The sequence below is a fragment of the Eretmochelys imbricata genome, chromosome 1, assembly GCF_965152235.1.
Source record: "Eretmochelys imbricata isolate rEreImb1 chromosome 1, rEreImb1.hap1, whole genome shotgun sequence".
Taxonomy (NCBI): domain Eukaryota; kingdom Metazoa; phylum Chordata; order Testudines; family Cheloniidae; genus Eretmochelys; species Eretmochelys imbricata.
In genome coordinates this window covers 76,911,381-77,488,096 of record NC_135572.1, presented here as the reverse complement: position 1 = coordinate 77,488,096, position 576,716 = coordinate 76,911,381, and the positions used below count along the sequence as shown (strand labels likewise).

General features: G+C 40.4%; 1 protein-coding gene across 2 annotated transcripts; it reads left to right on the top strand.

Moving 5' to 3' along the window:
• Window positions 1-108,286: 108,286 nt before the first annotated feature.
• KLHL1 (kelch like family member 1) lies at window positions 108,287-564,621 on the top strand. 2 transcript variants are annotated; one of them, XM_077806880.1, is made up of 11 exons: window positions 108,287-108,726; window positions 241,182-241,364; window positions 276,004-276,140; window positions 306,508-306,704; window positions 379,770-379,982; window positions 431,460-431,646; window positions 471,433-471,657; window positions 520,364-520,526; window positions 552,116-552,328; window positions 559,665-559,836; window positions 564,562-564,621. In XM_077806880.1, exons 1-11 carry the CDS (start codon window positions 108,287-108,289, stop codon window positions 564,619-564,621), a joined length of 2,190 nt encoding a protein of 729 aa, XP_077663006.1. The 2 variants fall into 2 exon arrangements, with proteins under 2 accessions (XP_077663006.1, XP_077663014.1); XM_077806888.1 differs by lacking the exon at window positions 241,182-241,364.
• The last annotated feature ends 12,095 nt before the right edge of the window (window positions 564,622-576,716 follow it).

Below are 576,716 nucleotides of genomic sequence, written 5' to 3'. Positions count from 1 at the left end.
TGTTATTCCATTAACTAGATTAACAACGTATGGTATGAACATACCTCATCTACCAGTTATATTACTTGGTACATCTTATGCATAGCAGTTGATAAATGGGGTAATAACATGTTAGCAGTGCTGTGGCTGTCTATACAGCATCACTTGAATTGCTTTTTGATCATTAATATTTAATAAATTAATTAATCAGACCAAATAATAAAATAAAAACTTACTCTATCTTATGATGCAGCAATGGGACATTATATTTTGGTCACTAACAATAAAATTATTAATAAATGGTTGAAGTAGGCAACTTCATAAAATAATATAAAAGGGCTTATGCAGCAATTTTGTTTGGAAATGCAAACACTTCAAAACTAAATAAAAAACTGAATCAGGCAAAAGTTAGGGTAAATTGATGTCTTTTTCATAAATGTCAGTTTCCTTCTACACTGTCAGACATGCCGCTTCTACGCTGAGCTGCAGGCAGCTACACTGTCAGAGCCATTCCTCTAACAAATGAAGATTTAACTCTTTATTATATCTTGATAAAATCTAGTAGTGTCTCTTGTAGAAAAGATGTGGCTGAAAGAATATAAAATGGCTATTCATATAGGCTTCTGGACATAGACAGAAGCTGTAGTTTTCCCTGGCCTTTGACTCCCACACAAATCGTGTGACGGGCTGGACCAGGCAGTCATGAAATGGATTACTAACTACTAACAGTAACTGGAGTTAGATACTTGTTTTATGTGGGTAAGCTTACACAGCCTAGTAAGCCTGGATCTATGTGACCCACACCTGCAGACTCAGTATTTCCAAGCCCATGCTTCGACATCCAGACTGTATTGGAAACCTGGGCCTCACAACTGTGGTGATGTGTCCCTATTGCGCTACACAGACCTGAGTCAGAACTTTAGCTCTTGTGGGAGTATGCTGTCGTACCCCAGGGTTCCTAGTGCCTTAACCAGCTGTAGCTGCTCTAGGGCTTTGTCCACACTGGTCTATGCAACGACTTGTCTGTATGTCCTGCACGAGTTGACAGGAAGTGGTTTGAGTGGTTTTAGCCCACCAGTACATCCAGGCAAGCCATTTTATCTCCACACACTCCCAACAGCCAAACACTTCAATGTGGATCCTGACACAGTGGAAGAACTTTTCCACCTCACACTAATACCTATTTTGGCATTTGTAATCAGGCAGTGCATCTGCAAGAGGATGGTGGACATTTCAGTGGCAGTTTTGGACCTGCTGAAGACACATCTTGGAGGGTGGGAGGTACTGACATGTCAGCTGTGCCCCAGATATTGTTGCTCATGCCTGTTGCCTGAGCCATAGATTTGCCACTATGCAGACTGGAGCTTCTGGAGCAGGGCCACAAGCACAGACTGGTAGGATCACATCATCATGGGATCTTGGGATGCCCAACACTGGGTTCAGAACATTACATGAAGAGGCAGATGTGTCTGGAGGTTTGTGATCAGCCTGCTCCTATCTTCCAGCATCAGGACATCCACATGAGGGAGGCCATGCCATTCAAGTAGCAGGTCACTATAGCCATCTGGAAGCTGGCCACTCCAGACTACTACAGGTCCACAACTAACCAGTTTGGAGCTGACAAATCAACTGGGGGTAGTTGTGACAGAGATTCATGAGGCACTTAGGTGTGCAAAGTACCCAAAGATGGTGGGCATTACAAATATTCCTGAAATGTTCTGGTCCTTAAAATTCAACATAAACCTTGTTAATGTCCTAAAGATTCTAAAGAATACTTAATATTTAAAGGTCGACCACAGGGACAGATTCTTGGACCGTAATGTGGGATGCACAGGTAGAATGCATGATGCAAGGGTGTTCCAGAGATCAGGATTTTACCTGGATGGTCAAGCTAGGACATTATTCCCCCTGAATGACATTGTTATAAGTGAAGTTACTGTCCCCACTGTTATTCTAGAGGACCCCGCTTACACCTTGATGCCATGGCTTATGAAACCATACTCTCATTTCAGAGGAACTGGCAAAGGAAGGTTCAACTAAACACTAAGTAGCTATAAGATTGTGGTGGAATATGCATTTGGCATAATGAAATCCTGGTGATGTTGCCTTCAAAACTCTTTGGATGCCAGTGTTGTCAACACAGTTTGCCTACTGTTGCCTATTGTGGCCTACTGTGTCCTGCACAAAGTCTGTGAGGAGAAAAGGAACCTCTTCCTAGGACTAGACTCCAGATAGTGCTGGATTTCTGAACTGGTACACTCAGTAAGACAGTGCACCTGTCATGATTGCTACTAGATGACCCACACAATTCAAATCAGGGATTTTTTGTTGGTTTGCACAGCCTCATGCATGAAATGGTATTTGAAGCTGAGATGTGAATGGGTGTGGAACATCTGTGGAATTTTTTATAATGTGTTGGTATTATGTGTTATATTTTTTGTAAACACTTTCCTTAAATGTATGGAGATAAGTTATGCATTTTATAAATACTGGTCATGTATTTCAACTCATGGTTTATGGAACACTGTGAGGACAGTTTGTACATTTTTATGAGGAAATGTATTGAAAATGAGCATTTGATGACATTTATTAAAGTCTGTGCCACTTCTAACATTACATATAAAACTTGCTATTGGAGCCTTGTGTGCAAATTCAACACTTTATTGTACACATATATTTAGAGACCAATGTAAGACCCAGAAATGTAGATCAGTTGCCATCAAAATATACAACACAAACTCAGTGCCAAAAAAGTGACAGGTGTATGTTGCCAAATAATGTGGCCAATTATTTCTGGCTGACCCTGTCCCTCTGTTCTCCCTGGCCTCTCTGGCACAAGCCATGACTCAAGGAGTAGATGAATGCACAGGGTACATTTATGCATTCCATGTGCTTGTTCATTACTTGTGATATGGTCCAGCCAGTCCCTGCACTGTCCAAAGCCTGCATAGTCTGCAGGACATGATAGCATGGAGGGGACTCAGAGCATCGGGCTGGAGCAGGAACAGGTGGTGCCTGCAGTCTCGTAACGATGAGCACAAGTAATTGCTAAGGCATCTCCTGCTGCGCTCTGTCATCATCCCTTAACCTGTGATCATGGCCCATGAATCTCTCTGCCAGTCTCTTCTTGCGCTGTGCAGCCAGACTCTCTTTCCACCCGTCTTGCATCCTTATCTTTACGATACTCAGCCTGGTCCTTCTGGATCGCTATCTGCTGATTTACTTTATCAAGAATTTTTCCCATCATCTCATCTCAGATTCTTTTTCTTCTTCCGTACATTAGTGGGCCCTCTCCCATAGGCTCTTGGTGCTATGTGTTTGCCCTGTGGAGGTGTAAGGGCCTTGAAAGAAAAATGAAATAACACTTTATTGTCTGACTGTGATTAAAAAAATTACATTTTCCACTTTATCAAAGGGGTTATTTAATTTAAGGTCCAAGGAGGGTTTTCTTTATCAAGGAGCTTATAGTCACATGAATGTCAGGTATCCTTTGGAGAAACACTGAAAGCCATCACATATCATGGTAAGATACACATACAACATTCACCTGAAATTATTTCTACACCCTGTCATTTTTTTCAGGGGGTAGGAGGGTGCCGAGAGAACTAATGAGGGGGTTAGTCACTAGCTATATTTTTCAGTCCTTTCAGGCAGGGCAAACTCTGAAGAAAATTGACATTCTGGAGGTCCCCGAGTGGAAGTGTAACCCACACACCTCCTGGATGGGGTGTTCTGTCCCATCTAGTGTCACTAAGACCACTTAGAGAGAGAATTAAATGAGTCTGCTTTACAGCCTTAGCTAACAGCCAGTTGGCTTTTAGCTCATGTGGTAGAGGATCATACACTAAGCTCCAGAGGTACTGGGTTTGATCCTGCCCACCGGCGATCAGGGTCTGTCAGCATTACAAGAGGGGGCTCGTCCGGGATTTCAGCTGAGAAGTCTCTGAAGCTCAGGACGCGCTCGGGGAAGTATGTAACCCACACACCTCCTGGGTGTGGTGTTCTGTTCCCTCTAGTGGCAGCAAGACCACTTAGAGAAAGATTAATGAGTTTGCTCTACAGCCTTACCTAACAGCCAGTTGGCTTTTGGCTCATGCACTAAGCTCCAGATGTCCCCGCTTCGATCCTGCCTGCCGATGACTGGAGTCTGTCAGCATTACAGAAGCATGAACTTCTGTCCCAGAACAGCAGAGGGCAGCCATCTGTCTAGGCTAAGGAGATATTTAGGTGTCCAGTAGTTGATCAAAACATCTCATAACTGAGGGGGCTTGTGTGTAATAGAGGCAGCCCTAACAAATATACTCTATCCCAGAACATAAGCAACTTTCTGGAGTTCTTACTCTGTGAGAACTTTGCTTTCATCACAAGTCATCAATGGGTAAAAAGTCTATGGTCAAATGAACAAGTTGCTGATTTAGCATGAAGATGCAGTAGAGCCTTCTTACAAGTGCCCCTGTGTCCATGCACAGACCCGACTGCCAGCCATGGGGACTACTAAGACAGTTAACCACCCTCTGCTGTAATTTGGACTCTCATTTAAGCCAGGTATAGACAAAATACACACTCCAGTACTGTTTGAACTCATAACAGCCAGGTTGTTTTGGGACTCGGTTGACAGACAGTTGGGACAGTGTTGGCATTTTAAATGTATGCTTTATTACATAGGAGGGTATGTGAAGCACACCAAAATCACAGCCTGTATGAATAACTTATTAGCACCATAAGCCAGAAATCCTTCCCATCCATATATTAATAAGAACAAACATAGTGGCAGAAACTTATCAGGCTCTGGCACTTGGTCTGATGGCAGTTCTGCAGCAGGCTGCTCCCCAGAGCTCCTCCAAGGACAGTCCCAGGATGTGCTGTAGATTCCAGCAGCACAGCCTCTTTGGTTACTAGTCTCAGAACCAGGGTTACTTCTTGCCGTTCATCTAGCAGCTTGCTCTCCTTAGCGGTGCTTGCACCCGGGGCGGTGAATATAAGGGTGCCATCTCTGCTCAGCAGATTGTCAGACATCCCTGTGGACTCAGTGCTCATGACAGTTCCCAGTACCTGGTTGAATTCCTCATAAAAGAGCCAGGAAGATGGGGTGTTCCCAGAGGTGTTATTAGAATATTTGACTTTGAAGTAGCAAGTCTTCAGCTGCTTGATTCACTTCCTATATTGTTCTGTCTGGTTGATCCCCAGTATCACCATCCACTTAGCTACAACTTTGTAGACATGATTATTTCTTGTGCTCTTACTAAAGTCAAATATCTTGCTCTCCTTACACCAGAAGTTAATCAGAATCTGGCTGTATTCCTCTGGTCAGCTAGCAGCGTGCTGGATGAAGGACTTCTTTGTGCTGGCCATGCTAATACACATGAGGGTTAACTGTATTTACACTGGAGCCATCAGCATGAAAATGAAAAGTTAAACGCCCAGCAGCTGCATTTGAACCAGGAGGTTGCTTCCAGTTCCTGGTATCAGGCTAGAGTCAGGACTGAACTGTAGGCAGCCCGCATGCATGGGTTGGTTACCAAGTTGTGGTCAGAAGATGAGTAGCAGAGTCAGGGTCAAGCTGGGTCATGATGTCAGCAAGGCAGGGTCAGGTGCTGAGTTGCATGCAGACAGGATGCAAGTAGCAGAGTCAGGGTCAAACTGGGATTAGGAGCTAGAATCTGATTTTTAAAAAGCCAACAGCTCAACTAGATATTTTATTGCTCTCTCAACCATTTATACATTGTGACACTCTAACTTCTCCTGGTTGTGTGTTTTTCCATGCCCTTTAAAGGTGAATTGGTGATGTGCCTTACATTGAATGTCAAAATGTATAGTGGAGGTGTGACTCATAACTTATTAACTACTTTATTGAAATTTAACTACTTCACTGCTGCATTCTGCTACATCTTTGGGATCCTAGTATAAAAATAATAACAACAACTTCTGTGCAGTAGAGGACTGCAGCAGCTTACTTATGAAATTCGGGCACTTTGACAAGAATGTAAAAGGCATATGGAACATCAGTGGAAATGCATTTTCCTTCATGGCATATACATTATATTGCATTACTGCCAATACATTGGAAGTAGCAAATGCTTAGTAAGTGATGTTTACAACAGTTTTATTGCATGGCTATTGTCAGTGAAAAAATATACTCAATATGTCATAGTAATTCTGTCAATATGTAATTGAATTACGCTTGTTACTAGTGACTAACTTTCCTGAAACAATGATAGTATCAGACTACAAGCTTTGAGACTCCTGGGGAATGGCAAGTGGATAAAAGCACTTTGTCTTCCCAGCTGGGATCAGGTTCGAAGTCCTGCTTGAATTTATAAGGAAGCTGCATGTAATAGTGAAATTGTCCAATCAGAAACATCACTCATGCAATGTAAGAGTTGTTACAAAATCAAACTGAAAGTTAGAATGGTAATAAATAGGGATTTTATTAATAGTCTAATGGAAAATCGAAGGGTTAGGAGGTCCATTATTCAAGGTGACAGTTCCATCTGAAGAATAGATACTTTAAACAGGTTTATTTTTATTAAATTCAGTTAATACTCTCAAAAATCTTGTCTTGACTACAGCAACCTTCCTTTCTCTGGACTTCCTGATATCCATGATGCCCTTCCTTAAATCCATTTAAAATGAAAAGGAGTACTTGTGGAACCTTAGAGACTAACCAATTTATTTGAGCATGAGCTTTCGTGAGCTACAGCTCACTTCATCGGATGAGTGAGCTGTAGCTCATGAAAGCTCATGCTCAAATAAATTGGTTAGTCTCTAAGGTGCCACAAGTACTCCTTTTCTTTTTGCGAATACAGACTAACACGGCTGTTACTCTGAAACCTACCATTTAAAATGATGATTCGTCAATTTATAGACTCCAAGGCCTAAAGGGGCCATTGTGATCCTCTTCTGACCTCTGGTATAGCATAGGACACAGAACTATCCCAAAATAATTCGTAGTGCATAACTTTTAGAAAAACATCCAATCTTGATTTAAAAACTGTCAGTGGTGTAGAATCCCCCATGACTCTTGGTAAACAGTAATTAGTCTCACTGTTAAAAAATGATTTCCAGTATGAATTTGTCTAGTTTCAACTTCCAATCATTGGATCATGTTATATCTTTCTCTGTTAGACTGAAGAGAAATAGCTATATTGATGGATTCTTCATTGATTAATTAATATTGATTATTAATATCTTAGACCACAGTGGTCAATAAAGGTTCTGTCTCCTGAGGGTTACAGCATCAAGAATATTATAACCAGTATCATTAAAATAAGAGATCCTAGAAGCACACAAGAAACAATTACAATTTATCAAAAGTCCTTTTAATTAACAAATCCACTAACCAGATAAAACAATCTACAAATACTGAAATACAATGGCAGATAAAGAGAGATAGTGCAAAGTGTTTAGCGCTATTATTGGCATCACTCACATCTCACATCTCCTGTTGGGAAACCCTGGAGCAGGGATTGGCAACCTTCGGCACGTGGCCTGTCAGGGTAAGTCCCTGGCGGGCCGGGCCAGTTTGGTTTACTGCTGCGTCCACAGGTTTGGCTGATTGCAGCTCCCGCTGGATGTGGTTCACCGTTCCAGGCCAACGGGGGCTGCGGGAAGCGGCGGCCAGCACATCCCTCAGCTCGCGCCGCTTTCTGCAGCCCCCATTGGCCTGGAGCAGCGAACTGTGGCCAGTGGGAGCTGCGATTGGCCGAACCTGCGGACACGGCAAGTAAACAAACTGGCCCAGCCTCCCAGGGGGCTTACCCTGGAGGGTTGCATGCCAAAGGTTGCCAATCCCTGCCCTGGAGCATCAGTCATTTTCTTCCTCATCATCATCTCCATCATCATTCTCATCACCCATGGTTGTCATCTGGCATCTTCCCATGCGTTTTCACCCCAGTGCACAGGCCAGGCAACATCTTTTTATCCTGAGTTATGCTCACACCTACTAAGTTTCATACATATGCATAAGGGTTTCAACCCCTTTTCCCTTATTTATACTACCACACCCCATTAATTTAGGGGTGCCCCATTTCTTACTGGCTATTCCCTTAGTTCCCTTTAGTTCCATTAACAGCTATTTCACTGAATTACCACAGCAACTTGAGAAATTACAGAATACCCCAAAATGTTACTATTGGACATCTTGCAGTATTAATTGGCACATTGCAGCATATATTCCAGTCTATTGTTGCATAGTTTCCAGAATATCAGCACTTTTACTGTAATGGTACACTTTACTGGTACAGAGTTATCTTTTGGTCAACTGATCATGCCAACCTATTTCAGGTCTAAGGCCTTGTGTGGCTAAACTGAATATCTCACATGCCTGTGCCTGGTGTTACAACATTAATTAATACTTATATTTGACCTCTAAATTCTAAATATTCCTAACATATGTTATTCTTGACTACAGAGCCAATTATTAAATATATGTTACCCATGTACATACTTATAGACTGTAGTCAAGCCACCCCTTAACCTTTTCTTTGTTAAAATAAATAGACTGAACTATTTGAGTCTCTCACTACAAGGCATGTTTTCTAATCTTTCTTATGGCTTGTCTTAGAACTCTCTCCAAATTATTAACATCCATCTTGAACTGTGGACACCAGAACTGGATACATATTCCAGCATCAATCTCTGGTCATCTTCTTATTCAACTGTTTGAACATCTCAACCCTCTTTAGAGTCTCTGCACTGCATGCCCAATATATCAAAGACAAGCTCCTTGGACCATGTTTTAAAAGGTGTTTAAGCACCTAAACTTGTAGACAGGTGCCTAGAGGGATTTTTAAAAGGATCTATGCAAGATACCTGACTAACTCACATAGCTTAAGAACATAAGAACGGCCATACTGGGTCAGACCAAAGGTCCATCAAGCCCAGCATTCTGTCCTCTGACAGTGGCCAATGGCAGGTGCCCCAAAGGGAATGAACAGACAGGTTATCATCAAGTGATCAATGCCCTGTCACCCAATCCCAGCTTCTGGCGAACAGAGGCTAGGGACACCATTCCTGCCCATCCTGGCTAATAGCCATTGATAGACCTATCTTCCATGAATCTATCTAGCTCTCTTTTGAACCCAGTTATAATATTGGCCTTCACAACACCCTCTGGCAAGGAGTTCCAGAGGTTGACAGTGCGTTGCATGAAAAAATACTTTCTTGTGTTTGATTTAAACCTGTTGCCTATTCATTTCATTTGGTGGCCCCTTGTTCTTGTATTATGAGAAGAAGTAAATAACACTTCCTTATTTATTTTCTCTATACCACTCATGATTTTATAGACCTCTATCATATCCTCCCTTAGTCGCCTTTTTTTCCAAGCTGAAAAGTCTCAATCTTATTAATCTCTCCTCACATGGAAGCCGTTCCATACCCCTAATCATTTTTGTTGCCCTTTGCTGAACATTTTCCAATTCCGATATATCTTTTTTGAGATGTGGTGACCACATCTGCATGCAGTACACAACGTGTGGGCGTATCATGGATTTATATAAAGCCAATATGATTTTTCTGTCTTATTATCTATCTCTTTCTTGATGATTCCCAACATTTTGTTCGCTTTTTTGACTGCCACTGCACATTGAGTGGATGTTTTCAGATGTTTGTTGCATCTTGTCTTAAATTAAATAGTAAGAGTCATCTCTGCTCCCAGGAGTTTACAATGTGTAAAATGCCTAGTGTCATGGTGCCCAGATCCTGACCACAACTTCTGGAGGCTATGATAATATTAATAAAGACCCCGCAAAAAAAAAAAAAAACCCACACCTCCTTTGCCCACATGCATGTTTTATTTTCCTACCATACCCAACTGTTCCTGCAGGCCCTCTATGAGTTTGGGGAGTCATGAACAAAGAGGAAGTAGACTAGAGATTAGAGTGGGGAAGAGGGTTGAGAGTGTGTGCCTTGTCCCACAAACTCACCCATAGAAATCCTGCTTACACAGAGCCCCTATGCAATGTGCAACCACACACATTTGAGGGAGAATGTGGCTCCAAAGTCAGCACCCAGCAGGGAGAGAACTGGCAGTACACCCCCGCAGAAACACTGGGGGTAGGAAATTGAGGGTGAAGACAGTACCATGATGCACCAACAATTTGCTGGCTTTAGGTCACTGAATGAGACCAACAGACAAAATACCCACTAGACTAAGTTACTTTTTGATGTTAAGTAACTGGCTTTCTGAAGGTTCGTGTGCTGCAGAAAACCAATAATTAGAATGGATCTTATACGAAGTAGGTCTAAAAAGATGTATTTATCTCTAATTTTACCCACAGGCCTAGGGGAATGCTCCTTTTGTAGCTACCATACTTTGCCATCTCTTCTCTCACTGTGGGCCTGATCCAAAAACTGTTGAAGTAATAGAAATCTTTCCATTGACTTCAATGGGCCCTGTTTAAGGAGACAATCTCTGTGAGCTGAAAGTATTTACTACTTTTCAAGAAGTCTTAGACATTTTTAATAGTTCTTTGCTATGATGCAGGCTTTCCTGGTATTGATTCACAGTTTTAGATATAGCAGTAAGTCACAGTAGGATATACATTAGTAGGCTATTGGCTGATGCCTTGGGCAGTAGACTGCCTTCAACCACACCAGCAATGTAGCAGTACCCTACTAATGAACAGCATGGCATGACTTATCGCTTCACCAGGTGCTGATCAAAGATTAGAGATTTTTTAAAAAGGAAAGAAAAATCTGTACTGGACCATCAAAAAGGAGGAGGCAGCCAAGCAAGAACACACAGTCATTTAAGGCTTACAGGGAGAAAAATAAGGACAGCAAGAAACAATAACTGAGATAATGCTAACCAAAGAGTTTAGGGAATATTGGGTTATTGCTATTTAATTAATACATTATTAAACTCCAACAATATGCTCAGTCCCCGCCCTCAGGAGTGAGAGTAGGCCCATTAAAAAATGAGGTGGGGAATGAGTACCTCGTGACAGTCCCTCACCAAAGGAAACTTATTAGTCATGGGATAACAGAGAAAGCCTTCTCATGGATCTGATTAAATGATAGGAAACAAAGGGTAGGCATAAATGGTCAGTTTTCACAATGGAAAGCGATAAACAGTGAAGTCTCCCAATGATCTATATTGACACCAATGCTGTTTAACATATTTACTGATGATCTAGAAAAGGGAGTGAGTAGTGAGTGAAGTCACCAAGTTTGCAGATGAAACAAAATTATTTAAGATATTCAAGTCCAAAGCTGACTGAGAAGAGTTACAAAGGGATCTCACAAAACTGGGTGACTGGGCAACAAAGTGGCAGATGAAATTCAGTGTTGAAAAATGCAAAGTAACATACATGGGAAAAAACAACCCCAACTACACATCCCTGGGCCCACGCCACTTCCTGCAACCCCCATTGGCCTGGAACGGCAAACCGTGGCCAGTGGGAGCTGAGATACACCAAACCTGTGGACGCTGCAGGTAAACAAACCATCCTGGCCTGCCAGCAGATTTCCCTGATGGGCCGCATGCCAAAGGTTGCTGATCCCTGTTATAACGTCTCATCAAATCCTATTTGCAACATTATTTTTTTTCTTGAATTCATCTGAACACTCTCTCACTGACTGAAAACTGCATTAAATTTCTGCTACCTTTAGTTAAGCCTTAAGCTATATCACCTCCTCTTGCATTACAGACACCGCTGTCATTTTTCTTCTTTGTATGTGTGTATCCCTGTGCCTTCTTCCACACTGCCCATTAAGCCTTGAATAGCCCCCTGGATTTTGTGTGTCAAGAATTCTCCTACTGGCTTGCCTTCCACCTCTCCTACAAGAAATAACTTCTACTGGCTTGCCTTCCACCACTAATCTCTATTCTTCTCCTCCATTGTTGAAAATATTTCAATAAGTAATTCCACAATGTTATGTAATAGCAGTGAAAATCCTTGAAAATATTTTTATTCTATGATTCTGTGATTGACTCATTCCATACAAGAGTTTTTCTGAACTTCCTCCCTGCTATTGGAAATCTTTTCCATTTTTTGGAATAATGCCCCAACATAACTATTTTTAAAATTCTAAAAATAGTCATTTCTAGGTGGTGTTTACCTGGAAATCAGTTAGTTCTCCAAGGATTAAGGAACTCAGTCCTGTGTGTATTACTATCTGCACCTCATAGCAACAGTTTTGGATTATTGTTACTATAAAGACAATATCTTTACTGACAAAATAGACCCACAATGCATGTCATCTACATAAGAATCATATTCTGGCACATTTTTAAAATTACTGCTTTATGCCATCATAATGGGATAGGTAGGTGGAGACAGTTATAGGCCAGCAACTGAACCTGGAGGCATGTTTTGTTTACATTTCTAAGGAACTGACATGATTTCTTGACAGGAACTATGCAGGAATTGTTTATAAAACAAGAATAATTAAAAAAAGACCCTATCACAGGAAGATTGACTCTAACAAATTAGCACTTTGAATAGTAAGATAATAGCAACCATGCTATTCTATTATTATATTCTGGGATGTGACATTCATACTGCTCTGAATACAATGGGTTAAATTTGTCCTCTGAGTAATTCCACTGCACAGAACAAAAGATTCCAGTATTTAGAGAGATGCCTTTTAGCATTCATGTCCTATAGCAGGTCTCTGCACAAGCTCAGATAGAAGGTACACACTAATATACTCAGTGAAATTCCACTCTATTACACAGCTTAACCAATTTAAACCTCATGCCTAAAGGCTAAGTACTACAAAGTGCTGAGCAACCTGAGCTCCCACTGACATCAACTTATAGTTACTATTGTTTGTAAATGTCAGAGTTAAATCATAGTATTACCGTTAATGTTTGTAACATGCTGCATGATTCCAGAAAGAAATTTGCTGTATAACTGCAAATATGAATATTGTTAATGTAAGGTCTGAATATGCAAGGTACAGGGGACCTTCTATAAGGCGCTGAACACATTCAATTCTCACTGAAATCAATAGCAGTTGAGGGCTCTGTGCACCTTGCAGAATCAGGCCTTCCATTAATATTAATATTGTTGTCTGGAAGCTCAGGAGAGGCAGAAATAAGTGTCTGTTCCTGTTTTTCACCTTCACTGAAGAACTGACCAGTGGAACTGCTAAGCACCAGAAAAGGAAGGGACCTTTGTGTGTTTCCCCCCACCCTTTTCATCTCCCTCCCTTTCCCTCATCCCTCACCCCAACATATTTTCCTCTCTAATGGGTGTAATAATCCACTGACTCCCAAGTAGTGGGTGGGGTGACTGATGTCAAACAAAATGGTTAGTCCTTAATAGAGCTAGTCTTTCTTTATTCAATAACTAAGAGAAAAATTCAAATGACTAAAAGAACAAAGGGACCTTGAACCCCCAACTAGAGATCTCCAAATCCCACATACTGGTAGAGAAAGGCAATTCTGATACTAAGAGCTTTTTTACAGGCTGACAGAGAGTACCAGAAGAGTCCAAAGAGGAGCTCCCTGTGGGCCAACATCCCACTCACAAAGTACAACAAGGAAAGATAGGGGATGTGTCTGTCACAAAGGTAGTCAATAACAAATCATTGTCTCAAATAAGCTCAATGAAATTTGAGATGCAAGCCAGCTCCAAGGAGAATAACTTGGAGTTAGAAGCAGAGTCACCAACATTCATGGTTTTATCATGAATATCATAGTATCCATGTATTATTGAAAGCCCCAGCTCCTAAAACAAGTGATGATGAGAGAATCTTAGCTTTCATTGAAAAGAATAAATGTCTAGCCTTCATGGTTGCAGATAAAAGCTTCTGACTGAGACCTGAGGGCACCCTAGAGGTTCATAAACCAGAACTCCAATAAACAGAACACACCCTCATTGGCTAAAAAAAAAAAAAGTTTTTTTTTTAATCTCATGATTTTGAGGGGATTGAATCATGATTTTGAACACTGAGACTGACTGAAGCAGTGAGCCACATTCAGGTATACTGATTGATTTAAATGAGAAAGTTCTGGTGAAGGCAGAGAACCTGATTTTGAGCTAACAGTGAACAACTTGGAAAACAAGGAGAAAAGAAATGTTAATATTACTGTCCTCAGTCTATTAACTTTTCCTGAAGACATTAAAGAATTGCATTATTCAACATTCATACATATTTTAAAATAAATGATTCCCGGTATGGGAATACGCCCCTTGGTGTGTGTGTCAGGGATGGGGCGGGGAGGCAAAAGATGGACACAAAAGACTAGCTGGTAGAGGCAAGGGAGATATATAAGGTCATATGTGTAGGCTTTTAACAGCAGACGGTGCGGCAGAAGGGGATCATAATTTATTTTTCCTGAAGGAATGCTCAGCCTTTCAAAGTTTGGGAAGTGCTGAAGTAAATGTAGTTCAGGGTTTGGCTTTTTTGTAAAAAAGGAAAAGTGTTGGAGCAATTGGGGAAGTCCCTAGAGAGGGTAACACAGTTTGAATTTCAAGAGAAATAGTGGATCTACAATGGTGTGGATGAGTAGTGCTCCCTCCACCACACAGAAAAGGGACTGGCCCTTTAAGAAACAGGTTCTAGGGTTGCTGACATCCCTCGGTTATGGAGGTGAGAGGAAAGGGGAGTGAGTAGGGAGATTTCAAACTTCACAGATCAAGCAGCTTAAAAAAATCACTGAAATTGATTTGGTATAAACATAGGAATTTTATAATTGGATTGGAAGCAAAGCCAGAAAAAAGTAGCAATGACAATAAGTTCAAGTTTGAAAAGATGGTTTTATGGCATACCGTACAAAGCAAGCAAGATTCCTTAAATGTCAGGGGATTAAATAACCCCCTATGAAGAACTGATCGGTCTTACTTTAAGAAAATGCATCCACATAATTACTATTTTTGCAAGAAACTCATAAATGTGAAAGAGAAAATATGTCTATGTCTGGTTCAAGCAGGAATTTTATGCATCCAGAAGTATTAAAACAAACAAACAAACAAACAAACAAACAAACAAACAAACAAACAAACAAACAAACCAAAACACACTTTTGTGCACAATATTACAAATCCCAAACAATATAATCAGAGCTGTGACTTTGAAGTTACTTTCACAAAAAGTAGGAATAATACAGACTGAACAATCTGTGATGCTACTGTTTATGCTGAGCAAAAGAATTCGGGAACCCCAGGAGGCCTGTGTGACTAACTATAGAGCAACAAAATGGGGTGCCAACCAGGATGCTCCTGCTCAAAATGTTTCTCTTATTCAGTTGTAATCACCAACCCATTTCCAGCTTCCCATCCCTTTCATCATTGTCCACTTGTCTATCCCTTATCTGTAGCCAAAATGAACCCAGTAAAGGGAGCTGGCTTGTGAGGAAGCTCTGAAGCTGGACTAAGCATACAGTTTACATTTGTTTGAATCTCACTGGAAGAAGGCAGCTACAAGAAAAAAACAGGGCAGAATCATCAGTCAGTACACACCTTTCAAGGCAGTAATGTGTGCCAGAGTGTCCACTGAGCTATTCTGAAGTTTAGAAGGCCCAAGTCATTCTCAGATTGGAATATTAAGGTGAATACGCCTTTCCAGAATATTATACATTTTTATTTTTTAAAACTACAAAAGCCAGGAAATTCAAAATTAAGGGCATAATACCGGGGTAGGAAAGGGCAAATGAGAGACTAACTGCTCCTTCTGCAGAGCTGCTCCTCTTCAGTCCTCTTCACTATAGCCATTGGATTAAATCCACTAAAAACATTTGGGAACATTTCTGCTATGTACAGTAGACAGGAATGGATGTTCGGATGTTAGAGTTAAAACACTATATTATATTAATATTACTGATGGAATTAAAGAGATTTAAAAAGCCTTTTTGTGGTCACAACACCTTACAGCAGGAAGTCAGGAGGGATCCATCTGAAGAAGAAATCATACCATCTAACAATCTGAAAAAAAAAACAAGAATAGAATTTGTTTATAGATCAGGCAATCCAAAATAATGAAACCCAAGAAACATTTCTCAGATAGCATATAGGGAAGCCTCAGAGCTGAATGCTTAGAGGGATGGAACTCTTGTTGCTTCTGTAAGAGAGAAGGAGAAAAGTCAGCTGTAGCCAGCCTCATTTACATGAATTGTAATTTGCATACTTATAGTTCCATTTACTGTGTTTTGTTGCATTATTTGAAATTGGTCCACATTATGATTGCTATTCTGTACTCATGAAGGGGCATAGGAATTGAGCAGGGTGTGTCCTGGAGTAAGAGGTACCCTGACTTTACTGGAGTGGACATTCGTTTGGGAATGGGATTCAAGCTCACAAAAGAGAAGGCAGAGGACTTTGTCCTCAAGACCAGGAGCTCTGTCCCAGAGAGCAGAGACTCTGTACAAAGACCTGTTTCGCCTTGGATTTCCCCACCTCAAGGTTCTAAAGAATTGGTGGAATGATTCTGTGGGACTGGTCTCGACTGTACCACACTGAACTGGAGGCAGTGGCACATAATTGGTTTTTTAGCAGGGTCTGACTGGAGACGTGGCAGAATCACAGAACTTAATTAAGAGCTAGATTCCACTGGACAGGTGATGGTGGCATACAGCTGAATTTGCACTGAGGTCTGATCTGAGCCCCAGCAGCGCAGAACTGACTCCACTGTGCCCCAGTAGGCAGCAGTGCAGAACTGACTGAAGAGTGCCTTGACAGACAAGGTGGTGCAGAGCTGACTTCACAGCAGGGATCAACTTGAGCAGCGGCAGCGAAGCTGAATTCACAGAACTAGACCGGGTAGCAGCACATCAGAACAGGAGCAGGTAGTGTAGACTTATTTGGACTGGAGCAGACAGGCAACCCCTGACAACCATTTCTTCATCTAATTGGAGTCAAAACTGGACCTGTAAGGGGATGAGGATTGTTGTGTGATGAGGAGTTCTGCACCTCAATGAGGCAGACAATTTATGTGGAACTGTGGACTTGGCCAAACTCCTGACATACTATTTGGGTTTTGCTTATTTTTGATGTGTTTGTGTGGGTGCTGTATATATATTTTTTTCTTTTATTTCCTCCGCTCTCCTTTTCTCCTAAATAAATATATTTGTGGTTCCGTATTCCCAAGGATTGCTTGCAAGGGTGGGGAAATGGCCTGCAAAGGTGACCATGGAAATGTTAACTTCCCAGAACCATGGAAATGTTAACTTCTCAGAAGAGGTACAGTTCTTGTGCATGGCTAAGACATAGTTTTATTTATTTTAGAAAACAATCGCTAGACAGATTGAACCTGGCCTTTGTTTCTCCAGTTGGTACCTGACAGAAGACCTCCATGTATAAATATACCTTGGACTTTCACAAAAATAGCATGAAGGTCAGTATGGATAGATAAAGAAAAATATTTATAAAAAGGTGGACACAATAAAAAACATAATTAAAAACAGCAGCAACTCATAGGTTCAGACAGAACTCAGTCCTAAACTAAAAAATGTGTTATGTTGTACAAGCTCTGAAACAGCCTCCAGAGTACAGAGGGCTAGATTGCAACTAAGTGAAGGCTATGACAATGGGGAGTAATTCCTTACCCACAGCCCTTTAATCTCCTGCTCAACCAAGCAGTGTTTTCTCAGATTTTGACTTTTACCTATAAGGGCACAAAGGTCATTTTGCTGTCTCGTCATTTTGACCACATCATCCCTTTGTTTACAACATGAACTGGCTCCCCCTTCTCCAGTGCATCAAATATAAGTTACTCATCTTCACTTTTAAGGCCCTTCTTAGCCTAGCCCACGCTGTCTCTCTTAGACATAATTGAGATGTTGACTCCTGAACTTCTTTCTGCCAATGTTGCCAGCATTCATTGATCATTTGCTACATTTTCAAACAAGAATCTTTGTGCTTTCTTCATGCATTACAGTTGCTCCTGGGAAATATCTGCAGGTCCACTTTCTTGTCCTTCTTCAGTCCTTCCTTAAAGGTCTCTTCTGCCATGATACCAACAAAAAATTCAACAAGCTAAACATCAGGCATGAAAGCTGATGATCATTGTATCTCTGTTACCTTGTGGTCCTCTGTTTGTGGACTCATCTGTTGCTGCTCGTCTTGCACTTAGATTATAAACTCTTTAAGGCACAGATTATCTCATTAGTCTGTGTTTGTACAGTGCCTAGCAGATTGAGATGCTTATCCTTGACGGGGGGCTCTGATGTTCAACTGCAATACAAATAATAATAAGGAGGAAATCCTGGGCAGCTGACCAAATACTCCCCCTGTGAACTACTAAATAGGAGAAATCTCGGCTCTGCGCCCCCACCACTGGCTGGCCAGAGTAGCTGGCCAGGCAAACAGGTAAGTAAACAGTGTTGCTACATGTCTTCCCCATACAAAGTTAGGGGGAGCAATAAAGGAACTGTGGCTCAGAGTCACAATTACTCCTCAGACTATAACTGGGGCAGTTCAGCTACACACAACCCCTTGTTCAAGGCTAGCTGTAAAAAGCATAATCTAGCTCAGTGTGCACAGCTTTCTCTTCCTTAAGAATTCCCTCATTTCACTTGGAGTAAATTTTGCACTTTGTTAAATGGCCACACATATATGCATATGCGGAATGAATTATTTAAAATGTCTTTTCCACTTTCCAACTCTAACCACAAGTTACAGTTTATTTCCAAAGACATAAAATTCAGACATTCTCTCAATGAAAACTTTTCAACTTCAACAGAAACATTGTTTTTTGGGTCCAATATTGTCCTATTGAAGTCAACAGCAAAACACCCATGGACCTCAAAAGGAGCAGGATATGGCCCTGTGACAGTTAAGTGCTGATATTTCTTACTGATTAGCTGATAAAATGCCCAAGCATTATCAGAAAAAATGTAACTGAGGAAATCCTATACATATATATTGCAAAAATCTAGAAAAGAGTGAAATTTGGCTAAGAGTCCCTCAAAACAAGTTAAATGTGTCATATCTATTGAACGTTGGGTTGATGGGAATACCAAGAAGGGATTAATCTTAAGTATGATATGAATATAAAGATCACTCCTGCTTCTATTTGAGATACTAAAGTATTGAATCTGCTGATGGTTTCAACATTCTGTAAGTCTGAAATCTTCATTAATATGAATTGTAAACAATCTCCAAGAAAGTATTTGTAGGAAATATGCATACTATATGCCTCTTTCTTAAAGGTTTTCTGTAGCATCCATCACTATAGTGATGCTATCTAATTAATATCCTAGAGCTACATGGCAAGATCCCTGCTGGGCTTTGTATAATGTGTTCTTTTTCCTTCCCTGGTCATAGGATGTAATGCCAGGGTTCAATATGTATTTAGTTTAGGGGTTTTTTTCATTAATTAATTAATTCCTCTATGTTCAGCTATAGTAGAAACATTTTTTCAGTGGGAAGGATCTTGAAGGGTGCCCTAAAGATGGGTAAACTCCAAGCTAATCTGAGTTCCTCTGGGAAGTCTCCCAATATTCAGATTCTGTAGAATTTGAGGGCTTTACCTCCATCTGCCAGGTGTTTTGTGAACTGCATTGTCTGATAAAAGCACAGTAGATCATACACAAAGGTGTGGGGCAGATGTGGCTGGTATCTAATTCATTGATGGCCTTGAAGATCAGGGCCAAGACCTTCATCTGATACTGGAAGCAGGCTGGGAGCTAGTGCAGGAAGTAGAAAGTGAGTGGAAATCCTCACAGTAACCCATTGAGGAGGTGGCAGCCATATTCTGCACAAACTGCAATGCTTCCACTTTCAGACCCAAATACAGTGGATAACTGTAATCTATTCTGGAGGTGACAAATGTGAATCACTGCAGCCAAATCCTCATCAAGGAGAAGGGGTGAAATTTCCTAACAAGTTAAGTTAGAAAAAGGATGGTTTTGCCTCTGATGCTTCCTGGTTTAGGGATAATGATGAAATATGTTAGAAACAATTCCCAAACAGTGCTTTTTAAACTAGCATTCCAGCTGGTCAGATTTCCATGTGTACTATAAACTACCAAATAAAGTTTTATAAACAAAATTATCAAGTGAAGTTATAAGCAATATTGGATATATGTTCACATGCAGTTTTAAATGTGTTGAAGTGATTTAAGAAAAAAATAATGACTCACAAATGTTTAATTCTCAATCTGAAAGTTAAAATGGAAAGATTGGAAGGATTTTACACAACATCCTGTTCTAGCCTGGATAGCATATAGTAAAATAGAAAAATGCAGACATCTAATTGCCATCTTCACCTATACAGTTAAAGGAGGTCTGCTATAAAAATTACATGTAATCAATATGAATGCAGCTATAAAAGGAACCAAACATGGCACCCTGCAATTTAATTCTGTCTTTATTATTACTTAGTTCTAGTTTTATATTTATAGTATGCATAATGACTGAATTCATTTTAGAACTGAGCCAAAAAAAAAAAAAGCTGCTTTTTTGACAGCTTCGGAATAAGCTACTTGTTTTTCTTCAATCTGAATTTAAATAAAATTGTTCTGCTTTGAGGCTGAATTGAGGAGGGTCTGACATTGTTCTGAGCCCAGTGAGAAAGCAGAGGCATCCCTAAAGCTATGGGAAGAGTAACGATTAATTATGTAAAGAAAAAATATCAGAGATATAATACAAAAGCAAAAGGGGTAAAATAACCAAGGGCAAGTTAGCAGCAGCAGCAGCTAACTGATTAGAATGCAAAAAGCATATTGTTTTGAGGTTCCTGTCTACTTGTGTCAATGAGTTCAAAAGGGGGCTTTTTGGATTACTTTGGCAATGCCTTTAAAAATGAGTATTCTCCATTTTAAATTAATATGCATAATTTAACAGGTGATACATTTTATGTGAGAGAACTCTTTTCTAATAAGTTGTTTTACTTCATTTAAATGTACATGTGCCTCTCCATTAGAAGCTTATACAGTTAGATCCATCCTATCTAATTTCACATGCACATTTAAGTCCCAGACAAAGCTGGTGGGGATTTATTTTGAGTCTTGTACCCAACGGTCTGTGTGACTGCATGCAGAGTATTTAGGTTCTCTGCACAATATTTAATGGGAAAAGAGTTGGTATGCACAACTGGCAAGATCTGTGTATTTGAATGTGGATTTCAGATATGGGTACAAGACAAGGGAGCATGTTACAATGTATTTATTGATAATAAAATGAACCTCATTGGTGCCAAATGTGTAGGGACTGGCTAGTTTGGTAGCAAGGGAAGAACTTCCTTATAATGTGTTTATATGCATATGATGCTACACTTTGATAACTAAAAACTTGTTGCTAAGAGCCCATATAATCCCTGCAGCCTACAGAAGGATAAGGAGGTTTACTCCCTTCAGGACAAGGAGGAGAGAGAGAGAGAGCATTCTCTACAGTCTTAGCTAACAGGCACTTGGCTTTTAGCAGAATATAATTAGAAATCTGGGAGAGGAAACGTTTGACCATGATATGATCAATAACACATAACATAATCACTGTCATCTGTTATCATGCTTTAAGGCTTCAGCCATTCACTTGCAAGCATTAGGAAGAAATTCCCTCACCGTCCTCCCTCCTCCCACCTCATGCACAGTTCTGTTTGTTTTTCTCACCTTCCTCTGAAGCATCAGAGATCTGCTATAGCTAGAGAAAGGATATCAGTTAGGGTGAACCCGCATTCTGAGATATAAAAGAAAATCCTGTATTAGATGCCTGGCTGGTGTGTTTTGTTCACATGCACAGGGCTAACTGATGGCCAGATCTGGCATTAAGGAAGTAATTTTCCCCTTGATCACATTGGCAGAGACCTTAGAGGTTTTTCACCTTCCTCTGAAGCACAGGGTGTGGATTGCCAGATAGGATAACCTGGGTATATCTCATTTAATCAGTTCCTTCCCATCTCAGCTGTCTCAAACATTGGCGATGCCTTGGTTTCTCCTGTTCTATCTGCAGCACACGCCAGTTTAGTTTCCTGAGACTAAAATGTTGTAGTATAATTGAAGTCATTGGGCTCAACATAGGGGTCTCTGGGTGGAATTTAATTGCCTGTGATATTCAGGTGGTCAGATTAAATGATCTAATGGTCCCTTCTGGCCTTAAACTCCATGAAACAATAAAGAACTACAGACATTATATCTACAATTCACATTCTACATAAATATAGAATGGAATCAAGAATGTGTCATAACATTTAATTGTCAAGGATTTATCTTTTCCTATCCTCTGTTAATTTACTTTTTGTCACTACACATGACTTACATATTGTTTAAACAAGTCAAACTCTTGGCCAGTACTAAAGGACATAAAGAATGTAAGTCATATACTTCTCTTGTGGAGTTATTTTCATTTTAAACAAAAGGTAGGGTCATTTTCTAAAATAGTAAGAGTGTGATGTGACCTTATTTTTTACCTCAAGGGAATTCTGTTTACAAGTCAATGGGCATGAACTATATTTTTTAGATTTTGAAGAATGTATGGGATTTCTAATTAAGTTTATCTTCAGTGTTTTTGTAAATTAAGGAAAACATTTGATTTGATCATTTTTGATCAGTAGGTAATCTACTCTGTTCTAGTCCTGCCCTCTCATTAATGAAGTAAAAGACATGGTAACAAAACATAAAAACATATAAAATATGTATAGATAATTTCAGGTGGAGAAGCGGATCACCAGAGACGTAGTGAAAAAATGAAAATATGTACATCTTTAGTACACAATTAATGGTGTGCCAAGAGATGCCTTCTAGCTTTTCAGACTAACTTAATCAGAACTCTGGGAGCTCTGTGAAGCTCCAAAGTTTGTCCCTTCCACCATCAGAAATTGGTCCAATAAAATTGGTCCATACGTATCTTGTGTCTCTTTCATCTAAACAGACTTTTTTTTTCAAAATTCTCTTTTTTAACTTTAGAATACGTTTAAAATTGTGGGAAATTAGATTATAACAATTCTGAGAGGCTGTAATTGCCACAAGTTATACTGTATCTCCATGTCTTGTTTCAAAGGTTTCTGAAATCAATAGAAAGACTCTATCTGACTTCAGTGGGCAGGTATAGGGTCTGGAAAGGGAGATTTGAAAAGTTTTGGCATGATTACAGAATATACGGGATAGGCATCCAAGTTTGGGGCCCAAATTCAGCTGTGAGGTAATGTAAGTGGAAAAAATTTCTACTGACTTGGAAGTGGTACCCACTTGTGCCAGGGCTGAATTAGGTCTATTGATTAATGGGAATTAATGGTGTGGGGATCCTGAACTTGGTAATAAATTATATCTTATCTGAGGCTCTTTATTTAAGACATCAGGCCAAATTCTTTTTGAGTTATATGCGTAAATCTCCCACTGAAGTCATGCTGAAAGTTTTATGCAGATAAATTGGTTTAAAAGTTTCTTATTAGTGAGTTTCAGAGCAATAGACTCAGGGCTATGACTTTTTGAAATAAATCAAATTGTATGTAAAACACCGCACATAGGGATAAATATAGCTTCACGAAATAACCTTGAGAAATATTGGCAGAAATTTTACATTGATAGTTTATCTGAAGAAATTATGTGTAAATATTGTTAATTATCTGTTCAATATTTCAATCATAAATACTTCATAGATACTTCCTTTCACATCTCCTTCTCTCACATTCTTTGGGATGTGTATTTTATTTAAATATCTGTTGAAAAACATAGAAAAGAGCAATTTTTTTTAGAAAATGAGTTGTTTGTAAGAGTTAAACAGAAAGGAATAAAAATTGTCACAACTATTAGTGGAAAGGTGCCATAACAAAGCATAGTAATTTGAATCCTAAGCAGTTTTAAAATGGAAACAATTATCTGTGTCTGATCTCAGCTAGATAGTATGTTATTTGTGATGCTACATTGTACATTTAGGTCCCAATCCAGCAAAGCACTTACAATCTTAACTTTAACGGCACTTAAGCACATTCTAAAAATTAAGCATGTAATTAATTGCTCTGCCTTGCTGAATCAGGGCCTACAATACAATGATAATTGAATGTATAGTGGAAATCCTGGACTCACTGAAGTCAATCGCAGAATGCCGATTGACTTCAATGGGACCAGGATTTCACCAATATTGTCAATGCAGGACCTCAGTTCCACAGGAAATAAAAAAAATCCATTTCCATTAACTACTGTTTATAGCCAATGGAGACATATTTAGAATTAATTTAACATGAGTGCAGCTTTTTAAAATTATTACCAATAGAAATTTATTTATAAGGACCAGCCAAACTACAGAAAATATCCTCTTGAATGACCATCTGTGCTTCCTTCTTTGCCACTTAGTTAAAGTTAAATATTCTCGAAACTGGCAAAACCTCGAGAATCACATTCCTACTTCTGCCCCTCTCTAGACTTTTACCCGCTCTCTCCCAGATGGAAACACACATACATTCTATGTTATATTTCATATGCTCTATTTTCTAACTCTTCCAGTTCAATCACTTTGGTGCCTCCTCACCTTGAGGGCCAATTTTTTTCTTTCAGTTACACTGACATAAGGCAAGAATGACTCCTCTGTTATTTGGTTTTGAATTTACACCAGTACAACTGTGATAATTTACCCCTGTATCTTTAAATGTTAATTTCTTTTACACAAAGGCTTCTCTTCAGAAAACTCAGGAGGCTTGTCTAGCACTGAACAAGTCTGCACATCTCAGCACTTAATCTTCTATACTTTTTTTCTTTCTTCTGGTCCAAATCTACAATCTACTATGCCGTCACTCTTGCTCATTTCCTAGATATGTCTCCTGCATCCATATTCTATAGTTACATAACTACCCACACCTGCTCTTTCACTCACAAAGTACAGATTTTTCTTTTATATTTTTAAATTTGAACTATAGCCTCTATTTCCATTTTACTAATCACAGATGATCACAAATCCTTCAAACAAGGCAGCGTAGTTCACTAGAAAACCTTTAGCTAAACTGCTGTTACTACTGACTGGCTCTTTAAAACAGAAGGCTACCAGTTTTTGTTCAATTCCGAATCTTCTCCAAACTAGCCTAATACTTACTGCACATCAATTTCCATAAAACTATTATACCTTCTTCTCTGGTTAATCACTTATCTCTGGATTCTGCCACCTTTACTCATGGTATTACCTCTCTTTGCAAGTAGCTCCATTGGTTTCAAAGGGACTACTCAGTGTACACAGATAGTATTCATTTCAGAATCCCTTTGAAGACTGCAGATACATAGAAAGAGGCAGAATTAAGGTTGCTCAAATAGCTTTAATTTGGTCATTTCCTGACTTTTGAGTCCCAAATTCTGTAACGCTGACATTCTCTGATTATGGATTACTATTTAATATAAACTCACAATACAGATATCCACCCCAGGTTCATGATATATGCAATAAAAACACATATTTACTATTTACTCATAGTAGGAAGTAGAGTTTAATTTAAAATAAATGTACTTAAATATAACATATTAATTTTATGTAGAATGTACATCCCCTGGAAGTTAAATATTTTTAGCTTACAGTGCAACAGCCTTCCTTTGTTGGTAGGGAGGGGTGGGGGTAGAGTGGGAAAGAGAGAAAATATTAGCAGGTAGAGAATACAACTTTCCCTGCAGCTTCCTGATTTCACTTCTGCAACTCTCACACAGATACTATGTAATACAATGAAGCAAAATTAAATTATCCTCTTTGTGCTCCCTATTTCTCTCATATATGGCCATTAGTAGACTGATAGAGACTTCTCCATAGCTCTGATAGCATCATATATCAAATAGGAAAAGTAACAAAGATAACAGCTTTCCCTTTCAGAAAAGCAGCTTTGATTAGATCAGTAGTTTCTATTTTAATTTAACATAGTGTCTGTGTACTTTACTATGTATTTCCTGTTATAGCCAATACTTTTTCCACTGACTACAGAAAGCCTTGCTTAAAAAAAAAATGTTTTGTACAATAGAAATAAGCTCCTCACAGTAAAAAATACCTATTTGTATTGATGTCAAAAGGAATAATTTTAGGCATATGAACTTTGAGGAAAGTCAGAAAAAAAATTCAGTCTGTAGCACTTTCAAAATTTGTGGCAGCTTTGAAATTAATGAAATGTGTTGATGTGCATTTGAACTTGACACTTTGAAATATGCAACTAAATGTGCTTGGATTTGCAACTTATCAGCAATGTTCTTTCCCCTCCCTTCATGCCCCGGAGACCCCAAGCTGCCAGTCTCAGATATCTGGACTTTTTTAAACTCTCACTTCTTTTCAGAACAGTCATTTATAATTCTGGCAAAGGTACCTGCTGTAAAGTGCTTTAGTACCCAATGCTGGAATTCAAAGAAGGGATTCAATATTCTCATGGTTTTGTTATTGTTATATGCATTAGACCAGAATTAGAACACTGACAACGCCCACTCTCCCCCAAAACAGCTGAAATGCTTAATTCCCATTGCACAGATTGTCAAAGCTCCTGAGGAACTATGACGAGACTCTGAATCCTCATGAGCATTGTTAATGTGAATTAGATGGCAGATGATTGCAAGGAAAGCAGAGGGATGAAAAGTGGGCATAGCACTCAATGTAGTGGTTTGGTCAATATGAATGTGCACAGAACAAATCCATAGACAACAAAACTGGAGGATAAGTAGAGCAGCAGCCTACAGGTTTTCATGCAACAAAAATAACAGTGAACATAAAAATCACAAGAGCATATTGAAAGAGTGGGTTCTGTCCCTAAGCTCTACTGTTTTTGATTGCATTGTATCAGGAGCACCTTTAAGAGGTAGTGGGGTCCAATGCACCTGTGACCGAACACCTGCTGCCCAAAAGGGCATAAGGGAAGCCACCTGGGCTTTATAAAGAAGGTCCAGGACAGGAAGCAAAGAGAAGAAAAGGAAGAGGGTGATCCTGGTAAGAGGCACCTGGAGTTCTGAGCTAAATAAGTTCTCCAGGGAGAGAACCCTGAGAAGGCACCACCTGGGGAAATGTGGAACTATACATAATATGCTTAGAGAAGAAGTTTATCTCCAGAGGGAGAGCCTAGAGAATTACTAACTGGAAAGAAGATGATGAAATGTTAAAGCATTGAGTAGCCTCATTAGAGAGGAGTCCAGGAATGGGTGAACTGGAAAAAGGAGGGACTGCTACTCTCTCTGGACACTGGGGTTTAGAATTAGATGAATTGTCTTGTTTGTGAGAGTGAAGGTGACATTGTACAATAATGAAGCCCAGGTTGGCATAAGCACAGATAAGACTGGTGTAATTCCTATGTGGAACCCCTAACTGGTGGAGAAAACAAGGCACGAAAGGTGCTGCAAACTGACCCATGTCCAGAAGTGGGTGGGACAGGACTTGCATGCTCCTTTACAAATTGTCACATGAACAAATCCTTTTTTATTGGAGCCTGTGCAGTCACTGGGCGTACTGATAGAGCTCAACCTTAAAGCATGGTTCTACGCTGGGAAGTTACTCTTCAATGGCATTGAGTTCCCTATTCATTGTCTCTTAATGATTTTCAAATCAAGTGTGTTCAGCTTATAAAGTAAAAAGAAGTTTTCCCTAACTCTCAGTCCTGTAAATGCAAACTGAGATCTGGACTTCCAGCTGGATTTGTTCTTTCTTGTGGATTGTCACCTTATTTAGTGTTATGGGTTATTTTAACCAATTACCCACCCCAAGGGGAGTGTTTACAGCTGCATTACTCTATGAGAGTTAGACTACAAGATAGACTACAGGAGAGAAGTTATCAATAGAAGGGGACACCATGGTACAGAACATAGCTCTGGTCTACACTAAGGAGTGAGGTCTAATTTAGGTGTGTTAGGTCGGTTTTAAAATGAATGCGTCTACACAATCAACCCCATTCCATCGATCTAAAGGGCTCTTAAAATTGACTTCTGTACTCCTCCCCAGTGAGGGGACTATCGCTAAAATCGACCTTGCTGGGTCAAATTTGGGGTAGTGCAGATGCAATTTGATGGTATTGGCCTCTGGAAGCTATCCCAGAGTGCTCCAATGTGACTACTCTGGACAACACTTTGAACTCCAATACACTAGCCAGTAACACAGGAAAAGCCCCGGGAAATTCTGAACTAACTTTTTACAGGAGTTCTGAAGAGCATTCCTGATCTGGTCCCAGCAAAAGCATCACAGACAGACAGACTCTTTGTTCCCCTACCCCGCTCCAGCTTTGAAAGTATCTTCTCTCCTCATTGGTCATTTTGGTCAGGCATCAGCGAGGTTATCTTAGCTTCTTAACCCTTGACAGGTGAAAGGGTTTTGCCTCTGGCCAGGAGGGATTTTACAGTTCTGTATACAGAAAGGTGGTTACCCTTTCCTTTATATTTATGACACCCCCGCTGCATCCATTGTATAACAGCCTACCCTCCTCCCCAAGTTCCATATCCTCCTCACCCAGACACCCAAGAGTGTGGTGGGGTGGGGGGAGGAGGCTCTGGGCACCCAGCCACTCCACTCCAGAGGATGGCCCAAGCAACAGAAGGCTGTCATTCAAACAGTTTTGATTTGTAGTGTGGCTACGATAAGCAATGTGGCCTTTTCCTTCCCTCCTCCCACACCCCACCCCACTCAGCCTACCTTGTCAGTTATCTCACATTTTTTTAATTAATAAAGAAAGAATGCATGATTTCAAAACAATAGTTACTTTATTTCCTTTGAGAGCTGTGATTGAAGGGGGGAGGGTGGTTGGCTTACAGGGAATTACAATGAGCAAAAGGGGCGGGTTTGCAGCAAGGAGAAATACACACAACTGTTACACCGTAGCCTGGCCAGTCATGAAACTGGTTTTCAAAGCTTCTGTGATGCGCAGCATGCCTAGCTGTGCTCTTCTAATCGCCCTGCTGTCTGGCAGCTCAAAATCAGCAGCCAGACAATTTGCCTCAACCTCCCACCCCGCCATAAACATCTCCCCCTTACTCTCACAGATATTATGGAGCATAAAACAAGCAGCAATAACAATGGGAAAGTTGGTTGCGCTGAGGTCTAACCTAGTCAGCAAACAGCACCAGCGAGCTTTTAAACATCCAAAGGCACATTCTACCACCATTCTGCACTTGCTCAGCCTGTAGTTGAACTGCTCCTTACTACTGTCCAGGCTGCCTGTGTATGGCTTCATAAGCCATGGGAGCAAGGGGTAGCCTGAGTCCCCAAGGATAACTATTGACATTTCAACATCCACAATGGTAATTTTGTGGTCTGGGAAGTAACCGCAACTGCTCGAACAGCCCTGAGTTCCTAAAGATGTGAGTGTCATGCACCTTTCCCGGCCATCCCACGTTGATGTTGGTGAAACGTCCCTTGTGATCAACCAGTGCTCGCAGCACCATTGAGAAGTACCTCTTGCAGTTTACATACTGGTTGTCAAGGTGGTCCAGTGACAAGATAGGGATACGCCCCACCATGGTTAGGGATCGCCATTGCAGCAAAGCCATCTAGTATGACCCGCACATTTCCCAGAGTCACTACCCTTGATCACAGAACGCCAGTGATTGCATTGGCTACTTGGATCACAGCAGTCCCCACAGTAGACTTGCCCACTCCAAATCAATTCCCAACTGATCAGTAGCAGTCAGGCGTTGCAAGCTTCCACAGGGCTATCGCCACTCACTTCTCAACTGTCAGGACAGCTCTCATCTTGGCATTCTTGCACTTCAGGGTGGGGGAAAGCAACTCACAAAGTTCAAGGAAAGTGGCCTTATGCATGCAAAAGTTTTGCAGCCACTGGGAATCATCCCATACCTGCAACACTATGCAGTCCCACCAGTCTGTGCTTGTTTGCCGGGCCCAGAATGGCATTCCACTGTATCAACCAGCCCCACTGCCTCCATGATATTCTAATTGCCACAGCCCATGCTTTCAGGAACGTCTGTGTCTATGTCTTCATCACAATCGTCCTCATGCTGGTGTCTCTTAGCCTGGTTCTGCACATACTCCAGGATAATGCACAAGGTGTTTACAATGCTCACAACAGCAGCGGTAAGCTGAGCAGGCATGCATGGTATGGCATCTGTTCGGGTAACCCAGGAAAAAAGGTGCAAAATGATGTTCTGCTGTTGCTTTCACGGAGAGAGGAGTGACTGACGACATGTACACAAAACCACCCGCAACAATGTTTTTGCCCCATCAGGCATTGGGAGCTTAACCCAGAATTCCAATGGGCAGCGGAGACTGCAGGAACTGTGGGATAGCTACTCACAAAGCACCGCTCCATAAGTCGATCCTAGCCCTGGTATTGAGGACGCACTCCGTCGACTTAATGTGCTTAGTGGGGACATATGCAATCGACTGTATAAAATCGATTTCTAAAAATTGACTTCTATAAAATTGACCTAATCTTGTAGTGTAGACATACCCATAGACTACATAGTCTCTATAGTAATTACTTTCTATAATAATTACTTTTATTAACCAACAAGCAATACACACATTGCAATCTGGTAAATGAGAGAAAGAGACCAAGATAGAATGCATAATATGTTCATTACTCATTCCATGCTTTGTAGAAAAACCCAAAATGTTAGTCCTCATCCTCAACCACACCGTCATCATCATCACCAGATGTCATCTTGGCATCTCCCACCACCACTGCATGCAGCCTCAGATACAGCTTTTATAGTGTGTTAGGCTGATGCCAACTGGGGTTCATACATGTTTATGAAAGTTTAACCCATTTTCCTTATTTGAATGTCCACATCCCACTCTTTTTGGGGTGCCTTTTTTCATAGGCTAACTGATTAATTCCCTGTATACTCATTAACATTTATGTTACCTTATCACCATAGTAACAGGCAGTTACCTTAACAAAGTCTCTAACATTTCACCCCACCTATCAACCATCATCTTGTATTCTCTACTGATTTATAGTAGACATTATTATCCAACTCAGCAGTTATGTTCAAAACATCAGCACATCACAAACATAAACACAAGCTCAGCAGGTTTATTATTAATTTACTTATGCCAATTTACCCGAGGTCCAAAGACGTAATTTTGCTAATCTAAATATCTTAGTTCTGAGACCTGTAGGCCTGTGTTTCAACATTAATTAATCTTTATATTCCACATCTATATCTAAATATACCTGACATCTTTTATTCTTCGCTACAGTATCATCACTGTAATAAAGATTCTACTGGACAAATTATTCCCACACATGCTTGTACAACCAACACTATTGCATATAATCACCTTAATGCTACTTATGTACCCCCCATTGCCTTTGTTAAAATGTATGATTGGCACTTAACAAAATTATGTAGATTATGCTCTAGAACAGTGGTTCCCAAACTTTTTCCTCTGCTTGTGCAGAGGAAGCCCCTGGCAGACCGGGCCAGTTTGTTTACCTGCTGCGTCAGCACGTTTGGCTGATCGCGGCTCCCAGTGGCCACGGTTTGCTGCTCCAGGCCAAAGGGAGCAGCTGGAAGTGGTGGCTGGTACATCCCTTGGCCTGCGCTGCTTCCAGCAGGTCCCATTGGCCTGGAGCAGTGAACCGCAGCCACTGGGAACTGCGATCGGCCGAACCTGCAGATGTGGCAGGTAAACAAACCGTCCCGGCCCACCAGGGACTTTCCTTGCACGAACGGCGGAACAAGTTTGGGAACCACTGCTCTGGAAAGTATAGAACCCAGTTCACTCTTAGCTGTGTTGGCTCTGCAAGGCTAAAAAAGTGAATATCAGTACAATCTTATCATTTGTCATTAAAGGCTGCAGAAAATATTCTGAATACACTCAGGGGTCTAATTTGTTGAATGAAATGGTGGGCAAGGTACCACAGGTAAACAAAGTAGGTGAGGTGATATCTTTTATTGCATCAAATTCTGCCCCTGAAAGAGCAAGCTTTCAAGCTAACACAGAGCTCTCACTCAGAAGACAAGGTGTCATTTTAAAATAGTCACCTTTATGGGTAGAAGTTCACTCTAAAGAAGGCTCCAAGGCAGTTGCTGCCAGGAGAAACACAGGGAATTGGCTACAATATTTTGCATATTCTCCAAGATCCACACTAATCTCAGCTGCTCTGCAGGTTCTTGGAGTTTAACTTTCCTTCATTCATAGGGATAAGAAGTGCAAGTCTTGCCCCAGAAGGATTCAGAGGAAACAAAAAAGTTCTACTTACATAGGCTCCCAGTCCTAGCTTCCAATTTTGCCTTCTATTACTGATGGTAGTATCCAGTTCATCGGTGCAGAAATAACATTGTTGTAATTTGTACACTTCACCCATATAATTTTTGTCTCCTATATAGGCCCAAGCACTTGCTATTTAAAGATGGGTGAAGCTGAGTGTATTTTTTATAGTTATTATGCAGCATCTACAGTAGCTATATTACTGTCATTTTACTTTGATATGTTTTCTTTACACTATTCTTCAGCAATTAGCAAGTAATACAAGTTGCTGTAGCAAGATTATTTTAAAAGCCAAAAACCAGAGCCATATTCTCCTCTGTCTCGCTAGTTCTCACTGGTTACTTGCCTGCCAGAAAGCTCTTGTTATTGGCATTATTGCCTTGCACAAATTGCTATATTTGACTGCATTATTATTTGGCTACAACTCAGGGCAACAAATTCCACTTCTAATAATCAATTTAACATCCCAGTGTTATGTCTGTCAACATGGGGTTGGAAGCTTGAACCTCTTATGCACCAATTATGCAGAATGTACAGTATTACCATTTTATATTTACTTTTAAAAACACGACTACTCAACTTGACTTCTAAAATAAAACATCTCTGGGATCTTCCTTCTTTTTCATAATATCTAACATAGCCTTTTTCAGAACATTTATTTGTAAAGCTTTTTCATAGTCAGTGTTATTATTTATTTTATATTATAACAGGAATGTACCTCTTTATAGCACCTTTCATGCAAAACAATCCCAAAGCACTGAACTTACTTTATGGTTAAATTGTGGAATTTAGGCAGGAGCCTTGATTATTTCATATATTTCAAGGCCAGAAGGAACCATTGTGATCATCTAGGCTGACCTTCTGTATACCACATGCCTTAGAACTTACCCAAAATAGTTCCTAGACCATTCTTTAGGGGGAAAAACACATCCAATATTCATTTAAAAATTGTCAGTAATGGAGAATCCATCACGTCCCTTTTATTTTACCACTTTATATTTACTTTTAAAAACTAGTTAAAAACATATCTTCTCAACTTGACTTCTAAAGTAAAACATCTTAGGGATCTTCCTTTTTTTACAACCTGCACCTGTATACACCAGCCTAGTTCGTTGAGTGCCAAGGGAATTCACATCCCAACTGCTCTCCTTCAAAGTTTCTGTGGGGTGGGAGGATAGAGGGAAGTTTTAATCTCTACTGTGGGCTGCAAAGCACCTCCACCAGAAATGCAATGAAGGCCTGATCCTTAACTATTGAAGTCATTTGGAGCGTTGCCATTTACGTCAATAGGTGCTGGATCAAGCTCTGAATCTGTAGATCCCTTGGCCTTTGTTGCCACACTTCTTCCTGACCGGGCTACTCATTGTTTGGGCTATATAGGCTGACTACAGGCATTCCAGTAGAGGGCAAGTTACAGCTGCCTTGTACTAACACATTTTCTTGTCACAGAAGAATTTCCATGGCAATGGACCTGTCACAGCTTGTATGGCAGCAGAAGTCAGAACAGACCCTGACTTAATCTAGTCCATAATTTTTGCTCCCAAACATCAAAAAGTGATATTCCCAAGAGAGAATCAAATAAACAATTCCCCTTCCATCTTACTGACTCCTTTACAGAATATCAGAGAGAGAAAAAAAAATGACCTGCCGCCATATTGTAACTCTGAATGGACACAGGTTATGTTAGATCAGTGGGATAAGTGAATTCCAAAGTTGATAACCTTTTGTTGAGAATGCCAGGTCACCAACCCCCAGAAATGTAAAATCTGTAGCCCGCTAGCTCAAGCACTCTGACCGATCTCTAGAGCTATGAGCTTTTTTAACCACAAGAAGCAAGCCCTACAGATCAAAGTCAACACAATGAACTGCTCTCAGAAGCAAAAAGGATAAGTGTAAAATGTCACATCTTGAAGATTCTGCTTATAATGTAGGCAGCCATATTCTGCACCAGCCAAAGCTTCTGAGTCATCTCTAAACATAGCTCCATGTAGACTGCATTGTAGCAATCCAGTCTAGAAGTCAGAAAGTTGATGATTCCCATAGTGAGATTTGGATTTGAAAGACAGGATTTCAACTCCTAACCAGACACAGATGTAAATAGAGATTCTTGGTCACTTAGTTTCCAGTAGCAGTCAGATGTCTGAGAGTACCCTCAAATTGCAAACCTCATGGACAATGGTGGGTAAACTCCCTCAGTAATAGAGGCAAAATCACCACTGCCAGATCCTCAACATTCTTCCCTTAATTACCTGACCTGGATTAAACTTCAGATACCTCAGTTTCAGCTAGGAAATTAATTAATTAATAAAATAAAATAAAAACATCTGTTTATTTACATGAAAAAGAGCAACCACAACCTAAATTCCCTCATTCTGTCTGCCAGTGACCATTCACACTAATGGTACAGGAAGGGGGTGACAAAAGAGAGCTTTGTGGAATCCCACATAACAGAATCCTCAGGGTGAATGAACCACCAGGCAAGCTGTCTCAAATAGGGAAGCACAGAACTAAAGCTGGACAAAAATGTTTTGACAGAACACATTTCTGGTCAAAATTAAAGTGTTTCACAGAAATGTGTCAATTTTGATGAAATTTTCTATGGGAAAATAAATAGTTTTAACTTACTTGCTTCATTTTTATAATGTCAAAATATTTCATTTCGATTGTTGAAAAGTCATTTCAACAAGCTAAATGTTCTGTTTTAACTTTCAGTTCATTTTATTTCAACTTTTCTATATATATAGATATTGTATTATATTTATAACATATATTTGGTATAATATACCATTTGAAATAATATTTAATATATGATATGTTATAATTTACTATGAATATCACAATGAAATAAATGAAAAAATAGTCAAAAGAAACATTTTTACCTTACCAAAATGAACTGATTCAATATTATCAAAATGAAACATTTCAATGGACCCAAATCAATTTTGGGGGGGATTTTATTTCATGGGAAATTTCAAAATTTTAGCATTTTGTTGTGATCTGGAAAGAAAAATTATGTGAAATATCAGAACAGAAATTCCAGTTTCTGACCAGCTGTACACAGAACTATTCAACAGTAATGCCATCTTTTCAAATGGATGGCCTGCGGGTGACTTAACAAGACCTCCTGGTGAGTAGAACAAAAACTGTTGATAGATTAAATCCATCAATATGAACACCTAACCATTGTATATCTTTACATGGAGCTCAATCCTCAGCCAGATGAGTATCATCTCAGTGCTATACTAAGGCTTAAAGCCAAATTGATAGGGATTGAGGAAACCTGAATGCTCGTCTTTGCTAAATGTTTAAAGTACTTTGGATCTTTATGTAACTAGAGGAATCTTGTGCTTTGTCCAGACTAGTTGTCCGTTAAAGTAAACCATGGCCCTTTCACCACCTCTGCATGAGGGATTTTTGTGCTGCAAAATGATGTACAGTGGCCTAAAAATTGGCTTAGCAAGCCCCAGGGGATCCTGAGCTCCTTTATGACCCACCTATGTCTGGCTTTCACAAAAGCCTTTTGGATCATAAAAAGCCAAGGGAAAATTGAAGTAGACTTCCTCAGTAGTACTGTGTGGTGACCAGCCTGGCACACAGAGATCCCAGGATCTTGGGAGTGCACAGGTAGTTAGGGACTTTGTAGCCTTTCAATTGAGATGTGCTGTCAAGGTTCCTTCCCCACTCTGAACTCTAGGGTACAGATGTGGGGACCTGCATGAAAGACCCCCTAATCTTATTCTTACCAGCTTAGGTTAAAAACTTCCCCAAGGTACAAACTTTGCCTTGTCCTTGAACAGTATGCTGCCACCACCAAGCGATTTAAACAAAGAACGGGGAAAGAGACCACTTGGAGACGTCTTCCCCCAAAATACCCCCCCAAGCCCTATACCCCCTTTCCTGGGGAAGGCTTGTTAATACTATCCTCACCAATTGGTACAAGTGAACACAGACCCAAACCCTTGGATCTTAAGAACAATGAAAAATCAATCAGGTTCTTAAAAGAAGAATTTTATTTAAAGAAAAGGTAAAATAATCACCTCTATAAAATCAGGTTGGTAAATACCTTACAGGCAATCAGATTCTAAACATAGAGAATCCCTCTAGGCAAAACCTTAAATTACAAAAAGACACAAAAACAGGAATACACATTCCCTCCAGGACAGCGAATTTTACAAGCCATTAAACAAAAGAAAATCTAACACATTTTCTAGCTAGATTACTTACTAACTTTACAGGAGTTGGAAGGCTTGCATCTTTGATCTGTTCCTGGCAAAGGTCTCACACAGACCAAATCCTTTGTCCCCCGCCTCCAGATTTGAAAGAATCTTGTCCCCTCATTGGCCATTTTGGATCAGGTGCCAGTGGGGTTACCTTAGCTTCTTAACCCTTTACAGGTGAAAGGATTTTGCCTCTGGCCAGGAGGGATTTTATAGCACTGTTTACAGAAAGGTGGTTACCCTTCCCTTTATATTTATGACATGTGTATGCCCTCTTAGGCCATCTAATCCAGAGTTACTCCTTGAAGAAAATTAAGATTAGATGTTGTCAGGGATTGAAGTTTCAAAGAAGAACAGAAGGAACAAAGTGAGTATCTAAACTGCATTAAGTTACCAGGACTGAATGATATTCATCCAACATTTTTTAAGGAAATGAAAAACTCCATAAAACAATGAATAAAGAAACTGGGTAGGTTTATAACTTTCCAAAAGTGATTGATAATGTTCTGTTCAAGGAGATACACAGAGAAATAAGTAGTCATGGAGTAAGAGGGGAAAACCCTATCAAGGATTATGAACAGGTTATAAGAAGATTTAGAGGGAAAAGAAAGAGGCTTGTAAAATTCACTGTCCTGGAGGGAATGTGGGATGTGCCAATGATCTCCCATTGTTTATGTATGATTTTAAAGAAGGGCAAAATTTGCAAATCACAAAACAATTTAGTCACAGATAAAAAGGAATTGTGAAAAACTTAGCTAAGAAATTGGACAACCAAAGAGTAGATGAGATTCTATGTAGACAAGTACAAGAAAATGAACTTTGTAAGGAACAATTGAACTACTCATACAAATTAATGGAGTGTAAATTTCCTCAGAGAAACGACAGAGGAAACATTGTGGATAGCTCAATGAAAGTGTCTGCTCAACAGCACAAAAACAAAACAAAAACAGGTTGTTGGGCAATATTAAGAATGGGAAGTGCTCAAAATATTCTAATACCATTTTACAAATCATTCCTACTCAGCATTGAATAATGATCATTTTTGTTTCCACTCTCATCGTGCCCATCACAAATAAGATATAGAAAAAAAGAGAAGCTAAAAAGAAAGATTATGAAAATAATTAGTATTGTGGAGAAGATTTTACATGAGAAGAGATTAAAAATTTTAGAATTAAAGACAAATAAGAAGGGACTTAGTAGAGTAAAGCTGTTCAAAAACAATTTTTTCTTATAGAAAATGTCAACTAAATAACAAATGCACCATCATGGTCTTCCTTCTTGAAGAGGAGAGGTGGTGCATCTTGGGAGTCCCTGTCCATAGAGCCTCATGGGGGATGCAGTTCAGCTAGAGAAATTGGCCCATAGAGGTGAATGGGAATGCTCAGCACCTTTCAGTACGAGGCCCATTATAGAAGCTGAGGGTGCTCAGCATCTCATAGGAGCCTTTCATTCTCATGGGCTCAGGGTCAAATTTACTATAAGACGGTCATGTATAATGTATGTTATTTATTAGAAACAGGATGCCATGGCAACATTTTCCTTTTTCTTTAAGATTGTGTTAGTTTAACAACATAATAAATTAGCACATGTAAAGTATTTACTAATATAATTAACCTTTAAAACATTTTTTTCCAAAATGTCAAGGTTTACTATGTCTATTATAATGATAGATAGTTATTTTAAACTCATAAACAGGAAAATCATGCATTCATCCAAAATGTTGTGCCCTCTAAAAAGATTTACAATAAAAATAATACTTGTCTCATGCAGGAAATTATGCGAATTAGAACAATACCATGTAGCATAGTCATCAGTTAGGTCTCTTGTTTATGTTCTTCATCCAGAAATTGTAGCATTGTGTTATTCTTCAGGTTTAATTAATAGTGCCCTTGTACTGATGCAGCATCTTTGGAAGATTTCTTCATTTTTTGTTTGTTCTGTTTCCTGATTGGCAGGTTCTCTGCTCTACCATCTGTCTGACTTTACAGCTACTGATAAGAGATATTTCAAAGATGATGCCCACCATGAAGAATTATGTAAAAAAACAAATGTGCATTTCATTTGCTAATCCAGCATTACTGTTTCCATGCATAATAGCAATAATGTGCAAATAACTATAACAGATTCAATAACTGTGATAATAATACACTGAGGACTATAAACATCATTGGAATCATTGCCAATCATGTTCATTGTACAGACAATACTACCTTTAATACTGAAGCTTCAAGATCAATTAATCATACCAGTTGAATTGAATTTAGCTATTTTATTATGCTGATACACAGAAAAAGAATGCTTTCCTCAACGGATATGGATTAAATGTGTTTAATATTATTCACATTTTCAAAGCCAATTTTTCTCATACTTTCATACACTTAAAATTGTGACAGGTTGGAACAATTTTTGAAACTTAATACAGGGCTAGATTCAATAAGTACTGCAGGGCCAGGGAAGCTTTCAAGAATGTTGGGGCAAAATTATGGAACTGACTGCCTTCAAAAAGCTACAATGGTGATAGGAATTCCTCTAGGGCTACGGCATTGGCAGCAGTAGGTGTTGTACCTGTAATTGGCAGAAGGCCTCCTGGATATTGATCCAGGGGAGAGCATGCTATGCAGCAACATTTGCCACATCACTCCCCAAAGTAATCCTTTGCTGGCACTGTCCAATGCACAGGGTGGAAGTGGAGCAATGGCCACACTCCCACCCAAACACACCTCCTTTTCTGCCAGTAAGCGCTGCCATCTGCATTAGTTGGCTCTGGCTCTTGTACATCCATGCATAGCCAAACAATTCATGGCTGACTGCTGCATAGATGCCGGGATTGAGGGAAAGAGATCCTTATGCCCCTCTCCCTACTCATATTGGCCAGGCATATTTCATAGTCCATGGTATTCAGACGCTTCTGCATTAGTTTGTTACATTATGTATTTCATCTTATTTATAATGACTGCAAATCTCTGTATATGACATATAGAGAGTGAGTCATGGAGATATTTCACACACAAGTTCTATTTCACAGAGTAACTCCTTGCACAGCACTGTGAAAACTTACTGCAAAATGTTTAGCTGAAACCAGTATTCAGGTTAAGTCAGGATTGTTGAAAATTATGTGAATAATTCATTTACTTACACATGCTGCAGCCCCATGCCATTTAATATTGAAACACTCTACCAAAGGGGTAGGGAGTGGAAAAAATGAGCAATCAAAAAATTTCCACTACAATTTTTTAGGGAAAAAATCTAAAGAATAACTTCAAATCGACACCTTTGGACACCTGGAGTTCCAATAAACTGTGAGGTTGTATTTGAAATGATTGAAAGTGAAGGATTAATAATTCTAGGTAGAAACAGGGGTAAGATGTAAAAGTCCTGGGCAAGTTTCCTCACCCATTTCTACCAACAACATCAGCCCTAGGCTCGCTAAAATATTCCTCCTAATTTAGCCCAGGGCCTCTCCTAAGAGCTTAGGGCTAGCTTCAGAAAGGGATGTTTAGGTGCCCTGGTGCCTGGTATAATCCTCAGCCAGGAGTTAGTCACCCAGGCTCCCTGTACAATACATGAGAGACAAGGTCGGTGAGGTGATACCTAAGAGATCTGAAGTAGAGCCCTGTGTAGCTTGAAAGCTTGTCTCTCTCACCAACAGAAGTTAGTCCAATAAAATATTTTACCTCGCCCACCAAATAAAATATTTTACCTCGCCCACCTTGTCTCTCTAATATCCTGGGACCAACACAGCTACAATATTGCATACATATGGGCCTTTAACATCATGCACACGACATCCACAAGGGGGGTCACTGCACTATTCACACTTCCTTAGTTTGAACTGTGGGGTAGAGTAGACCTGAACTTAGGTGCCTAAGAAAGGGATTTACAGAAGCCAGCTAAGGAGTGCATAGGAACTTCTGTAAACCCTACTAGTTATCTATCTACATCTTTTGTTGCCTAAATACCTTTGAAAATCTGGCCCTAACAAACAACAGTCTTCCTCCAATGGATCCCAGTCCAGCAAAGCATTGAAACATGCATCAGTTGAAATCAGTGACTGCTCATGTACATAAAATTAACCACATGTGCAGGTTCTTTGCTGTACCTGTATATAAGACTCCTGTATATAAATTAATGTAGTTCCAGTGCCTAAAGTGGACTGAAAAAAAGGGAGGTATCTATCATAACCTGGGAGCAGTAGCTTTGGTAAAACAGTGCTTAAAGTGCACCCCTCAGTGATCTGGCTTGATTTTTTGTTATTGTTTGTCTGGACCACAATCTCTTGTGACTCCCATGCTTTAAGCGCTGTGTAGTTCTTTTATCAGAAATGAACCTATGGCAATTTACACCAACTGAGGATCTGGTACTAAGTTGTGTGGCAGTTTAATAATATGAGGAAGCGTGTGCGCAAGCTGAGGTTGAGAGTATTAAAATCACGTTTACTTCTGGTTTAAATAACAGTGAATCTTGGTCTTCAATTGGAAAATTCTAATACATTTACTCTATATACCACCCAACACCCTAATGCCACAGAGTGAAAAAAGAATTGTAGACATTATGATAAATAAGTCTTAACACAAATTTGTATGAAGAAATGAGTGAGGAAGATTAATCATGCAAATATCTTTGGGCTGCTTGTGTTTATGAAGATTTATTTATTTGTTTATTTTTATTCCCATCTAATGCTGTGGGCATATGAACAATACAAATATTTATAAAGTTTACCAGATAAACCACATACTCTCCTCGACCAGCCAGCCATTCAACAATAACACAAATCATACCCTTCCTTGCAGATGTGCCGGATGGGATACTCAGGAGTTTCTTGGATCCTCTAATTAAAATTCAACCAGCAAGTTAAACGGGAGGTTGGATGACTGTCTTTCCACTGGTGGAGCTCAGTCCACCTCTGGATGCTAAATCATAATACTAAGCAGTTTTAAATTCAAAGCACCATACAGCAGCTAACTAATATATACTTAAAACACCCTTCTGCGGTGTGGAGGTAGGTATTATTATCCGCATTTTACAGATGGGGCAACTGAAGTGAAATCATAAGCAGCTTATCTGAGATCACAAAGTGAATGTCAATAAAGCCACAAATGGAATTCAAGCCCTCCTCACTCACAATTTTGTGCTCATGCCTGAGGCTACCAGTCGGTCAAAGATTCTATGATTTTATGTGACCTCTGCAACTTCAACCCCATGCAGTGGGGCTTCACCTTCAGCCACAGGTGACGGAGCTCAGGCTTCTGCCCTGGGTGGCAGGACTCGGGCTGTCAGCCCGGGGCAGTGGAGCTCCAGCTATAAGCCCTGCACGTCAGGGCTCCGGCTCCAGCCCTGCATGGCAGGGTTCAGACTTCCCTGATTTATTGTTTATTGCTCACGTCCTGTCTGTGACTTTTACTAAAAATACCAGTGCCAAAATCTCAGCCATGTCATGCCTCCTAACCATGCTTCACTGCAATTCCATCTCAAGAGTACTTATCCCTGGAGCTCAGAAAAAAATACTTCTGAAGGGCAAATTCTTTATAATTGAAGTGGATGAGATTGTATCAAATTAAAGGTATCTGCAAAAACAACAACAGTCAGACAACAAAAAAAGATACCTCCCGAACTCCTACAAAGTTTTACCACATGCCACAATTCAAATTACATGGGATGCGCCCTGGGCTATAGTATCAATATACTAAGTATAGTTTTTCAGGAACAAAATATAAATGTTTGCAGCAAAGGACAATTTCATAACAGTTTCTTTCCCAAGAATATTTCTATCTTTCTTGATTACGGTTATCAGAAAGCATTTTAGTTTAAATGAGAAAACAAATGTATAGATCCCACCATCTTCTCTGCAGGCATATGTACAGTCTGAGGAGTAAAATTTTTGTGAAAGCCTCTAGTTCAAATACCGGCAGCACATCCCTGAGTAAATAGTGTGTAATCAGGGAAATCCACGGGGATCCTCCTCCAAGGCAGCATGGATTGACAATAGAGTCTACTGAAGGCTCAATACTGTAGCTTCTTTTGATTACATACACTCCTTGAGAGGAGGAGGAGGGGATTGGCAGGTAAAGCCTCTAGTATTATTAGTAGTAGTATTAATGTAGTGCCCAGTGGCTCTAGTCATAGACCAAGACCTCATTATGGTAGGTGCCATACAAAAAACAAAAAGACCCGGCCACAAGGAGCTTGTAGTCTGAGACAAGAGGAAGAGGGACATAGACAGATGGGGAAGTACAAGTAAACAATGAGACAATAATGGTCAGCATGATAAGGCAGTGGCATCTGCACTTTAGCAGACTAACCATTGTCAGGCTCTTTGTAGGCATCACAGAAAGTAGAGTTTTGAGGAGAGACTGAAGGTGGATAATGAGGTAGCTGTGTGAGTGTTTACAGGGAGCACCTGCCTCCCAACCGTGTGGGATAGCAAGTGAGAAAGTATGAAGGAGTGTGATAGTTTAACAAATGGGTAGTGCAAGTTGGCATCATGGGCTAATCAGAGGTGATCATCAACAGCCTGATAGTGAATGAGAGATGTTAGTTAGGTTTGGGATTGATTATGAAGGGCCTTGAAAGAAAATACAGGCAGCTTATGCTTGAAAAAAGGGAATCAGTGGAGGGATTCAGAGAGATGAGCGACACAAAATGACAGGCTAAGAAAATGACCTTAGCAACAGCATTCTGAATGATGTGGGCATGGCAAGACTGCACTTGTCAAGGCCAGAAAGAAAGATGTAGCAGTAATCAAGACAAGAGATGATGAGAGCTTGAACAAGAGTTTTAGCTGTGTGGATGCACAGGAAAGGCCACATTTTAGAGTTGCTACGCAGAAACAAATTGGCAAGATTTAGATATAGCTTGGATGTGAGGACCTTGAGAGAGATCTGAGTGGAAGATGATACTCAGGTTGTGGGGCTGAGTGACATACAGGATTGTGGTGTTGTCAACAGTGATTGAAAAAAGGAAGTAGCTGGGAGAGATTGTGGGGGAAGCTTAGGAGCTCTGTGTTAGCCATGTTTAGCTTGAGCTGGTGACTAACATCCATGGGGAGATGTCAGAGGGACAGGCTGAGGTTGGGCAGACCATGCCCTTGCCCCTTCCCCTTTAAATGCCTTATCTCCAAGCCCCATGTACTGGGATAGAGGGATCACTACAAAATACAACTTCTTTACCTGAAGGAGCGTATCAATAGAATTCTGTGCAGTAGAACCATGCAAGCTCCACAGTCTATTAGACCTTCTGCATGCATGCGAGGTGTGTGGGTAGAGAAAGGTTTGACTTTCAGTGAATCATACTAAAAATCTGTCACTGTTGAGAATGAGACATGCAATAAAGGAGACAGGGTAGTTTATAATAGACTATAATATAGTTTGTAATAGACATTACATCTAATCTGCCTACCTAAGCACTTATATGGCCCTTATTGCCATAGTATCTGAGCATCTCCGAAGTACTTAAAAATAGAATAGGTTTCTTTCTTTCTTTCTTTCTTTCTTTCTTTCTTTCTTTCTTTCTTTCCACGCTACAGGTAAAATAGCTAGATTATAATTTCCAGGATTTTTTGTTTTCTTTTCTGTTTTGATTTATGTTTGTGTGTGTATGTGAGTTGAGTGGTATATATGTGTGTATGTGTACTTTTGTGTGGAGGAATTATTAAAGGAAAGCTAAATTGAAGAAATGAGTTTGGAACAGAGTTCTCAAAGTTGTTAGTTTTCTGTGGTCAACTTATCTTTTAACAGAATGAGTTTCATAGCCCAAGCCCAGCTTCATGAAAAGATCTGTCCCTTCAATTCATGAGCCTCCCCATATTGGTCAATAGTTTTATTGTTTCTTGGAATAACGCTGTTTTGTCTGGACAGAGTCATTGTGGGGAAAGTGACCTTTCTGGTAGCTGGGCATTGGGGGCCTCATGAAGGACGGAGTAGAAAAGAGGAGGGACGTGGGGAGCAGTGAGCGGTGGGAGGAAGGGGAGAGGAGAGGAGGAATGTGGCAAGTGGCAGCGGGGAGGATGAGCGGGGAGGGGACTGAGCAGGAGAGGGGGCGGGGTCGTAGGTGGGGGCAGGGACTGGGGTGAAGTGGGGGTGGAGTGTGGGCAGGGCTGCGGGCCGAAGAGGTGGAACAGCGAGCTAGCCTCCCCAGGGGAAGCTTCATCCATGAATTTGGGTGCTATATTTCTTGGTCCAAATCATGATCTTCTATTATTCAGAAGTAAAGTGCATGCCACTTTGGGAACTCTGTATTGGCCTGACTGATATTGAGGACACTCAGACTAGTACATTAAGGGACTCAAATGCCTTCAACATGATCATTCTGTGGTCTGGGCAAGAATAACCTTCCCATAGGGACATCAGAGAATGCAATTCTTCCCCCAGAAGCACTTCTCTCTGCCACCACTGTCATATGATGATCCTGGGGAAATGCTGGGTGGCCAGGAAGCACCTCTAAAGCTGTGGTGGGGTTTCCCACAATGACTTGTAATAGGTCTCCAGTGTGCAGGGTTAGGCTGGGCCACGGATTGTTACCGATAGGGAACAATCTGTCTACACTGTTATCCTGTGCTATGCTATTTGATTTGATCACAAGTTTGATTTCTATATTTAGAAGCATTTCAAGCAAAATTGGTATTGGTAGGGGGTGGGGAGGGGATAGGGATTGAGGCAGAGCAGCCTGTTATACTGGGGAGAAGTAGACTAGACAAGATGATATTCAGAATACATTTCCGTTAATGAAGTTTAAGAGGACAGATGGGAGATTTTCAGATAATATGCTATGATAGTCTTAAGAGAGCTAACCTTAACTCTGTTTGAAGAATGAACAACCCAATGCAGATTTATTAATGACACTCACATACTGCCACACCTGCTATCTGTATTGTTCATTCTGGACAGCTTTTTTCAAGTGCAATCAAACATAGAATAAAAAAATTCCCAGGAGCAGTTGAATGAGTTAGGTACCTTGTATAAATCCTGTGCTGTAGAATTAAATCAAGAACTCAGGTAGGTATGAGGGAAATTGTGAAATGAGGGAGATTATGATACTTGTAGCGTTCAGGATTAATGATTATGATATAAAGAGCTCTTTGAGAGATGAGAGATGGACATTTTTTCCCCTGTATTCCATGTTCTGTAGGCTGGGGAGGATGTCACAGGGGAAGAATTATTTGTAGAGGTTTGAGAAAGCATAGAGAAGTATAATCTATGGTGAGGAACTATGTATTCCATTAATTCAGATTCACTGGAAAGGAAGTGACAAGATAACTGTGAAGAAGAAATGCTGTTTTGCACAAAACTATTAGAAAGAGCCTGGCAGGAAAAAAATCCAGAGTCCCATCAATTGAAGTCAATTCAGAGTTGTTGGGAATAATTTATTTGATGAAGAAAAGCATTTGGAAATTCTTTTAAATTAACTCTCCCACTAAGCATTCCATGGTCGCTTGGCTTCACCATATAACTGACAGAGCTGTTTTATACCTCATCATGTTTTATACCTTCATCATGCTTTTATTGGGCTCCATAGAAGAAACACTGATGGATACAGTTTGTTGTACACAGGGGCAGATTTACCCTTAAATAGGATAAAGATTCTCCACAACTTCATGCTCCCAGATTCTAAGGGATTCTCCATCTCCCTTGGATAGATTCTTTCTCATTGCCCAGTTGACCAGCATCTCCAGTTTTCCTCAAAACGTCTGCTACCTAGAACAACTCTTCTGCTCAGCTCCAATCCCCCATGGGCTCCTTCAGTCATATCAACAACAGGATTTAGGTGTCTAATTGCCACTTTAGGTATCACTGAGATCCTTGAAACACCTATTCAGCTGCCACCTATTCAGCTAATCCTGTACTCCTTTTCTTTTTGCGAATACAGACTAACACGGCTGTTACTCTGAAACCTAATCCTGTTGGTGCTTAAAGTCCCTTTTCACCTAAATGTTCATGCTAAAAGTCCCCTATGTTTTGGCAGCTAGGCATGTGTGCAGTTGCCTCTCTCTTGACTGCACCACAGTTTGGTGCCTATCTCACATCTAAGCCCCAAGAGGAACTTCAAAGTAGTCATTGCCGCACCTGTCAGACCTGTGGCAACAAATTTGGTAGGCATGCTCTGAGTAAAACAGCCTTGGGTAGTAGCAAGATGGGGAGGCAGCAGCTTCCTTTTAGCCTAGTGGTTTGGGCACATGCCCAGAATGTAGAAGATCCCAGTTCAATGCCCCACCCTACCTGGAACAGGAATCTCCCACCTTTCTAGTGAGTGCCCTAAACACAGGCTTTCGGGAAATGCTGACTCTCCTTTTGAAGATGTTCCACTGTGTATGAAATACTTAACTAATTACATAGTGATTGGATCAGAGATAGAATAATAATGACTCTATAGACTTTAGATTATCATATTTATAATAATCCCTTCTATTCATCAGGCAGCAGTGGGAATTAAACCCAGGTATCCCTCCTCCTGGGTTGCTGCCCTAAAAACTGGGGTAAAGGATATAAGGGAGGCCTCCCAGGCTCAACTCAAGTGTAGTTAGGTGTAGGCTACCAACTTTCATGCAAGAAACAGCTTAGGCATTTGACTACAGGAGGGGGTTCCTGGCTGTTTATCCCAAGCAGAAATAGTCATCTCCCTCCTGCCTGGTCTTAGGTGCCAAACTCCCTGAGAGGGGCGGAGTTTAGGACCCTTCTTTTGACATCTGCTATTGGCTAGCTCAGGCAGCTCCACATTCAGTTTGCTGCCTTTTGTGGCTCTAGGTCCCTCTCTTCCCATACATTGTATAGGGAGCTTAGGCTCCCAGCTCAGGGCTTGTGGCTTCCACTGGGTGGCTAGATACTTTAAAGTTGCAGCATCTAAATCACTTTGCGGTTTGGACACCTTTTTCTTTCCCACATGGGCAGCTTACCCAGGACAGAGCCTACCAAGGGTCAGCCCCATACTTGTGATGTTAGCCCCAGCACGAGTTTCAGATCTTTCTTTGACTGGATGATGTGCAGCACAATGCTCCACTCTTATAAGGCATTTCTATTATTTTTCTAAGAAACGCTGAAGAGCTGAATTTAGTTGCAAAGGTCACCTAGTCACATTGATTGTAAAATTGCTATACCCAGTAACAGCAAGAAAAGTATGCTGCTGCCAAACCTGTAAATGTCAAGTGAGCTGCTGTTGGGATAAAAAAGTATTACTGTAATTGAAGATCTCTGCGCAGTTATACAAGAAACCAATTAGAAGATATTTATAATTTTTTTCACCTGGAAACAGCTTGAAATGAATGTATGGAATGTTATTCTCAGTGACTATTCAGGTTCCCAACCAGCTTCTCCAGCTTTTCAGAGACATTAATTTGTCATCCCAGACTCTAGACAATAATATTTATCATGTTGAGATGCTAGCCCAGGAATGGGATAAATGACATTTTTATACATAAGGCTAAACACTGCCTTCCTTAGAGAAGTTTTTCATCACTCCTTTGGTGGAACATTGCCCTAAAGCCAGTTTAATTGGTCACAGGAGGCTTATTCCAGTATCAGGTAATTTTTGTTTCATGAAGAGCTACCATAGTGTCTTCTGTGCACTTCATGTGGCTGGGATGAGAAGCATGGCCAAGTGAAGGAGACATTCCATAACAATCTCTTGGTGGCTCTTCAAGATTTTCTAACTTTGCCCTCCTCTTTTAGTATTTAATATTCTGACAATTTATTTTATCAGATTTAATATAATTCATAGACAATCATTTCTCATCTCAAGAGTTTAGGTATTCAGAAATGGCTTAAATAGAAAACTCAATAACCCATCTTTTTTGTACTAAAATTAGCACTATTGAATGTGTGCTACAGAAAAGTTCCAAACAGTGAAATGAGATTTAAGAAAATTTATTTAAGAAAATTCCTTTCTACCAAGAAAAAACTCCTCGGGCTTCTGAAGTCCCAATCTTCTCAAAATGTGTTATGCTTATGAAGTCCAATAAACTTTTCCTCAAATTCCCTTGCAGCAAGGGTTCCTGACTCACCCATTGATTCCTTTTTCTTATCTATTTTATTCTTTTATAGAATTCACTCATTAGCCTTTACGTCCACTTACAATCCATGATAAAAACAACAACCTCAAAGAACTATTAATTCCATGTTAATCATAGCAATGAAGTATGGTGCCCACCAAACCAAAAAAGCCCTAACGCATCAGAATATACCTTCAGAATGTGCCTTGAAGTGGGATTTTCAAAAGTGTTCAGCATTGGCTTATGTCTTCTTAGTATCAAAGTCAGTGGTTCAATGGGATCAATTAGGCCAAAATTAAAGACTTTTGAAAATACCACCCTTGGAAAAATAAATTAAACTTTCATCATGCTCTGAAGGTCAACAAACTCTGCCAAGTGAAGTTGAGGAGTACATTACAGAGTCATGGGCCCTCCAATGAGAATGCTCATCCTCCTGGCCCCACATGAGTACATCTACAGACTGTCATGAGGACAGCTTCCCCCATCCATGTCCATCTTGTCTAGGTTCAGGAAAAGCTGTTTCACTACAATGTTTAGGCCCAGTGAAACAGGGATTTAGCAAGGTGTGATGTGAGTTTCAATTTTGCTAGCTTTAAAGATCCCACGTAAGCCTTGTCTAAAGACAGGTAATGCTTGTAGAAAATAAGCAAGGCACCTTCATTTTCACTTTTTAATTGATATTTACCAAAAAAATTCCCAGGTTTTACCAAATTTGCTATTCATTTTTACCCATTTTCACACAACTATTAGACAACTCAAGTACATGAAAATATGATTAAGTTAAGCAAATCCAATACATTACATTAGATAGATGTCTTTATGTTAATAATAAGTTAGTCTAAGTGTAAATGTGAGGTTGTCTGTTCAAGTAAGGCAATGTAGTGGAAGATACATACGCCTATGAGTGTGGATATGTGTACATTAGTACAAAAAAGAAATATGATTAGAGGAGTTGAAGACATGTATAGGCAGAACTAGCAAGAACATGATGTAATTCGTCTGAAGAATGTAATTCATCTGAAGTGAGATTACCATTTTAGTAGATTCAGTTCCCTACAGGATCTCTAGCAGGAGAATCAGAAGTTTTAAACAAACCCATTAAACAGTATCCTGCCAGTCACTGACATTTAGTATCTATAGTTCATAGAGCTTTAAATAGTTCTGTTTGCCTTGTAGTTATGATTTACTTTTAAACTTTTATTTTAAATGATAAATGTAGGATTCAGATCATTTGCAATGTTGAGTCATTCCAGGAACTGACAGTTTTCACTGGCAATCTTGTACAGGGGGAAAGAATCTTTACACAAACATTGAAATAAACTACTTTTAGGATTTATTTTTTAATTTTCTTTAATCTAATCTTTTTTGTATCTCATTTTAGTTACTTGCTGCCCATTCTCACAACTCCATACCCTGCTAAGAATCTGATGATAGTAACCAATTTTTAGTATTTGTTAATTTAGTTTTGGACATCTCTGTCACTGTTTGTAACCACTTTGCACAAAGATTTGTAAAGTATTTTCACAGAAGGATATTTCTGAACTTCTTGTTAGGATAAAGATATTCAGGCCTGTCTGTAAAGGCCTATACTCTAAGAATTTAGGTGTATTCTCATCACTTGGCTAATTATAGAGGTATAAAAGAAAGAATCAAAATCACTATCTGCTGGTGTAAGGGCTTTCTCTTACTGTGACAGTCTGAGGCCCTGTTCTTAGTCTAAGGCCTTTGGCTAAGCAGCAGAGGCAGCCATAAGCTGGGAAGCGACCAGTCACATCCTCACATTCCAAACTAGTCACATTGAAATAAGGTGCTATTGGGCTGTTAGGCACTATCAGGACAGGATTGTATTCCTATCACCTCCAGAGAAAGGAAAGTGCCTAGAAAATGTAAAAGGAAACTTAGTTTGATAGCATCCTGTCTGGCAAGAACTCACTTATCAATAGCTGGGATGTGAAATCCTCACTTCTGTATTGTTTTGTCATTATAGTTCCCACTTTGCTATTGTTTGTCTGTATAAACTCTGTCTGGTTCTGTGATTGTTCCTGTCTGCTGTATAATTAATTTTGCTGGGTGTAAACTAATTAAGGTGGTGGGATATAATTGGGTACATAATCATGTTACAATATGTTAGGATTGGTTAGTTAAATTTCAGGAAAATGATTGGTTAAGGTATAGCTAAGCAGAACTCAAGTTTTACTATATAATCTGTAGTCAATGAGGAAGTGACGGGGTGTGGGTGTGGGGGGGATTGGGGGTGGGGGTGGGAGATGGGAACAGGGAATGGGGTAAGAAAATTGGAATCATGTTTTGCTAAAGGGGGAAATGGGAACAGGGAATGGGAGTAAGGAAGTTGGAATCATGTTTGGCTAAGGGTAGGAATGGGAACAGGGACACAGGTGTAAGGCTCTGTGGTGTCAGAGCTGGGAAGGAGGATACTAAGGAAGGAAACTGGAATCATGCTTGCTGGAAGTTCACCCCAATAAACATTGAATTGTTTGCACCTTTGGACTTCGGGTATTGTTGCTCTCTGTTCATGCGAGAAGGACCAGGGAAGTAAGTGGGTGAAGGAATAAGCCCCCTAACACTTCTTCATTTGTTACTGATCCAAAGTATTTTAATGACACCGAAGTTAAAGAGGTCTTGCTGTGATATATTGAAAGTCTATCTCTGCTCAATAACAGCACCAAACAAAACTTATTCCAGGTTTGTATTTTTAAACCAAAGTGTAAATCTACTTCATAGTACAAATGTATTCATTTTAATATTTTAATATACTATTTTATAACTGCAATATCACATTTCAGTGAACAATTACAAAATAACTGCTTATCATAGACAGTTAAAACCACTTGGCTTTGGTTCATGGCTCTTAACACATGCAAAAAAGGTATTTTTCAATAAATGCACATATGATGTAACTACTTACATATTTCAAGTGGTGTGGGGTTCTTTTTTAATTTAATTCTGCTTTAGAATTTAGCTTTTGTTCATTCAAGTGAGTCTTTATAAGAGCAATGACCTGTGTACTACCTAAATGAGGAAACATAAATAGCACCCCCTACGTGATGATCATACAGCTATTCTTAATAGAAAATTATGGGGTCAATTCTGACCCCTACCTGGGCCTCCATATGCCATTCTGGTATTGTATAGGACCCGTAAAGGAGCCACAATTCAACAAGTGACAACTTTCCCAGCACAGGAGCAGCACAGGGCTGACATAAGGTCATGGGACCAGGGGCAAAGGACATGTGTCCATTGCACTTAATGCTAAAGGGATTCTTAGCACACCGTATAGATAAAGGTGAGGACCCTGTCCTAAATTTAGGTATGCAACAAGAAGGTTCCTAAAGAAGTGACTCAGGTTACCTACCAAGATGCACAAGTCACAGCAAAGGTGGATTAAAATCACCTTGCCTTCACCTGAACTGTACCTCCTGCACTATACTGTCAGGAGTCATGGCAAAGGCTCTGTCCCTACACCCATGTATGCATGCAATAACAAAATGAAGACATTCATCACAATTGAATACATCTAGAATGAGAAGCAATAAAATGTAGTATTTCATGATCTAACAGAAACTATCCTATTCATAATATCAAAATGAATGTCCGATGCACTCTGGTACCATCTGTAACGTACAAGATGTATTAATTCATGAACATTTATGCCAAGGTCTGGGGCACATATTACACTTTGAGAGAAGAGAAGCAGCATTTTTTTTCATGTAGCTGTCCTGCCATCTCCTATTAAGGCTGATCTTTGGACCCATGCTGGTTTTATTATTGAGAGATGGAACTTTTAGAGATGGTGCTATTTGGAATGATAGCACTGTAAATCATGATTGGTATGCTGAAGAGGCATTATCACTTCCAAATACCTATTTTCTCAGCCTTAAAGATCGGTGAGTAGTTCTGTCATTATTAGAGATTATGAAGATTTTGTAAAGAAATTAGATTTTGTTCCCAACCTTAAATCACAACCTGGGAGTGCTGAATGGTTTGCAGAGTTTCACAAAACTGTGGCTGATCCTAATATCTATTCTGGGGGGGCTAGGATTTGGAGTGGAAAACATGCAAACCCCGTACCAGTTGCCACTGAAGTCAGTGGATACTGACTCCTGCCACACAACGGGGCTGCAACCTTTTTTAACCTTCATTTACATCATGTGACTGGATCAAAGAAATGCATTCAATCCTTTATTGGGACTCCTGAGTGACACACTTTTATTACAGTTTTGGTCAAGTTTCACTTTGAAATTTAGGGACTGCTTGATCCCAAAAGAAAATTTAAGTAAAATTGTGGTTTAAACCACTGTGAATGACGGTTTATGGGGAACAGTTCACTGAAACATCTGTGATGTGAAATCTCCCAAGTTTTTTCAGAGCTTCATTCATTATTATCTAATATTGCGATCCCTTTACTTTATTTTTATATTCTTGGGCCAAACTCTAATTTATACTACATCCCTTTACATCACTCAGGCAGTGTGAAGGATCCTTAAAGTGTAGGTAAATATAATCAACGCCCACTTTAATGACTCTTTTTAATTCCAGAGTGATGTAAAGATCTTAGTTTAAATAAGAATCTGGCTCTTTAAGTTTAACACAGCTTTTAATAATGTTTAGCAATCTAGCTATCTGAACTAATAAGCACTATAGAAACTTGCCTTTAGGTGCAGCAAAGAATATATATAACCCACTGCACTGTAGGAGAAAAAAGTAATCTTGCTTCTTTTATTTTGTAATTGCTTCATCTTTTCTTGTGATTTGTTGATGGCAGAATTAATAGAGGTTACTATCAGAACTTTCCTGCTGAGTGCTGCAGCAATAAGCAAGAACAAGAGAGTCGCTGAATTGATTAATTTGATTCTTCAGGGACTGGATTTGATGAGTGTGTGAGACTTTCCCTTAAGGCAAGATGATAGAAGTATATGTTGATGATTAGATTCTTTAGTTCATAGGTCTTAAGAAGTCCGTCTTGATCACGAACAATATTTTGATTTAGTATGATGGTAATATGGTCAGTGCTGATGGAAAGGGCTCAAGAAGATTGCCTCCAGTGAACAGCTGGAAAGACATTGCAGGGACACTGGTTTGTTGGTTTAGTTGTTGCTCTTGTTTTCACAGAATTGTAAACACTAAATATTTTCAGACAAATGAACCCTAAGACAGAGTTACATTTGTAAATAGATATTCATTACTGCAAAGTAATATTAGACTGTTAGTTTTATAAATAACATATGAAAGTGAGTTTGCAGTGTTGTAGCCATGTTGGTTCCAGGATAGTAGAGAGACATGATTGGTGAGGTGATATCTTTTGTTGAACGAACCTCTGTTGGTGAAAGAGATAAGCTCTCAAGCTTAAAGTTTGGTGTAAGCTTGAAAGCTTGTCTCTTTTCACCAACAGAAGTTGGGCCAATCCACTGTGTCTCTCTAATTTGAGAAGGAGGAAATTTGGAGTTAAGTTTATACAAAGTTTATACGTTAAAGGCCAGATTTTGAAGGCATTTAAGAGTCTAAAAATGCAGATAGGAGTCTAGGCACTTTTGAAAATCCCACTGGGTGCCTGTCTGCCTCTTTAGATAACTCAATACCTTTAAAAATCTGACCCGAATAGTCTACCCCATGAATTCTCATTTACTATCTCACTAAGCCCTGGTCTACACTAGGACTTTAGGTCGAATTTAGCAGCGTTAAATCGATGTAAACCTGCACCCGTCCACACAATGAAGCCCTTTATTTCCTTACTCCACCCTGACAAGTGGATTAGCGCTTAAATCGACCTTGCCGGCTCGAATTTGGGGTACTGTGGACACAATTCAATGGTATTGGCCTCTGGGAGCTATCCCAGAGCGCTCCATTGTGACCGCTCTGGACAGCACTCTCAACTCAGATGCACTGGCCAGGTAGACAGGAAAAGAACTGCGAACTTTTGAATCTCATTTCCTGTTTGGCCAGCGTGGCAAGCTGCAGGTGACCATGCAGAGCTCATCAGCACAGGTGACCATGATGAAGTCCCAGAATCGCAAAAGAGCTCCAGCATGGACCAAACGGGAGGTACGGGATCTGATCGCTGTTTGGGGAGAGGAATCCGTGCCATCAGAACTCCGTTCCAGTTTTCGAAATGCCAAAACCTTTGTCAAAATCTCCCAGGGCATGAAGGACAGAGGCCATAACAGGGACCCGAAGCAGTGCCGCGTGAAACTGAAGGAGCTGAGGCAAGCCTACCAGAAAACCAGAGAGGCGAATGGCCGCTCCAGGTCAGAGCCCCAAACATGCCGCTTCTATGATGAGCTGCATGCCATTTTAGGGGGTTCAGCCACCACTACCCAAGCCGTGTTGTTTGACTCCTTCAATGGAGATGGAGGCAATACGGAAGCAGGTTTTGGGGACGAAGAAGATGATGATGAGGAGGAGGTTGTAGATAGCTCACAGCAAGCAAGCGGAGAAACCGGTTTTCCCAACAGCCAGGAACTGTTTCTCACCCTGGACCTGGAGCCAGTACCCCCCGAACCCACCCAAGGCTGCCTCCTGGACCCAGCAGGCGGAGAAGGGACCTCTGGTGAGTGTACCTTTTAAAATACTATACATGGTTTAAAAGCAAGCATGTGAAAGGATTACTTTGCCCTGGCATTCGCGGTTCTCCTAGATGTACTCCTAAAGCCTTTGCAAAAGGTTTCTGGGGAGGGCAGCCTTATTGTGTCCTTCATGGTAGGACACTTTACCACTCCAGGCCAGTAACACGTACTAGGGAATCATTGTAGAACAAAGCATTGCAGTGTATGTTTGCTGGCATTCAAACAACATCCGTTCTTTATCTCTCTGTGTTATCCTCAGGAGAGTGAGATATAATTCATGGTCACCTGGTTGAAATAGAGTGCTTTCTTCAGGGGACACTCATAGGAGCCCATTTCTGCTGGGCTGTTTGCCTGTGGCTAAACAGAAATGTTCCCCGCTGTTAGCCACAGGGAGGGGGGAAGGTTGAGGGGGTAGCCACGTGGTGGGGGAAGGCAAAATGCGACATTGTAACGAAAGCACATGTGCTATGTATGTAATGTTAACAACAAGGATTACCCTGAAAGAGTGTAGCCACTGTTTTATAAAATGTATCTTTTTAAATACCGCTGTCCCTTTTTTTTTCTCCACCAGCTGCATGTGTTTCAATGATCACAGGATCTTCTCCTTCCCAGAGGCTAGTGAAGCTCAGAAAGAAAAAAAAAACGCACTCGCGATGAAATGTGGACAGCACTCTCAACTCAGATGCACTGGCCAGGTAGACAGGAAAAGAACTGCGAACTTTTGAATCTCATTTCCTGTTTGGCCAGCGTGGCAAGCTGCAGGTGACCATGCAGAGCTCATCAGCACAGGTGACCATGATGAAGTCCCAGAATCGCAAAAGAGCTCCAGCATGGACCAAACAGGAGGTGAATGTGTGGAGGCAAATAATGTCAGAGTGCAGGAAAGCACAAAATGACCGGGAGGAGAGGTGGCTGGCTGAAGAGAGTAAGTGGCGGGCTGAAGAGAGGGCTGAAGCTCAAATGTGGCAGCAGCGTGATGAGAGGAGGCAGGATTCAATGCTGAGGCTGCTGGAGGACCAAACCAGTATGCTCCAGTGTATGGTTGAGCTGCAGCAAAGGCAGCTGGAGCACAGACTGCCACTGCAGCCCCTCTGTAACCAACCGCCCTCCTCCCCAAGTTCCATAGCCTCCACACCCAGACGCCCAAGAACGCGGTGGGGGGGCCTCCGGCCAACCAGCCACTCCACCACAGAGGATTGCCCAAAAAAAAGAAGGCTGTCATTCAATAAATTTTAAAGTTGTAAACTTTTAAAGTGCTGTGCTTAAAGTGCTGTGTGGCATTTTTCTTCCCTCCTCCCCTATCCCTCCTGGGCTACCTTGGTAGTCATCCCCCTATTTGTGTGATGAATGAATAAAGAATGCATGAATGTGAAGCAACAATGACTTTATTGCCTCTGCAAGCGGTGATTGAAGGGAGGAGGGGTGGGTGGTTAGCTTACAGGGAAGTAGAGTGAACCAAGGGGCGGGGGGTTTCATCAAGGAGAAACAAAGAGAACTTTCACACCGTAGCCTGGCCAGTCATGAAACTGGTTTTCAAAGCTTCTCTGATGCGTACCGTGCCCTCCTGTGCTCTTCTAACCGACCTGGTGTCTGGCTGCGCATAACCAGCAGCCAGGCGATTTGCCTCAACCTCCCACCCCACCATAAACGTCTCCCCCTTACTCTCACAGATATTGTGGAGCACACAGCAAGCAGTAATAACAGTGGGAATATTGCTTTCGCTGAGGTCTAAGCGAGTCAGTAAACTGCGCCAGTGCGCCTTTAAACATCCAAATGCACATTCTACCACCATTCTGCACTTGCTCAGCCTGTAGTTGAACAGCTCCTGACTACTGTCCAGGCTGCCTGTGTATGGCTTTATGAGCCATGGCATTAAGGGGTAGGCTGGGTCCCCAAGGATACATATAGGCATTTCAACATCCCCAACAGTTATTTTCTGGTCTGGGAATAAAAGTCCCTTCCTGCAGCTTTTGAAACAGACCAGAGTTCCTGAAGATGCAAGCGTCATGAACCTTTCCTGGCCATCCCACGTTTATGTTGGTGAAACGTCCCTTGTGATCCACCAGAGCTTGCAGCACTATTGAAAAGTACCCCTTGCAGTTTATGTACTCGGCGGCTTGGTGCTCCGGTGCCAAGATAGGGATATGGGTTCCGTCTATGGCCCCACCACAGTTAGGGAATCCCATTGCAGCAAAGCCATCCACTATGACCTGCACATTTCCCAGGGTCACTACCCTTGATATCAGCAGATCTTTGATTGCGTGGGCTACTTGCATCACAGCAGCCCCCACAGTAGATTTGCCCACTCCAAATTGATTCCCAACTGACCGGTAGCTGTCTGGCAATGCAAGCTTCCACAGGGCTATCGCCACTCGCTTCTCAACTGTGAGGGCTGCTCTCATCTTGGTATTCATGCGCCTCAGGGCAGGGGAAAGCAAGTCACAAAGTTCCATGAAAGTGCCCTTACGCATGCGAAAGTTTCGCAGCCACTGGGAATCATCCCAGACCTGCAACACTATGCGGTCCCACCAGTCTGTGCTTGTTTCCCGAGCCCAGAATCGGCGTTCCACAGCATGAACCTGCCCCATTAGCACCATGATGCATGCATTAGCAGGGCCCATGCTTTCAGAGAAATCTGTGTCCATGTCCTGATCACTCACGTGACCGCGCTGACGTCGCCTCCTCGCCCAGTATCGCTTTGCCAGGTTCCGGTGCTGCATATACTGCTGGATAATGCGTGTGGTGTTTAATGTGCTCCTAATTGCCAAAGTGAGCTGAGCGGCATCCATGCTTGCCTTGGTATGGCGTCCGCACAGAAAAAAGGCGCGGAATGATTGTCTGCCCTTGCTCTGACGGAGGGAGGGGCGACTGACGACACGGCTTACAGGGTTGGCTTCAGGGAGCTAAAATCAACAAAGGGGGTGTCTTTACATCAAGGAGTATTTCAGGCAGGACTTCACGGAGGGTTCCAATAAGAAATGGTGCACCTAAGTTATTGTTCTTATTGGAACAAGGAGGTTAGCCTGGCCTCTGATTGATACATGGCTAGATTTACCTCGCTGCACCTTCTCTGTGAGTGACTGCAGTGTGACCTAGAGGAATGAGTCCCCTAGACAGGGGAGTGGGGGAAGCAAATGAGTACAAAACAAATCTGGTCTATTTCTTGTTTTGATCCACTCCATCTATCTTTTACATCTTTGGCTGGCAGCAGATGGTGCAGAAGGACTGCATGCCATCCACATCTCATGGCTGCTCGGCAGAAGATGGTATAGTACGACTGCTAGCCATCCTCATCTCTTGCCTGCCTGGCAGAAGATGGTACAATACGACTGCTAGCAATCCTCATCTCCTGTCTGCCTGGCAGAAGATGGTACAGTACGACTGCTAGCAATCCGTATCGCCTGCCTGCTCACCATAAGATGGTTCAATAGGACTGACTGCAGGACTAAAGAGAATGACCTGGTCAAGTCACTCCAAATTTAGTCCCTGCACCCATGTCTGCCCAGGCGCTCCCAGCCGACGTGGTCAGGAGCACCTCGGACACGACGAGGACGACTACCAGTCATACTGCACCATCTGCTGCCAGAAGTCAATGGGTTGCTGCTACTGTGTAGCAAAGCCGTACCACGTCTGCCAGCACCCAGGAGACATAGGGTGACGGTTACCTGAGCGGGCTCCATGCTTGCCGTGGTATGGCGTCTGCACAGGTAACTCCGGAAAAAAGGCGCGAAACGATTGTCTGCCCTTGCTTTCACGGAGGGAGGGAGGGAACGGGGGCCTGACGATATGTACCCAGAACCACCCGCGACAATGTTTTAGCCCCATCAGGCATTGGGATCTCAACCAGAATTCCAATGGGCAGCGGAGACTGCTGGAACTGTGGGATAGCTATCCACAGTGCAACGCTCCGGAAGTTGACTCTAGCCTCGGTACTGTGGAAGCACTCCGCCGAGTTAATGCACTTAATGCACTTAGAACATTTTCTGTGGGGACACACACACTCGAATATATAAAACCGATTTCTAAAAAACCGACTTCTATAAATTCGACCTTATTCCGTAGTGTAGACATACCCTAAATCTACTTCTGTATTTTAAACATTAACAATAACCACACTTAAATCTCCTCTCTATCTGTCTCTCTGTCTCTGTCTCTGTCTCTGTCTCTGTCTCTCTCTCTCTCTCTCTCTCTAACTAACTAATTACCTCCAGCTCACTACATACGGGCCACAAACCCAACCACATTTTCTCCTCCAGTTAAGTTTATATTTACAAGCCACCAATATCAATATTCTGCCTATGACACTACAAAACTTGTGCCTCATCTTCCCATTATGATCAAGACCACACACTGATTTTACAGCAACTTGTCCACACAGTATCCCAAACCAGCTTCCTATAAACCAGATAGCCCAATAGACACCCTCTATATATGCAAGGAATACAACGTTATCTCATCTGATATATCTCCAAGATACACATCCACAATTACGGCACTGGTATTTACTTATAATTCACTCTGTTAATTATTATTCTTTCATACTGTTATTATTCCTTCATACTGGTACCTCTCAAATGGCCCAGGCAGATTAAGGCCCCAGCTGTGCAAGGTGCTGTACAGGTGCTCAGGAAGTCAAATTCTCTGCCTTGAAGTGCTTACAATCTAAACAGAAAGATAACAGAAATAAGAATGGAGGGAAGAAGTGGAACATGGAAGTAAGGTGATCAGGGTGATGGCTGACAAACATAATTTAAATCAATTTATTGTTCTTAATTATTCAATAATTCATTGAATATAGTGATAGGGAGAGTGGGAATGATAAGAGGCAGGTGAGTAACTAAGAACTAGGATATGGGGGAGTTTTAAGCTCACCAAAATGCACATACCTCCAGTGGCTGAGGACCTAGCAGTCCTCTATCTTATCTGGGAAACTGTGGCTTGCAAATCTTTTCTCATTGTTGACAACTATATATAGACCCTATAACAAACAGCTGAGCTTCACTTCTGTGGCAAGAAATGGTGTGGAAGCATAGGATCTCAAGATCCCAGCATACAGATATTACATACTTGTATTATTTCATAATTTATTATATACACTGTGTAATTGCCCACAATATATTAGGTATTGTCCAAACAGGTAGTAACACACACACACTGACTTGAAGAGTGCACAGTATGAGAAACTAAGCAAGAATTTCAGGGTAGGGTAGAAGGAAAAAACATAAATCCACTTTTTTCTATAATTATGAACTATTACCTACTGGGCTTTGATTAAGCCCTTGACATCAGCCTACCTGGCTAAAATCTTTGTCAGTATCATAGTAGGAGTGGATCCTGGGAATCAGTGCTCTCAGGTAATCCATTGATTTAAATCTCACTGAGTTTAGGAATGATTTCTGAAGACTGGAATGTAGCCAACATGCTAGTGATGGACTCACTGAGAAATTACAGCCCAACTAGTTTAACATCACTAGAATCACCACAATCAGAAGAGTTTGGTGTCCTTATGAATCAGTTCAGGGAATTCTATGTTTAAGATATGGCATGGATGAAAGTGATAAGATGACTGGTGAGACAAATGGGCAAACAGGGGTTTGAGGATGGGAAGATTTGTGGAGCCGAGGGGTGATATGATATGATAAAAAGATAAGAGTGGATAAGCAGGGTGGGACAGAGATGTGAAGGGGCAAGTTGTAGTATATGCCATAGAATTATTTCACTAGCCCTTCCCCAAAATTCCTACCCCTGTGCATAGTGATGTGATTCACAGTGGAAATATTTTGTAGACTCACCCAAATATACTAAGGAGTGCTCTGGTGTGAAGACCTTAAAGAATTAACTACCAAAACAAATAAACATTCTGACTTTAATGATTAGCAACTGACAAAAGAACTACTGAGCCTTAGAGTCCTGACTAGATATTGTAAGCAAGAAAGGTTAAAGTGCAACTTCAATTAATGTATTATGGATGCTGTACAGTCATCACACCTCCTATAATCACATTTTCATTTGCTGCACTCTTAATGTAATTGGTTGGAGAGTGGAACACTGACATTTAAAACTAATCTATTGGGAGAGGTACTTCCAGGAGTAAAATTAAAATCCTGGCAATGTGCATATCTCTTAGAAGGAGGTGATAGCAAAATATTTTCTGGCGTCTGAATACTCCATTATATGAAGGCCGCTTAATTATAGTGAACCTGTTTAGCCCATACCTATAATAAATGTCCATTTTATTATTTATATGATTAACTGGTTTCATGTTGCTGAAAAATCCACTGATGAATTAAGACCTTTTTACTTTAACCATAATATGCATACTGCAATTATAGAACACACAGTTTCTTTTACAATGCATTTTGTAGAGCTGGCTGATAATTAAGTGATTTATTTTGAGATGGGTCACTCCATATTACACCACTATGCAGCTAAGGGCTATGGAATAATAGTTTTTTTCATTGTTTCCCACTTTTCAAATTTAACTATGGAACTTTACATCAGAACTCTAACAGGGTATAAAGTAATAGTTAAAGATATCTGCAGTTGTCTGAATCATAGAATATCAGGGTCGGAAGGGACCTCAGGAGGTCATCTAGTCCAACCTCCTGCTCAAAGCAGGACCAATTCCCAACTAAATCATCCCAGCCAGGGCTTTGTAAAGTCTGCGCTAGAAAACCTCTAAGGAAGGAGATTCTACCATCTCCCTAGGTAACCCATTCCAGGGCTTCACCACCCTCCTAGTGAAAAAGTTTTTTTTATAACTTACAACCTAAACCTCCCGCACTCCAACTTGAGACCATTACTCCTTGTTCTGTCATCTGGTATCACTGAGAACAGTGGAAATCCATCCTCTTCGGAACCCCCCTTCAGATAGTTGAAAGCAACTATCAAATACCCCCTCATTCTTCTCTTCTGCAGACTAAAGATTCCCAGTTCCCTCAGCCTCTCCTCATAAGTCATGTGTCCCAGCCCCCTAATTATTTTCATTCTCCTCCACTGGACTCTCTCCAATGTGTCCACATCCTTCTTCTAGTGTGGGGCCCAAAACTGGACACAGTCCTCCAAATGAGGCCTCACCAATGTCGAATAGAGGGGAATGATCACGTCCCTCGATCTGCTGGCAATGCCCCTACTTATACATCCCAAAATGCCATTGGCCTTCTTGGCAACAAGTGCACACTGTTGACTCATATCCAGCTTCTCATCCACTGTCACCCCTAGGTCCTTTTCTGCAGAATGGCTGCCTAGCCATTCGGTCCCTAGCCTGTAGAAGAGCGTGGGATTCTTCCATCCTAAGTGCAGGACTTTGCACTTGTTCTTGTTGAACCTCATCAGATTTCTTTTGGCCCAATCCTCTAATTTGTCTAGGGCCCTCTGTATCCTATCCCTACCCTCCAGCATATCTATCACTCCTTCCAGTTTAGTGTCATCTGCAAACTTGCTGAGGGTGCAGTCCATGCCATCCTCCAAATCATTAATGAAGATATTGAACAAAACCAGCCCCAGAACCAAACCTTGGGGCACTCTGCTTGATATCAGCTGCCAACTTGACATGGAGCCATTGATCACTACCCACTGAGCCTGACTATCTAGCCAGCTTTCTATCCCCTTATAGTCCATTCATCCAGCCCATATTTCTTTAACTTGCTGGCAAGAATACTGTGGGAGACCGTGTCAAAAGCTTTGCTAATGACAAGGAATAACACATCCACCGCTTTCCCCTCATCCACAGAGCCAGTTATCCCATCACAGAAGGCAATTAGGTTAGTCAGGCATGACTTGCCCTTGGTGAATCCATGCTATCTGTTCCTGATCACTTTCCTCTCCTCTAAGTGCTTCAGAATTGATTCCTTGAGGACCTGCTCCATGATTTTTCCAGGGACTGAGGTGAGGCTGACTGGCCTGTAATTCCCCGGATCCTCCTTCTTCCCCTGGTTCTGGAGTTGGGTGATCTATCCAGGGGAAAGTTCAGACTACCACAGACAGTCAAAAAATATTTTGCTAAAGGGGAAAGTCTTTAGGAAAGACAGTTTTTATAAATGATCTTCCCACCTCATGTGCACTACAAACCCTTATCTTATATCTATTTGTCCCAGAGCTGTGGCTTCACACTCTGCAAGGAACACCAGCTGAGTAGCTCCAAAAGGGGAAGAAGATTAGGTCTGTTTGTCCTATAATTCATTAAAACATTATTTGGCTCCTGGTGAGGTGGGATGTCTATCTCACTCTGGTCCACTGAACATGGCTGGAAGGCTTCCTTCCCTGAACATCTCCTGCTTCTCAGGGAGCTTTGACCCAATGAGCTCCTGTCTTCTTCAAGAGTGACTTCCATAACAGATCATTACGACAGATTAACTTTGGGCTCTTTATTACCTTTAACATTCCTTTCCAAGTTGACAGCCAGCCAGCGAGGGAAGAACTTGTACCTCTCTTTAGAAGGTCAAGAGTGTACTTAACTGTCCTTTTATGTAACTGCTGTGAGCAATTATACAGTTTGTGTCTAAGAGTTGCACAGTGTTAGGACTGTGTTTAATATTAAGCACAACCTTATATTTTATTTTCAAAGCTGAAAACAATTATGAGACAAATCAGTTGAAAGAAAGAATTTAAACAGAAAAATGTGAATGATAATTGAGAACTGTTAAAGAACATTTTATTATATGCCCAAAAAGTCACGATGAAGAAAAAAAGGCCACACAGGTTAAAAATCCAGCTTGACTTAGATAGGAGATAGAGGCAGATGTAACAAATGGAAGAAAGGGGAAGCTGATAGTACTGAAGATAAGTCAGAAGCTAGGAATTATAGAAAATTGATCAGGGAATCAAAAGGACATAGCTACAGGAGAAATCTACAGACAGCAGAGTTAAGGACAATGAAAAGGAGGTGGATTTTTAAAGGTATATTAGGAACAAAATTAATCTTAAAAATGGTATTAGTCCATTACTAAATGGAAGTGATAGTCTTGTCAGTAATTCTTATAAGGCAGAAATGTTCAATAAATATTTCTGTTCTGTACTGGGATGGGGGGAAGTATAGATGATGAACTAATATCATATGATGAGGAAACACTTTCCATTCCAATAATAACTCAGGAGGTTTTTAAACAGCAGCTAGTAAAGTCAGACATTTCTAAATCACTAGGTAAAACAATGGAATGGCTTATGCAGGATTTGATTAATAAAGAATTAAAAGAAAGTAATATAATTAATGCCAATCAATATGATGAAAAATAGATCCTATAAACTGATATTTTTTGTTGAAATTACAAGTTTGGTTGATAAAGGTAATAGTACTGATCTAATATAGTTAGACTTCTGTGAAGCATTTGACTTGGCACCCCACAACATTTTGATTAAAAAATCATGAAAGATTAAAAATAAAAAATAAAATGGCATATATTAAATGGACTAAAAACAGGCTAACTGACAGGTCTCAAAATGTAATTGTAAACATGGGATCATCATCCTGAGTCAGTTTTTCTACTGAGGTCCCATGGGGTTAATTCTTGGTCCTACCCTATTGTGATAGACCCAGGCCAGTTGGGTACAGCAGAGTAGTAGAAGGCAGACATACTGGCCACTGGATAAACAGTTTTCTGTTCCCTGAGTGAACAGAGCAGGGGCTGCATGAGTGCAATCAGGAACCTGCTTGAACCAATTAAGACAGGCAAGCTAATTAAGACATCTGGAGTCAATTAAGAGCATACTAGAATCAATTATGGAAGGCAGACTAATCAGGACACCTGGTTTGAAAAGGACCTCCCATCAGTTAGTGAAGGGCATGCAAGGAACAGGGAGTGAGAAGGTGTGCTGCTCGAGAACTGAGGAATACAAGCATAATCAGGCTTCAGGAGGATAAAGAAGGAGACAGGAAACACTGTAGACATCTGCAATCCACAGGGCCCTGGGCTGGAACCCGGAGTAGAGGGTGGGCCCAGGTTCCCCCCTCTATCCCCCTCAACTTCCTATTTGACATAAGAGGAGTTGACCTGGACTGTGGGTCCCACCAGAGAGGAAGGTCTCTGGTGTGTCCCCCAACCCACTAGGTGGGCCAGTGGGGATTGTTCTCCTCCTTTTCCCCATGTTGGCTAATGATGAGGTTAGCTGAGTGAATGACAGGTTTGGGATTAGGAATAGGGAGGTTATACTACCTCTGCACTTTGCACTGGTCAGACCACTACTGGAATAGTATATCCAGTTCTGATGTACACAGTTTAAGAAGGATGTTGATAAATTGGAGAGGGTTCAGAGAAGAGCAACAATGGTTAAAGAATTGGAAAACAAGTCTTATAGTGATAGACTCAAGGAGCACAAGCTATTTAGCTTCAAAAAGAGAAGGGTAAAGGGTTACTTGATTATAGTTTATAAGTACCTCTATGGAGAACAAAATATGAAAATGGGGTCTTCTAGCAGACAAAGGTATAACAGATCCAATGGCTGGTATCTGAAGTCAGAGAAAAAATCCAATTGGAAATAAGGTGTGATTTTTAAGAGTGAGGGTAATTAACCATTGGAACTATTTACCAAGGGAACTGATGGATTCTCCATCACTGACAATACTTAAATTAATATTAATTGTTTTTCTAAAAAATATGCTCTCGTTGAAATGGGAATTATTTTGGGGAAGTTCTATGGCCTCTGTTATGCAGGAGGTCAGATTCTATGATCACCAAGGTCAATTCTGGATTTATAATTTACGTTTACGTTTATTAAATAGGCATAATTTCAATGTCTATTTGAATGTACAGTATATTAACAGTCTCTCTAATTGCTTAACTGAATATTGTCTCATAGAAAGAGGGTTAAAGAAAATAGGTTACAGTTTTATCAAAGGGAACTGGTGTCGAGAAAATTAAATTGGAAAAATCTAAAGAGCCAGCAGAAATAAAGAATTCCCAATCCTCAGGAAATATCACTTAAGTTTAATAACTATTTAAACTCCACCAAACAGATTTTATTACAATTATGTGACAGGCACACAGAATAATCAGCAAATACAAAGATGGGTATGTTCATATGGTTAGTAAACAAAAGTTTAAACTGAAAAAGAAAGAACAGCAATCTGTCAAGGTAGTCAGAAAAGAGCAATGTGTACCAGAAACAGATTACCTGAAAGAATAGGCTATTTGCAAGCAAAAGACTCAACCTCCCTCTCCCATGTACACTGGAATTAATATCTTTGCAGATCTCGTTTTGGGCTCTGTCCAATATAATAATGTAAATTTACCTCCATGACTTCTGCAGATTCACAAAAAACTGCAAAAGTTGCACCCTCTTCAGAGGGTACTTCCACTTGTTTATTATGGCCCCAATTCAGCAACATACTTTCTCCAAGTTGGTTTTATGGACTCCTTTGTAATGGATTAGATGGGGCTAAGATCTAGCAGATAAAGTGTACCTTTTGGAGCAATTATGTAAAGACAGTTCCTTCAGATCTGAACAGCTAGTTTGGTGTTCAACATACAGAATACCCCTACTATTGCCTTGATTCTCCAAATATCTGTCCCCATTTCCTTTTTCTGTTCTCCAGGGTGAACAAGCCCTCTGCAACAGAGTGCAGCTGTTGGAGTAGCCACTGCTACAACTAGGTCTCTGTTTGCTAACCACTTTTTTGGTGTGAGCAGGCTGCTTCAGCGTACAGCAGATATGCAAAGAGCAGATCTGTACATCCTCATTCAGTATTGGGCCTCCCGTGGACAAAGCTTATATATAAGTTCAAGATATTAAAGTTTGAGAAATAGCAGACCAAGCACACACAATTGCTACATTTCATAGTGTTCCTACATAATCTTTAAATATTCATAAGTGTTATATGAAAGTTTGCAAAGCCATATTCTTAACAGTCACTAAAATTCCTATAAAATGTTATGGATCTGTATACCAAGACTTGCCTTGAACATAAAATAAGATGTTTCTGAATTAAGATTGTAAATCTTCAGTCATATTTCATCAAATGTTTATATGAGTTCACAATGAATGATCATGAAGAGACTAGGAATTTCTCTGAACTGTTAAAAAAGTAAGATCATCTTTGTAAAATATTTTTTTCCAAATCTTATTCTACTACAGTAGAACCTCAGAGTTACAAACACCAAATTTTCAAACTGACCAGTCAACCACACGCTTCATTTGGAACCAGAAGTATGCAATCAGGCAGCAGCAGGGACAAAAAAAAAGAAGAAGAAGAAGATGCAGATACAGTACAGTAATGTGTTAAATATAAACTATTAAAAAATAAAGGGAAAGCAGCATTTTTCTTCTGCACAGTAAAGTTTCAAAGCTGTATTAAGTCAATGTTCAGTTGTAAACTTTTGAAAGAACAACCATCACATTTTGTCCAGTTATCAACGTTTCAGAGTTACAAACAACCACTATTCCAGAGCTGTTCATAACTCTGAGCTTCTACTGTACTGAAAGAAAATACAGACTTCAGTTATTCATTACAACAGTAGTTCCCAAACTTTTTCCGCCGCTTGTGCAGAGAAAGCCCCTGGTGGGCCGGCCGGTTTGTTTACCTGCCGCATCTGCAGGTTTGGCCGATCACGGCTCCCACTGGCCACAGTTCGCTGCTCCAGGCCAATGGGAGCTGCTGGAAGTGGTGTGGGCTGAGGGATGCACTGGCCTCCGTTGGACTCTTTCCAATTTTTCTGCATCCTTCTTGTAGAGTGGGGTCCAAAACTGGACACAGTACTCCAGATGAGTCCTCACCAATGTCGAATAGAGGGGAACAATCACGTCCCTCGATCTGCTGGCAATGCCCCTGCATATACATCCCAAAATGCCATTGGCCTTCTTGGCAACAAGGGCACACTGTTGACTCATATCCAGCTTCTCATCTACTGTAACCCCTAGGTCCTTTTCTGCAGAAGCAGTCCCACTTCAAATTTGAAAACTCACACTATTGGGATAGTTAACTTATGCTCCATTATCAACAATCAGGGAACAGATTTGACCTAGCTATATTCTTTTTTATCAACTAACTCTGCTCATGCCTGCAAATTCTTTGGAATCAGATTGGCCCTGTCACAGGATTAAATCTGGATGAAGGAGTTAATAAACTGGTTGCTTTCTTTAATATAAAACAAATCACCAAAAGGAGCATAAGTTGTGTGTTGTGTCATGGGACATGAAGATAATGTAACATATTATGTCACCCAAAGGGACCATTGTCATAAATATAAAGGGAAGGGTAAACCCCTTTGAAATCCCTCCTGGCCAGGGGAAAGCTCCTCTGACCTGTAAAGGGTTAAGAAGCTAAAGGTAACCTCGCTGGCACCTGACCAAAATGACCAATGAGGAGACAAGATACTTTCAAAAGCTGGGAGGAGGGAGAGAAACAAAGGGTCTGTGTCTGTCTGTATGCTGGTCTTTGCCAGGGATAGACCAGGAATGGAGTCTTAGAACTTTTAGTAAGTAATCTAGCTAGGTATGTGTTAGATTATGATTTCTTTAAATGGCTGAGAAAAGAATTGTGCTGAATAGAATAACTATTTCTGTCTGTATATCTTTTTTGTAACTTAAGGTTTTGCCTAGAGGGGTTCTCTATGTTTTTTAATCTAATTACCCTGTAAGATATCTACCATCCTGATTTTACAGGGGGGATTTCTTTATTTCTATTTACTTCTATTTTTATTAAAAGTCTTCTTGTAAAAAACTGAATGCTTTTTCATTGTTCTCAGATCCAAGGGTTTGGGTCTGTGGTCACCTATGCAAATTGGTGAGGCTTTTTATCCAACATTTCCCAGGAAAGGGGGGGTGCAAGTGTTGGGAGGATTGTTCATTGTTCTTAAGATCCAAGGGTCTGGGTCTGTAGTCACCTAGGCAAATTGGTGAGGCTTTTTACCAAACCTTGTCCAGGAAGTGGGGTGCAAGGTTTTGGGAAGTATTTTGGGGGGAAGGACGCGTCCAAACAGCTCTTCCCCAGTAACCAGTATTAGTTTGGTGGTGGTAGTGGCCAGTCCAAGGACAACGGGGGGAATATTTTGTACCTTGGGGAAGTTTTTGACCTAAGCTGGTAAAGATAAGCTTAGGAGGTTTTTCATGCAGGTCCCCACATCTGTACTCTAGAGTTCAGAGTGGGGGAGGAACCTTGACAACCATAAAATAAGATATTTAAAATGTATAGCAACAAGAGTAAATTCAATGAAATGTGTATTTTTTTTTTCCTTTTCATGGGTCACATTGGGACGCCTGCAGTGGCAGACAAATGCCAGAGCAAATATAACTCAAATCCTCTCTAACACCTCACACTAAATGTTGTAGAAAAGCAGATACTGTGGTAATCATTTTGCCATTTTTTTCTTCTTGAAATAGTTTTGAATATGTATCAAAGGTGCATACAGTTTGCTTCTTTGGTTGTAATGGGATTTTAAATTATTTGCATAGGCATATCAAGTTTTGATTTACAAGAGCACCTGCAAAAAAGTGATGTCCTTTCAATTCAAAAGCTTACGGGCCAGATCCAGATGGTGTAAATAGGGTAGTTTCATTGGAGTCTGGATATAACACTTGCCAAACTAGCCCAGATATGTTTCCATCTTTTAAAAAAAAAAAAAAAAACCTGTATTTTATGTTATTTTTTGTCCAGTTTGAATGTAAGAAAGAGCAGCAAAGGCAGTACAGTTATGAAACCAAAATGGTTGTGAAGTGGACAGATGAATGTCATAAGGGAGCACTGGAATCAAATATGGAGGGAGAAATCATAGGCATGTCTGTCCAAGGATACATAGGTTGGGATAAGTTCTCTGGTAGATTTACTATCTGCTCTCTTTTTTGGAGCACACTCTCCTACAGCACTTCTACCATTGAGTGAGCGAAACCCAATGTTACACATTCTCAACTACCAGCCTTTTAAGTTAATTGTGCTATTATTACAGCTGCTGAGTAGTGTGGTACACCCGATCACTTAGGGTATGTCTTCACAGGATTTTGAAGTGAGCCTCCCAGTCTGGGTTGACAGACTCGGACCTCTGGGGCTCGTGCTGGCAAGCTCAAAAACACTGAATAGGGAACACTCCGAAGTTGCCGCTTGGACTGGAGCTCAGACTATGAAGTCCAGGGAGACAATGCTACCATGACTGTATACCACTCAAGGATTCCTAGTAGTGGGGAAAATCCTCTTGTGGCCAGTTAAACCAGCTTTAGGTCTGCTTTAGCGGCAAACAACACTGTAAAAGCTGCCCCAAACCACCACAAAATCTGGGCATGAAATGCAAGAACCTGAGCTCACATATGGGGTTCTAGTTCTCTGTGGCTTGTTTGGTTTTAAAACTAATTAATTTTCTGAATAACAAATATTCAAGTACACAGTACTGCAAGTGTTAAGGATTCTTCAAAATCATTCTTTCTTGAGTGATGTGATATACTAACCTGAAACTATCATGAGAAAGAATGTTTACATGTTTTATACACGTCATGGTGCCAGGTATAAAATTAACTCCAGTTGTGTTAAATTAGGTGTCCACCTAATTTGTACTGTATGCCTGAAGATTAGGGATACCAGAATCATTCCACTTAGTATTTCTGGTTGATCCTGGTTTTGTTTTGTATACTTTAAGATCATTTTGTGAGTATAGATAGATAGACAGAAACATATAATTTACTTTTAAACTTCTAAAAACTCAAATGAATCCTTTGTGTTAATATTTTTCCAACATATTTTTATATATTTTAGGATAAAATATTCATTCCAAATGTGCTGCCAATAACCCTATTAACATATCAAAACTTATTGCAATTTGAAAATATCATAATAATTGTAAACACTAGCAAGCATAAGCTAAATTAATTACTCTCAGAATGAGTTGGAGTAATATGATAGATTATGTTACGAGTCAGAAAATACTGACACTGACAATGAGTTCTACTAATTATTCTCAAATATTGGCAGCAGGAGGAAATAAGACTTGAAATAGGTATAAAATATATCTCCAAACATTATTGCAATGTTTCTTCATTTATCTCTTACACATAGCCTCGATTCAGCCCTCATTTACATGGATGCAACTACTGGGAGTTGTGACCATGCATATGGGGTAAAATTGGAACCAATTTGTTTATACGATAATTACTATTCATTCAAAATATTGTTCATTTTAATTGCAGCTGAAGGGCTGACCAAAAAGATTATATTTGGATTATTTACACATCTTTTGATTAAGTTACATATTTCTGAATATGAATCCAAATAGTAGTCTTTCTTAGCATACAGATGTCCAACCTGAAACAATAGGTTTAAAGAGGTGTAAACTGACCTGTATAGCTAAATGGGTGTTGACTCTGAAAACTAGTGATGACAACATAACAACTAAATGTTAATTTTAAAACAAAATGCAGATGCTAACCCTTATCCTTCACTGCTTTGTACTTTGTGGAGACATTTGCTCTTGAGCAAAGTGAGGATGGTAACATTTTACACCCATTTGGAGAGGGGAAAATGACTATATGCCACATGTCCAGTGCAGAAAAATGGAAGAGAAAAATTAATGGCAGGCTCTTATTTGAACACAAATCACCCTCATTGGGTAGGGTTTTATTGTAGGGACTTTGAATTAATCCTAATAAACACCATTTGGTGAAAGTTTCTAGCTGCATTCCCTCCCTAAATTCTAGAAGTTGCAAACTTAAAAAAGTACAAAACAGACTCATGCAACATAGCTCAAATACTTCTCCACAGCTTCTTTTACTGGCTTCTAGTCAAAAGAACTCTCTTGTCTCTTCCTGCTCTGACAGCAAACCCTTCTTCAAAACTCAGACCATGTAGTCTTATTTGTACCTCACTATAGCCAACCTAGAAGTGCCTCCTTAAACTGCCTCTGAATTCCAGCTAGGAATGGATCCCAGAAACCTCAGGCCATAGTCTAGCATAGCGGGACCCTCTGTGGACACCACTGGGATGTGTCTGATGTAATTATCCATTTTTGCTGAACTCAGTGGCACATACAGCTGTTGGAGATGGCTGGCTCTATTAGTTTAAAAAAATGCACTGCTATAAACTCGGGACTCCCCACACACTGTCCTTTTTCTCTCTCAGTTATTGAATCCCTGAAAATTCCCAGGAAAGGATGAAGATAGAGGGTGAATGGACTTTCCTACATTTTCTTGCAAAACTCCTATTTACATCAACTGGATGTGTGCTGTGGAATGACGGCACTAACTTTGTAGACCAACAGCTCATGGACCCTAATTAAAAGAGCTATTCAGCCGTCCCCACAGAATGAGTGTGACACCCTAGTTTTGAGTCTTTTATTCTAAATTAAAGAAGTTGGGAAGACATCTAATTTTAATTAGTCCTCCCCATTTGGGAGATCATCTGATTTTACTTGCAGAATTAGAAAGTAGAATCATTTAAGAGCTGCCATGGAAATGCCCCTATCCCGAGGGTTGTAGTATATTAAATGAGTATAGTGTTAACCTGAAAAATTATTAGTGATATTACTACTTTAAAATGAGAACAGCTGTGAAATTTGGGGGGAAAAGAGCATATTAAAATAATCATTTTGATTTCTCTCTTGATCATTACTAATGGGAATTAGCCATGGAACTTTCTTATTTATGTACAGCATAAGAAGCTCCCCCCTGCTCATTCACATACTCTTTCTTTCTAATTCATATTACAGATAGTTCTGTGATCCTTTCCAACAAATGAAAATGTATAGAGAATCTCTATGGCTCTCAAAAATGAGATTTCCCCCATGATTTTTATCATGACACCATTTTTTGTTGCACTACCAGTAAACTGCAATTATATTTTTGGATATATTTCAGTACAATTCATGGGGATGGTGTTGTGTGGCTAAATCTTCACATATCATGTTACCCTTCATGCCCTATGCATATTGCAAGTTAACCTTGCCGTAACCCATTTGTGACACTCTCACCCGACCCTGTTACAACAAACACTGATCATTTGGGTCCATATGGCAACTCTTCTGCCTTAGAACAGGAATTGGTCCACATTCGCACTTCCATGGTTACCATCCCTAATCATGTGAGAATCAATGCATGCTGATAAAATCTAGGCAGCTATCCCATACTTCAGTTGAGCTAAACAAATTAGCATTTTGAATTATTTTATGAAAAAGGGACATTATTTTTAAAAATATTGGAGAAAAAAGTCCCTTTTTTGACTAACTCTGCTCATACTGCTTCAGCACTTGACAGTCTGCCTGAAGTTTATACTCAAAAAATCACAAGCAGTATATGAGGCAATGCACCATGTTCTGTCACACAGACAGCAGGGAGAAAGGAGAATCAGCAAAACTACTCACACAAGCTCTGTTAGGAGGTCTTGTCCAGCTTGCAAAAATGAGCATGCTGAATGGTTACAGGAAGAAAAGTATGTGCTAGCCTAGGTCGCTGGTAGAGGCCATACACAGTTAGTTGCCATAGTTACTAACCATGTTGTGTGAAGACACGAACCATGTTTAGAGATTATATGGGGTGCACATTCACACTTGGAGTGCCCCCTTGTGTCTGGGTGTAATGTTACTGGAATCCTAGGCTACAGCACCTCCTGGCTTTAGGTTCCCTGTAGTATGCTGCCTCCGTTATATTTATCTCTTACCTGCACCCTGGGGTTCTCTCAGTCAGAGAGATCTGTCTCCTCTGTGGTCTGTCCCACAACTGACCTCCTTCAGGCTACTTCTTGTGGCTTAGCTCTGCCACCTCTGATTGGAAGCTGATTGGCTACTCATTCACCCAGGTGCAGAGCATGACTAGTTGGATGCACTGGCTTGGCTTGCGGGTGATGGGGGTTAAGCCCCATCACAGATGATCATGGTGATGTCTAGACAAGACAAACAGGTCATATTTTAAAATGTGTTAACTACCATGTTAAACAATATGGTCCACCTATTGTAGACAGAGGAAAGGCGCTCAGGGTTAACTAACTAATGTGTTTTCAAATAAAAGTTGCAATATCTGTACTAGGTATCAGAGCTTGTTCATAATCATGCCATGGATTCATAGATTCCAAATTCAGAAGGAACCACTGTGATCATCTAGTCTGACTCGCAGTATAACAGAGGCCACAGAACTTCCCCAAAATAATAATTGGAGCATATTTTTTAGGAAAAAAAGTCCAATCTTGATTTTAAAATTGCCAGTGATGAAGAAACCACTATAAACCTTGGTTAATTGTTTCAATGGTTAATTACTCTCACCGTTAAAAAAGCTTATTTCCCATCTTAAATTTGTCTAGCTTCAGCTTCTAGCCATCCAATCATGTTTACTTTTCTCTGCTAGATAGAAGAGCCAATTATCAAATATTTGTTCCCCATGTAGATACTTCTATACTGTAATAAGTCACTCCTTAACCTTCTTTTTTTTGTTAAGCTATATAGATTGACCTTCTTGAATCTTTACTACAAGACATATTTTCCGATCCATTAGTCATTCTCATTGTTCTTCTCTGAACCTTCTGCAATTTATCAACCTCCTTCTTGAATTATGGACTCCAGAACTGGACACAGTATTCCAGCAGCAGTTGCACCACGGCCAAATACAGAGGTAAAATCATCTCTGTACTCCTACTTGAGATTCCCCTGTTTATGCATCTAAGGACATTAGACCTTTTGGCTACACAGTCACACTGATAGCTCATGTTAAACATGTTTGTTAACACTTAAAAAATAATTAAAAAGACCTATTTTCCCAGTCCAGATATGGTCCATGTCACTGCTTAGCTACAAAACTACAAATAGTTGTAATGTGGAGAGGGTAATAGTGTTAGAAGAAGCTTCATGTGTTTTTTTAACTTTTAATATTATGAATTCAGGAACCTATTATAACTTATTTTCAGTGCTGCAAAGCAAATAATGCATTCAAGAGTGCGTTGGAAATACTGTTTTCAAAATTATTTTCACTTTCAACTTTTTTAACAATATTTTGCTAATTAACAATATTCCAAATTCCAATATTCCAAATGTCCCCAAATCTCTTCTTTCAAAAGAACCACACAAAAATGTATCCTAAAAGTAATTCTATATCCCACAATTTTCAAATATTTTCAATTCTAAAATGAGGCTCCTACATAAAATTTACCTAATTTCGAGAAGTGCTGAGAATTCACAAATCCCTTTGAAGTCAATAGGAATTGCAGATATCCAATACCTTTGAAAATCAGACCTTTAGTTATCTTTCCGCTCCCTCAGTCATGGAGCCACCCTGTCCCAAATGTAATTTACAGCATCCTCAAAGGGTGGTAAAGGCACAGAAGAGTCTCATGAAAAACCAGGGATATTCTAACTTTCAAACAGAATCATGCCAACAGAGAAGACTGAAACAAGAACAGTTAACATTGCATTAAAATAGAAAATTGTTCAGGAGTAACACACTCATGCTGCAGAAAATTCTGCATATACAGAGTGACAGAAAACTAGATGCTTTCATCAAGCACAGTCTCATCCATTCCTTGACAGAGTCAGGAATATTTTCCTTCCTTAGTCACTGACAGAACCTTAAAAAGAAATGTGTAGGAGCAAAAAACTGATGAAAACTAGTATGAGGTAGAAGAAACAGGAACATAATAAAAATATATTTTATACTTAATAACAGCAACATTAGCATTAACATATAACTCAGTTTTGCAAGGGATTGGCCTAGAAACTGGGTCAGATCTTCAGCTGACGTAAATAGGCATAACTCCATTGAAGTCAAGGCAACTACACCAATCTACACCAACTGAGGATCTGGCCGTGTACTACCAATATAGCAACTAGCAATCAAAAAGACTGATTGCTAACACAGCAGGATATGTTAACTTTATGTTCATCGCTTAAAATTGTTTTAGGTTTTTGAAAGGACTTCAGTGTTATTCACATACATGGGAACTACTCTCCTTCCTGCATATATGCACGCACACACTCACACACCTATCTCCTCACATATCTCCAGCATTATATCTCAATAAATAGGTAGGACACATTTTAAAAAAAACAACATTCTTTAGTCATCTTTGGTATAAGTCCCTAATTTAACTTGTTCATCGATGTAAAAAATAAATACAATTTGTATGAAAAGTTCAAGTCAGTCTTTCTGGAAGCACTGCTTCTAGAATTGCCAATTTCCTTCAACAAACAACCAAGAAAAGAGTGAGACCTTCACTAAGAATTCTGAAAGACTACTGTTAAAAAGGAAGCAAGGAACCTGAGAAGTGCTTAGAAATCAATCTAACAATAGGGTCCATATTTTCTATTTTCCCATATTTTAAGGGTCAGGAAGCTGTGGGCCCAATTCTCCATTGCCTTGCACTATGCGCAATCATTTACAGCTGTCCAAAGTGAATGTAAATCACTACCATTTTGAGATTTACATAAGTGTACAGAACTATACCAGGTTCAAGGCTTTGGAGAAATAGATTCTGTGAATTTTGACTCATGATTTCTTCTCTGTTGTTTCCTAGGTTGAGATGGTGTATAATTTTCTCCCTCCATGGACTGAGTAGGGGATGTGGGCCTTTAAATCAATGGATTACCTGAGATCAGTGCAGATCTTGGATCACCCATAGAAGCCCTATATTTCTCCACAAAGGCTGACTACTTTCCCCTGGCAGCACGGGTCCTTCCTCTGGTAGTGGCTGTCTCCTCTGTGTGTGGGTTGGCACAAGCAGACTAAATCTATAGAAAGGAACCATTTTAATACTGGAATTCTATGAGTCATAAATGTTTGCATTGTAGCAAATTTCTAGACAAGATACAGTTCGTTATGATGGCTCTACTTCATGTCATCTGCTTTGTTTCGAGAACTATACACAACACTGAATGCTCAGGTTTTGGCCTTACCCTTGAGGAAACTATCTGGTTTGGTCTTGTGCCCTTGATACATCAGCTTTCCACAAAATATCAGAAATACTAGTGACAAAACTAAGCATCATAAACAAGGTCAGTGTTAATACAACTGCTTTAGTGGTAAGCTTCTATGAATAATATCATAGGCAAAGATGGTAGGAACTTAAATCACTATACCCCCTCTTACAATATTCTGATATATATGGCTAAATTCTGCCCTGATTTATACCAGGGGCAATCAATGGGCTTGTATGAAGTTTTAAATCAGGGCAGAAATGGCCAATGGCCACTAATTTCTATTTAACTTTTCATCTCCTGGAGTCCAAACATTTCTCTTCTTTCATCCTGTTCAGTTAGATCTATCATGAAATTTTCCCATTTTCAGGCATAGTCTCCTCAAATGACTGCATGTGGAGGCCAAAATAGAAAAACAGAGTTGATTATTAATTATAGAATATTTAATAAAATAATTAATAAATGAGACAGCGAGATCTTTGTCTAAGCATGAGTTAACCGCATTACGAAAGACAGATTTAGTTCACTAACACTGTGGGTATATTTGCATGTACTAAAGGTCACTGTATGAGACAATGGTGTTTTTAAACCTAATACAGAGTCAAGGAGCCGCAATCCTCCAAACCAGATGACCATGGTAAAATCAAAGAAGGGTGTTGAACAGAAGCCATTATAAAGCAGATAGAGTCTGTAGTACATAAGGATATATGCCTGGTTACTTTCTGCTTCCTTTGCTTTGTTGGTTTATTGATTTCCATTCTCTTATGTCAAGATCAAGTAAAAAAAATGGTTACTTACTGTAAGTGTAGTTCTTCAAGATGTGATGCAGATGTGTATTCCACTTCGTTGTGTGCACGCCCAGCATATCAGAGTTGGAGAATTTTGCTTAGCAGTACCCGTAAAGGAGCGCCACTTAAGCCTCATGGCCATAGCTCCTCCCTGGCTCCTCCCCGGCAGCACCACCCCAACCCCCCTTAGTTCCTTCAAACCAAATGCTCAGAGACTAGACTCTGATGTAGAGGAGACAAAGGGTGGGTCAAGAAATACATGTTTGCATCACATCTTGAAGAATCACAGTTACAATAAGCAACTGTTTCTTCTTCTTTGAGTAAATGGAGCCAAGTATTTCACTTACGTGACTCACAGGCAATACCCACAGGAAGCAGGGCTAAGATGATATCTAAACAAGGATTGCAGGACCGCACTTCCAAAGTTTGCATCATCTCTGGAAGATGCAGTAATGCCATAATGTTTTGTAAATGTATGTATGGACAACCATGTGGTGGCCCTGCAAATGTCCAGTATTGAGATGTCACTGAGGAACACCATTGACATAGCTTGTGCTGTTGTAGCATGAGCTCACACCCATCAAGGACGAGTATTCAAAGCTATTTCATATGCAGACTTGACACAGGATTTTATCCATTTGGTGATAATTTGTGAAGAGACCTCTTTCCCTTTTGTATGTTCCACAAATGACACAAATAGATGAGGTGAAGCACAACACAGTTTAGTCCTGTAAGGCTAGACATCACCTGGCATTCAATGTATGGAGATGTTTCTCCTCCAGAGATGAATGCGGCTTATGAAAAAATACAGGTAAATAAATCTCCTAGTTCAAATGTAACTGGGAGACCACTTGAGACAAAAATTTGGGGTGCAGCTGTAAAGTTACTTTGTCCTTGGAGAGCTGTGTATAAGGAAGCTCTGCCATCAGAGCCTACAAATCAGACACTCTACTTGCAGATGTTATCACAATCAGGAAAACAGTTTTTTGGCACAAAAGTGGAAAGGGCCAAGATGCCAGAGGCTTGAGCAGAGGTCCCATTAATGCCATCAGGACTCTGTTAAGTTCCCATAGAAGAACTGGTTCTCAGACCAGAGGATGGAAATGAAGAAGCCCTTTTAAGAATCTTGCTACAGTAGTACTGGAAAAGACTGGTCTTCCATGAATGGACAGATGAACTGCTGAAATCACCAGCAGGTGCATCCTGAATGAGCTAAGCACAAGGCCTTGTGACTGTAGATGCAGCAAGTACTCGATGTCCTGGATATAGGCTGGGGGCAGCCAGGCTCTAGCTGCCTGGCTTACTTGTCTTTTCACGGCTCCAGCATGGAGCCCTGAAATTGATGAGACAGCCAACATCTGATGTAAGCAACACAGTGTCTAAAGCAGTGGTGGGTAACCTGCGGCCCACGGGCTGCATGTGGCCCGTCAGGGTAATCCACTGGCGGGCCGTGAGACAGTGTTTACACAGACTGACCCTGCAGCTCGAGCCACTTCCTGCAACTCCCATTGGCCAAGAACGGTGAACTGCAGCCACTGGGGAGCAGCAGGCGGCTGTGCCTGCAGACAATGTAAACACTGTCTTGTGACCCACCAACGGCTTATCCTGATGGACCGTGTGTGGCCCACAGGTTGCCCACTACTGGTTTACACAGACATTGTGTCTCTCTAATTACACCCACATAAGCCTCATGCCTCTCATGGAGGTGGAGTTATTATGTTGGTGTAGTAGGGTACTTACATTGGTGGGACAAGGCTTTAGTGTGTACACTGACAGAATTAGGTCTAGGTAAGCTGCCTTACATCGATCTAACTGTGTAGTGTAGACCAGGCCTAAGCATACTAATTAACTACATACAACTAGAAACAGACACTAGGAGACAGTGCAAGAATGTGCCATTAAGAACCACATCGAAATCTGACTTCAGCCAAAGGCAGTAAGAAGGAAGTGAGGGGTGGGTCAGAGCCACCACATATAGCCAGGGGAGAGGGTATAGGCACGAGGCATGAATGTGCTAGGAACTGTACGGGTACTGCTAGGAAAAATCCTCTAGCTCTGGTGCACTGGGCATGCACACACTGAAGTAGAGTATATAGCTGCATCTACTCGAAGAACTAAATATATCATATTAAACTGTGATTATTTAGCAGAAATGCAAGTTGTTATGTACACCCTGATTGGGTTCATTCAATGTCTGGACAAGTATATTGCCATCCATTATGAAGTAATTCTTGCTTTGCAGATTGGCACCACTATCTTCCTCCAAAATGCTTTGGTGATCAGTATGAATAAAGAGCTATATAGTAAATAAATACCCTCTTGAATATAAAAGATATAACTCGTATTAGGTCATGCAGAAAGAAGGAAATGAGTGTCTATATATAAACATGTAAATGGACTACAGTCCTCATGAGTTATCAGAACTATGGTCTGACACAGGGAATTAAACCTTCCATTTTTCTAAGATAACAATAGAAGTCTTAATAACAGTAACTATTTGTCATGAGCTATATGTAACTGCATTTAATAGGACATATAGCTATCCAGTAATCTTTAAAAAATGAAATTCATCACTCTTCCAAAATGTTACTTTGAGTATATAGAAGAAGAACAGAAATAAGCTGTTGTGCCAAATACTCATCGTAACTGTCGGTAGAGTAAGGACCTCTTCACATACAGATTTGGGGAGGGCACCATGCAGTCATCTGTCATTGTCTCACAATGTAGAATTTTAACAATGGTTCTGTCAGTCTTAGTTTCCCCTTTAAATCTTTCTTTCTTACACACATATTCCTCAAGGGCAGTGTATCATATTATTTTTTCTGGTCAGCTTTTCTCCAGAGTTTCAAGGTGACTGCAGTGCTGTTTACTTTCCTACACAGACAAGGACGGCAGATGTTCCATCTTATTCTTCTTTCTTAAGCTCCAGAAAGCTTGCATTTTCTGCACCTTCTATACATTCACATATCTACATTATACACTATATTAACCAGCTCTTTCAATTTGCCTCTGAAGAGTTATAGTTTTTCAAAATAAGTATAAATACCCTCTGGCACCCTCAATAAGGAAAGCTCAGATCCCATGGGTTATGATTTAAACCCCTTCTGATGACAAAAGATCTCTCTGTCTCTTCCTGTGTACTGACTGATCTAGGGGTCCTGTGGGGGAAAATAGTATGTGATCATGTAGTTAAAGGCTGTATCCTAATGCATATGCACATGTGGGCTGAATTAAGGTTGCACAGACAACCTTAAATTCTGGCTTTTCCTAACTTTTGGTGCTTGACTTTGCAACCTTAATAATACAATTTTAAAGGAGTTTTGCCTGTAATTTCATAGGTTTTTTAAAAAGCAAACTGGAAAAAAAAACAACCAGAAATTGTATCATCTGGCATCCTATTGACACCTATTGAAAGCTTATCAGAAAGGTTGGAAATTTTAGATCCGATGCACAGACCTCTACCGTTTGAGCTAACAGAGTAACTGATAGCAACAGTAGGTTGTCAACCTCTATGTGGACTCACACTAGATGGGATGAGACACTTTGCTAGTGGTTTTTACCAATGTCTGTGAACAGCTGAGGTATGGTGAGACTCATGAATATTGGGTTACATTCCAAGCTCTCAATAGGAGTGCATATCCAAACTGTGATTTTTCAAAGTCTGATTACTTGGTCAAATTTGGGTGGATGTTCACAGAGACAACAAAAGTCACATAACTGACATCCAGGCCTGCCAGATTTAAAATCCCTCTTCCAAAGCATGGAGGCAGGAGAGCTGTTCTAAGAAAAAGCCACCAGAATTGTTTTAATATGAGCAAAATAGCATATATCCCTAGCTTGATTCTCAGAAACAAGTGGTTTTGACTGAAATTTTCCAAAAAAAATTAGTCTGTGGCAGACATGCAGCATGAAAAAATTCAGTTTGAATGGTTACAGATTAAGAACGTTAGAAGCAATTGAAAATAAGGTTTCAGAGTAAGAGCTGTGTTAGTCTGTATTCGCAAAAAGAAACGGAGTACTTGTGGCACCTTAGAGACTAACCAATTTATTTGAGCATAAGCTTTCGTGAGCTACAGCTCACTTCATCGGATGCATACTGTGGAAACTGCGGAAGACATTATATACACAGAGACCATGAAACAATACCTCCTCCCACCCCACTCTCCTGCTGGTAATAGCCCATCCAAGTGGTCACTTTGGATGGGCTATTACCAGCAGGAGAGTGGGGTGGGAGGAGGTATTGTTTCATGGTCTCTGTGTATATAATGTCTTCCGCAGTTTCCACAGTATGCATCCGATGAAGTGAGCTGTAGCTCACGAAAGCTTATGCTCAGATAAATTGGTTAGTCTCTAAGGTGCCACAAGTACTCCGTTTCTTTTTGAAAATAAGGTGTTATAATGGGAAGTGCCAGATGCTCTAAAAATTCATAAAGATTCATGCTTCAACCACCATTCCAAGGGAATCCATGTGAATGACAGGTTCTGCTCAATAACAATCCAAAGCAGTGTGAACCAACACATGTTCTTTTTCATTATCTGAATCAGATGCCACCGGCAGAAGGTTGATTTTCTTTTTTGGTGGTTTGGGTTCTATATTTTCTGCATCAGAATGTTGCTCTTTTAAGACTTCTGAAAGCATGCTCCTCACATCATACCTCTCAGATTTTGGAAGGCACTTCAGATTCTTAAACCTTGGGTCAAATGTTTTAGCTATCTTTAGAAATCTCACATTGGTACCTTTTTTGCGTTTTGTGAAGTCTGCAGTAAAAGTGTTCTTAAAATGAAAAAACTGTGTTGGGTCATCATCCAAGACTGCTATAACATGAAATATTTGGCAGAATGCAGGTAAAACAGAGCAGGGGACATATGGTTCTCCCCCAAGGAGTTCAGTCAAAAATTTAATTAATGCATTATTTTTTAACAAGCGTCATGAGCATGGAAGCATGTCCTCTGGAATGGTGGCCGAAGCATGAAGGGGCATATGCATGTTTAGCATATCTGGCATGTAAATTCCTTGCAATGCCAGCTACAAAAGTGTCAAGCAAATGCCTATTCTTACTTTCTGGTGACATTGTAAATAAGAAGAGGGCAGCATTACCTCCAATAAATATATTATCTCCTGTAAATGTTAACAAACATTTTTGTCTTAGCGATTGGCTGAACAAGAAGTGGGACTGAATGGACTTGTGAACTCTGAAGTTTTACACTGTTTTGTTTTTGAGTGCAGTTATGTAACAAAAAAAGATCTACATTGTAAGTTGCACTTTCATGACAAAGAGATTGCACTACAGTACTTGTATGAATTGAATTGAAAAATACTATTTCTTTTGTTTATCATTGTACAGTGCAAATATTTGTAATATGCAAATATTTGTAACAAAAATAATATACAATTTAAAAATAAAATAATAAATAAAATAAAAATAATAAAAATATAAAAAATAAAAATAATATACAAATATTTGTAATATGCAAATATTTGTAATAAAAATAATATACAATTTGATTTCAGTTATGACACAGAATGCAATATAGATGAAAATGTAGAAAAACATCCAAATTATTTAATACATTTCCGTTGGTATTCTATTGTTTAACAACGCAATTAAAACTGAGACTAATTGCAATTAATTTTTATCATGATTTTTTTTAGTTAATTGTATGAGTTAACTGTGATTAATTGACAGCCCTACTTAAAATAGATTACCTTTTTTGAATATGCAAAAAAAGAACAATATGGGAAGTTGTGGTCAATATTACAGTATGCAAATAGATGAGAAAATAACAATAGCTCTATTTCTGCCATTGCTAAGCAAAGCCAGCAAATAGACAGAATTAGACTATTATATTATTGAAATCTGATTTGGACATGCATTTATCATGGATTAATTAGAAAACACAACATGTTGTTTATACTTACAAGTACATTATTAAGCACAACACAGCATAAAGTCCAGTGAACATATGGCAGTTTCAAAACTAGTACTGCCATAGAAAAATATAACAGCTGTCGCATTTTGTTAATCTTATAATGAACTATCACCACATCATAACCATATAAACAAGACAGTCAGCCAACAAAATCATTATCTGAGCTCCAGTTTTTCTTTGAATCCCTTGTAGTCTACAAGTGCTACTGTTTATGAATAATGCATTGTTTTACTGATTTTAAAATAATGTAGGTACAGTGGGCCAAATTCATCCCTAGTATAACTCTACTGAAATAATGGAAATTCACCAGGGATGAATTTGGTCCCGTATATTTTACTTTGTTTAAGTTTATACATAATTGTTGGCACTAGTAATTAACCTCTTACTCTTTAGGTGATGAGTTATTAACCTCAACAGGTGAACTTACAATGCCCTTAAAAGCAGAACATTCACATTTACCTCTCACACATATTAGAGGTTAATAATTGTGCAAGTTAATAACTGCTAGCTAAAACAGGGAAATGAATATTATTTTGTATTTCACAAATTAAAATGAACAGAAATTTATCTTGGCAAGAGAAAGAAGAACTGTAACCTTTAACTAACATAGCATTTTTGAATGACTGAGAAAAGGCCAGCATGTTAAAATGTAACTACTGTGGAACAAATGACAGTGACTAAAACAAGCTACCATGTTTTTAAAAGCTACTCCAAATCCTGTGTCACTTGGTAAGTAATTTTTGAAATACTGAGTGATCAAATAGCCTTCAAGAAACCTTAAAATAACTTTGTAGCAAGCAAACATTTTGTAACAAGAATATTTTAATATTGTTTAAATAATTTGCTTGTATTATTTGTTTTTAGTATCAAATTGCTACATAGTACTGATTTTCACAGGCAAGAATAAAAATGAATTAACCATTAGTTTGACAAGGTCAGGTAAACTCCTTGATTGCATCTAAGTTCAGTGGATCAGAGCTATTTTGCCTCTGGGTGCTTATTTAACTATGCTATTAGTTAGACCCAGCCAAAAAAATCAAATGTCATTACTCAATAAACTTGCCACTGATAAGTCAAATAAATGGTCTCAAGTATTTTTCTACTACTGGACATTTCAACTTATATCAAGTGTATTTATTAAATTAGTTTATATTGAAATATCTTAACTATTGCAAGTATAGAACCTGATCAAGAGCCCATCAACATCACTGGGAGACTTTTCATTGATTTCTGTGGGCATTGGATGAGGCCCATAGTTTACTAATAATTATTAGGACAGGGACAAAATATGCCACTTATGCACTAGTGAGCTGAGGAGAAATTCTGCCTCTCTGAGCTCCCAGTCTGCAGGGACAGTTAGCTCACCTCTAGGCTGCTTCATTAAGTATGGCTTATGACCCCTACTGTACTGGTCCTGACAGTTATATGGGACATGTTAGGCTTCTGCACCCTCATGTAAGGACAAAACATAATCTCTGGACCATAGTTAATAACCGTATATATGTAAGCAGGGTCTGAATGAACTCTCCCCGACAGCTAATTGGGGCAGGGGAGAGACTTCAGGAGCAACTGTATTTAAATTAGCGCACATACCCTGCATAGGTATCTAGCTGACAGAAGCAGTATAGCTGCAAGTGATCAGCTTTGGCTGGTGTGGGGTTACAAATCACATTAAAACTGAATGCAGGGGTAGTGAAATGTTGTTATCAATGTTGTTATCTTCATTGCATGACTAAATGAGGAGGAGGAGAACTATGCTGAGCTTGTCCTGATTGAGGGGTCACCCTTAGCTGAAAGGACTTGCTAAGCCAGGGGCTCGAATGCCAGACCCCTGTGAAAGTAAGAGGAGTGTGGACAGGTGTCCCAGCCAGAAGGTGTGGATTCTCCCTAAGGGGCCCCAGTCTGGCTTAACCTGTTCCTCCCCAGTGTTCACATATAGATCTAAATAGGCTTCATTAGAAGCCTTTTGTTATTTTAAGTACTTAATAAGAGATGAAATCACTTGTGGTAGGGCAGTGTTTCTGCCCAGCCTGCTGAGAGCTAAAAATCACTAAGAGACTGACCTACAGAGGCCACAGCAGAGAGGCAGGTGGCAGCAGAAGGTGACTGATGGGTGGCTGACAAAAGTGGCAAGCAGTTGGCTAGTGGTGCGGCCAGCAGAGAGGAACAGTGGCTGGCAAGGTGGCCAGCCAGAGCAAGTGCTCAAATGGTGTAGCAAGCCTTCTTCCCAGGTGGAAGGTGAACTCACACACATGCACTTCTGAATCCAGGGTCCTCACTGACCAAGGACAACCACTATGAGTGGGGTATAGTGAGGGAGCGGGGGGTGGGGGTGGAGGGCACAGTAAAGGAACTTTTGGTTTTAGAACTCAAGAACATGAGGCAGAAGACTCTGTCCCACACACTCTGGAGGTGGGTATCCTGATAACAGTGTTATGTTTATGAATCCTGCTTGTGGCATTTTCCCTAATTAATGTCATGTGACTTCTCTCCTTTCATTAAAAGTTTCTTTTCTACACTCAGACTCTGTACTTGTGAGTGGAGAAGTATTGCCTCTCAGAGGTGCCCAGGAGGGGTATGTAATGTTCTCAGTTTACTGGGTGGGGCTCGCTTCTGTGTTATATTGTTAAAAAGAAACCTCTAGAGATTGAACCCAGCTCTGGTTGCTGTTGGCCCACCTGGCAGAAGGGTTACATACATATACTTATTCATACTTTTCCTATGTTCCATATTCATGGATTGATAAACTGAGAGATAAAAGAATGCATTTTTAAAAAAAATATGGACACTGAAACTGTACTAGATATATCTCATTGCAAAGTGTGTTTATGTTGGGTATTAATAAACACTGGCAATGCTGAATTAGCTACTGGCAATTACACAGCACATTTGGAAGATATGTTTAGAGATTAACTGTTCATGTTTTAGGAAAATACATGCTAATTACTTCCAAATTCCCATTGACTTTAGCAGATCAGGTTTAAAAAGACCATTTCTTTAATATGTCAGCAGTAATAAGGATATACCAGTGAAGGCATCGTTTGAAAGATCTAACAGCAATTTAGAAAATATATTTCTTGATCATTAAACATTCTATCTATCTATCTATCTATCTATGTGTTAAGCAGTTTTAAAATAAGCAAAAATGTCAAAGAGTATGGTTTACTTATTGGACAGTAAACAATCATACTGGGAGCCTTTCTATATATGAAAGAACAACCAAAATGCCTTTAATATGTCAAAAAATGTGAATTTCAGGACTGTGCACACTCTAGATTGAATTACTGCACTTCTAAAATAGTTTTTGGTTAAAAAGAAACACTGGTTATATTTTATTAATTATTATTATTTATTTATTATTATTATTATTTTATTTTATTATATTTGTATTTCACTAGCAGCTATAATCAAAGATTAACATGCCCCTGTCCTAGGCATGTACAAACAGAAAGACAGTCTCTTCTGCAAATCCAAGACACAAAAGCTGGATTCAGGAGCAATAGAAAGAGGGCCAGGGGGAACAGTGTCCCTTCAGTGGAAATACTGCGAGGACTGATGTATATTTCTGTCTACCCCACCTCAAATATCTCACAGAGGTGAGAGCAGGACCTAGCAATGTTTCTGCTGAAGGGGTGCATGTGTGTGCAGAGCCAAGAGCCCCGAGTGGGGAAAGTTGTGAAGGAAAGAGCTGCAATGGATTTGAAGGTGGGGCTGAAGTGGCCACCATAGACCTGAGATCACACTGGCTGCCAGGGAGAAGGTAGGAACAGCTTTCGTCACTCCACCTTCCAGCCATAGATGGTCCTGACGGAGACACCCAGACCAGGAGAAGGACAAGATCACTTGTGTCAGCAGCTAGGGTGGGAGACAGAGCACCAACATCTGGGCAGGTAGGCATCAGCACACAGATTGTGCCAGTTCCTTGGGCATGCACAGGGCACCAGGCACCAGCTGCCAAGGAACTCCCAGGATGCCTCTTCCGAGCCTGGAGCTGGATACCCTCCCCACCCCACCACCAATAGCAATTGTGCCCCCTCCTTACCCCTCTGCCCTCACATTCATAGTCAGCCTCCACAATATCACCCACCCCCACACCCAGGAGGGGTGGAGGGGACAAGTGAACATGAAAACAAATATTCTGTATTGTGGGCAGTAGTCAGCTCAACACTCGTTCACGCTAATATATTTATTAAATATTTCACTCATAAATAAAATAAATGCATGAGGATACAGGGTGAATTCCTGGTCAGATTGAAATCAGATGGAGTTTTCCCATTGACTTCATAGATTCTAAACCCAGAAGGGAGTATTGGGATCATCTAGTCTGACCTGCTGTATAATACAGGCCATAGACCTTCCAGAAGTAATTCCTATAGCAGATCTTTTATAAAAAAAATCCAATCTTCATTTAAATATTGTCTGTGGTGATGGAGAATCCACCACAGCCCTTTGTAAATTGTTCCATTGATTAATTTCTCTCACCATTAAAAAGTATACCTTATTTTGAGTCTGAATGTGTCTAGCTTCAACTTCCAGCCATTGGAGCCTTTCTCTGCTAGAATGAAGAGCTTAGGGTTCTTAAATATTTGTTCCCCATAAAGGTACTTACAGACTGTTATCAAGTCACCCCATAACCTTCTCTTTAGTAAGATAAATAGATTGAGCTCCTTGATTCTACCACTATAAGGCAGGGGTCGGCAACCTTTGGCGCTCTGGCCGCTGCTTCCCGCAGCTCCCATTGGCCAGAAACGGAGAACTGCGGCCACTGGGAGCTGCAGGGGGCCGTGCCTGTGGACGGTCAATGTAAACAAAATATCTTGCGGCCTGCCAGCGAATTACCCTGATTGATCACGTGATGAAGGTTGCCGACCCCTGCTATAAGGCATGTTTTCTAATCCTTTCTTCATTCTCTTGGCTCTGCTCTGAATCCTCTCCAATTTATCAACATCCTTCTTGAATCATGGGCACCAGAACTGGACAGCATATTCCAGCAGCATTCACACCAGCGCCAAATACAGAGGTAAAATAACCTCTCTTCTCCTACTCAAGATTCACATTTATGCATCCCGGGATCATATTAGTTCTTTTAGTCACACTGGGAGTTCATGTTCAGCTGATTATTCATAGGGTGACCAGATGTCCTGTTTTTAAAGGTACAGTCCATTTTTTTGGGACTTTTTCTTATACAGGTGTCTATTACCAAAATCTAGTTCAGTGACATGGAGGACTTGTTTATATGACACATGCAAAGCACACTAGAGAGATGTGATTTGTAAAGCAAATTTGCGAATACAGACTAACGCGGCTGCTACTCTGAAACCTGCCTTTATGCAAGGCACTGAATTTAGCCATATGGAGTGGAAATCTATCAACTTCATAACATATTATGGTTTGGCTACCCCATGTAGACTCTACTGCTGCACTTTCCAAGATAACTAGTTCACATTACCATAGTCCTGTTTTAAATGGGAAAATAATAATGAGGAATTATATGACAACAAGCTATCTAGCTATCTAACCAGCTAGCTATGTCAAATTTTCATTTCGGCAGAGTAAATCTCCAGGCTGCTCAAGAAATAACAATTTTCTTCATTGTTAGACTTGGATACATTTTTATGCAACTTTTTCAGCATATTAAATGCCGGAGTAACATATTTCCAGCTGTTATTATCAGATTCTAATTAAAAAGGTCTCTACTTTATATTTCTGAAACCTTCTAGCTAAAAATCCTGTAAATTGAACTGCACTCTTTAAACTAAATTCATAGTTGTAGTAGAGAAGTAAGAATCATAAATCGTTGTAAGTGAAAGGCATGACCCTATGTTGAAATGGCATATGAGACCTAAATTATGTGGCAAGGTTCCTGGATATATGTAGTACTTCCTCCTCCCATGCCTTCTGATACTAAATATTTCCCATGTCCACTCCTCCTTCTCCTGCCCACCCACATTCCTTAAAGTGCGTAGGCCTTTTGAAAACCCATAACTGGTTTTCGCAAAAAGAAAAGGAGTACTTGTGGCACCTTAGAGACTAACCAATTTATTTGAGCATAAGCTTTTGTGAGCTACAGCTCACTTCATCAGATAACTGGTTTTGAGATTCACAAGCCAGCCTACATCAGGTTCTCTCATGCCACAAAACAATTTAACTGAGTGGCTCAGGTGAGCTGTTTTATGCACTTAGCAACTGTAGGAGTAGCATTTTATATTTGTATTAGAGGTTATAATGATTGATGGTTATAATAATGTAGTATGTATTGAATGTATTAATGTATGATTTGATTTTATCCTGCCAGCCACCCTTTTTGATTTCAAGACAGGAATAGACCAGAATAGTCCTTACGGTTGTTTATGGTCACCTTTTGTTTTAGGATAAGATTTCATTACAGTATTTGCTATAAGGTCTTGCTTCTTGTATGCATTGCAAACTAAGTTGTGTAAGGTTCTTTTGTAATCCCTTTAGTAACCATATAATCCTTTCCAAAATGTTATCCTGTCTGAAAGTCTCTGTAAAATTGTTTGGTGTGAGTAAAGGATGTGTGCATGATTAAGGATGAGTATGAAAGCCATCACAAATGTCCAGATGGTCAAGAAAAAGTGAGAGACTTGGAAAAACCAGGAGACAATCAGAAAACATCCATTGTATCTGATGCTAAACATGTTAGCAGCATTGACGACCTCAGAGGTGAGGCAGGCACCCCCAAAGGTGAAACAACAAATAAGAGATAACAGCGGAAAACCCCAAGATTAACACCACTTAAGGACTAATGATTACAGAATAGCACTGCAAAATCCATAAACTAAAGTGGAAATTTACAAGTATAAAGCTGGAGTGTTTTGCCATAGAACTCTGGGTTCAGTCCTGCAAAGCCTCAGAGCATTGGATTGCGACCGACAGAGCCCAGCTCCTCACTTGTGCTCAATCTAACTGGCCATTAGATTGACTCAAGCTACGACAGACAGGTAACTATAAAGACCATCTGCAGGACTTGTGTTTGTGTGTGTGTGTGTGTGTGTGTGTGTGTATGTGTGTTGTATAACTGAATGCATATGCTAACTGCTGTATTTTCAATAAATGTGGCATATTGCCTTTTTCCCTGAAAAAGATCCCATGTGCTTCTTATAAGCATAATACCACTGTGTCTCTATATGGCTCATAACTCTAATGAGCCTCAAATTTATCACGTTGTTAAGAAAAATACTTTTTTTAAAAAATCTGAAGAACTTTTGGAATCAATTGTACAAATAGGAAAGCAAGACCACAAAAGTTTTTCTTCAGAGATAAGCTATAACATTTAAGACGTAGTTACAATGGAATTCACAAGAAATACCAAATCCAGCAATATTCCTTATAGTTAAAATGGAGATTACAAACAGAACCAGCAATACCACTAAAACTGTAATGTACTTTTTAAATATACCCAGTATAGCTTATGTCAGGGTTCCCTCCCCACTCTGAACTCTGAGGTACAGATGTGGGGACCCACATGAAAGACCCCCTAAGCTTATTTCTACCAGCTTAGGTTAAAAACTTCCCCAAGGCACAAATTCTTCCTTCTCCTTCCTTCCTTGGATGGTAGTGCTGCCACCACCAAGTAAGTTAGACAAAGATTCAGGAAAAGGACCACTTGGATTTCCTGTTTTCCCAAAATATCCCCCCAAACTCCCTCACCCCCTTTCCTGGGGAGGCTTGAGAATAATATACCAAGTAAATAGGTAAGCAAGATGAGCACAGACCAGACCCTTGGGTTTTTAGGAGACTAAAAACCAATCAGGTTCTTAAAAGCAGAACTTTATTATAAAGAAAAAAGTAAAAGAAGCACCTCTGTAAAATCAGGATAGAAGATAATTTTACAGGGTAATAAGATTTAAAACACAGAGGATTCCCCTCTAGGCAAAACTTTAAAGTTACAAAACACAGGAATAAACCTCCCTCTTAGCATAGGGAAAATTCACAAGCTAAAACAAAAGATAATCTAATGCATTTCCTTGCTTTACTTACAATTTTTGCAATCTTAGATGCTTATCTCAGGTAGGGTTTTAGGAGAGGTTTTTTTCCCCTGCTTGGTCCCTCTCTCTGTCCTGAGAGAGCACAACAAAAAGAGCACAAACAAAACCTCCCCCCACAGATTTGAAAGGATCTTCTTCCCTTTTTGGTCTTTTTGGTCAGGTGCCAACCAGGTTATTTGAGCTTTTTAACCCCTTACAGGTAAACAAAGGATTTTATGCTACCCTTAGCTGTATGTTCATGACAGCCTAAATTTAGGAAGATTTTTAAGATAACTAATTTTTTTTGTTCCATTTACAGCTCTCATGCTGACGGAACATCCCCTCTTCTAGTTTCTTATATACCGTGGTGTCAGATTAAAAGTGCTGTTTTCTCCTCTAATTACATGATTTCTCACAACAGAAAACTGTCAGAATGTAGATTTATATGATATTTTGAAAAATTCTTTAACACTGGACACACTTTTTTAACTGCCACTGCATTTCAAATGACTTTTACGATTAAACCATATAATAAATCGTAAGAGGTCGGATTTGAGTGTGTGGTTTACAGCTATTTATACACAAATCTGACAATTGAGGTTAGACATAAACCTTTCCTACTGAACTTTTCTCCATATAGAAAGATTTTAATGGATGACTGTATTTATTTTTACCATGTAGCTAGAATTTGATAGGAGGGATGTCTAAATATGTCACAGCATAAGGAAACAAGTAGGCATGAAAAACAAGACAGGGCATAGTAGTAGGGCATCAAATATGATATGAATAAAAATGCATAAATGTAAAGTAGTCTTTCTTTATTACTTTGCTTTTCTATTTAATATAATAGAACATAGAACATTTAATTAAGGATTGGTTGGTGCTATTTAAACATGGTGGTTTAAATAAGCATGCCAGTCCAAATTCACCCTTGATATAATGCCATTGATATCAGTCAAGTTAGCCAAGGGAAAAATCTGCCTGATACTATTTGTATTTTATTCCATTATCTTTCTTTGCACTTTATCATAGTTGCATGCCAGATTTCTAACTGTATTTTAAAAGCCTCTTCCACCAAAAATTAAGAACAAGGGAGCCCAGGGTGCTGAACAAGTTTGAAACACTATCCACTTAATTTTGTGTGTGTGTGTGTGTGTGCTTATAGTGAGATTTTCACCTCCACTCCAGATGCTTTTCTCCAAGTAAAAAGGCTGGAATGGAATAAAGGTACCCTAGAAGCCCTGGATCCACCCAGCGGAGAATTCACCCAGTGCAGTAACTGAGGAAGAAAGTGGCAGGCATCTGTCCTCTGAGGATTCCTTCACAAGCCCAGGCATAAGGTGCTGAGGACGGGTCTGCATTATGTTGCACTTCAGAGTTTCTGAGCAGTGCTGCCATCCACAGGAAGCTGAGGACAGACTGCCATAAATTAGCCAGGAATTGGGAGGGCCCAAATGTGGCTTCCCTTGGGCTGTGAGTTCAATGCTGTGCCTCTTCGTGGTGCAGCACAGAATTTTACCCTCAAATGGACTTGAGATCTTTAGAATATCCAGTCCCAACTGTGGGCACTGAGCACTTTTGAAAAATGTGGCCCTTTGTTTTTGTCTCACTTAGGGATTGATCTTACAGTCTTTCAGTGGAGTACAGTGAATTGAGGGCTTGCATTCTCTGGACTTTAAAGGGATGCATATAAGGATTCTTTGCTTAGCAGGAGCTGAACTTCAGTTTGTAAAATTAACTTGATTTTGTTATCAGATATTAGTAGAAACAATGTAAGCTTGTAAATTATTTTGTATAATACAGCTACACCTTATCTCCTGAAATTACTATATTCTTAGTGCATTCTCAGAAGCTAAAATGCTCTCTTCTCATCAAAATGAGGAACAGAAAATGTCTTTGTGGTACTAAGTTTTAATAATAAATTCAGAATTGTCTTACTTTGACCTCTCTCTAGATCAATAAAAACACGGTTATCACTTCTGCAATGAGGACCTATATCCTATTTAGGATTATATCAGCAGCCACAAATTTGAAATCTGATGCACATGAATTGTTTAGCAATGTTTCTGTCAACAATGTGCTACTCTACATTTTACAGCTTTACAATTCTATAAAGCCAATTTTCCTTGTCTGTGGACATTTTCTTAAAATACATAAGTCTTATTTCACATTTTAACATAAGTAACCAACAGAAATATAATTAAAATAAAGAAGACAGAGATTATAACAAAAATACTGATACAGTGTGCCACATTTGGTTCCCTGTTCCTGCCACTCCGCATGGTCAAACATCTTTCCATATATTTGTATGCTTTCCCTGTATGTACTGATAGTATCTGAGTGGCCAGGAACTCTAGATAAGTATGATATTTTCTGCCTGACTTCTTTTCTTTGTACTTGGAATCCTCATTAGGACATCCCAATGCTATCTTAGATAAAAGTGGTCTCAGTAAAAACTAGATTAAGAATAGAGAAAGAAAATCAGACTGTAACAAAAGATATGCATAACATGTCTAGTTTTATATTCAGCAAAAGCCATTTTAAATGGTGCAACTTGGATTAATTGCAATTGAAGAAACAACATTCTCATAGTTGTATCTTGACATTGTAGATAATGTTTTCTATTGCAACTCTACTTTTAAATGTAACAACGATCAGTCCCAAGCAAGTGAGAATGTTTGCATTTGTTTTTTATACAAAAATCTCATTTTTTCCAGTAAATTTCAGAAATATGGGATAAATGAGGATGCAAAGTATCAGACTTACTTCCATCAGTGGATGTCATGTTTTAGTTAACCAGTTATCAGATAATCCAGTATGCATTGTATATAAGTATACAAAGATAAAAATCTGTTAGTTTGATGGAATGTGTTGAAAATCTCAGGAAGAACCATAAGCTATTATTTATGTGTATATCCTGCAATTATGTTGTTTCCTGGTTTGGGCCACATAGGTCAAAAGAAGAATTTTTTATCAAAATAAATTAGCGGGTTGAGAAGCATTTTTGTAATGGGATTATTTGCTTTGTGATGCATTGTCTAAGGATGAAAACCAATTCCTAAATGTTTTCAATGTTTGCTGACATGCTGTCTGGCAGTGCCCTCATGGGCAAGTGATTACACAAATGGGTAGAAACAAGGTTAGTTACAATAACAAACATTTCTATGGTTGGTCCAATATATGCTTTTATAAGCACTAGGAATTAGTGACTGCTGTCCCCTAGAATTGGTGAGGTATACTCCTCCTAAATTGCAACCCAGAATTATATTTTTTTAATACAAATGTTGCAGGCAGGCTTGCCATTCCTAGGCAAAAAATACATTTATATATTTAAAAGTCAGCTGGTACTTGTAACCTCAGAAAAAGAAAAGAGGTTGACAATGGCACACCTGGATTAGGAGACAGCCCCATTTTCTATGTCCTTCTCTTCAAGGCAAAGCTTAAGGCTGGCAGGCAGGAGAATTGATACAAGTGAACAGCTTGGAAGCTGGGAAGATAGTGCTTAATGGGTTGGCTTCACTATATGCACCTCCACAGGGGTATCCAGGAATACTCCCTATCCCTCTCTCAGTTTTTTTTCCCCTCTTTTTGGGAGGCCATAAATGTGGCAACCCAGTACCTCACAAACTATTACTGTTTCTAGGAGCAGATCTGTAATGTGTGGAAGCTAAGAGGATTTTTTATCAATTCAGTTGCCTCATATATATATATATATATATATATATATATATATATATATAAAACGTTCTTAGGTTGTTGCTGAAGTTCAAAATGACATAGTAACAGCAGCTTGCCTTCTGTCTCAATGCACCATGTGCTGCTCTGTGCTGCTGCTGCCTTCTGCTGATGAGGAGTCTTCTTCCTCGAAAAAGAGGAGGAAATTAGATGGGAGCCCCAAAACTATTCAAATGGGAATAGAAAATAATCACTTTTAAGAAATGAAAGAATAAGATTGTGGATGTCCTTCTGAATATTTTTCTCTAAAAAAATACCTATTGATATTAATTATATCTTGTGCGTGCATACACACACACACACACACACACACACACGGCTTTTTTATTTATCTGGTTTAATGTTTCCATAACTGAAAACACCAGTTTATCTGAAGAACACAAGCTCTTCTTTCTTAAACTATTACAAATCTTTGTATTGAGTTCTAGTTTGGTCACATGGTATATCTTCTTTCATATGGCATTTGTAAATCAACACGCTGGGATTATACTTAAATCTTAAGATTCGAAAGGCATTCTAGTTCTTCTGGGGTAGCTAGATGGATCCCCCTTGTTCCACCACTGTAAGCATGAATGGGGGCAACTGTCCCTGATGTGTGACATAGTTTGTATCTTATCACAGTCAAAATGTGGTGATTCTTTGATTTTCCATTTATGGAGGAGATATCCACATCTTTCTTACATTGTATGAATGCAGCTGAGTACAGTGTACAGCCTATGGTGAAGGCAGAATCACAGGATTTCTTGTGTTGGCTCTTCAATCAGATCTTTATCTCGGATGACACAAGCAGCCCACAATTCAAGCCAGCAAGTACTGGCAACTTTTCGAGTGGCCTGTAGCACTGATGCATATACTCAGAAAGACTTCCTGGATTTGAGTAGGGAGAGTGGCAATAAATTGAGGCTGGTGTTTTGGCAGGTCCAGGGTGGCCAGGATCTTGTTATACTCTTGGACCACAGCAGCATCTCGCCTGACTTTGGCTAATCCAATGCCTGCCAAAACTGATTTCAGAGCCACTTACAATCCTGGGAGCAGCATTAATGTCAGTGTGAATGAGATTAGTGTGGGAGCTGCTGCACCAAACTGGTATGCAATATTCTGTTTTGACAAGAACAGGGTTTGTACTGACATTCAAAGTATGCATGCATCACATCACCAGGAAGCTTCTGCATGATGTGATCATCTCACAAGGATGACTGTCTCCAGTTTGGGACAATCATCCTTGTGAGATGGCCCAGAAACTGAAAATATTCCAACTTTAAATTACTGAATTTTAGTTGAGTGTCATACTGGCAAAAAGAAAAGGAGTACTTGTGGCACCTTAGAGACTAACCAATTTATTTGAGCATGAGCTTTCGTGAGCTACAGCTCACTTCATCAGATGCATACCGTGGAAACTGCAGCAGACTTTATATATACACAGAGCTATTACCAGCAGGACAGTGGGGTGGGAGGAGGTATTGTTTCATATTCTCTGTGTATATATAAAGTCTGCTGCAGTTTCCACGGTATGCATCTGATGAAGTGAGCTGTAGCTCACGAAAGCTCATGCTCAAATAAATTGGTTAGTCTCTAAGGTGCCACAAGTACTCCTTTTCTTTTTGCGAATACAGACTAACACGGCTGTTACTCTGAATACTGGCAAAGGTTCTCATCTGGAGCCATTTCTTTTATAATAACTAATGTTGGTTTTGAAGTAAGATCATACAACCTGTTCATTTTTATGATAAACAATTAACCGGAAAATTAAAGAATACCACTGTAACTCATTTTACTTGAACTGAGTCTTTAACATTTAATAAGTTGCATTTTATAAATGTGGGTTAAAATGTAAGTAGACTGTTTATTTGCTGCTTACATTCTTTAGGTGAGACTAAGTAAAATTAATTTTTATGCCACTCAATAAATATTTTCAAAGGAATATCACTGTTACATGTTGTGTGTTCCATACTTAATTCAGGTTCACAAGTGTCATTTTGTATTCTTTTAAATGTACTGAGTTTTTAATGATCAAAGATAAACCAAACTCTGAAACATATGTGGTGATTATATTGTATGCTATACTATATAGTCAAACACATGTTGTTATTAAGACAGTGATGTGTAAATATAGTCTGCCCCCTTTTAATCTTTCTTTCAGGGACCAATTAAGTAACCAATGCTCATGTTGGTGAGCACGTACCCATGTTATAGACTTCACCTGGATGATTCATAAAAAATAAATACACACCAGGGTGTGCAAAGGATGCAAATTCAGATCCTTTTTGTCTCTCAGTTTGTCATTTCAAAATCACAAAATCCAGTTGGGGTCTCAAAGAAGTGAGATTCCTTCAAGATGCATGAAATGGATTTTGTCAGTCCACTTCGTATCTCTCTGCCTTATTTTCACCACTTACTAACTTACCCAACTTACAGGGATGTTGTGGGTGGTAAAAATACTCCCATGATTACAAAGAAGATGAGGAGATGACTGAATCCCTAAACTTTAAGAGCAAGCAGGTGAGATATCACAATGAAACAGAATATTCTTAAATTAAGAATTTACAAAGTTTCTGTTTTGATCGATCTCCACTCTAAGAACCTTAAGCCATCAAGAATATCTCTAAATATATGTATATGTTGAACATTGACATTATTTTTGTTCTAAACCACATCTTGACATTGATCTAACAGCCAAATTTAAACAAAACTGGTAAATATGCAGAGGAAAAGCTATTTGGTTGCTTTGCAAAACTCCTAGATAATAGACTGGAGGCTGATGATGCAGCAAATTCACTTCCCAGAAAATAAGTCTTGACATGATCTTAACAGGCCTATCAAACCAACCACCATGGTTTACTTGAAAACTACTGACTTAGAACACCTAAATGTAAGTAACTTTATTCATGAGTAGTTCTATTGATGTCAAATGGACTATTCATTGAATAAAGGTATTTGTGTCCCCATTTGTACAACTGGGAACATTGCAGCAAGCAAAACAGATACTCCATACAAGTTATTTTTATGTAAATTAAATTATGCAAAATAACTACAGCGTACTTAATGTATAGGATTTTGTGATAAGTATATGTATGAAAATGATAATTAAAATTCAGTTACAAATTCTGTTCTCACTGTACTAAAATCTATCAGACTGCATTAGTGTAGGAGATCTTGGCCCAGTGAATAAAACTATAATGTAGTTAACATAACTAAATAACATTTGTGAACCCATAACAAATATGAAACCTTTTTGAATATAAAAAACAGTTACAGGCTTGTAAAATCTCAAATGCCATCAGCTTCACCAATTTCTCTCTAAAATATCACAATGAAAAAATATCAGAAAAATATATTATTGGACATTTCATGTTTGTCATTACGTGAAATAGTCAAACAACAGAAACTGGAACAATTTGTGATCTTAAACTTTAATATTAACCTTTATTATTGTAACTGGCATGGCATTTAGGTAGAAAGTCATCCCCCCAAAATGGCTCAATCAATTATGATAATCCCATTTAAGTGACAAAAAAATCTTTCCGTTTATTAGAGAAAAGTATCTCCCAGATATTTGTAACATTAAAGTGTCTTTCCCAATTACCTATGCTCCATTTAAGTAGCGTGAAATGTTCTCTGAACGTATACATCTGAATATATTTGCATGCTTGGACATTCAACTGAAACAGTTTCAGGTGTGAATAAGTGAAATAACAAACATTAATATATACATCTGCTTTTATTTGATTTAATAACTAGGCATTTATTGCAAACATATGAAGGATTAGATATCTGAAGTATCACTCATTCAATTTGTTTGAGTGATTATATCAAAACTCCATGTTTTCTGTCTGATTGGGAAATGGACACTCTGAGAGAACTTTATTGCATTGTGCTGTGTATGCACTGAGAGCTTCGCTAAAAGTAATGGTTCTCCAGGAATGAGGTAAAGTCTTGTCCAAGCTGTAAATAAATTGCTTGTCTGTGGCATCCTGAGGTATAAGACACAAGACAACCATATATGTGGTTAAATTAAGAATACAACTTTATTAATAGCCAATCAACATTACAAATTAAATCTTCTTACCGCTACCCATCAGAAATAGCCAGTGTGGGTTTCTGCTATTAGACTCTCACACAACATGAGAGCCCTCTGTTCACTGACCAGAGCAGAGAAGGTTTCCTAGCCCCCTGCTCCCTTCATCAATATACTAAATAATAATAACAATAACAAGAAGACATTAGGCTCTGCAACATAAATAACTTTTTACCACTTCCTCATAAGAGGATTAAGTCTTTGATGCACATATGGTTGACTTGAACTCTTCCCCCGAAAAAAGAAACAAACAAACAACACAAAGACAGTTACAAGCAGTCTTCCTAAATTGGCTAGTGTGTTGCTAGTTGGACCTGCGTAGCGTAATCAGCTACAAAACTGTGAAAAAACAAACAACCAAACAATAAAAAGACAACCAAACAAATACAAACAACACCTTTTAGCTGCTGAAAGGAAGTGGAAAAACAAAACAAACCCATAAGCCTCTGGAGAATTTTCTCTTGAGGAAAAAGTATCTTCCTATAGTCAAAGAGCTATTACCTAACGCTGTCCATAGCCAAGAATTCAAGCACCAACTGAAAAAATAAATAACAAGTGAAGTGCAGTGGAGTAGATTTCTGTTGCTGAATAGCGCCTCATGCAAGGGGGTCAGAATACACCTTCAGTAGGAAGAGGAACGTGCAGCTAATGATAAGCACTTGCTGCATTCCCTCCAAAGGTAAAGGAGTGACAGGAATGCAAGACAGGAATGTATCCAGTCCTGTCTATGACATCTCTGCACTTGGATGCAGTGTGGCCAAAACCTGAGGTCCTAAGGACCCTGTGCCCAAAAGGAAATGTGAGGAGGAGGAAAAGAAGAAAGTGAAGAAAGCCTTATCTTCATCTGGCCAATTCAACACCCCATCCTGCTAAGCGGTCAGGCATTTAAGAGATGTGCAAAATGGATTTCCTTCTCCTAATCATTTTTTGTGTGTCTAATATTCTGGTCACATCCTGGATTCATCCCATTCATTTTAACATTACAGAATTGCATTATATCAATCTTGTTCATACTTTGCAACAGTAAGGGAACATAAAGGTCCATGTTTTTCTAGCAGTTGATTAGAAGTTATTTGATGCTACTTGCTCTATGTTTTAACATATTTTAATATAACAGTAAATTGCAGAAGAAAAAGAGCATTTAGAAGCACACAGGCTGCTAACAAAGGCTTGGTGTTTGCACTTTGCTCTTCATATTATTTTTCATAAAACTGCAAAATACATAGTACAAAGAAAAACATTGCATTTTAAGACTTCTTATTACAAGCTCTCTGAACTTTATTTCACCTAACCTAAAGGAGCTGATATCGCTCTTATCAGTGAAGATGCCAACGGACTACAAAAATGAAGAAACTAAGTAAAAGAAGTAATGGAGAAGATAGGTTTGAGACGCAAAGAAATGTAAAGTCATGTTAATGGGGACAAAACTGAAGACGAGAAACTGGAGAAGGTGGACAATTTTACGTATCTTGGAAGTACTATCAGCCAAGATGGTACTAGTTCTGAGAAAATAATAATAAGAATCAGAAAGGCACACGCTGCATTTGGAAGACTCAAAAACATCTGGCAACTCAAAAACATCTTCCTCAAGACAAAACTGAATGTGTACAAAGCAATTGTTATCGCCATCACAACATATAGCAGTAAGACAAGAAAGATACACAAAAGCTGGATGCATTTCATCACAAATGTCTGAGAAGAATATTGGGAATATCATATAGAACTAGGAAGACAAATGAAGAAGTCAGAAAAATTGCTGGATAAGGTACCCTCTCACAAACACAAAAGAAGACATCAGTGGCTGGGACATGTGCTGAGAATGGAAAAAGAATGCTTACCAAATACCGCCCTTGAATGGAAGCCAAAAAACGCAAGAAGAAAGAGAGGAAGACCATGAATAACATGGAAATGAACAGTTCTGAACAACATGATGCCCCTCAACAATAAATAGGAAGATTTGGAGAGAAGGGCAGTTGACAGGCAAGAATGGCAAATGTGGGTAGCCCAATGTGCAGCAAAGCACAGGATGGACTAAGGTCTAAGGTAAAGGAGCAACAAACTGATATGCATTTAACTGTCCCTCAAAATGAAGTAGCTCATAACACAATTTAATTTTATATAGTGTCCTTCATATGTTGTATCAGGAAACACTTTACAAAGCTTGTCATCCATACTTTTTTTAAAAAAATATCCAGACTAGATTCAAAGAAGTTAAATAATTCAGTCTCTCTCTCTCTATATATTTAAATAACTTGTCTGTACATCACTGTAGGTAGGGTATGTACAATTAGAATATTTATAAATCTTACAACAAAACAAAACACAACAATCCGAGAGCTCCATTTCATTCATTGAGGAATACAGAGGTAAAAAAATACCACTTTCTTAACACAATACATTAATATAAACCTGTGAGAACTGAATTCCCAGGAATGTAATGAATTGTAGATGTGCTCCAAGCAAAGAAATTGAACTGGTTTGTCTCTTATTTCCACCACACAACTTCTTTCCCCAATCTTCAATGACTTCCCTATGTCCTCGTTGCCACATTCCAAATTTCCCTCCAAAGTGTCTGCTTATAAATGGCAATTTTAAAATCATTCAGAGATTCTAGAGGAGTGTCGGTGGATGCTTCACATGGGCTGAATCAGTGCTTACGTTGGCTATATTCCCTATGTGGCCTAAGCCACCCACTTCTTGAGGAGTGCTGCTGGTCCCCTGCGGGCTAGCTGATATGGAACAAGTTGTGGCCATTCTTTGGCACTGCATCCATCCCAAGATGTATTTGGAAGATCATTAGCTGTATGCGTCTATATTGTACCCTAAGCTTAATTACATTTACACATCAAACATAAAATATTTATGAGTAATCTGATACCATGCATTTGATATTTTACTTTCCGGTATTATCAGTCACTTTATTTTCCACCAAGAAGAGTTACGCAGTTTTCAATAATCTGCCAAACTATGTACATCTACATCAGGGGTTCCCAAACTTGGTTTGCAGCTTGTGCAGGGTAAGCCCCTGTCAGGTCGTGAGATGCTTTGCTAATCTGAGCGTCCGCAGGCACGGCCGCTCGCAGCTCCCAGTGGCCGCAGTTCGCTGTTCCTGGCCAATGGGAGCTGCGGGAATCGGCGCGGGCCGGGCCACCACTTCCTGCAGCTCCCATTGGCCAGGAATAGCGAACCACAGCCACTGGGAGCTGCAAGCAGCCATACCTGTGGACGCTCAGGTAAACAAAGTGTCTTGCGACCCACCAAAGGCTTATCCTGAACAAGCCACGAACCAAGTTTGGGAACCCCTGATCTACATGTAGCACAAATTACTTTACTGTTTATAGATGCTTGAGCACAATTAGAAAGTTTGAAAGACAGATGTCTTTAATGTAATGCATATTCCTTTGCCACATACTACAATGGCATTTACTCAGCAATTGATGACCTTTCAAATAGTCCTATGGCCTGTCTAGTTCCACCAATTTCTCATTCTATTGTCTCCAGTAACATGCTTTTCTATATATGGTTCAGCTGGCTCATTGATAGCAACCTGTGGCAGGGTGGACTAGGTCTGGAGCCCCCTGGTGGAGGCCTTGAGGGTCTACAACATCCTGTCCCAGAATTGAGCAGCGAGAAGGCCTCCAGGCAGCCTACAGTGGCTGCAGAAGAGCAGCCAATCAGAGGGACTGCTGGAGTGACCAATAAGGGGCCAGAAAGGCCAGATAAAAGGCAAGCAGCAGAGCGGAGCCTGCAGTTGCTGTGTGGAACTTGACAAGGGTGGATCAGGTGCCTGGCTGGCTAAACGAGCAGCAGTCCATGGACAGCTCACAGCAGAGAGCTCATCAGGCAGAACTGAGCCCAGGGAAGACTGCCAATGACCAGATGCCTGGCTGGCTGGATAGAGCAGTAGCAGGGCCATGAAAAGGTCAGTGTGGACAGGCTGAGCCTAGGGGACTAAGCCCAGGACCTGACCAGACCAGGCGAGGGTACCGAGATGGGCTCTGCTGGTCTGGTAGTAGACTGAGCCCAGGGAGGGCTGCTGAAAAGGACACTAGCTGAGGGTACCCAGCTTGGCCCCAGCTGGGTGGTTGAAGAAGGCAGTGCCTTGGGGAAGAAGCCTTCAAGCTACAGCCCCATACCAGGTCCAAGGAAGAGCTTGAACTGTATACCCTGGAACGGGTGGACAGCATGTGCAGCTCAGCCACAGGGCTGAGCTGCCAAAGACCAGCCGAGAGAACCAGCGACTGGGGGGTGCTTGCGAGAGGCAGGCACCACCCTGATATAAGACCGAAAAAGAAAAGCAGGCTCACACCTAATTGAGAGAAAGGGGGCCATCCATGAGAGGTGGGTGCTCCCCCTGCCCCATGAAAAGACTGTTTGCACAAACTATTGGCCAGAGAAAAGGGGGCACGCACGAGAGGTAGATGCCGATCCCATTACACAGCCTCAAGTTTTTGCTGTTGAATGCAAAGTCAGCCATCAACAAAATCAACATTCTTCATTATTTCATTTTGGATGGGGTACCTGATATAACCTTCCTGGCAGAGATTTCTTTAAGTACCATTTAATCTAGCCTGCTCTATTGTAGCCAAGACAATGTCCCCTCTTTCCGCCCCACCTTCAAAGGCCTCCGGCTGCTGTTTATCAAACTAAGAGGAAGCCAAGGAATACTGCTAGATTCATATCTATACTACAATATCACATAATATCAGTGGCAAAAAATATCTTCCATCTGCAGCTTGCTAGGAAACATCACCCCTTCCTCCCCGATAAGGATCTAACCATAGTGGTCCACATGTTCAATGCCTCCCGAACAAATGGCTGCAACTCACTATATCTGAGCTTGAATGTGACTGCAATTCAGATATTCATACACAATATAACTCCACATATGCTCAGCGAGATGTTCCATTGTGATGATCCCTCCACTGGTTCACAGTCTGCTTCAGTTGCCGTTTACGGCCTTGGTTTATGACCCACCAAAACAGATGCTCTTATCTAGGACAATACAACTGGTAAAGCCCAAGATGAAGCACATGAAACCTAGAAATAAATAATTCACAGACATAGTCAAGGGGGTTTGTAGTGGAATGAACTCCCAGAAGAGATGAAGTTAATTCAGTATAACCCTCTCTGATAATACTTTCCCATCATAAGTGGAATGAGTTATGAAAAGAATACATATACCTAGTTAGAATTTCCTATAAACAGGGAAGGAACACAGGCACAAGACTCCATTAGGAACCCTGTCATGCTGCTTTAATTTGCCAGCACAACACTTAGATAGAAAGACAGAAAACAGAAGATAGTATGAATCTGAATGCAAAGGAGAGCTCTAAGTCTTGACCCTTCATCATATATTTTCATGCAATATGCATGAAAAAAAATAGCTATGTGCCACTTCCATGTAAACTAAATTAAAATGGTGTGAATTAACAAGGTGTATTTGAGGCCAGGGATACTCATCCAACATGTGTGGTTATGTGTAAGCCAGAAAGGGTAGAGAAGATGAACTAATTTAATGCCACTGAGATAATCAAGTACAGATGTAGTTTAATGAATGAAAAACATAACATACGCATGTTAAACTTTCACAGCCAACATTTACAATACCTGGCAGATAACTGAAGCTTGCAGTGACCTTGGGAGCTTTTCAAGGTGCATGTTTTTGCAAGGATGAACTCTTCTTGAACAATTTCTCCGATGTATTAGGCACAAAGATGCTTTTCTGCAACAACAGGCATCCCTTTCTTTTCTTGCTTCTTTTCTTCATTAGCAAAAGTATTTATGGTCAATGTAAAGCATGTCTGACTCCTTTAATATGTGAAGTCTCCTATTATACATCCCTGGTGTAATATCTCTAGGTCTCTGGAACAGAACAGAACTGTATTCCTCCTCACCTTTTACTTTTTGGTAGGTATCCTCCTTACAACACTAAGTCTACAGAATAACTGGTTGTTATAAGTTATTTTCTGCTCAGTAGTTTCATCTACACAAATATATTTTAAATGTATTTTGTAATCATCTTGGCATATGAGGATGCAGAATGTGTCCTCCCCATACCCCTCATGAGAGTTTCTAAAGGTACAATTTTGTATACAGCAGAAGCACCAACAGCAAAAACTCAAAAACATAAGTAAAGCAAACTGTTTTGAGGAAATTTTTCTACTTTGTGCTAAGAAATCAACTTGTTCCTGTATTATGACATGGGCTACTTCTTTGTTGTGGTTCTTGCTTACTACATAGTGATTGAGATATTTTTTACATTGATGAATATGGAGCAAAGTAGCAAGCCTATGGGGGATTTCCACATCTACATGGTAAAAATGTGTTTCTCTGGGTTCATATTTGAAATACACACTGATCTGTATGGTGAACTATATGCTGTTAAATACCAAGACAAAAGGCAACACATCCTGATTTGCAGCCAACACCTGTGTCTAGATGAGCAGCTGATTCAACTAATATTAAAGCTACCATCCAATCCTGTAAGCAAAATATTGATAGTTTAGTTACAAGAAAGAAAGAATTCCAAGAACTTCATATTTCACTACTCAGTTCAAAGTCAGTAAGAGCATACTCTTTGCTTAAAAATTTCTTTAGAATTTTTCACATCATTTTATTCAAAAGCTGCTAGAATTTGTTGGCTAAATCAATTATTTTATCAAGAAATGCTTTAGTTAGTTAGTTAGTTAGTTAGCATTAGTTAGAATAACGTGAAAATTTGGCTAGTTTTGTTTAAATATGCTATCAATTATATTTATTGAGGTATCCAAAAGTAATAACCATATAGAAAAAAATATTAGAGTGCAGTTGAGATGCTAATGTTTTAAAACCCATCAGCTGTTTACATCACAACAATCAAATAGATAATAATTACCAGATGCCAAATGCCTTGTCACTGAACTTTGTAATGTATTTGGTGACATACAATCCTACTCAGCTCAAGAGTAATTTTTTTCAAACTTTAGAGAATATTTTTAGAAAGGGTTAAATACAGAAAAATATCTGAAACTAACTGCACATTTATAGTTCAATCTTCTATGGCATGTTACCACATGTTGAGGATATATGGGGAACATACATTTAACACTGGTGTCTTCACAAATAGTTTTTACACAAAAGATGTGACATTTAAGTTTCTAAAGTGACTAAGTTTTGTCTGCCCTGTTTTTGGTGTACACTTTCCTTCACTAATGTCCCAAATGGGACACAGTTACTCAGTTAAGTTTTTGATAAAAAATAATCTGTCTTTCCTGTTCTCTTTAAAGGGTTTTTTAAATCTTTTTTTTTTATCATTGAATACTGAGAGCAAAATCAATGCACGGGGGACTTTACAGTTCAGCTGTCATGGCATAAATCAATATTTAAAATGTACGGTAGTGATTTTTCTTCCGTTGAAAGTAGGGCTTTGTGTCCTGAATTCCTTGTTCTATTAAAATACATAACTGTCTAGGCTAGACTACAAACTCCAATATTGGCTTATAACTAGATTTTACTAGCTCAATAATGATATAAAAGAACAGTAATAGAACTGCTAATGTTTGACTTCTGTACTCTTCTGGACGATTATTCAAGCTGTCTCTTATTGCGTTAGGAAAATCATGTCTCACCCTCTTCCACTTGCATTCACGAAGGGCTTGGTGTAACAGTCTTTTGATGGCTCATTAAAGCAGGGTAAAAGTAGTGAAGTATCCTGAGGAAAACATGAGCTTCTTATCAATTTTTTAATGAGAAAAGCCCTCCTTCCTCCTCCAAGCAACTTATTTCAGACAAGGAACTAATTTGCAAGTGCAGTGTGTATCATTTTATTACCTACAGCCTTCCATCATGCATATGATGATTTATGAGCTAGAAGGTGAGGACATCCAATACAGTTTTGCCACTGTATTCCTCTCCTTGCCTTGTCTCCAGAAAACCTTTCATTCTGTGATTATGTCCCAGTTGCACAATGGCCTTTACAACACCCCTCCCAAGTGCTTACCTACCCCTAAGCAAATTTCTCTGCTGTGACTGAACATCCCTTGGGCTTACTGTCTGAATGCATTAATGACAGAGACAAAGGGTGAGAATTAGATGTGTGGTGGCCCTCTATCTAGTATTTTCTACTACTACAAGAACACAAAGGCAGGAGGCTAATGAAGCAGCTAGTCCTTACCCTGCAACTTGAACACAGGCTGAAGTTTGCACACTTGTGATTCACGGCTCTTTTATTTACTGCTGCTGCTGCATTTGTTGACGTCCTTTTTACTTTCAGGGCCATGCAGCGGTCTCAGAACCAAAATCAAAAGGCGACCAGACCTGCCCGGTAAGGAGGGGGGACGAGGACCGTTAGACCTGCAGACTTACTTGCCTGAGGAAGATTGAAGCATGCATCTGTCTCTCCTCTCTGAAGGCTCCAGTGCACATCTGCGTCACTTACAGGGGAGGGGGCGGCTCGGAGGGAGGCGCTGAGGAGGCAGATGGAAAATTGTACAGTGAAGACCTTGACAGCTTCACAGGCGGGGAGCGGGTGTCCCCCCGCCTCGTGATGTATATAAAAGAAGCCCCGCTTGCTCCTTTCGCCAGCTCCCAGGCTCTGCCTGCCCAGATAACTGCAAGCAGGGGACTCCCCTGAGAGACCGAGGCTGGGTGGGTGACTTTATTCCCTCCTTCTACTCTGTCACTGAGCAATGCGAAGCGGAGGAAGAGCCCCCCCAGCGTTATACCCTGGCGGCGACGGCTGAGCCCGCTCTCGCCTTGTGTCTGTGAATCAGATTAGTGCTTCTTGAGCAGCCTCCCTCATCCCCTCTCCTTTGCAAGTCTCTCCGTCTCTCTCTTTCCTAAGAGCTGCCTCTGCTTCTCTCCCCCGCTTCTCCTTGATCGCGTCTCCAGCTCGGTGCGCCCCTCCGTTCTCCGTCCTCCCTGCGTGTGTGTCTCCCGCCCCCGGCCACTGCTCTCGGCCCGGCCCCTCAGCATGCCTAGCTCTGCCCGGAAAGGCTGGGGCTGCTGAGCCGGGACTTTCTGCAGCTGCCGAGGGGCCATCGCCGCGCGCGCGCGGGGCTGGGCGCGGCAGCTCAGCGGGCGCCCTCCTGCCTGGGCCATTTTGCAGTGTCAGGCTGCGCGTCGCGCCGCTCGTGCCTCCCCAGCTGCAGCCCCCTTCCCGCGCGGTGCTCTGAGCCCCTCTATCTCCCCCTTCCTCCTCCCCCCCCCCCACCGCCACTTGCCCAAAGCAGAAGCAGCTGCAGCATGTCAGGCTCGGGCAGGAAGGACTTTGACGTGAAGCACATCTTGCGCCTTCGCTGGAAACTATTCAGCCACCCATCGGCGCCGGCCGGGCCGGTGGCCGGCGGCTGCTTGCAGCCGGACGGCAGCTTCGAGCACTGGGGGCCGAGCCAGAGCCGCCTGCTGAAGAACCAGGAGAGGGGCGGCAGCGCCTTCTGGAAGAAATCCTCTTCCTCTAGCCCGCTGAACGGGACCCTGCTGCCCGCCACCAGGCATGGGCTGGGCCAGCGGCCATCGCCCAGGACCGTCTTCTACGTGGAGACCCTGGAGGAGGAGGAGGTGCGCGGCGGGATGGAGCTCACCCGAGAGCAGGAGAAGTCGCTGATGCTGCAGGAGATGAAGGAGGAGCCGGCGGACTGTTCGGACTGCAGCAGCCAAGCAACAGGTGAAGGATGTGGACACAGGTACAGTGACCCGCGCGGCGCATCCCATCTGTGCGGGGTGAGGTTAAGGGGAAGGGGGGGGGGTGTCTAAGGTTTGACGCTCCACAGACTTTGTCCGTTTTCATGGGCCAAGCCATCCTCAACTTTGGAGGCTTCTTGTTGGTTGGTTTGTTGTGACCAACTTTAGTTGGGCTAGCAAGTGGGCCGTGCCGGCAGGAGGGAGCTCAGCTCCACAAGGCTCATCAGCCTGGGGACTTAGATCATTGCTTTTGTGCCACCAGCATTGCACTGGGGGTTTGGCTTCTACGTGTACTCTCGACCTTCCTCTAGCTCTTTACAGCAATGGGCAGGACATATCTGCTATCCATCCCTCCCGTAAATTGCTGGTGTCATGACAAGTGCTAATCAAAACCAACTGACTAGCTACTACACATTGCGGGGAGGCGGGAAGGAAGGTAACTTGAAAAAAAAAAGTTTACTGAAAATGTGACTATGGACATTTGAAATGGAAAAGACTTACTTAATAAAAGCATCAAAAACCTAAAGGTTTGATAGAAAAAGATGACCTGAAGATGTGGCACATTGTTTTCTTTCAGATTTGTTACCTAAATACTAAAAGATGGTGGCTCAGCGTTTTCTCTCTCTCCAAATCAATTTCCTTTACCTGTATAGGCAAGTTCAGAAACAATATAGTATTTAGGACAATGAGAACCTACCTTTAAAATAGTGAAGTGTCCAGCTCAAAGAGGAAAGGAGATACCTGAGAAACTACAAGTTAAGATGGTGAGAAAGGTGATTTCAGGAATGTGTTTTTCAGATCCCCCCCTACCCCCCGTTATTCAGTTATTTTTTCTAACTTCTTAGGGTAAAAAGAAGTGAAAAGTAAAATTAACAGTGTATTCATTAAAAGAGTAGCATGTAATTAAGCGGTGTCAAGTGGAGTGCCCCAGGGGTGGGTCCTGGGGCCGGTTTTGTTCAATATCTTCATAAATGATCTGGAGGATGGTGTGGATTGCACTCTCAGCAAATTTGCGGATGATACTAAACTGGGAGGAGTGGTAGATACGCTGGGGGCAGGGATAGGATACAGAGGGACCTAGACAAACTGGAGGATTGGGCCAAAAGAAATCTGATGAGGTTCAATAAGGATAAGTGCAGGGTCCTGCACTTAGGACGGAAGAACCCAATGCACAGCTACAGACTAGGGACCGAATGGCTAGGCAGCAGTTGTGCAGAAAAGGACCTAGGGGTGACAGTGGACGAGAAGCTGGATATGAGTCAGCAGTGTGCCCTTGTTGCCAAGAAGGCCAATGGCATTTTGGGATGTATAAGTAGGGGCATAGCGAGCAGATCGAGGGACGTGATCGTCCCCCTCTATTTGACATTGGTGAGGCCTCATCTGGAGTATTGTGTCCAGTTTTGGGCCCCACACTACAAGAAGGATGTGGATAAATTGGAAAGAGTCCAGCGAAGGGCAACAAAAATGATTAGGGGTCTGGAACACATGACTTATGAGGAGAGGCTAAGGGAACTGGGATTGTTTAGTCTGGAGAAGAGAAGAATGAGGGGGGATTTGATAGCTGCTTTCAACTACCTGAGAGGTGGTTCCAGAGAGGATGGTTCTAGACTATTCTCAGTTGTGGAAGAGGACAGGACAAGGAGTAATGGTCTCAAGTTGCAGTGGGGGAGGTTTAGGTTGGATATTAGGAAAAACTTTTTCACTAGGAGGGTGGTGAAACACTGGAATGCGTTGCCTAGGGAGGTGGTGGAATCTCCTTCCTTAGAAGTTTTTAAGGTCAGGCTTGGCAAAGCCCTGGCTGGGATGATTTAATTGGGGATTGGTCCTGCTTTTGAGCAGGGGGTTGGACTAGATGACTTCCTGAGGTCCCTTCCAACCCTGATATTCTATGATTCTATGATTCTATGATTACCATTCAGTGTAGAGGAGACAAGACGTTTTGATGCAAGTGAAACTGAAGAGTAGATCCCTGAGGTCCATCAACAGTGCATTAATGTCTGTTTCCCCTGCTTTCCTCATTACTTTAGTAACTTTCATTGCATTTCTTTTGCTCTATATTTACTTTTTCCTTAGTAAGTACAATTTCAGTTTTATTTATAAACAGAAAGGCAAGTCCTGGTACTCTGTCTACTGTACTGCAAATAACACATATGTTAAATATTTTATTATGTGCAGAGACAACATTGTGTAAGTTCTCTGGGATTCACATGATTGAAGATCAAACTCCATTTGACAGAAGCCACTCTAGAGTATGTAAAAGCTTTCACATGGGGACTGAAAACATATTTAATCTACTTGAAAAAGGCTTTTAACATTTTTTTCAATTAGTGTAGTTCATTTCACAGAAGCTACCTTATTTAAACAAATGTGGACCATCCAAGGCATGAATTAGAGTACTTTGTTAAAGGGGAAGTCAGTGGTGCTTAAATTTAAGGTACTTTGGAGATTATCATTCAGAATGAGTTGGGTGTTTAACATAGAATTAAAGATACAAATGTTTGCAATGTATATATAAGGAAAATCATCAGCACTTCATAATAAAAACATTTATAGTTCATATAAATTTTCTGTGCTCACATTTATTGTTGGGTGCATCGTTGATTTAAGGATCCTAAGAGATTCTGCATATTGACGAAAGAAAAAATACTTTCCAGCCTATTGAATTTGAATAGAATTGCTTTATCCATGAGGATAGATATGATAATTATATATGTATTTTCTGACATAGATGTGTTTAATGGATTATGTGTGTTCTTAGATTTTTAGACTGCATTGGTTTTATGCTTTGGATTCATTGCTACATCGGTAACATACACAGCCATCTATTATTGCTATTGTTTTGTGAAACTCATATATTAACTTTTTGGAGTAGTTAAAATGGTTAGATTAAAGGAGGGAAAACGGTTTTATTAGTAAAAAAGAAAACAACCTCTTTTTCAAAAATAAAAATGTATTGATCATACATAATATATATAATACAGAGGATTTTATTGTATTTTATAATACAGAGGATTTTTTCCAGGGTAATTCCAATTTAAAATATTTCAGTTTTCAATGTGAGGGTATAAAATATTTAAATAATTGCTTTTCTGTGATAGAGTATCATCCTCTTTATCCTTCTGACATGTACTGTTCAGCACAGTGAGTCAAGTATACGTCTACATTAAAAAAACCCTGACATTTCATCTTATTGTTTAACACCTGACTTGATAGCTACCGTGTGCTGCCAACAATCTTCTCTATGCCCTGACCACTTTTGTTTTGCTTTCTATAGGAACTATGCTTGCTGAAATGTAGCAATGTTTGTTTACATCATTGTGTCTGTAAGATATATGATCCATGGTTCATTGTTGAATGACAGCCTGATTCTATCTAGGTCTGTGGCACAAGTGCAAAGCTGCTAACCATATACCAGTATGTTTGACCCACAAAATATGAAATTGTTCAAGTCTTGCAGCTCCGGTTTCCCATATTTTGATATGTGGTTTAAGACTGCTGTAACACTCCAAATGCTTTTGATTCTGGGAACTGAAATAGCAAACTTGGTTACTACAAAGCTAAAGTCCTGTAAGATTTCAGATTCCATCCATACACTGAAATTGTTGGTATACCTTTCGATGTTACCATCAACTGAAAATAACACAAGTTATTCCTAAAATGATGTACTTTAGTATGATGGTATATCTGTCTTATAGGAAATATAAATCCACAGTAAAAATCCTTTCAAGAAAAGAAAGGAAATGATTTTGCATTTCTTTAATGAATGTTCGTTTTTTCATAATAGCAATTTTAAGACATATTTTCATGCTTAAAATTTTAAATAAATACCTCATAAGCATGAACAAATTGTAGAATTTATTTTTGATGATGGGTGATGTGTTCTTAACATAAACACAGTATGGAATAATGTGAGTTCCTTGTGCATGTAATGAAACACTGTAACAGGTATAGGAAGGCAGTATTTCATGGGAGGGCCTAAATGTATGATTTCACTTTCTATGAGTCTGAATCTTATTCATGTCTTTCTTGGGTTCTGATCTGCATGCTCGTGTCCAGGCCAGACAGTTTATTGGCAATTCCTGTCACTGTTCAGGGCAATTGTAACTGTATTTCTACTCAGTGGTCCAGTAAGGACACCCAGTCCCAGGCTTCCAGCTCCCCAGCTGCATTTCTTTGGTGGAGAGAGACCCACTTTTTGGTCCCTTCTGACTGGGTGTTTCCAAGCTACACAGTTCCCAGCCTTCATTATGTTATTCCCAGCAGAGTCAGGTTGTCCAAGAATCAGAGTCAGTCCAAGAATACCTGATTGCTTTCTCTTCAGAGATTGTTAATAGTGTGATGGCCCATGTTTATAGATGTAAGCATATTTTATTCTTAAGGTAAAAGCACTACTGAGAAAACTGATTTTCAACATAACAAAGAGTTATGTGGAGTTAATCCCACAAACACGAATGCACTTGCATAAAGTTATGTTAACGGTGCCATTGACATCAATGACTTGCACAAGTACAGATGCTCATACACATCATTTTTTTCAGGATTGGGCATCATATCAGGTAGAGTACCCTCATAATTTTCTGCCTCTTGTATTGCTACTATCAAATACTTTAATTTAATTAAATAGTTAAAACCTGTGCATATATTATTGTGCTAAAATACTAGTTGACAGTTGATTGTTTGATTTAGCTCAGATTTAAAGATTTGATAGGCAACCTAGAGATAACAATAGATAGAACAAAATATCAGCTATGTTTATTATTACTGACTTACACAAAAACCTCCTTAAAAGAACAATTTTAGGATTTCAAAGTCAAACACTCAGAATTTAGGATGTAATATTGCCTGTGCAATCTTAATTCAGACCTCAAGGGCATATGTTTTATGATACAGTCCTTAATTATATGTTCACGTACTAGTTTTTCCTGTCTCATACCGTGCACAAGATGCACAATTAATCAGCAGTTATTCAATATTTTGTTTTATCCTCATTGTTCAATGTTTGGCCCCAGACCTTAATTAAAGCAAAGTATTGAAACCCTGCTCTGAAGACAGAATTATCAGTTTCCTCACAGGATTATCTCTTGTTCCAGTCACTAGAGTATGTGACTGCTTCAAAAATATTAATTGATTTGTCTTCATAACACTTCTGTGAGGTGAGGGGTGTTATTACAAGTTTTACAAGTGGGGAGCTGAGGTACAGAGAGATAAAGGTCAAAGTATTCACTAGTTTTGGGAGTGCAATTTGAGACTCCTAGGACATGATTTTGCAGAGCATTTAACATCATATATCACTTTATAAGTTCAAAGCACAGTTCCCATTGACTTCTAATGCAGCTGCAAGTGCTCAGAACTTTTGCGAAGCAGAGACCAGGGTCTCAAGTTGAGCACTCAGAAAATGAGAAATACATATCTAGTGAGCACCTGTGAAAAGTTTGGTTTACATGAGATGTCTGTCATCACAATAGGACCTCGGGACTAGATCTACAAAGGGCACTTAGACTCAGTACTGCATTGCACAGGCAACCTTAATTGTGGTTTTTCCTAACTTTGGAACACTTGACTTTTCAGCCATAATAATGTTCATTCAATATAGTTCTTTATGTGTAATTTCCTTAAAAAAAAAAAAAAGAAGCAAACAGAGAAAACAAAAGTTCCACGATGTGGCTGTGACGGGTTGTCACCCCCTGGGTGCAGTCTGGGAGCTGCTGGAACCGCTATGCCCCCTAACCATTCAGCTGAGTTCGCCTTTGTCAAGGTGCCTTTCCCACTCTGAACTCTAGGGTACAGATGTGGGGACCTGCATGAAAACTCCCTAAGCTTATTTTTACCAGCTTAGGTTAAAACTTCCCCAAGGTACAAACTATTTTACCTTTTGCCCTTGGACTTTATTGCTGCCACCACCAAGCGTCTAACAAATATATAACAGGGAAAGAGCCCGCTTGGAAACGTCTTTCCATCCAAAATCCTACATCCAACCCTACATCCTCTTTCCTGGGGAAGGTTTGATAAAAATCCTCACCAATTTGCATAGGTGAACACAGACTAAAACCCTTGGATCTTAAGAACAATGAAAAAGCAATCAGGTTCTTAAAAGAAGAATTTTAATTGAAGAAAAAGTAAAAGAATCACCTCTGTAAAATCAGGATGGTAAATACCTTACAGGGTAATCCAATTCAAAACATAGAGAATCCCTCTAGGCAAAACCTTAAGTTACAAAAAGTCATAAAAACAGGAATATACATTCCATTCAACACAGCTTATTTTCTCAGCCATTTAAACAAAACAGAATCTAACTCATATCTAGCTAGATTACTTACTGAGTCCTAAGACTGCATTCCTTTTCTGTTCCTGGCAAAAACAACACACAGACAGAGAGAACCTTTGTTTTTTCCCCCCCTCCAGCTTTGAAAGTATCTGGTCTCCTCATTGGTCATTTTGGTCAGGTGCCAGAGAGGTTATCCAAGCTTCTTAAGGGTTTTTCCTCTGGCCAGGAGGGATTTTAAAGGTGTTTACCCTTCCCTTTATATTTATGACAGCCTTTCTTAAACTGCTGTGCTGGGGACTCCGCCAGCCTCTCCAGGCCCTGTTATCACTCAACATGATAGCAGGTGGTGCCACCCACCCAACTGAATTACCTGAGTGCTTTACTTAAGCCACTCATAGATTAACAATGGAGCACTAGCCAATTTTCCAGCTCCCCAGCCTTGTATCCCTGCTGGAGTATAAATCCAGAATTATACCATTTTGCACTGCACAGGGATCTGTACAATGCAAGCTCATTAATATAGTTCACTTCACTTTGATGTGGGAAAGATATGCAACAAGCTTGTGTTACCCAAACTGAGATTTTAGCGTACACTTCACTCAAAACACACTATTTAAGATAAAACATAAAATAAGATACAGGAAGACAGATTTTAGGTGATTATAAGTGATAGCAAATGGATCAAAGCAAATTACCTAGCAAATAAACAAAACCACAAACTACCCTAATGTACTAGATAGGATTTGAATTAGTAATATCTCACCCTGACAGATGATATATGCAGTCCACCAGTCCACAGGCTAGAAATCCCATTAGCCTGGGACCTGCACTTCCCTCATATCTGTCTTTGTTCCTTAGACATTTCCTTGTGCGGGAAGTGAGGCCAAGAGATGATGTCACTCCTTAGCTTTTATAGTCTCTCCATACGGTGGGAACCCTTTGTTTCAAGCTAAATTCCCAACCCCTTTTGTGGAAAACTACAGGAACCAAAATGGAGTAAAGTGTCATGTGGTCTGGTCACATGCCCTTGCATGCCTTGCTGAGTTATAGCAGCCATTATTCATAGGCTGGCTGAAATGGTCACAGAAAGGCTAAGCTCTTCGATTGTCCATTGTTTTTTTGATGAGCCATCAGCACTGTCTAGCTTCTTCATTGCTGTACCTGAAAGGCTAGATGTGGGTGTTTTCAACTTCACAACATCTTTCAGTAAAACATACTTAGCAAAACTTTATAACTTACAATGATAACACAATTCAACAGGCTATTAATGTTCAACAGATCAAGACTTTTAGAATGATACCACACGAGGCATACTTTGTACAAGATGCCACATAATTATATCATAATCATACCATAATCATATTACTATGGTGAATTTGGGATGCAAAGTGTCACTGTGGCATCATACCTAAAACTACATGGTTCATCACCTGATCTGGAAATTTGGATATACTGCACTGACCTCTGCCACTTGAGATAATAGAGTAACTTATAGCAATACTAGATTGTCTTCCTCTGTGTGAACCAGCACTAAAGGGGCTGAGACTCTTTGTGTGCTTCAGAGATATTTTTCTGACAGCAGACGAATGGTCAGACTCAGGAATCTTGGGTTCCTTTCCAGGCCCAATAGAATAATGTACTCTAGTGGGCAGACTTTTTTGCCTGCGTCCCCAAACCTGCCTTACCTCATCCAACCTGTCCCTGTGCTGCTTCTTCAGAACTAGTGGATCCTTGTCCTAGTCTCATTCTTCTGTCCTACCTGGTCTCCATTCCTCAGTCTTCTCATCCCTTTCCCAATCTCCTTGCCCAGAAAATCATAGCCTTCTCCACTTCCACTCCAACTTCTTGTCCACAGTCTGCTTGTCCAGCAAATCCTAGTTCTCTCCTCCTGACTGAGAGATGACAAGTCTCAAATGCAAGCTCAGGAGTCCCCAGCTAGTCCTTAGATGATGGCCATCACATGGCAGCTCACTGCCACCAGCAGGGAGTGTGGGCTGGTGGACCCTATCCCACCATAGGCACCATCCGCAAAGCTTCCAATTGGAGGAGGTGTTCAGCCTCTCTGATTGGTTCAGACTTACTCTTTAAGCCAGAAGGAGGAACAGGAAGTTGTCTGAGCCACTAGGTAAATCTTTGTGTAACGCACTCTGTATGATTTTATAAAAGTATGCTGATGAGTGTGAATATAATGTAACTAAAATATGCTTCATGCAAAAGGTCTCTTGTAAGGTATCATTACAAAGCTTATAATCTACTGAGTGTGGTCATCCTATTTGTATAAATGTATCACTCTTGTATCTGAAACTAGAAATATGAAATATAACTCTGAGGGCCTATTGTAGTTATGCAAAGTGTGGGCCATTAATGGTGGTTTGGAATCTTGATGGCTCCCATCAACCAGGACAACTGACTGTGGATGGCTCTGTTTGGAGGCAGGCCTTCCTGCGAGTCAGGCTGGGAGGAATGTAGGCTTGGCATCTCACAGGAAATGTGACCATGTCACCTGGTACTGAAATTTATCTTAAACCTGGTGCTTTTCCATTTAGGGGTGGGGACAGGGACCCAGAGAGACAAAAGATTCCCGCCTTGTGCCAAAGCCATATAAGGGGGTGGAACAGAACAAGGGAGGCAACAATCATGAGAAATCCCCTAGCTACCACCTGAGCTAGAACAAAGGCTGTACCAGGGGAAAGGATTGTGCCCAGACTAGAAAGGTGTCTGATCTTTGAAAGAAACTTATTGAAACATCTCTAAGGGTGAGATTTTACCTGTATTCAGTTTTTATTACAGTTTTAGTACTAGACTTAGACTTGCATGTTTTATTTTATTTTGCTTGGTAATTCACTTTGTTCTGTCTGTTATTACTTGGAACCACTTAAATTCTACTTTCCTAACATTAGTGAGACATGTTCCAAGTTTAGAAAAGCATGCACAAACGAGTTCCTCAAAAACAAAATACAAACTAATGCCTCAGCCAGGAGTCAGCAAAATCAAATGGCCTATCACCTGGTTAAGTGGACATTCTTCAGCATGAAAAAGGGTGTGAGCAAGAAATCTACATTTTGGCAAACAGCTGGAGGTTCCCATCCCCACAGATTTTCTGTCTCCTCAACCTCAGCTCGAGATGGTTTTCAAAGAAAAAGAGAACTATAAGAAAGGGTAACAGCTGTCTGAAAATACTTCTTCCTTTCTCTCTTCTCATGACATCAACAACACCTGAAGGATAAGGAAGTAACACTGAACTGGGGGAAGGATCCTGGCTGAAAGGAATCCAGCCAGTAACCATGTGGTGAAAGAAACCTTTGCTTTGACTTAACTTGTTAAGTTAGATATTAGTTGCATTTTATGTTTTACTTCTTTGTAACCAATTCTGACTTTTATGCATATTACTTGTAATCACTTAAAATATATCTTTCTGTAGTTAATAGACTTATTTTATTGTTTTATTTAAACCAGTGTGTGTTTGGATTGACATGTTTGGGAAACTCCATTTGAGATAATAGCATTTGTGCATATCATTTTCTGTTAATGAAATGACAGACTTTATGTGAGCTGGTATTGTCCAAGAGGGTGCTGGGCAGTACAAGACGCATGCTTCTGGGGGAAGTCTGGGACTAGCAGTTTGCTTCTGTTGCCATGCAATGTAATGCATGAGTGGAGAGCACTGGGTATAGCACTGATACAGTATAGCTAGGGGTGATTTAGATACTGGAAGGAGGAATCATTGCTCTCACAGCAAAGCAGTATAAGAGGCACCCCAGGCTGGAAGATTGAGGGGACACAGCTATCCATCTGTCCAGATTGCTCCCTGGGTAATGTCACAAAGGGCTGCTCAGATATGCACAAAATCGGACCTCAGAGAGGCATATAACTTAGTACAAATTAGAGCTGGAGATAAAGGTAAGACAGACCACCTTTTGAATCTGCTGGGGACATTTTGAATACATCATAATGCCTTTTGGTTTAACCAATGACTCTGCCACATTTAAATATTTTATTAAAGACATATTCCAGGATATTCTGGACCAATACATGGTGGTATACCTGGACAATATACACAAGTAACATACTTAGAAGTAACCTTTAAACAAATATTCAATGGAAAGTTGAATGTTACTAGTACAATTAAATACATACAAGTATTTTTAGTAATAATGAAGTGAAGGTGTGTCTATTTTAGCCCTGAAAAGTCCCTATTTATAGCTTTGAAATGTTCGCAGGTGACAGTCATTGGTTAGGAAGTGAAGGCAGTGCTGGAAATGAGAAATTCTGCTTGAAATAAATTTTTAGAAAATGAATAAAACCTAAGTCAGGAAAGTATTCTTTTTCTGGAAAGCACTTACATATGTGCTTAAATGTTTTCTAGAGTCACAGCCTAAGTTAGGGTTCAACATACCATGGCTTTAGTTAAATCCAAAATTCAGTTTTTGGCATGTTTGGGGATGAGTGTCATGTGGTATGCACACCACGTCCTCCTTTGGGGCGTGATGAGGTTGTGATATGACTGTGGTTACAGTCTATAAAATTGTCCTTAGGCTGAAAGTGGCATGGCCCAGAGGCCGGAGTCAATATGGCGGCCCTTGGGGTTAGGGCAGTATGCTCTAGTGGCCAGAGTCAATTACAGCGGCCGTTGCATTCTGGGCTGTGTGGCATAGCAACCAGAGTCAGTTACTGCGGCCTTGTGTTCAGGGCAGTGTGGTCTAGTGGCCAGAGTCAATATAACAGCCCTCAGACACAGGGCAGTGTGGCCTAGTGGCCAATATCTGAGGGGCTGCCACCAAGGGGGTGATGGCCCGGGTGTGAGGGGCCCTGACCCAAGGCTCTAATAGTGGCGGACTGGTCCACCACTAAGTCAGTGGGGAATCACATCAAAACATGCTGACCTCACATGGGTGGGAGATACCACCTGCTCACCCTTCCTGGGTCACTTCCTACTGCACTTCCTGAACCTGCAGTCCATGAGGTACTGGCGTTTTCAGACTCCTCAGAGCAGGTAATTCCTTGGGGCTTTGTTGGCCACGGATCTCCAGTCTGCATCTCAGGATCTCCATCTCCCACGGGCAAGGGCTGAGAGGGCTCTTCAGCTGGAGCCTCCACCAAAGGTCCTTCCTCTCCAGCGGTCAGCCTAGAATGAGCTGGGCTGCTCCCTTTTATACTGAGGCAGCAGTTGGAGCATGCCAAACATGGTCTGAGGGGAAGGACTTCCATCACCCATATTGTGGGGTTAACCCCTCTTGCCCAGTGTGTGGTATGTACACCCTATCACACAGACACCCCTTAAGAGGGACCCCAGTATGGGTGGTGCATCTCCCTCGCCTCCCCTCACAGCCTGTAGAAGAAGTCCGCATTGGCATGAACCTTACCAGGTCGATGACACGCCAAAGTCATATGGTTGGAGGGAGAGGTACCAACGCATAATCCTGGGATTGGTGTCCTTCATGATGTGTAACCATCAAAGGGGTGCATGATCGGTAATCAGTGTGAAGGTGCTATCAAGCAGATAACAGCATAGGGCGTTGATAGCCCACTTTACTACCAAGGCCTCTTTCTTGATCATCGGACAGTGTGTCTCCCTGGGGAACAGCTTACGGCTCAGATATAAAATGGGGTGTTCCGCATTGATTTCCTAGGTTAGGATGGCCCCTAATCCCACTTCTGAGGCATCTGTTTGCAGTATGAAGCCTTTGAGAAGTCTGGCTATATGAGGATTGGTTCCTGGGCTAGCTGTTTCTTCAGGGTCTGGAATGCCTCTTCACACTTACTGGACTCCGCACTTGCCAGGGTTGGGAACTTTTGGTTAGGTCAGAGAGGGGGGCCGCTATTGTTGCAAAGCCCGGCACAAAACACCGATAGTATCTGGCTAATCCCAGGAATTGGCATACTTGCTTCTTGGTTGTTGGCATCAGGGTATCGGATACAGCTTGTACCTTACCGATTGGTGGTCATAACCTGCCTCCTCCTGCTATATACCCCAGGTATGTCACCTTTTCCTGCTTGAGATGGCATTTTGCAGGGTTGTCTGTAAGGCTCACCTCCTGAAGGGCCTTGCAAACATTGGCCAGGTGTCGAAGTGGTCCTCCTAACTGCCACTGTAAATCATGATGTTATCTATATAAGCTGCTGCATATCGGTTGTGATGTTGTAGCACCCTGTTCATCAACCATTGGAATGTGGTGGCTGCTCCATGTAGTCTGAAGGGCATTGTTATGAACTGGACGAGGCCATACAGTGTGGGAAAGGCAGTTTTCGCCCTGGAGTTTGGTGTGATGGGTATCTGCCAATAATCTTTTGTTAAATCCAGTGTAAACAAATATTTGGCTCCCCCTAGTCGTTCCAGGAGTTCTTCAATGCATGGCATTGGATATGCATCGAACCAGGAGATGGCATCAACCTTTCAAAAGTCAATGCAAAATCGGATGGCCCTGCCTGGTTTCGGGACCAGTACAATTGGGCTTTGCCATTCACTTTGATGTTCTTCCTCCACTCCCATCTCAAGCATCATCTCCAAGTCCAGGCGGACAGTGTTCCACATCTTCCTGGGGAGAGGCCAATTGTCATCCCTCACTCTCTGTCCTGGAGTGTTGCAATGTGGTGGCTTATGATATCGGTTCGCCTTGGGGGTGTTGACAGGATGTCCAGGTAGTCCTGTACAAGACGTAATTGTTCCTGTTGAGCGGGACCACACTGGGACTTCTCCCATTACCACCAGCTTTGGCTCCAGAGGTTCTCCTACTAGGGGTCCCAGTTCCAGTTCTGGGGGTGAAGGTGTGATGAATAAGGCCTCTTTGTCCTTCCAGGCTTTCAACAAGTTCACGTGATGTGTGTACTTGCTTCCGTTGCCCCGGCAACCTGATCTCCTCATCTACTCGTCCTCCTGGCGAGACAGCTCAAAGGGGCCTCGCCACTTGGCTAATAGCCTCGACTCAGTGGAGGGCAATAATAGTAGAACCTGGTCCCCAGGCTCAAAGCTGTGTACCTAGTCCCTTTGTTGTATTGTCACTCCTGGGTTCGCTGGGCTTGTAACAGATTCTCTCGAGCGAAGGTGCACAAGGCCTGGAGACGCTCACAGAGTCATAACACATAGTGAGTAGTTCCCAGGACCTGTGTCTCTTGTGCCTCCCAGTTGTTTCTCAGGAGGTCGAGGATGCCCTGAGGTTGTCTCCCATAGAGGAGCTCAAAGGGGAAGAACCTGCTCTAGGCTTGGGGGACCTCCCACACAGTGAACAGTATAGTGGGGCAACAACAAGTCCCAATGTCGGGGATTATCTTCTATGAACTTGTGGAGCATTGACTTGAGGGTTCGATCAGAGCATTCGACTAACCCATCAATTTGTGGGTGGTACACTGAAGTCCTGAGGGTTCGAATGTTCATGAGGTGGCACAACTCAGCTATCAATTTGGAGGACACATTGGTGTCCTGATTGGTTAGGATTTCCTTGGGTAGCCTGACCTGAGCAAAAATCTTCACTAACTGTGTTGTGGTGTTAGGGGCCATAGGCATGCACATGGGGATGGCCTCAGGGTTGCATGTCACATAATCAATAAGTACAAGGATGAATAGGTTCCCTGTCCAGTCTCCTGGTACTCAGGGCAAGATGCACAATAATCCCTTATTTCCTGGTGTATGCCATGCCAAAAAGCCAATGTGCTATCCTCTGGAGGATCTTCTCTCTATCCCGGTGTCCCACCTAGGGTACTGCATGAGCCAGCTGTAGAGGGTTCCGGTGTAATCCAAGAGCTGTTGGATAATTTCCTGTGTTTGGGGTTCCTGCACCACTCGGTAAAGGTGGTCTCCCCAGATCTCAAACCATGGTCCTTGGGAAGGTTGTGATGTATTGTCCCCTTCCTGGTCTGGGGTTGCGGCCTGTTCCCAGGCTTGACTTAAGAACGGGGACTCCCTCTGCTCTTGGACAAAGTTCCTGTCATGCTCCAACTCTGCCTGGGCATCTTCTACAGGGCACTTCATGCCTGGATGGGACTTGGTGGACAGTTCAGGGGTTTTAGATAGTCTTTCTCTAGGGTTGGGTTACGAGGGGTGGCCAAATAGATCCCCCATTGTCAATCCTGCTTCTCACCCTCCTGGATGTTGTTTGCCATGGTCCTGCAGGATCTCCTGGAATTCTGGTCATTCTAGCCCCAACACCATGGGCAGGCCAGCTTGGGAGCTACGCCAACCTGGAGGGTTTCTTCCCAGCAGTGGACCTCAAGTCTTACCCAGGCAGTTGGGTAGGGCTGTGTATCCCCATGGATACACTGAAGGTGTATACTTGTCCTGGAGAGTTCAAGGTCGGGAACAAGTCCCTCACAAATGATCATCTGGCTACAGCCCAAGTCTACTAAGGCTGTTGTGGGGATTCCTTCCACTCAAACTGGGGCCATACGTTTTTCTGGACCTTTCTTCCGGGCTTGAGGGCCATCTTCACAGACTTGCCCATAACTACAATCCATGTGGGGGTAGTCCTGCCGAAAGTATCCTCTTGGGCACACTTGCAGCAGTGGTCTCGGACTCCCCCTGCCCTAGAGTGAACCTTCGGTGGGCTCTGTCCCTCCTGAGGATCTCCTTCCCTGTTGGTATGGGTCCAGCTGCCTGACTACCAGCATTTGAGGGTTGGGGGTTAGCTGGAGGTCAGGGGAGGTGTCATGCTTCCCCTGTGTCCATTTTGCGGGGGTTCCCCGCAGCCAGTCCATCCCTCTTCCTAGGGCTTCCGGACTTCCGAGGCCGTGTCTCTGGCCTGTCAGCCGCCAAGTAGTCCTCCATTAGTTATATGGCCTCTGCCAGCGTAAATGGCCAGTGCCGCTGCACCCATGCCTTCCCTTCACTCAGGAGGATCTGGGTGAACTGAGGACAATGATCTCCGCAACTTGGACCCCGACCGTTTCTCTGGCTCTAACCATCGTCAGGTGTTATCCCACTGGGGTTTAGGCCTTATTAATGTATAATCTGAAGTAGAACTCCTACCGGTGTCCATGGGAGTTCCCATATGAATTAAGGTTAACATACATCCTTTCTGGGGTTGGTTAGAGCTCTGTGCTGCTGCAGGAAGTTGAATGGAGATCAACTGTACAAGACAAACTTAAAGAACAAAAAAATTACATTGTTTTGGAAAATGAAACATATTGATTAGCAACAAATTTCTTTCATGCTTAGGTTGCCATAGAGAAAGATCAAATTTTGGAGCCCTCACAAATCAGTGACAAATGAGAGGTTGAGCAATTCATTTACACACAGTGCCCATCCTTTCTCTGTTCTCTGTATTCCCTGATCAATTAACTCTTAGAAAAAGATTTCTATGTCTTTGCTGAATTTAAGATAGTATCATAGAATTGTGGAAATGTAGGAAGGGACCTTGAGAAGTCATCAAGACCAGCCCATGATGCTGAGGCAGGACCAACCCTTTTAGGTGTTTGTCCAACCTATTCTTGAAAACTTCCAGTGGTGGGGATTCCACAGACTCCCTTGGAAGCCTATTTCAGAGCTTAACTACCTTATAGTTAGAAAGAGTTTCCTAATAGCTAACCTAAATCTTCTTTGTTAAAGATTAAGCCCTTTACTTCTTGTCCTATTTTCAGTGGGCCTGGAGAAAAATTGATCACCATCATCTTTATAACAGCCCCTAACACATATGAAGGCTGTTATCAGGTGTTCCCTTCAGTCTTCTTTTCTCAAGACTAAACATGGACCAGTTTTTTTTAACCTTTCCTCAGAGGTCAGGTTTTCTAACTCTTTTATCATTTTTGTTGCTCTCCTCTGAAGACTCTCCAATTTCCCCCCATATTTCATAAAGTGTGGTACCAAAAACTGGACACAGAACTCCAGCTGAGGCCTCACCAGTGCCAAGTAGAGCAGGACAATTACCTCCTCTGCTTTACATATGACACATTGGTTAATAAAACTAGAGTGATAAAACTAATAGAGTGATATTAGCCTTTTTCACAACTGCATCACATTGTTGATTCGTATTCAATTTGTGATCCATTGTAATGCACAGATCCTTTTCAGCAGTGCTACCACCTAGCCAGTTGTTCACTATTTTGTAGCTCTGTGTTTGATTTTTTCTGTTCTATGTGAAATATTTTGCACTTAACTTTATTGAATTTCATCTTGTTGAATTTGGTCCAGTTCTCCAATTTGTCCGGGTCCTTTTGAATTCTAATCCTGTCCACCAAAGTGTGTGCAATCCCTCCCAGTTTCATGTCATCTACAGATTTTATAAGCATAATGTCCACTCCATTATCCAAGTCATTAATAAAAATATTACCAGACCAACGACTGACCCCTACAGAACCCCACTAGATATGCCCTCTCAGTCTGACAGTGAACCATTGACAACTGCTCTTTAAGTATGGTCTTTCAACCGGTTGTGCATCCACTGTGATAGGTTCGGTCACAGAGACCCCCTTGGGATTGTCACCTGATGTACTGGAATTACCTCTGAGCCAGTTTTCCCTGCCAGCTTGGGACTCCAAAACCCTGCCTTGTTGAGCCAGACACGTTAGCCTGCTGCAACACAGACCCAGGTCTGGTCTACTCCCCAAAAGCTGAAGACTTTAACCAAAAACTGCTCTGCAGGTCACCTATCTCCAGCACCCAGACACCCAGTTCCCAATGGGATCCAAACCCCAAATAAATCTGTTATACTCTGTAGAAAGCTTAGACAGGGGAAACTCATAAATTTTCCACCTTCTATGTCACTGATAGAGAGATATGCACGGCTGTTTGCTCCCCAGGTATTAATCACTTTGGGTTAATTAATAAACAAAAGTGATTTTATTAAGTATAAAAAGTAGAATTTAAGTGGTTTCAAGTAATAACAGACAGAACAAAGTAAGTCACCAAGCAAAATAAAGCAAAAACACGTATGTCTAAGCCCAATACATTAAGAAACTGATTACAGGTAAAATCTCACCCTCAGAGATGTTCCAATAAGCTTCTTTCACAGACTAGACTCCTTCCTAGTCTGGGCTCAATCCTTTTCCCTGGTACAGTCCTTGTTAGTTCCAGCAGACATCTTAGGTGGAAAGCAGGAGTATTCTCATGATTGGCAGCCCCCTTTGTTCTGTTCCATTCCCTTTTATAGCTTTGGCACGAGGCAGGAATCTTTTGTCTCTCTGGGTCTCCACCCCTCCTTCTAAATGGAAAAGCACGAGGTTTAAGATGAATTCGAGTATCAGGTGACATGGTCATATGTCCTGTCAGACCCCAGTCTCCATTCTTCCAGGGCTGTCCCACACGTATCCAGGAAGGTTTGCAAGTAAACAGAGCCATTTACAACCAATTGTCAATGGGAGCCATCAAGATTCTAAACCACCATTAATGGCCCACACTTTGCATAGTTACAATAGGACCTTAGAGTTATGCTTCATATTTCTAGCTTCAGATACAAGAATACATACATACAAATAGGAGGAATATATTCAGTAAGTTATAACCTTTGTTATGATACCTTACACGAGACCTTTTGCATAAAGCATATTCCAGTTACATCATATTCACACTCATAAGCATATTTCCATAAAACATATGGAGTGCAACATCACACCCACCATGTAGTAATTTCATCTAGTCCACATTTCCCTAGTTTGCTTATGAGAATGTCATGTGGGTCTGTGTCAAAAGCCTTACTAAGATCAAAATATATCATGTCCACTGCTTCCCCCTATCCACTGGGCCAGTAACCCTGTTAATGAAGGAATTTAGGAAATGTCAGTCAGATATGGAGAAAGGATCAATGTGTTTATTCTGTCTTAAAATTGTAGAAAGTTTCCTTATGAATATCGTGGGGCTGAGAGAAAGGTTCTGTGAAAAAATCTGAACACAGATGTTTATTTACTTTTGGAAAATACATACCAGGTTTGGAGTAATTTGCCCAGCTATACAAGACAATACTTCAGATTTACCTCACAATATATTCAATAAAGTTATGATATCAGTTGAAACATTCTCTGTGTTTATGAGAGTAAGATTTAGTACAAGTTATAAATATCCAAGTAGGAAGGAAATTTGAATGTTGATTTCATTACAGTTAAAAAAGTCTGATTTATGTATTATTATAGACCTGGTATAACTGACCTGCATTTGGGCTATTATGTTTGTGATCTCTAAAATATTCCTCTTAGAGGATAATCTATTTATCATTGGATTTTGTACTGCCACCCATAGTATCTGGGGGCATTGTACTTTAAATGTTTAAGTAGTTTATTTGGTTAGAGATTTTTACTTTTAGTTTTTTATTCTGTTTATGTATTTAATAAAAAACATAGTACTAGAAGTAGGCAGCACAACCTCATACCACATTTTTTTTTTTAAAGTAAATGTAGAATAAACAGTTCTTGACCTTTCCGTGGAAATATTTTTTAAACATTTTCAATTTTCTTTCCTGTCTATGGAATACAGTACTTATATTTTAACTGCTGCATATATGGTAATTCTTAATTCCAGAACACTTTAAATACAAAAAAGAGCTCAGTGCTAAGTGTTTTGTTTACAATGAATGTGCTCAAGGATATATTTGGTTATGTTTAAGGATTTTGATTTGAGCTACACATAGATTCTTTTAATTATTTTCATTTAAAAGATTAAGGATTTGTGTTTAAAAATATGGAAGAACAGGAAAGTAGGTGCAAGGGACCACTTTTGCACAATGCTCATCCAATAGATTGTAATAGAAGGCTTGCTACAAGTTATGAGGACCAGGTTTGAAATAAAACACGTAAGCTTCACATGATGATTGACAGGATTTATTATTATTTCAGTTATTTTTCAAATATATTCTCTTTTTTATGGCCATTCATCTTTCTGTTTGACCTTTTGCAATTTTTCACTGGCTTCCCTTTGGATTTCCTATCCCTATAAAGGGAATGAAAATCTTATCAGATTCCTAATCATCCCTGGAATAACCTAAGAAGGCTATGACAGAATGGCTTGTGCAAGTTATGATTCAGGTGGGCTCCACAAACCACCTCCAAACCCTCCTCTACCAGGCAAGAAGTATAACTACCTTAGTGTGTGTCAAGGTTCCTCCCCCACTCTGAACTCTAGGGTACAGATGTGGGGACCTGCATGAAAAACCTCCTAAGCTTATCTTTACCAGCTTAGGTCAAAACTTCCCCAAGGTACAAAATATTCCACCCTTTGTCCTTGGACTGGCCTCTACCACCATCAAACAAATACTGGTTACTGGGGAAGAGCTGTTTGGAAACGTCTTTCCCCCCAAAATACTTCCCAAAACCTTGCACCCCACTTCCTGGACAAGGTTTGGTAAAAAGCCTCACCAATTTGCCTAGGTGACTACAGACCCAGACCCTTGGATCTTAAGAACAATGAACAATCCTCCCAACACTTGCACCCCCCCTTTCCTGGGAAATGTTGGATAAAAAGCCTCACCAATTTGCATAGGTGACCACAGACCCAAACCCTTGGATCTGAGAACAATGGAAAAAACATTTAGTTTTCTTACAAGAAGACTTTTAATAGAAATATAAGTAAATAGAAGTAAAGAAATCACCTCTGTAAAATCAGGATATTAGATACCTTACAGGGTAATTAGATTCAAAACATAGAGAACCCCTCTAGGCAAAACCTTAAGTTACAAAAAAGATACACAGACAGAAATAGTTATTCTATTCAGCACAATTCTTTTCTCAGCCATTTAAAGAAATCATAATTTAACACATACCTAGCTAGATTACTTACTAAAAGTTCTAAGACTCCATTCCTGGTCTATCCCCGGCAAAGACAGCATATAGACAGACACACAGACCCTTTGTTTCTCTCCCTCCTCCCAGCTTTTGAAAGTATCTTGTCTCCTCATTGGTCATTTTGGTCAGGTGCCAGCGAGATTACCTTTAGCTTCTTAACCCTTTACAGGTGAGAAGAGTTTTCCTCTGGCCAGGAGGGATTTTAAAGGGGTTTACCCTTCCCTTTATATTTATGACAGTGTGACACTGTCATTCTATGATGGCAAGCAAAGAATAGTGGCACAGAAAATACAGAACATAAATACTTCCCTTTCTAATAATTAACAGTGGTAGTTTCTTCTGTTCCAACAGTGCTACCATTCCCTGCCAACCCTAGGGAACCAAACACAAAGTTCAAACCTGGTCTTAGCAGAGGTAATACAATTCACAGCTGATAGACCAGAAGAAAAACCCTCATCTCAGTTTATTCTGCTTAGTTCTTTTCAATTTATTTCAGATAACTGCAGTGTAATTCATAAAAAAATCTCTTATTTAAACCAAAATGTCAGTCTTGACACTTGTCTTTTTCTGCATAATCCTTTTTTCCCCTATTGCTATCCATTGTTTATAGTAGAGTAGCTCCTAAAGGCCCCAACTGAAATCAGGACCCATGGTACTGGGCACTGTACACATACATACTCAGAGACAATCTCTGCCTTGAAGAACCTAGAGTCTAAATAGACAATATGAAGCAGAAGTATAAGCAAGTATTAGCTCATACTATAAAGGAGGAATTGAGGAACAAAGATATTAAAAGACAGCCAAAGATCACACAAGCAGACTGTTGCAGAATTAGACTTGAACCCAAATGTCCTGAGCTCCAGGTCAGTGCCTTAGTCACAAGACCGTGCTTTCTATCTCCTCCTAAAATAAATATCATACTAAAGTAATTTTTACCCATCATTCTCACAAAGGAGATGCAGGAGAGGCTTGTCTGTTTGATCCCCCTTTTAGTCCAAAGCCTCAACTGAAAAGCCCTCATTAAATCAGTTTCATGTTGCTTATTGTATTTGGATAAATGATGTTCCACTGTTGACTACTTACTTATTGTTTTAAATACTGTACTTTATCCTAAATTTAATGAAGAAATAAAACAGAACTAGGCCTCTCAAATACCATCTGCCTAATCACCATCTGAGCTTCTTGGTCAACTTCTGCTCAAGTGTCATTGTACAAATGGAAGCTTCCAACATTAGTGCAAACCCTTAAGAAATTATTAACAAAATTTTGTTTGTTAGAGTTACATAATGTGATTTTCTTTCCCCATTCATGTGTCCCTTATCTTCACCTTGTTATTATCAACTATTCAAAATTAAAGCAAAAAAATAAAACAAACCATCACCAACAAAAGCTGCTTATTCCATCAGGTGGCTTGCTCCTCAGGGAGAGCTGTGAAAGCTGTGCTGTCTCCTCAAGATCTCTGTTGTCTTCAGCATCCTAGTGGCCAAAGTCTGATAGTCGGAGATGTTTATCAAAGCAGTTCTCCTTTCATGTGGTATTATAGTTAGCTATCCTTAGAATGGCACAAGAACTCTAAAATGATTGTCGTATCACCAAATAAAGTTCAAGAACTAACTTAAAAATAAGATAAATCTCAGGTGTGAGTTTTGAGAAGAACCAGATCTGCAGAATGCTGTTCCAGTAACAATAAAGAAAATATCCAGCCAGATCATATTGCAAGGTGAAGTTGCATAACTTCAATCCAGAAGTGTTTCCTTTTCTCCCTTACCTCTTTGTGTATTCAAAAGAGAACATTTTATGATTTTTTTATTTTAAATCTTGCCCTACAGAAATGCTTAATGTGTTATTCTTCATTTTTAATGAGCATATTTAAATGATAATGAAACAGCAGATGGTTTGTGCATTCTGTTGGAAGCAGGGGAAAAGGTGCTTAGCTTATCAATATGCATATATCATTCAGTTTCCAAATAGTTTAGAAGATCAATACACCATGGAAAGATATTTTGATATAAAAGAAGCATTAAAAATCTCAATGTGTCATTTTTTTTGGTCAAAGAATGCAGAAATAAAATATACAAATGAAAGAATAATGGGCAAGAACAGAGTATTATTAACGGATTATTAATGTTTATATATATATAATTAATGTTTACATATATTATTATTTGTATATTATATATTGTTTACAAACATTATTATTAATGTTTATATATATTTATATTCTGGTAGTTCCTAGAGGTATGAACTAAGATCAGGTCCCTATTGTACAAGCAGAAAATGGAAGACAGGCACTTCCCTAAATAAAATAATCAATAAACAATGTTTATAATAAACTATATCAAAATAAAAAATCATGACAACAGTAAGCAGTTTTATAAAAGTGATGAAAAGTTGAAATAGGCAAATCTGAAATCAGGATCATGACTTTAGGAAAATTTGGCTATGAAGTTTTATATTGTATGTTCTTTCATTTTCAAATGTGTATATTTTAATAATTTTGTCCGCACTCATTTCAATCAGCATCTTAGTCTTCCTCACATATAATTCATGGGATGAGGCAGTTACTTCAAACTTAATTTAACTGTACACACAAGTGCAGCACAGGCTTTCTTTGATTTCTTCAGTCCAGTACAGGGGCTGAGAAAATTATCTGTGAAGCTACAGTTACTCATCTGAAAATTAGATGCCTATTTATGTCATCAAATTTTATTCTGTTTATTGTACTTAATCTGTATTATGTTGTATACTTGTGGTTTGCTGATTAGTTTTCATATTCATGACTTTAACAGACTGTGTCTGGCATACACAGAACAGTAACTCGTATTACATAATGATAAACAGGAATATATAACATTGTATAAAAATATATGATTATATTTTATTATTTGAAAAATAATGCATCATGTAATTACAGTCTGTACTGCTGAGTTAATGTCGTGTATTCAACCTAAACTATGGTATTTCCTGACTTTTGAGTTTTTAAAACTGTATACATTAGATTTTTCTAACATAGTTCTTTCACAGAATTTCTCAGATTCTTTTAATAAGAAACAAGATATTAAAAATGCACTTAAAAAAAGCAGTTGTATTCTCAAAGTCTTTGAAGCTAAGACTGGGAGAGCCACAGAATACACAAATTGGCCAGATTTTCAGTAAATAATTTTTTCCAATTTATTTAGAGATCAAAACTAACTTTAACTGGCTTACTCTCCCCTGCTACCAATACTTTCAAGCAAGTACTATATTTCTCAACTTTCTAGAAAAAATATACAGAAAACTAACTTTAATAGAAGTGATGATGTCAGCTGAATTAGGAAACAAAAAATATAACTAATTTATATCAATCTTTGCAAATAGCTTTTCTAACAAAGAAGTGTCCATATATGGCATGCTGGAAGAAGGATGTGTATAGACAAATCAGCCCAGAGGAATGGGGTTTGATGTGGATAAGAGGACCAGCAACCTCAGTCTGTAGCACAATAAAGGAAAATTTCTTTAAGATACTGTTTCAGTGATACCTCACAACAGTCAGCTGTGCCTGGTGAATACTGTTCCCTGGTAGTCAGCTCTTGGCCCAGCTATGACTGCTAGGCAAGACTACCTGCGCCCTTGTCCAATCCAATGATTTAGTTGGGGTTGGTCCTCCTTTGAGCAAGGAGTTGGACTAGATGACCTCCTGAGGTCTCTTCTAACCCTAATCTTCTGTGATCCCAGGAAGTCTGCACAGGAAGACCTAGGAGATATGCAGAACATGGTATGTGTTCTGTACTCCCTAGGAGCTATGCATCTTGGGAAGGAACACTTGGTAACATTTCAGAAGCGCCTACAGGATTTAGACGGGTAAATCACATATTCAAAAGTATTTAGGTGCTCAAGTGCCTTTGACTTTCTATAAGTCAGTGTACAGTCAATGAGTTAGTGAAGAGGAAGACAGCACACAGAAGTGCTGTAGTGAAGAGAGTTTCCTTATTCTCATAAAGTTCCTTATCCAGTGTTCGAAGAAAGAAAATCCTTCTGTGATTCTTTACCTTCCTTGCATTATATACAGCATCCCTCTCAGACCTCTTCATGTCTTAAAATATTTAAAAGGACCGAGTCCCTGCATAATTTACAAAGTATCAAACTTCCCCAATCCCTTTCTACCTCGAGTACATTTTTTCACTATGCAACTGTGTCAGCATGTAGTTGTACAGGGCAAACTACATTGTCTATGAGCTGAGAAAAAAAGCCTTTAGCAAAATATACTGCACATGCACAGTGTGCAATTTTCAGTGAGTCATAACTTAATATAATAAAAGCCAGATTACATAGGAACATGCAAAAGCACTTATTCCCAACGTTTGGTATTTTCATATGAAATATCAAATTTCAAAATATCAAACCCTAGTCTTTTTTAGCTGTAGGCTTTTTTTTAGAAAAGGTTGCAAGAATTATTTATAATTAGAAAAGTGTATATTTTTCATTCTCCTCATTCAGACTCAAAACTTGCAAAACTATTTCTACACCAACTTAAAAAAAAATCACCTTTGGGCAGAGTCTGAGCCTGGAAAATTTCATCTCAAAGGTGAAAGTTTCAAGTTCCATGGTAACAAATGAAAACGCATCACATATGTATCCAAAACACTATAGAAGAGTGTATCAGAGAACTCCTCTTTGGCACAAACACACAGGTAATCATATCTTCACAGCTGTCTACAATTTTGTGTAAATTCCTCATTAGTTTCTCTGAATAATTGAGTTGACATCTTAAAGTCCAAACGTAGTAATATTTTCTGTACATTTCTGGAATATTTGAATCACAGGATCCATAAGTGTATCTGTTAAGGAGGGTGAAACTTTTTATTCTCTCACTTGCTGTTTTAATTTTAACCTCAAAAATTTTAAAAAATGCAACTTATTTTTCACTGTAATTTTGGATTTTAAGAAACTGCAGTATAAACATCTTGAATTGAAATGTGATGTTGTAAACTGCTTATTATACACACTGGAAAAATAATATAAGCTTCTACATACCTTTTTCTTATAAAGTTCTTAATATTACTTCACTTCTTCTTGCTCCGGGGGAAAAGATCCACCACATAATAAGACTGCTGGAGTCTTAAACAAAACCTTTCTGCTCCATTTTTCTCCACTGTGCATACACATTCTTGAGGCAGTAGTAGTACTGTACTAAGTAGACAGAGAAGCTGTACTTGCCTAGTTAAACCTTAGGCTTTAACTTGACCAGTTTAGCAGTTTCAGTTGGCTAATTTAGGAATTAAATGGAGAGAAGAATTTGTTAAAAGGAAGAAAAGTGCAAATGTTGTCCATAGCTAGGAGGTGGTTACCTGGAAAAAGTCTTTCCTCTTTTCACATGATTAATTCACTGGGGAGATGTCATTCACAAACAGATGAGGATTCCTTTTTCAGCCTAGAACGTGATAAGTGTTTTGCAAAACACACACATAGAATCAGGGGAATGTGCTTTGTTGCTAATCTTAAATTTACATTTCTTGGCCTTTGTCCAATTGTGCCACTTTCTGAATGTTATTTAAATTGGTATGTATTTTTGTCATAAAAATGTTTATAGTATAGTTGACTTATTGTGTAACAGATTAATTAGTACTGTGTTTGCTTGCATTCTAATTACCTGTGACAGCAGCTAGGGATTTAAACAACAATAATTGACTTTAGATGGATAAAGTGTACACTAATCAGTGACCTCTTAATAAGTAGACTTAATTATTTTTGAATGAAAGTTTTATGGTCTGCTATCAACATATTTTGACCTTATGGTTTTTTTGTTATGTACTTCCTTAATAGGATTTAGTGCCATTGGAAATTGAGCCATAGTAGTCTTGCATCAAAAATACCATCACAGTTAAAAGCCTTTAATAGGGACAAAAAATCAGTATTCTCCTCTTCTCCTAAACCTTTAGATACATGCTATGTTCTACCACTGTTTGACCTCTTCAAATGGCATTTCCTTGCAGATCTCTACATTGCATGGGAATTCATTTAACTAAACATTGCAAAGCTAGTTTCTGGGCCTTGAAGTATTCTTTAAGATTAGGTTCAATTAGAAAGGTTTAATTCAGGTAAATGGTGTTAGAGTGGATGCAAAGATATGAGTTTGCAGTAACCTTATGAAGACTATAAAATTTTTTCTGCAATCTAATTATTACTGTATATAATCTTTTAGTGGTTCTCTTAAATTTCTAATTTATATTCCACTTACAAACATTGTGTTGTTTATTGTATAAAGCCACCATCTAGTATTTTGGAAATTAATACATACAGAATTATAGAATCATAGGAATGTAGGGCTGCAAGGGACCTTCAAAGATCATCAGGTCCAATCCCCTGCATGAGGCAGGACCAAGACCATCCCTAAATGCTTTGACTAAGAAAATACATTACAACTTAATTTCATAATTCATTTATGCAGACATCTCACAGTGGACCTGGATTGCAAGAATGGATAACGCTGTAAAATGCTGCCATATGACAAAAAATTAGACTGTGTGGTGACGATAGTATTACTGATATTTAGTGACTGAACCAAGGCCCCAAATCAGGATAATGTCCACATTGTGCTAGGCAAACATGCAGCACAAACATACAGGAAGGTTTGATTCCTAAGAATTAACAACTTAAATTTGAGCTGGAAATGTGGGAAGGGTTGGTAACGGACCTGTGAACCTACTGATGACAAGCAATACAATAGGTGAATCTTAAGTTATGATTTTAAAACAGAAATATCAGTGAGATGGGGGCAGAATTTTGTCTGTTACACATAGCTGATAGAAAACAGGCAAAAGGCTCAACCTCCAAGAGAAGGGAGGGAAGTTAAAAGGAGGTCAGAACTTGAAAAGGTGAAGGTTAGGTGAAGAAGCAGGGGACTCTACTTTGAAATCATGTGAGTTAATTTCAGGGATAAGGCTGTACAGGTCCTTGAAGATTTTAAAAAAAAGATTTTGTACTGGAATCAGTCTCTCGTGACCAGGCTGATAGAGTTGTGTTTGCATGTGTGGAGATTGGGGCAAGCTGCAGCTTTTGATCAGAATGAAGTCTGGTTATAAGTAACTTTGTGAGGCCATAAATAAGGGAATAGCAGTAATTAAGATGTGATTATGGATGAAATCAATGAATGAGTGATTCAGTAGAGTGAATGCCAAAGTAGTGGGGGCTGTGTTGCAGAAACGATTGCAGACAGAATGCTGTAGTGAAAAAAAGGAGCTTGACTTTAATGACTTCATGATTACAAAACTGAGCGGTTAGAGGTAGGCTAGGCATGAATGAACTAGAAATATGATAAACAGGAAGTTTATATAAAATATATAAAATTGACTGAGAATCAGGTACATATGTGCCTGAGACAGCTGAGAGGGAGCTTAAGGAGTAGTCTCAGAAGGATATAAAGAAAAGGGTGAGTTGAGTATAAGTAGCTTCTGTTTTGTGTGTATGATGGCAATCCCCTTGGTCAGCATATCAGAGTTGTACTGGGGAACTCCAGAGGTAAAAACATGGACTGTTGCAGTTTATGATAAAGATCCAACACTTAATAATTCTTATCTGCAGTTTGGCATGGGGGGGGTGGGGAAGAGGGAGGAGGGAGGACTCCTCCTTGCCAGTGGGATAGAAGTGCAGTAGGTGTAGTGCCAATATGTATTGAACAGTTGATGATAAAGATATAGAATCATAGAAATGCATGGCTGGAAGGGACCTTGAGAGATCACCTAGTTCAGTCCTCTGCAGTGAAGAAGGACTAAGTATACCTAGACCATTCCTGACAGGTGTATGTCTAACCTGTTCTTAATCCAATGCTGTGGATTCCACAACCTCCTTTGTAAGCCCATTCCAGTGCTTGACTATCCTTATAGTTAGAAAGTTTTCCCTAATATCTAATTTAAATCTCCCTTGCTGCAGATTAAATCCATTACTATTTGTCTACCTTCAGTGGACATGGAGAACAATTGATCACTGTTCTCTTTATAACAGCCCTTATCATTCTTGAAGACTGTTATCAGGTTCCCTCTCAGTCTTCTTTTCTCAAGACTAAACATGCCCACTTTTTAAACTTTTCACTGAGCTCGCCTGTTCCACCAGCCTAGGCTCCCTTACTCTGTCCTGCTGAGCCAGACCGTCCAGCACACACAAAGATAGGACGCACCCAGCTGCAGAAAGACACAGACACTGAAATCAGCTCTGCATGGGAAGACTAAGCTTGGGGATTGCTCAGCACTCAAGTGCACAGCCCCTCTGTGGTACAAACCCAAAATTGAATTGTGTTGTGCTGCTCAGAGAACTGTACAGTGTAAGCTAATTAAATTTGCCCCGTCCCTCAATGTGGAGGAAGATATGCACAGCTTTTTGCCCCCCAGTTATGAATTCCACAAACTGGGTTTAGAGAAAAAAAACACAATTTTAGTAACTACACAAGATCGATTTTAAGTGATTATAAGGGATAGCAAACAGATCACTGAACAAATAAAACAAACATGCAGACTAAGCTTAATACACTAAAAAAACTGGTTACAAGGAGTAATTTCTCACCCTATATGTTGTTTTAGGCATTTCTTTCATGGGCCAGACATCTGTTCCAGCCTTGGCTCAGCTCTTCTCCCCCCTTTTGTCCTTGTTTCTTAGGCCCTGTCTACGCTGCCACTTTAAAGCTCTGAAACTTTCTTGCTCAGGGGAGTGAAAAAACACCCCCCTGAACGATGCAAGTTTCAGCGCTGTAGAGTGGTAGTGTGGTCAGCACTGGTAGCTACGCCCCTCATGAGGGTGTTTTTTTACAGTGCTGGGAGAGCTCTCATCAGATTTTAGTTCAGTGATCAATTCATGTTTATCTGTGAGACTCAGGTTTAATATAGCATTATCCTCAATTGTTTGCTATACTTCTTTGTGATAGGAAGAAATCATCTGTAATTTTTTTTTAACTCCTTCCTTACTGTAAACTAAAATGAGTTAGTGTTTTATGAATCTGACTTGCAATCTTAGGAGCAAAATATGCCTTTAAACCCCAACTGTGGATCTCATAAAGGTGTTGTAAGTTAATTGATATTGGGACTGTTTAAATATATTGGTATTCTGTAATGCTCCAAAAGTATACATTTTAGATTTGCATCCAAAAGAGCCATGTTTTGCTCCGCAAAAGGTGTTTATTAATAAAATGTGAAACCCTCTGCTTTTAAAGTGTCAGGCTAATGATGCTTAGATGGAAAGGCTGCACAACACTTGTTGACAATGCTATCCTTTTTTGAAGAGCTCCTTGAAAATTCAGAAAATTTCAATATCTTTACATGATAGCTTGTTCTTTTGTCAAGTACTTCCTCAACTCTTGGAGCTTGCTTACCTTTACTGTTACTTCTTCAACCCTCTCTTCTGGCTCTTTCTCTGTCACTTACATGTCCCAGCTCTCCTACATACCCTGCCTCTCCTCTTCATAGTGGCTTGGCAACTTTTTACCACCTGGGAGCTCAGCCTTCCTTTCATATTCTCTGGTGTTTCTCCTGTCCCCTCAATACATCCAATCTAGTCCTTGTTTTCCTATCCTTCACTCACACTTCTTTCTCTATGTGAAATTTCCATGCTTCCAAAGAATTGTTTCCCTGGTCTCCATGTTGTCTCTGTACCCATCTGCCTTCAGCTGCACCTCATTCTATTCTTCTTGCAAAATACATAAGCCTCCCTATACTTCCAAACTTTCGCTTCCTTCTTATATTTCCAAACCTCTTTCATCTACGCTCTCACTACAGTACTGTCAATCTGCTGCTCTGCTCCCCTACTGTCTCCTGCTCCATTTACAACTCAGAGTCCCTCTTGTGCAATCTACTGATATGCTTCCTTTCCACTGATATGCTTTGTAGGAAGGCACCTTCTTGCCTCCATCAGCCTCTGGGTTTGTCTCTCTGGCAGTGGGGCCTGGAGTAAATCAGTCCTACTGAAAATGTTTGTAATTCTTTGCTTTATTTTTTAAATGTTTACAGGGTATCCCAAGTATTTCTTTTAAGCTAAACCACAAACTCACAACACAAAAGAAATATATTTCCTTGCCCCCTCCCCAGGGCATTTCCTTATTACACAGGCTTCTGGTTGCCAGTCCTTCCCCAAACAGCAGTAAACTTGATTGTTTCCATTATAGGAAGACAACAACCTTCCACCTAGGAGAAGCCTTTTTTCCTTGGTGCCCCTAACCTTAATGTAGTGTGTTTCTCATCCCTTTTCCCTGCCTCTCATCAGAAAAGGGGTTTATAAAAGTCACCAGCAGCCCTTAAATGGACTTATATGTTTCTAAATAACCTGAGATACCCTCTTTTCAGCTCATAGGGAGAAGGGTCTCTGCCCATTTAGGACTGATATATCCATCTTCCACCACTCTTATAACTGTCATGTCTGACTTTGTCACAGCTTTTACTTTTAAATCTTTAAAAAATGCATACAATTACTATCATCATGTATTGAAAGGCATATATCCACTGGTTTTTGCTTTGCCATTCAGCACAATTGACTTCACATGTCTGATATTTTGTAAAGTACCAAAATGAAAATCTTCTGTGTTTTCTAATATCTCTTTTCAGCTTACTGAGTAAAGGAGGTATACCAGTAATTCAAACGTTGAGACCGAGAGAATTTTTTTTCAATATTTTTATTTTCATGAATTTTAATTATAATTTACACTGGGGGGAGGCGGGGCGGCAATCACAGTACCAAGCTTGAAGTCTGTCCTTTCGATTATTTCCTTAGTAATAATTATTTGGTCCTTAATGTAACTTTGAATTGCAAAAGCTTTTTAAGGCATGAAGTATTTTGAGATCCTCTGATGACAGGCGCTGTGGTCCAGACATTATTTGGCCCTGTCATAAATATAAAGGGAAGGGTAAACCCCTTTGAAATCCCTCCTGGCCAGGGGAAAGCTCCTCTCACCTGTAAAGGGTTAAGAATCTAAAGGTAACCTCGCTGGCACCTGACCAAAATGACCAGTGAGGAGACAAGATACTTTCAAAAGCTGGGAGGAGGGAGAGAAACAAAGGGTCTGTGTCTGTCTATATGCTGGTCTTTTGTCGGGGATAGACCAGGAATGGAGTCTTAGAACTTTTAGTAAGTAATCTAGCTAGGTATGTGTTAGATTATGATTTGTTTAAATGGCTGAGAAAAGAATTGTGCTGAATAGAATAACTATTTCTGTCTGTGTATCTTTTTTGTAACTTAAGGTTTTGCCTAGAGGGGTTCTCTATGTTTTTGAATCTAATTACCCTGTAAGATATCTACCATCCTGATTTTACAGGGGGGGGATTTCTTCATTTCTATTTACTTCTATTTTTATTAAAAGTCTTCTTGTAAGAAACTGAATGCTTTTTCATTGTTCTCAGATCCAAGGGTTTGGGTCTGTGGTCACCTATGCAAATTGGTGAGGCTTTTTTACCAAACCTTGTCCAGGAAGTGGGGTGCAAGGTTTTGGGAAGTATTTTGGGGGGAAGGACGCGTCCAAACAGCTCTTCCCCAGTAACCAGTATTAGTTTGGTGGTGGTAGCAGCCAGTCCAGGGACAACGGGTGGAATATTTTGTACCTTGGAGAAGTTTTGACCTAAGCTGGTAAAGATAAGCTTAGGAGGTTTTTCATGCAGGTCCCCACATCTGTACCCTAGAGTTCAGAGTGGGGGAGGAACCTTGACAGGCCCTTATATGAGAGCCCGGAATGGGAAGGAGCCTACTTAAAGACCAGCCAGAATCGCAGTACCTCTAGTCTTATTTCCTCCCTATTCCACTAAAGGCATGCAGTGCTTGAAAGGTAAAAGGTGTACCAAAAGCCTTGCTTCCCTCTGTGTTCAGATAAAACAGTAGACACTGGGTACACATGCAAGGCACAAGCCCAACTGAAATCAAAACCTAAAGAGGAGTCAGCATATTTAGTGGCAAAGTCTCATGAAGAATTCACGCAGCTCCACACAACAAAAATTTACTGAAGCACACAAGCAACCAGGCTACAAAACTGACAGACAAAAGGAAAATTGCTGGGACCATCACACAATCCATATCAATGAAAAAAAAATAGGTTGCATGTGTTTAAAAAAATCATTGTATAAAACTGTGCAAATCCAAAAGAATCCATGAGGTATATGCATCCCCACAGCACAATACAAACAAATATGTTTTGTTGAAGGAGCTTTCCACAAAGGAGCAGGGATAGCAACAGGTTTAGTTGTAGCACCCTAGTTGGATCAAATGGTTACTCTTTATGAGAAATGTTTCCGCATTAAGCTTACGTCGGTACACTGAAAGTCAACGAGCATTGTGTTCCTGCATCCCAGGTGCTTTTGAAAATGTCCCTCATAATGTCCCCAAATATAAAAAAAACCCTCTTAAAGTACTTCACACTCACTGCTTAGAAATTGTTTGTTAATGTCCATGCAGTGCACTATGAAAACACAATGTAACATGTTTCCATAGCTTACTGTACACCCAGTCACCCTCAGATCTTGATAACAGAGCACTCCAGTATCTTAAATTTGATCAAATTGTGAATGGCAGTGAAACGATCCTGCTGCCAGTCACACTAGCACTTGCTCAAATAGATGACCTAATTTTAGGATCATTCTTTATTATTATTTGTTTCCAGTACCATCCACAGTGCTCTAGGCACTGTACAAACATAAAGGTAGGCAAAATGCTTGCCCAAAGGATTTGTCTAAGGGACAGATAAAATTGACAAAGAGTACTGGAAAGGGGAATGCCATGAAAGTAAAGTGCTCAAAGTGATAATGTCCTGATATTTTGATAACAGGATGTTTTTATCAATGTCATAGACTTTTCCCCAAATGGTCAATCACATTATTAGTCAGCTAATTTCTTGTAGGTCTCCTGGGAGAGGTCGGTCTTTAGGAGAGATTAGAATGCAGAGAGGATAGAGGACTTGTGGACCAGCTGAAGCTGGTCTTTACATGTATAAGGATACACAAAATATGTATAATATAAAGTTCAGGTTGAAATCTGTGTTTGCTGCTTTGTTCTCTGTAAAATGGGGATCATATCTTATCCCTTGAAGATAAATCCATTACATGTTATGAAGTATTCAGATACTATAGTGATGGGGGGCATATAAGTAACTTAAATAGTACACCCGTTACGCTGGTCATGTTGATATTTAAATTATCATAATTAGACTTTAGCATGAATTACTAAATCCCTCTACTATACCATTACCCCTGCTGGCCATATTGTAAAATCACCTGAAATTTAGTAATATTTTTCATAAAGTTAGTACCTACATTTTAAATTTAAAATGGCAATGTTCAGAAATGTTTGGTTAAAGCAAATTACTACTCTTTTGAGAGTAAAATAATTGTTATTTCCATAGAAAGAAGGAGGATGTAGCATTACTAGGAATCACTAGATGGCACTATGTCAGAAGCTCTTGTTAGCTCTATTTATCTGAATGCATTGGAATTAGCTTTTGAAAGAAGTGCTTATTAATTGTTGTGATGCACTTTTTTGAAAAAAAAAAAAGCTGAGCATATCTCTAGCAAAATCTTTTTCCCTTGAGTCTGTCTCCAAGCATATTTTTCTTAGATGTAGTTAGTTGCTACTTTCAGATTATATTTAAACAAATAGACATTTTTACACTATGTAAAACATGCATAGTACTAAAATATTACATAAATGATAACTTTTTAATTGTACTACCAGGAAGAAAAAAATAGAATCATACTTGCTCTGGAAGCTGGTGAAGACTGAATGAACTGAATGAGGTTGATATCTAGCTCACTGGTGGGAGGAAGAGATGATGATCTCTATTCCGGGTGCCTCAAAAAGCTGAGAAAGGCTGGTCAGAGAAGAAGGGGACATGCCCAGGAGCTGAGGGGAATTTACAGGTGGCGGAAGGGTGAGAAGGGAGGGACTGTTGAGGGGACATTTTTCTACAGTAAGGGAAGGACCCTCCACTTCCTGGTACCTGAGCCCTAAATGGATGAAGAGTGAAGCACATGTGTTTTCTTGCTTACTAAATTATAAGTGACAGATTAGGTTTTACACTTCAAATAGATTACATTTTAAAGAATGTTTTCTCGCTTTGTGAGTCATAAATACATTTGCTATCTATAATGAGCTTGCACACCTTTCAGTTAACCAAAATGTGGATACCTCAGGCCCGGTTTTCAGAAGCGCTTAACATCTGCAGCTCCATGTGAAGTTAATGTAATCTGTAAATATTCTACATAATGGTTATTTGGCACAGGTTTCAGTTGTTTCTGTCATATTTGGTAGGTTTGAAGGCTGAGAGGTGTGGAAAGGTGTTGATCTTTTTGGATCAAATTGTGGTTTGGTTAGCTTTGTAGAACAATGGAACTGTGGCAGGTACCTACATTACAGGCTGTAACATGGGAGGGGAAGCAAGCTAAGCAGAACCAGTACGTCTCACTTTCACACACAAGTGAGTGGGAAGGTTTGGAATGGGATGGAGATGGAAGGGCAGAGTCTGGGCCTTGCTCTAACACACTGGCCAACATATTGTAGAGAACGAAATCAGTTGATTGCCATTACAGTTCTTTGTGATGGGTTGATGGAAATAATTTACCTCTTTCTAACATTACCATCATTATAACAACAATGTAATTAATAACAATAGAAATATTTGCACCTTTATAGCACCCCCATTAATTATTTTCAGCGTGCCTTACAAGTATTACTGAAATAAGTGGACACTTTTAACTTAAGTTGGGAGATAATTTAGATTTTACTTAAACAGAGAAATGAGTTTATGATAAAAATAAAATCCTGCGGGAACAGTTGTTTTAAAAAACAATGCCATTTGCAGGAATTGTAGTCAACTTAAAAAAAACCCCAAAACAAAAAACAAGCTACCAGAAGCTGCTACTTGTACTACTATTTAGCCCTTAAAGCCTATGCCAAATTTTGGTTTCATAGTCACATGTTCCCTATGATGTCAAATACTTTTTCTCTTCTGCTGGTATGTAAAAGACCCACACATACAAGAGGGAAAATTAAATAGTTAACTGACTCTAAAGTGGAAATAACAAAGCTGAGTGTCAAGGTTCCTCCCCACTCTGAACTCTAGGGTACAGATGTTGGGACCTGCATGAAAAACCTCCTAAGCTTATCTTTACCATCTTAGGTCAAAACTTCCCCAAGGAACAAATTATTCCACCCGTTGTCCTTGGACTGGCCGCTACCACCACCAAACTAATACTGGTTACTGGGGAAGAGCTGTTTGGATGCGTCCTTCCCCCCAAAATACTTCCCAAAACCTTGCACCCCACTTCCTGGACAAGGTTTGGTAAAAAGCCTCACCAATTTGCCTAGGTGACTACAGACCCAGACCCTTGGATCTTAAGAACAATGAGTAATCCTCCCAACACTTGCACCCCCCCTTTCCTGGGAAATGTTGGATAAAAAGCCTCACCAATTTGCATAGGTGACCACAGACCCAAACCCTTGGATCTGAGAACAATGAAAAAGCATTCAGTTTCTTACAAGAAGACTTTTAATAAAAATAGAAGTAAATAGAAATGAAGAAATCCCCCCTGTAAAATCAGGATGGTAGATATCTTACAGGGTAATTAGATTCAAAAACATAGAGAACCCCTCTAGGCAAAACCTTAAGTTACAAAAAAAAGATACACAGACAGAAATAGTTATTCTATTCAGCACAATTCTTTTCTCAGCCATTTAAAGAAATCATAATCTAACACATACCTAGCTAGATTACTTACTAAAAGTTCTAAGACTCCATTCCTGGTCTATCCCCGGCCAAGATCCAGCATACAGACAGACACACAGACCCTTTGTTTCTCTCCCTCCTCCCAGCTTTTGAAAGTATCTTGTCTCCTCATTGGTCATTTTGGTCAGGTGCCAGCGAGGTTACCTTTAGCTTCTTAACCCTTTACAGGTGAGAGGAGCTTTCCCCTGGCCAGGAGGGATTTCAAAGGGGTTTACCCTTCCCTTTATATTTATGACACGCCCCCCAAATCTCAGCGAGGGTGAAACACTGGCTGGGATTTCTTCCTGGAGCTCTAGGAAAAACAGAGTTAATAAGACACATGCATCTCTAAATATACTACCAAGTACATAAAGACTAACAATATTTTCCACATCTCAAGGACGATTTTAACCAGTTGATTCTGGGAAACTTTCACAGGAGAGTGCATCAGCCACTTTGTTAGAAGCTCCTGAGATGTGTTGGATGTCGAAACCAAAATCTTGGAGAGCTAAACTCCACCGAAGAAGCTTTTTGTTAGTTTCCTTGACGGTGTGAAGCCACTTCAGTGCAGCATGGTCGGTTTGTAGGTGGAAACGCCGTCCCCAAACATATGGGCGTAGCTTTTCCAGAGCGTAGACAATGGCGTAACATTCTTTTTCAGTGACTGACCAGTTGCTTTCCCTCTCAGACAGTTTTTTGCTGAGAAACACTACAGGGTGGAATTCTTGATCAGGTCCTTTCTGCATTAAAACTGCTCCCACACCACGCTCGGACGCATCTGTGGTTACTAGGAACGGTTTGTCAAAGTCTGGGGCCCTTAGTACAGGGTCAGACATGAGTGTCGCTTTAAGCTTGTTAAAGGCCTTCTGACACTTTCCGGTCCACTGAACAGCATTTGGCTGTTTCTTTTTGGTAAGGTCTGTCAGTGGGGCAGCGATTTGGCTGTAGTGCGGTACAAATCGTCTGTAATAACCGGCCAAGCCTAAGAAGGATTGAACCTGTTTCTTTGACTTTGGGACAGGCCACTTTTGGATAGCATCCACTTTGGCCTGTAGGGGGCTGACAGTTCCTTGACCCACCTGGTGTCCAAGGTAAGTCACTCTGTTTAGGCCTATTTGACACTTCTTAGCCTTAACAGTTAGTCCTGCCTCCCTTATGCGCTCAAGGACTTTGTGTAGATGTTCCAGGTGGTCTGCCCAGGAATCCGAAAATATGGCCACATCGTCAAGGTAGGCGACTGCATATTCTCCTAATCCCGCGAGGAGACCATCTACAAGTCTTTGGAAAGTGGCGGGTGCATTTCGCAGCCCGAAAGGGAGTACATTAAATTCATACAGCCCGAGATGTGTGATGAAGGCTGACCTTTCCTTGGCAGATTCATCTAGCGGTACCTGCCAGTACCCCTTGGTTAAGTCCAAGGTAGAGATGAACTGGGCCCGTCCCAGTTTCTCTAAGAGTTCATCTGTGCGTGGCATTGGATAGTTGTCTGGGCGAGTTACAGCATTTAGCTTACGGTAGTCCACGCAAAAACGTATTTCCCCATCTGGTTTGGGAACTAGAACCACTGGAGATGCCCATGCACTTCCAGAGGGGCGGATTACACCCATCTGTAACATATCCTGGATCTCCCGTTCTATAGCAGTTTTAGCTTGAGGAGACACCCGGTAAGGGTGGACCCTAATTGGGTGAGCATTACCTGTGTCAATGGAGTGGTATGTCCGTTCAGTCAGTCCTGGGGTGGCTGAGAACGTTGGCACGTAGCTAGTGCACAGCTCCTGGATCTGCTGTCACTGCATACGCCCAAGGGTCATGGAGAGGTTCACCTCTTCCACACCACCACCACATTTCCCTTCGTAGTAGACACCTTCAGGCCACTCAGCTTCGTCTCCTCCCTGGGCTGTAAACTGACAAACCTTTAATTCTCTGGAATAAAAGGGCTTTAGAGAATTAATATGATACACCTTAGGCTTTTGGTTGGAGGTTGGGAATGCTATGAGATAATTAACAGCTCCCAGGCGCTCCTGGACCGTGAATGGCCCTTCCCACGATGCTTCCATTTTATGGGCCTGGAGCACCCTTAAGACCATGACCTGGTCTCCTACTTTGAAGGAACGCTCTCTGGCATGTTTATCATACCAGGCTTTTTGCTCTTTTTGAGCATCCTGTAAGTTTTCTCTAGCAAGGGCTAAAGAGGTTCGGAGGGTGTTTTGTAGGTTGGTTACAAAGTCCAGAATGTTAGTTCCTGGAGAAGGTGGAAATCCCTCCCATTGCTGCTTCACCAACTGCAATGGCCCCTTAACCTCACGGCCATATACAAGTTCAAATGGGGAAAACCCTAAACTGGGATGTGGTACAGCTCTGTAGGCAAAGAGCAACTGCTGCAACATTAGGTCCCAATCATTGGAGTGCTCATTTATGAATTTACGTATCATGGCCCCCAAAGTTCCATTAAACTTCTCCACCATGCCATTTGTTTGATGGTGGTAAGGAGTGGCAACCAAGTGATTTACCCCATGAGCTTCCCAAAGGTTTTTCATAGTTCCTGCCAGGAAATTAGTCCCTGCATCTGTGAGGATGTCGGAGGGCCAACCTACCCTGGCAAAAATGTCTGCTAGTGCCTGGCACACACTTTTAGCCCTGGTGTTGCTTAGAGCTACTGCTTCCGGCCATCGGGTGGCAAAATCCATGGAAGTCAGTATGTACTGCTTTCCTCTGGCTGTCTTTTTCGGAAAAGGACCCAGAATATCCAAAGCTACTCGCTGAAATGGAACTTCAATGATTGGGAGTGGCTGGAGAGGGGCTTTGACCTGGTCTTGGGGTTTTCCCACTCTTTGGCACACCTCACAAGACTGGACATAGGTAGAAACATCCTTGCCCATTCCCTCCCAGTGGAATGACCCCCCCAAACGGTCTTTGGTCCTGTTCACCCCAGCATGGCCACTAGGGTGATCATGGGCTAACCTCAAGAGCTTGGCCCGGTATTTAGTTGGAACTACCAACTGTCTCTGAGGATGCCAGTCTTCCTGGTGTCCCCCAGAAAGAGTTTCCTTGTATAAAAGTCCTCTTTCTACAACAAACCTGGATCGATTAGAAGAGCTGAGAGGCGGTGGGTTGCTCTGTGCTGCCGTCCAAGCTCTCTGGAGGCTTTCATCTGCTTCCTGTTCGGTCTGGAACTGTTCCCTTGATGCTGGAGACATCAGTTCCTCATTGGATTGTGGACCTAGGCTTGGTCCCTCTGCAAGCGATATAGGGGATGGAGCTGTTTCTGTTGACTGTGAACTGCTCTCCGCTGGTGCACTATGTTGGGATTCAGGCTCCGGCTGAGCCTCTTGTGTAGGGTTATCGGCTGCTGCCAGTTCAGGTTCGGTGGGGCCCTCTGGTGTTGAGGTTGCAAGTACTGGATTCAGTGCTGACACAGGGTCTGGTGTTGGTTGTTCGGCTGGTTCCGGTTCTGGGACTGGTTCCGTCTGGGTCTCTGGGACTGGATCCACTACTGCTGTTGCAGACATTGGCCTGGGGTCCGGGTCCATCACCTCTGACTGGGTCCTGATAGAAGTTTCCGGAACAGAGCTAGGCCTCACGGCTTGTTTAGCCTGGCTGCGGGTGACCGTTCCCACCCTCTTGGCCTGCTTCACATGATTGGCCAAGTCTTCCCCCAACAGCATGGGGATGGGATAATCATCATAGACTGCAAAAGTCCATGTTCCTGACCAGCCCTTGTACTGGACAGGCAACTTGGCTGTAGGCAAATTGAAAGAGTTGGACTTGAAGGGTTGAATCGCCACTTGGATCTCTGGGTTGATTAAATTGGGGTCCACTAAGGAAGCATGGATAGCTGACACTTGTGCTCCAGTGTCCCTCCACGCGGTGACCTTCTTCCCACCCACACTCACAGTTTCCCTCCGCTCCAAGGGTATCTGGGAGGTATCTGGGCCTGTGGACCTCTGGTGTGATTCCGGTGCAATGAACTGTAATCTGTTGGGGTTCTTGGGGCAGTTGGCCTTTACATGCCCCAGCTTGTTACATTTAAAACATCGTCCAGCTGACGGGTCACTGGGGCGAGGAGGGTTGCTGGAGAACGGGGTGGCAGGACGATAAGGGGTCTGGAGGGTTCTTTGGGAGGTAGGTGGGGCCTTGGGTGGCCCCCAGTAATAGGGTGTGGTCTGGGGTGGTCCCTTCTGGTCTCCGCTCCAACTGCGACCAGTTTTCTTCTTCTCTGCCACCTCCACCCATCTGGCTCCAATCTCTCCTGCCTCGATTACAGTTTTGGGTTTCCCATCTAGGATGTATCTTTCTATTTCCTCAGGAACACCCTCTAAGAATTGTTCCATTTGCATTAGGAAGGGCAAATTTTCTGGAGATTCAACACTTGCTCCTGATATCCAGGCATCCCAATGTTTCACAATGTGGTAGGCATGTCGGGTAAATGACAGGTCTGGTTTCCACCTTAGGGCTCTGAACCTCCGACGAGACTGCTTGGGTGTTATCCCCATTCTGACTCTCGCCTTGGATTTAAAGAGTTCATACTTGTTCATGTGTTCTTTAGGCATTTCAGCTGCCACCTCAGCTAAGGGTCCACTGAGCTGCGGCCTCAGCTCTACCATGTATTGGTCAGTAGAGATGTTGTACCCAAGGCAGGCCCTTTCGAAGTTTTCTAAGAAGGCCTCAGTATCATCACCTGCCTTGTAGGTGGGGAACTTTCTGGGATGGGAAGTGGTACCTGGAGAAGGATTGCTAGGGTTTGTTGGTATATTCTGCTGGGCCTTTATCCTCTCCACCTCCTCCACATGCTTCCTCTCTTTTTCCTTCTCCTCCTCCACATGCTTCCTTGCCTCCATTTCCCTCTTGTGGGCAGCCTCCTGTACCTCCTTCTCCAGCCGCATGAGTTCTATCTGTCTTTCATGTTCCCTTTGTTTTTCCTCAGCCTGAAATTTGGCTAATTCCAGCTGTAGTCGAGCTGAGGATTTGGTCATTCTAACCTCTCTGTTTTTAACTAACTTTACACCCGAGGTTTAGAAATAAACAAACAAAACTTGGCTGTAAAATTTTGCTGTGCTGGAATAGAATACCTATTCTCTGATAGTGATTGTCAGCCTACAGAAAAAGACAATTCCCTTGTCTCTGCTCTGGGCCCAAATTAAAGCAAAAAACCTCCAACTACTTGGAAACCTGCTTACCCAGCCCAAAGGAAAAGCAAATGGGTAGAACACACACCCCCTATTTACTTTTAGGAAGAAAAGAAAAAAAAAAAAGAACTCTGGGTTGGAAGACTGTGAATTTCCCTGCAGGAGTTAAGTACCCTGCCTCCAGGCAAAGAAAACCTGCAATTCACAAGATAATCCCCTTTTGTCTCTGCTTGGCCACAAAGCAGAGAAAAAAACAAGCTGCTTTCAGTTTCAGCTGCTTTCTGGACTTCCTTTCCACAGGAAAAAAAAAATTCTTTTTAAAATCTGTATTTCTAGTTCAAAAAATCTCAACTGGATCTCAAAATGATTTCAGGTTAATCCCACCACTATGCCACCATGTCAAGGTTCCTCCCCCACTCTGAACTCTAGGGTGCAGATGTGGGGACCTGCATGAAAAACCTCCTAAGCTTATCTTTACCATCTTAGGTCAAAACTTCCCCAAGGTACAAAATATTCCACCCGTTGTCCTTGGACTGGCCACTAGCACCACCAAACTAATACTGGTTACTGGGGAAGAGCTGTTTGGATGCGTCCTTCCCCCCAAAATACTTCCCAAAACCTTGCACCCCACTTCCTGGACAAGGTTTGGTAAAAAGCCTCACCAATTTGCCTAGGTGACTACAGACCCAGACCCTTGGATCTTAAGAACAATGAACAATCCTCCCAACACTTGCACCCCCCCTTTCCTGGGAAATGTTGGATAAAAAGCCTCACCAATTTGCATAGGTGACCACAGACCCAAACCCTTGGATCTGAGAACAATGAAAAAGCATTCAGTTTCTTCAAGAAGACTTTTAATAAAAATAGAAGTAAATAGAAATGAAGAAATCCCCCCTGTAAAATCAGGATGGTAGATATCTTACAGGGTAATTAGATTCAAAAACATAGAGAACCCCTCTAGGCAAAACCTTAAGTTAAAAAAAAGATACACAGACAGAAGTAGTTATTCTATTCAGCACAATTCTTTTCTCAGCCATTTAAAGAAATCATAATCTAACACATACCTAGCTAGATTACTTACTAAAAGTTCTAAGACTCCATTCCTGGTCTATCCCCGGCCAAGATCCAGCATACAGACAGACACACAGACCCTATGTTTCTCTCCCTCCTCCCAGCTTTTGAAAGTATCTTGTCTCCTCATTGGTCATTTTGGTCAGGTGCCAGCGAGGTTACCTTTAGCTTCTTAACCCTTTACAGGTGAGAGGAGCTTTCCCCTGGCCAGGAGGGATTTCAAAGGGGTTTACCCTTCCCTTTATATTTATGACACTGAGTATACATAAAATAATTTCAAATACACACACACATAGTAAACATCTTGCAAAAAAAGGGAAAATCATTGTTGTCTACTATTTAATTTATAGTAACATTAGGTGTTTGTAATAGTTTACACAAAAACAGCACCTTACATTTTTGTCAGAGATCCTGAGCACCTTCAAATTACAGTTGCTGCAGGTGATGAGTACTTCTGAAAATCAGTGCCATTATATCTGAAGTGGAGAACCATACCTTGAGGTACCCAAAATCAGTGGCTGAATGTGATTGGTCAAACAAGAAATCTCTAAATAGAACTTTGATAGCCTTAGATAACTTATGATTTGACCATTAATTAGATTACAGTTCCCAATTGAAAGATCCTTAAGAAAGCTTGCAACAGTATAAATTCATTGTAACTCCTAGATTATTCAATTTTTTTATTACTTCATGCATTTACCAAAACCAAAACAAAGTTGGCTTAGAGAAAAGAATAGAATGAGAGAGATTGTAAAGCAAAGTTGTGGTAAAGAGTGCATTTTTCATTTTGGTAGATATACATGCTCTTTTAAACCTCAGCCCTGGTGTTAATATTTATAACCTTAACCATATAAAAGTTTAACTCAGAGGATAAAAGTAATACATCAGCAGAAGCTAGCTGCTGAATAAGAATGGTTTGAAAAGGTTTCTTAAGTACAGAGAAGAAAGCATTGAAATCATTTGTAAATATTTCATGTAACAAGAACCAGTTTCAATGGCACAAAAACCATCAAAAGATTAGGTATAACCTTTGGGAAAGGTTCATCCACTAATACCAAACATAGAAATATGTGAAATCCTTCTCGCCTTTGTTTTTAATATATATGTCTCTGTGATAAATTAAAAATATGAGTAGTACTAAAGATGCCTTCATCCCATGGAGAGATTATAAAAGCAGATGGAGAGGAGAAAAAATTAAATTAAGTATTTTTTTAGTAAGAAAGATCTTTTTATGCCCTATTTCACATGCGGAAATTGAACTGCAATATCTGAACTGGTTTTCAATGATTTAAAAGTGGCTGGAGAGTTTGACTGGCTGGTGGGGACGCAGCAAAATTATTTGAGCACTGTGTTTAAAACTTGCTCCTCTAAAGTGGTTTAATTGGGCCTACTCTCCACTCCAGAGATGGCACCGTGGAGTATCGTGGAGTGAGGAGTCAGTTCTGTTCCCAGCCCTACCACTGACCTCAAACAGTCTGTGCCCCAGTTTTCCCATGTGTAAAATCAGGATAATGATGTTTACTTCCCATTGTAAAGCATTTTGACCTCTATGATTAAATATTTTTATTATCTAGAATGATATTTGCAAAAAAATAGGTCATGACCTTTACTTTTTTTTTTTCATTTTTGTTCTTATACTAGTGACCAAGCCTGCTACTATTCATGGAGGAGATTTCAGCCTTTACAGTATTTATTATAGTTGCATGGACATTTTATAATGGTACTTGAAACAAGGGTTAAACCTGTGGTTTTCACAGGGTTTTAGTTTGTTTTTGGCAGAACTCATTGAGTATAAGCTCACCTTCATCACCTTGATCGGTTGGTCCTTCAGCCCTCATATAGATTGCACCAATCACAACACGTTTTCTATTCTTCTCGTATCCTGGCCTTTCTTCTCCATATGTGGCCATGTCTTTTCTTGATAAAATCTTCCCATCTCTTTGGAGGTCGGCTGAGTGGTAGTTTCAATTCCCGTGGGTACCGCTCGGCGACAGCTGCACTCCATTGGTTGTCAGTGAGCCTCGTTATATTTCCAGTCCATCGCATTTTACTATGCCTACTCTCAACAAAAGTGTCCTGCACTCCACTCTGCTGTCTGATCACTTCACTGGGGACTCGGTCATGGATTGAAATTCCCAGAATTCTTCTTTCCATCGCCCTCTCCATGACAGACAGTTGCTGCTCTCTGTCTTCATCAGTGCTCATGGTTCGCTGCCGTACAACATTGCTGGCAGGACTGTTGAGTTGAAGAGGCTGGCGCATGTTGCTTTGTTGATTTTTCTTTGGAGGACATCCTTGATAGAATTGAATGTACACCAACGTGCTTTCTTTCTTTGCGAGAGTTCACCTTCCTGATCATAGCACATGTTAATTTCTTGGCCCAAATAGACATATTGCTCAACTTCTTCTATTTGTTCTCCCTTGATTATTATCTGGGGTTTTGGCAAGGTAACAGACCTCATAAATTTTGTGTTGGAGTGGTTAATTTTCAGTCTGACTTAGCTGCTTTTTGTGTTGAATTCTCACAGCATTTTCTATAGTTTGTTAGTATTTTTGGCAATCAACACACTATCGTCTGTGAATCTGAGATGGTTTAACAGCTCTCCATTGATGTTGATTCCACCCTTCCAATTAATCTGTCTCATTACCATTTCAAGGCAGGCTGTGAAGAGTTTCAGTGAAACTGTGTTTCCTTGTTTCACACCTTTCTTAACTGAGATGTGAATGGGGGTATCAAATAAAGTTATATCTGTAGTGCAGTCAGAATTTGCCCACACAAAATTAAAATAGAAAGAGAGGTCTCCTGAACCACTGCTCTGTGTCACACAGATCTTATTATAAATACAATTTATGAGGACATGCTTACATTCCTGGTATTGCACTCTGCAATGTTTTCTGAGCAAGAACATGGGTCTTCCCCTCCATGCACTTGGCCAATCAGAGACCCTTAGGAGGTGTTGCAGCAGTCACACAATCTGCCAGAGAGCTCCTGGAGTGATTATGTCTCATTAAGGTTGAATGGTGGGGTTACTCCAAATTGTTTCCATTTCTGGGCTGCCACTGAAAGGCACAACAGAGCCCTTATGAAGATGGGCAGAGGTTTTATTGAATGTGAGCTAAAAGGAATTTCCTTTGTAGAAAAGGATAACTTTCTTTAATTGATCTGTATTGGACACAAGCAGTTACTATGCACATTTCTGGGAAAGGGTCCTAGAAAGGACAAATTATTTGAAGTGAATTCTAACTCCTTTCTGCTCTACATGTCTATTTTGAAATATAGCTCAATATTTCCATCTTCTCACCGTGAATGTAACCTTGCTCTTTTAAAGCTAGTTTAGCACCATAAGATCTGACATGTCGAAAGGCTAAGACCATGTCTGATGTTGAACAATGGGTCAATTCTCTTTCAGAAATTGGAATAGCTTGTTTCTGCTATATTCAACAAATTGTAAATTTATGATGAGTTTACAACAAAGCACGATACAGGACATAGCAGGCAGCTGTCCACTAAGCCTCCAGTTTAGCATGTACAAGAAAGAAAATGATGTTTTTAAAATAATACCCTGATTTTTCCTTCTTTTCTACACCATATCATATTATGATTTCATTAAGATTATATTTAAGTTATTATATGCAGTAATGACAATGACCCCAACACCCAAATAAATGGTTTGAAGTAAACATGTGCAGAGGCTACACCAGTCCCTCCAAACATGTGAACTCAGTAGCCCTATTCTTTTTCTTCCTGTTTCCAAAGTCTTTTCTGTGAGTGTGCTCTGGAGATCACTGAAAAGTTGTACTCTATAGAGTGCAGACACCCTATGTGTAGAAGCTGTTCAGGCTGCTCCTCGTCACAAAGTGGAACCTCTCTAGCTTCACCATATTCAGACATAATAATGGAGCTCCATTTTAAGGCTGGACAGATTGGGATTCAGAGAAGTTACCAGTAACTGACTTATCAGAGAATACACAGTGAATCAAAGTGAGAGCTGGGGATAGAACACAGGTCAGGAGGAGAACACACCAGATCCCTTAAATCCCATCAAAATAATGACAGGTTTCAGAGTGATAGCTGTGTTAGTCTGTATCAGCAAAAAGAACAAGGAGTACTTGTGGCACCTTAGAGACTAACAAATTTATTTGAGCATAAGCTTTCATGGGCTAAAACCCACTTCATCGGATGCATGCAGTGGAAAATACAGTAGGACAATATATATTTACACAGAGAATGTGAAAAATGGGTGTTGCCATACTATAACGAGAGTGATCAGTTAAGGTGAGCTATTATCAGCAGGAGGGAAAAAAACACAATAACCTTTTGTAGTGATAATCAGGATGGCCCATTTCCAACAGTTGACAAGAAGGTGTGAGTAACAGTAGGGGGGAATAAACATGGAGAAATAGTTTTACTTAGTGTAATGACCCATCCACTCCCAGTCTTTATTCAGGCCGAATTTAATGATGTCCAGTGTGCAAATTAATTCCAATTCAGCAGTTTCTCATTGGAGTCTGTTTTTGAAGTTTTTTGGTTGCAGTATTGCTATTTTTAGGTCTGTAATCGAGTGACCAGGGAGATTGAAGTGTTCTCCGACTGGTTTCTGAACGTTGTAATTCTTGACGTCTGATTTGTGTCCATTTATTCTTTTACGTAGAGACTGTCCAGTTTGGCCAATGTACATGGCAGGGGTGCATTGCTGGCACATGTTGGCATATATCACATTGGTAGATGTGCAGGTGAACAAGCCTCTGATAGTGTGGCTGATGTGATTACATCCTATGATGGTGTCCCCTGAATAGATATGTGGACACAGTTGGCAACGGGCTTTGTTGCAAGGATAGGTTCCTGGGTTAGTATTTTTGTTGTGTGGTGTGTGGTTGCTGGTGAGTATTTGCTTCAGTTTGCAGGGCTGTCTGTAAGCAAGGACTGGCCTGTCTTCCAAGATCTGTGAGAGTGCTTCAGGATAGGTTGTAGATCCCTGATGATGTGTTGGAGAGGTTTTAGTTGGGGGCTGAAGGTGGCAGCTAGTGGTGTTCTGTTACTTTCTTTGTTGTCCTGTAGTAGGTGACTTCTGGGTACTCTTCTGGCTCTGTCAGTCTGTTTCTTCACTTCAGAAGGTGGGTATTGTAGTTTTAAGAATGCTTGATAGAGCTCTTTTATGTGTTTGTTTCTGTCTGAGGGGTTGGAGCAAATGCGGTTGTATCGTAGAGCTTGGCTGCAGACAATGGATTGTGTGGTGTGGTCTGGATGAAAGCTGGAGGCATGTAAGTAAGTATAGCGGTCAGTAGGTTTCCGATATAGGGTGGTATTTATGTGACCCTCGCTTATTAGCACTGTAGTGTCCAGGAAGTGGATCTGCTTTGTGGACCGGTCCAGGCTGAGGTTGATGGTGGGATGGACATTGTTGAAATCATGGTGGAATTCCTCAAGGGCTTCTTTTCCCTTCAGATGATGAAGATGTCATCAATGTAGCACAAGTAGAATGGGGTGTTAGGGGACAAGGGCTGAAGAAGCGTTGTTGTAAGTCAGCCATAAAAATGTTGGCATGCTGTGGGGCCATGCGAGTACACATAGCAGTGCCGCTGACTTGAAGGTATACATTGCCCCAAATGTGAAATAGTTATGAGTGAGGACAAAGTCACAAAGTTCAGCCACCAGGTTTGCCGTGACATTATCGGGGATACTGTTCCTGAAGGCTTGTAGTCCATCTTTGTGTGGAATGTTGGTGTAGAGGGCTTCTACATCCATAGTGGCTAGGATGGTGTTTTCTGGAAGATCACCAATGGATTGTAGTTTCCTCAGGAAGTCAGTGGTGTCTCGAAGATAGCTAGGAGTGCTGGTAGTGTAGGGCCTGAGGAGGGAGTCTACGTAGCCAGACAATCCTGCTGTCAGGGTGCCAATGCCTGAGATGATGGGGCGTCCAGGATTTCCAGGTTTGTGGATCTTGGGTAGCAGACAGAATACCCCTGGTCGGGGTTCTAGGGGTGTGTCTGTGCAGATTTGTTCTTGTGCTTTTTCAGGGAGTTTCTTGAGCAGATGGTGTAGTTTCTTTTGGTACCCCTCAGTGGGATCAGAGGGTAATGGCTTGTAAAATGTGGTGTTAGAGAGCTGCCTAGCAGCCTCTCGTTTATATTCCAGCCTATTGCTGATGACGACAGCACCTCCTTTGTCAGCCTTTTTGATTATGATGTCCGAGTTGTTTCTGAGGCTGTGGATGGCATTGTGTTCTGCACGGCTTAGGTTATGGGGCAAGTGATGCTGCTTTTGGTTCATGATGTGTTCTAAAATATCATAAAAGATAAGACACAACACTTTTCCACTCTAATAGAATTGAATTATTACCCATTGTGAATTTAACTTATTTTTATGAAAATTTGAGACATATTTGACTGTTGCATAAGAATGAAAATAAAGGTGACGGACAAGCTCAACTTCAGTGGAAAGTTGAGGAAATCAAATCAAAGCTGCTGTAATTCATAAACTAGAGCTAGCTCAGGACATTTCTGTCACAGTAATTTTTTTAGTAAAAAAATGCAGACACTTTCATGAACATTTCTTGCCTCCCCCTCCCCCCCGCACATCTTTTTTTGACCATCTCTTGTGTGTACACTCACTAGCCTTTCATTAAAAGGAAAACCAAAAGCTTGTTAACTGTCTCTGAAATCCTGTGAAAAACACACATGCCCTAAGCCTGGCAAAAGTAGAAATTTTACTTGGAAAAGGAGGTCAGGATTTGGGCTACATGACCACATTTTAATCTCAGTAACAACAAGGTCAACCCAGAATAACTCACTGTAATTGAGAACAGAATCTTACTTAATATGTTCAAAAAGTAAACCGTGATTGCTGTACCTTTAAAAGGAAAATAAAAGGAATGTATATGAAAAAATAATAGGATGCAACATAGAAGTTTTCAAAAGATTTTAGAAATCTGGACAAATAGACATTTTCATTTAATTATTGGTCATGCTTCATTGTTTTCGGTGTAGCACTAAGAATATTTTTGCTATCAATTTTTTAATCTTTGTTGGCAGAACCTACTTTACTTCAAATATAAATATGGGGGGAGGGATAGCTCAGGGTTGTGAGTTCAATCCTTAAGGGGGCCATTTGGGATCTGGTCAAAAATTGGGGATTGATCCTGCTTTGAGCAGGGGGTTAGTCTAGATGACCTCCTGAGGTCCCTTCCAACCCTGATATTCTATGATCTCCAGAAGTCATAAAAACATTTAATTTATAAGGAAGTGCATAAAATATATCATTGTAAGATGGTGTAGTGCCCAAAACTTACTCAAAATATAGAAGAGGTTTTGGAACTTAGCACAAAATATCTGCAATTAATTATCTAATACTTGTTAGATACTTCTGTTTTGCTTATGATAATGCAGAAAACAGTTAATGAAGAGCAAACTACTTATGTTTGGGTTTTTTTTACACAACACTGTGGTTTTGCCAAGATGAAGTGAGAGGACGGACAGCATACATATTGAGAACAGTTGTGCATTGTCTCATAAACTGATCTTTTTCATAACAGAGATAAACAAATATGAGGGCTGGATTCTCAGTTGGTTTAAATCAGCAGAGCTCCAAAAATCTGACCCTATATTTTTCGTTGAAACCAATGGCAATAATTATGAAACTAAATAGTTTTTGTGTAACATTCATCTGTATCTGTACTTACTGAAGATTAATTTCTATGCTAAGATGTACAGTAGTTTCCATTAAAAAGTCAACAGTTACTCAATTATTACACAGTAGTAGTTACAAAACCACAATTATTATCTGTGGTAAGAACAGTGAAATACTGTGACATCTCAGATACTGAGGGCTGCCTCCTGTCCCAGTGAAGTCAATGACAGTTTTGCTGTTGATTTAAACAGGAGGAGGATTAACCACTATGGTTATGTCTAGACTGCAATGTAAGACCAGGGTTAGTAGAACTCAAGTCACTAGTCCCTGGGTTTCTTAATTTAGGATTTGAGCATCTATGCTCATTTGTAACCCCAACTTAGGAATTGTTGAACCCTGGGTCCCAACTGGGATTCTAGCATCTGTACTGCATTATGCGGGCCTGAGTCCAACCACCTATATCCCAGATTTCCTAATACCTTCCCAAAATGTGGCTGCGTTAGCCACATTTTGTTCATGGTGCAATGTTGGAAAACTTGATTGTCCCCCAAACTACAGTGTGCAGAGGACAAAGAAAGTCAGCCCATGGTATTGTGTGATGCCTTTGGCAGACTCCCTGAGCACGAGTCCAGTGGGGCTGTGCCTACACTGCAAAGCAGTAGGGCTTGAAACCTGGGTCCTGGCTTGGCTCAAGCTTGAATCCTCTACCCCTGTCAAGTCCTCATACCCTAGTGCCATTTGGATGTAGATGATAAGGGGGTAGGCTTGAGCCTGAGTTTGAACCCTGGGTTTACATTGAAGTATAGACGTAACCTGTGCCGCCACTCCCCACACATATTCACCATCATCACACATGAGGGAAGGCTGTGTTATTCTCTGTGACAGGTCAGTACAGCAACTGTGCTCCTTCTTTGTTCCCAACAGTCCCAGAGGACATCATGCCTGCCCACCACCACCTATCTAGTGACTTGTCTGGCCCCAATTATTATGTGTCTGAAGATCCCACAAACATTAGTGTTTTTAGCCCGAAAACAGCCCTAAGAAGTGGGGAAGTAGTATTGTCCCCTTTTACAAATGAGAAAGTGAGATTTAGTGACTTGTCCAAGGTAATGCAAGAAGCTTGAGACAGAATCTATAATTGTTCTCAGTCCTTTTGAGTCCCTGTTCAAAGTTTTAACAACTGGACAAGTGGGTTTCAACCTTTTTTCATTTTGGACCCCCTCAGAAATTTCAAATGGAGGTGCAGATCCCTTTGAAAATCTTAGACATAGTCTGCAGATCCCTGGGGGTCTAAAGACCACAAGTTGAAAGCCACTGAACCAGGCTATCCTTCCTCCCATCTTGGTTTGTTTCCACATTGCCTTCAGTGTAGGGGCTGACCCTTAAGAGCATATTCAGTACACAATTTATCCAAATTATTTTGATGTGGTTGGCTCTTTAGTGTTCAGGAAGCTTCTGTGTTTTATGCCATAAATAATATTTTAATATTTTTCATAAATATACAATATTATACAAACCTAGTACAAAGTAGGTACAAAAATGTTCAGTAGAAAGAAGAAACAATGACAGAAAATTTTAAAGGGAGACGTTTGACAGTTCAGTTTGTTTCATAGTCTTTGAAACATACTTTGTAGAATTAATAAGGAGAAAGCAACTAAATAAAAAAAGTCTTCCTATTGAAGTCTAGGTTAACAATATAAGCTTAATACCATAGTGGTCTCTATGAAGTGAAAATTAAGGGAAAGAATAAGAAACATGAAGAAGGATATCACGAGAAACAGAGAGAGAAAGAGTATGTTTCAAATGAATCAAATTTCATATACATCAGACTATTTTTCAATATTAACTTTTACATTTTAGTATAGTTTTTTAAAAAATAATTCATAAATTAACTCTGGTTAGAAATGCTATGAATTTTAGGAATTGTTCTTTTGTGTAATTACTAGCTGAGGAAATAAACAGTTCTCTGACTAAGATTTCCCTGTTTTCATTTAGTAAAAGAGCTTTTCCACCCGAGATCAAAACCACACATATTGTCTTTTCAAATCTACTTTAAGACAGTCTGAAGAAATCCCTGAAGTGTGTGGGAATGTTTATTGATGTAATCTCCTTGTATTCTTCCCTGCTTATATTGATTGTTTTTTTTTTATTTTGACTAAAGGGAATAAAAGAGACTTCATAAACATAATAGACCAGATTTAAAGTACTAGCTAGAGGATTATGTAATCAGATCTAATTTCCTGCTCATAAAAACAAAAAACAAAAAGTTCATTAGTAAGAAAACTACCTAGTATGAAAAATCCAGAATGGTTTTATATTAAATAACTTGTATGGTACATGTATTAAGTCATAAGGAAAATCATATGAACTCTTCTTGAGCATAGATAATCTATTTTTTTTTCATTTAAAAATGTCTGTCATTAGATCATGCTTTCTCAAAGTTGCATGAAAAAGTGTCCTACTGGTGTTGATCTCCTACTCTCCATGTGGGAGTCAGCTCACAAGCTTCCACAGCACTGTACCCCAATTCAGTGGACTCTCAGGACAAGCGAGGGAGGCAGATAAACTATGGGACTAGTGGGCAGGCTGGTGGCTGCTGAGGACACACATCATCCCCTTCACCCTGTAGGAGACACTGTGTGCAGTTCTGATTTCCCATGTTTAAGAAAGATTAATTCAAACTGGAACAGGAGCCGAGAATTGTTACTAGAATGAGCAAAAGAATGGAAAGCCTACCTTTTCCAATGATGAGACAAGACTCAAAGAGCTTGGTTTGTTTAGCCTAACCAAAAGAAGGCTGAGGGGAAGATATGATTGCTCTCAATAAATACAGGAGAGGAATAAATACCAGAAAAGGAGCGGCGTTATTAAGTTAAGCACCAATGTGGCCACAGGAACAAATGGATATAAACTGCCTATCGAGTTAGGCTTGAAAGTAGACAAAGGTTTCTAACTGTCAGAAGAGTGAAGTTATGGAACAGCCTTCCAAGGGGAGCTGTGAGAGCAAAAATCCTAACTGGCTTCAAGACTGAGCTGGATAAGTTTATGGAAGGGCTAGTATGATGGGAATGCCTAAAATGCCATGTAGCCAATCTGCAACTGCTAGAAGCGAATATCTCCAGCAGCCGGTGATTGGACACTAGATTGGGAGGTGTGACACTCTCTACCTTGGTGGAACATCCTGCACCCCCATGTTCATCCATATAATATGAGTGTGTGGTATCCAATGCAAAGTTTGTCATGTCGGTGTCTTTGGAAGGCTCATGATGCATTGAGCTTTGTTGTTATAGTAATACTATAGGTTGTATTTTCATGTACATAGTTATGAGGCTGAAAATGTGTCCTCATGGCTTAAAACAAGCCCAGGCAAAACTCTCCAGGAGCAGAGGGGCAGTTCACACCTCATTAGGGCACGTATGGGACAAACCCAGCCCAGCCTCACAGGAACAAAGGACACTGGCCTAGTCAACAACAAAGGATCTGTTGGACTCTCGAGTGAGTCACCTCCCTTCCCTTGGTCACTTTGGGACTGTGATGTGGTAGTGCTCACCTGACTCTGAAGGGGGGGGGGAGCAAAACCAAGGGGGAAGAAAGAACATGATAAAAGGAAGAGACGTTTGCCATGCTCTCTCTCTTCCACCTTCATCTACAGACACCAGCACCAAGCGACTAAAACGCTGATCAAAGAGGAGAGCCTGGCTGAAGGGCAACCAGCCAGCCTGTGGTGAGAAGCATCTAAGTTTGTAATGGCATTGAAAGTGTTAAGATCAGCTTAGAATGCATTTTACTTTTATTTCATTTGATCAAATTTGACTTGTTGTGCTTTGACTTATAATCACTTAAAATCTAACTTTTGTAGTTAAAAATGTGTTTGTTTATTCTACCTGAAGCAATGCATTTGGTTTGAAGTGTGTCGGAGACTCCCCTTGGGATAACAAGTCTGGTACATATCAATTTCTTTGTTAAATTGACGAACTCATATAAGTTTGCAGCGTCCAGTGGGCATAACTGGATACTGAAAGACAGAGGTTCCTAGGGTTGTATCTGGGACCAGAGATATTGGCTAGTGTCATTCAGTTGCACAATCCAAGCAGCGGCTGGCCAAAAGTGCTCACTCACGTAGCAGGGAGCAGCTTACATGCTAGATGCTGTGCGTGAACAGCCCAGGAGTGGGGGTTGTCAAAGCAGAGCAGGGCCAGTCTGGCTCCCAGAGTTGAGGATTGGCGTGACCTAGCAGATCACCGGTCCAGATAACACCAAGGGAACATCACAGAGGGCTCTGAGTTATTATGGAGAATTCTTTCCCCGGTGTCTGGCTGGTGGGTCTTGCCCACATACTCAGGGTCTAACCGATGGCCATATTTGGAGTCAGGAAGGAATTTTCCCCTGGGTCAGATTGGCAGAGACCCTGGCTGGGGGTCTTCACCTTCCTCTGCAGCATGGGGCACAGGTCACTTGCAGGTTTAAACTAGTGTAAATGGTGGATTCCCTGTAACTTAATGTCTTTAAATCATGATTTGAGGACTTCAAACTCAGCCAGTGGTTATGGGTCTATTACAGGAGTGGGTCGGGTGAGGTTCTGTTGTCTGCAATGAGCAGGAGGTCAGACTAGATCAGAGATGGGCAATCTGGGACCCATGTAATCCATAATCCGCTAGCGGGCCGCAAAACAGTGTTTACATTGTCTGTCTTCAGGCATGGCCGCCCGCAGCTCCCAGTGGCCACAGTTTGCCCTTCACGGCCAATGGGAGCTGCAGGAAGTGACGCGGGCCAAAGGGAGATGCTGGCTGCCACTTCCCGCAGCTCCCATTGGCCAGAAATGGCAAACCGCAGCCACAGGGAGCTGCAGGTGGTTATTCCTGTGAATGGTCAATGTAAACTGTCTCCCGGGCAGCCAGCTGATTACCCTGATGGGCTGCGTGCAACCCGCAGGCCGCAAGTTGTCCACCAGTGGACTAGATCAGTGTTTCCCAAACTTGGGATGCCGCTTTTTCAGGGAAAGCCCCTGGCGGGCTGGGCCAGTTTGCATACCTTCCGTGTCCGCAGGTTCGGCCGATTGCAGCTCCCACTGTCCGCGGTTTGCTGTGCCCGGCCACTGGGGGCTGCGGGAATTGGCGCGGGCCGAGGGACATACCAGCCGCCACTTCCCTCAGCCCCCATTGTCCTGGAGCGGCGAACCACGGCCAGTGGGAGCCGCAATTGGCCGAACCTGCGGATGCGGCAGGTGAACAAACTGGCCTGGTCCGTCGGGGCTTTCCCTGAACAAGTGGTGTCCCAAGTTTGGAAAACACTGGACTAGATGATCATGATGGTCCCTTCTGACCTTAAAGTCTATGAGTCTGAGATACCTGAAAATATGAATACAGCCTTAGGCTGTACTGACTTTCCTGCATACCCCCAACAGGGTACCTACCAGGGTGTGAAGGAAAGACAGAGTGGGAACACACACATGCTATGCAGATGGTCCTGGCCTCCTGAGCTTTAGCTGGGTTTGGATGTGGTTTTTCCATGAGGAACTGGGACTGTCTCTGTGAGGAATTTTTTTACAAGAAGTGGAAGGGGACAATCTAGCCCATATATTTTATGAAAAAGTCTAAACTATAGCTAGAGCAATTTTTGCAAAGTATGAAACATACTCATACTTTTTGTCATACACATTGAGGTCTGATCCAAAGCCCATTGAAGTCAGTGGAGAAAGTCCCATGCATCAGGCTCATTTACATTAATGGGAGTTAAACATGCACAGCGAATGAAGAATACATCATTATATATCTTTATTTTTTTTGAAGTGCTGCATATAAAATGCAATTTTTAAAATCAAATTAAAAATCATTGGTTTCTTTTTTGAATTATTTGTCTTCAAAAATAGTGTAAAATCATGAACAAGTACAAGCCTGGAAATTTGTCATTTTTCAGTTCCTGCCTTACAGTATGCAATACTAGAAATATGTGTTGTGGAACATATATGTTTGTTTCTACATTTCTGTTTGCTAAAATAAAAATAAATAAATACGTTTCATAATGCATAATCTAAAATAGAATGATTCAGTTGTACATAGCAAAACACTTTCAAAATTTCAGGTCTAAGAATACCTGTATTTGCACCATTTTAGATTACAGAATAAGGTAAAATATCTAGACATAACTAGTCAGCTGTTCCTATCTTCATTAAAATATTATTCTATTTTACATCAGTGGACCAAAATACTACTATTGTTAAAATTAGCAGAGTGAGTTCATTGAGAGCAGGTTTATATCCCCTATTATTGTAGAATACCCTACTATTTTTATACTGATGTGTATCTAACTGTAATCAAATGGATATGCTTAAAAAGCAGTGGGGGCAGGGAAGTATGATGCACAGCTCAATGTATGTGATGCTTCCATATTTCTACTTTATTAAAAATTTGAAGTCCCCTTATTCTGAGATATTACTATTTTAAAATATTTTGTCTTTGCACATAGTACTATATTGCTATTTTAATACCAAAAGACTAAATCTTGTCTTGTGAATACTTATTATTTTAAAATGACACTCCTCTGTGCCAGGTGCACAATGCCAATTCAGACCAGCTGAGGACACAGCTTTTTGAGAAGTGCAATAAAACTTCAATAGCCATACATAGCAGGCAGACTCATGGGAATGATGTTGGAGGAAGAAATGAGCTTGCTCATTCCCCCCCACCCCCTTCATATTTTAATATATAATCTGATCTTTCCCTAGTCATACATGATTCAGCCATGGAATATTTTAAAGGCACTGGGTTCAATTCTGAAATCAGTGGAGTTCTGGATTTACAGCAGTCATGGGTGAAGTAGCTCCTCTCTGGGGAGTGAAGATTACACTCTAGCTGATAGACATGGGAAGGCCAAGCCTGAGGGGGGAATATCCACAAGGTCTCCACAGGCAATTGGTTGAATGGCCCTGTCACTCTATCCAAATTCATTCCTGCTGAATTATTGTCTTAACAATATAGCCAAATCCCGCCCTCAATTTTAATTATTAGTTTACATATAGGGGATAAGAACGTGTAGACTGACTGTTTCCTTCCCACTCCCTTTTTGGATTCTCTTGTTCTGTTTTTATCTGGAGTCTGACATGTACACAGGAATATCCCTGGAAGTTGCCTTTCTCTCATCCTTTTTTGCATGATTAAGATTGCTAATCTTGAAGGGATGTCTAAAGTGGACCACTTTGGATGGAGGGTGAAGAGATTTAGTTTTGCGTAGTTGGAAGCATCTTAATGATTATATTAATCTCATTCAATTATTTTTAAGATGCATTTTTCTTTTTAAAAGAAAATCTCAATGTGCATAGAACCCTAAATAGGTAGATCTTTTTTTAAAAAAAATGAATTAGAATAAATCATATTTATTACCTGTCTATAGGTGGCTATAGGCTACCTTTTAATGGTGAGAGACCTTGCACAAACCCCTGATCCAACTCAGGTAGTAATCTCTATTTCCCCTCTCTCCTCAAGTATAGATGCCTAGCTTCACTATGTATGTTCACTGTTTATGCTTCTCCCTAAGTCACTAAGCAAACAACATTGGTGTGTGTGTCCTATTAAAAGCTGAGGCCTCAGTTCAAGAAAATACATGCCAAAATGTAATCATGTGCTTGAATCCTATTGATTTAGAAAGGATTTATTTAAATGCTTTGGTGAATTCAGGGCTAAATAAATAACTTTTTCATTTCAACTTGTCTTCACGAACCTGAATAACAAAAGCTCTGATGTTACTTCCAAAGTATATCATCTGCACATTAATACAATCAATTCCATCTTTTCTACCAACAATAGCCAGTAAAATATTACTTGTAGTGGACATCCAGAGAACCAAGGAGAATCAAAAGTGCCAATTGTACTTCCGCGTGAAATCTCTGCAGAACAGCAGTGTAAAAAAGCAGCTAACAAATAATGGATTATTTAGATTGTTGGTAACATTCGTACAGCCACTTAAATGTGCATAGTGTTTTATGGACAAATAAAAGAGAAGTTCCTGTCACAATTAACTTACAGCCTAAGGCCTTGAAGGCAATATGTAAAGCTAAGAAAATGCATATGTTTTTGTGGATTTGGGACCTAAGTGCTAAATTGAGGTTGGTCATTCTGGTATTCAAAGATGTGGAGGATGCAAGTGTCACTCCCTTAATACATCCCAACAAAGATCAGAGGGAATAGCAGCTCCCTGTAGACTCTTTGGTGAGTGCTCAGAATTCCTGGTCCTCCACATGTACCAAAGGTCCAGGATGTTTTTCAGAAGGCAGCTTAATACAGGTCGGGAAGTTCTGTAGTTGCTGCTTAAACATAGCTCTTTGTGTTTGTCTCACACTGCACTCCTCACTCGCACAGCAGGCATGCAAACTACCTCAAAGGGATGGAAAAGAGGGAGGATGTAAGTCCATTGCATCACATCATCACCATAGTGGTCAACAGAAAGGTGAACACATTGCACTATCCTAAAACATGTAAAAAGTACACACACAAGTTCTGTGGAGCTATGGAGGAACTAAGCACAATCCCTCCTGGGCCACTGTGGCCAGGACAGGACAGCCCCTTCACCATATAATCTGGCCCTAAGACATGACACAGTATGGAATGCCAGACAAAGGGAGAAGGACAAAGGTTAAAACAAAAAATATAATTAGATAAACCATTGTAGGTGAATTTCCTACAGGTTCCTCTGAGTTATTTAGGAGCATAAGTTGCATTGCTTTTCAATGCGAATTGTGCTCCTAAGACTCCCAAACACTTAAAAAACCCACCCAAAATTATTTAATAAGCAAGAAAAACATCCCCATAAAACTGGAAAAGGATGTTATCTCATTAATTTTCATTGGAATCATCTTTCCAGGTTTTGGTCTGAATTAATTTTATGACATCCCCCTCCCCTCTTCAATTAAATGAGAATGTACTGCATATCTCTGAGTTGAGTCTGGTTGTGTTGCCTTCTATTGTGACATTTATTATTGTGATAGTATTAAAATATACTTTGTCCATGTGTCTTGATATCAAGAGAATTTATGTGAAGATGAAGAAGTAGGCATATGTGTGAGAAACAGAATGAATAAAGCATTCTAAAATGTAACTTTTTTAAAAAAGTAGAAGGTGCTATCATAGGCCTATGAGAAATGTTTTAATCATTACTATTGCCACTATGTGGTTAAATACAGTTCAGAAAACAATTAAGTATTTATAAGAGGTTTATTTATGGTTTTGAATTATTGATTTAGAAATAGGACAGTAAATCTAAAATGTTAGCTTCCACATGCTGAAAACTCTGGACTAATCTTGTCCCATTTCCCTTCTATAGAATCCCATAGTTTATTCATCAATGGTGTCAAGGTTCCTTCCCCACTCTGAACTCTAGGGTACAAAGACCGCCTAAGCTTATTCTTACCAGCTTAGTTTAAAAAGTTCCCCAAGGTACAAACTTTCCGTTGTCCTTGAACAGTATGCTGCCACCACTCAGCGTTTTAAACAAAGAACAGGGAAAGAGACCACTTGGAGATGTCTTCCCCCAAAATACCCCCCAAGCCCTACACCCCCTTTCCTGGGGAAGGCTTGATAATAATCCTCATGAATTGGTACAGGTGAACACAGACCCAAACCCAAAATGGATGAATTATGACGTGATTGGAATAACAGAGACTTGGTGGGATAACTCACATGACTAGAGTACTGTCATGGATGGTTATAAACTGTTCAGGAAGGACAGGCAGGGCAGAAAAGGTGGGGGAGTAGCACTGTATGTAAGGGAGCAGTATGACTGCTCAGAGCTCCGGTACGAAACTGCAGAAAAACCTGAGTGTCTCTGGATTAAGTTTAGAAGTGTGAGCAACAAGAGTGATGTAGTGGTGGGAGTCTGCTATAGACCACCGGACCAGGGGGATGAGGTGGATGAGGCTTTCTTCCGGCACCTCGCAGAAGCTACTAGATCGCACGCCCTGGTTCTCATGGGTGACTTTAATTTTCCTGATATCTGCTGGGAGAGCAATACAGCGGTGCATAGACAATCCAGGAAGTTTTTGGAAAGCGTAGGGGACAATTCCCTGTTGCAAGTGCTAGTGGAGCCAACTACGGGGGGAGCTTTTCTTGAGCTGCTGCTCACAAACCGGGAAGAATTAGTGGGGGAAGCAAAAGTGGATGGGAATCTGGGAGGCAGTGACCATGAGGTGGTTGAGTTCAGGATCCTGACACAGGGAAGAAAGGTAAGCAGCAGAATACGGACCTTGGACTTCAGGAAAGCAGACTTCGACTCCCTCAGGGAACAGATGGGTAGGAGAGCTGGCTGTATTTCAAGGAATCCCTGTTGAGGTTACAGGGACAAACCATCCTGATGTGTCGAAAGAAAGGTAAGCAGCAGGATACGGACCCTGGACTTCAGGAAAGCAGACTTCGACTCCCTCAGGGAACAGATGGGTAGGATCCCCTGGGGGACTAACATGAAGGGGAAAGGAGTCCAGGAGAGCTGGCTGTATTTCAAGGAATCCCTGTTGAGGTTACAGGGACAAACCATCCCGATGTGTCGAAAGAATAGTAAATATAGCAGGCGACCAGCTTGGCTTAACGGTGAAATCCTAGCGGATCTTAAACATAAAAAAGAAGCTTACAAGAAGTGGAAGGTTGGACATATGACCAGGGAAGAGTATAAAAATGTTGCTCGGGCATGTAGGAATGAAATCAGGAGGGCCAAATTGCACCTGGAGCTGCAGCTAGCGAGAGATATCAAGAGTAACAAGAAGGGTTTCTTCAGGTATGTTGGCAACAAGAAGAAAGCCAAGGAAAGTGTGGGCCCCTTACTGAATGAGGGAGGCAACCTAGTGACAGAGGATGTGGAAAAAGCTAATGTACTCAATGCTTTTTTTGCCTCTGTCTTCACAAACAAGGTCAGCTCCCAGACTGCTGCGCTGGGCATCACAACATGGGGAATAGATGGCCAGCCCTCTGTGGAGAAAGAGGTGGTTAGGGACTATTTAGAAAAGCTGGATGTGCACAAGTCCATGGGGCTGGACGAGTTGCATCCGAGAGTGCTAAAGGAATTGGCGGCTGTGATTGCAGAGCCATTGGCCATTATCTTTGAAAACTCGTGGCGAACGGGGGAAATCCCGGATGACTGGAAAAAGGCTAATGTAGTGCCAATCTTTAAAAAAGGGAAGAAGGAGGATCCTGGGAACTACAGGCCAGTCAGCATCACCTCAGTCCCCGGAAAAATCATGGAGCAGGTCCTCAAAGAATCAATCCTGAAGCACTTACATGAGAGGAAAGTGATCAGGAACAGTCAGCATGGATTCACCAAGGGAAGGTCATGCCTGACTAATCTAATTGCCTTCTATGATGAGATTACTGGTTCTGTGGATGAAGGGAAAGCAGTGGATGTATTGTTTCTTGACTTTAGCAAAGCTTTTGACACCGTCTCCCACAGTATTCTTGTCAGCAAGTTAAAGAAGTATGGGCTGGATGAATGCACTATAAGGTGGGTAGAAAGTTGGCTACATTGTGGGGCTCAACGGGTAGTGATCAATGGCTCCATGTCTAGTTGGCAGCCGGTGTCAAGTGGAGTGCCCCAGGGGTCGGTCCTGGGGCCGGTTTTGTTCAATATCTTCATAAATGATCTGGAGGATGGTGTGGATTGCACTCTCAGCAAATTTGCGGATGATACTAAACTGGGAGGAGTGGTAGATACGCTGTAGGGCAGGGATAGGATACAGAGGGACCTAGACAAATTGGAGGATTGAGCCAAAATAAATCTGATGAGGTTCAATAAGGATAAGTGCAGGGTCCTGCACTTAGGACGGAAGAACCCAATGCACAGCTACAGACTAGGGACCGAATGGCTCGGCAGCAGTTGTGCAGAAAAGGACCTAGAGGTGACAGTGGACGAGAAGCTGGATATGAGTCAGCAGTGTGCCCTTGTTGCCAAGAAGGCCAATGTCATTTTGGGATGTATACGTAGGGGCATAGCGAGCAGATCGAGGGACATGATCGTCCCCCTCTATTCAACATTGGTGAGGCCTCATCTGGAGTACTGTGTCCAGTTTTGGGCCCCACACTACAAGAAGGATGTGGATAAATTGGATAGAGTCCAGCGAAGGGCAACAAAAATGATTAGGGGTCTGGAATACATGACTTATGAGGAGAGGCTGAGGGAACTGGGATTGTTTAGTCTGCAGAAGAGAAGAATGAGTGGGGATTTATAGCTGCTTTCAACTACCTGAGAGGTGGTTCCAAAGAGGATGGTTCTAGACTACTCTCAGTGGTAGAAGAGGACAGGACAAGGAGTAATGGTCTCAAGTTGCAGTGGGGGAGGTTTCGGTTGGATATTAGAAAAACTTTTTCACTAGGAGGTTGGTGAAACACTGGAATGCGTTACCTAGGGAGGTGGTAGAATCTCTTTCCTTAGAAGTTTTTAAGGTCAGGCTTGACAAAGCCCTGGCTGGGATGATTTAATTGGGGATTGGTCCTGCTTTGAGCAGGGGGTTGGACTAGATGACCTCCTGAGGTCCCTTCCAACCCTGATATTCTATGATTCTATGATTCTATGATTCTATGATCTAAAGAACAATGAAAAATCAATCAGGTTCTTAAAAGAAGAATTTTATTTAAAGAAAAGGTAAAGGAATCACCTCTATAAAATCAGGATGGTAAATATCTTACAGGGTAATCTGTTTCAAAACATAGAGAATCCCACTTGGCAAAACCTTAAGTTACAAAAAGACACAAAAAAGGAATATACATTCCCTCCAGCACAGTTTATTTTACAAGCCATTAAACAAAAGAAAATCTAATGCATTTTCTAGCTAGATTACTTACTAACTTTACAGGAGTTGTAAGGCTTGCATTCCTGATCTGTTCCCGGCAAAAGCATCACACAGACAACCCAAATCCTTTGTTTCCCCTCCCTCCAGATTTGAAAGAATCTTGTCCCCTCGTTGGCCATTTTGGGTCAGGTGCCAGCGGGGTTACCTTAGCTTCTTAACCCTTTACAGGTGAAAGGGTTTTGCCTGTGGCCAGGAGGGATTTTATAGCACTATATAGAGAAAGGTGGTTACCCTTCCCTTTATATTTATGACAAATGGGTATATATTTGCTTTCTTCCCCTGCCCCCCCTCCTGTGGGCCTTAAGCAGCAATAGTTTCTGTGGGAAAATAGCAAGGAAAGCTTGTGAGCATAAGGTTTTTAACTGATGGACATATGAACCATATCCTTAAGCATGAGCTCAGAAAGGCATGCTATGGTGCTTAATCAACTATACAGTCTACAAGATCCGTCTGACAGCCAAACATTAATATATCTAGGTGTCTTCTTGTTGTTACAGCTCCACTAGGAAGCTTTGAGAAAGAATAACTTCACTAGTCTTCTATTTAATGGAATTAAAGACGCAAAGTATATTGCCACCCTAGTAGGACTTAGTGTTGTCACTTGTCAACCAAAGAGCATCAGTGCTGAACCTCTAATACAATGGTGTTTAAAAGGTCAACATTTATCCAAAAAGAAAAGGAGTACTTGTGGCACCTTAGAGACTAACCAATTTATTTGAGCATGAGCTTTCGTGAGCTACAGCTCACTTCATCAGATGCATACCGTGGAAACTGCAGAAGACTTTATATATACACAGAGAATATGAAACAATACCTCCTCCCACCCCACTGTCCTGCTGGTAATAGCTTATCTAAAGTAATCTTCAGGTTAGGCCATTTCCAGCACAAATCCAGGTTTTCTCACCCTCCACCCCCCAACACAAATTCACTCTCCTGCTGGTGATAGCCCATCCAAAGTGACAACTCTTTACACAATGTGCATGATAATGAAGTTAGGCCATTTCCTGCACAAAAATTTGGATGGGCTATCCTCTGAAGTTCAGTGCTCAGTCTGTTCATCTCACCAGTGAGTTCTTTCTTTAGAAGAGGCTCTGCTTATATCTTCTAGCAGCTTTACCTGAAACAAGTCACTCCAGTTATAATTTGAAACACTAAAGTTACCAGTGTGTCCATTTATGACTAACTGTTAAGAGTCATTTGAGTGTAGCAGACTGTAGATGAAATCACAGAGGAATATGGAAAAAAAGAACGGATACTGCTTTCATCTAACAAAAGAAAATGGGAGAGTAAAAATATACAGATTACTCAGAAAATAGTTTTCACTTATAATTAAATGCATATTTGGCTAAAACTGATATATATATATATTTTAGCTAATGCTGGAAAAACTTAAACAGAAGTGGAATTCATTACTTGAAATACTTAAGCACCTTGCAGTGGAAAGTTTGGATGATTTTGTACTAGAACAAATCCAGCCTCTTAAGGAAACAAGGTATTATTTTAGGGGACAAAATTATTCAGATTTCTTTTAATCTGATTTGTTTTCCACTTATAATCATTTTTTTTTCCTCTATGGAAGTAAAAGGACACTTTAGGCTGGACATTTTGGAGAACCTATGTGAATCATAGAATATAAGAGATTTGGAACATTTAACAGATTCAGTGTTCTGACTTTTGTGCAATCTGAATGGAGGACATGCTTTTCAGTTATTTGGGTGAGGGAAAGGTGTTGTGTGTCATTTTCTTTGAATGTCAGAAAATGCTGTAACCTGCAGTGAAATAAAAAAAGGAAAATCTGGCATTAAAGGACATGGTCCTCATTCTTTACTTACTTATCATAAGTAACTTCACTGAAGTCAATGGAGTTACAGCTTTGTGTAAAATGAGTATTTGTTACTATTATTTAGTAGTAGTAATAAATAAATATATTATCATAGTGCACAAAAGCCTGCATTATGCTGGGTAATATACAAACAAATAAAGGAGACATTCTGCTCCTTGAGGGGCTTCAGTCTAAATACACAAACAGGCAGGTTAGGAAATGTGGACACTATATTTAAAAAGAGAATCAAGCCCCTTATTCTTTGAGGTCCCAACTATTAAGGCCTTGCTATACAAAACATAGTCTTCAATCTCTCTAGCAGCAAATCATGGAATTAATGGATTTGGAAGATATTAAAATTATACTTCTGTATCAACTCTTACTCTACATATTGTCTTGCTGCTATTTTTGCAATTTGGAATGTAATAATATTTTTTCTTCGTTTTTGCTCCAAATCTGCAAATTGTGTAAACAAAAAAACTTTGTATGAAGTTTAGTTATTTATTCAATGCCTAGATACTATAGTGAAGGGGGCATTATAAATACCATATATAGATTAGTTAAAGAATCCCTTCTTTAATTGTGTATGAGCAATTTCCATTCCTTTTTCCCCTTCTCTCTCACGGATTTCTGATCGCAGGTTGTTGCAGCTGTGTTGGCTGCAGGATAGGAGAAAGACAAGGGGGGTGAGGCATTATTTTTTATTGGACCAACTTCTGCTGATGCAAAGGACAGACCTTTAAGAATCATAGAGCTCTTCCTCGGGTCTGGAGAAAGTAACCAGAGTGTCTGAGCTAAATACAAGTTTGGACAAACTGGTAAGCATAAGGATTGGACATGTGGTATAGGAGACCACTTAAAATGAAGCGGCAAGTGAAGGGTTAGCAGGCACTAAAAGGTGTTACAAATCATTGTAATGAGCCATAAAAGCAGTGTATTTGTTAACTTCGTGGTTTCTAATGTTCAGCAGAACCATGATTCTAAGTTCTGAGACTCTTACATAATAAGAATACTTACCGTACAGTATCTTCCCCAGAAGAAAAAATGCTGATCACAGTTATCCAATTATTTATTTCTCAATTCCAGATGCTACAGAGTGTCTCAAAACTAAATTATGCTGTTGGCTATTTTAATCCCTATCTGCTAAGTGCCACAGGGTTTTACCCTGTGTAGACAGAGAAGAACTTGTGTTTTGCAAAACTGATATAGTTTGTAGCCTACAGTTAAAGCATTTTTTTAAAGGAGTTTATATAATAGTTCATCCTTATCTAGGCTGGTCAGAGAAACAGTACTAGAACTGCAGCTGATAAAAAAAATCAGGAGAATTGATATTTTTTAAAATTTCTTCTTCCTGTTTTGAAATTCATACATTTTTGACTAGATATATAGCTGGTGAAAAAACAAGGAAAAATTCTCCAGGAGAATTTTGTCAATGTTGTTCTGCATATTTTTTCAAAGGTTGATTTCAAAAGTTTTTGAAATTTCAAATTTGGGAAAAAAAAATACTCACTGTAATTAGAACCTATCTTAGAACCTACCTAATTTCCATTAAATGCGTTTAAAGAATCTCTGAAAATATGGTGGTGGGGCAAGTGAAAACAGGCCCTAATCTGCTGTTGGGTGTAAATAATCACATCAGTTTGACATCTCAGCTCCCTGTTGGATATGTGTATTGCTGACGTGGCTTAAGGGCAGTTTACTCCAGGTAAGGTCTGTATTAATTCAGACTCACCAAAGTGACTTCAAATGTGTGTGTCTATCTCTATTGTCATATTTGTTATGCCTACAAATAGGAGTGGGAAAGGTTTATCTGGCAGGCAGAGCTTTCTTCATTTAGTGTTTCTCAGAGATCTCACTGAAACCATCAAATAAGCTTATTTTGTGTGGTTTCTACCTTGGGGAATCCACCCATTGGGGAGATAAGTAAATTATTCCATCTGTATAGAGAAGGGGGGCAAAAGGAGCCCTTGAACTCCAAAGACTGTTGCTTTCTTTGAATGCTCACTGTGAGACAGAACCCAGGGAGGGCAAAGCAGCAAGAGATGCCAGCAGAGAGAAAAGAGCAGTGGATGTGGGAAAGTTGCCAACATCTGCAGAATTATACCCACTGCAGGATCACTTCCTGTCTGGGGATGAAGGTAGGAAGTAGAGAGCAGCTGCTGGCTCATTTTAATATATTCACCTGACTTCTCTTCATACTCTCTTCAATGCCCAAAGTGTCTCTTTTATGCTCCCAGTACAACTCACAGGCAGCACAATTATGTGAAAGAATATGTTCCTCCCCTCCTCTCAGCATGAACCCTTCTGGTGAAAAGGGAAGCAGAGAATCTGCCAGAAAAAGAGGAAAAGAGAAAAGAATAAAAGCAGCAGAGATCTGAAATGGGGAGAGACAGAGGAAGGGAACAGAAAAAGAGACTGTGGAGGGAACTGAGAGACAGAAGTTAAAAGAAAGAAAAAGAGGTAGAGAGGAATCTGGGAGGAACAGAGGGATGTATAATGGGAGAGGAGGAAAGGAGAGAGAGAAAGAGAAAGTGAGTCAAGAACAGAGGGAAATGTGGGAGAGAAAAACAAAATAGAAACCAAAAGTAGTAAATAAATAATGGAAGGTAAAACCTGCAGAAATGAAAGGGGGGGGGAGAGAAAACAACTGATGAAAAATATGCACAACTTCTGTTTTCTGAAAGTAACAGTTTATTTGAAATAAAGAGCAGCAGTTATCAACAACATTGAGCGTGTGCTGACAATTCCTAATACTGTAGTACTGAAAGGCAAGTGCTTTTCCCACCAAAGTCAACATGAAGATTCTTTCCATGAGTTAATCTGTTGACAGAGGGAGTTTGTAGGGACCATGAAATAAGTTCAGAGACATTTACTGCCATACAAATGTCAAAATGGATAGTATTTATGTATTTATTTATTTATTTATTTATTTATGTGTGTCATACTATAAACCTTTATCCAATTACCTATACAGGATGCAGTTTGATACAAAATTTCATTTTATAAAACCCCTCCCCCCAAAACTGATGTTTTCCTTTAACAGAGCCAAATTTGTACATTTTACCTTGTGCCTTTTAGCGTTAATATACTTTTCCCTTCTCATCCCTGCTAAATTAATGGCAGTTTAGGAAGTTCAGGTCACCCCATTCTGAACACCATCTGCCTGTGTACATCCTGCTGTTTGTTCTTGTCTCTCTCTCTCTCTCTCTCTCACACACACACACACACACACACACACCTTTCATTTGAGTTATTCTGCTGCTGTCCATGACAACTGTCTTCTTATTCAGTGACATCAGTGTATTTGCTATTAGTATTCAGCCAATGGTCTTGTTCCCCTCTGATAATTTTCACATATTCTCTTTTGTTCCAAGAACTCTTACTTATTGTCTTCTGATAATTTAATTTTTGTTCTCATCTGTATACCCCTCCCCCTCCCACCCCGGTTACTTTTATTCAAGATAGTGCTCCCACTGATGTGAGCACAGCTTTAATTCTAATATATCCAGTAAAGCAAAGATCATGCAGACAGTGATGTATTTCTATTTGCACACATGTAAACTATCATGATCCTGATACCATTCTATCAACTGTATATTTACTAATCTCCAGTTTTGCTCCTTTGATATTGCAACATCTTAACTGTTACCCTAATAACAGAATAAATTAAAGTAAACATTTCAAATCAGTAATACTATAAATCAAAAAGGAAACTGCAAGGCAGCAGAAATTTATCTTTTTTATCTTCCCTCTGGAATAATTGCAGGGTGTGATTGGCAAAAAACTCTTTTTTGAATAAAGCTGCTGTTAAAAGCTGATTTATATATTACCTACATATCTTTAAAGTGAAGGCAACTACTTTCAGACTTACGTTTAAGGACATTCTTAGCTTGTACCATGCTGAATCTGGGCTGCACTAGTTCAGAGGCTCTTAATGAGCATGCATTGTGGTATGCATTGGGTAGGGTTTATAAAATGTTATAATTTTAAAAATTACTCTGTTTCTTTTCTTATTGTGGCAATGATAATAGTAACTTTTGTTTTTGGTTCTGCTATCAGGGAATTAATTTAATTTATTGTACACTGCCAGACAAGAAGTGCTTTAAAATGTTCATTAAATACCAATCGAAGGTAAAGAAAATTGGGGACTAAACAACTTTTAAGGCTAAAAAATATCATATACATCTTCATTTGTAATGAATTCTCATATTGCATCACTCTCTATTGGTGTACAGTCTGAAAGGAATGCTTTGCTTGGAAGTCTCTTAAATTACATCAGAAACCCTTGTTGAGAAAGAAGAAGGTTCATATAGTAGCTCTCAGGTCTGTTAGTATAGTCTGATTCTGTTTTGTCTTAAGACAAAACAAGACAAACACACAAAGTGGAAGAGAGAAAAGAATAACAAAGGATATGAAAATGTATTTTTCTGATGCTTGCATGAGGTGGTGTTGTAGCCACGTCAGTTCCAGGATATTAGAGAGACAAGCTGGGATATATAATATCTTTTATTGGACCAGCTTTTGTTGGTCAGAGACAAGCTTTCAAGCTGACCTGAAGAAGAGCTCTGTGTAGCTCGAAAGCTTACCCCTCTCGAGATTTTTAATAGATGTTTTTCTTGGATGTTCATTTTACATATATTGATGAGTTGTATGTGTTAAGAGATTCAGGCCTGTATTCACAATTACTCTCATAGAGCTCTTTAAACTGTTTAGTAACATCTCGTCAATAAGAATCATTGAATGAACCAATTAATCAAACTTCGCTTAGGAAAGACACATTTATTGTTAAATGTAATGCACGTATTTAAACATTCTTTAATCTCTTTTAACCATAGACGTATATTTCCATTACTTTTCTTCAGTGATTTCGGCCACATAACAGATGTAACTTTAGTGTTTAATTGCGCAGCTGCCACTTGAATTGTATTTTAAAAAAGTTCCCTAAATTAAAAAGTGATTGTTACTGGTAATTAGCCATTTCAAAAACTTAAGATGTAGAGAACACAGTGAAAAAAACCTCATAGTACTTATATATTACAATAATAGATGTTATGGGAAAGAATAAAATAGATTACTATTGTAGGTTATGAACACAGGATAGCATCACATTAACACCAACATGTGATCTGTGGCCAGAGTAAGTCTAAAAAAGTCAGTGGGAATACCATGGTTACAAAGCTAACTTCTCCTCTGTCCACTTCGTAGTCTCTTGAGTGCTACCCCCGCCACCCCACTCTTCGTGTCAAGCCTTTATCTATCTCAGGTTGGAATTCTGCAGCTATCCTACTCTCTGACCAGGCTCTTTGTAGTAATCATTCTTACCCAGTAGGTCTGACTGAGTTCAGAAATCTGTGACCACTTCTATACAGTGACCAGACAGCCTTCTTAAACCAAAGTATTGTTTCTTCTAACAGGAGGAACAAAACAATTAGAGAAAAGGGATTTTAAAACAACAGTCTATGCACATATCTATCTTAAGTCTTACCATCCCTTTCAGGTGTCCCAGGGACGCCTAGTCTCTTCAGACACCCTCAGCAGGGAGCTGTGTCTCAGTCTGGGGCCCCCAAACAATTCTGTAAAACCTCCATTGAGACACTGTGACTTTTTAAACCTCTCACAGTTCTTTTGGTCTCCATTTGTGGGTCTCTTCCTGTCTTGACATTGTCTCAAGTATTTGCGGAGAAGTGGATTATCTTGAGCCATTCTTTCCTTACCTGCTTATTTTTCCTTAAAGTCCTCTATTAAATTAAATCAATATATTCATACAGTAAATATCCCAAGAACCAGGTCAAAATACAGTACTCATACATTATTTCAGAGCAGGTCCAATTCCATCACAGAGAATTTAACAATTGATCTCAATCATAGCTGCATCAGACTCCCAGTCTTTTTCATGTCTAAACAATATTATATCCTATTGTTTGATCTATATATTGTATATTTTCAACACTCAAGGCAGACTGCAAGAAATAGGGCAGACAATCCCCCAAAACTAGTGGTTTAGTCTATAATTAGGATTAAGCAAGTAATAAAGGAGCTCATGTGGTACTACACCGATTAACCTGAAGCCAAACACAGTCTCCTTTAGGCATTCCAGTCCTTGGCTCCCATCCAGACAACCCAATCTAATATAATGAGGGGTAATTGAAAACCCATTTCACCATATGTGAGGTTCTTTCTAATCCTAAAGGATCAGACACATATTCCCAAGTCAATATGAATCTTAGATCTTACCAAATATCATGCTGTCAGCCAATCCTTACTAACTAACTAAAGATTTATTAATAAAGAAAAGAAGAGTTAAAATGGCTAATAGATCATATACATACAAATGGTTGCTAAATCCCTATATCACGTTTGTACCAGTGGGAGAATAGACTGCTGGCTTGCGAAAGTCTCTCTAGTAGCTTCCAAAGGATTGGAAGGTCCTCAGTCCATAGTGTAAGATGCCCCATTTAGTTATAAATCCACAGTTCAGAGAATTAGAGCAGGAAAGAGGCAAAATGGAGATGTTGAAACTGCAGATTATATCCTCTGCCATGTGCATGGAAAATTATTGGCCCAAGATGGATTCTAGGATCACATGTCAATATCATACATCCTTACATGCTTTCCTGACTCAGAGGCAGCCATTGCCCATATTCTTTCAGAGCTGTCCACAGGAAAGACTTGCTGGCCCATTGTGAGCTGAGTGTCCTTAAATGGCCATTAACACATAGAAAACTAGCCCTGACACAAATCTATCTGAGGTAGTGTCATCCAGGAACATAACATATATATATATATGACACTACCTCAGATAGATTTGGCTATATCTAGCCAATATTCACAACTTTAAATACAAAGAAGATACATGTATTTAATCAGGATAATCATCTAATAGATTGTAACTTTTCCATTGACATCTTACATGATACACATTGTACAAGAGTTATTGCAACTTGCTAACAGTGGTGACTGTATTAGTGTAACTAGCCATTTTTATGTAGCATTACATGAAGTTCTGTGTGTTGTGTTGCTGTCTGTGATTCAATCCTAAAGATGGTGAAATGTGCAGAATATCATTTTAACTTAGAAATGCATGGTGTAATATTGTTCAAAAACCACAAACAGAAGTCAAAGAAATGGTGGGAATTAGTTTATTTGGAGTAAAAGAATGCGTGATTACAGATTTTTAAAACTTCTGATGTGGTTATAAAATAGCTATAGCAATAGACCAAAATCTTCTTAAGGTTAGAAAGGGGGAATTTATAGAGACTACTAGATATTTATACAGATTGGACAATTTTAGCTGGACATTTTGGACATTTCCAGTGCTTAAATTAATGCACGGCTTCTCAGGGCTGAGCCCCGGCACCTCAAGGCATGGCAGTCCATAGCCCCGTATCTCTCCTCTTGCCATATCAGTTATGAAAGTAAAAGAAAATTACAAGAGCCCCAACATCTCTTTCATTACACATTAAGCACTGGGCATTTCTATTTTGGGGAGTACTCAGCAATTTAAATAGAGATCTTTAGAGCAGCATCACAATGGTTAGCCATTACCAACATCACAAACACAGTCACCAACACTGTATGAGGATGATATGTAGACCATCATATAACTGAAAATAACTTTTGCCAGTATTGTAATATATTTTGAAGATCCTACATGAGAGGGAATCAGAATGAGTAACTGTCAAGGTTCCTTCCCCACTCTGAACTCTAGGGTACAGATGTGGGGACCTGCATGAAAACCTCCTAAGCTTACTTTCACCAGCTTAGGTTAAAACTTCCCCAAGGTACAAATTAATTTTATCCTTTGACCCTGGATTTCCACTGCCACCACCAAACTTTAACTGGGTTTACTGGGAAACGTAGTTTAGATATGTCTTTCCCCCAAAAATCCTCCCAAGCCTTGCACCCCACTTCCTGGGGAAGGTTTGGTAAAAATCCTCACCAATTTGCATAGGTGACCACAGACCCAAACCCTTGGATCTTAGAACAATGAAAAAGCATTCAGTTTTCTTACAAGAAGACTTTTAATAGAAGTAAAGGAATCACCTCTGTAATATCAGGATGGTAGATACCTTACAGGGTAATTAGATTCAAAACGTAGAGAATCCCTCCAGGCAAAACCTTAAGATACAAAAAAGACACACAGACGGGGATAGTCATTCTATTCAGCACAGTTCTTTCCTCAGCCATTTAAAGAAATCATAATTTAACACATACCTAGCTAGATTACTTACTAAAAGTTCTAAGACTCCATTCCTGGTCTATCCCCGGCAAAAGCAGCGAACAGACAGACACAGACCCTTTGTTTCTCTCCCTCCTCCCAGCTTTTGAAAGTTATCTTGTCTCCTCATTGGTCATTTTGGTCAGGTGCCAGCGAGGTTACCTTTAGCTTCTTAACCCTTTACAGGTGAGAGGATTTTTCCTCTGGCCAGGAGGGATTTAAAAGGGGTTTACCCTTCCCTTTATATTTATGACAGTAACTATCTCCATTGCTGTATCCTGAGCAAATCTTGTAATGTAAACCTATGATTCCTGCTATTCAACCATGTTCCTCCCACCACCACCATCTTTTACCCATTTCCCATCTCTCTTTTTACCTTCTGTCTGATTATAGTACAGCTTTACCAGACAGGGCAATCTAAAATAGTTCCCAAACAACTAAAATTTCAATTAGTATTGGTAGTGGTATTGTATTTCTATGTCATGGTTGCATTATTGACTACTACACATTTTTAGAAAGGAAAATGAATATATTGTTCAAAAGTCACTAATGCATTTATGGTGTGTTAAAGTTCAAATAACAATTGCTAGATTAATTCATAAAATTATAGTAAGAAAAAAATTATACAGTCAAAGCAAATACTGTTCCTTGTTTTATTCTTGAACAAATTATTTTTCAAGAGATTACACAACTGCATTAAAAAGGGAAGAAGAAAAGCAACAAGGCATTCTGCAAAATATCTTCAATGCCTATATACATATACAAATGCAACACGTATGGAAACAAGCAGGATGAACTGGAAGTCATGATATATGAAGAAAATTATGACTTAACTGGCATTACACAGATTTGGTGGGAGAACTCACATGATTGGAGTAGCAGTATTGAGGGATGTAGCTTGTTCCGAAAGGATGGGTATTGGGAAAAAGGAGGTTTTTCACTGTTCATCAAGAATGCATATACTTGCTCCGAAGTCCAAGAGGAAGTGAGTGACGACCTACTGGGTGAGGATAGAAAGGGAAAAGAACAGTAGTGACGTTATGGTGGGGGTTTAACAACCAAATCAGGAAGAGGAAATGAATGAGTCATTCTACAAGCTGGTAACATGATTAGCTAACACACATGAGCTAGTATTAATGGTGGATTTTAACTTTACTGTATCTGCTGGAAGACTATTACAGCAAAACATAATATGTCCTTCAAGTTCTTAGCATGTGCAGAGGGCAACTTTTTGATTCAGAAAGTTGAAGAAACAACTAGGGGACATCCATTTTGGTTCTGGTTTTGACCAATAGGGTTGTGAACATGCGCGTGGTTGGGAACTTGAGAGGAAGTAATCATCATGTGATAGAATTCAAATCCTATGAAAAGAAGGGCATGAGAACAGCAAAACGAGGACACTGGACTTAAAGGCAGATTTCAACCAACTTAGAGAAATAGTAGGCAAGGTCCCATGGAAAGACCGATTAGGAAGAAAAGGAGTCAAAGGGGCCTAGCAGTTCCTAAAAGATGTAATCTTAGAGGCTCAACATCAAGGTATCCCAATGCAGAGAAAATATATGAAGAGCCATAGAATGCCAATGTGGCTTCACAAGGAGCTTTTTAGCTATCTAAAAACTGAAAGGATATATACAGGAAATGGAAGGAGGCTGTCATCAAGGAAGTATACATGGGAACAGCACAAGCGTCTAGGGACAAAATCAGGAAAGCCAAGGAAAGAATGAGTTTCAGCTGGCAAGGAATGTTAGAGATAACAAGATAGGATTCTTCAGATATTTCAGACAAAAAAAAAGATCAAGGACAGTGTGGGTCCACTGTTCAATGGAGAAGCTGAGTTTGTAACGGAAGATGATAGAAAGGCAGAGCTGCTCCATACCTACTTTGCTTTAGTCTTCTCACAAAAAATAATATGTGGCTGGATGACGAGCAAAGTTACCAATAAAGGGGAGGGGATACAGATAGAGATAACTAAAGAACATATCAGAGATCTTCTGATGAACTTGAGTGAGTTCAGATCAGCAGGGTCTGATGCTATTCACCCAAGGATATGGAAGGTAATAGCTGAAGAAAACTTGGAGCCACTGGCAATGATATTTTCTACCTCATGGATGACAGGAGAGGCCCTGAAAGCTTGGAGAAGGGCTAATGTAGTGCCCATATTTAAAGACGGGGAAAAGGAGAAGCCAGGAAACTATAGACCAGTCAATCTGACCTTGTTACCTAGGAAGCTACTAGAGCAATGTATAAAACAATGCATCCTTGCTTAACTTCAGTTCTGATGACAAAAGGTTCTGTTTCAAGGCCATTATGGAGAATTGTGGCAGTCATCTGATCATGGAGAAGCCTTAGAACTGTAACAAATTTTGGACAGCAGCCAAATCTGGCCAGCACCTTCCACAGGGCTTCAAGACTGACAGAGTCAAAGACCTTTGTCAAATCGATGAAAGCCATGTACAGGTCCTGATTTTGCTCTCGAGATTTTTCCTTTGAGAAATTGCTCCGATGCATTTTCACAGACCATGACCTGGGGCAGGACACCAAGATCCAGATCTATAAAACAATTGTTGTTTCTACACTCCTCTATGGAAGCGAAACCTGGGTGACCTATCAAGAGCACCTCAAGAGTTTGGAAAGGCATCACCAGTGATACCTCCAGAAGATCCTTTGCATCAAGTGGCAAGATTGCCCCACTAATGCCAGCATCCTCATTGAAACCAATGTCACCAGCATTGAATCAATGATCCTCATGCACCAACTTCGCTGGGCTGGACATTGTGTGCAGATGCCAGACTCTCGCCTCCCAAAACAAGTCCTCTACTTTTAGCTCACCCATGATCAGAGATCCTGTGGTAACGCTACAAAGAAACACTGAGAGTGTATCTTAAGAAAACTGATGTGGACATCAGAAGCTGGGTAGAGCAAGCCACAAAATGACTCCAGTGGTGCCATATCCTCCATCAGGCAGTGCCCCGCTTCAAGGAGGAGCGCCTTTCCCTCAAAGCTGACGAGAGAGAGGAGGAAGGAAAAAGAAATAATTTTCTCCCCAGCAGGCCGCTGGCCTGCCACAAAATGTCTGAACCTACTGCAGGTGGATTTGCAGTCCCAGGATTGGACTCCTGAGTCATCTCAGGACCCATATGTAAATCCATGGTAGAGATCATCCTCAAAACCAGGGATCACCAATCAAGACTAGATGATCCTTGCAGTCACTCCTAACCCTATGATTCTATGACATTGTATACAAATATATATTCTTTATTTAGATACACTGGCCCAAATCCACAAAGGGACTTAGGCATTGCAACACCTAACTTTTAGTTATATGGCCACCCAGTGGAATTCTCAATGCTTGGGAGCATTCAAATGGAATCCACAAAAGCTAGGATGCTAGGCTGGAATCCTCTTAACCTACCCAATAACTGAAGCTGAGAAGAAGGGTGTGTTCTAACTCCTGCCCCTCTCAGGAAATTAGGCACTTAAATGCACACAGGAGAGAAGCCAGCCTTTCAGCTTGGATTCACAGTCATGAACATTTGCCTGGAAATGGTGTCTAAGCCATTTCTTATCAGAATAACCGTGGTACATGTCTGACTCCACACAAACCAGCTAGGAGGAAAGGCATAAGAGCTAATAGCTTCCCTTAGCAGTATTAGAGCAGTGGTTAGGGAACTCACCCAAAATATGAAAGAGCATCCTTCCCTCCCCCAGTTCACTTACTCCTTCTGCTTGCTTAGAAGGGATTTAAACATAAAGTTTCTACCTCCCAAGTGAGGGCTGGAGCTATGAGATATTCCCAAGCTTTCTTGCTTAAGTATAAATAATTTAACTGTATTGGGCCAGAGAGAATATGGGGATGACTCTATAGCACGTATGTTAGGGCACCCAGCTTCATTCTTAATAGAAAGAAAATATTTTATATTTGTGCTATTTAAATAATAAAGCACTTACATATTTGCTATTTTTCATGTATATATTATTGCCAATGTTATCTTCGTGAAGCTCCATATTTCAGTATTCAGTGCAATGTTGACCAATATATTGAAAGTAATTAAATTAAGCTGCATTCCTACAAAAGGTGGGGTGTTTCTTTTTATTTAAATGAAACTTCAGTTTGACTGCAACTTCGAAATTACAAAAGTGTGTAACAGAAACTGAGGAGGGACTCAGCTCTGTTATTGACCACCTTTCTAAAAAATAGTCAATATGCAGAAAGTCATAGCCTCCAATTTGTAAAAAGCCTATAAACAATGTACATAAATTCTGTATCCTATTTTAATTTAACCCTTTTTGAGGAAAGTAACATTTACCCTTTGAATAGAAACAGTGTAACTTACATTAGCAGAAACTAGGGCTGTCGATTAATCGCAGTTAACTCACGCACTTAACTCAGAAAAATTAATCACGATTAAAAAATTAGTCATGATTAATCACACCATTAAGCAATAGAATACCAATTGAAATTTATTAAATATTTTGATGTTTTCTACATTATCAAATATATCAATTTCAATTAGAACATAGAATACAAAGTGTACAGGAGGGACAAACATCCCAAGCAAACCTCTCTCTCCCGGCCCATTGAATTGATGGCACCTGAAGCTACAAAGAAGGCATTCACTGGCTTCTGGGGAGAAGGGGTCCTGACCGAAGAAGGTTGGTAAGAATGACTGCTGAATACAGTGAGAAGACGTTGCTTCATAAGGTGCCCAAGGTTGCAGGGCAAGTGTGGCACACCTGCTCATTAGTCTAGATTGAAACCCTGGTATGTCACAAAAGTATTTGTTGTTATTTTAATTTAAATAGCTTTTGTGTATGTATGCTTGTTGGTTAGGTCCTAAAATATGGGATAAAATATATTAGAGGAATTTCATCTATTGAAAGTCAGGTTTTAGTATGCCCTTTAGCTTGGCAGGTCTCTCTGTTTAAATGGAACAATTAACTGTTGCAAATCTGCACATTATATAGCAGAAAGAAAAGGAGTACTTGTGGCACCTTAGAAACTAACCAATTTATTTGAGCATGAGCTTTCGTGAGCTACAGCTCACTTCATCGGATGCATACCGTGGAAACTGCAGCAGACTTTATATACACACAGAGAATATGAAACAATACCTCCTCCCACCCCACTGTCCTGCTGGTAATAGCTTATCTAAAGTGATCATCAAGTTGGGCCATTTCCAGCACAAATCCAGGTTTTCTCACCCTCCACCCCCCCACACACAAATTCACTCTCCTGCTGGTAATAGCCCATCCAAAGCGACAACTCTCTACACAATGTGCATGATAATCAAGTTGGGCCATTTCCTGCACAAATCCAGGTTCTCTCACCCCCTCACCCCCCTCCCAAAAACCACACACACAAACTCACTCTCCTGCTGGTAATAGCTCATCCAAAGTGACCACTCTCCCTACAATGTGCATGGTAATCAAGGTGGGCCATGTCCAGCACAAATCCAGGCTTTCTCCCCCCCCCCTTTTTTTTTTTTCCCAGGGACACACACACACACAAACTCACTCTCCTGCTGGCAATAGCTCATCCAAACTGACCACTCTCCAAGTTTAAATCCAAGTTAAACCAGAACGTCTGGGGGGGCGGGGGTAGGAAAAAACAAGGGGAAATAGGCTACCTTGCATAATGACTTAGCCACTCCCAGTCTCTATTTAAGCCTAAATTAATAGTATCCAATTTGCAAATGAATTCCAATTCAGCAGTTTCTTGCTGGAGTCTGACAAGAGATCTACTTCCTGGACACTACAGTGCTAATAAACAATGGTCACATAAACACCACCCTATACCGGAAACCTACTGACCGCTATTCCTACCTACATGCCCCCAGCTTTCACCCTGACCACACCACACGATCCATCATCTACAGCCAAGCTCTGCGATACAACCGCATTTGCTCCAACCCCTCAGACAGAGACAAACACCTACAAGATCTCTGTCAAGCTTTCTTACAACTACAATACCCACCTGCAGAAGTAAAGAAACAGATTGATAGAGCCAGAAGAGTTCCCAGAAGTTACCTACTACAGGACAGGCCTAACAAAGAAAATAACAGAACGCCACTAGCCGTCACCTTCAGCCCCCATCTAAAACCCCTCCAACGCATTATTAAGGATCTACAACCTATCCTAAAGGATGACCCAACACTCTCACAAATCTTGGGAGACAGGCCAGTCCTTGCCTACAGACAGCCCCGCAACCTGAAGCAAATACTCACCAACAACCACATACCACACAACAGAACCACTAACCCAGGAACTTATCCTTGCAACAAAGCCCGTTGCCAACTGTGCCCACATATCTATTCAGGGGACACCATCACAGGGCCTAATAACATCAGCCACACTATCAGAGGCTCGTTCACCTGCACATCCACCAATGTGATATATGCCATCATGTGCCAGCAATGCCCCTCTGCCATTTACATTGGTCAAACTGGACAGTCTCTACGTAAAAGAATAAATGGACACAAATCAGATGTCAAGAATTATAACATTCATAAACCAGTCGGAGAACACTTCAGTCTCTCTGGTCATGCAATCACAGACATGAAGGTCGCTATCTTAAAACAAAAAAACTTCAAATCCAGACTCCAGCGAGAAACTGCTGAATTGGGATTCATTTGCAAATTGGATACTATTAATTTAGGCTTAAATAGAGACTGGGAGTGGCTAAGTCATTATGCAAGGTAGCCTATTTCCCCTTGTTTTTTCCTACCCCCCTCCCCCAGACGTTCTGGTTTAACTTGGATTTAAACTTGGAGAGTGGTCAGTTTGGATGAGCTATTACCAGCAGGAGAGTGAGTTTGTGTGTGTATGGGGATGGGGGGGTGAGAAAACCTGAATTTGTGCTGGAAATGGCCCACCTTGATTATCATGCACATTGTAGGGAGAGTGGTCACTTTGGATGAGCTATTACCAACAGGAGAGTGAGTTTGTGTGTGTAGTTTTTGGGAGGCGGGTGAGGGGGTGAGAGAACCTGGATTTGTGCAGGAAATGGCCCAACTTGATTATCATGCACATTGTGTAGAGAGTTGTCGCTTTGGATGGGCTATTACCAGCAGGAGAGTGAATTTGTGTGTTGGGGGGTGGAGGGTGAGAAAACCTGGATTTGTGCTGGAAATGGCCCAACTTGATGATCACTTTAGATAAGCTATTACCAGCAGGACAGTGGGGTGGGAGGAGGTATTGTTTCATATTCTCTGTGTGTATATAAAGTCTGCTGCAGTTTCCACGGTATACATCCGATGAAGTGAGCTGTAGCTCACGAAAGCTCATGCTCAAATAAATTGGTTAGTCTCTAAGGTGCCACAAGTACTCCTTTTCTTTTTGCGAATACAGACTAACACGGCTGTTACTCTGAAACCTGTCATTATATAGCAGGACATCCATCTTCACCCTCTATAGTTTTATGGAGACTATTATTGGTTAATATGCAAATTTAAAAAAATGGAAAGTTAATGTTCATATTGAGTATATTCTTATAAATCAACTTTGTTACAGCATGAAACTAATCTCTAGGCAGTTCTGAACAGTACATACAACTTCCCTGGTAGCCTTCATTATTTTCTTACGCTCTTTTTCCAACTTACCAGAAAAACTTTTTCCATCTCTCCCTGTCTTCCTAAAAGTTTGCAGAATGTCACTTAAGAAATCTTTCTATTAAATTATCATGGTCTGGCAGCAGCAACACCATGGTTAAGTTGTGTCAGACTTTTCTGTTTTAGAGAGACTGTATGTCCTTTTTTCAGAACCCTTTTTTGTAAACATGCCATACAGAATTTGAACCAAATTTCAACAAAGAATTAATATAGTGTGTAATGATCTCCAATATGTCCTTTGTGTTTGTATGTCATCAGCGTTTTTAGGAAATTTAGGAGAATAGGAACCTTAGAAAGCCTGATTCTTTTCCCCACATACTGCATGTTTGCTCGCTCCTGTTGCTTCCTGAGCAGTATCATTGTGACATTAAGATAATCAAGCCACCCATCAATCACTCCCTTCAGTTCATTTGCATGGTTGTGGAGACCTTGGTTGTCATGACAATGGCTGCCTTTGATAACAGACATATCTCACATTATCATAACACTGTTACAAAGAAGGGTCCCAGGAGGAGCTGTAGTGAAGGCACCCCTGGGTTTGGGTAAGCTTCCGCTATGCTCCTTTGGGTTTGTACTAGGGCTGTCAAGCGAATAAAAAAAATTAATCATGATTAATAGTGCGATTAAAAAATTGTGATTAATTATGCAATTAATCACGCTGTTAAACAATAATAGAATACCATTTATTTGAATATTTTTGGATGTTTTCTACATTTTCAAATATATTGATTTCAATTACAACACAGAATACAAAGTGTACAGTGCTCACTCTATATTTATTTTTGATTATAAATATTTGCAGTGTAAAAAACAAATTCACCTAATACAAGTACAATCTCCTAATCATGTAATCACTTTATCATGAAAGTTGAATTAAAAAATGTGGAATTATGTAGAAATAAATAAATAAATGCATTCAAAAATAAAATAATGTAAAACTTTAGAGTCTACAAGTCCAAGCAGTCCTCCTTCTTGTTCAGCCAATTGCTCAGACAAACACGTTTGTTTACATTTGCAGACACTGGGTCAAAACTTTAACATAGAATCTTAGAATCATAGGCCTGGAAGGGACCTCGAGAGGTCATTTAGTCCAGTCCCCTGCACTCAAGGCAGGACTAAGTATTACCTAGACTATCCCTGACAGGTGTTTGTCTAACCTGCTCTTAAAAATCTCCAATGATGGAAATTCTTCAACCTCCCTGGGTAATTTATTCTAGTTAAGCACCGTGACAATTTATTCTGCTTAACCACCCTGACAATTAGGGAGTTTTACCGAATGTCCAACCTAAACCACCCTTGCTGCAATTTAAGCTTATTGCTTCTTGTCATATCCTCAGAAGATAAGGAGAACAATTTTTCTCCCTCCTCCTTGTAACAATCTTTTATGTATTTGAAAACTGTTATCATGTCCCCTCTCAGTCTTCTCTTCTCCAGACTAAACAAGCCCATTTTTTTCAATCTTCCTGCATATGTCATGTTTTCTAGAACTTTAATAATTTTTGTTGCTCTTCTCTGAAATGTGGCACCCAGAACTCGACACAATACTCCAGTTGAGGCCTAATCAGAGTGGAGTAGAGCAGAAGAATTACTTCTTGTATATTGCTTACTCTTGCTAATACATCCCAGAATTATGTTTGCTTTTTTTGCAACAGTGTTACACTGTTGACTCATATTTAGTTTGTGATCGACTTTCACCCCCCTTCCCCTTCCGATCTCTTTCCGCAGTACTCCTTCTGAGGCAGTCATTTCCCGTTTTCTGTGTGTGCAACTGATTGTTCTTTCCTAAATGGAATACTTTGCATTCATCCTTCTTCAATTTCATCCTATTTACTTCAGACCATTTCTCCAGTTTCTCCACATAATTTTGAATTTTAACCCTATTCTTCAAAACACTTGCAATGCCTCCCAGCTTGGCAGCATCCACAACATTTATCAGTGTACTCTCTATGCCATTATCTAAATAATTGATGAAGATATTGAATGGAACCAGATCCAGAACTGATACCTGCGGGACCCCAATAGATATGTCCTTCCAGCTTGATTGTGAACCATAGGTAACTACTTTCTGGGAATGGATTTCCAACCAGCTATGCACCCATCTTATAGAAGCTCCATCTAGGTTGTATTTCCTGTTTATGAGGAGGTCATGTGAGACAGTATCAAAAGCCATACTAAAGTCAAGATATAACACATCTACTGCTTCCCTTCTATACACAAGGCATGTGACCCTGTCAAAGAAAGTTATTAGGTTGGTATGATCTGATTTGTTCTTGACAAATCCATGCTGATGGTTTCTTATCACCTTATTGTCTTCTAGGTGTCTGCAAATTTACTGCTTAATTATTTGCTCCATTATTTTCTGGGTACTGAAGTTAAGATGACTGGTCTGTAATTCCGTGGGTTGTCCTTATTTCTCTTTTATAGATTGACACTATATTTGTCCTTTTCCAGTCCTCTAGATTCTCTCCCATCTTCCATAACTTTTCAAAGATAATTGCTAATGGCTCAGATATCTCCTTATTCAGCTCTTTGAGTATTCTAGGATGTATTTCCTCAGGCCCTGGTGACTTGAAGGGATCTAACTTATATAAGTAATTTTCAACTTGTTCTTTCCCTATTTTAACCTCTGATCTACCTCATTTTCATTGGCATTCTCTATGTTAGATGTCCAATCTCTACTAACCTGTTTGGTGAAAACTGGAAAAAAAAATAGGTCATTTAGCACTTCTGTGATTTCCACATTTTCTGTTATTGTTATTTGTGAGGAAGATTTGGTGTTATTGTTGGGTCTCATGATAAAGACTTTGGTGCTAATGGTAAACCTCATGACAAAGAATTCTGTACTGATGGTAAATCCTTTGAAAAGGACAATATACACAATTTTTGGGAAAAAAACTTTTGCACATGTTATGAATGGTAACTAGGAACACACCCTGTGTTAAGAAACCCTATGGTGATGCTGCTTCTCAGCTAATACCTATATCAGGATTGAAGCTTGGCACAACAGAGAAACCATAATAAACCTGATCTGCTGCGTGGAAGTGGAAAGTGAGGAACACCACCTCATGGCACTGATGACTAAATGACAAGATACCTAAACTCTAGAAAACATTAATATCTACATTGAGTTAACACCAGTGGAAAAGCAAAAGGGTTAACAATGCTGCACAGGTACAAAGAGAAGTTTTCTAGCAACCCAGAAAAGACATACTTGCTAACTTTTGAAATTATCTGACTGATCCACAAAGTATTAAGAGGTACACAAAACTTTGAAAGCACATGTGTGGGTAGCACTACAATGTTTAGCAACACTTGGGAGTTATCTGGTCAAAACCGAAAAAAGGATGCTGGGCCCACTCCCTCTGCATTAGTCTGTGACTAACATTCCTGCAGCAAAGAAAGTGGGGAGGTGTGACATACTGTACCTGTAACCCCCATATTCATAATTCATTTGGTTGTGATATTTCATACAATGCATGCCATGTAATGCCTGTAAGATATCATATGAAAGACCATGATCTGCTATTATTCTGTCAAAATATGTATATTGTTAGTATGTATGAAGTTATGAGATTTTGCTGTATGGTTGTTATTGAAATATGTTGTAGATTTGGGAGTTGCCCACTGCTCCTTCTCCAGTAACAACAAAGGTGTTGATCCACACCCAGACAGGTGTTAAACAACCATTAATCAGCAGGGGAGCTGTAAATAAGGGATCTACAATTCTGCACTAGAGTTGTGGAAGCACCACACAATGGGGGATTGCTCAACTCTGACTCAGCAAAGCCCACCAGGATATCTCTGGGTTAGTGTTTTCCAGGGACCTGGACTGAGAATATAAAACAGGAGACAGTGGTATCAAGCTTTTACCTTTCTCCTCCCCCACCTACACTGGAAGCAACAAGAATGCTCAGAAGTCAAAGATTTCAACTGAGGAGACTGGTCCCAAGCTTAAAGGGGAAGCCTGTGTATTAAGGACTGTGACCTACTTATAACATCCAGTGGGATGAGAAGAACGGCTTGATCCAAATACTGCCTAATCTAATAAGGTTTAAGATTTAGACTGCATGATTAGCTTTTATTTACTTTGGTAACCTTCTCTGACCTTTTGCGCTCACCACTTATAATCACTTAAAATCTATCTTTCTGTAGTTAATACATATCTTTTTATATTTTACCTAAAACAGTGTGTTTGGATTGAAGTGCTTGGGAAATATCAGTTCTGTTTATAAAGGATAACGAGTGGCCTCTCCACATTGAGGGAGGGGAGGACTGGCTAATGAATTTATGCTGGTCAGGCTTTTGACCGGGGCAAGACGGTATATTCCGGGGGTACAAGGCTCTGGGCTTGGGAGATTTGCTGGTGCCTTTCTCTGTGTGATTTGTGAGTGGCTTCGGGAGCATTCATGCAATTTAACTGGGTGTAAGGCTACATATGCTGTTGTACTGAGTGATAACAGTGCCTGGAGGGGTTTGGTGCTTGTCAGGTTGGAGAATTAAGGGGGAACAGCAGTACCCCAGTTCCAGGTTGCACCCTGGGGATCCCATCACAATGCCCCCAGACAGTTTGTGAAAAAGTGGTATTAACTTTTTAATCAGTTCATAATATTTGGTTCCTTTTTCCTTGGATGTTTCAGTTATTAATTAATACAGGCAGTACATCACTTAAGGTTTGGGGTCTGGTGTACAGGGACTCTTCCTGCAGAGTACCATGGTGAACATACTAGTGAAAATCCTTTTAAACCTTTCATTAAAGATACAGAAAAGAAGGAAAAAACAGTTAAAGCATATGAAATGTGAAGTATTAAGTAAAGCTTTCATTTTAACCTTATCCCATGTTTCCTTTCCCTTTAACTGAAGAAAGTTTTTAGAAGGGGTGGGTAAGGAGGAACCTTGTTTGACAGTCTTTTCGATAGTATCAAAGATGGTAATAACTATCCTTTTGAAGAAAAGAGATGATGTTGCTTGAGATGGGTTGGACCTATCGTTCTTGTTATTGTTAAAAGTCTGAACCTGTTTTAAGACAAAACAAGACAAATATACACAAAAGGGAAGAGAAAAAGAATAGCGAAGATAGAAAGTTCAGTCTCTGGTGTTGACTTTCACTTACACCTCACTGCTGGAGAAAAACAGGCCCAGGTCTTATCAGCCAGTCAATACCCGGCAAACTGGTATAGCAGGTGCTGTTTAGGACATTGCTTTTAGTTACCTTTTTCTGGTCACAGGCTAACAGCAGTGGTACAAAATATACAGTCCTGGCTGGCTAAGCCAGATACTTATTAGACAGAAGGAAAAAAGAGAGGGTAGAAAAAAGAAGAAATAATGTGGGGAAGGAAAAGGACACATTGGGGATGGGGAAGGCAATATCTCACATCCCAGCTGGTATTTTGGATTTAGGTAGAGCCAATGTAAATGGTGGAATCATCTGGGTCCCTCTCTCTGTGCTGCTCTGGTCTCACGATTAGGATGAAGAAGGTCCAGGGTCCCAGGAGGTGGTGGGAGTGGTAGTTATGGTGGTGGAGCTCACTTCAGTGACCAGTTTTTCTTCCCAAAGTCTCTTTCTTTAGGGACCCCAAAAGGGAGTGAAGGGAGTAATAGGTCTAATTTCCAGCAAACCGGTTTTGGTTCATTGATTTTTGGACTTGCACTCTTTGTTTACTGGGCATGTTCTTAACAAAGACCTTGAGTTATATCAGTAGGGCTTTTAGTATGGACTAATTCAGTCTGTCTCCCTTTTGCACATGTTCCCATCAACATTTATTGTTACTGGTTATTCTTATATCTTATAAACTTATACTCCCTTTTTACAGTTGAGCTCACAGTTAGGGTAAATTAATAGGCCCAATTATCACAACAGATGGGATCTGCATCAGTGCCGGGCACAGCATGGTCAGTGCACTGGTGCCAGTCCTCAGTTGCTCCCAGTGCTGAGAGCTATGCACACATGCTGCCACATAGAAGAGATGGTCTGCACACACCGAGCTTCACAGAATTGCACAGATGGCAAAACGGGTCTGTTGATGGGTAGAGTCCTGGCATGTCACACCCTCTGCAGACAGGGGATCCAGAAGACAGTGGATGTGTTCAGAAGATGTCCCGTCCCCACCACACACATACACACCAAATTGCCCTAAGCCTACTGGCTTCAGGCATAGGGGCCATCTGCACAGACAGGGGCACGAAACAGGAAGCTGCAAGGACCTGGTGGCTGCACCATAAGCTCCATGGTCTTGAGCACAGGCAGACCTGCTGGAAAAGACTCATGTCTGAATGATGGCCAGCATTGAGCAAGCCAGAGAGGTGACCCTTGAGAGAGATGACCTTTCTGCGCACTGTTACAGAGTCATGTGCTCCTCCTCAGTATGTGCACTGCCTCGTCACAGGAACCGATTCCTTGCTTCATGGGCAGCCTTTGGATCATATGCAATTCTACAGTGTGCTCACCATGTACTTCATTGGTACCCTGCGATCCATGCAGCAGCAGGATCAAGCCCTCTGTGAGTAGTCCCATTGATGTCAATAGGACTACTCTCAGTGTACAAAGATAATTATGTATGGCAAGGACACAGACCATCTTTTCATTATGTGTGTACAGTGGGCATAATGGGGCTCTTCTCCCTGATCAGGGCCTTTGGGCAATACCATAACACAACAGTAATTAATTAAATTAATTAATTGATTAATAGACTGCTGATTTTATCTTGGTGAATATTTAAACCAGAATGCAGAAATGGTTAACAGAAGCACAAAAACTAAAACATAAAACTGCTCTACTTTTCTCACAACCTTCTCTATCAACCAGGCTTGCAGTCTTGGTCACACCCTTGATTCTTTCCTTCTTATTTTACATTTATAAAAGTAACTAAGTTCTGTTGCAATGTGACAGTCAGAAATCAGATTGTTATTAACATTTAAACTTCCTGAATGTTGTGTATTTCAATTCTAATTTCTACATTAATATATTTCTTGCATTGATATAGGATTTATACTCATTAAACAGGATGAGTCTCTGTATCAGATTCTGAGTTGTCCTATGGCAGAATGTACATGCCCAACACTCATTTGGCCCATAAAGGGGTTATCTATCATTTTTAGGATTTTCTGTAGTTCCCATTGTCACAGTTCAGGATAGCTGCATCTGTGCTCTACTTCTATGGTCCAACAAATTCCCCCTGGCTAGGCCTCCAGAAGTCGCCTCTCTTGGATGGAGACCTGCATCTTTTTCCCTTCTGGGATATTTCAAGGCTGAACAATTCCTTGCCCTTACTATGTTTTTCCAAGCAAAGGACAGTCTGCCTAAGCAGGCCTGCTTTGCTTCTCTCCTCAGAGATGGTCACAGTGTAATTGCCCCAGTTATAAGTTACCACATAGTTCTTTCTAAGCAAGAATATTTTATTCTTAAGGTAAAGTGTAGAGAAAACATACTAAAAATAATAAAAGAACCTACACATGCTAATAGAAGCTTACCAGAGATCAACCAATCTGCAATATGGGCTGTGGCAGGACCAGTCCTTCAAACCTCACCCAGGGTTTTCATGTGCAAGAACACTCATGAGTAAGTGTCATTCTTTTATCCAGTTTGACTCTTTGAGTGAATAGGTAATCATCCAGATAATAGGTCTCTGCTCAAAGTGAAAGTTAAAAAGGTTGGATGTGAGGTGGGTCCTTTGTATTCTGCTCATCACCAATTGTTTCCAAGGAAACAATTCCAAGGGGAATTTGTTGGACCATAGAAGTAGAGCACAGATGCAGCTATCCTGAACTGTGACAATGGGAACTACAGAAAATCCTAAAAATGATAGATAACCCCTTTATGGGCCAAATGAGTGTTGGGCATGTACATTCTGCCATAGGACAACTCAGAATCTGATACAGAGACTCACATGTATTGTTCCCAAAGTCCATTGAAGTTCCTAATATCTTCCAGATATTGCAATAATCCTGTCTTCCTCTTGAAGTTCTATACAAGTAGTATACAAGCATTTGCATTTTCAATACAAGGGACTCCTCAAGCACTTAAACTTAATTCATTGAAGTTTAATTTAATTCCATAAGATTTTTTTCCCGGATATTGCAGGATATTCTCAGTCTGTCACAAACATCATCACAATATCTGCATTTGTAAATTACTATCCAGTCTATGAATTTATCATTTATCCCCAAATCCCTAATCCTATGTATTTTCTTGTGGAATAGTTTTTTAATTGATTTGAAGATATCCATCCTCTTTCCTTCTTCAGTTTTGTATGTTCTGTTCAAAGACATTTATTAGATCATTTGGACATGATTTTTTCCCTCATACCCATGTTAGCCATTGCTTAGAATACCACTCTTCATTAGGAAAATCTCCCACTCATGTCTTTTAAATAATTCTAAAAAAAGGTTTTGTAATTGAAATTTGACTTTCAGGCCTATAATTCCATGTTTCCCTTAGTTAAAAACTGGCACTATGACAGTGCATATGCTGTTTGGGGGAGTCTCGTGTACCCCAAAAATACGTCCACTGTAACAAATTAAAAGTGCAGACCCGCAAGGACTGGGAGCTCAGGCTTAAGATGCTGCTCCTGGAAAACTCCCTCAGACCTGCCTCTGACCCTGGCCAGCAAACCTCTGTGACACACTTCAGAGGTAAAACAAAAACAAAAAAATCGCCAGCTTCCTCTCCCCTCAGGAGTCATTCATCAGGAAAAAAGTTAAAACCGGCTCTCTGGTCTCTGCTGACTCCGGATCCGTGACTGAGCACTTTTCACGTGGCAGGTGCCTTGGGCACCGACCGTGAGTCAGCTGCCCCACTGCACAGTGCCGAGGCTCAGGGCTTCCAGTTGCCCACCACTTTCAGCTCTCCTATGTCCACCTTTACTACTATGGTACCGAGAGCTGCTACGGTGCCGACAGCACAAGTGGTGGCTGCGGCACCATCCTTTGATTCTGTGGCGTCTCTTTTACAGCTGCCACTCTCAGCACTGAGCCTCCTGGGGTCTCCTGCCTCACTTGCAGTGCCTACCTCAGGGAATCCTACTCCGAGGAGCCAGCTTGTGCCCCCGGGACATCGTTGGTGTGCCAGCAGATGCCCCAGCAGACTCTGCCTCTACCAGCTACACTGGCACCGACTCCTGGTTACTCAGCTCCACTGCAGCTTTACAGCCAGAGGACTTAAGGGTGTCCTATGCTCCTGACTCTCCTCTTCTCAGCACCAGCTTATCGCCAAGACTTTTAGCACCCTACCTGCAGTACTCCCCTACCACTTCAAGCCCCTCGAATGAATTGTGGGAGGAGGAGGAGGAGGAGGAGGAGACGAGGAAGAGGAATATGATAACCAGAAGTTTTCCTCTCAAAACTCTCCCCAGAGTCGGTTACCCACAACTGGGAGATGCATTTCAGCATGATCTCCATATCCTCAAGGCTATCCACACTGGTATGGCAATCCCTGGATGGGATCACTTTTGTCCCTCCATCCCCAGGCGGTGTTCACACTGGGGTCCATAGACCTACACTGCACCACAGTCAGGTCTTGCCCGGGCTTCCCAGAGGAAAGCTGTAAGACCCACCCCACTGCCTGCTTACACTGAAACCCAGATAAGACCTGAAGTGGCCACCATCCCTACAGAGGACACTGCCCCACACCCCTCTTCTATAGCAATAACACCACAAGATGCCGTGGTACCCCCACCACCTCCCCCTACTGATGAACTTGCTCACTTTCAAGAGTTGTTTCACAGAGTAGCAGAAGAGCTCACGAGTACCCTGGAGGAGGTACCTGAAACACACCACAAGTTTACAGACATCCTGCAAGCTACGACCTCCTCCAAAATAGCCCTACCAATTAATGGGGCCATTATGGAACCTGCTAAAACTATTTGGCAGACCCCAGTTACTATAACACCCACTATCAAGAGATTGGACTGAGAATATTTTGTTCCATCTAAGGCTTCTGAGTTTCTATTTACACACCCCTCACCTAATTCGCTAGTGGTCGATGCTGCCAATCAGAAAAACAAATACCAGCACTTCTGCTCCACTACATCAGACAAAGATAACAAGAGACTGGACTCCTTCGGCCGCAAAGTGTATTCTTCTTCCACTTTGCAATTTAGAGTAGCGGACTATGTGGTGCTCTTCGCAAAATATGACACAAAAATTATGCTAAGGTAATGAAATTTATTGATGATGTGTCAGAGGATAAACGACAACAATTTCAAGCAGTGGTGTCCAAGGGCCAATTGATCTTCTGCACAGCTCTTCAAGCCGCCCTCGATGCTGTGGATGCAGTGGCCAGATCCACAGCCATGGCCGTTGTCATATGGCGGTCCTCATGGCTTGCTTCTTCCTCCTTTCCGAAGGAGATACAGAATACAGTGAAAGATCTCCCTTTCGATGGAGACAGGCTCTTCTAAGCTACAACCAATGAGGTCCTTCACTCTATGAAGGACTCCCATGCCACTCTCCAATCCTTAGGCATCCAAACACCTACCCCAAAGAAGAGAAAATATAGATATTAGCCATACCAACGACTGCTGGTCGTTGGTATGGCTAATATCTATATTTTCTCGTCTTTGCACAGCATCCACCTCTTCTCATGCCTTTGCACAGCATCCACCTTTCAGACAATATGATACACAACAACAATGACATAGGCCCAGAAACCAACGATGCCCTCCGCATACAATGGTGACCCACCCTCCTAACCCAAATAAACAAATTTGAAGTCTTGGTTGAGGGTATAGAAAACCTCACACCCTCTCCAGCGCCAACTTCAACCAACCTTTTTTTTTGGACACTGTTTGCATCCTTTCCTGGCTAACTGGCAAGCCATCACTATGGACAGATGGGTCCTGGAAATGATCCCTTTCCTCTCCTTACCGCCCACCCACCCTCCCATCCCATCTCTCTTCAAGGACCCCTCTCACAAACAATTGCTCTGTCAGGAGGTACAACATCTCATACATCTCGGAGCAATAGAGGAGATACCCCCTCAACACAGAGGGAAAGGGTTTTACTCCCACTACTTCTTGACGAAAAAGAAAAGCGGCGATTGGTGCCCTATCCTCGATCTTCGACATTTGAACAAGTTCATCAAGAAACAGAAATTCCGGATGGTTACTCTCCCAATGATAATTCTGACACTGGAGCAAGAAGATTCGTTTTCAACCCTCAACTTCCAAGACACATATTTGCATGTCTCTGTCCACCCTTCCCATCGATGTTTCCTCAGGTTTGCTGTGGAAGTGCAACACTACCAGTACAGGGTCCTCCCTTTTGGCCTTTCCACTGTACCACGTGTCTTCTCCAAGGTGCTAGCAGTTGTAATAGCACATCTCAGAAAAAAAAAGGAATCCTCATATTTCCTTACCTGGACGATTGTCTCCTCAAGTCTTCCACGCAGTTAGAAGTGAACCATGCAACTCTTGTAGCCCTTCACTTCTTCCACACCTTGGGCCTGCAAATAAACAAAAACAAATCTACCTTACAACCTACACAACAAATCAACTTCGTCGGCGCCCACGTCGATTCCACCACCAGTCTTGAATCTTTCCCCCAGGACAGATCCCACACAATGGGCATCCTTATTACCCAGATATGTGCCAGCCCACAGACTTTAGTCTGAGACTCCCTGCAGCTCTTAGGACATACGGCTGCTTCCACATTTGTGGTTGCAAATGCTTGCCTGCACATGTGATGCCTTCAGAGCTGGCTAACCACAGTACACAAACCAAACAAGCACAAGCTAAACAGGTTACTATCTATGCCCCAGAAAGTCAAGGACTCATTCCTCTGGTGGACTTCTCCCATCAATCTCTGCACCAGGATTCCCTTTGACAATATCCCCCTTCAATTACCATCACCACAGATGCATCACTCACAGGATGGGGAGCACACATCTGCCTCACCTCTCAGGGTCTCTGGACCACTTCAGAAACCAGGCTTCACATAAATTTGCTAGAGCTCTGGGCCGTACGCAATACTTGCCTCCATTTCCTTCCCATCATCCAAAACCGCCGAATTCGAATCATGACCGACAATATTGCATGCATGTTTTATGTCAACAGACACACTACGGTCACACTCCCTTTGCACAAAGGTGGTAAAATGTTGGAACTGGTGTCTTCAACACAACATCCATATCTCCACCTCATAACTGTCAGGTTCTCAGAATACCACCACAGACGAGCTCAGCTAACGATTCCCCTTACAGCATGAGTGGGAACTCAATGACACCATTCTTTCCAACATTTTCCAGACCTGGGGTTATCCCTAACTGGATCTATTTGCCACAGCAACAAATGAAAAAAGTCTGACATTCTGCTTCAGAACAGGCCTAGGGAAACACTCATGGGGGGATGCCTTTTTGCTCCCTTGAACCGAGACTCTCATGTACGCATTCCCACCAATGCCTCTATTGTACATAGTAATTCATAAGATACGAACAGACAGAGCCAACATTATTCTCATGGCCCCAGTGTGGGCCAGACAACTGTGGTACCCCTTTCTCCTGCACATGTTGGTCAAGCCACCCATTCCCCTTCCACCACTCAGCAACCTCCTATCACAATGCAGGGAACAACTATTTCACCCTGACATACAATGTCTCCACCTGAGGGCCTTGCTGATTAATGGTTCTCTAATGTGGAGTTAGCATGTTCGGACCAAGTACTCACTGTCTTGCTACACAGCAGAACACACAACACGCGCACTACCTACCTGCATAAATGGAAACGGTTCACATCTTGGTGCGCTGCCAAACAGACCTCTCCAATTTCTGCTTCGCTCCCACTGATACTGGATTACCTATTACACCTTAAAACATCTGGCCTTTCTGCGAGCTCACTCAAGATCCACCTCGCGGCAATCACTGCCTTCCACCATAAGGTTGACAACATAACGGCTTTTGCCCATCCAATCACCAAAAGGTTCCTGAAGGGCATCCAGATGTTATACCCAGATGTGAAACTGCCTGCTGCACCCTGGGATTTACACCTAGTCCTCAAAGCCCTGATGGATACACCCTTTGAACCAATGGCTACCTGCTCCCTTCTCCACCTATCCGTGAAGACTGTCTTCCTCATAGCAATCATGTCTGCCAGATGAGTAGGAGAAATGGGGGTGTTAATGGTGGACCCTCCATATACAACGTTCTTCCACGATAAGGTCACACTACACATGCATTTAAGGTTCTTACCTAAGATACACTCTTCCTTTCACCTCAATTAACCTATACATCTTTCAACATTTTTCCCAAACCCTCATGCTAACACCTTTGAAATGACAGTGCACGCTCTTGATGTCCTCAGAGCATTATCCTTTTACCTGGATAGAACAAAACAGTTTAAGAACCCCCCCCCAGACTTTTTGTCTCTATTACTCAGCATTCACAAGGAAATGCTATCTCTACACAGAGACTTTCCAAGTGGATTGCTGACTGCATATGCCTTTTGTTACCAACTCAGGCAAATACAACCTCCTACAATTAGAACACACTCTACCAGAGCTGTCTCCACCTCTGTGGCCTTTCTCCGCAATGTCCCACTCTCTGACATATGCAAGGCAGCTACCTGGAAATCGAACCTTACCTTTGCGAATCACTATGCTCTCATCCACTCTGCAGTGTCTGACACCAGACTGGGCAGAGTTTTCTTGTCAACAGCCTTCTTGCCTCATCCGAAGTCCCAACCATCCTAAGGGATACTGCTTTTCAGTCACCTGAAATGGAGCACCCACAGGGACATTTCTCGAAGAAGAGGAGGAGGTTACTCACCCTGTGCAGTAACTGACGATGTTCAAGATGCATGTCCCTTTGGGTGCTCCACTACTCGCCCTCCTCCCCTCTACTTCGGAATTTGTAATGCACTCCGTTGTAGAGAAGGAACTGAGGAGCCCGGGCTGTGCACGCACTATTAGAACACTGACAGCTCAAGAGGCAGGCACAGCGCGTGCACAGCCCATGGGGACACTGCTGTAGAAATCTCTGATCAAAGGCGCTGGGACACACCTAGACCTGAAATGGAGCACCCACAGGGACATTCATCTTGAAGAATGTCAGTTACTGCACAGGGTGAGTAACCTCCTCTTCCTTATCTTTTTATGTAACCATTAGAAAACACTGTCTTATCTCATATCGATACCTTCCGTGTAAAACTACGGGAATAGTTTTTGTTTTAAATTGTTTCTTATGTCCACGGGTAGTGGATATAATAGACCAGGGAAGGCTCTGCTTTCCCTGGCTGCAGCTGCTGCCATGGGACACTGTGCTGGGGCTGCTCAAACCCCAGGCTGGTCGACTGCTGCTGTTCCAGCCCTGGGCCTGCTGGTGCATCTGGGGCTGCTCGGGCTGGGGCTCAGGTCAGTTGGCTGGCTGGGACCAGCCCTGGGCTCCTCTGGCGGCAGGGGAGGAGGGGCAGCTTAGTGTTCTGGCTGGCCAGGGGCTTCTCCAGCTGTGGAAGGAGAGCGGGGGGCCTCAGAGCTCCAGCCACAGCGGGTAGGGCCTCCTGTAGAAGGGGCGGGGCTAAACTTGCCGAAGTGGGTGGGGGTCCAACCACTGCCCATGCTTATGTCTAAGTATGTGTTTCCATTATTGTAGTAGGCTTTGATCAACATTTATTTGGACTCTAAAATCTTCATTTGAAAAATCAGAACAAAATGTGCATTGTCCTGGAAAAGTGTACTGGTTTATGATTATATTTATTTCTTTTAACTATTTCATGTACATGAATTAAAATACGTAGATTTTGAATTCCTTTTATTTAAATGTGTATATAAAATACACACAAATACATATGTAAAATACATACATATCAATTGCTAACTACTGACTGAAGAGTCTGGTAACAAGCATACCTTCCTTTATAACTTACTTCTCACTAAGACTTTGTATCATTATAAGAACATTTCTCCTAGCACGCCTTTCCTGGGACTGGCCCTTTAAATTTGACACAGCCAAGTAACTATGGCCCTTATGTGACCATTTTGCAGCTAACTGTTGTTTGTTGTATCTCCTCTTCCTTCAGCTGGTAAGTATTAACTGGTAAGTTATATTTTCTCCCCTGTTTCTCCCTCTCTTACGTCAGAGGGACTGCTACAAGCACTTTCTTATTTTGCTATTTAATTCACAGTTTTTACTTATGCAAGCTCCCAAAAATAATATCAGGGTTTAGGGTACATATACGTTTGATAAAACAGACCCAAATCTTGTTCTTTTAAAGCCTGCTATGGAGTCACTGTAGTTGTGTTGTAGGTAGGTCAGGATGCAGGGAGCTCATGCATGAGGTGAGATGATCCCTTTTGTGAGTGTCACACAGCATGGCCCAGCTGAGTCTAGAAATTCTTTGGGGATAGGTACAAGGCTTTGGTGATCCTCTGACATGCTGGCCTGCCTGTCCTCTGCTTCTGACTCCATAGGGTTGTTACGAAGGCTGCAGAGCCCACTTAGCCATTAGGCTGGAGTGATTGCCTTGGAATGGCTAAACTCCCTCTTTGTCATGTGGGTTGTAGGGAAGTTTAGGCCAAATTACAGTGTGGCTCTGGGAAGAAATATAAAGGAGTTTGAGGTGCAAGTGGTGTTCTTGTCCATCCTCCCCATGGAAGGAAGAGGCCTGGGTAGAGCCTATCAAATCGTGGAAGTCAACGAATGGCTACACAGGTGAGGTTGGAGAGAAGGCTTTGGATTCTTTGACCATGGGATGATGTTCCAAGAAGGCGGAGTGGTAGACAGAGACGGGCTCCACGTAACAAAGAGAGGGAAGAGCATCTTTGGAAGCAGGCTGGCTAACCGAGCGAGGAGGGCTTTAAACTAGGTTCACCGGGGGAAGGAGACCAAAGCCCTGAGGTAAGTGAGGATGTGGGATACTAGGAGGAAGCACGAGCAGGAGAATGAGAAAGGGGAGGGCTCCTCTCTCTTACTAAGAAAGAGGGACAAACAGCAAGTTATCTCAAGTGCCTATACACAAATGCAAGAAGCTTGGGAAACAAGCAGGGAGAACTAGAAGTCCTGGCACAGTCAAGGAATTATGATGTGATTGGAATAACAGAGACTTGGTGGGATAACTCACATGTCTGGAGTACTGTCATGGATGGATATAAACTGTTCAGGAAGGACAGGCAGGGCAGAAAAGGTAGGGGAGTTGCACTGTATGTAAGGGAGCAGTATGACTGCTCAGAGATCAAGTATGAAACTGCAGAAAAACCTGAGTGTCTCTGGATTAAGTTTAGAAGTGTGAGCAACAAGGCTGATGTTGTGGTGGGAGTCTGCTATAGACCACAGGATCAGGGGGATGAGGTGGATGAGGCTTTCTTCCGGCAACTAACGGAAATTACTAGATCGCACTTCCTGGTTCTCATGGGAGACTTAAATCACCCTGATATCTCCTGGGAGAGCAATACAGCAGTGCACAGACAATCCAGGAAGTTTTTGGAAAGTGTAGGGGCCAATTTCCTGGTGCAAGTGCTGGAGGAACCAGGTAGGGGCAGAGCTCTTCTTGACCTGCTGCTCACAAACTGGAAAGAATTAGTAGGGGAAGCAAAAGTGGATGGGAACCTGAGAGGCAGTGACCATGAGATGGTCGAGTTCAGGATCCTGACAAAGGGAAGAAAGGAGAGCAGCAGAATACAGACCCTGGACTTCAGAAAAGCAGACTTTGACTCCCTGAGGGAACTGATGGACAGGATCCCTTGGGAGAATAACATGAGGGGGAAAGGTGTCCAGGAGAGCTGGCTGTATTTTAAAGAATCCTTATTGAGGTTACAGGGACAAACCATCCCGATGTGTCGAAAGAATAGTAAATGTGGCAGGCGACCAGCTTGGCTTCACAGTGAAATCCTTGCTGATCTTAAACAGAAAAAAGAAGCTTACAAGAAGTGGAAGATTGGACAAATGACCAGGGAAGAGTATAAAAATATTGCTCAGGAATGCAGGAGTGAAATCAGGAAGGCCAAATCACACCTGGAGATGCAGCTAGCAAGAGATGTTAAGAGTAACAAGAAGGGTTTCTTCAGGTATGTTGGCAACAAGAAGAAAGTCAAGGAAAGTGTGGGCCCCTTACTGAATGAGGGAGGCAACCTAGTGACAGAGGATGTGGAAAAAGCTAATGTACTCAATGCTTTTTTTGCCTCTGTCTTCACGAATAAGGTCAGCTCCCAGACTGCTGCACTGGGCATGGGGAGGAGGTGACCAGCTCTCTGTGAAGAAAAAAGTGGTTCGGGACTATTTAGAAAAGCTGGAAGAGCACAAGTCCATGGGGCAGGATGCACAGCATCCGAGAGTGCTAAAAGAATTGGCGGATGTAATTGCAGAGCCATTGGCCATTATCTTTGAAAACTCGTGGCGAACCGGGGAAGTCCCGGATGACTGGAAAAAGGCTAATGTAGTGCCCATCTTTAAAAAAGGGAAGAAGGAGGATCCGGGGAACTACAGGCCAGTCAGCCTCACCTCAGTCCCTGGAAAAATCATGGAGCAGGTCCTCAAGGAATCAATTCTGAAGCATTTAGAGGAGAGGAAAGTGATCAGGAACAGTCAGCATGGATTCACCAAGGGCAAGTCATGCCTGACTAACCTAATTGCCTTCTATGATGAGATAACTGGCTCTGTGGACCAGGGGAAAGCAGTGGATGTGTTGTTCCTTGACTTTAGCAAAGCTTTTGGCATGGTCTCCCACAGTATTCTTGCCAGTAAGTTAAAGAAGTATGGGCTGGATGAATGGACTATAAGGTGGATAGAAAGCTGGCTAGATTTTCGGGCTCAACGGGTCATGATCAATGGCTCGATGTCTAGTTGGCAGGCGGTATCAAGTGGAGTGCCCCAGGGGTCGGTCCTGGGACCAGTTTTGTTCAATATCTTCATAAATGATCTGGAGGATGGTGTGGATTGAACCCTCAGCAAGTTTGCACATGACACTAAACTGGGAGGAGAGGTAGATATGCTGGAGGGTAGGGATAGGATACAGAGGGACCTAGACAAATTGGAGGATTGGGCCAAAAGAAATCTGATGAGGTTCAACAAGGAGAAGTGCAGAGTCCTGCATTTAGGATGGAAGAATCCCATGCACCGCTACAGACTAGGGACCGAATGGCTAGGCAGCAGTTGTGCAGAAAAGGACCTAGGGGTTACAGTGGACGAGAAGCTGGATATGAGTCAATAGTGTGCCATTGTTGCCAAGAATGCCAATGGCATTTTGGGATGTATAAGTAGGGGCATTGCCAGCAGATTGAGGGACGTGATCGTTCTCCTCTATTCGACATTGGTGAGGCCTCTTCTGGAGTACTGTGTCCAGTTTTGGGCCCCACACTACAAGAAGGATGTGGAAAAATTGGAAAATGTCCAGCTCATGGCAACAGAAATGATTAGGGGACTGGAACACATGACTTATGAGGAGAGGCTGAGGGAACTGAGAGAAAAGGTGGGGGAGTAGCACTTTATGTAAGGGAGCAGTATGACTGCTCAGAGCTCCGGTATGAAACTGCAGAAAAACCTGAGTGTCTCTGGATTAAGTTTAGAAGTGTGAGCAACAAGAGTGATGTAGTGGTGGGAGTCTGCTATAGACCACCGGACCAGGGGATGAGGTAGATGAGGCTTTCTTCCGGCAACTCGCAGAAGCTACTAGATCGCACTTCCTGGTTCTCATGGGCGACTTTAATCATCCTGATATCTGCTGGGAGAGCACTACAGCGGTGCACAGACATTCCAGGAAGTTTTTGGAAAATGTAGGGGACAATTTCCTGTTGCAAGTGCTGGAGGAGCCAACTAGGGGGAGAGCTTTTCTTGACCTGCTGCTCACAAACGGAAAGAATTAGTAGGGGAAGTAAAAGTGGATGGGAATCTGGGAGGCAGTGACCATGAGTTGGTTGAGTTCAGGATCCTGACACAGGGAAGAAAGGTAAGCAGCAGAATACGGACCCTGGACTTCAGGAAAGCAGACTTCAACTCCCTCAGGGAACTGATGGGTAGGATCCCATGGGGGAATAACAGTAGGGGGAAAGGAGTCCAGGAGAGCTGGCTGTATTTCAAAGAATCCCTATTGAGGTTACAGGGACAAACCATCCCGATGTGTCGAAAGAATAGTAAATATGGCAGGCGACCAGCTTGGCTTCACAGTGAAGTCCTTGTGGATCTTAAACAGAAAAAAGAAGCTTACAAGAAGTGGAAGATTGGACAAATGACCAGGGAAGAGTATAAAAATATTGCTCGGGCATGTAAGAATGAAATCAGGAGGGCCAAATTGCACCTGCACCTGCAGCTAGCAAGAGATGTTAAGAGTAACAAGAAGGGTTTCTTCAGGTATGTTGGCAACAAGAAGAAAGCCAAGGAAAGTGTGGGCCCCTTACTGAATGAGGGAGGCAACCTAGTGACAGAGGATGTGGAAAAAGCTAATGTTCTCAATGCTTTTTTTGCCTCTGTCTTCACAAACAAGGTCAGCTCCCAGACTGCTGCACTGGTCAACACACCATGGGGAGTAGGTGGCCAGCCCTCTGTGGAGAAAGAAGTGGTTCAGGACTATTTAGAAAAGCTGGACGTGCACAAGTCCATGGGGCCGGATGCGTTGCATCCGAGAGTGCTAAAGGAGTTGGCGGCTGTGATTGCAGAGCCATTGGCCATTATCTTTGAAAACTCATGGCGATAGGGGGAAGTCCCGGACGACTGGAAAAAGGCTAATGTAGTGCCCATCTTTAAAAAAGGGAAGAAGGCCAGTCAGCCTCACCTCAGTCCCCGGAAAAATCATGGAGCAGGTCCTCAAGGAATCAGTTCTGAATCATTTAGAGGAGAGGAAAGTGATCAAGAACAGTCAGCATGGATTCACCAAGGGAAGGTCATGCCTGACTAATCTAATCGCCTTCTATGATGAGGTTACTGGTTCTGTGGATGAAGGGAAAGCAGTGGATGTATTGTTTCTTGACTTGAGCAAAGCTTTTGACACGGTCTCCCACAGTATTCTTGTCAGCAAGTTAAAGAAGTATGGGCTGGATGAATGCACTATAAGGTGGGTAGAAAGTTCGCTAGATTGTCGGGCTCAATGGGTAGTGATCAATGGCTCGATGTCTAGTTGGCAGCCGGTATCAAGTGGAGTGCCCCAAGGGTCATTTCTGGGGCCGGTTTTGTTCAATATCTTCATAAATGATTTGGAGGATGGTGTGGATTGCACTCTCAGCAAATTTGCGGATGATACTAAACTAGGAGGAGTGGTAGATACGGTGGCAGGTAGGCTTAGGATACAGAGGGACCTAGACAAATTGGAGGATTGGGCCAAAAGAAATCTGATGAGGTTCAACAAGGATAAGTGAAGGGTCCTGCACTTAGGACGGAAGAATCCAATGCACCGCTACAGACTAGGGACCGAATGGCTAGGCAGCAGTTCTGTGGAAAAGGACCTAGGGGTTACAGTGGACGAGAAGCTGGATATGACTCAACAGTGTGCCATTGTTGCCAAGAATGCCAATGGCATTTTGGAATGTATACGTAGGGGCATAGCCAGCAGATCGAGCGACGTGATCATTCTTCTCTATTCGACATTGGTGAGGCCTCATCTGGAGTACTGTGTCCAGTTTTGGGCCCCACACTACAAGAAGGATGTAGAAAAATTGGAGAGAGTCCAGCTCATGGCAACAAAAATGATTAGGGGTCTGGAACACATGACTTATGAGGAGAGGCTGAGGGAACTGGGATTGTTTAGTTTGCAGAAAAGAAGAATGAAGGGGGATTTGATAGCTGCTTTCAACTACCTGAGAGGTGGTTCCAAAGAGGATGGTTCTAGACTGTTCTCAGTGGTAGAAGATGACAGGACAAGGAGTAATGGTCTCAAGTTGCAGTGGGGGAGGCTTAGGTTGGACATTAGGAATAACTTTTTCACTAGGAGGGTGGTGAAACACTGGAATGCTTACCTAGGGAGGTGGTGGAATTTCCTTCCTTATAAGTTTTTAAGGTCAGGCTTGACAAAGCCCTGGCTGGGATGATTTAGCCGGGGATTGGTCCTGCTTTGAGCAGGGTTTTGGACTAGATGACCTCCTGAGGTCCCTTCCAACCTGATATTCTATGATTCTATGAATTTTTTGAGACTTAACTGAGATGGATACATTTAAAATTAAGCATACAATTCTATTCCAAACAACCAAGAATCAAAGTTTACCAACCTCCTTTCAATAAAATACAGTTGGGATTTTAAAATAACTGTCTATTTATGTATAGTTTCCAATTATTATCTTGTAACTGAGCCTTTGAAAACAGCTGGTGCTTATTTGCATTGTTAAAAATGGGACATTTACCTCAGTATTTCCCATTCTGAGTAGAGAGAAAATTGCAAAACTGCAGTAAAGTTAAATACCAGAATATGGTAAATAACTATTTGGTAATGATGTTCGTTGAATTTGATAATCTGTGAATTTCACAAATGAGGTTTCAATGACTGTACATATGCTGAACAAGTACAGTATCACTCAGTAAGCTTAAATAATAGTAATAACTGAATCCTATATCTTGTAAGGGGGGAGAAAGAGGAGGACCACCAAACCAAACACTTTTAATGGTATCTCCAGCTAAATCTCTGAGATACAATATAATATTTTCTTAATTTATTTTTAATCAAAAGATATTGTCAGTAACCTCTGGGCATCTGATCTTTTCATAGTACTGTTCAATTGTGCTGTTAATGAGAGCAGATAAAACTGAATTCACTATTAATATTCTTTATTTCATAAATATGTAAAACACAGCAATATAGTGTTTCCTGTCAGCTGCTGACTAATCTTGATAACAGTGTGTATTACGAGCTTATCAATCAACCCTGTAGGTTACCGTTTTTACTAGCACTGATTACAAAGTAGTCAAAATATACGCTTCACAACATGGGGAGAAGATGTCTGATGGGCAAAATCAATAGATCTTTCAAAGGCCTTTGAACTAGCTTATCATTATCTCATTCTTAATAAATTGTCGCCTGTGGACAAGTAAACTTGTTACTGTTTTTTATCATAAGTATTCAGATGGCAGCAGTTTCTTGCCATGAAAATTAAATTCTTCATTCCTACCTATTTACAAATTAGATTTCTCACAACAGTGAATTGGGTGCTATTTGTTGGTTTACAATTTGTAATTTTAGCAAGTTTTTATAATGAAAAGGGTTAAATAATGTACTTTTCTGCTGTGCAATATCCCACATGAATTTCATGATGAAAACTAGGTTTTCCTTTCTCCCAAATCAAATTATTTCTCAATTATTTTTCAAGGACTCAGAGTATACTTTCAGAATCACTCTTCCTTTAAATCTAAAATAAAAATGTATTTTAAAGTTCGTACCAAAATATCTGTGAATACTGCAGCTATTCGATAAATTTAAGAAGGTTTGGAACTACGATTCCCAATTGTCAACCAATAATGTAAAGTCAGGAGTGTGAGAGTGAACTTGTGATGTGCATATATAACAATAACATGTTTCAGAGTAGCAGCTGTGTTAGTCTGTATCCGCAAAAAGAACAGGAGTACTTGTGGCACCTTAGAGACTAACAAATTTATTAGCGCATAGCCCATGAAAGCTTATGCTTTAACAATAACATGTAATGCTTACATTACTGACACTATTGTTTAATTCATGATTTTATCTTGCTGTCAAGCAGTGATACACCTACGGGCCTACTTACAGAATAGCTGCCCATAAACTCTGGGTTAAGTCTGAATGGAGAGAGCTTTTACTTAGAATTTCACACTTTTCTTAATACAGGGAGTAAATGTCCACTGCAGAATTTCTTCCTGTGCTCTCAAAATTTATGAAATAGTGCAATATGCTGTTTCCCCCCTCTTTTCTTCGCAGCTATTTTCTAAATGTTAGAGCACCAGTTGCAGCAAAACAAGAAAAACAAGGTGGGTGAGGTAATATCTTTTATTGGACCAGCTTCTGTTTGTGAGAGAGACATGCTTTTGAGCTTACCCAGAGCTCTTGTTCAGGTCAGAAGATCTCTGGGAAAGTTCAAAAGCTTGTTGGTCCAATAAAAGACATTACCTCACTCACCTTGTCTCTCTAATATCAATACAGCTACAACAACACTGCATACACAGGGCAACAGTACTTGAGGGTTTCCCATTTAAAATGTATAGGTTAGTGCAGCGGTGGGCACCTTGTGGCTCATCAGGGTAATTCACTGGCAGGCCATGAGACAGTGTTTACATCGACCATCTGCAGGCACGGCTGCCTGCAGCTTCCACTGGCCGCGGTTTGCCATTCCCATCCAATGGGAGCTGCAGGAAGCAGCGCAGGCTGCTGACACATGCTGGCCATGGCTTCCCACAAGAGCTGTGTATATCTTCCTCCACATTGAGGGAGGAGGCAAATTCCAATAAGCTTACACTGAACAGTTCTTTGTGCAACACAAGACGATACAATTTTATGTTTGCACTCCAGAGGCGGTGTGCACTTGAGTTCCGGGCAATTCCCTAGCTGAGTCTTCCCATTCAGAACTGATGTTAGTGTCTGTGTCTTTCTGCAGCTGGATGGGTCGGTACCTGTATGTGTGCTAGCAGAGGTTTGAGGGTCTGGCTCAGCAGCACAGTGTAAGAGAGCCCAGGCTGGTGGAATAGGTGGGCTCAGTGGTACCCCCGTACATCAGGAAATTGGAGCTCCGCAGGTTACAGGGAGCAAGAAACGAAAAAGAACACAAAAGACTTATGGAATTACTGGAAGCAGAGAGTGCCAGACAAGAAGCAGAAAATACCAAACGAGACACAATACACTAGAGGGCCATGGAAGCCCAGAAGCAAGCTCTGGAACTGAAGGACAAAGAAATTGAAGCCCATGCTAGCCATGAAATCCAAGCTAGCCATGGAGGAGAAGGAAAAAGAGAGACATCATGAATTGGCCTTGATTGAGATGCAGAAACAGAACCCCATGCTAGAGGGCCCCACCTCTCCAAAAATCCACAAATGGGAGTGGTTGTGTCCTGCATATAGTAAGACAGGGGACATTGCTGAATATTTCATCACCTTTGAGAGGCTGTGTGGGCAACATGAGATTCCTGAGGATCAAAAGATGATCACTTTGTTTGCAAAGTTGTCTGGGAGAGCTCTGGATATATTCAATAAGATGCCAATTGATGATGCTTCAAATTATGGTAAATTCAAGGAAATGGTTTTAGAACAGTTTCAGATTATACCTGAAACATCTGGAGTGAAATTTAGAAGCCTTAAGAGAGGGGCTGGAATGAGTAATGTGGCATATGTGAACCAACTGATAGATTTACTGCATAAGTGGGTAAGGGAATTACAGGATTTTGAAGAAACATGTGTTCTTGTTACTCAGGAGCATTTCCTGAATATGTGTAATAATGATGTGGAAAAGTGTCTATGGGACAAAAAAAAAATGAAAACTTGAAAAACTTGCTACTTTTGCTGATGAATTTGAACAGTCTCTGGCATCTATTAGAAATAAATCACAGGCAGAGGGGGTTAAGTTTGGTGGGAAGCAGGGTTCCCATTTCACCCCTTGGAAGAAGAAGGGTGGATGGGGGGCTGCATGCTCTTATCCCCCTGTTCATTTCTCCAGCCCTCATCCCAAATCTCCTGTAGAAACAGAAGAGCCCAGAAGGTGCTATCATTGTAATTCCACTGAGCATCTGAGGAATAAATGCCCTGTGCTGAGTGGGAACAGTTGGCAAGCAACTCATGGAAGTGCTGCTACCCAGAGCACAGAGACACCTCAGGCAATTGCCACTTATGCAGATTTCAGAGTAGCAGCCATCTTAGTCTGTATCTGCAAAAAGAACAGAGGTACTTGTGGCACCTTATAGACTAGCAAATTTATTAGAGCATAAGCTTTTATGGGCTACAGCCCACTTCATCGGATGCATAGAATGGAACATATAGTAAGAAGATATATATACATACAGAGAATGTGGAAGGTGCCATACAAACTATAAGAGGCTAATTAAGTAAGATGAGCTATTATCAGCAGGAGAAAAAAAAACTTTTGTAGTGATATTCAAGATGGCCCATTTAGACAGTTGACAAGAAGGTGTGAGGATACTTAACTTAGGGAAATAGATTCAATATGTGTAATGACCCAGCCACTCCCAGTCTCTATTCAAACTCAAGTTAATGGTTTCTAGTTTGCATATTAATTCAAGCTCAGCAGTTTCTCATTGGAGTCAGTTTTTGAAGCTTTTCTGTTGCAAAATTGCCACCCTTAAATCTTTTACTGAGTGGCCAGAGGGGTTGAAGTGTTTTCCTACTGGTTTTTGAATGTTATGATTCCTGATGCCAGATTTGTGTCCATTTATTCTTTTGCATAGAGACTGTCCGGTTTGGCCAATGTACATGGCAGAGGGGCATTGTTGGCACATGATGCCAACTCTGTCCACATATTTATTCAAGTGACACCATCATAGGACCTAATCACATTAGCCACACCATCAGGGGCTTGTTCACCTGCACATCTACCAATGTGATATATGCCATCATGTGCCAGCAATACCCCTCTGCCATGTCTCTTTAATTCCTCTGCAGCAGTGGAAAACAGTCTGCTATCAGGGGTGGGTGTGATTGCGATCAGCTCCTAGGGCAATTCCCTAGCGGAGTCTTTCCAGGCATAGCTGTGTCTTTCTGCAGCTGGGTGTGTCTCTACCTGTGTGTGTGCTGGAAGAGACTTGAGGGCTTGGCTCAGCAGGGCAGTGTAAGTGATCCATGCTGGTGGAATAGGTGTGCTCAGTGGTACCCCAGTACATCAAGTGACACCCCAGAGTGTGGCGTAACCCATCACAGGCATAATTAACATTGGAGTCACAAGCTTTTTTTAGGTTGTGTTGGCTGATGTGATTTCAGAGCCATTAGCCATTATCTTTGAAAACTCGTGGTGATCGGGGGAGGTCCCGGATGATTAGAAAAAAGCAAATATAGTGCCCATCTTTAAAAGAGGAAAGAAGGAGAATCTGGGGAACTACAGATCAGTCAGCCTCACCTCAGTCCCTGGAAAAATCATGGATCAGGTCCTCAAGATATCCATTTTGAAGCAGTTGGAGGAGAGGGAGGTGATCAAGAACAGTCAACATGGATTCACCAATGGCAAATCATGCCTGACCAACCTGATTGCCTTCATTGATGAGATAACTGGCTCTGAGGATATGGGGAAAGCAGTGGATGTGATATACCTTGACTTTAATAAAGTTTTTGATATGCTCTCCCACAGTATTTTTGCCAGCAAGTTAAAAATGTATGGATTGGATGAATGGGCTATAAGGTGGCTAGAAAGCTGGTTAGATTGTTGGGCTCAATGGGTAGTGATCAATGTCTTGATATCTAGTTGGCAGCCGGTATCAAGCAGAGTGCCCTAGGGGTTGGTCCTGGGGCCATTTTTGTTCAACATTTTTATTAATGATCTGAATGATGGGATGGATTGCCCCCTCAGAAAGATTGGTTTCAGAGTAGCAGCCGTGTTAGTCTGTATCTGCAAAAAGAAAAGGAGTACTTGTGGCACCTTAGAGACTAACAAGTTTATTTGAGAATAAGCTTTCGTGAGCTACAGTGAGTTGTAGCTCACGAAAGCTTATGCTCAAATAAATTTGTTAGTCTCTAAGGTGCCACAAGTACTCCTTTTCTTTTTTCTCAGAAAGATTGTGGATGACACTAAGCTGGAGAGAGAAGTAGATACCTTGGAGGGTAGGGATATGTTCCAGAGTGACCTAGACAAATTGGAGAATTGCCTCAAAAGAAATCTGATGAGGTTCAACAAGGACAAGTGCAGAGTCCTGCACTTAGGACGGAAGAATCCCATGCACTGCTACAGACTGGGGACTGACTGGCTAAGTGGCTGTTCTGCAGAAAAGGACCTGGTGATTACAGTGGACGAGAAGCTGGATATGAGTCAACAGTGTGCCTTGTTGCCAAGAAGGCTAACAGTATATTGGGCTGCATTAGTAGGAGCATTACCAGCAGATCAAGGGAAGTGATTATTCCCGTCTGTTTGGCATTGGTGAGACCACACCTGGAGTATTGCATCCAGTTTTGGGCCCCCCACTACAGAAGGGATGGGGACAAGTTGGAGAGAGTCCAGCAGAGGGCAATGAAAATGATTAGAGTGGTGCGGCACATGACTTACGAGGAGAGGCTGAGGGTAATGGGCTTATTTAGTCTGCAGAAGAGAAGAGTGAGGAGGGATTTGATAGCAGCCTTCAACTATCTGAAGAGGGTTCCAAAGAGGATGGAGCTAGGCTCTTTTCAGTGGTGGTAGATGACAGAACAAGGAGCAATGGTCTCAAGTAGCAACGGGGGAGGTCTAGGTTGGATATTAGGACAAAACTATTTTACTAGGAGAGTGGTGAAGCACTGAAATGGGTTACCTAGGGAGGTGGTGGAATCTCCATTCTTAGAGGGTTTTAAGACCCGGCTTGACAAAGCCCTGGCTGGGATGATTTAGTTGGGGTTGGTCCTGCTTTGAGCAGGGGGTTAGACTAGATGACCTCCTGAGGTCTCTTCCAACCCTAATCTTCTGTGATTCTGTGCTACCAACATTGTGACATGCTGCATGGGGAATCCTGTGACAAAGTTCTAATTTTACTGAGGCATGCCATATATAACAGAATACTCATCTTTTTGTAAAGATATACATGTATATGCAAAGAAAGGATTAGATTGATTTATTCTATCTATAGATAATAGAACAGACCCCATTTTTAAAGTCGAACATAGAGACTTGCACAAAATACAATCATGCATACATACCCGCATTATTTTGAATGCATATGTAACCCACTAAATTTTGACATACTGGTCGCACTATAATTCCATTTTACTGCAGGAATAGTGAGCAGGTTCAGTCTATTGTGAGAGCAGAACTCCCACCTGCAGAAAATAACACATAAGATTAATATGAAAATGTGGACAGTCATGGGATGCCTGTAATCTGAGTTGCTGCAGTTTGAAATAGACACCACAAAGTAGTAAAGCTACTCAGAGAAAAAAAAAACCACACACACACACAAACACACGCTTTCAGTTTATAAGATCTTTCAGTCTTTTTATAAAATCTTTCAGTTTATAAGAAAACAATTTGAGTGTTAATTAAATTCTTCATAAATCTAAACATGAGCTTATCATTACAGCAATACAGCAAATACTATGCCAACAAAAATAATAATATCAAATATACAGATTTCTTCAGTGCCAAAAGATACACAGGTCACAAATCTTATGCATGTAAAACGTGTCTGTTATTTGGAATTTTTGTTACCACACCATCTTGAGCTGAAAAGACAGCAAACTCCCAGTTCTTTGAATAGACTGATATCCTTCTCCTTGCGGTTATCTTCTTGATGCATTAAGTAAATGCAGGCCTTTGAGCATCAGCCCTCAGGGCAGAGATCTTCTTCTCCCTCTTTGGTATGGCTTTCTGCCTCTGGGTCTGGCTGAAATCATGGAAGTTTGACACTTCTTTGTTTTTAATGTTGGAGGGGGATTGTTCCACCCCCCCACCCCACCGCACGCCGGAGATGCCCTACTGAGCATGAAGTCCGAGGGTTCATAAACTTTTTTTTTTCTGATACTCCCAGACTTGCTGGAGTCAATGAACAGCTGCTCCACTCTTCTGGAAAACAAATAAAAACAAATAAACAAAACAACATAAAAACCCAACAAACAATTGAGTACTACTCTTTAAAGGAATAGCAACAGAAGCATGGGTTACTGAGGGACAAATTTGGTAACTATGCCAGCAAATGTATTCAGTTTGCATATGCAATTTTAGTAATTTACATGCCACCAACACAATCTTTTGAGTGCACAAGTAGACCTCTCCCTTTGAAAATGTGGTAGTGTTTTAGTATCTTGCATTGCATTATACCTGGGTAAGATACTGAATGAATTATACTGGCTGAAAGTTGAAGCTAGAAAAATTCAGACTGGAAATTTTTAACAGTAAGAGTAATTAGCCATTGGAATAATTTACTAAGGGTTGTAGTGGGTTTTTCTTCACTGAGTTTTTAAAACAAGATTTGTTGTTTTTGTAAAAGCTATGCTCTAGGAATTGTTTTTGAGATGTTCTATTTCCTGTGCTATACAGAAGGTCAGACTAGATATTCACAATAATTTCTTCTGAATTTGGAATCTAGGAATCTACTACTACTATATCTGGATGAAAAAATCAATAGGTACCATAAAGGAATAAAAGGAATCTGTACTTTGTTCGGTGAACTCACAATCTTTAGACTGTCACAGATCCACCAATGCCCCTAATTGCTGGGTTTTATATTTAGATGGATGAATTAGCCAAAAGATGAGTAACATCACAAGGTGACAGGGATTTTTCCCAGTGCTTTGTGTCTGAGAAGGCTCCTTTGTGTTGTTTGTTTCAGCAAACATAGTACCTAAAATATCTTAGCTTATGAAATGCAGCACTGTTGTTTTCCCTGGAAGTATGTGAGTAAGTGATGCATAGGTCTGTAATCACATCTTTCTTTTATCAACATGACTTTTAGAGCACAAGGGTATTTTGTTACAGCCAGTTTTGTGACATAACCACTGAAATGGTTCTACTTTGAGAGGTATATAAATCAACATCAGTTCAGAATTCTGCTTTAAATTTAACCTTTAACTTTATACACACACAATAACATTTCAAATTACAGCATTCCATATTTAATAATAACATTCATAAATTACACAGCAATAAAATATAATGGCATTTTTAGTCATTTTAATTAAAAGTGTAGTTATGGGGGCAGTTATCTATAGTTACAAAAACAATAATCAGTTCTTCTCCAGTTCAACTGAAGAAGCGTTTCAAATCAGGAGTGTCAGAATCAGGCCCCGAGGTCAAATGTTGAAACAGTGCATTTAGGTTTGCTTTTTAGTACAGCAAAGTAGCAAACCCAAATCACCTTTTTTCTGTGGCAGGATTTAAAGTAACACAGTAACAATTAGGACAAGAGTCACCTTGCAGATCCCACAATATACTTTAAATCAAAAAATCCTTTAGATGATGATCCAGCCTGTTATATTATCCTGACTAAATCTTTGGAAGAACCACAGACTGTCACCAGAAAATCCATTGGAGGTCTTATGCTGTGCTCAGTGTTGGATGGAGTGAATGCCTGCTACAATTGAGGGGAACTGCGCCTGTAGTCTCCTCTATGGTCCAGCAAGGGCACCAATGCTTGGGCTTCCTGCTCCCCAGCCATCACCTCTCTTGGGTAGAGATATGCATCCTTTTCCCTCCTGACCAGGGTATTTTCAGGCTGAATAGTTCCATGTCTACACTGTGAATTGCCCAGCAAAGTCAGACTGCAAAGTCAGGCCTGTTTTACTTTTCTCCTCAGAGACAGTAAACAGTGTAATCACCACTGTTAAGTTTCCACAGCCTTTTCTAAACAAGCACAGTTTTCTAAAGGTAAAAGCAATACAGAGAAAATATATTAAAACAATAACACCTATACACATACTAGTAGGCTTACCAGAGATCACCCCATCTTCACCAAAGCTCTAACTGGTGAACAGTCTGTCATACAACAACAAGGGATTTTTCTGCAATTACAAGTTCATGACCTCTTTTGATAAGAGCAAGAACCTCATGAATCTGGGCGTTGCTTCTTTATGCCTTTAAGGCTTTTTGATCCTTGGACTAGGTAATTTGTTGATAAAGGTGCCTTCTCCAGAGCAAAGCTTCAAAATATCAGGTCCATAAATGGGTATTTGCATTCCCCTACTCCTAGGTATTTCCTAGGGAACCTAATCAATTAATAGTTTATTCTGGTGTTAGCCCATTGTTTTAAGAGAGTTATTTGAAACTCATAATGCTTCCCAAGATTTACATGTCTTCAAGATAAGTTACATACAATCCCCGAATAACACACAAACATTTTCATTTTTAAAGCAATGAGCTCCTAAAATACTTCAACTTAATTTAATAAGGTTTGTCCAGGATGTTGCAGGAAATTGCCATTTCTATCACAATGTGTTTTTTGGGAGGTTTCCTCCTGGTGTGAAACTTATTCTGGGTGAAATTCACTCCAGCTGCATAGCACTTAAGTAAATATGGACTCATGTCTTAGCCCCTGGACCAGAACCAAATTATCGTTTTACAGAATGGCATGCAGACCAGTTGTGCGGCTTACAGGAGTGCACAGGTTTTGCTGCATGACTGCTTAGCAACTGACCTTCCCACCCTCTTTTCTGTGCAGTGTCAGTATGAAACTTTAGTGATTTGGACAATCTTATGTCCTCTGCACTAAAGGTCAGTTTCACCAAGTGGGAAGATAGGAGCAATATGACTTACAATTAAATACTGCACTATCAGGTCTCAGTGTCATGCTTTAAGGGATTCCTGGTAAACAGATGCACATCACTCTTGTTATCTGTTCAGCCATGATCTATAGCCTTCAACCACATGAATATGTGGCCTGGAAAGTTACTGGTGACTTTGGCTGCAAGCTCCATGGGACCAAACTTTCAAAGCAAGGATACACTGGGTGCACCCACAAAAACTTTCATTTACTAACACAGTGGCAAAATTTAACTTTTGTCTACACATGCAATTGCTCAAACTTTGGGTGTAAGTATAGGGATTTCTTTGTTCAGAAATGGTGTTTGTACAGTTTTTAGGAAATTCTGTGGAAATTTGTCACTAAATGATTCCTTCTTTAACTGTAGTTTTAAGACTTGTGAAAGTTGTTAGATTTACAAACCTGTTTTCTGAAGTCCGCTGTTTATCCACAAAAGAGGGAGAGCACAAGTGATGAGTGAAAGCTACCCCTTGTAGCTACATGACTTGATGTAATCAAAGTTTAATTTTTCCTGCCCATTCAATACTTATCCTTACTGCAGGCACCTCAAAAAGGATACATAGTAGCATCAATAGTAGTGGTGATTTTTGTTATATGGACAATCTATTTGTCTATAAATTGTTCTGAGACAATAGACTTACCGTAGGCTGCCAAACAGCCATTGGTAGTGATTTCCAGTCAGCACTTCTGTGATTTGGATTGGAAAAAATGACCTAGAGGTGAAAGGCTCTACAGTGCATTACCACTCCCTTGAGCTGTCTTGCCTCCCAGGCTCTTTATTTGTGTGTGTAAAGATGTATAAGAGAGAAAGGTCTCTTTCTGAGTTGTAGTGAATAATCTACTCTGAAAGGGCAACAGAAGAGGCAGTGTAAATGCTGCATGAAGGACCAAGCAAATGACAGAAAAGAAAACCAGAAATTGATCTGGAAAATAAAGTGATTTTCTGGCAGTAGGTTGATACTCTAATTTTTGGAGTGTTTTTGAGATACCATCTCAGTTAAGTATTATTGTAAATGTCAAACAATCATGTTCTTGGAATAGATGGCAAAATATTTGGAGTTTCATAGATCAAATTGCTATTCTTTAAAATATTAGGGAAAATTTTGCTTTTTCATTTTTGGAAGTTGTACATTATATTGGACTAGCTGAATAGAATATTTTGGGATCTACCATGGATTTTATTTAATTGCACTGCATAGACAGGCTATGGCAACAAGGTCAATTAATATGAAAGAAAAGGACAAGAAATTCTTTATTCAAAGTTCCATTAGGTCTGAATTTAGGCAGGTAGAAAAGTACATTTGTATATAGCACATTGGATGCACGCTGCCACTGCTTTTCACTGTAATGCAGAGCTCAATTATATCAAATTGTTGGTGTAAATAAGACAGAAAAGAAAAGAAAAACAGTATTTGAATATTTTATGCTATTGGCCCAATCTCATAGCTGCTGTATGTAAAGACACACATTAAAGTCCAAAGGGAATTTTATAGGGAGAATGGCTGCAACTGCAACATTATGTAGCTACTTTTGTGCATTAATTTAGCTTTCCCAGTCTTAACATGCATCCTTCAAAATGTTTTCCACAACTATTTTAGCAGGGAAGCTTGTGACTTTAATTTGTGTATATCCTCTTTATTCTCTCACCTGCTATGGACTGACATTTTTTGAGTCTGGAATTCTAAAGACATTTGAACAAGGACAATCATAAAAATAAAAATACTGGACAAAGCGTGCTTTTGGAGAGCTAATTTTTGCATATTTAACAGGCTCTCTGATTCATTAGCCAAATCCAAATTAGTTGTACTTACTAATGCTATTTCTTACGTTACTAGTGTCAGTAAAATGTTAACCCCATCCATCAAAAGAATAGTTCCTGAAGAACATACTGTTAGTACTAGCTACCAAACCCTGAAGTTCATGCTGTTGAAACTGTCAATCCTGAGACAGGATCCCTATCCATTCCTCTTCCGTTGAATGAGTTTATAAAGGATCAACATCTGCTGTAGTGTCACAAAAGCCAGCAGATGGTCTTACCTATGCTTCATGTTTCATTCTGTTTGGAAGCCAGTTGCACAGACGTGATAGTATTATCCAATTCTAAAGCTATTAAGGAATAATACCAGTGAACAGACTCCTTTTTCTCCCCTTTCATTTACATAACTTTGAGTGATCCTGACTATGTCTCCCGTATTTAAAACAAACAAACACAAAAAACTGGTTGTTTCACAATAGTAAATACAAGCATATGTTTGTGTGCATGTCTGGGGAATACACAATGGCATTTGGCCTCCCTGTAGTCCTGCATTATTACAAACATGAAATCTGCTACTCTGGCAAATTATTCTCATAGGGTGATTCTTACCCTTGTTCCCACTTATATCTTAAATGCATAGTGTGAAGAAGATAATTGCAACAATAACAAAAATCCTTCTAAAGTAGGATATTCCCCATCCTATGCAAAGAACGTTAGACTTCCATGACCACACTACTAGGCTTCTGAATTTTTTGTTTCCACAGAATCACACTTACGTTGATATACAAAAATAAAACACGCTGAATTGTGTCTACTATCTATAATCTTCTGTCACCTAATTAACTTTAAAAACAAACAAAATCAACCTTACCATCTCCCTTTCTCTCTTCCCTTTCTCTCTCTCTTCCCTCCAGAAACTCTCCACTGTCTCCCTAACCCCTCAGTGTAATTTCCCCAGAAAACTCTCTTGCCTTTGCAAAAGGCTGTACTCTGATCAGATGGCAGGGGTCAGTATGCTGACTCCAGTGACTATCCTTAGAGTAAGGAGTGGGTGGAGGGTGCACCCTTTTGCATCCCTACGTTGACAGACCCATATGGTCTGGGCATTAGATATGGACCTGAACATATCTGAACCCATTAGATACGAGCTGCTGACACTCTATCTGTAATGATGCATCTTTAATGTGTCCATTATTTAAATCAGGTTTGGTTGGGAGAAATTCCACAGCACTGTTTATAAATATCCTTTTCATTGTTCTCTCTTTATGTCCTCCTTTGTTTCAGTATATGTCCAGCCACTGAATGATAAGTGTGGGGTGGTAGTGGGGATATTGTACTGGACACTGTGGTGATTTTATTTCTACTAAGCAGGTCAGGTACCAACTGCATGACCTGAACCTTTTTCTAGTAGCTGGAAAGATAGGCTTGTCAGTGGCTCGCAAGCTTTTTCTTATAACAAAGGGTACTAAGGCAGATCATGCATAACAATATCCATTCATCCTTATCTTCAGGCTCAAACTTTCAGTCCATTGTTATAGCTGAGTTACAAACCTGTAAAAATAAGGGTTGATTATACAGGAAGTGCCAACATACTGGGTTAATAGGAAGCACCAAGGTTAAGAGAATTACTTCAGTTCAGTAGGAGAACTTTTAAGTCTGTTTTGTCAGTCCTCCTCAGAAAATGAAAAAGGCTTGGGGTCAGATCCTTATCTGGTGTAAATCAGCATAGCTCAGCTGATGGTGGACTCCTGGTATCATGAATTCCTTGTGTTGCTAGGGCCCACTGGGAGTCTGGTAGTGTATGCTAGAGAAGGAGTTCTCTCCTCTCCCTCTTGTTGCTGCAGTTGCCTCAGTCCCAGCCCGGTGTTTCTCTTACCCACAACCCAATGCCAGGGCAGCTTCTTAGTCTATGCACCCTTGGATCCAAATACTGTACATGTGGAGTCAGGCAGGGAGGAATACCTCCAGCTCACCACCCATCAGTACCTCCTCACAAATCTCCTGCTCGTCAATACCAATCCTCCCACCCAGCAACCTTCCACATAGTATCACTAGTCCCTTTGCCCCACAAACTTTCCACCAAGCAACACTGGCTCCACCCCTCCCATAGCAAGACCAGCAGTCCATTCCTCACTCTACTTTCAGAAACATTTTACAGCCTGTACATGCAATCCACTGGATACTGCCTCACAAACCATCTTGAGCAGCACTGCCTTAGAGAGTGTAGAATTTGACAGGTAAGAATTCCGAGTCTATAAAGGTAGATTGGACCATTATTGTTAAATAAAATAGAACAATACATTTTTGTACAGGGTATGTGAAGGCTGTAGAAAGACTGGATTTTATACTATAAAAATTGAGAAATGGTCCCTGGGTGATCATGCCATTAAGACTATTAAAATGTACAGTTGAGTGGAGTTGGAGGTATAAATTCAATCTGAGTTTTGGCATAACCTCAATTTTCAGTTCCTAACTCTGCCACCTGAATCTTGTTCTCTCAACATAACATTTTATATAGTATTAACATAGTACCAAATATAATGCAAAATTAACTTATATATCAAAAAAGTGTTTTATGATGGCAGTTTTGTGAATAAGCAAGGGTTTTTCCAGCAATATCAGTTGGTTAATTAAAATATTAATTACGGCTGTCAAGTGATTAAAAAAAATAATAGCACTGTTAAACAATAATAGAATAATATTTACATAAATATTTTTGGATTTTTTTCCACATTTTCAAATATATTGATTGACTTTCTCTTTTGGTGGTTTGGGTTCTGTAGTTTCCGCATCAGAGTGTTGTTCTTTTAAGACTTCTGAAAGCATGCTCCACACCCCGTCCCTATCAGATTTTGGAAGGCACTTGAGATTCTTAAGTGTTGGGTCAAGTGCTGTAGCAACCTTTAGAAATCTCACATTGGTACCTTCTTTGTGTTTTGTCAAATCTGCAGTGAAAGTGTTCTGAAAACGAAGAACATGCTGGGTCATCATCCAAGACTTCTATATCATGAAATATATGGCAGAATATGGTAAAACAGAGCAGAAGACATACAATTCTCCCCCAAGAAGTTCAGTCACAAATTTAATTAACTCATTATTGCTTTAAGGAGCATCATCAGCAAGGAAGCACATCCTCTGGAATGGTGGTGGAAGCATGAAGGGGCATATGAATGTTTAGCATATCTGGCATGTAAATACCTTACAATGCTGGTTACAAAAATGCCATGCAAATGTCTGTTCTCACTTTCAGGTGACATTGTAAATAAGAAGCGGGCAGCATTATCTCCTGTAAATGTAAATAAACTTGTTTCTCTTAGGGATTGGCTGAACAAGGAGGAGGACTGAGTGGACTTGTAGGCTCTAAAGTTTTACATTGTTTTGTTTTCAGTTATGTAACAAAAATAATCTACATTTGTAAGTTGCTCTTTCATGATAAGAAGATTGCATGATGGTACTTGTATGAAGCGAATTGAAAAATACTATTTATTTTGTTTATAATTTTTCAGCAAATATTTGTAATCAAAATAATATAAAGTGAGTACTGTACACTTTGTATTCTGTGTTGTAATTGAAATCAATATATTTGGAAATGTAGAAAAACATCCAAAATATTTAATACATTTCAATTGGTATTCTATTGTTTAATAGTGCAATTTAAACTGTGATTAATCACAATTTTTTTAATCACAATGTTTTTTTTAGTTAATTGCGTGAGTTAACTGTGATTAATCGACAACCCCAATTTTAATGTACTGTAAAAGAATTACAAACCTCTTCACTCCAGTTGTAATGATTTTACTGTTTTATATACTTGCTTGCACTTAGAGGTTAAGGAGATCATAATTCAATAATTTCAGTTTTCTGAAGTAAAAGAAAGCCAATTCCTGGCAGAGACACAAGGGAATTGTGTTCACGTAGTGGTACAACATTTATTTACTCACTTGGGACCAAATTCTTCATTGTCCAAAAAGAAAAAGTAACCAGAGGGGAACACTTTTGTGGGGTTCAAATAGCAGCCCTGCTCCCCATCCCATGCACAGCATGCTGTCTCAAGGGTGTGTGTAATTTTGACTGCTCCTGCCAATGTAAAAGGACATGGAGAGGGCAGGAAAAGAGGGCTCCCCTCGGTTTCTCTCTGTTGTAAGAAGCCCCTCCTGGTTTCCCTTAAAGGGTTGAAATTCCTCCTCAGTATCTACCGGTGGCACTTCTCTAAGTTGGAAGTTTGGCTGTGCTCCTATGTTGCTTTTCAGGTGCCAGCAGTTTTAAACAGTGAAGTCTCCTGTGACTTCTGATGCTGTTTTCTGGCTATGTGCCTCATTTTCAACACAAATGACTCATATTCCTCCAGCTCCTGTTTTTTCTTTTCATATAGCTGGTGTATTATGTGGGTTTAACTTTGGTCTGTAGCTGCATCATGTGCTTTATAATAAGCTTTATAGTAAGTTTTCTGCTGTGTATACCCTTCAGGAATTAAAATGCATTTGTTTGCAAAGTAATGTATTAGGTGAGAACCAACAAGACAAAAATCTGTATAAAAATGTGAATGAACTAGAGAAAGCTAATGAGGAAATTGATTTAAGTGTAAACATAGGTTACAGTAAGGTGTAAAGATAGGTGACAGTAATTTGTTTACATGTGTAATGTAACCAGAGTGCAATGGTGGATCCATTGGCAGAAAGATTAGCTATAAAACAGATGACAAGGATCCTGTCATATTAGGTTCATTTGGAATAATGGGAAAAATATGCCCCAAACAAGGTTGAAAGAGCAATGGGTCCTCTATCAGCAGTGCATGGGAGATGGAGCAACACAACAGGAAAACTCTGCAATGCTTTCCCATTGAGGAACACCACTCGATGGCAATGCAGACAAGATTGTTTAGGAGTAGGACAAGGAAAAAGCAGAAAGCCTACAAGGAGTGGAAGATGGGAGGGATTAGCAAGGAAAGTTACTTTATTGAGGTCAGAACAGGGATAAAGTGAGAAAGGCCAAAAGCCATGTAGAGTTGGACCTTGCAAAGGGAATTAAAACCAATAGTAAAAGGTTCTATAGCCACATAAATAAGAAGAAAACAAAGAAAGAACAAGTGGGACCACTAAACACTGAGGATGGAGTGGAGGTTAAAGATAACCTAGGCATGGCTCAATATCTAAACAAATACTTTGCCTCAGTCTTTAATGAGGCTAATGAGGAGTTTAGGGATAATGGTACGACGTCAAATGGGAAGGAAGATATGGAGGTAGATATTGCCACATCCGAGGTAGAAGCCAAACTTGAACAGCTGAATGGGACTAAATCGGGGGACGCAGATAATCTTCATTGAAGAATATTAAAGGAACTGGCAGATGAAATTGCAAGCGCATTAGGAAAAATTTTTAATGAATCTGTAAACTCAGGGTTTGTACCATATTACTGGAGAATTGCTAACATAGTTCCTATTTTTAAGAAAGGAAAAAAAAGTGATCCGGGTAACTACAGGCCTGTTAGTTTGATATGTGTAGTATCCAACATCTTGGGGAAAAAAAAAATTGAAGGAGAAAGTAGTTAAGGACATTGAGGTCAACGGTAATTGGGACAAAATACAACATGGTTTTACAAAAGGTAGATCGTGTCAAACCAACTGATCTCCTTCTTTGAGAAGGTAACAAATTTTTTAGACAAAGGAAACATAGTGGATCTAATTTACCTCACTTTCAGTAAGGCATTTGATACGGTTCCACATGGGGAATTATTAGCTACATTGGAAAAGATGGGGATCAATATGAAAATTGAAAGGTGAATAAGGAACTGGTTAAAGGGGAGACTACAGTGGGTCACACTGAAAGGTGAACTTTCAGGCTAGAAGGAGGTTACTAGTGGAGTCCTCAGGGATCGGTTTTGGGATCAGTCTTATTTAATCTTTTTATTACTGACCTTGGCACAAAAAGCAGGAATATGCTAATAAAGTTTGCGGACAACACGAAGCTGGAAGGTATTGCCAATACAGAGAAGGACTGGGATTTCATACAGGAAGATCTGGATGATCTTGTAAACTGGAGTAATAGGATTAAATTTAACAGTGAAAAGTGCAAGGTAATGCATTTAGGGATTAATAACAAGAATTTCTGTTATAAACTGGGGCAAACTTCTCTAATCATAATAAAACTATGCTTTTGACTGATGTGTATGTGGAGATGTAAGATTTGGGTATGTACTTGCTGCAAAACAGGTGTGCCAACTAATGTTCTTATTAAATATTAAATTGAGTGTGAATGGGAAGAATGAAATCCATAGAACATTTGGAAAATATCCTATAATGTTTATCCAGAGTATGTGCTACTATTGTTACTGGAGATCTTCTATTGGATGAATAGATCACATGACCACCTGTTGTAAAAGTGTACCAGCAGAGAGCAGTTGGATTTGTCACATTTAGGGAGGAAAAAAACCTCCAAAACCTCTTCCTGGCATGGAAACCCTTGGCCAAATACCTTTCTTACATACAGTTATGTACTAAATTGATATTATAGGCAATATTAACGTTTATCCTGTATAGCCCCATTGAAGTCAATGGAGATGCTCAGTGTAAAAAAGAGTAGAATTTGGCTCCACAGTTATAAATTACATTATGAAATAAAATAACAAATAACTCCTTGTAACTGATCTAGTAAATTATAATTAGACATACCACCTCTAACTGAGTCAGATAAAGGGAACAAAAATAATAAACCAAGTCTTAGTGATACCCTAATATTAAGAGTTATTCTGGTCAGAAGAAACTTTACTTCATCTGAGATCACTTATCAACTAAGTGATCTTGCACTGTTCAAGTTAAAGGGAATTTTACCCTTCCAAATTGAGGAGCACTGATCTATGTTGGCTTTCTTCATTGCAGACTAGATCATATTAGGTTGAGCTGGGACAGAAACATGGCTACTTTTAATTCAATGGCAATATTCACATTGCAATGCTGGCCACCAAGGAGAAGGTTATATTTGATTTAATATATTCATCACTTTACTATGAATGGTTAGATTTGCCCACATAGATCATATTATAAGTTTCCACTACATAGAACTACTATATCTCTTTGATATTTTTATTGTTTCTTTGTCTCTCTTTTCTTAGTTAAATGTAATTTCATTTTAAACAAATTGTGAACCTACAGCCTGACATTACATGAATATTAGTTGCATGTGTACATTACCAGAAGTGTTCCTATAACAAGGTCACATGAACACAAACATAAGAAAATTTTAACTAAACAAACAGTTACCATCTATCAACACGGGCAGGGGAGAAGAAAAATATTACTGCCAAATTATTAACTATTAACATCTAAAAGCATGTTAAATATACAAACTAGTCATCTCATTATAGCAATAGATAGTCAGATGTCTCAAGAAATATTCAAAATGATATCAAACATTATAATTCTACGAAGAAAATGAGCAGTGTGAATAACATATGTTTTGCCCACTCTTCAATATCAAGCATAGTCAAGTTTGCAAGCCTCATCCTTTAAAATTAAGTCTAGTTAATCTGTTTCTGCATTCTGACTTAAATTATTCAGGGGGTTTTCAGACAGTCTAAACATTTTCATTGACTAAAATAAAAATGGATATCATGTAATTTTGCCTAATTTAAACAAGAGAATTCATACCAAATTATTTGATGTGGGTTATATGAAACTGGTACTCAGTCAATGACAACACCATGGAATTTGAGGTATAAAAACATAAGAACCACTAGACTGGATCCTACGAAGGGTCCATCTAGCCCAGTATCCTGTCTTCTGACAGTGCCCAATGCCGTGTGTCCCAGAGGGAATGAACAGAACAGGTAGTGACCAAGTGAGCCATCCTCTGTTGCTCACGCCCAGCTTCTGACAAACAGAGTCTAGGGACACCGTTCCTGTCCATCCTAGCTAATAGCCACTGATGGACCTATCCTCCATGAACTTATCTAGTTCTTTTTTGAACCCTGTTATAGTCTTGGCCTTCACAAGGTCTTCTGGCAAGGAGTTCCACAGGTTGACTGCATTCTGTGAAAAAAAACACTTTTGTTTGTTTTAAATCTGCTGCCTATTAATTTTAAATCAAAATCTAATTTCTAATTAAATCTAATTTCATTTGGTGACCCCTAGTTCTTCCGTTATGAGAAGGAATAAATAACACTTCCTTATTTACTTTCTCCACACCTGTCATGATATTATAGACCTCTATCATATCCCCCCTTAGTCATCTCTTTTCCAAGCTGAGAAGTCCTAGTCTTATTAATTTCTCCCCATATGAAAGCAATTCCATAGCCCTAAGCATTTTTTGCCCTTTTCTGAACCTTTTCCAATTCCAATATATCTTTTTTTTGAGATGGGGGGACCACATCTACATGCAGTATTCAAGATGTGGGCATACCATGCATTTATAAAGAGGCAATATGATATTTTCTGTCATATTATCTATCCGTTTCTTAATGATTCCCAACATTCTGTTCGCTTTTTTGACAGCTGCTGCCCTTTTGAGTGGAAGTTTTCAGAGAACTATCTACAATGACTCCAAGATCTCTTTCTTTAGTGGTAACAGCTAATTTAGACCCCCATCATTTTATATGTATAATTGGGATTATGTTTTCCAACGTGCATTCCTTTGCATTTATCAACATTGAATTTCATCTGCCATTTTGGTGACCAGTCACACAGTTTTGAGAAATCCTTTTTCAGCTCTTCACAGTCTGCCCGGGACTTAACTATCTTGAGCAATTTTGTATCATCTGCAAATTTTGCCACCTCACTGTTTACTCCTTTTTCCAGATAATTTATGAATATGTTGAATAGGACTGGGCCTAGTACAGACCCCTGGGGAACATCACTGTTTACTTCTCTCCATTCTGAAAACTGACCATTTATTTCTTCCCTTTGTTTCCTATCTTTTAACCAGTTCACAATCCATGAGAGGACCTTCTTTCTTATCCCATGACAGCTTACTTTGTTTAGGAGCCTTTGGTAAGGGACCTTGTCAAAGGCTTTCTGCAAATCTAGATACACTATATCCACTGGATTCCCCTAGTCCACATGCTTGTTGACCCCCTCAGAGAATTCTAGGAGATTGGTGAGGCATGATTTCCCTTTAGAAAAACCATGTTGACTCTTCCCCAACAAATTACGTCCATCTATGTGTCTGGCAATTTTGTTCTTTAATATAGTTTCAACCAGTTTGCCTAGTACTGAAGTCAGGCTTACCAGCCTTTAATTTTCGGGGTCACCTCTGGAGCCCTTTTAAAAAATTGGCATCACATTAGCTATCCTCCAGTCATTTGGTACAGAAGCTCATTAAAATGATAGGTTATATACTACAGTTAGTAGTTCTGCAATTTCACATTTGCGTTCCTTCAGAACTCTTGGGTGAATACCTTATGGTCCTGCTGACTTATTACTGTTTAATTTATCAATTTGTTCCAAAACTTCCTCTAATGACACCTCAATCTGGGACAGTTCCTCAAATTTGTCACCTAAGAAGAATAATTTGGGTCTGGGCATCTCCTTCACACCCTCAACTCTGAAAACAGATGCAAAGAATTAATTTAGTTCTACCGCAATGGCCTTATCATCTTTGAATGCTCCTTTAGCGTCTCGATGGTCCAGTGACCCCACTGGTTGTTTAGCAGACTTCCTACTTCTGATGTACTTAAAATTTTGTTTGCTATTACTTTTTGAGTCTTTGGCTAGCTGTTCTTCAGATTCTTTTTTGGCCTTCCTAATTATATTTTTATACTTCATTTGCCAGAGTTTATACTCCTTTCTGTTTTCCTCACTAGGATTTAACTTCCAATTTTTAAAGGATGTCTTTTTGCCTCTCACTGCTTCTCTTACTTTGTTGTTTAACCACAGTGGCTCTTTTTTGGTTTTCTTACTATGTTTTTTTTTTTTAATTTTGGATATACATTTAAGTTGAGCCTCTATTATGGTGTCTTTAAAAAGCTTACAAGGATTTTACTTTTGGTGCTGTACCTTTTAATTTCTGTTTAACTAACCTCCTCATTTTTGTGTAGTTTTTCTTTCTGAAATTAAATGCTGCAGTGTTGGGCTGCTGTGGTGTTTTCCCCACCACAGGGATGGTAAATTGAAATATACTGTGGTTACTATTACCAAGTGGTCCAGCTATATTCACCTCTTTTACCTAATCCTGTGTTCAATTGAGGACTAAATGAAGAATTGTCACTCCTTTTGGGGTTCCAAGACTAGCTGTTCCAAGAAGCAGTCATTTAAGGTATCAAAAAACTTTATCTCTGTATCCTGTCCTCAGGTAATATGTAGCCATTCAATATGGGGATAGTTGAAATCCCTCATTATTATTGAGTTTTTTTTTATTTTAATAGCCTCTCTAATCTCCCTAAGCATTTAACAGTCACTATCACCATCCTGGCCAGGTGATCGGTAATATATCCCTACTGATAAATTCTTATTATTCAGGCATGGAATTACTATCCATAGAGATTCTATGGTACAAACAGAAATGTATAGTTTTTGATTAAACTTTCAAGGGGAAGGTTTCTCCACCCCAGCATTGGGGCGTGGGAGAGAACGAGACCCCACACCCAGAAATAGTCTATTGGCTAGGGTTCTCACCTGTTTTGCCTGCCAGGGTCTCTAGTGACTCAGGTGAGTGACATAACCACCAGACTATTGGGTATTCTTGGATGCTCTCTCTGTGTTTTTTCTCTTCATGAAAAAAAAATGGATAGGTCTTAGTTTTGTTCCACATCTGAATGAAAACAAATATTGAAACATAAAAATCTTTTACAAAATAAAATCCTTGTTTTCCAGTCAGCCCTACTAATGAGCTATATGGCTGAGGTTTGGCTGAAAGTTCCATTGTTGTAACTGTTAATCAGGACACTCTTGGACCGAACAACCTATTCAGTAACTTCTCAGTTGTTAGCCAGACAATAGCCGTACCTCACCCTGGATAAGGTGCTGCCCACTGACATCTTCTCCTGTGGGTCCACTTTCATTAACACTGTACATCTGTTTCAGATGAGTGTCCTTCTTTTTTGGGATGTTTTTATGTGTCTTCAATTGTTGAGCTGCAACACACCATGAAGCTTCTGAGCTTTGGCCATTAATTATAATAAAGTCTAAAATAAAATAATACTTACTTGTGCAGATGGCTCTTAACTTAAGTTTGTAGAATATTTTATATAGAAAACGTCTTTTAGAAATGTTTCTACTGAAAGTGTTAATTCCTTTCAAAGACAATTATACTGTCTAAGCTCCGTTTCAGGACTGGCTGCAAGATTGGGAACCTCATGTCTTATAGGACATGTATGAGCTTATCTTAGAAAAACAGATTTAGATAATCCAGAAACAAGAAGATGATTAAAAAGCAGAACTTCTGACTTTAAATCCTGCAGTCACTATTACAGGTAAAAAGAAAAGGATGCATCAGATGCATTCGATGAAGTGAGCTGTAGCACATGAAAGCTTATGCTCAAATAAATTTGTTAGTCTCTAAGGTGCCACAAGTACTCCTTTTCTTTTTGCGAATACAGACTAACACGGCTGCTACTCTGAAACCTGTCACTATTACAGGTGTTATACTTTGTCTGTGAACATCCCCTTTCACCAGAGTGAAGGTATTTGAGCTCTTCATGAATGCTAATTAATTGCTCCTTTACCGCTCATGTGAGAAAATAAAGCATACTTGTTACCATTTTACTGATAAGGAATTAAGGCATGGAGAGAGTAAGGGGCAGAAGTTTTGAAGCAAAAAAGCTCAACTCTTTTGAAAAATTTTCCATAAGTGTCACAATGGGAGCTACTGAGATCAGAGCACTTTTTGATGTCTACATCACTGGCACCAGAACCGGAGGGCACCAGGGGGCTATGGTCCCACACTTTTAAAAGTGGGAGGAACATGTCATCCACTTTTTAACAAAAGAAACATAAGAGCAGGAATGTCCCCTGCAGATTCTTCCCCTCCCCTCAGAATAATAGACTCTGCCGGGGAGGTGCTGCACTTCACCTTTCACCCACCAGTGGCTTTTGCGACACCAGTAGAGAGGGGAGCTAGCTCACTGCTGGAGCAGCCAGCTGCAGAGAGGAAGGGGGCACTTTGGCTTTGGCCCCCACACTTTTACAAAGTTTCCAGTGCCATTGAAAGCGGAGATGAGCTCTTCTAAAAATGTGTCTCCAGTTGTGGGTGCTGAGCACATGAAAATCTGGCTCTAAACTCTTTTCAAAATCCATACCATATGACTTGTTCAAGGTCACACTGGAAATCTGTATCCAAACTGGGAATTGACCCAGATTGCTACGGTCCCAGGCCAATGGTTTAGCCACAAGTCCATTGTTCCTGGTGTTATTTCTGCTTTTATCTAATTTTATTATTGTTTCCATATTGCCAACTCTATGTTAGATGCTTTACAGACAGATGTGAAGGCAAGTCAGATCTACACGCTGAAGAGTTCACAATCTCAATAGACAGTCACAGACATAAAAATGGGAATGGGAAACATTGGCAAGCAGTGTGATTAGATGATGTTTATGTAAGTATTCTGTTAATTTTATGATTTTTTCCTCATCAGGTTTAGTGCTTTATTTTGAGATGCCCGTTAGCAACTTTTTAAGGGAGAGTATTCCTAATGTTCATAAGTCTTGTGGCATTTTATTGTTCTTTATTTAGATTAATAACATTCTGATGCTATTTTGTATATGGTGCTCCCCCTGATCTCAGAGAAAATTTTGTACATGGAACATCAGATTGATCACACTCCACCTTTAAACGGGGGGGATGTTGTCCAGTTGGCTGAGGGAAAGGAAACAGTGCTCTACGGGTGTCGGGCGGGAGAGAGGTCAGACGCTGTTGCAAAATAGGGGAATGGGTCAGTGTGGCAACGCTTACTCATCCCCTGGGACAAGAAGGGCAGGAAGGTTGAAAAGAGGTAACCCTGGTGAGAGAAGCCCTTTTCCACCAAGCAGGCAAGGCAGCACCCACCTTCCCTCCCCTTTAGGGGACAAAATACTAGGTTTGATCAGGACCTGCTGTGGGCTTTGTGCTGACTGCCCCTTTTTAGGGGGACTGGTAAGGGATTTTTCCCACACCACCAGATTACCTTAGGTGGAGTGTTTTTGTGTTGTTGTTGGTTTTTTTTGCCTTCCTCACAGTGGGTTGGGGAGGACTTTGTTGACGTGAGGCGTGAAGGGAGTTAGGCTAATATGGCACAACTCATTAAGTAAGTGTGGGGCTGATGGCCAGTGTAGGTACTCCGTAGGGAAGGTATAGAGTGACCGGATAGATGGCTTGGTAAAGGACTTAAAAATGAGGTGTCAGTTAAAATAACAGAATGTGGAGGTGGGTGGTTTGGGGATCCTATGACCGTTACAGCACGGACCCAACTCCCTTTTCTTGTATCCCACCTAAATCCTCCTACAAGGGAATGTGGATGATAAGGTCTCAGCAATGGATTGGCTGTGGGACCTGGATGGAAAAAGAGTGGGGGCTGATGGAAGTCCCCCAGGTAGTTATTGAATGAACATGGGGTTACCTGCACTGTACACCTCTATCTGCTGTGCAGTCCCAGACATCTAATAATAAGTTACAGCCTGATTAAAACCATATCAAATGTCTCCTGTCCTTTCAGAATAGCTGGACAATCAGGTATATTTTGAATAGGTATTTGGATGCTATAATGCTTGAATGGTGCCTTGTGGTGACTAAGAAATGAGTTCGGTTACAAGTAGTTTGAGCCCCAAATTAGTCCCTGGACAAAAGTCTATTTTCAATGATATATTATACAGATTTAGCTCTAGGAAAGGAACAGATGATTTGTGCAACCAGTGAGCTTAATAAATAGATCTACACTTGACTTCATTTGCGTGTGTGTGTGGGTGTGAAAAAAATTGTGAAAAAATATTGTGAAATAGATAACAAAAAAAATTGTGAAATAGATAACAAAAATGTAACACAATCTTTGAACTGCAAATAAGTATTGATATAACTTTCCAGAGAGGAAAATTCAAAGTATTTCACTTTTATTGAGCACTCTGGATAAATTAGTTGTGATTAAAAAATTGAAGAAAAGTAATCTGTTTAAACTGCTGGTAACGCTTATAGTTACACCTTTGATTGCTAGTGGCAGACTGGAAACCAAACCTTTGATTAGAAACAAAACCACAATCGTTCTGTTACTGTAAGCAAGAGTTTAGAAGTGCTATAAAATTCTTTCTCTCTTGAATTTTAACAGTTGATCACTGATATAGGTGATGACTCTTGACAGACTATTTTAGATTAGAAACAGCAATCCCACAGATTAATGAACACAAATCACACAATAAACACTGGTTAGGGAAGAAATTATGTGAAGTTTTTTGTTGTCTGTGCTTGTAGAATATTTCTTGTGTTCATTTGCCAGTTTTAAAGAGTAGAATATATATATATATAATTAAGGAACTGTATTAATATATATATTATTAAGGAACTGTAGGTATTTTGTTTCTATAAAATATTTATCATAAATACTTAAAGTACAACATATTTTATACTAAATGAAACAGGTGGCAGATAATTGGATTTCTGGCTGGCTGATCCCTTTATAAATTGAAAAAAGTTAAATACAAGAGGGCAAATTATGTGTTCCAATAACAATGAAATCCTCTGATGTATCCCAGTTTAAGAGTTTCTCATTTAAGGCCTGGATTTCAGTGGTTAGAAGGAAAAGTGCATTCAAATTAGGTAGATAAAATAGACAATAATCATGGATATCTGAGTAAAGTGGTGGCATTTTACATTCTTCCTTTTCTATGGCTCTATCGCTATAAAATCTGAGTACCTATTTTACAGAGGTGTAAGTGTCTACACAAAGTGCCAGGCAGTGGAGTGTCCGACCCTACCAATACACATCACATTTTACTTCAAATTTCTTTCTCTTCTATTCATTTTGAGCCTTTGTGAGTCATACATTTCAAATGTTATTGTTTGCTATTTGTGTATTTGGGGCTCAGCAACTCAAGGGTTGCAGTGTCTCCATGTAATTGTTCAGTTTTCCCCGAGAGAGATAGAGAAAGAGAGAACCAGTGAGTGGTGACAACATAGCCCTCCGCTTCTCGCCATATCCTCTGGGCACCTCTCTCCAGTCGCTTTCCTATTGCCTTTGTTTTAGCTCCACCCTACTATCAGTCTTTTTACTACGTACATCTACGGCAGGGGTGGCCAACCTGTGCCTGAGAAGGAGCCAGAATTTGCCAGTGTACAGTGCCGAAGAGCCACAGTAATATGTCAGCAGCTCCTATCTGCTCCCATGCCCTGCCTGCCAGCCGCCCTGCCCATCAGCGCCTTCCCTCCCACCCTGTGCCTCACCCAGCATTCAGGAGGCTCTGGGGGGTAAGGAGAAGAGTGAGGGCGTGGCAGGCTTGGGGGAGGGGGCAGGAAGAAGCAGGGCCTTGGGGGAAGGGGTGAAGTGGGGGCAAGGCCTGTGGCAGAGGCAGGGGTTGAACAGTGAGCATTGGAACGTTGGCACCTGTAGCTCCAGCCCCGGAGTCGGTGTCTATGCAAGGAGCTGTTGATTAATCATAGTTAACTCACACAATTAACTCAAAAATTAATAGTGATTAAAAAATTAATCAAGATTAATCACAGTTTAAATCACATTGTTAAACAATAGAGTACCAACTGAAATTTATTCAATATTTTTGGATGTTTTTGTACATTTTCAAATATATTGATTTCAATTACAACACAGAATAAAAGTGTACACTTCTCACTTTATATTATTACTTTTTATTATAAATACGTGCGCTGTAAGAATGATAAACAAAAGAAATAGTATTTTTCAATTCACTTCATAAAGTACTGTAGTTCAATCTCTTTATTGGGAAAGAGCAACTTACAAATATAGCTTTGTTTTTCTCACATAACTGCACTAAAAACAAAACAGTGCAAAACTTTAGCGCCTATAAGTCCACTCAGTCCTACTTCTCGTTCAGCCAATCGCTAAAACAAAAAAGCTTGTTTACATTTGCGGGAGATAATGCTGCCAACTTCTTATTTACAATGTCACCAGAAAGTAAGAACAGGCATTCACATGGGACTTTTGTAGCAAGCATTGCAAGGTATTTACGGGCCAGATATGCTAAACATTCATATGCCCCTTCATGCTTCCACCACCATTCCAGAGGATGTGCTTCCTTGCTGATGATGCTCTTTAAAACAATAATGAGTTAATTAAACTTGTGACTGAACTTCTTGGGGGAGAATTGTAGGTCTTCTGCTCTGTTTTACTCACATTCTGCCATGTATTTCATATTATAGCAGTCTCGGATGATGACTCAGCACATGTTCATTTTAAGAACACTTTCGCTGCAGATTTGGCAAAACGCAAAAAAGGTACCAATGTGAGATTTCTAAAGATAGCTATAGCACTTGACCCAAGGTTTAAGACTCTGAAGTGCATTCCAAAATCTGAGAGGGATAAGATGTGGAACATGCTTTCAGAAGTCTTAAAAGAGCAACATTCAGATGTGGAAACTATCGAAACTGAACCACCAAAAAAGAAAATCAACCTTCTACTGGTGGCATCTGACTCAAATGATGAAAATGAACATGCATCGGTCCACACTACTTTGGATTGTTATCGAGCAGAACCCGCCATCAGCATGGACTCATGTCCTCTGGAATGGTGGTTGAAGCATGAGGGGACATATGAATCTTTAGCGCATCTGGCATGCAAGTATCTTGCAACGTCAGCTACCACAGTGCCACGAGAACACCTGTTCTCACTTTCAGGTGATATTGTGAAGAAGAAACGGGCAGCATTATCTCCTGAAAATGTAAACAAACTTGTTTGTCTGAGTGATTGGCTGAACAAGAAATAGTACTGAGTGGACTTGTAGGCTCTTATTTTTTGTACATAATTCTACATTTGTAAGTTCAACATTCATGATAAAAAAATTGCACTACAGTACTTGTAATGGGGGAACTGTAAAATACTATTTCTTTTGTTTTTTACATTGCAAATATTTGTCATAAAAAATATAAAGTGAGGAGTGTACGCTCTGTATTCTGTGTTATAATTAAAATCAATATATTTGCAAATGTAGAAAACATCTAAAATATTTATATAAATGGTATTCTGTTATTAACAGTGTGATTAATTGCACAATTATTTTTTTAATCACACGATTAATCACGATTTTTTAAAATCACACAATCACAAATAATTTTTAATCACTTGACACCCCTAATATAATATGGTACTTTAATAGGGACAATTGCACAAAGCTGAAAACAGTTATGAGCAAAATCAGTTGGGAGGAAGAATTTGATCAGAAAAGTGTGAATGATAATTGGGAATCATTTGAAAACACCTTACCTGATACCCAGAAATATACTGAGACTTTTAATGGTGTGTTTGCAATGGTACTAAGAAGGCTGACGTTTCTGTATACCAAACTCAGAACCTTTTTGAAAACTATTTAATGTTAGGCAGTGTGACAGGATCATATTAATGCCTTTGACTCTTCGAGCCTATATATTCCATCTAAGTTAATACAACAACAGGGCTGCAGCTCCACTCAACCATATCCTGTCTCATACTCCACATCATGTGGGTTCTCTCCATTCATTATTTTTTGTATGCTTTCTCTTTTTCGAGGTTGGGTACAACAAAATTAAATAGGTAGTACATTATAAATTGATTCATTGAGTAATACGTTCAATAAAGTTCTGTCAGTTCTTATTTTATATCAAGAAGTATAATTGGTTTACGTTCATATATATTGTTAAACTTGGCACGGTGTGGCTCAGCAGGGGAAGTGCAGAGGTGACTGTGTCTGTGCTCTGTAACCTAGAATCGTCTGCAGGCTGCCCTGAATTATACTTGCTGCCAACCACTTCAAGGGGACGCCATGACATCCAAGAATCAGTGTGGAATAGGGATGTTTTCTTAGTCTTGCCCTCTTTTACCTGGCAATAACAGCAGGATATAGTAGTGGAATAGCTTTGGATACAGACCAGATTTAGAATCTGAAAATATAAAATCTTTGGTAAGTGTATATGGAAAAAACAGAAATAGTTACTATAATAACTATTTTATACATTTAAAGAAAAATTGCAACCAGAGACAAGTAAACAGTCTTGATTTTTTTTTAAATTATTTATAGCATCTGTTTTTCCTGCTTTAACATATAATTGTGAAATTACTTTATTGACTTCAGTGGGAATTTTGCCTGTGTTGGGTATGTATAGTTAGGCCCTGTGTATGGTGCTGCGGAACTGTCAATAATGTCACTGGAATATTCTTGTTACTGGATTCTTTGAAAAGGCTGTATCATGGTTATCAATGATCAATAATCACCATATGTTATCTTTAGCATTTTCATTTTGGTAGAATATTTATACATTGTGATTGCTTTTTATTTATTGAGCATATCTTTGATATATTGGGATAAATTCTGCCCTCAGTTACTCTGATACCATCCTGTTGATTTAGATGATTTGCATAGGTTTGGTTGAGTGGAAGAATTTGATGAAATTCATGTGAAACACATCATTTTTAACACACCTAGATATGAAAAAAACCCACAGTTTTAATTTGAAGTAGTCGCACAAAATGTTTGTAAAAGGAGAGGATTGTTTTTGTACCAATACTTCTGTATTGCTCAAGGAATGACTGGGAGCACATACTCACGTGAAAGATCAAGAATTCTGATGGCAGATATTTTTACTTTTAGCAAAGGGCTTGTACTCAGATCTGAAACTCTTCAAGCTTTGGAATCCAAGGTTTTGCATCTTCACAGGCATTTTACATCTATCCCTAATCTCTGAGACCCGCTTTCTGAATTTTGGTATCACAAATAGCTTACCACAATGGGCTAAATTAAGATTAGCATCATTAACTATTTGTTAAAGTTCTGGCTCAGTGTTGGATATTTATTACCACACTAAGGGCCCAATCCTATTTCCAGTGAAGTCAGTTTTGTCTTCTGAAATGGATCATAACAATTTTAAGATTTAAAGATCTGAACTAGACTAGGCATACTTATAACAAGTATAGAGATGTTCTATTCCTTAATTTCTCCTGTGAAAGCTCACTTTTCCATGTATTCTGTTGCAAAAAATTCTGTATAAATAGCAACTTATAAAGTTTTGTAAATAATAAGAATCCAGAGTGCAAAAACAGTAACAAAATAATGACAGTTGATTTTTCAATAACCTAGGGACCGTATTCTACAATGAACATTAGCCTAAGTACGTTAAACTCTTTTTATTCTTTGACTTTTACAGATTTAATAATATTTTATTTTAGCTGAAAGAAATTACTGTATATACTTTTTCAGTGTCCCAGAAACAACAGTGGTTTTGCTAAACCATTGTTACATAATGAGTTGGTTCTTTAAACTGAAAAAAATATTTTGCTGTCTTGTGTTTCCAGTGATTATAGGAAAAGATGTATTGATTTCTCTCTATCACCCTCTAAAAGTCTTTGATTAAGACTAGAGAATTGGTGGCATTTCAACACTGCCTTTCTTTTGTGTTTCACAGGTTGTCAGCAGTCGGCCATCCCCTGACACCTCAATGTGATATGGACTCCAGTAGCTCTGAGGAGTTCTATCAGGCAGTACACCATGCTGAACAAACCTTCAGAAAGATGGAAAGCTACTTGAAGCAACAGCAACTCTGTGATGTTATCCTGATTGCTGGGAACCGTAGGATACCTGCACATAGGTAGGGCATAAAAACGTGGTGTTGAAACAATTAAAATAAACATCTGGATTATCTATCAACCTGCACCTTGAAAATTCACTTATGCATGTGAAAAGTGGATGCAAAACTACCATTCTGATCTGAGTGTTTTACATCCACATAAAACCAAGTTTGCTCAAGTGAGGATGTTCACAGAAGTCAATACCTGCAGATCAGTCCTACGGGTGTCTTTCCCCCAGTATGTAAAATTTATGCTTATGATTAGTTATGACAGATTTATAAATTTAAAAACAATTAGTTAAACCAAAATATGCACGTAAAGGAATATTTCTCAATACTGCCCTTCCCCTAAACTGTTAACTTGCATAGGCAGAAAATATGCATTAAAACTAAAAATGTTACTAACTCATTTTAATCATAATTATGCATGCAAATGTATATTGCCATTACAACTTGTAAAAAAATACCAAGCTAAATGCATTGCAAAGGGTCATCGTGGTATGAGGCAGCAGACCTACATGATGCTTTTCTTAGGTTATGGCTTTCATTTACACCTGAAACTACTCCCTCTTCATTGAGGGCCTGATTTCAGAAATGACCTCTGGTTTTGTGACAGTAAAATGGCTCTCAAAGTGTGTGTGGGGGGATACTGGGCATGAGACCCCTCTGAAAAGCAGACCCTGGTGCAGGGGTTCTCAAACTTCATTGCACTGCAACCCCCTTCTGACAACAAAAAAATACTATACAACCCCAGGAGGGGGAACCAAAGCCTGAGCCCATCCAAGCCTCCCCGCCTTGGGTAGGGGGCCAAAGCTGAAGCCTGAGCCCCGCTGCCTAGGACTGAAGCCCAAGGGCTTCAACTTCAGCCCTAGGTGGTGGGGCTCAATCTTTTGCTTTGGCCATTGGCCCCCGCAAGTCTGATGCCAGCCCTGGTGATCCCATTAAAATGGGGTCATGACCCACTTTGGGATCTCGACCCACAGTTTGAGAGCCACTGCCCTAGTGTATTTCTGTATTCAGCCATTTATTCAGACTGTAATCAACCTGTGGTATTTGTGGGCCATTGCAAGGAATGCCTCATCACTTTAAACTGACATAGGCAGTGCCTAGAGGTCCAGGTTGTGCGGAGTGGCCATGCACTGGTGTCATTGTCTCCTTTGCAGTGTAAAAAAGCTGTGAATTATACTACTCATACTGAGAAAAATGCAAGAGCCATGCAAGGGATATGCAAGACTGGGAAAGTCAGCACAATGATTGTCAATGTATTAAGGAGAAAATATTCTTTCCATTTAGGTTTTTATTTTACCACCGTAACCATATTATCTGAGTAAATGAGATGCTGAACAAATGCAAGGGGCTAAGATGCAAGGTACCTATCTATGATGATACAGAAATATACTCTCCATTTAGGTCCCCATCAGGAATTGTGGAAGTGGCCCAGAACTCTCCATCCCCTGCTCAGTGCTCTTTCACCTTTCTATGCCCCTGCTTCAGTCTCCTCTTAAAATCTGGTTCCTGTTCTTCTAACCTTCAATATCTGCACAAGCCCATTTGCCAGTTGCAAGCAAACTCCTCAAAAATTTTATCTAGTGAACTGACAATCCCACTGTCTCTCATTATCCTTCCTGTCAACTGGCTCAACTCCAGCATTCCCGCCACCACTTTATACGCCCACCAGACATCCTGAGCGGATGTGGGTATGGTAGTGTTTAGACATAGCTGGGTTGTCCAGACTCCTTTCACATGTAGGTGCAAGTTCCACATGGGGAGAGGAGGATCATAGATGAATCTTCACATCTCCTCTGTGTACTGGATTCAGTCCTTTGGGATGGGCTCATACATAGATCCTGACACAGAAGAATACTTAAGGACTGGTTATCATTTACACTAAAGCCCCACTAATTTACACCCACCTTAAGACCCCTTTTCACTATCATCAGTGTAAAAGGGTTTTAGAGCAAATGAGAATTAGGCCCTTAATCCTTTATGGCTATTACTTTTCTAAAAATTAGGTGGTTTCTGCCTAACTGTCCACCTTTCACACATGGATAACATGGGTGGGAAACAATCTCTTCTAGGACTTAACCCACATTATTAAATTGGATTAAACAACAAAAAAGTATATTAGGTACATTACCGTATTTTCTCATTTTTTTGCCATGATATAAGTTGAATAGTTTAAGGTATATCTGTGATCCAAGTCACCCTGTATTCACATCCCACACACTACTGCAATAATTTTGTACAGAATATGCCTTGTGAGGTATCATTTGAAAACTGATAACACCCTGGTCAATAATATCATTGTAAAATATATGTAGCAATGCTGCATGAAAAAAGTATGGCTGCTCACTAGTACTGTGTTTTAAAGTCTGTGTCCTAAAAGGTCTTTAAATCAGACATGTCAGAAGGAGTTGATAAACAGGTTTTCTCTAGACAAAGGAAGGAGGCGGATACCTCAGACCAGGTGTGGTCCCTTTTCAATATACCAGCATTTCTGAAACTGGGGGCCTGCAGCCCCTGCTGATCAACTCCTCCCCCATCCCTCCATCTTCCCCCTCCCTCCCAGGGCCTCCTTCAGGCCAGGGAACAGCTAAGGGAGTCCCTGGGAGGGAGGGGGCGGAGTGGGGAACCTGGGAACACACTCCTGGAAGCGGCCAGCCCGTCCCTGTGGCCTGGGGGTCTCCATGCGCTGCCCCTGGCCTGAACGTCGACTCCGCAGCTGCCATGGGCCGGGAATTATGGGCAATGGGAGCTGCAGGGGCAGTGCCTACAGGCAGTGCCAGCATTCAGAGATTCCCTGGCCCCCTGCCTAGGAATCACTGCCAGAGGTATGTTGCCAATCATTTTCGGGAGCCACCTGACATAAGAGCTGCCCATAGGGGAAGGGGAAATGGCTGAGCGGGGGGTGTTTGGGCATCCCCAAAAATTTAAATCAAAACAGGGTCCCTCAGGTTGCTAAAGTTTGAGAACTACTTCAAGAGAGTATTCCTTTGTATCGGAGGTTGCATCAGGAAGAGATCATTTGCATAGTAGTAACTACCAGCGGAGGGGAGAATCCAGCATGGAGCCTTATCTTTCAGACCTCCTGGGTCCTTAACTCATCATGAACTAATGAACTATATTTGGGGTACCCTTCAGAAGAATACATTTCAAAAGTTTACAGATCTATAAAGAGAAGGGGAGCAAACCCCTAAATTATCCTTCATTTTAAGGAGACAAAGGAAGCAATTTGATTTTAGCGATGGGTCCTAGCAAGGCCAGCCAGTAAAAGGCTGCAAAGGAGACTGTGGGTGAGAGAAAAAAAAACATCTTGAACAAAGACTGTCTTGCTAAATTAAGTTTTAGACTTTTAGATGAGTGTTTTCACTTTCACTTGCTGATAACCATGTCTGCCTTTATTTTATTTTACTTGGTATCACTTAATCCATATTTATTTTGTTAATAAACTTGTTTTGCTTTCATTATATATCATCTGTGCTGGATAAGTTCAGTAAAGTGTGTGCTTCTAGTATTGGAATATTGGAATATTATTGTACTGTCTCTGTAGAGGCAGGAAACCTAATACATTTCTGTTAGGGTCCTGTGAGAGTGACTGGACCCTGCAGGGAGGGCACATTCAGGGCTGGATGGGTATTAACGTCTGCCTTCAAGGAGTATCCAAGTTGGGCAAAACCAGGGTGAGGCTTGAGGGCTGCTGTAAGGCTGTTGGGTTTGGAGCTCTGAACCAACTGCACAGTCACAAAACACCTAGGGTTACAATGCAGGTGTTGACTGAACCCCTTACTGGCCTGGGTGAACCCCAAATGTCACAACATCCAGTGCATTTTCTTGCCAATTTTAAATGCCTCAATAGATGACAAAGAAGGCTTGACAGAGGAGTCTTGTCACTAGAAGGTCTTTAGTTAGTTCAGTGCCACCTTTCTACTTGTTTTTATTTTGAAGACAGATGTGCATATTTGTATTCATACTTGCCAGTGGTAAATTTGATTTCACATGTGTCATCCCAATTCTACAGCATATCTAAATCCCTTTGGAACTGGGAAAGAACTCTAATAAATATAAGATTGACCATGAAATAAAAACCAAAGCTTGTTTAGATTTACCAGGGAAGCTTCAGACAACCTTGTGTATCATTTCTGGCTTCTCAGTTGTCTGCAGTCAAAGGACTAAATCTGCTCCTCCTGAAATGAATGGCAAAAACCACTGTTAAATTAAATGGGAACAGGTTCAGGCCTTCAGAAATATTTGAAACCCCTTGTTTTGTTGTATAGGATAACAGTTCAGTGTTTTACAGATTCAGACAATTGCAAACCTCACTTTCTTGTAGGTTCACTATACACATTGCCTGACAATACAGTCAACATAGTTGTGCATGCACACACACTCAGGCACACACATTACCTTAGCATACAAACTAAAACCAGCCAAACCACTAGTGATTTGTATGTTAAAATTCTTTTAATACTGGTCCATATGTAAGGTTAGCAGGCTCATTTGTGTACATATGCCTCTAAGAAACAGGCTTGCAGATCATGTTATGTGCTCAGTAACTGCAGAGCTTATAAAGTCTCCAAGCCTGTAGAGTTTATAAATTCCTAAATTGTGGTGTATACTTCCCTATACCAAATAAAATGACAAACACACTCCTCCCTAAAAAGTCAGTCTGAAATTGTGTTTTAATTATTTTGGATAATTTTATAACAGGTTACAAGTGGTGCCACATGCTGGATATGCTAAGTTGCAAATATACTTTGCAACAAGTTAAAGACATATTCAGAATTATTCTCTAATAAATATTAGGTAAAGCATCAGCGTCACTAACTGAATTCAGATGAAAATAGGTTCTCATAGGAATGCATTACTACAAATGAAGTGAAGTAGATGTAAAGTAATTATCCTAGCATTGATTTGTTCTTGATCTTTCTGAATCCAACCAGTGGCCACTCAAGAGGATACTCTCTGAATGGTTTTGTGTTTTATTCCTGGTAACATATTTTTCCAGCTTGATTATATACTATAGACTCTTTTTGGACATAACTATTCCTTTGGAGGGAAAGCTGTTCTTACTGTCAAGATTCTCCAACAATAGGCCCTCATGCTGTAAGTGGCTGTCATGTAAGTCTGCCGTAGGCTGAGCGTGGCTTCAAGGGCTATTCTTTGCCTCTCCAAAGAGGAAAAATATGGAGTCAAAATACAAAATGTTCTCTGCTTGGAGACATAGTTGCCAGAACTCATTCTTGTTATAGCTGCTTTTCACTGCTCTGGTTTCTCAGGCAGCTTTAAATTTCTAACATGCACAAATGCTTTGCTGGATCTGGGCCTGAATATTTTATCTACACCTCAACTAAATGGTGAACATTTTAGCAGTGTTTTCTATCCCACCAAAAGTACCTGATGGATTTCCTGATGGATCTGCAGGAGGAGGATGAGGCAGAGGAAGAGGAGTACCCTGGCACTACAGACTCTCCCTGGCAGATGCTGCTCAATATAATTGGCATAGTCATTGATGCTCCCTACGTAGACCACCACTTCTGGTGCAGGGCCATAAGCACATTGCAAGCCAGGAGAAATCTCTGATAGTGTGCCTTTTGTGAGCCTCTCCCCTTTGGTCAGTGATTCAGTTGCTGGGTGGTGGTGTCTGTAGATGGAGGAGGAAGAGCATGGCAAACGTCTCTCCCTTTTATCATGTTTCTTCTTCCCTCTTGGCTTTGCCTCCCCCCCCTTCAGAGTCAGGTGAGCATTACCTCATCGCAGTCCCAAACTGATCAAAGGAAGGAGGGTGACTCACTCGAGAGTTTAACAGATCCTTTTGTTGCTGCCTAGGCCAGCGTCCTTTGTTCCTGTGAGGTTGGGATGGGTTTGTCCCATACATGCCCTGATGAGTTGTGAACTGCCTCTCTGCTCTAGGAGTTTTTGCCCGGGCTTATTTTAAGCCATGAAGACACATTTTCATAACTATATAAAAGTCTATATATAAAAAACTATATACAATTTTAACCTATAACATGACTATAACAACAATGCTCAGTGCATCATGAGCCTTCCAAAGACACCCAACATCACAAACTTTGCATTGGATACTACACAATCATTTTAAACGGATGAACATGGGGGTACTGGGTGTTCCCCCGAGGTACATAGCATCACAGGGGTGAGTTCCATTTTCAGTAGAGTGCAATGCAGATTGTTGGCTTTGAGGGCTAAAGAATTTGCCCCAAGGAATTGTGGGATACTTCTGGATGACTCATGGGACCCAAGTCAAGCAGAGCTGTGTCTACACTGCAAAGCAATAAGGCTTGGACCCTGGGCCCCAGTTTCACTCAAGCTCGGGACTCTCCAGCCCTGCAGGATTCTGGAACTCTTGGTCCAAGCCCTGGGTTAATGCAGTTGTAATGTAGATGCAAGGGGTTTTGCCTTGAGCCTGGTCATGTAGACATGCCCTAAGATACTGGTAGTGTGTCAGGTGTACCACGACTAGGAGGCAAGCGCTGAACGCACTTCAGCCCCTAGACCTTGTAAGTGCTAGCTTCGGTTGGTCTGAGTAACCACTAAGGCTTGTGGCTTAAGTGATGTCTTACTAGTGCTAGTAAGAAAGGGAAAGGTTTCAGGTACCCTAGGTACAGTGGCTTAAGCAGTTATAACTGAGTGAGACAATAGTAGTTCTTATTTGGGCCCCCTGGTGGTGGTCAGGGACAGTCCAGTCAAGGGTTAGGGCTCGTCAGTCCTAGACTCTGTGCTGCTCTCCCTAGTCCAAATTTCTATTTAAAGCAAATAGGAGCTTGAAGTTTTCCAGGCCAGGCTCAGTTAATGGTATATCTCACTGGGACCCATCTGCACTGGCTCTCTGCCCAGTCTTCATGCCCCAAACAGACTTGCACCCAGCTGTAATGTCTGGCAGTCGTACGCAGCTCCAGATTACAGTTCTGCAGCTTCTGAACTACCTGCTGTGTACCCAGTTCCTGGGTGTTTCTCTCTGCATCCAGCTTCTCTGTCGCTCTTGGCTTCCAAATATCCACTGGTTCCCCAGAAGTGTCTGGTCATTTCCTGGGTCAGCGTCCTTCTGCTTGGTCAGGAGAAAGGGAAGGGAAGATAATCATAGTTTCCTGCTTAACAGGTTCATCACAATATTATTCAAACCCATTGCAAGTTAAGCAAAGCACCAGTTAGCTCCAAGGATAATGAAAAAATCCTGAACCAAATCCTGCAATGGTCTGATGGATCAAGAATAAAATAAAATAAAAAACAATTTTCCCCTTAAATAATCGAGAATGATTGATAAAACTCCAAGCACTTTAGTGCATGTTTCTGAATACCAAATGTGGAAGACAGCCAGTAAATAAGTCTCCTATAATCAATTCTGTTTAAAAGCTGCAAATAAGTTTAAGCAAAATCAATACTAGTGATAAACCTTTTGAATTTGCAATGGAAAGGTCATTAAAAGCTTTAATCATAACTGCTTCGATGCAGTGGCCAGCTCTAAATGCAGATTGAAAAGGGTAAGGCTAGTCATGGTTGTGAAGAAATTACCGAATTGGACTAAGAACAATGCACTCAAACTATACAAAAACATACACAATTAAGGATATTGGATGAGAAGAATTTACAATGAAGATAGGATTCACTAATCCACATTTAAATTAAAATAGGAAGGTCCTTGAAACCAAAAAAAGGAGGGATTACAGTAAAAGAAACAAACTCCTGTAATGCTCAGGGAAGAGGATCAGACCCTCAAGAGTAACTTTGACTTTCATAGTATTTGTGGTAAATATAATCTTCTTGATTAATGGAAATTAATTAAATTGAGGGAAAGTCAAGAACTTTTTTTAAGAAAGGGGGTGGTTAGTCTTATGTCTCATACTGAATAAAGCTTCCTATTTACATAGCCTTTAATCTTCAAGTCTATCTGAAATTATTTTTCTTTAATCTAAACTTCTGTTTACTTTCTATAGTATATCTACAGAACAATATACTTGTGATCTTTCATATATTAAAGACTATGTAACTCTTGCAGTGGGGGAAGTTGTGGTGATTGAGTGGTGGAGAAAGGATGGAAGGAAGAACTTGCTGAGTTGAGCTTAAAATAGGAATCTTTGTAGTAGGGCTTGTCAAAAAAAGAAAACTTTATAGTAGGGCTGGTCAGAAATTTTTATTCAATTGTTTTTTAGTGGAAAATTGGGTTTTCAATTAAATAAATGTTTTTCATGGAAAATATCTGCTTTTCACAGAAAAAATTGACTCAAAAAAAAATCTGAAAACTGATATATTTTTTTTCTTTCCAGACCAAAAGTTTGGGGTTTGCTATGACAAGTTGAAATTTCTCTCTCTCTCTCTCTCTCTCTCTCACACACACACACACAGAGACACACCATTCTGACATGCCTAGTCATTTAATAAAACCACATGCTTATTATCTTTCTGATCACTTTATTTAAAACTCTTTAGGGCAGACTCTGCCTTTTCCTTTGTATCTGTACAGTGCCCAGCACACTGTGGGTGCTACTGTAAATAATAATGAACAAGACAGGGAGCCTCAAGAGAAAAAGATTGTAAAGAAGAGAAGAAAAGGATCTAGCATGGTGAGTGTTCATGAGAGAGAGAGAGAGAGGAATCCCAAATAAGTTGTTAGTACAAGAAACTAAGCAGTAAAGAGAGGAAGGAGGGTTGAAGTATAAGGAGGGAAAGGAAACATTTCAAGAGAGTATAGACAGGGGCAGAAAGGGGACAGAGAGCACAGGAGGGGCAGAACAAGTAAGAAAGCTTTACTAGCAAGGAGAAACCAACCAGCCAATCTAGGAAGCATATCTGACCAACGAGTTTAAATAATCACAATCTCTGATCTTTGATTTGGACTTGTCATGCCTTCTGTAGAAGGGCAAAAATACATGAATAATCTTTCCTGATAGCATTAATTTCCATATTTTCAAAGGGCACTCATCTCCAACCTCCAAATACGAACTTTCCATTTTGCGTTTGTGCCTCTTAGTGCATGAAAAATCTTGCATCTCTGTATACAAATGGCACTTCTATGTTAAAAATGGGTAGTCATACCAATGACTCCCTGTCTAATTTATTACTGCATGATTACACATGCAAAAAATACGTCCTAAATTTTAAGACCTGTTCTGAAAAAGTTGGTTCAAAAACTGTACTTTGATTTAGAATCCAAAGGATTTCAGTGGATGCTGCTTAATGCTCAACACATCATTTGAAAATCACATCAGTTACCTAGATGCCTAAATGGGAACTTAGAAGCCTAACTCTAGCTACCCATTTTTGAAAATTTCAGCTAGAATATTTATCGTACAACTTTTCTCAGGAAAATTGATATTCAGAAATTGTCTTAACAGGTGGCCAGAGTCTCTCAATATGCTTTGTATGTCTCTGGTCTAAGCTAACTTCAGATCACTTCTTAATTATGATGAATGTAGCCATGGAATCTGTATTAATAGAAAGTGTAGGTAGTAAATATTGCTTTCTTTGGCCACCAAGTATGGGATTTCTGGGATTCTTTTCCATATTTAAGATAAGGTGTGTGGAATAATAGTCTTAGACTATGCGGGTAGACACACTTATTCATGTGAAAGAGAGAGGAGCTTCAATTAGCTAGTCTGGTTACTGTCATTGGTAGAAACCAAAAGAGCTCAACGTTGTCAAGTAGGAACATTAATTTATTATTCTAAACTTTTAAACTCAATTGTCTTCTGTCATTTGAATTAAGAAAGATGATCCACATTTTCAAAAGTAATCAGTCTTTCATAGCTGTGTAAGCAGCACTGCAAAAAGCAGAACTTTATAAACAAGCATAGAAAACTGATATATTCTGCTGGTTTATTGTCTGCATTTGGACCCTGTGACAAGAGTGCTGGGCAACAGCAGCTGAGCTGGCATTCTTAGTCACTGCAGCTCCAATTAAACACTGCAGGACAGACCTTGTTAAGAAGAGCTTTGCCTAATTAGTGGGTGGAGGAGAGCTGGAAGGCTAATTAAGCCATTAGGCAGAAGATTAAAAAAGGCTGGGGCTGGGGGGCGGGTGGATGGAGGAGAGAGGGATTGTTCTTCCCTGCTTGCCTCAGGAGGAGAAGGCTCCTCAAAACCGTAGGAGTAAGACTTTATAGTGTACAAGGATGGTGACCCATGCTGTAAATAAACTGCACCAGGTGTTTTACTAGCATACAGGTCTCTGGGCCGTTTGTGGACTGGAGCAGAGGCAGGAGTGAGTGGACCCTGCCACAGAGCTCAGAATAGGAAATAGGAAAACACACACAAGCTTTTGGCAGGATAAAGGTGGCAGCCTTTTTTGGAGTAACGTTTTCTTGAAAATAAGTTATGTACAAGCTTTTCACTAAATAGTGATTTGTTATGAGGTCAATAGCAATAACATAAACCCTGAGGGAACTGAGGTTGTTATAAGATTAATTATGTGTGAACCTCAGCAAGCGTGGATGCTTATAATTTTTTTCTGAACATTTGGAGGTTTTTTTTTTCCACATCCCTTCTTTCTCCTTCTTTCTTTTTCTAGTCCACACCACACCCTTCTTCCTCCTTTCTTCTATCTATCTCAACAAGATTTTTTTCCAGTTGTCTGATGCTACCTTTCCATTTCACAGTCTCCTCTTCCAATCTGGACCCTTTATCCAACATGCTGTCCACTGCAACTCATGTCAAGCCTTCTTTCACTTGATAAGATTGCATGTGATGAAATAAAACAAGATAACTTTAAATATATATTATACTTGTATCCATTTAAAGCATTCTACATACATTAGCTAAGAGTCACAATTTTCCTGTGAGTTACAGTTGCATTAGGCTGTATAGTTATATCCTCAAATACCACTAAAATTCAGCCTCATGTGGGAGGAACACATCAGCTGGTAGCAAGAATACAGCAACACTACACAATGTTTTAGGACACACAAAGTACAGAACAACACTTTATTCCTTTGAAACTACAGGAGAAATCTCTCTAGGCGGAGTGTAGTTACTAAGTGGGACTATAACTGTAGTATTTAATACCAACTTTTAAAAAAGCCAACAACCTCAAATATAATTTATGCTGATGGCTGAAATATCTACCTCTCCACTTCCAGATACATCTCCTTCTGTCCAAATTGAAATCTCTGCTGTGTTTCTGATTTCTTCTCAGTATGGCCAGAGCAGAGTTCTTTATGTTCCCCCAAGCCCTCATCCCTCCTTCCTTTCTGAGTCACCATGAACAACAATCAGTATCCTCATTGCTCAGGCCCATTACCAGGGCATCATTTTCTACCAAGTGCTCTTATTGGGTCCTCACATCTACCGCATGCTTAGATCTTGCCTTTATTTCATGCACAACATCTCTGAGTCCCAGCCTTTCCTCTTTATCCATACAATAAGAATTCTTCTCTGGGCCTTCATCACCTCATCTGTTGACAATGGCAACCTTTTCTTTTGTGGCCTTGACAAATGCTATTTTGTCTCACTTATCCACTCGACTCAACGCATTCAGCCAGCAAATTGGACTGAAAATCAACCACAATAAGACTGATATAATAACCTGTAATGTTTCCTCACCATCACCAGTATGGATAGAGGATTATGTTCTCAGCAATGTAGAAACATTCACATACTTAGGCAGCAACATCAGCCAGGACAGTGGAACAAGCCAGGACATCCAGAATAAAATCAGTAAAGCCAGGAACCCCTTCAGGAGCTTAAATACAGTCTGGAAATCACCAAAATACAAAACCAAAACCAAACTCAAGATTTATCAGAGCTGCGTACTTTCAACACTACTTTATAATGCAGAATGCTGGGGAATGAGAAAGTACGACATGTCCAAACTGTCTTCATTCCATACAGCCTACCTCAGAAAAATCCTCTGTATCTTTTGGCCCAGAACAATCTCAAACCAAGATCTATTGACACAGTGAAACCAAGAGGATCTGAGCACCATCATTGCCAGGCGGCGTTGGAGAGAGATCAGTCATGTGCTTCGGATGGAAACTGATTCCATTACCAGAGTAGAAATAAGATGGACACCTGAAGGCAAGTGAAAACGAGGCTGCCCAAAAACAACATGGTGAAGAGCTGTGGAAGCTGAGCTGAAAAACCTGGGGCACAGCTGGGGAACCATTGAAAGACTTGCCAGAAACAGACAGGAGTGGACGAGCTTCGTCACTCCCCTAAATGCCAGAGGCATAATAGGAACATGATGAAGATGATCCACTCACTTGTTGTTTCAGCTGGATCATCCTCTCTTTGTATGCTTCCACTGGCTCTCATTTCTCTATCACATCAAACGCCAAAGACTACTTTTCACTTTTAAGGCCCTTCAAGGCCTGTCTCCACCTTAACACATCAATATCATAAGTAATAATAGGTAACTCCCACCTCCACTCTGCCAATGATGCTAACCTTGGCTCCCCATTTATTATATTTTCTGATAGTACTTGATCCCTTGCTGGCCTTTATATATAGGAAAATCTCCCCATAAACATCTGCAAAGCAACCTCATTGTCTTATTTCACATCCCTTCTTAAAACTCTCTCCTGGCATGATGCCTACAAAAAAACAAACAAACAAAAAAACTCAATTGTGACCACTGTGTACAATAGGTAAATGGTGTGCAGAGACCATAGCTTACCACACTTATCATAATTATTCATTTTATCTAGCTATCTGGTTTTCGACCAGAAAGTCTGGTCAAAAAGGGGAACTGACAGTAGTACTGACCAGACACCTAAAGTCCGGTTACTGTGGGAAAGGCACAAGGTTATCACCCCTACTCAGCCGGGGCTGCCTTCTACCTGCGTCGGGCCGCTGCAAGCAAGCAAGCAAGCAGGCAAGTCTCCCACAACCTGGTTGGTGTGGCGGGGAGAGGGGAAGAGCAGTGAGCAATGGGGAGAGGAGGAAAGAGGAACAAATGGGGAACAGGGCTGCAGGGAAGAGACAAGGCAGGGGAGGGGTCTCAGGGGAAGAAGTGGGTCAGAGGCAGGGTCTCAGGGAGGAAGAGATGAGGTTGCGGCACATTCTGGCACCACTGCTGGAGTGTCTGTTTTTTAAGTATTACAAATTGGCAACCCTATTGTTACCTTATGTTGCACTGTCTTTATTGTACTCACCTCTTGTCTTACACTTTAGATTTGAAACCATTTTGGGCAGGGACTGTATTCTTTGCATTTGTACAGTGTCCAGCACATTTGGGCCATGATCCTTGTTTGGGCATTTAAGCACTATTACAATACAAACAATATATGATAGGTTCTAAATGAGCCCCAGAGGTCAGTACTTCAGTTTTTATCTCATCTGAAAGGCATGTACAGAAGCAGTGTCCGCTAGCAGAATGCTAGGTTATTAATGGACTTGGAATAGCGTTATATATGGTACTAAATCACCTACCCTAGTTCCTACTTGTCAAGGTTCCACCCCCAATCTGAACTCTAGGGTACAGATGTGGGGACCAGCATGAAAAACCTCCTAAGCTTATCTTTACCAGCTTAGGTCAAAACTTCCCCAAGGTACAAAATATTCCACCCGTTGTCCTTGGATTGGCCGCTACCACCACCAAACTAATACTGGTTACTGGGGAAGAGCTGTTTGGACGTGTCTTTCCCCCCAAAATACTTCCCAAAACCTTGCACCCCACTTCCTGGACAAGGTTTGGTAAAAAGCCTCACCAATTTGCCTAGGTGACTACAGACCCAGACTCTTGGATCTTAAGAACAATGAACAATCCTCCCAACACTTGTACCCCCCCTTTCCTGGGAAATGTTGGATAAAAAGCCTCACCAATTTGCATAGGTGACCACAGACCCAAACCCTTGGATCTGAGAACAATGAAAAAGCATTCAGTTTTTTTACAAGAAGACTTTTAATAAAGAATAGAAGTAAATAGAAATAAAGAAATCCCCCCTGTAAAATCAGGATGGTAGATATCTTACAGGGTAGTTAGATTCAAAAACATAGAGAACCCCTCTAGGCAAAACCTTAAGTTACAAAAAAGATACACAGACAGAAATAGTTATTCTATTCAGCACAATTCTTTTCTCAGCCATTTAAAGAAATCCTAATCTAACACATACCTAGCTAGATTACTTACTAAAAGTTCTAAGACTCCATTCCTGTTCTATCCCCGGCAGAAAAAAGCATATAGACAGTCACACAGACCCTTTGTTTCTCTCCCTCCTCCCAGCTTTTGAAAGTATCTTGTCTCCTCATTTGTCATTTTGGTCAGGTGCCAGCGAGGTTACCTTTAGCTTCTTAACCCTTTACAGGTGAGAGGAGCTTTCCCCTGGCCAGGAGGGATTTCAAAGGGGTTTACCCTTCCCTTTATATTTATGACACTACTATACCTGAATGTTCATGGGAGTTCTCTCATCCAAGTACTGACATAGTACAAACTCTTTTTAGCTTGTGGAATATAATGAAATTAAAGTAGAAGGGTGTCTGCTGGAGAGCAGGGAGAAAACCTTTTTTTCAACATCCAATCTACTTTCTTCTGAGCTCTGAGGGTAAGTCTGCACAAAACTTTGAACTGAGCAGGACCAAGCCTCCTAGCTTGGGTCAACAGACCTGGGTTAGCGGGGCTCACGCTAGTGCTGTAAAAACAGCTGTAATAGACACACTTTGAAGTTGTGTCTTGGGCAGAAACTTGGGCTCTGAAGCCAAGAGAGGAGGATGGACTTCACAGAAAAAGAAAGAGGCACCCCAGGCAGCCTCCCAAGATATTTTACTACCCTTCCTCAAAAGATTATTAGACCACTCTGCCTTTGATAGTGGGAAATACATGGAATTTGTAAGATTAGCAGACAGCAACCACTCCAACAGTGACTCTCAGTGCTTTTAAATGAAGGCATGTCTATTGGGGACAGGAAGAACTTTTTAACCAGGGTGAAATTAGGAAAAAAAGTTAGTGGTATTTTCCAAGACTACTCACTTAATAAACACCAGCCACACGAGACACTGTACGGTGGATTGTGCAGGTGTTCAAAATACGACCATGCATGCTTTCTGGGCTTAACTCACTCTCAGTAAATGCACCTGTGTGCTCTCCTGGGTTCCTGGGGTTTGCCTTCCTTTCCCAAGACTCATATGACCCACTGGGCTTCTTGAGTTTGGCTCCTCTTTGAGAGGGATGCTGATGCTCTTCTAGACTCTTAGGCTTGGCTTCTTAATGGGTTGGGGGGAGTGGTGATGTCTCCCAAGCCCACTCACTTGAAGTGCTGAAATGAGCTGGCACCCTAAGTAGCTTGTGCAGATCTTTATATTATGATCCTCCTTCTCCTTACTTACTGCTCTGACATTTCTGGTTTCTTTTAATCAGATTTAGGCTGAGATGTCTTTTATTTTATCAATACAAGTTCATCCGTCCATGATAGAATCCACCATGATGCAAGACAAAACAGTAATTCACAATCACTTTTATATCCTGAGAGCATTACTGTATGCAGCTGTATAAAGAAAAGTTTCACATTTTATTTTTGTAATGAATATCCTTCTTAGAAAATTCTACACTAGGAGATATACATGCTACATTCACTATTTGGCTTGTTTGCTTTTACTAAATATAAGATTATAATAATTTTTTTGATTTATGTTGTATATCTGTGCATATATTTTTTGATGTACACTTGTAGCAGTAAAATGCAAAAGCTGTGTTAAACAATTTATCTTTCTTGCCTTCCTGTGAATTTGTTTACTAGAATGTAATTCAGGGTAACTACCTAACATTTTGATTCATGTGTTATATTTCAGGACATGTGGATGACAACTGCCTGATTTAAATTGCGTGAGCGTTAGCAGTAAAAATAGCAGATGTTGGAGCAATCAAGCTAATTATTTAAAACAATGTACAACAAGATGTAAATAAAACAGGAATATTAAGAGTACCGCATGTGAGTGGATATTCACCATTTTTAATGGCATCAACATTGTAACTTGAGGTGTACAAAAAACTTCATTAAATGTCAGATTTTTTTTTGTTTGTAAATTGTTCATGAACTGATAATTTTTAAACAAACAAGGGCAGTCACTGAATAATTCTTGATGGTTTACAGATGGCTTCAAAATCTTAAGAAGTTTTGGTTATTCAAATAAATCATGTAGCATAGCTTCCCCCCCCCCAACACACACCCCTCCGATCGGAAGTTTTATGTAACTAATACCATTGTGAATTTCAAATCTTAGAATGAAATATTAAATTCTGAATTTATTTTCAGTGAACATTTGAACATTCATGTGTACAACGTTTGTTAGAATATAAATAGAAACCAAACTCCAAAGGTGAACAAATACAATGAAAGCAAACTCATTTACAGTGTCAGTATTTGCTGAAAGTAAATGACTCACTCTTATTCATGTGTGTAGTCAAATTGAGTTCAGTCATTAAATGTAGCCCCTCATGGGCATAAATGTTTACAGGATCAAGACCTTTTATATTACTTTGCTCCCTTCCGAAGCCCCACACACAAATCTTCAAGATGTAGTTAAGGCTGTGATGTAGTAATTATTTCTGCCAAAAATTGTTTTAGAAATAATATTTTAAAATAAAATAAAACACAATACAATGAGTTTGCTTTTTTGGTTTCTTCATTTTAGAAATTAATTACATGTACTATTCAAATATTCTGCATTTACAAAATATATTTAACTTTCATCGAGTGTCAAGAAAAAAAGTTACATTAATAGTGTTGTGGGGGTAGTTTGGACTCCACATGCATTCTAGAAACCAAGAACAGTTCTTTAACGTTTTAGGAGAAAAAATATTTAAATTCCAGTGTCGCAAAAAAGTCTTTAACTATATTGTGGGCGATTTTTGTCCCCAAAATGCATTCAGAAACAAAGAACATTTTTTTAAAGTGTTAGGCAAAAACCAAACAAACATAACAAACCCCTGAAATTGAAAGAACTAGCAGGAGTCTCATTCAGTGTGAGCCTATATGCAGTTTTCACACATCAACATTGATGTGGAGGATACAAATTCACTGCATTCTTCACGTTGCTTGTGGATCTTCTGGGTAGCTGACCTTGGGCAAATGTGGCAGTGTCCACTGCTGAGTTTGCTACGTGCTCCTGTTGTGGCTGGTTTTCAATGGTAGTCAAGGGATGAGAATGCTGCTTTGATAAGCATGGTGCGATGATAAGTATCACATATTTTTCTCTTTATATGTGCATCTGCAAGTCATTCTCCTAGATTGATAAGGAACAAGCGCCTTCTTTGTCTTGGTAGAGTGTGCTGTCAAGCAGGATTGTTGTGAAACCAAGTGATGAAACTTGCAATGCCAGCAATATTAAACATGTTGAAGAAAAAGAACCATTGGCCCCCTATTGATCTTGCACCTACAGGAGCACATTATTTCAAGATGATCTATGTTATCAGCACCACTTTTAGTGTCATTGTAGTGGAGGATTATGTAGGGTTTTTTTTTTTGTCTCCTTTTAAAATCATGTCATGATGCCTCATCAATAGCATTATTATTGAGTTGCCCTTCTTTGGAACGCAGGAAACCAGGGTTGAGTGGTCCAGCAAACCCCAACACTGATGAAAATTTTCTGTGCTGTGATGCAGATGCATCTCACTGAGATGCATATCTGGCTTGCTTTGTCATATTGTTAGAACATAGGTGAAATTTTCATTGAGGAGATCCTCAGGAAGCTGAAACTGGTTAAGAAGTTATCCCCAACTGTTTGTTTCTGTCTTAGACCAGGGTTGAACACGAACTCCTTGTTGTCTGAAGACAAGCTTGATGAACAAATCAATGGAAACATGGTCTTCCTTCTCAGAGCAGCTCTCAACATGATCCAGCACAAAGTCACGATCAGCTAATACGTTGTCATCACACAACAACTGGCTTTCAGAGTTATGAATCATTTTTATAAGATCAGAAGCAGAACAACATGCCCTTTTGTTCACCATCTTGAATTATACAAAACAGAAAATCCCCTTAAGAGTCTTCTGTGTTTTCAGTATTTGGAGCACAATTCCTAGACAGAAAATCCCCTCAGGAATGTTAGGCAAAGGAAGACAGGCATCCTCAACACAGAGTCAACTGTTGCTAACAAGGCTGGATTTGAAGGGACTAACATCCCTGGAGTACCTTCATCTTAGGGTGAGACTGTATTCTGCTGCCACTGTCACTGCTGTTAGTAATTAACATATGCTATTAGAATACAAGGTAGAGCCATTAAAAATATAGGGTAACAGTTCAACATGTCTGAGGTACATTTGTCCTTTTTTGATATAGACAAATCTTTTTCATACCTTTTTTTCTGAACTGTGTACATGTGTGTAGGTGACAATGCCCTAAAATAGCATAGTGGAGGGCCACTAGTTCATGAGCTATCATGTCATATTTGCTTGTGGGGTACAGCATTACCCCACAAATGTGAATGAAGATTAGTTTATTTTTGAAACACCTTAATACTCAGAGCCAGCCTTTTAACATTCAGCATAGTGTCAGGGTTAGGGGGAAACACAAAATGACTTTTAGCCACCTTTTCAATTGCCTGATCTTGTGGCTGCCAGTCTGGTCCCAATGTGCAATGCAGAGCAGAATCAAAGCTGCTCAAAGTTGTGTCAGCTGCTTACAACCTCAAAGGATCCATTTCAGCAGCTAAGGATCACTAATCAGTAGTGATGTCACAGCTATGTCTCCTACTTCTGGATATGTCTTATATACCAGGATCAAGGAGCAGAGCTACATTAGAGCTGTGCTAACTCAAAGCTGCCTGTTGACTTCTTGAACAAAGAAAGCCTGAGTGGGTTTGGTTAAGCTTTCCTTTTCATGTCTAAATAATACAGAGTAGTTGTAGCAGCACTGATAAGCTATCCCATAGAGTTATAGTAAGTGTTTCATATGAAGCTTTGCGTAATGATAGTTTGAGACTGAAAGCTTAATTCCAAAAGTTCTCTGACTTTGTGATGGATGAGGCTGCTATATAATCCAAGAAGAGTGATATGTTACAATGGTATCAACAGTGTGAGGACCTGGTGAGTGAGGTGAGATTACTGTATAATTATAGTTGATTATTAGAATTTCCTGTATGAATGTATTGATCTAACTTTATATGGGGTTCCTGGAAGAACAAACAGGAAAGCAACACAATAAATCTAGATAATCACATTTGAAAGACTGTTGGGCAACATAGCAGCATGAACTTACAAGGTCTGGCATGTGCGACTCTGCCTCAGGCCTGTACAGGCATGGCTGGCGTCGGTCTATGTCTCCAACTGGCATAGTATGGACTGGGTGATCAGGATTCCAGACAGTGTACTGTCATCCCTTACCTGGTGGCAAGATCCCACATCGGTGCTGGAGGGAGACCCCCTTCGCGACCTCGGTCTAGTCAGTGACTCTCATCTCCGATGCTTCGGACCTCAGTTGGGGAGTCCACCTGGGTGATCTCAGTACTCAAGGTCAGTCACGATTGGTCCCTGCACATCAACATCAGGGAGATCAGGTTGGTTCGCCTAGCCTACCAAACCTTTCGGACTCACAAGGCAGGGCGGTTCAGGTCCTAATGGACAACACCGCCACGGTCTTCTACATCAACAGATGGGGGGAGCCAGGTTGCCTTCCCTCTGTCAGGAAGCTCTCCAGCTCTGGGATTTCTGTCTGCAGCGCAACATCCATCTTGTGGCCGCTCACCTCCCGAGGGCCAGGAATACCTGGGCAGACCGCCTCAGCAGGACATTCTCATCTCACCACGAGTGGTCCCTTCACCCGGAGGTGGTCAGTTCTATCTTCCATAGGTGAGGAACTCCCCAAGTGGACCTGTTTGTGTCCAGGTGGAACAGAAAATGCCACGTCTTTTGCTCGTTCCAGGGCAGGGACGAGGGATCCCTGTCAGATGCCTTCCTGCTCCCGTGGTTGGGGGCTCTGATGTACACCTTTCTTCCAGTGCCATTGCTTCCCAGGGTCCTCAAGAAGATCAAACTGGATAGGGTGAAGGTCATCAGCATAGCGCCGGCGTGGCTGCACCAGCATTCGTTCAGCACTCTGCTGGACCTCTCAGTGGCAACTCTGTTCTGGATGCCACTCAGGGTGGACCTTCTGTCCGTGAACTACAGCAGTCTCCTGCACCCAAACCTGGCAGTGCTTCACCTGACAGCTTGGCTGCTGCATGGCTAAACGCGCAAGAATGGCAGTGCTCGTCCGAGGTCCATTGAGTCATGTTGGGCAGTAGAAAGCCCTCCACCAGTGCCACCTACCTGGCCAAATGAAGCAATTCACCTGCTGGATGGTGAATAAGGGGGTCTGTCCCAAGCGAGCCCCATTGCAGCTCATTCTAGACTACCTCCTGCACCTCAAGCTTCAGGGCTTGTTACTCTCATCCATCAAAGTCCATCTAGCGGCCATTTTGGCCTTTCACCCACCTCTTGAAGGCAGGTGGTTTTCTCTCAGGATATCATGGCCAGATTCCTTAAGGGCCTGGATCACCTCTACCCACACATCAGGGATCCTGTTCCTCCGTGGAACTTGAATCTGGTGCTGTCGTGGCTCACGGGTCCTCCCTTTGAGGCTTTGGCTTCCTGCTCTCTCTCCTTCTCATCCCCTGGAAGGTGGTGTTCCTGGTTGCAGTGATGTTGGACTGCTGGGTATCTGAGATTCAGGTGTCACGTTGGCTTTATACGGTCTTCTACAAGGACAAGATCCAGCTAAGACCGCACCAGGCCTTCCTCCCTAAGGTAGTCTCTCAGTTTCATTCGAGCCATGACATTTACTTACTGGTTTTCTTTCCAAAGCCACATGTGGAAGTATAACATTTTATAAGGGGACATGCTGGATACATTGTATATGAGAGGGCATGCCAAAACATGTTACAAAGTATCTGAGGGAGCACACGTAGGGACTGTTAGCTTTGGAATGGAGAAGCTCCAGTATCAACAAGGAAAGGGAGAGAGAGATCATTTACAGTCAGGACACATTCTCCAGTAGGGGACAGAGGTAATAAGGGAGCTAAAACTTTGTGAGGTTCCCCAGCATCCCGTCATTGTTGGGGTGAAAAATAGGGTTGGGGATCAGCTGGAGGAACCAGCGGGGGGTTCACTTGATTTCCCATACAATTATTAGGTCGTCTTGGACACTCTTTTTTCCAGTGTCCAGGCTGTTTACAGTAGTTACAAACCCCAGTTAATCCAGCCCCCCACCCCCTTTCGCAACCCCATCCCTGTCCCCGGTGTGGTCTGCTTAGTCCTGAATAATGCTGTATCTGCAGAGCCATTAACTTTTGGGAGGACTGTTCCTCCTTTCCTTTTTAAAGTGCGGTGGCAATGCTCTGCTACTGCCAGCAATTTGTCCATGGTTTCAGTCTCCCATCCCACACTTATTTGTTTTAACATGCTGCCTGTGGCAGGGAGAAGACCATCAAAAAATGCATGTGCCAAGGCCCCCTACCCATTTACATCGGGCTCTTGTATTCCTGAATGTTGTAGGAAAATATCAGTTAGCCGGGACCTATAGTCGCCTGGGCTTTCTCCTTGCCCTTGCTTACAGCAACGTATTGCTGTCCAGTTTGTTTTAGGAGACCACACTTTGGGAATGGCTTGATGCAGGCACTTCCAAAGAGCCATACACGGGTCTCTGTATGCCAAATCTGGGCCAGTACTTTTTATGGTTGAGTGGCGTGCCTCAGCTGGCCAGTCTGCGGCAGCCAACCATTTTTCATAATAACTGGCAGGAGCTAACAATTTACACAGTTGGAGGAGATCTGTCTCAGAGGGTTTAGAGGTTTCACAGATTAACAGAAACTCCTCAGCAAATTTGACAGAGTTTTCCTGTGGTTTGGGAAAACTTTTAACTATAGATAAAAGTTCCGTACGAGTCCAGGGCTTATAATCCCATATGGACTCACTTTCTCCCATTTTAAGGACTCATAAGGGTGCCACAACAGTTTGATCAGAGTCTCTCATTAACCTCCCATCAGGTTCTCTTTTCCAAGAAGAGATGTCAAGAGAATCTTTGCAGTCTGCTTTGGATTTCTTCTTCATAATATTTTGCAGAGCTGCGAGGCCAATGAGGGTATCTTCTTCACTTTCATTATCTCTAGTCACTGAAGATTTTTCCTTTTCTGATTTCTTATTTGCGCAGGAGTATGGTGGGGGTCGGGTTTGATCCGGATCATTGCACAGGACTGGGCAAAGGGGAGCGCTCACACTAGTGGTGGGAGAGACTGCATCCAACTGAACTGTTAGTTTTTTGATAGAATTTTTATGAGAGGTGAGTTTTGACTCAGTCCATCTACGATTTGCCTCTTCCCACCACTGAATGAAGCAGTCTACTTCTCCTCTCTCCAATTTGGTTTTTGGGAGGATGAGTTTGCTTTTTAAAGCGTCCACTCGATCCTTGTCCCAAGAATCTAACAGTGGCCACTGTAATTTGGGGTTCTCTAGAGCTAATTTGGACCATTTTTCAAGAAACCTACAAGAGTCCGGACCCCTCCTAAAATACATAAAATAAGCTGGAGTTCCCTTAGGGAACTGTTCTACCTTAGACTTCTGATTACCCATCCAGGAGGACTTCACACAGCACTCACACAAGAAGGAAATTTGGGCTCAGCAGAGCGGTACCCGGTGCAACACACAGAAAGGAGCCCACAGGCTACTGCCTCAGCTGCCCTTGCTTTCACACCAGGGGTTATACCCAAGGCATGGTGCGGCTCCAGCTGTGCAGATTCCACTTATTCAGACCGTGGGGACTGGGACCCCTTAGTCAGCCAGTCTCCGGACAGAGATGGCTCCCAGATTCACACACACACCACAGGGAAGACGGATAGACACAAAGACAAGACAGTCCTCAAACCGGTTAAAGCACAAAAATAATAATTACCTGAGACGTCTAATTCCAGAAGCTGGATCCAAAGACCCCTACCCGAACAGAGTGGGAACCAACAAGTTCAATGGCATAGACTGCGCTGCTGCTGTGTACCTTTCTGTCTTGTGGAGGATCGCTTGGACTAAGCGTCCAGGCGCCAGCTGCCACGATCATCCTGCAAGGCAGTCAGGGATCACACAGCCTCAGTGAAACCGCTTGCCATCTCGGTGGGACCTCCAAATTGTCAAAGTTTGACTCAGACTCACAATTTATCAGACCACTCTGTTTTATTAGCAAAGCTGCTCTGCTAATACATTTAGAAGTGAGCCCCCCGAGTGGGGCTTGAGTCTTTTAATTTATACAGTTTTTTTGGAGAACAAGTTACAGAGAAGTTACAGACAAAAGAAGAAAAAGATTTTAGTCACCACCCTTCGAGATCCCTGAGACCAGTCACGTATCTTCAATTACCTGCCACCCTTAACAATCTCCTTTAACAGCTTCCAGTTAACTTAACTAATTGCCCTTCACACCTTCCATTCTGATGCCTGCTTCTTAGACGTGCTGGCTCTATCTTAATTGCTTCTCCATTCAAAAGCTAACTGTCCCTACCTGTGCTCCCTCAGATACTTTGTAACATGTTTTGGCATGCCCTCTCATATACAATGTATCCAGCATGTCCCCTTATACAATGTTATACTTCCACACACATAAGTCAGAGGAGGAATGCAGGCTATATGCCCTGGACATCAAGAGGGCTCTGGCCTTCTACATTGACAGGACCACCCATTCCATAAGTCGACACAATTATTTGTTGCTGTGGCCGACAGGATGAAAGGTCACCCTTTTTCTGCTCAGATAATTTCCTCCTGATCATTGTGTGCATTCGCTTTTGCTATGATTAAGCAAAGGTTCTCCCCCACCCCAACGCGATCATCACCACCCACTCTACCAGGGCGCAGGCCTCTTCAGCAGCCCTTTTGGCACAAGTGCCTATTCAGAACTTCCATAGAGCAGCCACCTGGTCATTCGTCCATACCTTCATGTCCCACTATGTGCTTACCCAGCAGGCCAGGGACAATGCTGTCTCTGGTAGAGCAGTACCGCAAGCTGCCAAGCAGTGAACTCCAAGCCCACCTCCCTAGATACTGCCTGTGAGTCACCTAGAATGGAATCAACACAAGCAAGCACTCAAAGAAGAAAAAAATGGTTACCTGCCTTTCATATTTGTTGTTCTTCAAGATGAGTTGCTCATGTCCATTACATTACCCACCCTCTTACCCCTTTGTCGGAGTTGCTGGCAAGAAGGAACCAAGAGGGTGTAGGGCCAGCTGCGCCTGATATACCGCCGCATGAGCACGGCACTCCAGAGGGCACCACAGCTGGCCCTATGGCTACCGCTAAGGAAAAAGTCTCTGACAATTGTGCACATGGGCATACACACACCTAGAATGGATTGGCCATGAGCAACACATCTTGAAGAACAACAGTTACGAAAGGAAGGTAACAGTTTGTTTATTTTTCATTTTTCTGTTGATTTCATCTGCAGTATTTGAATACACTTTGTATATTAACAGATTATTACTTTAAAAATATATCATTTTTGTGTTTTCTCTAAGATGTTTATAGATTTTTTCCTGAAAGCGTGCATTTAGGGCTAAAAGAAAAGGAGTACTTTTGGCACCTTAGAGACTAACAAATTTATTTGAGCATAAGCTTTTGTGAGCTATGTTAGAGAGCTTATTCCTTCACTCTCCCACTTCCCTGGTCCTTCTCGCATGAACAGAGAGCAACAATACCCGAAGTCCAAAGGTGCAAACAATTCGATGTTTATTGGGGTGAACTTCCAGCAAGCTTAAATACAAGTTCCTTTTTCCTTATTTTTGAATCCCAACTTACTTCCTGTTTGCCCCTAATTTATATAGTAATATTCTTAGCTATACCTTAACCAATCATTCTACTGAAATTTAACTAACCAATCCTAACATATTGTAACATGATTAGCTAACCAATGATATCACACCACCTTAATTAGTTTACACTCAGCAAAATTAATTATACAGCAGACAGAAACAATCACAGAACCAGACAGAGACCATGCCAATAAACAATAGCAAAGTGGGAACTATAATGACAAAACAATACAGAAGTGAGGATTTCACATCCCAGCTATTGATAAGTGAGTTCTTGTCAGACAGGATGCTATCAAACTAAGTTTCCTTTTACATTTTCTAGGCACTTCCCTTTCTGTGGAGGTGACAGGAATACAATCCTGTCCTGATAGTGCCTGACAGCCCAATAGCACCTTATTTCAATGTGACTAGTTTGGAATGTGAGGATGTGACTGTTCGCTTCCCAGCTTATGGCTGCCTCTGCTGCTTTGCCAAAGGCCTTAGCCTAAGAGCAGGGCCTCAGACTGTCACAGTAAGAGAAGGCCCTTACACCAGCAGACAGTGATTTTGATTCTTTCTTTTATTTCTCTCTAACTAGCCAAGTGATAAGAATACCCCTAAATTCTTAAAGTACAGGCCTTTGCAGACAGGCCTGAATATCTATATCCTAACAAGCTACAGCTCACTTCATTGGATGCATGCAGTGGAAAATACAGTGGGGAGATCTTATATACACAGAGAATATGAAACAATGGGTGTTAACATACACACTGTAACAAGAGTGATCAGGTAAGGTGAGCTATTACCAGCAGAAGAGGAAAAAACAAACAAACAAACAAAAAATCTTTTGTAGTGATAATCAAGGTGGGCCATTTCAAGCAGTTGACAAGACATGTGAGGAACTGACCATTATACTGACCGCTATACTTACCTACATGCCTCCAGTTTTCATCCAGATCACACCACACGATCCATTGTCTGCAGCCAAGCTCTATGATACAACCAGATTTGCTCCAACCCTCAGATAGAGACAAACACCTACAAGATCTTTATCAAGCATTCTTACAACTACAATACCCACCTGCTGAAGTGAAGAAACAGATTGACAGAGCCAGAAGTTACCTACTACAGGACAGGCCCAACAAAGAAAATAACAGAACGCCGCTAGCCATCACCTTCAGCCCCCAACTAAAACCTCTCCAGCGCATCATCAAGGATCTACAACCTATCCTGAAGGACGACCCCTCACTCTCACAGATCTTGGGAGACAGGCCAGTCCTTGCTTACAGACAGCTCCCCAACCTGAAGCAAATAGTCACCAGCAACCACACACCACACAACAAAAACACTAACCCAGGAACCTATCCTTGCAACAAAGCCCGTTGCCAACTGTGTCCACATAGCTATTCAAGGGACACCATCATAGGGCCTAATCACATCAGCCACACTATCAGAGGCTCGTTCACCTGCACATCTATCAGTGTGATATATGCCATCACGTGCCAGCAATGCCCCTCTGCCATGTATGTTGGCCAAACCGAACAGTCTCTATGTAAAAGAATAAATGGACACAAATCAGACGTCAAGAATTATAACATTCAAAAACCAGTCGGAGAACACTTCAATCTCTCTGGTCACTTGATTACAGACCTAAAAGTGGCAATTCTTCAACAAAAAAACTTCAAAAACAGACTGCAATAAGAGACTGCTGAATTGAAATTAATTTGCAAACTGGATACAATTAACTTAGGCTTGAGTAAAGACTGGTTGTGGATGTGTCATTACACAAAGTAAAACTATTTCCCCATGTTTATTTCCCCCCCTACTTTTCCTCACACGTTCTTGTCAACTGCTGGAAATGGCCCACCTTGATTATCACTATAAAAGGTTTTTCTTCTGTCCTGCTGGTAATAGCTCACCTTACCCGATCACTCTTGTTACAGTGTGTATGGTAACACCCATTGTTTCATGTTCTCTGTGTATATAAAATCTCCCCACTGTATTTTCCACTGCATGCATCTGATGAAGTGAGCTGTAGCTCACGAAAGCTTATGCTCATATAAATTTGTTAGTCTCTAAGGTGCCACAAGTACTCCTGTTCTTTTTGAGGATACAGACTAACACGGCTGCTACTCTGAAACATGTCATTTAGGGCTAGATTATGTATTTAGAAGTAGCCCTGAATACAGGCTGGCACATAGCTGCACTGCCACAAGAGTAGCCTAGGCTGAAACCCAGAGTTTAAGAATGGCCTTGTCCAGATTATTACTCTGTCATGATGGCCCAGCTATGCTACCCAATATATTGGAAGGAACAACTGTGGCTCTTTCCACTCCTCACCCATCTCTGTCCACTCCCTAATATGGAGGGGAGGGAGAAGTACTGGTGACATAGCTTCTGCTTCCCATCCTGAATGTGTATCAGAGAATCAGGGAAGTTAAGTGATGTGTTACTCTGCCTTACATCCCTATGTCAGCTGGATTATATTCTGGCTCTTACATTACTGAAGCTAAAATAAATTTCCATTACTAATTCCTGAGAATAGATAGACAGTCAAATATGGCTCTTGAGAAAGTTTTATGGTAATATGATGCAGGGTGAGCATACAGTCTGACATGAATAAAAGGCAGACATAATAAACCAAATTTACAAAGCCCTACATGTACCATTCTAAAATTATAGTGCACCTAAAACTCCTATCAGCACCCTATAAAGTGAAATTAGCAGGCCTGAATTTCTCTGCGGATATAAACCAGAAATGGACAAATGCAAGCACATAGTGCTGGATTACTCAGTGATCAAATAATAATGGAAAGAAATAGTCAAAGGTCTAAAATCAATATGAGGAAGTACTCAGATTAATGACTGTTATGACTGCAATAGCCCACAAAGGACTCCTGTTAGTGCTAATAGTCACCAAAATAAAACTGTCTACAGAGAGGGAGAAAGCACTAACTATCCTACAAGCAATGAAAGAATAAAAGGTATTCAAACAAAATGTTAATTTCCAGGAAGCAAATTTAGAACAAAAGAGTAATGGCCGGATGGGCCAACCAATGTCCAGCATTCATGGGCTCCCTCCTTTTTCTGGAGAGCGGAGGTGTCAGCTGCCTCTTCTGTCACGGACTTTGTGTAGTTCTCTTCAGGGCATCAAGAATCCAAAACTGGGGAGGAATTTGTCTGGGCCCCAGACAAGGGGACCACAGACCATCCTCCCTCACAAAATCAAAAGAAATTTAGGCCTGGGTCCAAAAAGGGACTTGAGCATTGCAATGCTGAGTGTCACAAATCCTATCTTTTCGGCAACCAGAAAATCACTGGAACAACAATGCGATCTACAAAACCTCAGTTACATGTGTAGGCTCCCTCTACAATGAATAAGGAGAGAGACATTAGAATGTTATCCCCGAAAGACAGCATTCTAGGTAGTGTGGTTAGAGCACTCATCTGAGAGGTGGCAGATCACTGTTCAAATCCCTTCTTATCAGGTGGAGGGGAGACGTGAAGTAGGAGTCTCCCACATCTGGGGTGAGTACCCTAACCTCCGGGTTGACAGTAATGAAGGATCTCCTTCCCCCCTCCCCCCACCTTCCACCCACCGGATTATTTAGATGCCTGACTCCAGCAGAGGGTTCAGAGCTGAGAATCCCAAACAGAGATAGGTGCTAAACCAGGGATTGGCAACCTTGGCATGCAGCCCGTCAGGGAAATCCGCTGGGGGGCCGGGGCAGTTTGTCTACCTGCAGCATCCGCAGGTTCGGCCAATCACAGCTCCCACTGGCCACAATTCACCGTTCCAGGCCAATGGGGGCTGCGGGAACCAGCATGGGCCGAGGGATGTGCTGGCCGCCGCTTCCCGCAGCCCCATTGGCCTGGAATGGAGAACCGCGGCCAGTGGAGGCTGCGATTGGCCGAACCTGCGGATGCTGCAGGTAAATAAACCATCCCGGCCCGTGAGCAGATTTCCCTGATGGGCCACGTGCCAAAAGTTGCCGATGCTTATGCTAGACTGAACTCCCTGAGAGGGTGATGCTTAACACACATGCCCCTCATTGGCATCTCCTGTTAGCTATCTTAGGTAGCTCCCTGCTCAGCATGCCGGCTTTTGTGAATCCCATTTTTAGGTGCCCGTTTCCCTACACTCATTTTGTAGGAAGCCTGAGTGCCTAACTCAAGCTTTGTGCATCCCACTGAGTTTTGAATAGGCATTGCAACACCTAATTCCCTTTGTGAACCTAGCCCTCTTATCCTAACTTTTCTTCCCCACAAACTTCTTCTTGTAGATATTTATATGAAAAGTGGTGCTACAGGAAAATACAAAAATAAATATGGAAACCCATTTTAGACTTAATTAGCAAAAAGTAAATTGCCCAGTTCTGCCACCCTGCTTGTCATGGTAACAGAACACAGCTCAAGAGATCAGATTCATAATCTTTTTAAGGTTGAAGGGATGACTAGATCATCTTGTCTGACCTCCTGCATAACACACAGGCAATAGAATTTCACCCAGTTACCCCTGTATTGAGCCCAGTAACCTGTGTTTTACTAAAAGCATCCAATCTTGAGTTGGAGACATCACAAGATGGAGAATCCACCACTTCTTTGGTAGCTTGTCTCAGTGGCTAGTCACCTCCACTGTCAAACATATGCTCCTTATATCTGATTGAATTTGTTGGCCTTCAACTTCCAGTAAATGTTTCTTGTTATACCTTTCTCCACTAGGTTAAAGAGCTCTTTAATACTTGGTATTTTCTCCCTGTGAAGCTACTTAGACACTACGATCTAGTCACCTTTCAGCCTTCTTTTTGATAAATTGAACAGATTGAGCTCCTGAAGGACTCCTACTCACCTGTTTGTGCATTCACGGGCTGCATTAACCTTTCTGGCCACCCTGGAAGCTCATTTTTTGTTCCTAGTCCACTTTGAGCACTAACTCCTTTTCACAATCATTGCTTTTCAGGATACAGTTCCCCTACTGTAGCCTTCATTTTTGTTTTTCCGCTTCCAATACCTGTTGAAACCATGATGTACCAAGGGTAGCAAATAAAGAATGAATGGTAGAGAGACGTAATCAGATTATTTTGATTTTGAGGGAATGCTTTCTCCAGTAATTTCTGGTGAAGGTTCATCTCTATTTTTATTCAAACCAGGTTGCCTATTTTAAAATCGAGCATTTTCTGCAGACCCATAACATGAAGTATTTTTATGTAATTCTACATTACTGCATCAAGTAAAATATCTTTTGTGTCTCACCCTCAGAAAAAGGGCAATATTTTTAATGTAAAATATTTCTGAATGCTGAAGCAGATGCCGTTAGTGTCTTTCTCTTCTCATTTACACTGCTGTAAGCAGTTCCACTGAAGTCAATGGAATAAACTAGTATGAGAAGAATTAGGCCCTAAATGTCCTTATGCAGTAAGGAACCCCAAGATGTTTCCTGCTGTGTTACTGGACGGTTGTATGTAGACTTGTGACATTACCCAGGATACCATCTGGACTGCTGAATAGCTGTGAACCCTCAGTTCTCCAACTTGGGATGCCTTTTACACTGCTTCAGTCATGAACAGCCACTCCTGGCTTGTCAAGGTTCCTCCCCCGCTCTGAACTCTAGGGTACAGATGTGGGGACCTGCATGAAAAACCTCCTAAGCTTATCTTTACCAGCTTAGGTCAAAACTTCCCCAAGGTACAAAATATTCCCCCCGTTGTCCTTGGACTGGCCGCTACCACCACCAAACTAATACTGGTTACTGGGGAAGAGCTGTTTGGACGTGTCCTTCCCCCCAAAATACTTCCCAAAACCTTGCACCCCACTTCCTGGACAAGGTTTGGTAAACAGCCTCACCAATTTGCCTAGGTGACTACAGACCCAGACCCTTGGATCTTAAGAACAATGAACAATCCTCCCAACGCTTGCACCCCCCCTTTCCTGGGAAATGTTGGATAAAAAGCCTCACCAATTTGCATAGGTGACCACAGACCCAAACCCTTGTATCTGAGAACAATGAAAAAGCATTCAGTTTTCTTACAAGAAGACTTTTAATAAAAATAGAAGTAAACAGAAATAAAGAAATCCCCCCTGTAAAATCAGGATGGTAGATATCTTACAGGGTAATTAGATTAAAAAACATAGAGAACCCCTCTAGGCAAAACCTTAAGTTACAAAAAAGATACACAGACAGAAATAGTTATTCTATTCAGCACAATTCTTTTCTCAGCCATTTAAAGAAATCCTAATCTAACACATACCTAGCTAGATTACTTACTAAAAGTTCTAAGACTCCATTCCTGTTCTATCCCCGGCAGAAAAAAGCATATAGACAGTCACACAGACCCTTTGTTTCTCTCCCTCCTCCCAGCTTTTGAAAGTATCTTGTCTCCTCATTGGTCATTTTGGTCAGGTGCCAGCGAGGTTACCTTTAGCTTCTTAACCCTTTACAGGTGAGAGGAGCTTTCCCCTGGCCAGGAGGGATTTCAAAGGGGTTTACCCTTCCCTTTATATTTATGACATGGCTCGTTAACACACAGCCTCCAGCTTGTAACTTGCTCTCAGTTACACAGCATTGAGTGCTACCAGCTAGCCAGTCATGAATCACACTGCAGAAGAACACCAGAAGATTCTCTAGTTCCAAACTTTCCCCCAGAAATGCGTGTCCTATATTTCCCAGCACACTACTGAACAGTGCAAGGTCATGTAAAGTCTGTCATTTCATCACAGGAAAATGATATGACCAGCATTGCTATCCCAAATGGAGTTTCCCTCACATTTAATCCAAACACACTGGTTAAGATAAAACAATAAGATAAGTTTATAACTACCAGAACGAAAAGAAAGATTTTAAGTGTCTCAAAGTAAAGAGGCATAAAAAGTGAGGATTGGTTACAAAATAAATAAAAGATGAAATGCAACTGACATCTAACTTAACAAGCTAGAAGGGATTCAAAGAAAATATCTCTCTCACCAGATATTTTGCAGTCCACCAGCTGAGTTTCTTTTCAGCCAGGATCTCGCCCTCCCCCCACAAAGTTCAGTTCTGTAGGAGTCATTGATGTCATAAGCAGAGGTGAAGTAGGAGAGTGAGATAAAGCATTTTTCTTCCCTCTTGATAATTCAATTTCTTGTACTAGAGACACTCTTGCTCAGTCATAGTGAAAAATAGTCTCTTGTGGGTGTGAGTTTTAGGTCATCCCTGTGATGGAATGTAAATTTCTTGTTCACACTTTCTGCCCTGCTGGATAATGTTCAGTTAACTAAGTTATAGTCTTGTTGTCTCTGCAAAACTGTTTTTTGGCCTGCTTTCTAACTGTGGAGCATGTTACAGCATTGTTATAGAGTAGAATCTTATAATTGTACATACAATGTTGATACACACATTTTACCAAGACAGTAATGTTCAGCAGACTGAGTTGTCAAATGATACTCACAAGACGTACTTTGTACAAAATATATCATAACTTTCTAACAGAGTGATCATAGGGGCCTAGACTGTCACAAGACTCCTGGGAAAATTATAAGGCATCATTGTACTATGAAAGAAGTAAGACAGAAATAAAATGGGAAAAGCTTGCCAGTACATAACATGTTGCAAGTGGAAACAGGAAAGTTTTGGGGGTTATTGGGAGCAGGTTGCAATTCCAGCTAATGGTTGGTGCAATTAAGAAGTCAATATTTCTTTCAGTATCTTGGATTAAATTCCTCTCCCCCCACAAATTATTTGTCTCTCCATGAATCATCTCTGAAGCTATGTGAAGAACTGGATGTAATGATCTTCAAAGGAAGAGAGATTCATTAGTATATTCCCATGGCCAAGGCAGTAGTTGGAAAAAAGTAAATGACATCCATGAGACAACTGACCTTTCTGTTGAATAGGTCAGCATACCTCTAGGCCAAGATTTACAACTAGTTGTAGCCTCGAGAGGTGCAGAAAGTAGTAGATAACTATAGATTAATTGAGCCCTTTGATATCTTCTTATTTAATGCCATTTGAATATTGGATGTTTGTGAAGCACTAGTATGATTTAATAAAGTGTTACCTTTCAAAAAAAAATTAATTAGGAAGTGTCTTTCAATTGAATTTCACTTGTTTAATAAATAATATTAAAGAGAAAAAAGTTTTAGAATGTTGTGGAATTATTGGTCTTTTCCGTTGCTAATATAGCTATTTTTTCACGGTTAGTATGTTACTCAGATGTTGCTGTAGGCTATTTTTAAAGAAATCCTAACTAGTCCCTAGACAAAATCTTGGCTCATTTGTGTGGGTGTGCTAGTGCAGATGGCTAGTCCAAGTAGCCTCTTCTCAATCCCCTTGCTTGCCCTTGGAGAGGCTTGGCAAGAGATACGAATAGCACTCCTGTCCTTCACTGCTATATTTCTTCCATCCACTGCACCTCTGAGTTAGGTCAGGAATTCTCCCTTTATTTGGATATGTTATAATATAACATCAATAATGTATGGCTATGTTATGAATGGTGAAAATTAGAGAAAAGATATTTAATTGTTTTAAAAGAATATTGTTCAACTTTATTTAATCAGTGCATTTTTACACAGTATTTTTATCCATCGGAAGCCTATGAATCTGTGAATAGCATTTTAATGAAGTAAAGTTCTCCTTTGAAGTTTAGCCAACCTTTGATGTTTTTTTAATCAGCCATTACTTCAAAGTCTAATTGTCTAATTTACAGCTAGGCTATTAAATCCAAGACAATAATTAATAAATAAAAACAATATGGGATTCGTCACATGGGAATAAGGTCATGCCTTAGATGTGAGATTTAAAACAAAATGACTTACTATCTACTACTTGAGACAGACTTTATCTGACAGAATGTTTCCAAGTATTAAATAATACTTTGATCATGAATCAGTTAGGAGTCTCTTGAGAGCCAAATAAAAGGTATTGTCTTTTTTTTTAAGTGCTTTATTGTGATGTATTTTTCTCTTATTGTCATTAAAGGCCCGATAGAATAAGTATGTGAATGTATCAGATCTGGATGTGACGATTGGTACTGAATACACATCCTCATGCAAGGGGAGTGAGCATCTCCCAGGGCTGTTCCTGCCCCCTCTTGCAGCTATGCAGTTGTGCATTGACTGTTCTGAGAATATAAGACTAGGACTATTGTTGTGGTTTATTACAGTGTGTAGGACTTATTCTGTGTTTAGGTCCCCCCCAAACATTTTCTGATCCTATTATTTTCTGTAAATGTCCACGCCTGACAAAGGGCCCAACGTCACATGGTTGTAAGTTGACATTTGAATGAATGTTTAAAGATCTGGTGTTTGGGTCTTAAAAATAGGATATTCCTCATATATATTTCTTTCAGTATCTTAGTTTTATACAAATTATGTCCCCAGACAAACCAGCCATAGATGGTAGCAATTAAGCAATTAATTTTCTATATGTATTGTCTCCTAAATAAACAATTTGTTTCCACTAGATTTTGATGTCTTTGGTGACGTTTAATAGTACCTTACACTATAAATAATCCCACTGAAATCTAACTTGTTATGTGTGGAGTTCAGATACTGCTTGCTGTGAGTAAAGGTACCACAATCTGACCTTTCTGGAAGGTGTTAAGAGCACCTCTGATGCATGGTACCAGTTTCTCTCATAATCTGGCTTTGACCCCACGTGGTGGTTATCTTAACAAAAGTGACATTATTTCTGATACTGACTGATAGAGCCTCAGCAACTAAGACTGTAAACCAATTTGCCTGTTCTGCTTTTGTACTTCTGTGCTTATGCACCACTTGAGTTACACTGTGATGCAAAAACAAATTATAATGAGAAGCATTAGCCCACTTGTAATTTTATATCTCTCCACCTACAGATATTAATAAAATACTGATACTACTTTGTACTTATATTAAAATAACATTTTTAACAAATAAAAATCCGTGAGTGTTCTTAATGTAAGCATTTTAGGGAACTAATGGAAATGCAGTAATTTTACTGACACCTATGTCACTTTTTTGTAGGCTTGTTCTCAGTTCTGTCTCTGACTACTTTGCTGCCATGTTCACAAGTGATGTTTGTGAGGCCAAGCAAGAGGAGATCAAAATGGAAGGCATAGACCCTAATGCGCTGTGGGATCTTGTTCAGTTTTCATACACAGGTACTATAATGTGTTCATTATGTTTCCTAGAAAGGAGGATATTGATATTTGTTTCCTACGAGTTAACTGGAGGTATATGGTATTAAAATATATGTATTTTTCTTAATTATTATTAATTTAAAATCCTTCATTTAACATGTGTTTGGAATATTAAATGTCATTCTATTTTTGTATCCATCATCATTCTGCACCTTGGACTGTGAACGCAAACCTCCAAAACCTATATAGGATCTGGCTTGGTGGAAACTTGGAGTGTTCAGGAAAGGGCATTTTTAGATAGTCAGTAAGTGGCATTCTCCTCAGTGTGCCAGCTGTCATCTAGCATGGTATTATCTATCGCAGTTGAGAAAAGCACCGTGTATTGGATAATCCTAAAACACAGGTTCTTTAATGGCCATATATGGTCAGGACCTATGACACTTTTTGGAAGTACAGGAGTGTCCTAATGTCCTGGTCAAATTCCATTTACATAATACTTTTAAAAAATTCCTGTTTTAGTTTGAATTGGATACAGTCTTCTTCACTTCCTGCTCTAGTCTTTCAATCTGTTGTGTAATGTTTCTCTATGTTACTGAACTGCTGTGTTTTTCTGAACAGCTGCTGTATTTTATTACTGAGTGAAGTCAAATTGTATATATGTATCTCACACACAAAAACAACATTACAAGAATGTTAAGGTTGCAAAGTCAAGCACTCAAAAGACGGGGAATACCAGAATTAAGGTAGTCTGTGCAACTTTAATTTGCCCCCTTATGTGTATGAATAATGATACAGCCATTAATTATGTGGTCACATACTGGTTTTTACCACAGTGTATCAGCCTCATTCAGTCCACAAAATGGTGGTGGTGACTGAATGAGCTGCTATTCAATGTTTTTGTTTTTTTCCTCACTGTTCAGTGTGTAGCCCCAGGCACTATTTACAGCACACTATTCCAAATATTTTCAGATTATACAATTATTAATTTCATCATGGGCTTTTATTTTCCCCATGGTGCTCATTACTGTAATATTTGAGTGCTTCACAAACATTAATTAATTATTTTCAAAGTACTCATGTAAATTCAAGGGATTATATTATCCCCAATTTACACATGAGGAAGTGAGACACAGAAAGATTGTGTTCAAAAGGGCCCACTACTTTGGGATGTGCAGTATGAGACACATACACCTGATTTATCAGCATATTTAGTGAAGGAACAAAATATGGACACTGTGTAGAATTAAACATGTGGGTTTATTATGCACAGCGCTGGTGGAGTGTTACCTTGCTTAGAGACACTGCCAAACAATTGATTACAATGGATTATATGGATTTTTCATGGGTGGATGGAAATGACAGGGTAGGCAGTTCCAAACCCCTGGATAGGTCTAGCAGCAAGACAAGATAAGCACAGTAGCCAATAGCTAAAGATTACATAATGTTCCGCCCATGGTTTTAAGTTAACACATGACACTCAATTAGTACACAGGTGTTTTTCCTTAAATAATATATAGATTGTGTTAGTATAAAATATATATGTTGAATTTTGATTTGGGATTCTTAGGAATGAAGTAGCTCCCCTGACTGTTCGGCAGGTACACACCTAGGAGTTAAAGCAAAAGGACAAATGAAAAGTATATAGCAATAAAGATTGACTTTTAGTTGTTCATTTGTGTTTCTAAGGCGGGCACTGGCAATGGCTTGGAGGAGAGATGCACATCTGTGAGAAGGAGGATATTATATCTCATACTGACATATTTGAATCTCTTCCACAAACTCAAGGCTGGTGTGTAGGAAGGCACCTCTTCCACAGAAGAAACAGGGCCCCTTTTATTTTTTAGGTTTGTTTGCATTATATAGCACTTTTATGCGATGGTTCTTATGGTACCCAGGACTGTGAGTCACCTTGTTACCCCGCTGCCACCGGCGAGAGAGAGACTTGTTGTGCTTAACTGGCTGTCAGCTACTTGACACCGCCACTTCAGCCTGGTACCCCCCCTCCCAAACAATCTCCTCTGGGCTATGTCAGGCTTTACTTTATTTTGAAGGTTAACAATAGATGTACCCCACTCTTTAAGCCTCTTTGAAGTAGTGTCCAGCTCCTTCTCTACTGAACAGAAGTACCACATTAGCTGTACACACCAGCTTGAATGACTCAACTCAGGATCAGCATCCTGCACAATGCTACCACACTGAGATATATTTATAGTGAAAACAATTGTAAGTTTATTACCAAAGATCAAGATTTAAGAGAATGTGAACAAGAATGTGAGACAAAAATGCACAACTTTGCTGAGTTTTAGCTGCTGAAAAATCTCAGTTTGCACACACTGGGTTGCAATTAACTTTGGGAATATAAGAGAAAAGCAAGGAAGACAGCTGTGATTACATTCATGAAAATAGGATCACAACTAGCCCTGCAGAAGACATTTAGGGTGAGAAACTTATTCAGACTGGAGGTTGGCCTGTTAAGTTTAGTCTCTAGGAATCATGTTGTGATTTTGTTTTATATGCAACCCTTCTGTTTTCAGGCAAAAAAGGCAACCCTGCACCACATTTCTAGTCCTCATACCAAAGGCTTGGGCTGCTAGACAGCTGGTCAATAAAACTTTTGTAATAACTTTTTTCTGAGATGGGTAAAACATTTTTTCTCTTATATTATTACCTGAAATGGCTAAAACATTTTAGCTGAAACTTTTTAGAAAAATTCAGCCTGAGGGAAACCCGTGAGATTTTTTAGGCCCAGCTTGACAAAGCCCTGGCTGGGATGATTTAGTTGGCGTTGGTCCTGCTTTGAGCAGGGTGGGTGGATTAGATGACCTCCTGAGGTCTCTTCCAACCCTAATCTTCTATGATTCTATGATATGGAAATTTGCAGCTGAACAGTGAAAGTTTATCAAAGAAGTGGGAAGTGTCAGGCAAACATAAGTGCAGCAGATACTACCATCTCTGACTATAAAACTAATGTATTAGAGATCAGGTAAGAGTGGAAAGGCAGATCCAAACCCTCTCAAACTTTAGCTAAGTTTAGCTTTGGATATGAACTTTAGGGCTGGAGCACACCTCTATATGCAGGGTCCAATGCTTGGTTCTGAACCCACTCAAACTTTGTGGAAATTTGTACATCTTAGGTCCGTTTCAGATAATTAGATATTATATGTTAAATGCTGGTAAATAGTTATTCACTGTCTGAGTCAGTTAACATCAAAGTTCGCAATAGCTTGATTCTTTAAATTGATATGCTAAGGGCTACTGAGTACAGGAGCAGGGGCAAAGTCTGAAGTGTGAGCTTTCCAGAAGAGACTGCAAAAAGTCCATCAGTATTTTATCAGATTTCCACCATGCTGGTGTCCTTCCATCTACAATTTATAAACATACAGGAATTTCTTCTGTGGGATGCCCATGTTAGGTTTCCAGTTTGTAGAGAGGCAGTAATTGACTTTACTGGCTCCATTTGTCAGAATTAAACAAGGAAATCTCCATAATTATATCTGGATATGTGATACCAAAAATTACATTAATTTCAGATTTAGTTGCTGTTGTCTGAGACAAAGTCTTTACCTGGGGGCAGTTGAGTGTTACAGTAAATCAAAGATGATTATGGGCTGATAGCAGTTTTTGAAGAAACCTATTAGAACAGAAAAAGTGAGCTCACCATACATGCTGCCAGTATAACATTGCCACCAGTTTTAAACAGGGTGTGATGCTGTCATAAATATAAAGGGAAGGGTAAACCCCTTTTAAATCCCTCCTGACCAGAGGAAAAATCCTCTCACCTGTAAAGGGTTAAGAAGTTAAAGGTAACCTTGCTGGTACCTGACCAAAATGACCAATGAGGAGACAAGATACTTTCAAAAGCTGGGAGGAGGGAGAGAAACAAAGGGTCTGGGTCTGTCTGTATGCTGCTTTTGCCGGGGATAGAACAGGAATGGTGTCTTAGAACTTTAGTAAGTAATCTAGCTAGGTATGTGTTAGATTATGATTTCTTTAAATGGCTGAGAAAAGAACTGTGCTGAATAGAATGACTATTCCTGTCTGTGTGTCTTTTTTGTAACTTAAGGTTTTGCCTAGAGGAATTCTCTATGTTTTGAATCTAATTACCTTGTAAGGTATCTACCATCCTAATTTACAGAGGTGATTCCTTTACTTCTATTAAAAGTCTTCTTGTAAGAAAACTGAATGCTTTTTCATTGTTCTCAGATCCAAGGGTTTGGGTCTGTGGTCACCTATGCAAATTGGTGAGGATTTTTACCAAACCTTCCCCAGGAAGTGGGGTGCAAGGGTTGGGAGGATTTTGCGGGGAAAGACGTGTCCAAACTACGTTTCCCAGTAAACCCAGTTAGAGTTTGGTGGTGGCAGTGGAGATCCAGTGTCAAAGGATAAAATTAATTTGTACCTTGGGGAAGTTTTAACCTAAGCTGGTGAAAGTAAGCTAAGGAGGTTTTCATGCAGGTCCCCACATCTGTACCCTAGAGTTCAGAGTGGGGGAGGAACCTTGACATGGTGGCAGAGTGGTGGGATTAACCTGAAATCATTTTGAGATCAATTTGAGATTTTTTTGAACCAGAAAAACAGATTTTAAAAAGGAAATATTTTTTTTTCCTTTGGGGCTGCTGGAAAGGAGGTCCAGCTGAAAGCAACTAGTTTTTTCTCTGCTTTGGGGCCAGAGCAGAGACAAAAGGGGATTATCTTTCTGAATTGCAGATTTTCTTTGCCTGGAGGCAGGGTACTTAACTTCTGCAGGGATATTCACAGTCTTCCAAACCAGAGGTCTTTTTTTCCCTAAAAGTAAACAGGCGGGGGTGTTTTACCCATTTGCCTGGAGACAAAAGTGGCAGGGTTTTTTTTTTTTTTTTTTAGGATTTTGATTTTTTTTTTTTACAAGGAGCATAGGTTTGAAAAGGATTTTTTTTTCCTTTGGGCTGCTGGTAAGCAGGTTTCCAAGTAGCTGGAGGTTTTTTGCTTTGATTTGGGGCCAGAGCAGAGACAAAGGGAATAGTCTTTTTCTGTAGGCTGACAATCACTATCAGAGAATAGGTATCCTATTCCAGAACAGCAAAATTTTACAAGCCAAGTTTTGTTTATTTCATTTCTAACCCTCGGGTGTAAAGTTAGTTAAAAACAGAGAGGTAAAGATGACAGACACCAAGGCACTACACAAATTGGAGTTAGCCAAACTGGAGACAATGAAAGAAACTGAAAAAGCTCTAGAAGCTGCTCACAGGAGAGCTTTGGAAGCAAGGGACAAAGAAATGGAGGCAAGGGCCAAAGAACTGGAGGAGAAGGAAAAAGAGAGGAAGCATGTGGAGGAGATGGAGAAGATAAAGGCTCAGCAGAATATACCAACAAACCCTAGCAATCCTTCTCCAGGCACCAATTCCCATCCCAGAATGTTCCCCACCTACAAGGCAGGTGATGATACTGAGGCCTTCTTAGAAAACTTCAAAAGGGCCTGCCTTGGGTACAGCATCTCTACCGACCAATACATGGTAGAGCTGAGGCCACAGCTCAGTGGACCCTTAGCTGAGGTGGTGGCTGAAATGTCTAAGGAACACATGAACAAGTATGAACTGTTTAAATCCAAGGCGAGAGTCAGAATGGGGATAACACCTGAGCAGTCTCATCGGAGGTTCAAAGCCCTAAGGTGGAAACCAGACGTATCATTTACCCGACATGCCTACCACATTGTGAAACATTGGGATGCCTGGATATCAGGAGCAAGTGTTGAATCTCCAGTAAATTTGCCCTTCCTAGTGCAAATGGAACAATTCTTAGAAGGTGTTCCTGAGGAAATAGAAAGATACATCCTAGACGGGAAGCCCAAAACTGTAATCGAGGCAGGAGAGATTGGAGCCAGATGGGTGGAGGTGGCCGAGAAGAAGAAAACTGGTCGCAGTTGGAGCGGAGACCAGAAGGGACAACCCCAGACCACCCCCTATTACCGGGGGCTGCCCAAGGCCCCACCTACCTCCCAAAGAACCCTCCAGACACCTTATCGTCCCACCACACCGTTCTCCAGCCACCCACCTCGCCCCAGTGACCCGTCAGCTGGACGATGTTTTAAATGTAACGAGCTGGGGCATGTAAAGGCCAACCGTCCCAAGAACCCCAACAGATTACAATTCATTGCACTGGAATCACACCAGAGGTCCGCAGGCCCAGATACTTCCCAGATACCTTTGGAGCGGAGGAAAACTGTGAATGTGGGCGGGAAGAAGGTCACCGCGTGGAGGGACACCGGAGCACAAGTGTCAGCTATCCATGCTTCCTTAGTGGACCCCAGTTTAATCAACCCAGAGATCCAAGTGACGATTCAACCCTTCAAGTCCAACTCTTTCAATTTGCCTACAGCCAAGTTGCCTGTCCAGTACCAAGGCTGGTCAGGAATGTGGACTTTTGCAGTCTATGATGATTATCCCATCCCCATGCTGTTGGGGGAAGACTTGGCCAATCACGTGAAGCGGGCCAAGAGCATGGGAATGGTCACCCGCAGCCAGGCAAAACAAGCTGTGAGGCCTAGCTCTGTTCCGGAAACTTCTATCAGGACCCAGTCAGAGGTGATGGACCCGGACCCCAAGCCAAAGTCTGTAACAGCAGTAGTGGATCCAGTTCCAGAGACCCAGACGGAACCAGTCCCAGAACCAGAACCAGCGGAACAACCAACACCAGACCCATTGCCAGCACTGAATCCAGTACTTGCAACCTCAACACCAGAGGGCCCCACCGAACCTGAACCGGCAGCAGCCCATAACCCTACACAAGAGGCTCAGCCGGAGCCTGAACCCCAACAGAGTGTCCCAGCGGAAAGCATTTCACAGTCAACGGAAACAGCCCAAACCCCTACATCGCTTCCAGAGGGACCAAGCATACGTCCACAATCCAATGAGGAACTGATGTCTCCAGCATCAAGGGAACAGTTCCAGACTGAACAGGAAGCAGATGAAAGCCTCCAGAAAGCTTGGACGATGGCACGGAGCAACCCACTGCATCTCAGCTCTTCTAATCGATCCAGGTTTGTTGTAGAAAGAGGACTTTTATACAAGGAAACTCTTTCTGGTGGACACCAGGAAGACTGGCATCCTCAGAGACAGTTGGTAGTTCCAACTAACTACCGGGCCAAGCTCTTGAGCTTAGCCCATGATAACCCTAGTGGCCATGCTGGGGTGAACAGGACCAAAGACCGTTTGGGGGGGTCATTCCACTGGGAGGGAATGGGCAAGGATGTTTCTACCTATGTCCGGTCTTGTGAAGTATGCCAAAGAGTGGGAAAACCCCAAGACCAGGTCAAAGCCCCTCTCCAGCCACTCCCCATCATTGAAGTTCCATTTCAGCGAGTAGCTGTGGATATTCTGGGTCCTCTTCCGAAAAAGACACCCAGAGGAAAGCAGTACATACTGACTTTCATGGATTTTGCCAATCGATGGCCGGAAGCAGTAGCTCTAAGCAACACCAGGGCTAAAAGTGTGTGCCAGGCACTAGCAGATATTTTTGCCAGGGTAGGTTGGCCCTCCAACATCCTCACAGATGCAGGGACTAATTTCCTGGCAGGAACTATGGAAAACCTTTGGGAAGCTCATGGGGTAAATCACTTGGTTGCCACTCCTTACCACCATCAAACAAATGGCATGGTGGAGAAGTTTAATGGAACTTTGGGGGCCATGATACGTAAATTCGTAAATGAGCACTCCAGTGATTGGGACCTAATGTTGCAGCAGTTGCTCTTTGCCTACAGAGCTGTACCACACCCCAGTTTAGGGTTTTCCCCATTTGAAGTTGTATATGGCCGTGAGGTTAAGGGGCCATTACAGTTGGTGAAGCAGCAATGGGAGGGATTTACACCTTCTCCAGGAACTAACATTCTGGACTTTGTAACCAACCTACAAAACACCCTCCGAACCTCTTTAGCCCTTACTAAAGAAAACTTACAGGATGCTCAAAAAGAGCAAAAAGCCTGGTATGATAAACATGCCAGAGAGCGTTCCTTCGAAGTAGGGGACCAGGTCATGGTCTTAAAGGCGCTCCAGGCCCATAAAATGGAAGCATCGTGGGAAGGGCCATTCACGGTCCAGGAGCGCCTGGGAGCTGTTAATTATCTCATAGCATTCCCCATCTCCAACCGAAAGCCTAAGGTGTACCATATTAATTCTCTAAAGCCCTTTTATTCCAGAGAATTAAAGGTTTGTCAGTTTACAGCCCAGGGAGGAGAGGACGCTGAGTGGCCTGCAGGTGTCTACTACGAAGGGAAGAGGTGAACCTCTCCATGACCCTTGGGTGTATGCAGCGACAGCAGATCAAGGAGCTGTGCACTATCTATGTGCCGACGTTCTCAGCCACCCCAGGACTGACTGAACGGGCATACCACTCCATTGACACAGGTAATGCTCACCCAATTAAAGTCCAACCTTACTGGGTGTCTCCTCAAGCTAAAACTGCTATAGAACGGGAGATCCAGGATATGTTACAGATGGGTGTAATCCGCCCCTCTGGAAGTGCATTGGCATCTCCATTGGTTCTAGTTCCCAAACCAGATGGGGAAATACGTTCTTCCGTGGACTATCGTAAGCTAAATGCTGTAACTTGCCCAGACAATTATCCAATGCCACGCACAGATGAACTATTAGAGAAACTGGGACAGGCCCAGTTCATCTCTACCTTGGACTTAACCAAGGGGTACTGGCAGGTACCACTAGATGAATCCGCCAAGGAAAGGTCAGCCTTCACCACACATCTCGGGCTATATGAATTTAATGTCCTCCCTTTCAGGCTGCGAAATGCACCCGCCACCTTCCAAAGACTTGTAGATGGTCTCCTAGCGGGATTAGGAGAATATGCAGTCGCCTACCTTGACAATGTGGCCATATTTTCGGATTCCTGGGCAGACCACCTGGAACATCTACAAAAAGTCCTTGAGCGCATAAGGGAGGCAGGACTAACTGTTAAGGCTAAGAAGTCAAATAGGCCTAAACAGAGTAACTTACCTTGGACACCAGGTGGGTCAAGGAACTATCAGCCCCTACAGGCCAAAGTGGATACTATCCAAAAGTGGCCTGTCCCAAAGTCAAAGAAACAGGTTCAATCCTTCTGTGGCTTGGCCGGTTATTACAGACGATTTGTACCGCAATACAGCCAAATCGCCGCCCCACTGACAGACCTAACCAAAAAGAAACAGCCAAATGCCGTTCAGTGGACCGAAAAGTGTCAGAAGGCCTTTAACAAGCTTCAAGCAACACTCATGTCTGACCCTGTACTAAGGCCCCAGATTTTGACAAACCGTTCCTAGTAACCACAGATGCGTCCTAGCATGGTGTGGGAGCAGTTTTAATGCAGAAAGGACCTGATCAAGAATTCCACCCTGTAGTGTTTCTCAGCAAAAAACTGTCTGAGAGGGAAAGCAACTGGTCAGTCAGTGAAAAAGAATGTTACGCCATTGTCTATGCTCTGGAAAAGCTACGCCCATATGTTTGGGGACGGCGTTTCCACCTGTAAACTGACCATGCTGCACTACAGTGGCTTCATACCACCATAGGAAATAACAAAAAAACTTCTTCGGTGGAGTTTAGCTCTCCAAGATTTTGATTTCGACATCCAACACATCTCAGGAGCTTCAACAAAGTGGCTGATGCACTCTCCTATGAAAGTTTCCCAGAATCAACTGGTTAAAATCGTCCTTGAGATGTGGAAAATACTGTTAGTCTTTATGTACTTGGTAGTATATTTAGAGGTGCGTGTGTCTTATTAACTCTGTTTTTCCTAGAGCTTCAGGAAGAAATCCCAGCCAGTGTTTCACCCTAGCTGAGATTTGGGGGGCGTGTCATAAATATAAAGGGAAGGATAAACCCCTTTAAAATCCCTCCTGGCCAGAGAAAAAATCCTCTCACCTCTAAAGGGTTAAGAAGCTAAAGGTAACCTCGATGGCACCTGACCAAAATGACCAATGAGGAGACAAGATACTTTCAAAAGCTGGGAGGAGGGAGAGAAACAAAGGGTCTGGGTCTGTCTGTATGCTGCTTTTGCCAGGGATAGAACAGGAATGGAGTCTTAGAACTTTAGTAAGTAATCTAGCTAGGTATGTGTTAGATTATGTTTTCTTTAAATGGCTGAGAAAAGAACTGTGCTGAATAGAATGACTATCCCTGTCTGTGTGTCTTTTTTGTAACTTAAGGTTTTGCCTAGAGGAATTCTCTATGTTTTGAATCTAATTACCCTGTAAGGTATCTACCATCCTGATTTTACAGAGGTGATTCCTTTACTTCAATTAAAAGTCTTCTTGTAAGAAAACTGAATGCTTTTTCATTGTTCTCAGATCCAAGGGTTTGGGTCTGTGGTCACCTATGCAAATTGGTGAGGAATTTTACCAAACCTTCCCCAGGAAGTGGGCTGCAAGGGTTGGGAGGATTTTGGGGGGAAAGATATGTCCAAATTACGTTTCCCAGTAAACCCAGTTAGAGTTTGGTGGTGGCAGTGGAGATCCAGTGTCAAAGGATAAAATTAATTTGTACCTTGGGGAAGTTTTAACCTAAGCTGGTGAAAGTAAGCTCAGGAGGTTTTCATGTAGGTCTTCACATCTGTACCCTAGAGTTCAGGGTGGGGGAGGAAACTTGACAGATGCAGACAGGCCAGGGAGCAATGGGAGAGTGCTAGAGGGGAAATATATAAGCTCAAGGCTAATGAAAGCATGGTTCCCTGTAGACTAGGTAGGAAGATGGCTGCAGGTTAATTGGAGCACCTGCACTCAATTAAGGTCCTGTTAGGAAACTAATAAAACCCCCCTGCATCAGGCAGACAGGGCAGGAGGAGGAAGGTGAAAGGACTGGAGCTTGGAGGTGTGTTGAGAGATTTGGAAGACCTAAGAATTGAAGTAAGGGAGACCCTGCCCAGCAGGACAGGGAGACTCCCTTCCCTACAGCATCTAAGGACTGAGGGTAACCTCACCTAAGGGGGATGAGAGTAAGAAACCCACAGGGGTTGAGAGGGGCTGGGACTCAGAGTGAGGAGTAAACCCAGACCCCTCCCCCACTTCCCTCCTCTACCACCTTCCCGGGCTAGTAGCCAGGCCCTTGGCACCCAAGAGCAGGAGCAAAGGGTGGCATCTTAGCTCCCTGCCAAGAAAAGCACAGGACCCACCAGACTAAAATCAGCCATCTTGCCCCATGGGGTAAGCAATTATATGTCCTTGTTATATTAATGTAACCTGTCTGCCAGTTTTACAGTGGTTTAGAGTCTAATGAAATTAGTTGATCTTTGCCACACACTAAAAATTGTAAGCAGTGTTAATAGATGCTTGAAAATCTGTATTTATAAATAAAGGATCAGTGACTGAGATAAAAGCATCCCCTTATTGATCACTGGCTGCTCTCTTCAATTAAAGTAATAAAACAAAATAATGTTACAACACTTGAAAACTAAATCTCCCAAAAGGTGAGTGAATGTGTGTTCATCACAGACACTGAGGTTAATAGCCACATCTATCCGAAAGGGGGATTGCTATCAGTTACTACATCCTGTGATCAATAAAGAGATGCTTTTATCTTAAACAGCAAGCACTTATTGGTATCTCTACAGATTTTCAGCTTCCTAGTAATACTGTTTTTGATAATAACAGCCCCCTCATGGAAACTGTGCTCTCTATGACACTGACAAGGGCCTGGTCTTTTGGGCAGTGAAATCACTGGGGGCTGCTGAATGCTCTGCACTTTTAAAAATCAAGATGCTTATTTCTAAAAAATTATATTTTTTTCTCATACCTTACATAAAATGTCCAGTTATTTCAAACCAACAAAATCCCTATCACCTCTTTTTGAGGCTACACTAACATTCTTTCACTAAAAAATAAAATGAAATAAAAAAAAAAATCCCAGAGCTTACCTTACACTCCCATCCCTAATATATGTAGCAAATCTGGGGTATCTGGGGTGTTTTCATATGAACTGTTCCTTCTCTCAGTTCATACATATCAGTCTGGCTTTCTACAGTATTGGACAGCCAGCAACAATATAAGGAGAATAAAACCTTATTTACTTCCTCAGGTGGAAAAAAAATCATGAACTCATTCATCTTGAGTCAGCAGAAACAGTCAAAGGGCTTCTTTAGGAGATTTATTTTCAACTCTAGAATTTTTCAAATTGGTCCCCAATTTTGTACATGGATCAGTCTCTGATCAAAATCTACCAGTTACAATACTGATGAATGTATAATCAGAGCTCTCTAAGCTTCTGAGGGGAACAAAGCAAAGCTGTCCTTTATCATCCTTATTATATGCATTAGTCATTGAACTTTTGCCATTTTTTTTTGGATTATCGTCATCTACATATCTACCTGAGTCTTGATCCACAAAGTGGCTTAGGCATCTAAAATGGCAGTTAGATACAGAAGTCCAACATTTAGGCACACCTGAGACCCCCCAGACCCCAAATCAGTTCCCACCTAACCCTGTAAGCACTTAAAATCTGATGTGGAGAAGAAATTTGAATTTGGTCACACACTGTCTGGTTCAAATCCCTACTCCAACATCCTTGGTGAGTGTCTTAACTACTGTGCTAAAAGTTATGGGGTGGGGAGAATTACAGTACCATTTCTTGCAAAAAACAAAACAACGTAGGCACCTAACTCCGGGAGAGGGTTCATGGCTCAGAAGCCCAAGCAGAGATAAGTACCTAACTCCATAAGAGGGGTGGGGCTTAGGCCACATCACTGTCCTCAGCATTTCTTCCTGTCTCCTTGCTTAGCATTTTGGCTTTTGTGCATCACATTGTTAGGCACCTATCTCTGTACATGGGGTGCAGGTGCCTAAATAAGGGCTGTGGATTCCACTGAGTGGCTATGCACCTAAAAATTAGGTGTTGCAATGCCTAAGATCCTTTGTGGGTCTAGCCTGTGAGAGATTGCTTCACCTTGTGCCACACTGCCAGAACTGAGATCAGCAGAGACATCCAAGAGGATATGAACATGTTTGGTGTAAATCAGAAGTGGCTAGTAGCAGAGTGTTCTCTGTGAATGTCCCCCAGGATGAAGTTGCTTTATCTTTCTTGGTGTAATGGTCCTTCCTTCTCAAGTTCGGAGGGAGGCCACTCTGTTTCATCATGGCTGACTCCAACTGTCAGCTTTCTGTTCCTCTGGGTGGGACAGCACCACAAACAACCTATGGCCACAGCCTGGGGAAGACAGTAAAGAAACAGTCTTTGGGTTCTGGTCCTCTGGGCGGGGCAAAGCAAGAGTCTATGGCCACAGATTTAGGCCTCATTTGGGTTGATCACCGGTCCCAGGTGTGTGGGGGGGGTGGGATTGTGACCAGGGTAGGGGGACCAAGCCAAGGGCCCTAACAGTATCAGGTTGTCCTGCCACTGGGTCAGGTGCAAAATAACCAAAACATGCTGCCTCTTTTCCTGGCAGAACAACTGGATTAATGTCTGGTTACCATGGACTACTTCCTAATGCGCTTCCCTAGCGTTGCTTTGCTGGCAGCGAGATCTCTCTCACAGCTCCATAATTGGCTGATGTTGGCACTAGCAAATCCTCCCTGCCCTCAGTCTCCTCCATTGGCAGGGCACTGCATGGTTCAGCGACTGGTCTGAGATCCCCCAGAGGGCTTCAAACATCCACGAGCAAAAACTGAGCTAAAAGGCCCTCCCTTTATACTTTCTGTCCCGCTCTCTGTTTTGGTATGGGAGGAAGGGCATGTTCGGCTCTGCCAGCAGGAGGCATGTTATGGTCCCTCCCTTTTAGGTCCAGAGGGAGGCCACTCTGCCTTACTACAGTCTTAAATAGCCTAAATCTGTTGACGTTCAGGGATGTTTGCTTGTTTGACTGATTGATTGAGTCATTTGAAAATGGACAGGAAATGTAAGAGTGGAGAATTGTTTGTCTCCCCCCCATCAATCACAGAAAACGTGGAAATGGCAGAGGTGCTTAATGATTTCTTTTTTCAGTTTCAGTTTTCACCAAGAAGGTTGGTGGTGATTGGACATCTAACATAGTGAATGCCAGTGAAAATGAGGTAGGCTCAGAGGATAAAATAGGGAAAGAATAAGTTAAAAATTATTTAGGCAAGTTAGATGTCCTCAAGTCACCAGGACCTGATGAAATGCATCTTAGAATACTCAAGGAGCTGACTGGGGAGATATCTGAGCCATTAGCAATTATCTTTGAAAAGTCACGGAAAATGGGAGAAATTCCAGAAGACTGGAAAAGGGCAAATATAGTGCCCATCTATAAAAAGGGAAATAAGGACAACCTGCGGAATTACAGACAAGTCAGCTTAACTTTTGTAACCAGAAAGATAATATAGCAAATAATTAAGCAATCAATTTGCAAACATCTAGAAGATAATAAGGTGATAAGTAACAGTCAGCATGGATTTGTCAAGAACAAATCATGTCAAACCAACCTGATATCTTTCTTTGACAGGATAACAAGCCTTGTGGATGGGGGGGGACACAGCAAATGTGATATTTCTTGACTTTAGAAAGAGATCTGGGGGTCATAGTGGACCACAGGGTAAATATAAGTCAACAGTGTAACACTGTTGCAAAAAAAAGTGAACATCATTCTGGGATGTGTTAGCAGGAGTGCCATAAGCAAGACATGAGAAGTAGTTCTTCTGCTCTACTTCCCCTCTCATTAGGTCTCAACTGAAGTATTGTGTCCAGTTCTGGATGCCACATTTGAGGAAAGATGTGGACAAATTAGAGAGAGTCCAGAGAAGAGCAACAAAAATTATTAAAGGTCTACAAAACATGACCTATGCAGGAAGATTAAAAACATTGGGTTTGTTTAGTCTGGAAAAGAGAAGACTGAGAGGGGACAGGATAACAGTTTTCAAGTACATAAAAAGTTGTTACAAGGAGGAGGGAGAAAAAAATGTTCTTAACCTCTGAGGATAGAACAAGAATCAATGGGTTTAAATTGCAGCAAGGGAGGTTTAAGTTGGATGTTAGGAAAATCTTCCTAGCTGTCAGTGTTTAAGCACTGGAATAAATTGTCAAAGAAATTATGGAATCTCCATCTGTAGCATCGTGATCTTACATATAAAGCATGCCTTGTAAGGTATCAGGGGGAAGGTTATGATCTGCTGAAAGTCTTTTCTGTATCCATATATGTGTATCATTAACACATATGAAGTTATAAGAACTGTGTTCTATGGTAGTCATTAAAGCATGCTGTAAATTGGGGAATCAGCCAGATGTTATCTCCCCAGAGGCAACAGCAAGGAAAGTAACCAATGCCGGGCAGGGTATCAATCGACCCATCAACAATCATTGTCCAGCAAGGGACCTACAATGCAGTAACTCACCTGCATGAGGCCACACCAGGGGAATTGCTCAGCTTTGCTTGGAGAGACTCAGTAATGCTCACCTGACTCTGAAGGTGAGGGTGTGGGTGGAAAGCCAAGAGGGAAGAAAGGACATGATAAAAGGGAGAGACATTTGCATGCTGTCTCTCTCTTCTACCTACATCTACAGACACCACCACCACCACCAAGCGACTGAAGCGCTGATCAAAGGGGAGAGCCTGGCTGAAGAGCAGCCAGCCTGTGGTGAGAAGCATCTAAGTTTGTAAGGACATTGAAAGTGTTAAGATCACCTTAGAATATGTTTTGCTTTTATTTCATTTGACCAAATCTGACTTATTATGCTTTGACTTATAATCACTTGAAATTTCTCTTTATAGCGAATAAATGTGTTTGTTTATTCTATCTGAAGTAGTGTGTTTGGTTTGAAGTGTGTCAGAGGCTTCCCTTCAGATAATAAGCCTGGTACATATCGATTTCTTTGTTAAATTCATGAATTCATATAAGCTTGCAGTGTCCAGTGGGCATAACTGGACATACTGCAAGATGGAGGTTCCTACGGTTGTATCTGGGACTGGAGATATTTGCTAGTGTCATTCGCTTGCAAGTAGCTGGGAGCAGCTTACATGCTACAGGCTGTGCGTGAACAGCCCGGGAGTGGGGGTTCTCACAGCAGAGCAGAGTAAGGCTGGCTCCCAGAATCAAGGATTGGAGTGGCCTAGCGGATCACCGGTCTAGATAACACCAGAGGGGAATGTCACACCATCATTGGAGATTTTAAAGATCAGATTAGACAAACACCTGTCAGGTATGGTCTAAATAATACTTAGTCTTACCATGAGTGCAGGGGACTGGACTGGATGACCTCTTGAAGTCCTTTCCAGTCCTATGATTCTATGATTGGAGCCTGGTTTGCTGGTGATGGATTATTCTGAATTGCATTACTAAGTTTTAATGTATAATTTGTCACATTATGCCAATGGTTTCTAGAGCATATGAATAGCATTTTTTTTACAAATTTTAATAAAGAAATTTTGAATGAGTCAAGTTGGATTCCAGGAACATAAAATTTCATTCTTTGACTTGTTAAATATATTTAACCTCTAACCAAAATGCTGTACCTCAGGTACAGGATCTACTTCATACTTTCAGGAAGCTGTTCCATATTCCTTAAGTTAAATGAATCTGTGGCCACTTTATTGTAGTCTTTGCAAAGCAGATCCTACCAAAAGATTTTAAATTACACTGGGCACCTACCAAACTTAAATACCTAGAGGAAAAAATACCAAAATTACCTGAAAGACACACCAGGAAAAGTGTCAGGGTCTCCTATTTTCATTATAGGTCTATGTTTATTTAACTAAAATGAACATACTTGCAAGTCTCTTTTTCAAGCCCTCCATGTATAATTGAAATCAGTAATTATAAATCCCTTGTGTCAAGCAATCAAACAATTCTTGTGGAGGGAAAAAATGCAGGAAGCCAAGGAATAGCTTTGGTAAGTTACACTTGTCCATTGAAATAAAAGGGGTCTTCATGCTTCCTAGCTGGAAATTGTGACAATGCATCATGTGATATGAACTTGTTCGAGCCCAGACAAGGCATTAACATGATGGATCAAGAAATCATTTTTCCAGTTAAATTGAGTTCTTTAATTTAATTGTCAGTTATCTTTTTTTCATAAAAGGAATCGTGTTCCATTAACATAAACTGTGTATTTCATTACTAACATGGCTATCAGCATTTTTGCCTTGTGCACTGTGTGATGTTGAGTAAGTCACTTAACCTCTTTGGGCTCAATCCTTCCAGTTGCTCTGCATGCTCAGCTGCCTTTGACTCACAGGAGGCACATAGTATCTCACAGCATCAAGTTCTTTGTTTCTCCCCCCCTTTTGTGAAATAGGGATAATGTTTATATCCTCAAATGTTTAAAACTCCAATTAACATTGTAGACAGCTTTCAGTATATAAGGAATGAAGGATTGAGCCTTAATAACTCCAGTTCTTCAATCAAACATTGGCATAACTTTTAGACTACTCATGTGAACAAAGTTATACATGTACTTAAGTATATTAAGTAAAAACAGTATATAATTTCCTGATTTTGAAAGTTGCTGTACTTGTATGTGTGCTGATGGTTTGTTTGTTAGTCTGATGGTTTGTTTGACTTTTTGCTTTTGATAATGACCAGTCCTTGCCAACATATTATTTTCTTCTTAAGTGTATTATTTTATTTAAAATAATTGTAGTGCTTGGTTATAAAGAAAAAGTCATCATTAAATTGTCTTCTCTGTGAATCTCCTGTGTAGATAGACACTAGCATCATGAGATACTGTGAAAATGTAACATGTTCACTGATGTATAAATAAATAGAGTTCTAAAAAATTTGCAAGGTGGAATTACAAGATTACCAGCAGAGCATCAAGTTCTGTACAGAATTGATAAGGGCATGGCTTAAATAAAGGGAGCTGTCCATCTAGTAGTGCTAGGAAGATGGGTAGGAAATTAAACTGCCAAACAACAAACCTTTAATGAGAGTGAAGCGTGTTAATATTGCGTGAGCAAGCAATGTCTGCGGCAAAATTAATTAAAATCTTAGTATGTAATACATATCCTTAAAACACAACTTGCTTAGGGCAGAAAACATGAAGAAAATATATACAAATGTAAGCTATAATATTTGTATTGAGTTTTTTTTTCACCAACAAGCATTTGTAATTGAATAATTTAAATAAATTTTGTAAGAAATTATTTTTATAATTGAATCATCACGCATTATTTTGTTATCTAAAATAAGTAGTTTTCATTACAAAGTAAATGAAAGTTTAATTCAAATTATATGTATTATGCAAATGCATTAGTAAAGTATTGCTGTAATTTACAGTTTTTTTCTCTAGAATACTAATTACTCAGTCTTCAAATCAGTAGATTGCTTGCAATTTTTAATGTATTTGTTTTACTCTACTACTTATGGAAAAAAATCATATTTAGTGGGAAAACGTGGCTCCTAAATGCATCATAACATTTAACTTGTTATAAGATAATACTTGTCACAAACAAAATACCAGAAATATGTTAAACTTAGAATTGATTGTTTTGATTTTATTTAAATGGAACTCTTGGACGTGTTATATGTGGAAATAATCTGCATGTTACGTGTGTGGTATTAAATAATAATTTGTGTTACCTTTATAAATGAGTAATTGTTAGTATTTGTGTGAAAGGTATAGGGGCATGGTGACTTTTGAGAATATTGCAAGACAATCTCCAAAAGTAAGAATGTACTGAACAGCTGAATGGTTACATGAAGTGAGCTGTAGCTCACGAAAGCTCATGCTCAAATAAATTGGTTAGTCTCTAAGGTGCCACAAGTACTCCTTTTCTTTTTGCGAATACAGACTAACACGGCTGTTACTCTGAAACATGGAATAAAAAGTTACACTCACTTTCCTATCATCTAAAGCAGTATGTATTTGCTCTAATCCTACATCTGCTGTCTCTGCAATTGATATGAAAACATAGTCTGGCCAACAGTACTTCCTTAGATACATCCTTTACTCCATTTACCTATGGCTTTATTGTCTTTATTTTACAGACAACTGCCTGTAAGCAGCATTCTGTTTTTTTTAATAGCTGGCCATCTATCTCTAAATAAAAATAAGACATTGCAATAATAATTTGTCTATCTAGAATCATTGTGAATCCCTCCAAGGATGGTGCAAAATATTCTTGCCAAATTGTGCATTTATCTAATTTGTATACTATGCAATCCCAATGTTCAAAAAGGTTTGTGTTTAAACTAACCTAATCTTACAGTGAATGTTGTGTTGGACCAATAGGAATCACAAAAATTCAATGAGTTCATGTCCTTTCATGCAGTTTTGCTGTAGTTCAGTGGTTCATTGAAACTGTAAGTGGATTAGATTTAATCTCTGATGTAATAGAATGCTGATCTAAGGAAAACAAACTTCCCCTGTTATACCTAGGCTAAATTTATTAGGTCAGCCAAATTATAGAATTAAGTGTCAGATGCCAATATCTGGGGGAAACTCAGAGTCAATATCTATTTGCACAATAATAAGGCCTCATTTTTCAAGCAACAGGAGAACTCTGAACTATGGGGATTTTTGTTTTCTTTTTAAGGCCAAGATCCTGCATCCAACCCATTGACTTCTTATGTTACATGGTGTAGCACACAGTGGCTTTAGTGGGTCTCTGCTTGGATTTAGGACTTGACACTAGTAGATAAACAAAATTACTTTCTAAAAAGCTCCTAAGGCCATGAATACACTCCAGTCAAACCACTTCTGATTCAGTTATCCAGTTAAAACTAATGGTGATTTACAATGCTCTTACAGTTCAAGTTGAGCAGTGTGCAGAATGCTCTCTTTAGCATCATTTTCTGGAGTATTGGCCCTTTCTTGACCTCACAACTAAGTTTTTCTTCATTTTCAGTAATGTTGAAACAGCTATAGGGCCTGTTGAATCCTATAGGAATTGTCATTTGATTCAGTTGGCACATAAAATTTGCCAAACTAGATCAGACCCAAGATTTCACACTCTGGGATCTAGGTGTCCGGTCCTGGTATCCAGGGTCAAGCCGGGTGTCAGAACTGGGGTCAGAATCTGTGGACAAATCAAATCAGGATCATAGTCAGAGTTAGGAAGCAGGCCAAACGTTGAAGATGGATTGAAGTCAGTTCAAGGCTCTGGGGGTCAGAAGTTGGGTGCAGGGCTGGAACTGGTTAGGATGGGGCATGGACAAGGCTAAAGGGGGCCGGAAGAAGGCCCAGGCAAGGCCTGGTGCAGGAACAGGAACGAGACCAAGAGCAGGCTGGAAGCCTAGGGATTCTGTCACACTGTGAGGTAGCAGTAGGGCTCATGGCCAGGTAGTGGTGTTGCACAGACTAACTTGCAACTCTGGCAGGGTCAGTAAAATACTTGTGCATGGAGGTCATCTGACCCAGTTCCTGCCCATGCTGCTGCAGCATGTCTGAAGGCTGAGGCATTTCAGGCTCTGCTGACAGGATCAGTCCCTGCTGCTGAGCTGCTGCTGCATGCCTGAGTGATGAGTCATTTCAGGCTCTGTTGGAAGGGTGAAGCATGTCAGCTGAGCAAACAACCCTGTTCTGGCTATGGGTTTGCCAAACAGAAGTTCCATCTAGTTCAGTATCCTATCTCTGACAATAGTCAGTAGAGGAGAAGGATAATACCCATTCATTATATGAAGGGGTTCAGGGATACCAAAACTAGTGATGATCCTGATATTTTTTTTTTAAATCTGTAATCTGTTTGTAAACTCTTTAATAGTAAATATAATATACACATGTATAATGAAGGAGAAAAATATATGGTCCAAATTTAACTCTGGCTAAATGAGCAAGAACAACTTTGGATTTCAATGGGAGTTTCACCTCTTATGTCAGGAGTTAATTTGGTCCTTTGAATGTATCCTTCTTCCTCCAGCATTTCTGTATTTTATAACTAATTCTTTCGAATTCTTTGTACAATGAAATCCCTCTGGAAAGTAAGTAGAAATGTTATTTAAATGAATCTTTTATAGTTACAAATGCTGTGCTAAGGAATGGGGGCTCTAGTTAACTTTGAGGTTTACTCATATCAAACCAGCATTCAACTGATAAATTAGAAAAAGAGTTTAGGAATTGAATGTGAATGTATTTAGGTGACAATGGGAAACAAATATTATATAGCTTAATGATATATAGTAACTTATTCTTCTAATTTGCCTTCTGTATTCACTAGAATAAGACAAAGATGCAGCCATGTCTTATTCATTACAGAGAATATGTGAACCTGTTTTATCCTGTAATCATAGAATTATATAAATGTAGAGCTGGAAGGGACCTCGAATGTCTATACTAATGTTTTCCCTGGAACTAGGAAGAGTAGATTGTCTTAAGAAAGATACTTGACTACAAAAGGCCATGAACTGGTGAATTGAAATGCCCTACACAAAATTGTATCCGCATGTTTCTTGAATAGTTTGGATAAAGGGCACTGTGTTCCTTTCAACTTTCTTCAAGTCTTGCATTCTTTTACACTACCAATGCCACCAAGCATACAAATCTCTGCATACACTGGATGGAGAATGCTGATTTTTTTCTCCCCACTGATGGTGAACGAATAAATAGCCTTCTAAAACAATGAGTGATGAATTTAATTCTTTCCCCCAAAAATACAGCTGATTGTTCCACCCGTCTGTGTGGGAGATTAACCAAACCAATTTTCTTTTAATTAATTAATTAATTAGGATTTTTACATTAATAAACAGGATGCCTATGCAAAATATCAAGATGCCTCTAACACCACTTACAAGAATAGAAAAAAATAAACAGCAGCTTAACTCTGACTGACAAAAAATATGAATCCCGCTATAAAACCTAAAACACAGAATTCCCTTCCTTTCCACATCTAACATCCAACAAAACCCACCATCTGCAACAGCTCACAAGAACAGGAAGACCAGGGAGGGGAATTTGGTCCAGAACTGAGGCACCTCTGAACTGCATACATACTGCCACCGTCATCCTTTTTTAATACATGAGGTATCCATCTGATCACAGCTGCAGTGTGGTGTCATGTAAGGAGAAGCAATCTCTCATGTAGAAAAGTCCCAAGACATATATAGCACTATAGGTTAAATCTAACTCTTTAAAATTGAAGACAGCTGGCAGTTTTTCAAAGAGACATTATTAAGGGCACAAAAGCAAACTATCCCACTGTGTAGGAAACATAGGAAGTATGGCAAGAGACAACCCTAGCTTAACCAGGAGATCTTCAATGATCTAAAATTCAAAAAAGAGTCCTACAAAAAGTGGAAACTCAGTCAAATTACAAAGGATCAATATAAACAAATAACACAAGTATGTAGCGACAAAATTAGAAAAGCCAAGGCACAACACGAGATCAAACTAGTTAGGGACATAAAAGGAAACAAGAAAACATTGTACAATACATTAGAAGTAAGACGAAGACCAAGGATAGCGTACACCCATTACTCAATGACAGGGGGGAAGACAATAACAGAAAATATGGAAATGGCAGAGCTGCTTAATTGACTTCTTTTTTTCGGTTTTTCACCAAAAAGGTTGGTGGCAATGGGACATCTAATATAGTGACTGCCAGTGAAAATGAGGTAGGATCAGAGTCTAAACTAAGGAAAGAACAGGTAAAAATTTACTTACACAAGTTAGATGTCTTCAAATCACCAGAGCCTGATGAAATGAATCCTAGAATATGCAAGGAACTGACTGAGGAGATATCTGAGCCATTAGCAATTATCTTTGAAAAGTCATAGAAGATGGGAGAGATTCCAGAAGACTGGAAAAGGGCAAATATAATGCCTATCTATAAAAAGGGAAATAAGGACAAACCACGGAATTACAGACAAGCCAGCTTAACTTCTGTACCCAGAAAGATAATGGAGCAAATAATTAAGCAATCAATTTGCAAACACCCAGAAGATAATAAGGTGATAAATAACAGTCAGCATGGATTTGTCTAGAACAAATCACGTCAAACCAACCTGACAGCTTTCCTTGACAGGGTAACAAGCCTTGTGGATAGGAAGGAAGTGGTAGATGTGGTATATCTTGATTTTAGTAAGGTTTTAGATACTGTCTCCCATGACCTTCTCATAAAAGAACTAGGGAAATACAACCTAGATGGAGCTACTATAAGGAGGGTGCATAACTGGTAGGAAAATCATTCCCAGAGAGCAGTTATCAGTGGTTCACAATCATGCTGGAAGGGCATAATGAGTGGGGTTCTGCAGGGATCGGTTCTGGGACTGGTTCTGTTCAATATTTTCATCAATGGTTTAGATAATGCCATAGATCGTACACTTATAAAGTTTGTGGACAATAGCAAGCTGAGAGGGGTTACAAGTGGTTTGGAAGATGGATTTAAATTCAAAATGATCTTGACAAACTGGAAAAATGGTCTGAAGTAAATAGGATGAAATTCAATAAGGACAAATGCAAAGTACTCCACTTAGGAAAGAACAATCAGTTGCACACATACAAAATGGGAAATGACTGCCTAGGAAGGAGTACTGCAGAAAGGGAGCTGGGTGTCATAGTGGATCACAAGCTAAATATGAGTCCACAGTGTAACACTGTTGCAAAAAAAAGCAAACATCATTCTGGGATGTATTAGCAGGAGTATTGTAAGCAAGACACGAGAAGTAATTCTTCTGCTCTACTCCGCGGTCATTAGGCCTCAAGTGGAGTACTGTGTCCAGTTCTGGGTGCCATATTTCAGGAAAGATGTGGACAAATTGGAGAAAGTCCAGAGAAGAGCAACAAACATAATTAAATGTCTAGAAAACATGACCTGTGAGGGAAAATTGAAAAAACTGGGTTTGTTTAGTGTGGAGAAGAGAAGACTAACAGGGGGCATGATAACAGTTTTCAAGTACATAAAAGGTTGTTACAAGGAGGAGGGAGAAAAATTGTTCTTCTTAACCTCTAAGGATAGGACAAGAAGCAATGGGCTTACACTGCAGCAAGGGCAGGTAGGTTGGACATTAGGAAAAACGTCCTAACTCTCAGAGTGGTTAAGCACTGGAATAAATTGCCTAGGGAGGTGGTAGAATCTCCATCATTGGGGATTTTTAAGAGCAGGTTGAACAAACACCAGTCAGGGATGATCTAGATAATATTTAGTCCTGCCTTGAGTGCAGGGGACTGGACTAGATGACCTCTCGAGGTCCCTTCCAGTTCTGTCATTCTATGAAAATCAATCCAGAAACAAACGGACAGTCAGTGCAGATCATGAATCATGTGTTGCCATTCTGCACTGACTAAAGTTTCTGGATTGATGTAAAGTATAGACTTACTTAAAGCACATTTCCTCATGGCCATAATTTTGACAAATGCATTGATTATGTTAACAAAGACAGCATTCAAAAGAAACAGTTACAATTTCTTGGTAATAAAACCATCCCAGGATGCTGATGCTATAATACTAGCCAACTGCTGTCAGGGATCTAACACACTCCACAGAATGTGCCCCATTGTGCAGATTTTCTGTTTGTTTAACAGTCTTGAATGCGAGCTGAAGGAAAGGACCAATTGAGTACAGTTTGAAAAAGTAGTTTCCTAGTATGACAAAGCGTAAATTCAAAGCAGGAGTTTGTCGAAATTACTACAGGAAATAACATACAGTGTATAACATTGGGGAAGGGAGTTATTATGGCTGGACAACATTTTCTGTTTAATTTGAAAATCAAAGACTTACTAGAAGACCTCTCAATTACATCAGCAGCTCACCAGAACAGAATCTGTTGAAAACATTATAATATAATTGGTTATGTTATAGTGAAACTGAAGTTTTAAAACATTAAGGGTCAAGAGCTACAATCCTTGCACACCCAAAGGTAAGGGGATTTATTCTATTTCTGATCTTGCAATTAACTCCACACGTGTAGACCCTATGGAGGTCATTGGGGCTCCACAAGAGTTCCCCTCCCCTATTCCCTCAGAGGCAGTTACAAGATCATGGCCTAAAAGGGTAAGAATTTGAGAAGAATGTATATTAAAACCAATGACAGTTGTTCAGAGAACAGGGCTAACAAAGGAAAGAAGGGACTAGGGAATATTTATTCCATAGTCATCAATCCTTGTATAACAAGGTAATACAAATTATATCAATATTCATTATAAGGATGCATCCTACAGACTGACATTTTTATTTCTGCATAATCAATACACATACAATTTAACACAAATAGAACTATAATTTAGAGTAGTAATTAGAATCCATTAAATTTTCTATTGATTGTTTCCCATACATTTTTTTTATTTTAATTAATGTAATACAAAATGAGATTCTGAGCCTCAGTTAATTTGTTTTGACCAGACTGGAGCTGTTGGTCAGGTGCCATATTGCATTTTGTAAAGCTGGCGGGGAAATAAAACAAAGCAGTAACTAAAAATGAATAGCCCCATTAAGAAATTTTGATTGCGTGCTCGTATCTTCTCATTTTCAGTATCAAGTTGTCAAAGACTGCAGATCATTCTTTTGTGTTAAAAGTTTGTATTTCCTGAGCTTCTTTACTGCTTTTCCTCTTTGACCATCTTGAAGCATTTGACATCAGAGTACAATTAGATCAAAATTTTAAAAAGCAACTAGGATCCTAATTGCCATTTTAAAAAGTGATTTTGTCATTTAGAGTTAGTTTTACAAAAGTACTTCAGGACCTAGTGAGATGTTCAAAAGTTCATAAGCAGTGCCTAACACCTGTTGAATGTAACACTTTACAAAAATAAAGCCAGGGAGAGTTACACCACTTCCCATGATCAGATTTGTTCACAAAAGGCAAATTGAAGTCCACTTTTAAAAGGATCAGAGCCCTCCAATCACATCTGCAATTTGGAAGCAGCAACCCCCTGTTTAAATTTAGCCACATATCACTTTTTTGCCCTTATCCTAGGATTTCTAAGCACAGAGATTAAATCTCTGCATTTAGTTTTTAAGAAGAGCTATCAAACTTCAGCATACCCCTATCCCCAGGTATCTAAAGCCATTTGTCTGTTTCCTTGATAGGTTCATCTTGAAGCCACATACTAGTTCATACTCTGCCATAAAAAAAAAAAAAAACCTAAGGATCTGCTGCAAAATGGCCATATTAGTTATGTAAAGTAATATATCATCTGTGAACAGGATCAATTTGTGCACACTAAAGCCTATTTTAATCCCACTAATGCCCAAGTTGTCCCTTATGGCTATCACAAGTGTCTTAGTTGTTAGCGTGAATGGGGAGGATGAGGGGCGGGGGAGATAGAAGTCATTCTCTATCTTGTGTTCCACCTAAAGAAAATGAGGAGGGTGTGGGCCATGCACCCGTGTGGGAGTGTTCCACTGTTGAACAGAACAAGGATAACTCCCATGATTAGCAATTGGCTCCTTATTCTGTCCATGTTTCATAAGTGAGTGAAGGAAAGGAATGAACTGGTGGAGAATGGCTTCTGGGGGTCATGAGCAGGGGTGAAGCTCTCAAATTATGGGACTTCTTGTTCAGCTGCTTTGGTGTTTGCATTATTTGGTGTTTGGAAATATTCATGTGAGCAAAATTTCATTCTCTAGAATACTTGTGTAAAGGAAGCTTTACATGTATATGTGTCCATATGCCAGTACTTATGTGAATGTATATTTGTATGAGCATTCACACTGTACGTGTTCATGCTGGTCTCTTGATAACTGTTTTTATGTATAGAAGTCATCCAGTTAAGGAGCACAAACAATGCAATATTCCTTAGGTGATCATTCACAAAATGCAATTATGAATAGCACCTACTTGAAGCAACAGTTGCAACAAATTATTCATGATCCATCTTTAGCTGAAATATGTTCATATAAATCCTTTGTTGAATACATTTGAGTATAAAAGCCTATTGATGTGTAGTTTTAATAGAAGATGGCTATGTTGATCAAAGAAATTGTTGGCTCTAAATGGTTTGTTCAGGGTTTTTTTGGTATAGTGCCTTGAATTTCAATGACTGCTTTCTTGTTGTGTGATGTCATGACAGTTGGAAACATGCTGAGGTGTTCAAGCAGATAGTTTTCTAATTTAATTGTGAGAGGTCTGGTGTCAGCTCATTCTAGATGGAGGATCCTGCACCCTGGAATGCACCTCCCCACTTCGGTCTGCTAGAACTCATGTTTCCAAGCCTTAACTAGTTTACACATGAAGGAAGAATTGTTTGAATTTGGGGTAATGATCAAAGGTTTCAGTCTTTAGACATTAGTCCTATTTTGAAATTTGTTTAATACCTTTGCATATTTTTAGAGCTTTTGATGGGTACATTTTAACTAATCCTAGTGAGGAACAATTGTTTACTTCCCTGTTATATCAAGCCCTTATTGTATTAAAAGAGAGGAAGGAGAGAAGGTCAGAAATTTACATTCCATGCTATGGCTAATGCATTTTGGTTTTTTTATATCAAAAGATAAAGTGGTGGGTTTTCCTTTAAATATCATCCTAGTGCTGTTTTATTTTAAGATGCCAAGAAGTTTTTTCTTCCAGAATTGTTCAATAGTAGATGATAGGATTAAGACTTGTAGATTTTTTTCCCCTTAGTATGACAGTGAACACAAAATTTGGATGTGAAAAAACATGGAAGTTGTCTAATAGTGAAACTATATTACTTCAAACAGCAAGATCAATATGCATTTTAATCTTTCCCTTATATTTTAAATGTTTTTATCAGTACAATAAAAGTAAAATCAAATGTTATTTTCTTAGCATGCTTTTTCAGAAATTACCTTAAGTACTGTACTTTTGCATGTATTCATTTCCATAGTTTCCTATTTATTTCTTCCCCAATGACCTCTAATTGTCATCTTTATAATGTAGATAATGTTTTGTAGTGGTACTCTCATTAGGATGTTGCAACATTACATGTTTTCTACTTATTGGTGTTTGAGATGTACAACTAAATCTAGAAGATGAAGCATGAACTGTGAAATGACAACTAAAAATGGAATATAATTATTGAATTTGTGGCCTTTGGGTTAATGTCAAGTGTCGTATCAGTTTTAATATCTGATCTTTTTTATCTCAAAAACTTTATGATCTAAAAGAAACATGCTTGTATATTATAACTTAAGTGAAGTTTACCCTGAAGTCCTCACATGTCAAGTCTTCTTAATTATAGTTGTGAACAAACATTCACAGATTTGGAGGTTTGGACCCCATTCCTGCAAATACTCATGTATTATGAATAGTCCCATTGAAGCCAGCGAATCGAGGTCTTTACAGTCAGATAATAATCTAGGGTCTCAGTCCTGTACCACTGAAGCCAGTGGGAGCTTTGACATTGATTTCGGCATGAGGTGATCAGAGCCTAGATGATATAGAGATGTTTAATCCAATATATCAAAAATCTTTTCCACTTCTTTCAGTCCTTTGTCAGGCCCAATCTTACTTTACTTCTCTTATCTAATTGAATCAATAATGTTTTTATGGGCTATGTCGCTGTATCTAAGTGATGAAACACTGGAATCCTTGAGACACACACCCATGGAGACCAGCTTCCCTTCTCTTTGGCAATTTCATACATTGTGGCGTTTAAGTCACCACCATGAGCACTGCCATCCATACTGCCATGGGAGGCTGTGCCATCCATATTTCAAATCCTTGTCACTAATATTACTCTGAACTCTATCATCTTTTTTTACTTATATGTGTAAACCTTCTGCCAGGTGGAATCAGCAGTAACCAGGGGTGGGTTCAATATCTAGGGGTTCCTTTTCAACAATACAACACACAGAACCAGCTCAAGCCCCCACCCAGTAACCTGGGAAAATTACACACTGACCTGGGCGCCTCTATGAGGCAATACTTCCCCTCGCACAAGCAGAGTGTCTGAGTGTAGGAAGTTACCCAACATTGAATAGAGAAAATGCTGTAAGCAGGATTCATAAACATAAAACCGTGAGCAGGACACCCATCCCAGAGTGCGTGTTGCAGTGTCTTCTGCTTCATTTTCTTGAGTTCTACAACCAAAATTTCCTTTATTGTGCCCCTCTCTGCTTTCTCACCACACAGTGGTTGTCCTGGGTCAATGAGGACCCAGGGTTCAAAGGTGCATGTGTGTAAGTTCACCTCCCACCCGGGACAGGGAGAAGGCACCTTGATTGCTCCACCTCTGAGCACTGGCTCTGGCTGGCTGCCCTGCCATCCGCTGCTCTGCACACAGTCACCTTCTACCATCTGCTTCTATACTACGACCTCTGTAGGTCAGTCATTTGAGGTTTCCCTCCAACTCTTAATGATATTCAGTTCTCAGAGATTGTCAGCTACTAGTGGAGGAACTTAAGCAGGCTGGGCAGAAACGCTCTCCTGGCAACAACGTTAGTGAGCATTTAACAAAACAAAAGACTCCTAATGGAGCGTTACTTAGCTCTGTCTTTTAAAACAGTGGGGAGGAGCAGATTAAACCATGCCTGGGGCTCTGAGATAGAGCCCACCTCCTGCCATGGACACCTGTCTCTGCCCCCTCTTATTTTCACTGGGTCTAGCATTCGGTCCACTGGCTTAGCTAGTTCCTTTCAGTTGAGGGTGACCCCTCAGTCAGGCCAGGCTAAGCAAAGTTCTGCTCCCCTTTGCTCATACAATAAAGATAACAACATTGATAATATTTCACAACACCTGCATTCAGTAATAAAGTGATTTGTAACCCAGGACTAGCCAAAGTTGATCACTTTGGGCAACACAGCTCTGTCTGCTGGGTACCAAGGCAGATTAGGAATGTTTATGTAAATACAGTCTGCTCCTGAAGTCTTTCCCCCTCCCCAGGTAGCTGTCAGAGGAAAGCTCATGCAGACCCTGCTTACGTATGTTTAGAAAAATATTATTGTTATTATTATTATAAATTATTATTATTTTATTATTTTATTTTGAAAATCAGATTTTAATAATGCAAGATGCTTTAAAGGTTAAGACTGCATATAACTTAGAAGGTTTTCTTGAAGACTTAATAGTTCCATGGCATTGGTTTCAGATTTTGAGAACTGAGCATGAAAACAGTTAAAATATTACCTTCCATAAGTTCTCCATACCATCACCTCTTCTGTCCTCCATGCAGCCTGACCTAAAAACTACCTGAGGTATAGGTCTCACTGGCATGGCCCACTCAAAACACATTTTTTGTATGTGTGGTTTTTTTTAAGCCTGAAAATTACATTTGGCCAACTTGAGGTTTTATAAGAGCCTGAAAGACTCTAAGCCAAACTGCAAGCATTTGATTTGCCTGATAGATATATTTTAAGACTAGGACCAATTTAAAAAAATCCCATTGTGTGATCTTGCTTCACAAATTTCTGCAACCATCTGGATCTGTTCTACCTACAAATCAGCTGTTGATGCACAATGAAGAGTTAACTCTGATTCCCATATGCCACAAAGGCTGGCTTACACAATAATAAATGTTGGTGTTAAGGTTGTCATCTGACCATCATACAGCAGTTTAGCATTTATTTATTACTGGCTTGTTTGCTAAAATCCCATTTGGCAATTGTTTTCTTATGTAGACACACATACAGGAAATAATATATATCTTAATCTCTTTTTCAGGCTGCTTGGAATTGAAGGAGGACACCATTGAAAACCTTCTGGCAGCTGCATGCCTCCTTCAACTCCCACAAGTAGTAGAGGTTTGCTGCCATTTTCTAATGAAGCTTTTACATCCATCCAACTGTTTGGGAATACGAGCATTTGCTGATGCACAGGGGTGCACAGATCTTATGAAGGTGGCTCACAGCTACACCATGGTAAGGCAATTCCAGTGTATTTCAATTATACTTAATGTGAATAATATATATTATTTTCAAAGTATCTCACAAGCATTTGAGATACAATTCTGTTGCCATTACTCTTATTGAATAGTCCCATGCTCCACAAGTGATCCTATTAAAGCCAGCGGGGATGCTTGTGGTGTGTGGTACTGAAATGGAATAAGGTCATCAGAATCTCACCCTGAATGTGAATGAATTAACTGCTAAGACACTGTTCAGGATGTGCTGTAAATCACAGTAGCATACCATTTCATGAGGTTCAAGTTTATTTAGTGAAAATGAAACTTAAGGCCTCAAAATATTTTTAATAAAGGTTTCTGTTGTGCCTGCTTTGGATATAGGGAAGCTTTATGCTTAATGATATTCTTCAGTGTATTTACGAATTTTAGTAGGCAACATTTTTCTACATTGATTCCGATTAATTTCTAATAATGTTAATGTGATGTCAGCCTGTGGGTTGTAGTGGGGTGTCATTTAAAGTTCTGTATGATATAAAATCTGTAATTCTTTTTTTAAAATTATCATTTTAATCGTTAATGCACATGAGAGGGAAGAGGAAAGGCAAAATGAAATCTCTTCAGTGTATTTTTTTGCCTTTTCTCTTCTCTCTCATGTGCAGGAATGATTAAAATTATCATTTAAAAAAGAGCTACAGATTCTATATCATACAGTACTTTAAATGACACCCACTACAATCCACAGGCTGACATCACATTAACATTATTAGAAATTAATCAGACTCAATGTAGAGAAAATGTTGCCTACTAAAATACCAAAGCCTATCTGTAGTCATTTAATTCTGCATGGTTTGCTGCAATTAAGGACATCTGGCTCATGAGATTAGGTTTACATGGAGACTAGATCACCTATCACCTCTAGAGAGATGATGGTCCCTTCTGGTCTAGATTGAAATTATTAGTGAAATAATAGGAACGTTTTTGATGCAGCTGCTTGGTTTCTCCAGCCAGTTCTTCATTTTAAAAAGCACACTTCTTCTATTGCATGATTATTAAGTACCATATAATAACACAGAAGTTTTCAGACCACTAATGCTGATGGGATTATATGCATGTGAATATTAATATACCATTACAGAAGTTTCAAAATATGTATTGAAACCTCTGTGCCTTAGAATGTAAGTTCCACAGGTCAAGAACCTGGCACTTAGTTAGTGCAGATATTGACCTTTGTAATAATGTACTGAACATATGAAAATGAAATTCATTTCATTATCTTTTTTTTTTTTGTCATTACACTTGTTTGATTTGGTTTGATTTTGGAGTTTCTTGTTACTGCAGAATTGATTGTTCATATCTGATATATGTAATTTACTTCAGTGTTTATTTTGAACCTGTTTCTGAGATATGAGTAGCTTATGCACCGCTCCTCGGAGACAGGGGACCTGATCTTCAAGCTGTTAAGCAAACATTGAATTTCATGCAATGGGAAAATTGCCGTAGAGAAGACTGTAGGCCAGCAAGGAAACCAGTTGTAACTAATAAGTTGGCTTTTATCTTAAGTTACTTTGTCTAGGTGGTAAACTCTAGAAGTACATTTCGAAGGCCACGTTTTCAAAACCAAGACCCAAGCTGCATGTGTAATTGTAATTGCATATGTAGCTACAATATGATGGCTGCTTTTGAAATCATGATAAATATGCAAATATGCACAAACAGGTATGTGTATTATTCTGTGTACATAAATGATCCTCTAACTCATGGAAAACTTGATCCTATACATGTCTGATTACTTGATAGATGAAATACAGAGTCACATTTATGCATCTTTGCAAAATCAGTTTTTTGCATAATAAGTAATTTGTAATCCTTTAGTTGTAGTGTTTTACATTACATTTTTATTTTGTAAAAGTTTAACATTTTTAGAGGGCCGAACAAATTAATAATGATTTGTTATGAATGTTTCTGACTTCAAGGCTATAGAAAGGATGAATGAGTGCATACTTTCAAGATTCAAGTGTGTTTACTTTTCATGAAACCAAAAGGTAATTTCAGGCATGAAAAAATAATGAAACAGGTGAATTGATTTTCTCTAGCTAATTTTCTTAATTACAAGACCTAAATAATTTCTCATATGAGCTACAGAACTGTCAGAATATCAAGCATAATGGAAACAGCGGGGAAAAAATCAGGGACAAATTTGGAAAACACTGCAGACCTTCAAAGGCTTTTGTAAAGTTAAAGAACAGGGTTTTTTAAAATTAATTTTTAAACTTTTTTTTCAAACTTCAGAAACATTGTACTTGTGACTGGATATTTATCACTAAAATTATTATATTATACCAAGTGAATGAGTAGGGAATCAGAACTGACTACATGGACACTTAGAGAATGTAGAACTGGTAATCCAAAAGACAATATATTTTATTAATGGGTCATAAATATCAACCAGCCAAAGAATAATGACAGCAAATGAAATGATGCCAAAAATTGTCTTCAAAAGTTAAAAGCATTCTTATACTGAGCTAGTACCAAGAAATTCTCATTTTCAGTATCTTATATCTGTTAAACATTATATTCTCCAAGTGATAACCCCCTTGTTGATCATTTCTGCTCTGGTGTTTTCCCTATAGTGACATGATATATTTTACTTTGTTTTAAAAATTATGGGATGCTGCACCTAAAGATTCATAAATTCATTACTAATTTAGTTCTCAGTCACTGAATGTTCAATTTTCATTATAATATATTTTTTTATTATAAATGGGGGGGGGAATGTCAATAAACTCTAGCTTGTCAGTTTGTTTTTATAAGCTCCATTCTCCCCTATTGGAGAACAGCTCAATAGGGGAAAGGAACTCTGTGAGTTGACAGTCATTTCATTTTTCCCATTCTTGTCACAAAGATGGCAGTCACTGTCATGGAGGAAGATGGAATTTCAACCCTTCTTCAACCATGAATTCCGGAGGAGCCACAGGAGCTGGGGTGCATTGGCATAGATGGCCTTATAGTCACCTTGACACTAAATCCCACCAACTTTTCCCCTACCATGGCAGCATGCCTTCTGTTGAAGACATGCTTCCAAGAGCTTACGTGTACTGTACGGTTATGGGATACCCCTTAGGAGTTGGCATTGTTCCAAAGCAGAGAATGAAAAGCAGTGCAAATAGGTAAAATATAGTGCTGTTTTTAACATTTGATCCTATTGCTCAATTGTTTGGAAAAGGAGAATCTGGAGAAACACAGCTGTCTCCCTCATACTCTCCCTTCTTCCCCTTGCCCCTTCTCTTTCAGCTACCATTCAGCCCTTCTGGAGGGACTGCTGTACAGCTACAGGAAAATAGGTAGTATGCCAAAGAGGCAGAACTCCCACTTTCACAGGCGTAGGCTCCTCTCCATACATGGATACATCAGGCCATTAGTATTTTCTATTCTACTGGGTCTTCAGTGAGAAATTTGACTATTATGTGCTTGGAATGCAAAAGCCAAATGGGAGACAAAGCGGGGTGGGGGGAGGGGAGGAAGGGGCAGAGAGGAAAGGTTACCAAAAATATCTATGGGGGGAAATAAATAAGGGGAAAGAAGGATAAAAGTTAGTAAAAATCAAGCAATTCAAACACAAAAGCAGCATATAGGTTTCAAATACAACAAAATTCCAAAATATTGTTCGTCTTATTGGAGAGAGAGTGCTCTGTCTAGGGCCTTGTTATCTCCACTCTTGCCCTTGGACAATGAGTCAAATATATATTTTCAGTATGAATAAGATTTATTTTAGTTTGAGGCACCTTAGAGACTAACCAATTTATTTGAGCATAAGCTTTCGTGAGCTACAGCTCACTTCATCGGATGCATTCCCGATGAAGTGAGCTGTAGCTCACAAAAGCTTATGCTCAAATAAATTGGTTAGTCTCTAAGGTGCCACAAGTACTCCTTTTCTTTTTGCGAATACAGACTAACACGGCTGCTACTCTGAAACTTGTTATTTTAGTTTGAGAAACTCAATAAGAACAGAACTAAATTTTCATTGAGGAGCATAATGTGTGTGAACAAAATAGCTGCTGTCCCTGCAACGGTCAGAATTCTTAGATTTTTAAAGGTTAAGTGCACAGAAACCAAAGACAGTTTCATAGCTGTATTAATCACATGCGAGATGCAGAACACTTTCAACTCCAATTATATGAAACAGGAGTTGAAGTCACTCAGCACTTTTCAAGAGGTTTACAGTACTTCATACAGTTGGGCTCTTTGGTCTTAATACAGCAAAGCACCTACACACATGCTTAATTTTAAGCAGACTAGTTGTCACAGTGAAGTTATTTTCTATACACTGAACTTCTAATTTCCTAAGAATTCTGACTATGTTGCAGGAACAACCAACATTTTGTTCTTACACACACACCCCTCCTCACAGAGACTTTAATTTAGTTATTCCTTGTTGATCAGTCTGTAAACATATGGCTTCTCTTCATGCATAGAAAAGTATAAATGGGGACTACTCTAGTGATTAAGCATGTGCTTAAATTAAGTATGTGCTTAAACGCTTGATTGGGACCTTGATTTTCACAACTACAAATGATCTTTCAGGATATTATGTTGATACATTTTCCTATTAAATCAGGAACAATATAGAATCTCATCACTATATTTGTTTCCCATCCTGCCCCTCAATGCCACGCCTGTCATCTTCCTATTTTGTATCAAAGATTTAATTTAAAAATGCTGTGAGGTTTCGTGTTAATAATGGTTAATAGAAGAGCTGGTCAGAAATTTTCTGCTGCATCATTTTGATCCCAGAAAATGCTGATTTATTGAAATTGAAACATTCTGTTGTGAGCATGACATTTTGTCATGGAAATGGAAATCAGGCAGGTTAGAAAATTGCCTGGTGTTCACCCAACTTCTTCAAACATCAACCCAGCCTCTCAGAAACCCACCTGGTGGATCCTTGGGAGTTTGGGGAGCATATTTCATTTCAGAAACACTGAAATATGCCAGATGCAAGAATGTGCTTGTGTTCACAAAATGAAATATTGTGTCATTTCATTTGAGTGAAGATTGCTGAGATTTTGTGGAAAAAAATATTGTCCCAAATCAGGATGAAAAGCCAAAAAAATTTCAAAAAGTGAGTTATTAAGCACTTTAGGAGCAGATTTTCAAATGTAGGTCCCTAAAAGATGCCTAGGAGTGGGAGGTCACAAGATGGTTAGGCAGCTTTGTTAGGCATTTTTGGTTTGGTTGGTGGGTGGTTTTGGTTTTTGTGTTTGTTTGTGTGTGTTCATTTGTGTTTTTTTTTTTTTTCTGGGGGATGCATAAAATTTACTAGCTTATTTCAAGGTAGTGTGGTATGATCAAGCATTTTGGTCAAGGGATGAGCTAAGGTTGCTTCCTGCTCTTCTGAATGTGAAATGCATTGTTGCAGTGTAAATGACTTTGGTCAGAATTCTGTCCTGACTTCAACAAATTAACTCATTTTCTGTTTTTAATCAGATTGATACTTTGAAACATGATTTTGAAATTGTTGCATTAACTACAGAAAGTAGCATATGTTAAATAGTATGCCTGGAATACTAGGAAATCTATCTTTAGATTTTTTCACAACAGGAGCTCTTTCCTTGTCTCCATTTACATCTGTTTCCAACCATTCCAGCTGACATAAATATCAGAAAGGAAGAGGTTAGAGAAAGGAAGAGAAAGAAAGGAAGAGGTTAACAATCCTTTTTCTTTTGCTTTACACACACACACACACAGAATGTCCTTCACGCAAGACTCCTGGTTATATTACAGTCCTGGTTGGGAGTTCTTTTTGCCTGCAGAATGGCTTTTTACAGTCCATATCAATTTGATCATTCACTCTAGTAGACTTAAATATTCAACATTTTAAAAATCTCAATCTAGAATAACAGTAAACAGTTCCTTCTCTAATTAGCATTTTGATTATGTCCTTAATTATTTCTTGCTTAGACTATTGCAATAGTCTTCTTGCTGGACTCTCTCTTTTCAGAAAGACCTTATAGATTAAGTTATAGATTTGGCTTATTCATTTTTTGCCAAACACATTTTAAGCCAGTCATTCTAGCACATATCTGTAACTTTTTGTGCACATCCCATATATACGGCACACAAGAATATTAATGATCAGTGAGTTAAAGAATATTAATGATCAGTGAGTTATTAGTTTTCCAGTGATAAATTACATGCCACCTTTTGGGTATATATCATGACAACAGTGTGTTAAGTGTATTGAGTATGTCAAGCCTGACAAGAGTTGCTCACATAGCATAGTGAACCATCAATGGGCCTCTGTGTCACACATACACCATACCTTGCCTTTATTTTTTCATACCTATGGATTCGAAGTCCAGTCATCATTGGAAGGATGATTTATCTGTTCTACACTCCCTTAGGCTGGACTTTCCTCTTTCCTCATGAGACTGGCTGCACTCATCTCTGTTCTTACCATTTTAGCCCTCAAATCTTTGAGCGCACACCATTTAGCTTACTTTAGAGATACCTCGGACAGCTTCAGTTTAGGCTTCACTTGTGTGTGTTTGACAGCTAAATTCTGAGAAGAGTTATAAGATGCTGTACTTTTCAGTCAGACTATGGCTTCTTGGAATACCACACTCCATTTATGGATGAATCTCATTTGAACATCTCTAGTACTTTGGGATCCATACAGCACAGCATGCAGGGGCAATGTATTGTGAAAGTGCTGCCTTTTTTTGTATGTTTTGTGTTGCTCTTTTTTTTTTCTTTTTTCTAGGCTGTGTCTCCTTACACTGTTCTTCATGCAGCAGATGGGATGACAAGTCCTTACATTTAAAGTTTGATGTGACTTCTATTAGTAGTGTGTTAGCAGTAATACATTTGTATTTTAAAGCATGCAGTGACTCTCCGGGTGTTCTTACTGTGTGTCAGTAATGTGTTTACAAAATAAATTATTGTACAATGTGTACTGTAGATAGCAGGAATAGAACTGCAAGGTGCCTGTTGAAACTTTATGGAATCTTGCACAAAATGGATGAACTGTAAGAGTATTTTTTCTTTGTATAGATAGTCCATCATAGAATACTTGAGGCACTCTTAGCAGCAACAGAACTCATCCCATTCATTTTATTATGTATTGTATTGTTGTTTCTTGAATGCCCTATTTAAACTCTCCTTCAGCCAACTAGAAACTAACAACATAATAAATCCTACAATTCTAGCAATTTTGAAAACAAATTAATCCTCTCAAATTGTGACAGATAATGTTTCCTAGAATGTAACTCACATAACTGAACCAGAGTTTGTCTAAATGTGTAATATATTGTGTTTTCAAAACTCTCTACAAAATAAAGAGAATTCTTCTTTTTGTATAAAGTAGTGTTTTAAAAGGTAACTTTTTATTTATCATTGTCTTTAGCACATAGTGTACAATATGGAAAACAGAAGTCTTCATTTTTTTTTACTTAGAAAGAATATTCTGCTGCCCAAAATATGTTGGTTGCTGGGTAAGCACCCCATTTTAGAGTCTTTTCCAGTCTTACAAGTGCATCCCATTCAAATGGCTGGCTCGTGCCTCCACTTGCCTTGGTGTTGAGAACCTGCAGCTCCCCAACTGAGTTTCCAGGTTACACCTCTCGGTCACCAACTGTGATAACTAGAAAACCCAATAGGCTAGGCACCTAGATGAGTTTCCGTTCCACAGCCTGTGGGTATTAACAGTAAGCAGTGACACAGAAGCAGCTTCTTTCCACAGGAAAGGAAAAAGAACAGAGAATGCTTAATTTTGCCCAAAGCCACACATCATTCTGAGAAAATCAATTTAAACTAACAAAGGCCTATAGCTATACTTTTACTGTCTTACCTACCCTGGGCATTCCCCTCCAGTCCATAGGTAGACATGACTTAGTCTTTATAGCCCCCAGTCTCTTAGGGACCAAATTACAGCATCCTTCCTGCGGACTCCTGACTCTCCATCAGCCTGTTGTCCTAGAGTTATCCTGCAGCAACTGACAACCCTTTTTCCACCTCCCTTTCTGTAGGTTGGATCTTTTAACAGGTCGGTGTATTTTGATCTCCAGTTTCTCAGCTTTGGCAAAACAGCTATGTGACCTAGGATTGGGTCCAACAAGTCACCTCTTCATGGCCATAAACCTGGCTATTGTGTTTGTGCCTGCTGGGATGCTCCATACGTAGATTATTGTTTTATCTTTCCTGCTTTTTTCCCCCAACATATGTCTTTTGATCTAACTCCATAGTAAATCATAACCAAAACACACTAAGGCATGCACAATATTCGTACAAAATAATACAGATATTTCCCAGTTCTCCACATCATGCGTCATCTGTTTCAAATACACTTGTTAAGCATATATCTTACTCTAAATATGCTAATATTACAAATTCATTAGAATTTTTATCTATGGGCATTTTAACCAGAGCTTAATTTGCCAGTTTGATGTAAATTATGATCTTAGGACATCAGAGTGAGGGTGGAGAAGGCACCTCATTTCAGGCCATAATAATCAATAAAAACACCTTTCTGAGGTAGAGAGAAGTCTAACAGCAGCCACACTTGAGACTTGTGCAGAAATGATTTCCAGCAAAGTATTAAATCTAACTTTGTATAATCAAATAGAATTTTTATTCATAACAATCTTCCTTCTGTTGAGAAGACAGTGTGAGTAACACAGGAAAAATAGTATATTTGAGTCATCGTTCATAGGATCATAGAATTATAGAAGATTAGGGTTGGAAGAGACCTCAGGCGGTCATCTAGTCCAACCCGCTGCTCAAAGCAGGACCAACCCCAACTAAATCATCCTAGCCAGGGTTTTGTCAAGCCAGGCCTTAAAAGCCTCTAAGGATGGCAATTCCACCACCTCACTAGGTAACCCATTCCAGTGTTTCACCACCCTCCTACAGAAATAGTTTTTTTCCTAATATCCAACCTAGACCTTCCACGCTGCAACCTGAGATTATTGCTCCTTGTTCTATCATCTGCCACCACTGAGAACAGCCTTGCTCCGTGCTCTTTGGAACCCCCCCTTCAGGCAGGGGAAGGCTGCTATCAAATCCCCCGTCACTCTTCTCTAATGCAGACTAAATAACCCCAGTTCCCTCAGCCTCTCCTCATAAACCATGTGCCCCAGCTCCCTAATAATTTCCATTGCCCTCTGCAGGACTCTCTCTAATTTGTCCACATCCTTTCTGTAGTGGTGGGCCCAAAACTGGATGCAGTACTCCAGATGTGGTCTCACCAGTGCCAAATAGAGGAGAATAATCACTTCCCTCGATCTGCTGGCAATGCTCCTACTAATGCAGACCAATATGTTGTTAGCCTTCTTGGCAACAAAGGCACACTGCTGACTCATATATAGCTTGTCGTCCACTGTAATCCCTAGGTTGTTTTCTACAGAACTGCTGCTTAGCCTGCCTGTCAGTCCCCAGTCTGTAGGAGTGCATGGGATTCTTCCTTCCTAAGTGCAGGACTCTGCACTCATCTTTGTTGAACCTCATCAGATTTCTTTTGGCCCAATACTACAATTTGTCTAGGTCCCTCTGGACCCTATCCCTAACCTCTGGCATATCTGCCTCTCCCCTAAACTTAGTGTCATCTGCAAACTTGCTGAGGATGCAATCCATCCCATTATCCAGATCATTAATGAAGATGTTGTACAAAACCAACCCCAGGACACTCGTTGGGCGCTCCACTTTATACCAGCTGCCAACTAGACATTGAGCTGTTGGTCACTACCCATTGAGCCCGACGATCTAGCCAGCTTTCTATCCACATTATCATCCATTCATCCAATCCACACTTTTTTTTTATTTTGCTAGCAAGAATACTGTGGGAGACCATATCAAAAGCTTTGCTAAAGTCAAGATATATCATGTCCACCTGTCTCCCCAATATTCACAGAGCCACTTATCTCATCATAGAAGGCAGTCAGGCTGGTCACACATGACTTGACCTTGTTAAATACATGTTGACTTTTTCTGATCACCTTCCTCTCCTCCAAGTGTTTCAAAATGGATTCCTTTAGGACCTGATCCATGATTTTTCCAGGGACTGAGGTAAGGCTGTAGTTCCCCGGATTCTCCTTCCTCCTTTTTTTAAAGATGGACATTATATTTGCCTTTTTCCAATGGTCCAGGGCCTTCCCTGATCGTCACGAGTTTTCAAAGATAATGGCCAATGGCTCTGCTATCACATCAGCCAACTCCCTCAGCACCCTAGGATGCATTAGATCTGACCCCACGGACTTGTGCATATCCAGTTTTTCTAAATAGTCTTTAACCTGTTCTTTCACCACTGAGGGCTACTCACCTGCTCCCCATACTGTGGTGCCCAATGCAGCAGTCTGGGAGCTGACCTTGTTTGTGAAGACTGAGGCAAAAAAAGCACTGAGTACTTCAGCTTTTTCCACATCACCTGTCATCTCCTCCATTCAGTAAGGGTCCCACACTTTTCCTGACCTTCTTGTTGTTGTTGCTAACATACCTGTAGAAACCCTGCTTGTTACCCTTCACATCCCTTGCTAGCTGCAAATCAAATTGTCCTTTGGCCTTCCTGATTACACCCCTGCATGCTCAAGCAGTATTTTTATACTCCACCCTAGTCATCTTTCCAAATTTCCACTTCTTGTAAGCTTCCTTTTTGTATTTAAGCTCACTGAAGATTTCTCTGCATAATGTTGCTCCTGACCTGAACTGGTTTTAAGCAGTTTTTATGGTTATGAAAGAGCATGTCACATGATAAGCACAACTCTATTGTTGAATCGGATAACCTCTTAGCCATGGATTCTGATACCTCCAATAACAATTGCTCATGAGGAATACATAATAATGCTTTTGAGAGGCACTTCTTAAGAAACCTTTCTGTCCTGTCTGTTTTTTTAAAGTTCTCATAAACCCCATCATGCTTAAGTTCTTAGTTTTACTTCTTCTTGTTGTAAACTCAAAGTTATTCCTGCTCTTCTTTATAAATTCTGTAATCTTAGTTCACCCCCCATACCCCTGCCTCCACACCCCCGCCTCAGCATCCCTGAGCGCGCCGCATCCCCGCTCCTCCTCCTACCTCCCAGTGTTTCCCACCACCAAATAGCTGTTTGGCTGCACTTAGGACTTTCCAGGAGGGAGGGGGAGGAGCGGGAATGCAGCGCACTCAGGGGAGAAGGTGGAGAAGAGGCAGGGCCAGAGCAGGAATTTGGAGAAGGGGTTGGAATGGGGCAGGGACTTTGGGGAAGGGGTTGGAATGGGGGTGGGGAAGGGGTGGGGCAGGGGGCAGGGCCTTATGGAAGGGGTAGAGTGGGGGTGGGGCGGGGGGGCAGAGGTGGTGGCTTTTGTATCTTTGTATGAAAAGTTTTCAGTGATGCGACCCTTGGGCCAATGTACTAGTCTTCATGTGGTCCTCGTGGTGATTTGAGTTTGAGATCCCTGTCTTAGATCATACCCATCCCCAGCCCCTGAAAGTGTCTGTAGAGGTCTAACTTGGACAGCTAGAGCCTCTTGACAGCTGTGGCTGCTTTATACTTCAGTGACTTCCATATTCTATCCATAAATCTCTTATAACCAACACAGAGATCATGCCAATGTCAAGATGGTCTTCTTGTGGCATAAAGATGACATATGGGCCCTTTGCCAAGGATCATCCCTATTGCCAGTGGAGCCATAGTAAGAGGATGGTGCCAAAACCCTTCATGAACTGTACTGCTTTCCTTATTGTCCTTCTGTGGCTGTTGCAGCCCGTTAGAAAGCAAACCTTTGGTCATTTTGTACTGTGTTAGAGCAGCCTAATCTTCACAGAGCAACAGCAGGATCGGGGTGTGCAAAGGGGAACTTTAAGCCATTTTGTGCTCTGTGACATATGAATGCACCAGAAATTCTGATTTCCTGTCTTCAAAAGTTTCATTTTTTCCCTCTCATTGTCCCCCCTTTCCCTCTGTCAGTCTCTTCAAGGGACCAAAGTTTGATTCATCACCTCATTACCCTGAGATACCAAGTTTAGACTGTCTTTCTGGCTAGGACCATTTGACATCTACTCTGATGAGCTGATAGCAGAAATAAAATCCCTTCAGTTCCCTGACTGAGTTTTGATTTTGAAAGTTGCTATTTTGATGTTGAAGGTTTCTTTTTAGGCATCTTCTCTTATCCCAGGCATCAATAGGACAAACAGAATGGAACCATAGTGAAAATCCCCCAAAGAAACCAGAGTAAACAAAACAAAGAAAACTAGCCACACAGAGAAGGAGAAACAAAAACACCCCCACAGCCTCCCCCATGTGTTTGGAGTCAAACATGTCCCATATGACATACCTCCAAGTGTGATTTTCTTAGTATTTGCTATACTATCGCTACTGAAGGTCTTGGGAAAAATATACAGAAGTATAAAGGAGTGAAAAATAGTGCAAATATAGACCATACTCTCAAAATTCCATAGTTTACTAGATAATCTAATTTTCAAAAACAAAATCTAACCATTATAATGCACTCTGTAGGTAATCAAGCTTAGGTAGGTAGGTAGACACAGTACTTTCCTGTCAATTTATTATAATATTCCCTTAATGTGTGTGCTATACCAAAGACAACAGTGAAGTTGTTTCTTTGTACTGTTCAGATTAACAGATTCCTATGAATCTTCTTCTGATATCGCTCTTTCTTCTCATGAAGAGAAGATCAGTTCTCACACTTACACCATTTGAAGATGCTTTTTTAAAATGAATTATTACCTCTAACACTTTCCAAAGTCTGCTACTTTTTAATCATATGCTTTCTCTGATACAGCCATGGCCTGGCATATTACAGTACTACTCCATCAACACATAGTAGGAGAAAAGTGAGAGTAAAAACATTTAAGAAGGAGCATATGGACAACAAGTCAATTAATAGGCAATGGAGAAGACAACTGCTGATAGTAAACTGCTGTGAAACCTACAGGAAAATATTTAAGCAAATAGTTCACAGAGCCTTAATCAGCAGTCTGATGTCTGATTTATCTTCAGGAACCTCCATTTTATTGCTTAGACTCCACTAAATAGATTAATATGGTAGAAAATGGGACTGAATTACTGCTGGGAAAATACATCAGGGATATCACTCTAATCTGAGCCTTAGTGTTTTATTGGATTACCCCTGGTTCTTGTGTTATGTGAAGAGGTAAATAACACTTTCCTTTTCACTTTCTCCACACCATTCATGATTTTATAAACCACTCTCATATCCCCCTGTATTGGCTCTTTTCTAAGCTGTTCAGTCCCTGTCTTTTTCATCTGTCCTCGTATGGAATTTGTTCCATATCCCTAATTATTTTTGTTGCCCTTCTCTGTACCCTTTGCAGCTCTAATGTATCCTTTTTGAGATGTGGCAACCAAAACTATACACAGTATTTAATGTGTGGTTTTAACATGGATTTATATAGTGGTGTATAATATTTCCTGTCTTATTACCTATCCCTTTGCTAAGATTCCTAACGTTCTCTTAGCTTTTTTGATTGCTACTGCTCACTGAGTTAATTTTTTTCAGAGAACTATCCATGATGACTCCAGCTTGTCTTTCTTGAGTGGAAACAGCTAATTTAGATCCAGCATTTTGTATGGATAGGTGGTATTATGTTTTCCAATGTGTATGGCATTGTAATTATCAATATTGAATTTAATCTCCCATTTTGTAGCCCAGTCACCCACTTTTTTGAGGTCCCTTTGAAACTCTTCAGACTCAGGTTTGGATGTACCTACCTTGAGTAATTGTATATTGCCTGCAAATTTTTCCACCTCACTCTTTACCATCTCTCCACTGTGAAGACTGACCGTTATTCCTGCCCTTTGTTTCCTATCTTTAACCAGTTACTAATCTGTGAAAGGACCTTCCTTCTTATCCCATGACTGCTTACTTTGCTTAAGAGCCTTTGGGGTGAGCCCTTGTCAAAGGCTTTCTGAAAGTCCACATCCACTGTGACAGCTGTATCAGCCTTGTCCACATGTTTCTTGACTTCCTCCAAGAATTCTGATAGATTGATGAAGCATGATTTCCCTTTACAAAAGCTGTGTTGACTTCCCCAACATATTATGTTCATTTATTTGTCTGGTAATTCTGTTCTTTACTATAATTTTATAGTACTGCATAATTTTATAGTACATTAGACTGGTACTGAAGTTAGGCTTATTTGCCTTTAGTTACCAGTATAACCTCTGGAGCCTTTTTTAAACAGTGGTGTCCCATTAGCTATCTTCCAGTCATCTGGTACAGAGGCTGATTTAAACAATAGATTACATACCACAGTTTGTAGTTTTGCAACTTCATATTTTAGTTCTTTCAGAACTCTTGGTCAAATACCATCTGGTTCTGGAAACTTATTACTCTTTAATTTATCAACTTGTTCCAAAACCTGCTCTATTAAAACTCAATCTAGGATATCACTCTAATCTGAGCATTCTAGGACATTTCCTCAATTCTGCCATTTAAAAAGAATGGCTCACATGTGGGAATCTTCTTCACATCCTCTGCAATGAAGACTGTTGCAAAGAATTCATTTAGCTTCTCTGCTATGGCCTTGTCTCCGTTGAAGGCTCCTCTAACACCTTAATCGTCCAGTGCCCTTATTGATTCTTTGGCAGGCTTCCTGTTTCTGATATACTTAAAATTTCTTGTAACTTTTTTGTCTTTTGCTAGTAGCTCTTCAATTCTTTTTGGCCTGTCTAATTATATCTTTATACTTGATTTGCCAAGAGTGTATGGTCCGTTCTATTTTTCTCAGTAGGATTTGACTTCCAGTTTTTAAAGGATGCCATTTTGCCTCCAACCACCTCTTTTACTCTGCTGCTTAGCCTAGATGGCATTTTTTTTCTGTCGTCTTACTGTTATTGATTTGTTTGTTTATTTCATTTGGGGTATGCATTTAGTTTGAGCCTCTGTTATGTTGTTTTTAAATATTTTCCATTACACCTACACTCATTTCACTCTTGTGACAGTTCCTTTTAATTTTCACTTAAACAGCTTCCTCATTTTTGTGTAGTTCTCCTTTTTGAAGTTACATGTTACTGTGGTGAGTTTCTTCGGTAATTTACCCCCTACAACTAATGTTAAATTTAATTACATTATGATCACTATTACTGAGCTGTTCACCTGTATTCACCTCTTGTTCTATTTAGGATTAAATCCAGAATTGCCTCTCCCTTTGTGAGTTCCAGGACTAGCTGCTCCAAGAAGGAATCATTAATGGAGTCTAAACACTTTATTTCTGTATCCTATCCTGAGGTGATATGTGCCCAGTCAATATGAGGATAGTTGAAGTCCCCCATTTGTACTGGGTTTTCTGTTTTTATTACATCTCTAATCTCCGTCAGCACTTTACAGTCACCACCATCATCTTGGTCAGGTAGTCTGTATATTCCTACTCTTATTATTCAAGCATTACATTTCTAACCACAGAGATTCTATGGGACAGTTTGATTCATTAAAGAGTTTTAGTATATTTGACTCTGTGCTTTCTTTCACATATAGCGTCTCCCCTACAAGCGTGGACTTACTTTGTCATTCCTATATATTTTGCAACCTAGTATTATCAGACCCTATTTATTATCATCATTCCAAAAGTTTCTGTGATGACTGTTATATCCATATCCTCATTCAATACCAGGTACACAAGTTCAATCAACTTAGTATTTAGATTTCTTGCATTTGGATACAGGCACTTTTAAAATTTGTCTATATTAGTTGTCTGTCTTCATGTGATGTAATTGAATCAGGATCCTTTTCATTTGACTATTTCTTTGAAGTTCTTAACTGTATTTTATCAACTTCTATCCTCACTTTTTTATTGTGATATGGTAAATAGTATATATCCCCTTTTAATAAAACCTCCCCTAAAGGATTAGTATGTCCAGTCTTTGTGCTCCTCCACACCTGTCAGCTTCCTCCCAGCCCTTAGTTCAGAAACTCCTATACAATCTTTCTAATTTTACATGCCAACAACCTGGTTCCATTTTGGATTAGGTGGAGCCTATCCTTCTTTATGGGCTCCTCTTTTCCCAAAAGGTTTGCTAATGCCTAATAAACCAAAACCCCTCCTCTGAACACCCATATCTCATCCACACATTGAGACCCTGCAGTTCTGTCTGTTTAAGTAGCCCTGCATTTGGAACTGGCAGTATTTCATAGAATGTTACCATAGAGATCCTGGACTTTAATCTGTTACCTATAAGTCAAAATTGGCCTCCAAGCCATATCTTTCCCTATGTCATTGGTACCTATATGTACCATGACCACCAGCTCCTCCCCAGCACTGCACATAAGTCTGTTTAGATGTCTCAAGAAGTCTGCCACCTTTGCACCTGGTAGGCAATTTACCATGCTGTTCTCCAGGTCATAACAAATCCAGATATCTATATTTCTAATAATTGAATCACCCATAACTCTCTTTCTAATAACTGGATCCCCTTCCTCAGAGGGCTCGCCTTAGTGCAAGAGGATACCATAATATCATAAGGATGGAGAGTGCCAACTATGGTATTGTTTCCCTCCATTTCAGCTTGTTCTCTGTCCCTGAGACTTTCATTTTCCTCAACAGCACAAAGGCTGTCAGACTGGGGGTGGGACCATTCTGTGTCCCTGAAATTCACATATATGTACCCCTTTGTCTCCCTTAGTTCCTCCAGTCCAGCCACTCTGGTCTTAAGAGCCTATTCTCGGTCTTTGAGGGCCATGAGGTGCTTACACTGAATGCACACATATACTCCCTGCCCACAAGACAGCTAATAGTGCATGCTGCATTCAGGGCAATAAACTGGATAGCCCCACCCTGCTGCTGGTCTTCTGCCTGCATTATTTTTACTTTTATTTGTTTGTTTACTATTTGCTTTGTTGGGTGGGGGGGCATCAGACTGATTTTTTTTAATTATTACTATTTATTTAATTCAGTCAGAATGGTTCAGGCATTTCAAAAGAAAATGAGATTCAGGTCACATGTTGTTCGGACCATTTTTAAAGAAATCATTCAGATGCTCTAGCAGCCCCATGGTTTGGCAATTCGGCAGCACAGTTGCCTTTGGGTTAGAGATTTTTCCTGTTCTCATGAAAAAATAAATTAGGCAAAATTTGAAAAATTAATTTGGACATGTTCAGTAGAAACTTAGCTTGGCTGGTAGATTCTCAGAAGATTCAGTCGACATCGGGCATGCCACAGTCTAGGGCTGTTGGGTATGAACAAGACCTTTTCTGCAATTGCTGCTCCTCGCTGCCCCATGATACAGGGCACAGGAACTTAGAGCAGGGAGATTGCCTGTCCTGTGCTCTTAGTGCTCTTCACCTGAGGCAATGGGGAGGATGAAACAGCCTGACTGAAATCCACAGAGGACATGAACATGACAGGGCAAGTGGGCAGCAAAGGGATTAGATTGGCCAACAAGCCACTGAGGAGGGAACTGAGAACTGGAAAGGGGAAAACTGGAATACAGATCCTAGGGAAGGAGACTGAGTCTAAGAGCCAAGATCGGAGGAAGACTGGGACTCAATACAGCTTGTGTTGTAATACAGCTACACATAAATGGATACATGGAGGAACAAAGAATGCAGGCCATACTTACAAGATGGAGGACTCTATCCTGGGAAGCAATGACTAAGAAAAAGACTTGGAGGTCATGATTGATAATCAGCTGAACATGAACTCCCAGTATGACTCTGTGGCCAAAAGAGATAACGCACTCCTGGGATATATAAACAGGGAAATCTCAAGTAGGAGTAGAAAGGTTATTTTACCTCTGTATTTGGCACTGGTTTGACCACTTTTGGAATACTGTGTCCAGTTCTGGTGCCCATAATTCAAGAAGGATGTTGATAAATTAGAGAGACATTAGAGAAGAGCCATGAGAATGATCAGAGGATTAGAAATCATGGCTTATTGTGATAAAATGAACTATTTGAGTCTGCTTATCTTAACAAAGAGAAGATTAAGGGGTGACTTTTAAATTAAGAATGGATGCTTTTCTAAAAGACATGCTCTAGGAATTATTTTAGGGAAGTTCTATAGCCTGTGTTGTATAGGAGGTCAGACTAGATGGTCATAATGGTCCCTTCTGACCTTGGAATCTATGGAGAGCACCCAAGGGGAGGTTGTGTGTGTGTGTTGAAGACTAGGATTTGTAAGGTGAGGAGACTGGGACTGAGTTGAGTAGCCCATGGGGAGAAGAGTGATGGAGGGGAAGAGAAAGGACATGAGCAGGAGTCAGGCTTCGGGGTGGAAGATACAAGCGGAAGGGTCTTTGACCACTAGACAGGTTTACCCTCCAGAACTTAGAATGGAAACAAAGATTCTTAAATCTCACCATTCCCCTTCCGTCAGGATTTGTATGGAAAACACTGGGAAAGTTTGTAACCTTCTCCTCTGGTGTTGGTCCACACAGCAGTAGTAGGTTGTCATCCTCTATCAATTACTTTGTTAGCTTAAACTTCAGATCTGTGGTATGGTTCTAAACATTCTATCACTGCTGACCATGTGGGTGTCAGTGTGATTCAACATAATCCATTTCTTTTTCCAGTTGTCTGTTATAAAAACAGGACACACAAACTTACTTACTAAGTATGTTATGTATATAATAATGCATTATTTTACCCTGTAACACAACACATTCACACCAGTGGACCAAATTAAGGCTGCACAATTCCTTACTTTTGAGTGCTTACTTTTGCAACCTTAAGGTTATTTTAACACAGTTTTTTTGTGTGTAATAATCTTTTAAGCACTGTTGCAGTGTGCTAGTAAGGAATGTCTCTCTTTTAGGGCTGTCAAGCGATTAAAAAAATAATTGTGATTAATCACACAATTAAAAAAATTAATCATGATTAATCTCACAATTAATTGTGCTGTTAGACAATAATAGAATACCATTTTTAAAAATATTTTTGGATTTTTCTACATTTTCAAATGTATTTATTTCAATTACAACATAGAATACAAAGTGTACAGTGCTTAATTTATATTTATTTTCTATTACAAATATTTGCACTGTAAAAAATGAAAGAAATAGTATTTTTCAATTCACCTAATACAAGTACTGTAGCTCAATCTCTTTATCATGAAAGTTGAATTTAAAAATGTAGAATTATGTACAAAAATAAGTACATTCAAAAATAAACCAATGTAAAACTTTGGAGCCTACATGTCCACTCAGTCCTACTTCAGCCAATTGCTCACACAAACCAATTTTCCTACAATTTGCAGGAGATAATGCTGCCCACTTCCCGTTTACAATGTCACTTGAAAGTCAGAACAGCCTGGGTCGATGCATCAGTGCACAGTTCAAACATTTTATCCAAATCTGGACTGTCTAGAATAGACTTTCCTGCTAGGATTTTCTTCATCACATCAAAACCTTTCTGCCAGGCTGCCATCTACATCATTGGCTAGGTTCTATCTTTTTTTACACAGCTCTGTGATTCACAGATTCAAAGATTCCGAGGGCAGAAGGCCTGTTGATCATTAGTTTAACCTCCTATATAGCACAGGCCATAAAACTTCTCCAAAATGATTCCTACAGCATATATTTTAGAAAAAAAATCTAATCTTAATTTAAAAATTGTCAGTGATTAAGAATCCACTATGACCTTTGGTAAATTGTTCCAGTGATTAATTACTCTAAACATTAAAAGTATATGCCTAATTTCCAGACTGAATGTATCTAGCTTCAACTTCCACTTATTGGACCCTGTTATACCTTTCTCTGCTAGCCTGAAAAGTCCATTACAATCTATAAATATCTAAATGGGGAACAAATATTTAGTAATCAAGTCACCCCTAATCTTCTCTTTGTTAAGCTAAATAGATTGATCTCTTTGAGTCTCTCATTATCAGGCATGGTTTCTAATTCTTTAATCATTCTCATGGCTCTTCTTTGAACCATCTCTAATGTATCAACATCCTTCTTGATCGGTGGGCTCCAGAACTGGACATGGTATTACATCAGTGGTTTCACCAGTGTCAAATATAGAAGTAAAATAACTTCTGGTCTCCTACTAAAGATTCCCCTGTTTATGCATCCCAGGATCACATTAGCTCCTTTGGCCTCAAAGTCACATTGGGAGCTCATGTTCAGCTGATTATCAATCACAACCTGAATTCTTTTTCAGAGTCTCTGATTCCTAGGACAGAGTCACACATTCTGTAAGTGTGGTGTACATTGTCTGTTCCTAGATGTATCCATTCAAATTTAGCCATACTAAAACACACATTGTTTGCTCGTACCCAGTTTACCAAATGATTCAGTTAAATGTCCTCTTCATTATTTACCACTCCCCCAATTTGTGTCATCTGCAAACCTTTATCAGTGATGATTTTATGTTTTCTTTCAGGTCATTGATAAATATGATAAACAGCATAGGGCCAAGAACAGATCCTTGCAGGAAACAGGACTTACTTTGATGATGATTCCCCATTGACAGTTACATTTGGAGACCTATCAGTTAGCCAGTTCTTAATTCATTAATGTGTGCCATGTTAATTTTACATCATTCTAGTTTTTTAATCAAAATGTTTTGCAGGCCTTACAGAAGGCCTTACAGAAGGCTAAGTATCTTACATCAACACTATTACCTTTATTAACCAAGCTTTTGGTAACAGACACAATGTCACTGAAGCCCCCCCAGAAACGTGTAGTAATAATTAGCCATGCATATAAAATACTGAGCTTGCTTTTTGGTTTGGGGTACAGGGCAGTTAATAATGGATCGCACTTTCAAGGAATCTGAGCAAATTTGGCTCCTGCTCCCATGAAGTGACCTAGGTAAGTGACTTTTTTAGCTGCTCCTATCTTACACTTGGACACTTACATGATGAAACCTGCATCTTTGGATCTTTCCAACACACTTCCCAAGTGTTTTTATGATTTCACCTGGATTTGCTGAAGATTGCAATATCATCAATGCAGACCTATGTAAAATCCTGCAGTCCAATAAACATCCGATTAATGAGCCTTTGAAATGTGGTTCCTTCATTAATTACTCCAAATGTCAACACTTTGAACTTAAAAAGTTCCAAATCATTAATGAAGGCATTAATGATTTTTTGCTGGGTGCAGGCTCTGATCCTAAAATGTTAATTGTATGGACTATTTTGGGAGTCAAGCCTGGCCTACTGGAAAATTCTTGCTGGTGACTTCACAGCACAGCCACAACCTCTTCCCTCTCCATTAGTGATAACTCTGCATACATGCATACTCTCTAGTGGCAGGGGCAGGGTGGAAGGTCACTATGACATTCAGTCAGTAAATCAATATGTCTCTACATAGCATATGATGTTTACTATGGCTTCACGGTTGTAATATGCTTTTAACATGCTTATATGCGCAGTTTTAGTTGCAGCCCTTCTGTGGAGCCTTTGTACATTGTAGGCAACATCATTCATCCTTTCTACAACTTCAGAAGGACCCTGCCCTGAATTTTGCATTTTGTACACCTTTTACAGGGAGTAACACTAGAACTGAATCTCCAAGAGCAAGTGATTGGTCACAGGTGCTGCCCTCATACCATTCCTTGTGCTTGGCTGCTTGGCTTTTTGTAAGGTTTTGCTGCACCATTTCCATCATAGACTTTAAATCCCTTCCCAAACCTTTCCATATATTCAGCCACTGTTTCCCACTCTGCCTCAGTGCCTCCCTCCCAGGAGTCATTGATGAGAGCCAGTGGATCTCTGATCTTTCTTCCATACAAGAGGTCAAATGGGGCAAATCATTGAGGCACCTCTTAGTAAACAAACAACAGATAGGGTAACATAACATGCCAGTCACTTGCCAGCTTGTTTACCTGCATTGTCAGCATAGATTTTAGGGTCTTCTTGAACCTTTCAACTAAATGATGTGTCTCTGGGTGATATGGGGCAGACTTTAATTGCTTTACCCCACACATCTTCTGTAATTCACTAAATAGCAGGGACATAAATCTGTCCCACATTTCCTTTGCAAAGCTCTCCCTAGCAAATATAGGGAAAAAAAAGTGCCTTAGCAACTGTTTCAGTTTCCACATTAGATAGGGCAACTGCCTTTGGGTAACTGGTGACAAAATCTATCACACCTAATGTTAATTTATTTCCCCTCTTTGTTGGCTAGGGTAGCAGCCCTCTGATATCCCTGGCCACCCTGAAAAATGTTTCTTTGGATACTGGTAATGGGTATAGGGAGCCTTGTGGTTTTTTCCACTTCTTGCAAAAGTCACAAGTCCTGCAGTATTCCTTTACTTCATTTTGAATATTGGGCCAATGGCTGTTTTTCTTTAACCTTTCATATGTCTCTTCTGATCTCAAGTGATCAACCAAAAGGAACTTGTAGGCTAATAGCATTAACTCAGCATGATGCTTTCAGGGCACAATCAGTTGTTTGTAGGGTTCCCCAGGACTTTTATTTTTTTTCCCCAGGAGGTCTTTCCCTCTTCCATAAAGAATCTTCCCTTCTTCTTTTTATCCGAGGCATTACTGAGGATGACCCTCTTATGCTTTCTAGGGAGGGGACTGCATTCTCTTTTGCTGCAGACTCCATTTGGCTTCTGCTTCACTGAGAGCTGTCTCAGGCAGTGTAGGAGGATGACCCTTTACTCATCTCACCCCTAGACATATCACTATTTTTTTGCTGATAAGGGGATAGTGGTTTTCTCTCCTTTCTCGGCTGTTTCTTCCTCCTGAGAGTTTACCTCTGCGACCTTGGAGACAAATTCCCTTTTGCTACAGGTCAAAATATTAACAGCTTTGAGCAGTTATATTATGTCATTTCCAACCAAAATTCTTTTAAAAAGAATTCAAAGTTCCCTTTAAACCTTCTCACTCTAATTCAATGTAAGCTAACTGTACTGTAGTTTTAAATTTCCCTACTGCAAGGAGTTTTAGCTTCTCCCATGGGAGCATATCACTCCTTCATTGCATCTTTTCTGACTAGAAAATATGTGTTCCAGTGTCTCTCAACTCCTAGCATCCTCTCCAATATACCATGACCTCTTTAATAAACTTTTTGTCTACCTCCCAGGAGGTCAGACCTGATAAAATTAATCAGAATTCCCTCTGCTGTTACTGAAGTTTCTGACTCAATGTTAGCTGGAGAGATCAGGGAGTGTATTTGGATCCCCTATACCTGGGCCACTGCTTTTTCATGTGTTCAAGGGACACACATAAGTAACAAAAAGAAAAGGAGTACTTGTGGCACCTTAGAGACTAACAAATTTATTTGAGCATAAGCATGCGATGAAGTGAGCTGTAGCTCAAGAAAGCTTATGCTCAAATAAATTTGTTAGTCTCTAAGGTGCCACAAGTACTCCTTTTCTTTTTGCGAATACAGACTAACATGGCTGCTACTCTGAAACCTGACATAAGTAACACTTTATTGGGCCTTCTTCTTGGGCTGGGGTCTGATAATCAAAGTTACTAGGAGGTGACTGATATTGGGGTGGTGTGTGCTTAGTTATCTCTTCTCTTTCCCAGGAACAAGCTGAGGGCTGCCTTTTGCTACAGGCTTTTGCCCGTCCCTTTGGAATCTGCACTCTATGAAGGGTCTTGCTAGTAAGTATGAGTTAGCGGCCTTTGCTGCCTCTTCAGCAGAAGCTAAGGATTTCTCCCACTCAGTTGCTCTCACATCAGCTGAGCAGATTCAAAGAACTGCTCCTGAGCAATTCGATCTACCAACTTGTTATAATTTTCTGTCCATTTCCTCAATTTATCTGTTTGTTCAAATAATCCACCATTTTATGAACATAGTCCTTGCAACTTATTTTTCCAGTTTTTCTGAGGCTTCAAAATTTTAAGTAACATGCTTCTGGTATAATTTGAAACCATCTGAACTCAGACCCTTTAAAAACTTCATAGCCTCTTTACATCCATATCATTAAACACTTACAAAGCTTTGCCAGTCAATTTGGAGAGTAAGATAGTCATTCTCTGGTCATTAGGGATTTTATACACACTGGCTACCCTTTCAAAGATGGTCAAATATATTTCAGTACAATCAGTATCCCTATAACGGTGCAGTGTAATGTCACTTTGGGCTGCTGCTTCCCTTTCCTTCTCTCAATTTTTGGCTGCTGCTTCCATTCTTCTGCTTTCTGCTTTCAGGTCTGAGGAGGAGCTCTGTGTAGTTTGAATGCTTGTCTCTCTCAGCAACAGACGTTGGTCCAATAAACCATAACAGTTACAGTTTTTAGGGCAGGGGTGGGCAAATTCTGGTCCAGGAGTCACATCCAGCCCTTCATACATTTTAATACGGTCGTTGAACTCCTGCCGGGCAGTGGGATCCGGGACTTGCTCTGCTCTGGCACTCCAGCCGGGGGCTTGCCCGCTCCACTTGTGCAGTGGTTCTGTGCAGTTCCCAAAAGCAGTGGCATGTCCCCCCTCTGTCTCCTATGCATAGGTTCAGCCAAGGGGCTCTACAGCTCCCATTGGCCGGGAAACATGGCCAATGGGAGCTGCAGGGGCAGCACCTGCGGATGGGGCAGCGTGCCGAGCTGCCTGGATGAACCTCTGCATAGGAGCTGGAGTGGGGACATGCCACTACTTCTGGGAGCTGCTTGAGGTAAGTGCTGCCTGGAGCCTGCACCCCTGACCCCCTCCCACACCCCAACCCGCTACCCCTGCCCTGATCCCCTTCCCGCCCTCTGAATCCCTTGGTCTCAGCCCAGAGCACCCTCCTGCATCCCCAACCCCTCATCCCCAGCCCCACCCCAGAGCCTGTACCCCCATCCGGAGCCCTCATGCCCCCTCCACACCCCTACTCCAGCCCAGAGTCCCCTCCCACACCCTGAACTCCTCATTTCTGGCCCCACCCAAGAGCCTGCACCCCCAGCCAGAGCCCTCAGACCCTCCCGCACCCCAACCCCCAATTTCATGAGCATTCATACCCAGATGTGGCCCTCGGGCCAAAAAGTTTCCCCACCCCTTTCTTAGGCCATTCTGGATTGTGAATCACCTCGCTACTCTCTGCCTCCAGTGAGAGGGAATCTTTTTTGTGGTGTCTGGGTGTCATCTCCATAACACCTCCAGGCTTTCAGCCACTCAAGTGCTCTCTTCTGGCCTGTGCTAACTTTGCGTTGCAGGTTAACAGTAGATAAACCCCAATCCCTGAGTCGCCTTAAATAATTCCAGTCCCTGACACTCGCTACTCACAGAAATTCTGGTTCTTCTGCATCCAAAGGTGGAGTGACCCCACTTTTACCTTAAACCACTTGTGAAAACTTATGATAAAACAAAAATAAGTCTATTTAAGAAAGGGTAAAGATTTAACTAGAAATGAGAGAAAGTGATAGAAGCAAATGGTTACAGCATAAAACAAAATCATAAAATGTGATCCTGGGTCTACACTTATCAATAGTTACCTTTCCTATATAATGAAGTAGGTTTTCCCACCAAAGTTCAGTCTGTTACAGAGCTGGCTGGTTTCTCAAGAACAAGGATCCAAACCTTCATGAAAGCTCACAGATCTCTAAGAGATTTCCTCACTGAATGAATGAATCCAGGGTGCTTTTCTCTGCACTGTATTATATTGAAACAGTCTTTTGTCATAGCCAAGGTGATCTCCTGCCTGTTATAATGTTCTTTTTCACCTACAAGTGGCTTCAATTGTTTGCAGTTGTCTTTGATGATTTTCAATTGATTGTTCAGGGATGCAGCAAGGGTAGACAACAGAACCTTGTAGTATTTCAGCAGCTCACTAGGGAAGGGTGACAAATCCCTCTTGCTTCAATGGGTCTTCACCGAGACACATTACCATGATGACTAATTTCTACTCTAAGGCCTTGATGCATATTTTCAGTATAAATACCTTATTCATTGAATATTACTATGTGATACAGCATGGCCAGAAGGCAGAAGGAGAGTAATATAGGAGATATATGTAAGTCCCAGGATGAGGAGAAGCCTTATTCCCTGTACAGGGAACAAAGGCTTCTATAGATTAATTAAAAGCACCTGAAGCCAGTTAGAGCACCTGAAGCTAGTCACTTGATAAAAAAACCCTGCTTCAATCAGCCAGGGGAAGGAGCTGGAGCAGAGTGGTTTGGAGTTGGAGTAGAGAGTAGCTTGGAGGAGTTGAAGTGGAGGAGAGTTTGCAGAAGTGCCATGGCTAGCTAGAAGACCAAGACCTTAGGTAAAGAGACACCTGGCTTGTGGAAAGAGAGAGAGAGCGAGAGCGGACGGACGGACGGAGGGAGGGACGGACGGACGGACGGACGGGAGGGAGGGCAGCCAGCCAGCCAGCCCCACAAACTGAAGAGCAGGGGAGGGAAGTAGACCAGGGGAAGGAAGCACTAGTTCAAGTGGCTTACCACTATCCCTAGGGCCCCTGGGCTGGGACCCAGAGTAGAGGTGGACCTGGGTCCCTCCCTCTCCACTACCCTTCTCTGGGTTACTAGTGGGACAGTAGATACCCTAGTTCAGGGGCAGGAAACTGCACCCTGAATCCCCCCCACCTCCCCAAGAAGAGGAAGTGTGGGACCCATCATAATTGTACTGGCAATTTGCCACACTCATACATACATATTGCAATGATTATGAATCTCAGCAGTTACTAGTTTTCTATAGATGGGAAGTGGACCACCTCCCACCATGCCATGCCAGCAGTTGAAGCAATTGTTCAATTGTGCTAGAGTGATAGTGGAGTGGGAGCATGCTGCATCTCTTAAAGGGATGTAGCAGTTTGTGTGCGCATGCACGTGTGCACACGTACACACCCCTACACAGGATTTTTGGGAGGCATTCTGCCTCCTTGAGGCAATACAAGTGTACTGCTTTTGCCTGAGGTTGTGCTGAATTGGTATGATTGAGCCCAAGATGTTCAAACTTCTCAGGAATAGTGTTCTTCAAACACTACCTACTGTGAGGAGTAATTACTCACAGAACTAACCTGTTTCTGCTGAATGGAAGTTCATGCATAAGTAAAAGCGGCAGAATTAGACCATTGCAGTATCCATAATTCAAGTCTGTTCAAGTGATAAACAAAATCATCCTAGAGACTGACTTTATCCTTTCAGAGAAATTAATCTTAAATGAAAGTGAAACCCCCAAAATACTAGAACCCACAAAATTAGCCTCTAGAATCATATCCTTTACACAGAATCTTTGTTAAACAATTAATAAAATATTTTCATTAAATAATTCAGAGGTAGTTTGATTAAATACAAACATACAGAGATGACATAACTTTGAATTTTTAATTCATACCATTGTTTTCAGTCATGCATTATTATTTGGAAAAAAAAAAAAACACCAATGTTTAATTCTGGAATAAATTTGAAATTGCACAAATCAACAAAAGGCCCAAACTGACTTGGAACAGAGATGGATGAAATGTAGTCTACCATGTGTGTTACTAACTAAAGTCCCAGGTGATATGAAGAGCTGTAGAATGTTAGTTCTGCTTGGCCATTGGTTCCTGTAGATCCATACAAAGAAAAGAGACACATTTGGGGTGGAAGTGAATTTGTTCCACAGACACATAATGCTGACCATCCTGGATCAGTCCATAGGTTTTGACAGATTGAGGGGGTCTGTTATTAAAGTACAGAGCTTAAAAAGACTGAGGACAACCAGTGCAGAGTTTGGTGAAATTTTTCAGACAAGTTCTTTTATGCCAAAAAATGCAGATTTGGCTCAGATGAAAAAAATTGTAAATTTGTGTCATTTGCTGAAATTTTCCAATCAACACAAAAAACTAAATAAAACACCCTAAAATGTTTTGTTTTGATATTTTGTAACCAAACTGTTGTGATATTTGTATTTGAAACAACTTTGTTTCAAACTTAATTTTAAATTTTAAAATGTTTTAAAAACTCAAACTAAACATTTCATTTGATCAGACTTTTTTCAGTTCTTCAAAAAAGTCAAAAGTAAAATTTTGTTTTAAAATCCGTTATTCACACAGCTCAGCTTTATTGTCACAAATTGTTGGAAGAGACGTGTTAATGGTACTTAAGCCAATGCTGGCTGAGTTTTAGGCCTGCAAAGGAGCCGTCAAGGACATGTTGTTATAATTGGGCCTATAAATTTGCCCTAATTGTAAGCTCTTTTGTGAAAAGCATATAACATAAGATGTTACAATAACCTGTAATAAGAAACATTGATGGAAAGTAGGTCAAGTTACTTTCAATAATGAATGTTTTATAAACAGGAGCAAGGGAACCAGAGAGAGGACCTAATTAGTCCACACAAAAAAAGGCCGTGCTGATACAAATCAGGGACTGTTTTGAAGTTATCATGTGGAAGATGTGGAACCAGAAATTAATGAAACAAATTTGGGATTCCATATATTAGGCCTAATTAGTGGAGAAACTAATGACAAACTATTCCAATCATTCCCTTTTTGGATCCTTGAAGAAAGTGGCTTGGTGGGGAAAGAAGAAGAACAGAGGGAAGAACAGATTGAGGCTACTGGAGCAAGCTTTCAACATCATGGCTGCCCCACCCACTATTTCCTGGGACCTCAGACCTTCTTTGTCCCAATCCCAGGAGGTGTCTTTACCAGACTTGGTCAGAGAGAGGGATCCAGATGATGTTGCCACCCCTACCAGTTCCAGCTGACTCCTAAACTCCACCTGAAATGAAAAGAAATCAAACTTTCTTATTGCAGCAACAATAGCCCCAGGCCATCTTAACTAATTCCTGTCCATTTTGATTAAAAGAGAAGCCATTACCATCTTTGATACCATCTAAGATACTGTCAAACAAGGGTGGGGGGTTGCCTTCTAAAACTCTCTTTAGCTAAAAGGAAGGGGAATAAGAAATATTGTTTTAAAATGAAAAATTTATTTAATACTTCACATTTCAAATGTTTGAACTGTTTTTCCTTTTTTGTATTTTTTTATAAAAGGTTAAAATATTTTAATAGTGTGTTTGCCACAGTGGTAAGCAGGCTGAAGTCTCTATACCAAACTGTGGTCGGAGGTCGTTGCAGTGGCCTCTTGCCTAATGGGGACACTTCAATATGGAGACAATCCTACCTAGTAGCAATAGTTCAGGGTAGTGTCAATCCCACCTAGTTGTAACAGCTCAGGGGGGTGGCAATCCTGGTGCGTGGTCATTGCTTGAGTGGGAGTAGGGGAACCTGAACCCACCCTACTTCACCAAGTTTTGACCCTGGGCCCTGTGGGCTGACTTGACTGCTCATCTGGCTATGTAGAACGTTCAGCTTCCCATCAGCTTCCCTGGGTCGCTTCCTACTCCAGTCTGTGTCCCTTATAGCTGCTGCCCGACTCTGGGTAATGCCGTCTGGGAATGGGCTCCAAGCCCTCATACTCAGCAACTGGCAGCAGAGGATCTCCTGCTTGACAGCCTGAGGCAGACTCTTCTCCACTCCACCCTGTAGATTTCCCAGGATAAGTCCTCCACCCTGGCTGATCAGGCCAAGACTAAGCTATCTTGCTGTCTTTTAAACCCCAGCTCCAGTCTTAGCATGTTCAGCAAGGGCTAAGGGGCAGGGCCTCCTTAGTGTATAGCTGTTACTTAACCTTTTCTTGGCCAGTTAAGGGTTTGTAAACCCCATCCCAAAAACTCTGAACCTTGTTTAACCTAGTTACTATCCAAACAGTGGTATGTTAACATCTTTGGCTCATTTATTCCATCTAATTTAATATAACAGATAGCAGAGCCTCCAACCCTAATGTGCTTGGGATGGATTACTTACTTTGTCATCCACCTCAGATACTCTGTGATCAGCTGTTGGTTCAGGGATCACACGTCAGAAAGGTCAGGTTTTTTCCCTCAGTAATTTTACTTCTATATTTATAGTACTCTCTCTAGCTCCCTATACTTACTACAAGGAATACCTGTAAATACTGAGGTATAATATTTAGTTATAAAAGGCAACCGGCATTGTAGGTAGGGGGATTGTTGCCAATGTTCCAGTCTCATCACCCATAGCTTGTCAATGGCAGAACCTCCAGAAAATATTATCAATCAGAAGAATCCCTAGAGGTGTTTGCTATTACCCATCTCATCTACATGGAAGACACTCAGATACTACAGTGATGGGTGATAGCCTACAGAGTAGTCATTATTGATTATTTTAATAGACCCATCCAGCTAATGGTTTATCCATTATGGTAGATTCATTTGAAAATACATTCCAGAGGAATAAGAATGTAAGATTTAAAGATGTAAAAAATCAAGTGTGTAGTAAAGTGTGTAGAATGGACCTGGTGTTATTCTGGCACCACCATCTGAGTGGAGGGTTTAATATAAAAATAAGCTGCTATGACGATCAGGTTATCATCCAGTGTAAACCAATGTAGCTCCATTGATTTAAATGAAACTGTTCATCTACATTTGCTGAGAAAATGGTTCTCATACTCATTCCTTCTATAGCAACTGATGTTACATTAGCCTCAAAATCCTTCCCATCATGTTAGGTTTTTTCCTTCTGAGGAGCACTGATTCTTCAGCTAATTTTGAAACATGTTTTAATTCCCAAATTCTGTTAGAATCAATAATGTTCAGATAGGTTTTTGGAAGTGAAAATTAAACTATAAAAGGACCTTAGAAGTGAGTGTGAGCAATCACTCCTTCTAGGGTATTATGGTTCCCATGAGACCCTGAAAATTGTGGTCCTTGTTCCCACCACACTGCATCACATTTGAAGGGATGGCATTGTAGAATATTTCACTATAAAAAGAATGATCAGTTACAATGACATGCTTATATCTGCTGTTGGAATTTGAAAATTTGTACAAAATAAGAGGAAATGTTTATATATATATATATATATATATATATATATATATATATATACAAAATGTAAATTTCAGCCAATACTACTCTTCTGAAAAGGACCTGGGACAAGGTGCAGAGTATGATATGGTGTCCTAGTATTCTTTTTCTCCTTATTGTTAAAGCATGGAGTGGTGTTGGCTGTTACGTACCACTTTATAAATCAGCATTAGAGTTCAGTATCAGAGAACAAATAAATTGCTCACTCTCCCTGTTGAAAGATCATGAAAACCACAATTGTTTTCTGATAAATGTAGAGAAATACATGGGGGCTGTAAAGGAAGAAATTAACGTTCCAGAGTAAAAGGTTGAAGTCACTATGGTCTGGGGTGAACAAGAGATTTATTGTGTTCAGTTTTTCCTCATCTTGCACAGTTGCTTAGGAGAAAGGCAGTAACAGTGTCTACATAAGAGGAAGAGAGGGAGAAAACATTTAGAAAGGCAATGTTGTACACCTGTAGGTCATAGTACTGCACTGAACCCTAAAATGGGGAGTTGTATGTAATCTCTCTGATTATGTAAACTTTTTATGTTATAAAAACATTTATTATGGGGAAGTCTCATTTCTTCTGCAAAGTCTTTCCTGTGACTCACAGGCCTAAGTGGGCTGCTTATTGAACAAACTAAAAAATCTTTAAAATTGAAGAACCAACATGACTAAGCACAATACAGAGAAAAGATGCTGAAAGAAAAAGTTACATTTTAGCTTTCTTGTGAGTAATACAGTAAAAAACAAACAAACAAAAAAACAAACCCAAAGCCCACAATTCAGCTCCTTAATCATCAAATGGAGAAATAGAGTCCACATTGTTTATTATGGCTTTTCTGCAAATAAGACAGATCTCTGCCATCTAATAAATGAGACAGTTTAGTAGATTTACAACTTTATTTAGGAGAGACAAGGGTGTGTGAGGTAATTTATTGGAACACCTTCTGTTGGGGAGAGAGATAAGCTTTCAAGCTACATAGAGCTCTTCCTCAGGTCAGTATTTAGCTGTGACACTCTGCCAACATGAGGAAGATCTCTGTGTAGCTCTGTGAAGTAAATTATTACTTCACCCACTTTGTCTCTCTAATATCCTGGTATTGACATGGCTACAGCAACACTGGATACAACTTTAGATTAGAGCATTTTATCACAAGTCATACACCAAAAGAATCTTAAACACAAAATTTTATGAATATGCAAGAAAAAAATGCGTTTTAGTGATTGGTATGATCATGGCAAAATTCTAGATTTCCATCAAGTTCATATCTGCACATGTACTCATACACACATCAGATGTTTGATACACACTTAAATCTTACATTCTTATTTCTGTGGAATGCATTTTCAAATGATCCACCATAACGGATAAAACATTAGTTGGAACATTATTAAAATAATTGGTGACTATTCAAATTGGTACAATTAAGCTTCAGAGTTAACATTACACTGGGAAGAAAGGGGCAGCTCAGGAGTCTCAGGAAGACAACCTTTCCTTATCTCACATTCAGGAAGATATTTTTACCACCAGAAGGATTAGAAATGTTTCTTTTCAATTAAAGCTTAAATTCTGCAGAAAAAAGTAGAACTAATAAAACTTAGAAAGATCTTAAATCTGTGCCAGAATATGGGATTTCTGAATTATATATGTAATATTCAGTGTACTAATGTTTCTGGGATGACCCAGGCTCTTCCTTCACTGCATAGCTATGGAACTACTTTCCTTCCTATTTTACTTCTTTCTGGACTTCTTCCCTGCCCAGTCTAACTGCCAGAGATGCATATACTAGGCAAGGACAAAAGACCCCCTTGCATGTATTTGAAAAGGTCTCCAACATCCTATTGCCTGGGTGGTTCTTTGCCAGATCTTGGAGGAAGTGTAAAGGGCCTAAAAGTATTATGCTGTCTAGAGAGAGCAAAATGTGATTTGAAGAATTAAAATATGTTTTGAAACATGACGTGGATTAAAAAACAAGTTAGAAATATGTAGGATGCTTAATCCAAGAAATTGTGTATGAAGTAAAAATGGAAAGAAAACTAGATTTTAAGATTAAATCTTTAAAAGACAAAATTATGGGGCACTGACCATTTTTGTTTTGTATGTACAGCACCCTAGCACAATGGAGTCATGATTCATAACTGGGGCTCCTAGGTGCTGCAGCAATAATAATGATATAAAAAACTTAAGGGAAGCCTTAGAAACTAGATGGTAATTAATCTGTGCTGCCAATCTAAATATGGTATGTACTGCTCTGGTAAGTTAAAACTATCACCATTATTCAGTGTTTTTTTTTTTTTAAATTGAATTTGTTTTAGAAACTTTACTCAAGGACAGGTTATTCAGAAATTATTGTTATTTTACATTTATACTATCTAAAGGTTGAAATAACTGGCTGTATGCTTACCATCTACATGTACCATTTGCAGGCTGATAAGTAGTTACTATTTGCAATAGTCATTTATATGTGGATTCATGAGAAGTGTAGCCCTATTTTAAAAAGAAAGCTGTGTTCTTATTTGCAGATAAGACTAATCTCAGAAATAAATCTTGTTAAAATTATCACTTTTACCTTCAATGAATCCTTTCTAATTGTATAGTAAGGTATATTTTGTTTCCTGAACAAAAAATTTAAATCTGATAAATATAATGAAATCTGAACAGCCCATCTGAACAGAGAATCACTATCGTTGGCACAGTAAGATGGCAGTTGCACCTCCTTGTGTCAATCTAATACTTTGCACCCCAAAAGAATTCAACCAAAGAAGGGCATGCGATGATACCACCGCCAACCTCTTCAAATTTTCCACAGGGGGAACAACTCTAACTTGTGCCTGAAGCATTTGCAGTGAGGATATACTGAATCAGCACATCTCCTCTTGTTGCTTTAAAGTTCAAGATCAAATTAGTTGAATCTGTCATCTTGGTTCTCCTCCCCTAAACTTCTTCATCTTAGAAGCCTTGCACAATGTCTATTAGAGATTGATTCCATGGGATTTCCCTGGAATTGATGTGGAAGTTTGGCTCTGCAACACTTCAGGAATAACTTGTGTCCATGAGGAGTTTCACCCTTTTGAATCCCAATTTGTTTATTTTGTTGCATGTATTGTGCTTCTGCTTCTTCGTTCCCTTGAGTTACACTGCCAGTCTGACACTTTCAGCACTTACAAAATTCAGTGTGCCTCTTATGTATTTCTGCCTTAAAACGGTACACTTACGCTAAAAGAGTTCCATTTGTGAGGCAATAACTCTGCCTTGCAGATCAACCTTCCTGTAAAGGCCATACTCGCCTTAATTTCACTAGCATGCAGGAATAGTAGGCACAAATTTCATCACCCTGCATGGCCACTCAGTACAACAAACCTCCAATTTGTAAATGAAGCAAGAATTTGCATTCATAAATGAGAAGAGTGGCTGAAATCCTTTAACAGAATAGTTAATTCTCAATAAAATAATGGTTGGGTTAAAGAAATAAAGCATTAATACTTTCTGAGGCTGATGAAATCAGATTTATAAATTCTACATAGTATCAAAATTTGGTGTTTAAATTAACCTTATTTTGATTATTCTTGAGGTGATTTTTTTGCTGCTCTTGTACTCATAGCAGTAACAAAGAGCAATTTCTTCATGAGTAGTGGGAAGGGATGGAAAGTTCAATTACAACTGAAAAGAACCATGCCAAATCAGTCCTTGCCTGAGGTGGAAACTAATATAAGGCTGTGTGTATATTACATTGATGATGAGGCAGGTAATCACCATGAAGAACGACTCTCACAATTTTATTACATAACAATATAAAAATAGAAATCAGTTCTGTCTTTTTTAATCAAAATTTTGTCTTCTAAAGTAGATTTATATGAGAAAGCACTACAGAACGGTTCATTCTAAAAATATTAAAGCATTAAACTGGCATATATCTTACAGGCTGGGGAGAGTTTATCTCTCCACCCACAAATGTAATACTATATAAAGTGTTAAATACATTTGCAGTGTTTTTTTTTTAAAAGATATAATCTTGTTGCAATATTTATATGGCACTGAATTCAATGTTGTTAACTCTAGCTTATTATTACACTAATATATACATTTGTGATTCTGTTTGTAACTGTTTTTGTCCAGTTTCTATTTAAGGCTCTAGGGCAGTGGTTCTCAAAGCCGTCCGTTGGCCCGTGCCACTTCCCGCAGCCCCCATTGGCCTGGAGCGGCAAACTGCGGCCAGTGGGAGCTGAGATCGGCTGAACCTGCGGATGCGGCAGGTAAACAAACCGGTCCGGCCTGCCAGGGGCTTTCCCCGAACAAGTGGCAGACCGGCTTTGAGAACCACTGCGCTAGGGTGCATCTGCAATTTTAACTCATAATAGCAAACGTTAAAAAAAACATTTTCTTACTGTTATCTCAGGGATCGGCAAGCTTTGGCATGTGGCCTACCAGGGTACACCCTCCGGCGGGCCGGGCTGGTTTGTTTACCTGCCGTGTCAGCAGGTTCAGCCGATCTCAGCTCCCACTGGCCACGGTTTGCTGCTCCAGGCCAATAGGGGCTGCAGGAAGCGGCGCTGGCCAAGGGATGTGCTGGCTGCCGCTTCCCACAGCCCCCATTGCAAAGATAAATATTGTCATTTGCCCTGATTAAGAATTTGGAAATCTTATTTTAGCTTGTGTGTGTCAAGAAGGTCTTCACTACTAAGGTACATGTGTGACACAGAGCCCACTGGGGGTTCTCTACTCTGTGTCAGCCTGCACACTCACTACACCTAACACACTGTTGTCATAATCTGTATCTAAAAAAAGTCATGTAAGGTATCCAATACAAATAGGTAACATGCCAGTCCTGAAATTCATTTTGTGGTGTATATCTGGAGTGTGTACAAAGAGTTATAAATATGTGCTAGAGTTATGTTCTTAAAATGTGTTTAGCAAGCAATATGGAAGCCCAGACTGCCCTAGACAAAGGAATGTATTTGCTTTCCTGACCAGCCTGGTCATCAGGCTAAGATAATTAAGGTATATTTACAAAAAAGGCAAACAAAGCCATCAACCTAGCGAATGGGGGATATAGATTCTTAACTATCATGACTGGGGGTGGGAGAAGAGACTGCAAACATTAACAAGGCATCAGCTCACTGGTGGTCACAGCACCCCAGGACAGTTTCCTGGCTTTTGAAGCAGGGGCAATGAACTTGGGAAAGATATAAAGAGAGAGAAAGATATTTCAGCAGCCATCACTTGAGGGACTAAAGGGCCCAGAACTCTTGAAATCACAGAACATTGGATCCTACAGCCAAAGGTGTTGAAGCCTCTGGGAACTGAGTATAGGTGACAAACCTGCTTAGGCAAACATTGTAATTTGCTGTAAGTTTTAGTCTTGGGAGCATATTTTTAATTTGTTTGTTTGTAACCCCATTTCTATCCTTATTCCATCCAACTGATATCACTTAAACCCATGACTTTTTGTTTTACTTTTAATATATACCAATTCAGTGCTGTGATTGAAATAAAGTGTTTGTGAAATCATGGTTAAATTATCAAACTGCTGTTTACTGTCTCCTTAGAGGAGCAACAAACTGAACAACTTCTGTGAGTGTCCTAGGAGAGGGATGAACACTGCGGGGGACAGATTGGTTTGGGGAATTTTGGGACTGGGGTTTGTGTTGGGGTCACCCTGCAAAAAGTAACTAGGTGGTGGAAGCTAGGCTGTGATCTGCATTCTTGTTGGCTGGCTGTTGTTGTCAGGGCTGTGAGCCACAGTAGCATAACATTTAAGGCAGTCAGAGTTACAGAGCAGGTGGTGACACATCCCCTTACTGGGTTGAGTTGAACATGACACAATCATGCCTTGCCAAATACAGTATTCAAAAGAACTTTTTATGGATAAATACAACTATTTAAGATTCCAAATTCAGTGCACCAGAGTCTTTTTTTATAGGTGGAGCTGGTAGTAACATCTATTAAAGGTGGTGCCATTAGTACTACCTATAATAAAGATTGCTCAACATTCCCCCTGGGCTTCTTATTTATAAACTTATAACTTCACCAAACTTTGACTTTTTCAGGCTGAAATGCTTCATTGTGGATGTCATTTCTGGAAATTGTCAACAAAAAAGTGTCAGCCATTTCCAACAACAAGAATAAGAACTTCTCTTTTTTCTTTTTATATTTTTTTATAAAACCTAAGAAATTACATACAAAAAATATGCTAAATGAACACTAAGCCCTGGTCTACACTATGGGGTTAGGTCAAATTTAACCGCGTTAGGTTCATTTTAAAATGCATGCGTCTACACAACCAACCCTGTTCCGTTGACCTGAAGGGCTCTTAAAATCGACTTCTGTACTCCTCCCCGGTGAGGGGAGTAGTGCTAAAATCGACCTTGCTGGGTCGAATTTCGGGTAGTGCAGATGCAGTTCAACAATATTGGCCTCCGGAAGCTATCCCAGAGTGCTCCAATGTGACTGCTCTGGACAGCACTTTGAACTCCCATACACTAGCCAGGTACACAGGAAAAGTCCTGGGAAATATTGAATTTCATTTCCTGGTCAGAATGGCGAGCTGTCATAAACATATAGCTAAGTGTAGCCTAGAATTCCTCCTTACCTGTAAGGGGTTAAGAAGCTTTATTAACCTGGTTGGCTCCTGACCAAAAGGATCAATGGGGAAGGAAGATAGTTTCAAATCGGGGGGGGGGGGGGCGGGGAACGGGAGGCTTTGTTTGTGCTCCATGTTGTGTGTTCTCTGGGGAAGCAGAGAAGCATCAGGTCAGAAAACTCCATCTCCTAAAATGAGTCTCAGTATTGCAAAAACAGTAAGTAAGGCAAGGCGTGTTAGATTATCTTTTGTTTTTAGCTTGTGAATTTTCCCTATGCTTAGAAGGAGGTTTATCCCTGTTTTTTGTAACTTTAAAGTTTTGCCTAGAGGGGAATCCTCTGTCTTTTGAATCTGATTACCTTGTAAAGTTATCTTCCATCCTGATTTTACAGAGGTGCTTCTTTTACTTTTTTTTTCTTTATAATAAAGTTCTGTTTTTTAAGAAACTGGATTAACTGTTTGGTTGGTATATGATTCTCAAGCCTCCCCTGGAAAGGGGGAGATATTTTAGGGAACAGGAACTCCAAGTGGTCCTTTTCCTGAATCTCTGTCTAACTCATTTGCTGGTGGCAGCAGTACCCATCCAAGGACAAGGAAGGATTTGTGCCTTGGGGAAGTTTTTAACCTAAGCTGGTAGAAATAAGCTTAGGGAGTCTTTCATGTGGGTCCCCACATCTGTACCCTAAAGTTCAGAGTGAGGAGGTAACCATGGCACGAGCTCAGCATCACAGGTGACTATGCAGTCCCTCCAGAATCGCAAACAAGCTCCAGCATGGACCAAAAGGGAGACACTGGATTTGATTGCTGTATGGGGAGCAGAATCTATGCAGGCAGAACTGCGATCAAAAAGAAGAAATGCTAATATATATGTCAAAATCGCACAGGGCATGGTGGAGAGAGGCTACAACAAGGACACACAGCAGTGCTGCATGAAAGTCAAGGATCTCAGGCAAACCTACCAAAAGACAAAGGAGGCAAATGGTCACTCTGGGTCAGAGCCCCATACATGCCGCTTCTATGATCAGGTGCATGGCATTCTAGGGGGGGACCCTACCACTACCCCACCACTGTCCATGGACACCTGCAAGGGGGGGGGGTCTTATGCAACAGGGAGGAGGATTTTGTGGATGAGGAGGAGGAGAATGTGCAGCAGGCAAGCAGTGAATCCGTTCTCCCAGGCAGCCAGGACCTTTTTATCACCATGGAGCCAATACCCTCCCAAGGCGGGATCCCCGACCCTGAAGCCTCAGAAGGCAGCTCTGGTGAGTGCCCATTTGTAACTACAGTACAGGGTTTAAAAGCAATAGTTTTTAATGTTTGATTTGCCCTCAAGAATTGGGATCATTCGCAGCCAGTACAGCTACTGGAAAAGTCTGTTAACTTGTCTGGGGATGGAGCGGGAATCCTCCAGGGACATCTCCATGAAGCTCTCCTGGAGGTACTCCGAAAGACTTTGCAGAAGGTTTCTGGGGAGGGCTGCCTTATTTCGTCCTCCACGGTAGGACACTTTACCATGCCAAGCCAGCAAGTAGTCTGGAATCATTGCAGCACAAAACATGGGCATGAATGGTCCTGGGTTTTGGTTGCATTCAAGCAACATTTGGTCTTTATCTTTCTGTGTTAGCCTCAGGAGAGTGATATCATTCATGGTCACCTGGTTGAAATAGGGGAATTTTTTTAAGGGAACAATAAAAGGACCCCGTTCATGCTGGGTTGTTTGCGCTTGGCTAAAAGGGATCATCCCAGAGAATAGCCATGCAGCAGGGGGAGCGGTAAAGGGATCATTCCAGAGAATAGCCATGCGGTGGGGTTGGGGGAGGTGTGTGCTGCACATCCACCGGAAAACTGCAGCCCCTCCTTTTAAATGTGAAACCCAACTGCATTGCTTGCTATGGGAAAGGATGGTCCTGCAGTTTGAAACCATTCCCACATGTTATGAAGGCGTAAGAAGCCAACCCTATATACGAAAAGGCTTACCATGGCTGCCTAGAATCCGAATTCTGTTTCCCAGCTGTTCGTGATGTGTCACCATACTGGCAGGTGCTCAATATAAAAGGCAAAATGCGACCTTGTACCTAAAGCACTTGTGCTGTCTGCTGTGAATTGCTTGATTCACTTTGAAAGAGTCTCCCTTTTGTTCTCAGAAATGTGACTTCTTCAATTTTACTCTCCCTTTTTATCTCCCCCCAGGTGCAAATGTTTCTATGCTCCCCCATCATCTCTGTCCGTGAGGTTATCGCAGATTAGAAGGTGAAAAAACTACACTCGTGATGACAAGTTTTCTGAGCTCATGCAGTCCTCCCGCACTGATAGGGCACAGCTTAATTCATGAGGCATTCAGTGGCAGAGGCCAAGAAATCTTTTAAGTGAGCGCGAAGAACAGAGGCAGCAGGCGATGCTGAGGCTAATGGGGGAGCAAACGGACATGATGAAGCGTCTGTTGGAGCTGCAAGAAAGTCAACAAGAGCTGCATACATTTTATAACCGCCTGCCCTCCTTCCCATGTTCCATATCCTCCTCACCCAGATGCCCAAGAACACGGGGGGAGGGGAGGAGGCTCCGGGCACCCTCCAAGCCACTCCATTCCAGAGGATGGCCCAAGCAACAGAAGGCTGTCATGCAAACAGTTTTGATTTCTAGTGTGGCTACAATAAGCAATGTGGCCTTGTCCTTCCCTCCTCCCGCACCCCACCCCACCCGGGCTACCTTGTCAGTTATCTCACTTTTTTAAAAAATTAATAAAGAAAGAATATATGGTTTCAAAACAAGAGTTATTTTATTTCCTTTGCCAGCTGTGATCGAAAGGGGGAGGGTGGTTGGCTTACAGGGAATTAAAATGAACAAAGGGGGCGGGTTTGCAGCAAGGAGAAACACACGCAACTGTCACACCATAGCCTGGCCAGTCATGAAACTGGTTTTCAAAGCCTCTCGGATGCGCAGCATGCCTAGCTGTGCTCTTCTAATCGTCCTGGTGCCTGGTTGTGCAAAATCGGCCGGCAGGCAATTTGTCTCAACCTCCCACCACACCATAAACGTCTCCCCCTTACTCTCACAGATATTGTGGAGCACACAGCAAGAAGCAATAACAATGGGAATGTTGGTTGTGCCGAGGTCTAACCTAGTCAGCAAACAGTGCCAGTGAGCTTTTGAATGTCCAAAGGCACATTCTACCACCATTCTGCACTTGCTCAGCCTGTAGTTGAACTGCTCCTTACTACTGTTCAGGGTGCCTGTGTACGGCTTCATGAGCCATGGGAGCAAGGGGTAGGCTGGGTCCCCAAGGACAACTATTGGCATTTCAACATCCCCTATGGTAATTTTCTGGTCTGAGAAGTAAGTCCCTTCTTGCAACTACTCCAACAGCCCTGAGTTCGTAAAGATGCAAGCGTCACGCACCTTTCCCAGCCATCCCACGTTGATGTTGGTGAAACATCTCTTGTGATCCACCAGTTCTTGAATCACCATTGAGAAGTGCCCCTTGTGGTTTACATACTGGTTGGCAAGGTGGTCCAGTGCAGGGATATGAGTTCTGTCTATAGCCCCACCATAGTTAGGGAAACCCATTGCAGCAAAGCCATCCATTTCCCAGAGTCACTACCCTTGATAGCAGAACATCAGTGATTGCATTGGCTACTTGGATCACAGCAGTCCCCACAGTAGACTTGCCCACTCCAAATTGATTCCCAACTGACCAGTAGCAGTCGGGCATTGCAAACTTCCACAGGGCTATCACCACTCGCTTCTCAACTGTCAGGGCAGCTCTCATCTTGGTATTCCTGCACTTCAGGGCAGAGGAAAGCAACTCACAAAGTTCAAGGAAAGTGGCCTTACACATGCAAAAGTTTCAAAGTCACTGTGAATCATCCGATACCCTCAACACTATGCGGTCCCACCAGTCTGTGCTTGTTTGCTGGGCCCAGAATCGGTGTTCCACTGTATCAACCAGCCCCACTGCCATCATGATGACCCAGTTGCCACAGCCTGTGCTTTCAGGAACGTCTGTGTCCATGTCCTCATCACAATCGTCCTCATGCTGGCGTCTCTTAGCCCGGTTCTGCACATACTCCAGGATAATGCACGAGGTGTTTACAATGCTCTCAACAGCAGCGGTGAACTTGACGCCATGCTTGCCATGGTATGGCGTCTGCACAGGTAACCCAGGAAAAAAGGTGCAAAACGATTGTCTGCCGTGGCTTTCACGGAGGGAGGGAGGGGCGACTGACGACATGTAACACCCTCCACAATGTTTTTGCCCCATCAGGCATTGGGAGCTTAACCCAGAATTGCAATGGGCAGCAGAGATTGCAGGAACAGTGGGATAGCTACCCACAGTGCACCACTGCGTAAGTCGATGATAGCCACGGTATTGAGGACACACTCCGCTGACTTAATGCGCTTAGTGGGGACATACACAATTGACTTTATAAAATCGATTTCTAAAAATCGACTTCTATAAAATCTACCTAATTTCATAGTGTAGACATAGTATAGACTTAGGTTATAAAGTCAAACATTCAAAAGTTAGAAAATACCAGAATGAAGGTTGTATGTACAACCTTTATTTGCCCTGTTATGCTTATTCATTATGATACAGTCTTAATTTACCTGATTACATTCTATTTTTCCACAGAACTGCTGCCTCATTCAATCAGCAGGATGAATCAGGGTTGTGTAGTGACATCCGCGAAATTTGCTATTTATGCCATGACCAACGCACAAAAAATGTGTGATTTCTCCGCTATTTAAGTAACCCCCTACAAATAATTATAAAGCTTATCATATCTGAAGTATTCTTGTGCAAACACATGAAATTAGCTAAAGTATACTGTAATGTATACTATGCTTGCTATGTTAGAATCTGGTCCTTGAATGGAAAATAAGTCAATGGAATGGCAGATAAGTAAATTGAGTGGCACTCACATAAACATGGTTAGGGGCATGGAATAGCAGTAAATATCTTATTAGACAGATTTTTTCTCATATGCACTAGCACAGTGACACCACCTTCGTGCACATTCTTTCTGAGGGGAAACTGACCTCTACATTCTTCCTCCTTCCTTGTAGTCAAATATTTCCCAGTAGCACAGCAGCAGAGGTGCTACTGCTCTAAGTAAGGTGGCAGGAAACTTTCTCTTTTGCCCAGTGCTTCTGCATGAAGCCTGAAGCAACAGAAACTTGGCTGGGGAAGCCCCTACTTCACTCCTCAGAAGCTCTGAATGAGGCCAGGAAGAAATAACATTTGCAGGTTCCAACTTAGGAGTTTAGAAGTTGGGAAGATTTACCTCAGTGCTGCTGTTTCAGTGGCTGTTCATAAACTTGTGGGGGGTGGGAAGAATGGGAAATACAATGGGAGAGAATACAGTTGGTAGTGTTATAAGCATCACTCTTTTTTTCCCTGCTGAAAGACCTCCCTAACACTATGAGAGAAGCATGTACAACTTTTGTTTAAAATTTAAGAGAATTTCAGGACGTACCATTTAACATACATTCTGCTCTGTCAGAAACTAGATTTTTTTAAAGAAACATCAATTTAAATATATTCAAGCTGTCCGTCTCTTCAAATGCAGGCAACACAGCTTTACAATAATATGCTAAACTAATGCACAACTCAGTAACAGTCTGAACAAGTATAATCACACTGTGTAACTTAATTATTCATCTCACTCTTAGATGCTGAACATAATTAATTATGGATGGCAAAATGATCAAAACAGTTAGGCAACTGATATTAGATAAAGTGCCAATAAAAAGATAATTCTTTGAAATATGGATATTAAGTTTAAAGTGCTGCAGCGAATGCTAGGTAGGTAAAGAAATTCATCCTGATTTCAATACCTGGGTAAGTAATGGCTTTATATTTGCTATTGTGATTAAATATTCATTCAGCAATTGCATTAGTTTATAAGTGAACAGCATATTATTTAAGAAGTCAAGGTACTTTTTTAATAGGAAATCTTCCATGGATAAGTTTAAAAACATTGAGGTTTTGGTTGAAGAATTGCTATCCCTGGTTTTAGAAGGGAGATGGATATTTTAATGGTCATGCATAATATAGCTATATCTTAGCAATAGCCATATACTGTACTAACAAATACATTGGCCTTTGGATTGTGAATTAGTTTAGACTAGGATATAGTTATTTCTCACAAAAAGGGAAATGGTTATCTTTTATATAATGTTTTCATAATCCTATCCTAAATGCATACAAACATTGACCAATGCATAGCATGTAGCAAAGCTGAAATGATCCTCTAGTATTTTATCTTTTATTTTCCATTTGCTGGAAAGCCATTTTTCTTTACCATAGCAATTGTATATATCTCTAAAATATGCCTATTTCCCTAAAAAGTAAGGTCTCCTGAAATCAAAGAGAAATCTAGAATGAAAAAGCTGTAAGAAAGAGGCTTATAGATTTATATAACAAATAAATTCAAGCGAAATAATTGTGCTTTAGTTCACTTTATCCTCTGAATAAGTAAATAAAAGTGAACCCGTAAACTATTCCTTTCTTAGGAGTTTTTTTTTTTCTTCTTTTCCAGTCTCTCTGATCTTGACAGACTGGGAACTTTAAAAAACAAAAATTAGGGGTGCTTTACCTGAGACTGCACTGCCAAATAAATCTCTTTAGCACTTTCCACTACTGTTGTTTTCCTTCAGTATTTTTTTATTGATATTGTCAAGTAAATACTTCATAATGTGTAAAGTCTTTGGGGCCTGATACTGCACAGGATTAAATAGTGTTTAAGTGGACAAATAAAGGAGGTTTATTCCCTACTAGGTTTTTAAACTGGTGCAGCAGGTCTAGAAAGCAAATTTTGTATTCTGTATGTTTGTTTGTCATTAATCCAAACTCTGTGGTCCTAATGTAGGGTCCAGTCCTTATTCTGTTTTGAGTCCATTGAAATCTTCCATTCCTTACAACAGAGAAGAGCCCCCGGAGTTGAAGTAAATTCCAGTACCAGATCCTGTTTTCTCATCCACTTTGAGAGACCTTTGATCCTGCCTATGCTTTAGTTCCTGGAGTCATTTGATTGAATCAAAATCTCAGCTTTTTTTTTTTTTTAAATGTTTTTCTCATACTGTTACAAAGAAAACCTTGACAATGTGAACAGAATGTAGCTGATGTCTGAATCTGCAGAGAGCCTGAAATAATAGCTTTGAGGTATAACTGACTCATGCATCAGAACAGGATGCTAACTCCAAAACCCATTTCTCTGAGGAGGTCCTGCTAATACCATCCCAGCAGAGGACCTTTTGTTTTGCATGAGAAGAGTGCTGTGGGCTTTGCCTGCTTCTGCACGTACATCCTATCCTCTGAAGTAGGTACTGTGGGATCCTTTGCTGCCTGCCTTGCCTGTCTGTAGAGCAAGAAGGGGCCCCTGCTGCTAATACTGGAGGGGAAGGAGGATCATCATTCCACATTCCTAGAAGCTGATGTTTCAGGGATTCAGCAGGAGTCAAGAAAGGGTTACGCCTTGCTCCCAATGTATTCTGGGTTTCCATGTTCTGTTTTGTTTTGTTCTAATATTCCTCTGAAGCATCAGGGATCACCATGGCTGGAGATAGGACATTGGATGGGGAGCACCAGTCTTCTGAGGTGCTACTTGGGCATTGTCTCTCTAAGGTGCTTGACTGGCTGGTTCTTACTCAGATGCTCAGGACCTAACTGATCACCATATGTGGGGTCAGGAAGCAATTTTCCCCAGGTCATATTGGCAAGTGATCTTAGGGGTTGTTATAAATATAAAGGGAAGGGTAACCACCTTTCTGTATAGAGAACTATAAAATCCTTCCTGGCCAGAGGCAAAACCCTTTCACCTGTAAAGGGTTAAGAAGCTAAGATAACAATCATAATCACAGATGGAAGGGACATTCGGAGATCATCTAGTCCAACCCCCTGCTCATGGCAGGACCAATCCCCAATTTTTGCCTCAGATCCCTAAACGGCCCTTTCAGGGATTGAACTCACAACCCTGGGTTTAGCAGGGCAATGCTCAAACCACTGAGCTATAACCTCGCTGGCACCTGACCAAAATGACCAATGAGGAGAAAAGTTACTTTCAAAGCTGGCGGGGGGGGGTGCAGCAAAGAGTCTGTCTGTCTGGGTGATGCTTTTGCTGGGAACAGATCAGGAATGCTCTTCAGAACTCCTCAGAACTTCTGTTAAGTTAGTAAGTAATCTAGCTAGAAATGCGTTAGATTTTCTTTTGTTTAATGGCTGATAAAATAGCTGTGCTGAATGGAATGTATATTCCTGTTTTTGTGTCTTTTTGTAACTTAAGATTTTGCCTAGAGGGATTCTCTATGTTTTCAATCTGATTACCCTGTAAGGTATTTACCATCCTGATTTTACAGAGGTGATTCTTTTATTTTTTCTTTAATTAAAATTCTTCTTTTAAGAACCTGATTGCTTTTTCATTGTTCTTCAAGAATCAAGGGTTTGGGTCCGTGTTCACCTATGCAAATTGGTGAGGATTTTTATCAAGCCTTCCCCAGGAAAGTGGGTGTAGGGCTTGGGGGGATATTTTGGAGGGAAGACATCTCCAAGTGGGCTCTTTCCCTGTTCTTTGTTTAACACGCTTGGTGGTGGCAGCATAGGGTTCAAGGACAAGACAAAGTTTGTACCTTGAGGAAGTTTTTAACCTAAGCTGGTAAGAATAAGCTTAGGGGGTCTTTCATGCAGGTCCCCACATCTGTACCCTAGAGTTCAGAGTGGGGAAGGAAACTTGACAGGGGTTATTTGCCTTCTTCTTCACCATGGGTATGAGTCTTTTGCCAGGATTAATGGGTATATCTCACTTAAGCATTTCCCTGTCATGTGGGGACCATGGGCTATGGTGAAATTAAGTCCCTACTATTCATCCCCTGTGACACATGACAGTCTAAGCTCCTGTGTATAGGCTGTAATACTTGGTCTAATTTTGGTTTTAGGGTTTAGTGTGCAGGTGCATGGTGATGATATACAAGAGGTTAGACTAAATGATCTGGTGGGCCTTTCTGGTCTTAAATTCTGACTCTAAATGGGGAGTAGGGCCACATGGGGTGTTGTGGTCTGTTTAGGGCCTTGGATTATGTTAATGGATTTTGGGGAGACCTGTTCCCTCTATGCATGAATATGGGGACACAATCTGTTCAGTGATATTAATATAAATCTCATTATAACTCACAGTAATTAGCTGACTGATGTAATTTATTTCAATCTGAGTGCTTGTGCTTTGCTAACTAATGAATGGAATTGAAGGAGAGCTGTATTTTTGCAGAATGCATTTGTGTAGATCTATGGCTCCACAAAAATGAATCGTGCACACAGTGGTGACGGATTAACATAGTCTGTTGCAAAACCTCAAGTAGGCCTAAATCCGTCAGGTTTTTTTATTGCTCTAAGAACAATGTTTTGTGCCTGACAGCAATATAATTGTTCACAAGGTGAACTGCTGTGCACTGTTCATATTAATAAAAGAACAATCTCACCCTTCAACCCCTTTGAACAGAGTTATGAGCAAGTCAGTAAAGAGAAGTTGTTTGCAGCTGACCTAAGAAAATCTTCCCTGGAAACAGACCCTTGTGGTGCTGTCATCACTGTCAGATGATGGGTAAAGAAATTGCTTTTCCTGACTATTCAGTTCTTCCTAAAGGTGAGGAAGAATTTAATAGATTCATCACTCCATTTTCCCAAAATATGTTCTTACAGATTTCTTACTGCACTCTCCATATTTGTTCTAGCTACACCGGTGTTTTTCAGGCTGCGAGCTAAATGACTAACAAGTCAGAACCTATTGCAACATGGGTTTAGTAGCACTGAAAGTGACTGACTGCTTTTTCTTTTACATTTTTAAATAAATTAATCCAGAGTTCAGATAATATCAACCAGTAATTTAGTGGTATGCTTTTATATTGCACAATATTGTAACTAATTGTTTCCCAGGTTGTAGCATCCCAGGTCCAAAGGCTATTATTAGCTGTGTAGGTGGGTAGATTGTAGACACACACTCACCTACATGCAATTTTTGTAGCCTATGTTCTCTGACATTGAAATATTCCAATTAACAATCAGTGGTCAGCAGAGATACAATTTTATAGGGCCAGATCCTCAGAATATCTTAAAGCACTAGCTGAGGATTCCCCTAGCAGGAGGCTGGCATGGCAGGAGTCTGGTCACCTCGTCTTTGGTTCCCCCACTCGAGGAGGTCAGGGGTGGGGTAGAGAGCCAGAATTCGGTGCACTCTGGTGACTCCAACAGACAGAGCTGTACTTTAAGGGATGTTACAAACTGCTGTTAGTTAAAGCAGCTCTGAGGCCACTCTGACATGTCCCAGGGAACAATTCAGCCCCTGGTGACACTCAGGAGTAAGGGATATACTTCTTTCAGGCCCAACTTCCTTCATTTTGCGCACCCCCACCAAACAACAACAACAACAGCAGCAAGAAAAAGGCAACACACACACCCCCCCGATCAAAAATTCACTTCCTTTTCTGAAGTCTTTATGTTTATAAAACATTGAGGGCTTAATTCTGCTGTGAACATGTATGAGCAACTTCCATTGAAATAAACAGGGTGTCAATTGGGCACATGTGAAGGGAGAATTTGTCTCTAAATAATATTGCTCTGTATATTATACTTATCTATGGGTTTGCTGCCCTCCTAAATTACTCTGGATTATCAATTTTATTTGGCATTTTTAATCGTTTTGCACTAGAACTAGAAGTCAGTTTTACTTGTTTTCTCTCTAATGTAATTCACCTGAGGCCATATTCTGCCAAGGACTTTTATCCACAACTTCCAGTGACTTTAGAGGAGGAGATGAACAGGGTATGCTCTTGAAGTCTTTTCTGTTTGATGATGAAGATGAACCATTTCTTATGTGAATGTGAGGAAGAAAGATGTTGTGGGAGAGGGAATTAAAAAAAAAAAAGAGAGAGAACAAAAACATCCCCAGAACTCACAGGAAATCTATGTCTGTTGCTGCTTAGTCTAAGATATGCATTTTTTTTTTTGTTTATAAAGATGTTTATTTTCCTAAAAAGAAAAGGAGTACTTGTGGCACCTTAGAGACTAACCAATTTATTTGAGCATAAGCTTTCGTGAGCTACAGCTCACTTCATTGGATGCATACTGTGGAAAGTGTAGAAGATCTTTTTATAAACACACAAAGCATGAAAAAATACCTCCTCCCACCCCACTCTCCTGCTGGTAATAGCTTATCTAAAGTGACCACTCTCCTTACAATGTGTATGATAATCAAGGTGGGCCATTTCCAGCACAAATCCAGGGTTTAACAAGAACGTCTGGGGGGGGGGAGGGTAGGAAAAAACAAGGGGAAGTAAGTTACCTTGCATAATGACTTAGCCATTCCCAGTCTCTATTCAAGCCTAAGTTAATTGTATCCAATTTGCAAATGAATTCCAATTCAACAGTTTCTCGCTGGAGTCTGGATTTGAAGTTTTTTTGTTGTAATATAGCAACTCTCATGTCTGTAATCGCGTGACCAGAGAGATTGAAGTGTTCTCCGACTGGTTTATGAATGTTATAATTCTTGACATCTGATTTGTGTCCATTTATTCTTTTATGTAGAGACTGTCCAGTTTGATCAATGTACATTGCAGAGGGGCATTGCTGGCACATGATGGCATATATCACATTGGTGGATGTGCAGGTGAACGAGCCTCTGATAGTGTGGCTGATGTTATTAGGCCCTGTGATGGTGTCCCCTGAATAGATATGTGGGCACAGTTGGCAACGGGCTTTGTTGCAAGGATAGGTTCCTGGGTTAGTGGTTCTGTTGTGTGGTATGTGGTTGCTGGTGAGTATTTGCTTCAGGTTGGGGGGCTGTCTGTAGGCAAGGACTGGCCTGTCTCCCAAGATTTGAGAGAGTGTTGGGTCATCCTTCAGGATAGGTTGTAGATCCTTAATAATGTGTTGGAGAGGTTTTAGTTGGGGGCTGAAGGTGACGGAAAGTGGCGTTCTGTTATTTTCTTTGTTAGGCCTGTCCTGTAGTAGGTGACTTCTGGGAACTCTTCTGGCTCTATCAATCTGTTTCTTCACTTCCGCAGGTGGGTATTGTAGTTGTAAGAATGCTTGATAGAGATCTTGTAGATGTTTGTCTCTGTCTGAGGGGTTGGAGCAAATGTGGTTGTATCGCAGAGCTTGGCTGTAGATGATGGATCGTGTGGTATGGTCAGGGTGAAAGCTGGAGGCATGTAGGTGGGAATAGCGGTAGGTAGGTTTCTGGTATAGGGTAGTGTTTATGTGACCATCGTTTATTAGCACTGTAGTGTCCAGGAAATGGATCTCTTGTGTGGACTGGACCAGGCTGAGGTTGATGGTGGGATGGAAATTGTTGAAATCATGGTGGAATTCCTGAAGGGCTTCTTTTCCATGGGTCCAGATGATGAAGATGTCATCAATATAGCACAAGTAGAGTAGGGGCGTTAGGGGACGAGAGCTGAGGAAGCGTTGTTCTAAGTCAGCCATAAAAATGTTGGCATACTGTGGGGCCATGCGGGTACCCATAGCAGTGCCGCTGATCTGAAGGTATACATTGTCCCCAAATGTAAAATAGCTATGGGTAAGGACAAAGTCAAAGTTCAGCCACCAGGTTAGCCGTGACATTATTGGGGATAGTGTTCTTGACGGCTTGTAGTCCATCTTTGTGTGGAATGTTGGTGTAGAGGGCTTCTACATCCATAGTGGCCAGGATGGTGTTATCAGGAAGATCACCGATGGATTGTAGTTTCCTCAGGAAGTCAGTGGTGTCTCGAAGGTAGCTGGGAGTGCTGGTAGCGTAGGGCCTGAGGAGGGAGTCTACATTGCCAGACAATCCTGCTGTCAGGGTGCCAATGCCTGAGATGATGGGGCGCCCAGGATTTCCAGGTTTATGGATCTTGGGTAGTAGATAGAATATCCCAAGTCGGGGTTCCAGGGGTGTGTCTGTGTGGATTTGATCTTGTGCTTTTTCAGCAAAGTGTGTGTTGTAAATGGCTTGTCTAGTTTTAGTAAAGTCCAGCCACGAGGAAGTTTGTGTGGAAGGTTGTTTTTTTATGAGAGTATCCATTTTTGAGAGCTCATTCTTAATCTTTCCCTGTTTGCTGTAGAGGATGTTGATCAGGTGATTCCGCAGTTTCTTTGAGAGCGTGTGGCACAAGCTGTCAGCATAGTCTGTGCGGTATGTAGATTGTAATGGATTTTTTACCTTCAATCCTTTTGGTACGATGTCCATCTGTTTGCATTTGGAAAGGAAGATGATGTCTGTCTGTATCTGTACAAGTTTTTTCATGCAGTTGATAGATTTCCACTCCATATGGCTAAATGCAGTGCCTTGCATAATGACAGGTTTCAGAGTAACAGCCGTGTTAGTCTGTATTCGCAAAAAGAAAAGGAGTACTTGTGGCACCTTAGAGACTAACCAATTTATTTGAGCATGAGCTTTCGTGAGCTACAGCTCACTTCATCGGATGCATACTGTGGAAAGTGTAGAAGATCTTTTTATATACACACAAAGCATGAAAAAATACCTCCTCCCACCCAACTCTCCTATTACCTCCCACCCCACTCTCCTATTACCAGCAGGAGAGTGGGGTGGGAGGAGGCATTTTTTCATGCTTTGTGTGTATATAAAAAGATCTTCTACAGTTTCCACAGTATGCATCCGATGAAGTGAGCTGTAGCTCACGAAAGCTTATGCTCAAATAAATTGGTTAGTCTCTAAGGTGCCACAAGTACTCCTTTCCTTTTCTTTTTGTGAATACAGACTAACACAGCTGTTACTCTGAAACCTGTTTATTTTCCTGTGTGTCACGGGGCTGGGGAGAAGCTGAAGCATACTTAACAGTTTTTAATTCATTGTTCATAAGAATGACACTGTCAGTAAAACATAGAGACATCGTTGGATTTATTGCAAAATTATATATGCAGTAATGAAGGTAGAGGTCGGGGGGGGGGGGGGAGATTTAATTGCTATTCTCTTTTAATCATCTCCTAGACAAATCTCTTCATGGAAAAAAAATACTTTTATTCGGGAAATAAGCTCCTTTCCCTTTTAGCATATAATAAACTGCCCCTATGTGCCTAGTAAGTGCTGAGGAAGCACCAGTCAAGTTATTTGGCACATAAGGGCAGTTAATTGGCATGAAGAAATACTGTAGACTTTTATGAATATATTCAAATTGAGCAGAAGTTATATTGCTTTTATGCTTCTTTTTATGCATTTTTATTTAATGTGTTTTGTTTTGCTAGCACTATCTGCTTTATAGAACCTTTCTGGAGGTTGATTAGTGTTCTTGTTTGTTACAGTGGAAAAAAAGACTGTAGGTTCTGTTTATTATGAGTTTATCTAGATTCCTGGTGGAACAATTTTACTGCAACTTTTTGAGGAAGATAATTCCAAAACAGGTTATTCAATAAAAAGTAAGTACAACATTTACAAGTACAAATACACTGGTACAAATGAAGTATTAGGTGCATATTGATACCAGGTCAAATATGTAGATCAGTATATTTAACTGTATTGTAATAAGACTTAGCACTTCTGTTGTGCTTTAAATCTTAGATCTTTTTGTTACAATTGACATGAAAAATTTAGTCTTAAAGAGACATTTTCAACCGGATATCTTAATTACATAAGCATAGTTTCAGGCATTACACCAATGCCAAACCCTTCTACCATTCTTTTTCAATGTGTGTGTGGTTGGGTGTTTTTTGTTTGTTTGTTTGTTTTTTTGAGTGGGGGGAAGTAGATTATTCAACTTATTTTTTTCTTTTCCTTGTTTCTGTGTGAAAAAAAACCTTGCAAACAGGAAACTTACAAAGTCAGGGCCCAGATCTGCAGACACTAGAGCGGGGGGAGTTAAGCTCAACATCCCCAAGGGCCAAATCTGGTTATTCAATGCATAGGAAGATTTAGGTGCCTAAGAATGGGATTCACAAAAGCCAGCAAACTGAGTGGGGAGCCACCTAAACTAGCCCATGGAAACTGTGAAGGAGAGGGGTGGGTTCTAAGATCTGCCTCTCAAAGGAACTTGGGCACCTAACTCTGAGCCAGAGGAAGGTGCCTGTCTAGGCACCCAATCAGATCTGCCCATTCTTGCAGAAAAACATGGAGGTAGTGGTGTTACTCCCTCACATAGCACATTGATTAGGGTACTCACCAAAGAGGAGGGAGACCCAGGTTCAAATCCCTGCTCTGGCTGATTTGGGGCAAGAACCTGAACCCGGATCTCCCAAGTCCTGGGTGAATACCCTAACTGCTTAGCTATGGGGTAGAAGGGAGGGTGCCAGTGCCACGCCTTCTCTTCCCTAGGTGTGTCTTGTGCAGGGCCCCATCAGGTAGGCATGCTCTGAGGCAGCCTTTGAGAACAGCTGCCAGACCAGGCTCACAGGTGAGATAGGTGTGGGAACACCTCGTTTGAGAATGCCAGTGGGGCTTAGACATGAGCTAGGTGACTTTGAGATTTTAAGCAGATTTGTGCATGCCGCAAAGCAGTAGACTCACCACTGGCACCTCCTTGTGCTGCTATGCCTCTGCAGTGACCTGCCTCTCTCTGTGACTTGACCCTCCAGCCAGGTCACTTTAAAGTCTCTCCTCTTCCAGGGTAGTCCATGAACAAATAGCAAGGGGAATTAACACAAATAAACTGAGAAATAGAGGGAAATGACTCCTGCTCAGGGTGTGTCAAAATCTGGCTCACCCTTCTGTCAGGAAGTGGTCATCTGGGAAGCTCCTGTCTTCAGTCAGCCCTTTCCTGAGGAGCTGACTGTCTGTTCTCTTCCCTAGTCTGCTCACAAGTGAACTGATCTGCTTCACTTTTAACTCCTTGCCCAGCCTGTGCATGCCTTGCAGGTGTGGCAGGGTGGAGCTGCCTGAGCCCTAAACCAGCCTCTTAATACCTTGTTGTCTAGTGAGGGGTTTGTATAGCCCATCACAGTGCCCACCTATATAAATTTAGGTGCCATGGGGACTTTATGCACCTGTATGGCTATGCTGAGCAGGGGTTTTAAAGATCTAATTTTTGGATTTAAGTGCCTAAAGTGGCAGGTAGGATCCTAAATCCCTTTTGCATCTAGCCCTCACTGCCAAAAGTGGTACTTACTACGGTGAGTAATCCCATTAAAGTCCATAGGTCAATGGTGGGACCCCCTGCCAGAAAGAATTAGGGTTACCAGGTGTCCGTTTTTTGACCAGAATGCCCAGTCAAAAAGGGATACTGGTGGCTACGATCAGCACTTTGCTATTTGGACGACTAAAAGTCTGGTTGGCAGCTCAGCAGGGCTAATGAAGGCTCTCTGCCTGCCCTGGCTCCACGCAGCTTCCGGAAGCGGCCATCATGTCTGGCTCATGTCATCATGTCTGCATGCTGTCCCTACCCCAGCATCGGCTCCGCAGGTCCCATTGGCCAGGAACTGCGGCCAATGGGAGCTGCAGGGGTAGTGCATGCAGGCACAGGCAGTACACAGAGCTGCTTGGCCACCCCTGCACCTAGGAGCCGGACATACCGGCTGCTTCCGGGAGCCTCCTCAGGTAAATGGTCTGAGGCCCACACCCTAAGCCCCCTCCCACACCCCAACTCCCTGCCCCAGCCCCTCCTGCACTCTGAACCCCTCGACTCCAGCCTGGAGCCCCATCCTGCACCCCAAACCCTTCATCTCTGTCCCCACCCTGCGTCTCCAGCCGGAGCCTTCACCCGGTCCCACGCGGCAACCCCCTGCCCCATTTTGGAACCCCTTCCTGCATCCAAACTCCCTCCCAGAGCCTGCACTCCGCACCCTCTCCAACAACCCAAACCCCTCATCCCAAGTCCCACCCCGGAGCCTGCAACACCAGGCAGAGCCCTCACCTCCCACCCCCAGCACTCCAACCTCCTGCCCCAGCCCAGTGAAAGTGAGTTAGGGTGAGGGAAAGTGAGTGACAGAGGCAGGGGGTGGAGTGAGTGGGGCCTCAGGAAAGGGTCAGGGCAGGGGTAGGGCCTTGGGGCAAGGGTTTTTGGTTTTGTGCAATTAGAAAGTTGGCAACCCTAGAAAGAATTTGTGTTTGGCACAGGAAAAGGGCAATAGGAAAGAGACCTGGCAAGAAAGGGGCTCAGCAGCAGCACACACAGCTTCTTGTTAGTCTTTCTGCACACCTCAGAGCTTCTTCCCTTAGCTAACCGTGACCCCTCCTGCTCATAGCTGCAGTCTGTGTCACATGAGGAGCTGCCACACAATTCCCATTCAGCCCACTGGGACTTCCTGCTCACTTCTATTAGCTAATCATGTCAGAAAAGGGAGGACCCAGCCTGGGGTCATGGGGCCACTGTCTTCGGTGGAGGGAGTTCATTCCTTCCCCAGCTCTGAGTCCAACTTCAGGGACTGAAAGGGAAGGCAATGTGCCTCCATCATCCTGCAGCTATTCCAGAGTGGTTTGATGACTGATGCAAGACAGAGCATCATCAGGGATTGCTCTCTGTAATGCTCTGGCTGCTCTTACCTGTAGCAGGGGCTGAAACTGATCCCAATAGACCTGGGATAGCAAAGGATCATTGATTTTCCTCTTGGTCTCTGGTGCTGCATTCAGGGTAGAACTGAGCCCCAGCGAAACAAGATTTTAAGTGTATGTATGGTGACAGACACTTCAACTGTAGCAGAAAGACACAAGCCATTGAATTGGCCTCAGTAATCAATTCATTTGATTTCTAGAACATTTTTGCATGACTAAACTTTTGGCCCCTCACTTCAACTGAAAGAGAAACATTTCATAATTTGACTGATGATTTTGCTGCCATGAAGCGAGGCAGTGTGACTCCCTGCAACTCCAGAGAGCACCAAGCCCCTCCAGACACCAGAGTGGGCGGAGCCAGGAAGCTCTGAGCCCGCCCCTCAGAGGGACAGGCAGTGACCTGGAAGTAGAAAGGCGCGACCCGGAAGTATAAAAACAGGCGCTCAGAGCTCATTAGAGGACTAGCTTCTGGGGAGGCCAGTTGCAGCCAGCCTAGCCCATGACTGCGAAAACCCTGTGGCCCTAGGTCCATGCCAAGACTGCCCCGCCCCGACTATCCAGGGGAGTTGCTGGACCTGCCCTGCGGCAGCTGTCCAGAGGAGTTACCCGGCCTGCCGCTTGTCCACTGCCCCGAGGAACCCATGGCGCTGGACCCCCTGGAGAACACGGCTCTGACCTAGGTACCAGAAGGAGGGGAGTTAGGAAGCAGCCCGGGGACAGCTGACACTAGTCTGGCTGTATCTCTGCTGGAGCCCATGTCAGTGTGTTGCGGTCAGGATCCCCACTGACCCAGCAGTGGGTTGTTTGCCACTTCTAGGGCCCCGGGCTGGGATGCAGTGGAGTGGGTGGGCCTGCATCCCTCCTGCCACCCAACTCGTGGGTGGCAGTCTCCCCCTCTTCCAGGTCCTTGAAGGCCTGGGCTAATTCACAAGTGCTGTGTTGCTCAGCCCCTGCCTGAGGGCCTGAACTACTGACTATTTGGGGCACCGCCCTGACTTAGGGCCCGGGCCTACGGTGCTTGTTCCAGGTACCGCAAGGGTTGCGGAGGGAGACTCTGGTGGCCGGACAAATTCCCCAAAGTCAACTGTGTGCAGCGAGCTGGTATGGCTCCCCGCCACCCTGGAGAGGGTCGAGCCCTGACGTAGCCTCTTTACATGCTGCAAAAAGCATAAAGAAGCCATTTTAGTAATACTGATCCTGTGAATTGCCTTATAACCTTACAGTACTCAGTGTGTGCACTTTTAATTGCTGGTTTGCATTAGTACAAAAATAATTCAATTCTCCCCTGCAAATGACCAAACAGAAGATTTTCAGACAGAAACAGAATAAGGACTTTTTTTCATTTTCCTTGCAAATGTGCAATAGAGCAAATTGGAAAAGAACTTGCTGGTAGTCACTGATTTAATCTTCATACAGCAGTCTCCCAAAATTTGGACATTTTGTCCATGTTTACTGAATGCAGGGAGAGCAGGGGAAAAGGAGGAACAGTACAGAGTAGATCAAATAAGAGCATATAAAACGACAGAAAAAGAATGAAAATAATGAGTGCATTAGGAAGGGAGTAAGAGTGAGTAAGCAAGCAGGCAAATCCAACCTGGTTGCTCTATCACTCTGTTGGCCCAGCCAAATCCTAATCTATGGGCAAATGACATTCATGTTCCAGAGATTCAAGTTTATATGAATGTCGAAGAGTGAAGAAAGCTGGACCAACTTGAAAAAAAAATCTGATTCTGTGATGCATTTGAAATGTATGAAGTGCCAAAGGAATTATTTATTTTAGTTTAGTATTAATTAGCAGAGACAATATAAAATCCAACAGGAGGGATTGAAAATATTCAGATTGAGAATTTAGGGCAGCGGTGGGCAACTCATCAGGCTAATCTGAATGCGGGTTGTGAGACATTTTGCTGACGTAAACTGTCCACAGACACGCCCCCCCCCCCCCCCCGCAGCTCCCATTGGCCGGGAACAGTGAATGGCAGCCACTGGGAGCTGTAGGGGGCCGGGCCTGCGGACGGTCAGTGTAGACAAACTGTCTCTCAGCCCACAATCAGATTATATGTGGCCTGTGAAGATGACTCACAGGACAATGTGTTACCGAATGTAGGGTTGTCTTGATACCAACTGTCATAAATATGAATGGAATGGTAACAACTTTCCTGTATACAGTACTATAAAATCCCTCCTGGTCAGAGGCACAAAATCCTTTTACCTGTAAAGGGTTAAGAAGCTCAGGTAACCTGGCTGGCACCTGACCAAAAGGACCAATAAGGGGAGAAGATACTATCAAATTGGGGCAGGGGAAGGTTTTGGTCTGTCTGTTCTGTGTGCTTGCCGGACACAGATCAAGGAAGCAAGCAATCCAACTCCATTAGAATCAGTAAGTACTAGCAAGGGAATGTGTTAGCTTATTTTTGTTTTGGCTTGTCATTTTCTCTGTTCCGAGAGGAAGGTGTATTCCTGGTTTTCTTTTTGTAACTTTAAAGTTTGGCCCAGAGGGAAATCCTCTGTGTTTTTGAATCTGATTGCCCTGTAAGATTATCTTCCATTCTTATTTTACAGAGGTGCTTCCTTTACCTTTTTTCTTTATAATAAAGTTCTGTTTCTTTTAGAATCTGATTTGGGGTTTTTTTGTGTGTCCTAAAAAAACCCAAGGTTGGTCTGTGCTCATCTTGTTTATTCTCAAGCCTCCCCAGGACAGTGGGGGATATTAGCAGGGAGTAGGAACTCCAAGTGGTCCTTTCCCTGAGTTTGTCTAAATCACTTGGTGGTGGCAGTGTTAACTAATCCAAGTTGCAAGGGAGAATTTGTGCCCTGTGGAGTTTTTAACCTAATCTGGTAGAAATAAGCTTAGGGGGTCTTTCATGTGGGTCCCCACATCTGTACCCTAGAGTTCAGAGTGGGGAGGGAACCCTGACACCAACATCCTGAAACAAATCCCAGAGAGGTGTGAAATTCTAGTAAAGAACATAAGAACAGCCATACTGGGTCAGCCCAAAGGTCCATCCAGCCCCGTATCCTGTCTACCAACAGTGGCCAATGCCAGGTGCCCCAGAGGGAATGAACCTAACAGGTAATGATCAAGTGATCTCTCCTGCCATCCATCTCCACCCTCTGACAAACAGAGGCTAGAGACACCATTCCTTACCCATCCTGGCTAATAGCCATTAATGGACTTAACCGTCATTAATTTATCCAGTTCTCTTTTAAACCCTGTTATAGTCCTAGCCTTCACAACCTCCTCAGGCAAGGAGTTTCACAGGTTGACTGTGCGCTGAGTGAAGAACTTCCTTTTATTTGTTTTAAATCTGCTGCTCATTAATTTCATTTTGTGCCCCCTAGTTCTTATATTATAGGAACAAGTAAATAACTTTTCCTTATTCACTTTCTTCACACCACTCATGATTTTATTTACCTCTATCATATCCCCCCTTAGTCTCCTATTTTCCAAGCTGAAAAGTCTTAGCCTCTTTAATCTCTCCTCTTATGGGACCCGTTCCAAACCCCTAATCATTTTAGTTGCCCTTTTCTGAACCTTTTCTAATGCCAGTATATCTTTTTTTGAGATGCAGGGACCACATCTGTAGGCAGTATTCAATACGTGCATGTACCATGGATTTATATAAGGGTAATAAAATATTCTCCATCTTATTCTCTTTCGCTTTTCTAATGATTCCTAACATCCCATTTGCTTCTTTGACTGCCACTGCACACTGCATAGACATCTTCAGAGAACTATCCACGATAACTCCAAGATCTTTCTCCTGATTAGTTGTAGCTAAATTAGCCTCCATCATATTGTATGTGTAATTGGGATTATTTTTTCCAATGTGCATTACTTTACTTTTATCCACATTAAATTTCATTTGCCATTTTGTTGCCCAATCTCTTAGTTTTGTGAGATCTTTTTGAAGTTCTTCACAGTCTGCTTTGGTCTTAAGTATCTTGAGCAGTTTAGTATCATCTACAAACTTTGCCACCTCACTGTTTACCCCTTTCTCCAGATCATTTATGGATACGTTGAATAGGATTGGTCCTAGGACTGACCCTTGGGGAACACCGCTAATTACACCTCTCCATTCTGAAAAGTTACCATTTATTCCTATCCTTTGTTCCCTGTCTTTTAACTAGCTCTCAATCCATGAAAAGATCTTCCCTCTTATCCCATGACAACTTAACTTACATCAGAGCCTTTGGTGAGGGACCTTGTCAAAGGCTTTCTGGAAATCTAAGTACACTATGTTCACTGGATCCCCCTTGACAACATGTTTGTTTGACCCCCCTCAAAGAACTCTAATAGATTAGTAAGACATGATCTCCCTTTACAGAAACCATGTGCAACAATTTATGTTTGTCTGTGTGAGTTTTATTCTTTACTATTGTTTCAACTAATTTGCCTGGTACTGATGTTAGACTTACCGGTCTGTAATTGCTCAGTCAGAGGCTTCAACAATTACTATCAAAAGTTAGCACATCATTGATTAATCCATTTTGTACTACACCTGAATGTTTGTACTACATCTGAATGTTCTCATCTCTTCCTAACATTCTGTTCTATGAGAACATTCTGCAGACTTACACATTTTAATATGTAAGTCATATGATCTGAGATGTTCTTTTGCTTTTAGTTCTCAGTGGTTCTCCCATCTTCTGTTTTTCAGTGATCTTCCTAGATCTGACTGAAACTTCATTAGGAAACAGAGCTTATCAACACTGATCCTTGCTCAGATACAAGAAGCATTCCACAGCAACGTGAGGCATTCCCCCCTCTAAGCAAAGTCTGAGAGTGGTGGATTGGTAGGGCTTGTAGCACATGCTGGACTGGGTAGTTAGTGGCTACAGCTGGAAATTGAACTTATTTACTTCATTTGGCACTACAGCCAATTAGATAGCCTTATTAATAATATTGTATACTGGAGATGTTTGCTACTGTCTAGTCAGCACAAAAGATTTTATTTGCAGAGCTTTCTACTATAATTTGACATATTTTGTTGTGACTTTCAAGATTTTGTTGGCTTCCTCTAGAACTTCTTCCAGCAGCACTACAGGCAGCTCAGCTGAATAACTATTAATATTTTTGAATGAATCTCATTTGTCTTTCTGAGTTGAAATATTCCCCCTGCTCCTACAAAAAACATACTAACCTTGTAAATTGTGGAGAGAAGAAAGCAGTGGCAGGTGAACCTGAACGGTGGTGGGGCTTCCCCATAACATTGTTGCAAATTCCAAGCACAAGGTGTCTTCATTCTTTAGAGAATAGAAGCATGAACATTCTTTTAAAATAAACTGCCAACTGCAGCAGAGAGTGACTTCTCTGGTCCACATCCTGACTCTTTTGTAGCCTGTTTATTTCTTTTATAAGTTACTGAAAATGTTTGTAAGCATAAAAGAGGAAAAAATTTGTGTAATTTTACTGGAGCAAATATTAGTCTAGAAATCCTTCTGTTGATTTACAGCAATGTAAATAAGTGATGTCAGGGACTAATGGTCTAATGACAGCGTAGCTGTAGCAATTCTAGTTGGGGTCAAGACTGCTGCATCACCTTGCTGTTAAGACAGTCCTCGCCATTAATAAAGGAGTTACAGTATACTGATGGATTTTAAAGGGAGTGAGTAGAATGAGTCAGCATCAGATGGGGCCTTGAGGAAGAGCAGGTCATGAAGAACAAACAACGAGATAAGAATGCTTGAGTTCCCTCCCCCCAACAAAAAATTGACATTGAGAAATTATTGCATGTTACAGTTGATAGTATGAGATTACTGGATACTGTCATGCAACACCTTGGACAAAGTAGAGCATAATGTACATTCCTTCAGAATATCCAATTTACAAAACACGAATAAAACAAGAGTATCTGTCAGATTAATCAATGTAATGTACACTATGACAAATGTCTTGCAATCTCACCTTAGTGTGGAATTTGTGTTTCGGATTTCATATAGTAGTACATTTATATATTTCCAGCATTCGTTGAACAGTTAAGTGTTTCATCAGTGAATAATAGCTTAATGTGACAGCTTTTCAGTTACTTGCATTTTAACCATCCACATAGGGAGTTGACAGAAGTAGCTCATTTCTGGTAACTGACATTACAATGTCTGGACTTATTTTGGTGGAAGAGATAAAGTAGTCTATGGTTGAGTAGAATAAGTCTTTGTACAAACTATATCTTCTAGAAGACTTTTGATGGCAAAAGATTGCTCCAATCTGAAGGTCATTTTTAGGGGGAAGATGGGGGACTGTTCTTAATTAAAATTTGCATAACAAATAGAAATCATTGCAAATTGTCCTTAAAATAAGTCTGGGTTTAATAATGTGCTTGAGGTCTATATATTGACAAGAAATAATTATCAAAACTTTAATTAATAATTGCATTTTTTGAAGTCCCTCTGTATTAGGGAAATATTTTTTTTCTCCTAGATTCTCTTTTGTGTACCCTTTTTTTCCCATTTAAAATACAGCCTCTGTTTCCTAGAGTCATAGTAAAATCAATCTAACTGGGACACTGATTAAGGCTTCCAATATACTGCATGTGCATTAGGAAGTAGGCTGGGTTTCTACTCTGTGTGTGTGTAACAGGAAGAGCAAATGGTGCCGCGTTGTTGCTGTATTGCATGTATCCTCTTTATGACTGGAAATGTATTTTCTGCAAGTGCTTCCTCATTGTAAACATGTATGCTATTCTACACCAAGATGTAATATAAATGCTGAATCTTTCATACATTTCTACTGTGATCATTTTAAAGTATTTGGTTTTAAGTTCAAATAGCCCTAGGACTTGATGTATTAACATAGTTTTTTAAACATTTTATTCCTTTCATAAAAACTTAAATGAAACACATTCTCTACAAAAAGAAAAGGAGTACTTGTGGCACCTTAGAGACTAACCAATTTATTTGAGCATAAGCTTTCGTGAGCTACAGCTCACTTCATCGGACGCATACTGTGGAAAGTGTAGAAGATCTTTTTATACACACAAAGCATGAAAAAATACCTCCCCCCCGCCCCATCATGGCATCATACACATTGTAAGGAGAGTGATCACTTTAGATAAGCTATTGCCAGCAGGAGAGTGGGGCGGGGGGAGGTATTTTTTCATGCTTTGTGTGTATAAAAGATCTTCTACACTTTCCACAGTATGCATCCGATGAAGTGAGCTGTAGCTCACAAAAGCTTATGCTCAAATAAATTGGTTAGTCTCTAAGGTGCCACAAGTACTTCTTTTCTTTTTGCGAATACAGACTAACACGGCTGTTACTCTGAAACATTCTCTACAAAAACAGTTATCACTTTTGAAGCAGTCTATATATTCTGAGAGGTGGCTAATGAAGGGGAGAAATGTTTAAATCTCTGTAGCGTGGGAAGTGTGTGCAATAGAACCATGCATTAGTCCATGGTTAATTAGATACATTTTCATTTTAATGGCTAATTATTTTTAATTTTAATTTAATGTACAGGAATGTAATATACAGGAATATGAAGACAATTTCTCTAATGTTGTAGCAGAGTTCCCAATTATTATTTGAACATAATGTTAATTACAGTATTGATTAGCTATTCATAAAGTTTTTTTAAAGTTATGGTTTTGCATATTCTGTAGGGATTCTCTCCAAGACCTTTCCTGCTTGGCTTATCCAGAATACCTTGTCCATTTCTGAGAGAACACTTCATCCAGTTTGACTCCCAGATTTCATGAGTCAGGTTCCTTTATTTGTCATATAGCAAAGCTACACTGAGTTGACCAGACTCAAGCATAGGGGTGGGCATACTATACATCCAAACTTACACAGAAAACCTCTTCCTTTATATACATTTACACATTACATTGCATCACACATTTTGGAATTGTTTTGGTTACTTTGCAGAAACCAATCTCAGTGCAGCATGCTCGGTCCATGCATTGTCCATGTTCAGCTTACCTTTAGGAATGCAGAGATGAGGCAAAGAGTATCTTGTCCACTTTTAGTATAAATGGTTCTCTGGGTATTCTCCCTTTTGTCTTAGCTGGTTCAGACATTCTGTCCACTAATTGATTTACTTACTTTGTTTTCAGCCTAATGATCTGTTTTAGCTCCCTAATTCTATCCTCCAAGACATAAGGCCTCCCTCTGTCAGAGATGGGCAAACTACAGCCCGCAGGCCACATCCGGCCCACAGGACCGTCTAGCCCGGCCCTTGACCTCCCGGCCAGGGAGGCTAGCCCCCGGCCCCCCCTGCTTCCCCCCCTCCCCTGCAGCCTTAGCGTGCCATGCCACCAGCACTCTGGCCCGCCACTCCTGCCGGGCAGCGCTCTGGGCTCCAGCCGGGTGGCAGGGCTGTGAGGCCCTGCTGCTCTGAGCACCATAGTAAGGAGGTGGGGAATAGGGGCGGGGGGTGTGATGTTTAGATGTTGCTTGTAATTATTAGAATTGGGAGCACTGGCTGTTGGGAGTCTGAAAGGACAGGAAACAGGAAGGAGGGGAGAGGAGTTGAGAGGCTGGGAGAAAGCTACAGAGGGTGCAGCAGCATCTTGGTAAAGAGGTTTCCACTTTGAAAATAAAGTCCTGTTGAAGCTTATTAGTACCTTGCCTGGCTGATACATCATGTGGTCCCGAGGGCAGGCAGGGGACAGGGAGCAGGGGGCGGTTGGATGGGACAGAGGTTCTGGGGGGCACGGTCAGGGGATGGTGAGCAGGGGGGGTTGGATAGACGGAGGAGTCCCAGGGGAGCTGTCAGGGGACGGTGGTGTGGATAGGGGGTGGGGCAGTCAGGGGATGGGGAATGGGGGTTGGATAGATGTGGGGCCCTGGGGGTGGGGTCCTGGGGTGGGGGGGGTTGGATGGGTTGGGGGTTCTAAGGAGGGCTGTCAGGGGGCAGGAAGTGGGAGGGGGCAGATAGGGGCAGCGGCCAGGCTTCCCTACCTGGCCCTCTATACAGTTGTGCAACCCTGATGTGGCTCTCAGGCTAAAAAGTTTGCCCACCCCTGCTATACGTGCATAGTGTTCCTTTTACTAAAAATTGCTGTGTGCTGCTGAATTATGCCCAGATATGCCTGTGGAGTCGTGAATGATATGATTTTTCTATTCCTTACCTAACTGATAGGGAAGTTGTGTAGCTTAATTAACTGATGTTTGGTAAGCCCTTTGAGAACCTCACATTACAGATATAATAGAAATATTAATAATTGGATGAAAGTAACAAAATTCCACACTGGATCATGAATCAGATATCCTGGACGTTTACCTCATGTGCATATGATGATCTGCATGCCTTTCTAACTATCACTTCTTTACTGAGGATTGATTTGCTCTGACATGTTGCAACTGCAACCCTAATGATATTAGAACACTGGGTTTAATAGAAATGTTAACAAATTAGTGAATCTAATGACCAAACTTTTCAAACCTAGGTGGCTAAAGCTAGGATTCTATAGCCATATTTAGGCACTGAGATAAAAATGGCCAGAATTTAAGACAGGCTGAATACCCACAAATCCCACAGTAGGAAATGGGAGTTAGGACATCTCAGCACATTTGGAAATCTGGACACTTTTACTTAAGCATCTAACTATAGTTTTAAGCACCCAGGTTTGCAAATTTTGATTTTATCAAACACCAGTTAACAGAAGTTAAAGGTCTTGACACACCATATTATATATGTGGTCTCTTTGTAGTAGATACCCACAAAGACCATGGGACAGAGTGTCTGCAGTGGAATTTAGAGTTGAGTGGAAAAAATTCCACGGGAAATTTTTATATTTGTCAGATGTCAATACAGAGAAATTTCAGCCCCATATGAAAATATTTGGATTTGGAAATGCTGCCCCTTTGCCTTATGGGAGTGGCAGTTCAGGTGGCTCAAGCTCCCATTTTCCTTTATAGGCTGGGCTCTCTGATTGGTGTACCTCTCATGATGTACCAGTTTCCCCTGCTGGAGGAAAAGTGGTTCATTTTGGCACTCTGACCATGATGTCTTCTGGGATATGTAGTGCAGCTGGCAAATCCAGCCCATAGAGAAGAAGGGGGGCATGAGACAACCGAACTATTACTCTCATGAGCCATCAGAGCATCACTACCAAATTGATATATTTTAAGATTTAGTCAATATTTTTGTTTTCAGGCATTTAGTTTGTCAACAAAAAATTGAAACTTTCCCTGGAAAGTATGTAGTGTTGTAGACACATTGGTTCCAGGATATTAGCGACAAGGTGTGTTAGGTAATCTCTTATTGGACCAATTTATGTTGGTGAAAGAGAGAAACTTTCAAGCTTTCAGAGTTCTTCTTCAGATCTAGGAAACTTATCCAGTGGGTTACCTTAGCCGTGACATTCTGAGTAAGTTTTTCTTTTATTCTTAATTTTGGTTACTGTCATATCCACAATTCAGCACTTTTAGGTACAATTGCATTTTGCTCATATGACTTGTCTCTGCTAATAATTTATATTCATTAAAATGATTCAAAGTTTGCATGCTGTTAAAGGTTTTTAAAATAGACAAATTCTCCTATGAAGATGTTCAGATACCACAGTGGTGGCTGCTGTATCAGAACCTAGAGAGGATAAGAAAGCTCTGCCTCACTCTGGTGCTTTCATGGGGGCTGGTCAAAGACAGTGGAACAAACTGTCCCAGGAACTAAGGACCAACACAGACTTCACTACCTTTCACTCCAAGTGCAAGGCACATTTATTTGACCTCAGCTTCTCAAACATAAATACATGTGTCTACACAAAACAAAACAAAATAAACACCAAACCACAACCCTACTGAACCAAAACACTATACTACACATGCAGTTTTCCCCTTGGGGAGAAGATGAGTGAGAGAATGAATAGGGTGACCAGATGTCCCGATTTTATAGGGACAGTCCCAATTTTTGGGCCTTTCTCTTATATAGGCTCCTATTACCTCCCCACCCTCTGTCCCAATTTTTCACATCTGCTGTCTGGTCACCCTAAGAATGAACCACAGGTGACAGATATTAGTCACATTCCCTGGAGGCACTTCTGGAAGGCACTCATACACTACAGTTATAAGAGTGGGATTAGAACCTGTATAGAGTACACTAGAATAGAATGGAGTGAATGCTGACAAACACAGTTTTGATCTGAATGTCAGTTAAATGCTGAATGATCATATAACTACACTGATTAATAGCAAAGATACTTAAGGTTATAGAACTATTTCAGTGTGAAGCAGTCTTTTTAGACCATAACTTTACAAAACATTCACTTCTTGGACAAATGTTTTCAATGTTTAGTCTTAGCATAAAGGTGATTTCCCCCTGCCCTTGTCCCACTTTAAAAATATTGAGCAAAACCAACTCATGTCGTCTTCCCCTCTTACACTAGAAGGGAATCATACTATCTCCATTATAAAATCAACAACAATGAAGGTGAAGTTAGCAGCTTCAAATTAAATAGACTAGAGGGAAAGAAATGGGTGTTGGGAAGGCCATGCAGGTTGCAATAGTCAAGTCAGGAGATGTGAGACTTGGATGAGAATTTTTAGCAGTGTGGAAAAAGACAGAGTGAGTCTGGGTGTGAGAAATATATCTTTAATATGTACCAAGATGTATGTTTCCCATTGCAAACAGTATTTTCAACTCTGAACAGTAACAGAACAAGGAGTAATGGTCTCAAGTTGCAGTGGGGAAGATTTAGGTTGGACATTAGGAAAAACTTTTTCACTAGGAGGGTGGTAAAGCACTGGAATGGGTTACCTAGGGAGGTGGTGGAATCTCCTTCCTTAGAGGATTTTAAGGTCAGGCCTGACAAAACCCTGACTTAGTTGGGGATGGGTCCTGCTTTGAGCGGGGTTGGACTAGATGACTTCTGAGGTCCCTTCCAGCCCTGATATTCTATGTTGTTGTACTGTAATGTGCCATAATCTTTTATTCAGAGAAATATACAGAGTATCATTTTGCAATGTATATTTTTATGATTTCTGATGCTCATTTTCCAGAGATGTTTATCTGGAACTTTTGCCAGCACTCAGTCTCCCTTTGATAAAACCTTAAAGCAGAAAACTGTATGGTTAAGAGTTATGCAACCTTATGGTCAGAAAAGAGGACTGTTTCCACCCACAGATTATAAATTCCACAATCCAATACACTTTCAGTCAAACTCCTCCTAGGTGATGGTGGTGTATGGTCACACAAGGGCCTGATCTAGTTCTCAGTTCTTATTTCAATGGGCTATGGATCAGTCCTATAATGTGTATGTGGGGTTATCATTATTGAATATTCCCTAGTTCACCATTGGTTTCCTTCATAGGTCTTTTTATAACAAAGTTATTAAACGACAAACCAAGTGTTTAAAACATAATATTTATGCAAATGAATGATGGTTAAACTTAGGCTGTATTGGAGTAGTACCAGACAGGGAAAGTGACTAGTTAGTTTGAACTCAGCTGTATGCAAGGCCTTGGAAGACTTTTTTAAAGAGAAAGTAGTTAATGACAGACATTGGTCTTCAGACCAATCTTAACATTTTCATTCATGACATTGACATAAAAAAAGGGAATCTGCTAATAAAATTTATGAATGACACAAAATTGGGAGGAATTGCCAAAACGGAGGAGGACTGGAATATCATACAAGAAGATCTGTAGCATTTTGAAAACTGGAGTAATATAAATGAGATGAGATTTTAATAGTGCAGAGTGCAAGATCATGCACTTAGGGACTAACTACAAAGAATTCTTGCTTTTATTCTTGTGATTTATGCCATCATGTGCCAGCAATGCCCCTCTGCCATGTACATTGGTCAAACTGGACAGTCTCTACGTAAAAGAATAAATGGACACAAATCAGATGTCAAGCATTATAACATTCATAAACCAGTCGGAGAACACTTCAATCTCTCTGGTCACGCAATCACAGACATGAAGGTCGCTATCTTAAAACAAAGAAACTTCAAATCCAGACTCCAGCGAGAAACTGCTGAATTGGAATTCATTTGCAAATTGGATACAATTAACTTAGGCTTAAATAGAGACTGGGTGTGGCTAAGTCATTATGCAAGGTAGCCTATTTCCTCTTGTTTTTTCCTACCCCCCCCCCCCAGATGTTCTGGTTTAACTTGGATTTAAACTTGGAGAGTGGTCAGTTTGGATGAGCTATTACCAGCAGGAGAGTGAGTTTGTGTGTGTATGGGGGTGGTTTTTGGAGGGGGGTGAGGGAGTGAGAGAACCTGGATTTGTGCAGGAAATGGCCTAACTTCATTATTATGCACACTGTGTAAAGAGTTGTCACTTTGGATGGGCTATCACCAGCAGGAGAGTGAATTTGTGTGGGGGGGTGGAGGGTGAGAGAACCTGGATTTGTGCTGGAAATGGCTTAACCTGACGATTACTTTAGATAAGCTATTACCAGCAGGACAGTGGGGTGGGAGGAGGTATTGTTTCATATTCTCTGTGTATATATAAAGTCTGCTGCAGTTTCCACGGTATGCATCTGATGAAGTGAGCTGTGGCTCACGAAAGCTCATGCTCAAATAAATTGGTTAGTCTCTAAGGTGCCACAAGTACTCCTTTTCTTTTTGCTTTTATCTGGGGATGTATCCGTTGAAAGCAACCAAGGAAGAGAAAGACCTGGGTATATTGGTTGATCACAGGATGACTATGAGCCACCAGTGTGATGCAGTAGTGAAAAAGGGTAATGCAATCCTAGGTTTCATCAGCCAAGGTAATATCAGCAAAGATAGGGAAGTGTTGTTGCCATTTTACAAGGCAATGGTGAGACCTCATCTGGAATACTGTGTGCAATTCTGGTCTGCCGTGGTTAAGGAAGATTAATTCAAACTGGAACAGGTGCAAAAAGGACTTATTAGGTTTTCCATTCCTCTAATCATTCTATCTTGCAAATGGATACTCAAGAAGCTTGGCTTGTTTAGCCTAACCAAATGAAGGTGGAGGGGAGATATGATTGCTCACTATAAATACATCAGAGAAATAAATATTAGAGAGGCAGAGGAGTTATTTAAGTTAAACACCAATATTGATACAAGAACAAATGGATATAAACTGCCCAGAAACAAGTTTAGGCTTGAAATTTAACCACCAGAGGAGTGAAATTCTGGAACAGCCTTCCAAGGGGAGCAGTGGGGGCAAAAATCATAACTGGCTTCAAGACTGAGCTAGTTAAGTTTATGGAAGTGAAGGTATGATTAGACTGCCTACAATGGCATGTGGCCCATCTGTGACTGTTAGGGGGCTTATTCCTTCACCCACTTACTTCCCTGGTCCTTCTCGCATGAACAGAGAGCAGCAATACCCGAAGTCCAAAGGTGCAAACAATTCAATGTTTATTGGGGTGAACTTCCAGCAAGCATGATTCCAGTTTCCTTCCTTAGTATCCTCCTTCCCAGCTCTGACACCACAGAGCCTTACACCTGTGTCCTTGTTCTCATTCCTGCCCTTAGCCAAACATGGTTCCCATTTCCCCCTTTAGCAAAACATGATTCCAATTTCCTTACCCCATTCCCTGTTCCCATTTCCCCACCCCCATCCACTTCCTGAGTGACTACAGACTACATAATAAAACTTGAGTTCTGCTTAGCTATACCTTAACCAATCATTTTCCTGAAATTTAACTAACCAATCTTAACATATTGTAACATGATTATGTAACCAATTATATCCCACCACATTAATTAGTTTACACCCAGCAGAATTAATTATACAGCAGACAGGAACAATCACAGAACCAGACAGAGATTATACAGACAAACAATATCAAAGTGGGAACTATAATGACAAAACAATACAGAAGTGAGGATTTCAGAACCCAGCTATTGATAAGTGAGTTCTTGCCAGACTGGATGCTATCAAACTAAGTTTCCTTTTACATTTTCTAGGCACTTCCCTTTCTCTGTAGGTGATAGGCATTATCAGGACAGGGTTGTATTCCTAACAGCCCCATAGCACCTTCTTTCCATGTGACTAGTTTGGAATGTGAGGATGTGACTGGTCACTTCCCAGTTTATGGCTGCCTGTTGCTTAGCCAAAGGCCTTAGCCTAAGAACAGGGCCTCAGATTATCACAGTAAGAGAAAGCCCTTCCACCGGCAGACAGTGATTTTGATTTTCTTTTATCTCTCTCTAACTAGCCAAGTGATAAGAATACACCTAAATTCTTAGAGTATAGGCCTTTACAGACAGACCTGAATATCTATATCTTAGCAACTGCTAGTAACAAATATCCCAATGGCTGGAGATGGGGCACTAGATGGGGAGAGCTGAATTACTAAAGAGATTCTTTCCCAGGCTGGTGGGTCTTGCCATCATGTTCAGGGTTCAACTGATCACCATATTTGGGATTGGGAAGGAATTTTCCCCCAGATTGGCAGAGACCCAAGGGGGTGGAGAGGGGAAAGGTTTCACCTTCCTCTGCAGCATGGGGTGATTGCTGGTTTAAACTAGAGTAAATAGTGGATTATCTGTAACTTGAAGTCTTGAAATCATGATTTGACTTCAGTAGCTCAGCCAGCGGTGATGAGTCTGTTATAGGATGGGGTGGGGGACGTTCTGTCCTGTGATGTGCAGGAGGTCAGACTGGATGATTAAGGCCAGAAAGGACCATCATAAAGTCCATGAGTCTGACAAGTGTTTGCCTTCTTCACTTGAAATCCTAGAGAAATAATAGTTACGTTTCTGGTATTGCTGGGTTATTAATTATTATTTACATTACTTTGAGGGTAGGATCTTGTAATTGGTAGAACTCAACAAACCAAATACTTGTACCAAGGAGTGAGTGAGTAAGTATGCAAAATACAAAATAAATAAATATGAAAAATAAATTGAGGTTAAGTGTTCTGAATTCAGAGTATTTTTCTAATTTTTGGACTACTAGCCAGCAAATAACTTAACTATTTGATAAAGATATTCAGTTGCAACCAAATGTTCTCCAAGGACATTCAAAATTTATGAATTCATGAAGGGTTGTTCTACCACCTCTGTCAGTTAAATAATGTTAGGATATTGGGTGCATACATTATTGCAAAGTTTTATGTTGGTTCTTATTAGCAAATAGACATAAATTTTCTTCATAGTAGGGTTTAGATTAAATTTAACCAAACTGTAATTAAGCTTGACTTATGAATATTTTGGTGAGAAAATATAATTATTTTTCGAAGTTTTATTATGTAATTAAAAAAAATAAAAATAAAGCCAACTTGTGGTTAAATGCCTGAAAACTTTTTCCTTAACATTTTTAAATCACTACACAGGATCCTAGCTATTAAACTTAAATTTCCTTTAATGGGAGTTAAAGACTTAAATCCCTGCAATGACTCAAATTTATAGGTTCTGTAGGTACTTCAGGATAGGTTTTTAAATGTTGATGTTCTTTGTTCTAATCAGCAGTTTTTATGGCTAAGTAAATAAAGCAGTTAATATGGATAATGTTAATAAAAGTGCAACTCTTTCTATGTGTGTGTATAGATATAGACACACAGGCAGATATTTACAAGTTTTAAATTAAAAACAAGGGTTTATAATGGAAAGTATTTCACAAGCACTACTACAAGCATCAGATCTACTTTATAAACTCTGTGTGGGTACACTGTGTATTTTTTTTATATTATATACACACAGCCACTCTCTATCTTTCAGTTTCTTTCTCAGGTACGTACATATACACCGCATGTGTGTATGTATACATACACATTATAGAATATGTTCAATATACCTGGGGCCTCTGACTCAAGGGTACAGTAATAGAATGCAGAGCCTTTCATCATTTTGTCATATCTAAGTCCTTGATGACTCACAGTCATTATGATTTGGTATCTTATATAAAATAAGTTGGTGGTTTCCATTCTTAGTGGACGGTTGTCCATGTCTCCCCAAAAACAAACCACAGTAACTGGTGCAACTTTAAACTACATTGATAGTCTGAGGCTATGTCTACCCTTGGAGCTAGGGCTGTGATTCCCAGCTTGAGTAGACATACTTGCGCTCACTCTCATTGAGCTAGCAGACTAAAAATAGTGTAACTGTGATAGCACTGGCAGTGGTGAACAGTGACATGGGCTAGCTGCCCTGAGTACAAACCAACCTGGACCCTGTGGGTATGTATTTGTGACAGCTAGCCCATGCTGCCGCTTTCCACTTCCCATGCTACCGCCACTACCTCTAGAAGAGCTAACATAAGGAAGTCTACTCAAAATGTGAATTACACTCCCAGCTCCTGGTGTAAATGTAGCCCAAGAACTGAATGGATATGGAGACAGAATTACTTCTCACCCCATTGGGTGCCTACCTCTTTTCCTATTTCCTCTTAAATTCCTTGTCTGTACCTTTGTCATTTCTCATCTCCTTCTCTTTTTTCTGCCCTGCCCCTCATCTCACTTTAGGTGTATCCAGAATCACAATCCTTTCTCACTATTGGACTATCTCTCTCCCCTCTTTAGACCTTTTCATTGGCTTCCCATCCCCTTTCATATCTAGGTAAGTCTTTCACCAATGAGAAGGCCCTGTGCCTCCAACATAACCCTCCAAATCTTTGTGAATCTCAAGAATTTTGTAAGAAAATTTTCAGTTCTTTCTGAATGAGCAAACTCTGCCTCAGTGGACAAAATTGGAGGAATCTCTGCTGAGGAAGCCTTGCATAAGTAATCCTCCTTCCATGCACTTTTCCTGTGAGTTTTTTCTTATGAGAGGGCACAATCAAACCTTCAAGATTCAGCCAACTAAAATCATTTTCTGATTATTTCTTTGTCATCATAAATGTTTTTATTATGAGCCCTTTGGTTTTATTATAACTTTTTAAAATTACTGTATACTATTCTTGGCACTAACTTGGCTTGCTACAGTACGTTCCCACTAGAATCAAGAAATAACTGCAAACCTCAGTTCCTTGCTGTACCTTTTTCCCTATTTCTTCTCACACTAAAACATCACCCACTCACTCACCCACACTCATGAATATAAATAAGTAACACAATCCTGAGCTAATTACACTACTTACCCAGCAGACTGGGAAGAAAAAAATAGAGAAAGATGTGGTTTGTTTTATTTCTTTCTTTCTATACGTGATGTGATCTGTTACTACAATGATGGGTCCTATATACATATCTAAACAGACACACTGATCTTCACTAATTCTCAGATTTACTTTTCCATTTATCGTTGTTCCCCTATTTCAGGTTGTTTATTGCACTCCGTGTTCATAACAAAGTTCCATAGTGTAACCCTCCCTTTGTATCCTGAGTTTTACAAGTATAGCTGTTTCATCCTAACATCCTGTTTCTCAAGGATCCTGTTAGGATAAGTGTGAAGGTCACTGACTAATCCTGTTGTTTTTGTGGCTTTAGCAGCTGAATTAATTTTCCAGTAGGACTTACTCTGAAATACTTCTCTCTACGTAGGATAACATAATGGAAGTTATTAGAAATCAAGAGTTTTTACTACTGCCGGCTGAGGAACTACATAAACTTCTTGCCAGTGATGACGTGAATGTTCCTGATGAAGAGACTATTTTCCATGCCTTAATGATGTGGGTTAAATATGACATGGCGAGGAGATGTAGTGACCTCAGTATGCTGCTTGCTTATATCAGATTACCACTGCTTCCACCACAGGTAATGCATTCTTTGTTTGTCTTTTTTGTAAAGTGGCATATGAATTAGTTATTACGAAAATAGCAATTCATAACTGGTAAATGTTTTATTTTTCTGATAGTTTACAAACAGTTCAAGGCATGGAATTCAAATTTTACAGATAGTTTAGTGATAATTTCTTTATCATCTCTAGATGACTATTCTCCATTCAGCTAGACTAGACTATCCTAAGAATGATTACTTACAATAATGATGATGGGATTCACAAGGAGGATGTAGCTGCCTAAATCCAACATTTGGGAGCCATTGGCTTTCACAAAACCCCTGTTCAGCTGCTGACTAACACTGTAGGCACCTATAGCCCCTTATAGTTTCCACAGTTAGTCTCCAAGGTGCCTACATTTCACTTGCTAGCCACGTACACAACTGCCTAAGTCCTGACTTTACCCTGGAGGTTGGTGCTTGATTTACATTTATGCCTAAGCCCCAACACAGTGCACAAACTAGACATTCCCCTACCTGTCTTGCCTTCAAGGCCTAATCTGGTAGGCATGGTTTGAGCAAGCTTAAACTCACACCAAAGATGACAGTGGCAGTTATGCCTTTCTCCCTACACTAATAGCCTATACCCCATGGTTAGAGCACTCATTCAGCTTGTGGGAGACCTGAATTCAAATCCTCTCTCTGCCTGATATGGAGTAGGGACCTGTACTTGTGCCTCTCACCTCCCAGAAGAGTGCTCTATCCCCTGAGCTATCAGATATCATAGAATATCTGGGTTGGAAGGGACCTCAGGAGATCATCTAGTCCAACCCCCTGCTCAAAGCAGGACCAATCCCCAATTAAATCATCCCAGCCAGGGCTTTGTCAAGCCTGACCTTAAAAACTTCTAAGGAAGGAGATTCTACCACCTCCCTAGGTAACACATTCCAGTGTTTCACCACCCTTCCGATGAAAGTTTTTCCTAATATCCAACCTAAACCTCCCCCACTGCAACTTGAGACCATTACTCCTTGTCCTGTCATCTTCTACCACTGAATAGTCTAGAACCATCCTCTTTGGAACCACCTCTCAGGTAGCTGAAAGCAGCTATCAAATCCCCCTTCATTCTTCTCTTCTGCAGACTAAACAATTCCAGTTCCCTCAGCCTCTCCTCATAAGTCATGTGTTCCAGTCATACTGGGGCAAGTTTCTCTCTCTCTCATCTGTTGGAGCTGATTCACAGTGCATAAATACTTAATACTATCCTGTGTTTATGTAGAATATTATCTTACCTGAAATTCAGACAGAAGTTGGTGAATGTTTGTATAGGTGGTGTAATTTACTGGTTTGTTCTCATTTCTTGGAGCCACCTGCCAAATATATGAAGTGAACAAAGAACTGCATATTTCAGTTATTTGTTGGCAATTGGTTGCATTCTGAATATTTTAAACTTGTGACTCTGAAATGTTTTGCTGTTTACTGGCAGCTTGAATCTGTAGCTTCAGCTAATGGTCATACCAGACATTGTCTTATTAAACATTCAACGTTATTTTCATTTCATGTTATCTTTCTGGATGTATTTTACTATATTTTTTGACTAAAGTTTTAATTAGGTTATAATAGAATAAAATACAGCCCAAGGGAATGGGTGAGGAGACACTCACAGTTTTTGGATTAAGTGTATAGAGAATTTTTGGAACATGTTGGGGTAATCTATGCTTAAAACTGTTATATGTACTATACCTTTAAATTTCTGCTCATCTGCAGAGATAAAAGCTTTTCTGTTCTCAGAGTTGCTCAGAGGGAAGACCTGTATTATGCTCTCCCATGGAGACTTTACTTTTGATGGTGGTTGTTGGTTTATTAAAATTTAAATACATTTTTTTTAGTCTGAATGTATGTTTTTCTCTGTGTGTAATGTAATATCAAGGCCTTTTTAAAATCCAGTATGTGTTGTATCTCATTTTTTCAAGACTGAAGTATAAATTTGTAGCTAAGTGATTTTTAGTAAATTAGGTGTTAGGTTCTGTACAAAGTATAACAGGGTCACTCGGACCTAATGATTGTAAAATAACAATATAGACAACTGTTTAAAACTACTTTTCTATTTACAACTGTTTAAAGAGAAACTCTCATGGCAAATTTGCTTCCAAATTTAAGGGAAAAAAGTGAAAGGACGTTCATAAAAACCAATAGAAATATATAAACTTCAATAGAATTGTATTTTAATTCCTGTAGTGTTTGCATAGCAGTCCAGTCAGTGCAGCCTTATGTCAGTGTATGAGAATTCAGAAGTTAAATTGATTAGAAAAGAGAAATTAAATAGTACATTTCAATTATCTGAGCACAGAAGAATGCAAAAAGCAAACAATTAGCATAATTAGTGAAAAGTAAGCTAGATTTTTTTTTCCCAAATTCTATTTTGGAAATCTAATGTCACAATGATGGAATATTAAATCACTTCAATTTATGAGTTGAAAGACATTTTGTCAGCCTTGCAAACTACCCCAGAGATCTAAAGGGAACTTACAGCTTATTAGGGTTTGCCCCTCATCACTAGAGCTGAGCAAAAATCTGAATTTCCATCCTGTGGGAAATTCCACTATTCCAACATTTGTTTCCATCTCACATCAGGACAAAAAGTTGAAATATATTTTTCCCATAGAATGAAACGTTCAGAATAATTTTGATTTGGAAATGTTGAAACTTTTTGTTTGAAGTCAATTTGACATTAAACTACAAGGCCTAAGGTCCTTTAGTGCCTCAGGGGAATTGTAGTGTGGGTGCCTTATCCCCTCATTCTTCCTTATGAGCCTGGCTACTTGGTCACACTACATCTCCCATAATGCACTACATGACGGTCAGAGAGGAGGCAGCACCTCATGGGGAATGTATTCCAGTCATTGAGCATGGTCCGCAGGAAAGAATTAGGGCACGAGGCCCCTGAACTAAAAGGCACTAGGCGCTCTAGCACCATAGACAGATGCACTTTAATGTCAAACTGACTTGAAAGAAATTATTTTGGTTAAGTTAAACAAACTGAAATGTTTAGACTTGGGCCAAACCAACCTGTAATGAAATATTTTGTTTCAGTTTTCCTCATGGAAAATCAAATAAGTTTGGCAAAATTGATTTTTTTTTTCCCTGCAGAAATCGCACTTTTCATCATCAAAAAATCATTTTGACAGAATATTCCCAACTGGCTGTACTCATCACCAGTAATAATCAGTTTTAACTTACCATTGCTGTTGACAATGCATTGGCCAAAAAGGGATCCAGCTCACAGTCTCTGGTAAAATCAGCAAAGATATAACTTAGAATATATTTAACCCTCCTAATGTTTTGCAGTCTCTCTGACCCCAACCCCCATTAAAATTGTAATAGAAATTTTCATGCCAAACCTGTTTCTATTCATACATTAAGTATCTTCAAACTAGGATGACGTCAATCTTTCTGCATTGGTTTTATCCTCCTATCTGTTCTGGTTTTTTTGGTAGCAAAAAAAGTGACTAAAAAGGTAATGGGGTCAGTTTACATTGAGGAATCAATGGGGAAAATGAAAGTACTACACTTCCAAGGTCTTTGAGAGTCTCTTGGACCCCAAACACTTACAAAAATTTAAATAAAACATAAGAGGCAAACCTCTGCCTTTTCTTTATGTATTCTCAGACTATGATGAGGACAAGCTGTTAGCATTGGTTTTGTCTGCATACTTGTGGTTTTAGTGTAGTGGGGAAAAAGACACTCAAGTTAGACCTCCTAATTATGCAAGTATCAGGAATCAGATTGTTTTTCATTCTGAGGCAGCAGTTCTGATATGTTTATATGAACCTTTTAGCAGTTTTTATCTTCATAGTCTTAGTGGGGTTTGTTTTTTCAAAAAATGTACTAAAAGGACTTTTGGGGTCTGTGAGACCCAAGGTAACATTTGCCTCATGTATCATAGCAATTGTCCAGGAAATTCAGTTTCCTTGAAGATAATACTGTACCTTCAAAATGATTTTTTGGAAGCCTACACTTTCTGGGGAAAACACAATTATGGGATTTCTTTTCTCTTGCAATCCTATGCTTGATGGATGCTGTTACTGGGTCAAAGACTCATTGTTGCACTGAACATACACATTCAGACATGCAATGTGTATGTTTGAATTTTGTTGAATTGCACTTGGCCTAATCTTTGAGTAAGAGAATTATGTTCCTCAGGGACCTGGGTTCAGATATGATGAAACCACTGGTGCAAGAAAGGAAAACTTCAGGCTTGCCTCAGTCTACTAGGGAAGGACTGTCTAGGTACTGATGTGCTAGGTACTGATCCAGAGCCTAAAGAGGTTACATCTGTTCCAGAGAATGAAACCGAAAACACATCTAAAATGTGAAAAGTTATAAAAACTGGTGTGTTCAAAACATGTCACCTTTTTGCTCTGTTTGTTCACAGTACTGATGTCATTTACCACCACATTGTTGTGTTTGTATCTTTTTATATTGTTGCTGTTATCTATTTTCACTGTCTGAAGATTGGGTCAGTTAGACCCCAACAGCTTACATAGTGTGTAGCTTTTATAAAAAAAACGTTTGATCATGGGGTCGGTTAGACCCCAACACAAGTACTGAGTAGTGTGCTTCTCAATCTAGGAAAGTTTTAACTAGTTCATATTTTTATTTCACTGGTTACAATAAAGTCAGTTTTTAATGAATCCCTGTTTGTTTTTTCAAATTTTGACATACTTGAGGTCTCCAAGACCCCAATGTGGAATAATTGGCTTATTTTTGGTCCAATATAAGGATTAATAAATATATCTAATGAGCAAGAGGGCTATTTAAAAATAGCCCCATAGCCATACTTTATTATTTTTTTAATAACACAGGACAGTATCATACACCCACTGTTCCCATATAGAAATAAGGAAACTGATCTCTCAGCAGTATGAAAAAGTGGGTGAGGTAACATCTTTTATTGGATCAACTTCAGTTGGTGAGAGACAAGCTTTCAAGCCACACAGAGCTCTTCTTCAGCTCTGAGAAAGGAGCTTCCAGCTTCACAGCAAAATGCAAGATGGAACAGATTGTTTAGCCTAGGACATTAGCACATATTGTAAAGGACCATTCAAGGTGGATGACCCATAAACGCCTCTTCAGTCATAGAACAAAAAGTGGGGGAAGTGGGTTAGTGGTTATAGATTGGATTTATGGCTTATTACAACAGTGTCTCGGTTCAGTTCAGGATTTTTGATGTCTAGCAGAGTAATGAATTTAAGCTCCCAGTCTTGTCTTTTGAAAATGTTGTGCAGGTTTCCTGTGAGGATAAGGACTGATAGGTCAGATAAAAAGCTTTGTGTGGCTCAAACTTGTCTCTATCACCAACAGAAGCTGATCCAATAAAATGTTATCTCACTCACCTTGTCTCCCTAGGATTCTGAGACTAACACAGCTACAATTACACTGCTTATCTCAGCAGTGTGGTTTTCTTCACGTTGTTCTATTTAGGGATAGTGGAGGTCAAACAGAGATGACCCTGCACAGAGTGCCTCAGGTGAGTGAGAGAACAGGGGGAATGATGCAGCAGAGGCAGCAGTTCCTAGTTCTAAACCATCAGTCCCCAAACTGTGGGGTGGGCCCCCCCAGGAGGGAGCAAAGGAATATTCAGGGGGCAGGGCCCAGGCCAGCCCACCCAGCCCCACTCTACCCCAGCCCAGCTCCACTCCACCCCCAGCTAGGTTTGCCAACCCTCCAGGATTGTTGTGGAGTCTCCAGCAATTAAAGATTAATTTTTAATTAAAGATTATGTGTTGAAACCTCCAGGAATACATCCGTGTCCAACTGAAATTGGCAACCCTACTCCCAGCCACAGCTCCGGCCCCAGACAGTTCCACTCCATCCCCTGTTCTTCCCCAAGCAAGCTCTGCCCTCATTCCCTCTCTCTTCCCCCAGGCCAGCTCCACCTCTAGCTTCAGCTCCTCCCCCATCCCCAGTTCTGCCTCCAGCTCTGCCTTCAGGCCAAGCTCCTCTGCCAAGCCACCTGTGCTGTATTGAAGGGGAGGCCTGGTTAGATTTCATTACTGGTAAGGGGCAGGGGGGAGGGAGGAAGTGACAGGAAAAATCACCACTATTCTAAACTGTAAACACATGGTCTCCTCCCAGGAACCCTCCTCTTGGCCTCAGGGCAGCCTTGCAGGTGACCCATTCACCTCAGTTTCCATCTTGGATCCTCAGTAACTCCATTCAAATTTGTCCTCTAGTCCACCAACACAAATTTTTAACAAGACATAATTCAAAAAGTCCGTAACATGAGTCCCAAAACACAGTACATACCATCCCCAGTGCATGTAGTCCTTAAAACCTGGCTTTGTTTTTGCCATGCCCCTGTGTCTTCTGCCACACTAGCATCCCCCTGCCAGGACAGCCATTCCAGCCCTTCTTTCTGGGGACCTACCGTGCTCTTCCCAGCAGAAACTCCCACATCCTCTCTGGTGGAAACCTCTTGTCAAGGAAACATCCCTCACTGCCCTGGGCCCTCTCACAGTTTATCAGGGTCCAGCTCTCCAGCAAGCCTCTCTGCTGCCCCCTTCCTTCCCCTTCCTTGGCTCCAGCTCTCCTCCTTACAGCCAGTAGTCATCTCCCTCTCCTGCTCCTCCTAACTTCAGCCTTCTGGGTCTCTGGCTTGGACACCAGCCAGCAAATCCCACTTGCTGCTCTCCTGTTGCTCTACCAGGAACAAGCTTCTATATCTGGCAGCTCTCATCTTCTGTGCCCTTCTCCTGACTGACTCTGTCTTCTGTGACTCCTAATTGACTTCTTATAGCCCCCAAGTGCTGCTCCTCCCTCTTAATTGGCCCAACTGGGAGCACCAGGACTGGAACAGGAGAGCTAACCCCAATTTCGTGTAATGGGTCAGCTACCCTGTTACATGCATCCTCTGTCCCTGGATAGGCAGAGATTTCTTCTTTCAGCTCAAGGAGATAGAAGGGCTAACACGCATGTGAAGGGACTCACCTTCACTCTGGTGAAGATGAGACTAAGGAGCTCTTCTGGGCCTGTTCAGCACTATTGAGGTGTGCCTGCAAGGCTTATTCTGCCTTGAGTGGGAGGAGCTTAGAAATGGAAACCTGCCACAGGAAGGGGAGGTGAACAGAAAGAGGGTTGTTCCATCTCAGAGTCTGCTGACAACACAGACAGGTCAGTTGAGACGGGGACAGTCACAGGCCACACCGCTCCCAAAGCTGTACATACCAGCTGTAAAGCAGTATGCCACAAGAGGAGGGGCTGAATGTAGGCTCCACTAAGGGACTTCGATATACCAAGTCATGGAGCTGAATCCAGAAGAAATGACAGACAGGACACATTTGCCTTTCTTTGTTTTCACCCAGATTCCCCCTCTCATCATGGAAAGAGAGGGGAGAGGATCTTTCTTTTGCTGGTTTGTTTGGCTCAGAGAACACCTCATGTGCTACAAACTGGCGGGAAGGGGGAAAGACAGTATAAACAAGGGATAATCGGGTCTGGAGCAGGTTAAGGGAGCCTCTGCCTCCCACAAAATGATGGAGAATGTGGGCATAATTATGCCCGATGCAAGGGGATAAAAAGCCTTAGAGGATAAAACTCAGCTGCTCCATGCAAGATAGAACCGGAGTAGTACTATAAGTGGTTAGTGGAGATGCAGCAGCAGCAAGTTGCTCAGAAACTGGAGTTCCAACAGCCATTGTTGCAATGGTGAACCATCTAGCAGCAAGACCAGACCAAACAGCTGCTGAGAGAACTGATGTCCCTGCAGCAGGAGTTTCAAAAGGAAATACTGTAACAGGTGATAGCAGCCCTACTCCCCTAGGGAGCACCAGCAGATTGTGCTTCCGCCAAGATGGTTCCTCTGCCTGTACCAGTGAAGCTAACTAAGATGGATCCGGACGATGACCCTGAAGCAGTGGTGAGCTGGAGCTGGTTCGCTAGAACCGGTTGTTAAATTTAGAAGCCCTTTTAGCACCAGTTGTTCTGCGAGGGACAACCAGTTCTAAAATGGCTTCTAAATTTAACCGGCCAAAAGTGGTGCCTTAGGCGCCGACTCCACGGGTGCTCCAGCCCTGAAGCACCCAAGGGGAAAATTTGGTGGGTGCAGCCCCACTGGCAACTCCCCGCCCCACCCCCAGCCCCAACTCACCTCACCTCTGCTCCACCTCCTCCCCTAAACGCACCACCCCGCTCTGCTTCTCCAGCTTACCGTGAATCAGCTGTTCGCGCTGGAAGCCAGGGTGGGATGACAAGCAAGCTGCGGGTTCCCACTCAGGCCCAGGGAGGCGGAAGCAGAGCGGGGGGGGGGGGGGCACGAGAAGGGCCACCTGCACTGCAGCAGGTAACCCGGGGGGGCGCAGGGGAACCGCTCCCCACCTCAGTTCCGCTCTGGCACCCTTGGCTTGAGCAGGAAGCTGCAGCCTGCTTCTCAGTCCTCCCTGGCTTCCCCCCTGAACAGCTGATTTGCAGGAAGTGGGGGGCACAGAGAAGCAGAGCAGGGCAGCTCATTCAGAGGAGGACGCGGAGCAGATGGGAGGTGAGCTGGGGCCAGGCGCAGGGTGGGGAGCTGCTGGTGGGGGGCTCTGCACCCACCAAATTTTCCCCGTGGGTGCTCCAGCCCCGGAGCACCCAGGGAGTCGGTGCCTAAGGCGCCACTTTTGATGTGATCAGTGCAGGAGCGGCCGCTCCCTCGCCCCTAGGAGCCAGAGGGACCTGCCGGCTGCTACCTGGGACAGCTCCCAGGAAAGCACCGCCAGGACTCCCCACCTCGCCCCCCCGGCAGGTGCCTCTGGCTCTTAGGGGTGGGGTGGGGTGGGCACCCACTACGGTGGCCCACGAGACCGTCCTGCCTGGTTCTGGGGGCAGTCAGGGGAGGGGGGTGGATGGGGCAGGGGTCCTGACGGGGGGGGCATCAAAGAACACAGGGTGGTTGGACGGGGTAGGAGTCCCGGGGGGCAGGAGTGGGCAACAACCCTCTCGTGGGGTGAGGAGGGAACCCGTTAAGATTTTGGCAGCTCATCACTTCCCTGAAGTCTTTTCAGTTACATTTGAGATGGTGTCACTAGAAGCCTGGTGGCCCCTAGAACAATAGCCTTTGATTCTGGACTCGTACGTGACAGGTATGGCACAGGCAGCTTATCATAATCTGGATTTGGAGCAGGCCAAAGATTACAAGCAAGTGCAGTCTGTCATTTTGGACTATTTGGGTATTTCCAAAGAAACCTACCATCAATGGTTTAGATCCGAGAACTACCCCATGAGGACAAGACCCTGAATGGTAGTGCAATATTTAAGACAATGCAGTTGGAATTGTTTCCACCCAGAGGAAAGATCCGGGGTTCAAGTGGCCAAGGCCATTGTGATAGAACAATGTATAAAGCTGTTACCCATGCAAGGCAGGGAGTTGGTACTACAGCATCGCCTGGGGATGTTATTTGGCGGGGTTAGGCTGATGGAGGACTTTGTAGAAGCTGAAGGATCACTAGAGGCAGAATCACTCAAGATACTGGCAGGACAGGGGATAGAATGGTGAGGGGCCTGGGAGGGTGGGCCAGAGTCAGTAACAATCTCTGTTTGGTGCCTGATCTTGATGATCTGACCTCCCCTCAGATCAGGAGCAGTCCAAGGGGGGGGCAAGGGTGCAAATATAACACTGCCAGTTGGACTGCAGTACACCCCAAGAGGAGGGGTGGATTTCAGCCCCACTAAGGGGCAATGGACTGCTAGACCAAGCTCATAAAATTGAATCCAGAAAGTTTGACTGAGAGACAAGCCACCTTTGCCTTTCTTTGTTTTCACCCAGATTCCCCTCTCTCATCAGGGAACTGGGGTTTGGGGGGGACGGACAGACTTTTCTTTTGCTTGTTTGTTTGACTCAAAAAACCCTCGTGTGCCACAGACTGGGGGGAAAGAGTATAAATGATGGACAGCAGCATCTGGTGGGGATTGAGGAGCTCCTGCCCCCCACAATGGGCCATAGGCAAAGATGCTTCTTTTTCTGTTTTCTCTTTTTAAAAAAATGTTGTTTTAAACCTGACAGTGTGACTTTGTATATTTATAGTCAAACATTTTGAAACATTTTTAAGTTGAGATTTTTTAATCAAAATATAAAAACAGCCCTTCCACCCTTAAGTATTAATACTAGGTTTTTAATTATCTGCATGACATGAATAAGTAGTAATTTTGTTTCACTGATAATACTACCTATATATTATAGCTCATATATATTTCTTTTCATCAATAGATCTCAAAGCACTTGACAAAGGGGGTCAGTATCAGTAGTTCATCCAGGGAATGTGGGAAGGAGGATTAAGGGAGAAATATTTTCCACCTAGCAATATAGTAGCAGTTCACTACATGAACAGACACTGATACTGAAAGGTCTCTATTCAGCAGGAAAAATATTGCCACAACTAAAGGACTCAAGGAAAAAGCAAGCAGAATGATAGGAAAGAAATCAAGATAAAAAGAACAATCATAAATCACAATACCAAGATTTATACACTGTTACATAGTGAGTTATTTATTCTTTTTACTTTCCAACATAAAATTTGGGATAAAGGGAACACTGTCAAGAATGACATATTTCAAGGTTCAGTGTAGACTGTTCATTTTTTTAATCTCTCTGCACAATGCAGAAAAATCTATCAGTGCATAATACTTTGTACTTCTATAGCATTGTTAATCTTCCAAGCACTTTGCAAACATTAACTAGATCTCATAACAACCTCACATGGCACATAAGTATTATTATTGATACTTTACAAATGGAGAGGTGAGGCTGGCTGGTTAAGGGACCTGATCCAGCCCCAGTTGACAACAAGAACACCCCTCCCTTTGACATTAGTAGCCAGAAGATGTGGTATTAACATATTAATTCAGTGGATCTATTCATGTGAGTAAAATGGAAAGTATATTTGAGTGTTTACAGGGTCTGGTTCTATGTGATTTACTCAACGCTATTTGATTCAGGATCAGAACCATAAATGGATAGACAGCCAGGATCAGAAGACAATTCCTGGTTCTCAGTCTTGTGTGTAGATCAGATAATAGATTCATAGATTCCAAGGCCAGAAGGGACCACTGTGATCATTTAATTTGATCTCTAACACAGGCCGTAGAACTTCCCAAAAATAATTCCTAGAGCAGATCTCTCAGAAAAAAAAAACCTATCTTGATTTAAAAATTGTCAGTGATGGAGAAGTCATAATGACGCTTGCTAAATTTGTTCCAGTGGTTAATTACTCTTACTGTCAAAAATGTATGTTTTATTTCCAGTCTGAATTTGTCTAGCTTCAACTTCCAGCAGTGGATCATGTTATACCTTTCTCTCTCAGACTGAAGAGCCCATTATTACATCTGTTCCCCAGGCAAATACAGTACTTAAAAACTGTAATCAAGTCACCCCTTAACCTTCTCTTTGTTAGACTTAAAGAACTCAATATATTTAGTTTATCAGTATAAGGCATGTTTTCTAATCCTTTAGTCATTCTCATGCTTTTTCTCTGAACCCTCTCCTATTTATCAATATCCTATTTGAATTGTGGACACACAACTGGGCACTGTATTCCAGCAATGGGCACACCAGTGCCAAATATAGAAGTAAAAAAACCCTCTGCTCCTATTTGAGATCCCTACTGATGCTGTCAAAGATTCTGTGAGCCCTTTATGGCCACAGCCTTGTACTGGGAGCTCATGTTTGCCACGACCCCACTTTTTTTTTTTCTTTTCAGTCACTGCTTCTCAGGATAGAATTGTCCATGCTGTAAGTGTGCCTACATTCTTTGTTCCTAGATGTTTAGATTTACATTTAGCAATATTAAAATGCATATTGTAAGTGTCCACGTTACTGAGTTATCTAGATTGCTCTAAATCAGTGACCTGTCCTCTTTATTATTTACTATTCTCCCAACTTTTATGTCATCTGCAAACATTTTTGATGATTTTATGTTTTATTCTATGTCATTGATAAAAATGTTAATCGCATGGGACCGGTGGGACCTCTCTAGAAACACACCCACTGAGTTACTATTGTCTCTCTCAATTACATTTTGAGACCTATCAGATGACCAGTTTAAATCCATTTAATATGTGCCATGTTAATTTTATATTCTAGTTTTTCAATCAAAATGCTGTGTGGTACCAAGTCAAGTGCTTTGCAGAAGTCAAAGCATATTACGTAAACAACCTTACCTTTATGAACTAAACTAATCATATCATCAAAAGATATCAAGTTAGTTTGACAGGATTTCCATATATCCATGTTAATTTGCATTAATTACATTACCCTCCTTTATTTTGTTATTAATCGGGTCCTGTATGAGCTACTCCATTCTCTTAACAAGGCTTGATGTCAGGCTGACAGGCCTATAATTACCTGGGTCATCCCTGTTTAAATATTGGTATGACATTAGCTTTCTTCCAGTCTTTTGGAACTTCCCCAGTACTCCAAGACTTATTTAAAATCAACATTAACAGTCCAGTGAGAGCCTCAGCCAGCTCTTTAAAAACTGTTGGATGCAAGTTATCTGGACCTGCTGATTTAAAAATCTCTAACTTTCGTAGCTTCTGCTTAACATCCTCCAAAGATACTAGTGGAATGGAAAGAGTGTCATCATCACCATATGATGAGACCATATCATCTGTTTTTCCTCAAATACAGAACAAAAATATTTATTGAACTGTTCTACCATCCAAATTTAGAGCCCAAATTTCAAAATAGTTTAGCACCAAGCAGCTCGTGTTTGCAATTGTGAATTCTAGCTTTTGAAAATCTGTCTTTTAATCTCTCTGTATTCACTTGTTGCCAAGAAGGGCAATGGCATTTTGGAATGTATAAGTAGGGGCATTGCCAGCAGATTGAGGGACGTGATCATTCCCCTCTATTCGACATTGGTGAGGCCTCATCTGGAGTACTGTGTCCAGTTTTGGGCCCCACACTACAAGAAGGATGTGAAAAAATTGGAAAGAGTCCAGAGGAGGGCAACAAAGATGATTAGGGGACTGGAACACATGACTTATGAGGAGAGGCTGAGGGAACTGGGATTGTTTAGTCTGCGGAAGAGAAGAATGAGGGGGGATTTGATAGCTGCTGTCAACTACCTGAAAGGGGGTTCCAAAGAGAATGGATCTAGACTGTTCTCAGTGGTAGCAGATGACAGAACAAGGAGTAATGGTCTCAAGTTGGAGTGGGGGAGGTTTAGGTTGGATATTGGGAAAAACTTTTTCACTAGGAGGGTGGTGAAGCACTGGAATGTGTAACCTAGGGACGTGGTGGAATCTCCTTCCTTGGAGGTTTTTAAGGCCAGGCTTGACAAAGCCCTGGCTGGGATGATTTAGTTGGGGATTGGTCCTGCTTTGAGCAGGGGGTTGGACTAGATGACCTCCTGAGGTCCCTTCCAACCCTGATATTCTATGATTCTATGATTTAGCAGCCATCCCTAAGAAATGTAAGTTTTCAAGGCTATGGGGTGGACTTACTATGTTACTCCTCATCTATCCAAGTTTCCACCATTTTTTTCCATTTGAACTTTGTAGGGCAAGTACGCATTAGGTACATTTTCAAAGCACAATTATTTTAAAACTCCTGTTCTGATTTTACCAGACTTCCCACAAAACCTCTATCTTGGATTGAGATATCTCTAAAATTTCCAGATAACAGGTTTCTTTTTGTATGCAGTGTTGTACCTATGTTGGTCCCAGGATATTAGAGACAAAGTGGGTGAGGAAGTATCTTTTTTTATTGGACCAACCTCAGTTGGTGAGGGAGACAAGCTTTTGAATTACATTGAGCTGAGGAAGAACTTGTCTCTTTAGATATTACCTCACCCACAAGGTTTATATTTGGGCTTTTAGGAGACAGGATCTATCAACTGAGCTTATAATAGGAAGAACCATAACTACTGACCATAATTTTCTTAAAGAGTCTCAAGGAGGATTATTTTAAATTTATATTTTGCTATTCTCCACATTTAAGATCATATAATCTAACCAAAAACGTATTCCTGCACTATGAACCACTACTTTGAAGTTGTAGGTGTTCACTGGTATCTTAAGTGGTGCATACCATAAATATTTGTCTAATGCTAAGGCCATGTCTACATGTACAGCGTTGCAGCAGGACAGCTATACTGATAGTTGCATCTGGTGAAGACACTCTATGCTGATAGGAGACACCTCTCCCATCAGCATAAAAATAACATCCCTATGAGCAGCATAAACTATGTTGGTGGGAGAAGGTCTCCAGTCAACATAGTGCTGTGCACACTAGCACTTATATCAGTGTGATTTATGTCAGTTCCAGGGGGGTAGAATATTCACACCTTTGAGCAAAATAAGTTTCGCTAACATATGTGGTAGTGTAGACATAGTGTAAGAAATTGCTTTAAGAAGTATATAGGAATTACTTCTAAATGAAAGTTAAGATAAAAATAAACATACAAGAGATTATATATATAAAAAGGGGTTGAGGGCAGAGGAGAATACCTTTATTACCTAGGAGCTGAAAATTTACCTCCTGAGATTTTAATATACAATGGTATCAGTCAAATAAAGCACCATATCATTTTAATACCACTGAAAAGCCTTCTGGGGAGGAGCAAGGTCAACTTTAAGGACTAATCAGAGAACTTTGAAGGAGTAGATTCAGATTCCTTTTTTTTTTTTTTTTTTTTCAAATCATCTCTTTAAAAAGCAAAGCATAAACCCTCCAGGTTATTCCCAAATTGAAAAGATTGTACTGAGATTCTTTTAAAATGAAGGTTTAAGTTTATAGCTTCTGTTTTAAGATACTTCATTTCAACTTCAAGGTGCAGTAATAATCTTGGTAATATAGTCACTATGTGTAATAGGATATCAAACAATATCATTCGGAATTCAACTGAAATAATTTTTAGGACAAACCAATGAAGTATTAAGATATAAAAGGAAAATTTCATGAAGCTGAAAATGAAATGACACACCCATATGTGTTGCCATGGGAGCCTTAGTATGATTTTTTCTTACTGTGATTTGTGTGAAGGCTCTACTAAACCCACTGGGATTTTCCTTATTCAAATTATAAAATGGTTGGGTGCTTGACCAACATAATAAATATTTTCTATTAAAATAAAGTCAGTGTGTGTGTGTGTGTGTGTGTGATTATATATACATAAATAAAACACTTCCTTATCATACGTATTCTGAATACTCAATGTTCTTTGTGCACTATAAAGCACATATTCCTTTATTTCACAGAAGACTATTCAAGGAACATTGAAGTTGGATGGATCCCAGTAAGCATGTCAATTCCAAAGGATGAAACTGGATATTAAATTAGTTTCATTTTACACCTAAGTTCTTACCCAGCATCCAATACTGAAGTTTAGTGTAGTTGTGTGTTGGACAAAAATTAACCTACCTTTTTTCAGTTTATAAATTTCACAAAGAAATATATTTGTGGCTAAAAGGTTCCAGGATTGGTCTCTACACAGAGACTGATCTATTTTTAATGTGAAGCTTGAGTAAAATCAATTCTATTTTTTATTTCTGAGTATATTTAAACAAAAACAAAACAAAAATCCCAAAAAAATTTGAATACATATCCTTAAAATGGTTGAGCTGATTTTGTTCAAATTGTCTTGTTTTATGCATCTAATAGATAAGGAATAAGCCAAGGTTGAAGAAAATTGGTTCATTGTTTTTCAAGGTTAATCATGTTTGAGGAAATTCCATGTATTTGTGATAGCATTTGCTATTATTCTTTTTTGATTGACATAGTAAGTTAGTGTCTTAGAAGCCGAGGAACCATGTGTTGCCCTTCAGCTTTAGATTAATCTAAACTCTGCGTTGACCCAATATTTGAGCTGATCTAAACACTGAGTCTGCAGCCTTCTGGAGGCTTTGATTTGAAGTGAGGGTGTATCCCATTCTTGTTGAGGTGAACCATTAGTTTGTTTGTTTTTCTTTGTGCGCCTTAAACCAGGGATCCAGTTACTAATTATACCAGATACCTAAGAGATTGATTTTCATCTACTGAATCATTCTAGATATTGGAATATTATTACAATGTTATAAATAAGCATTGAAGACTGGCATCTAGACATCCTGTCCCCTCACAGAACACAATGGTTTGCAGATAGCCTATGTCTGATGAAGCAATAAATGTGATATATAAAGCAATGGTGTTGAAAATTTCTCTTTTACAGCCTGAGTCCAACCCTACTGCAGTTAATAAAAAGCCTTTCATTGACTTCTCTGGGTGTTGGATCAGGCTCCAATTGAGTAGCAGCGAGGCTACCTACATGAATTAAAGTCTTGGGTCCAAATTTGTAAAGGTATTTAGGTGTCTAAAGATGCAGATAAGTACTTTAAAAAAACCCACTAGTTGCCTAGCAACCCAGTGGGAATTACGCATCTGGGCATGTTGGAAAATCGAGGCACCTATCTTCTTCAGGCACCTAAATGCCTTTTAAAATCTAGCCTCTGGTTCTATGAACATGACATATTGGCCTCATATTTATTTGGCATTGACAATATTTTTGGTGCTCTACAAAAGACAAAAACTTGCTTCTCAAAGGAGCTTACAATCTGATGAACCTTGGTGTGATGATTTAGACATTTAGCTTTAATAGCTAATTCATCCAGTAATAATCCTCTCTCCAACAGACATGAAAAGTTACTTGGATGTTTAAAACATAAAGAAAGCTCCAATGTACTGTGGAAATTGCTGTGGGCTCTGAATAAAGTTTTCCATGTTTTCATGTGTTTGTAGGATGAAGCCCTTGTGGAGGGATGTAGCACAATGACCAACTTAGTGATTCTGAGGTCATCCCTAGTATATAAAAAAAATGTGCTCCCTCATTCCAGTTGGTCATACTCGCTAACACACATGCATGCACACATACACACAAAAATAAATCTTTCTCCAAATAATACAGTTCTGGAAAGGGCGACATCAGGAACTAGAGTCACTTTTAAGAAACCAAAGTAATTTAAGATGCATTTTTAACTATGTGAATACTATTAAGTGAATGTCTAATAAATTCACTTACAGAAATGTTAAATTAATTTTTGTCCTACTAGCCAGCTGTGCACATGCTGAACATTTTTATCTTGCTTAAGATATCAGAGGCTGGTTGTGTGGGAACACTAGTTAGCAGAATGTACAGCAGGGACACTATTTCATTTCTTTCTGGAGCATTTTAAATAAGATCATTTTGAAAGACTTGCAAATTACTCCCAGTAGAATAATACATAGTTTGAGAGTACAAAATACAGTATGTGATTTTAAGGATTTATATTAATTTGCTCTTTTTTGGATGAGATGTAAAACCACTTTTGTGTCAGATGTCTTTTGGCACTTGTCTCAAGAGTAGAAGAGGTCTGTCTAACTTCCACCTTGGGCAATTATAATAGTCACCTACCTACTGTAAATTTTACCTACAGTTTCAACTGGCAAAGTTAGAATTCTCATTCCCACTAAAAAATAAATGTTATGAACTGATGGTCAAATAGGGCCCATTCTGCCACCTTTTAATATCACATTGGGTTTGGCTAAGAGTTTGAAATGCTGGTATGGTCATTGGGCCTTTGTTCAGTAAACAATTGGTTAACCTAGATAATGGTACTTGATCTCACCCTCTCCCTAACTTGCCCCATCTGGGTAACATTACTGAGAAGGGGGAGTGAGGCAAATCTGGCAGTATCTGGAATCCACAAATTTATTTGTCCTGAAAATACTCACTTTATTTATTGCAAGACTCTAATCACCATGGATCTAGTGTTAGAGAGAAAGATTTTTAGTTTACAGAGAGCCAACTGGTCTTCAGGTAACTTGGCTAATTTGCCTTAGTCCTTGTAATTTGAGACCATGTTGATATTTGAAAGAATAAATTTGTTCTGTGTCAATCTGTCACTTGAAGTGAAGGATCAGAGTGACAGAGCCAGAAGAGTACCCACTACAGGACAGGCCCAACAAAGAAAATAACAGAACGCCACTAGCCATCACCTTCAGCCCCCAACTAAAACCTCTCCAGCGCATCATCCAGGATCTACAACCTATCCTGAAGGATGACCCATCGTTCTCACAGATCTTGGGAGACAGGCCAGTCCTTGTTTACAGAAAGCCCCCCAACCTGAAGCAAATACTCACCAGCAACCACACAACAAAAACACCAATCCAGGAACCTATCCTTGCAACAAAGCCCGTTGCCAACTGTTTTCCACATATCTATTCAGGGGACACCATCATAGGGCCTAATCACATCAGCCACACTATCAGAGGCTCGTTCACCTGCACATCTACCAATGTGATATGTCATCGTGTTCCAGCAATGCCCCTCTGCCATGTACATTGGCCAAACCCGGACAGTCTCTACATAAAAGAATAAATGGACACAAATCAGACATCAGGAATTATAACATTCAAAACCAGTTGGAGAACACTTCAATCTCTAATCACTCGATGACAGACCTAAAAGTGGCAATTCTTCAACAGAAAAACTTCAAAAACAGACTGCAATGAGAGACTGCCGAATTGGAATTAATTTGCAAACTGGACACCGTTACATTAGGCTTGAATAAAGACTGGGAGTGGATGTGTCATTACACAAAGTAAAACTTATTTCCCCATGTTTATTTCCCCCCCTCCCGCCACTGTTCCTCACATGTTCTTGTCAACTGCTGGAAATGGCCCACTTTGATTATCACTACAAAAGGTTTTTCTTCTGTCCTGCTGGTAATAGCTCACCTTACCTGATCACTTTCATGACAGTGTGTATGGTAACACCCATTGTTTCATGTTCTCTGTGTATATAAAATCTCCCCACTGTATTTTCCACTGCATGCATCCAATGAAGTGAGCTGTAGCTCACGAAAGCTTATGCTCAAATAAATTTGTAAGTCTCTAAGGTGCCACAAATACTCTTTTTCTTTTTTTGAACATACAGTCACTTATTCATTCTCTGAACATACTGGAAATAAATGTAATTAGCCCAAAACAGCTGTCACTTTCTTGCAATGAAAAAGACAATTAGGGAAGAACCTATGGGATCTCAACTAGATACAGGTTTATGATTTATACTCAGTAACTTTTTGATCTAAAAAGAGCTGCTTTTCCAATTTATCTCTGGAAGGCATTATATAGGAATTGATTTTCCCTCATACAATTCCAGAATCTTTGCAGGTGGAGCCTGAGTTTTGAATAGAAACTTTGAATGGAAGGTCTCCAGTCCCTGTTTTCTCCCTTCTTCCCTGTACAGGAAATTCCACATGCATGCACTCTTCACTTTATGCCATGTAGATTTTCCCCTATGGAGGAACACGTGGTCCTGTATGTTTAATTTTCCTACCCAATTTTGCATTACATTGTACCATTTACATTTCAGAGTACCTAAATGTACTAAAAGAAAAATCTCTGCTCCAGTTCACCATCTGAACATGGCATTATGAAAATGTGTTATAAGTTACAAGTTTTTCCATTTTTCTTTGTTTTTAATATTTTAAAGTGGTAGAATTATATTTGAGGTAGTAGGGACATGATTTGGAGAAAAGGTATGCCTATAAAGTGTCATATCATTTCACAGCTTTCTTTACAGAAGTTATCTCAAAGTAGCAATATTTTTTGCAAACTAAAGTTCATTTGAAAAAAGGTGTAACACAAATATAGATCATAATGTGTTACTCATATAAGCACCATTTACACTTCATTAGTTTACCATTTGCTAATACTTTTGTTTAGTCTCTTATTTTGATTAATTTACTTGTTTGAACAAAAAATTCTATGGCTGTGTCTATGCTGCACAGTTAACCTGGGTGATTGGTACTTTCCATGCATTCCTACTGCAACATCAGACTGGTGTGGTGTTTTCATGGTAGGAGCATTTCCATTGATTTCTTATGCTCTAGGATTTTTTTCTGCATCAGTTGTGGGAAATATTTTCTGTCCTTTGGGGGCAATTCTGGGAAGGGCATTGGAGCCACATCAACAATCAAGTAATTTAGTCTGAATCTACTGCAAAGTGGGCAGATTCCAGCCTGAGTTAAGGTGAAGTGTGGGTTCTAATCCACTTCATGCTACACCTTCAGCCAGATAAACTATTCCACCCTTAAATAACCTACAAACTAGAGACAGAGGCTTTCTGAGTGGACAGTATAGGGGGTAAGGATAAAATCTGGGTAAGAGCCTGGGTGAAGTGTACAGTGCAGACATAGACTAATAGCCTATACTCAAAGCAATTAATATAAAATCAGCACATTGCTTTGCCCCCCCAAAAAATCAGATCATAACAAGAGCCACTGAAACCTACTGTTTTACTAGTCTTCCTATGCTTCTTTAACTCTTCAGAGCCTCTGCCTGAGGACATCTTGTAGTGAAGGGACTGATCTATAACTTTATCTAAAGGCATCCTGTAACTCGTAGAAGAGACACCCCTCCCAGCCCCCCGTCCCCCACACATACAAATGGGGGCAGAGAGGAATCTGACCTTGTCAAGGTTTCTTACCCACTCTGAACTCTATGGTACAGATGTAGGGACCTGCATGAAAGACCCCCTAAGCTTATTCTTACCAGCTTAGGTTAAAAACTTCCTCAAGTTACAAACTTTGCCTTGTCCTTGAACCCTATGCTGCCATCACCAAGAGTGTTAAACAAAGAACAGGGAAAGAGCCCACTTGGAGATGTGTCCCCCCCTCCAAAATATCCCCCCATTCCCCTTTCCTGGGGAAGGTTTGATAAAAATCCCCACCAATTTGCATAGGTCAACACAGACCCAAACCCTTGGATCTTAAGAACAAGGAAAAAGCAATCAGGATCTTAAAAGAAGAATTTTAATTAAAGTAAAAGAATCACGTCTGTAAAATCAGGATGGTAAATACCTTACAGGGTAATCAGATTCAAAACACAGAGAATCCCTCTAGGAAAAACCTTAAGTTACAAAAAGACACAAAAACAGGAATATACATTCCATTCAGCACAACCTATTTTACCAGCCATTAAACAAAAGGAAATCTAACGCATTTCTAGCTAGATTACTTACTAACTTTTTACAGGAGTTCTGAAGAGCATTCCTGATCTGTTCCCGGCAAAAGCATCACTCACTCACTCACTCACACACACACACACACCCCCTTTGTCCCCCTCCCCCCTCCAGCTTTGAAAGTAACTTTTCTCCTCATTGGTCATTTTGGTCAGGTGCCAGCGAGGTTATCTTAGCTTCTTAACCTTTTACAGGTGAAAGGGTTTTGCCTCTGGCTAGGAGGGATTTTATAGTTCGGTATACAGAAAGGTGGTTACCCTTCCTTTTATATTTATGACATAGGATGGAGCCCTAAACTACCTAAAATAGGTAAGATCTGATGTAAAACATTTAAATATTGAGGGCTGGGTTTTCAGAAAGGATTCAACCTACTCTTCTTTTGGGTACCTGCTGGCATCTGCACACCACTTTGAAACACTGGCATCTGAGTGTGCAGTTGATGGAGTCAAAATGTGTGTAAGAATAGCATTTACAAGTGCTTACCTCTTGTTTCAGAAGACCCTGAACTGGGAACATTGCATTATTTAAACCATATTACAGAGGAATCTTGAGAGCTACCTGAGGGGCTCTTTCCCAAAAGGCTGTACATACTTCCTCCACACTGCTTTCTATTCTTGCCAGCTTGAGGATTGAGGAATTCAGTATGGGATCTGAACTTTTATCTCTTAGATGGCATCATATTATGCTGATACTAATTTGAAGCACAAACAAGATCTGCAATGTCCCATTATATGGACATTTAACTAGGGATGTTTGCTATGACATGGGAATCTTTACTATATGTAATTATATCTGAAACAAACATTAAAGGAGCTTAGTTATAAAACAGTTGCCAGAGAGTGTCACCATGTGCAGACGGTGCATTATCAATTAAAGATTCAAGTAATACTATTCCTATTCTCTTGAATCAGTGTGAATTACTGATGCACCTGGACAATAAATAAATTGGTCAAAATCATCAGTAGTACCATTATCAAAGATATGCCCAACAGTACTCATTAGCCCAGGGAAATTCATTGCCAAGAAGTGTGGACATATTTAAGAATTAAGTTAAACTGAAGTTTAAACAGTATGGTAAAGTACAACAGGGGACCAGTTGTACAAAATAATACTGAAGATTGTAATAGATGGGCTCATTAAATTATAATCTTTAGGGAAGTGTTAATGTTGTGGAAATGGTTTCAACACCATCTTTTAATTACTTATCACAGATGCTACCAATGAATATTCTCAATCCCAATTGTTAGTTTATTCAGCTGGGGAGGGGGAGGAGGGAGGGATCTTTTTTTTTTTTTCCTTCATTCTTACAGGGTAAATGGAAAACCTCAACCAATAATTTTTCTACTCTAATGGAGGGTTAAAAGCACCAAACTTTAGCTTCTGCCAGATTGGTTTCTCCCGCTAACCACTGTATTTTGAACCAAGGATGATAAATTGCTCCTTTTTCTTCTTCTTCTTTAGTTATGAACTGCTATAAATATGGGTGATATTTTTAATGTGATAAAAGGATTTGAAATGACAAATCATTGAGATGTTACACATATTAAATGTTATAAGGTTAATAAAACATCAAAGTTAACTGTGGGGAACAACTAGCCTACACAGAAGGTATCTTCCTTGTAAAGATAAGGGACAAAATAAGGGATAAAAAAATACAGGTAACTGTATTCTGGTTTAAAAGAGGTATTCTTGAGACTGTTCTTTCTGAGCAAGAAAATGTTTTGGGGTCCAACGTGGCTGTCATCTTGAGGTGTTCCTGCAATATAATACTAATAAATAGTGATAATAACTTTATAATGCAGTGACTGAAATTATACTGTAGCTGAACTGCAATTACACTGTGGTTATGCTGTTTGATAAGAAATTACCATTCATTCACATAACTGGAAAATTAACTTCATTATAAAATTGCTAGATATTACTATGACTGTTCTCAGAATACACAGGACTGTGAATCCCCTAGATACCTCCATGCCTCAGGTATGAGGAAGACTTGCTTTTGCTTAACTGGATGCCAGCTTGCTAATGACACCAGCCTGTTAGCCTCTCAAACGCTTTCCTCTGGACTGTGTGAGCCCTTACTTTTCCTTGCAGGTTAACAAACAGTGTATCCCAGTCCCTGAGTCCCTTTGAAGCATTTCCCTCTAGTTTCCAGCCCCTGAACACTCACAGAAATATCAGATCTGCTGTCCTCAAGGGACCATAGTATACACCAGCTTGTATGATTCAACTCAGGATGAGCTCCTTGTACAGTACCATAGTGCTAAAATATACTTATAGTGAAACCAACAATAAGTTTATTATCAAAGATTCGAGAGATAGTGAGTAAGGAAAATGAAAACAAAAGGCTTACATATAAAACAAAATTATAACATACTTTCTGGAGATTAAATTTAACTATTAGCTTAACCTTCTGTATAATGAAGTTAATCTCACCCAAAGCCTTTTGGGGTATCTTCAACCAAAGCTGATGGTGATCCTGTTTTCATGAATGTAAATGCACTGCCCACTTACTTCCTAGGTTCAGGATGATATGGTATCTTCTTTATTCCCCAAATATAGTCCAGCAAACCTTTGAAGTATATCTCAAACTTAGGTTCTCCTCCCCCACTGTATGCACTTCCCTGTTCACTTCATATCTCTCTGCTGCACACTTAAATGTCCCTGCATTGAGTTAGTTTACAATGCTGAATTTACATGCCAACAGAGAGAGACAGGTGAATAAACATATTTTGTCCAACAGGAAACCGGTTACTCCACCTCTGCTATGATAAGGAATCTAAGAACATATTTTCAGTACACATATGCAACTCTTTATATAATATCTGTACATATATTTCATTGAAGACCTTACATGACTTTCTTTAATGAACCAGAGTGTACATACCAGAATAAGGAAACTCTTGTAACCCACTTGCCAGTTCTCCTTGGGGGGTTCTTCGGTCACAATTATCTCTTCAGTTCCAAACAAAATACATTTGTTTGATTTTTTGGAATACAGGTACATTGTGTTTAGTCTCCATCATGTACTTAACCAGTCAGTTAAGTGACTGTAATTGCAAATACAGGCATCAGGAGCATAACTACAATGTAATTACTGTTACCTTTTGGTATTATATAGTGTAACCATGATACAATTTGTCAAAGGCACTGTTACAGTGTATTGTTCTTTGCTGCACTTAATTTTAGGGTTCACGGAGTTTATTTTCTTAAAGCACTTAAAGAAAGTATAAATTTTCAAGGAACTGTATGCATGCATGCATGCATGCATAATTGCTTTGAACCAATGTTGTACATGATACATGTGCAACAGTATATTTGGTATACTTTATATTCCAGTCTTGTTCACAAAACTTTTTTCAAGAGTCCTGGAATAAAGGATATGTTAGTGAAATCTAACCCTGACATACAGTTAGAGGCATTTTCTTTCTCTGTCAATGACTATGTTTATAGAAAATAATAGATGGGTAGATGCAAGAGTGTGGTAGGTATATTTTGTATGGGACTGGCTAATCACAATAGAAGAACCAATTTGTTTCCAAAATTTCTGTCCAGATACTTGATCATTACTGAGATCTGACTGCTGTCTTCGCCATATAGTATCACGTACAGCGCAAATTCATGAGAGTGTGACAACAGTCTTTTGCACAGGACAGGATATTCCAGGTGTGTGTAGTCAAATAGTTCCACAGCATTGAATGCTTTCATAAAAAATAGTAATAAAAGAGCCTGGATGTCATAAATATAAAGGGAAGGGTAAACCCCTTTGAAATCCCTCCTGGCCAGGGGAAAGCTCCTCTCACCTGTAAAGGGTTAAGAAGCTAAAGGTAACCTCGCTGGCACCTGACCAAAATGACCAATGAGGAGACAAGATACTTTCAAAAGCTGGGAGGAGGGAGAGAAACAAAGGGTCTGGGTCAGTCTGTATGCTGCTTTTGCCAGGGACAGAACAGGAATGGAGTCTTAGAACTTTTAGTAAGTAATCTAGCTAGGTATGTGTTAGATTATGATTTCTTTAAATGGCTGAGAAAAGAATTGTGCTGAATAGAATAACTATTTCTGTCTGTGTATCTTTTTTGTAACTTAAGGTTTTGCCTAGGGGGTTCTCTATGTTTTTGAATCTAATTACCCTGTAAGATATCTACCATCCTGATTTTACAGGGGGGATTTCTTCATTCCTATTTACTTCTATTTTTATTAAAAGTCTTCTTCTAAGAAAACTGAATGCTTTTTCATTGTTCTCAGATCCAAGGGTTTGGGTCTGTGGTCACCTATGCAAATTGGTGAGGCTTTTTATCCAACATTTCCCAGGAAAGGGGGGGTGCAAGTGTTGGGAGGATTGTTCATTGTTCTTAAGATCCAAGGGTCTGGGTCTGTAGTCACCTAGGCAAATTGGTGAGGCTTTTTACCAAACCTTGTCCAGGAAGTGGGGTGCAAGGTTTTGGGAAGTATTTTGGGGGGAAGGACGCGTCCAAACAGCTCTTCCCCAGTAACCAGTATTAGTTTGGTGGTGGTAGTGGCCAGTCCAAGGACAACGGGGGAAATATTTTGTACCTTGGGGAAGTTTTGACCTAAGCTGGTAAAGATAAGCTTAGGAGGTTTTTCATGCAGGTCCCCACATCTGTACCCTAGAGTTCAGAGTGGGGGAGGAACCTTGACACTGGACAATCTCTCTTTAAGGGCATGTAGGTTGCTTGTTACACCCAGATAATAAATCTTACGGCAACCTAATTTTTGTAGAAATGATAACCCTCATATGACACCTCTATTGCCCCTTAAAAGCAAATGTTTTAAATTTCCTAAAATTCCCTAAATCTGGTTGTCTCTTGCTTCCTTTCCCTAAAAGTGCTCCCATCCTCTCCCTGAGAATATCAAGGTCTAAAGAGATTTATTGATGTTATTCTATCTGATGAGCTAGTCATCCTGTCAAAGATTAGAAACAATATCATGTGATTTAAGTCACCAGCAACCAAAATATTTAATTCCATATATTGAATACTTTCAGTGGTGGAGCAAAATGCTTGGAAGAAATCCCTGTGCTAAAAGAGGTTAACTGAGTTGCTTGATAAAATGTGAATAAGAAAGAAAGAATCACAATCACTTTATAGACATTCCGCTAGCTGAAAAAAAATTCTAAATTAGTCAAATGATTCATCACTAATATTTTCTACAGCTTCACTTTTAACTGAGACCAATATGAAAATTACATTAAAAAATCCAAGCATAACAAGATAAACTAGATTTAAACTTTAAATCTTTAAATTTCTATTAAAATTCAATTTAAGCATGTGCAGCTTCTCTTTATGATAGATTAAGATGGAGATTGGAGATGATTAGATTGTATTTGGCCCTATATATTGGTTTGCTTGCAAAACTAAGAGGCCTTTATGTGTAAGGTTGGTGTTGAATAAAATGGATTTTGGAATGGAATTTGCACCTCAGCTGTATACATAATCAGTTTGTGAGTAATTATGTATTGTGAGATCTCTAAATTCAAGGATGGGCTCAAAAAGACATGGCAATTCAGGAGAAAAACCAAAAACAAAGAGCAAGAGAGTGCTTTAGGGTTTTGATAACTTCAGATAAAATCTTGGAGGCTTTTACACCATAGGCTATGTGTAAGGAATGCCAACAGTAAAAATGCAGTGATATGTCTTCTCAGATCAAGAATTTGAGGTAAATAATGTGTTTCTGAAATGGTGATACATTTGTTGTTGTTGACATTTTAAAAATAGACAAGTCTGAATATTTCAAATTGGCTTTTGTAATTTTTAAACATATTCTTACAGGGCAGAGGCTCTGATGTTGAATGTGCTATACATGCCCAAGACAGTATCCCATTGGGTGTGTTGCTAAGATCTATGAGGCCTATCTAACTATCATCTCTGCTGTTTTCCCATCATACAGCATTCTTGATGCTCTTGCTTACGCAATAAAATAGAGCTAAAAACAGTTGCCACGTTTCATCCCAGAGCTGGGTACAGTTTAGTACTAGGTAAAGTGATCCCTGTGTATGGTTTAAATAGAAGTTTGAATTTCTGAAGAGTTTTGATGGCCTTTGGGATAACAGCTATTAAATAAACATAAAATATTTGTATTATTTCTGGTCAAAAGCACATACTTAGCCAATAGTATAATTTGCTGTCCATTTTGCATGTAAATACTGCAAACTTACAGTTGTCGATGTGAATGCTTCCACTGTCTTTCCTATTCTTTTACAGTGATCATTACTTTGATGTGTTTGAAAACCAAATTATATAATGCGTTTTCCTTAGCTAAGCAAAAAGTACAAGAAAATTTAATCATAACATAATCTGTTTAAACCTAAGGAGGTGCCTATTTTGTTTAGAATCAATACATAATGACATAATGGCATAGAATCAAAACATAATGACATACATGACAAACTTGATAAGGGAAATGTCTTGCTCATTTTTCCTGTGAATATAAAATATCTATGTGATTAGGGGAAACCATTTAAGGTTATAATACAGAATGTTAAATGAATAAATCATGTTGTCAAGAGAGCCATAATTCTATTAAAATATGTTCTTTTCTGATCTAAAAGTTGTGGGGCGGGGGATCACTTCTTAATTATATAAAAGAGGCAAAGTTAAAAGGAGATTGAAAAAGACAAGCCATATTTTAGCTCCAAAATCCAAGTGCTTTTCTATTACTAACTTCACAGTTATCTCTTATCATAAGCCAAGAAAAAAAGAAGTCCTGTAACTTACAGAAAGAGGTGATGTGTTGGCTCTGTGTCATGCTTCCATTCATTCTTTCAAGCTCAGAGGCTCCTGCATACAAACACTGTACAGGGAGGATCTGCAGGCCTGAGGGTGATATTAGAGCTGGACATAAAAGGGGGGGAAGGGTGGTTTCCCCAGAAAAAACTTTGACTCAAAAAATAAAAATAAAAATCTAAATTTTCCACAGAAAATGTAAAATTTTGGCAGAGATTCAAATACTGAAATCAATGTGAATACAGACAAAAACTGTATTCCTGCATAGTGATAACCATTCAGTATACTCTTAGCATTGTGTGCTATATCTGTAAGGTCTGACTTAGGTGAACATAACTTAAGCTTTTGCATCAGGCAGTTGGAGGGAAAAGGAATAACAAATAACTGTTTAAAATGCATTGCAGAGTTGGATCAAATACGTAGGCTGTCCCGCAGATAATAAGATATCTACTCAATTAACCTATGAAAAATATAACTGGCAACTAGCTGCTCAGACTGAATTTTTGCTGAGAAAGTAAACTGTTTTAGAGGGAAGAACAGGGGAAGTATTGGCTAAAAGGGCACATTTTATCCAGCACTTGAGCTGATGCACATACGGAACAGGAGTAACTAAACTCACCGTTTTATAGTCTGTCTACCTTGTTTATCTAAACAACTTCAGAAGAGATTAGGTAAAGATGGTGCACTTTAAGAGATTATTAAGGATCTAGACTTTATAGCTGGTTGGTTTCTACACAACAGGGAGAGATTTGCCCCAAAGATTTTTTTAAAATCTTTATTAATATGCAAAATCCTATTCTTCTTCATGTTTGCAGTGGAGTCTATTTAACTGACAGTTCTCACAAAAAATGTGTCAGGCTTTGATCAGGGTAAATCTGAAGAAAGTTTAATCTTTAATTATATAGTCATTGCAATTTCTTGCTATTAAAATAATATAAAATGTTTGTTAACTGATCCTTCCAGTACATTAGACAAATCAAAATGCTTTTATTTAAACGGTCAACAAAATGAGATGGGAATGATTCAAAACATTATCTTTTGCCTTTCTTTATCAGCTCTAAAAAGGATGTTTTCTAATAGCGGCCTTGTCCATAGATGTAGACAGTAGTTCTCATAGGCTTGAATAATACAAGTATCCTGCTATGCTTTAAACATCATCTCTTACGATGTATCTCATTCCACTATCATATTTTCTTGATAAGAATAAGGACCAATGCATTTTTGACTCTTAATTTCCGTTTGTATGAACTACACAATAACATACTTTCCTCTCTTTGCCCTCTTCCTGGATTTTTAGCGCCTGTAGTATGACAATAGGTGGCTACAACAAATAAAACTCTAACTAATGTGATTAATCTAACAATTCTGAGAATTCTTTCAGTACAATTTGTGTGTGGGGGAGGGAAATCACAACAATACATTAAAACAATTTAACAATATTTAGTTTTGAACACTTCAAAATTAAAATGGTTTCAGTGTGTGTGTGTGTGTGTGTCTATGTGAGAGAGAGAGAGAGAGAATATAGAATTTCATTTTTCAACCACCTCTACCTTTATCAGATCTCATGAGCTAAATAAGCAAGGTCAAAGCTGAGACCTTGTCTGGGAGATTTCAATGGAAAGCATAGGTTCTGCAGAAAGTGATGTTGCTTCAGTAGGTGGTAGCCTTTCCTCTGAATTACTATTGAACCAATGTCCCTGTGTGATTCTGCTGCTGGAGACGCCATCTTTCAGATGAGCCATTAAATTGTGACTCACAGTTTTCATGGTCACTAAGGCTTAAATAGTATTTTTCACAATGTTTACCTGGTTTTCTAGATACATTCCATTCTGAATAATCTAGTTGTGCCTACCTGACATACCCCTTGTAGTTTCAAATGAAAAATGTATTCTTCATTTCATTTCCCAAGAAACCGTTGTGTAGTGTTACTGCCACAGAATTGCTGCCATATTTCACCCCAGAAGTAGTTGAATTCCAGTGGTGGGAGTAGTGATATTCAATCTGTAAAATATATTGGAATACTTTGGGGATAAAAGATTATTATTAAAAACAGTTTTATTTGCTTTTTAATATGTCTGGAATCTTTGAATAGAAGGGAAATTTACTGAAAACACCTGAACTCTTTACATATTTTATTAAGAGTGAATGTGCTTCTTACTGCACACATTAGAGTCTTTAACTTCTTGATCCTAATGGTATGGGTAGTTTCATGCTGTCCTTTTCACTCTGTCTTATTCATAAATGTTTTCTTAGAGTATCCTGTTAACAGTCAATTGCACAGGTAGTCTAAATGAAAAATTCTCTTATAAAAAGCAATTTACAAAACCAAGAATGCATCTGGATACAGTACATCAGGGATTGGCAACCTTTGGCACGTGGCCTGTCAGGGAAATCTGCTGGTGGGATGGTTTGTTTACCTGCAACGTCTGCAGGTTTGGCCGATTGCAGCTCCCACTGGCTGTGGTTCACTGTTCCAGGCCAATGGGGGCTGCGGGAAGCGGCGCAGGCCGAGAGATATCATTTCTAAAGTGGTTAAAGTCATTTACCTTCAGTCTCAAGCCTCACTATGTAACATAAGCAGAATTTTATTAGGTGGTATCTCTACAGTTGTTTAAATATCTAATTTAAATATTAAACTTCTTGCTGTCTTTATGAACCTTTGATCCTGTGGTTGTATGATTGTATGAGTTTTGCTAAAGTAAGAGGTGACCATCAGGATTACATTACCACCAATAAAATAAGAGGCCAGAGAATTACACTGATTTGAACGTTTCCACCTTTGAAAGTTATAGTCAGTTATCTGATGACCTGCAAAAGATCACTGTTTGACAAGTTGAGGCCATGGCTGTCAAAATGAGAGTTCCATTGTTTAATCTCATTTGCAGGTTTTTCTGCTTTCTGTCTTCCAAAGTGTATATTTTAATTCACAAGAGCATTAGCAGTAAAACTGGGCAGATAGTAGGAAAACTGATGAATGTTTTGATGAAATGAACTGCAATTTGCTTTACCATATTTTCCCTATTATTTCTGTGAACTTTGTTTCAGGCAAATTTATTCTAATAAATGTTTATGGAAAATTATGTTTGAGCTTATCCTTGAAATTCAGTTTAATTAGTTTTGGAGAGAAATACTAAAGTGATGATTTTGTTTGTTGAATTACTGAGGGGAAATGGGTAGAAGGCAGTGCAGAGGGAGAGAGAGAGACTAGATCAAGAAAGGACAGAGATGGAAGGGTTTGTCAAGGAAGAAAGGCTTGTGTCGGCCAATTCCCTAAATGGTGCATGTTGCCCGTTCCCTGGAACCAGCCAAGAAATAACCACAAACAAAGGTCGAACTGAAACAGTACTGAGGGCTGATTTATCACTTGCTTCCCTTATTGTGCAATTATACTTAAACACATTCTATGCATCCTGGCAGGCTGTAGATGCAGGTGTTGCTTTCGATCTTAAGTGACTGAGACTGGCCAGGTTCCAGCTTCCCAGAGATCGAACCACTAGGCGACGAGAGTCCTGATGTCCCTTCAGATCTACGGGAGGGCTCTACTGCTTCTGGTCCAGTCCTGAGGTTTATGCTTTTGTGGGTTACATCTCTCTTTGGCCACTACTGCCGTATGTTTATATACAGTCCCATATACAACTTGATTATCCTTATATGGTAATATTTCAGTTCAAGCCTTGTGATTGGTTTCTTATACTCACACTATCTCACTCTCTCCTTACATATTGATTACATATTCATAAGCATGAATAAAATTGGTAATATAACTTTCAGCAAGCATGTGACATCAGCAGGGTTTCCACTGTTACTGTGGTTCAGAGAGAAAACAACATGACAGGAAGTCGACACAGGCACAGACTGCTTGATAGGCAGATTGGGGGCGGGGGAAGCAATGGGCTACCCCTCCTCCCCGTGGAGCAGAATCTGCTCCTGCCTGGCAGAGGCCAAGCCATGGATGGGGCCGCGGCCGGCTACGGTGCAGGGGATAAGATTTTTGACAAGCATTTTGGCACCTTGACCAGGCTGAGCTCACCACAGGGGTAACCTTGTATTAAGGTAAGCTGCTGCTGCTTCTTGTCATTAGCAGGCATGCAGTTTACCTCTGAAGGACCAGTATCTGTTCTGGAGAGAGCATTTGGTGGGGCCTCACCTGCTGGATTCTGTTTCTGCAAAATTGGGAGCACCTGCTCAGAGACTGGTTACAGAGGAGTGAGTTGGGGGAAGGGGGCATATATGGGGAAGATATTTACAGGAGGGGAGATGATGTGCAGCCTTTTTTCATCAGATGAGAGAGGGGCAAAGATGGTCTTCTCTCACGCTTTATGTCCTCTGAGTTCTTCCTTCCAGTGGAGTGGAATGCTCTACGCTCCCCTTGATCATTCTAAGTCTAAGAGTGAACTAACAAGCAAAACCATAGTCTACTCTATTTCCTTCGAGCACAAATTGCACGTGCAAGCTGCAATGTGCTTAGCACCGTATTGGATTTTATGGCTTCACCACATAACATTTTTGATAACAGCCAGATTTTAGCATTCAGGGCTTTTTAAATTTTCTGAAGGAAAAAGAGAAACCTATGAAATCCCCATATAACAACATTGGTTAACATGTATTTAAGGTTGATTAATATTACATTAATGAAAATTACATAAAAGATCATTGTAATTTAAAAGTGTGAGAGAGATGAATTAAGCTGATTCACACATATTTCATTACCCTTAGGGTTCATAACAAAATTGATGTACAGATTCAATTTGCACACATCACAAACAATGCATAATTGTGATGTGCATGCTGAAAGAGTCCACTAAATATATACTATACAGAGTCAAAAATACACATAATATTACAATAGCATCTTTTTTTTTTCTTGTAATTAGTGTCTCAGCAAAGACTTGACTGAAGGGGTCCAGAAATGAAAATGATCTCAAATGTCTTAGAATTCCCTTATCCTTTAGGCCTATCACTTCCTATCTCCAAAAACATCTCAGACCCTCTGTGTGAGAGAATCAAAGTCCCACTAATTTGTCATGCCTTCCCCAATGTCACTGCAATTACACTTATGCAATAAGGGAATGTTTAAGACCAGCTGACTATAGTGACAAGAGTGATGGTAATGAATAACAAATATTAAATGCACATGGTGAACACAGTGTGTGAGAAATCCATTGGTTGAAATTTGTTCACTTGAAACATTTGTCAAATAATGTTAACAACAAATTACTACACATAAGACTGTTCCCGAACAACTCAGGAACAGAAATGTGAGAGAAATACATCAAATAAAACATTTGCTATGAATAGGTTGCCCAGCTGCAATTGTCAGTATATTTTAATATTACACCTGGTGTTAAGTGCCAACAATGTTAAAATAAATATTGACAGAAAAGTAAGTATTCTTTCCATAGTTAAATACTTCAAAGGTAAAGAAAAGATTTTCATTAAGGAGCTCAGAGAAGTTGAAGATGGAAAGAAAATCTATGAAAGATGGCATAGGTTTATTCCTCTTCTTCTAAATAAATAAAACACTGATGGTTTTAAGATGAAAAATAATTGACTTATCTGACAGGACAAGCAGAGCTGAACAGCAGCACAATCAAAGTAGCTGGAGCACAGACAAACCCACCTGATACTACTGGTTAGTGACAACTGAACTGGGTTTTGTACTGCTGTAATTCATATCTGCCTTTGATTTTCCCATGAGGGTTTACTAGATTTGTGAGTAGTTAGAAGACTTTAAAAGTTTAACAACTTTACAAATATACAACTGATACTACAGTGCTAATTTCCTGTGCATTTAAAATAATCTCATCTATGCACATACTGCGTATAGTAACTTCCATTTGAATCATTTGTTTCAATATTTTCATAAGGGCAGATAATATTTGTAAGCATATAAAAAGGCAGTATTCCGCTTCTCAAAGATTTCACAATAAAATTAAATTTGTCATTAAACATACATTTTGAGGTTATAGGTGTGAAAATTCATAGATAAAAAATTGTTTTGGAAAACTCAATTTACCTAAAAGGCAAGCTACATCCCATTATCACTCTTTAACATATGGAGAAAATGAGGTCTGGGAAGGTACCCTTTTGAAATAGTAATATTTATCTCTTGTAATAATTAAAGAGTTGAACAAACATTAATTATTCCTCAGAATATCCATGGGAAGTAGAAAAGTAGTAATAATCCCATTTTGAGAGTAAGAAAAATGAAGATAATGGGCTCAAACCTGCTCTCATTAAAGTCAATGACAAAACATCTGACTTTTTTGGAAGTAAGATTGCCCCGTAAAGAGAGTAAGGCCAAAAATGTAAACCTTAGGTTCCTAAAGGTAGGCTACTAAATATCTATTTAGATGTCTAAGGCGATGGCATAAATTTCAGGCCACATCTTTAACAGGCTAACTTCAGGCATCTAGGATATAAAATGTAAAATGATTTTCTAAAACCACACAGTAGTAACAGTAGAGTTCTTACCTTCTAGTCTTCCACTAGACTTGACTTTCAGAAGTATTGGAGTGACTTTCAGTGAAGTTTTCAGATTGCTTTCTCTCACTCACATTAAACCTACTGATTCACTACAGAGTTGCAGTAAAGGGAACTGAGAACGATAACTGAGAAAGGGCTTGGTGGTTTGGCTCAAATTGAATCTGAAAGGAATTGAAACAGAGAAATACAGTGCCACAAAGTAGCTGAGAAATCTCATAACACTGCCAATCTGAGAAGTGTAAGCAATGTCTGGAAAGCAATAAACAGTTTTGCTTTACTAAGCAGTACTGGCAGTGGTCCTTTGAGAGGAGACAAAGCACCATGAGCTTCTGAGTGTGGCAAAGGTCATAAATCCTTACTTCAGTGTGAATAAATTAGAATCCTAATTAAGCAGAAGCCCTAACCATTAAGTATCACTGAGCTTAATTTCCTTCAGGAGGAAACATCCTGATTAACTGGATTACCTGATCAAGTACATCCTGATTCAGTTGACGTGTACTGTCTATCTTGTTGTCATAGAGGAGAGGTAAGTAGGTACAGGAAGGGGAAGAATACTGGAACTTGGAGAACATAAATTCCTAATTGGCCTGATACGCATTTTGTTTTCTCAACTGTACTTTTTATCATTTCCTAAGTAGTGTGATTAATAGTATTGTACTTAAGAGATTTCACCTAGTAGAATCAGGATATGTTGGGCTCAGTCAGAAACCAGTCTATGCACTCGCAGAAAGGAGTGGGGTGGCGGAAAAGGGAACACTTGCAACTTTTTCACTTGCAGTGGTGCACGGGAAGTGTGCAGTCAGGGATAGAGATTGGGTAAAGTATTTACTCCACTTCCCATCTCTCAGTGCAGTGGCCAGCACAGCTGAACTGGCTCAGAGGAGGGTGAGCTATGTCAGGAAAAGCATTCATCCTCCCAGGGAGCAAGGGGGAAAAACAGCAACCAACTTGTCACTCTGGGCTTAATACATAGTAAATGGCTATTTGTGTAGCCCTAAAGGGACGTTGCATGCTCATCTTTGTAGTTTTTATGACCTACTCTTCCCCTTTCAGATACCACTGCCGGAGCCAGGACATTGACTCGGAAAATATTTACTGGATTTTACAAGAAGATGAATATTACAATTAGGAGAAAACCAATAACAATAAACCTAAAATAAATGTTTTTTTTAAAAAAAGATGGCCTAATAAAGAATGATCCATAACAGTGTTAGGTTCTTTAAACAAGCAAACTATCAAAGTAAAGTGGAAAAAATACTCAGTTTTGTTCTTTAAAATACATTGCATCTAAACTATATATGTACTTTACACATTTTACATTAAGAATTTATTAAAATGTGTTCTATGCTTCTGCCATTTGCAAATATTTTGCTACAAAGTTTGGTCAGATAAAAAAAAAGGTGATATTTGTGTCCATTCCTTTGTTGCACCATTATTCTTTGAGTTCTTACAGTATGGGAACAGCATAAAAATAAATACTAGTAAAATACCATGGCATGATAAATGAGTTAATGTAGTTCATAGGGTTTATTATTTCCTCCTATGTAGCTATGTGCTCCTTCATCAATCCAGTATTTTCCATCTGTTTTTCCCACACTTTGAAGGTAGAACATTACATTTATCTTGTGTGCTCTAACTCCCAGGTGATGCCAACACTCCTGCTGGAGTGCTTGAGTAACTGCTCTAGAATTAGGATTGATTCCAATGAATTGTTGCAACTTTTACTTTGGCTTTGCCTTATAATTTAGGCCTGCTCTATACTTGAAAACTAGATTGACCCCAGTATGGATGCAGATGGGTCAATAGAAGAATTATTCCATTGGCCCAGCTACCGTCCCAGAGAGGTGGATTAATTACATTGATGGAAAAACCCCTTCCATCAGTGTGGGAGTGTCTACACTACATGTGCTAGTGTGGTACAGTGTCAGCAGTGCAGCTATTTGTAGTGTAGACATACAAGTTGATTCCTTCTTCAGATTCACAGAAAGGCATTTCTGCATGAACTACTCACACTTACGTATGCACATCTGACTTACAGAAAACAGGATCAAGCTCTAAATCAGGAAGCAAAAATAAATGAAATCCATAGAATCAGAGACAGACAAAGATTTTTAAATGCAAAAATAGAAAAGCCATATTACCTTCTCTCAGGAATATACTGCCAACTTGGTGATCACAGTTTCATTCATAATATTCATTGATAATGCGGGAGAGATGCATTCATCTCTCGACTGACATGAGGAAATACAGAAGCCAAAAAATGGCAAACAAGAACTTGCTCATGAAGAGTTTGTCACTCACTCAAGGTCATACTGGGAGTCAGTGTCAAATCCAGAACCAAACCCAAATCATCTGACTGTCAGTCTTCCTGTGGTTAAATGAGCAGATCATATGAGTTTTATGAGATCTCCTCTCATGCTACCTGGTCTCATGATAGATGGTTTGAGAAGTGCTGAGCAACCAGGATCACCTTCCATTCCTAAAAGTGGCCAGGAAGGGAGTTCTGGAAGCAAAGAGAAGAGAAGAGAAAATTCTCTCAAAGCAATCAGTTGTGGGGGAAGAGAGAAACAGATAACAAAGGGGAGATAGTACAGAGGAGACAGAAAGCTGTAGACTAATCACAACACAAAATCCTGACTTAATATTGTGGTATATCAGCATGTCATGATGTTAAAACACAGTAACTCAACATCTTAAAGAGACAGCCGTCACAACACAATGTCAGTGAGTCAGAATGATTATTTTGTGGATCTCTGTTACTCTATTTCATCACAGAATGATATGTTAGAAGGGACCACAAAGATCTAATCTAATGATTTAGTGGCTCTCAGTTTTTCAAAGCTATGCACCATTGGGACACACAGGGTTACTTTCCCATCTGTTTCTTGGCCCTCAATATAATACTTTGTTGGTTGGATTTCAGTTAATTTACCATAAAACCAGTACTATATTTTTTTACAATTTTCCTTTTGATCTATAAGGAACTTTCTGCTCTGGACCATAAATATGTCTCAGGCACAATTAATTTGAAGAAATTTCCTTGAATACCTCTAGATCCCAGGGAATGTTGAGTTATAGACCATTTTGGTAATGTGATAAATTATTGTAGAATGAGCTATTTTTTTTTATATAGAGACAAAGTTTAAGGCCAGAAGGGACCACTAGATGATCTAGTGTGACCTTTTTATATCACAAGCCCACAACACCACCCACCAGCCACACACTAACCCCATAAAGGAAATGAGACCAAAGTATATGAGAACCAGAGGAGATTGGACTTTTATCTGCCACAGGCAAAGAATAGGAGAAACCATGGTCCACCAGTACTCGAGACTCCTGCAATGGCTGGGAAAATAAAGTGATATATATTCAGATAATCCTGGCCAGTGATGTGCACCCACATGCTGATGGGGGAAATGAACCCTTCCCCCAGGTCACTGCCAATCTATACTGGAATTGGAAAAGATTCAGAAAAGGGCAACACAAATTATTAGGGATATGGAACAGCTTCCCTATGAGGAGAGATTAATAAGACTGGGACTTTTCATCTTGAAAAAGAGATGACTAAGGGGGGATATGATAGAGGTCTATAAAATCATGACCATTGTGGAGAAAGTAAATAAGGAAGTGTTATTTACTCCTTCTCATAACAAAATAACTGGGGCCACCAAATGAAATTAATAGGCAGCAAGTTTAAAACAAACAAAAGGAAGTATTTCTTCACACAATGCACAGTTAACCTGTGGAACTCCTTGCCAGAGTATGCTGTGAAGGCCAAGAATATAACAAGGTTCAAAAAAAGAACTAGATAAATTCATGGAGGATAGGTCCATCAATGGCTATTAGCCAGAATGGGCATGGATGGTGTTCCTAGCCTCTGTTTGCCAGAAGCTGGGAATGGACAACAGGGGATGGATCACCTGGTGATTAACTGCTCTCTTCATTCCCTCTGGGGCACCTGGCATTAGCCACTGTTGGAAGACAGGATACTGGGCTAGACATTTGGTCTGACCCAGTATGGCCATTCTTATGTTCTTAATCTGACATGGGGGTAATTCCTTCCCAGCCCATATATTGTGATCAGTTATACCGTGAATATGTGAGCAAGAACCAGCCAGCCAAGCACCTGAGAGAGATAACGCTTAGTGCCATCTCAGTGCCCTGGCTATACCTGATGCTTCAGAGAAAGGAAATAAGAAAAATGTTTCAGAATACCCTGGAGGTGGTGGGATCCCTTCCTGATCCCTGCAGGTGGCTGGCTGAAACCCTGAAAACATGTTATAAACTTCAAGAATAAAGAACATAAAAGTTATAAATTTTCTGTTTTTGTTTTATTTAATTGTTCCTGGGAATTTGTCTGTAAAAAAAAAACAATAATATTTTTTTCTGGCTAAATATCGGGGTTTATTTTGATGGAAAGAAGGACGGGGGGAAAAAGGTATTCAATAGATTAATGCACTGGTGAATAGAATTCAGTGTGGTTTGCTGCGGAACTAAAACTGAACTCAAAACACAATATTTGTAAACAATATGTCTGTAATCCCCAAATAAAACTTTTCTTTTGAATAAACATTTTACTCTTATACACTTAGAACTATTAGCCTACAAAGATTTACATTTAATAATTGGGCCACACCATTTACAGTGCATACACTCAGTGTCATGCTTTTCTCCCATTTTTGTTTCTTTTTTAAATTTTTGAATACTTCCTTTTGTTCTGAAACATATTCGGACACAAATTTTCATTTTCTTCCCATTTTAGTGTGTCAGATCTTTAAACCGTAATCTGCTAACAGCTTGAAATATATTCTTAGTGGGTGTGAGATTCATCAGTACATTCAAATGTGCATGGACTTCAGAGCTTCCGTGCATGCCTGTTTATTTATTGTAAAAAGAAAAGGAGTACTTGTGGCACCTTAGAGACTAACCAATTTATTTGAGCATGAGCTTTCGTGAGCTACTGTAGCTCACGAAAGCTCATGCTCAAATAAATTGGTTAGTCTCTAAGGTGCCACAAGTACTCCTTTTCTTTTTGCGAATACAGACTAACACGGCTGTTACTCTGAAACCTTTATTTATTGTGTGAGTCTTCTAGGCTAATACATAGCCTTACTTCAACAGGCAGCTTTGCATATACACACAGACTAATGTATTATCATAATACATATATCTCATACTTAGTGTGACGGCTTCGGTCACAGAGACACCCCTCCCCCCGGGACTGATGTGTTGAAACTACCTTTGAGGCAGTTTTTCCTGTCAGCTTGGGACTCCAAAACCCTGTCTTGTTGAGCCAGACATGCAATCCTGCTGCAACACAGATGCAGGGTCTGAACCACATCCCCATAGCTGCAGGCTTTAACTGAAAACTACTCAGCAGATATCCTGTCTCCAGCACCCAGACACCCAGCTCCCAATGGGATCCAAACCCCAAATAAATCTGTTTTACTCTGTATAAAGCTTATACAGGGTAAACTCATAAATCTTCCGCCTTCTATAACACTGATAGAGAGATATGCACAACTGTTTGCTCCCCCAGGTATTAATCACTCACTCTGGGTTCAATAATAAACAAGAGTGATTTTATTAAGAAGAAAAAGTAGTATTTAAGTGGTTCCAAGTAATAACAGACAGAACAAAGTAAGTTACCAAGCAAAATAAAACAAAACACACAAATCTAAGTATAATACATTTAAGAAACTGAATACAGGTAAATCTTACCTTCAGAGATGTCCCAATAAGCTTCTTTCACAGACTAGACTCGTTCCTAGTCTGGGCCCAATCTTTTTCCCTGGTACAGTCCTTGTTCCAGCTCAGATGATAACTAGGAGATTTCTCATGACTGAAAGCCCCCTTTGTTCTGTTCCACCCCCTTTTATATCTTTGGCACAAGGCAGGAATCCTTTGTCTCTCTGGGTTCCCACCTTTCCCTCTAAATGGAAAAGCACCAGGTTTAAGATAGATTCCAGTATCAGATGACATGGTCATATGTCACTGTAAGACCTCATTCTTCATTACCCACAGGCTGGCCCAATGTCCACAAGAAGGTTTGCAGGTAAATAAACCATCTACAGCTAATTGTCCTAGTCAGTGGGTACCATCAAGATTCTAAAGCACCATTAATGGCCTACACTTTGCATAATTACAATAGGACCTCAGAGTTAACTTAATATTTCTAGTTTTAGATACATACAAATAGGATGAACACACTCAGTAGATTATAAGATTTGTAATACCTTGCAAGAGAACTTTTGCATAAAGCATATTCCAATTACATTATATTTACATTCCAAGCATATTTTCATAAAGGATATGGAGTGCAATGTCACACATTGTATTGTATTTTCCTAATATTTTTTTTATATATTTGAATGATACAAAAGTAGGATGATCAGAAAAAATGAATATTCTTTGTAAAATCTGGATTTTTTTTGGTAAAAATTGGTTTAAACTGAAAATGAAGGGGCTTACTTATAAACCACAAGTGAGTCCCAGAGCTAGTGAGTCCTGCCCCCACCATCACATGCAACCCTGTCATACAGTTGTCCTAATATATTTGTCCATCTCTCTCTTAAAACTAATTAAGTCATTTGCCCCCACAACTGGTATTGGTAGGCTGTTCCAGAACCTCACGTCTGATGGTTAGAAATCTTCTAATTTCCAACCTGAATTTATTCATGACCAGTTTATATCTATTGTTTCATGTGCCAAAATTGTCCTTTAGCTAAAATAGTTCTTCACCCTCCCTGGTATATTCCTCCTAATGTATTTATAGAGAAAAATCAATCTCCTCTCAGCCTTCCTTTTGCAAGACTAAACAAGCCGATCTCTTTCAGTCCCCTCTCATAATCATCATAGTAGTTCTTATCTGCACCTGTTCCAGTTTTTTGAACATGGGTGACCAGAATTGTACACAGTATTTCAAATGAGATCTTACCAATATCTTGTACAATGGGCATCAGTACTTCTCTATTGGAAATGTGTTGTCTAATACATACTAGGATCCCATTTGCCTTTTTCATATCCACATCACATTGGTGCCTCATAGTCATCCTGTGATCAGCTCACACACCCAGGTCTCTCTCCTCCTCTGTCTCATCCAACTCATTCAACTGATTAGCAATGCTGGAAAACCTACTCGCTTTCTGTTGTTTTAATATCTTTTGGTCTGCTTTTATATCGATAAAGCACTTTACTATATATTTTTTTGAAAGCAGTATCTCCTCTGTCCATCCCATGGAAATAAATACATAATAAATAATATTAATAATAAAAAAGTAAAATAGATGGTAAAGAAGATGATGATCCTCTTACTACAAGCCAAGAGGAAAGAGAGAAAGGAGAAACCTCAATAGTTCTTAAAGTTATTGCGGATATGAACTTTTAAGATGCTCAAATAACATGACAATGAGGATAAATACTGTAAGTAGATGATTGACTCACAGATTTTTAGGAAGTGTTGTGGTTGGGATTTTATCTACATAACATACCTAAAGACAAGGCAGACATGTGGGGAAAGAAGTGATACACCAAATCCTCTAAATAAGATTTTTCTATATTAAGACAGCTAATTCCATATTTGGGATGCTTAAGTCAGCACTTAAGTGCCCAGGTGGTTGTTGTAGTGCAGATCCTAGCACCAAAAATGTAAAATTTGATATCTTATGTTAAGTGACCAGATTTGAAAATTGGACTCCTATGCAGTTGTGATATGCTTTTTTCTATTACCCAGCACAAGATATATTTGTTATGATGTGTCTATCATTTTTAAAATGGAAAAAATTTGGTATGAATTATAGTAAAACTTAACAAATCATTAAAAAATAAAGTACCTAATACAGCTCTCTCAGATTTCATACGGAGGAAAAAGTTGATAGGCTGGTATTTAAATTTGTTGTGGTTCATTTCTGGTAAGTGAAAAGGGGTGGGGGAATGTTTGGTCTAGTTGTTCTGATTGGATAATAAAGCATTTAGCAAGAGCAGACATTTTTCTTTTTAACTGCTGTCTTAGTGAGTAATTACTGCAGTTTACAGTCTAGGACAGAGTCATTCTGAAAGTTTTATATGGTTTTAAAGCTCCAACATCATTTTTATCAAAATGAAATGCACAGAATCTGAAAGCAGTAACCTCCTAACTTGATATACTACAGAAATATATTATCTCCTTTAGTGTTAACGAATAGAAGAACCATTCATTCCTTTAAAGGCCAAATTTGCTTTTCATTTACATCATGGTTTTATTTCAGAAGTATGAGCACCAATAGTACCCATGCACTTCATTTGGAGTGGGTGGTGTTCAGCACTTATAAAAATCAAATCCTACGGTAACATAAAAACAAACACATTACTGCATGAGACCAACATCCATCTCTTACAGTTACAAAACTCTGCATAATGGATAACTCTGGAATAACTTGCCTATTAGGGAAACCTCTTTTTAATCCTCTTCAATTTATAGTTGACTTACACCCTGAAATAGTAGGGGTGTGTGCGTGTAATACCCTAGCTAATGTAATAATAGATGGCCCTCAGTTTCTATATAATTTTCAAATTCAGTTTTGAGTCCAGCTGTTCTGAATACAGTACTGTGTAATTAAAACAGTATTTCCTCTGATCTGTTTTAACTGTGCTGTCTTTCAATTAATTTAATGTCCCCTTGTTCTTGTATTTTAGACAGGTTAAACAGGGCCACCAGTTTAGCAATAAAAGGAGTCCTTGTGGCACCTTAGAGACTAACCAATTTATTTGAGCATGAGCTATCGTGAGCTACAGCTCACTTCATCAGATGCATACCGTGGAAACTGCAGCAGACTTTATATATACACAGAGAATATGAAACAATACCTCCTCCCACCCCACTGTCCTGCTGGTAATAGCTTATCTAAAGTGAGCATCAGGTTAGGCCATTTCCAGCACAAATCCAGGTTTTCTCACCCTCCACGCCCCCACACAAATTCACTCTCCTGCTGGTGATAGCCCATCCAAAGTGACAACTCTTTACACAATGTGCATGATAATGAAGTTAGGCCATTTCCTGCACAAATCCAGGTTCTCTCACTCCCTCACCCCCCTCCAAAAACCCACCCCCATACACACACAGACTCACTCTCCTGCTGGTAATAGCTCATCCAAACTGACCACTCTCCAAGTTTAAAACCAAGTTAAACCAGAACATCTGGGGGGGGGGGGTAGGAAAAAACAAGAGGAAATAGGCTACCTTGCATAATGACTTAGCCACTCCCAGTCTCTATTTAAGCCTAAATTAATAGTATCCAATTTGCAAATGAATTCCAATTCAGCAGTTTCTCGCTGGAGTTTGGATTTGAAGTTTCTTTGTTTTAAGATAGCGACCTTCATGTCTGTGATTGCGTGACCAGAGAGATTGAAGTGTTCTCCGACTGGTTTATGAATGTTATAATTCTTGACATCTGATTTGTGTCCATTTATTCTTTTACGTAGAGACTGTCCAGTTTGACCAATGTACATGGCAGAGGGGCATTGCTGGCACATGATGGCATAAATCACATTGGTGGATGTGCAGGTGAACGAGCCTCTGATAGTGTGGCTGATGTTATTAGGCCCTGTGATGGTGTCCCCTGAATAGATATGTGGGCACAATTGGCAACGGGCTTTGTTGCAAGGATAAGTTCCTGGGTTAGTGGTTCTGTTGTGTGGTATGTGGTTGTTGGTGAGTATTTGCTTCAGGTTGCGGGGCTGTCTGTAGGCAAGGACTGGCCTGTCTCCCAAGATTTGTGAGAGTGTTGGGTCATCCTTTAGGATAGGTTGTAGATCCTTAATAATGCGTTGGAGGGGTTTTAGTTGGGGGCTGAAGGTGACGGCTAGTGGAGTTCTCTTATTTTCTTTGTTAGGCCTGTCCTGTAGTAGGTAACTTCTGGGAACTCTTCTGGCTCTATCAATCTGTTTCTTTACTTCCGCAGGTGGGTATTGTAGTTGTAAGAAAGCTTGACAGAGATCTTGTAGGTGTTTGTCTCTGTCTGAGGGGTTGGAGCAAATGCGGTTGTATCGCAGAGCTTGGCTGTAGACGCTGGATCGTGTGGTGTGGTTAGGGTGAAAGCTGGAGGCATGCAGGTAGGAATAGCGGTCAGTAGGTTTCCGGTATAGGGTGGTGTTTATGTGACCATTGTTTATTAGCACTGTAGTGTCCAGGAAGTGGATCTCCCAAGATCCATAAACCTGGAAATCCTGGGCGCCCCATCATCTCAGGCATTGGCACCCTGACAGCAGGATTGTCTGGCTATGTAGACTCCCTCCTCAGGCCCTATGCTACCAGCACTCCCAGCTACCTTCGAGACACCACTGACTTCCTGAGGAAACTTCAATCCATCGGTGATCTTCCTGATAACACCATCCTGGCCACTATGGATGTAGAAGCCCTCTACACCAACATTCCACACAAAGATGGACTACAAGCCATCAGGAACACTATCCCTGATAATGTCACGGCTAACCTGGTGGCTGAACTTTGTGACTTTGTCCTTACCCATAACTATTTCACATTTGGGGACAATGTATACCTTCAGATCAGCGGCACTGCTATGGGTACCCGCATGGCCCCACAGTATGCCAACATTTTTATGGCTGATTTAGAACAACGCTTCCTCAGCTCTCGTCCCCTAAAGCCCCTGCTCTACTTGCGCTATATTGATGACATCTTCATCATCTGGACCCATGGAAAAGAAGCCCTTGAAGAATTCCACCATGATTTCAACAATTTCCATCCCACCATCAACCTCAGCCTGGTCCAGTCCACACAAGAGATCCACTTCCTGGACACTACAGTGCTAATAAACAATGGTCACATAAACACCACCCTATACCGGAAACCTACTGACCGCTATTCCTACCTGCATGCCTCCAGCTTTCACCCTAACCACACCACACGATCCATCGTCTACAGCCAAGCTCTGCGATACAACCGCATTTGCTCCAACCCCTCAGACAGAGACAAACACCTACAAGATCTCTGTCAAGCTTTCTTACAACTACAATACCCACCTGCGGAAGTAAAGAAACAGATTGATAGAGCCAGAAGAGTTCCCAGAAGTTACCTACTACAGGACAGGCCTAACAAAGAAAATAACAGAACTCCACTAGCCGTCACCTTCAGCACCCAACTAAAACCCCTCCAATGCATTATTAAGGATCTACAACCTATCCTAAAGGATGACCCAACACTCTCACAAATCTTGAGAGACAGGCCAGTCCTTGCCTACAGACAGCCCCGCAACCTGAAGCAAATGCTCACCAACAACCACATACCACACAACAGAACCACTAACCCAGGAACTTATCCTTGCAACAAAGCCCGTTGCCAATTGTGCCCACATATCTATTCAGGGGACACCATCACAGGGCCTAATAACATCAGCCACACTATCAGAGGCTCGTTCACCTGCACATCCACCAATGTGATTTATGCCATCATGTGCCAGCAATGCCCCTCTGCCATGTACATTGGTCAAACTGGACAGTCTCTACGTAAAAGAATAAATGGACACAAATCAGATGTCAAGCATTATAACATTCATAAACCAGTCAGAGAACACTTCAATCTCTCTGGTCACGCAATCACAGACATGAAGGTCGCTATCTTAAAACAAAGAAACTTCAAATCCAGACTCCAGCGAGAAACTGCTGAATTGGAATTCATTTGCAAATTGGATACTATTAATTTAGGCTTAAATAGAGACTGGGAGTGGCTAAGTCATTATGCAAGGTAGCCTATTTCCTCTTGTTTTTTCCTACCCCCCCCCCCAGATGTTCTGGTTTAACTTGGTTTTAAACTTGGAGAGTGGTCAGTTTGGATGAGCTATTACCAGCAGGAGAGTGAGTCTGTGTGTGTATGGGGGTGGGTTTTTGGAGGGGGGTGAGGGAGTGAGAGAACCTGGATTTGTGCAGGAAATGGCCTAACTTCATTATCATGCACATTGTGTAAAGAGTTGTCACTTTGGATGGGCTATCACCAGCAGGAGAGTGAATTTGTGTGGGGGGGTGGAGGGTGAGAAAACCTGGATTTGTGCTGGAAATGGCCCAACCTGATGCTCACTTTAGATAAGCTATTACCAGCAGGACAGTGGGGTGGGAGGAGGTATTGTTTCATATTCTCTGTGTATATATAAAGTCTGCTGCAGTTTCCACGGTATGCATCTGATGAAGTGAGCTGTAGCTCACGAAAGCTCATGCTCAAATAAATTGGTTAGTCTCTAAGGTGCCACAAGTACTCCTTTTCTTTTTGCGAATACAGACTAACACGGCTGTTACTCTGAAACCAGTTTAGCAATGAGAGCTTCAGAGTACTCTGCACTTTCAAAAATCAGATCACTCCTGGATTTTGGTACCTAATATTAGGTATCCTTAGCAAAAATACAAAGGATAATTTGGTACATAGCTTCTACTGAATGAATCCTTTATAAGATGCACTCTTGTTAATTCCTTTATTGTATTTAATACAAAAGGGCTAATAGAATTGACTTACAGTATGGAAAGTTACTTGAAGAACTAAATATGTTTTACTTGATTAAATTGCTAGTGTAACTGTCTAGAAGTATTTGAGCATATGGAGATCATCGCGGATATGCAGCTGAACCTGAGCCCCCACTGTGATGCTGTGGCCAAAAGAACTAATGCAATCCTGGGATGCATAAACAAGGGGATCTTGAGTAGGATTTGTGAGGTTATTTTACCTCTGAGTTTGGCACTAGTATGACTATTGCTGGAATACTCTGTTCAGTTCAGGTGCCCACGATTCAAAAAGGATGTTGATAAATTAGAGAGGGTACAGAGAAGAGCCACAACAATGATTAAAGGATTAGAAAATGTGCCTTATTCTGATTGACTCAAAGAGCTCAATTTATTTAGTTTAACAAAGAGAAGGTTAAAGGGTGACTTGATTACAGTGTCTAAGTATCTACCGGGGAAACACATATTTAATAATGGCATTTTCAATCTAACAGAGAAAAATATAACACAATCCAATGCCTGGATGTTGAAGCTAGACAAATTCAGATGAAAAATAAGTCATACATTTTTAACTGTGAGAGTAATTAACCTTTGGGGGGAAAATTACCAAATGATCATGGTGGATTCTCCATCACTGACATCATTTAAATCAAGATTGAATGTTCTTCTAAAAGATTTCCTCTAAGAATTATTTTGGGGCAGTTCTATGGTCTGTGTTTTACAGGAGGTTGGATTAGATTATCACAATGATCTCCTTCTGGCCTTGGAATCAGTGGATCATCTTAGTGTTCAGTATTTGTGGAACTTCTAGCACTTTGGGGTCCTCATCTGTGACAGGGGCTCCTAGGTGCTACTTCCATACAAATAAATAATAATCATAATTAGAAGAATGTAAATACCCTGAAGGAAAGGGAATTGTATAGGGAGGTACAAGAGGATGAACTGAAGAGTAGCAGGATGAAACTCAAAGAAAAATGTCCTGAACATCAGGGAAATAATGAATACCTGAGAGTATTTAGTACTAAACTGATATGCATGAGAGCTGGTTAAAGCCACAATAAGAGAGTTATTTTTGACTAGAAAGAGTACACCACACATAATATACTGTAAGGAAAACCCTGCTCTATTTGGCATATGACCAAGATGACCTTTATTTATCCCCAGTTTCTCTATTATCTGACAACATTTATAGTATTCATGTAAAGCACCATGCTCACCTATTGCAATATATAAATAAATAATGATCATAGTACCAAAATGGTTGAACTGAGGAACCATGACTCTTGAAAGTTGGTAGATGTACTTTTCTGCACGTTACTACTGATATTCTGAAGCATCAGGTATCAAAGCATGTGCTTGTTATTCCAAATTGCCTTTTGACCTATTTTCCTTTCAGATTTTCTCTCCTTATTTAAAAGCTCCTATTTAAAAATAGCATTCCTTATTATAATTCTTTATTAGTTGGCCTTCCAGAGTGAAAACTTAAGGATGTTCACAATTTACAGCAAAACTGCTCACTGTATGTTCTCCCTAACATTAGAATTCATAAATGTTTTAACTATGAAACCCTTGAATAGCTTGGCCTTAAATATATCATTGATCTCCTGTCATCAACCTTCCATTCTGCCCTTTCCATTTTCCATATTCAAACTTACTTATTATTCCTCAGATACAAACTGAGGCTCTGATTCAGGAAAGCAAGTGCTTAAATCATATTGAAGTTAATGAGATTTCAGCAGGTCCTTAAAATTTAAACATGTACTTAAGTGCTCTCCAGAATAGGGATGGTCTTAAGCATTTACCTAAGTTCTTTTCTGATTCAGGACCTCTGTCAATGCTATTCAAAAGTTTGGGAACCTCTGTTATAGAACAAAGCCCACTATGTACGAGACTGAGAGCTTGTCTACATTTATGCATCTCTATTTTCACTTCCCAGAATATTAATTCAGTCGAGTATTTAATAATGTTATTGTTGCAGGTGTTTTACTATACTTTGAAATGTAAAACATATTATTCTAAGTAGTGGTATATTTCAAACAAAATAATTAAAATCTCCATATTTTTAGAATATTTGATAAGACAGTACACCAATGAATAAGGTCTTTTAAAAGGTTGTATGCCTCCTGTAAAATGATGGCATTAGGAAGAGCAGAGAATAGAGGAAAAAAATGAATAAGAAAACTGTCTTAAGGGAAACTTACCAGGATAAGCACTTGGTTTAGGAATCTTTAGTACATTACGTACTTCCGTAACTAGTATATATAGCACCTTTTATCAGAAAATGTCAAAGCATTTTTTTTTAAAAGGAAGGTCAGATTTGGGGTTTAAACATTTGTATAGTGCTTTTCTATTTTAGAATTTAGAATAGCTTACTGTTCCTGCTTGCATAAATACTTTTGTTACCCAGAGCTCTTGTTTAATGGGAGCCATTAAAAATCAATATACTTTTGTTACCCAGAGCTCTTTTTACATACTTGATCCATTGTTTCTAACCAATTTTATTAGTCTGTTCTCCCTAAATTACTAGCTTTTAACATTGATATACTGATATGTTTCTGTTACTCTTTGAGAGGGCATAAAGAAGACAAGAGGAAAATGGCTATGATATACAACATATATAATATTCAACTTTAAAAAAAAGTTTTTTACATATCAAGCAGGATATTTGTGGGTCAAAAGGGAGTGATTTGATACAGCTCCAGGAGCTTGCTATATGTAAAAATAAAACATACATTAGTAATGAGTGTATGTAGTGAGGTTTTCCTTTCCTAATTCTCATTCATTGAGTGACATTGTCAATAGATGGAAACATAAAATGAATTCCAAAGATTTAGTAATTTGTTACCTTCTCTGTCACCATATACGAATTGTACAGGGTTACAACACTTCTAATGCTCTCCGGTCCAAACTTACACTTAGTACAACTGCTTAGTAAAATTACATTAGTTCAGATATTTAGAAATAAGTACCTAAATGGTGCCTACAAAATCCATCCACACAAACAGTAATATGCAAACACCAAGTAAATATAAGGTAAACCTGGTGTGACAAAGCTCTGTCTTTGTCTCCATGGGTCCCACATTTCCTCACAGATTCCACTAGCCTCAGAGGCTCACTGTGACCCTCCACATAACCCTTCTCTCTCTAGGGAAAAGGGTCACAGTCTACTGAGCCATTTTCATAAGCCAGCAAAGGAGGTGAGGAGAAGCTATCTTCCCTTGCAGTTTCTGTTATCTCCCAGTCTCAGTGATTAATCAGGGGGTGCAAAGGGGGGAACACAGGCCCACCCTCTACTCTGGGCTCCAGCCCAGGGACCCTGATAGTATCAGCTATAGTAGCTGACCTTTTAGAAACATGACACACAAAATTCACTGTGCTACTTCCCCACAGCAGCCCCCACTTCCTCAAGGTCCACTTTACCTTACTTCAGGGTCTCCTTCCTTATGCCTGACATGGTATGTACTGCACAGTCTCTCCAACAGCACAACTTCCTCCCACAGCTCCTGACATCCACACCCACCTGACTAGCTGGGAGGCTTTTAACTAGTTTCAGCCAGCCCCTGATTGGCTTCAGGTGTCCCAATCAACCAATCTCCCTGCCTTCTGGAAAGTTCTTAATTGGCCCCAGGTGTCTTAACTGACCTGGAGCAGCTGCCATTTAACTTATCCTGGTACCAGGGATTTGTTTAGCCTGGAGCTAATATATCTATCTCCCACTGCTTTTCTATAGCCATCTGGCCTTGCCCCGTCACACTGGATTATCCAAATTTCAGATTTCTAAGCTTATGTTTCTATTCCCTAAATCTGAGTTTTTATAGGAATCAATTTTCCTTTGTCTTATTCTCCAATAATAAGAGGTTTATGTGTTTAGATTTTCAAGTAATTGGATTTTATCTGTGTTTACTTGTGTTTACTTGTATTCTCAATTAACTATTTTTTCTTCTTCTACTGCATCTTTTGGTTTTGAGATAATCATGGTGAAAGACACCTCGGAGATAACTAAAACAGACAACAGATATTTCAAGTGTTCAACTCAATGTCTCCCCTTCTAAAAATTTACAGATCCTACCATACTATAATTTCTTTTTAAATTTACTTACTGATTTGGGCAATCTAGTTCATCAGGCACCCATATCCCATGAATCTTGATTACAACTCCTGTGCCAGTTTCAAGAGATGCAGTCATTTTATTACTGTAAATTTAGCAGAAAGCAGCATAAGTGTTCATCTATGTCTGCAGTGTTAAATCAGATTGCTACTAACATACACAGCTGAAGCAGAAATAATCCAGAAAAGCCATGAGAAACTCTCAAATGAATAGCTAAATAATGTATCTGAAAACAATTAGCGTACATCTCTGTAAACCACTTTGTGGAATACTATAGAAAGTTAACAAAGAACTCTGACTAATAAGTATATTTGTGATCATTTAAATATGAATGTTTTTTACCTATAATGGGAGCCATTAAAAATCAATGTTTATCCAGTTACCATGCTGTGGTGTACAAAAGTGTTTCCCAAAATTCTGAATAGTAAATACCTCCCATATTTCATATACTGTGGGGAAGTAATTGTTCTAAATGTGTTTTCATGATCCACACAGCATTGCCCATTTCTTGTACGAAAGGTTTTGAAATGAATAAGCTTGACAGAATCTTGCCTGCAACAAGATGATATATCTAGTGTTACTTTTGTAATCAATATTGTTAATTTCCTGGTGTCTTTCCCTTTGCATAGTACTATTTATCCAGGAATACTGTATCATTATTGATTCATGATTGTGTCATTCACAGATATTGGCTGACCTAGAAAATCATGCACTTTTTAAGGATGACTTGGAATGTCAGAAGCTAATTCTGGAAGCTATGAAATACCATCTTTTACCGGAAAGGAGAACTCTAATGCAAAGTCCAAGGACTAAACCTAGAAAATCTACAGTTGGAACACTGTATGCTGTTGGAGGAATGGACAACAACAAAGGTATTAGCTTATTGTTTGTTTCTTTTTTTCTTTAAACAGGTTATGCTTTGCAGCTGTGACTATATTTTGTCTGATGGCAAATAATGAAATAATTTTCTATTCAAAAGGTTTGGGGGTCTAATCCAACGAGAAGTAACTTTGCAGGCTATTGGCTTATAGAAATTCCACTAGTTTTCAGAGGCAAAATGTAACTATCAGATAGGGATATTCCCTCTCTAACAGATGTAAAATGACTCATTCCCAAGAACTGAGTCCTGAAATGCACCTAACTTTATGCTAATAAATATCACATAAGGTCTGGGAAATGATGTTTGGGATTCCACTGAGTATTCCTTGAGAATTCCTTGCCCTAACACCCTCAAGATGGGTTCCTCCCTTTTTAAAAGGTACCACTTACAAATCTTTATTTTCTATTTTTCACTTATGGGGCTAAGAAAATGTTATCACCATTTTTACAATGCTCCATTTTTATGACGATAAAATTACTTGTTAATTGAAAAAAAATTGAAGTTATAAGGATTATATTTGCCAGGAATCATTTCATTTAAAGTGGAGAAATTAGAAAGCAATGGAAACTGGAGCAGTCTTTGTGGTGAACATTTTAAGAATATTACTTTTGTACCTTTAAAATTGGTAAAGGAATCAAAGTGATTTAATTATTTTGAAACCAAGGAAATCATTGTACTAAAATGGTGTTACAGAGCCTTATAATGAGACTTTATAATGAGACAGGCTTTCCTTGCATTTCTAAAGGCTCACTAACAACAAACCCACAGTATCCTCCTGTCAAGGTTCCTTCCCCACTCTGAACTCTAGGGTACAGTTGAGGGGACCTGTATCAAAAACCCCCTAAGCTTATTTTTTACCAGCTCTGGCCCCCAAGCAGAGACAAAAAAACCTCTAACTGCTTTCAACTTAAAACCTGCTTTCCAGCAGCCCAAAGGGAAAAAAAATGTCCTTTTTTAAAATCTGTGCTTCTGGTTAAAAAAACCTCAAATTGATCTCAAAATGATTTCAAGTTAATCCTACCGCTCTGCCACCATGTCAAGGTTCCTTCCCCACTCTGAACTGTAGGGTATAGATGAGGGGACCTGCATGAAAACCCCCCTAAGCTTATTTTTACTATCTTAGGTTAAAACTTCCCCAAGGTACAAACCATTTTACCTTTTGTCCCTGGACTTTATTTCTGCCACCACCAAGCGTCTAACAAAATATAACCGGGAAAGAGCCCACTTGGAAATGTCTTTCCCCAAAAAATCCCCCAAGCCCTACACCCCCTTTCCTGGGGAAGGCTTGATAAAAATCCTCACCAATTTGCATAGGTGAACACAGACCCAACCCTGAGGGAAGGCTAACCACCTTTAAATCCCTCCTGGCCAGAGGAAAAATGATTTCACCTGTAAAGGGTTAAGAAGCTAAAGATAACCTCGCTGGCACCTGACCAAAATGACCAATCAGGAGACTAGATGCTTTCAAAGCTGGGGGGGGTGGACAAAGGGTTCTCTCCATCTGTGTGGTCTTTTTGCCGGGACCAGAGCAGGAATGCAGGTCAGAACTCCTGTAAAGGGTTAATAAGCAATCTAGATATGCGTTAGATTCTGTTTTGTTTAAATGGCTGATAAAATAAGTTGTGCTGAATGGAATATATATTCTGGTTTTTGTGTCTTTTTGTAATTTAAGGTTTTGCCTAGAGGGATTCTCTATGTTTTGAATTGAATTACCCTGTAAGGTATTTACCAGCCTGATTTTAGAGGTGATTCTTTTACTTTTTCTTCAATTAAAATTCTTCTTGTAAGAACCTGATTGCTTTTTCCTTGTTCTTAAGATCCAATGGTTTGGGTCTGTGTTCACCTATGCAAATTGGTGAGGATTTTTATCAAGTCTTCCCCAGGAAAGGGGGTGTAGGGCTTGGGGGGATTTCAGGGGGAAAGACATTTCCAAGTGGGCTTTTTCCCGTTTATATTTTGTTAGACGCTTGGTGGTGGCAGCAATAAAGTCCAGGGACAAAAGGTGAAATAGTTTGTACCTTGGGGAATTTTTAACCTAAGCTGGTAAAAATAAGCTTAGTGGGTCTTTCATGCAGGTCCCCCCATCTGTACCCTAGAGTTCAGAGTGGGGAAGGAACCTTGACATCTCCACTTTCACGCCAGCCTTTAGGCTGAAGATCGTATTTTCAAACGTCAGTTCTAGTATGAAAAGTATTGACTTACAACCAATAAAGAAAAGATAAAATATATGTCTTTCACAGTTCACATCTAAACTTTTGGAATGTACATTCACAGTCACAAGTGTATATAATGTGAATAAGACCATTCCTTCCATACTGATAAGTCACACTTCCATGGGATTGTATGATAAAATGAATCACACGTTATGGCTACTGGTATTCTGTATAGCACTTGAAAATTTTCTGTAAAACCCTTGAAGTGTCCAGGTTTTATTAAATAGCTGCACAGCTTCTAATTCAATTGAGTTTATTTTAGTCATATGTAACCTTTTGTCAAGGTTCCTCCCCCACTCTGAACTCTAGGGTACAGATGTGGGGACCTGCATGAAAAACCTCCTAAGCTTATCTTTACCAGCTTAGGTCAAAAACTTCCCCAAGGTACAAAATATTTCCCTCGTTGTCCTTGGACTGGCCGCTACCACCACCAAACTAATACTGGTTACTGGGGAAGAGCTGTTTGGACGCGTCCTTCCCCCCAAAATACTTCCCAAAACCTTGCACCCCACTTCCTGGACAAGGTTTGGTAAAAAGCCTCACCAATTTGCCTAGGTGACTACAGACCCAGACCCTTGGATCTTAAGAACAATGAACAATCCTCCCAACACTTGCACCCCCCCTTTCCTGGGAAATGTTGGATAAAAAGCCTCACCAATTTGCATAGGTGACCACAGACCCAAACCCTTGGTTCTGAGAACAATGAAAAAGCATTCAGTTTCTTACAAGAAGACTTTTAATAAAAATAGAAGTAAATAGAAATAAAGAAATCCCCCCCCTGTGAAATCAGGATGGTAGATATCTTACAGGGTGATTAGATTCAAAAACATAGAGAACCCCTCTAGGCAAAACCTTAAGTTACAAAAAAGATACACAGACAGAAATAGTTATTCTATTCAGCACAATTCTTTTCTCAGCCATTTAAAGAAATCATAATCTAACACATACCTAGCTAGATTACTTACTAAAAGTTCTAAGACTCCATTCCTGGTCTATCCCTGGCAAAGGCCAGCATACAGACAGCCACAGACCCTTTGTTTCTCTCCCTCCTCCCAGCTTTTGAAAGTATCTTGTCTCCTCATTGGTCATTTTGGTCAGGTGCCAGCAAGGTTACCTTTAGCTTCTTAACCCTTTACAGGTGAGAGGAGCTTTCCCCTGGCCAGGAGGGATTTCAAAGGGGTTTACCCTTCCCTTTATATTTATGACACCTTTCTCCAGTCTTATGTAACCCTGTCAGAAGCAACAAGAGTCAGATTCAGTATCTAGGGGTTCTTCTTAAAATTACAAAACAAAAATGGCTTGAGCTCCCACTCAAAAATCTGGAAAAAGTAAATATCTCCTCTCTGTGCCTCTAATAGGCAGTACTTCCCCACTCACACATCCTGAGTATGTATATAACAAAAAGAAAAGGTTTGTTAAGTGGAGAGGGAGCACAGCATTAATTTCAGAAAACAGCGACAATGACTCAAAAGTAAGGAGACAATAAGTAACATGCCTTCCCCACAGTATCTTGGCAGTCCTTTGCCTTAGTTTCCCACCTGCAGTGTGAAAGTCCAATAGATGAATGTCCCTGTAACATGCCACTTCCCCTTTTCTTCTGCTATACCTCACTCTTGTTGTCCAAGATCAGCAAAGCCCCAGAGTCCAGCAGTGCATTTAGGTAGGTTCACCTCCAGCTCCACATCCAGGTGGTGGTGTTCGTGGTGTTTGGACAAGTGATGCCTCTGCCACTGCTCACTACTGCCTCTTCTCACCACCACCTCCACTGCTGCTCTGCTGTGTCGTTGGTCAAGTCCAGTCCAGTTTGGTTCTACAGCACCATGACCACCTAGGTATTAGTAATCACAGATGTAGGATTTGCTGGGTATGGGGCACCTTTGATGCTGATTCTGTGTCACTTACCATATTGCAATTAGGTGCAATGCCATGTTCTGAGGTTTTCCTACTGAGCTCAGTTCTTAGTGATTTCAGCTCTTAGTGATTTCACTGAGTAATGGGAAGACTCACTGTTGCTGTCCCCTCTGTGTTATCTGTCACTGGAACACTGTATCCACACCAGGCCTAAGGCTCAGCTCCCTAGACAAACATAGCAGTGATTTCAGCTCTGGTGATCTCTGAGAAGGGACAAAAAGTGTCAACTGAGTCTAATCAGTTCCGTCTTTAAATACTGGAGTGAGAGGGTCAAATAGCATCTAGAACTCCTAAAACAGAATCCTCACCATGCACTTGGAACACCTGTTCCCACGTCCTCTGACTTTCACTTTGCTACTCCGCACTTAGCAAATTGGTGAGGATTGACTTAGATTAGGTTGACTCCTCAATTAGGGCATATTAAGTACAGTTCTATTGCCCTGTAGTCATGCAATAAGGATTGCAATATTTCATTACCCCTGCAGCCAAGACAAGTGAATTTTAACCCAAAACAATCAAAGTTGATCAACCTGGCAAAGCAGGTCTATTGATCACCTTAGCAAAGTAGTCCATGCAAATATGGTTTATAGAGCCCTGCACAGATACAAAATTTGTATCCTCATCCAATCCGTGATCTGCAGACATGGTCCATGGATATGAAGCAGATATCTGCATATTTGCTGGGCTCTAGATATACAATCTGGATCCGCATCCATCCTTGATCTACAAACATGGTCCCTGGATATTTGTGGATATGAAGCAGATATCCACAGATTTGTGGGGCTCTAATTGCTCCTGAGGTCTTTTCCCCCAATTTATCAATAGATGACAGGAGACAGCTCATTCAGACCACTGGCTTACACATTTGGAAAAACATACACACAAAACAATTTTGCCCCTATATATAAAAGTACCATCAATAAAGTGCAGATTCATAAACTATGAGTGTGCAACAGATTAGAGTTAATCTGGAATTTTTTTAATATTAAAGCACTGTTGCTAATGAAGCTTGAGAACTTAAAATGGGCCAGACATGTACAAAGGATATTGTAGGTTTTGATCAAAGAGGGGCAACTATGTGATAAAACATGAAGGAGGGTGGGAGAAGAAAGGGACTGAAAATATCAGAGTCATGTAAGTGTATTAAGGAGTATATTGAAAAGACAGTAAAAAAGCTCAGGAGAGATGTCCTTCTTATCTACCCTGGATATACCTATGTTTGCCCATGTATTTAAGAAAGTTGACATTGAATAACATAAACACCTATATGTAGCTGTCAGCTATTGGTTTGCATTATAAACTTTTCCTTCAGAGAAGCTTGAGAATATAGAAGCTTGACACATGTTTACAAGTCACAAATTCTTTGAATCCTAATTTCATTCTCCCCTGGAAATGTGTTTCTGAAAATTACGAATTTGGTAGTAGGAAATCAGAGGCAGCTTGAAATGATCTTTTGAAACTCATCTCTAATTAGGTAATACAAGGTTTACTTTGATTTTGTGTGTGTGTGTGTGTATATATATATATATATAAAGGAACTGCACAATGTAAATCCACAGCAAATTTACTATGTTGCATATTGATAGTTTCCCATAACAAGTGTTTTTCTGGGCAATTCAGAATGTATGTTGATTTTTTGTCATGTGACATTTAAGGTATAACCTGTGCCCGCTTACCTGTCATAGTGCTTGTTGAAGATTTTCTCACTGCTGGAAACTTATCTAATTCTTAGAGCTTGGCTATAAATAACTATTTGGTGTGGTGGGGATGGCATGAAGCCCAAATAAGGTACAACTGAGTATCTGTTGGTTTGCTGTACAAACCTGTTTTGTGTTTATGACAACATAAAAGAACATTCAGAAAAAGGTGGAAAAGAGTGGAAGTGGTATCAAGGCATGTAAATGTGAGAGAAGGTTGTGTGGTTTGAACTTTTGCTGTGAATTCATAAAGTGACTCTTAACCTTTCATCCGTATGATGATGCTATCAATGTATTTTCACCCATCAAAAGTTTATGTGTGGAAGTCATACGATCTTTTCTTCCACTTTCCTCATGAAAGTATTTGAACAGAATATGCACTGCTTGTTCACAAAGATGTACTTTACAATACCAGCTGTTGTTTTCCTCCAGGAATGAAACTCTTAAGTGGACGAATTAGATGTGCTAAGCAAGTTAGCAATTCAGTAGCTTGCGCATAAGGAAGGAGGTTGATGCTAGATATTATGAAATTATTTTAAGGTTACGTAGTACATCATATAACAATAGTGTAATGTGATAAGACAACTTTATTTTGAAATCTCTGCTGCAATTATTTTCTTCCTCATAAGAACAGAACATTAAACCCTATCAGCAAGTTACTGGTATTGTGACTTAAACAATAAATCAGTATTCCTACAGCATAGAAATAGCTTTACAAAATCAATAGGAGCAAATGTATGGTATTGTAAATGTTTAGCTCTCTATAGTGTACAATTTTTTTTTATTTTCTCACAATCTAAATCTAAAATAAAGATTTTTTTCAGGTTTGAATGAAAAGCCCATATACATGTATGGAATTGATAAGCAATAGTAGTTTGTCTTTGAAGGAAATTCAGTATCATTGGGCACATCAATGGAATCAAAGAAAGCAAATTGGATCTTAGGGACATGAATAGGACCAAATTTCATACACCTTAGCCACAAATAGTTCCATTGCCTTGTGTGAGTCAGGCTTGCAAGATTAGGGCTCATTATTGTCTAGGTTCATGTGAACAGGAGATGCAAGATTGAAATAAATAGGTCTGAGTATAAGACGTAGCATGTGTCTCTTTAGAAGAATGAAAATATTGACTTCTTACAGAGGTCTTGGAATCCCAAATGCAGAACAATACTTATATGATATATTATGTCAGATAGTATATTGTGAGATTATTATGGGGAAAATATCCTTGCTGAGTAAAAGGAGATACTATAAATAATTGAATAATGTTATAGAAGAAGCAGAATACTTATTGATCGATCATCAAGTTTCCTAACATACCTCACTTGTTCCAGTAGGTAGACTACCAAGGGACTCTGCTAAACCACAGGAAAAAAAAAAAAGTAATACTGTCAGAGGAATTGTGATTGAAATGCATAGATATATAAAACTCTTGCAACTAAGGTTTGGGGTTAGCTCAATCTTTAGTGAATCACAGTCTTGAAGTGAACACAAGGAAAGACAAACTTTAAAATAACTCAATCAAGAAACACTCCCATAAAGATCAGACAGGTTAATAATGGAGAGAGAGAGAAAAGTTGATCTACTGAAACAATGATTTTGAATTTATCTATTCACTTAAACTGGTGATCAAACATATCAAAACTATCAACAAAACTATCAATAGAATTACTTTTTGATGGGCAAGCATATAAAATGCATTATCAGTGTGCATCAACCTAAGCTAGAAAAAAAGAGTTTTTCCATTACTAACTGTATCAGACAAATATAAATGTCTTTGGTATCAAGTCTGAAGATACCAAACAGAGAAACTTTATGCTTTTAGGCTGAAATCCTGAGGTCCTCAATCACTTTGTACTCAGATCTTACTTAGCAAATTCCCACAGGCAGTATTCTGCCTGTTCTATCACACTTTTAAATTTTCTATCACACTTTTAAATTATTAATCCCTTTTCATTTTAAGGTATATTTTCCTCTGAAATAATGTTACAGTTCTATTATCTGGCATGACATCATAAGGATTTTATCATGCTCTGAGATTTCAAGTTCTTCAAAAAGGCAGTGTTTTGAATTTTTCTATATATGAAACACTTACTATACTTTTCATTCAGACCTTACTTATTTTGACCTTGTAACCTTTTTTTTTTTTTTTGTACCCATATAGACGAGCTTTGTAAATTATTCTGCAACAAATATTGGTCATACTACTCCTGGTAGTCCTTTTGAAGTCTGCTGGGACTGCTTGTCTAACTACAGTTTCTTGTCTGCAGGACTGGATCTTATGTCCTTTTGTGTCCTCCTTCTGAATTGCCTGATAAGATCACACCTTGAAAATCTATTTCCTTTATATTTATTTTAGTTAGAGTTTGCCTGAAAAAAATGTATAAGGACCCCCAAGATCTTGTTCATAGTGATCATTACAAACCACTCCGTCATCACATACAGAAAACAGTTTTGATGGATAATCATCATTTCCCATAATTTGAAGTGTTTTGCTATCACAAAGGAAAATTCTAGCTCTTTGTCGTAACTCTTCTTTATTTCACATTTTTTGTTGAAAATGCAGAGGATGCAGTCATTAAGTCAGGTACTTGTAAAAGCGTACATTGGTGGATATCTTGTATGTAAAATTTGAATGTATAGTGCTTATATTAACATAATATGCTTATAGTGAAGCCTGTCCTAAGGACCATATCCAGTAGGCATATCCTTTCTTAAGCTACCAGTTTTAAAACATCTTTAACATTTCCAGCACAATTTAGTTCAAACTCTAGTTACAGACCAGCTCTCCAATGTGACCTCCTATTTTTGGCCTTTATAGAAAGACAGACTTTCACTGTTGTCAGGGTTCCCTCCCCACTCTGAACTCTGGGATACAGATGTGGAGACCCACAGGAAAAAACGCCTAAGCTTATTTTTTACCAGCTTAGGTTAAAAACTTTCCCAAGGCACAAATTTTGCCTTGTCCTTGAACAGTATGCTATCACCACCAACTGATTTAGACAAAGAACAGGGAAAGGACCACTTGGAGTTTCTATTTCGCCAAAATATCCCCCCAAGCCCTTACACCCCTTTTCCTGGGGAGGCTTGAGAATAAACAAGATGAACACAAACCAGTCTTGGATTTTAAGACCCAAAAAACCCAATCAGATTCTTAAAAAAACAGAACTTTATTAGAAGAACAAAAAAAGATAAGAGAACAACTCTGTAAGATCAGAATGGAAGATAATCTTACAAGCAGTCAGATTCAAACATAGAGAATCCCTCTAGGCAAAACCTTAAGTTACAAAAAGACACAAAAACAGGAACACACATTTCCTCCAGCACAGCGAATTTCACAAGCCAAAACAAAGAAAACCTAACACATTTTCTAGCTAGATTACTTACTAACTTTACAGGAGTTGGAGGGCTTGCATCCTTGATCTGCTCCCGGCAAAGGTATCATACAGACAGACAAAAGCCTTTCCCTCCCCTCCAGATTTGAAAGTATCTTGTCCCCTCATTGGTCATTTTGGGTCAGGTGCCAGCCAGGTTACCTGAGCTTCTTAACCCTTTACAGATAAAAGGCCTTTGCCTCTGGCCAGGAGGGATTTTATAGCACTGTATACAGAAAGGTGGTTACCCTTCCTTTTATATTTATGATAACTATACATTATTTATTTATGATCCACTTATTACTGAGGCCTTCCTCTCAAAGACTAAGTCTCCAGTATGATAAGATATTGTAACAAGCTTCTGAATGGAAAGAACCGGAGCACTTACTTCTATTCACACTGTTGCATGAGCCAGTGTGTACATCAGCTCCTGGCTAGGGATGGTTTAGTTATAGACTGTCTTCAGCATATATTGTTTGTTAAATGTCATTACATTACTTTGTGAATAATTAGAAAATTTGGGAGCATTTTGTTTTATCTTTTAAAAAAAACTGTTGTTATAAACACAACCGACTAGAAAGATCTCAAAAGTCTGGGGGCTGAAAATGGCTTGTAAGAAGGTATGAACCAGTTGTTCTAGATGTAGACAAGAATAGTCCTTGAGAGTTAGATTGTGAAATCTAATCCCACTGTTTTTTATGCTTCATATTGCTGCAGCTGTTGAGTTGTTTATTACAACTATATAAGTTGTTTATTACTTCAACTGTTACAGAAGTACAAGTTAACCTTTCTTTAATTTTAGACATATTTCAAAACAAAATATTTCTTGAGGAGAAACAGAAGGTTGTAATGCATTTGAATGAATGCAAAATTGATATGCTTTAATTCCCTGAAAATGCCAATAATTTACCACGGTTTTATGTAATGAATGTTCAGAAAACTGTTGTAAGATCAATAATACCTTTGCTAAATATCATGTTTTTAAACTGTAAGAGAAGATCTCACTGCTTTATAGGTCAATTATAAAGTGCCTAGTCACAAAGATATTGTGTCAGTTTAGCGCAAACAAAAGGAGGATGGTAGAAAAAAGAAGCTCTTTGAACTGCATCTCTCACCTTTCATATAAATGTTTATTTTGAATTATTTAGAACTCATGCAAGGCACACTGTACACTGAAGAATGAATACTGTCTAATTTTAATGCATTTTAATCTCCTCTAGATTCATTCTTGTGCGGCTGCTTTTCCATTCAGTCATGATGGTTGTCTTTCTTGCATGAAGTGGTTATTGATTTGACCTTTCTTTAATATTTGTATTGAATGTCTGCTTCTCATTCTAGCAGGATTGTTGTCTTGTGATTAGAGCAGAGCTCTGGAACACAGAACTCCTGGGTCCAGCCTTTGACAGTGATTTAGGCAAGTCCCCTATCCCTTCTGCACCCTAATCTATCTGTAAAGTACTTGTAATCATATTGCATTAGCCTCGCAAGCACTCTTCTCTAACAAGCACTTTGAGATACTCAAATGTAAAGTATTATACCCATTCAAATTACTGGTAGTAGTTATACACAACATCAAAAATAAAATAAAATTTAAAAAAATCTTAATTTTCCCAAATCTGCTTTCTAGACATCTAATTCCCTTGTTCTGATGTATTCTTTAAACCCAGGGTGAGGCTCTGAAAGGCCAAAAGATTTACCTGCTACCACCTGCCCTTAGTGTGAGGAATCCTTTTCTCTGCCTGCTGAGGATGAATTCTCTGATTCCACCGGCCACAAGCAACACAAGCACTCCTCTCTCTGCTTACACAGGCACCACTGTCCCTCTGTAAGTTAGCGATAGGCATACTCCATCACTCATGAGAATCTTCATACTGAGTCAGACCAATGGTGCATCTAGCCAGTGGCAGATGCTTCAGAGGGCATTAACAGCACAGGACCATTATCGACTGACCCATCGCCTGTCATCTAGTCCCAGCTTCTGACACTCAGAGGTTTAGGGACACCTGGAGCATGAAGTTGCATTCCTGACAATCTTGGTTAATAGCCAATGATGGACCTATCCTCCGTGAACTTATCCAATTTTTTTTTAACCCAGCTGTATATATGGCCTTCACAATATCTCATGGCAATGAGCTCCACAGGTTGACTGTGTGGTATGTGAAGAAGTACTTCCTTTTGTTTGATTTACATGTGCTGCCTTAGAATTTAATTGGATAACTCCTGATTCTTGTGTTATGTGAAGGGGTAAATAACACTTCCTGATTCACTTTTTCCACACCATTCATGATTTTATAGACCTCTATCATATCCCCCCCATTAGTCATCTTTTTTCAAGGATGAAGTGTCCAGTCTGTTAATCTCTCGTCATAAGGAAAATGTTCCATACCTCAAATCATTTTTGTTGCCCCTCTCTGTATCTTTTCCAATTCTAATATATCTTTTTTTTTTGGAGATGAGGCAACTAGAACTACAGGCAATGTTCAAGGTGTAGGCGTACCATGGCTTTATATAGTGCCATTATGATACCAATGAGATGGGTTTCTTTGGTATTTTCCCTCCTACAAATATGTTAAATTTAATTATGTCATGGTCACTATTACTGAGCAGTTCAGCTATATTCATCTCCTGATCCTGTGCTCCATTTAGGACTAAATCAAAAAATGCCTCACCCCTGGTGGTTACCAGGACTAGCTGTTCCAAGAAGCAGTCATTAATAATGGTGTCTAGAAAATTTACAGCTGCATCCTGTCCTGAGGTGACAGGTACCCAGGAAATATGGACATAGTTGAAATCCCCTGTCAGTATTGAGTTTTCTATGTCGGTAGCCTCTCTAATCTCCTTGAGCATTTCACAATCACCAGCACCATGCTGGTCAGGTGATCAGTAGTATATTCCGACTGCTATACTCTTGATATTCAAGCATATAACTGGTACAGTTTGATTCATGTAAGATTTGTACTACATTTGACTCTTTCCTTTACTACATTTGACTCTATGCTTTCTTTTACATACCACACTACTTCCCCACCTGTGCTATGTACTCTGTCATTCCTATATATTTTGTAATCTGATATTATTGTGTCCCATTGATTATAATAATTCCATCAAGTTTCTGACACATGTTTTATAAATCTCATCATTTAATACCAGGCACTCAAGTTTACCCATCTTAATATTTAGACTTGTAGCATTTGTATACAATCAACTTATAAAATGTGACAATATTTAGTTGTCTGCTTTCATGTGATGCAATTGAATGGTGCTCTTTTTCTTTTGACTGCCTCTTCAGTTCCTACGTGTACTTTATTATCTTCTATCCTTTCTTCTTTATTGGATATAGTAAATAATATATCTTTAATATATCTTTCCCTAAGGGGTGTCTTCGTCAGAACTGTGTGCTCCTCCATACTTGTCACCGTTTCCCCAGCTCTTAGTTTAAAAACTCCTGTACATTCAAAACCCCTGGGATTCCCCCTGGAGTGACAAATTGCTGATCCACTGGAATTCACAAACCTGCTACTCTCTCTGGATCACCACTCCATTTAACATATGTCACTTAGATATGCATACCGTGAAACCAAGTACAATTTTATTTAACAGAGGTTATAGATTAAATGATAAGTATTGGAAACAAATTGTTATATTACATGTAAAATAAAATAATAACAAGGACCCTAGAACCTAGACTTACTTAACTTGTTATTGTCATGTCTGATGGTATTGCTTACCAAGTAGGCTGTTATCCATTTTCCATGAAACAAGCTCTCAATTTATCTCCTTAGTGAACGATGAAGGCTGTCTTTTGGTACTCTTAGATATATCAGGACAGTTCCTTATTCTTTTTCATAAACAGAACACCCCCTGCTGATTGTTTTTCCCTGTGGCCTCCCTCTTTCTTTGACCTTGAAAGAATAAGTGAAATAGAGTGGTGGTTCTCTAAAAGCTGTAATTTAAAGGCAGAACCCAACTCATCTATGAAGACACTCCATTTAAAACAGATATAAATGTATCTATCTGCTTATTACAATTCAAATATCAGGTTTTTTTATAGAAAATGAGACAGTTACTTTTAAAAGCCTTAGAATATCTGTTGTATGAAAGTATAATTTCATTCTTTTTAATATTTGTCCAAGAAATATAATTAATCTAATTCATGAGATTCCACTTGGAACCATTAAATATTATTTGGTTGGGGTTTTTTTGTTTGTTTTTTTGTTTTGCTAGTAACATTATGTTTTATTTGATGTTCTCTATTATATGAAATTCTAATTAAGCCTTAGAATAGCTAAAGCATATATGTATGTTTTATTTTATTTGGTTGGCAAGACAATGTTCAGTAGAGATTAATCACAATTAATGATACAATATTGGTGCCATTATTGCACAATGAGGTAGATCTTGGTTAATTACTTCACCAAAGGAATATGAAATACACTTGTTAATGACTGATGAGTTAATTAAATGTATAAATTGCTTTAAAATCCCCTTCTCATTTAGTTCCCTATGACTATTAACATTATTACTGGCTTCTTTTCACTCATATGAGTTTTAATATGTTCTCGAACATTCACTCTCATAGCCCATTTAGCAGTTACAGTACAGTACTTTGATTAAAATGTGGCTTTCTGAACAAAAAATGCCAACTTGTAATGCCTGCTGATAGTTTCTTAAAGCCTGTTTTACATTTCACTTCTGGTGACATTTCAGTTTTATAGTTAACCTCTGAAAGTACTACTTCCGTCACTTTTTCAAATGGAGCAGATGACCTGGAATGGTAAAGGGTATGCTTCCTTCAAATGTAAACTTAGAAAAGTAGCTACTGTAGTTAATAACAAGCTCAGTGTCTGGTTTCCTTTATGTCTGTTGTCTATCCACCCACCAGAAAAACTCTTTATATGGGTTTCAGAAGCCTTCTTAATGCAGTCTATAAAGTAAATAGATTTTTAGCAGGGGAGAGGGAATCACAAAAAGGAAGAAGTTTGAACAACATTTAGTAAAAGAATTTTAATTTATTTATTTATCTATGATGCCCCAGATAATATTTTCAGGAACAAATTTATATCTAATCAAGGAAACTACTACTACTACTAAAACCCATATTACAGTATATAGGCTCTCTATAATAATAATCTCAGATATTATAATAAGATAATTAAATTGTTGGAAAGTGTTGGGGAGGGGGCTTAATTTAATCCATGGGGAACTTACATTGAATTGACACAATGAATTTTCACAATAGATCTGTTTTTATTTTCCTGAATTAATTAGTGCTGCTGAGGCAGAGCTCCTTGCAAGGGAGCTGGAACAATTTGTTTATTGAGCTGAGAGCCCCCTGTCCTCCCATACCGTAAATCCTGTATATGATGGAAACCACTTCAAACCTCGGGATGCGAGAGCACCCCTAGTTCATAGAATCATAGAATATCAGGGTTGGAAGGGACCCCTGAAGGTCATCTAGTCCAACCCCCTGCTCGAAGCAGGACCAATTCCCAGTTAAATCATCCCAGCCAGGGCTTTGTCAAGCCTGACCTTAAAAACTTCCAAGGAAGGAGATTCCACCACCTCCCTAGGCAACGCATTCCAGTGTTTCACCACCCTCTTAGTGAAAAAGTTTTTCCTAATATCCAATCTAAACCTCCCCCACTGCAACTTGAGGCCATTACTCCTCGTTCTGTAATCTGCTACCATTGAGAACAGTCTAGAGCCATCCTCTTTGGAACCCCCTTTCAGGTAGTTGAAAGCAGCTATCAAATTCCCCCTCATTCTTCTCTTCTGCAGGCTAAACAATCCCAGCTCCCTCAGCCTCTCCTCATAAGTCATGTGTTCTAGACCCCTAATCATTTTTGTTGCCCTTCGCTGGACTCTCTCCAATTTATCCACATCCTTCTTGTAGTGTGGGGCCCAAAACTGGACACAGTACTCCAGATGAGGCCTCACCAATGTCGAATAGAGGGGGACGATCACGTCCCTCGATCTGCTCGCTATGCCCCTACTTATACATCCCAAAATGCCATTGGCCTTCTTGGCAACAAGGGCACACTGCTGACTCATATCCAGCTTCTCGTCCACTGTCACCCCTAGGTCCTTTTCCGCAGAACTGCTGCCTAGCCATTCGGTCCCTAGTCTGTAGTGGTGCATTGGATTCTTCCGTCCTAAGTGCAGGACCCTGCACTTATCCTTATTGAACCTCATCAGATTTCTTTTGGCCCAATCCTCCAATTTGTCTAGGTCCTTCTGTATCCTATCCCTCCCCTCCAGCGTATCTACCACTCCTCCCAGTTTAGTATCGTCCGCAAATTTGCTGAGAGTGCAATCCACACCATCCTCCAGATCATTTATGATCCACCACCACCAATGGCTCCTTGTAAGAATGCTGAGGCAACTATTTTGTCGATAGGCAAAGACTGACTAGCATACCATGTGGTGCCTATAAATCTCTATAAATCCATGCCTGGACTTCCCAGTTATGGAATAGACTGCCAGTGCTGACTACACTATAGGCTGGCTTCTCTAGTCAAAGGCAGACCAAATTCCCATGGAATTCAACCAGATGATTGGAATATTACTGAAACTGTGCTAGTTGAGAGTTTTAGAAATCCCAGCATCAGTGGTGGTAACCTTCTTTTACTATTGTTCTCAATGGTAGTTTTGCCTAGGTAGGGACTACAGGATAAGGCCCAATGTAAAGTGAACTGGTATAATCTGTTAATATTAGAAAATTGAATACTTGTGAACAAAAATAACTAAATCTCTCACACGTCACAAAATAGCATGTGACTCCACACGCTCACTCACATGTAACATATACATTTTACAAGGCTATATAAGATATTGTAGCACTATCTCATAGTTTCTGAAATCATGTTGGTTACTGGGAACCAATTTCCCCTTAGGAAGTTTCGCTTTGTGTGTTTTCACCCAAAAGGTGAAGCCCAGTTGTATATAGGTTTTGTATACTTTTTGAAACATTTCCCAAAGGAAGCCCTTACCCTTGAGTTAAAGAAGAGAATAGTGAACTCCTACCATCTTTACTGTATACCTTTTTCTCCCTTTACAAATAAATACTCCTGGATATCTGCTTCAATAATCCAGTTCAATCACATTGGTTCCCCTTCAATAGACTTGTTTTCAGTTTGACATGTAATGTTTCAGATCACTAGATCAAGGTCATCAGCTTGCACCTACACACAGCAACATCTCTAAATCTTGAACAAAATAGCCAGCGTACATGTCCACAACAACTTCAGCTATAGCAGAATCAGCAGAAATAATTATAGACAAAAATAATAGAGAGATCCTGTAGCAATAAACTTCAATTCCTTTTGTTCCTACCTTTCTCTGTCATTTTAAACGCTGAGGTCATTCTAGCAATACTTGGGTAGTCTGGTATAAGGAGGATATTCACACTGAAGAAATGGAGGAAATTCCTACAGACCTCTATCTGTGTCAGAAGTGAGAAAGATTAATCTTCTCATTGGTTCCGCTAACTTTCCTGAGAATAAGTATATAAATATATTTTCCTTATGCTCTTGGACATTCTTGATATGGTTTATTCACCTGTACATAATCCATGGTTTGAAAGTATTTGATATCAACAGCTTTGAGTTAAGACACTGATTTAAGATTCAATCTCCCAATAAATTCATTCTTTCATACATAATTGGCATGAGTCCTCTTTATTTCACCTCTATTTGATTATGTTCTTGCTTTCAAGCTATTCATGAAGATGTGAATGAGAATCAGCCTTGCACAAGATTATTGCTTGATGCAGTTCTAGTAAAGCAACTAGACTGATTGCAGGCAGAAAAGAGAAACAATTGGCAGAATGTCTGAAGGATGACTCAGGATGATTTCTCACACACTGAATCACAACTGGAGAATTTAAGAAAAAAAATAAAGCAATAAACTGGAACATAGACAAAGCAGTTAGATACATTGTGTAGTCAGAAGGAGATTTGTTAAGCCTAGTCCTACAATGGTTTATCAAATTACTTTATTAAAAAAAAAAGGCTCAGTGGAATACTGACCTCAATAGAAAGCAACCATGATCAACTATAATACGTTGCACTTCTCTACAACACCTTTCCTCTGAAGATCTAAAAGAGATTCATAAACATTAATGAATTAAGTCTCATAAGACCCAAGTAGATATGTGATACACATAGAGATAATTTTATCCAGCACTAACACAACAGTTTTTAACTGTGCTAAGAAATTCTACAAAGTAGGGAGGAGTTCTGTACCCTGTGGAACTCCAGGCAGAAATTAAGTAGTCAAAATGTAATTATTTGAGTTGGAATTTAGCCATGACATCAGGGTTAATGCTTCTATGCTTAGGAAACTCCTTCAGAATCATTAATGCTCCTAAGTGTCAGGGCTTTGGCTTTAGATATCACCACAGCAACACACTCCTATTTAAAACCATTCTGGGATATTGAATCGGTACTTCCTCACAGGAAGGAGTGTCACATACTGAATCCCCAGCACGACTTCCTGCAGTATCTTTGGGATTTCTTAGAGATTTCCTATCAAATACAGGCCCATCTTAGCTTGTGAGATCCAACAGGATCATAGCACAAAGTGGCATTGCTGGAGATTCTGTCTAAAGGACTAAGACATCACATTCTCAACAGAAATGGGATTCCCTTTTAAAGCTGTGCCAAGATGAACACTAGTCCTTTTTTTTCATTATGTAAATATGTGGTCTGTACTAAATTGTAGGAATGTGTGTATTTTTGCCAAGGTGGGGACTGATAGCTTGAACATATGTGTTAAGTGCTTGGTACGTTTGGTTGTATAACTGCATTATCTTCGTTTAATCTGGTGACAATTATTAGTTCCCAGACTAACAGATTACCCAAATATATAAGAGTATCCTTCCAAATATTATGTAATTGATACTTTTTTTTCTCATACCAGATCTTGATATACAAATTCAAATTCTTTAGACTGCCTATGAAGACATTAATTTTACTTCTACACACCGTGATTCTGGAAGCAACTGTACAATGTACAATGATACAGTTACATCACCTATTATGTACTAGCAGTCTTTTATGTAATTTGTAATATTTTAGATTAAGTGTGTGGATTTTTACTAGTGTAGTGTTCTTTCTGCCTTGTTCATGTATCTATGAATCCATCAACTGGAAAAGTCAGTCCATAGTCAGCACTTTTTCTGTAGATAAAAAATGGATAATAAATGCGCCATCTGTTTTTACATGTCTTCCAGCTTGGCCTATAGCCACAAGGGTACTTAGGTGCCTAATGAGCAGATAGGCATCTACTCCAACCTCTGGGCACCACTGACATTCTCAAAACCACTACTCAGCAGCTGCCTCACCCTCTAGGTGCCTACAAAATCCCCTGACACCTAAGTTTCCATTGGTAGGCTTGTGTGAAGCAATCTAAGCTCTGGCATTACCTCACAGCTAATGAGCTTCTCAGAGACCTTCCTGAAGCAGGATTCTCAAAGTGGGCATTCCCCTGCCTATCTTCCCAGTGGCACCCAATCTTGTAGGCCTTCTCAGAACATGCATAAAGGCTCAGTCCCCACACAAAAGACATGGTAATATTTTGGGGGGAGCTGGCTGGATCTGTGAGTTTGGGCTTAGTGGTTGGGGCACTGGCCTTAAAAGGGGAAGACCCGTGTTCAGATCCATCATTTGTAGCAGGGACTTAAACCAAGTTCTCCCATCTCTTAGATGACTGTTCTAAGTGTTGGGCTTTTGGCTATAATGGAGTGTTCCTCTGATTTTTTGTGAGAAAGGATTGGCAACAGGCTGACCTAGCTTTGGCACCTGTCTCCAAGAGAGGGAGATTTTTATCCGTAAACCCCAGTGCACTTCTCTGTAGCCTATTAGGGGTCTAGAGGCCCAAATCAATAGGAGTTAGGCACCTAAGTACCTCTGTGAATATGAGCCCTAAGGAGACAGCAGGGTCACACACATCAATTCTATATTTGGCTATTGTGAACTGGGGAAGGTACTACTACTAAAATCCATTATATTGGTCATACATATTATCAATGGCTATATAATAAATAGGGCTTCTAATTTGATATTCATATCAATAAAATATCCCCAATATTTTTAATCAATGTTTATCTAATAAAAACCAGTAAAACACCAGATATGGTTACTTGTATCTAAGGGCTTGTACATGGAGCAGTAATATGGACTATGGGGGTGTGTGATTTCTAAAGCACATGAATGTGTTGCACATTGCTGGTTTGCACTAGAGGTTCCCTAGTGTGCTTTAATGTAGTTCTGTTTAGAACAGTACTATGTACTAGGGAACATTACAAAGAAATTAATCATTACAATATATACTGCTGTAACGAATCGTGTATATAATATGTATTACTAACTACAGAACGAAAAAAGAGAGCCCCCAATTTTTGGACAGCTACATAAAATTCAAAAATTGTTACAGATAAACTTCCCCAAATGAAATTAATAAACCCTGAAAAAACAGAACCTTAATTATAAACGTATTGGTCCAGATTTTTTTTTATATCAAATTATTCTGAAGTTAGTAGTTTTGCATGTCTGAGAGCAAAAACTGTCCCAGTGTATTTTTTTTAATATTATTATTAGTAAACATTTATACTATATTAATGATAGATGGCAGCACGCAATGGCTTCAGTTGGGATGAGGGCCCCTCTCTGCCGGGTTCTCTACAAACACAGAAAAGAGAAAAGATAATCCCTGCCCCTTACTATCTAAAAGACACTAAAAGTGAAAAAGGGTATGGGACAGTGATATAACATACAGGCAAATTAATATGGTTAATGACTGGCACAGTTTGTTAATTACATGTTTGGTTCCTGCTTCCTGTTGTTTTTATATATGGATTTATTTTTAATTGTACAGATAAGATGTGTATTGACAGGAATAGAGAAATTAGTAAGAATAAGTGAGTAGAAAAAGGAAGGAAGGAATGGGAGGAGAGACACACACAGATCATTACTTGCCTAGCTGAGTAGGCAAAGCTTTGTAGTCATGACAATGAAGGTGAGTCTTACAGAAGGTTTGAAGATAGTGCCTGTACTAAATATAAATATATTGAGCTCCTTGAGTCTATAACTGTAAGTCGTTCTTATGGTTCTTCTCTGAACCCTACCCAATTTGTCAATATCCTTCTTGAATTGTGGACACCAGAACTGGATGCAGCTTTCCAGTAGTACTGGCTTCATTACCAAATAAAAAGATAATATAAATGACCTATTCTTGCTTGTGATTCCCCCGTTTTTATATTAGCCCTTTTGGCCACAGTGTTGCACTCTGAACTCATATTCATCTGATTATCCATCATAACTCCCTAGTCTTTTTCAGTCACTGATTCCCAAGACAGAGTCCCCCACCCTGTAAGGGTGGCCTATATTCCTTGTTCTATATGTATGACATTACATTGGCCATATTAAAATACATAGAATCATAGAACTGAAAGGGACCTCGAGAGGTCATCTAGTCCAGTCCCCTGCACTCGTGGCAGGACTAATTATCTAGACCATTCCTGAAAGGTGTTTGTCTAACCTGCTCTTAAAAATCTCCAATGATGGAGATTCCACAACTTCCCTAGGTAATTTATTCCAGTGCTTAATCACCCTGACAGTTGGGAAGTTCTTCTTAATGTCCAACATACACCTCCCTTGCTGCAATTTAAACACATTGCTTCTTGTCCTATCATCAGAGGTTAAGAAAAACAAATTTTCTTCCGCCTCCTTGTAACAACCTTTTACATACTTGAAAAGTGTTATTATGTCCCCTCTCAGTCATCTCTTTTCCAGACTAAACAAACCCAGTTTTTCAATCTTCCCCCATAGGTCATGTTTTCAAGACCTTTAATAATTTTTGTTGTTCTTCTTTGGACTTTCTCCAATTTGTCCACATCTTTCCTGAAATGTAGCACCTAGAACTGGACACAATACTCCAGTTGAGGCCTAATCAGAGTGGAGTAGAGCGGAATAATTACTTCTTGTATCTCGCTTACTACACTCCTGCTAAAACATCCCAGAATGATGTTTGCTTTTTTTTGCAACAGTGTTACACTGTTGACTAATATTTAGCTTGTGGTCCAGTATGACTCCCAGATGTGGAAGCAGTACTCCTTCCTAAGCAGTCATTTCCCATTTTGTATGTGTGCAACTGATTGTTCCTTCCTAAGTGGAGTACTTTGCATTTGTCCTTATTGAATTTCATCCTATTGACTTCAGACCATTTCTCCAGTTTGTCCAGATCATTTTGAATTTTAATCCTATCCTCCAAAGTACTTGCAACCCCTCCTCTCATCTGGAAACTTTATAAGTGTACTCTATATGCTATTACCTAAATCACTAATGAAGATATTGAACAGAACAGAACCCAGAACCAATCCCTGTGGGACACCACTCGTTATGTCCTTCCAGCATGACTGTGAACGACTGATAACTACTCTTTGGGAATGGTTTTCCAACCAGTTTTGCACCCATCTTATAGTAGCTCCATCTAGGTTGTATTTCCCTAGTTTATTTATGAGAAGGTCATACGGGAGAGTAACCAAAACTTTTCTAAAATCAAGATATACCACATCTACCACTTCCCCCCTATCCACAAGGTTTGTTACATATTCTTTGCTTACTAATCAATCCAGCATGCTCTGTATCAGTGACCTGTCCTCTTCATTATTTAGCACTCCTGCAATCTTTGTGTCATCTGAAAAGTTGCCATGATGATTTTATAAAAAGAAAAGGAGTACTTGTGGCACCTTAGAGACTAACAAATTTATTTGAGCATAAGCTTTCGTGAGCTACAGCTCACTTCATCGGATGCATGCAGTGGAAAATACAGTAGGGGGATTTTATATACACAGAGAACATGAAACAATGGATGTTATCATACACATTGTAACAAGAGTGATCAGGTAAGGTGAGCTATTACCAGCAGGAGAGAGAGAGAGAGAGAGAGAGAGAAACCTTTTGTAGTGATAATCAAGATGCTGGAAATGGCCCACCTTGATTATCACTACAAAATTGTTTTTTTTTTCCCTCTCCTGCTGGTAATAGCTCACCTTACCTGATCACTATCGTTACAATGTGTATGATAACACCCATTGTTTCATGTTCTCTGTGTATATAAAATCTCCCCACTGTATTTTCCACTGCATGCATCCGATGAAGTGAGCTGTAGCTTATGAAAGCTTATGCTCAAATAAATTTGTTAGTCTCTAAGGTGCCACAAGTACTCCTTTTCTTTTTGCAGATACAGACTAAAGGCTGCCACTCTGAAACTTGCCATGATGATTTTATGTTTTCTTCCATATCACTGACAAAAATATTAAAAGCATATGTCCAGGAACTGATTCACAATGGATCCTGTTAAAGAGCAGGATTTACAGAAGCTACAGTAACTAAACCCATGTTCCATCTATTTATCGAGGTCTCTGCAGTTTTCATTTTAAGGCAAGAGAAACAATAATAAATATTGAGCAAGAACAGTTTGAGCTTTTTAAAAATATAACAGGTTGAAATAAATCAGTTTACAAATGTTTTTTCTTGTCGGCTTGTTTTTGGTTTTTGTTTTTTTTTTAAATGTGGATACAATACTTCTTTGTGAAAATGTCATAAACTTTGGATTTACTGGGAACAGGAAATATAACAAATCCTTGCATTTATGGTTCCAATTATTATTATTTTTGTAATTTACCCCAAAAGATTAGTTAACATCAGTCCAGCCTTCAATAACTTTGGAGTTTGGCTTGAATTTAGAGGTTTTCTGATTTGTGAGTCTGGAGTTTTGTTTTATTTTTCTTTTTTATGATAGGTTTTTGTGTGTTCAATAGTTTAAGAGTATTGTAATATGTTTCCATATTCTTTACATGATAGTATATGGCTGGAAGTTGAGAGAATAGTATAAAACCTATTTCCTTTTATATTTCAGAATATTATTTAATTTTTCATTCTGCCTACAAAAGTTAGCACTGCTGGGAGCACTTACAGTGCTTAGAAAAATGCACATTCTGGGTCAGATCCCTAACTTCAAAATTCTTGCCCATATATATTTATTGAGATGATAACTGAAGAGTACTGCCTTTATGAAGTTGCAGCATTATCCTGAGCCATTTAAACTCAATAGCAGAAAGCTGAGATGCATATAGGAAAATGAATCGCAAGGCTAATGTATGTCTTAGGGACTTCTATTGACGTCATTATCATGGTATCTAAGGACCTCACACTCTTTAAATGCATTTATCCTCATAACACCCTAAGGAGGCAGAGAAGTACTATTATCCCCATTTTACAGATAAGAAAGCTGAGGCACAGAGAGATTAATTTACTTGTATAGGGTCAGAGAGGAAGTCTGTGGCACAGTAGGGATTTGAACCCGGGTCTCCCAAATCCAGGCTAACCCCCTAACTACTTGAGCATCCTTAATCTCCTCCTCCAATAAAATACAATTATTATCAAGTTAACAGAGGTCAGCCTCAGGTTACAAAATTTAAATATGATCTTTTTCCCTTTCATGTAGTCCCTACTCTCTCCCCAATACCTGCCAGCCCCATGTTTTTTCCTCTCCCCCATTTACTCTCTCATGCCTTCCTTGCTCCCTTTTGCTTCCCTTTCTCTGCTCTCTCATCTCCTTTCTCTAGCCACTATTTTCTTCCCTCCCAAATTCTTGTGTAAACTTATTAAAAAGTGGAATGGTGGTCAGTGTTGCGGTTATTAAAAAAGAGATGGAAAAGAGCTTTTTGGGGAAAATGTTATTTAATTCCAAAATAATTTACTCTTTTTAGTGGTGGAGAGATCAGCTTTTGTGTGAGCAAAGAGAAATTGCAAGGAGGCTGAGAGGAGCTTAGAGAAGCAGAGCATGTAGGGAAATTGATGGGGAGAGAGAGAGGTAGCCGTGTTTGGCAAAGGCATGTTAATGTGGGGTTCTGAGTCCAGTAATTAATCAAATCACAGGGATTTGCATAACTTTAAAAATTGCCATACAGCTGTGGATCAGTAACTGTGAAACATCCCATATGCTGGCTATGAAAATTTTATTTTAGTATATTTTTAAGTAATGTTCAAACCAGTGTTAACCTAAGGCCATACAAGTACACAGTAAAACCATCATGTAGTACCCTCTAAACCCTTTAAAATGAAAGGACTTTCAAATGATTTACAAAGCACCAAAATGTAATTCCTTTAATTATGTTATAACAAATCACTGGCAAACTGAAAAGACCTACATTTGGGAGGTTTTTTTACCCACTGTCCAGATAGCAAATGTAATCCAGATCTATTTAGATTGTAAATTTTCCAGGGCCGGAACTTTCTTTTCATTTTTGTGTGTAAAACCCCTAGCAAATGCTTAATATGCTATATAAACAATAGTAGCAGCAATTTTGTTGCCTTTTGAGGTATTGAGGATGAACAGACAGCTCATTGCTTAGCTCTTGGCTACCTCAGTGCATGGATTAGGAGATGATACTTCAGCAAGTAGACTATGAACATAGGAGGTTTTCAGTTTTCTAAATTGTGCAAGTATCTCTTCTTACAATCCTTTGATATATCTTTAAATGCTGCATTGTTTTGCGAAGGATGGTTCATGTACAGTAACATCATTAGGGAGAGCATCATTAGAAGACTGTAGTTAAAAGTGCTCAGCAGGAAATATTACTGGTCAGTCGCTGTGGTTATTTCATAAACTAGAATGGAAGTCCACAAAAAATGATAATTATGGAAACCTTAATGAATTATGAATACTAAAAAAATGTCAAACTAGAGAGTCACTTTGGGCAATATGCTGTGGCACTGCAAAAAATTGCTGTGTGAAATCTGCTTAGTGGACATTCAGTCTGATTCTTCACATGCTTAAAATAAGAGTCATCCAGGTCTCCAGGGGCTCCCTCCCCTAGCTGGGGGCTCCTGCTCCCCTGCATCCCCAAGTGCTGCTTGCAGTGCATCCAGGAGAACTCCTGGGAAAGGGGGAGGGGCATCAAAGGCAGCTGAAACTTTCTCACAAGGCTTGGGTGGCCAGATCATCCCTGGGAACTCCAGGCAGGACCCTGGGGGCTCACAGGAGAGAAGCTGCTGCAGCCCAGGGCCAGGAGCAAAGGGAAAGTTTGTCCCCAAGCTGCCCCTGGCAGGGTGCCAGCCCCATGGCAGGAGTGACACCGCTGCCCTGAGTGGGGAGACCATTGCCCAGAAGCTGGAGGGGAAGCCTCTGGCAGATAAGCTGCAGACAGACACCTTGGGCGGATTATGTGGGGGATAGGGTCGCTGGGAGAACAGATTCTGCTGCCCTCACTGCTGGAGGCCAACAAAATTCCTTCTCTCGTTCTCTGGGGGCCTCCTGGCTTTTTGTTTTTAAGATGATGTTCTGTTTAGAAATTTAGCTAGATTTAACAACAACCAAAAAAAGGTAATAAACCACCCCAAACAGAAGTAAAATGTTTCCTTTCCTTGGAGCTGAAATGAAATGTTGTGCTTTTGGCCACCAAACCAAAAACATTAGTTCGCCCAGTTCTGCTGCTATAGAGCTTTTCTGATGTTTGAAATTGATATATTAACATTTTCTTTTTATTTCCCTCTATTTTACATATTTTCCCCCTCTGAGTTCCAGACTGTGGCTGGAAACAGAAATGACAAAATAATTGTGGGAGAAAGACTGTTCTTGTGGTATTTCTGACCAGGCAGGCAGCACCACAAATCTGTTGTTATGTAATTTCTAGTATGATTCTGTAAAACAAAGAAGTTTGAATTAATATCTGAACTGAACTATCTGAGATTTGTCCCTCACAACATGTTGTTTACAGCAGTGGTTTTCCAGCTCTTTTATTAGGTGCACAACTTCATACAAGATAGATGCCTCTAAGGACCCCGCACTGCTAAGTGCTCAGTCCCCCCAAATGCTTAGTGCTGAGGGTCACCAGGAAAAGGTCAGTGGAGCAAATTTGAGATTGGCTGGATGAGGGCAATGCTAGAGGACTGTAACTAAGATTTATGGGGTGAAACTGAGCAAAGGAAAATTTGGAGTGAATGGAGAGGCCCTGTTACACTGCTGAATAGTGTCCAAAAGGCAATTATAAGAGCCCTACCCATCAAGGAATTGGACTAGATATAGAACACAAGAATGTACTGGAATATGGTCGTGCTTCTGGTCTGATAGGAGATAAACATGATAACTCGATATGTCTGTTCCACTTCTAACTTCTGATTTTAAATAGAGTTGAGTGAATAACTTGTTCAGCAAGTGGGAGCCATGTTTTTCTGTTTGTGGGCTATAGACAGACAGATCATAATTTCCTCAAATTTATTCAACAGATACCTTGTCATAACATTTGCATTCTGGATTGCCCAAAATTCAAAAATCAAGATGTGTTATTTAGTAATGAATGGTCAGATAAATCATAACATTGTCTCTGTTCTGTGATTGGGTAAACGTGTAGCCTCTTCCTGTACACACACTTGTGAGTCTAACTTCCATATTCTTTGTCCACAAACATTTTTATTAAGCCCTATGCCCCCCAAATTCAGAAGTCAAACTACATCTCTGGGCCAGGCTCTCTCAGTAGAGTCAGCCCCGCGTGGTGGGGCTCAGGAAGGGAGTGCAATCTCCACCCCCTGATTCACTTCCACCGCGCTTCACCTCATGCAGCCTGTCCCAGTTGGGGGAAGGGGCACAGTCAAAAAAATTGCGGGATATGTGACCCTGTGTGCTCCCCTCCAATGTGTCACCTCTGGAGAGGGTGCAAATATGCTTGCTCTGCCTCCAAGTGTGCCAGCACTTGTACATGTGACTACATTAATTATCTTCACTGTGAAAGTTAGACTTGTGTGAAAAAATATCTCTGTGATAAACTCATGCAGCAAAAAACTTTTCTATTGTTGGAAGTTGTAGAGAAATAATTATGATTTCTTCAGTGATTTGGATGAAAACTCTTACTGGAGAGATACTGGATAAAGTACCTATCATGCTCTGTCTGTTTCTGGACTCCTACCTCCTTCCAATAATCATATCAGCTGCTATAAGGAATCTGCACACTGCCTCCATTGCAGGTCATGTAAATATTTTATCAGTTTCTAGAGAGCAGGCTTGACAGCTGGCATGACAGCACAAAGGGAGGGGGCATTTCTTCAAAAAACAAAAAACAAAAAGAATTTAAAAATGAATGAGAGGAAACCTATCTATTGCTATCAAAATATTACTAGCAGTAGAGAGCTGAAACTTCCATCAAAGCTAAAGCTTATACAAATGTCAGTTTTAACATAACTCTGTCTTACCTTGCTCATTATGCACCATGACATTTAACAGCTGTAAAGGCATACTTCAGTCATATTCACTGTTTTTCCCATTGACCCACTGCCATCAATAGGAGTTCTACTTTGTAAGAAGGGGGGTGGGATAATAGCAACAGTAATTATACCTATTGTTTGCATAGCACTTTTCATCTGTAGGTCTCAAAGAGCTTCATAACCCATAATATATTTATCCGCCCAACACTCCTGTGAGATAGGGAAGTGCTATTATCATGTTTTACAGATGGCTAACTGAGGCACAGAAAGACTACAAAAGAGTAATTACATAAGATAAAACATTTGTGTTATTTTGTCAATTCATGTAAAATAAAAAAATAATAGAAAGTACTGTCGAAAGGCAGAGTCTTCCATCTAAAGCCCTAAAATATGATATATGTCTTTTTATCAATGTCCTGAAATAGTACTTTTAAAGTATGCAGCATGCAGTTTGGCATATATGGGTAGGATCCCCTGGGGGACTAACATGAAGGGGAAAGGAGTCCAGGAGAGCTGGCTGTATTTCAACGAATCCCTGTTGAGGTTACAGGGACAAACCATCCCGATGTGTCGAAAGAATAGTAAATATGGCAGGCGACCAGCTTGGCGTAACGGTGAAATCCTAGCGGATCTTAAACATAAAAAAGAAGCTTACAAGAAGTGGAAGGTTGGACATATGACCAGGGAAGAGTATAAAAATATTGCTCGGGCATGTAGGAATGAAATCAGGAGGGCCAAATCGCACCTGGAGCTGCAGCTAGCGAGAGATGTTAAGAGTAACAAGAAAGGTTTCTTCAGGTATGTTGGCAACAAGAAGAAAGCCAAGGAAAGTGTGGGCCCCTTAATGAATGAGGGAGGCAACCTAGTGACAGAGGATGTGGAAAAAGCTAATGTACTCAATGCTTTTTTTGCCTCTGTCTTCACTAACAAGGTCAGCTCCCAGACTGCTGCGCTGGGCATCACAACATGGGGAATAGATGGCCAGCCCTCTGTGGAGAAAGAGGTGGTTAGGGACTATTTAGAAAAGCTGGACGTGCACAAGTCCATGGGGCCGGACGAGTTGCATCCGAGAGTGCTAACGGAACTGGCGGCTGTGATTGCAGAGCCATTGGCCATTATCTTTGAAAACTCGTGGCGAACGGGGGAAGTCCCGGATGACTGGAAAAAGGCTAATGTAGTGCCAATCTTTAAAAAAGGGAAGAAGGAGGATCCTGGGAACTACAGGCCAGTCAGCCTCACTTCAGTCCCCAGAAAAATCATGGAGCAGGTCCTCAAAGAATCAATCCTGAAGCACTTAGAGGAGAGGAAAGTGATGAGGAACAGTCAGCATGGATTCACCAAGGGAAGGTCATGCCTGACTAATATAATCGCCTTCTATGATGAGATTACTGGTTCTGTGGATGAAGGGAAAGCAGTGGATGTATTGTTTCTTGACTTTAGCAAAGCTTTTGACACGGTCTCCCACAATATTCTTGTCAGCAAGTTAAAGAAGTACGGGCTGGATGAATGGACTATAAGGTGGGTAGAAAGTTGGCTAGATTGTCGGGCTCAGCGGGTAGTGATCAATGGCTGCATGTCTAGTTGGCAGCCGGTGTCAAGTGGAGTGCCCCAGGGGTCGGTCCTTGGGCCGGTTTTGTTCAATATCTTCATAAATGATCTGGAGGATGGTGTGGATTGCACTCTCAGCAAATTTGCGGATGATACTAAACTGGGAGGAGTGGTAGATATGCTGGAGGGCAGGGATAGGATACAGAGGGACCTATACAAATTGGAGGATTGAGCCAAAAGAAATTTGATGAGGTTCAATAAGGATAAGTGCAGGGCCCTGCACTTAGGACGGAAGAACCCAATGCACAGCTACAGACTAGGGACCGAATGGCTAGGCAGCAGTTCTGCAGAAAAGAGCCTAGGGATTACAGTGGACGAGAAGCTGGATATGACTCAGCAGTGTGCCCTTGTTGCCAAGAAGGCCAATGGCATTTTGGGATGTATAAGTAAGGGCATAGCGAGCAGATCGAGGGACGTGATCGTCCCCCTCTATTCGACATTGGTGAGGCCTCATCTGGAGTACTGTGTCCAGTTTTGGGCACCACACTACAAGAAGGATGTGGAAAAATTGGAAAGAGTCCAGCAAAGGGCAACAAAAATGATTAGGGGTCTGGAACACATGACTTATGAGGAGAGGCTGAGGGAACTGGGATTGTTTAGTCTGCAGAAGAGAAGAATGAGGGGGGATTTGATAGCTGCTTTCAACTACCTGAGAGGTGGTTCCAGAGACGATGGTTTTAGACTATTCTCAGTGGTAGAAGAGGACAGGACAAGGAGTAATGGTCTCAAGTTGCAGTGGGGGAGGTTTAGGTTGGATATTAGGAAAAACTTTTTCACTAGGAGGGTGGTGAAACACTGGAATGCGTTGCCTAGGGAGGTGGTGGAATTTCCTTCCTTAGAAGTTTTTAAGGTCAGGCTTGACAAAGGCCTGGCTGGGATGATTTAATTGGGGAATGGTCCTGCTTTTGAGCAGGGGGTTGGACTAGATGACCTCCTGAGGTCCCTTCCAACCCTGATATTCTATGATTCTATATATGAATTTAACAAGTTGCATTGCCCCTACCATGGAGCAAGTTATTTAAGGGCATTGTATGTTAATCTATCAGTACAAATCACTGACAGAAAGGAGGAACTGAGAGATTAAATCATCCTTGAGAATCTGAATCAAGATGCTTAAGAGTTTGAGGAGATAGTAGGTTTTCAAAGGGGTAGTTAACAGCAAAATTGTTCAAATATAATTAACACATGGCTGGTCTAGATGAGATCAAGCAGAAACGGCATTTCTCATGATAAGTTCAATGGTATGGCCATGACCATTGGTGAGGAACATGAAAAAAATGAGTAAAAATAAGGAAGTCAAGAGTGGAGAGCATTAAAGGAAAGAGGATCAGTACATATCTTCACAGTGAGGGTTAACTGAAAGGAGAGAGAGAAGAGTTAGGGACACAAGAAGGTTTGTTTCTTCTTGTATCCAGAAACATTTTTAGAGACACTATTCAGTATTCATTTCTATTCAATAAAGTAGTAGTCTGCATAGTAGCAGCTTGTAGAAATTAAGCACAAATAATTAGTTGTAAAACTCCAAACATCAAGCTAATGAGAACTCAAGCTAAGATTTTCATAGAAAGATCATATTTTGGAAGTTTTAAATACAAAATGTTCCCTACAGTTCATTTCACAGAGCTGCCAGTGTGTAATTATCACAATGATCCATTAAGAGTTCTGTTCTGTGTTTGCTTAGTTTTGCCAAAATTATAAATTCCACTCAACATTTTAGTTATGTTGTCAGTTGCAATGTTATAAAAACCGTTGGTTTCTAAAATATCTGCAGAGTAAACCTTAAAAGTGTCTGAAGAGTAAGAGAAAAAGGAATCAATAATGCAGTATATTTATTGGTCTGAAGATTTGGCCTATAGGACCCACCACCATAGAATATTGGTGCTTTGTAAGTAAATTAGACCTACTTGATGAGGTCCTTTGTTAACCTGAAGACTTAGCTCTTCTCCCTTCCCAGGTACAAAAGGCTTTGCTTGAGATATACACCTATACTTCATTTTCCCTACTCCCTTTTTCCTTATAGGCCTATCATTCTGGCAAAAGGGAGACAGCTTTCTTAGAGATGCAATTTTTTTTTCTTATAAATTGAACTTGAACTGGCAACCAAACTAGACTGTGAGTCAGTGGAGGGATTGGAACATAGAATTAATATGCTTGTGATGTCTCATCCAATTTGAGTTTGGGCTGCAACATTATGCACAAACTCAGAGCTTTCTGCATTGCTTCTGATTTACTTCCCAATATCATCCTGCAGGAGGAATTTGCTGTGTTTTCTAGCAAGCTGGAAGTGAAAGGTGTTCTCCATTCTGTTGTGCATCTGAGCTCTACCAATACTAGTTCACTTGAATAGGAATCAGGAACAGCAAAACCGTCTGTAACTGTAGCACCTTCATGGCCAAGATGGAGTGTACTCTGCAGGCAGCTCTAGCCAAGAAAAGGCACAAGCAGGAACACAGCAGGGAAAGTCCCTTCCACCTCAGGGGCACCTATTCCAAGCCAGAGTGAACACACACACCGGGAGAGTACAACGAATATAGGAAAGGGAAATATTTATTTACAGAGGGATAAAAGGAGAAAAACAACAGGGTGGAAGATGCAGCAATAAAACAGGGTTTCGTTCAACACAAGGACCGACCGGCCCAGTGGTCGCACAGTCTGAAAGGGCAGATAATTGAGCAATATGTCTGCACATAGAGTTCAGGAATTCTGGGCAAAGTTCCAGGCAAGTGGTGAGTCTTGGGTGCTCTTGATCGTCTTCAGCACCAGTGAACTTTCCCCAGCAACCCCCTCCGCTGCCCTCTTCTGCCGCTCTCTGCACAGAGTGACCATCTCTGCACTTAGCTAGCTAACAGCATCCCTCCTTATTCCCAATGCAAAGTCACAAGCCCCAGTACTCACAGCCCTGTACAACTCTGGGCAGCAGTGATACTGGGTCCAGCTCTGGTTTGTCCTTCTTGGGTGATTTCTCCCTTGCAAAGTGCTCCTCCTGGCTCCTGTCCTGGGTTCTCCCCTGGTTGGCTGCTCTGTCCCTCCCAGGCTTCAGGCAGGTTCGTGTCTGCTTCACTCTGTGAGGGCCTGCTTGCTGCAGCCCTCTTGTCTGGAGCTCCCAACACACAACTTGTTGCTCTCCCTCTGCTCCCCCCGCCTCCCAAAAGCACTTTCTCTTTTTGGAACAATCAGCAGTACCCCCATTAAGGAAAACATTGAAAAGGGCCATGCTCGCTAAACCACAAAGGGGTTACACATCAAAAGATACAAAATCTAGGCTCAAGCTTGAAGCACTCTGCATATAATTTTCATTAGCCTTGTTTATATTAGAAAAACTTACTATGGCAAAAACATTTTGTTGCCCACACATGATTGTAAAGCACATCAAGTCTATAAAGCCTTGCACATGCACGCTGAATACCATCAATATTCAATTTACTTTCAGCAGGACTAAGGGCCTGGCTACACTTGCAGATGTACAGCGCTGGGAGTTAAACCAGCCTTTAGAGACCACAGGAGGGAAAACTCTGCCAAGTGTTTACACTCTCAGCTGGAAGCGCACTGGCATGGCCACATTAGCAGCTCTTGCAATGCCACAAAGAGCAGCGCATTGTGGAAGCTATCCCAGTGTTCAAGTGGCTGCAACATGCTTTTCAAATGTTGGGGGTGGGGTGGAGTGTGACAGGGAGTGTGTTGTGTTTATGTTGGGGGAGAGAGAGTGGGTTTTTGGGGTGATGAGAGTGTGTCAGCATGCTGTCTTGTAAGTTCAGACCCCCCTCCACCCCAACTCTCTCTCACACACTCACAGCAAGCAACATTCCATACTAATGGCTTGCTTTGTCCCGGAGCAGATAAGCATGCTGGCTGTCAGAAACGGAGCTTTGAAAAGGCATATCCACATTCCTACAGCCAATTCCAAAACAATGACAAGAGTGGCCAGTTGACTTAAGGGGATTATGGGACGTTTCCGGAGGCCAATCAAAGCACAGTAATGCAACACCTCGTTCACATTGACGGTGGGGCGTTTCAGCCGAGGCGCAACAAGTGTTATGCTTCTCTTGGAGGTGGATTACCAGGAGCGCTTGAGCTGCAAAGTCAAGGCGCTCTAAGTGCCTTGCCAGTGTGACAGGTACAACCTACTGTGGCTCCCTTTGGAGCCCTAATGGGATTTTATTTAAGTAGCATGGTATGTTTCCATGTTTTTTTTAATAATATATACTGCTTTGTTTTTATATAGCTCTATATAAATTACATTTTTAAATATATTTGGGGCAGTTAAGTTTTAATAGGTTGGTGGGGGTTTTTTGTATTTTTTTTTTGCTTTGCTTTTTATACTTGGAATATACATTTAGTAAATCTGCCAAGTATGCATGCCTTTTTGAAGCTCTGCCACAGAACCCCAGGGATTGCATCCCACTTTGATGAGAGCCTTCTCCAGACAGGAGAGGTCTTTACCTCCCTTTGAAAGAGGTAGCAGGGTCCCGTCCCTCTTTGCTGCCTCCCCCGTGGCTCGGGCATTAGGTTCACCTGCCTCCCATGATGCCAGCTGACCGGGCAGCCAGACTACCGTGTCCACACTCCCTAATGCCCATACGTCTGGACTTGAACCTAACGTTGATGCCATCGCCCATGACTGCGGGACTCCCAAGTCCGCAGCTGTTTCTGTTTCCTGAACATGTTGTTACAATTGCTTAGTACAATTTTTAAGATTTTTTAATTACTTGAGATTTTATGTAGCTCACACCAGCACCGGGGCTTCCAGTGTTACCGCACTGGGCCAGAGGGAGAGACACTAAGCCTCACTCCATATTACTCGGTTCTCTACCACCGAGGATCCATACACCAAATGCCCCCCTGGGCTGAGCGAGAAACCCTAAGCTCTTCTCTTCAACTTAGGCATACTATGACTGAGGGCTATGCACCAAGGATACCTGTCACGTGGAGCGAGGTCTCTAAGCCACCTCCTATTGCCCAGCACTCCTACAAACAAGTGTTGACCCACCTGCACCCTTCCCTCGCTGACCGGGGTGGAGAGAGGAATGCTAAACCCCTCTCCAGTTCTCAGCCATGCTACGACTGAGGGTGGGGCACACCTGTCATTATAAAATCCTTAACATGAAATACGAACAATGCCAGGCAGAGCAAATGCAAAATCTCAAGGGCAGACCAATTGGTGCACTCCACAGGGCTCCCCCGCTCCGCAATTCTCCACCAAAACTGTGACAGATTTCTGTTACCAATCTGTCTGAGGCGTTAGGTGATCAGGGTGAGGCCACAGGATTGTTAGGGGAGGAGATGACAGAACACACCAAGTGTCTAAGTTTTAAAGCTTTATTGATAAAATAATAAAATAACAGTGGAGAGTGCCGAGGGGAGGTCCCCATGTCATTCAAAGGAAGGAAGAAAGCATTAGTGCCCCAAGCCCAAGCCCTAACCCACTTTCTTACACACACCTGCACTACCCGAGGCTGGCCAGGCCTGGGTGTAACGTAAGAAGAAGAGGGGGAGGGGTGGATGGGAGTTCTGTCCTGTGCGCACGGGTCATCCAGGGTCTGCCGTTGATCTCCGATTTGCCTTTGCTCTCAGAAGGGTTTTTAAGTCCTGGGTTCTTTTGGGGGCATTTTGTTTAGTGACCGTTGTTCCCCATGCTTTGTGTACCAGTCCAAACCAGGTCTCTGTGGCCTCCTCAGCTTTTCCAAAACACATTGGCTCCAGGGACGCAAAACTTTGTCGTCCCCCCCCCCCCCCCGCTGGCCTTCACTGTTTTGTTTGGTTTTGCAATTTTTTCAATCCTGTTCAGCTTAGTTCTCCTTTTTTTAAGGCTGGCTGGGTTGGCTAAGATATGAATACAGCTGCAGACTTTTTGTCAGGCTCCATGACCTTGGACTGGGGCCAGCATCTTTTGTTTGGACTGAGCGTGCTAGCTGCAGTGTTGAGTTAACCCATTCTTTCTCCTTCCCCCTTTGGCTTCTTGCAGCCTGCAACGGAATCTTTCACTCCACACTTGCACCTTTGACCCTTCCCAAAATGCCTTGAGAAGCTTGCAACAGCCTTAGCAATATACAATGCTGATCTGTCTCTCCCAGCTAATCACTGAGGGAGGGGGCCATTGGGGTGTGACACCAGTGTGGACGGATCTGGAGTTAGGGCACCTGGGGATGCTTTAATGCTCTCTAATTTGCAAGTGTAGCCAAGCCCTAAGTAACAGTTTCTTCTGCCCCATTCCTGTCTGCCCCACTTTCATTCAGACTGAAATGATTAAGATAATTTTCTCATTGCTGTCTGGTAGTGGAGAGGTGGCCTTAATTTCACAGAATTCAGAGCTTCTGAGAGGTGATACTGTAGTATCTAAGAACCTTTCCAGTAGTGCATCAACCACCATGACATGTGGTTCATTCTTGCTCTCATCCTTTCCCCAGTGGAAAAAAATCTGTGTTCAGTTTAGTGTTTTGTTTTGGTATATGTACACACTCCAATGTTCATTTGTTTTTTTATGTTAGAGAAATCAAGGTCAAAGAAATTCACCTTTTACTTGGAATGGAAAGTGGTGATGTTTGTGATGATCCTTAGTTCCTGGGAGAATTAACTCCACAGTATCAGACCCACTCTCATGAAAGCTCTGTCTCTTGCATAATTAAGCTTTAACTTTATCATACAAATTGCCATTGTGGCAGAGGAGCAGAGTTGTCAACCACGGTCTTCAACCTGAGGTGCTAGGTGATTTCTTAGATATGCTGATCCCAGGCCACTGAGTGCCCTTAAAATAAGGATTGATACCTTGAACTTGACTTGATGTTCTAAAATGGGAAGTCAGTGAAGAAACTCCCATTGGCTTGGAATGGTGAACCATGGCCACTGGGAGCTGCGAGCTGCGAGCTGCCGTAACTGCGGATGCTCAGGTAAACAAAGCGTCTCGTTGCCCGCCAGAGGCTTACCCTGAACAAGCCGCAACCCCTGTTTTATATTGAAGACCACAACATTGTGTGCTAGGATGGGATAGAGACTGCTAACATGGCAGAAAGCATTACTCACAAATGCTACAATGTGGGAGCTTAACGTCAGTGAGAAATCTAGGAGCATCCCTAAATTATGGACTGAATTGACAATTAGGTGTGTACCTTCAACTAGAGCAGACTGCACTGTAGAGTTGCACAAAGAGTTTTGCTCTGCCTACTAGCAAAACCTCTGTCTTACTCAGGTTCAACTTCAACCATAGAATCATAGAATCAGAGAATATCAGGGTTGGAAGGGACCTCAGGAGGTCATCTAGTCCAACCCCCTGCTCAAAGCAGGACCAATCCCCAACTAAATCATCCCAGCCAGGGCTTTGTCAAGCCTGACCTTAAAAACTTCTAAGGAAGGAGATTCCACCACGTCCCTAGGTAACGCATTCCAGTGTTTCACCACCCTCCTAGTGAAAAAGGTTTTCCTAATATCCAACCTAAACCTCCCCCACTGCAACTTGAGACCATTACTCCTCGTTCTGTCATCTGCTACCACTGAGAATAGTCTATATCCATCCTCCTTGGAACCCCCTTTCAGGTAGTTGAAAGCAGCTATCAAATCCCCTCTCATTCTTCTCTTCCACAGACTAAACAATCCCAGTTCCCTCAGCCTCTGCTCATAAGTCATGTGTTCCAGTCTCCTAATCATTTTTGTTGCCCTCCGCTGGACGTTTTCCAATTTTTCCACATCCTTCTTGTAGTGTGGGGCCCAAAACTAGACACAGTACTCCAGATGAGGCCTCACCAATGTCGACTAGAGGGGAACAATCACGTCGCTCGATCTGCTCGCTATGCCCCTACTTATACATCCCAAAATGCCATTGGCCTTCTTGGCAACAATGGCACACTGTTCACTCATTGTGTCAAACTGTTCACTCATATCCAGCTTCTCGTCCACTGTAACCCCTAGGTCCTCTTCTGCAGAACTGCTGCCTAGCCATTCGGTCCCTAGTCTGTAGCAGTGCATGGGATTCTTCTGTCCTAAGAGCAGGACTCTGCACTTGTCCTTGTTGAACCTCATAAGATTTCTTTTGGCCCAATCCTCTAATTTGTCTAGGGCCCTCTGTATCCTATCCCTACCCTCCAGCATATTTACCTCTCCTCCCAGTTTAGTGTCATCTGCAAACTTGCTGAGGGTGCAATCCTCACCATCCTCCAGATCATTTATTAAGATATTGAACAAAACCGGCCCCAGGACCGACCCTTGGGGCACTCCACTTGATACCGGCTGCCAACTAGACATGCAGCCATTGATCACTACCCGTTGAGCCTGACAATCTAGCCAGCTTTCTATCCAACTTATAGTCCATTCATCCAGCCCATACTTCTTTAACTTGCTGGCAAGAATACTGTGGGAGACCGTGTCAAAAGCTTTGCTAAAGTCAAGGAACAACACATCCACTGCTTTCCCCTCATCCACAGAGCCAGTTATGAGTAGACCTCATCCAAGCACACGACCATCTTGATAGTAGTGGTATGGACATATATTGTGAAGGATAGAAAGAGCACTGTGCCATTTGGATATTCCTGGCACTTGCGACCATGTCATCTGACCAGTTCACCTAGTGACTGCATGACAATGTTGAACAGGATAAGGGAGAGAATTGATTCTTGTGAGACTCCACAGGAAGCAGGCTACTGGCAGAAATGTAATTTCCCATCATTTCTCTGAGAGTGTGTCTCTCCAGGAAGGATGTAAACCATTTTTAATACATTCTATTGGACCACTGCCACCTCTCTCAGGTGGGACACCAGTGTCTCTGGGTCAGTGATGTCAAATGCTGCAGAGAGGTCCAGGAGGACGAGAATGGAGGTCTATCCAACACCCAGTTAGAGTCGGAGATCATCCATAGGAGCAACTAAAGCTGTTTCCATCCCATACCCTGGCCTGACTCCAGATTATTTTGGGTCTAGGATATTAGCTTCAGTCAGATGATCTTATGGCTGGCCTTTGGCTAGCTTCCATATGAATTTGCTGGAAAAAAACTGTCAGTCAGCCATTCATGGAACACTAGCAGGATCAAACACTCAAATTAGAGTTTAAATAAAACATTGTGTCAAACTTCAAAACTCAGCCAATATTAGAAAATAGGAAACTGTGCAACTGACCATAGTGTAAAAATATTTACTGGGTATGATCTGCCATCAAAATTGCAAAATATCTCAACTGTATTTTTAACTGCCAGATAGAAAACCTGTACATTCGAGTGCCATGCCAGTTATAAAATCAATACCTGCAGCATGTAAAATGCTTCTTAGTAATGCAAACACTGAAATGTAACAACATCAGCAATGTGTGTTAATACACCATGCAATATCACCAAACAACTATATTAAAGTTCTCTCTGTTCTGTAGATTAATTTATTTATGCAACTCACAGTTTTAAATTAAGATCTGCAGAAGAAAAAAAAAAAACCTGAGTTAATTGAATGTGGAAATTAGTTCATATTTCTTATAGCTTCAGAAAATTAACAGGGGATTTAATATATCCAGTTGAGCATCTACATTATTATTGCTCTATTAAACTTGGATACAAATTGAATTTAAATCACATCTGTTTTAGTTCAATTAACAAAACTACTGCTTCCACAATGTTTGTTTTTGTTTTGTTTATTGCTTCTTCTGTTCCAAAGAATGAATGAATCCTGAAAGAATTGTTTTCCAAAGAATTGTAACCTTTTATTACAGTCCAAAGAAAATAGGATAGTGAAGCTTAAATGCAGAGGGTAATGATGTTGATTTTCTCTCTAGGGATACTTAATCATTAGAGATAAAGGAATGTTAGATGTGTGAATGTATATGAAAATAAAACACTGAAGGTGTACAGATTATATTAATTATTATATGTATTTCCTATGGATTACTTTAAAACCATCTGTCATTTAGATATTTGTGATCTGGATTTAGATTAACCTCTCCTATATGCATATTTAAATTAATAGAATGCATTATTCTGTTAGACTTGTACTTGATTAAGTTAATTATGGTCTCTTTATCTCTGTGTTTCTTATAACCAAGTTTATTGCATTTCTCATCTTTCCTTGTTATATGCAAGTTACTTTTAGCAGCAGAAGCTTCTTAACTTACCAGCTAATCATGACAAGATTCCGAATTATTTTATTTGTTTTGCTCTTTACAGCTTTTGGTGTCAGATGTGTAAGTAAAACAAATAACCATATTCAGAAGGAAACGTTGTTGGATGTATAAATAAATCTACTTTAACTCTGTTACTTCTAAGTCTCTAGGTGACAGTCTGTGGTATCATACCGGGTCTGAAACAAACAAAAAATAGATCTGAACTAAAAAAACCTAAGGAAGTATAGACCCAGATATGAATAGTAACTTCCCATCTCTAATGAAGATAACACTTAATTTCACAGGTTTTTTTTATGTAGGATACTGAACAAATGTAATGAGGTTAGTGATCTTCAGGAGTTATACCACTGAACTGTAAAAGAGATCATAAAGCTAGTACATAATGTTATTCAACTAATGATACTCTAATTCTGGAGTGGCCATTTGGTCCTATTTATCTTCCAGGAAAAGATGCATCAATCACTCATTCATGAGCATTTTACGAATGGCTTTAAATACACAGAAAAAGTTTGATAAGACTCACAAAACAAGCTGACAACTAAGTGAAGCTCTCACCTTTTGGGGGTGGCGGGGTATATGAAGCCATATACAGTAAATACATTATCCCATTAATATGTCTCATCAGGTGCTACAACTATAGAGAAGTATGATCTCAGGACAAATATATGGATCCAGGCTGGAGTGATGAATGGCAGGAGGCTGCAGTTTGGTGTGGCTGTCATTGATGACAAACTCTTTGTTATTGGAGGCCGGGATGGTTTAAAGACATTAAACACTGTTGAATGTTACAATCCAAAAACCAAGGCTTGGACTGTCTTACCCCCAATGTCAACACATAGACATGGTTTAGGTAAGAAATTTAAGTTTTAAAGAGATGTAATTTGTTTTGGAAATGTATAATTTGTTCTGAAAACGTCAGTATTTTTGAGCTAAAGGAACAATGCAATAAGTAATTATGTGTGTTTGATGGATGCTGCCAGGATAGATAGTAGGCAAGCAATGTTAAGTGATTCCTGAATTGCAGCAATTCAAAAGAAATGTGATTTGCCAAAATGTTTCATATGCAGATACAAAAACAATATTCAGTCACTCCATGGTGTGCTTGTATATGAAAAATAAAAATTGGATATAGAATTCTAAAATTAAAAAAGCGACAACCAAATACAGTGTTGGGTGGAGGGAGGAGAAGAAAAGGAAACTGAAACTTGCAAAGATTGACCCAGAAGCGCAGTCTTGATTTTCTTTTTTGTCACTGGCATCCTGAATTACTTTTTATTTTTGATCAAACAGTCAAAATACGCTACACTTTCTCATGTATTAGGAGAGCCTCAGCTATGCTAGAGGATACGGATGGGAGGTACATCAGCTTAGTGTCAGTGGCGAAAGGCTTATAAGTTTAAAAGCACTGGCAAGAGTGGCATTCATCAGCAGTAATAGCATCTGTAGCATGTGTGCACTGCAAGGCTGCCTCAGATAAGTGTTACCGGGGTGATTAGTGAATGCACACACTTTTGCACTCCAGAGTGCTTACAGTCACATTACTGCTTCATGCAAACCCTTCACAATCCATCAATTATATAAAAAGGTAAGCCCTGATTACCTAAATCCTCACTACCAAAAAAAATTTGTCCCCAGTATTCAAAATTTGTATACAAGCCAAATTTTCCTTTTCTGAAACTCCAGTTATCTGAAGACTTCAGATATCCCTTTAAATATCTAGATTATCAAAGTGTGTGTGTTTGTGTGTATGTGTGTGTGTGAGAGAGAGAGAGAGAGCATATTCTCTAGCTCAGTGGTTCCCAGATTTGTTCCGCCACTTGTGCAGGGAAAGCCCCTGCTGGGCTGAGCTGGTTTGTTTACCTGCCGCGTCTGCAGGTTCGGCCGATCGTTCCATGGGCCATGCCAATGGGAGCTGTTGGAAGCGGCGGCCAGTACGTCCCCTCGGCCTGATTTTGACCTCCATCAATGTAACTCCTTTGATATCCACTGATATGAGAATATGTATATTACATTATATATTATATATTCTCATGTCAGTGGAAGTCAATAGTGTTACACCATTGTACAACCAATGAAAGGTCAAAATTAGGCCCATTATGTTCAGTAGCATATAGATACAGGGCTCTTTCTCCTTTCACACCTGTCTTATATCAGGGTAACTCACGGAATATTTTTGGAGTTACTCTTTACTTAAACTGATGAATGAAAGCCGCCCATAATACTTAAACTAAATGTGATACTTGTGAAGTTTGCTAGATTGGCTACCTTGAAGATTGAAATTCTCTCTTTATCCACAGAGTAGGTACAGTAGAACCTCAGAGTGATGAACACCTTGGGAATGGAGGCTCTTCACAACTCTGAAATGTTCATAACGCTGAATAAAACATTATAGTTGTTCTTTCAAAATTTTACAACTGAACATTGACTTAATACAACTTTGAAACTTTACTTTGCCAAAGAAAAATGCTGCTTTCCCTTTATTCTTTAGTAGTTTACATTTAACACACATTTTACTGTATTTGCTGGGGGGTGTGATTTTTTTTTGGGGCGGGGGGTCTCTGCTGCTGCCTGATTGTGTACTTCTGGTTCCAAATGAGGTGTGTGGTTGACTGATCAGTTCATAACTCTGGTGTTTGTAACTCTGGGGTTCTTCTGTATGGTAAAACATAGGCATCATTAGCGCAAGTTATCTTTGCCCTGAAATGACCATAGATGTCAATGGATAATGGTTTTCTTGTCTATTGCATCCCTTACCTTTCTCCTGACACTGTCAATAAGTGTGCCAACCATGCTGATGGTTTTGTGTTACATACACTTCTCCACTGGGGGCTGGATGAAGGCTACCTTAGAGTTGTCAGATGGTAATGACTGAGCTGGATCTGGACTAGTGAGTTGTAGGTGGAAGATTCTGAATAAACTTACCATTTATTTGAGCAACCCCATCCCCAGTCTACCTCAACACTGTTTTATTAGATTTTTTATTTTTTGTCGGTATTACTCGTTGGCAGGAGATGGTGGCATGTTTCCCTGCCTGGAGTGAAATTGAGACAAAACTACTGGATAGTTTAAAAAATAATAATAGTTTGGGTTTTAATTTAATTCATTAGTAATCCTTTGAAATAATTATATACATAAATGTATAATCCTCTGTAAAATAAAATGTATTTTCCTTCCAAGTTTACTGTTTTCCATTGGCAAACTTTGATATGTTTTTTTCCTAATGGAAAGCAAGGCATCCTGATTTCATTCCAATTAATTTGTTATTTGTACTTCAGTGGCATTGATGATATAAACAGGATTACACACAACTTTTGAAATAGTGTAAGTTAACTCTTCTTCTTGAGAGACAAAAGGGATCACAAAAGGCTACAGCATTTTAAAGTAGGCTTCAAAAATATCCTTTGATTTTAATTCTCTGCTATTAAGCGAAGGATTTTTTTCTCTTAAAGCAATTTAGAGTCCAGAGGACATTCACCATCAGAATATAACATTTATAAGGTATGGAAAAGCTGACCTATCTGTACTGTATTCTGGTAATCTTGCCTATTTCGATAGAATTGTTATAGAATCATGGAATCTAGAAATGGAAAAGACCTGTTCGGTCATCTTGTCCATCCCCCTGAGTTACAAGTTGTACTATTGTTTTTCTTTTTGCATTACTTTTAAACTTTGTTTTCTGCATACAGCTTTTTTTTTCTTTAGCATCTTCTTTTTTAAATGACTTTGCAATGATTTCCTGCTGCTTTTTCGTTAGAATACATGTGCATAATCTGATAGTATAGGCTGAGCATAGACTGACTACCTGTGCATATTATCTGAGAGCAGATGATATCAATTTCAAAATGTAATGTTACTAATTTTCTGAAATAATCAGTAGTTGACCTGGACTGAAGACAAGCTGTTAGTACATGAAAACATTACTGTGTTACACTGGACCAGAAAATAGTGCAGGTTAGAGGTGTATTAAATGCCTTGTGCCACAGATATGATGGACAACTCTCACTAAGGGAAAAATTCTACTCTCTGAAGAGTGTAGATCTCAAGTGAGTCCATTTACTTCAATGGAGTTATTCCATATTTACACCTGTGTAACAGAACAGAAATTGGTCCTATAAATATTAGAAATTGACTGCCTAATCCATAGTACATAGCAGTGACAATGTGCCCCATAATGTATAAATATAAGAATATAGCTGAAACTCTGGGGCTGGAGTACCCATGGAGGAAAAATGGTGGGTGCAGAGCACCCACCGACAGCCCCCCATCAGCTCCTGCCTCTGAGGCACCTTCCGCTTGCCAGCGACCCCGCTGATCAGTGCCTCCCTCCTCCCTCTCCATGCCTCCTGTCCACTGCAAACAGCTGTTTTGCGTCGTGGAAGGAGGCTGGGAGACGGGGGGAGGAGCGAGGATGCGGCACACTTGGGGGGAGGGGGCAGAACTGGGTAGGAAGAGGCAGGGCAGGGGTGGAGTAGGAAGAGGTGGTGGGTGCAGTGAGAGCAGGAAGAGACAGGGCAGGGGTGGGGCCTTGGGGAAAGGGGTAGAGTGGGGACAGGACCTGGGGCAGAGCCGGGGTCGAGCACCCCCAGCAGTTTGAAAAGTTGGCACCTGTGAACGATGCATCAGCATTCTGAGTAATCTGACAATTATTCTATTAGTAAAAAATAATTTCTGGATAAAATAATGTATTTACAATAGAAAAATCCATATTAAGTTATATGCAGCATTGTCAGTCCCAGGATATCACAGAGACAAGGTGTCTGAGGTAACATCTTTTATTGGACCAACTTCTTTTGGTGAGGGAGACAAGCTTTCAAGCTTACACGGAGCTTTTTTCGGGTTCCCAGACTTGAAGAAGAGGTATGTGAAAGCTTAAAAGCTACTCTCTCACAAACACGAGTTGATCTAATAAAAGAGTACCTTGCCCATCTTGTCCCTATATTAAGTTATAGACATGTCTATAGAAATGATCTAGAGAACATTGACTATCTACAGTCATTTTGCCTGAGTAGGGGGACTTGACCCTAGGTCTTCCACTTCCTGGTGGGTGCCTAATCACTGGAATATAGTGTCATTCTCACTTTCTCTGTGCCAGTGTACAGTGGAACAGCTTCAACAGGAGAGACTGAGGGAGTCCCCCATCAGAATAGTTCATAGTGCAGTGGTTAGCGTACTCTCATGAGAGACCCCTATTCAAATTCTTTCTCCCTCTCAGGCCGAAGGGAGGATTTTTTTCCCCACATCCCCAATGAGTATTCTAATCACTGAGCTAAAAGTTATAAGGTGGGCACCACCACACCGCCTAAGTCTCTTTGTGGATCCAGGCCCTAAATCCTCCCCTCAGCATTTACTACTAGGCTCCTAACTCTCCTTATGTATTGTATAGGGAGATTGGGCACCTGACTCGGTAGATTCTCCTAGGTGGCAGGATGCCTAAATGATAGATATTGCAACACTGAGTATATATCCCATTTATGGATTTGGATGCTGGTCTGATCCTGTTGGGCATTCTCTGTGTTTCTACATAATTAACGAACTCAGCTGTTTTTATTCAAACGCTTAGAGCCAGAGGCTCAGCTGGCATGAGCCAGCCTAGCTTCATTAACCTCAATTGATTTACACCAGCTGAGGATCCAGCCAATTAATAACCGAACTCTCTGGCAGTTTTGGGGGTGTTAGAAATGTAAGACTGAGACTGTAATGTTTGTGTATATATAATATTGTGATTAGGCTTGGTAAAGAGTAGTCTCATTGCTGGGCGTGGCTATGGATATGGTTTAGCTGGAGAATACTTTTGAAATGTTAGATAGGCAGGGCATTTTAATTCCACTTGATAAAATTAGTGTTGATATCCTCTCTAGAGATGAGAACATCTCTTTTCCCTAACAGCAAAAGGAAAATGAGTATTATGAAACGAGTTTAAGTAGCTTCTTCATCAGATTTATTTTGCAAAAATCTTCAGCTGATTCCTAGCAGGGAAAATTTTGTTAATTTAAATATTTTCCTGTGGTCTCAAATGAATCAGCCCCCAGAAAGCAATTTTTTCCCTTGCCATTTCAATATTTTGTGGCAATTCTAGCATAACACACATTCCTTTGCCATAAATTCCTATATTTTATGTCTATTTCAGTTAATTGGCATCAGATAATTGTAATGATCCTTTCATTTTCTTCAAGATAATGCTTATCACATATTATATCAAGTTCTTAATGTCTGTTAACAATATTCTTGATCCTTTTTTATTATTGTAATCACAGTCCATAACCATATGATAGGAAGTCTGTCAATGTTTGCACTGGATTAAATCTGCATGCCATGAGAACATAGTCTAATCACTTATTTCCTTATCAACAATTGTTTAATGAGCTCAGCAGTATTCACTGTTAGACATGTGTCTGACACTTGCTCCTTATGCTGAGTCAACAAGAAAACATCATGAGCATGAGGAAAATGATGTAATTTTAAACTTATGTTTTCATCTGTGTGAAATGACAAAACATTGATTCTCTTATGGAATTCATTCCTTTTGGCTTTACTTTTACTCTTGCTATTTGACAATTCTCAGAAAAAATATTTACATATTTAAAAATCTATAATGCAGGTATTGATGAATTAGAGAAACCAAACTGAATAAGAAGGTAGAAACCATGTATAGAGTAGCTCTTAAAATGTTTCAGTCTACTTAGGTATTTCTGAACAAGAATGTTTTGATATCTGTCCATCTGTTTTTGAAAAAAGTGTTATGCCCTATAATAGGGATGTAGCAGATTATTCCCTCCTGTCTTCCTCCCTTCTCCTTCACCGCCCTCTTAACCTCCAAGCACAAGAAAGAAGCCCCTGAAGACTTGTGCCTCAAAGGTGCATGTCTGAGGCACAAAGCCTGCTTAGATGGTGCTGTTTCTGCACTGCATTTTGTTCAGGTTAGTGCTTAAAGGTACAATCTATCCCTATATGTCTTGTAGCCCAGTAGAATAGTATTTTGGATTAATTTTGCTTTAATTAATTTTAAAAGTATCCCAGTGTTGCCAGCCCCAAAGGTTCAAAAATCATGGATCAAGTTCCAAAACATCTTGAGATCACCTTACAAATCATGAGATTCTAAAACAAACCCCAACAATGTTGGGTTCTCTTATGCACCTTTTTATTTTTAGCCATTAGGATACTCTTGGGTCATGTTTATAAGCTTTCTTTATAGCCATTAGGGCTATTCAAAATGAAATGAAAGCTGGGATTATCATGCATTCACATAAGTCCAGGAACTGAGTCTTTAAGAGATACACAAAATGTAGCAAGATTCATGATAAAATTGTGAGAGTTGGAAGCATGATATCCTAGTCTAAAAGGTAAAATGTTCTATCATGAAATGTATTCGAAAATGTGTGTCCAGTCTGCGGCTTGGGGCCACTCTGACAGTTCTAAATTGTGGTCCTCGAGGGAGACAGCTAAGAAAAAAAAAAGCATTTTATTACAAGTTTAAAGTGTTTTCCCTGAGCCACTCCTTGTGACTTTAAATTGAAGTGTCTGAATCAGCTCTGTCACTATAGGGAAGTTAACAGGGGCACTGCAAATGCCAAATGCTTCTCACCACTCCATCTGATCTCAAAATAGTGTCTGTACTGTGAGCTGAGAGTACTTTGAGCAGCTCCATTCCTTTTTCTGCTACAGCTACTCAGCAACATCTCTACTACTACCTGTTGCCTTTCAGGGAAGGGAAAAGAGATGCTCTGGTTGCTCCACGGCTTGCTTGCCTGCCTGCTGGTCTGTAGGAACTCATGGAGAGCAAGTTTGGAGCTTGACTGACATTGGTAAAGGATGGCTTCCCACCTCCCATGTTGCCGCTTGCAATTAATTATAAGCAGAAGCTTAAAAAGAAGAAAAAAAAACACTAAGGTGGTTCAGGTTGTCCTAACACATACATGCACATACATGCCTTATCCATATTTGAAAAACAAAGTGTGTTTATCAAATGAGGTAGCAAACACTTGTTAATTAAACAGCACTTGGCATCTAGTTGTAGACAAAGGCAACAGTATTTAACAACGTTAGCTGGTCTTTCTCAACATCTAATTTTCCCAGTGTAGACAAGGCCACTAATGAGACCCTGGCTATGGTGTCAAACTGGTTGTTTGTGATGTGTCCAGTGCCCACTTTGAGGGAGGATGAGACCACTAAACTACAGTATCATCCCAGGTTTCTGAAATTGAAGGAAACATATTTAAGATAAAATGACAGTGATTTTCATTTTCAGCAGTCTTTTTCTTTTACATACATTTTTACTTTTTTATTCATTTTTAAGAACTGTTTTCACAGTGGAAGACACTGCAGGGTTTGTTTAACATAGCAAGTAGACCTGGTTTGGTTTAGTGCACTGGACCGGGCCCCATAGTTTATTCTTGTAGCCATTCTAGTAATCACCTGTCATGTTTATTGCTTAAGTATGATTACACCGCTGCCGTCTAATTTGAAGAGAGCCCTTATTGCAGTCTATTATATGTTCATAAACTCCTCAGGAGTTTAGAATAAATCTGCTTTTGTTTGTTCACTGTTTTTTAATTCAATATTAGGTAACATCATCACTAGCAACCATAGGTCACTCACTTCACGAAGAGGTAAGGATCAAATATACAAGTAATAAAGATGGAAATTGTTCCGAGGCCTGGGAGGAAAACATATCCTTGGGAACTGAAGCATTTGGGAGTATGGAGGGATTTCACAGCGTCAGGAGAATGTCATACCCCGTATGTAACCCAGGGTTTGTCATGGTCTATACTTTGATAGGAAATGTCCAATGAAAACCCACAAGCTATAGGAAATCATGACAAGGATGGTATCTACCCCTTTGAGTCAGGAGTTGGAGGCACTGTGCTTCTAGAAGTGTTGTCAATCAGATGAAACATAGAGCCAACATCCTGACATCTCTAATGACCATCTTGGGCACTGTCAACAAGAACAGAGGTGACATCGCTTGTGTTTTGGCCAAAAGCCATTTCTGGCTACCTAAACTTTTTCTCTTTAATTTCTATATGTGAAGTTATGGTTCATCTCCAATCCTAGTAAACTGTTGTGTATTGTTGAAGTTAAATAGTTAACTTACTGTTGAATAGTTGACATGCTTCACCCTAGAAGAGTAAATTTCAGGGGTGGGTGAAATCACTATTTTATCTACAGCAATGCCCTGCTGAGTCACACAAGGGTTGGAGGGGTAAGGTGTCATTTTCACTGTAGAGACCCTTGCTATCTTGCAGAACAGAATGGTTCATAGTGGCCAAGGGAGAATGCACAGTGAGGCATATGTAACACTTGCTCTGAGAAGGATGATCTTGCAACTTCTATGGGCTCAAGTTGCCACCATCACAGCATAAATTCAGGGGGACCAAGAGTCTAACCATGCTCCAATTAGCTCCCTGGGACTACAGTGGATGAGCAAGCACAGCAGCTGGTCTTCCATAATAGCACTCCTTTGAGCAATAGGTTGTAATGTGCCATGCTGCTGTGCTGTTTCTTCCTCATCTATAACACAGATGCAGTGGAAGCAGAGTTTTCCCTGGGGTTTATGTGCCTTAGGATTTCTTTTTTTTGGGGGCTGAAAGGCCTGTGTTACTGGCCTTTTCACCAGAGTAATAAGCAGGGGCTGAAGAAGCCATGGTGCAGATCCAACCCCCTAATGGAGGGAAGTTTGCTAAATGCTTGGCATGATCCATTGAAATTGCACAGTTTAAAGCTTCCCATCTTTGCTTTCAGAAAACCACATAGCATAAACTGGCTTTTCTGAAAAATGCAACTAATTTCTAGAACTAGTCAGTACAACAATGGACAGTGGTAAAAGGAGGGAAGAGGAGGAGGAGGATTTATCTTTATTTCTCCCCACCCTCCTCTCCCCGCAGATTCTGTGGAATAGTTCTCTGACTTGGCTCATTGTGGGATCACATAAGGTATATTAATTTATAAACAGTTCCATTAGGCTAACTCTGAGATAAAGGTACAGATAGAGTTATGGAGTCTCTGTGTTACTCAAGATACAGTCACAGTATTTCTGAATAAAGTGAATTATTAGGCAAGTTTTACATGTCTGCAATTTTATCACTCTCCCAGGAATTCAGAAGTTTCTTTAATTTATTTTGAAAACCCTCAGGGCCCAGATATTTAATAAAGGCTCTTTCGCTTCCCAGCACTCACCCACATCCAACCACCCTTGGTAACTTTTCCCTGAATAAAGGAAAACTGCACATTGCATTTGTATCCTTCTATAATCCATCACACATGCATATTCTTCTGTGTTTAATTTTTGATTTCAGAATTTTTTCTAAAGAACTAGTATCTTTTGGATTATGATTTAATTGCACCACCAAACAGCAAGACAAGTTGGACTTCGAGTCAGGCAGCTTATATTAAGACATACACATTATCAATAATAGCGAGTGATATGTAAAAAATTACAAAGGAAGTTGTCAAGGTTCCTCCCCCACTCTGAACTCTAGGGTACAGATGTGGGGACCTGCATGAAAAAACTCCTAAGCTTATCTTTACCAGCTTAGGTCAAAACTTCCCCAAGGTACAAAATATTCCACCCTTTGTCCTTGCCGCTACCACCACCAAACTAATACTGGTTACTGGGGAAGAGCTGTTTGGACGCGTCTTTTCCCCCAAAATACTTCCCAAAAGCTTGCACCCCACTTCCTGGGCAAGGTTTGGTAAAAAGCCTCACCAATTTGCCTAGGTGACTACAGACCCAGACCCTTGGATCTTAAGAACAATGAACAATCCTCCCAACACTTGCACCCCCCCTTTCCTGGGAAATGTTGGATAAAAAGCCTCACCAATTTGCATAGGTGACCACAGACCCAAACCCTTGGATCTGAGAACAATGAAAAAGCATTCAGTTTTCTTAGAAGAAGACTTTTAATAAAAATAGAAGTAAATAGAAATAAAGAAATCCCCCCTGTAAAATCAGGATGGTAGATATCTTACAGGGTAATTAGATTCAAAAACATAGAGAACCCCCTAGGCAAAACCTTAAGTTACAAAAAAGATAGACAGACAGAAATAGTTATTCTATTCAGCACAATTCTTTTCTCAGCCATTTAAAGAAATCATAATCTAACACATACCTAGCTAGATTACTTACTAAAAGTTCTAAGACTCCATTCCTGGTCTATCCCCGGCAGAAAACCAGCATATAGACAGACACACAGACCCTTTGTTTCTCTCCCTCCTCCCAGCTTTTGAAAGTATCTTGTCTCCTCATTGGTCATTTTGGTCAGGTGCCAGCGAGGTTACCTTTAGCTTCTTAACCCTTTACAGGTGAGAGAAGCTTTCCCCTGGCCAGGAGGGATTTCAAAGGGGTTTACCCTTCCCTTTATATTTATGACAGAAGTATAATTATTTATTTATAAATGTTCCCTCTTTTTATGTTCATGCCTGTGTAAAAAGTACTTCTCCCAGAATATTTTGAATATTCTGTAATAAGTATATTTTAATGCAATGTATTTTTGAAGTGAGTTACCTAATACAAAGGTATTTAGGTCAAGACACACTCTGAATTAAAAAGAGAGGCGTGAGCCTTAACTCACCACCACCATCACCAGCAAACATTTCACCCAGTAAAGTTCTAAGTGAAACTAAAGGCAGACTGATACTACAAATTGACGTTGGCACAGCTGCACCACTTTAATGAAGATGCTCTAAACCAATGGGAGAGAACTCTCATAGAATCATAGAATATCAGGGATGGAAGGGACCTCAGGAGGTCATCTCGTCCAACCCCCTACTCAAAGCAGGACCAATCCCCAACTAAATCATCCCAGCCAGGGCTTTTTCAAGCCTGACCTTAAAAACTTCTAAGGATGGAGATTCCACCACCTCCTTAGGCAACGCATTCCAGTGTTTCACCACCCTCCTAGTGAAAAAGGTTTTCCTAATATCCAACCTAAACCTCCCCCACTGCAACTTGAGACCATTACTCCTCGTTCTGTCATCTGCTACTACTGAGAACAGTCTAGATCCATCCTCTTTGGAACCCCCTTTCAGGTAGTTGAAAGCTGCTGTCAAATCCCCCCTCATTCTTCTCTTCTGCAGACGAAACAATCCCAGTTCATAGATTCATAGATATCCAGGTCAGAAGGGACCATTACGATCATCCAGTCTGACTTCCCCCACAACACAGGCCACAGAACTTCACCCACCACTCCTAAAAAAAACTTCTCACCTATGTCTGTGCTATCGAAGTCCTCAAATCGTGGTTTAAAGACTTCAAGGAGCAGAGAATCCTCCAGCAAGTGACACGTGCCCCATGCTACAGAGGAAGGCGAAAAACCTCCAGGACCTCTTCCAATCTGCCCTGGAGGAAAATTCGTTCCCAACCCCAAATATGGTGATCAGCTAAAGCCTGAGCATATGGGCAAGATTCATCAGCCAGATACTACAGAAAATTCTTTCCTGGGTAACTCAGATCCCACCCCATCTAATATCCCATCACAGGCCATTGGGCCTATTTACCATGAATATTTAATTACCAAAACCATGTTATACCATCATACCATCTCCTCCATAAACTTATCGAGTTTAATCTTAAAGCCAGATAGATCTTTTGCCCCCACTGCTTCCCTTGGAAGGCTGTTCCAAAACTTCACTCCTCTGATGGTTAGAAACCTTCATCTAATTTCTAGTCTAAATTTCCTGGTGGCCAGTTTATAACCATTTGTTCTTGTGTCCACATGGGTACTGAGCTTAAATAATTCCTCTCCCTCTCTGTTATTTATCTTTCTGATATATTTATAGAGAGCAATCATATCTCCCCTCAACCTTCTTTTAGTTAGGCTAAATAAGCCAAGCTTCTTGAGTCTCCTTTCATAAGACAAGGTTTCCATTTCTCGGATCATCCTAGTAGCCCTTCTCTGTTCCAGTTTGAATTCATCCTTCTTAAACATGGGAGACCATAACTGCACACAGTATTCCAGGTGAGGTCTCACCAGTGCCTTGTATAACGGTACTAAAAGTTCCCTCAGCCTCTCTTCATAAGTCATCTGTTCCAGTCCCCTAATCATTTATGTTGACCTCTGCTGGACTCTTTCCAATTTTTCCACATCCTTCTTGTAGTGTGGGGCCCAAAACTGGACACAGTACTCCAGATGAGGCCTCACCAATGTCGACTAGAGGGGAACGATCACGTCCCTCGATCTGCTGGCAATGCCCCTACTTATACAACCCAAAATGCCATTGGCCTTCTTGGCAACAATGGCACACTGTTCACTCATATCCAGCTTCTCGTCCACTGTAACCCCTAGGCTCTTTTCTGCAGAACTGCTGCCTAGCCATCCGGTCCCTAGTCTGTAGCAGTGCATGGAATTCTTCCATCCTAAGTGCAGGACTCTGCACTTGTCCTTGTTGAACCTCATCAGATTTCTTTTGGCCCAAACCTCTAATTTGTCTAGGGCCCTCTGTATCCTATCCCTACCCTCCAGCATATCTACCTCTCCTCCCAGTGTAGTGTCATCTGCAAACTTGCTGAGGGTGCAATCCACACCATCCTCCAGATCATTAATGAAGATATTGAACATAACCGGCCCGAGGACCAACCCTTGGGGCACTCCACTTGATACCGGCTGCCAACTAGACATCGAGCCATTGATCACTACCCATTGAGCCCGACGATCTAGCCAGCTTTCTATCCACCTTATCGTCCATTCATCCAACCCATACTTCTTTAACTTACTGGCAAGAATACTGTGGGAGACCGTGTCAAAAGCTTTGCTAAAGTCAAGGAACAACATGTCCACTGCTTTCGCCTCATCCACAGAGCCAGTTATCTTGTCATAGAAGGCAATTAGATTAGTCAGGCATGACTTGCCTTTCGTGAATCCATGCTGACTGTTGCTGATCACTTTCCTCTCCTCTAAGTGCTTCAGAATTGATTCCTTGAGGACCTGCTCCATGATTTTTCCAGGGACTGAGGTGAGGCTGACTGGCCTGTAGTTCCCAGGATCCTCCTTCTTCCCTTTTTTAAAGATGGGCACTACATTAGCCTTTTTCCAGTCGTCCGGGACCTTCCACGATCACCATGAGTTTTCAAAGATAATGGCCAATGGCTCTGCAATCACATCCGCCAACTCCTTTAGCACTCTTGGATGCAGCGCATCCGGCCCCATGGACTTGTGCTCGTCCAGCTTTTCTAAATAGTCCCGAACCACGTCTTTCTTCACAGAGGGCTGGTAACCTCCTCCCCATGCTGTGCTGCCCAGTGCAGCAGTCTGGGAGCTGACCTTGTTCGTGAAGACAGAGGAAAAAAAAGCATTAAGTACATTATCTTTTTCCACATCATCTGTCACTAGGTTGCCTTCCTCATTCAATAAGGGGACCACACTTTCCTTGAGTTTCTTCTTGTTGCTAACATACCTGAAGAAACCCTTCTTGTTACTCTTAACATCTCTTGCTAGCTGCTGTAGGCTTTGTAATTCCATCTCCACAAGAGGCAGTAGCCATGTTGGCAGGAGAAGCTCTCCCATCAACATAGCGCTGTCAACCTGGGGACTATGTCGCTCCAGGGTGTGGATTTTTCATACCCCTGAATGATGTAGTTATGCTGAAGTAAGTATGTAATGTAGACCAAGCCTGTGGTTACACATTAAGGCTCCAATCCTGCAAAAACTGATGCATATGCTTTACTTTAAGCATATGAGAAGTTCCATTGGGGTTACATATATGCTAAAGTTATGCATGTGCATAACTGTTTACAGGATTGAGGCCAATTTTGTTATACATTAGGGAGTAAGGGTAAAAGTCACCCCGTATGCAAAAAGCCCACAGAAGTCCTATGCGCCCCTTATTTTCCGTTTAAGACTCATTTTGAGATCTTAAGTCACACTTCGGCCTGGTGCTGGTCCTATCCACAGTGATGAATTTCACTCATACCAAATTATCTAGTAGTATTCAGCAAAATTCTGAATAACTGGTAATATATACCATCAAGCTCTCTGGAGTGTCTCAGGAATGTGAGGGCCAACCTTAGGGTGGACTGTTAAGAAGCAGGGCACACATCCCAAATTGTTTGTGAGTTCTACACTTAGATTTCATCAACCAATTATCAAATGTGAACTCCGCAGACACTGTAACAGCCTCAACATGGTGTCACAGACAGTCCCCTTGGGTACTCCAGTCTGTGTTGCCACCCAGGTAAGCTTGACTTTGTGATAGATGGCGCCTTGGACCGTACACCAAAAATCACAACAAAATGCAGGTTACTCCTAGTCCCAAAGGACCAGTCACTTACCCCTGAACAACTGTACTTTAGATCTTACACCAAAGACATCACTTGTAGCCAATCCTATAATAAATTAATTAAAAATTTATTAACTAAGAAAGAGAAATAAGAGAGTTATTTGTAGATGAACACACACACACACACACACACACACACAAATGAGTTACAGTCTTAGGTTCAAAAGGCAATAGAGGCTGCTGTAATGTGCAAGCTCTATATGTCCTCTAGAGCAGTGGTTCTCAAACTTGGGCTGCCGCTTGTTCAGGGAAAGCCCCTGGCGGGCCAGGCTGGTTTGTTTACTGGCTGTGTCCACAGATTCAACGCTTGCGGCTCCCCCTGGCCGCGGTTTGCCACTCCAGGCCCATGGGGGCTGCGGGAAGCGGCGCGGGCCGAGGGATCTGCTGGCCGCCCTTCCTGCAGCCCCCATTGGCCTGGAGTGGTGAATAGCGGCCAGTGGGAGCCGCGATCGGCCAAACCTGCAGATGCGGCAGGTAAATAGACTGGCCCAGCCCGCCGGGGCTTTCCCTGAACAAGCGGTGGCTCTAGTTTGAGAACCACTGCTCTAGAGGCCCAGCCTATGTAGCTGGTCATCCATTGCTTATGCTTAGACATCTAGCCCTCCAAAAGTCCCAGCAGCATAGAGATCAGTTTCTGCTTGTCAGGGATTTTTGTTCCCTTCCCCCAGAGTTCAAGATGATAAAATGAGTCCTTGTGCATGTCACCTCTACATGGGTGAGGGGGGAGCAATCAACAAAGTCTTTTGTCCTCTCATGTTCCACAATGGTTTGCTTGGTGTCTCTGGGCCTTCTTTTGTTGGCCAGGAGATAACACTTCCAGTGGTAAACTAATATTTCACACTCGTTAATGCTTCTCTCCTAACAGTGGGAGTTTACAGTTTCAGAGCAAACCCTTAAATATTACTGTATATCATGGGATACAGATATTATAAGTGAGATTAATGCATGCAGCAATTTACAAGCATTTCATATAGTTTAAACACTAATCACATTTTTATAAATCTAATACCTATTTTACCAATACTAAAACAGGGGTGAGCCAGACTGAACTCCAGCTGTGCATTGGTCAATGTTCAGTTGAGGCCTAAGGGCTTTGGCATGAGCTGGCACTGATCTGCCAGTGCCAGAGATACAGCCAAAGCTAAATGAGAAGTTAAACAGCTAATAGAGCAGTGCATGATACAGCCACATGTATCTGATTATTAGTGCTGCAGAATGTTAGTACTATTACCACTTTTTAATAAAAGAACAAATCCCCACAGTTAGACATCCTCATGAAGCTGAACATACTAATTAGATGGAGTACTTTTTTTTTTCCCCAAAATCACCAAATCTTCAACTTCAAAAAATGACTTAGGTACTTAGGAGTCTAAGTCTAATTGAAATTCAGTGGGATTTCAGAGCCGTATTTTCAAAAGTATCCACACTCCTAAAGAAGCCCATGGGAACCTAGTGGGATTTGCAAAAGCACTTATGTGGCTACCTTCCATTGAAATCAATGGGAGTTAGGTGCTGAGGTGCTTTTGAAAATCCCATCACATATCTACCTGCCTCATTAGGTGCCTAAATACCTTTAAAAATATTGCACTAGGGTCCTAACTGCCTAAATCCCTTTTGAAAACGTGAAGTTGGCTCCTAAGTCTTTTAGGCTCATTGAAAATGTTACCTACCATCTTTTCTTTTGTAACCCCTTTTGGACCCAAGTGGCTACCTAGAAATTTGAGGTCTTGTAGGTTTCACCAGTTGGTGATCGAGCCAGGTATTTCTTTGATGTCATTTTTTTTGTTTCTGACGAATGCACAAAGTTCTGTTCCCCTGAACACAGGAGGAATAAAACAGGAGACATTTTTTTTCTTGCTCTCAGCTCCCAGCCTCCTTCAGACAGCACCTGACCCAAAAACACTCTAGGCTTGTCCCATGGCCTCACACAATGTTCGTCTGCTGCGTCTGGGGCTTCTTTCTGAGTCTGTTTCTGTGTGCTTCTCTCTCTCTCGCTTCCCAAAACAATACCCAGTAAAGACTTCCACCCACATAGTTATGCTTCCTGGGCAAACTCTAATATGTTTTTGTTTTAGATGGCAGCTGCTAGAAAGTTGCTTAACTGTTTCTTTTAACTATCTTAAATGAACACCAGTGATTACACCCACCAGCTTCAATTACGTTTCTCCCAACTCAAAACACTACAGTATTTTTAAAAAAATCTTTGCTATTGTAATGATAAGATTTTGGAGCAAACAGTTACACTTAAGATAGAGAATGTGCTCTTGATTAAATAATAATTAATAATAATAATGATTAAATAAATGCACCGCTACAGACTAGGGACCGAATGGCTAGGCAGCAGTTCTGCGGAAAAGGACCTAGGGGTGACAGTGGACGAGAAGCTGGATATGACTCAGCAGTGTGCCCTTGTTGCCAAGAAGGCCAATGGCATTTTGGGATGTATAAGTAGGGGCATAGCGAGCAGATCAAGGGACGTGATCGTCCCCCTCTATTTGACATTGGTGAGGCCTCATCTGGAGTACTGTGTCCAGTTTTGGGCCCCACACTACAAGAAGGATGTGGATAAATTGGAGAGAGTCCAGTGAAGGGCAAAAAAAAATGATTAGGGGTCTGGAACACATGACTTATGAGGAGAGGCTGAGGGAACTGGGATTGTTTAGTCTGCAGAAGAGAAGAATGAGGGGGGATTTGATAGCTGCTTTCAACTACCTGAGAGGTGGTTCCAGAGAGGATGATTCTAGACTATTCTCAGTGGTAGAAGAGGACAGGACAAGGAGTAATGGTCTCAAGTTGCAGTGGGGGAGGTTTAGGTTGGATATTAGAAAAACTTTCACTAGGAGGGTGGTGAAACACTGGAATGCGTTACCTAGGGAGGTGGTAGAATCTCCTTCCTTAGAAGTTTTTAAGGTCAGGCTTGACAAAGCCCTGGCTGGGATGTTTTAATTGGGGATTGGTCATGCTTTTAGCAGGGGGTTGGACTAGATGACTTCCTGAGGTCCCTTCCAACCCTGATATTCTATGATTGTAAGTTTAGGAAAATGTTGCTGTACCTCTAATCATAATTATTTCCATTTTCTATAAATATATTTTGACAATTCTATTCTGGAAATAAATCTTTTCTCTTTTTAAATGATAGTTGTTTCTGTTTCTAAAATAGACAGTAGGCTGATACACACTGGAAAGACTGAAGACTGCACTTCAAACACTTATTTGCTGATACTGTTGACATATAGGGTCAAGATAATATTAATAAGTCTGCCTACAAGATTTATATCTGCCTTTAAGGAAAATTGCTGATAGTGAGAAAAAAACAGTTTTAAATTATGGAATACAGTGTGAGGTCCCCACTTCATGAAAGCACTTAAGCACATATGTGATTAACTTTAAGCATGTGCTTGAGTCACATTAAAGTAGATGGGATTCAAGCACACACTTATGTGTTTTGCTGAACAGGGATGGTTTCTTGAATTGTGGCTGAGATGAGAAGTGCCTGCAGGCTATAGGATAGACCTCAAACCTGCATTTTGCTAGAGTTCCTGATTTCATTCATAAGGAGCAAAGAGTTCTGTTTCTGGGAAGATAAGTAGGAAAGGAAAGATGGTGAGAAGCAGCAGGGGTCATATACCATAGTGATGGATTTGAATATAAAAGTGGACAGGATAGAATGAGGTAATGTGAAATGAACTGGCACTGAGGAGAAAGGGAAAATAAGTGTCTGGTCCTCTGGAAGTGGAGGAAAACTTCCTAACCTGGAGCACTATCATCTCTGGCCATGAAGTAAAGAGTATACATGTCAAAATCAGGCATAGCACAGGCATTGCAATGAGGTCATAGATCTTTTCCTACTATTAGGCTTAAAATAGTTTAAGCCAAATACCGCAATTTTGGTTGAAATTCAGCCCAGTATTGATTTGAATCCAAATTTCAGTATAGTCCTATTTAAAACCAATCTTTTTAAAGGGGGGGGGGCACTTGAGGGCGAAAAGGCAAAATGCTTTTTTCCCTTCCGAGAGAGTTTTTTAGGTTGTAAGCAGGAGATGGAAATGCATTTTAGAAATTCTAATTATGCAAAAATTTAAAAAAGCCCACAACTTTTCTTACAGATTCGATTTCTCATATTAACTCCACTAATCATTTACGACAGATTTCTTTATGGAGAGAATCAGAATGAACAGCTGCAGCTTTTTATTAATGCTGAAGTAACTTAGATCTTTCTAGAGTGATGTGTATGTGTGATTGGAGGTTAATAATAAAAGCATAAATCATTGGTGTTTTTTTTATATTTTTATTTATACACTTTGGAAAACATCCAGAAATATTTTGTCTATTCAAGTTGTCATATGAAAAATACAAAGTAGAGTATAAGTCAAACAAAACAAAGTCATCATTTAAATAAACACAAGATAGAGGTTTCAAGTATTTAACTGATTAAATCTAGAGATTTAAGACAAGTGGAAAAACAAAATATTGCTACTCAATATCAGTATATCATTGTCTATCAATCCAGCATTAAGCCTTAGGTAAATTTATCATGAATTCAATCAGCCAGGGAATTAAATTCAAAATAATAATAAATTAGTTACTTTTGGCCACCAGGAAAAAAAAATCTATTATGAATGAAAGAATTTTTAAAACACAACTGTTTGGTGAAAAGAAAAAAAAACGTTATTTTTAAATTATTATTTTATGACTTAATGCCAAAATTCACAACTAATAATGTAACCACTCCTACTATTCAACTAATAAAAAAGAGAGATATAGAAATTCCAATAAAGCTGTCCACTGGAGCAAAAACACACCAGAGCACATTGAAACAGGTAAAGATCAAACCAAAGATCTCAAACAGTTTGATAATGAGAGCCTATAATGAGGAACTGATTGAACATGGGAATCATGCAGATTAAAAATGCAATTTATGGGGTGAATATGGACACTGTTCTACTTAATATATCTTATGGGAAAGAATCTTTACTTTATGCAACCTCATGAAGCACTATGTTCATTGAGACACATTTTTAGTGAAATATTCAGCAGAAATAACACAAAGTCAATGACAGGTTTCAGAGAAGCAGCCATGTTAGTCTCAATCCTCAAAAAGAAAAGGAGGACTTGTGGCACCTTAGAGACTAACAAATTTATTTGAGCATAAGCTTTCGTGAGCTACAGCTCACTTCATCGAGTGCCACAGACACAGCAGATAAGAAAAGTTGTAATTTAGGAAAACCATTTGTCTGGCAAATGAGGGGCTCAGTTAAAAGACACTGCTTGTCCACTGGGGAACACCAAAAGATCAGCACTAATGCTCACTGGACCTGGGAGAGGGGGTGATTTTGAGGCTAATAGTAACCTAACTTTAGGCTTCTATTTTGAAAACTTTGGCCTTACTTGTTAAGCAATGAAAATGAGTTAGGGACCGTCCAAGACTCAAATATAAGCATAAGGCTTATTCAGAGAGTTCACAATCTACCCAGAAGGGAAATAAACTTAGATTTTATTTTATCTTTAATTTGATCACATGACAGTAAGTCCAGAGTATCCTCAGGCAAAGCACAAAGCATTGGAAAGCAGAAAAGCAAATCCAAATAAAAGTGTTGTTCCTGCATTAATACCATGTGTATGCACACCTGCACCCATGCGGTTCTCACTGTTGTTTCATTCACGAAGAGTGATGTTGAATGCAGGTTAAGTTGAACTAGTGGCATTTTATTAAACCCTGAGGATGGCGCTGTCCATGTGGCTGAACAGCTTTCCAGTTCCCTTGGTGTCCCATTAATAAAGGTCCATCTAGGAACTTTGGTCCTTTTGACTCCAGTTCCACTGATCATGATGCATCTTCCCTATTGGACAAACATTTAAGTATAAACTTTAAAAGAAAATGATGCCCAGACCCCCACCCTATGTGTCTTCAGCCAGAGGTTGCTAGCACATATTTGAACTGGAGTCAGAGTAGCAGCCGTGTTAGTCTGTATCCACAAAAAGAACAGGAGTACTTGTGGCACCTTAGAGACTAACAAATTTATTAGAGCATAAGCTTTCATGGCTACAGCCCACTTCATCGGATGTATAGAATGGAGCATATAGTAAGAAGATTATATATATCTTTAAATCTGTTACTGAGTGACCAGAGAGGTTGAAGTGTTCTCCTACCTGTTTTTGAATGTTATGATTCCTGATGTCAGATTTGTGTCCATTTGTGTCTATTTATTCTATGCAAAAGTATAAATGGACACATATCTGACATCAGGGATCATATTATATATATATAATATGATTCCTGATGTCAGATTTGTGTCCATTTGTGTCTATTTATTCTACACAAAAGAATAAATGGACACATATCTGACATCAGGAATCATAACATTCAAAAACAGGTAGGAGAACACTTCAACCTCTCTGGCCACTCAGTAACAAATTTAAAGGTGGCAATTTTGCAACAGAAAAGCTTCAAAAACAGACTCCAACAAGAAACTGCTGAGCTTGAATTAATATGCAAACTAGATACCATTAACCTGGGTTTGAATAGAGACTAGGAGTGGCTGGGTCATTACACATATTGAATCTATTTCCCCATGTTAAGTAGCCTCACACCTTCTTGTCAACTGTCTAAATGGGCCATCTTGATTATCACTACAAAGGTTTTTTTCTCCTGCTGATAATAGCTCATCTTAATTAATTAGCCTCTTACTCCACTTTTTCATGTTCTCTGTATGTGTGTATATCTATCTATATCTATATCTATCTTCTTACTATATGTTCCATTCTATGTATCTGATGAAGTGGGCTATAGCCCATGAAAGCTTATGCTCTAATAAATTTGTTAGTCTCTAAAGTGCCACAAGTACTCCTCTTCTTTTTGAACTGGAGTTTCATCTTTACCACAGACTTAGGTTACGTAGATTTTGAGAGACTGTGACCCCCACGTCAGGCAACCACACTAGGAGTGACCTATCTCTGTCTCCCTGTCACCTTCTCCAAATCTAGCAAACTCTCTCACTTTGGAGCTTCCTCCCTCTCTGTTGGGTTGAGTTCTGGATGGTTCTCTATCTCTCTGTTCTAGATGATCTCTGTAGGCTCTCTCTGGGTGCTGTTTCTTTTGATTTGTAAATGTCTCCTGTTCCTTTGGATCACTTGTCCCCCTTGTGTTGTCCCCTCATATCACCTGGGTGCTGCTACACCTCTTGTGACTTTAGTCCACTCCTTCAAGTGTCTCTCTAATGGTGAACACCTCACAGGAGTGCCTGTCTTCACCTGTATCTGCACCTGTATCCCCATCTCTGGGGATCCTCTCCACACCTGTATCCCCATCTCTGGGGTCTATTCCAGCAGTCCCCAGTCAGGTCTCAGATCTCCAGCCATCACCTATCTCTGGTAGAGATCCTTGTCCCACTTATTTGTGACCAAGGGGTTTGAAGGTGGCACAGCTGCATGACTTATACTGCAATATTCCCAGTAAGCCAGGCTGCCTAAAGCCAGTACCTTTGCTTTGCTGTCTTTCTCCCTGAGGGCTATGAACAGTGTACTGGCAGCAGTTACCAATTACCACACAAATAAATAAAGTACATGTCTTCTTAAGGTAAAAGCACTACACAGAAAACATAATAAAACACTAGTTCCTATAGGAATGCTAAAAGTTACCAGTCAGTCTTATGGGGCCCTATTAGGCCAAGGTCTCTCCAACCCTTCTGCAAGGATTGGGGCCCCCCTCAGAGAGAAGGTCCTGTCCATTTGCTGAATCCACAAGGAGGCCTGAGTCAGTTTAAACCCACTTCAAAACCACTTTCTTTATCAGTTGGTCTCTGGAAAATCCAGTTTGAAACAGTATATGTCAGCCTCTCCAGGGAGTGGTTCCTCTCTGGAGATGTTTACAACCTGAATGATTCACCTTAATCTTCTTCCACTGCTTTTGGTTCTTGGAGGAGGTGTGATAACCTTCCCCCATGGGATTGATTACAATCCCTGGCTCACAGGGATACATAAATCATTTGTAAACTTAATGCAATGTGGTCCCCGCAGATATTGCATGCAAAATCTGTCACAGCATCCTTAGATAATGAGGCAGGGACAACAGCTCTCTGTCCTTGAAATATGATTCCACCCTGCACACTCAGCTCATCTTTCATTTCAAAATATGGTTCTGTTCTTACTGATATTTGTCATTTGGCCACCTTGCTAGTGTCACTGTTGATTGTCTGTAGTTGGATGTCATTTTCTGTAGCCTCTTTAATTTCCATCAACTTTACTGTTGAAACTGGAAAATAGTGCAGTATGTGGATGGATTCAATATCTGATCCCCTTCCCCTTACTTTCTGAGACTGGGTATATAGCCCCTGCTCAGGGTGTCAGAAAACACCAGGAAACCCTGGACAATATCTGATCTATACCTGGTAGCATGGGAGGCACATCAACATGTGCTGTAATTTGTTTGTAGCACTAAGATGGGCTTTGCCATGATTGTATCTAGGGTATTTGTGGTCTGATTGCATTCTTAGTGGGTGGTCATGGATGTACCACATCCAGAAGCTCTTTTTCTCTTTGGATGAATATCCTGTTCAGTCTCTGATAGGTTCTACTAGCATAAGCAATGAGCTGGTCCTGCAAAAGAGCTCTACCCAGTCCTTTTTTCTGATGATTCACACATTGCCTTTCCTGACTAGTAGGGCTTCAGGTCAGAGGCATCCATTATTATTTATTTCAGCATGTCAGATACTTGTATTGGGGACCTGCTCAATCCCATTCAATATCCTACCTTGTGAACTGATGTATGGATTCTGCTGCTGCAGACAGTTGTGAACTTGGACAGAATTTGGACAGAATATATATCATTTCTATGAATCACTATACACCTGTCAACATCCAATGGAGCTGGTATGTCTCCAACTGCCTTGATTTTTCTGGGTCCTTCTTTCAGTCGCTCTGCTGTGAGTACATGTTCAATGTATGTCAATTCACACTGTTTGAGTTTGGTTTTATGTTCATGTCCCTGCATTTCGGTAGAAAAGCTTGTTGTTTTCTGTCATGGTTTCATTCAGCTTCTGGATCATTGCTTCTTTTACCTACAATGAGGATGTCAACTGCAATTATTTTCAATCCCGGCAGCCTTTCATGCACATTGATGAGTCTTCTCTGGAACACTTCTGGTGCTGGGCATAAGCCCATTGGATTATGAAGCCATCTGTAGTGACCAAATGGTACTGACAAGGTTGCCAGCATGCTGGACTCTTTCTCCAGGCTTATGTGCCAAAACTCATTCATCACATTACAGACCGTAAGATTTTGGCTTTGGAAATCTCTGGTAGATGTCATCACTTGTGGGCTTTGGATAGTGACACCTTTTCAATGACAGTTCACTGGCTTTGGGTCTATGCAAATGTGTAATTTGCCTCATGGCCTTTTTTTCACCACTATGCTTCTTATTCAGGCTGTACTAGCCTCTACAGGTGCTATGATTCCCTTGATTTGAAAACATTTGAGCTTCTTGCTAACTGGGCTATGCCACTGGCATTTTCCTTCATGGTAAGATGTGTTCCACTGCACTTCAGAGAATTCACAGCTCTGATCCTGCCTCAATGTTGCATTACCAAAGAGTGACACTGAATGCAGGTTAAGCTGAACAAGTGAAACTTTATTAAACTCTGTGGACTACTCTCTCCACGGGGCTGAGTTGCTTCAAGACTAACTCCCTGCATTTGCTGTTCCACTGGTGTCTCATTCAAAACAGTCCCTCCAGGAAATATGGTCCATCTGACTTCAGTTCCACTGATCATGATACTATAGGATCTGACTATCAAAAAAGGAGAACAGTATAGAGAGGACATATATCTTCTCTGTTAACCTACAGGGTTGCTCCTCTAACTGTGTTATTGGGGACCGGGTCTTAAGGGCTGAGCTTGTGAGAGAATCTGAGCAGGGCACTGTGAAGCTCTTGATAGTGTTATGCACAGCCAGTTGTAACTAGACACTGAATAAAGCAGATCTCTTGCAAGCACCTTGAGCACTGAGTCGTCACTGAACACCACACTAACCTGTGCACAATCACTTGCTGAGCTGCTTATGGAGAGAAAACTGTTCACTAACATCTGTAGGTGAAAACCTGAAGGGGAAAAATATTTAAAATATTTAAAAATATTTAAAAAGGAATCAATTAAAGAGAAAGAAAAAATAATAATGTTATAAGCTGGGTAAAACCTTGCTATGGCTCAAATTACAATTTCACTGAGATTAATGAATGTGAACATGCACTTCATAGAATCATAGAATATCAGGGTTGGAAGGGACCTCAGGAGGTCATCTAGTCCAACCCCCTGCTCAAAGCAGGACCAATCCCCAATTAAATCATCCCATTCAGTTACAGGGTGACCGGGCGTCCGGTTTTGACCAGAACACCCGGTCGACAAGGGACCCTGGCGGCTTTGGTCAGCACTGCCAACCGGGCCATTGAAAGTCCAGTCAGCGGTGCTGCAGGTAGGTCTAAGGCAGACTAGTCACTACTTGTCCTGGGGCACCGCGCTGAGCCCTGGAAGCAGCCAGCAGGTCTGGCTCCAAGGTGGTGGTGGGGCGTGGGGGGCACGGGGCTCCGTGGGGTGCCCAACCACCAGCTCTGCACTCCCATTGGCTTGGAATCGGCCAATGGGAGCTGGGGTGGTGGTGCCTGAGGGCGAGAGCAGCGTTCACCATGGAGCCTTCTGCCTGTCCCCCCTGCCGCCTAGGAGCCAGACCTGCTAGCCGTTTCTGGGGCACAGCACAGAACCAAGATAGACAGGCAGCCTGCTTTAGCGCTGCTGCATCACTGACTGGGAGTTGCCCGAGGTAAGCCCATGCCCCAACCCTCTGTCCCAGCCCTGAGCCCGCCCCACACCCGGAGCCTCCTCCTGCACCCCAAACTCCTCATCCTCGGCCCCATCCCAGAACCCTCAGCCCCCCACATCCCAACCCCCATCCCTGAGCCCCCCAACCCAGAGTCCCCTCATGCACCCCAGAGCTCACACCCCCAGCCCAGCCAGAGCCTGCACTCCCTCCTATACCCCAACCCCATGCCTCAACCTGCAGTCCCCTCCCGCACTCCAAATCCCTCAGCCCCACCCCCCAGCTGGAGCCCTCAGTCCCTCCTACACCCCAATTCCTTGCCCCAGCCCACAGCCCCCTCCAGCATCCTGAACCCCTCATTTCTGGCCCCACCCCAGAGCCCACACTCCCATTTAGAGCCCTCACCTCTTCCCGCACCCCAACCCCATGCCCCAGCCCAGTGAAAGTGAGTGAGGGTAGGGGAGAGAGAGCCACGTAGGGAGGGGGAATATTTTGACTGGCGGGGCGGGGCCTCGGGGAAGGTGCAGGGCTAGGGTGTTCAGTTTTGTGTGATTAGAATGTTGGAAACCCTATTCAGTTACCACAACTGTCAGATAAAATTAATCATAAATCCCTATCAAAGACTAAAAGGGTCATGTGAACCTGGCCAGGAAATTTGGATTGTGTGGGCAAATAGGTTTTTGCTGAGTATTGTTCTGGATGGGGGGGTGGGGTGTCTGTGAACACAGAACCAGAGTGTGAGTGAGACAGCTGAAGAAATCCAAACAGAATCCTGTAAGCACTGTGTAGCCCGAGAGGAAGTTAGAAAGAGTGCACTTTGTGTCTGGGCTGGCTAAAGAGGCTTGGGGCTGTAAGCTAAGAAACTACTTCTTGTTGCCTTTGGTTCCTCTACTGTTTGCCGAAGCAGGTCTTTCTACATTCCTTGTAAATAAACAAGATTGCATCAACGAAAATACCAGACTCCATCATTAATCTCTACTCCCAAATGGAACATCCTTAGGCCCCAAATTCTGACTAGCCACTCAGGTTAAAAAGGAGCAAAAATACTTTGGTCACACAGCAAAGCAGCTCCACTTTTTAAATGAACCACGAGATGCAGTGATGTAGAATCTGAACAGTGGAATTAAAGAACTGGCTTAGTAAACAACTTCATCCTAGCTAGGCCTACTAACAGAGCTTGAGTAAATGCCTGCAGAAAAATAGCTGACATCTCCTCCAAGCCCAAGAGGTGGTAGTGCAGCCCGTTTCAAAACCCCAATAAACGAGAGAAAAGAAGCTATAAAGAGCAGTGGAGAGGCTAAGATAGTCTTTAGAGACTGGAAGTCACAGAAGAGATGCAACAAATGCTACAGAGACAAGTATCATTGAACTGAGAAGGACAGAGTTAACCCTAGTACCTACAAAGAGACTGATCAAATGGCCAATAATAAAACTAAAGTTGTGTTGGGTTAATTTGAATTTAATGTTCAGTGTCTGATGCACATCAGCTATTTAGAAATAAAAGAACTCTAAAGATGAAAGAGGATGTAATGATAAACCTCTGAGAGAAAAGGAGTACTTGTGGCACCTTAGAGACTAACAAATTTATTTGAGCATAAGCTTTCATGAGCTACAAAACTCACTTCATCGGATGCAACTCACGAAAGCTTATGCTCAGATAAATTTGTTAGTCTCTAAGGTGCCACAAATATTCCTTTTCTTTTTGCGAATACAGACTAACATGGCTGCTACCCTGAAACCTCTGAGAGAGTTTGTCATTGCTACTTTTTCAACTAATGAAACTTCTGTTGTCTTAAAAAAATAACGGAGCAGTTCATGAAGGGAACTTCGCTCATTCCACTGGGCTCAGTTTGTTAGTGCACAAAGGGGGACTGCTAAGTGTTCATTAAACATGCATCCTTTTCTACATTAAATGACAAAGCACCATCAAAAAAAAAAAAGTCAACCCAAAGCAGTACAAACCAATGTGAGTTTATGGGGGTTTGCCAATTCTAAAAGAAAAAGGTGTATTTAATGAGCACTTAACAGCCTGCATCTTCAGGAGCACATTTATAACATATGCACACTCATATTCACTAACTACATATAAATAAAAAAATCTCTCCAGCTGCACCAACAGAATCATGCTAATCTGGCAAATTCCATCCTTAAAATCTTTACTTTTAAATTAAATCACTTCACCATGAATCTCCTGAACAAGTTCACTTCATTAGGGATTAATATGGGCAGAAGCAGAGGAACAGAGGAGCATCATCTGTCAAGGTAGAAGGACTTATTTTATGGGCATCTCTTTCCTCTAGATTTTTTGGGGGTCAGGATGTTGCTGGAGACATCATGCTTTTCAGTAGTGTTCTGGGTCTCTGTGTTTACATAGCAGCAAAAAGATACTCATTAAATTATTGCTGTATTTTTATGCCAAAGTCACAAGAGAAATATTTCATTTCAACCTCTGCTCTTTTGCTGACAGAACAGCTGATCCTTTTAACATATTTTCTCTGAAATATTGATTTGTTTGTGTACTAGATTTTGCTTCAGTTTTTTTTGTCAGCACAAGTTTTGAAGAACTATTTCTCTGAATCATAAAGTGCCTTTTTATTGTTATTTGCACCCTTATTTAAGTAGTAGATCATGTTCCAATTCAATAAAGACCAACTAATCATAACAATAACAGTTATAAAAATTTCTGAGCCAGGTCCCCAGGGTAATATTGTGGCACAGATGAGAATCTGGTTTCTCACTGACAAAACTGAACTGAAGATAAAGAGAGGCACTGCTGTAAATCTCTGCTCCATTAACATAGCTGTACAGGATCTACTGGCCCCTGAGAAGCAGGTTGGTGTTTTCATAACCCATTTAATCAGATTCAAACCCTTTATCAGGACAAATCTCAACACCTACCTCAGGACAAAGCATTTGAAGCAATATCTTAATGAATGCTCAGTAAAAAGAGGTATTTAAGGCTCAATCTTCCAATCCTTCAGCGCATCAAACCTTCCTTGAGGCCAGTGGGAGTTCTGTGTGCAGACCTCTTGCAGAGACCAAGTCTGTCATGTTCCAAAAATCACACAGGGTCTCTATGAATATTTTATGCCTTTTTTAAGGTCATGTTTTGTGCAAATTACACATCCATTAAACATGCCTGTTTTATATAATTTGAAACAAGCCACAACTTACTGTTTTTCAGCATATTCAGACAGTTATTATACAAGAGAGATGGCTTGAGATGTAAACAGAATGAAGGCTGGGAATTGTGGGAGGCATCATTAGTGAAAATCAGTAAAATGTTAGAGAGATCAGAACCTTATAATTGAAAATAAAAATGTGAGTGTGAAGCTTGGGCAGTTTTATCTTGAGACAGATGCTTGAATAACATACATCAATATTCTTTGTGTTGTCCTGACTAACAGTTGTCTAGTGTTCGTCTGTAGTGTTAAATAGTTACTGGAATTCACCCCAGAAACAGTTGTACTTTACCTGGGCAGAAGGTAATTCCTCCCATTTAAGATTCTCTATCAGAGATGGAATTGCAGCAGGCCATAGCAGAGCTAACTTTAGAGAGAATTATTTCTTTGTCTTTTAGCATCCACATGTATCTGTAAAAGAATCAGGATAAAAACAATATTTGTCCTATCCCAATTAGAAACTTAAGCATTGCAAGTGTTCATATGGTATGAGTCTTTCAATCTGACTGACAGATATGTGAAATCAAGAGCAAGTACAAGATATGAAAAGCTTTGCTTTTTGACATCTTCAGAAAAAACATTTTAAAAATCCCATTCTAATCTCCCAGTATAAATAATTCAGGCCATATAGACCTCATTAGCTAATTAAACATAATAGAATCTCCCTGCATGCTTTACAGCAATGGCTCCCTGAAGGTAACACTGCTAATCAAAGGGAAAGTACAAGTGACCTCCCATTGAACAGTGTTCACTTTTAGCTCTTGTTTACTTGAAAAATAGCATAGCTTGCCCTTTGAAAGACTAACATCCAAGTGAGTAGGAGGGAAAGAGAAATCTTTTTTTCAAAAACAGATCTCATTCTTGTTAGGAAATAAGATAAGGGAAGAAACTCTATAATTCATCATCATAATTCCTTCCGCCATTTTTTCTCCCCCTCTGCGTGCCACGTTTTCTTTATTAATTTCAAATTTTCCTACAAATCGAGGGTATGTCAATTTTAAATCCTTCTGATGATTTTCTTAAACACCAGAATGCTGAGACGTAATTGAGTTGGATTAAAACTATTTTTATTAAAACTGACCATATTCTCCCTAGAAAAGGCATTCATTTCAGGAGACAAAAGAGACTGAGAGTTACTGACTTTTGCTTGACTGAAGAGGGAACAAACATGGGTTTATTAAGCTTTGATCATATTCAAAACATAATTTAAATTTGCATTCTGGCTCTATTCAGTGTACATGGTTTTATTAATTTCTTAGCTCTTATTTTCAATTAGATTAAACTCTACAATTCAGGACTTATTTTTGTTTCTTTGTTACAAAATTCATAGATATAAAATATGTTACTAAATCAGTCATGTCCCCAGCTTTCCTACACTCAGATAACTGCTGCCACCACCAAGCTTTGAACTTGGAAAGTTATGTCATGTCATATCATGCCATCCCTCATGCTGCTTCATTAGTCCAAGGTACCTGTCCCCAGGAGCAGGGTGCTCACTGATAAAAATGGTAGGTGCTCCACTGCAGAAAAACCCAGCCACGACAACTCCACTCTAGACTCAATTAACAAACTCTTACTTTATTAATTACAAGTAAACCCAAGAATGAACTCATTCACTGTTCATCTAGAGCAGGGATTACCAAACATGGTTAGTGGCTTGTTCAGGGTAAGCCCCTGGTGGGCCGCAAGATGCTTTGTTTACCTGATCATCCGCAGGTACGGCCACTCACAGCTCCCAGTGGCTGCGGTTTGCTGTTCCCAGCCAAGGGGAAACCGCGGGAAGCGGTGGCCTGGACCGTGCCACTAAAGCCTCTAAAGCACAGGAAAGTCTTATTACAGATCCCAGTTCAGACTTCCTTCTCAAAAATTGCTGAGTCCTGCATCCTTCTAACTGGATCTCAATGCCACTTTGTAGAACCACGCAATCAGAAATGTAGAACTGAAAGGGACCTCGAGAGGTCATCAAATCCAATCTCCTACACTGAGGCAGGAATTAGTAAACCTAGACTATCCCTGAAAGGTGTTTGTCCAACCTGTTTTTTAAAAGCATCCAATGTGTAGTGTGTGTGTTTGGGGGTGGGAGGGTGGGGGAGGGTATTCCACAACGTCTCTTGTAAGCCTATTCCAGAGTTTAAATACCCTTATATTTAGAAAGGGTTTCCAATATCTAATCTAAATTTACCTTGCTGCAGATTAAGCCCATTACTTCTTGTACTACATTCAACATAGAGAACAACTGATCACCATCCTCTTGATAACTCCCTTTAATGTATTTGAAGATTGTTATCAGGTCCTCCCTCAGTCATCTTTTCTGAAGACTAAACATGCCCAGTTTTTTTGACCTTTGCGCATAGCTCAGATTTCCTAAAGCTTTTATCATTTTTGTTCCTCTCCTGTGGACTCTCTCCAGTTTGTCCATGTCTTTCTTAAAGTTTGGCACCAGAACTAGATAGAATACTCCGGCTGAAACCTCCCCAGTGCCAAGTACAGTGGGACAATTACCTCCCATGTGTTACATACGACATTCTTGTTAATATACCCCAGAATGATATTAGCCTTTTTTGCAACATATTGTTGACTCATATTCAATCTGTGATACATGTTAACCCCCACATCCTTATCATCAGGATTACCACCTAGCCACTTATAACACATTTTGTAGCTGTGCATTTGATTTTTTCTTCCTACGTGAAGTACTTTGCCCTTGTCTTTATTGAATTTCATCTTGTTGACTTCAGACCGATTCTCTAAATTGAGAATATCATTGAGAATTCTAATTCCTGTCCTCCAAAGGGCTTGCAACTCCTCCCAACTTAGTATCATTCATACATTTTATAAGCATATTCTCTACTCCATTATTCAAGTTACCGATGAAAATATTGAACATAGATGGACCCACGACTGAACTCCGTGGGACCCTACTGGATAAACTTTCCCAATTTGACAGCAAATCACTGATAACTACTCTTTGAGTATTACCTGTCAGCCAGTTGTGCACCCACCTTATAGTAATTTCATCTAAAACACATTTCCCCAGTTTGCTAATGAAAATGTCATGTCGGACTTGTCAAAAGCCCTACTAATATCAAAATATATCACATTGACTGCTTCCCCCATCCATTAAGCCAGTAACCCTGTCAAAAAAGGAAATTAGATTCATTTTTCATGATTTGTTCTTGAAAAATCCATTCTGGATATCCCTTATGACTCTGTCCTCTAGGTGTGTATATTCTTGATGTATAATGTAAAACTTCCTCCTTTTTTAGTCTGCCTGTCCTTGCTGCACAAACTATATCCCTCTATACCAGTATTTCAGTCATGAGATGTATCCCACCAAGTCTCTGTGATACCAATTAAGTCATAATTATCTAATGTACTTATACTTACAGTCCATGCATTTGTATATAGACGTAGAAATCATAGAAATATAGGTCTGGAACTTATATAGGACTTGATAGGTCATCTAGTCCAGTCCCTTATACTAAGGCAGGACTAAGTATTAGCTAGACCATCCCTGACAAGTATTTATCTAACCCAGTGGTTCTCAAACTAGGGCTGCCGCTTGTGCAGGGAAAGCCCCTGGCGGGCCGGGCCAGTTTATTTACCTGCTGCGTCTGCAGGTTCGGCCGATCGCAGCTCCCACTGGCCGCAGTTCACTGTGCCCCGCCATTGGGAGCTGCTGGAAGCAGTGTGGGCCGGGGGACTTACTGGCTGCCACTTCTAGCAGCTCCCATTGGCCTGGAGCAGTGAACCGCAGCCAGTGGGAGCCACAATCGGCTGAACCTGCGGACGCGGCAGGTAAACAAACTGGCCCAGCCCGCCAGGGGCTTTCCCTCCACAGGTGGCGGAACAAGTTTGGGAACCACTGATCTAACCTAGTCTTAAAAATTATTAGTGATGGAGATTCCACAACCACCCTAGTAATTTGTTCCAGTGCTTAACTACCCGTACAGTTAGGAAGTTTTTTCTGATGTCTCACCTAAATTTCCCATTACTTGTTGTCCTGTCCACAGTGGTTAAGAAGAACAACTTATCAACCTCCTCTTTGTAACAATCTGTTATGTACTTGAAAACTGTTATCCTCCTCAGTCTTCTCTTCCCCAGAATAAACAAATATTTTTTTCTCAGTCTTTCCTCCTAGATCATGTTTTCTAGACCTTTAATCATTTTTGTTGCTCTCCTCTGGACTTTCTCCACTTTGTCCACATCTTTCCTGAGGTGGGGTGCCTAGTGCTGGACACAGTACTCCAGTTAAGGCCTTGTCAGTGGAGAGCAGAGTGGAAGAATCACTTCTTGCATCTTGCTTAAAACACTCCTTCTACTACATCCCAGAATGATGTGGTTTTCTGCAGTAATCCTTCCTAGGCAGTCATTTCCTATTTTCTGTTTATGTAATTGATTATTGCTTCCTAAGTGTAGTGCTTTGCATTTGTCTGTATTGAATTTCATCCTGTTTGTTTCAGACACTTCTTCCAGTTTGTCAAGGTCATTTTGAATTCTACTCCTGTCCTCCAAAGTGCCTGCAACCCCTTTCCAGCTTGGTATGTGTCACAAGCTTTCTAAGTGTACTCCCTATGCCATTATCTAAACGATTTATGAAAATATTGAATAGAACCAGACCCAGAACCCTGTGGGACCCCATTTGATATGCCCTTCCAGCTTGACTGTGAATCTTTGATAACTACTTTTTGAGTACAGTTTTCCAACCAGTTGTGCACCCTCCTTAAAGTAGGTTCCTCTACGCTATATTTCCCTAGTTTGTGTAACATCTAAGATGTTGAGCAGATTCCCCCATTGATGAACCTCTTGTTACTGCTATGACTTTATTTTAATTTTCCATGTCCCCCACAAACTAGCCCTCTGTTCAGGTTGTCTTTTTTTAATGCTTACTTGTGGGCTTTTTGTCACTTGCTCCTTTAGAACCTAATTTAAAGCCCTCTTCACTAGGTTGGTGAGTCAGTGCATGAAGATGCTCTTCCGCTTGTTGGTCAGATGAACCCCATCTCTTTCCAGGAGTTTTTCCTCCTAGAACTGGATCCCATGGTTGAGGAAGCTGAAGCCCTCCCATGGACACCAGCTGCGCAGCCACAGATTAATCTCCAGTATGCGTGTGTCCCTGCCTGCAACCTTACCCTCAACTGAGATGATGGACAACACCAAAACTAGTGTCCATGACTCATTCACCTCACTCCCAGAGCTCTGTAGTCACGGTGGATTTGCTCAGGCAGTATCATTAGTACCCACAAGGATGAACGGCACAGGGTAGTTCTCAGAGAGACAGATGAGCCTGGGCAACCTTTCTGTATCAGACATGGGCTCCAAGTAAGCAGCTCACCTCCCGGGGCATCAGGTGGATGCTTTTGTCCCTCTCAGAAGGGAGGCCCTGAATACTAGCTCTCTATGACTCCTTTTGAGTGTGGCGCCTGTGAGCCCCTCAGCCTTGAGGGCAGGTGGATCCTCCTCCTCAACCATTAGGTTCTGTTCCTCACCTTCTGTTGCCAGTACAGTATACTGGTTCTTGAGCATGATGAATGGGGTGACTTGAGAGGGGATGGTGAACTGTCTACTGCCACAGGTGGCCAGCAGACAGTCTTCTCCCCATAGAGAAGCCAGTTCTTCTTCCTCCCGTGGTGTTGCTATAGTCTTCTATAGCTGACTAGCATCCTCCATCCCAGATGTTTCCATGTGCATCCTATCAATTAAGTCCTTGAACTCTCAGATGCTATGCAAAAAGACCCCTCCTCCTGCAGCTCTCTTACCTGCTTCCTGAGGGACTCCACCAAAAGACACCTTTATACCAGGTGGCTGACTTTTGTCAGAGGGGACATGCAGCTTGCATTCCCACTAAGTCAAGATCAGGACTTGGTTAGAAGCCTCCATAGTCAAGATGCCTGTCTGGCAGGGGCCCCTGCAGGTGGAGGCAGAGGAAGAACTAGCAGTGGTGTGGTGACGTGCTGTTTTCCTCCCATTGCAGATTTTTCCTTGTAGAATACCTGGAAATTAAGAGAAAAAAATGAAAAACAAAAAACTCCTTCCTGTCTTTCCCAGCAATAACCTATGGGTCTAGAACCAGGATCTGTGACAGGTGTTGCTCTCTCATCACCATCAGGGGCCCATGCGGAATTGTCACTGAGAAGTACTCAGAGTCTAGCTCTGCAGGAAGTACTGCCCTACGGGACATGAGCAACAGCCCTCCATGATTTTCTGATTGACTGGCACACTTCATGTAAACCAGGGGGGCATTTCTGGGAGTTGTCTGACTGGCAGTGCAGAGCTCTGCGGTGTTTTTTCTGTGGTGTATCCGCTCTCCAACTTTCCTGGATCCCAGCCTCCCTACCTCGGCCCAACTCCCAACCCTGATCTTGGTTTACTGTCTTCAGCTTAGGACCATTGCTGACCCCGTGCAAGAACCGAGCTCAACCTGACCCTGATTCTTACCTCATCCTCTCAGTTTGGTAGCAAACTCTGCAGCTTTGACCTGGGCTGCACATATCTTTTCTTTGGCCCATGTACTGAGCAGCTCACCCCGTGCCCACAAGTGCCCATGACCCAGCCCTCAGACTGTCTTCATCTCACCAGCCACATGTTGTGTCCTGCCTTCCTGGTAACCTGGACACACACAGTCCCCAATGAACTAGTCTTTGGTGTCTTGAGAGCCCATTTCAGGAAACTTCAGTCAACTGATGTTTTGGGAATCACCCGGACTGGTAAGGGGTTCTGTCTCTTCCTGCCCTGTAAACTTATTTCCTGTAAACTTGTTTCCAAACCCTGTTTCCACGGTATGCATCCGATGAAGTGAGCTGTAGCTCACGAAAGCTCATGCTCAAATAAATTGGTTAGTCTCTAAGGTGCCACAAGTACTCCTTTTCTTCCTGTAAACTTGGTAGCCTTTATGTTTTGCAGCTTTGGTTCAGAGCCCTGACACCAGTAGCCTGCCCATAAGCACAAGGTCTCACACTGCCTTCCACCAGCCCTGGTACTTCTTGCAGTGTGAAACAAACAGCCCCTCGAATCCCAAGTCTCCCCAAATCCAGCCTTCCCCTCTGGTTCATCTCCCCAGAAGGTTTGCAATGAGCCCTCTGGTTATCAGCTCACTTTTCCACCCACACTCCACACAGTTTGCACAACAGAGACCTGTTTGGATGAAAAAAAACCCAAAAAACAAAAAGTTTATTTAATAGAAAAACCACAGACTGAAAGATGAAATAGTAAAGGAAGCAAACATATACACATTACACGGAAAATAAACATAAAGACACAACCTCAGGCTTTACACTTCCAAATTAGATAAACTCCCTTTTCTAAGACAAGTTTCCTATTGCATCTGAACAGTTTCCCAGTGTACCCCCGGCCATGGATGGGACCCAGTGTTTCATGGACATACCTGCCAACTGTCTATCCCTCAGTTTCTGGATGCCTTTCACTTCAAACTGCTTCCATTTTAAAAAGTTTTTTTTTCCCCCAAGTCACTATTGGTTTTCAAAGTGGGGAAATCCCCAGTTGTCAGTATCTTTCAGTTAATATTTTTGGCCCATTGTTGCCTTTCTCTGGCATCTGGTTTTGAGTAAATGCCTGGCTTGAGAGGTTCATCTCCTTGCTGTGATTTGTGTTTGAAATTGTAGTACAGGTTATGAGTGCAGTTTTCTATATTAATAGATTCATAACCACATACTCATATCTCATAATGATGACCTAGTTCAGAACATTACAAGCTTTCATAAAAGACTTTACTTATTTTTATACACAATAACATTATATACAAGTAGTTGATTAAATTGTTTAATCGGCGGGCAGCGATCGATCCAGCGGGGATCGATTTATCGCATCTAGTCTAGTCTAGATGCGATAAATTGACACCTGAGTGCTCTCCCGTCGGCTCCTGTACTCCAGGGCCACGAGAGGTGCAGGCAGAGTTGACGGGGGAGCTGCAGCAGTCCACTCTCCCTGGTGAGGACACCACGGTAAGTCTATCTAAATACGTCAACTTCAGCTACGTTATTCACGTAGCTGAAGTTGCATAACTTAGATCGATTCCCCACCCCCCAGTGTAAACCAGGGCGTATTCTTTGGGGTTCAGATCCCGTGGTCTCCTCTTGGGGTGTCTGGACCTTGATTGTCACACCAAGTGCTGGAGAAACCCATTTCTATCTGGCAAACATCAACTCTCCCTCCCGCCAGTCCTTGCTCAACGGCTATCACTTGAACAAACATTCCATGATAGCTCTTACCTATCAAATGGGCCTTTTCAGAGTCCTCAGATGTTAAATCACTGGCTCATGTCCAACCATAGGTTTTACTTTCCACAACCATAAACATAAAATAACATTACTTACCTCATCATCAGACACCATATACTAATGTCCTTGGATCTGACAAAGTATCCAGTACCTCTTATGAGCTGTTGAATAGTGTAAATCAAATAACTGTCTTATTTATGTTTTCTTATTCCTCTAGTATGAAAATATTACATATGGAGAAAGCATGGCATAATTCTTTCATATTAGTGCCCCTCCCTCCCCCTTGGTGCACAGAGGCCTCAAAGAGATGACAGTACACCACACTATTCCTGGGTGCATCCCTTTATGCATCTGTGACACTCTGTGCCAAAGAAACACTTTGTACCCCATATTCACCATAGTGATATAATTATGATGTAATTATGATGCATCTTGTTCAAGGTATGTCATGTGAGGTGTCAATGTAAAAGTAATGATTTGCTGAATATGATTATCCTATTTGTATGCATGTATCATTTTTGTATCTGGAGTTATGAATATTGACCATGAATCTATATTTCCAATGTGCTTGCTCCTGGGCAACACCCACAAACTAGTTTACATCCAGTCCAGCCAGCACATTGTAAAAGGCTATAATGGCCCATCAGCAAAAACAAGCTTTCCTGTGAACACTTTGGCCAAAATATGGGTAATACCTACCATGACTCATCAAAGCATGCAAGGGCATGTGACTAAATCATTTTATATTGGACTCCATTTTGATGCCTGTACTTTTCCACAAACTGTGCTGGGGGCTTTGTTTGGGACAATGAAGTTCCCTCCATATGGAAGAAGCTATAAAAGGGGGAAGTGACATTGTCAAGGTTCCTTCCCACTCTGAACTCTAGGGTACAGATGTGGGGACCTGCATGAAAACCTCCTAAGCTTACTTTTACCAGCTTAGGTTAAAACTTGCCCAAGGTACAAATCAATTTTACCCTTTGCCCTTGGAATTTCCACTGCCACCACCAAACTTTAACTGGGTTTACTGGGAAACGTAGTTTGGACACGTCTTTCCCCCCCAAATCCTCCCAACCCTTGCACCCCACTTTCTGGGGAAGGTTTGGTAAAAATCCTCACCAATTTGCATAGGTGACCACAGACCCAAACCCTTGGATCTTAGAACAATGAAAAAGCATTCAGTTTTCTTACAAGAAGACTTTTAATAGAAGTAAAAGAGAATCACCTCTGTAAAATCAGGATGGTAGATACCTTACAGGGTAATTAGATTCAAAACATAGAGAATCTCTCTAGGCAAAACGTTAAGTTACAAAAAAGACACACAGACAGGAATAGTCATTCTATTCAGCACAGCTCTTTTCTCAGCCATTTAAAAAAATCATAATCTAACGCATACCTAGCTAGATTGATTACTAAAAGTTCTAAGACCCTATTCCTGTTCTGACCCCGGCAAAAGCAGCATAAAGACAGACCCAGACCCTTTGTTTCTCTCCCTCCTCCCAGCTTTTGAAAGTATCTTGTCTCCTCATTGGTCATTTTGGTCAGGTGCCAGCAAGGTTACCTTTAGCTTCTTAACCCTTTAGAGGTGAGAGGATTTTTCCTCTGGCCAGGAGGGATTTTAAAGGGGTTTACCCTTCCCTTTATATTTATGACAGACATCATCACTTGGCCTTACTCCCCTTACAACACAACACCTGAAAACACCTGAGGAACAAAGACTGAACTGAGGAAGGGGGTCCCAGCTGGGACAGAAGAATTCCTGCCTGTGTATGAAAAAGCGATAACCTGTTTGTACTAGCAACAGTGCTTGTACTAGAGAGAACGCTTGATTCAAATCCTATCTAGTTTATAAAGCTTAGATTTCAGTTTTGTTTTATTGCTTAGGTAATCTGCTTTGATCTGTACACTCACTGCTTATAATCACTTAAAATCTATCTTTCTGTAGGTAATAAATTTGTTTGTTTGTTTTTACCTAAAATAATGTGTTTTTCTAGAAGTGCTTGGAGAATCTGCTGAGGAGCAAAAACTGGTGCATGGTCCTCTCCACTTTGAGGGAGGGGCGGACTGAATAATAAACTTATACGAATCAGGTTTTTGACCAGGGCAAGACGGTACAGCTCTGGGGTTCTAAGATAGGGAGCTGGGGGATGAGTCGGTTGGAATCCCTCTATTGTTAGTTCATGACTGGCTGAGGAGAAGCCTTCGTGTAACTGTAGCTGGGTGTGTCATTCCCTGTGTAAAGGTTTGTGTGAGTGCAAGACCAGGAGTGGTCTGCAGCTTGTCACAGCAGCAGAGTGTGAGAGGGACCCCAGGCTGGTAAAACAGATTGGTATGTCAGCAGTACCCCAGTTCCAGGTTGCACCCCGGGGCAGTCTGTCACAGCATCAATAGGACCTCAGGTATGCACTACATGGGAATTATTTCCCTCAATTCATCTCGGCGATTGGTGCCCCTTTTGTGGGTAATTTTTTTCTCTACCTCGTATACGTCAAGAACTTGTGGATCTACAGTCAGCCTCAGTAAATTACACAGGGATGCTTATTACCTTAGATGCACTAGTGTGTATGGACCACTCCAGAAACATTTCTGATGATACATTACTATAGGAATCATGTAGTGGGCATGAAATGGTGTATAACTGGTTTCAGAAAGTAACCCTGGTAATTGATTTTCTAACTTATCTGTTCAATACCATGTTTACAAACAGATAAAATGAGAAATTCCTCAGAGTCAGTATTGTATTACCAGATAGCATCAAGTAAGGCAGCTAAAACATCCTAATCCCAAGAAATTGCCCAGAAATCAGGAGCACCAAGAAGAAAAATAAAACGTGTATGGAGTTTAACATATTTCACTACAAACTATTTAAAAATAAATTGAGTTCTGTATATTAAAACAATAGACTATTATCAATTTTCTTTGAAAATATTTTGTGTTGTGTGCTATGTGAGGGCCTGTTAAATTGTAAAAGGTGCCCCAGAAGGTATGGTAGATTTGGAGACCTCCCAGTACCAGTGACATCTTGTTGTGACACAAATATTCATCTAAGCTCTGAGAACAAACCAAAAGGATTAGGAATGCTTGTGTGTGAAATGTGTTCTCTATAGGAGTTACAGTCAGATTAGCAAAAAGCTTTTCCCACTTTTAATTACTATAAAATTATTAATAATGTTAATGTATTTGGTTTCATAGGTATTCATAGCTCCTTACTGACAAGTAAGAAAACAAGCTCCCTGCCCCCAGGACTTTACGATCTAAGGGCCTGATTCTACAAACACTTTTATGCACATGTATAACTTTACTCAGGTCCATGTTTGCAGAATTGGGCCCAAGCAGTTAATTTCAGTGAGAATGGATGGCACTCAGTATCTCTCAGGAGATGCTTAGCACCTTGCAAAATTGGTCTTTTAGTTTGAAAAAAAAACAACAACAACGAAAAAGCCAGACCATGGGGGCTGAAGAGGAAATGGGGATCTATAGTTAGGACAAGGAAGAAAGGAATATTGCTCTTGGGTGAGTATTATTTTCCCACTTTTATTTACTTTGGCTTTTAAGAGAAGACACAAGAATAGGCTCAAATTGAGCAGTGACTACTGCTAGAAGACTTTTTTATCTGTTTTAATTTTGCATTTTAATAACTTGCTCCATAATTTGAGGAAGATAATTGGTTAACACATTTTATTCATATTCATGGCTTGCAGTACAGCATATCTACAGGCCATCCTCAAATGACTGTATTCCTTATTAATGACACTTCTGTATCTGCAGTCAGTTGTTGGTGATACATAGAACAGATGTGTTTTCTTAAATCAATGTCATTGTTAAGGTCAGGATTTCCATTCCTGCATTACTCCCTACCACGGATAGAGTTTTGCTCTGGCAGCTGTATAATTAGAGCCTAAAGAATATAATCTCAGTTAACATCAGATTAAGTTTATCTACCTGTAATGTCCATGCTGCATTTTAGTCATAAGTATATTCTGTGCAAAAACTAAATTTAATGTAATGCTATATCTGAGACACTGATCTTGCCAAATTCAAGAGGCCTGGTGCTGACCTTGCACTGTTTTTAAATTGATGTATATGCATTGACTTTAATGAACATCAGACCCATGTTCTGATTGGCTGATTGGTTGCTTTTGATTGACATGTCTGGGCACCATCTCCCAGCATGGCACAGGAAAAAATCTCTATACTCCTTATATTGAATGGATGGGGAAAAGAGAATAGAAGCAGGCTGATAGTAAAAAGAGGCAGGGGAAGAAGGGATGGAGTTTGCAGAATGATTTGGAGAGAGACCAGCAACATTTAATGGCCCGCCAGGCACTTCCAACCTACTTTCTCTTGTGAAGATTAAACTGGTATCTGTTTAGTATTCCCAGTGTAATATTTTACGTTAGAAAGAAAGTGTGGCTGATGGAAAGCAAAATGCTGCTGAAAAGGTGGCAAAGAGGAGGGGGAAATGGTCCAACTAGCCCAAGGAACCTTTAAAATGTAACCATTCAATAGAAAGGTGTCCAACCTTTTCAACTGGAGGTCTGCACAAGACAACAGTCTAAAGACAAGAGTCCACAATCTATACTTAGGGGCAGACTGTTCTGTTCAGGTGTCTGAACGGGGAGTGCAAAACACTTGCAATTCCCTTGTTGGGCATTTCCCCATCATGAAGGAGTCCCCAGCAGGTGTAGAATCAGCATAACCAGCGAGGAGGGGGCATGTCATGGAGGAACGAGAGTGGGGAAAACGTCTATGCTCTGGCTATCCCCAGCTGGGAAATGGTCGTTTGCATATATAGTCATTGGCAGACTCTGCCTTTAATGATTATCTCAGTACAGTTTAGGAATTGTTGTGTTTGTTTTTTAAGCAGTATACAATGCAGCATGTCCACATTATTTGCCATAATTGCAGAAGAAAATATATTGAGTTGTCTGGGTAGCTGAAAAAATTAGGGACAGCTACACTTCTGAAATAATAATAATAATAACAATTAATAGTCTAAGCCCTAACTACAGAAGAGTCTACATCCCCCATAGCTGGCTAGAGGTACCCTAAATAGCAGTCCTCGCTGTATGAAATAAACCGCTTCCCAATTTAATGTATGCCAATCCCCCCCCCCACACCCCCTTCAGATCATTTCTGAAAACTCAGCTATGCTCGAGGCCTACCTGTGATAAAATCCTCATGCCACCCTTAATTTGGCTATTGTTATTTATGTCTTAAGGATGGAGGCTCTTTGAGGTTGGGCATTTTGTTTAATCTGGGGTGGGGTAGGGTGTTTTTTTTAGCTAAAGTTCTGTTGGTAATTCTAGGGCTATATAAATGATTGTTTAATATTAATTAATAGTGTAACTCATTACATAGCAAAGAGGGAACAAAAGCCTTTTATTGGAATTGTTTGGTAGATGTAACAGCCTGCAAAGTTCATTGATTAGATTTTACAAAAAGTTCCATCAAGTGAATTTACAAAACTATTTCTCTGTGATTGAGGGTGTGCACTTTATTCATAGCTCTTAAAGAAAATGGTTGGTTATTTAAGGGAATAAGGACATCAATTAGGCAAGCAGAGTGCTTGTTGAGCAATCAGTTCTAGTTACACAAACTCCATTTCTCTGCTTAGAGTGAGTCTGCTTCTTTAATAGCCAAAATGTACATTCATCCTATTCACCACAAGCGCTGCAGCCTCTTTGTAGTAATGTCTTCAGGAGCCAAGTATGTTGAATGAGGTATTATCTCTCCAGTATAATTCTAATATTGCTTAATCCAGCTAGTAAATGTTTCATGTTGTAACTGAGAAATGTAGTTTCAAGTAATATTCCTTTACCTTTATCTACACAGTTTAGAACTGTACCATCATTGCCAGAGTACAAAGAGAAAATTCTGTACCCCGCTGGCAGTGCCATTATTTCAGTTAATTCTTTTGTTTTCATGATCTTCACATGTATTTTGCTTACTTATGGACCCTTCTTAGACCCATATATTTACATTTACTAACAGTGAATTTCTTAGTCTATTTCAACCTTATGAAAATTCCTTACCTTGGTAGTAATAATTCATACTTACATTGTCATTTGTTTGGAAGAAGCTCTTTCTTTATTCTGTGGGCATCTAGTTGAGGTGTACTGAATAAATCCAGAAGAGCTTGCTCCAGCACAATGGGGATCTGATATTTTTCAAAATATACTATAAAGCAATGTTCATTTAAGAGATATCTCAGAGTAGTTTAGAAACAAATCAGACTGATATGTCCACTCAATTATCTCCATAACATTCTGTATCTAACTGATTATTCAAAGAAGACATTGTCACTTTTTTACTGGTTAAATAATCCATATTCAGGAAAAAAGAGGATGTTTTACAACATATTAATCAGACTGAAAGAATAGTGAAACTTATCATTCCTTCACAGTCATGCTAAACTGGAAATAGTAGGTTGTCTTGCATCTCTAACCTGGTGGTGATATTTGTCAGTTTAACAGCATGCGGTAGTCTTTTTGGTTTACAGCCCACTCTCCAAGGACTGGAAGGGTTCAAGAAGTCAAAAATTGGCACCCTACCAATATTGGCATGCTTGATCCAAACAAATCTGAGACAACTTGAGTAAAAGGGCAGTGTTCAGTATGGGCTAGATCTACAAAGGGATTTAGGTGCCTTACTGTGATTTTCAGTGCCTACATCCAAAATTTAGATCCTCAAAACCTCCACTCAGGTGCTGGCTAACCCTACAAGTGCCTAAAATCCCTAAGGCCCAGATTCACATAAAAGGATGTAGGCACATAACTGCCATTTTCAGCAACTAAATCCAACATTTAAGCATGGAGATGCTCAAAACTACTGCTCAGCTGCTGCCTAGTATCCCTAAACTTCTTTGGCACCTACATTTCTTCTGTTAAAGTCCCCTAGGCACCTAAGATTCTGCAACTAGGCATGTGCACGTATGCCTCTGTCCTAACACCTGGTGCCTATCTCATGACTAAGTCAGTAGAGCAGGACTTGCACTTGGGTCTCCCACATCTCAGGTACATGCCCTAACCATTGAACTATAGAGTTGTTCTTGTAATTGCTGTTGCCCAGTTACTATAAAGCTGTTCACACAAAGTGGAACAGTTTCAACAGAAGATATTGCAGAAGACGCATCTCAGACTACCTCATATTCTAGTGGTTAGGGCACTCATGTAGGAAGTTGGTAGACCTGGGTTCAGGTCCTGCCTCCACATCAACTAAAGGGGTAATTTGATCTTCAGTATCCTACGTTCTGAATGAGTTCTCTAACCACTGAGATACAGGTTATAAGGGAACAGATTATCCTACCTGGATTTGTCCCCAAGAAAGGGAGTAAGCACCTAACTTAAAGAAAGGGTTCATAGCAATGAATCCTGACTGGAGGGAAGCATTTCCTCCAGCATCAACCTAGATGCCTAAATCCCTGTGAGAGGTGGGATTTAGGTCTCGCCGTTCTCCTTAGCATATCCTATTGGTTAGCTTAGGCGGCTTCTTGATCATCTTGATGGCTAGTGTCTCCCATTCCTAGGTGCCCAACTCTCTTCATGCATTATATAGGGAACCTGTGTGCCTAAGTCAGGGCTGTGGATTCCACTAAGAGAATCAGGGCATACGATCTAGTAGCTTCCGTGAGCTGCCGGAAGAAAGCCTCATCTACCTCATACCCCTGGTCCGGTGGTCTATAGCAGACTCCCACCACTACATCACTCTTGTTGCACACACTTCTAAACTTAATCCAGAGACACTCAGGTTTTTCTACGGTTTCTTGTCACAGTTCAGAGCAACTGCACCTGTATTTCCACTTAAATACAGAGTGCTTCAGCAAGGGCACCCCCGCAGGCTTCTCGTTCCCTGGCTGTTATTTTCTTGGGTGAATACACACATCTCACTCCCTCCTGGCCTGAGTATTTGCAAGCCAAACAGTCCCCTGCCTTCCCTGTGTTATTCCCAGCAGTCTACCTAAACAGATGGGCTTGCTTTCTCTTCAGAGACTGATATCTGTGTGTCTGCCCACCATTATAAATTATCACACAGTTCTTCTGATGCAAGCCTATTTTATTCTCAGGTAAAAGCACTAGAAAGAAAACATACTAAAAATTATAAAAGAGCCTACATGCCTACTAAGTTTATCAGAGATTACCTCAATCCTAACATGGACTCTGCTCCCAAAGCAGTCCTTCAGCACTCCACCCACGGGGTTTCTTGTGATTACAGGTTCATCACAGCTTCAGCTCAGAACAAGCCTGCAGTCTTATGGACCCACAGTAGGCCAGTCCTTCCAACCCTTCTCAAAGGTTTGGGGCCCTCTGTGGACAGGGGTCCTGTATATTTGCTGGACAAGGAAGAAGGTCGTAGCCTGTTTAAAACCAGGCTATTTATCCAAAAGTCCTTTCTTTGTCTATTGGTCCCTGGAGAATCCAGTGTGAACCTTTCGAGGGAGGCGGGTGTGGCTTCAAAGGACTGATAACCAGAGAAATTATATTAGCATCCTTCATCTCCTAGAGGAGTTAAATATAATTCCACAATAAGAAATACACAACTACATTTTAATATAATATATCCCAAAGGCATTAATTCTAACTCAATAAGGTTTAACTTAATTCAGTAAATTTTATCTTAATTCCTTAATTCCATTCCTTAATTCCATAAGGTTTGTCCAGGATATTGTCTCTGCCACACTTGTAGACTATGATCAAATCGCCTCTTGGATACACATCTTGGGTAAGCTATGTGGATATATATTAAGTATGTCACTTTAAAGCAGGTTTTCCAGATTGTCAATAATTCTTGTTCTTTTCTGAATTTTTCCCATATGCTATCAACAGTGTAGCAAGCTGTGCCAGCACTTATTAGGGTTCAGACTGTTTTCACTGACAAATGCAGAAAAAGAGTGCCCTACAGTTTGCCGGTCCAATGTGACTGCAGGGTGTCTCTTGTAGTAGACAGGTGTTGGCTACATGCTACTACCCTGGATGCGCAGATTTCTGGCCTAAAGGGCAGAATTTAGCCCTTTTTTCTTTTCATTTCAATCCAAGCAAAGAGCTGGCTTACTGTGTTCTTAGAAACATCTACAATTTATTTTCGCATTGATGGTTCCATTGCTTCTTTTCCATCTGCTTATTTATGCAAAACAGAGTTATTTTAAGTGACTCTTTCTTAATTTGAAAACCCAACCAAAGAAACTCCCCACCCCCACCCCACACATTTGCAGACAACATATGCAGTCCCTCAAATTGCCATGTATGCAAGTAATATAAAAGTAATACCTGATGTCATATAGCTCGTATGAGCACAGAAAAATCAGTGATAGACAAATGTTCTATTTATCAGATATGATTGACTCAGTTCACAAATTAGAATAGTACTTGGTTTGTAATACTGTCCTGATGATTTGGAGAAAGACAAATAATCAGAATGCATGGGTTTTTTTTCCTGCAGTTGGAAGATAGTCCTTGTTGAATTGTTCTATAGAAATGCTAGTTGTTGCAGCTTTCTGATTGTATTCCAGTATGATTAAAAACCACATGCAAAAAAAAAAAAAAAAAAAAAAAAAAGCATAACTAAAATATCTATGGGTTAGGGCAAATATAAAAAACACTAGAAATACTATGATGACTCATTTTTGCTGAAGGCTGTTGTATTTCCAGTTTCAAGTTATATTACGTAGCCTCAGATCTACGTGTTTCTATTTTTCACCCATAAATTTGTTAGTCTCTAAGGTGTCACAAGTACTCCTTTTCTTTTTGCGAATACAGACTAACACGGCTGCTACTCTGAAACTTTTCACCCGCTGAAAGCCTAAAATGGAAAAATTAGCCCCTAAATAAAGCATTGGGTAAATTTACTGGTCACACAATTCTGCCAGCCTTACTCATGTTGACTCATGTTAATAACATACTCCATGAATAGTGCTATTGAACTCAAGTTATTTATACATACAGTAGCGCGATCCACTAATATCCATGGGATTATTTGTGGAATAAATCACTACTCAATGTGAACAGGGTTGGCAGAATCTGTTGCTCAATTAGTATCACACCCATTCACCCCAGTAGGACACAAATCAAAATCAGTCTGAATTGATCAATCTTGGATTTTGTTTGTTACTAATGAGCTGGTTACTAATGAGCTAATGAGAGACATAAATATAATATCTTTCAAAAGGTTTAAATGAGTAATTTTTTGCAGTGAACACTTTCATCACTGTTCAACAATGGGATGAAATTCTATGCTCCAGAGTTTACTTTATTCAGTATTTTAAAATGCAATGGGCCAGAACTGGACTAGCTGTTTTGAGGAGGAATTATGGGGAGAATGAGGGCATTTCATGCTCAGCAAAGAGGGGGTTGTTTCAAATGTAAATGTAACAAGAATTTTTACATGTACAAAATTTTTTTGTACAAAATTTACAGAATTTTTTTATTGAGTTCATTTGGTAGATGTTGATGATGCTCTGGAAAATGGAGTGGGCGCTGAGGTATCAAAATTCACAGATGGAACAAATTATTTAGGTTAGTCAAGTCCAAAGAAGACTGGGAGAAATGTCAGAATATCCTGACAAAGTGCGGTGAATGGGCAACATGATGCCAGATGAAGTTCTATGTTAATAAATACAAAGTAGTGCATATTGGAGGGAAAATATGTATTACTCATCCACTCTATAGGGTTCTAAATTAACTGTATCAATTGAGGAAAAGGACCTGGTCATCACTGTGGAGAACTCAGTGAAAATTTCTGTTCAGTAAACATCTGTAATACTATGTACAGTACTAGTGACAATTTCTCGAACAAGAATATTACAGAATTTGAAGAAGTTCAGAGAAGGACAATATATGAAGAGTGATTCAGAAGAATTGGGATTGTTTATCTTAGAAAGGAGATGAGTAAAAAGGGACATGATAAAAGTATATAAAATTAATGGTAAAGAGAAGGTTGACTGGGAGCCACTGTTCTCTTTGGCTCACAAGATTAGAGCAAGGAGACATTCAGTGAAATCAAAAGGGAAAAGTTTCAAAACAGATTAAAGGTACTTGTTTTTCACATAATGTGTAATTAGATTGTGGAACTTGTTGTCACAGGATGTTGTTGAGGCAAAGAATTTAACAAGATTCAAAGATGGATCATATCTTTATCAAGATAAATACGTGGCATACCCAGAATTGTTATAGTAAATGCTAACTAAAAGTTTGGAAGGGATAAATATCCCATGCTTTGTGTTTTAAAGCAATCTATTAGGGATTAGGATAAAATCTTATTGGGAGCAGATTATCCTAACTACTGTAAAGTTTTTTGCACCTGACTCTGAAGCATCTGATGCTAACCACCATCAGAATATTGCAAATATTCAGAATATAGGAAATGCCATACTGGATGGTCCATGTTCTTATGTTATCTGCATTAAGATTTAGGGACATTGCTGCTGAGTCATGCTGGCATCTGGGCCAAGCCACAATGTGGAAATGTTACCAGAGTCTCTTTGGACCAGGTGAAATTGGGGAGCTAGGATAGAGGAGATCCCAGAGGAAAACCCTAGGAACAAGCAATACTGGTGAGGAAACTTAGGCTGAAGTTTGTTGTGTTATTGCTTTGGAGTTACCAATCTATTCAATCCTCAGGAAAGGGATGATGTTGAACACTAACTCAGGGCTGGTTTAAATTTTTCCATCAAAACTGTTAGTCAGTGAAAAACTGGAGTTTTGATTAAATTATTTTCATATTAAAAAGTGTCTGCTTTCCACAGAAAAATTCAGCTTTTCATGAAAAAACATCTTCAATAAAAGTAGACATTTTCCATAGGAAAAATAAACCCATTTTCTGACCCACTCTAGATTTTATTTTATTTTGAGGACATGTTAAGGACTCAGTCCATTTGCAAGATAATATGTAAAACAACACAAAGTATGAGTGGGAGGAGATGATTGCTATGCATCTTATTCAACCAGGAGTATATGGGCATATTAATATTTACTTGGTACCTTTGTGATGGTAAATATTTATTTAAGAATGTAGTGTAAGATAATCTATCTATGTTTATCTTTTCTCACTCTCTCTTCTATTTTAGGTGTTACAGTACTTGAAGGGCCTATTTATGCAGTGGGTGGCCATGATGGCTGGAGTTATTTGAACACGGTTGAGAGGTGGGATCCACAAAGTCAGCAGTGGACATTTGTGGCAAGTATGTCAATTGCCAGAAGCACTGTTGGAGTGGCAGCATTAAATGGCAAGTGAGTAGGGTATTCTTGTTCTGTTTAAAACACACTTTTCTAAAGGATGAGTAACTGTTGCACAATGGTAAATATCTTTTGGTGTATTACATTTGAGGGCATCATTGGAAGTAAATATAGACATAGGGTTGTTGCCATATGTACATCAGCTCTCTGTATGTTACGTTGATAAATAGCAAATTAAAATATATTGTCTCAATTTTTCTTTAAGTAATAAGTTCATGATTTACATTAAAGATCTGAGAACATAGAGCTGAAGTCAAACTGTGTATATAATAATTCCAGGAGGTACAGGGGAACATTTTCAAAGTGCTGGCCAGGACACATTGTGAGTTCACTAATCTGATATATGTGTTGTGGGTGCTAGCTCTATTCAGCAGAGTCAACTTACCCAGGTACTGCTGTCATTTCCCTAGTAGCTGGAATTTCTTTATATGCATTCTGCATATTATGGCAGTCAAAAATTAAACCACATGACCTTTATGGTCTGAAAGCTGCAGCTCTAGCAAGTGAACCAAAGGTAAAACTGCCTCTCACTGTGTGCACTAAACTTGCCATTTGTGGAGGTCTCTCAATGTGCTCACATTCTAAGCACCACCTGTAGGGTCTGCCCCCTCTTTGCTTTTGTTTCTTTCTTGATCCAGCAAATGTAGGACACTAATAAGAGCTGGTTGAATAGTTCTTTATGTTATTTACTGTTTATGGTTAGTTGTTTGCCTATTTACAAACTTTCAGTCCTCCAGTCAGGAAGCAAAAACTAAATTGCAGAATTTGCTACCAGTATGCACCATAAATAAAACAAATAAAGAATAGTTGACGTGAACAGTTCACAAGCATCTCTTAGTCTGAAAATGGTTCATCTAAAGTATTTGGTGAATATTTTTGAATAACTGATACATCAAGAACTTGAAACATCAAAGAAACTCAGGATTGGTTTGTGCTTTGGTTATATTTTATACATCTCACTCACCTTCTCTTAGGAATAAACTATGTAAGAAAACATCAAGTGTTTAAAAGGTTCACACCCAATTATCACCCTTTCCTCCATTTTGCCATTTTTAACAAATTTGCACATTTCTTTGCATCTACACTAGCGAACATTGTAGCCATAATTCAGTCTGTTGGTAGCAGTAGTGTCAGATATTATAGAGACAAAGCTTTGGCTATCAAACAAGGATCCATTTATATTTGAAAACTGGGGTTTCCCTTCCTACAGTTTAATCCAATTTTAAAAACATAATTGAACTCCTTTAAAACTTATAGTACAAACTGCTAATGTAATACCGTTTGATTGTCTTCTTGAATCATAATATAATGGTACCATGAATCACACTTAAAAATAAAGTCACTACCCACTTACATTTCTGTCTAAATGAGGCTACTATAAAAGAAGTATAGGGGAATTATCCAAACGCCCCAAAATAAATCAGTGACTCTCTGATCACTTCCTGACCTCCTAAATTCTTAACGTTCTGACATAGCATACATTATCTTCTAATGTGGATAGTTTCTTGTCATAGCCTCCTACACCAGTCTGAACCAGTGAGCAACTATTCTTCACTTGAGTGACAAAATCATACACCTATCACAAAGCAGAACTTTATTATGCTGACTGGTAGCTTCAGCAGGGAGTCCCCAGTTTATCTTTTGCCTGCAGAAGTTTATTGTGAAACATATTACCAAGCTTCTCTGCTACCAATGCAGGGTTCCACTCTCTTGAGTTGACTAGCTCTTATTTACAAGTCCAGCCAAGGAGAGCTTGGTGTAGAGTCAAAATCTCTCTGGCTCGTGCTGTGGCCTGACAGATCATTGTGTTTGGCTGAGCTTAATGAATCCAACTGAGAGCAATTTTCCAAAAAGAATCTTTACTGGATCAGAGCCCTCACCCTTGTTCAGATTCTGATCACTCTTCAGAAGTTGCACTCAACACAGTAGCATCTTTCATTTGAGGCAGATGATCTCGGAGGTCAGACTAGATGATCATAATGGAGGTCAGACTAGATGATCATAATGGTCCCTTCTGACCTTAATATCTATGAATCTATTAATCTCTTTCTCCTTATAGTTAGGGTCCTGCTAAATTCACAGCCCTGAAAAACTCATCACGGACTGTGAAATCTGATCTCCCCCGGCTCCCTGTGAAAGCTGGTCTCTTGTGTGCTTTTACCCGATACTATACAGATTTCACAGAAGAAACCAGCATTTCTCAAATTGAGGGTCCTGACCCAAAAACGAGTGCAGGGGAGTCACACGGTTATTTTAGGAGGGTCACGGTATTGCCACCCTTATTTTTGCACTGCTGCCTTAAGAGCTGGATTCCGGAGTCTGGCGGCTGCTGACTGAGGGCAGGCAGCAGTGCAGAAGTAAGGATAGCAGTACCACCCCTCCCCCCCCAAGACCCACCCCCTGGTCACAACTCCTTTTTTAGTCAGGACACCTACAATTACAACACCATGAAATTTCAAATTTAAAGAGCTGAAATCATGAAATTTATGATTTTTAAAATCCAATGACCATGAAATTGACCAAAATGAACCGTGAATTTGGTAGGGCCCTACTTATAATGTTACTGGTGAAATACCTGGGTAAAAATGCCATCTATGGGTTTTGCCCAATCATCAGGGAGGAAGCAGAAAGTTGCTATTATGGCGTGAGTATTAACTATGAGAGGCTCGTGGGACCATTTTAGATTATTTCAATCCTCTGAAACCTTCTCCAGAAACATGAGAGAATTGCCTGGCAACACGAGAGAATCACATCCAATTTCTCCATTTGGCAAGTTTTCTCAAGACTGTGAAAATAGCATGCATATGAACACACCAATATCCTGATTGACATCAAATAACATAAAAATGGCCATACTGGGTCAGACCAATGGTCCATCTAGCTCAGGATCCTGTCTTCTGACAGTGGCCAATGCCAGGTGCTCCAGAGGGAATGACCAGAACTTGGCGATTTTGAGTGATCCATCCCCTGCTGTCCATTCTCAGCCTCTGGCAGTTGGAGGTTTAGGGATACCTGGAGCATGTGATTGTGTTCCTGACCATTTTGGTTAATACCCATTGATGGACCTATTCTCCATAAATGTATCTAATTCTTTTTTTAACTCAATTATACTTTTGGCCTTTACAACATCACATGGCAACAAGTTCCACAGATAGACTGTGTATTGTGTGAAGAAGTACTTCCTTCGATTTATTTTGTTTTTAAACCTGCTTATTAATTTCATTGTGTGACCCCTAGTTCTTGTGTTATGTGAAGGTCTAAATAATACTTCCCAATTCACTTTCTCCATGTCATTCATGATTGTATAGATCTCCATCAAATCCCCATTTAGTCATCCCTTTTCTAACTGAACAGTTCCAGTCTTTCTGATCTATGCTTGAATGGATCATTTTTGTTGCCTTTCTCTGTACTTTTCAGTGAGTTACTATGTATTTGCCTTCCCGTCCACATTAGCTATTTATTAATTTGCTGTTAAAGAAGTCTATATTATTTGAAATACAGATGATCCAAGAACACTGAACATACACATTTCATAACAGAACAAATATTATGCTGATGGGGACAATAAAAGTAAAAAGATTAAGACAATACATTTTCCACTGAAAGATTTTATTATTAGAGACTATGTATGTCAAAGAGATTTATGTATTTCCAAACAATTGTATGATACAACTGCAAATGAAAGTCTAATAGACCTTTCTGTTATATTACAGCTTTTAAAATGGCCATTTAAAAATTATTCCTGATATCTGAACCATATTTTGGAAACTATTCATTCTGCATTGCACTTGTTAAACAACTATGTATTTCACATTTTCAAAAAAAGACTTGACCTTTAATTATGTGTGTCTTTAATGGGGCATCAATAATAAATATTGTGCTGCATAAGTGAAAATACACAGCTGCTAACAGGATATGCTGATTGACAATTGTAGAACATCACAGAGGTTTACCAATCTGACTGTCACCAGTAATGACTTCAGCACACCACAGGAACCAACACCCACACACAGTAACTGTCTTCCAGAACTCAGGAGAAAAACCTCTGCCCTTTATTGATAACTTCATACTCAAAGATGTGTTTTAGAGAACTTTACAGTTGCACCTGCTGGTGTTGTTTATATCAAATATCACAGACTATTATTGATGACAGATAAATAAAGAAAAATGAGGAATCTTTTAATTTTAACTTTTAAGAGTAAAACTACTTTTTAACTTTCTTTTCAAATCACCTTTCATTCCCCTGGGGATGAGAAAAAGATAGACCTTTGTGTTTGGACTTTCTTTTGAGGATTTGTTTTGCTTGAAGAAGAATTAAGGAGCCATCAAGAGCGTTGTAGGTGAATAATATTCCCTATTGATGTCAACTGTTTTCTACCCTGTTCTCCTGACAGAGAAGCAGCAATCCATTATTATTTATATTGAAGTACTGCCTGAAGACCCAGACTAAGATCAGAAGCTTATATGCTTGGCACTGCACAATACACACGTAATAACCCCAAGGAATGTGCAACCAAAATAGACTACATGGATGCATTGTTACTAGCCTCATTTTATACATGGGATGGGAAACTGTGGCACAAAGACAAAATGACTTGCCTAAAGTCACACAAGAAGCCTGTGACAGAAGCATGGAATTGAACCCAGATTTCCTGAGTCCCAATCCAATGCCACATCCTTTCACTTCCTCATAATAGATATCATAAATTAGTCCCAAAAGCATTATCATTTGGCATCCACCTTTGTCCCTTTCACATCCCAGTTTGAGCCTTTGACTGCTGTGATTAGCCTAATCTTTTTATATTTGAATTTATTATTTCCCACTCATGTTTTTCACCTAAAGATGCTGTCCAACATAAATCTGTGAGTTTGTATTTGCCTAAATCATAAGAACACTCATGATCAGACTGGCTGTGAGCAATTCTTTTCTCTGATGTTTGGTTGCAGTACATTGAATTCAGTGTAGATTCTACATCCCATTAATTTTGCTGAAAGAATCATAAAAGTAGAACATAATGATGCATTACAAAAAAATCATTTCTCCATTATCTGTCTACTCCACTCTTATTTTGCAAATGTATTTTTGCGTACTCTAACAAATCACTGTTTTGTGAGCAAGGGTTTAGTTATTGATTTAAATCAGTTGGGGTTTTGTGTATATTTGGCTAGGTTTATTCTGTTCTATGAGATTGACATTAGTTGGATTCATTTAGTACTAGGTTTCCACAAATTTGATTATTTTCTTGGTGCAAATTTTCAGCTATTTTTTATGTGTGAGTGTGATGAGGGGAATAGGGGGAATTTCAGCTCTAATGCTTTAAGTTTGGAAAGTTATAAGCAACTGAAAATGGTGAAAAGGAACTAATGGAAAGTATTGAACAACCTTAACAATAGATATCACTAACCGTGCCACCTATAATAAGTGTGTGATAAGGTGCAGAAGTGCTCTCTTGGATCCTGGGGACAAAGGGTTAACTTGAAGTAAGCTTCTCCTCCGCAAGTCCCTTGCACAGGTGGTCAGGTGAAGGGGTGTAAGTGGCTGCCTGAGAGTCAAAGAAGAGAGAATGACTTTGGGAAAGTATTGTGCTGTACTCAGAATTAAAGGAATGGCCTGAAACCCTGACTGTGGAGTTTTCTGTTAACTTTTCTGCTTATGGATTGGAGTGTGGACACTCCAAATATTACAGATTTGTTTATTTTCCTTTCTTGTTTATTTTCTTTATTTTCTTATCCCTTGACGAAAACACCTTTTGCTGACTGCAGCTTTACTTTTTGTTTTGGAGTCTTTCCATTAATTTATAAACTATTATCTGTAAAATAAAAGTTATTCCTATAGAATGATACCACTTGGCCTAATGTTCCTGGCAAACAAGTAACAGGATATTCCATATAAATCTTTTGAATTGGTGTGGGAGTACAGGATTCATCTGTGTAAAGCTGCTGAATCCTTTATTGATTTGGAAGGGAGAGCTATTTAGTAGAGAGGCCAATTGCTCCTTCTTAAAACAAAACAAAACATAACTGGTGCATTGGGGAAAAGTGAGCTGGGAATTCTGTAAAGATTTCCTTATAGAATTCCCTTCTGATTCTGTCTTCTTTGAGGGTGGGTTCCTGAAGTTATATGGGGTGGGGAGAGGAGAGGGGATAGTGTGGCCCAGAAATTCCTCAGAGCTTTCTTGAATTCCTAGAGACCTGGGCACCTTTCATGAAGGGCAGTCCTATGCATACAGCTTTCTGCGTCTTCCATGGCAGAATGTGTCCCTTAGATGGTCGTATTTGCAGCAGTATTAATTTCCATATAGATTTCCTCCTGGAAATTCTCTACATTAGGAGTGATGCAAACCCAGGAGAATCACTGCTCCCTAACTCTACCCTCTTCAATTCCTGTGCTGCCTTGTAACCTGCAAAGCCACAATTGCCCTGACTGAGGACTGGTTTCTTCATGCTCAAGGGAGGGTGAGACTGTGTACTACAGCCCCTGTTTCCGCATCTTGCAGATCTCCCACCCAGTTTCCAAAAAGCTTTTGCTTCCCTCTGTGAGCTGATCTGTAGAAGAGCATCTGGCCCTAGATTTCACCAGTGAAATCCTGGCCCCATTAATGTCATTGGCAAAATTTCCATTTATTTCAATGGGGCCAGGATCTCACCCACGATATTTAGACCAATGTTGAATCACTGTAACTGGAAATAGCTTTAATGGAATAAATCTCATTGTGCAGCTAGTACATTTCTGAATCTTTAGTATTTCTACTCATGCATTTCCTAATTAACATCCTCAAACTTTTGTTGACAACAATTTTCCAAGTAATATAATGCAATCACATTCATTGTTTGGGCTGTAGTTTTGCTAATGATTAATTTCATGCTGACCTAACTTTGTTTGGGGTTAGTCATTTTATGTTATGACACATTCATTGCTAATTGACGTCACAAAGTCATGAGGTTAATAATACCACCAACTCCTTAATGGTGATTCAATATTTGGCCCAAGAAAATTATCAACATATCACATTCATATCTCCACCTACCTTTGCTGATTGTATGGTTGATTACAGCCTTCTCCAGGAGTTCTATTTTTCTGCCTCTCATGCATCACATAATAAAGAATCTGTGTCATTTACTCTTAGCAGAATAATTAGGACTCATTACTAATTCAGGTCTCTAGCTTGATCTCTTCTGCTTTTGCACACAAATCCACATTTCCTACATAGAGCTCCCATAGAGCTCAGTGGATGTATAGTACAATGTGCATTGGGGGGGTTTCTTTATTTGTTTTTTAGAATCTCAAAAATGATCAGTTCCTAAGTAGGATTTAACTTGGTGTGTTACATCTAGCCAGCTAAAGACCATTCAAGCCCTGCATTTAAGAGGGGATGAAAGTCAGATAAATACATGGGAATTTTAAAGTGATGTAAAAATCCTAAAATTACTTAAAGATGTATTAGAATGGGGAGAGGAGGTAAAGGGGCATCTTCTCTCCTCTCCTAGAACACTTATGCATAAACAGAGGAGACTTCCTATCTAGATTTTGAGATAGCTCAAAGGGGTGTCTATCTACCACACTCATTGGTACACCGCAATCCCAAGGGAGCATGGTCTGTCTTCAGGTGGGCAGGAGTGACACAGTCAGGCCCCCAGCTGGCTAGCCCATGTTTTGTAGTGTATATATATTTCAACAGTCAGTGGTGTCCTTTTTCAAAGTACTTGCAAATTGGGTGCCATCAAGCAGTTCTCCTCATCCCTCACCATACCACCTTGCATGAGCAAGCTGTTTCTTCTATATTCTTCTGTTTATTCTATACACAGTTATTCTACACACAGTTGACACTACTCTACCTCTGCTGCACCACTCCACCATTCAGCTCCTACCATTAATGGAAAGAGTTTTTCCTCAGTTCTCTTTTAGGTACATGCTAAAATGGATAATGAAGTCCCTTTAGATTCTTATATTGCTGGTTCTCCAGCTCTGGTTCCAAGTGTACATAGGATATAAAGAACACAAATTATTTAGCAGATTACCTACCAACACCTTTGTCATGATATTAGCAAAGACATGGGGTCTGCTGTGGGAGAAAAAAACAATATGGGGGAACAGTCACTAGATTAAGTTCACGGTGGACTAACTACAGAGTGGACTGTACTTCCCAAGAGGTAGGAAAAATAGGAATGAGCTGAGAAGAAAAAAGGTGAGGACACAAAGAAGGAAGAGGGAAGATTATACCTGAAATGAGTAAAAAAAAAATTGATAAATTTCACAACATTCCAACTTTTTCTGGCCCTATCACTAAATCAAAGCTCTGAGGTTTGTCACTCACTGGACAAAATACAGATATCTAGTAATTTAAACAAGACATTGAAAGTGTGTGACACTCTTTACATGACACACCAAGCCAAGCATATAATAAATAGCCTCCCTGGGTTGTTTTAAGTACCCTCCCCCCATCTCAGTGGGGGGTGTGGACATTTGGTCAGATTATAGGGAGAATGTACTGTTCCCAGAAGGAACGGTGTGGGAGAGCCCATGTCTGGGAAATGCCTCCCCCAGCCTCATCAAGTAAGGGGTGTGCTGTTTGTTGGTCAGGCCAAAAAAAGATATGCTGCTTACAGATGGGAGTGGGAAGGAGTATGCTCTTGAAAACATCCGTATGTTTCTTTAGAAGAGACTATACATTTGGACTACCACAGTTACTTCTAAATAATAAAGGTCTTCAGCGATCAACAGCAATCAGTTACAGAGAGTTAAATAGTCTACTTGATATATTAATTTTATTGCATTAGCGTACAAAGACCCCAACTGAGATTCAGGCTGCATTGTGCTAGGCACTGTAAAACACAAAGCCAAAGACAATCCCTGCTCCAAAGAGCTAACACATTAAATAGCGAGAACAGGCAAAGGGTGGGTGAAAGGAAATAGAACCATTTTACTTATGGGAAAGTAAAGGGTCATACAGATTAAGGGCTAGTATTTCAGATTCTCAGCACCTACAACTGGGGCCAAATGTTCAAAAGAGTACAAAATCCAGCAACTCCTATTGTAACATTTTTGGCCAAATTTTCAAGCGCTTGACTCTAATTTGCTGAACTCTTGAAAACCTACTTATGTAATATGGTGCCTAAATGGAAGGTGAGGGATCTTGGAAATCCCAGCCTTTGGTGACTGACCCTTTAAAAGTTACAGATGAGGTCTGTGACAAAGCTAGGAATTTGGATGCAGATCTCCTGATTTCCAATTCTATTCCTTAATCACTATATCTTTGTGAACTTTGATCGAAATTTCTACAGATTCACTTTCACAGTTATAATCTGAAGTAGTAATATAGATATATAATACTTGTCTCATTTACATCTAGCTCCTACAGCAGGCCTGAAATAGCTACCATGTTCTGTGAATGGATGTGCCCTACCGTCTTGGCTACTGTTTTATATTTCTGTTTCTCTAGTTTGGGATCTTCATAAATTTCCCAACACTTTCTCTATTTGGGGTGATGTCAAATATCTTTTGAACTGCTAGATCAACTTGTGTTAAGTTTTTCATTATTGAGTAGATTGAGATGGATTCATTCCCTGTGAAGGTCACAGACTAAATGATCACACACGGCATTTTCCAAGTCATCCATATAATTGCAAAGCTCTGCTAATTTTTATATTTCAGTAAACATTGAGAAACTTGCTCAAAGCTGCATTATTTTACCAAGTAAACCATTAAAATAAATATGCTGTAATTATGATTTTAAAGGAAAAATAATACCTCCAGATTTCACTAGAACTGGGAAAATCAGAAAATGTGTCTGCAGCAATTATATTTTTATCAGAATAAGTGTGTGTGTGTTAGTTTTGTTTCTTATTTGTTTGGTCTTGAAATGATTACACTTATATTCAAAAACCAGTTTCTTTGATCTTTCTTTTCTTTAGTCCATGTGCACCTAGAGAAACCCTGCCACACAGGCTGGCCAATTCATACACAGGCACATGAGAGAGCGAGAGAGAGAGAGAGAGAGAGAGAGAGAGAGTATTGTGTTGTACGCTTTCTGCCTACTGTATTTCTCAGGACATACAAATGAAGAATATTTTACTGAATGTTATACATATTTTCCCTGCTGCTGAAGTACTATGATGCTTTCCTGTATCAAAAAATTGCCTGCTTTCACAAATCAATTTACAGTAGGGGGGCTCAGATTACCTGCCAAACTAGAAAGAGGAGAAAGGCAGTGTTAGAGTGGCTTCATTTTCAAGAGCTTTATGCATATTGACTAATTCTCACAACATGGGGAAACAGAGGCAGACAGGTTAATGTTGGGGCCATAATGAGAGACACTGGAACAACTACTACAATAGTTATCTTTTCTCAAGCAAAAAACCTACTGGTCTCAATGAACGTTTTTGTCTCAGTAAAGCTTAAGGAAGGATTGCAGAATTAGCTCATAACTAGTCAGAATGAAAACTCTTATCAAACAAATTCTGATTCATTGGTAACACATTATTTTAGTCTCCATTATTACTCTGCTATATCCCAGATATTTCCATTTCTTTTCATGACAGGATCAAAACCATTGATGTTTTATAAATGGAGTATTTATTAACTCTAGCTTTTGATTAAACTCTCACTCCTCAAAAGGACAATTGATCAGCCCCTTGCTGCAGAGAAGAGGGTATGTTCCTTGAACATTTTCTTTCTTAGCTGTAGAGTTTTCAGGGAGACACATGTATTTTAAAATGTTTTAGACAGAAAATCGTACAATCAATGAATCTTGAGCCAGAATGAGTAGGAACAGTGCTATCATCTAAAATGATTGATATGACAGAAGAGATAAATATCACTAAAATAACAGCACTGCCTAGCACAAAACCATTTTGTGAGTTCGATAACAATCTTTTGAGAAATAAGACAGACTCACCAGGTATGTTTGTTTACAAGTAAGGGGGTAAATAAATGTTCTGACTGTAACACTATAGGAAATTATTTGTTTATAGAGATGGTGTTGGGCATTGTGTCTGACAGCTCTTGAGCTGATATTGAAGTGGACTTTTCCAGTTAATGGAGTCCTCATACATTAACTGATCCTAGGGTAGGTGTGTATTCTCCCCATTTAACAATGGAGCTTTGAACAGGACTCCTTGTCAAGAGGAAATTATTTCTACCAAAAGGAACTAAACCTTGGCCAAAGTCATATGAGCTGTGCCAACCTTCTATCCACGGGAAATCACTCTCTGAATTGCTTGCAAAATATCAATAAATATTTCTTAGATGCCAGGACAATTCTTTTCAGAAAAAAAATGGTTTTTTTTTCCTTCTTTGTCCAGCTTCTTGTATATTTAATCCGCTTGATTCTAATACTGCATTACTAAACGAAGGAAATATTACCCCAAACGTTGCACACTGGGATATCCATTAATAAACTGTCTTGGTCCTATAGCCCAACCATCAGAAAGTTGGTGCTCCTTTCTTAGCTGCACCAGAGTATCTCTTGGCATGCCTGAGGATGTGACAAAGGTGGATAGTTGCTTCCTAATCCTCACTCCAATCCTAGGGCCACGTAAGTACTTGGTTTAGCCTCAGCCATAACTTACAGTAGGCTTGGGGTTGCTGTAAATTACTTTGACAGGTCCCCTCATACCTATGTCATGTCCCATATGCCAGAGTAATTCTCAGCTTCTCTTTTAGGTACACTGAAGTGGCACAAAGGGGTCTTAACATGAGCCAGGTTCTATCCTTTGATATATCTGTTTAAACCATTTTGAGAGGTGAAACCCCATTAATCATGCCTCTACTTCATTTGTTAAACTGTTTTTACAAGCCATATTCCCTCAGATCAAAGGCAATCTAATATTTTGAAGTTTTCTTCTCAAACTAAATTTTAAAATGGTTCTCTTTGATTAGTTATTGGAGCTTTGCAACAATGTAATTGAAGTAAATACTTCCAAACTAACCAACCATGACTTTCCTTAACACTTTTCAATTTTAGAGTCTACTTTGTAGCTTCTATCCATTTTTATATTGAGAGGGATTTTAGGATTCCCTGTCTTCCTCAACGTTTAAAGATAGGACTAAATGAAGTTCCAAAGTTCCCAAGTTTGGGAGGGGTTGAGATGGGTTATCATTTAAGTTCATCTCTGGTCACAATACTGGTATAGCTTGGAGCATAAATCATTGAGGCAGTCCTTATTGAGCAAACATTTCTACTGTAATTGACATATATCAAACAGTTCAGGATTGATTCCTTTGTTTCTTCTTTGTGTCCCCTACCAGTCAGTGCTTGAAAAAGGAATGACCATTTCCCTGGCTCTTACTAATATGATACCCCAGTAAATGAGTTCGGTAAGCAATGTCACTGAGATTTTTCCCAGCCTTTAAAATGAATAAAGATTTTTGAAAGGAAACACATACCATGTGATCCACTTTGTAAACACATACATTCCTCAAACATAAAAAGTTACATACATGGTCCAAAATGAAAAGTTTGCAATCCTGTAAATAATCAGAGGCCATCAAGAGTCATGAGGGAACAGGAGAAACACCCATACCCCAGTTTTATTTGCACATGGATCATGTTTTTCTAATTTTAAAATTGAATTAAAATCAAAGGATATTCTATTCTAATGCAGATAAGCTCCAAAAAGCACTAATAAAGTCCATAATAATAAAAATACAATGTGCAAATGGTAAATTTGAAGCCATGCTAAATCTTTTGCATTTATACTGGGAAACAAAATAATGATTTGGATGTAAATGGGAAATTAACCAAACTTTGCAGAAATTCAGAGACGGGAGAAATTCTAAAGCTTTCCACAGGCTCCTTTTTAAATACAGAGAGACTGTGACTGATTAGTTTTGCACAATGAAGGATTAACTTCCATATAAATAGGAGGTCAAGGTAAAATGGTCCCAAGACAAAGATTACTGCTGTCAAAGAAAAAAATATGTATCTCAGAGTCTGATACTGCTCCATTGAAGTCAAGGGCAACTGTTTCCCTCAGGGGAAGAAAAAGAATCAATGGGCAGAGAATCAAGCCCAAAGAGAATACCTGCAGAAAAGTATGGTTGTGACATTTTTATTCCTTTTTAATGTTTGTCCTTGAGAGTAAGTAAAAGATGCTGGACATTGATAGGTCATTTGTTTGTATGCTCTTTGTAACTAACGATATATCACCTCATGTTAAAATAAATGATTTTCCAGTTGTTTACAGACTACATGCTGTAAGCAGCATAGTGTTATTATGATCTATTGTGGTTACTTTTATTACTACAGTTATTTTATATGACTATTGCTATTATTTCTGATCAGCTGTTTAGCTCAAATATTATACTCCAAGCTATTCAATGGGCATAATAGATAGCCCTGCTCCTAAGATCTTACAGTCGGAAAATCAAGCACATCAAAGATGGGATGAACTGGGGAATCCAGTGGTGGAGATAATTTATCCTGCTGGATATTATATATATATACACACACACATATATATATATATACACATATATATATTAATAATAATATTATTTATTATTGCTATAGAGCTGTTCTCATGAGCCTCATCATGATTATCGTCTTACTCTATAGGTCAAATAATTTATTGAATTTTATTATTTTATTTGTTTTAACCAGTGTAAGTAGAAGACCTATAAGGTTACATCCGTATTTTCCCGGACATGTCCGGCTTTTTGGTTATTAAATTGCCGTTCGGGAGGAATTTTTAAATATCTAAAAACGTTCAGGATTTTGCCGTTATTATTTTTCCCCAAAGAAGAGTTGATCATTCAAGAAAGAGAGTGAATGTTGATCACTCGAGAGAGTGCCCACTTTTCCCCCCTAGCTCCCAGTGCTTGTGCCGCAAAACAGTTGTTTTGCATGGCTGGGAGGGAGGGGGAGGAGGGGGAATGCGGTGCACTCAGGGGAGGAGGCAGGGCCAGTGCAGGGATTTGGGGAAGGGATCCAATGGGACAGAGAGGGGGCAGAGTTGGGGCAGGGACTTTGAGGAAGGGGTTAGAATGGGGGTGTGGAAGGGGTGGGGAAGGGGTGGAATTGGGGCAGGGCCAGAGGTGGGGGGGGGCGCGAGCACCCACCAGCACCAGGGAAAGTTGGTGCCTAGCCCTGTGGTTCCAGACAGGTATGATCATTTTTCCATAGTGGTGATAGTGCAACGCCGACAATTTCAGTGGCTTTTCTGAGTTCGTACCGTGCACAGTAGTGTTTCCTCAAGAGCTCTTTATTTGAGATTTTATTTTACTACTCCCAAACACAATGCCAAAACGAAAGTGTAAATTCACTGCAGAACTAAAGACGAAATTCCCGTGTTTTAGAAGTGGTAGAGAAGAATGGGAAGCTGAGTGCTTGGTATGTAGACCTGGTACACATCTCTGTGAAAAATAAAGGCGCTAATGATTTATAAACTCATGTGGACTCAGACAAGCAGAAAAAAAGCAGTTCGAGGAGAGACTGATCAACAAAATTGACAGATTATTTTGTAAAACCATGCAGCAAATCAGACGATGCTGTGACTGCAGTAGAGGGTTTCTTTTGCATTTTACACTGTTAAGCATCATAATAGCTTTAAGTCAATGGATTGCACATCTGTCTTGTTGAAGAAGACATTCCCCTGATTCTGAAATAGCACGGAAATTTTCAAGTGCTAGAACCAAGACAGAAGCAAATGTTATCTCTGTGCTTGCACCACATTCTTTTGATGTTGTTCTGAAAACATTTGAAGAAAATGACATAGCTTACTGTGGAGTTGCTACAGATGGAAGCAATCACAGTCCAGTGAAAATATTCCCTGTAATTATTCAGTATTTTGACTGGAAGAATGGCGGTTTGCAGTCAAAATGGATTGAGGTCCAGAACACACCTAATGAGACTGCCGACACGAATGCTTATTACATAAAAGAAATGCTTGAAAAAAATGATTTGTTCAAGAAGTGTATTGCATTTACAGGTGACAACTGCAATACAATGTTTGGAGGACTCTGGCGTGATGAAGATGGAAAGAATGTGTTTGCAAACTTAAAGAAGTTGTTGCAGAAGAGAACATTAATTGGTGTGGGTTGCCCAGCACACATTTTGAATAACTGTGTTCACCGTGCAGCAGAAAGAATGAACGTTGACATTGAGAACATTATTTTTAAAATTTACCAGTACTTTCACATCTACACTGTCTGAACTGAGCGGCTGAAGGAGTACTGTGAGTTTGTTGATCTTGAGTACAGAAAGCTGCTTTCTCATAGCAAGACACGATGGCTGTCATTATTTTCAGGCATAACAAGGCTGATACAGATGTTTCCTGCCTTGAAGTCATTCTTTCTGTCACAGGACAAACCACCCACAGTGCTTAAGACATTTTTTGAGTATGAATTAAGTGAGATTTACCTCTGGCACATGTATTCACTCATGAGTGTATTCCAAACTTACATTCAAGAAATCAAAAGGGAAAGCAATTCTGTCATGGAAGTGCTGAAAAGTTTGAACTCGGTTCACACTATCCTTCTTGAATGCAAGACTCACAACTTTATGTCCATGAGAGTTAAGAGACTACTGGCACAAAAGCACATGGAAGGAATTGATGAAGAGTGTGACAAATTCTGTGCTGAAGTAGATAATATGTATAGCAGATGCTTAGAATATTTGGAGAAGTGGCTTAGACCCCCAGAAGACTTCTCTTGTTTCAGGTGGATTACCTGAGTGAGACACCGAATTGGAGTGAAGTGGAACCATGTATCAAGTACCTGATCCATAAGGGAGTGCAAACTGATGACGTGAAGTGTTTTGATCAGGTCAACAACTTGAAGAAGTTTACAGAAAGTTGCAACTGTGATGAAGAGTTCAGTAATTATTTGCTAGCACACAAGAAGTGGACCAAATATTTTGAGAAATCCAAAAACCTTGAGTGTCATTCAGAACCGTTAAATATTGCACAGTTCTTCTTTGCTATTCCTTTTCGATGCAAATGTAGAGCGAATTTTTTCACTGATGCAAAGCCAGTGGACAAAGGAAAGAAACAACTTGAATGTTGAGACACTGAAAGGAATTCTACTTGTACAGTACAACTTCAGACAAACTTCTTGTAAAGAATTTCATGCCTTCTTAAAGAGCAATCAACCACTGCTGAGAAAAATGCCATCTACAGAAAAGTATGTATGGGCACATGAAGAGAAAGAAAACTGAAGAACTGGTGAAAGGAAAGAACTCACTACGTATAAAGAAGTACAGTAAACTTTAAATAATTTAACTTCACTTTTGAGGCTTATATATACTCAATATAGATGACATGTAGCGCACAGCATGTGTATAATATGTGTATAATAACACATAAATAAAACGCGAGTTAGTAGATAATGGTGCAAATACCCCGGGTGGAGTGTCCTCTTTTTTGAATGTTCAGATATGGTAGCCCTTCTCATTCCTGCAAAGTGCTGAACACCAACTCTCATTAACTTCTGGATAAGCCCTTAGGAACAGATTTTCAAAAGAGGTTAAGAATCAAGCTTTCAGTTACTCAGAACTCATCACTGGGGCCAGATTTCCAGTACATCTGACACCTATTTAAACACTTAGTTTTTAAGTGATATATACCCTGTCAAGGTTCCTCCCCCACTCTGAACTCTAGGGTACAGATGTGGGGACCTGCATGAAAAACCTCCTAAGCTTATCTTCACCAGCTTAGGTCAAAACTTCCCCAAGGTACAAAATATTCCCCCCGTTGTCCTTGGACTGGCCGCTACCACCACCAAACTAATACTGGTTACTGGGGAAGAGCTGTTTGGACGCGTCCTTCCCCCCAAAATACTTCCCAAACCTTGCACCCCACTTCCTGGACAAGGTTTGGTAAAAAGCCTCACCAATTTGCCTAGGTGACTACAGACCCAGACCCTTGGATCTTAAGAACAATGAACAATCCTCCCAACACTTGCACCCCCCACTTTCCTGGGAAATGTTGGATGAAAAGCCTCACCAATTTGCATAGGTGACCACAGACCCAAACCCTTGGATCTGAGAACAATGAAAAAGCATTCAGTTTCTTACAAGAAGACTTTTAATAAAAATAGAAGTAAATAGAAATGAAGAAATCCCCCCTGTAAAATAAGGATGGTAGATATCTTACAGGGTAATTAGATTCAAAAACATAGAGAACCCCTCTAGGCAAAACCTTAAGTTACAAAAAAGATACACAGACAGAAATAGTTATTCTATTCAGCACAATTCTTTTCTCAGCCATTTAAAGAAATCATAATCTAACACATACCTAGCTAGATTACTTACTAGAAGTTCTAAGACTTCATTCCTGGTCTATCCCTGACAGAAACCAGCATATAAACAGACACACAGACCCCTTTGTTTCTCTCCCTCCTCCCAGCTTTTGAAAGTATCTTGTCTCCTCATTGGTCATTTTGGTCAGGTGCCAGCGAGGTTACCTTTAGCTTCTTAACCCTTTACAGGTGAGAGGAGATTTCCCCTGGCCAGGAGGAATTTCAAAGGGGTTTACCCTTCCCTTTATATTTATGACATGCCCCCCAAATCTCAGCTAGGGTGAAACACTGGCTGGGATTTCTTTCTGGAGCTCTAGGAAAAACAGAGTTAATAAGACACATGTGTCATAAATATAAAGGGAAGGGTAAACCCATTTGAAATCCCTCCTGGCCAGGGGAAAGCTCCTCTCACCTGTAAAGGGTGAAGAAGCTAAAGGTAACCTCGCTGGCACCTGACCAAAATGACCAATGACGAGACAAGATACTTTCAAAAGCTGGGAGGAGGGAGAGAAACAAAAGGTCTGTGTGTCTGTCTGTATACTGGGTCTTGGCCGGGGATAGACCAGGAATGGAGTCTTAGAACTTCTAGTAAGCAATCTAGCTAGGTATGTGTTAAATTATGATTTCTTTAAATGGCTGAGAAAAGAATTGTGCTGAATAGAATAACTATTTCTGTCTGTGTATCTTTTTTGTAACTTAAGGTTTTGCCTAGAGGGGTTCTCTATGTTTTTGAATCTAATTACCCTGTAAGATATCTACCATCCTGATTTTACGGGGGGATTTCTTTATTTCTATTTACTTCTATTTTTATTAAAAGTCTTCTTGTAAGAAACTGAATGCTTTTTCATTGTTCTAAGATCCAAGGGTTTGGGTCTGTGGTCACCTATGCAAATTGGTGAGGCTTTTTATCCAACATTTCCCAGGAAAGGGGGGGTGCAAGTGTTGGGAGGATTGTTCATTGTTCTTAAGATCCAAGGGTCTGGGTCTGTAGTCACCTAGGCAAATTGGTGAGACTTTTTACCAAACCTTGTCCAGGAAGTGGGGTACAGGGTTTTGGGAAGTATTTTGTGGGGAAAGACGCGTCCAAACAGCTCTTCCCCAGTAACCAGTATTAGTTTGGTGGTGGTAGCGGCCAGTCCAAGGACAACGGGTGGAATATTTTGTACCTTGGGGAAGTTTTGACCTAAGCTGGTAAAGATAAGCTTAGGAGGTTTTTCATGCAGGTCCCCACATCTGTACCCTAGAGTTCAGAGTGGGGGAGGAACCTTGACAACATGCATCTCTAAATATACTACCGAGTACATAAAGACTAACAATATTTTCCACATCTCAAGGACGATTTTAACCAGTTGATTCTGGGAAACTTTCACGGGAGAGTGCATCAGCCACTTTGTTAGAAGCTCCTGAGATGTGTTGGATGTCGAAATCAAAATCTTGGAGAGCTAAACTCCACCGAAGAAGTTTTTTGTTAGTTTCCTTGATGGTGTGAAGCCACTTTAGTGCAGCATGGTCGGTTTGCAGGTGGAAACGCCGTCCCCAAACATATAGGCGTAGCTTTTCCAGAGCGTAGTCAATGGCATAACATTCTTTTTCAGTGACTGACCAGTTGCTTTCCCTCTCAGACAGTTTTTTGCTGAGAAACACTACAGGGTGGAATTCTTGATCAGGTCCTTTCTGCATTAAAACTGCTCCCACACCACGCTCGGACGCATCTGTGGTTACTAGGAACGGTTTGTCAAAGTCTGGGGCCCTTAGTACAGGGTCAGACATGAGTGTCGCTTTAAGCTTGTTAAAGGCCTTCTGACACTTTCCGGTCCACTGAACAGCATTTGGCTGTTTCTTTTTGGTTAGGTCTGTCAGTGGGGCAGCGATTTGGCTGTAGTGCGGTACAAATCGTCTGTAATAACCGGCCAAGCCACAGAAGGATTGAACCTGTTTCTTTGACTTTGGGACAGGCCACTTTTGGATAGCATCCACTTTGGCCTGTAGGGGGCTGATAGTTCCTTGACCCACCTGGTGTCCAAGGTAAGTAACTCTGTTTAGGCCTATTTGACACTTCTTAGCCTTAACAGTTAGTCCTGCCTCCCTTATGCGCTCAAGGACTTTTTGTAGATGTTCCAGGTGGTCTGCCCAGGAATCCGAAAATATGGCCACATCGTCAAGGTAGGCGACTGCATATTCTCCTAATCCCGCGAGGAGACCATCTACAAGTCTTTGGAAAGTGGCGGGTGCATTTCGCAGCCCGAAAGGGAGTACATTAAATTCATACAGCCCGAGATGTGTGATGAAGGCTGACCTTTCCTTGGCAGATTCATCTAGCGGTACCTGCTAGTACCCCTTTGTTAAGTCCAAGGTAGAGATGAACTGGGCCCGTCCCAGTTTCTCTAATAGTTCATCTGTGCGTGGCATTGGATAGTTGTCTGGGCGAGTTACAGCATTTAGCTTACGGTAGTCCACGCAAAAACGTATTTCCCCATCTGGTTTGGGAACTAGAACCACTGGAGATGCCCATGCACTTTCAGAGGGGCGGATTACACCCATCTGTAACATATCCTGGATCTCCCGTTCTATAGCAGTTTTAGCTTGAGGAGACACCCGGTAAGGTTGGACCCTAATTGGGTGAGCATTGCCTATGTCAATGGAGTGGTATGCCCGTTCAGTCAGTCCTGGGGTGGCTGAGAACATTGGATCGTAGCTAGTGCACAGCTCCTGGATCTGCTGTCGCTGCATACGCCCAAGGGTCATGGAGAGGTTCACCTCTTCCACACCACCACCACATTTCCCTTCGTAGTAGACACCTTCAGGCCACTCAGCGTCGTCTCCTCCCTGGGCTGTAAACTGACAAACCTTTAATTCTCTGGAATAAAAGGGCTTTAGAGAATTAATATGGTACACATTAGGCTTTCGGTTGGAGGTGGGGAATGCTATGAGATAATTAACAGCTCTCAGGCGCTCCTGGACCATGAATGGCCCTTCCCACGATGCTTCCATTTTATGGGCCTGGAGCGCCTTTAAGACCATGACCTGGTCTCCTACTTTGAAGGAACGCTCTCTGGCAAGTTTATCATACCAGGCTTTTTGCTCTTTTTGAGCATCCTGTAAGTTTTCTCTAGCAAGGGCTAAAGAGGTTCAGAGGGTGTTTTGTAGGTTGGTTACAAAGTCCAGAATGTTAGTTCCTGGAGAAGGTGTAAATCCCTCCTGTTGCTGCTTCACCAACTGCAATGGCCCCTTAACCTCACGGCCATATACAAGTTCAAATGGGGAAAACCCTAAACTGGGGTGTGGTACAGCTCTGTAGGCAAAGAGCAACTGCTGCAACACTAGGTCCCAATCATTGGAGTGCTCATTTACGTATCATGGCCCCCAAAGTTCCATTAAACTTCTCCACCATGCCATTTGTCTGATGGTGGTAAGGAGTGGCAACCAAGTGATTTACCCCATGAGCTTCCCAAAGGTTTTTCATAGTTCCTGCCAGGAAATTAGTCCCTGCATCTGTGGGGATGTCGGAGGGCCAACCTACCCTGGCAAAAATGTCTGCTAGTGCCTGGCACACACTTTTAGCCCTGGTGTTGCTTAGAGCTACTGCTTCCGGCCATCGGGTGGCAAAATCCATGAAAGTCAGTATGTACTGCTTTCCTCTGGGTGTCTTTTTCGGAAAAGGACCCAGAATATCCACAGCTACTCGCTGAAATGGAACTTCAAGGATGGGGAATGGCTGGAGAGGGGCTTTGACCTGGTCTTGGGGTTTTCCCACTCTTTGGCACACCTCAGAAGACTGGACATAGGTAGAAACACCCTTGCCCATTCCCTCCCAGTGGAATGACCCCCCAAAACGGTCTTTGGTCCTGTTCACCCCAGCCTGGCCACTAGGGTGATCATGGGCTAAGGTCAAGAGCTTGGCCCGGTATTTAGTTGGAACTACCAACTGTCTCTGAGGATGCCAGTCTTCCTGGTGTCCACCAGAAAGAGTTTCCTTGTATAAAAGTCCTCTTTCTACAACAAATCTGGATCGATTAGAAGAGCTGAGAGGCGGTGGGTTGCTCCGTGCCGCCGTCCAAGCTCTCTGCAGGCTTTCATCTGCTTCCTGTTCGGTCTGGAACTGTTCCCTTGATGCTGGAGACATCAGTTCCTCATTGGATTGTGGACGTAGGCTTGGTCCCCCTGGAAGCGATATAGGGGATGGAGCTTTTTCTGCTGACTGTGAACCGCTCTCCGCTGGTGTACTATGTTGGGATTCAGGCTCCGGCTGAGCCTCTTGTGTAGGGTTATCGGCTGCTGCCAGTTCAGGTTCGGTGGGGCCCTCTGGTGTTGAGGTTGCAAGTACTGGATTCAGTGCTGACACGGAGTCTGGTGTTGGTTGTTCGGCTGGTTCCAGTTCTGGGACTGGTTCCGTCTGGGTCTCTGGGACTGGATCCACTACTGCTGTTGCAGACATTGGCCTGGGGTCCGGGTCCATCACCTCTGACCGGGTCCTGATAGAAGTTTCCGGAACAGAGCTAGGCCTCACGGCTTGTTTAGCCTGGCTGCGGGTGACCGTTCCCACCCTCTTGGCCTGCTTCACATGATTGGCCAAGTCTTCCCCCAACAGCATGGGGATGGGATAATCATCATAGACTGCAAAAGTCCACATTCCTGACCAGCCCTTGTACTGGACAGGCAACTTGGCTGTAGGCAAATTGAAAGAGTTGGACTTGAAGGGTTGAATCGTCACTTGGATCTCTGGGTTGATTAAATTGGGGTCCACCAAGGAAGCATGGATAGCTGACACTTGTGCTCCGGTGTCCCTCCACGCGGTGACCTTCTTCCCGCCCACACTCACAGTTTCCCTCCGCTCCAAGGGTATCTGGGAGGTATCTGGGCCTGTGGACCTCTGGTGTGATTCCGGTGCAATGAACTGTAATCTGTTGGGGTTCTTGGGGCAGTTGGCCTTTACATGCCCCAGCTCGTTACATTTAAAACATCGTCCAGCTGACGGGTCACTGGGGCGAGGAGGGTTGCTGGAGAACGGGGTGGCGGGACGATAAGGGGTCTGGAGGGTTCTTTGGGAGGTAGGTGGGGCCTTGGGCGGCCCCCCGTAATAGGGTGTGGTCTGGGGTGGTCCCTTCTGGTCTCCACTCCAACTGCGACCAGTTTTCTTCTTCTCTGCCACCTCCACCCATCTGGCTCCAATCTCTCCTGCCTCGATTACAGTTTTGGGTTTCCCATCTAGGATGTATCTTTCTATTTCCTCAGGAACACCCTCTCAGAATTGTTCCATTTGCATTAGGAAGGGCAAATTTTCTGGAGATTCAACACTTGCTCCTGATATCCAGGCATCCCAATGTTTCACAATGTGGTAGGCATGTCGGGTAAATGACATGTCCGGTTTCAACCTTAGGGCTCTGAACCTCCGACGAGACTGCTCGGGTGTTATCCCCATTCTGACTCTCGCCTTGGATTTAAAGAGTTCATACTTGTTCATGTGTTCTTTAGGCATTTCAGCTGCCACCTCAGCTAAGGGTCCACTGAGCTGCGGCCTCAGCTCTACCATGTATTGGTCAGTAGAGATGTTGTACCCAAAGCAGGCCCTTTCGAAGTTTTCTAAGAAGGCCTCAGTATCATCACCTGCCTTGTAGGTGGGGAACTTTCTGGGATGGGAAGTGGTACCTGGAGAAGGATTGCTAGGGTTTGTTGGTATATTCTGCTGGGCCTTTATCCTCTCCACCTCCTCCACATGCTTCCTCTCTTTTTCCTTCTCCTCCTCCACATGCTTCCTCTCTTCTTCCTTCTCCTCCTTCTTCAGCCGCATGAGTTCTATCTGTCTTTCATGTTCCCTTTGTTTTTCCTCAGCCTGAAATTTGGCTAATTCCAGCTGTAGTCGAGCTGCAGATTTGGTCATTCTAACCTCTCTGTTTTTAACTAACTTTACACCCGAGGTTTAGAAATAAACAAACAAAACTTGGCTGTAAAATTTTGCTGTGCTGGAATAGAATACCTATTCTCTGATAGTGATTGTCAGCCTACAGAAAAAGACAATTCCCTTGTCTCTGCTCTGGGCCCAAATTAAAGCAAAAAACCTCCAACTACTTGGAAACCTGCTTACCCAGCCCAAAGGAAAAGCAAATGGGTAGAACACACACCCCCTATTTACTTTTAGGAAGAAAAGAAAATAAAACTCTGGGTTGGAAGACTGTGAATTTCCCTGCAGGAGTTAAGTACCCTGCCTCCAGGCAAAGAAAACCTGCAATTCACAAAGATAATCCCCTTTTGTCTCTGCTTGGCCACAAAGCAGAGAAAAAACAAGCTGCTTTCAGTTTCAGCTGCTTTCTGGACTTCCTTTCCAAAGGAAAAAAAAAATTCCTTTTTAAAATCTGTATTTCTAGTTCAAAAAATCTCAACTGGATCTCAAAATGATTTCAGGTTAATCCCACCACTATGCCACCATGTCAAGGTTCCTCCCCCACTCTGAACTCTAGGGTACAGATGTGGAGACCTGCATGAAAAACCTCCTAAGCTTATCTTCACCAGCTTAGGTCAAAACTTCCCCAAGGTACAAAATATTCCACCCGTTGTCCTTGGACTGGCCGCTACCACCACCAAACTAATACTGGTTACTGGGGAAGAGCTGTTTGGACGCGTCCTTCCCCCCAAAATACTTCCCAAAACCTTGCACCCCACTTCCTGGACAAGGTTTGGTAAAAAGCCTCACCAATTTGCCTAGGTGACTACAGACCCAGACCCTTGGATCTTAAGAACAATGAACAATCCTCCCAACACTTGCACCCCCCCTTTCCTGGGAAATGTTGGATAAAAAGCCTCACCAATTTGCACAGGTGACCACAGACCCAAACCCTTGGATCTGAGAACAATGAAAAAGCATTCAGTTTCTTACAAGAAGACTTTTAATAAAAAATAGAAGTAAATAGAAATGAAGAAATCCCCCCTGTAAAATCAGGATGGTAGATATCTTACAGGGTAATTAGATTCAAAAACATAGAGAACCCCTCTAGGCAAAACCTTAAGTTACAAAAAAGATACACAGACAGAAATAGTTATTCTATTCAGCACAATTCTTTTCTCAGCCATTTAAAGAAATCATAATCTAACACATACCTAGCTAGATTACTTACTAAAAGTTCTAAGACTCCATTCCTGGTCTATCCCTGACAGAAACCAGCATATAGACAGACACACAGACCCCTTTGTTTCTCTCCCTCCTCCCAGCTTTTGAAAGTATCTTGTCTCCTCATTGGTAATTTTGGTCAGGTGCCAGCGAGGTTACCTTTAGCTTCTTAACCCTTTACAGGTGAGAGGAGCTTTCCCCTGGCCAGGAGGGATTTCAAAGGGGTTTACCCTTCCCTTTATATTTATGACATACCCATCATGCCAAGCTCTCATATGGCTGCTTATTTCGGTACCTAAATGGGAGCCGAAATCTTTGAAAATCTGGCCCTGATTATGGGTGCTGAGCACTTTGTGAAAATTCTGGCCATACTGATGCAAGGCATAACAAACATTAATAGCTGGAGTCAACTATAGTCTGAACGGAGTCTGAATTCATTTGGTACATGATTTAATGAATAATGAAGGTAGCTGTTTCACCATTTAATCAAAGGTAACTAAAAAGCATCTCGTTTTTATTTGTGATTGCACCAAAACAAGAAGTTTTGAAACCCATTGAAGCAATCAGTCCCAATGGGTATTTCAGCAGAGATTAAAAACAACAGAATTTTGAAAGTGAAGTCTTCTTCTCTAACCTTACCCGGACACTGAATAGAAGACATCAAAGCAGTGATATGCTGCATAGAAATCCTGGGGAACTCCTGGGAGCCCTTTGTTAAAATTCTGTCGTGATATTGAAGAGCAAGTTGGGATAATTTCCCTTCCTCTGATGGAGTTCACCCATGCTCTGGGATATTGCTTAATCATCCATGCCAGACACAATTTATCCCTTCAGCTTATTAAAAAATCCTTTTGAAGAGCTAATGCTTTCCCTTTGGAGTGGACAAAATGGCAAGTATTTCTGTAAAATTTCCCAGGGAGAGATTCCAAAGGACCCGGTTCTTCCTCTACAAGGTCTTCACACACAGGCCCAGCTTCAAATGATATGAGTTGACCAAACAGTGTTATGGTACCTATACTGCAATTCTTAAAGAAACAAAGTCGATTTCCCCCCCTAGCAAATGCAATTAAATATGTTTGCACTGGTATTGCCTCCCTTGAGGATTGATTGTCTGTTTAAATGGGAAAACAAATTAATAGATTTCCTCATTCCTCACCCTTCTTTTCTGCAAACAGAGGCGCCCCTGAGACACCGGGTATATCACAGGCTAGCGGAAAATGCTTGTGTGGGAGCCCCTTGTTAAAATACTGGCAGCATGACCCTGCTTCAAAGGGAAATTTCAAAGCAAGTAATTCTTCTTCAGGGTGACTTGACTAATAACTATGGGAACCTTCAAGAAAACCATTAACCTGTAACTTCTACTGACTGAAGTGTGTCTGCTGTTTTAGGAACTAATCCTGCTGTCTCTCTCAGGCAAAGCTTCTGTGGAAATGATGAACGTGTTGTCTGAGTTAGGATTGAATCTGTTGTCAATTAATTAGTTATAGTTCTATATATGTATTGGTTTTTTCCCTGTTTCACTTGTTTATTTTATCCATTTAGAAGCTTAAAAATAATATGTCTCTCCCATCCAGTTGCATCTGATCCGTTCTGAATATGGGGATTTCAGCCCTGTCATTCTTACCCTTGAAATAATAGGACTCTCTGGTTTGCCTCCTTGTCTCTGTGGTTTCATTACTGATTTTGTCAGTGAAGCTTTGAGATTGTGATTTGACAATAAAATAATAATTTCAGTGCTTAATTCTAACATTTTATCCAGCTAAATACATATTTACTCTAGCAGAATAGTATGCGTATTAAGTGAAAAATCCTGCATTTCTATTCTGTGTAAAGCATTACCAGCCAGCCAGGCACTGCAGGGCAAAATGGCTCAGGGCAGGTTGGCTCAATACAAGGTTTTTACACAAGAACAATGTTTTCCATTGTTTAACAGCTGCCACATACTGGAGCCTATGTGCTGGGGGACAAGGTACATATACCTGACCCAAAGCTGGCTGCTCTTTGGTGGTGCAGCAGTCAGTTGCAGTGGTAGAAAGCAATTTCTCCCTGCTGCTATTTGGCAATTCAAGAGGCTTCCTGATCCCTTTTCTCCCATTATGCATCCACATAGCACAGGGCAGAATTTGTGTGCCCTATTGTGCCCTCAATATCTGGCATAACTAGGCAGGCAGATAGATGTGCTTGCGTGCACTGTAACAGGTGGCGCATAAGAGCTGAGCATCCCATAATGAGAGAACAGAAACAAATGAGTCAAGCTAGAGGCATAGCCATCTAGTTAAGGTGCAGTTGCATTTTGAGCATAATTAGATGTTTAATTGCACAGTTAGATTTAATAGATATATTTGCTTTTTTAAGCAATTATTGATGAAAATAACTTTTAAATATAATTTATCCTCTATTTCCTGCAAATCAGACTGCTGACAGATTTGTAGTATTTGATTCTGGCTATTTTTTTTCTAAAATTTCCTTTGTATTGGTTCCTTTGTATTGTATTGTATTGGATGCTTGCAAATAAAATACAGAGGGAGAGGCAAACACAGCAAAGCATGAATAAGTCTCAAAAAGTATTTGTAAAATATAAACTCACCCAAAAGGATAAAAATCATCATGAGCCAATACAGAACAGTTTAAAGCATACTTAACAGAGTGAGAATAAATAGACCTTCTCAAGGATCCATTAACAAATTGTATTCAGAGGAAACTCTTTTTTACAATTAGAAGCCCTTAATCCATATTTCACAATCCAAGGATATAGTAAATAGCTACCCAATCTGTGTGCATGTGTGTGTGTTTGGACACATATACCTACTGTGCATATATGACTGGCTGCAAGTATGGTATCATCTTGTGGTTAAGGCATTGGACTCAGACACAGGATATCAGATATTAATTTCACGACTGACTTCCTCTGTGACTAACTCACTTTGTGCCTCAGTTCTCCATCTGTAAAGTGAGGATAATAACACTTACTTTGTCAGTTTTATGTACTTCGATTATAAATTCTTTGGGGCAGAAACTGAATATGACTCTGTACTGTGTATAGCACAAAGGAACCTTAACTTTTGCTAGAGTATCTGAGTGCTACCAAAATACAAACTAGTGATAATGTGAAGATGGCTGTATATATTTTCATCCTATAAAGCTGAGAAAATAATTCATGAATATTTTTGAATTTTATAAACTGTTTTTAATAAAATATTTGCAAATAGCATTTTTTCTTATTGTTTGGCCACTATTATCACCCTTTTTTGGCCAGAGTACTACCCTTTATCAGAATTTAGTATGCATTCACCTACCCAGATTATGCAAAGAAGGAACAGAGCCAAAACCTCAGTCCTCTCCTCAGTAATATCTTGGGAGGCTAGCTCTATAGCTACAATGACTGTGATTGTGCCCAGGGACCCAGGGACGCTTCGATAGCATGGAGATGAGCACAAGATAAATAAACTTAGCAGATGAAGATACTGGAGTTCACAAAAAGAACGGGAGTTGTTTCTTTTGCTCTCTCTACCCCCTTCTCCAAGTCAGGACAGAGTCATACACAATCAAGCATTCATAGAACTGTTAGCTGAGCTGTTTAGACATAGCCAGAGTGGAGCATTATAAGTAGAACTTTAAAGGAACACCGATTTCACATTAATTTTTGACTCCCACCTTTGAAAATCTTGGTTCTGATATTTAAAGCCTAGTATCCCATTTGCCTGCATATCAGGTAGACATCTATGTCTTGCATATGAAAACAGGGCTGTAGTGGAAAGTGTTTTGTGACCTATTGTTGCTCACTATAATATAGTTTTGCTACAATGATGGAATTAAAGATTGGGAGCGAATGCATTAGTACAGATCTATATTATGCATTTCAGTTTCAAAATGGAATTTCCCCCATGCAAACCTTAGCAGAACTATTGTATAATGCATTGCACATATTAGCCGTGCAGGGAGCATCAGTTTATAGTGACCCCAGACTTCAGTTATCATGAACAATAGAAATCAGATGAAAAGGTAGGTGTCTTAAGACTGAGTTTGCAGGCATTCTTGTAAGAGAATTACTTTATTCTTTTGCTTTGTTGCTTGATTTGACATCCACTTCACATGACATATCAATGTAGCCTGATTCCCTTGCCTACTTGTGTTACCGTACAAGGGTGTCTATGAGGCAATATCGTAAAGTTCCATGGACTCACTAAAGATTAGTGGTAGAATTGTGCTTCCTTGTTCTGGACATCAGCTTCAGTGCCAAAGAAACATAACAGTAAATGGACATTTAATGAGCTCGGAATTCACGGAGTGTTTAGAACAATAAAAGCTTCCAAATGAATAATTGTTTCACAGCAGGAAACTTTTGCATCCTAAATTGCTCAATGCTTGGACTTTAAAATAGCCTGCATTTCTATTAGTTAATCTGTGGACACTGTAGAAAAGGCAGCAGACTGGGAAATGATTCATATAAAAATATATGCAGTATGGGTAACACTGGAAAAATGAAATCAGAATCATGTCATCTTAGGAACCATTATAAGGATGGAAATTATTTTCATTTGCCTACAATAGTTACAAGCAGAACTGAAACACAATTCAACAGCATTTTCATAATTGGAATTTGAAAATAGATTTTAGAGTTTTTCTGGGACTTCCACACATAAATCAGCCCTTGCTGATACATTCATCATATATGCCATTGAAGGAAAATCAACAAACAGTACCTGCATGTGTCATTTCCTGAAACTATCCCTTAGGCATATTACATAGATCAGAATCCCCACAGATTAAATTAGAAGCCTATGAAAACAAACTAGGACTTTACCGTAGTTTTTAGATATCTACATTTAAGATATAATGAGCCAAATTATGCTCTGCACCTCAGATTTAAGCTCCACAGTGAGGATATCTTGTGAAAACTGCTGGTGGAATGAGGAAGTGCAGAAAGGAGTAAGAAATAAGGAAAAAGTCATAAAGGTGATGGAAAGTAACCCATAAGAAGAAGCAGTTGTTGCCTACAGAGTCTCCAAGGGATCAGCAAAGCAAGCAGTCAGAATGGTGAGAAACCTAACTTTAGGTGAGCTGTATAATGAGTTGAACAACCGTCCTCAGCTTGCCAGACAGAAAATATATGTGATATAAATGGACAAGAAGCAAAAGGAGGGAAGATGGAAGATGCCATTTGTAAGGGATCCAGGGGCAGACTGCTTGTAACAAGAAACATGGTACATAACAGGAGGCAAAAATACTGTGAGGGTCTACTTAGTGAGAAGAACCCTTTATATGCCAAGCTACTGTTGTGTGAACTGATAAGCAATGGCCTGTTAGAAGCAGATGTTAAGGCTGCATTTCTGAAAATGGCACCTGGAAAATCAGCAGGTCCAGATGAAGTCATGGCAGGTATGATCAAAGAATTGAGAGACATTGATGGACACAGTTTGGAAAGAGTAGAAAATTCCAGAAGAATGGGGAAAGTCTATACTGGTACCTGTATACAAACAAAAGGTGGCATACAAGACTATTCAAAGTACCAAGTAATTAATGCTGTCCCACTGCATGAAACTGTTAGAGAGAATCATTCATAGTCAAATTTGTTGAATAGTGGAGCCCCTTTTAGGAAAGGAGTGCTTTTGTTTTAGAAAAGGGAAAAGGATGACAGATTATACGCCAATCAATAAACAGTTGATGGAAAAGAAGCTTTCCTCAATTTGGAGAAAACATTTGACAAAGTACCTCAGTGACTGCTGAGGCCTCCACTGCAATTCTGTGGGGTACTGGACGACCTTGTCCAGATGATGATGGTTTTGTAGGATGGTTCCATGACAAAGGTACGGATGCCCTTAGGTGCAATGGAGGGTTTTGAGGTGAAGGTTGGGCTCCATCAAGGATCAGTGCTTATCCATTACTATTCATAATTGTGATGGGCTTCATAAGCAAGCAATTCCAAATGGAAGATGGTACAGAGTTAAATTTTGTAGACAATGTTGTGCTAATGGCTGATAGTGAGGAATACTTGGTTCAGACAAGTCATGCCTGGAACAGGGAACTAACAAACTATGGTCTCAAAATGAGCAAAGAAAAGACAGAAGTCACATGGGGACTCCCGTGGAACCAAGACAGTTGAATATCAACAATTAGGGTCAGTTCCTAAATCATGTTTCTGTGTTTAAGTTCCTGAGGGGCAAGTTAGTGACAAATGGACAAATCAACAGTAAACTTCAGGGAAGGCTGCTGACTGTGGGGAAGTCTGGTACAAGATAAGTGGAGTGATTTGTGATCAACAAATGCAGAAACTACTTACGGGACAACGACACAAAACTATGGTAAGACGAGCTCTTCTGTTAGAATCAGAGACCAAAGAGAGGCACTTGAGAAGACCATTGCTGGGCCATGTATGGAATGAGGAATGATACCAAGGTTTGCTGCATCAGAGAGAAGCCACAAGAGAGGAGGCTGATATGGTATGGGTGTATGTGAAGGCTGGATGAAGGGAATCCTATTCTGGAGCCCTTTGAGACTAGAATTCAAGGGCAGAGAACAGGAGGACAGCCAAGAAAATTGTGGATAGACTGTGTATGGGAAGATGGTGATATTGCTTCTGCTTTCTGACGGGATAATTTGCTTTTTCCTCTTCTAAATTATACACAGTAGCTTGAATAATATATTTTTCTATGATTTCAAAAATCCATTTTCCATCCATTTATGTTCTAAAACTGCAATTCTAAAATTTGTACAGATTATTTCTGTCCTCATCTGCACCCATTTTCACCCATTGCTCTGTTTATCCAGGTTCTTATTTGACTCAGATTACGTAGAGTGACTGAGCACCTACACTTTTCCTTGCTTTTTTTAACCTTCCCTCCACTTATGGTGGGCAACTGTGCAGCAACCCTGCTTCTGTGGTTTGGAAATCGTATGAGAAGTAAGTTATCCTGAGATTTCTGGCTCATGAGCCAGAATAAAGTAGTATGCATTTTGATCTGAGAATTAAACCACCTATTCCCAAATGACTAGTCAGGAAATAACTACCATTCCACTGAGTGTTGGCAGAACACAAAGAAGAATGTGAATTTGACAATAGTACTAACATCAACGTATTTCCCAGTGTGTTATACTTTTGTGAGCTTGAAATTTGATGAAACATATTCTGTAGCCTTTCATTTCAGACAACAGATGAGAAAAGCAAACAAAGCCTCTCTGTTTATAGTTTTGCTAATTGAAGTTCTTGTTGCACTGAAATTTCCGTGTTTTGGCTTTTTTTTTTAGGTTATATTCAGTCGGAGGTCGCGATGGAAGTTCGTGTTTGAGTTCAATGGAGTATTATGATCCTCACACAAATAAATGGAATATGTGTGCTCCGATGTGTAAGAGAAGAGGAGGCGTAGGTGTGGCCACATGTGATGGCTTTCTCTATGCAGTTGGAGGCCATGATGCTCCTGCTTCTAACCACTGTTCCCGACTGCTTGACTATGTAGAAAGGTATCCATTTAGTGTACAATTACATGTGCTGTTTTGGAATGCAAGACAGGTTACAATTGTTTGTATCCTAAAAATTGTAAGAGTTAAGAGTTAAGGTTTGTTGGGTTTTTTTTACTAAATGACAAATGAACTAAAAAATGTTATTAACCATATGTAACTACTTTAGTAAGATAAATATCATATATTACCATAACAACTATCATACAAAAGTGGGCTTATAGAAAACAACACTTGCGTTGTTTTGTTTCATTAGTAGCACACTAACAGAGAAGCAGATCTAAGGTCTGTTCACATTTCCACTGGAAACTTCTGTACCTAAGGCAGAAATATTTTCTTATTGGAGAAACAAGAGCTCAGCATGTAAGCTAACCTGTAATACCAAATTAGATTTAGCTAGATTTAGCAATTTTTAAATTATCATCAGGCAAGTAATAAAAGAAAGCTCTTTAAGTAATTCTGATGCACACTGCACCATGGTGGTTCCTTCAGCAGGACTGTTATTGCCTGACTCTGTATTTACAGTATATAACCTGTACTTTGCATTGCACAAGGAAATATTCTGTGAATCAAGAGAGATTAATAGGACACCAGGGCACTATTGAAGCTATTAAGATCTATCCTGCCTGTGATTTTCAGATAGGCTTCTACATTTAATTGAGGTTTTAGTTACATTATTAAAAAAAATTAAGAAAATTAACATATCAAAGGTATGCAAAAGTTATAATGCTAAAAGGGAGGACTAAAGAGGAAAGTGGGAACATACAGAGTTAAAGTTGCCACTTCTTTCCAAGGAGAAGGTTAATCAAAATCTTTAGAAGTGGACATGGACATGAAACCCTAGATTTACCTGAGGCTCATGAATTATAAAAACATAGAGAGCGAAACAGATAGAACACTTTTTGCTTTTCCAACATCTGTATTGGTTGTCATATAGGAGCAGTGTTACTTTGGAATTTGAAAAAAAGAAGAGTGTGAAATGCATTTCTTTTTCAGCCACATATGATTTTTGATTACTCCCTTGTTTCTGGGTTGAATTTTCCCCTCACTGAAATCAATGGGAACGTAAGCATATAGCTAAGGTTTGAATTTGGCACTTTATATAAAATGTTACTCTTATCTAATAACCAGGCATCATGAGAGAAGTTAAGGAAACAAATTGTATTGCTTGCTTTTTTGTGTTGAAATATGACACAACCTAATCTCTGTTAATTTTAATTCACTTTTCCTTTTTTAAAAAAAAATGGGCACATAATAGTATTTTATGTCATTTCACATACATGTACTGTTTATGTTAAATAAACCCATACCAAAAAAAAGTTGTGCCTTAATTTAGTGCACATGAAAGTGAGGGATTTAGAGCACTGCTTTGAGCCAGGCATATTGTAAACAGGTATTCTAGAATCTTCTCCACATAACTGTGACCTGCAACATCTCCAATCATAAAAAGAAAAGGAGTATTTGTGGGACCTTATAGACTAACAAATTCTAAGGTGCCACAAGTACTCCTTTTCTTTTTGCGGATACAGACTAACACGGCTGCTACTCTGAAACATCTCCATTCTTGTAGTCCTGGACTTTTATTGACTAAAAACTGATATTCATACACCAAACTTATTTGCATATATAACCTGAACAAGACTTGATTCTAGGTTTTTGTAGACACAAAGGCATCGACACATAGAATCTCAAAATCATAGAAATGTAGGACTGGGAGGGATCTCAATAGGTCATCTAGTCCAGTCCCCCACATGAAGCAGCATTAAGTATTATCTAGACCATTTCTGATATGTGTTTGTCTAACTTTTTCTTAAAAAAACACCAATGATGGAGATTTTACATCCTCCCTATATAATATGTTCCAGTGCTTAACTACCGTTACAGTTAGGACATTTTTCTTAATGTCTAGCCTAAATCTCCCTTGCTGAAATTTAAAACCATTGCTCCTTGTCGTGTCCTCGATGGATAAGGATGACAATTTATCACCTACTTCTTTGTAACAAGCTTTTATGTACTTGAAGCCTGTTGTCATGTCTCCCGCAGTCTTTTCGTCTCTAGACTAAACAATCCATTTTAAAATCTTTTCTTAGGTCATGTTTTCCAGACCTTTAATAAATTTTGTTTATTATCTGGACTTTTTCCAATTTGTCCATATCTTCCCCGAAGTGTGGTGCTCAGAACTGGACACAGTACTCCAGTTGAGGCCTTATCAATGCTGAGTAGAGTGGAAGAATTCCTTCTCATGTCTTGTTTATAGCACTTCTGCATCTCAGAATGATTTTCGCTTTTTTTGCAATAGTATTACAGTGTTGATTCACATTTAGTTTGTGATCAACTATAACCCCCAGATCCAAGTGTATTACATTGCATTTGTCCTTACTGAATTTCATCCTATTTAGTTCAGAGCATTTCTTCAGTTTGTCAAGAGCATTTTGAATTCTAATTTGTCCTCCAAGGTGCTTGAATCCCCTCCCCTTGATCTCATCCACAAACTTCATAAGTGTACTCTGTATGCCATTATCCAAATCACATATGAAGACATTGAATAGAACCAAACCCAGGATACATCCCTGAAGAATTTCACTCACTATGCCCTTCCTCCTTGACTGAACCACTGATAACTACCCGTTGAATACAGTTTCTCATCCATCTTACATTAGGCTCATCTAGGCTATGTATCTCTTGTTTGCTTTTGAGAAGGTCATGTGAGACAGGATCAAGAGCCTTTCTAAAGTCAAAATATATTGCATCTACTTCTTCCTCCCATCACAAGGCTTCTTACCCAAGGATATTAGGTTGGTTTGACTTGTTTTTTTCTTGACAAATCCATGTTAACTGTTACTTACCTTATAGGTGCTTACAAATTGATTGATTATTTGCTCCATTGTTCTTTCTGGGTACTGAAGTTAAGGTGACTGGTCTGTAATTTTCTGGATTGTCCTTATACTCCTTTTTATAAGTGGGTACTATATTTGCTCTTTTCCATTCCTTGAGTATTTTTCCATTCTCCATAAGTTCTCAAAGATCATTGCTAGTGTCTCAGAGATCTCTTCAGCCAATTCTTTAAATATTCTAGGATATATTTTGTTAGGCCCTTTCAACTGGAAGACATCTAACTTGTCTAAGTAATTCTTAACTTGTTCTTTCCCTATTTTAGCCTCAGACCCTACCCCATTTGCATGGATGTTCACCATATTAGTCATGTGAGCACTAGTAACCATTTTGATGAAAACTGAAATAATAAAAGGCATTTAACACTTCAGCCATTGCTATGTTTACTTTTATTGTCTTTCCTTCCTCATTGAGCATTGGGCCTACTCTGTCCTTGGTTTTCCCCTTACTTCTAATGTACTTGTAAAAGGTTTTCTTGTTGTTCTTTATGTCCTTATCTTGTTTAATTTAATTTTGTGCCTTAACATATCTAGTTTTGTTCTACATGCCCTACATGCATGATTTTTTTGGTATGACTATTTTTTTGAGTTATAGGTCATTCAAGATCTCCTGGTTAAGCAAGGGTAGTTTCTTACCATACTTCCTATCTTTCCCACTCATTGGGATAGTTTGCTCTTGTGCCTTTAATAATGTCTCTTTAAAAAACTGCCAACTCCCCTGAACTCTTTTCCCCATAGGTTTGTTTCCCATTTACCTAACAATTTTCTGAGTTTGCTAAAGTCTGCCATAGTCCTTATTTTGCTGTTTTCCCTCCTACCTTTCCTTAGAATCATGAGCTCTGTCATTTCATGATCACTTTCACCCAAGCTTCCTTCCATCTTCAAACCCTCAACCAGTTCCTCCCTGTTTGTCAGAATCAAATCTAGAGCAGCCTCTCCTGTAGTTGCTTTCTCCACATTCTGTAATAAAAAAGTTGTCCCAGTGCAGTCCAAGAATTTGTTGAATAATCTATGCCCTGCTGTATTATTTTCCCAAGAGATGTCTGGGTAGTTGAAGTACTCCGTTACCTCCAAGCCCTCTGCTTTGGATGATTTTGTCAGTTGTTTAAAAAAAAGCTTCATCCACATCTTCTTCCCATCTATACTGTCATCCTCAGTTAAATATATTTTCAAAGAAGGACGTAACTTAGATAGTGCCAGAGCCCATATACTGTACCTAAAAGATGGCAATTTGTGAAATCTTTCTTAAATATTTTAACAGCAGGGTTTTAGTGCCTTCTTAACTGCTTTGCAGTTCATAATAATGTTCTCCTAATTGGGTGTTAAAAGATTTAATTGTCTTTACTTTCACCTTGATTAAATTGGTCTCTAAACCTAAACATATAGTTAGGGCTAACATCTACACACATTACTGACTTTATTAATCCTATTGACTTCCCTGGGACTACTCAGATAAGTAAAGTGAGCAGGTTTTTGTACTGTCTAGCTGAGAATTAAAATATTACTATCATGCATTTTTCCTCCTCCATCTTTTTTAAAGGACTGAATGTTTTGACTAAAGACCAGGAATTCTATTATAACTCCCAGTTTTATCCTAATTGTTGTAAATTATGGGGGGAGAGGGAGGTGCAGATTACAATAATGTCTGAAGACCTGGAAGGGGAAATACACATATGGTAAAGCCAAAAAATGTTAATTCTGAATGGATTTTGTCAAAGACTGTATGACTTTTCCTCCAAAAGCACCATATGCCTCTAGCTAATGTTCATTTTACAACCAGCTTTACCAAGCGTGCATTGTGTCTTCACCTCCCAGAGGGCAATAAACTTTAATAGACTCTATGATACAGTATTCTCTTTCTGATTGCAAGGGTCAAGGTAAGTAGCTGAAAAAACAGACAAGCTAAATATAAATAACATCACTGTGTTTTGTTTTATAAACAGGTAACCAGGGGCTAAATAGAATGCTTAGAACTCAATTCTGTCAACAAAACACAACTGAAAAAAGAGCTCCCTATTTGTAATTGCCTGGAAAATGCTTACATTTTCTTACAATCTTCTGTGAAAAACAGTTGTACATTTCATCTTTGTAGTAACTGCATGTGCTCCAGGGTGAGAGGGGATGCAATAAAAATTCCTGAATATAGAAACTAATAAATTTTAAGCTTTCAAGGTTAGGGCAAGGAGAGAGGCTACTGAGCTTTTGCTCATATTTTTAACAGCCTTATATAGAATCATAGAATCATAGGATATCAGGGATGGAAGGGACCTCAGGAGGTCATCTATTCCAACCCCCTGCTCAAAGCAGGACCAATCCCCAACTAAATCCTGAACATCACCTATTTGGGAGTAAATGCTATTTAAAAAATTGGTCAAAATAACCCCCAAATAATATAATTTGTAACTGAAAAATACTGAGTATTTTTATTACACTTCTAATAAAATACTACTACTAATAAATATGCAGTATTACTTCCAGCTGCAGAAGATTTGGGAAAGACATGCAAAGAAATATAGCTTTTGTTTTTCTCCAAAACTATCAGATTGATTGGGAAATGCCCTTACATACATACCAAAATTGGGATAGTTGAAATTGGAAGTCTGATTCACAGTTTCTACTGATTAGGATTTAACATCATTTCCTAGCATCAAAGCTGATGTCATCAGATTTGGATAAATCTCATTTAAAAAAAAATCAAGTGTGTCTTTTGACAACCTTTGTGAAGAAAATGGAGATTTGATTAAAGCAGGTGTGAGCAGGCTGTGCCAAAATGTCTGTCATAGCATACTAAAGGCAAGTGAAAGAAACATCTAGCCAAATGAAAGTAATGGCATAGATAATAAAAGTGGATACACTTTTCAGAAGTGCCTAAGGCCTAGATTCACAAAAGTTCTTAGGCACTTAAGTCTGTGCTTAGATGCCCGAGTTCCAGATTTAGGCACTACTGCAATTCACAAAACTCCCATTGAACTCTGTAGGTGTCTAAACTCATTCGGCACCTAAGATTTTTTTCAATAAAAGGTTCCCTAGGTGCCTGTATGTCTGACTCTGGGCATGTGCACACTGCCCCACTTCAGGAGTCCAGGCACCTATCTCCCATCTAAGCTTCACAATGATTTGCAAGTCAGGTAAAGATAAGTTGCCTAACTTGCATGTGGGACCCAATCCAGTAGGCATGCTCAGTGGCTGCCTACTGGATTGGGCCCCTCAAGTGAGTTCACACAAAACAGGGTGGTGGCAGCGGCTCTCTCTCATAATGTCTAGCCCAATAGTTATGGAAGTCACCTGGTATGTGGAAGACCCAGTTCAAGTCCTCCTCTGCCTCATCTGCCTGATGAGATTAAGGGATTAAGCTAGCTCACGAAAGTTTATACCCAAATAAAGTTGTTAGTCTCTAAAGTGCCACAAGGACTTCTTCTTGTTTTTGCTGATACAGACTAACACGGCTATCACTCTGAAACCTGTCACTCAGGCTCTGTGAATCACTGTATTCCTGTGATTTTCTAGGAACCTAAAAGATAAAAACATCACATCTAAGTATCTTTGTGAGGCTAAGTGACTTATTATGAACCTAGCTCTTATTGACTTTTGGTGCGACTTAGGCTTCTAAATTCTTAGGTACTTTTGAACATTTTACCCAGCACTTTAAAATCTAATAACAGGCATATTACACTGGAAGAGAGACTACTTACATTTTTTTTACATTAGATCTTTCTTTCTTTCTTTCTTTCTTTCTTTCTTTCTTTCTTTCTTTCTTTCTTTCTTTCTTTCTTTCTTTCTCTTTCCAAACAGTATAGCAAAAGGACTGCTGGAATTTGCCCTATATTCTGATGTAATCAGTGTTGTGTGACTGATTTGATAGGTTCTGCACAGCAATCCCATTTATATTGCAAAAATACATTTTCACTTTTTAATAAACACTGAGGGACCACTTCTGACACCCTTAATCATACTGATTAGTATCTTACCATGTGAGTAGGGTCATAGATCTCAATGGTATTACCGGTACAGAGTAGTGCTACTTAACATGAGTAACAGTGGCACAATACAGCAAGAAACATGTCTTGACTTCTCAGACAGGTTTTAATCAACTTACTGTAGAGTTCAATCTAATTTTAGGAAAAGTAGTTTCCAATATACCATAGAAGAACAGTTTAACTAGTTTGGTTTTATTTACATAGGGCCAGATTGTGCCATTCTTAGTCATGTTAAACAACACCTTACTCTGTAAATAGTCCATTCATCTCCAAGGACAATCACAGAATAAATTACCATTCAACATAGAAGTATCTGAATCTAGCACATTATTTTTTTTCTGCTGCTGAAAAGATTGTTCAGATAAGAAGCTTGTATACAGGTTTTTTAAGAGAACAGATTTTTTGTAAAGATGGACATGAGCTAATACCAAGGTTTTCATTAAGCTTGCAGCTTCCTTTCTTTTTGTTCAGATATGATCCAAAAACTGATACTTGGACAATGGTGGCTCCTTTGAGTATGCCTCGAGATGCAGTTGGTGTCTGTCTTCTTGGTGATAAATTATATGCAGTGGGTGGATATGATGGCCAGACATACCTGAACACTATGGAATCATATGACCCTCAAACTAATGAATGGACGCAGGTACTTATACACTCATTTTATTTTTTTCCACAATGCATTAACATTAGTAAGTAGCTGACACTGCCATAGCTGTAAAATTATTCCTAATATTTTAACAACTATTATGATACGAGTTTCCCCAGAAGAAACAAAAGAAAAATGTTTCTCTTATGAAACCAAGAAGAGACAGATAAAGTAGTTGCTAAAATATTATCTAGCTATGCTTTTAATAACGTTTTTAATCTGTCTGATTTTCAATTGAAATGCTATTTTCATTCTGAATTTTCAGTATATTGGTTGAAATTGAATTTGTAGTTGTTGAAAGTGGCTCTGCTGTTTCGTTTGGTGACAAATATGTCATGCAGATTTCTTGCTGGGAAAGCAGTTTGTTTACTTTGTTTAGCATGTAGAGTTTTCTATTCATTCTCTCCTTCCATTGCCTTTGTCAAGGTTCCTTCCCCACTCTGAACTCTAGGGTACAGATGTGGGGACCTTCATGAAAAACCCCCTAAGCTTATTTTTACCAGCTTAGGTTAAAACTTCCCCAAGGTACAGACTATTTTACCTTTTGTCCCTGGACTTTATTGGTGCTACCACCAAGCGTCTAACAAATATAACAGGGAAAGAGCCCGCTTGGAAATGTCTTTCCCCCCAAAATCCCCCCAAGCCCTACACCCCCTTTCCCGGGAAAGGCTTGATAAAAATCCTCACCAATTTGCATAGGTGAACACAGACCCAAACCCTTGGATCTTAAGAACAATGAAAAAGCAATCAGGTTCTTAAAAGAAGAATTTTAATTAAAGAAAAAGTAAAAGAATCACCTCTGTAAAATCAGGATGGTAAATACCTTACAGGGTAATCAGATTCAAAACATAGAGAATCCCTCTAGGCAAACCCTTAAGTTACAAAAAGACACAAAAACAGGAATATACATTCCATTCAGCACAGCTTATTTTATCAGCCATTTAAACAAAACAGAATCTAACGCATATCTAACTAGATTGCTTACTAACTCTTTACGGGAGTTCTGACCTACATTCCTGCTCTGGTCCCAGCAAAAGCATCCCACAGACAGAGAGGACCCTTTGTTCCTCCCCCCCGCACCAGCCTTGAAAGTATCTTGTCTCCTCATTGGTCATTTTGGTCAGGTGCCAGTGAAGTTATCTTAGCTTCTTAACCCTTTACACGTGAAAGGGTTTTTCCTCTGGTCAGGAGGGATTTAAAGGTGTTTACCCTTCCCTTTATATTTATGACAGCCTTCATTTAATGGACACTGTGAAGTTCGCTGAATGCTGAAATATAAAAAATGTGACTTGGCATGTGGAATATACAACTGTGGTATGATGGGTGGAACTAAGATGTGGCAGAAGGAACATAGATTAGCGTGGTTTAGGAATGCCTGGAATATTTTGGAGACACATAGCAATGGCTTCCTAGTACATTTTTGAAAATCTCTGTTTCTTACCACTCTGTCTCTTTGTGTCATCACCTATTGCTAATGAAACCACAAGTGTATGATTTATTGATTATGCATCCTGTGATATGACAGGCCCATGCAAAAACATTTTTTTCTAAAAGGCATAAAGGTGTGCCAGTCCCCATAAAAAGCATGAGCAACTGGGTTTTGTAGAAGTCAGGAATAAGAGAACTCTCTGATTTTTAGGTTTTTCTGGAGTAGCCATTATGACAGTGCTGGAACAATGAATGAACCACCTCATCTTCCACAGGCCTTGTCGTGGCAGCCCCACCCTTCTACAGCAACTAATTCTGTTTATGGGTTGAAATAGCAAGCTACAGCCCCATTATACTTGCCTAGGGAACAGGAATCAAGTTAGGAACACTTGTGCCACATGGTTTTGAAACCAGTAACCATGACTTTTATACATCTGACTCCTGCCTGCTTGGGATCTGACTGGAGACTTCCTCCACAGTATCCAGAATATGGAAGGCTTAGCAACTGTTCTCACCCCCTCGCCCCCAACCCCAATCCCATGCAGCCTCACCAAATGAATCAGGTATTGCAGAAGTCTTGCTTCAACCCGCTGCATTGTGGGTTAATTTTACCCGAGGACAATCAATTTATGTGACTGTTGATATAGTTATCTTGGTCATTCTTTTTCCTGGTTAAAAGTCCCCATCACAAGTTGCTATGGAAAGCATGAGCGAAGTATCGCACAGTCTAGTAATCTGATAAATATGTGTGCCTCTGCATATATCGGTACACAGACACTTCTCTAGCTCTGGATTTTAAAAGATTATAAAAGAAGTATTGAACTATACACTTTAGGATTTCGGTGTCCTTTAGTGTAATTAAAAATAAATCTTATTGTCAACAAGCAAAATTAAATACCAAATGGTTTTTATTTTCCCATAGATGGATACAAGATTTATGTGGGTACTTCCCACTAATCTTCTTGGGAATGTCAGGCATAAATCCATTAGGACTTAATTCTACCACCTTTCCTCATCCTGTGTAGTATCTTTCCACTGAATGGGATTACTTGCTGAGTATAATAGACGTGAGGAAAAGGAGTAGAATATGGTCCTTAATTAATGAGGTGAGAATAGATTTTACTGTGTTCCTGTAAAAAGGAACAGAGAATCAGCATTATCTCTGAATTGCAGATTGTTTTGATTTGTCATAACAACATGTCTTAAAGTCTGAAGGAAAAATCCTGCCTTCAGCCATTTGCATGTAACATGGCCACGAAGTACACAGTAAGTCACACTTCCTACTACAGCCCAAATGCTGCAAAAGCAACCCAGAATGACTGAGTGGCAGCTTTTCATATCCTGGCTCCAGGCCTTAGGAAGGATTTCTGGAACCACATGTTCTAGCCCCAGAGGAAGGGAGACTTTACTACAGGAAGTCAATGGTGTTCATTGGAATTTATCTTGCAGGAGAGGTGGAATTTTAAGGCTCCACAGTTCTACTCTAGGACTCCAGTACAAAGCATATTTCCTTAGGGAAGGATGAGATTTTGACCTAAATCAGCACCTCAGCTTTTAACATTCTGGTCTTTTTTGTGGCTTTGTGTCTCATCTTTCAATTTCACCCTTAGTGGCCTTTGAAGAGTTATAATAGTTATGAACTCCACACAGGAATAATTGGAATATATATACTGCACTATACGTATAACAATGCTCTTCATTGTCCACTCAGGAAAAGTAATAACACCAATAGTTCCCCAAGATTAAAATTGTAATAGTTTGGTTATGTACAATAGTAACGTTATGGAAAATCATGTACAAAGGTAATTTTCCTTATTCTTACTGCAGTGTAATCTTTTAGCTTTCTCAGTACCTTGTAGGTGCCAGGATGCTTATTAAAATATGTTTAAATAATGATTTTAGATTTTAAATATAATTTAAAAGTCTCATGAAATACTTTCTACTCCTCATTTTTCAGTTCTGGCCTTCATCTGTAGTTCTTATCATTTGGCCTGTGTTATACAGGACGTCAGACTAGATTACCACAATGGTCCATTCTGGCCTTGGAATCTATTGTTTAGTTCCATCAGAGTGAACGTAGAGTCATGTCTTTCCTGGTAATTATTGTCCCTTAAAATTCTAGTGTCAAAGACTAATCTAAAGTTCATGATCAAGAAAGATAAGATGGTCTTGCTGTTGAGGTACTGGACTAAGAGTCAAAATGTGTCTTTAATTCTAGGCTGTGACATACTTCCTCTGTGACCCTGGGCAAATTACTTATTCTCACTGTATCTCAGTTCCCTATCTGTAAAACACTTATTTTCTCCTGCTGTTTGTCTATTTTATCTATTTAGTCATAAAGCTGATTCTGCCATCTTACTCATATTGCATAGCACCGTATTCCATCACGGAATACTCATGATGTTGGGGTTTGTATATTACATAAATTTAGCTGGCAGAACAAGTCCTCAACTGGACTCTCAAGTGTTACCCTAAAATGCCACAACATTTAAATCATTGAGACAAAATAGTGTTATTACAAGAATTTGTGGCAAGCACATAGTAGCAGAAGCTATGAGTCATCAATGTATCTAGCAGTTATTGCCAGTAAAACGTAACTTTTGGAAATACCACAGCAGTAGCCCGATCACTTTCTATCCTAAGTATAAATGGACAGTGGTATTGCAGATACCAGTTTGTGATAGCTGTGGGGAAATGTAAACATTGATACACTGTGTTAAATGTCTTTCAAAAACAATTGAAAGCAAGTCAGTTCCATGGAAAATATTTCATGAAATATTTTATATACGATGCAAGAATAAGAGAAAAGCAGTTAATCAAAAGTAATCAAGAAGGGAGCTATCCCCTAAACCCAAAATGCTAGTTTTAAAAAATTAATTATTTGTATTATAGTAGGACCTATAGCTCCCAGATGAGATCTGGGGCTCTGTACAATGTACAAACAAGAGATCATTCCTGCTCCAAAGAATTTACAACAAAACAGACAAAAAATTGCCCAAAATTACATAGAAAATAAATGGCAAAGCCAAGAACCAAACCCAACCTGTTGAGTCACAGTCTAGTGCCTAATCATAAAACCATACTGCATCCCTATCCTGCTTATACTTTTAACTAAGTACTGTATGGTAAAAGCAAGTAGTTAGAAAATTACAGTACTACGGTATCAGTGAGTTCTGTATACTTTTGGTAGTTCAGCTGCTATTAATGTTGACAGTTCCTGAATAATATGTGCCACAATACTTCTGCCATTTCTTGCGAGACTTTCTGTTAATTTTAATCTTTTTTGTTATGCAGATGGCTTCCCTAAATATTGGAAGAGCTGGTGCCTGCATCGTAGTCATCAAGCAACCGTGACTTTTTCTGCACAGCTTTGGATTTTACTGACTGTGAAATGTTTATTTTTCTATCAGACAACAAGACTGATAACTCTGTGAAAAAAAGGATTTTCATAGTGAATACTCTGTTGATCACAAAGTTGAGAACATTTGAAAATGGGAAAGATTAAGGATTTATGCCCTGTCCAGTCATTAGAAACTGTTCACAGTCAGTGAACAAGAAAAAATCAGTCTGTTGTAGGAGCAAATGTATAAACATACAGTAGTAAGTTCAGGTACTGTTCTTGAGAATGTGTACTGCAGAGCTGCAGAATTGGAAGCACCCAGGGCTAGCTCTTCATAAGGAGCACAAGGGATATGAGAACAGTTTTCATGAAACACAGAGGGGTTTGACTGTGGAACCATCACAGCACATTCAGTTACTTTTTCAACTTTGGTTTTATTAAAAGGAGAAGTAGATATAATGTGATGTTTTTCTGTCAAGATCTTATCTTCAAAGGGGTCCTGGCTTTCCCTTTTAGACATGTGGTTAAACAAGGAGAGGGAATTAGTTCTTATTAAAGTAAAGAGGAAAGGTTGAAAGGTCTGAATATTTCAGCACTCTTTCTCGTTCAAAATGATTAAGCTGCTTCTCTACAGTCTGTGGGGAAGTAAATGGAAAAAAAAAAACAACAAGAACACAATGCTTGTTTCAGTAACTTTGGACTGTCCCTCCCTGTCAGAGTTGGGAATCAGAGGTTGCACTGAAATCATATCCTAAGAATTAGCACAAACTCAATGCAGAAAGAAGAGCAAGCTTTTTAGCCCCATTGGGACTTTGTTGCAAAAAACATGAGTCCAAGGATATGTCTCATAAATCTATCTTAATCTTGTATTCAAATCAAGCATGTGGGTTCTGGTCACATTAAATGCTTTATGCATCTTCTGCATGTAGAACCCCTGGAAGACAGCTACTTCTATTCTATTACATCATTTAACAGATGAAACATGACTCGGCAATGGAAAATGTTTTGACCTAATTTGACAGAAACCTCATTGCAGATAGACAAGGGGGATAAAAATGTCATTACATTTTCTTTTTTTCAAAACCACACATTCAACTTGGCCTGATTCTAGCTGCATAAAAGCCTTCCATTTTATTACTGAAAGTCATTGCAAGTAAGGGATGGATTAGAAATGTATGCTAGTAGAATAAGACAATATTAGACCATCATGAGCTAATGAATTCTGTATAGAAAATATACTAGACCCTTGTGTGCTTCCCGTTAAGGTTGATCAATTACAGTAATATAGCGATATCACGCTTTTGAGTCAGCAATAGTGTTGAGTTTGGTATTTTCTAATTGCTCAGTTGAATCAGTTTAAAACCTAATGGAGGGTGAGGATCCCAGAGATCATGGCATTCAAGGAGGCAGAGGAGCTGTGGGGAATGGGCCTACTGGTAGAGAACAATCTTTTTCTCTGGACCAATGCAGATCTATTCGGAAAAAAGTGTGTAGTTCGATTACAGAAGTTACATAGTTCGTAACCGTTCAGAATGATTCTGACCTGGTTTGCCTTTATTTGCTTGGAAGGCAATTCTGGCTGCAGACAAGAGTGTTTAGCATTTGGTCAGAATGGAAACCTTTGAGACCACTTGGGTTGCCAAGTGTATAACATTAGGCTTAGTTACGTGTGGTTTAAAGACGTGCCCTTTGGTAAAGAGCTGCAGTGATAATGTCACTCTGTCACTGAGTGACCTGACCCAACATGGATGTCACTGTTTCCTGAGTATGTGATAGCATGAACCAACTTTCCAATCAAGGCATAGATGCTGGTTTGATCTTTGTGCTCTTCTCTGTGCTAGTGTGAAGGCAGTTGCAAATGTCTGAGTGTAAGCTCCACACAAACATTTGGCTCTTGAATTACAGTTAGTCTCAGTAGCTGGCAAGGCCAAGCAGTCTTTAAGGGTGGTATGAAACTAGAATCCTACAAGCTAAATTTAGGAATAAACCCCGGGTTTTTATGTGATTGTACTACCATTTACTGGGACTTAGAATGGGAAAAGGTGATGGTCTGGTGTTTTCCCACTCTTTTCCCCATCCAAAAAAGAGTTGGTATATTCCAGCTTTTTTCTTTTGTCAAGCTATTTCATTTTTCAGCCAACAGTGGTGAGAAGTTGCAGTATGACATAGCTATATAAACAGTAAAACCTACCATTATTTGAATGAAAATTTATATAAATATTAAACTATTTCAGCTCAACTACCAAATGTACACCAATTGCAAGTAGTTTCCTTCTGTTTTACTAGTTGTAGGAACAGATAACTAGCAGGTTAAAGTGAAACTCACCCTGTGCACAGGGCCATCTCAGGGCCAGTAGATCACATAAATCACAATTAATCCCTACTCTTAGGGTTTAGGTAGGATTTAAGTGGTGTATAACTCCTTTGCTGACCCTTGGTACAGGAGTAAATAGCATCCTGAATAATTTGAGATTTTAAATGAGGTTTTTAATTAATTCCATTTTCTAATAATATCTCAGTTCCCCTTAAGTGGATCAATTAGCTTGTTGTAATATCTACTTAACTGATGATATGGCTATTTGAAGGTAAGACAGGGAACAACCAAGTAAAATAAGAAATTCAAATATTTCATAATGCATACGTTTTTCTTTTTAAAAAAGGTTCCTTTTTCTGCTAGTAGTAGATAGAATATTATTAAAACAGAATTTTTGTCATATTAAAATCTGCATACTATACACCTAAATATGTGCTTTTAAAATAAAAATAATGAGATTTTTAAAAATACAACTTGGAAGCTAAAAATAAATAAAATTCCAAGTGCGCCTGTAGAGACAAACAAATGATCTTGCAAAGATCTTTTAAATTCAACCTCCACAATTTCCCCCAAAGTACTTTATATGCAGTATAGAATTGAAATATGAATAGCACCCCTGGATATTAACCTTCAGAAAAGAATTACCATACATTTACTCCAGATATGTTGAGGTTTGTATTGTAACTCTGCTTTGCTCATTTTTATCCATGATTTTTCTTATACCCTTTTGTACATTCCCTCTTTATTTTTTTCCATTATTTTCTCTTTTGTAATCTCTCTGTACTTTCTCTACTTGGCTAACTATTCTCTCATCCAAAATTGCAAGCTTTCTCCACTGTTACTTACTTACAACAAAGGTGGAAGACTGTGATTCTTGATCTATCTTTATTATATTTATACTCGTACAGTTCCATATACAATGTAGATTAAAGGCCAAAATTGACCCACCCTCAGTTTCTGTATGTCAGTACAGCTTTTTGACTTCAGAGTTGTTGCATGAATTTTATTAAGGGAGAAGAGTTTGGGTGGGATTTTTCAAAAGTTCTCAGTGTTGGCTTAACTCTGCTCTTGTTATGTCAATGGAAGTTTTGCATTTGACTTCAAAGGGAACAGAGTTAAGCCAACACTGAGTGCTTTTGTAAATCTTACCCTTAAGGTTTATAGTTCATATACCCCCAAAGAAAATAATCAGTTAGGGAATATGCTGGCTTTAAAGCTATTCATGTTAACTTGTGTTGAAGCAAACAGTAATAACTTTGAAGGAATAGTAGATGTGCCAATATATTTCAAAGGCCAGATCCTGCCTCCTTTATTCATGTTGAATAATACCTTTCTCTGCAAGTAGTAGTAAGTAAGGTAAAGTAAAGTAGATAAATTGCAGATTTAATCACATAGTGCAAAATGGAATTACTAACTGGTTAATTTGAAAAACAAAACAAAACACCCTCTTGCTTATGGAAAACAATAATTAAATATTTTAAAGTTGTTTTCAATTCTCTCTCTTTCCAATTGATTCGTATTTATTTAAATATAATAGGTTTACTTCCAAATTAATGCATTTTCCTAAGAATTTCTCACTTGCTGTATCACTCCATTTTAGGGATTTATTCTGCTATCCATCACCTTACTGTCTATCACAATCCCCTTGCATGGAATAGCACAATCCCTAGATGACTAAATAGAGACTGGAGTTAAGGTCCCAAGCTGCAGTGGGGGAGGTCTGGTTGGATATTAGGAAAAACTATTTCACGAGGAGAGTGGTGAAGCACTGGATTGTGTTACCTATGGAGATGGTGGAATCTCCATGCTTAGAGGTTTTTAAGGCCTGACTTGACAAAGCCCTCACTGGCATGATTTAGTGGGGGTTGGTCCTGCTTTGAGCAGGGGTTGGACTAGATGTCCTCTTGAGGTCTCTTCCAAACCTAATCTTCTATGATTCTATGAGTCTCTGGCTTTTCTGCCTTTATGGGGCTTTTCTCCTGTATTATTTATTCTCTTTTATTAATTATTTCCTTTATTGAGGATAATGTGCTCAGTGCTAAACAAAACACAGAGACAGACAGTCCCTGCTCCATAGAGCTTTTAAAAGACATGAAACAGAGAAGACAAGATGCAATGGGCACCACAAAAGAGAATAATTTGAGGAGTGAGGTATTATGGCGGTGGTTGTGTGTTGGTTGTTTATTAACTCATTGCTTGTAGGCGTCATAAAAGGATGGATAAGGAGTGATCTGAAAGGTTGCTTGGCAAACCAGGATTGAGAAACAATCTCATAGTAAACTAAGTTTTCCAAGAGAGGGTCCAATCCTGCAAGCCTTCTATCTATATAACATCAATTGATGCGGGCTCACAGGATTGGGATCTCTGTTAAATTACTGTATAGTCTGTCATATTGCTATTGCCGGTGGTGCATGCTATAATATTGATCACAGACCAATAGCTAAAGATCATGTTGGATTGTAGTTATCTAAATATGTTTTATTTGGGATATTTTTGGCTCAATTTGAATAGAAAGTCTGAAAATTAAAATAAGAACTTATACATAAATAGCTAGGAAACACAACACCAATCATTTTTTGTATTGGTGGTTTTCAATTTTTATGGCATTTCATCATTTATAATTCAGTTGCTGAATCCTATCTCTTTAACATAATTTATATGTAAAATAATGATTTTTTTCTTTGATAATTACATAGAAGACAGATGCATAGTTACATACGAAACCTGTCAATATTAAAACATTTTAAGGTGATATTAAGGGAGTTGTCTCGCTCATATTAGCATTAATTGGTACAAGGAAACTATTATGACTTATATGTGAAAGATATATTGACTGCCTTTGTTTTTGTGTAAAAGAAAACAACTAAAACTCCATCAGATATTCAGTGTTTATATATGAATTCAAGTCAAATGTATCTAAAGAAAGCACTATATTAGATTCACTAATTCACTATGTTAGATTCACTTTCATTTCCAGTTACTGTAAATTAAACTTACTTCTCCTTTCCTATAATAAACATGCTAGTTAGAATTTTTACATACACTCAATATGCCAAATTCCTCCCCTAGGTACATTCAAATGATTCCCATTTACTTCAGTGGGAGTGACTCACAAGCAAAATTAGAATTGATGGCAAAATTAGAACTGTTAGACCAAATGCATGCTTTGATGTGCCTTGGCCAACACCAGCAAAGCTGTAGTTAAGTGAGAACTGTGGGCCACAGATCTTCTACCCTGCTTCCAGTGAATTCAGCTCCATTTAAACCGGCAGTACTCATACTCCTTAGGTCCCCCATGGACAGAGCTGTTAAGGAAGCATTGCAGTACACAGTCTATACATACTGGTAAACCCACTGCCCCAGAATCCCACATTTTATTGAGACTACTTCAGCCTCTAGCAAGAATATTCTGAGGAGCAAATGGAGATGGGTGAGCTGTGTAGCTCTACAGAGGTCATAGTCAGGTCCATTTTTTTTATTATTAAGCAGCAGGAAATATATCTAACTAAAAATTTATAGGGTATTTTAAGTAGGACTCATAATCTGCCCAAAGTTTGAGAACTTGAAACCCAGTCCCATGCCTGTATGGAGCTCCAGTGACTTAAGCCATGGTCTGTGCTGGTACAAAGCTTCTTCAGTATAGGTCTGATTGTGGGAACAGGGCCTACAGCTATTTCTACACCATTAATGTATGCCATGTCTCCACGAAATGCACCTACAGCCTGTTTTTGGCCCTATACGTTGAAAACCAGAAACTACATCAAGGTCTAAGTACAGAGAATTACAGTTCAACCCAATGTTCTTGTTATATTTCAGAGCCTGTATACCACTGTGCACATTTTATAACAGAATTATTTCTTAGAAGTACAGCAAGTATAATATTACAGCATACCAGTAGCTAGTTATTTATCTTAATAGATGTAAAAAAGGTTTGAGAATGGCATAACCAAAACCACTTACTGTCCTCTTAAAAACATAAACCATTTTTCAAAACTTGATGGCACAAAACTTATGTGTTAACCTTTTGACAAAATTCTTCCCATATCACTGACCAATAACACACTACTTTAGGTTATTCATGTTATGCCATGCCACTTTCTGCTATCTGTGTAATAAGTTTTAAAAGAGGTCATTTTAAAACATACAGGCCTAAATTTACAAAGATGTGTACCTAAATAGGTGTGCACTTTTCCATGCTCCCAATGTAGGTGTGCACTTCTCTGAAGTGTGTGCATTTGTATAGGTGCATACCTAAGTTTGTATTCAAAAGTGCAAGGGCACTTATGCACTCATGTCTTTGAAAATTTGAACCATCATCTTTACTACTTACATTTGAACCTTTTTCATAGTGTGCATGAAACAGGCATGCGATTAAATCAAAGTAATATTTGGACAGGTGTCAGTAAAATGAGTATCTCCTCCAACTTTAATGAAGGTTTGATTCAATATTAATTCTTTAATGTATTGAAGATGTAAAATACAGCGTTAAATGTAAATTATACATCAATATGGGATGACTATAATAGGTAATATATGAGGGATAATATAGTGCAATTTAAAATATATATTAAATGTAATATGTACTTTAGAAAAATAGAGATTCATTACTTCCAAAAGTTCATTCACTGAAAAGTGTTTTATTTTCAACAGTAGCAGTCAGATTTTGGGGGAATAACTTTGCAACCAGTTTGTTGGCTCATAAATGTGTAGACTATTTGCATTTTTAGCGCTGTGTGTTCTTGTGGTGATGCATAAAAATGCATGTAAGATAGGTATTTGACCTGGCTCTTTGACCACATCAGGAGGAAAATAGTTATTTATCCCATAGCTATCTTTAAAATCTGTGTTGAAAGACTGTGGCTCAAAATCCATTCTAGAAGTCTGGTAGCTTGTTTTAAAAATTGGGACTGCTGAATTCTGGGCAAGTTTTACATCCAGTGATTCAAGTAAAACAACAAGCTCTGAGCTATGTGGACACAAGCACTAGATTAGAATAGATTCTTAATATGTAAGTATAACTTCAGAACTATCCCTGATTTTAAAAAATTAATTAACCACACAATGTCTGTTCACTCCACTCTAATTTATATGAGAAAATCAAAAATATACAACAGAATAGTTATTCTTCAGCTTTATTCTCAGTCTCTAATAAAAAGCAGATCGAATTACTGTAACTTTAAATCCCATTGCCAATCCCCTCATTATAGTACTTCTGCATAATGCATGAAGGTTAGATCCGCTCAGGGGCATAGAGGCTGAAGGTCCGCAAAGCTGCAGAACTACAATGGTTTTCTTATGCTGGGGGAGACCAGTGTTGGACAGCTGAAGAATAGAATGTAGCTATCTAGTCCAAAATTATGTGTATTTAATATTCACAAACCCCTATGTGGGGCTGCACAGGAGTGTCCGCTCTATTCTAGACCAAGGGTTGGAATAGTGGTTGTGAAAGGGCTGTGGGGCTGTCCCATCTCAATTCCGCACAACTTCTACATAGCTCTCCTTACAAAGGGCTTGATTGTACAAGAGAAATTGCAGATGTTCAGTACCTCTCATGATCAGGACCATAACTTATTTGTTCAGGTTTGGTCAGGTCAAGGAAAGGCACTTAAGTTAGGAAACATTCACCTTAGTCCTCAGATGAGAGATACAGTGAGCATGAGTTCTGAGAATGAAATCACCTTCTGTCTAAGACTGGTGTGATATGAGCTACGCCTATAAAAAATCATCTTTCAGAGGGCCTCCTGTGAGACAGAAATTATCCTTTGTGAATCATTAGAGTGAGTAATTTGTTCTATAAGCAAGACCTACGGAAACTGGTGTTGATCGTCAGAGGTAATAAGAGGTTCACCTGCAGTAATTTCCATAGCTTAATGAGGGTGTTTCTATTTTTAATTTTTAGCAGTGGCATAGCTTTAAAAGCATGTCTGTGTAGACTTATACAGCACTATCATGTAGTTGCAGAGTAGGGATGTTGATCTCTACATGAAGGTATACAGTGTGGGAACTGTGACTATCCAATAATGTTGGTACAAACTGAGACTCATATTCTTCCTGATTAAGACACGGATGTGAAAATTGTGTGTGGAAAAATATGGACACCTTCAGATCTAAGAGTTTAGACTAAATGATGCATTCTTTTGCCTGAGACAAAGAACAGGGGAAGAGGGTGTCATCCTCACATAGTGACAAATGGAATGCCCGTTTTCATCCGTTAAAGATCATTGTTTATTGAGCACATTATTTATTGAGCTAGATGCACAAAGGAGGCTGTGAGTCCTTCAATGGGCTTGCAGTCCAAGGCCCTGATCCTGTGTGAGCTCTGGAGTCACTGAAATAATTGATTTCTGAAGATTTAGAGCCTCACAGAATCAGGTCCTAAGATAAAACAAAACAGCACAGACTGTTAGATGCAAGATGCAGGCCTGAAGTTGAGAAAGAGGAAAATGTTTCAGTTGTCTGGAGATTTGTTGTTTGTATATATAGAATATCAGGATTGGAAGGGACCTCATGAGGTCATCTAGTCCAGCTCCCTGCTCAAAGCAGGGCCAAATCCCCAAGTTTTGCCCCAGATCCCTAAATGACCCTCTCAAGGATTGAACTCACAACTTTGGGTTTAGCAGGCCAATGCTCAAAACACTGAGCTATGACTCCCCCCTTGTATGTTTTACCGGAGGATTGGAATGAAGGCAGGGTGGTCATCTGGTGCACAAGAAGAGAGAGACTTGTAATTGTAAAAACAGGATGGAAGAATAACCATCCATTTCTTTCAACTTTTGACATCTAGAGTCTGGTAGATATTTGGAAAGACTCCCATTAAAAAAGATATTGTCATGTTAAAAATATTGTCCCTTCCATCTTCTCAGATAGATGACATTAAAACTAGGTATATCTCTGACAGGAAGTATGAAAGTGTGCGTTTGGGGGAAGGAGAAGTTCAACTCACAGTGGCATTGGTTTTGCAGATGGAGAGGAGGCAGAATATGCACATAGCCTCCTATCCTAACCAAGCCTGACAGGGATTCCACTCAGAAGTTAACACCAACAATCATCTTCTACTTTGAACGAAACCACTTTCATTCTCTGCAGCCGAACACCATTATGATCTTCAGAGGGCTTAGAGTTGTGTCTGAAATCAATGTCTGGTCTTTTTCAGTTCCCTCAGCACGATCTCCTTTACCAGACATCCCGTCTCTACACTCAAATGCTGTAGCAGGAGTTTGGATCACACAAGAGCAAGGGCAACATTTTCAAACTCTGGAGTCTGCAGTTAGAACTAAACAAATCTGGATTTAGTTGTCTATCTACATTTGTATATGGTCAGTCATCACTATAATATCTGAGCACCTAAAAATAAGTGTCCTGATTTTCAGAAATATTGTGAACCTGCAATTTCCAATAAAGTAAGACAAGTTGTGGTGAGCTCAGCATGTCTGAAAATAAGGCACTTATTTTGGAGCCTAAATATAAATTTAAACATGCAAACTTGAAAATTTGTATCTTTATGATCAACTTATTTTAGTAGACCACTAAGCTCCTTTCTCTAATGAGACCGACAATTTTTTGGAACATTGTCCATAAATTTGTGTGCCAATTTGTGTGATCCGCCTAAAACAGATTCAGCCTCTGCTTTGGTTACCTGTGGGGGAAGAGGGGTTGTTCATATTATCTTTGCCATAGAGGGAGCAAGGTTTATAGCATACAATGAATTCCTCACCAATGCTACTTCATGTGATGATGTATTGAAGTACGTAAGAAACAAAATCTTTGTATGGTATAAACAACTTTTGAAATAACTGAACCATTGTGAAGCTAAAATAGATATACTGTATTTTGTTATTGCTTTGATGTAATCATCACCTGTCTCTTTCTTTTGATGAAACATTAGTTTAATCTGAAATAAGATAAATTGATTTCATTGAGTGTTGTAGATTCTCAGTACCACTAGGAAAAAAAAAAACAGGCCATTTGCTTTGGCTACGTACATGTAGATTTGGGTGCTTAATTTTAGGCTTCCAAGTTTGAAAATGTGGGCATGTATGCTTTATTTATATATTTATTAAATTATACTTTTTTTAACAAAGTGCCATAGATTTGGATGGTACTTCACAGGCAAATAAAATGGTGGGTTTCTGCTATAAGGCACTTACAAGCTAAATGTAATTTATTTATAAACCTGCTGTATGGCAGAAATGTATTTAAGCTATGTTCGATAGTGTTTAGCAGCCACTAGGGTTGCAGAGTGTGATACGTGATCAAATAGAAACAAACAATATGGAACCAAGATTGTCATTGTTTCTGACATTCTTTCATGATTGTGCACAAAAATACACCTTGCCTGATTTTGTTCTTATTCATACAATTATATATCAGGGGTAAATCCACTAAATTTAGTGGATTTACACTGCTTTAAGATTAGACTCATGCCATTAGGGCACAACTAAGGCCATATCCACACTATGGTCGCAGAGGACCACAGATACAGCACTGCCTCTCTGCAGCTGGAGCATTGTCGTGTAGATGGTTTCTGCAGCAGTGGAAGGATTTTTTCCATCGCTGTAGTTAATCCATTGCTCCAAGTGCCAGCGGCTAGGACAACAGAAGAATTCTGCCACAGCAACCTACACCATGGGTTAGGTCAGGTTAACTATGGTACTTAGGGTGTTAATTTTTCACACCCGTGAGCAATATAGCTAGGTTGACCTAATTTTTAAGGTTAGAGTAGGCCTAAGACTGCAAAGGCAGAGCTATGACTGGGATGGGACTAGGCACACTGCTGAAGTGGCTGTGGCTGGAAGTATGATACTAGTGGGACTTGCTAAACCACTACAAAAGTTGTAGCCATTGCAGTCCTACCAACGTACAGGATCAACAGGGCCACCCAAATACACTTTACTTCCATGAGCACATCTTGCACTCCCCAGCACATGCACCCCAATTATGGCTGACTCCTATGTGGTTGCACTGCAAGAAAAGGGTCCATGAGCCCTCCCTACCCATGTACCGGAGCTAGAGTTGTCATGACGGTACTCATGGTAATTAACAATATATCTCAACGACGAGCCTTCAAACGCCACAAAGTGCAAGTGCCATTTCTGCAGCTATCTCATGCAGCTTTTTCATGGAATTAATCATCAGAGTTTTTTAAAATAATAAATACACAAATAATGTTATTATTAGGACTGTCTTGGGAGTCTATGGATACACAACATGTTTCCTGCGGTGAAGAACTGCAGGGAAAAAGTCAATTTTTAGTAGTTTGGAATGTATAAGAAACATACTGTGAAAATGTACAATAGAAATATGTTTGTAAATCAGTTCAAATACTCTGTGTTAAAATTTGCAATATTTGCAATTCAGTTTACAGAATGTTACTCTGTTTACCCTCATTGCCATTATGATTCAGACCCCTCTGTATAGGATGCAAGTGGAGACACGGAGCACAATGTTAAACTTTAGAAAACTGACTTCATTTGCCACAACTAGTTTTTAAAGAAATATGAATCCTGAACGTGTCACTGTGCAACAATAAATCTGCCTGTTTTAATGTTCTACTGTGGGTGATTTTATTAAGTGGTTATGACAATGCATTGAAGGATTTGTGTTAGCCTGTTTTTAAACACATGCTCACTCTTTGTTCTCTTTATAGCCTATGGGAGGCAGTGCATAGAATGTTTGGGAATCTAGTAAATGTTATGTCACTTGCCTTTTTCTTTGTGAGTTGAGACAATTCAGATTGTGTCACCATGACATACAACATCGTCATCCACAGTATTTTTTTTTTTTTACTGTTCTACG

Excerpts from the sequence above, each read along its gene's own strand:
- KLHL1 (XM_077806880.1), top strand. The coding sequence starts at position 108,287 with ATGTCAGGCTCGGGCAGGAAGGACTTTGACGTGAAGCACATCTTGCGC. Across the intron at positions 306,705-379,769 it reads TGGCTCACAGCTACACCATG|GATAACATAATGGAAGTTAT; the intron begins GTAAGGCAATTC and ends CTCTCTACGTAG. Across the intron at positions 471,658-520,363 it reads AACACATAGACATGGTTTAG|GTGTTACAGTACTTGAAGGG; the intron begins GTAAGAAATTTA and ends CTTCTATTTTAG.